This window comes from Lathamus discolor, chromosome 3, assembly GCF_037157495.1.
Source record: "Lathamus discolor isolate bLatDis1 chromosome 3, bLatDis1.hap1, whole genome shotgun sequence".
Taxonomy (NCBI): Eukaryota; Metazoa; Chordata; class Aves; order Psittaciformes; family Psittacidae; genus Lathamus; species Lathamus discolor.
Window position 1 is genome coordinate 28969026 of NC_088886.1, and position 451894 is coordinate 29420919.

The 451894-nt window shown below is 48.1% G+C and overlaps 14 protein-coding genes and 2 long non-coding RNA genes across 27 annotated transcripts; 10 read left to right on the forward strand and 6 right to left on the reverse strand.

Annotated features, from left to right (window-relative positions):
* The first annotated feature begins 35276 nt into the window (after positions 1-35276).
* On the forward strand, positions 35277-44484 carry PTMA (prothymosin alpha). Its single transcript, XM_065674357.1, is given in 7 exon segments — positions 35277-35309; positions 35311-35406; positions 35409-35486; positions 39639-39710; positions 40399-40492; positions 43067-43140; positions 43539-44484. Coding segments are annotated over 7 exon segments (495 nt in total). The 3' UTR covers positions 43587-44484.
* Positions 44485-54955: 10471 nt separating this feature from the next.
* PDE6D (phosphodiesterase 6D) lies at positions 54956-93502 on the reverse strand. Of its 2 annotated transcripts, none has more exons than XM_065674359.1 (5): positions 93319-93502; positions 64472-64560; positions 58921-59046; positions 57966-58071; positions 54956-55586 (listed from the first exon to the last, which is right to left on the reverse strand). In XM_065674359.1, exons 1-5 carry the CDS (start codon positions 93366-93368, stop codon positions 55505-55507), a joined length of 453 nt encoding a protein of 150 aa, XP_065530431.1. In that variant the 5' UTR covers positions 93369-93502; the 3' UTR covers positions 54956-55504. The 2 variants fall into 2 exon arrangements, with proteins under 2 accessions (XP_065530431.1, XP_065530430.1); XM_065674358.1 differs by lacking the exon at positions 93319-93502 and adding an exon at positions 92679-92978.
* Positions 83692-86840, forward strand: LOC136010894 (uncharacterized). 2 transcript variants are annotated; one of them, XR_010611050.1, is made up of 3 exons: positions 83692-83816; positions 85169-85300; positions 86446-86840. It is a non-coding gene; the product is annotated as an uncharacterized LOC136010894 (long non-coding RNA). The 2 variants fall into 2 exon arrangements; XR_010611051.1 differs by lacking the exon at positions 83692-83816 and adding an exon at positions 84097-84246.
* Positions 93503-99951: 6449 nt separating the features above from the next.
* On the forward strand, positions 99952-118946 carry COPS7B (COP9 signalosome subunit 7B). Of its 4 annotated transcripts, XR_010611492.1 has the most exons (8): positions 99957-100208; positions 102292-102467; positions 103686-103761; positions 105275-105363; positions 105969-106171; positions 107439-107544; positions 108978-114743; positions 115578-118946. XR_010611492.1 is itself a non-coding variant. In XM_065674365.1 (7 exons), the coding sequence occupies exons 2-7, from the start codon at positions 102306-102308 to the stop codon at positions 109134-109136; spliced, it is 762 nt and encodes a 253-aa protein (XP_065530437.1). In that variant the 5' UTR covers positions 99952-100208; positions 102292-102305; the 3' UTR covers positions 109137-118946. The 4 variants fall into 4 exon arrangements, 3 of the variants coding, with proteins under 3 accessions (XP_065530437.1, XP_065530435.1, XP_065530436.1); XM_065674365.1 differs by having other exon boundaries at positions 99952-100208; positions 103719-103761; positions 108978-118946; XM_065674363.1 differs by having other exon boundaries at positions 108978-118946.
* Positions 118947-119302: 356 nt separating this feature from the next.
* Positions 119303-122672, reverse strand: NPPC (natriuretic peptide C). The gene is made up of 3 exons (XM_065674366.1): positions 122417-122672; positions 120761-121055; positions 119303-119392 (listed from the first exon to the last, which is right to left on the reverse strand). Exons 1-2 carry the CDS (start codon positions 122507-122509, stop codon positions 120774-120776), a joined length of 375 nt encoding a protein of 124 aa, XP_065530438.1. The 5' UTR covers positions 122510-122672; the 3' UTR covers positions 119303-119392; positions 120761-120773.
* A 5134-nt stretch (positions 122673-127806) lies between these two features.
* DIS3L2 (DIS3 like 3'-5' exoribonuclease 2) lies at positions 127807-340799 on the forward strand. 3 transcript variants are annotated; one of them, XM_065674360.1, is made up of 22 exons: positions 127807-127948; positions 137232-137939; positions 156267-156425; positions 156727-156869; positions 162627-162680; positions 168381-168482; positions 200924-201158; positions 215234-215340; positions 216526-216773; positions 223288-223461; positions 239355-239434; positions 258559-258671; positions 265828-265935; positions 272016-272249; positions 298813-298892; positions 329749-329932; positions 331121-331207; positions 335790-335937; positions 336210-336340; positions 336498-336602; positions 337299-337400; positions 340247-340799. In XM_065674360.1, exons 1-22 carry the CDS (start codon positions 127822-127824, stop codon positions 340343-340345), a joined length of 3528 nt encoding a protein of 1175 aa, XP_065530432.1. In that variant the 5' UTR covers positions 127807-127821; the 3' UTR covers positions 340346-340799. The 3 variants fall into 3 exon arrangements, with proteins under 3 accessions (XP_065530432.1, XP_065530434.1, XP_065530433.1); XM_065674361.1 differs by lacking the exon at positions 127807-127948 and adding an exon at positions 134560-134662; XM_065674362.1 differs by lacking the exons at positions 335790-335937; positions 336210-336340; positions 336498-336602; positions 337299-337400; positions 340247-340799 and adding an exon at positions 332400-332553 and having other exon boundaries at positions 127908-127948.
* A 1441-nt stretch (positions 340800-342240) lies between these two features.
* On the forward strand, positions 342241-345567 carry LOC136010895 (intestinal-type alkaline phosphatase-like). The gene is made up of 12 exons (XM_065672624.1): positions 342241-342324; positions 342904-343020; positions 343180-343295; positions 343369-343543; positions 343636-343808; positions 343882-344016; positions 344096-344165; positions 344280-344413; position 344479; positions 344527-344718; positions 344861-344977; positions 345196-345567. Exons 1-12 carry the CDS (start codon positions 342252-342254, stop codon positions 345486-345488), a joined length of 1596 nt encoding a protein of 531 aa, XP_065528696.1. The 5' UTR covers positions 342241-342251; the 3' UTR covers positions 345489-345567.
* Positions 345568-346285: 718 nt separating this feature from the next.
* LOC136010896 (intestinal-type alkaline phosphatase-like) lies at positions 346286-349556 on the forward strand. Its single transcript, XM_065672625.1, has 11 exons — positions 346286-346355; positions 346888-347004; positions 347120-347235; positions 347448-347622; positions 347769-347941; positions 348033-348167; positions 348257-348329; positions 348415-348549; positions 348665-348856; positions 348993-349103; positions 349190-349556. Exons 1-11 carry the CDS (start codon positions 346286-346288, stop codon positions 349450-349452), a joined length of 1560 nt encoding a protein of 519 aa, XP_065528697.1. The 3' UTR covers positions 349453-349556.
* A 181-nt stretch (positions 349557-349737) lies between these two features.
* ECEL1 (endothelin converting enzyme like 1) lies at positions 349738-358153 on the reverse strand. Its single transcript, XM_065674369.1, has 17 exons — positions 357410-358153; positions 355558-355626; positions 355288-355398; positions 354658-354750; positions 354319-354443; positions 353715-353937; positions 353480-353578; positions 353306-353380; positions 352777-352880; positions 352523-352581; positions 352311-352362; positions 352138-352205; positions 351921-352045; positions 351593-351658; positions 351305-351400; positions 350689-350765; positions 349738-350449 (listed from the first exon to the last, which is right to left on the reverse strand). The coding sequence occupies exons 1-17, from the start codon at positions 358151-358153 to the stop codon at positions 350350-350352; spliced, it is 2286 nt and encodes a 761-aa protein (XP_065530441.1). The 3' UTR covers positions 349738-350349.
* A 44-nt stretch (positions 358154-358197) lies between these two features.
* Positions 358198-374643, reverse strand: SLC12A9 (solute carrier family 12 member 9). 2 transcript variants are annotated; one of them, XM_065674368.1, is made up of 14 exons: positions 374392-374643; positions 372095-372229; positions 371785-371922; positions 371249-371548; positions 370917-371024; positions 370697-370808; positions 370447-370604; positions 370101-370183; positions 369838-369962; positions 368299-368491; positions 367935-368109; positions 366953-367099; positions 365702-366510; positions 358198-358299 (listed from the first exon to the last, which is right to left on the reverse strand). In XM_065674368.1, the coding sequence occupies exons 1-14, from the start codon at positions 374573-374575 to the stop codon at positions 358198-358200; spliced, it is 2769 nt and encodes a 922-aa protein (XP_065530440.1). In that variant the 5' UTR covers positions 374576-374643. The 2 variants fall into 2 exon arrangements, with proteins under 2 accessions (XP_065530440.1, XP_065530439.1); XM_065674367.1 differs by lacking the exon at positions 358198-358299 and having other exon boundaries at positions 364285-366510.
* A 2250-nt stretch (positions 374644-376893) lies between these two features.
* On the forward strand, positions 376894-383462 carry PRSS56 (serine protease 56). Its single transcript, XM_065672626.1, has 17 exons — positions 376894-377044; positions 377836-377997; positions 378499-378696; positions 379231-379278; positions 379589-379778; positions 379882-379990; positions 380070-380229; positions 380386-380528; positions 380653-380812; positions 380920-381108; positions 381216-381377; positions 381525-381588; positions 381848-382010; positions 382390-382558; positions 382668-382754; positions 383055-383161; positions 383289-383462. Exons 1-17 carry the CDS (start codon positions 376894-376896, stop codon positions 383460-383462), a joined length of 2436 nt encoding a protein of 811 aa, XP_065528698.1.
* Positions 383463-384497: 1035 nt separating this feature from the next.
* On the forward strand, positions 384498-388390 carry CHRND (cholinergic receptor nicotinic delta subunit). The gene is made up of 12 exons (XM_065670349.1): positions 384498-384549; positions 385182-385327; positions 385520-385564; positions 385669-385778; positions 385894-386049; positions 386285-386400; positions 386647-386847; positions 387158-387269; positions 387392-387506; positions 387715-387916; positions 388004-388122; positions 388208-388390. Exons 1-12 carry the CDS (start codon positions 384498-384500, stop codon positions 388388-388390), a joined length of 1557 nt encoding a protein of 518 aa, XP_065526421.1.
* An 870-nt stretch (positions 388391-389260) lies between these two features.
* On the forward strand, positions 389261-394085 carry CHRNG (cholinergic receptor nicotinic gamma subunit). Its single transcript, XM_065672627.1, has 12 exons — positions 389261-389463; positions 389840-389979; positions 390099-390143; positions 390353-390462; positions 390558-390713; positions 390990-391087; positions 391868-392071; positions 392362-392476; positions 392745-392859; positions 393209-393413; positions 393517-393650; positions 393731-394085. The coding sequence occupies exons 1-12, from the start codon at positions 389421-389423 to the stop codon at positions 393896-393898; spliced, it is 1533 nt and encodes a 510-aa protein (XP_065528699.1). The 5' UTR covers positions 389261-389420; the 3' UTR covers positions 393899-394085.
* A 4282-nt stretch (positions 394086-398367) lies between these two features.
* EIF4E2 (eukaryotic translation initiation factor 4E family member 2) lies at positions 398368-417444 on the reverse strand. 4 transcript variants are annotated; one of them, XM_065674372.1, is made up of 8 exons: positions 417316-417444; positions 416425-416539; positions 415047-415181; positions 412985-413089; positions 409916-410068; positions 409691-409827; positions 401454-401532; positions 398368-398847 (listed from the first exon to the last, which is right to left on the reverse strand). In XM_065674372.1, the coding sequence occupies exons 1-7, from the start codon at positions 417333-417335 to the stop codon at positions 401487-401489; spliced, it is 711 nt and encodes a 236-aa protein (XP_065530444.1). In that variant the 5' UTR covers positions 417336-417444; the 3' UTR covers positions 398368-398847; positions 401454-401486. The 4 variants fall into 4 exon arrangements, with proteins under 4 accessions (XP_065530444.1, XP_065530445.1, XP_065530443.1 ...); XM_065674373.1 differs by lacking the exon at positions 401454-401532 and having other exon boundaries at positions 417316-417443; XM_065674371.1 differs by lacking the exons at positions 398368-398847; positions 401454-401532; positions 417316-417444 and adding exons at positions 409008-409186; positions 416983-417153.
* LOC136011876 (uncharacterized) lies at positions 417324-428809 on the forward strand. Its single transcript, XR_010611493.1, has 4 exons — positions 417324-417642; positions 418488-418565; positions 423952-424063; positions 427974-428809. It is a non-coding gene; the product is annotated as an uncharacterized LOC136011876 (long non-coding RNA).
* A 6379-nt stretch (positions 428810-435188) lies between these two features.
* LOC136011883 (cytochrome P450 2J6-like) lies at positions 435189-448127 on the reverse strand. Its single transcript, XM_065674396.1, has 9 exons — positions 447957-448127; positions 446490-446652; positions 445216-445365; positions 443978-444138; positions 442232-442408; positions 440265-440406; positions 439440-439627; positions 438151-438292; positions 435189-437033 (listed from the first exon to the last, which is right to left on the reverse strand). The coding sequence occupies exons 1-9, from the start codon at positions 448125-448127 to the stop codon at positions 436855-436857; spliced, it is 1473 nt and encodes a 490-aa protein (XP_065530468.1). The 3' UTR covers positions 435189-436854.
* Between the last annotated feature and the right edge of the window lie 3767 nt (positions 448128-451894).

The window sequence follows — 451894 nt, forward strand, 5'->3', positions numbered from 1 at the left end:
CCTAATTTCAGGCAGCTGCTTAGCAAAGCCTGAGGGCTTCCTGCTGCAAAGGCCACTGGAGCGTTTTAAGAGCGTGGTTTTGCCTGGCTTCCTTCCTGGGAATAACCCATGTCCTGGTGATACTGAGTGTAAAAAAAGCAGCGTTAACGGTCAGCAGCCAAAGCCGGGAGCCAGCAGAGCTTCAGCCTCTCCTCCCGCCCCAGCTCAGCCCGTTCTGCTGGGACTGGGGGACACGGCCTGACAGAGCCCCATGATGGGCTCATCCCCACGCTGTTGCAAAACAGGATGCAATAACCCCCCATTTGGAGCCCGTGTGATGTTGGGAAGGGCGGAGGGATGGCTGGCTTGCACCAGGCAGCTGCTGCACGGTGCGGGCACTGGCATGCTGAGCTGTGGGCTACACGCGTGGCAGCCCTGCATGCAGGAAGGTGTGAGCAACATGGCTGCAGCCTGCAGTGTGGAGTGCAGCTTTTGGGGCCAGGGCTAGGTACATTTGCCCCATCTCCCTGTGCCTGGCAGCCTTTGCTTGCCCAGGAGGGGGGGGCACAGCCCTGGAGGAGCAGCATCCAGGGAAAAGGAGCCTGGCCTCTGCCCATTGCCCTCCCCTGAGCACTGGCTGCAGCCTGGGGACAGAAAGGGACACTTGCCCCGAGTCACCCCCAGGTGTCACACCTCCGCAGATCGCTGATCCTCCAGAGTCAGCATTGCCATAGAGCCTGGGAGGGTTTTGTCTTTTCCTGCTCAACCTAAAGCTCTTCCCACCGCGTGTTTTAATAATCAAACTACTTTTTAGAATGAACGGGGCTAAGGAAGCACAGCCCAAAGGGCACCACAGGTTACGCGGTTGTTGCACGCAGCCTGTGGGCAGCTCAGGTGCAGCCCTGAGCTCTGCTCTCCCTGCCTGCACCCTGCTGCTGAGACAGCACCGAAACGCAAAGTCCAGAGGTGAAGTTTCTGGAAAACGACAGCAGATAAGTCAGTGCAAGCCCTGGGCTCGCAGCCTGAGCAGAGGCGGGTGGCTTTTGCAGTGGGTTTTGGCAGTCGGGGTTTTTTTTGGAGGGAAGATGGATGGAGCAGGGAGCTGCGGGATGACTGCATTTGATGGCACTTTACTGACTCAGAGTTGATGGAGCTTGGTGGCCCCCAGCTGCATCGCTGGGGTGCGCGTGGTGCAGACTGGGGCTGCCAGGGGGTTTGGGGGCCAGGCTGTGTCACCAGCACTGGGCTCAGAGCTGGAGTCCGCTTGTCTTGTTCCAGAGCTCGACATGGAGATTTTCTGTATCAGGTTGGGCAGGGGCATGGCCCCGCAGTGCTTTTGTCTTCCAGTGCTTAAAACATATCCAAGGGGATGCAGGAAGAGGTCTTGGTGCAGGCAAGGGGGGCTCATGTGGCGACTGGGGAGCAAGGAGAGACATACTCCCATTCTGCACAAAAGAAACCCAGCATTTTTAAATGCCAGCAGATGCCTCTCAGAGAAATACCCATCTCTTTTACACCTATATCCAGCACCTCAGTTCCTCCCCAGCTGTGGGATGAGTGTGCTGGGGCTCAACCAGGTGAGTGGGCTGGCAGTCATGCAGTGATCCCTAGGGAGCTCCCACAGCAATGCAGCTCAGATGCAAACCCAGATCAAAGACCTCTCTGCAGGTGGGGTGTGCTGGGTGCCCCATGTGTGGCTTTTCCACCATCTAACAAGGGGCTGAGCGGCAGAGCAGCCCCCTTCCATACGAAAGGAAAGGAAAGCCTCTCTCTCCCTCTCCCGGTTGCTCATTCTTGCCAGCCCCATTAACCTAAGCATGTTTGCAGATCACCACCCCTCCGTCCACCGGGATGGAAATGTGGTCAAAGTTTATTAGCAGGGCGCCAGCCACACATACACATGTGTGTGTGTGTGTTTGTGTGTATATATAGGCCAAGTGTGACAGCACGACCTTTGTTTTCCTAGGAAGCTACACTGAAAAGCCAGGCCAGGAGGGGAGGAAGCAAACTGGCAGGAAGAGAGGGACCCGGAGGGTGTATTTTCAGCTGTGCTCTGCCTCCTTGCAGCACAGGAAGGCAGCAGGGCAGGAGGGCACAGGGGCAAATGACTGCAGCAGGAGCCTGAGCCCAGAAAGCACCCCACTTCAGGGCAGCAAAAGCAGTCACCGCATGCCACTGGAGCAGCGCTGCCAGTCTGCAGGCAGTGTCACAGAGCCACACAGTGCCCAGCCTCCATCACCTAAAGGTGCTTTCAGGATAATTACAGGGCATTTCCCCTGCAGAGAACAGCCACTACTAATCCCCAGTGACATGCCAAAAGAAAGGAATCAGGATGACTTTCAGGATACTATGCCAGGGCCAAATCCTTGGGCATTTCATACTTCAGCCACCAGTGCCCCTTTTCTTGTCTCTCTGTTGCCGAAAGGCTTATCTTACCTTCCATACCCCCTAGTAGAGTTCCCCCCCATCAAGGCCCTGCAGCAGTCCCACTGTCCCAGAGACTGTTGTGAGGCTGTGCATGGAAGGACTCCAGGAACAATGATTTTGCTGAAAAGAGCCTCACTCTGTCCCACCACCAGCCTTCAGCCAGACACCACTCCACACTGCTCCCAGCCCCTTCCCAAAACTGTATGTCCTGCCCATGGCTGCAGCAGCCACAGAGCCAGCATGGAGAACATGGGGCTGAGCCATACATGGGGACCAAACCTGGGAGCAAGGGGACCTTCAGTGCCCAGCTCTGCTCAGCCACAAGGACAAGCACCAGCTGGTGCCCAGGGACAAGATGCCGTGCTTGAAGGAGCTCAGGAAAGGCTCTCAGCAGGCACTGCCACAGCATTTCAGAGCCAGGGGAGTAAATGCTGGTGACACAGATGAGAAGAGAAATTCAGGCTCACTCTTCTGCCCTCTGACCAGTTTCCTGGCTCCTCTCAATTTGCATAACAGCCCCCGAGCTGCTTCCTGGGGCCACCAGGCCCCCTCGGCAACTGCAGGCTCCTGTGGTCAGACCCAGCTCTTGCTCATGCAAACAGCCTCACCAGCGGCTGCCTGGGGGGGCTTGTGAGTGCCTGCCCTTGGTCCCCAGCCAGGGCTCATCTCCATCCCGAGTGCTGCAGGGGAGACTGCAAGCCCTGTGGGGTTCATCACACTGCATGGGTGCTCAGCCACACTCCAGACAGCAATCAGGGCAGTCGCATCCATGTAACAACAGAGGTGAGGAGAGGTGGCTCCATGGGGTGGCTGTGACTGACGTCTCTTCCATCCCCTGCTCACGCAAAGCCTTTGGCTTTGGCACAGAAGCACTGCTTTAGCATCCAAGTTTGTTGGCAGTTCGCTGGGTAACTCCCCACAGTGCAAAGGTTGAGGCTCCTCATGCTCCCCAGCTGAGTGTGCTGCTTCTCCATCACTCTTGGGTCTCCATCAAGAGCAAACAGCAAACCCAGGTGTGATGGCTGACTAGTACCTACCCAACCCTTCTATCTCACAGCTTCAGCCTGGGCCACCTGCATGTCCCTTCCCAGCCCAGCCTGGCTGCCAGGGACATGGCGTGGAGTGACAGCCCAGGTTCAGTGCCTGTGATGCTGTTGGCCGGCTCAGATCATCACTGCTCAGCCTAGTAGGAAGCTTTCCTGCTGTCAAGGACATGGCACAGCTCTGGGACTGCAGCAGGGCTTTGGACAAAATGCAAAGTGGGGCTAAAGGGGATGCAGGCAGGTCCCACTGCGGCAGGGCTGACTGGGGATGGAGTAGGGCTGCTACTCCTGCCCAGGGCCACTGCCTATGGCACAACCTGGTGACAAGGCAGCTGCAAGGACATCCCAGGCCAGGTCAGAGCCTCCCCCCAGCTGGTACCTGAGAAGAGCACAGTTGGGTTGTAGGTCCATTCAGAGCCAAATTTCAAAGGGTTTCAAAGGGGGTATGTCTGCCCATGTCACTGGGAGAGGAGCCTGGAGGTGCACATACAGCACCCGGCCTGGAGCAGCAGGGATAGGCAGCACTGATCCCGTCCCCTCGAGTGACCCTACTGTAACAGGCCCCAGGGACCCACTCTACGCTCACCCCATCCCCACAAGCAGCCTGATGCCAAGCGCTAACACCGGCGGGCAGCACCCCCAGCTCCACCAACAGCCCCATCTTCCCAGCCTGCTCTGTCCCCCGCACCAACAGCACAACATGCGCAGCCCTACCGCAGGGCACTATAAGGCCTGCCATAACACATCAGCAGGTGCAAAGGAGGGAGCGAGCAACATGGGTAAAGGAAAACGAAGCAAACAAACAAAACCCCAGCCACCCCAGACCCGGCAAACGGCGAGCGGTGCAAGCTGAGCTGCCACCACACGTTTATTTGGATGCCGAGGAAGCGGAGGCAATACCTGCCGCGGGGTGGTGGGCTCCTGAGCCCACCGGTGCAGCGCGGTCCAGGGCTCCTCCCGGCGGCAGCGGCGACGCATCCCGAGCCCGCATTCCTTACCCCGCGGAAGCCGGTGGAGGCCCCCACCCGGCTCCGGTACACAAAGGGCTCTGCTTTTAAAGCTCACGGCCCGGTTCCCCCAACCCCACAGGGCCCTGATTGGTCGGGCCGGGGCAGCGCTGCCGGAGGGGGGGAATTAAAAAAAAAGCCCCCCCCCCCGAGGGGAAGTGCAAACCGACCTCAAGCACCGGAGAGCCCAGCCCCGGGGTGCCCCGGTCCCGGCACCCGCTGCCCGCGGGGGTTCGCGGCGGGGCGGGGAGGGAAAGGCTGGAAATCGCGAAACTCCTGTGGAAAACACCGGGCACTGCCGGGCCTGGCGAGACGCGGGTGGGCGGCTGCCGGGGGCCCACGAGTGTTGCCGGCAGCGCCCGGCTCCAGCCCCTTGCCTGCGCTCGGCTCCTCTTCAGCCGCTGGGCTTCGCCTGGGCCCCCGGTGTGACCGCGGGGTCGGTTTGTTGTTCGGGGTTTTTGCGGGGGGTGTCCGAGGAGCTGTGCTTTTCCAGCTCGTCGGCAGGGGGTACGATTGTACCGAATAATCCAGCCCTTTTGTCCAGGACGCAGCCCCCATCACAGTCCCATCCCTGGTCCCATCCCTTGCCCTCGGGGCAGGCAGAGCCCGGGAGACACCGGCACCCCACGGCTGAGCTGAGGTGCTGCTGGGTGCACCCCGCGGGCGACGGGCGAGCAGCGCGATCCTCTTCACTCCGTCCCAACCATTGGGAAGGCACCTTCGAGCCCACCTGTGCTGCTGCAAAGGGCACTGGGCAGATGATGGTTTGGGGCTGGGTGGCCCGGGCGGAGCACATTTATGGCTTGGGGTCGCAGGACAGCCCTGCACAGAGGCAGAGCACTGTCCCGGGCTGCACCGGGTACAGTCAGGGCTGCTTGAGCTGGTCTCTCACATCTTCTCAGTAGCTCTGTGTGTTTGGCCAAGGGTTATTTTGCTGTCACAGGCTCTGGGCACATGACCCAGCTACAGAGAGGGAAACTGAGGCACAGGGAAAATTTTACACAGAGGGAGCCAAGGACAGCACTAGGACCCTGTTGCCATCCCTCTCCCACTAAAAGTCCCTCCGCTTTTATCAACCCAGGGAGATTCCTACTGGACACAAGAGGAAAAATTTTCCATCAGCATTGAGAACAATCAGCCATTGGAATAATCTGCCCAGGGAAGTGGTGGGCTCCCCAGCACTGAACACTTTTAAGATTAGGCTGGGCAAGGTGGTGGGATGTATAGTGCGGGTCATGCTCTGCCTCGAAAGGTTGGACCAGATGATCCTTCAGGTCACTTCCAAACTGGGATTCTATGATTCTTATCTTAGAGCCTCCAGGACCAGCACACATCCAGACCCCAGCAGTGCTGGCTGCCCGCCTTGAGATGGACCAAAGAGTTCTGGGGTGTTCGTCCCAGCAGCAGGGTTGGGGCCATTTTCACTTCTCCTGTGCCCTGGGCCCTGAGCTGTGACTGTGCAGAGAGGAAGAGCAGTAGTGGGAAAACAAATGGGTCTTTTACGGTGTCCAAAACCTTGCAAAATCCCACCCTGATGGGAAAAGTTTCCATCCCTATTGTGCTTCAGCCTGGGTGCTTTAAAAGTGTCCCGGGCTTGAGTTTAAAGTGTTCATGACCTGTTTTTTAGTAATTTCTGGCGTTTACATGTGAAACATCACCCCTTGGTCCTGGGCACCTTCTGGTAGGAGCAAAGCTACAGGAGAAGCAGGAAGCACCAAACGGTGTCCATGTGTGGCCGGGAAGCGTGTGCACACGGGTGTGTGTGTGCATATGTGCAGGTGCCTGCAGGGCAGAGAAACTCTGAGGCCCTACTCAGGCAGAATGGATGCTCTGGGATGGCTGCAGGAAGGGGAGAGCTCGCTGGGGAAGCGGGGTGGGGGGTGGTTTGGAGCAGGCAGGAGGGCCTGAGGACGGGAACGCCAATCCCAGGCCCCTCTTTTTGCTTTGAATTTCTGCAACAGCAGTGCTTGCACCGGGCTTTGTTCATGGGGCAGTGGGCAAGTGCCTCGTTGGGGCCCCCAGCCTATCCTCTTTGCATGGCTGCCAAGCTTTTCTCTTCAGCCATTCAGGCTCCACTTGTTGTTAACTGGGAGCCAAATTAACTCAGTGACTCCTCTCTCGATACTGTGCTGTGTGGCTGTCATCTCATTTTCTCATAAAGAACTCCTCCAGGCAATGCCAGCAGAGACGGAATTGGATGCTGTGGTCATTCCCTTCTCTGTGCATCTCCTGTTGGACTTGTGGGTAGCTCTGCCTGAGCAGCTGGTATCCTTCAGTGGAGAAACTGAGGGACAGAAGGCAGGCAGGCAGCAGTCAACCTGTGTTGAGCCTGCTTAGCTACCTAAAACCCCCCAGATTTTAGCTCAAAGCAGTGACCCAGGAAAACTCAGCACTGTTCTTCCCCTCCAGCCCCTGTACCAGTTCCCAAAGCAAGGCTCATGCCCACACTGTGTGAGACCCACACTAAGGGCAAACTCTCTCCTGCAGTTGCTGACACAGGGGCAGCCCCATCTGTGGCAAGTCCACCTTGGAGAACAGCGGGTGTATAGAAAACAAACAAGGCCACATCATACACAGGCTGTATCCAGGCTCTGTTTCTTTGATCGCTTTTTTTCTTTTCCTATAGGGAACCCGACCTGGCTTTTGATTTCTGCCACTGCTCTGCAGGTAGGTAAAACCATAGAGGGATTTTGATCAGGCTGTTTTCTTGGGGACAGGAATTAACCCTGGAGAGGAACCATCTGAACCAGTACTTGGGGCTCTCCTACAGACAGCTCTAATGATGACACAGCATCACCCTCAAGACTTGTTAAAACTCAGACTTTAATTAGATTGCGGTGTATATAAAACCATCCAGCCCTGTTGCAGCACCTGTGTGTGAAACCAGACCTGCTCTGAAGCACATCTGAAAACCTCCTCCGTGGCTACGGCAGTCTCCATCTCCAAGCTGCTGCCAATGGCACAAGCAGGACATGGTGGATACTCATAGTTTGAAGGGTCCTGGGCTTTGCTCAGGTAGAGATGCAGGTGGGGAAGGGTGACAGGGTGCTCTGGGATGCCTGCCCATCCCTGGGGCTCACCTTGCCGCTTGAGCTCTCCAGAGGCTGATGGAAGTTGCTGCCCAGCCCAGCCCACACATATTAAGTTCCCCTCACCTGGAAATGGCCCAAATGGGCTGGATCCTGAAGGAGAGGGATGCCACCGGGCCCAGCCACCTTTTCTCTCCTGAAGATAAATCTCCCACAGCCCAGGCAATGGGGAGAAAACAAACACAAATACTGAGCAGGAAAGTTCTGCTGGAGCTGGCTACAGCACCCTGGCAAAGTAAATACTCTTGCTAGCATCTCTTCCACCTTTTGTGTGAAGCCCCCCTTTTTTATTAAAGGGGTCCTGGTGAGTTTGCTTTATCACCCATCGGAGCAGCCCTGTGGGATCAGGCTGGCTGTGGGAGGGAGATATGGAGCCAGAAAGGCCTGACCCCACCAAGGACCTTATTGCTTCTTTCAGCAAGAAATGTAACAGCATCGTGACCCTTGGTGACATCAAGGAGCTATTTGTCACCATGAAAAATACACATGATGTCGCTGGCAGGAGGCAGCAGGAGAGCCAAAGGCTGCAGTAAAGCATGAGGCAGCTAGTCCCACACTTGCTAGCAGGCAGGAGTGCAGGCAGGACTCCAGCACCGTGTGCTGCCTGCTATTGCTTTCACTGCTCTTGTGCAGCTTGGGTGTGTATTGGGTGTCTCTGCCTGCACTCAGTGACATGCACACTCAGTGACGTGCAGCACATCCTTCGGGACACCGTGGGTGAACTCGGCAGTCTGGCTGCTTATCTCCAGCTGAGAGCAGGAACTAGACCTGAGCTGGTTTGGCCACGGGAATGCAGTGATCCAGCAAGGAGCTGGGACCAGCATCATGTCTGCGACAGACTCCTCTGTAATACCGGCTTGGCTCTTCCTCTGCCTGCAACGACATCTTCCCAGGGATTTCAGCTTTGCAGTTACTGCACTGATGGAGAGGGATTCCTTCCCTTCAACACACCACAGCAGGGCAGCTGGGCCTGGCAGCCCTGGCTTGCAGCAAATTCGAGTCAAGCATTCAAAGCTGAAATGGGTCTTTTGAAATCCTTTCAAAGCAATGGGGCAAGGAGTCAGGTCTGCTCAGGGGTTTTCAGCCTGACCCTGGGCCAGTGCCCAAATACACCCACCCACAATTCTGAGGGATTACAAGGCTGAGGCAGCCAGGAAATCAGTTTGGAGATGGTCTTTCATGTCTCATGCACTCCTGCCGCTGGGTTCAAGCCAGCCATGATGAAAATTCAATAGAAAAGGGTTGGCTTAAAGTCTGGGGTAGGAGACGAGGAAGATGATGCTCCAGCTGAGAGCTGGGAGCATGACCACCAAACCTGGGCATGCTCATTCCTACCACATTGCCTGTGGGATGAGCTCTTTTCTCTGCTCTTGTTAACCTAATAGTTGTCTTGCAGATCACTTAGGAGGAAGCGTGTATGAAGTGTTGCATGTGTGCATCCAGGTCTGAACATCAAGTCTGGTCTCTGCTTCAGCTTCTTACCAGCATCACTTGGCTCCTGCTGTTTCTGGAGCAGCCTGTCTGCATGAGGCCCTTCACCAGCCTCCTCATAATGTGCACACATGTTCCTGTGCCTTCGGCAGCTTCTCCTGGGCTTTCCTCCTGCTCTATTTAACTAGGCACTGAGGGAGAGGGGCAGTAATCAGCAATTAGGTGAGCTGGAGAAGTGCCCTGGTTTTCTGGCCTCGCTGCTCTGAGCACCTTGGGAGCCACTTTCTCCTGAGACAGGGGAACAAGAGGCAGGGAGCCAAGGCTCTTGGAAAGAGGGAGTGAAGCAGTGTCAGTAGGGAGACTCAGGCAATGGGTTAAATTGTGCAGGCACAGTGGGACAAGGCAGGTTAATTCCCTGGAAACAGGTGAGCCCATAGGGTTTGCTCCTAGCTCTGAATTGGTGGGGCTGTGGGACCATCACTGAAGAGCATCACCTGGATGGAGGTACATCCTCACGCAGGATTGATACGCTGGGAAGCACTCAGAAGCAACAGGCTAGCATGGCTGCCTGAGCTTGGTTCTGTGGTCCCTGCCTGCCGGCATGGCCTGCTTACATGGGTGTGATGTCTGGAGACCACAAGGTCTCATCCTCAGAGGTTGTGTGGCTTGTCCATTCATAACTATTCTGTGATCGTCAGCAATTGCCATCCCTGTGGCTGCAGAGTCGGGGCATCCCTGGGGAGGGATTACCTCCACTGCTGACTGTGTGCCTGGCCCAGTTGGAAACAGCCCCAAGCAGCCTCTGCCTCTCTTTCTGTTGCCAACTCAAGGCCTTGGCGCTAATCTCCAGAATCGCCAAGAGATCAGGTTTTGGCCCTGCTGGTAATGGTGTGATCCCAAAACATTCTAGGAACACAGAACTTGAGGTTCTGAGGCAGACAGTGAGCTCCTGGAGAACACAGTGCGGGGCAGAGGTCTGACTGCATCCAGGTGAGGCTGGAGTCTGTGGTTTAGCTGGTGAAGGTGGTGACTGGGTGGGTGATAGACAGAGGTGATCCTGACGCAAAACAACCTGTGGGTTGTTTTGGAAATGCCATGTGGGAACCAGCTGAAGCACAGCATTTCAAGGCTGGGACACCTGGGAGCATACCTCTGCTCTCCTTGCTGTTTGGGACCTATCTGAGAGGTGCTGTGGGAGTCCCATGAACAGGCTGCTGCAGAGGAGGAGGATGCTTGGGCAGCTAACAGGGATGACTGGAGCCCTGGTACCTGCATCCCACTGGAAGTCTGAAGCAATTTGAGACATTCTTGATCCTGGCCTCTCTGAAATGTTCAGCATTGGCTTTGCCAAGCCCAGAGCTGACTCTGTGTCTGGCCAAGAAATTCCTGCCAAGACGCTATTTGGCTAAAGTCCTGGAGGCAGGATAAATCAGTCTGGATTTGCAAACCCCGGGCAAGTGGCTGTGCGTGTGCTCAGACACGCGCCCCCAGGAGGGGCCATTCCTTATCTGTATCCATCCCTGCTGATACCCCTTCACTCGAGGTTGTCTCAGCCCTTGGTCCTGCTCCTGCCTCAGATCCCTTAGCTTTAAATCCCATTAGGCTTCAGTGGTGTCCTCTCAGAGAGCTTTACAGAAGGGTTGTGTCCTATTCCCCCTCACCTGAGCAGCTGTGCCTGGTGGCATAGCATCCAAGGGGGGTGTATAATAAAAGTCACCCATTTGTCCCCACAGCAAATAGCCTGGTGGTGGCAAGAGGCTGGTCTCCCATCCACGAAGAACATGCAGCTCCTCAGGGGCTGATCCTGCCCTTTCTGTCTCCTCATGGAGCTGGTCCTGCATCCCCAGGTTCATGCTCTCCTCCAGCTGAGGCCACTGGATATGAATCTCCCATCCCTGCTGCTGTGGAGGAAGAGTTACCTATTGTTGCTGCTGAGCTCTGCCTCACAGGGAAACCCTTGGTGGGGTGGAAGATTCTGGATCTGCCAAATTTCCCCTTGGAAACAGGATATGAAATGATCCACAGAGTCAGACCCCTGCGTGGCAGTGGCTGCTGATGCCTCTGACTCCACTCATCCACCTGGTGTGAGCCCTGACCATCCTTACACGATGCCACCAGCAAACAAGTATCAGTGGGTCCAGCCGTGCAGAACGAGAAAGGCACTGTGGGGAGGCTGGTGGAGAGGAGGCGAGCCTGTCCGGGTGAGGCACATTGATCAGAGGCATTCAATACATTATTCATGACCAACCTGGGCTGCAGCTCAGGAGAAAGTGGTGAGCATGCACTTCTTGGGAAATGTGCCTGCAAGAGCTGAAGAGCCCCTGTGTGAGGCTGGCAGCATTCTGAGGGAGAAGCCAAGATGCTGAATGTCTCACTCCTCTGCAACACTGCCTCAGGCTGGCTGCCTGCGATGAGCCAGGGATGGAGTGTGCTGGCCAGGTCTGCCCATGGCAAGGAAGGGGAGATAGCCTCAACGCTGCAAAGCATTGCAGCCGAATGCTCATCAGACTCATCAGACTCCCTAATAGGCTGGGCTCATAAGACACCCTAATAGGCAGGCATGATGTACCAGCTTCCTTATGGCTTTTCAGGCCCAAATCCACTGATACTCAAGGCACCTAAAACTGGCTGGTGAGTCCCAATATCCAACGGCATATTGTGCTAGGGAGTGTTTCTATTCAACATTGCTCTCTCTAAGAGCATCTTCTCCTTGCTGGGACACCCTTGTGACAAGCACATGTGGCTCATTTGAATGCAATGCTCCACCTTGACCAGCAAGTTAAGGTTGCTCTGCTTCCCAGCCTGGACATGAGCACAGCGCTCAGCAGCAAGGGAGGTGGGCCACGCTGGACTTTCCCCAGAGAAGGGAAGGGTGGCAGTGAAGAAGGTAGGGGCACACAATGAGGACATCTGCATAGCTCTGTATCAGGCTTAAGCCAGTATAGGAGTCACAGCCCAAGATGGGAGCAGTCCCCTGGGCTGATCACATCTGGAAGACTTTGGGGAGGATCCTAAGAAAGGGGCCTTGCTCCCAAAATGTCCAAGCAACCAAACCACATGGAGAGCCCATCCCTGGGCAGCTGGAGTCTCTCTGAGAGCCAAGTCCCCTACAGTGGGGTGCGACTTTCACACTAACTTCAGCCCAGCTCTCCAGGGAGCTATGGTCAGGGCAGCCAGGGGCAGCGATGTGACAGCAGAATCAGCCACGGGACCTGCTCCCCACTGCTGCAGGCATCCCTTGGGACAGGAGGCACTGCTGTGACCCATGGGACATCCACTTGGTGTGGCACTTGGCATGATGCCACCACACTGTGGAGGGACCAGGGCTGGAAAGAAACATTGGGCTGGGGCATATTGGGGTGGAAGTGCTTTCGCACTGGGGCTGAGGGAGGTTCTAATGGGGGCAAAACTGGGCTGAGAGCCACACTCTACATTTTGAGGGGAGGCCTTAGAGATTCCTGGTTCTGTGTTTTATACCCCTCTGCCCACAGCAGCAGCTCCATGGGGCTGGGTGGGGGCGCTCATATCCACTCTTCCAATCCTAGGGTCATCCTCTGTGATGCTGCTTCTCTTCTTGAACCCATTTCCTCCCCCCTGGGGACGTGCTGCCTCTCTGGAGGCTGCAAATCAGCCTGCCAGGCCTGGGACACCAGCTTCCTCCCTGGAAACATCAGTGCTGTAATTCCCAGCAGAGCCGAGGTCAGTTCCATATGGCCATGGGCTCCCCTCTGCGCCGCTTGCAGCCTGCCTGGCCCGGCTGCCTCGCAGCTCCTCCCTGGTGCAATATGGCACCGCACTGCCCAGCACCAGTGCTGGGGGATTAGCTCCTTTTCTGTTGTTGTTGTTGCTTTATTAGCTAAACCTAACGAGGCAGCATTTGTGCCAGCCCTTGAGGGCAGGTGGCCAGGATTTATGACTGCAGTGCTGTCGTGTGATTTGGAGTAGAGACAGCCATTTAATGCAAAGGAAAAGAGACCAGGACCCATATCCTTGGGGATTCTGGGACAACGAGGCAGCTATGATGCCCAGCGACCTTTGCTGATGCCATATTTGCACTCCTGTGGTCTGGGGGTATCCACTGGCATCACTCACAGCGGAGCTGGCAAGGATGTTGTGCCATGCTGAGAGAGCACCCGCATTGCGAGAGTCACAGCTGGCACGGGCACGGCGCTGCTCTGAAGGGGCATTTCACTGCTCAGACACTCTCTGTGCATGAAAAGGGCATTGTAGGGGAGCGTGTGTGGCTGGGGAGCAGCTGGCATTGGCAAAGCATCGTCACATCTTAAAGGCGCACAAAGACCACTGCCTCCTTCCCCAGAGCGCAGTTTTGGAGCTGGTGGGGGAGCAGGACATTGCTGAGTGGAGGCCAGTGGAAATCACCGAGGATGTGAGCACGAAGGGGACAGTCACATGTCCCAGCTGCAATTTGGGGCCAGCCAGGTCCCTGTCCCAAGCACTCAGTGGATGGCATGAGGAGGGGAGGTGCTGCCCCATGCCCTGCACTGCTTGCCACTGGGTGCTGTGGGACGCTGGACCCTGAGAGTGGTAACACGCATCTGCCTAGATGGAGGGGATGTGGAGACTTAGTAAAAGCCTCTTCGCTCCCTTTCTTCTAAGCCAGCCACAGGGAGCCCCTGCCGGTGGTCCTTCATAGAATTAGGGCATCTGCCCTGCAGCTGCCTGCATCCCTGCTGAGAACACCCTTCCCATGCCCTGCCCAGCGGGTGCAGTGTGCCCCCATACCTGTCTGCGTAGGCCTGGTTCACACCAAGGGATCACAGAAGTTTCCTCCTGAAACTGGTTCTTGAACGGGCTTGGCTCCCCCAGCGTGAAGAGCAGGACGGGCAACGCTTTATTTCAGGCGGCAGCATAAATCAGCCTGTGGCTGGTGTTGGGCTGTGCCAGACATTCCCCTGGGGAAGCAGAGGCAGCCGCAGGGGATGTTTCTCCAGGCCTGAGTTTGCAGCTCGGGGCCTGAGTACAAATCCACGGCCACGTTCCGGTTCAAAAGAGGGACTGGGGACATGCGAGGGACACACATGGCCCTCTGGCAGTGCAGGAGAGGAGCCAGCTGGACGCTGTGATTTCTCAGCTCACTGCTGCCAGCTTTCCTGGAGCCGGTTTGGTAGACCAGGGTACACCAAACAGCTTGGGGATGCTCGGGAGGATGCACAGCTCTCTCTAAGGAGGGATCCGAGCGGGATGGGTGTGCAGGGAGGGTCAGGAGGAGGCAGCAGGGTGCGAGGGAAGGAGCCACACGAGACAAAAAGCACTCAAAAAAGTCCTCGGCAGCCAAACTCACCAGCCCAGACACGCCGCAAAGTACCTCTCACTGGGAGCCGCCGCTTGAAAAGAGCCTTTGAGGAAAAGCCGGGGAGCACAAACACGTTTCTCCTCCTTCCCCTGGGGGAAGCTCCTGCTCCACGGCAGGGTGCTGCACCCCACCTGGAGGAGGACACTCGTGGGGCTTGTAATAGCATCCTTAGTGCGGAATGGGAGGCCGGGGGGGAGCATGAAGAAGGGGGTAAGTGGGGGACAGCCTTTCCAAGTTGTTGCTGCGGTGGAGGGAAGGGAGGCTCTGCCTCTCTGCGCACCTCCGTCGTAACGGGGCTGCCGGGAGCAGGGCGAGCGGTTTTGGGCGGCGAGGGGGGGGGTCCCACCTCCCTGCAGTCCCGCTCTTCCACGGCAGAGGGCGCCCTGCTCCACGCTTGCGAGGCGCGGCGCAGCGAGGGGGTTCTGGTTTGGGGTGCCCGGCTCGCAAAGCCCCGAGCGGAACACGCTGCCCCGAAACAGGGACCCCGGCCCGCGGAGTGCGAGGCGGTTTGCAGCCTGCAGCCCTGCAGCTCTGCAGCCCTGCACCTTGTTCCAGAGGGCAAGGTGGTTTGCAACCTGCATCCCTGCATCCCTGCATCCCTGCAGCATGGAAAGCAAGGTGGTTTCCAACCTGCACCCTGCACCCCTGCAGCTGTGCAGCACTGCCCCATGGAGGGCAAGGTGGTTTGCAGCCTGCATCCCTGCCCATGCCACATCCTGCCCCTACCGCTCCAGTCTTCCCACCTACTAGGGATTGCCTGGAGCTGGATCAGTCTCAGAAAGGCACTTCAACGATGTTCGGTGTAGGGAACAGCTGCAATGCCCACAGGGATGAAGAAACACCATGGGGATATGATAGAAGGTTAAAATATCTCAAGAGGCAAGGAAAAGGTGAGGAAGGGTGACTGTTCCTGGCATCTCCAACAGAAGATTGTGGCAGCACATGGAGACTGAAAGTGGCGATGTGAAACGGGCAGTGTAGGTCACATGAGGCTGCCCCGCTGCAGGAGGCCCTGGGTGCTCAGAGGTTCACACACGGCTGATAAACAAGTGGACAAAATCATGGAAGAGAAAAGCACGGAAATCTGTTAGATATAAATGCTCCAACATCCCTGTGCTACTGGGGGCCAGAGGATAGAGAACCACCTGGTCAATGCCATCCTGTGGTTCCTGCTCCTGCACTGCTCCCTGCTCATCTGGGAGACATCCAGGCTGGCTGTGGTGGAGAGAGGCCTCTGGCTGGCCCGCTCTACCTCTCTTTCCTTCTCACACAGTCTGGACTTCATGCTGCAGTATGTCCTAGCCAGCCTCCCTTCACCTTAAAATCTAATCGATTTTCTGGGCTCGTTTTTTTTTGCCCCTAAAAGAAGCGAGTTGCTCCTACCCGAGAATACCTGTCCCATCTGGCTTCTGGGTCACTTGTTTCATTGCACAAGCAAAGGACCAAGAAACAGACCCGTAAAAATTACTGCCTGCAGCTGAACCTCTCTGGGAAGCCTTCATACGCAAAGGAGGTGGCTTTAGGGGAAGCCAGTGTCATAGGATCTAGACTATAAAACACCTCCTTCTGCTGCAGGGACAGAGGCCCACGTTCATGCAGAGGGAGGATCAGAGCTGTAATTCAGATGCTCTTGCAACTGCAGAGTGTGTCAGCTCTGGGAAATCCCCAAAGCTCATCGCCAGATTAAGAATTAGCTCCAGATTGTAGCGAGATGGATTGGCATCCTGGCATGGTACCCTCCAGCAGCCCGTCATGGCTGCTGCTGGTCCTATCCGATGTGATCGGTCCCTGCTGCATAAGGGAAGGAAAAGCTAGGAAAGAAACCAAAACAAGCAGACAAGGAACTGGCACCAAGTCCTCAGTCATTGGCCAGATCCCAATGGCCCTAGCTGAGCTTATTACCAGCAGCTTGATCTCTCCTCCAGCTCCACAGCCTGGTGCCCACACAAGGCTGCCCAGGAAGAGCCAGTGCACCCAGATGCCTGCTTTTATGGGTGCAGTTTCTTCCAGCTTAGCTTTTCTGGCTGTATGTTTTGTTTCTCACCTACCCCGGCAATGAAGTGCACAGGGCAGGGAGAGAGAAAGCTTTGTGCTAAGCCACCATCCCTTGCCAGCCAGTGCCATCCAGGCACCCTGGCAAGCCTTTGGCTGGCTATCTGAAGGCCAGGAGTTACCAGCATTGCTCAGGAGTGAGAAAGGTCCCGGGGGACAGGACTGGGGTGACAGAGGACGCCATGGGAAAAGCCATTTTGCTGAAGGCAGAGCTTGGGAGGACAATGGCTGGTGTCCCAGCAAGGGAGTGGGCAGACCCGAACATGGGCTGTGTGTCCCCTCTGGGCAAGAGCCCTCTCTGCTCTGAGACCCCCTTTGTCCTCCTGTCCCCCCTGTTGGGGATGGGACATAGAGAAGATTTGCTGCAGTTTTTCTTGCAGGACTACTGGCAAAGAATTTTGCTGGGCAGGAAACTTTGCAAAAGCCCTTGGGAAACTCACCAGAGGAGCAGGGAGCGATAAGGGGCATCCCTCCCAGGGGCTGCTTCATCCTGAAGAGGAAGGAGCCCACAGAAGGACAAGCGGAATGTCCTGTGTGTGGTCTCTGGTGCCCCACGCTGCCATTTCGTTTCCAGAAGACAACCAGGGGCAGCAGCCCTGAGGCTCCTGGTCTCTCCCAGCAAGCCAAGGCACACAGAGTCTGGCCAGGCTGTGATCTGAATCACAACGGCCTCCCATCTGCCTGTGCACACAGGGAGAGTGGAGGATGCTGCTGTGCTGCTTTCTCTGCTCTCCTTCTCTCTCTGAGCTGCCAGGAGTTGTTCTGGGTTTTTCCTCTCCTTCATCTTTTCCTCCCCAGCTGACTGCCTGCAGCTCCAAGCAAGAGCCCATCACCTTGACCTCTTGGCTGCAGGCTGCAGATGTTCCCTGGGGCTTTGTGATTTGTTCTGGAAATGATACTACCACCTTTACCTTGCCCCTTTTCTTGCCCCACAGTCTGGCCAGATGGTTAAATACCACATACCCTCTGTGCTTGCTACGCCACGATGTGCCCATGTTGGTACTGAGACACCTCAGGGAGCTCATGAATTTGAGGATCCCACAAACAGCCCAGGAGAAGGAGGAAAAGCTCCAGACCAGGAGATAATTGCCCCAGCCCAACTTCAGGGACAAGTGGTGCCTCAGGAGAAGAAGGATTATACACTGTCATGGTGTGAAGAATAATAGTCTGGGGCTGAGGGGTGAAAAGCAAATCGAGATGTTTAAATAGTGCAGGAGATATAGGACATGCTGCTCTTTGTCCTAGAAGAAAGGATGGGAGATGTAGCAGTGAGGCTGGGTAGGAGTTTGAAGTCATCTGACAAGTCTTTGTTGGTGTTAACACGTACCAGTATGGTTGACATCCCACGGGAAAAAGTCCAAAGGGGATTTGTAGAGCCTCTTCCAGCCCCAAAAGAAAAAGAAGAAAGTGTTAGGTGTGAGTTGGTTTTGTCAGTTGAAACCCTGGGCTGCGCAGGGAGCAGAGCTACACATGGACTGGGGCTCTGTTGGCTACTGCCATGGCTTTGAGAGGAGCTGGTGACAGTCTGGGAAAGGACTGGGCTGACAGTGCATGGCAAAGGTGCTGAGGAGCTAAAAGCAGTTGTAACACAATGTATTATCAACAGAACGAGCCCATGTGGGAGAGGACAGGGCTGGAAGAGATCTTGGTCACATATTTACTGGGGTTAGATGTGTGCTTACCAAGCCAAAGGAATGGGAAGCCCTCCCTGATGAGGAACAACTTGATGCCATTGGTAGGAATAAAAGGCATTGGTACAGTTCACGTGAGGGGAATTGTTTAAGGACAGTCTGTGTGAGAGCTGTGTGGGAGGGAGTGCTTTATGAACGGGCTGCTTCCTCCGTTTAGAATTATTGATAACTGTGAAGTACGAGATCTGGACCGCACATGGAGTGATGTGCTAACGCCAACACCCAAGAGCAGTCCTGCCTGCCAGGCTCCGCACCAGGCAGCTGAACCAAAGAGCAGGAGCACTTCATTACCCCTTGCCCTGCCATCAAGGAAACTGGGATAAAACACTGGGCTGTTCAGAGGAACTACACCTGGGTGAAGGCCATCCTGAAGGCCTGAGACATCCACTAGTTAAAAAACAAAGAATGGAGATTGCCAGAACTGTAGGCAATAATCTGACATGAAAGGAACCACACAGGACACAAAATAACATGACTCCAGACCTTGTTATGACAGATACAGATGAATTAATCTCTGGGCTGGAAGGCAGTGGTTGCATGGGGACTAGTCAGCATGACCTGATTCCGCTTGTTCTGGGTGAAAAGTTCTGGCTCATTTACATGCGATACTCCACAGGGTTAATTTTTCCAGAGCTGAGAGAAAGTAGGAGAGAAACTGGATGGGAGGAATAATTTAGAAAAAATGTGAGAAAATACTGTGAGCTCTTCAGAAAGAATTTTTGATAGCTGACAGGTCACAGTGCAAACGGAGAGGAAACGGGTTTGGCTATAGGCCCATTCTGATCCCGTGGCAAATTGGAAACCAAAGAGCTACACATCAGAACGGGAGGGGAGGGAAGACATTGAAAATCAGTCAATAAAATGGAAACTTAAGATATTGATTGGGAAAGCTAAAGAACAAGGGAAAAAAATCCATGTTGGGCAGGGGTGAGGACAACAGGGGAGACTTGCAGGTAGATGGAGAACAAAAGAGGTGACAGCACTGGTACAGTCTCCACCTAAAACCCCGGAGATGATAAAACTAAGAGTGATACATAAAAGTTGTTGTGCTCAGTATGTATTTGGAGAGCAGGAGGGGGATATACTTGTATCACATGAGATATCATACAGACCACTGGAATCTTGGAAAGATATTAGAGCACATACAAGAGCAAACTCACAAGCCCAGAAGAGTCCTTAGAGAGCTGGCAGAGGTGTCCTGTCTTACTAATCTTTATTTGCAAGAAGATCAGAGAAATGCTAATGTTTTGCCATAATTTCCAAAGAAGGCAAATGAGATCACTGCATAAATCAGACCTGTTAACCTGGCATCATGCAAAAGAGTGGAAGAGAATGTGAGCTTTAACCAACACAGAACTAACAGGCAAGAACACAAATAATAAATTGCCCTGGTTTTGTGGCAACAAAATTTGGTTGGTACATAAAAGCGATCCTGGTTTTGGTAAGTGAAGGTCACTGAATGACCACGTTATTTTTGTGAATGTTTTGACTGAGAACTCTGCGATACAACGTGATAAAGTATTCCCTACAGGGTGGGCCTTAGAAATAATTGGCTTCTGTTGACACAGAGGAGTTTTCCCTTGGAAGATGGATGTTCCTAAATCCTTCTTACTCCTGATAACGCTGGCACATGGCAGAAGGATGGGTAATGAGATAAGGGCATCACGGTCCTGCTCAGTGGTTTGCTCCTGTGGTGAACTCAACGCATTCAAACCAAACATCTCAGCAAGTCAAATGCAAGAAGCATGGAACAGACTGTGGACTTCATGTACCAAGTAGGAGGCTGGAAAGGTTCAGATAAACAATCGGAGCTCCCACTGTGATATGGGAGTAAAAGGAGTAGCAAAATTTTTGGATGTTCAAATAGCAGTTAACATGGCTGATGCAGGAGTCCTGCCTATGCTTTTCAGTTTTGGTTTGTTTGTCTTGCTTTGTTTTTCACGAGGCTGAAAGGTGGGAAAAGATGTAGAAAAGAATCACTGCAAGAAAGCCAAGCATGGGAGAGAACGAGAGCACACATGCCTAGTCTGGTTATCTAAATGAAACAGAGATTAAGAGGTATATGAGTGTTTTCGTAAAGCCAGGACAGCTAATTTCAGTTGTTGTAGGTAACACCGAACATTTACAGAGGAGAAACCAACAAGACACAAACTCTACGGCCTGCTGCCGACACAAAGGACGCGTTCTGACAAAGTAAAACCTCCATCTATTTCTCATCGTGTTCCCAATCTCTCTGGCTTGGCAGAAGGAAGATGCACCACAGGTGTCGGAGAGCTCACCCTGGGAAACAAAAACCTCAGGCACGCCCTTCAATCCCCTGCAGCAATCCAAACGTACATGTTCATCTCAACATACCCCAAGCAGGTATCCCACAGCACATACCTGGGATACCTACCACTGCTGGCTAACAACTACATTCCTATCAGTTCCGCGTTAGTTGAAACATTAGGGCCACTTAATGTATTATTATCAGTGCTTGATCTCACAAGTGCCTTAAAGAAGGTGGTGTTCATAGAGCTTGACTTTGTTAATGTCTTATGAGGATAGCCGATGCCCTTACAACTCTGTCTACACCCATTTTAATCTAGCGCCTTTACACGTAGAGAGATTGTTTCATCGCTCCATTAACAAAATCATCCACCTTAGTCTTTTTCTGAAGTCCTACAACTATTTTCTTTATACTAACTGACAAAACACTTAACTAGAGTTCAAGTTTTTTAAGGTAAAATGCTCTCAGGAGCCTAATTGCCTCCATTTCAATGCTAAATACTTTACTATAGACAACACACCAATGGCTAAATTCCAAAGCCAGGGTAAACCCACATTAGAAATGATCAGGCTTCTTCAATGAGAAGCATGATTAATCATCGAAACCAAACAGCTAATGAGAGGCTGAGTTTAAAATCTATGGCTTTATCTCCAGGTCAAGACTTGGTTGCTTTCTGGAAGTAGTGCTTGATTTGGCATCCGTTGTAGAAGTGGGCAAAATACAGTGGCCTGTGGTGTAAAAGAAGCCACATAGGAGGGGTAGCCATTCTTTCTGGTCTGATCCTCCCAAACATACTGCACCTCCACCTGCTTCACCAAGACCTGGGGGCGAGCAAATGGGCTCCCTAAAATCACAGCTGGGGAGACAGCTCTCAATCCAGATTGCCCTCCTCTCTGCCTTCAAGGGATCCCTTAATATGCAGTGTAAAACAGTCAGGAGCAGAGAGCCAAAGCGTGGCTAACCCCAGCCCAGGGTCAGGAAAAGCCTGTGAGCCTCTCTGATATGTAAATCTTTGGCACATGTCTAGAACTTTGACCAACATGAAAGACTGAAGGGCCTTCCTCTGAGGTCTCAGCTTGGGGAACTTGCTCCTTTTCAAACTCCTGGCTCCCACCCTGAGGTTGAGCCCACAGGTCATGGTGCTCGAGGGAAGTCCCATTAGATCAGAGCTGCTTACATACCTTACGGCAGCTATGCCAGGATTGTCTTCTCAGAAGTGACCCAAAATGTTGTCTTGTGGTGGCTTATTAACTGCGAAGTACCTCAGGACACAATGTTTGCTCTGTGGTGGAAGGCATAATGGGATGGGTGAAAGTTGGGAGGATGAACTGTACACTGAAGGTGGCTCTCTGCCCTGCTTGATGGTAATGACATCCCAGTATTAGATAGTTATATTAGGGGTAGTAAAACCTCACCTTCAGCTATCACCTTGAAGCATCCCTCAGTCAAGCTTTGCTCCAGACTTCTGCTGGCAGACTCCATACTACCCCTCTGGACATGTCCACATCTCTGTCAGCTTCTCCCTTTCTCACCACCATTTCTGGCTGCCCCACAGCAGCACAGTACCCTGGATATGAAGAGTTTTCCCTGAGGAGACAAGCAGTGAGCATGCAGTGTTGCCACATTTCCAAAAGGATGGACTTTTGACATCCTTAGCGAGTTCAAACTCTTCTTGTCTTCAGGTGCTCCATGGTGTGAAGCAGTGGTACAGCCTGAAAGCCAAGGTTAGGGCCATCATTTGTTCCTTGGACAGAAAACATTCAAAAGGCAACCGTAATGCTCCTAGGACCTCCTCAGGAGACAGCCCAAAACAGTGGAACCCACTTGTCCAAAAGGGACAGGCTGCTCTCAGTCTCCCTGCAACCCCGTGTTTCCTGGGCTGTTCATTTCTTGCTGCATGAGTACAGAGCAAATGCCCCTGCTTTGACACATGTGCAAGTGTTGACTATCACAACACGATGCTGTTCCATGGACTTACGCTCCCAGGGAGCACGTGAGCTATCAACCAAAGCCATGGTAATTTGGGGAGGGCCCCGCATGCTAGGAAGGGGAACCTGGATGGGAACAGATGTGTGGTGAGTGTGGGTGCCTCTGCGGGTGCTTGGGAGCAGAGCTGCCCCATGTGCTTGGAGCTGCAGTCCCATACACTTAATCAGCACCAAATGTGCACGTGCATAAAGTGAACAGAGGCAAAGCCTTTGTGAGGCAACGGTGACTGCCGCTGTGGAAACAGTCAGAGAACCCTTCTCCCCTTAAAGTTTACTGCTTTTACTACTAGCCTGGCCTGGAAGCCTTTATTGCTCCCGACACAGCCAGGACTTTGCTCTAAAGCCAACCAATGGGAAGCATCAGAAAACCTGCGCCAGCATCTACAAGCATGCGCGCCCCTTTGTGTGTGTACGCATTCCACCTTGTGTGGGTGCCCGTGTGTGTGCGTGTGAACGTGCCAAGGGGTGTGAGCAGGGGTTTGGGTGGAGCGGGAGCGCACCTCGCCTGCCCCCGGTGCCAGTGTGGGGAGCCGGGCGGGGGGCTGCCGCCGGCTGCAGGCTCCCTCCCGCTGCCGGGAGGCTCTGGGGGGAAAGTTCAGCACTTCTGCAAACAGAGGCCTCTCTTACAGACGTCGGCAGCCACTTCATGGGCGGGTTTGCAAAGGAGCTCCGTGCCCCACTGCAGAGCTGGAAGGAAGCAGGCAGCTTCTGCAGAGAGCGTGTCACCTCGAGCCCACCTCCAAGCTCTTTGGAGGGTCTGCCCTCCTGGTGTCCCACGCCATGCCACGCACCAGTGTGTCCCCACAACAGGGAGGTGCGAGAGGTGCTGAGGCACTCTGGAAGCTGATGATGTTATCTTTGCTGATGCAGGTGGCAAAGCTCCCCCAGGTCCAGAGCTGCTGCCAGCAGCCCATGGCAGCCCCAGCATCACATCTGTCCTCCTCCCCACCTGGGCTATCAACCCCTGCCAGGAGCAGGGCAGGCGCCTGGCAGCTCTTGGTTAAAGGGTCACACGTGCAGCTTGAGACCTCAGCCCTGCCATGCATCCGGTGCTGTTGTGGAAGACCCAAAGCCGGAGAATCCTGTGGGTCCATAAGGCCTGATGGGCACTTTCCCCTCGCCTGACTCCTGCCCTCAAGGCTCTTTTCCTGGGACTAACACCAACCTCCTTGTGCCCACAGCAGCCAGAGGCACTCAGCCACGTTTTGTCTGCTGGTCCAGGCTGGCAAGAGAAGCCTGAAACCTGGCCTCCTCTGCTGCTTGCAGCCCTCTCATGACCCGCAGCGTCTGGGAGCTGTGGCAGGCATGCCTGCTGCACCACGCGGCGTTTCTGCAGGCGAGGAGGCCTTTGAGAGGCCAGGATAATGGCTAATAGTGCTGTTTTCCTCTGCTCTGCTTTCCTTCAAGTGAATTACCAGGGTCTTGCTGGGAATTATCCTGCCATTACCCAGCGCTCTGGGGAGCTGCCAGTGATTTACTTAACAGCAAACAACACAAAGAGCCGGACACGGCGGGAGCTACACAACCAAACAAGCTGGGGAACGTACAACTGGAAGAAAAATGCTGTAACAGCAGCTGGGGTGCAGGGATCTGGCCAGGGCCGGCGGCCAGATATGGGCACGAGATGACCCCAGGAGCTGTTCTCCGTTTCCACATGGAGTAACGGAGCTGTTCTCCCCCAAGGACAGATTTGGTCTGTGGTGCAGCACAGTGTGATGGAAATGTCCGAAGGTGGTGACCCAGCGGTGCTGTGCCCAGCTGGCCAGGGAGGACCCCAGGGCTGCATTGGTACAAGAGGAACACCCAGTTCTCTCTGTTCCTGGAAAGCCATGGGTCTCCAGGATGGTGCGAGTCTGCAAGCGAGCAGGTCAGCAGTGGAGCTGGGGCTGTCCCCCTGCTCTCACACTGAGACCCAGCCAGTGCCCGCATAGCGGGCCAGCAGGGACAAAGGGTCCTGACACACACCCCTTCCCATTGTCTCTTCGTACCTTCCAGAATTCGTCCTTGTCGCCTTTTACTGTCCCATGGGTGAGTGGAGCCCTTGGACTCCTCCGGCCTGCCTTGACCCAGCCACACTGCTGCCTGTGACAGTCTCTGCACTGAGGGATCACCATGGTGTGACTCTGCCCAGGGCTGCTCCCTCCTCCCTCCAAAACAACCCTCTACATGCGAAAGGATGTGGACGCCCCTGCAGACACGTGCCACCCATGTGTGTCCCCACCACCTCCCCATAAGCTCTCATGCTTGCCATGTCCCCCCTCTCCTTGCACAGGCTGCCCCTGCACAGCCTCCGCGCACCCCTCCCCAGCGCCACGCACCCCCAAGCCACCCCCGCACCCAGAGGGACCCCCTTGTCCCCCTGCCCCGTGCAGCTCCCCCAGAGCTCTGCACAGACAGCACTCTCCTCTTGATGCTTCACAGGCGCCTGGCGAAGGAGGGGCTCGGTCGAGTGCTAGAAAGTTGTTCCTGCTCTGCGCTGGGAGCAACCACATTACTCACGAGTCCTTTTTTAGTGCGGGTATGTGTTTCCCCCCTTCCATCTCCAGTCCATTAGCTACTATGGAAACAACATGTCATTGCCCGGAGGTGGAGTTCAGCCACAGCCAAAACAGCCGCGGATAAATTCCAGCACCCAAATTCACATCCTGAGGCAAAGCCCATGCAGCTTAGCCAGGAACAGGAGCGGAGTCCCGGCTATGCTAAGGGAGTAGATCTCAGCCCAGCCCTGCTGGCTGTGGGAAGTGTGGGGTGCAGGAAGCACTGGTGAGGACCTTGTTGTCCCAGCCGGGGTGGAAATGGCATGGCTGGGGAAGGCCAGGGTGATTTACTCTTCCGGAGCCTGACTGAGGGTGTGTGAGTGGTGTGGACATAGATCTGCAGGGCCTTGGCTACCTCATTTCTGCTCTGTCCTGTGGCACCCACTGCCCAGCCCAGACTGACACTGCAAGGTGTCCAGCCTGAGTCTCGCCCAGGCCCACATCACAGAGGCCTGGACACAAAAGAGCTGATCCTCACTGCACCAGGGCAGCCAAGGTGCCCGCTTGAGCTAAGCTGCTGGGTCTTGCTGCAGGCAAGCAGTGGAGATGGGAGCACTGTGGGGTGTCCCCCTCAAACTGCATCCCCATATCGTTAATCACCTGGATCTGGGGAGGGATCTATGCCTGCTAGCTCCCTGCATGGGGAGCTGCACCCATAGCGGGGCAAGAGCTGTGGGGTCCGAAGGGAACTGCAGTTTGAGTGTGGCTGCTCCTTACCATATCCAGGGACCCTGGGAAGAAGGAGGATAAGCAGGGACGGTGGCACATCCTGCTTAGAGGGTTTCATAGCAAGGGTGAGTCCTGGCTCTGGTCTCTGCTGGCAGATGGAAAATGCAGAGATAGGAAGCAAAGTCCTTGGAAAGAGAAACTTTCCTTGGTGGCAGCCAGCAGTTCATGATGGGGCTGTCCCACCTGACACTGGAACTGCCCAGCTTCCTGTGGGCATCCTTCAAGCCTAGACTGCCCAGGAGGTGCCATGTTCCACCCTGGTGGCTCTGCCACCCTGCAGTGCCAGCACCTGGGCACAGCAGTGCCACATAGGCTATGGAAAAACTATCCCAGCACCTCCAACACCTCATCCAGGGCACCAGAGTGAGCCCTGGCCCTAGCTTGGAACCCCCTCCCTTACACAGCTTCTCCAGCAGATGAAGCAGGAAAACCTGTTAGTTCCCCAGGGCACTCTGGGAGCGATCCACTGACTTCCAAGTTGGAGCAGTGACCTGTGTAAGTGCCTGCCTGGATCGGAGCCAGCAGGAGCAAACTCTGGCCATGAGGCTCCCTTGGAGGAGAAGGAAAGACTGGAGGCGAGTGCGGATGCCTTTCCAAAGGAGGCAGAGGAATTGCCCATAAGCAAGGCTTCTTCACAAAGAGGCAAGCAGTGTCTCTGAAAAATACCAGAACAAACACTGCGAGGAGGAGAAAAATAATGCAGGTTTCTAGAGCAGGGGTGTCAACCTGATCTACTTTGCTGATCTCCAAAAATATCCCACCAGAGATGTGAGTTCCTTTGTCCACACCACCTGGCAAGGCACTTGCTGGCCTCAGTTACTCTTCCTTAAATGCAGTCCATGGAGCAATGGGAATCCCCCAGCCATGAAAGCTGCAGCTCTTGAGACCACTGGAAATATGTAACTAACCAGACTGGTTTACCCATGTGGAAGCTCATGGAGCGGATTGCACCCAGAACCCCAGGCCTGGCAGTGAGCATCCCCCCTCTGCTTTGCCACTTGTTTCCAGCTCACTTGCAAGAAGAGCTAGGATCTCCCCTTCAGCTTCCCATCAAATTAGTTTAAATTGGTCCCATAAATTTGCAACAATTAGAAGGAAATGGGGAGCAAAACTGGGATGAAGGCTCCCTTTCTTTGGAGACCAATGTGGAAAGCAGCTAGAAAAAATGCTGGGGGATGTGGGAGGGTGGAAAGAAGTAGAAGAGAGACGTCTTTCTCCTAAGAGAGGAGGCTGAAATATCCCTCCTCTACAAAACCCTGCAGATCCACAGGGATGATCCACACCTACTTCACAAACCCTGAAGCAGGTGTGGAGGCACCGCATTACTTGAGGTGTCTCCACTGAAGTAGGATGTGTGAGCATCCTGCCCCAGAGGGGACAGTCCCAAGATAGAGATTTGTCCCGATGGCACATCCTTGTCCTGGATCTGAGAAACAGCACCCAAGACCCGCCCCCCCCACCCCGGCAGAGATCTTCCCTGTGTTCCCATCCTGGGGTTAGGGGTGTGAACACAGCTCATACCACCTCCGCAGCTGAGCTGTGTGCCACAGGGGACACACACCCATCTGCTGCCCCATGGGCACTTCCCCTCATACCCCTCTGCCTCTGCCTTCAGTCACTCTGATGTAAGGAGCATCCTTGTAACACACCTCTGAGATCAGACAAGCCTCCTCTCGAGTCTTCACAGCCATGAGACGATCTGCTTAAAAACCAACCTCCCTCTGTAAGGAAAAACCCCGGCAGGATTTGTTTTCAGCTTGATCTATTCCATAAACCAACTCTCATTGCACAAGGAGGGAGTGAGGCCGCTCACCGGGCAGGGCTGGACGTCTCCTTTTGGCAGCGGCACAGATTTTGATCAGCTTGAAGCAAACGTGAAACTGCAGCTTGAACTTCCAGTGACTCACACAGAGAAGGGAAACTTCCTGGCTTGTGTGTTTCAGCATTTCTGGAATAAATGCTATATTTGGCATGGAAAATAGGAAGGATTCCTCCGGCCGCTTGAAATGGGAGCAGCAAAAATGACTCAATGGGCAGTTTAAGAGATGAACACGGGTGCTCTCTAAATTATTCATTGTGATTCTCCACGGTGTGTGTTTTGTCCACAACAGGCTCAACAGTGTCTGCACACAGGATGATCCAGGCTCCGCCAGGAAGATGCACAATTTATTGCTCTGACAGCAATCCTGCCAATGCACATTGGCTATGCATTATTGACTATGGACATTATAGGCTGCTTCCATCTGTTTACCAACAAAAACTGCTCCTTAAAGGTATGGCATTGTGCTTATCGCTACACATTGACCCAGCGTGAAAAATTTGCCAATTTATATTTTCATGACATCAGTAGTTAGAAATGCATTTCTTGCCAGCTTCAAACACTTTCAACTGTTTCATGTAGTACGCTGGGGAAAAAAATAGAAGAAACTGCTCTTCTGCAAATTACTGAGGTTGGTGGAGGGGGGGGCTGTTTCTGAGGATCTGAAATGGATTCTGCTCTCTTTTTTAAAAGATACTTGTCCGAATGGTTATTGAAATAGCTCGTTCATTAAACTCGTGAGCCAGTAAATGAAAATTGTCATTTCCAGATCATCACATTATCAGCTAAAAGAAAAAAAAAGTTATAAATAATAAATAAATAAATCAACAACTTTTCATGGAAAAAAAAAAAAGTGTTAGAAAGGGAGAAAAGGGCAGCAAACGTTTCCTATTTGTTGAAATGCCAAACCAGCTCCTGGTTAGCGTATATCAAATTGAATATTCAATTTGATCACGCACTGCTTTTATTGGTGGATTAAATATTGACAAATATATTTAGGTAGGGAGATGCTTCATGCTGCAGCCTGACAAATCCCAGCGCTTCGGGCTGGAAAACCTCTTCCTCTCACCACTAAGACCCTGCCAGGGCTGACTCCTGGGATCCATGCAGCCGCATCCATTACACAGGAGCTGCCCCTTTCACCTTGTGACCCACGAGTGCCCGGTGTGGCTGTGCCAACAGCGAGTGACCGGCACCACTGCTGTGATGCTCAGAGCAGGAAGCAGAAAGAGGGCTGTTGGACGACAACCCTCTCCTAGCTGCCGAGGCTTTGGAGCTTAGTGACCTCCGGAATGGGAAGTCACTGGATTTAACTCTTTTCAGTTTCTGTGCTGAATTTATCCAGTTGATTTTTGTCTGTCATTTTTTAAGCCATTCTCCATCCTTCCACAGCAAGGAGGCCACAGCTTGGCTATGGCAGAAAAGCTATCCAATTCGCTGGGGTGGTGCCTGCTGCTTTCTGGTGGCCCCACGCTCTTGTACAGGGAAGAGCTGGGCACCCACCCTGATTCTGCAGGCTTTTTCCCCCCTCACCGCTCAGCTTGCTCTTTCCGAGGCTGCTGCTCTGGGGGAACCATCCCGTGCAGGAGCGTTTCAGCCTGGAAGCAGCAGTCTCCTTCGCCCTGGCTCCTCCCTGCCTGGCTGGAAGGCGGCCAGTCCCTGCAGTGCTTCAGCAGCACGGGGCGGGGGGGGCGGAGCTGGGAGGCCAGATGAGCGGGAGAGCACTCCCACCCCCGGCACCCCATCTTCTGCCCACCAGGAGCTCCAGGAAGGAGTGAGACACGTTGGCATTGTATCAGAGAAGGGGCTCGCACAGGGCTCTGCGTTGCTGTTGAATGCAGTGCGCCTCTGGAGGTTTGGTAGCTGCTCGAGACTTCTGGCCCATCAATTATTTAATTCCCTCCGGCCATGTGGTCTCCAGCCCCACGTGCTCATCTCCTTGGAACACACCAGCCTGGTGGGGGAAGAGTGGGGTTGAGCAGGGGGATGTGAAGCAAAGGCTGGGCAGAGGACCCCTGCTGGGAAAGCAGAGGCAGGGAGACAGGTCCCTCCAGCCGAAGCACTGAGCTGAGTGCTTCAGCCAGCATCTTCTTACCCAGCCACAGATCAGCTGGATGGATGAGTTCTTTTTCGACCTCCTGAGATATTCGCAGGCAACTTGCCTCCCCACTCTGTGCCTCGCTTTCCCCAACTGTAAAATGGGGCTAAAGATTTCACAACCGGTGTGAGCTTAGGAGGCTTCCACCACTCGCCGTACCAGCACAGGAACGTGTGTGCGAGATGGTGTTTTGCAACAAAACAAGAAAGTGCCTCTTGCTCCTGCTCGCGGGGGCTACACCACTAGGGACATCCTTAGTGGATCACTTAATGCCGGCGGTGTGTGTTTGCTGCTGCCGCCTCTGCTATCTCAAGCTATAGCAGCGCGGCACGGCACGGCATGGCACGGAGTGGTGGGCGCCGCTGGGTAGGCAGGACAAGCCGCGACAGGCAGGCGGGCGGGCAGGCGGCTGGAGCCGGGTGGGTGTGTCGCTGTTACCCAATAAATAACTCAAGCCCTAAAGCAGCCCATTGTAATTACAGGGGCCCCGCGCAGATTGAAAACGAAGACGGAGGAAAAAAGCAAATCAAGGTTCAGTCTTCCCCAGGAGGTAGCACTCCATGGGGGAAGCAATAGAGGGGAGCGGTGATTTATATCTCTCCAGAGGAATTCTCCTTTCCAGGGCCGCCCCAGGCACCGAACTGCCGCCAGGTTCAGCTGAGTTTCTCATCTGAATATGCATGAGCCAGTAATTAATTCTCTCTGATACTGATCCAGATTTAGGGTTGATTTTGTGAGTATGTGTGTGCACGCTGTGTCCGTCTTCTCCCAGGTGTGCCAATGTGGCAAGGAAGGATGAGGACGAAGGAGTAGTGGCTCTCCTCACAGATGCCCCTGTAGGATGATGGCCATCAGCCCCTCATAGTTGGCTTGGAGCAGGAGGGTGGCCCTGGTCAGGTGGAGACTCCCATGGAGTGGCCCTGGTATGTATTCTCCTGGGGACAGCGAGAGGAAGGGAGGTGGAGAGCAGGGCATGACTGGGGTCATGTGCCTGGGCTGGCTAAACCATGTAGCGATCCCTGCCCCAACATGCATCCAGCCTCAAGCACGTGCAGGGGGTGTTTTCTGTCCTCCTGAGGACACAGTAAAGACGTTGTGTTTGCAAAGCACTGGGAGAGGCAGGGAGGGAAGAGAACCTGGCCTCGCCTCCTCCCTCCCACCTTCTTGCTCTCTCTTCCACACATCACTTTTAGCAATGGGACGGGAGCCCCAAGGAGCGAAACCATGTCTCTGGCCCAAGGCCCAGACCTGGGGCAGGGTGTGGGTGTAATCTGTGTGTGATAGGCCCTTGCCCTGAGTCTGATCCATGGCATTGTTCACTCAGGCTCATAGTCACAACCAGCCTTCAAACCAGGGGGGATAAAAACAACCCAAACCAGAAAACTCATTAAGACGGAAACAATTTTTTTCCAGCTTCCCCAAGCCCACATCCTGGGGCCCAGGTCTCTTCCCCTTGCCTCTGGGGCAGGTTGCCCTGATGCCCTCCTCACCTTCACTTTAGACAAAGGCAATAATCAGCATTGCTGCCTTCAAACCAGGCTGTGGGCCCCTGGCAGCCTGCCAGGGCTGAGCTGCAGTCATCCTGGCATGGAGGCAGGGAAGGAAAGGGTTAGCTCCTGGGCCACGGCATCACTGACGCTGGTCTCTGGCAGCAAGGGAGGTGATGCTGGGTCTTCTCCTGCTGTTGTGGGCACCCTGGATAAGCCATCATTCCAAACTGGAGGCTTCCCTTGTCTCCCTATTGCGTCCCTGCCTGCCCATAGGCAGGAGCAGGATTAGTAGCAGCACTGGGGTGTACTGCTGCCCTCAACCTGGCCTTGGCTCCTGCCAGCACCCAGCTGAGGGAGCCAGAAGAAGGTGCTCCCTTGTCACCACCTTCCTACCAGCTAGGGCAGTGCCTTCACAGAGCAGTGGAAAAGGCAGCAAACACCTTAGACATCAAGGAACCATGCCTGCTGAGGGTCAGGGGAGCTGGAGAGGTCACATTTTCCCGTGTCCCCCAGTCTCAGGGGATAACCCCCTAGAAAGCTATCCTCACCCTGGGCTCCACACAGAGGCCCAAGGGGACTGCTGGAGGGACACAGTGTCCCATCCTGGGTGCTGTCAGCAGAGTGCAGAGCAGCCAGACTCCTACATCCCTCTGAGGGATCCCTCCAAATGTCTCCAGGCTCGGTGAGCAATGGGCTGGGAAAGGCCGGTGAGTCAGTCCCGTTTTGTAACACGGGGGGCAGAGCGCGTGTCGGAGCAGGGATGGCCGTGAGCTGAAGTGTGGTGCCCGCCTGGGCCTTTTGCAATCATCTGGGCAAAGGCGAAGTCGATGTTTCCATCCATTAATTAAAGTATGCCACAGGGACCAGCTCCCTCGTGTTTACATGGCGCACAGGGATGGATGGAGCAGTGGCAGCCTGGGATGTGGGGAGGACGGCAGCCTCATCAGCCTTTCTCTGGGCTGTGGTGGCTGGTGCTGTCCAAGCACAATCTGTCTTCTGTAGTGAAGTCTCAGCCTTGGCCTCGTGGTCTCACAAGTATGCGTCGTGTGCCCGTGAGCCAGCCCCACTGCTCCACACACCTCCACTCCCTCCTGTAAGCACCCATAAAGCCCCCTCCCACCTCCCCATTGCCCTCCAGCCCCCCTGGCAATGCTCCTTCAGACCCCACAAGAGCAAACATCCACAAAGCCATGGCCCCCGTGTGCAGCCCTCGCCCATCGAGGAACAGAAGGTGACACAGCGAGGATGTCATCTCTGCCAGCTTCACGTCCCGCATCACCAGCCTGACCTAGAAACACCACCACATCTCGTGCGCCGGAGCCCGGGGATGCTGCAGGCTCATCCCTCTGCTTTTTCCAGAGCAGCTGAGTGACAGTCGCCCCTCCCCTGCCTCTCCGAAGAGTGTAATGAGAATTTCCTCCGAGGAGCAGCTTGCCGCGATGAAATAATCGCCCGAGCAGCAGGATCTTCGCCGGGGATTAGAGAGGCTGCTACTTGCTGAGCCAGGGAAACAGCCGATGAGGAGGAAAAACTCCTACCGCCTCCTCTGGCACCTACTTTGCCAAAGTGATCGCTGCCGCAGACGGAGTGAGGTCCCAGGCAGAGCTCAGCCCTGGAAACTTCTGTCCCTGATGCTCGGGCACTTTAGAAAAGTCTCCTTCCACCCTCTTTCTCCTCCTCTCGTTGCTCCCTGCGGAGCCGCTCCCCGGCCCCAGCCGCCGAGAGGGGTGGAGAAGAGGTAGCGCAGCAGCTGCCTTTTTTACAGGCAACAGTTTTTTTTGTTGTTTCTTTTCGGACTGCTGAGGCGTAAAACGCGGGACTGAGCCTGTTTCTCTCTGCCTTCCGCGCAGGAGCGCGCAGCAACTGGGTTATCCTGCCGCACAGAGGGACCCCAGCAAGGGCTATAGAAGCATTTCCGAAGCTGAGTGGTTTAAGGGAGTTTTGCTTCCACTCTGGGCTCGTTCACACCCCCCACCTCCCCCTTCGTTAGTGAGATCCTGCTGTGACCATCCCTTGAGACTTCCTAATTTTCTTCCCAAATATCCCACATCTCTTTTTCTTTTCTTAACTGCTCATGAAACGTGGGCACCCCAAGCCCAAAGGAACATCCCTAGTTTGAAAAGGCACGCACTAAAGCCAAGTTGCAGCAGGAGTGCTTTATTTTAGAGCTAGACTTGGGTGGGATTTTTCTTTCCTCTTTCGGAGGCAGAGACTCGCTGCTCGCCAGCCCCAGGCTCGACCGTGGCAGAGGGCGCTCCTGCCTCCAGCCGTGTTTCCAACCTGCCCCAAACCCACAGCCGCTGTCGGGTGCCGTCTTCGGCAGTAGAGAGCAGCCACCAGCGACCAGAAATCCCGGATTCCTCTGCTCTGCCCTTCCCCGTGGTGCGTGGAGAGGCTCTCGCCCCACGCCAGCCCAGCTCCGCCACCAGGTCAGAGAGGAACATCCAAACGCGAGAAACTGCTGTCCCCAAAAGGCCCCTCCTGCCCAAACACCGGTCCAACGGCAGCGCCCCAAAGCCGCACCGTTGTGCGGAAAGCGCCTCCGGCGCAAAGCGAGTTTCCCGTGGCAGGGCTCTGCTCTCGGGCTCCCGCTCCTGCCTCCTCCTTGAGGCTCCGATACCCCCCATTGGCACCTCACGGCTGCTCCCACGAGGGGCAGGACGCTGAGGAGAAAAACGCTCCACGGTGGCACCAAGCAAGGACCAGCCTATTTTCAATGCTACCGTGCGTTGTGGAAGAGGATATTTTGTCCTGGAAACGCAGCCCTGTTCCCCCGGTGCCCAGCCGCCCGGGGACATGAGGGGCGGCAGTGACGGAGACCGCCGCCATGATGCCTCGTGCCGCGACGCCCGGTGCCAGGCGGTACGGGGCTGCCATGGATTCTCCGCAGCTCTCCTGAACCTGTGGGAGGCAACTCGGGGGTAGCCCGGCTCCCGACAAGGAGGAGACACGCGCACCCTGCCCGTGGCAGCCCCACCGGGGGTAGCGCCCCTGTGGGGTACCCCGATACCGGGACCAGGTGGCTCCTGCTCCGCTCCAGCGCTCCGCCCCTCTCCCGCTCCGGGTTTTCAAAGCCACTTCGCTCTGGACTGATAGGAGCTCCAGCCAGTAAGAAGCCGCAAAGCGTCAGCACAGCGTTCGCTCTGTGCTGCCGGCCAATCCACATCGCTCGATCCCCATATCCCGCCCTCCGAGAGCAGGCTCTGCCGCCGACTGCCCCGTGCCGTCGGCCATCTTGAGTGTGGCAGAGGTGCTGCTCCGTCTAGAGGTGCTTTTTCTCACCTTTTCGCCCTTTCCTCTGTACCTTCCGCACCGGGGCGCGCTTAAGTGCGGCACCACCTCGCCCGCGGGGCCGTTACGGGCAGCGAAGCGGCTCCCGAGGTGGGGAAAAAACGCGTGGTTACCCCATGAAGGGCTCTCGGCGCCATCTTGAGTGTGGCAGAGCCGTCTCGCTCGCGGTGTCGGTGCCCCCTTACCCCACTGACTGGGGGGGTGTGGGGTGGCCCCGGTGCCCGCGGGGGGAAGAGGGGTGAGTGTGTGGTGGTGTAACAAGAGGCTGCGGGGAAACTGGGTGCAAAAGGTGTGTGCTGGCGGTGGTGGATAGGGGCGGCGGGGTGGCCCGAGTGCGCTTTTATTAACTGCAAAATAAACGTACGGGTTGGAACCCCGCGTTTCCGAGCGGCGGCGGCCGGCAGCCCCTGCGAGCTCGGCTGGCCGCCTCCTCCCACCCTTCTCCCGCGGGCGGCTGTTGGGGTGAAACTTCCCTCGGCGCTGAAAACACGGCGCGGGTTGGAGACACACACAGAGACACGCACGGGTAACCCCCTCGGCGGCTACCGTTCGACGGTTCTACGGTACCACCCGCCCGCTCCGGCACTGCGGGGAGGCGGTGGGGGGCAGCACCGGTTCTCCCGCATTGTTATTATTAACTCCTATTATTTTCCTCCCCTCCGCGGGCGGGCGGGCGGGCGCGCCTCCCACCCCTCCGCGGGCATGCGGAGTGGCTGCGGCGGGGGACAGGGACACACACACACACACACACACGCCGGGGAGGATGAATTCCCTCCATGCCCGCCCGCCGCCTCACACGGCGGGGCGTGGCGGAGGCGGTGGGGGCGTGTCAGCGCGGAGGGGCGGGGATGGAGGGGGCGTGGCTCTCCCTCCCACCGACCCGCTCCTCAGCGCCATGCTGAGGCCGGACCCGAACTCATCGCCGCAGTGTCGTCGGGCGCCGGTTCCTGCCGCTTTAAGCGGCCTTGCCCATTGTTTGAGCCGCCGCCAATGGGAGCCGGCGGCCGCGGCGCGCGCGGCCAATGGGCGCGGCGCGGGGCAGCGCGCGCGCCGCCCCCCCCGTCTATAAGAGGGCCCGTGGAGCCGCGTGAGTCCCCACTGACTCGCGCAAAGCCATCTTGGCATTGTTCTGCCCGCGCCGCCGCCCGCGCCGCCACAGCCCCGCCACAGCCCCGCGCGCCCCCGCCATGTCCGACGCGGCCGTGGACACCAGCGCCGAGATCTCCGCCAAGGTGAGGCGCCCCCCCGCACACCCCCCCCCCGCGCCGCGTTACCGGCTGCGAAGGTTTTTCTTCCCCGAGCGTTTCTGGGTTTTTTTTTTTTTTTTTTCCTCCCGTGTTTAAATATTTTCCTTTTTTTAAATTGCCGTTTACGTCTCGCTTTCCCCCCAGCTCTTCTTCCTCCTTTCTTCCGTCCCCCGCCCCAGGTGGAAGTTCGCGGCGCGCTCCGCGCGGGGCCGCTTGCGCCGTTTCTTTGTCTAGAGCGTGCGGGAAACGTGCTCGCTGCCTTCGCCGCTGTCGCCCAGGCGCGCCCGGCTTCGCGGCCCGCTCCCTCCCACCTTCCCGAGGGCGGCCGCGGTGCCGTCCCGCCGCGATAGAGCTCGGGGAGTGCGTGTGTGTGCGGGTGGGTGGGGGGGCACGGCTGTGGCTCGGCACCCGTGTGCGGCGGGGGATGGCGGCGGCGCTCGTCTCATTCAATCCACTGCGGGAGCTTGACAGCCCCGTCAAACTTGGGTCCCTTTCGGCCCCGATCCCTGCGCGGGTGTGGGGGGAGTGCGCCGGAGGGACTGGGGGGGGAGGGGGAAGTGACTGCTGTAGAGTTGTTGCCGAAAATGGGGGTGGGGGGCGGTTGCTATTTTAGAGTTGCACCCGATTGATGCGGGGAGGTTAATCGTTGGGTCGCTGTTGCCCCCGGAGGGACGGGGAGCAGTCGCTATTTCGGAATTGCCCCCCCGGAAGAGGGGGGGGGGAAGGCAGTAGCTGTGTCGGAGCTGCCCCGGTTGGCTTGTGTGTGTGTTTGTTATTTCGGAGACCCCCCAGGGGCGGGGGGAAAGCAGGGGGCTGCACCGGTGCTGCCGGCGGTGGGGAGAGGGGTAGGGGGTGGTGGACAGTTGCTATTTTCGGAGCTGCCCCGGCGGGCGCAGCCCCCACGGCGCTAGGGGCTGAACTCCTCGCAGAGGGATAACTTTACGAGTCAGTGCTGGCGGTGATGGCGAGGGGTTACGGAGCGCTGGTGTCGGTCGGGAGAGGCTCTCCCCGGAGTCCCCGCTGCGGCTCCCGGCGCCCGCCTTTGTCTGCGAGCCGCCGCGGAGCGTCCCCCGGGGGCGCCGGTCTCCCAGGCGGGCTGCGTTCCCTTCGGGCCCCAGGCAGCGATGCGCTCCGTCGAGCCCCGGAGCCGCGGCCGGGAAAGTTGCTGGGGGACCTGACTCGGCCCGTGCGTGTGCGTGGGAAGACGGCGGGAGATAGGCTGGCTGTGCCCGGGGGCCTCCTGGCCCTGCGCCCCGTCCGGCACCGGGCCGTGCCGCTACCGGAGAAGCGGGGTTGGCGGAAAAAAACCCTCACGGTAGAGGATTTGCGAAAAACGCCAACAAAACGCCGTTTCTTACAGATTTCGATTTCACTTCTGTTTCCCGCTCCCGCAGCCGTACACTCTCCCCCCGTCCCCGCCTCCACTCCGGGACCGCGGCTCGGTCCTCGCTGCCTTCGGCTCCCCCGGAGCCGGGAAGCAGTGAGGCGGGTCGATCCCCATCCCTCCCGTGGGGAGCTGGGCCAAGTTTGCCGTTAACCTTCCCCTGCCCTTTACAGCGTGGGGGGGAAGGGGGCCTCGTCCCTAGCTCGCCCTCACAGGAGGGGTACGGGTACCCACGCTGCTGGGCGGGCGGAGGCGCGCAGAGCGGCAAGGTGACCCGCTTTCTCCCTACCGATACCGATGTCGGTGGGGAAGCGCGGAGGCACCGGGGCCGCTCGCCTCCGTCCCTCCTTGCCGTCCGGAGCCCTCCCGGGAGGCGGGGAAGGGGGTCCCGCCCCGCTCGGGCGGTGGCTCCGCTCCGAGCACCGCCCCCGTCCGCCGCCGGGCGCCCACCACGTGCGGCCCTGCCCGCGCCGCCCCCTGGGAGCGGGAGTCCGACGCCCCCGCCGGGACTACACTTCCCGTCATTCCGCGGGCGCCGGGCCGGCGCCCTGGCGGGCGGCCAATGAGAGGGGCGAGCAGAGTGGCGCGCGGTTTGAACGGCGGCCGGGCGCGTGGCAGCGCGAGGGAGCCCCCTGCCGGCGGGAGGCGCGAGCGGCAGCGGGTGCGCCGCCGTCCCCCGGGGCCGTGTGTGTGCCGGCGGTGGCAGCGGCACACCCCGGCCTTCCTGCCGGGACCCCGCCTCTGCCGCGGCGGCGCGGGGGCTGCCGGCCCTCGCGGCCCGGGAGCGGAGCAGGGGCAGGCCGCCCAGGCGGTCGGTGCGTGGCTGAACGAGACCTGTGGACAAACAGCTTCACCACAGCTGTAATTAGAGGCTCTGTCAAAGCAATGGAGCTGCAGCAGCACAGCCTTCTGTGTGGAGGCTGCTGCACACATCTGCCTCTTCGTGGGGGGCTGGACCAGGGGAGAGGGAGAAGCTGTGCCCCTCTCAGCAGCCCTGTTGCTAGCACGAACTTCATGACCTGGCGCCCTCATAGTCATTAAACTGAGAGTGTCTTCAGTGGAGCGGGAAAGGTCAGTGCTGGGGACTTGTTCAGCTGGTATCCCCCAGAATGAGCTGCTCCTTTGCTGGGAGAATTGCTTATGTCTTGTGAACAGAACCACCGGGCATAGTGAGATATGGAAACCGACTGCTTGCTTTGTGCTGCGTTTAAGTTGGGAAATGCTTTGTTGCCTTTATGCCCATGTGCCTCATGTGAGGCTGTGGCTGCAGAATGCAGCAGTGCAACAGTGCACGAGAAGTGACAGGGTTGTCATCAGTCTTCAGGAAACAGAGGAGCCACCGATGGTGTAAGACTGGGGTGGAACTGTGAAGGAAGTGGCCTGGGTTTTGAATGTGAGGAGGGAGCTTGGGTGTTTTGTTCTACTCCAGATTCCTGGGGTGCTGGTGCGATCAGGTGAGGCTTGATCAACAGGTGGAGTCACCCCAGAGCTTAGGGCGTCCTCAGTGTGCTGGCAGGCTGGGCACCACTGGCAACATCCTGTGTGCCCCTCTGGGTCTAGGTGGCTTAAATAACTCCTGCCTGTCCCACCTAAGCAGCCTGTTGAGTAGTAGAAACCCTCCCAAAGCAGACTGAGAGTCACACCAGCAGGGCCAGGGCTGTGCTGTTACCCACAGTGTTTCCACAAGGAAGTGACAGCGGCTTAGTAGCAGTGAAAGTGCCTGCAACACGGCAAGGCAGCCGGGAAGGGCGGGAGGGAGGGAGGGGGTCAAAGCTGCTCGTGCTGCAGCAGGGCAGCGAGGTGTGTTAAACAGCACGGTTGCTGCAGAAACAGGCTGTATGGCTAGCCTTGGGGAAGGGCCTCTCTGCTTTCCTTGGCTGAGGGAATGCTCCTTGTGCTGAAGGATCTCGCTCCAGCTGATGGAGGAACAGAAGGGGAGGAGGATGTGAGCAGAGATGCCAGTGTTAAATCCAAGTGTTCTTTATGCAGGAACATAAAGTTGGATCCTCTCAGCCTGTTTGCTGAGCGACTTGGCATGACATTTTGACAGTGATCAATAGCAAAAACACACAAGCTCTCCTCTCGCTTTGCTCACGGTGATTTGAACCAAACCAGCCAGGCACGGCTCATGGTTCAGTGTAAAAATAGACTTTTCCCCCCACCCCATCCTGTTACACTTACAGCTGCGAGCTGGATACTGGAGTCTCCTTTCTGCTGCCGCAAGGAAGACCAGGCGTGTAATATTTGCCGTCTGAATTTCCCCAGGCAAGGCAGAGACCGCAGTCTCAGATAATGAGTCCCTGGGATTTGTTCCCTCTGTGAGGGTACCAAGCAGCCGCCGACATCCGCAGCCCTAGGGCGGCTGAGCCTGTGTGTTGGAGGGGGCTACTGGCTCTCCGTGGCATGGCAGGAGCTTGCGTGGACTGTGTTAAGATGGGCAGTCAGCCAGCTCTGCTGCTGTTGAGCATATGCAGGTGGCCAGCGCTGTGTGTTTGGGAGCTCAGAGGTGAAACAGAGCTGTCTCCTTTTTAGATAGCTGCTTTGTGGCAAGGCTAACTTGGATTGAGATTCATCCCCACGCTCTTCTGTTCCCAAGGAAGAGTCAGAATGCAGTGACCAAATTGCGGAACAAATGGATGTGAAGAGAAACCAGCTCCTGCTCTCTTAGGGTGTTTTTCACACCTGGTCTGCAGCTTTTCTGACCCAGGCAGCTAGCATCAGAGTGACTTGTGTGCTTTTTCTGCTTCTTCCAGGATCTAAAAGAGAAGAAGGAAGTTGTTGAAGAAACAGAAAATGGCAGAGATGCACCGGCCAACGGCAATGCTGTGAGTATGGCTACAGTCTGCAGGGAAAGGCAGCCCTTGCACCAAGACGGTTTATTCTCCTTTCTCTTCTCGCTTTTTTTTTTCTGTGAGATTGTCCCCAGCCTTGCTGAGAGGGTGCCCTTCCAAATGGCAGCACTGTGCAGAGCCCTTGAGCATTTGGTGTTTCAGGGTCAACAGATACTGCTGAGCCTCCTGTGGGCAGTTCCTGTGTGCAGAAAGGAAGGACTGGGCTTGGATTCCCCTCCCCGACAGCTGGGTGAGGCCATGACCAGTGCCACCTCCTTCCTAGGCACTGGAACAGGAGAGCTAAAAAAGCCAACCCAGACCTGAGATTTACAGTGTTACAATTAGTTGAGTGGGGAAACATTGTGTACAAGTAAGGGGTTGGTTTCCTATTTTTAACATGCTGGGGAAATTCACTCTGCTACATTTTAGTGTGTTACAAGAGCCTTTGCTTGGCCTTGAAGCTGCAGCCCCAAGTTACTCTAGGCTTGATTCTTCGTACCTGGGCTATCTGCCTTATGTGGAGGCCGGCAGGCAGGAAGCGGGACGTGTGCCTGGGGCTCTGACGGGCTGGTGCTTTGCTTTAGGCAGGAAAGGTGGGGATGTGCACTTGTGCTGAACATCTCTTCCCCCTTCTCCCTTCCCCAGTGCATTTTTTTAAGTGATGTTTTGTCTTGCCAAGGAGAACGAGGAAAATGGAGAGCAGGAGGCTGACAACGAAGTAGATGAAGAGGAAGAAGAAGGTGGTGAGGAAGAGGACGAGGAGGAAGAGGGTGATGGTAACTTTTCTTTGTTCCCTGTGCCTCCATCGCACGCACGGCTGTGTCCTGCCCTGAACAGCCGACTCCCGGGAAGCAGAGGAGCCAAAAGCAGCATCTCCCCCTTGCGGCAGTAGCTGGGCTCACTCCTTCCTCGCTTCCGAACCACCAGTGTTGGGAGTGAAGTCAGTCTTGAATCCCTTCCAGCAGGTTGAGGGCAGATTCCTTCCTTCCTTCCTCCTCCAGCCAGACGGCACCGTACTGTGGCACTGAATTAAGCACATTAGCCCTTCTGTGCAAGTAGCTAAACCCTCCCCAAAACTCCTGTGATTGCAAAGGCTGCTGCACAAGCAGGTGCTGGCCAGTGGGATGGGGACAGCTGTGGTGGTTGTGTCTTGGTCCAGGCACAGAGGACAGATATCACCGTCCTTCTTCACAGAGCAGCTGCTGTGGAGTAACATGCTGAGGGGCTGATGTGATCTGCTCTCCCAGCCATTTCTTGGAGTGGATGCCATGTGAAAGCTGGTGGAGGAGCCTGTAGCTCTTCCCTCCCCCTTCAACAGGAGCTGATAGGCTTGCTTTGAACCTTTCCTGTCTCTGGTGTCCTGCATCTCCCTGCCCTCCCCTGCTTCCTGACCTGACCCAGCCTGAAAGTGGGTTTTGGCAGCAGCAACCTGAGATCCAGCAGTGATTTGCCGAATCGCTTCTCGCTCTCCCTGCTATTATTTATTTTTTTTCCCCCAAGATCTGCTTGGATGAATAATGTTTATTTTTATCACTTGCTAAGGCTGAGAGAAAACCGTTCTTGTGCCAAAATGAACTTGGGGCCCTTGATTAGCTAGTAGTGGGTTAATCCCCTGTAAATTTTCAGTCTATGTGCTGACCTACTAACCTTTTGATTAGTTTTAGAAGACAGGGACAGGGCTAGAAATGTAATGACTCTCAGGCCAGCACCTATTCAGACAGTGTAAGCAGAGAAAGCTGCTGCCTCTGAGGTAGCGCTCTGCTCTCAGCAGCCTTCTGTCTGCTGATTCACTAGGAAAAAAATGGGAGTTGTGGTTGGTCCTCTTCATACTTGGGATTTTAACCCTTGGGGACATAGCACAGTGCTGTCCTGAACCCATCTACCTCCATTCCTGCCCGGGGGGGGGGGTGGGGGAATACTTGCCTCTCCTTACCTCCCCTTGGACAGGAGGGAGGGTGTGCATGCCACAGGCGTGTGTGTGTGGGGTGGAAGTGTTGCTTGGATACTGCTGTGACAAGCCTGGGGAGCTTCAGTCCCGCGGTGCCGGGCCTGCTGTTCCCAGCACAGGCACAGTTTGGCACACAGTGCTTGGAGGTGTTAACACCTTGCTGGGATTCTGCATGGGCTCTTGTCTGTCTGTGCCTGCTGCCCTTGGGTGATCCCTGCCTGAGAGCTGCACCTGAGCAGCTGAATGCTGCAGGAAAGAGGCTTCAGGATAGTGAGTGCAGCTTGTATCAGGTTGTTGTGGTGTTTGGGTGTTTTTGTCCAACACTCGCAGCCAAACTCCATTCTGGAATTTGACAGCAGAGGGGAGCTTGAGGGTGTGTTTTTTCTCACCCTTGTCCCCATCCCATCTCATTATTTGCTTTGCTTAAAGCAGCTCAAAGAACTAAAAATGCTCCCAAGCAGCTTGGCACTGTCACCTGACCTGCCCACCGGCCCAGTGCATGTGATGGCTGCCGGGGTGTTGATCCATCGCTGGTAGCTAATCTTGGCCCTTCTCCCTGCATGGGCCATGCTGCCGCTGGGCACACGCCGGGGAGAGGAGAGGGGAAGGGAAGGGAGGATGGGCTGACCTTAATCCCCCCAGCTGTCTATACGTGTGGCTCGTGGCTCTGGTTTAAAGCCAGCTTACTGGCCTTGATGCTCTAAGTTTTAGTAGGGTCTCCTGTTACACAAGAGACTCATCTTGGCAGCCAAGAGGTTGTTGTTCCTCTGCAGCCTTTGGTCTTGCCCCCAACCCACCAAAACTGCACAAAGGTGATAGACTTGGTTGTTCTGATCCACTGGCCTATTTGAGCTCGAAGTGGGTCAAAGCCCAGAGCTCTGCTCATTCTCTTCTCTGGCTGCAAGATAAGTCGGTAACATTTGTCTGCTGTTCTGATAATTAGAAAGTGTTCTGACTCAGAACTAATGCGTTCTGGCTCTCTTAACTCATTAAAGATGGACTAATAGCTGCGAAGGGAAGCAGAAGTAATCTGGAGCAGTTGGGAGGAGCAGCCATTGGAAAGCATTTTATACTTTAGTGTGCATGTGTGATCTTGGTGCTTGTGGCAGGTGCTGGTTCTGCTGTCCCATTGCTTGCACTACAAGCACAGTGTGAGCCAGACTTGACACTGTCAATCCTTATTTCCCCTTGGGTGGGTCAAGTCAGTGGGGGGTGCCCTGAAATCCCCTGTGTCTTCAGGCTCTGCTGTCTGCGCCAGCTGGGAAGATGCAGTGCTGGGCATCACTGTGGGGTTGAGCCAGAATTAAACTCACTGGGAAGGTGTGTGGTCCTGTAACCTTCCAAGAGGAAGGTCTCAAGGGGGTCTTTCAAGAGGGTCTCATTCCTCCCTTTCTCCATACAGGTGAGGAAGAGGATGGTGATGAAGATGATGAAGCTGAGGGAGCCACAGGCAAACGGGCAGCTGAGGATGATGAGGTAGGAAAAGCACCTGGCTGCCTGGAGCCACCTGTGTCTTCAGAGGGTTTGAGGGGAGCTTCAGGCCAGGCTGGGCTATGGGGCTGTAGCACCCTGCCTGTGTGCTCCTGTGCCTCTCCGGGGATGTGGCCCAGTTCTGTTTATACACTGGCCTGCTTAGTGGGGGTGTCAGCTCTGGCTGGGGAGTCCCACGGTGCTCAGGGGCTCCTGAGCTGGCTGAGAAAGAGCATTTTGCACAAGGAAAGTACTCTTGCATTTCCCTGTCCCTGTGGTGGTGGGGGGGGACGGGACAGACGGACGGACCTGAAACCAGGCTGCCTACCCTGCTGTGGCTAACGCCAGAGGGCTCCCAGCCCCGCTCCCCTTCCCCTCTCCTGATGGCTTTGCTTTCCCTCCAGGATGACGACGTTGATCCCAAGAAGCAGAAAACCGATGAAGATGACTAGGCAGCAAATTTATTATTATTATTTTTTTTTTTTTTTAAATAAGGAGGAAAAACAAACCAACAAAAAAGGCCAGCGCATCCTCTTCACCCTTGGGACCCCCTTCCCTCCCGTTACAGCCCTTTTTCCCCTCCCCAACACACACACAGCCCTTCCTCCCCCCTCTGCCATGGTCATCCTCACCAAGTAGAGTGAACCCCAGCCCCAGCCCCCCGGCGCGGCGCTGCCACTCAATGACCATACGAAACGATTCGCCTGTTAGCGGGGAGAGACCCCCCCTTTCCCACAGACCCTCCCCCCAAGCACCAAAACTTCAAGGCCCTGCTTTCTTTCTTAAAAGTACTTTAAAGGAGAATTTGTTTGTATTTTTTATTTACATTTTATATTTTTGTACATATTGTTAGGAGGTCCGCCATTTTTAAGTGATCTCGGATTGACCAAAAGGGGGGCTTTGAAGTGTATATCTCTCTTGTTACCTATCTCTGACTTTACTTGTGGTGTGACCAGGCCCAAACCATTATCTCAAAGGAGAATAAAACAAAACCTTGTAAAAAAAAAAAAAATTAAAAAAGAAACAAAAATGCAAAAAAAAAAAATTTACAATCTTATCTGAGCATTCCAGTAACTTTTTTTGTGTATTGTACTTTAGCTGTACCATAGATCGTGGTTTGTATGAGGTGGCAAGGCCAAAGATAAAAAGATGTTTTGTTTTGGGTTTTTTTGTTTGTTTGTTTTGGTTTTTTCTTCTTTTTTTGGTTTTTTTTTTTTTCTGTCTATGAAGTTGCTGATTTTTTTTGTTCTTTTGGTTTGGTTTGGTTTTTTTTGGCCTGTTTGATGTATGTGTGAAACAATGTTGTCCAACAATAAACCGGAATTTTATTTTGCTGAGTTGTCCTAACAAGGCTGCCTCCCAACTGCTGCTTTTTGTTTTAGTTTTCATTTGGTTTTGGTTTTTCTTTCTTTCTTGCCTTCCTTCCTTTCTTTGCTTTGGACTCGGGCTGAGAAGTTAGGGTTGAGCAAGAGTAGAGGGGTGCAGAGTACTGATGGGGTGGGTCTGGGGGCTCTGGGCCCAGCCGGTGTCTGCAGCACAGGGCTGTGCTATCCTTGGGGCAATGTGTTCTCTGTGGGGTGCTGCAGCTGTGCCGCAGCATGACCTCTGCATGCTCCTGAAGGGTCTGGCTGGGCTTGGGGAGTGGCAGGGACACGTCAGGCCAGGAAACCACTGCAGATGCAGGGTCTGTAAAGGTGAGCTGGGGTGTGTGGGTATGTGATGCTCAGTAATCCTGCTGTCCATCTACAGCTGGACTTGGGGATTGTGCTGGGCTGGAGCAGTGGGCACAAGAAACCCATCCCCAAAATCTTTCTCTTCAGTGTCTGCTGTGGGTGAGTTAAGTTCTAGTTGTATAGTGGGTGATACTGGGAAGACCCTGTGAGAGTGGTCAAGTGTTGGATCAGACTGCCTTATCCTTGGGAGTGTTCAGGGCCAGACTGATGGTGCTTTGAGCCACTGGTTTAGTGGAAGGTGTCCCTGCCCATGGCAGGGGTTGGAACTGCATGATCCTTAAGGTCCCTTCCAACTCGTTCTATGAAATGCCTCCCCTTCTAGGCTGTGTGAGGCAGCACAGGCTTGTTTACGGCATCATTGGCAGCAGGCTAGGATGCATGCTGGAGGAGGCAGCATTCAGGAGGGATTGAATTCAGCCAGAGCTGGCCCCTGAGGGCTGTTCCAGCCTGCGCTGGCTGCCCAGCTATATCTGGGGTGCCAAGTTAGCAGAGGTTTGGTGGTGGGATCCTGGGAGGCAGGCTGGGATTTGTCTGCTTTAACTAAACCAGAAGTGCTGTGACTTCACCTAGACTGCTGCTGCTTAGCTCCTAATACTCCCTCAACTCATCATTCCTCTCTCTACGGCGCTGGAGCTCTGAAAAGCTCAGCTGGCTCTGCCAGGTATGTGGAGGCTGTTGGCATGGAACTTGGCTTGTATTTGTGCCTCCCAGACCCTCACCCCGGTGACTGCCCTTGTCCTGCTGACCTGGGTTTGTGCCAAAGCCTTGCTAGATGCTCTTACTTCCTTCTCTCACGGTGCAGTTCCTGGCAGTTAACATTAAGATGCTGGGGGGTGAGTTTTATTTTACTTAAAGAAGAAACCCTTCAAAACCCCCAAGAGGAATTGCTGTGAATTCAAGTGTGCTGGTCACAGTTCCTCCTGATCCCCAGCGGCAGCCAGGTCACTTGCTCTCTATTTGCACCGATGGCAAGCAAGCTCAAAAACTCACTCTTTGTCCCTAATTATCCAACTAATCGTGGTGCTAGCTGATAGCTTATCAGATTTACTGCCTCAATTCATGGGCAGTGTCCAGCCCTGCCTGTCACGTGCCTGGGTGATGGGATGCTCTTAGCACTCTGGAGGCCAGTGCTAGGTTTAATTAGCAGGTGCTCTGATGTCCCTGATGGGATGTGACAACACAAGAGCAGCAAACAGCGCTGCTGAGTGTTGCCATACTGCTGGGTGCTGCTTTGTTGTGCAGCGCCGGGAGCATGGCTGCGTGGTGCATGGCTTGTGCACCATGAGGGGCTCCAGTGATGTGCGATTTGAGGTGGTGCTCACAGATTTGTGAGGCAAATTATTCAAATCAGTTTCTGCAGCTGAGGAGCTGGTGAGGACCGGCTCTGTGTCACCAACACATGGGGACCCTGCGCACACAGCTGGCGGGGAGGCCGCTGTGCGGGGTGGTGTTTGGGGGACCCGTGGCCTTACTGGCCTGCACTGCAGAGCAGGACCTGACCTACAGCCTGCAGCCTCCCAAAACCTGGGGTCTTGGGTAGTAGGGTCCTCTTGGGTCTAGCATGTTGGTAAAACCCGTGGCTGCCTGCAGCCTTGCAGCCAGCCAGACTGGCAGTGGGTAGAGCATGGCGCAGTGGGGGGTGAGGCAAGAGCAGGCTGGGGAGTCTGCCAGCTCCACGGCTCCTGGTCCTTGCCATGAGCCCCATGACCACTGCTGATGGAGAGGGCAAGGCTGGCTCCCTCGCCTCCAGCTGTGCAGGGCAGCCCTGGTGTTTCTGTAGCCTGTCTTTATCCCACTGTGGCTGGGTGTCAGGGGGGTCTGGCAGCCCTCTGGATGTGCCTCTGTGTCTTCAGTGCAGAGGGCAGAAGCTCCCCGGCTGCAGAGCAGAGAAGGGGGGCAGGCTGGTCCCAGCACTGCAGACTGACACTGGGTGCAGCTCAGTGCATGGGCCGCTGCAGGAACCCCTCAGCCCCACTGCTTGGTCATCAAATCCCAGCCAATCCCTGCACTCCAGCACAGCCTAGCAGCCAATCCCATGCTGCCACCTGTTCATCCCTTCGCCCCCACACTTCCCTCCCCCCCTCATGCTGTCTCCACCAACCACAGTCAAGCAGTGCCAAGGCCTGACCAATCCCAGCCTGCCACCTGGCTTTTCCCCTCAGCCAACCATGTGCCTCCACATGTGTTTGCTGCTGCCTCACCCTTCACAGCAGCAGCTCACCAATCGCAGTGTGAGGGAGACTGCACTGAGCCAATCTGGAGCTGCCACCTGTAAGCTGTGCCAGCCAATTGGGGACAGCCACACCCTCCAAGGGGTATAAAGGTCCCTCAGTGGTTGGACTCTGCCTGTGTTTGAGGCTGTTATTAGGTGGAGGAGTGATCTGTCTTTGAAAGCTTCCTGCTTATGAGGCCCTAGAGGGGCTTGAAGGTGGCTCTGCATCTAATTTGATGATGCTTGATGCCACATGGGGGATTCCAAAATGCTGCAGGGATTGCTTGCCTGGATGATGTCTTGGGCTGTAACTAGGAGCAGGTACCCCTGCACAGGGGAAGGCTTGTGGGAGCTGTTCCTACTGAAGATATCCCTGAGGATCTTAGAAATGGCCTTCCTGGTGAGCCAGCCTTATGGTGGAGGCTGCCTGCTGGGACCTGGGGGGTGCCACCTACCTCTGGTGTGCAGAACACGATCTCCTCCGCTGCCTGGTGACCACAGTCAGGCTCTGCGGGGTGCTGAAGCCATGGGACTGGAGGTGAAGAGTATATGGCCACTGTGTGCCTTTAGGCCTGGTTTTGTGATGCTGGGTCCTTGACCTAGAGCTTCACAGGTTGTATGTTCAGTTGTAACCTGTGGAGCAGAAAAACTTCTTGTGCTGTCCTTTGCCTGCAGATGTGACCTGTGCGTCATGGGTGGTTGGAATCCTCGTTGGACTGCTGATGACACTGGTCCTGGAGACCATGGACAAGAATGACTGAAGCTGTTCTGAGGTGTGCTAGCTGGCTGCTGAGCACTGAAGATAGCCCAAGTAGCTCCCAAATGTAGCTGTCAGGAGAGCTGTAGGGTGGCTCATACAAGCCTGGAAGGACTTAGGCTGTGTCATGTGTAGAGATGACTACTTTGATCAAGGGCAGCCCTTCCCAAGGACTCTGCTGTGGCTGGTCCTTTAATGGAGCAACAATGTCTGGTGTGTGTCCAGGTGCATTGAGAGAGCATCCATGTGGTTGGCCCAAAATATGATGCACGAGCAGAGCTGTACAAAGAAAGATCATAGCCAGTGTAACCAGTAGGGCTGAGCTCATGCCCTGCAGGCAACTGGACTGGGTCTGGACCTATCTTCAGTTCTGACCTCCTGCCCATATTAGGTTAGGGCCTGTTTCATCAGCTCAAGCTTGTAACTGCACCAGCTGTAGCTTTGTTAGCCTCATCCAAAACTCTTCTTGAGTTGCATCTTGACAACTTTCATGAAATTTGGAGCACCTTGAGGGCTTGGTGGAGAACTTGTCTGTAGGGAATGCAGGACCTGGACTCCAAATTAGACATGGCCAGGGTTACTAGTGCAGTTTGTGTCTGAGCAAATCATTGGCATCTACTTAAGAGTCTAATGAGTGAAACTGCCTTCCAGGCACAAATCCTCAAGATCACAAACACAGAAGTGCTTCTGGGGCATAGCTCTTGAAAATAAACATGAAGAGCTGTTCCTCTGGCAGAGCAATTGCCACCAGGCTCAGGGTGTGAGGTGTCCCAGGGAAGAAGACGCCTCAGGAGCAGGCTGGAGAAGCACAGGGCCATTGATCAATCTTGTCGCATCCCACATAGCAGCAGGAAAGCCCAGCCCATACTGAAGAGTAGATGTGGGAGATCTAATTCCTGCCCTGTCCCTGGCTGCCATGTCCGCCTCAGTGAGCCAGGGCAGCTCTGGTACTTTAACTGACTTGGCAGTTGGAAAAAAACTGGCAGTCCCCAGCCCAGTGGAGGTCCTCAAGCTCTGAAACCCAGCTGGATGCTAACACCTGCTGCCAGATCCCACTGGGACCACCACCCCAGTTCTTCTGTGCTCTGGGGTGGGAGCCTCCAAAGGGGGAGCAGGGCTGGGTTGCCAGTGACTCCTACACAGACACTGGGAATCCTCCATCGTCCCCTGTGCCAATGGCTGCTCCATCTTGTCTGGCTGAGCTGACCCTCTCCAAAGTCGGAAGAGCAGGAAAAGGAACCGCGGGGGACCCTCAGCTTGCAGACGCCAAGGAGGGCCATGGCTTCTGTTCACGGCCTGGTGGGAGGGGTGCGGTGCAGCCAGTGGCAGTGGGCTTGGAGGCCAGGAACAGACCTGGGAGGAAGCAGTGAGTGCTGTGCTTCAGATCAGCGCGTGGATCTGGAGAAGCTCTTGCACCTCTTTTGTAGGAAAGCACAATGCAAAGGAGACAGCTGGGCGGTGAGAAAGTCCAACCCAATTAGCCCTTAGAGAATCCACAGGGATGGGGACCTCAGGCTGTAAATCCAGGGGAATGGGGTATTTGCATGTGTCCTTTCGCACCCAGGAGGGAGGCCTGAAGCTGAGGGGCTCTGCCTCTCCCTGCATACCAGTTGGGTGTTAGGTGGGGATGTGGGTCCTCCAGCTCCCTTTGGGCATGCGGAGCTCCAAGCTCTGTATGCACCAATCTCTCCTTTGGTGCAGGCAGAGCAGGCTTCTGGCCCTGGTCTTTCAGGGAGCTGGAAACCAGCACCCATCTTTCATGACTTAGGGCAGGAGGTGCAAGGGGTGATGCAGCTTGTGTACAGAGCTGGAGGCCTGGGTGCTCAGTTGGTGTGAGACCTGTGGGCACTGCTGAGGGGGACATCCCACAGCAAGTATGAGCCCTCGCCTCTGCGGCAAGCAGCCGAGGCACTGCCAGACCCTGGGTCCACAGGCAGAGAAGGGATGTGACTCCAGACTGCCTGGCGGGCAGTGTGGTCCTGTGTGGGTCTGGGGAGCCTGTGGAGGCTGCCCAGGGTTTGCTACACCACCAAGTGTGACCCCAAAGGCACCATGAGGCCCTGGAGTGGCCCCCAGCTGCTGTGGGGTTCAGAGCCAGCAGCCTCGAGCCCTGGCGAGTCAAACCACAGCCACTGTAGGAGCACATCCCCTCCCAGCCCTGCTTATCCCCTAAGGTGAGGATGCTGTTTCCCTGGGGACAACTCTCAAGGCAAAGGGGGGTCTCTAGGATGGGGACCTCCCCGGGGCAGGGGTGAGCAGCAGGCAGGAGCAGGGAGCACAACTGCGATGGAAAGGGGTGAGCAAGAAGCACCTACTGGAGCTGCTGCACCATGGGGGGGGGGGGGGGGGTGCTGTGGGGCACCCCACAGTGCAGGCTGGTCCCAGCAAAGGCTGGCGCCTACATTCAGCTGTGGGAGCCCCATAGTGCTGCTAGCTGTGGCCTTGGGCTCTCAAGGCTTCTTGAAGTAGGGACAAAAGGCAGGAGCAAGGCATGGGGGTGTCAGTCTGGTGGGAGATGCTGGCACATCTCACCCTGGCCCTTTGTGCCTGTCAGTAACCCTGAGGCTCTGGGCTGGCAGAGGGTTCGGTGTATCTGGTCCAGTAGAAGGGCTACTCTCCTGGGACAGAGCCGTGCCACCGCATGTCCCATCCCGGCTGGCCCCCCGCGGGCCTGCCATGGGCTGATCGGCCAGAGCTGCCCCTCCGTGGCTCCCTTGAGGTCGCGGCTGACGCGGTGGCCTAAAGCCAGAGTCCTTCCCGCTCAGCCGCCGGCTCTGTGCTAGCGCTGCGCGGTCCAGGCCATACCGCTGTATTGCAGCACCATCTAGTGCTGTGGGATGGGGAAGCCCAGCACCCCAACACCCGACCCGAGAGCTATGGCAGCACCGTGGGGACAGGGCAAGGCCAACCTGCCAGGAGACCAAAACACGCTGTTGGTGAGGTCGGTGTGTCTGGGGCAGCCAGAACTCTCCTCCGTTTTCCCCTGCCCTGCTCTATGGTAGGGAATTTCCTGTGAGGATCCCAGGAAGCATCAAGAGGTGCAGATGTTCCTGGTTCCTGAGCCTAATGTATCGGGCCTCGGCTGTTGGTTTTGCCACTTCCTCCAATGGATATAAGGCCTCTGCCCTCTCCTCATTTCACTTTTGCTTCTCTATTAGCTGGATGACCCCAGCTCTGTAAGTCCCTCATTGTCAAAGTCTTCATTCTCATAGCACCTCCCACAGTTTCCTGGTGCCCGTCTTCTGTAGCTGGTGTGAGTGTCACCCCTTCCCACAGCTTGTCACTGTTCCCCTTTTACACACCTGAGGCAATGCCAACCCTTTCCAGCCTGGCTTTTGGGACACCTGGAGAGCTTTCTGCAGCACAGTCCTACTGTGCTCTCCTTCCCTGCCTCTGCATCCCGGCTCATCTCCTCCCAGCTCTTCACCTCCCCCACATGCCTGCCACACTCCCTACCTTGCCTGGCACTGGGAGAGCAGGCTGGGGTTTGACACAGATCTGGGTACCATAAGAATGGGAAGCTCTGCAAGAGGGGCTGTGGCGATGGCTTGCCCCACTGCCCTCCCGCAATGGGGGGTACTGGTGGGGAGCACTGGTGTGGATGTCGGATGTGCAGTGGAGTGAGGTGAGTGCTGAGTCCCAGTAGAGGTTGCACCCAGATCCCATAGCACCAATGGGCTGGTGGCCCGAGGCTCCCTAGGGCAGGAGGAGTTTGGCACCTTTGGCTGAACAGGGGCCCTTTGGCAGCCTCTGCCCTGGCTGCCCTCCTGCCTTTGAGGATGGCAGGAGCTGTGCCCAAGTGACCTGGCAGCCCTGAAGTCCCTTTGCCCAAGCAGTTCGATGCCTGGCTGCCCTGTCCTAGTGATCCAAGAGCAGGAGCTGTGCCCCTCAAAAGGGGCAGAGAGACTTGAATCTTCCCAGCCCTCCTGTTGCCCTCCCGGTGCTGGGGCAGGATGGAGCTGGGTGAGTTGGAACAGGGCGGTGCTGGCCCTGCTGGCTGCCTGCTGCCACGCGCTGCCTGCTGCCTGCCTGCGCTGCCTGCACCCGCGGGAAGGTAAGAGTAGCAAAGCAGGCACCGAACATAACGTGGCCCTGGGCTGTTTGTGCGCCTTTTGTTCACCGGGAACTTTCTCGTGAATCAGCTCATTAACCGCATTAGGACGGCTCCGCTTCCCGCCTGAGCGTTATCGGGCAGGGCAGATCTGGGGCACCGTGCCAGCGGGAGCCCTGCTCCACTTTGCTGGGCGCTCAGGCAGCCGAGATTCCCCAGTGGCAGCCGGGGTAGGTAACACGCTGATGGTGCTGGCTGTCGGCAGCGAGGATGTAAGAACCGAATGCTTGCTCTGTGGTGTGGAGGAGCTGCCCTGTTCCCCCATTGCAGCACACAGGCAAGACCCTGGCATGCCCACAGTCAGGGTCCTGCTTTGCAGCCAGCCCTACTGGTGTTTTTCATTGCCATAAGCCATGCCCATGCTTCAGGGGGCCCCTGTGGTGTGATGGACCCCAAAAGCATGCAGAGGGCTCCCCTAAAGCCAAAAGCCTGTTGTGTGTCACTCTCCTCCCATGCTGCCTTGCTGCTTTTGCACAGCAGCTGTGCCAAACCCCAGCTGGGAGGGCTCCCAGGTGAAGGGCAGTGAGGATCAAGCTTGCTTTGCACAAGCTTCACCCTGAGTCTGTCCAAGCCAGTCCCTCACTGTGTGCACAGCTCCAGCTCCCACTTGCTTCTCCATCCTTCCTCCATTCCCCAATGTGCCTCTGCTGCCTCTGGCTGTGTATCTGGGCTCCATGAGGCCACCCTGCTCTTGCTGCCAAGTGTGGGTGGTGAGCCTCCTGTGGCAGGGAGCAGCCTCCCAGGCATGTTCACTGCCTCGAGGTTGTTGCAGAAATAAATGCCCGCTGCATGCTGGTGGCTGAAGGGCCTTGCACCCACCATGGGAGCTGCTGAGCCCAGAACACCCTGGCTGTGAACAGTGAGCAGAGGAAGCTGCGGGTCTTGGCTGGGGTTCACTCACAATGGCTGCTGCTGCTGAATTAGGCCAATTCCCTCTCCCCAGCACTGCTTGGCCAGTCTGATGCCAACAGCTCCAGCATGTGCTGGGAAGCAGCATCTCCAGGTGAGCCAGGGTTTGTGTGAGCGGCTGGGCACTGGGAGTGGCCCTGCCTGGCAAGAGACTCCTCGCCTGCCCCAGCCAGATTCTACCCCCAGAACTGCCCCTTTTGCCACCATGTGGCCCTCCCCTTGTGCAGAGCCTGGCATTCGGACCCCACTGGGGGAAGTTCCCCTGCCCAGAGATGCCTGCTGAGGCTGCAGGTTTCTGGGTGGGGACTTTTTTGGTAGATAAAAGGAGTAACTGCTGTGTTGCTCCTCGAACCCACTTCTCCCCCCACCAGCCTTTGCACAAAGGATGGCATGGGGCTGCCCTCACGCTGTGGTGGGAACCACCCTGGACACATTGGCAGTTGGTGGCACACAGGTCCTGACCTCCTGCTCCTCTCTTGCCCCTTCCAGCCCCACTTTTCCCTTTGCTGGTGCCTTTGCTGGCCCCATGTCAATGGCCCCATGCAGGGGAACTGAGAGCTGCCAACACCACGCTCAGCCCCTGGGTACGGGCACGCTAAGAGCAGCCCATTAGCAGTGCCTCCTGCCCCTTCTCTCAGCACTCTCAAATGCTCCTTAGCCCTACGGGAGGGCACCCGCAGCTGCCTGGGCCAAGCACAAGTTCCTGCTGCCAGCACCCGGGGGTCCTTCACCCGGATTTGGGGGGTGTCAGGTCAGAGCACGCTGAGCTCTGCCCTACCGGGGCCTTTCTGCCGCCAGATCGGCGTTTGCTCCGACGGCTCTTTAACGGGGGCTTAGCCCAGGGCTGGGGGATGCTGGTCCCGAGGCGCGGGCTGGGGAGCTGCCAGCTATTTCCCGGGGAGCCACTTGAGGGCGGCAGTGACCCGCCGCAGAGCCGCCGGATCTAACCGGGCGAGACGGACGGACTGGGACAGCCCAGGCCAGGAGGGTGCGGGCGGGCAGGGAAGGGGCTCCGGGGCCACCCCGGGCTTCCTCAGGATTCGCGTCCCACCGGGGCCCTCTCGCAGAGCAGCCGGAACCGTCCATCCTGGGAGCATCTATTGGAGCATCTCTCCTGGAATTGAGCTACCTCTCTCCAGACCACCCACCTTTTATACTTTCCCTTTTTGGATACCTTCTGTCTCCCCTCTGTGACGGAGATACCATCACTGGGTGTCGTTCACGCTGGGTGCAGAAGGCAGTTTCAGTTGATCTCTGTGTAAAGGTTGGCCCAGCATGGGCCATGCTACTGAGAAGTCTGCCCCGTGAGTCCAGCAGGCTGAAACCGATCAGCGAGGTCTCGTGCAGAAGCTGCTACAATGGCTAACGCTCTCCTCATGGGGATTAATGGTCCAGCTTCAGTTCACCTACAGAAAATTTTATGCTGTATTCCTCCCATGTACATCCAGTGGCTGAACTCAGGATCTGAGGTGATGCATTTCATTTCTCTGTGGTGCCTGAGAATCGCAAGCCCAGGCTGACCATGGTGTCAAGCAATCATAAAGCTGCCTGTGATGTTTAAGAGCAGAAGTTTGAAATGCCTTCTTCCCAAGATTAGCCTGTGCTAGAACTATGAACAACAGGGGGGAAAGAGTAGCAGCAGGGCTCGAGGAGGCTGCTTTTGATAGCTAAACTGATGCCATGTGTCATTAAAGCTGCCCAACATGTGGAGATTGCTTGGCTCAGCCACTGCAGCCACAGCTGTGCCTCAGTTTGCTTGGCCCTGCACAGGGCTGATGCTGGTGGGCTCAGGGAACACAGGTTTTCTGCAGGGATTCCTAAAAAGTTGTGAAAGCAGAACAGTGTGCAGTGCTGCTCAAGAAACAAGTGATAGCAAACAGCACACACTGCCCTATGGGACTGGTGGGCAGAAATCAGGGTGAGGAGAAGCCTTGCTCAGAGCAGTCAGGAAACCTTTTCAACATGGGCAGCTGGAGGAGAAATGTAACAAGGATCAGGGGGGCATGGGAAGTCCTGTTCTGCTGCTGGCTTAAGCAATAGCAGTTCGTGGCTACTGCAAGTCGTTTTTGTTACAGAAAGGAAGACGCACAAACCTAACATTTCTTCCCTTCTTTGGACGGTAGGAATGTTTTAATTGAGAAAGTTGTTTTAATTACATGAGGTGATATCACAGTCTATTTTACAAGTTCAGGTAAGAGGATGTGTGGACCAATTACACAGGAATCCAGTAAAAGGTTAAAAACCTACAACATGAGAAAAATGAAAAGGTTAACATAATCCCCCAAAAATGAAACCCATTGAGAGTTTAGTGTGAGTGGAAATGGGAGATTATACCAGGATCCAGAGAAGTAAAAAGGATGAAACTAACATAATTTACAGTATTGGTTCTCCACGACCATCGGTTTGCCCGTGTTCAGAGACAGCCTCTTTTCCCCAGTGCATCGCTGAGCAGCTGGTCCTGTCTCTGAGGGTTTGGTCTGGTCTTGTCAGAGGAGAAAGCAAAATAACTGATGGGCAAAGGTCACAACCCACGTTGAGCTGGTCCCCAGGGGTCACCGCCTACAGGAGTGTCTTCCACTGGATAGTCGGGGGGTTCTGCACCAAGAACTGTATGGAGGAAAACTAAAACAGCTCCAAAAAGCCCCATCTCAAACGTAGAAAAGTCTCACTCTGGAAGTGCTTACAAGAAGATCGTCATCATAGAATTTGGTTTCTATAATAACATTACCACTGTGGAAGGAAAAGAGGAGAGAGAAGAGGTATTAGAAGATTGCATGACAGTAGAAAATGACTGCTCCTTTCTGTGCTCTCACAAGCACGGGCTGCCACCTGACCCCCCGTAACAGGAGTTTTGGTTCAGAGCCACCTGCAATGAGCACTGTGTCCTGATCCAGGGGTGGCTGGCGCTGAAGGAGCTCCCCACTGCAGTCCTATGGGAGCAGTTCTCCCCATCCCTCCCTCTCTCATCACCCCCCCTCTGGGCACAGTACCCCACAGGCTGCAGAGGGCTCACAGCAAACATCCGCTCACTTCTACTGCTAAAAATAAAGTAGCAGTCCCAGCACGTTCAGGCCCCTCTCTCCTGCAGTCAGTAGTGAAAACCAATAGGAATTCTTATTTTATTCCCCAACTCTGTCCTCTAGTGCTCAGCAAGGTACTTCAACCAACTTAGTGTGTCATTTCCCTCAAGAGTGCTTAAATGCTAACGCAAAAGCATATTTTATACAAACTGCAATGGAAGTGCAGGTTTGGGTGTGACAGAAGCTCTGGTGGTTTAACTTGCTGACTCCGAGATTTTGGTGGATAAAATTAAGGACTCTGAGGCCATTACAGCACCCGGACACCTGTGTCTGACATGGCTCTGGAAAATCAACGCAGCAGTACCATCTCTACTATGGCTGTTAGTATCTGTACCACTGGCAAAGCTGGTCCTGGCAAGAGCGTGAGTTTTTTGCTGTGGCGTGGACAAAGTTTGAACTCAAATGCTGGGGAATGTTCTCAGTCTGATTGACATTCAGGAATCCTGCGCACTAAGTATCACATCTCCATTCTTTCCTGCTATGGAGACACTGAGACAAACACAAGGTTTTCGGAAATATCAGAAGGTGAGAGGTTCTCCAGGTCTTGGCAGCTGAATAAAGCTGATTTCTTTGGGTCACAAAACCCCTTTTGGATTTCTTTGGGCTAGTGTTTCTACTGAAAAGTCTCAAGAATGACTTTAGGACACCTCCATGTATAGGAGATAGATCTTGGCTGCCCACTACAAGTCCACGCTCCATGGAGAGAATGGGACACTGGAAAATCCTCAAGGTCACTTGAGTGAGAACGGGACTCTAGTGACTCCCAGTCCTGAAAACGCTTTGATTTCCTGAGATGGTCAAAACCAACTTGTCAGCTGTCTTTGCTTCTTTACTCTGATTCCCAAATCTGGCTTCTCCTGTACTGACTGAGAGCCACCAGCTCTGGTAGCTGAGGATGTGTGTAGCACCTGTGAGGTTCTGAGCAGGTATTATGCCAGGGATTGTGCCAGGGAGCACTATTTGAACACTGATGCTCTCTTCTGAGACTGCTCTCTCTTTGAAATGTGCTGTGAATAGAAATCAGTGATGGTAATTCCTATCCCGGTACCTTCTCTATGCAACTGGCCTTCTTCCAGACAGGGAATGAGAGGGAAAATGCTGGAGAGGCAGGTCTTCCAGAGGACTCGGCAACCTTGCGGTGAGACTGGCTGCTCCTGTCTGCCTCTTGTTGGCAGCAGGATTCCAATACCCTTCTGTCTCTGCTGGCAACATGCTCCTCATGTGCTTGCCAGCACCCATCTAGCACTGCAGGGAAGGTGGCTTTTTGTCAGTGATTACAGCTTCCCAGGGGCCTCCCTCAAGGAGCCTTTTCTGTTTGTCCCCTTGTGCCTGGCTGTCCACACTCAGAGTGGTGCCCAGCATGTGCACTCTGACACAAGCCCACAGTGACCTGCTGACAACTCAATGTGCAAACAGCAGCCAGGACCAGATGTTTCTGAGGAAGGTGCGTGAATACCATTACAGGTGACTGTAAAATGACTGTTCACTATCTGTTAAGGACATTTTATCCCCAGATACAGCTCTGTGTGACTAAATGTACGGTTTATAAGCCAATGTAAAAGACACAAAGCTTGGCAAAATGGTACGGAGAAGAAACAAAATGCTACAGCAGCTCCTACGGGTGATATATTGCATGAAAAACAGCCACTTTGGACACAAGTCAGTGGTGAATGGCTGGATTTGAAAATGGCCTAGAAATCTCGTTTTTCTGGTTTTCCTGGGTATTAAGCTGCAAAGCATTGTAAAATCCTTTCACGGTTCACCTTTCAAAAAAATAAAGCAACTCTAATAAAGGATCAGTTCCACTTTCTTCAAACTTTTATTACTATATTAATGCAAATTAGACCTATGGGAAAGAAGGTAATGAGGTTGGCTTAGCCCCTTTTATCTCTCAACAGCTAACAGCAGTGAGGGTGATCCAGAGTTGGTAGCAGCTCCCTCACTTCATTCCCACTGTAGCCCCCAAGGAAATGCCACACACTGCTTTTTCTCTGCCTGCTCTCAGATTCTGTATTCCCAAGACACTCACGTTAAAACGTTAGCTGGCATCATCTGTGATTCAGGTGCTGCCTCTATCAAGGACTGCCAAGTGTTTGTGGAGTTAGGAATCACAAAACCGAATTCAAAGAACCATTCTGCAAAGTAAAAAGAAGATCCAGAGGTATTTGAAAGAAGGTAAAATCCATAAATGACACTTTTGCTTTTCACCTGACAGGCTGAGGAAGTCCCTAGACTGTCCTGCTGTGCTGCCAACATTTTACATTTATATTACTTCGTACATCTTAAACTGCACCGAACCCTGCCCTCCTCTTAGAGCAGATACTCCCTCTCTGAAATAGCTGATGGTAATGATAAATCACACCACTTCCTTAGCATTCAGTGGAAACTACATCACACCTAATTGTGAGCAGGGAAACTATACTCCCACTCTTGCAGACATCCCCGGGATCCAGCTGAGATTAAGTGTACAACTGGCTGCCCAAAGACAAGGAGCTCAATGTTTTATCTCCCCCTCCTCCACCTCAGATCAAGAGTAATACCACAGTGAAGGAGGTCAGAGGTGCAGATGGGGAGTCACACAGACAATACTCAGTGGCACTGCTGTAACCAAAGTAAACCGGAGGCTCCTTTAGTCCAGCCTCCAGTCTGGCAGTGGCAAGCACTAGGTGCTTCTGAGGAAGACGCATGAGCCCTTGTAATGGGTGACTCTAAAATAACCTGTTCCCTCGCCTCAGGCAGCCTGCGGTGGATTTATGCCCTGAAGCATGATTACCCAGATTTTTTTCTTACATAACAAAGTGTTAATACACTTATGAAATGCTATCCCTAATGCTGTGCCCCATTAGTCCTGACAAGATGAGTGCTTCGGCGCTACTCTGAAAGATTAAAATCACCACGTTCAACCAGTTTCAGTTTCGTTAATCCCCGCCGCGCTGGGGGTCCCTCCCTGTGCTGCAGCAGGACTGCTCAGAGCAGACGCGTACCTTCTAGACACTGCCCTTTGAAATAAACTTTCTGTTCCAGTCGGAATTTTTCCATCTGTTCTGCTGAGGAAAAGTTTAACTCCCGAGACACTGCTTTGCATTTCAGGATTTTTTTAGGAACTCGAGCTGTGAAACAGATAAAGAAGCATTATTTGGACACAACAGAATCATGGAATCATAGAATCAGCTAGGTTGGAAAAGATCTTTAAGATCATCAAGCCCAACTGTTATCCCAGGACTGTCAAGCCCACCACTAAACCATGTCACTAAAGGCAAACTGATCTCCCCTCATGATCTCCAGTCACAGTCACTCCTCATCTGCCTCACCACAATGGCTCACACTGTCTAGCTGCCGCCTCTGCCCTTCATGGCCACCCCTCAAGATCTCCCCTCATGGCCATGCCTCACAGTCCGCCACCCCTCACAGCCCACGGCTGCCCCTGCTCTCACCTCACGATCTCCTCTCACAACCACCCCACCACTCCCCTCATGATCTTCCCCTCATGGCTGCCCCTGCTCTCCCCTCAAGCTCTCCCTTCACCCCTCATGGCCATCCCTCCTGTCCCCCCACGATTTCCCCTCATGACTGCCCCAAGTCTCTCCTCACAATCTTCCCTCATGGCCACCCTTGCTCTCCCATCACAATCTCCCCTCACCCTTCATGGCAGCTCCTGCTCTCTCCTCACAATCTTCCCTCATGGCTGCCCCTGCTCACCCTTCATGATCTCCTCTCACAAATGACTTTGTTTTTACATTTGCAGGAGTGAAATCCAAGATGCAAATAGGTTAAGTACCTTGCCTAGAGCCAGGGATGAAACTTGTGACAGAACACCCCTGATCTCCCAGATTCCTGATTCTAAGCTGTTTAGTACCAAACCTCACAACTCTTCAAGTCCAAAGATGAGATGCAACTTGAATTTTTTCTTCAGGAAGTGTGCTGAAGATCACAAGCAGCCGGAGGGCTGCGCAGTACAGCCGGTGTGTTAGCCCCCCTCACTTCTCCGTCCCTTTCAGACTGTACATCCCCTGCACACCACAAAGGGCTATTTCTGAAGCTCAGCAGCACCGCTTCAGCCACCTCACACAGCTCTGGGAAGTCGTCCTGTACAAGTGTACAGAACGCCTGTCCCTCAAACACTGAGACCCACACAGGCAGTAAAGTCAGTACCGATCTAGAGCTTAAGAGAGTAATTTGGCAGTCCAGGGTTTCTGGGCTCTTGCAGTTGGTGAGACACCGACAGCAAGTGGCAAACTATACCTGGTAGGTATTTCATGAAGCTTTTTTTACAAGCGGAGGAGTAAGAGAAGGGACAGTTTGGGAGCACTGGTTAATATGCTGCAAGGTCCTCATCGGGAGAATAAATGAGGGAGTCAATATACTAAAAATATCCCAAGCCTGTCATGCTTCAGTGGTGTGATTGTACAGATTCCTTCCTGCATATTAGAAAATGTTTTATGTAAATTTATTAGGGATAAAGAGGGGAGGGAATACAGCTGGCATGTGCTTTATGAGCCAAACTGTTCTTAAATGGAAAGCATATCAAAACATCCATAAGCAGACAGCAGGCTGCTGTTTAATCAAAGGAAGAGTCTACCAAACCCCAGTCAAATCCATCTGATGTAGAACAGTTTAATGGAGTAGGACTTTGATGAGAAACCAATTTAGAGAGCTGGAGGGTTAGGGAATGTAAGCTACCATCCTATCCCATGGAGAAGTACACAGCCCATGGTCTGTTAAAAACAAATTAAACAAACAAAAAAAAAAGAGGTAAAAAGAAAATTAAAAGTGTAAGAGAAGAGTTTTAAATATAAAAGGTCTCTAATTATTTTTAATCCTTTTTGTTGTGTTTTTTTTTTAGCCCAGAAATCTGCATGGCACCATCCTTCGCTGCCCTCACAAGTACAGACTACAGCCTGTTGTGAATAAATATCCCTTTGCAGTTAAGTGTAAAATGACTTGTTAAAACTATTCTGCAAGTTAGTAATTACATTTTTTTCATCCTCAAGACAGACTGCTGAGAATGTTTGTTTTAATAGTTTAAAACTGCAAAAAAAAGGTTACTTTTGAAAAGTGGGACTGTGCAGTCTTTAAACATCTGGCCTAAGAGATTTTATTTTATATTTATACCTTCAAGCAGAAAATGATAGTTGAAATTATTTATTTAAAACTCATTTTTCTTTCATACCTCTTCTTTTTCCATTAAAAAGACAGAAGAAGAGAAAGCAGTTTGATTCTCATCAGTTAGGTTCATATTAAACTATGCTGAAGTGCACGTAAGCATCAAATTTATCCTAAATTTACTACTGCTTTTTTTCTAACTTGAGTATATACTTATACCTGCACATTTATTTAAGCTAACACACATTCAGTCAGATACTTAATTCTGGTTAGAAACTGATGAATGACACATTTCTTATTTACTAAGCAAATCGTTGTGGGTACAACCGTGTTTACTTAGAAACTGAAATTCAATTAAAATATCTGTATTGTGTTTTTATGTAGTTTAATGAAACTACCTTAAATATTTGGGACATATAAGAAAGGAAGCTATCTTAGCCAAGCTTATTTTATATTTCAAACTATATCTTTTCTTACATAATGAAAGGATTATTTGTATTTTCTGAATGAAAGCTGGCTCTGGTGACTGGGAACAACACTGGCAATTCTACAAGTGTTAAACCTCAGCAGCTTACTCCACTATGTGCTTATATAGCAGAAGAAAACAAACTTCATAGATTTGCACCTCCCACTTTTGAATGCACTGTCAGTGAATTGAGCTGACTGCGTACGTAGAAAAGCTCCTGCTGTCAAAAGCTGGTTTAGAAGGTTAATACCAGTTTCAGGTGCTCAGGCAGTGATTTCCACTATTTGTAGTAGTTTACTGTTCAGACTTCAGCAGCAATCCAATACCACGTTAATATTCTTTTTATTTAATCTAAGTGGTAAGTTTTATGTAGTAATACAGTATCATGATTTAAAACTTAAGGGTTCATTTTTTAAAGGAACTTGTACTTAAATCAAATAAAAGTCCTGTTTAAAAATCGAACAGAAGTCCCATTTCACGGAAATACAATTTATTCGTTCTGCTATATATTTGATTCTTCGTGATGTCTAGACTGTGATTTGCCCTGAATGGCCACAGAACACACACACACAAGTACTGTATAATGACTTTGAGACATACATGGCCAACATTAGAGAGATTTAGACTAGACATTAGGAAGTTCTTCCCTGTGATGGGGGTGAGACACTGGCACAGGTTGCCTAGAGAAGCTGTGGCTGCCCCATCCCTGGAAATGTTCAAGGCCAGGCTGGATGGGGCTTTGAGCAACCTGGTCTAGTGGAAGGTGTCCCTGCCCATAGCAGAGGAATGGAACTGGATGAGCTTTAAGCTCCCTTCCAACCCAAGCCATTCTATGTTACTATGACTGTCCTCACTGTTTCTGTTGCAGGACTATACCAGAATCACATTTCCCTCTAGCTTCTTTTAATTCATAGTCAGATAATCCTCCTTTGTTGGACACCTCTCCCTTTTCTCAGCTCTTAGCCTATTTATTGAGAATAATCTATCAATCTCAGCCTTCTTTTCTCACTAAGCCATACAAGAACATTTTTTTCCTCTCTTCTCCTAAGAAAGACTATTCTCCCATCTGTAATCTTTTCAGTGACTTCGCCTAATAACTCTTCTCTGCACCTGTTCCAGTTTGCAGTCATCCATCTTCTAAATGGATGAGTGAACTGCACACCACATAAGGTCTTAACAATTCCTTCTACCATGGGCATTAATCTCATGCCAGAGTATGTTTTAATTAATTCCCCAAGCTACTCTAATGGAGGTAAGGGTTCCTGTTTTATATGTGAGGAAAATCTGAGACACAGTGAGGTGATATGATCTGCCAAAGTGAGAAAGATGGCAGGAGGGAAATGAGGCAACCCCTCCTGAGACACAGCTCCAGCTGTCCTTCCTGCCCCAAAGCACACCTTCCTGCAGTTTGCATTGAACCACAGCAGCTCAGTGCTCTGTCAAGACGGAGCTAAGAGGATTCAAAGACTAGCCATGCATCCAACAAGAAGCTCTTACAGCACAAAGTCTGGCAAGACTGGGAATATTTTTAGCTGATTTTCTTCTGCTTTCTAGAGCCTGTTTCCTCGTTTCTCCTAGGTCTCCTATTATAGAGTTATTTCTAGAAGGCAAAACACCACTAACCTGCAGTCTAAAAAAATCCGTATTAAGACGATGAATTACCACATTTCTTTCAAAAGATGTATTTCAATTGCTTTCCTACAGTTGTAGGTGGTGTTATGTTTTTCTTTAATATAGGTATCTTATACAATAGGCATAAGTAAGTATCTGCTAAGGTCTATTAGCAGAACTGTTTGCTGTTAGTGCTGGTAGGAGAATGGGAGTACAGGTTAGCAAGGCTGAAAGAAACAGAGCTTGGAAAATGCTTTTAGTAATCACTGAGTCACAGCTCTGCTTTCCTCTAGCTCTGACCTGCATCTTCTACCCCTTGCAACAGGTCCCTCTTAAACTGAGATATACTACTGGTCCTATTAAGGAACTGTTGTCATAAAGCAGATGAATGCTGGCTGGGGACCAAATGAGAAGGTAACTTGTTTCTCTTCTGCCTTAAGCAGGCTTTGAAACCAGGTATATTGCTGGAAGACTACTGGACTCACAGTTTTGCCACAGATCTTCTGTATGCTCTTTGGGCAGGGGAAGATCTTTATATTCTGGCTGCTTCCTTCAGATACAGCAGATTTTCCAAATTATGGGAAAGGTAAGTCCTAGTAGTGACAGGCACAACTCAGTCCTTGATGTTTAACCAAAAATAAATCAATGTCACCAACATAATTAAATGATCAAGTTCAATCCACTTACTGGAGATCAGCTACGGTACTCACATAATAGAAAAGTCTTCAAAATTAAGTCCATGAGGTCAGACTCTTCCCAGAGCCAAAGCAAAGCTCTTGGCAAGGGACACTACCTATCACAGTGCTTTGTCACAAAAAAATATGGAAGAGTAAGGGATTGTGAAGTCCTCTGCTAATCAGCAAGGACAGAGTAGAAGGGCAAGAGGCCTTCTAGCAGTGGTAGAAGGACAAGAGAGCAGAGCAAATGTACCGTGTGCACCACTTTAAAGCACAGGTCAAATTTAGTGTGTCGCCAGACAGGATAGTAACTGTGCATGCTTCTTCCCCACTGGTTCTCCATTTGACCTCTACCTTGACTAAATCCTGTTGTTATATTGAGAAAAGTTAATATATTTTTATACCTTCCATTTTGGAACTAACAACCTAGCAAAGGTCAGCCAGTTACTCCTTACTCAGCTTGGTTCACTGCTTAGCATTGTTCAACTTGTCCACTTTGCCAGCCCCTGATTCACTCCCACCCTTTTTTGTGGAGTGTGTCCCCAGATTTTTGTGGTGGAAGCCTCTGAAGGTGTGGGGTCAGAGCCAGGACATCTGGTCCTTCAAATGCTCACAACTCTGGGGACCTAGACATGCAGCACCACCCAGCCCCAAATGCACAATAAGGGCACACAGTACCTTCATGCTCCACTCCAGGTACAGACAGGTCTTCTGTTCCTTGCCAGAGGATCTTTCCTGTTTCTGCATCCCGAAGGTTCATCCAGTTTCTGATTTGGAAGCCATTAAGGAAAAGAAGTTGTCTACATTCCCTAAACACTGTGCCTAGTATTCTTTGCTGAAATAAGCTGCTCCAGCTGAGTTTTCAATCATATTTTCTGATTCTCAGGAGGCCAAGAAAAAGAGGTGCTTTTTTCCCTGCAAATAAATGAACAAACCAACCCCCTTGACCAGAATGAATTCAACAAGAGTTGTATAGTCACAAGATCTAGTTTTCACTTTCAACTGAAGCTTGTTAACCTCATTTATCATTTTCCATTGCTTCTAAAGGATAAAGGCAATGTCACTGTGCTGCAGAGAAGCAAGAACATTGCTAACAACAGATAATTCTACACAAACAGCTGCTGTTCTCTGGCATTTTAAAAATGCTAGGTAAAGAAATGCTTCCTATAGAGCATTAGAAAAAAAGTAACACTCAATTGAGTTTGTTTTCCTAGCTTACAAAGTATTAATATCAAGGGTTGTTCTATTGCTGTTGACCTGGTAACTGCCACTCATGGGAATTCTTCAGCTGCTGAGTGCTAAGCAAAGTGAGATCCTCTCTTTTCACTCCCAGCAAGTGCCAGCTTTCAAAAACCCCAGACCACTGAATTAGTCATTAAAGTTATAGGCAAGCATGAAATACTAGCATTTTCAAAGGGACAATTAATAATTATCTTAAGCATACCCTTGAAAAATCTCTCCCATCACATAATTCAGACATCGACACATCAGGACAAGGAGCCTGCATACCTGCCCCATGCCCTTTTGAATAGGAATACAGCCCAAGGTTCCACAGCTGCCTCCTGCTCTGCAGCTCATCAGGGTGGCTCCAAAGAGTCACTGGCACAAACACAAACAGCCTGAATACAGCAGGATCTGTGAGTGACGGCTATGCAAACCAGTGCCTTTCCAGGTGTTTCCTTTTGCTGGTTTAGTGCAACCTTTGTACTCAGTACTTCCTAGATAAGAGACTGGAGACTATCTGGGAGAAGGGGAGAGGCCAGCTGCTGAAAGAACTGACTGGGGAGGTAGAGAAACAGAAGAGTGACAATATGGACCGTGATGTAGGTATAAATAGGAGCTGTCAGATATATGCATATTGAATTCATCCTCTAACACACACAGTTTCCAAGCAGACTCACACAAACTCGTCACATTGATCAATTTTTTCCAGAGCTCCGAGGAAGAAACAGATGCTTTAGCAAATTTTGCATTACAGAGTAACATTTGTTTTAAAATTATGTGTGTGGAGGAGGGAAGGGAAGGTGGCTGCTTCAGTGCAGATGTGAGCAGCCTTTCCAGTCCTGAAGGCTGGCCAGACTTTCCATGCCCCATTGAAAGGGCAAGAGAGGGAAGAAAGCTCCAGCGCAGAGCCACAAAGATGATTAAGGGAGTGGAACATCTCCCTTATGAGGAGAGGCTGAGGGAGCTGGGTCTCTTTAGCTTGGAGAAGAGGAGACTGAGGGGTGACCTCATCAATGTTTACAAATATGTAAAGGGTAGGTGTCAGGATGATGGAGCTAGGCTTTTTTCAGTGATATCCAGTGATAGGACAAGGGGCAATGGGTGTAAACTGGAACATAGGAAGTTCCACGTTAACATCAGGAAGAACTTCTTTACTGTAAGAGTGACAGAGCACTGGAACAGGTTGCCCAGGGGGGTTGTGGAGTCTCCTACACTGGAGATATTCAAGGCCCGCCTGGACAAGTTCCTGTGTGATGTACTGTAGGTTACCCTGCTCTTGCAGGGGGGTTGGACTAGATGATCTTTTTAGGTCCCTTCCAACCCTTGGGATTCTGTGATTCTGTGATTCTGGGAATATGTGCACAGGGTCTGCTGACACAGTCGTGGCATTGCAGCTTCCAAAACTTAGCAACAACAGAAAGAGGGAGCATCAGGCAGTCTGCTCAAGTCCTTCTAGACTTGTTCTGAAACACATAATATCTACCATTGCTTCTGGGATTAAGGCAAAAGTGAAAGGGGAGAAGATGGAAAGCATCATTCTCGGAGGGCCCCATATGCAACCTCTATATCCCAGCAGAAAGCTGGAAAGTGGAGATCTCTCCACAGTTAGCAAACCAAGGCAGACGGGGGCTGTGGGCTGGCAAGTCAGAGAGAGATGAGCAGCAGCATGGCAAGAAGAACCTGCAGCAGGGCTGGGCATTTCACATGGTGCTTGCTGGAAAACTTAAAGTCCCCAGCCAATGCAACCTGCAGGATGGAACTGCCCCAACTGTATTTTAAAATGTCAAAAAAAAAAAAATCCACCATTTTTCAAAACATCTTCCCACAGACACACATACAAACCAGCCAGGGTGAAGCTAGTTGCATTTAAAGCAGCGTGCAATCTATCAAATGCCATGTACGAGGGAAAAATAACAAACGAGACAATCTGAGCATCTCACTGACAAATTCATTTATCTCCACAACACCCAATGATGCAAACATTCTTCACTATTAGTTGTATGGTAATTCAGTAAACTGGGCGCTTGATTATAAAAACCTATATTTCCTTTAAAAAATTATCCCCCTCAGAAGTTTATTTATGTTCTATTTGTTCACTATCGATTATCAGTGGGAGTTCTGAGCTCACAGGCCTAGCCATAGGCTGAGTAATGCCAAACTGAGCAGTAGGCAAGTTCCTCTGAACTGGATATGAAACACTAACCAGAACAGCAAACCTAGCAACAAAACTGATCCAGCCTCCCAAATGCCGTATCAGTACTAATGGACTGTCTTCCTTTTTCCTTGCCATGCTTTGCCTTCCTGTCCCTCTTCTCTAATAATATTTCAAGTACTCTGAAATCACATTTACCATTTTCAAAAGTATTACATTAGAATTGCCCTTCAAAGAGTACATATAGCCTCACGGCTTAATTATTATCCTTAGCTGAAATGCATAGTTATAGACTGATAGTCACCTGCTATTTCTGGTGAGAGAAAACACTACTGCAGGCTACAGATCTCTGCCGCTTCTTCCTGCAAGGATTCATCTCTCAGTCCAGTCCGAGAGAGATGATGCAAGTTATACTGGCATACTGAACAGTGCTAGATCTGCTAACATTTGGGGTGTTACACTTCGGTAAAATGCTGCCAGACTTTATTCGGTATTGACTTTCCACTGTAAGAATAAATCCATGCAGGACAACCTGCCCTGGGCTTTGCACTCTTGACTGTCAAATTAAAGACGAAGAATAAATAAAAAGCTCAAGACTATATCCCTGCTCATGAGAGCATACAGGTCAGCAATGCATGCCACAGTTCCCAGAAAATATCTTGTATTTAAACAATCTGGGCATTGCTAACCCATGTAAACTCCCTATCAAATGAAAAAAAGGTTTAGTATCAGGGTAGCGAAAGGCTCTGCTACCTAGGTAAACGCATGTGCAGGTTCAGGACATGCTGTTCCAGCTTCTGCAAATGAAAAAATTAAAATCAATCTGCTTTTCAGAGTGTATCCACACAGTTAAAATATCTGAAGGGATGAAAGACTCTAGCCAGTCCACAAGTTTCTTCCTAGTAAGTAAGCATTAAAAAGGAAGAACAAATCATCAAATCTTAAAAGTGCAAACACACAATTATCTTCTATTGGAAAAAACACTTCACGTTCAAGAGATTCATTATTCATATTTTTTTTTTAATAAATGTTTAAAAAGAAACAGACATCTGAAAAAAATCCTCAGTCAAAATCAAGAAAATTTATGAGACTTAACTGTAATGGAATTAAAAAAAAAAAAAAAAAAGGCAAAACCCATTACAAGTGATTTTTTTGGCAAAGAAACACCTGACAAAAGCAGCAGCTGTACTGCTTACCTAGTTAGCAGCTTATCTCACTATTTCTGTCATCTTGGATAGAAAGGCTGGTACTAGGACATACCCCAGAGTGAGGAAATGGAGATCTTGAACCAAACCCACACACAGAGTTATCTTCTAATGTGTTTAATTGGTTTAAGATTCTTCCATCCCAGCATGAGAGATATTGTTACTAAAAATAAAAAGTGCTCCGTCTCCCAAGCAGCAGCGGAGACCTGCAGGCAGGATAAAGAGGGCATTTTAAGTATTATTGAAAAGGAGAAAGTAAATTAATATAGGTTTAACACAATTACTCTTTGAAGAGCCTTGTCAAGCCACTTGGCAGGGGTAGCTAAGGAGAGCAAGTAGAGCCAGGCAGTTACACTTTTGTGAAGTTAATATACACAGGAAAAAAAAAAAAAAGAACAATAGTATATTCCTAATTCAGCTCCTCATTCTAACATTCCAAGATCACAAGAACTCTCTTAGACCAGTAAATTTTCATTCTCCTGGATTTATTTTGGTTTTTTTGGGGTAGGAAACAATGTCTGATTTAAGACTCAATAGATCAAACACTCCTCAATCCTGAAGGCAAGGAAGGATTAGGCAGAACAGCAGAAGGAAGGGTGTACTGTTGATCTATTTATATTCCACCACCTATTGGGTCAGCAAAGTCTTACATAAAAGCTTTGTAGTAGCTGGAATTTGACTTGCTTTATATACATGACATGAATTAGCTTCCTCTCAGACCTACTTTGCTTAGCCCGATGAAGGCAAATGGTTTGTGCAGTTCTAAATCCAAGTTTTGTTGTCTTGAATACCTCTGATCTCAGAACAGAAATTCTTTCCTTTTTTTATCTGTCATAGAGATCACTTTGTTCAAACAAATCAAAATATACATACTTTAAGTGCTTTAGCATTGCAAAAGAGTCCCACATATTGCCACACTGGTAATTAAGACTAACCTTGAAGGAAGAGAATGAGTACAAACAAAAATAATCATTAAAGTAGTACAGAGTTAAAGAAGTTCTCTCCCAATCTCCCTGACCATTTTTGTATGTTGTTATTTTAGCACTTCTTGAATATCTCAAAGGCTGCAGCAAACTGTAGGTGCCATCTCTTCCATTAAACTAGTTCATTTTTCATTTTATTCCTTGCTGTCTACACCATTCTAAAAGCTTAGGAACTGCTGTATTCTTCATAATAAAGGCACACCTAATGTTCATAACCACTCCTGGAAGGGAAGGTCTTTTATCATCTCTGACTTTTTTTCCTTTTTTGTACATACATGCAACATTAAGACCAGTTCACTACATGCCAGATGCAAACAGGATCTCAACAATTAAGTGCCAATGAGAATTGTCCTATGAAACAAATGACAGAGAGAAGGTGGAGAAGGTGGAGCTGAAAGCCCTGAACAATTCAGACTTACACTCTGTGGCAGGCTCAGAAAAGCTTCTGATTTGGATTGCCCAACTTTCACTCCTGATTTTACACTGTCTGTCGTGAAAAGCAGACACAACCAGGCACTCATGACACGGGTGAGCATGTTACTTTGAAGAATGTTACATATAGGTAAAAATTAACCTTTAGGGATTACATTTTTATCAGACATATTTTCCCAGGAGAATATTTGCATTTCAGTTGCTTCAATCTAGTTGGCGGGGTAAGGACCAAAAATAAGTTATGCAAAGTAACTACCAAACCACAGGATTACAAACTAGACTGCCCAAACAGCCTTAGGCTTCTACTTCATTCATACCATTCATCCTCTAATTTCGCAATCTCTAATCTTACTTTTTATTGCAACTCCCAAATCTCTCTTCCACAGAACTCTTAAGTGTGTGCTTAAATTTAAGCATGTGCACATTCTGCTGAATCAGGTCCTTGGGGTTCACTCTGTTCACACTCAAGAGAAATGCTGTCTTTGGTGCTTAATAAACCACAGGTATACATGTTGGCAGTGTGTTAAGAGACATGGAGCCTTTCCTCCTAGCCTAAGGCTGAAATTCAGCACAAAATTGTATCTGAAGGAACTGAATGAGCATCCATTCATTCTGTCTAGTAAAAGAAGTACCAAAACAAACACAAACTGGAAGCTATTCCCCAAACATTATTGGAGACTTTGGCTATAGCACTATCAACTTCTACTTTCAGACAGCAGCACACTCTCTTGTGTTCCAGATTAGCCAGAAATCATGATATAACAGCTCTTACAGGAGCAGGTATTTTTTAGAACTCCACTATTACAAATCAGCTTTCCTGTGGTGACACACAAGATATAGGTTACTGTGTTTCTCCAAATGACAGGAGGTGCTGGGGACTAGAAGGGTGCTTTATTAAATCCTCAAATGGAAGGAAGCCAATTATCCCTTCAAAGTACTCCTGACACTCCTGTACTCACTATAAAGCTTTTAAAGTCTCCTGCACAGAACAAATTGCTGAGCAACAGAAGCTGGGGAGATACACAGATTAATGTGAACCACATGACAAAACGCAGCAAAAATCCTGAGCAACCAACAAATCATTTCACAGCAAATTATATAATCAGAGGGATATATTTAACAGCTATACCATCATAGGAAAAAATCCACACTCATATACTTGCATACTTTGCACTTCCCTTTTTACTCCCCACCTTACATCTTTGCTTGCAAATGCTGTCTATATGGATCTTGTATCACCACAACACATTTTCATCTAACATCCATCGGACAGTCCTGGATTATGCTGTTCTTGGTCCATATTGGAAAGACAGTCAGACATGTTACTGAATAACATCTCAACCTTACCTTAAATGTAATAGAAAAATATGCTAATAGGGCAGAAATTAGTATTTCTACATTATATTATATTATATTATATTATATTATATTATATTATATTATGTAGACCTCAGATAATTTCTGCTATGCAGTAAGGCTGGTCCTGTTGTTAAAACTACAGTATTTCATTGCTATGTGCGACATTCTCCCTCCACCTTGGGAAACCATTTTGAAGATGAGGTATATTCTCATCGTGTAAGTATTTCCTGCTTGAACCTCTGAATACATATTTTCTTAGCAGGGCTCTTTTTGAGGCACACTGCAAAAGTCTACAATAAAAATGCAACATAGGTCTATTCACAGTCAGATCAGCTGTAAAGGGATTCTTATTTATTAAATAGAGAAATACTGAAGTCCTTTAACTCTGCACAATCTGGAAATGCTTTAAAACCACATCCAATGTTTGCTAACAAAACTTTTATGCAAACTATCCAGTTCAACATCTTCTGTGCCTTTCAAACAGTCTAGGTTGAATAATACAATTATTATTTACTGTTTTCATCATTAACAATTAACATACATCTCAACTGCATAGCATCCTAGTGACATCACATCGCAGAATAAGGCACAGGGTTTACTTTCAGTTAGTTTACATTTATTTTTCACTCTTTTCAATTTCTTGTATAGAAACACTCAGTGTGAAGTATCTTCAGATCTTAAATATTTGCATCAGAACTGGTGACACAAGGCTTAACAAAAGCAGGTATTTGTACAAAAACAATGAGGATGGATAGCTCCTAGATTCTGGAAAGAGAAGTGTCCAGCATGGGCAGGCAGGGTGGGAGAACGTGTTTTGGTTCTTCAGTAATACCCAGTAATATTGCAAACTAAGCCAGGCCTCCATTTCACTGACTTCTCTTCCTCAAACAAAAGTAGCAAGAAACAAATGGGTGTACATTTTGAAGGAAAGAGTTACAGACATATTGAAATGAAGTTAAGGGTCATCAGGAGGGAAAAAGGTAAAAAAGAACAAATCACAGTGGTTTGCGGACAGCTGAACTAGGGATGTAGACACTTGTTACAGGGTTTATGTCTCTGTTCAGGTGAGTCTAGCTGTGTAGAAGGTTAACTCTCTTATAATTTTTGTCACTGCTGAGCAATAGGATCAGTTTAGGCATTTGCAGGCAACCTTTGATTTTTTCAGACAAAAGCAACAGTATGTGACATTCCTCAGCAGCTCCTGCCTGCAGCAGATGAGAAGACTGCCCTGTTACCCTGAAGCACCAGCAAAGGCCACATAGACAACGCTTCCTAAGGGCATGCTAGGCACTTCTGTAGGAACCAAGATCCACCTAAAAAGACTAACCACTTCTAAGCTCTGGGGGAAAAAACCCAAAACAAAACAAAGATTTGAGATCCCTAACAATGGAAGTTAGAGCAAAAATCCAAATGCGCTTGTGACACGTAGAACACAATGTTGTTCTAAGTGAGAATAAGCTCCAAATCAAGTCTACACATAAATCACCAAATTAGGAGACAGGCTCTCCTGTCGGAGGGAGCAAGCTGCTTTCTGTGCTAGATCTGTGGAAGTACTTTTTTTGCTACTATTAGAAATGAGTTTTGTTTCCTCTAGAAACAGATTTAAAAATGATTCCTAGATCCAGATAACAGCGCCAAATAAAAGCAAGCCTAAGCAACGTAGTGGTTTTACACTGCTTTCTGATGCCTATGGTTTAGGTTTTCTTTGGCTTCTCTGAATAGGCTTGACAGAATACCTTTATACCAATGCCTCAGCAGGATAAACAACATGCAATCACATCTGGAGATTGCTTTACATCCCAGGTAGTAAAACAATCAATAACTTAGAAAAACTCATCATTGCTTGCAGATCTGTTTCAGAAGCATGAGTTGCACAAAGAAAACTATTTTCTCTTTTCCAGTGTGAAACTCAACTCCTCCCCACTGTCCCTGCATTTTAAATAGATCTCAAAAATTAGCATGTTAGAAAAGCTTGAGCTCATGCTTAAGAACCCTTCCAGTATTAACATAATTAATGTCATCAGTAATATCTGAGTTTGCAGAAACAGCAGGTGAATCAATGGCAATGATATATTCACACAAGAAAAGAATGTGACCTTTAAAATCCATAGGGCTTTATCAGCACATAATTTTAAAGTTGGCTGCTTGTAGATCATGGAAAGAACAAAACTGAATGTAACTACGGAGAGACACCACATACCCAAGGGAAATTAAAAGTACAATTGAAACATAAAACACTGGCTCTCCTTACAGAAGGTGCCTCACCTATAACAAAAGGTGAGGCAGCTCGCAGGACACCTGGAGAAGCCACTCCAAGGAACGCTAGGATAAGTGATAGGCAATTAAAAGAACAATACTGCAATTCAAATATGGTTGGATAGATTTTTTTATCCAGAATGCTTAAAATTAAGTTAAATGCTTTAAACCCCCAAACAATTTGGAATAAGTTTGCCCACTTTTAACTTTAGCACATCCAACAATTTTCCCTTCTGTAAATGAATACTGAAAGTGATTCAGCGATTGAAACAACTTCATTTTGTCTTAACTACTTCAAACATTCAATCACTTCAACACAGCTGAACTATTATGATAATATTTCAAGGTTCTCTTCAATAAGTGAACTAGAGGGAGTTTCATGGAAATAATCTGTCAAGGGGTTCTGGTGAATAACTTCATTTTCATAGATGAGGTTGCAACCAGAAGCCCTCAGAGGAATTTACCTCCCTGTAAATCATTGCAGCCTATTGTTCTTTACAGAGTTGAAATGCAGTATGTCACCCTAGTCATGCAGCAAAATTAGCTTTAACGGAATGAGGTATTTTAAACCTTGATATGCCTCTTTATGTTACACCATTATTCAACTGCTTTAAAATATGCATTATACTGGCTTGCTTATAAAAGAAAGCTTGGCTTGATTTCATGTCATTTTTGCAACACTGTAGGAGTGGAATTTTTTTACACGTCAAAAAGGACTTTCACACTTCCCCATACTGACAGGGCACAGACCTGAGCAGAGGAACAAAGACTTCTTTGACCAAATTTTCTAATGGGATAAACATGGCTGCTTAGCTGGCATTTTCATATAGTTTCGCTTGAATAACCTGTAGCCTTGTGTGAAGAGTGAAAAAAAAACCCCAACTTAAAAGGCTTTTAAAAGGCAGTTTTCTACAGCACTGTTTGTGGCCAGTCGATGTCTTTGTTCCTTGAAGGCCTCTGCAGTAATTTCCCTATTGTGCGCAGTGATGTTTATTGAAAATGGCATAGCTGAGCATCAGCAGGTTCCCCTGCTGTTCAGATTATCTGTCCTCTGAACTCCAAGTAACATCTAGTCTGAAAGTGTCCCTCTGGTAAAATAAGCAACTGACAGTACAAAGAGCCTAAACGACTTCCAACTGCCAGAGCTTATGTTATGACTATGTGCTTCCCCCCCACCCCAAATGTTTAATTTCTTTTTATTCGTTCACTTCATGTCTCTTCTTCCAGAGCTCTCTAGCACACCAGCCTATCAAGCTCCAAAGACTACTTCTGATAATCCGCAGGTTTATCAGATTCATGTATTTTAGAAGAATATGTAATTTACCAGAGGTATTAATATATCAGGTACTGCTAAGAACAGATCTACAGACTGGAAATTGATGGGAGATGGGGCTTTGGCACAAACTGATTCATTGTGTTATCAGTTTGTACAGCTTCATGCTGTCAATATCATCCACCTTGGGCTACCCCAGACAGGAGACAAATCCTATAAATGAACAAGAAAGACAGGATGTCTCACTCAATAGGCAGTACACTACAACTGAGTAATAACTTAAACAATTCCTAGTACTACACTGCACATCAAAAACTACAAATAATGTTCTCAAAGTAGCTTTTTAATAACTGCAAATTGTAGAGACCGTGAAATAAGCACGAAGATTTGCCCACAGCCATACAATGAACTGGTAAGAGAAAAGGAAAGATATCTCAGGAGGTGTTTGGCTTCAAGTCTTGTGCTTCAATAGATGATACTGCCTCACTCTGTAGACAGCCAGGAACTCTAAGACTAATGGAAACTCTTACTCTAACTGGGAGTGACTGTGCAGTAGCACAGATTGCTGCAATCATGCTATGGAGCTGGTGCCAGTGGTTCCCTTCATTCGTGTTTTTCCTGCTTTTGGTGATTTCTCATTCACCTTAACTAAAAAGCACGGTGGCTCTGAATCACTGCCAAACATTACTAATGGAAATCGGGGGGCAGGAAGGAAATAAAGATGACTGCTTGCAGAATTATAAACATTTTTTAGTGTCTAAAATGGCATATTAAGCAGGATAAAAAAACAGATGTATTAGCTCTGACAATAGAAGCAAAATGTTTCTAGGTAGGAAAATAAATAAACCTCTGAAAGTTATCAATAATATTCTTATTCATTAAGACAACTTAAAACCACCAGAAATATAAAATAGGAGAATCATGGGGGAAAATACCACATTTGTTCCTTTCCTGATTCATACTAATTCAAACAGAGTTCCTGTGAAAATGCTTAATTTCCCCTTTTTTTTTTTCCTGGACACTCAAGCATATTTTGAGCTCAAAGTGCTTCAATCAAACTTCAATCAGTGTGCCTCAGGCTTAATATTAGAGGTTGTTTCTTTGTTCCCTTATGACAAGTAGCAAGTTATGGTAAAAAATCTCCCCCACTCTGAAAGTTTGAGATGCCCTTGATACAGTTTCTAACACCCCTTTAATATACAAGGTTTCCTTGCACAGAATTTCATTAGGTGCAAAAGGGAGCCCAATGAAAATGTGCTTTTTCATGTATTCAAATTGTCCTCAAAATTGCCATCTCCCAGAACTGTAGCCATAATTTTGCAAAACAGAGTCAGCAGTTAATCTGAAAGGACAAAGTCTCAGGATGAATCCTAGGGCTGCTCACTGCTGGCAGGGACAGGCAGGCACCATTTTGTACAAAGTGACCATCCATGTTGTACAGAATGACATTCAGAGATTACTGGCTAAAGAACTCTGAAGAGCTGAACCAATATAAACATACTCCGCTTAAGTAAGTCCAAACACTCCATCAGCACCCTCAGAGTCAGACTCCTTGAACATGGGCAGTCAGTGTCTAAATCTTAGGTTTAGTGTGAGGTGTCCCTGCCCATGGCAGGGGGGCTGGAACTAGATGATCTTGAGGTCCTTTCCAACCCTAACTATCCTATGATTCTACGAAAATGCCAAGTCTTGATGCTGTTTGGTTAAAATACTAAAAATAAACTCTCCCTGCCGGCAGAGCTATGCTTCCAAAATGAATGCCACCCAACCAGCTCTATTACAAGGATCCACGAATAGACCTATACCGTAATGGAACTGTATTTTGGGATTAGCTTTTTCCATATCCATTGAAGCTTCCCAGAGTTGGACAGCAAGCAGGCAGCCACTGTGGGAAGCATCCACCCTGTTGCATCTCGCCTTGTTTCCTTTTTTTCATTGCATTCTTTCAGAATCTGTTGGGATCAGAGCAGAACAATGTCTGAGCATAGCCATGGAATAAAACAAAAAAAAAAACTTCTGGAAAAAAGTATTAAGTTCCAGCAACAAGCTTTTCCTAGCTTAACTTGAAAAAGTTTGTAGTAGCTCCAGCCTCACCAGATGCAGCTGAGAATGGGCAAGGACTCTTTTTTTTTTTGCTCATTTTGTATTGTTTTCATGCACTCTTAACACATACAGTTCAACATTTTAGTGGGAAATCTTTTAAATCTTAGGTATCTAATGCAGTTGAGCTTCTAAGCATGAGGCTACCATTTTTCCTTTCACAAAATGCCATCAGAAACATAGCTTATTTTTTTTAATGGATCTCCATTTGTGAAGGATGTCTAAACATTTGATAGACCTATCCCATCAGATTGCTCCACATAGGCCAATGAGGAGGAGTAACAGCAGACCTGCTATCGCAGATGCACACTGCGACTACACAGCTGGCACCTAGAAAGAATCAGCCTGGGCAGGTCTGGCAGTCCCTACCCAGAACGATTCCTTTCAGCACTGCACACCTCTGCAGCATAGGCCAGGAACAGAGGCTAATGATAACGAGATGGGCCTGCACACAGCAGCCCAGTTAGAGCAGAACTTTGAGTGTTCAAGCTCCCTACTGAACCTCGCATGTGAAATTTTGAGCTTCTTCGCACTTTGAGAGACGCTGTCCTTGTCTGCTCTCTCCAAAATAAGAATAACTTCTTGTAAAACCTACCAGCTACTTAGTTGCACAAATAGTAAAACAACATTTCAGAAAAGGATGCAAGTGTACTTAGAAGAGCCTCAAGTGACCTAGCTAGATACTTTGCAAAATGGTAATTGAATCTTGCTTGAAGTTAGAAGAAACAAACCTATGGGGAAGGCAGTTTGTGTGGAGTGCATTTTAGTTCAACCAAGATGAGCTGCTTGGCTTCCTAACACTTGTTCTATTTATTCCTCTACTACAATCTTCTCAGTGTGACGTCTTTAACGAGGAGATCACAACATCCTCTATACTGGCCAGGGAGATTAAGCAACACACACACATACACACTCAACGAGAAAGCAAGAGTATTTGAGATTTAACTCAAAATCTCTGCTAGTTTGCCATAAAGATTTGGCATTTAAATGACTGAATAATGTTAATCTTCCACTAACATTAGATGGCTGTTATGAGTAGGTATTACAGGATAAATCCAAACAATTTCCTTTTGAGTATTGTATTATCACTATATAAGAGATGTCTGCTGATTTTCCCTGGGGATCTTCTGTTCTGGGGGATACAGATTTCATGGTGGACTTGCCCATGCCTTACTGGCACTTAGACCATGAGCTAGGGGGCAAGGGGTTTGTTTTTCATTTTCATAAAGCTCGATAAACAAACTACTATGACATACTGCAGCAATGTCAATTGATATACGTTCAGGGCAAAGTCCATCTACTATTGAAATGACCAGTATCAGATTTTATAGTATTTCTTTACAGATTAATTGGTATACCCAAGAACATCAAAGAAGTAATTAACCTCTCATTTCTATACTCACATTCATAAGAGACTGCTTTTGGGTGAGAAGTGGGAAGAAAAAAATAAGATCACAGCTAAAACAAAAAGAGAAAATTTATCTCTTGTCCATAGTCTGGCCTCACTACAAAGGAAGTACACACAGCAGCACTAAATTAGGGTTTTTTTTAATAGAAAAACTAACAATCTTTGCTAGAAGTCCACAGCTGAATGCTCAGATTTGTGGCATCTGAACAGTCTTTCATTTAAACAAGTCTGCTCTAATTGCTTATTTTCTATCTTTTTCCATTGCAAGACAAACAAAGACGCCATTGAGGATGCATCTCCCTGATAAGGCAATCAGAACATGAGCTTGCAATTACAGTAATATTTTGTATAAAGGCTCTCCTTATTAATCCAAAAGAGCTCTAATTCCAAACCCCATTATTTTACTATGCTGCCATCCCTAGCAGTGCAAAAATTCGTCTGGATTCTTTGTGCCTGTATGCCAAGCAGCTCAACTGGGCTTCCTCTCTTTAGAGAACTTTAATTTAGTCCATTTCCAAGGATAAAAAGCCACAGAATGGTAGCATCACTGAATGTCAGCAGTTCAACAACACCTGGCTCTTCATACTACCGTTCCTTTGGACTGCTGCCCACGTCAAAGACCACCACCATGTAGTTCACACATACACGATGCATGTACTATGTAGGCATCTATGTTTATAAAGCCTTCTATTAATCATTCCTGTACTGCCATAAATTAACATAAAGGAGGTGATTAGAGAGTTCACAAAGGAAACAGTCCTGCTAACTTGGTTACTTCTCTCAAATGGACACTCTTTACTTAAAATGTTCCACACGGGACAAATACGTATTCCATTCCACTGCATTATCACTGGGGTGAGATCCTGTTCTGAGCTGGCCCTAAAAACACTCCTCCATGCACAGGAAGGCAGATATCCTTAACACTGGATATAGAAGCAACAGCAGCTACCACAAAAGTCTTCAAGAGCCATAACTTTAAAGAATTCTTAAGCGGTAATTTGTTGTTCTCCAGCAATCCTATACAGTTGGTGTTTGGTACATGAAAGCAGGATTCCTTCACATCAAGAGCAGTTCACCCACCTCTTTTGAATTAGAGACAGATAGCTGTCCATAGAGAGAAAGTCCTGCCCTTAAGTTTTTGTATTTCTGATAAAGTTGATGTTGATTAGCCTTTTGCTCTTCAAGGGAGTCAGGAAAGAGCAGAAATAAAACTGTTTTCAAAAGCATATTTTGACTTGTGCTGCTGAGAACAGAAAGTAGGCCAGGGGAGATTTGAGAGTTACTGTCAAGTGAGACTCTACAGAACAAAGCAAAACGTTACTACTCAAAAGACTATTTGTAAAAGCTTTTAGGGAAAATCTGTAGCTCAGTCTTCACATGTCTGATTCTGGAGAGGTCTGTAGAAGAGGAAGAATTCATTTGTGCAAAGGGCTTGAGGGTTTCCAGGACTTTTATTTGGCTGTGGAAATTTTAGACTGTTAGCATGCCAAATCCTCATCAGATCAATAAAGTCTGCAGTCTATACCTGATAACTCCTACCTTCCAGGAAATGAGCATGTGAGCTTTATTCTAATTGTTAATAGGCAGGTGTTCACAGCACCACAATCAACAGTAAGGGTAGCACTCAGAGATTCTTGTTGGCAGTCTCAGAGAAGGTATGAATAAAGGTCAAGCACAGAATTCCTCTTGCATTCTCACACTGGCTCTGTCTAAATCCCCCTTGCTCCACCAAAAGAGAATTTGTTCCTCCATACCTTATCAACACAATGTTAATTTTTAAACAGTACCTTTCACCAGCAACTGAATTAATTAGGAGTTTGTCAATGCATAGGAGCCAATCCAGATTAAGGCATAGAGTGAATTTAAGAGCTGAGCTAACTATGCCTTATTTAACCCTTGCCTGGCTGTTCTTATTCTGCATCAAGAGAGTCCAATTCCAAAGCTCTAAAGTGACTTCTATGATTTTGAACTGGGCACACTCATCCTGGGATAAAAGTACGCACAATGGGGAAATCAAGCAGAAATAGTTAAACTGGAGTAGATTTTAAGTATATACATCATAGAGTTTTATCTTGATTAGAGCTACTTGCAATAGCAGAGCAACCTCTTCTTTGACACTGGGGAAGAAAAGTGTAGATACTGGTTTGAGTCAATGCAGTACATTTACACAGTGTAGCTACACCCATTCAAACACTCCTGGCACCAACAAGTTCCATATTGCCCAAGCCAGCTGGCATAAAGACGGTGTGTATTCCCTCAGGGTAGGATTACAGCTCTGCGCACTCTTTAGGAAAACAGGCCAGACAACTGAACTTTGTTTTCCAGGTGTGCTCATATGCCCTTGCTCACAAGTACTGCTAAAAAATGACAAAAATATATGAAATTGTGAAATTGTGAAAGATACTCTTTACCTAGCTTTGAAAGCAAATGCCAACTCTAGCCTTCAGGGAAAAGGTGAAACAAGTGTTGCTGCTGCTGCAGTACATCTATTAATTAGTCTACAAGGATTTGTGTTTATGACAAAAGTGAAAACTAACTACTGCAGCAAAAGTGATACCAGCCAAACACAGTTCTACTGTTTCGTTCAGTCTCATAGCAATACTTGGCATATCTGCACCAGCATAAACATGCCACTTGAGTGAGTTAGTAGGGCAGAAGTCACTGAGTTCTACCAAAGGTGGTTTATTTAAAGCACTTCAGGCTTTTTTGAACCTCTGCACATTTAACTGACACACAATATCTCACCTGCCGCTTACATCCTGCTGTTTTAACCCAGTACTGCTCTGTAACCAGGGGTACATCTAGAGATCACCACAGGTTCTCTGGGAAAGCAACTAAGTATCCTTGAAATGTAATTAGAGAATCACAAGGGGATATAATCTTACTGAGATGTTATAGTAGAACAGTATTTAGCCCTGGCACTAACACTCTTCACCTAATAAACGAAATAAAAATTCAAATCAGCCAGAGAAACAGCTATGACAAGCACTTTCACCAAGTCCACAATGACAAATGCCAATGTCCTATTTGCTGATGCAGCACAGCACGGAAACAAGCCACCCTTTCCTGGCATTAGCTTAAATGGGACCTTGGATATACACTCCATGTAGAAAGTACTGGTGTGAATTTCACTGGAGTTACAATACAACCCTTACATCCAGGACCTCCACAGCTAAACATGAAGAGCACCTTTACTGCCGGCTGCCCTGTTTTCCAGGGATGAACTGACAAAACCTGATTACAAACACAACACCAAACTGAGGGATTAAGTAAGGATGTGAACATTTAGGTGGATGTCAATGTCCCTCTCAATTCACAGAACAAAACCACAGTGAGAGTCAGATGTAGTTCTCAAAGGGACAAGAGAAAAAAGGGTCATGGATCTGAGCCACTAAAGTAGTTATATCTCTGGAGCACTGCGCAGGCAGGACCACACGCTGCAACAAACTGTTTTTGGTTTTCCACTTAAAACTGACATGACTGTCGTGGTTTAAACTCTGTCAGCCACGCAGTCTCGCTCGCTCACTATCCCACTTCTTCCCTCCCCCCCACCGCTCCAGGAGGGATGGGGAGGAGAATCCAAAGAATGTTAACTCCCACGTGTTGAGATAAGAACAGCCCAGTAACTAAGGTATAACACAAATCACTACTGCTACCACCAATTATAATAATGGTAAGGGAAATAACAAGGGAAGAGAATACAACACCTCACCAACCGATACCTAGCCTGACCCAGCAGTGAACCAGCCCTTCCAGGTAACTCCCAGTTACATCCTGGGCATCACGTGCTGTGGTATGGAATACCTCTTTGGTCAGTTTGGGTCAGGTGTCCTGTCTTTGCTTCCTCCCGGCTTCCCCTCCTCCCTGGCAGAGCATGAGGCTCAGAAAGTCCTTGGTCAGACTAAAACATTTGAGCAGTAACTAAAAACATCGGTGTTATCAGTGCTGCTTCCAGGTGAAAGTCAAAACCACAGCGCTGCACCAGCTACTAAGAAGGAGAAAAAATGACTGCTACTGCTGAACCCAGGACAAGGACCAAGATTATTTAAGAAAAACAAGTTCAGTATCTGCTCTCCTCTGAGGAAGGGAGGAAAACTTAAAGCATACAGACCAAGTGGAAAATCAAAACAAAACTGAAAATGCAGTCAGGAGGGAATGATTGGCAGTTGCGTGAGGAAACTAATCTTGTAAATGGACAAGAGGCTGCTGAAAGCAGAGGCAGAGGAATAAAAGGGGATTTACACAGATTGAGGCAGAACTCTCAGAAAACAAGGACTCCATATCAGAATTACTATGCTTTTTTTAGAAGCCTACTAGAACATGAAAAGTGCTTAAATTTGCAGTGTGGATTTGTGATTTGACAATTTAACCATCCCAACATTTTACACAGTGTTAGACAGTATAGCAGTCTGAAAGAGAATAAGTTGTTTGGAAAAGCACTACAGCAAAAGATGGAAATGAAAAGTAAAAAAAAATCAGTTCCAAGTGAGTTTAGAATAGGTAAAATACTAGCATTTGATTCTGAATGCTGTATGTTAACCAACCTCTACACATGCACTAATGTGAACTATACTGATGTGAACTTCTGAGCATGTCACCAGGGGATCTCTTGAAGATGGGGGTCTGTGCCCAAGTCAGCACCTCTTTGCTTTAGTGCACATTGGGATTCAGATGAAGAACATTACTGTGGGGATACAATAATGAAATCCCCACTGAAATGACAAAAAAAGTAATGGCCTCTATTACCTCCAAGCAGCTCCTGTATCTTTCATTGTCAATAAAATCTACAGCTATGTTTATATTACGTTTTTATGTTTATTATTTTAAGAAGTTTGTAGCTGTATGTTAAATTTCCAGAGTATTTAAATCTGACTTTTATAATTTTAATAAAAATCTACTAATATATTTTTCAGCTGAAGCAATGGAATATCTTATTTCTGCTGTGAAAATAACAGCATGTATAAATAGTGCAATTAGGTGTAGCTCACAACTTGGGGGTTTTTTCAATTTAGTTAATAATAACAAAATTAACATAAATTTAGTTATTGAAAAGCTAGACTTTTCCACAGCTAATACAAATACTACAGTTTAAACATATTATTATGGTATTTCAAAGTGTGAACTTCATAAACATTTGTGTTAAGGTGAATGCCAATGTTGTGAAGTTATACATAAAAAGCTCAAAAATTACATAATTAGCAATATCTGCACCATTTACAGGAGCACCTACATTAAACCATAGTTTTTATTAATTTGAATTTGCACCTTTACAAGCATTTCTCTGCCCTAGTCACCGTATTTACTATTTCAGAGCCTGCAAAACTGGGACGTGTGCAAACAACATTAATTAGGAAAATCAGGAACTAATCTTTTTCAGTGAAATAAATGCAAGAGACCATCAAGAACCATGAAACATTTTCACCTGGCCACTAGCAGGGCTCTATTTAAATAAGAAAGAGGGCATTAATGAGGGCACTATAGTTTGAGGTCTTGGAGGGGTAGACAGTTGCTCTATAGCTGCCTGGTTAATGCCTCATCTCTACTTTGTTAGACAGGGAAAAGGAGATTATTCATGTGGTGAGAAGGGAGTTTTGATTCTCTTCTCTGAGTAACACCAAGAGGCTTGAAGTGGTAAGCTAACAACTTTCCTTGGGGAATCTGTTTCGATTTTGCAAGTAGTACTTCAGTTCAGGCTACTTTAAAAAAGCCTTTGTGAGTGTTTTGTTGGTCTTTTGTTTTGTTTAAAACTCTAAGGAACTTATTCTAATGATAGAGTGCTAGGAGAACCAGGGAACTGATTTTTTTTTTCTTTCTTTCTTTGTATGCAGCTAAATACTTCCCTGTAGAAGCTAAGCTTTAAGGTCAGTGTTACGCTAATATAATGCAGTTCCCTTTGAAGAAATTATAGGGGGAAGCACATAAAACAACTCCTTCCTGGAGCTGTTAAAATACTGTGTTTTTATGGCAACAGTGTCACTGTAATGATTCCTTTTGGATTAATGAGGGTGCTATAAATGAACAGCTCAAACTTCATCGGCTTCTCTCCCTCCTTCTGGAAAAGGTATTCTAAAATTAACATGCATTTGTTCTCTAAGGCTGCATGGGATTTTCAGCCTATGATTTCCTATGTCTGGCTCATAATGGGAGCTGCAGGAGAATAGTCTCTAACAGCACGTACTACATGGTCTGTATTTGTGACTCTGCCTGGTGACTGGTCAAGTCACACAGCACAGTAATGCTAAAGACCCCTTGTAAAGAACAAGCAGAAGAAAAGATGATTACTGTACCAAAATCATCTTAGATGCATTTACTCTTAATTTAAAGAAGATATGTGACCACAGACTTAGCAATGTGAAGCTTAAATGCTTAACTAATAATATTAAGCTAGGATTTTAGAATTGGTGCTGCAAGGGTAATTAAACGTGGTAATGTGAGAAGCCTCCTCCAGTGAGTTGCAGCTGAATGCTGGAGAAGACAGTGTGAGAGTGGGCTGAGAACAAGCTCAACTGACTTAAGCAGAGGCTATGGGCATGGCACAGTTGGACTGGACACAGCCCTCTCCAGCTGCTTGTTACTTTGTCCCTCAAATCTAACAGCTGAGCTGTTTGTAAAACTGCTAACCTGATCTACTTGATCATCACAGGTCTGCTCCTTATCTTTAAGTTGTTCAAGCTAGTATGGCTCATTTTGAGGAAAACAGGAGGTTTGCAGTGCTCATTTGAGCAGCTCAGCTAGTAAATCTGAAAATGAGGTAATAAGCAGCTGGGGATGGCAATCTGTGCTCTGCACAGCTGCTGTGACAGAAACATGCATGAAGAAGAATGTAAAGGCAGATATTTTTCAGGTGTCCCCTGTCCTCAAAAGCAACAAACCCATACCACTTCACAGACTGAGGGTGTGGGGCTTTTTAAATGTCACTTAAAGGCTAATAAAGTTCAAGTAATAAAGAAATAACAATCAGAAGGACTTTTTTCTTGTTTCAGTGGTATGGACAAGCAAGTAACTTTACCAGAATGAAGTCAAATAGCTAAGCATTCTAACATACTAGAGTCTACCCTAAAGACCTTAAATTGGAAGTCAAATACCTATCTCCAGAAGATCCTTCTGCATTAAAGGCTAGTATGCATTTCTTGGTGTGCAATCTCCAGATGGGTGGGTCTGTTCCACCATGTGGTGCTACACTAATGGGGACAGTGGTGGTTCTACCCTTTCTCTCTGCAAACCTCTTCCTTCGAAATGAATTGGGGGTGTTGTAGAACTGCCTTTAAGTACAAATCTCACAGCAGCAGTCCATGCCAACAGATGTACGGAAAATAGTTTGTCTTTAGTGAGGGTCTCTAAGATTTTTCCTATACACAGAAATATTTTTTAGTTAAAGCAATGCAAATAGCCACTTTTTCACTGTCTCCTAAAACCAGAATTTCATTTGACTTTCCAAACAAAAGTGACTTGATGGTAACTCTGCCCAGCAGACTGCCCCTGATTAGAAGTTCTGGCTTTTTGGATCTCTGCCTTTTGGAAGGGCTGAGATCAAGCCCTCTGAAGTGAGGAGGAAAGAGGCATGAGGGCAGGCAATCTGCTTAGGTGGGGTATACGCTCATTGCTGACTACAGTGTAAGATCCTCCCAATTTTCTTGATACAATAATTAGGAAAAGATGGGTACAATCAGTGGTCCCAAGAACCAGATGAGCTTCTGACTTGCTACAGAGATGACATTTATGTAAACAGCGTAGCATATAGACTGACCCATATAAATACTCCTCTATGGAATTACTAAGAAGTAAAATTCCCTGCACCCTCATTTTCTCTAATGGAAGGCAATATTGCTCCTAGTTACGCAGGCAAATCTTTCAGTACACGAGTGGATGAATTGAACATTATGCTTTTGTGCACTGTTATCCCAAAGGCTGACTGAAAATAGAAAAATAATAAAAATAAATAAAATTTTTCTTGCTTTTTAGCTAAGCCTGCCATTCTTCCAGAAGGATGCTGCCTGATATTCTAGTCATGAACATAATCAACTCAAAGGTTCACTCATGGCTCAATTAATCTGATACTGTTTCCCTTAAGTGTCTCTTCTATACTTAACATTTTTGTCAGAGGGAGAACTCCGTTCAGGAGAAATCTCACAATGGACTCTCAAGTTCATAATTGCAACAGAAAATCCTGGCTGTCAATTAGGACTTAGCAAAATGCAGCTGAGAAGTGGTTTCCACTGTTCACAAGAAACTCAGTTAATGTCATGTGTTTTCTCGACAGAGCCTCCCAACAGTTTACAGTATGTGCTTGGACATGATATCAAATGAAACGGCTTTGGAAACTTCATACTAAGGCCCAATAAGTGTTCCCTCAAAAAACTCATCTGTTCTTAACACTGATCTGAGAGTGATGCTACCCAGATGCCAAAGCTCTTGTTTCTACGGGTGCTCCTCATGCAGGCTCAGGATAGAAAAGCAGCCCTGAGAACAGTGGTATGGGGTTTCTTTTGTATTCAGTGCTCACTATTGTAGTTTCTTTCACATCAAATGTAAATACATGATCTGATCCTTAAAATGTGTGAGCAACAAAGTCACCTTTCATGTGCTTACAGAACTAACTTGTGATAAATCCTGCTATACTAGTATGCAGAAAAAGACAAAATTAATGTTGCCAGATGGACCTTAATAAATCATGGTATGTTCTGCTTACTGGTCTGTATCTGGGAACCTGCCATAGCTTGTACTTCTATACAAACTTTGACTGTCTAGATGTAAACAAAGCATTGGTTTATCTTTAATGGAGTGTCTGCACTCAAATTTGAAGCTGCCTTAATTTCCCAGCTTAAAGATAGGGAAACAGAAGAGGCTTATACTGCCTAAATTGTGGAAGTCAAAGGCAGAAGTCAGAGTACAGTGGCCTGCTATCTTGTAAAATTTTGACTCGATGTTCTTTCTGGATCAACTCAAATTCAGGGACAAACATGGAAGGGCAAGTTAAATCGGCTTGCATGCTGAGGCTGCTTTAGCTAACAGAATATTGTTTTTGCAGAGACACAAGAGGCATCAGATGTCTGTATAAGAAAGACTATTCAGAACAGTATCTTTGAGGTTTTTTAGATGCCTCCTCAGCTTGCCTACATCTGTGTAAACTTAGCTTTTTCCTACGCGTTGGCTGTGAAGATACATGGTGGGGAAGAAGCTCTGTCAATTCTCACTTGATGGATTAAGTTACTATCTTCTGCTGTGTGGAAACTCAAATTCTGTCACAACAGCTGAGGCATAAGGGACCAATGACTTCCAAGGATTCAAAGAGTAACTCATATTATCTTAATATGTTAAAAGGGAAATAAGGGGAAATAATTTTCCTAATGATAACTGCATTATTTTAGGTACCTTATTAGGTCAGCACTAAGCAAGCAATTAAAAATACTGAAACCATAATTCTAGTGAAATGCTGGATGGGTAAGCCTTGGAGAGATGAAAGGGTAAGTCTTAGAATAAAACTCTAACCACAAGGTGCTAAGATAATACTGCTGACTAAAATGAAAAACCAGAACTTCAATGTGAACTTACACTTTTAAATCAATGTTAGTTAGATGTATTTTCTACAGCACCTGGCAGCTCACTTGTTTCCTGTGATGGTGGAGTCCTTGATTCCCCTTTCACTGCCAAGGGCACACAGCACCATTTCCAACACTGCCAGGGGACTGCATTAAACTTGAAATGCAGAAAACTGACTGTAGCTCATTCAGTCATATATATATAATATATATTATTCATATATATGATGCAAATCACTGTTTAAGCATAATAACATACTTAAACTTTTTTCAGTTAAAGTTCACAAGTAGAGGACATTAAGTTTTTAGTTCTCGCTGAAGAACCAGGCAGGTAAAACCTAACCTGGTAAAACTGTTCCTGTTTTGTTTGCAGGCATATAGCTCGTGACTTATGCATAAGAGACATGATGAGTCTGTTTGGCATACTAGACCTATATAGATTATCATGTACTGCAGAACTTCCATCAATGCTGGAAACGCTGATATACTAAAGGTACCTTAATGACAGTGACACTTAACTACCCAGTACAACCTGGCTAAAGCTTCGATGTAGAAACTCTGGCTGCTTTGAAACAAAGACTTCTTGATACTGCCAGGGTGGGAACCTATTCTCCAGTCAGACTAACTGGGAATGTGGACAACTCTCACTTGTAACTCTTAAGGTTCGTAACAGGAAAGTGGTAAAGTTCAAGAACAAAACACCATTCCTTTTCATATGATATAATAAGGAACTATATGCATTAGATGGAAGAACATTACAGCTTTTAGAAACCAGAAAGATGGATAAGGGAGCACAAACTCATGTTTTCTAGAGTGTTTTATAAGTGCATTGGCTCTGTAGAGAGTATATTGCTCAGCTTCTGGGCAGCCCTGTTCCCACTTTTAGCTGGACAGTGTCTCCTTTTAACGCATTCATTTGGCGATTCATATTTCTATTCCATCATGAGAAGTCTAAACAAACTGAAATCTGAGGAAACCTTAAAACAAGGGGGATTTTTGGGGTTTTTTTTTAAGCCAATTAAAGGTGCAACCTTGTTAGTTTTGTAGATGCTGCAACAGATAAGTATTTTAAGTAAATAAGCAGCTAAACACCTACTGGACTAACAAATTGGAAACTCGATGGAGCTTCCATTTGGATTTCTGAACTTTTGATTGCTGCATCAAACTAGTTCAAAACTTCAGTGGCTGTTCTCAGGAATTGATACACAAGATTGCCATTGGCTACGCTTTCTGTTTGTACGGCAGAAAACAGGTAGAAGGTGGAAGTAGAAGTCTGCAGATTAAAATAAAATTCAGAGAAGCTCTTAATGGTTCCTGGTATATTTACACTACAGCTCTATCCATCTTTCTAAGAGGTTAATGCTTTGCTAGAATTATTTCCTAGACAGAAAAACAATGGTGAGGATTGGAAGAAGCTCTGGGAGCTAGGAAGATGTTGCACAGAGAACTTTGAGGATTCCACAAAGTAGGACAGCTTTTAACATAAAGTTTTGCCTACAAATACTGGAGTGCCTGACCTACAGGCACTTCTTTATACTGACCACAAATACTAATTTCATAACTCCATAATTACTCTGACCTATAGTTAATGTCTCTTCATGCTAATGTTCATCATATTAATTTGTTTTGGGAGACTTCTGAAGTACAGTAAGATACACTGCATAGCCTTAAATGGAAGTCCATTATCCTAAACTGATAAATATCCATAAGGCAATTAACACTATGGAGATCCAATTCTGATGAGCCTCTTCTGTACTAAAGCAAATAAAACAAGTGATACCTTGTTTGACTTGTAAGATTTAAAGTGGAAAACAGATGTGCTTACTCATATGTTAAGAAGTGAGACTTAGCCCTTTAACTATGCTATGAGACCCAACTGACTTGTTTGGGTTTTCTCTTCCTTGTTGTTCTGGCTGAAACATTACAGGAGGAACAGCAAAAAGAAGCTAAACTGCTGTCCCTCAAGCTGGATGTGAATCTGCTGTTGCAAACTATTACTATATTCCTAATCTACAGCATGTATTCTATGTAAGAAATCAAAGCATGTATGCTTTCCAAATGCTGGCAAACCAAACTAAATAGGTAACTGTCTACAGTGTCCTCAGTCTAGTGAACATAGTGCATTTAAAAAAGCCTAAAACTATGCTAGTTCATATTGGAACAAACAGGCAACCCACAAATTATCAAGGGGGATGGTGGGAGAAGCCGTCAAGAAAACCCCACTGAATTTTGACTGTTAGGGAAATATGTTACCAGTGTTACTTTTATCTGAAAAAGGATGCAAAATACATTTAATAGTACACACTAACTTTAAAGATAATGACAGAATGAAGCCTGAAGAATGTCCTGAAAGGGTAAGTCAGGGTCAAGTAAAATGCTATTCTGTGGCTTGACGGAATAACTGTCCCATCTTCTGGAGAAACATGCATTATCAGATATCATGCATTTGAGATTATAGGACCAGCTGTGCATAAATATTTGCAGAAATAAGACTACTAATTTTCTAAAGAAAAGTTTCAACTGGTATTGTTTATCAGTCAAACAACAAGTTTCCATTTCCTTAGTGCTAGACTACCTTTAGATATTAAGTATAACAACTGCTATTCGGGTGAGTGCCTTCAAAACAGCAAGTTGATGAACATACAAGCTCTGTTAACAACTGTTGTCTCTGAAGAAATGACAAGCTATAGAAACTTTTGCTGGCTGCTTTCAATCTTTTGCTACGCTATACTTACCGGACTGTCAATCTTCAATTTTTAACTGGAGCCATAAAAATTATTTGGACAAGTGTAATAAGGTATAATGAATATCCTCATTTGCCAGCAAGCGTAAAATATTTTTCCTTTGATTTCAGTCTTTTAAAATAGCAAAGTCCATGAAAGGGGGGAGTAAATGTTTCTGGCTTGAGTTTTGGGACACTAGCCATGGCATATTTCTGCACTAGTGTCATAGAGGAAGGAAAGCATATCTCTGCATTAAAGTTAGAGGGTGGATTTGGGCTGTAATTTAATTTCCACAGCAGCATACCCCAATCAGTTGGAAAGCTTGCAATTAACCTCTTCTCAGGAACCACAAGCAAACAGAATTTGTTTGAGGAAACTTTGATAATTCAATGTGAGCTGGATTTCCAGCTAAAGTGCCTGTTCCTATGTTAAAACAAGCAAGTATTTTGAAAGTCTGCTTCCTCAACAAGGCTTTCTGCCTTATCAACTGATCTTGCCACACAAGGAATCTAATACATGCAGACCCTAGGTGTAATACTGTGTTGGTTTCTTGCGCTAAAAGCAAGTTCAGTTTGAAGTGCCAAGTCTGCAGGGTGTGCTTAAGCTGGTGGAGTTGAACTCGCTTCCTCCTGGGAGCAGAAGAAAAACTTTAAGTACTCAAAGTATAAACTTAATGGCCTTTTAGAATATGTTTTTCTTACTAGTAAGTAAATTAAATCAGCACATATAGCAGCGAGTGGGTGGAAGATAAAGCATCTCTTTTAAATGTAATGTTTTCTAGAATACATGCTCGCTCTCACAAAAGGAAGTGGAAGTTTGAGCTGATGGCTGCCTTGCACAGAGAATGGTCACATCTGGGCATGAGTAGCTTCCTGTGTGGATGGCGCAGTGTCTCAAGGCTTCCTCTCATAAATGAGTAATATCTGTTCAGCTGCTCTTCTGGCTTATTAAAGGAATGCATAGATTCCTGTTTCTTAGACTTCATACTACCTGGCCCCTTTGGCAACCATCAAAGTATTCTAGCATGTCTGTGGAGAAGCACAGCCAGGTTTTACTCAAAACTGTTCTATCAGAAATACAATCAGTATTTTTTTTCTTTTGGGGTTTTGTTTGTTTCTCAATAACACACAAAGGAAAACTAAACTTGAGGTACCTCAACACAGAACTGCAGGGTATTTCTATCATGGCTTTTTGTCCATGCTAAGGCTGCTTGAGATAATACAAATTTACCCTAGGTTTGTCTAATATCCTTCCCTCTCAAAGAGCAAAAAAAGCATTTTCTGCTTAAGCCAACAAACAACAAAATGGGTAATTTAATCCAAAGCTGGACAAAAGCCTTAATGTAAATTCTGCTATCTGGTAAAGACTATACACAAACACATGCAATAAGCACCTAGAAGTTTGTTTTCTAGGCTTAACTTGCCAGGCACTTCTCACTTCAACCAACAGCCATGTCTGGTCTTGTCAGAAGCTTATTCTTCCAATTGCCAGCACAAAAGGTTTTAAATCATGTTTTGACATCTAAAATACTAATCTTCATAAATAAAAAGAACTGTCAATAACACTAGTGCAGAAGCAAAGGAACCAGATGTGGTACTAACAGCTGTGGGAGAGAACAATGATTCAAAAGTCAAGAAAAGCATCTGCTTACATTCTGATAGTAGCTATCTGTGTAAATCCAACTTAGAAAATTAGATCCTGCTACATCTGGCATAGAGATTTTGAACATCTTGCTGGGGAAAAAAGATGTTTAGAAATAACAGTATTAGATCAGGAGGGTATTCTGCTCACTTCTGTCCTCTTCATTGTAAAAAAGGAAAAAAACAAACACACCAACAACAATCTTTTGGTATCTAAAGGTCAAACTAGCAAGCTCGCATTTGTCTTCCAAGCTTAGAAGAATCAACTACAGTGAAATATAGGAGCTTTATATTTCTCCCACCCCCAGTTTGAACACAGGCTTTTGGCTTGAGCCTTTCTCTACTTTGCTGAAATCCTGGGTTAGAAGGGTGCACACAGATCTTGCTCCTCTTCCAAACTCAGGTCTCTCATTCCATCAGCATTAAATTACATTCAGACAATGCAGACAAGAAATTAGAGTGTTTTTTGAAAGCCACAACATGAAGTTTTGAAATTAACTGTACAGAAAGGCATTAACACCTAGCGTATGTAAGCAGTAGTGATAAAAGACATTGTAGTCGTACCCAGTACCTAGCAGTATGAAAAGGAACAAGGTATTTAGTTGCATCCGGACCTGAAGACCAGGTATTTCCTTTCCGAGCAGAGATAGTGTAGGCCAGAGGGGAAGGGATCAGATCCTCCTGGGACCGAAGGCACCGGCCGCCGAGCTACTTCACCTGCCCTCTCTAAAGCCGTCCTCGCCGCCGAGGCAAGGGAGTCCCTCCGCTCAGCGGCCACCGCCTTCCCACCCTGCCCCTCTCCACGGGCCGCCCGTCAGCAGCCGCCCGGCGGACAGCTCCGGCAAGCCGGGCTAGGGGCCGGGGAAGCGGCGGCGGCCGCCACGCTGATGGAGGCTTTGGCCCCCTGCCACCGCCGCGACAGGGACATCCCCCCCCCCACCCCGGAACCTCGCAGCGGAGCAGGGCCGAGAGCCAGGCCCCAGCGTTAAGGGGGCTCCGTCCCGTCCCCCGCTCCCCGGGCCGGTGCCAGCCCGGCCGGAAGGACGCTCCCCTCATCCCGCCACCGGCGGGGAGGACGCCGGAGGGAGGCGTTTCCATGGCAACCCCCTTCCTGCCCCGGGGTCCCTGCACCCGCCCTCCCCACAGCGGGGCGACGATCCCCGCCACCCTCCCCCCACACCTTCCCGTCCGGGTCCCTCCCTCCCGCCTCACGGCCCCGCCGGGAGGATACAGCTTGAAGCCCCGGAGGATCTCCTTGGCCCGCTCGTCCGTGGCCGACATGGTCCTGCCGCGCCGCGCCGCGGGCGGACAGGGCTGGGCCGGTCTGGCCTGGCTGCGCGGGCCTGGGCGGGAAGGCGACAGTGACAGCGGAGCCTCAGGACCCCCCCACCCCTCCCCCCGCACTCTCTCGCACCCGCCACAGGACGGCGCAACCAACCCGAGCAGCCTCACCCTGCCCCGCCCCCCCGGGCCGCCGCTCTGGCCAATCACCTGCTGCAGCCGCCTCGCCGCGGCCTCTTCCAGCGCAGGAAGGACAGAGAGCCTGACCAATCAGACAGCACGTCCGCGCACCCGCCCTCCCCCCCTTCAAGGGCGGTTGCGCAGCGGTCGTTAAGGCGTACGCTGCAGCCGGGCCTGACGTCGCCGCGGGACGAGCCTTCCGCGGCCGCTCGGCTCCGCAGTTGTGAGGCTGGGCCGCGGGGGGGCGCGGGCGAGGGGAGGCCTCGGGGGTGCAGCCGAGGGGGAGAGAAGCCGCCACAGCCGGCTCAGCACCCGCCCGACGGCAGCCTCGACGGGTCGGTGCCCACCGGGTGAGTGCCGCCGGGGCTGTGGCCTGTCCCTGCGCTGCGCTCGGCTGGCGCTTCTCGGGCGGGGGGCAAGTCTGGCAGAGCATTCATCCCTCGGCTGCTTGGCGGGAGCCCAGCTGAGCTGCGAATTTGGATTTGCGAAAATGAGCCGTGAATTCGGGTGGTGGGGACCCGGGTGCTGGGCTAACAGGAGAAAGTTTAAAATAAATACTGTGCTTCTCCAGGAACAAAACCTTTTCACTGCAGAAATCTGACTTTTGTACGGCCAAGTAGACTGGGGGGGAAGGTCCCTGGTTCACTAGCACATCCCAGAAGCCAGGCTGTTTAATAAGAGCGTGACGAATTAACTCCTCCATTAACAATCTGAGCGGAGCTAATACAAAGCATTAATAAGTCATGAGGAAAAACAAAGGCAGCAGTTGTAATCCAGGCTCAACAGGACCAGTGAATGATCAAGGTGCCATCAGTATGTTCACGGCTCCGCTTGCCTCCAAACTAGCTGCTGTACAAATGAGAACATCAACATTAATAAAGGTTGTGCTTAATGCATAAGGACAAGGCCACTGCCAGTATAACCAATAAGAGATCTTAATAATAAAAATAGGTAGTATTTATTTCCCTGATATATGTGATCCATGCTTGGTTCCACACCATCAGTCTGGAAGTGTATGAACAGATCATTCTGAATCTGGGCAGAGTGCCAGGGATACGCTATGCTAATATATATCTACCTTTTATTAAGAGCCTTTCCTGGGTTTTAGATAGGCTGTGTAGTTGCATGCTATCCAAGGAAGAGGGACTAAAGAAGACTGATGGGAGAAAAGGCAAGCAAGAAAAAAAAGCCGATCTGAAAAAGGCAGAAACAAATGGCTGTGTGTGGGAGCAGAGCCTGCCAGGTAGAAGTGTGACATGCTGGTTTACAATAGACATAAGAAACTCAATCCTGCCTCTGTTCAGGCTCCTCAGAGAGGAAAGAGCCAGAGATCAAATGGATCTTGTAGCAGGGAACTCCCGCAGCATTGAAGGACTTCTCTAGCACAGGGACAGGAGTGTTTCCAGAATTTAGAGTTGGGGCCTTTGTATTTTTCTGGCCAATCTCCCAAATTCACCCTAGTGTGCAGGGAAGCACAGGTCTCTCATTTCTTCACTTATGAAAAATCACAAAAGAGCTTACAGCTGAAGCATGAAGTTCTTGTGACTGCTCCGGGCACAAGCAGCAGTGGAAAGTGTGACACCATAACTTGGAGAGTGACCAAAACCCTGAGATTTCCTTCAAAACCCCTTTGGCTGCATTAACACAAATGACACCCTGGAGCACATTGTCTTTCCAAAGTACTTGCAAGAAAGTTGCTGCAAGCCTCACTATTCCTTGGAGCCACTTGGTACTGAAAACTTCACCTTTGCATTCACATCTCTGGCAGGTGTGACAGAGAAGTGAAAGTGAGGAGATGCCTCCAGTCTGCTTTCTGCTCCCTAGAAGCTATTCTCTCATGGTTTAAATAAGACAACTAGTGTTTCTGCAGATCAGCATAACTGGGAGATGGTTTCACAGAATCACAGAATCACAGAATCCCAAGGGTTGGAAGGGACCTAAAAAGATCATCTAGTCCAACCCCCCTGCAAGAGCAGGGTAACCTACAGTACATCACACAGGAACTTGTCCAGGCGGGCCTTGAATATCTCCAGTGTAGGAGACTCCACAACCCCCCTGGGCAACCTGTTCCAGTGCTCTGTCACTCTTACAGTAAAGAAGTTCTTCCTGATGTTAACGTGGAACTTCCTATGCTCCAGTTTACACCCATTGCCCCTTGTCCTATCACTGGATATCACTGAAAAAAGCCTAGCTCCATCATCCTGACACCTACCCTTTACATATTTGTAAACATTGATGAGGTCACCCCTCAGTCTCCTCTTCTCCAAGCTAAAGAGACCCAGCTCCCTCAGCCTCTCCTCATAAGGGAGATGTTCCACTCCCTTAATCATCTTTGTGGCTCTGCGCTGGACTCCTTCAAGCAATTCCCTGTCCTTCTTGAATTGAGGGGCCCAGAACTGGACACAATATTCCAGATGCGGCCTCACCAAGGCTGAGTAGAGGGGGAGGAGAACCTCTCTTGACCTACTAACCACTCCCTTTCTAATGCACCCTAAGATGCCATTTGCCTTCTTGGCCACAAGAGCACATTGCTGGCTCATGGTCATCCTCCTATCCACCAGGACCCCCAGGTCCCTTTCCCCTTCACTATTTTCCAGCAGGTCAACCCCCAACCTGTACTGGTACATGGGGTTGTTCTTCCCCAGATGCAAGACTCTACACTTGCCCTTGTTAAATTTCATCAAGTTTCTCCCCGCCCAACTCTCCAGCCTGTCCAGGTCTCGCTGAACGGCAGCACAGTCCTCTGGTGTGTCAGCCACTCCTCCCAGTTTTGTGTCATCAGCAAACTTGCTGAGGGTGCACTCAGTTCCCTCATCCAGGTCATTGATGAAAATATTAAACAGCACCGGTCCCAGCACCGACCCCTGAGGAACTCCACTAGTCACAGACCTCCAGCTAGATTCTGCGCCATTGACCACAACTCTCTGCCTTCTTCCTTTCAACCAGTTCTCGATCCACCTCACTACTTGATCGTCAAGCCCACACTTCCTTAGCTTATCTATGAGGATGCTGTGGGAGACAGTATCAAATGCCTTACTGAAATCAAGAAAAACCACATCTACCGCTCTACCATCATCCCTCCACCTAGTCACTTCCTCATAGAAGGCTATAAGGTTGGTCATACATGACTTCCCCCTCATAAAACCATGTTGGCTGTTCTTAATGACCCCCTCATCCTTGATATGCCTAGTGATGGAGTCAAGAATAAGTTGTTCCATCACCTTTCCAGGGATGGAGGTAAGGCTGACCGGTCTATAATTACCCGGGTCCTCCTTCTTGCCCTTCTTATAGATTGGTGTGACCTTTGCCATCCGCCAATCCTCAGGCACCTCGCCCGTTTCCCACGACTTACCAAAGATGATGGAAAGTGGCCTAGCAATGACCTCCGCCAGCTCCCTCAGCACCCGTGGGTGCATTCCATCCGGACCCATCGATTTACAGATGTCCAGATTGCATAGCTGATCCCTAACCCAATCCTCATCTACCAAAGCAAACTCCTCCTTTGTCCTGACTCCTTCTGGGGCTATAGAAATCCGGGGCCCTCGGGGAGAGTCTGCAGGAGTAAAGACAGAGGCAAAGAAGGCATTCAGCACCTCTGCCTTCTTTATATCCTCTGTCTCCAGGGTACCCACTTCGTTCAGCAGTGGGCCTATATTGCCTCTTGTGTTAGTTTTATTTGCTATGTATTTGAAGAAGCCCTTTCTATTGTCTTTAACCCGACTAATAAGCCCACCCCATGTTTGATGGGAGGTGTTGTACAACTGTCTACCTGCAACCACCAAGATGCACACACCTCTCCTTGCCTGGCCAAGGTGCAAGGTGAGCAGCTTAGTCTCTGGACCCTGGGAAGTGTGGACAGCTTGGCAGATTCTTCAGCAGGGCCTCAGTGCTCCCATCACTCCACGCTCTGGAGATGCATGCTGGCAGCTGCAGGGGTCACAGCCTGCAAGGTGGGAGGATAAATGGATGAAGCATGGTGAAAGCACACACAGATGAAGAATGAAACTGCATCCAGGACCACGTTAGCATTTACGCTGCCTAGCTTACCCCTAGAGCCACTGGCCATTCAGTCATATTCAGATGCTTCTGCTCTAACATAGCCATGGTGCCAATAGTTGATTTTATTTTGCTTCAAGTTACTGGGAAGTAAAATGATTACAGACACTTTAGGGACCAAATCCTAATCCTGGTGGCTAAATCAAGCCTAGTGTACGATTTCTGAATATAATGCATGTTATGTGGGTTATTGGTAAGGTCCTGTGTTGTCTTAACGTACCTCTTTTCCCAAGAGGTTTTGATTTAAACTGGCTTACCTATGAAAGATAAGGAAAAAGATAAAAACAAGAAGTACCCACTTTCACTGTCTGCTCTCTCCTTGGTGAGGCCAGGTTCTAATTTTCTCTCCAGTGACATATCAGAATTGGGACTTTAGGAGAGGAAGAACCGACTCCGGAATTGTGTCCCAGGGCACCAGGAGGTGCACACCTACACAGGGTGAAGCTGGTGCCGCTGGTCCAGCATATAGGAGGGAGGCATGGGCAGGATGAGGCGCTGGAGGCACAGGATGCTAAGGAGCCTGAAGAACCTGAAGATGCTGAACTCGGAGAGATGGAAGCTGCAGAACAGAGGGGTGTCACTCTCTGCTGTTAATCACACCTTTCCAGACTCTGTTCCTAGCAGGTGACTTTGCAGGCTCATGCTTTGGCTTCTGAGAAACCGCGTTCTTAAAGTCTCTGGCGCTCCACGACCCCAGTGTTTGCAGAGATCGCTTTGGATTTTTGGGCCTTTTCTCAGGCAATGCAGGAAAATAAGATGGCTGCTGACTAAAGGGAACCTGGACTGCAGCGTTAAAAGGGGAAGAGATGGGGCGAGTCAAGAGATAATGCCAACATTAAAAGATAAAACAGATTAACATCTTTCTGCACATGGAAAGCTGTGTGGGTGAAGCAGGAGTTTGCAGTAGCTGTTTAAAAGGGGATGAGCCAGCTGGGCATCCACATATTTAATAAAAAGGAAAAAAATAAAAAAAAAAAAAGGAGATAAATTTATCCCAGAAGCTGAGCTTAGCTGATGTTATCCTCCAAAGTCCATGCCAGCCTGGCTGTCAGCAACTGGGAGGTGTTGGGACAGCCTGACTACAAGACCCCGTTGGCAGACCTGCACAGGGCTAACAACTGATTTCTACCTGCAGACTCCAACAGCAAGTTGCAAAAATGACTCACAAAATCCAGTGCAAGTCTTGAGACAAGACCATGCACTGCTTTCCCAAGGCAACAGTTACATCATGTCTGTGGGGTGACACAAACCATGGTGGAGGGCCTGTTGAGGATGTGATTAAATACATAATTCTCCCTTCCTGTGCAGATGAGATCTAAGCGTGGCTTAAGTAAATTACTGAATGGCTTGTTGTAGCCCTGGCTAAGTTCCCTTCTGCAACATCCAATTTGCTTTGAAGCCCAGAGCATCACAACAGCAACCCAACGCCTGCTTCTCTGTGTTTGTCTGACACCCCTTGTCTGGAAGACAGGACGCCCGGGACTGGCTGTGGATGGCTCTGAGGCACAACCTAAGCCCTGTCAGTTTTCCTGATGGTTTCTGATGTTCATTCCCTGAAAGCTCCCCACTCCTAACTGTGCCGGTCCATAGTTTGATCTTCAGAGAGCAGCTGATTGAAAGCCAGCACTCTGCTCTCAGATGAAGCATTTTTAGCAGAAGCACACTTTATTCACAGCATGGCACAGATGCGTGTGCAGACCTCGAGGAGGGTAGCAACCCCAAAAGCCTTCTGGTTTCCGCCCGTGCTGTTCTACCCCCCTGAGTGTCTTTTGGCTCCTGGTCTGTGTTCTGGAGAGGATCTCAACCTCTCCAGCTCCATCCCTGCATCTCCCTAACACAGACTGAGCTCTGCCCTTTAGCTTGGTATTTGTATGGGCCATTTTCAGATGGAGTTTAAAATCACTTCTAGCACCTTGTGATCTTTTAGCCCATCTCTTGGTGTTTTTCCATTCACACCCCCGGAGGGCTGGCCCAAGCCGCTTCCATCGTCCTGCCCTGCACAACCGTTCAGTCTAACAACGGCTTCAGCCTCTCGGGCATTGCCCAGTTCTTGCCATAAAGAGGAAGATTTAATCCTCTCTAGAAAGCTGTCCCTACGCAAGGCCTCAGAAGAGGAACGGGACCTGTAGATGTGAAGGAGACCCGCGCTGCCAAGCTGCCAGAACAAAGAACACGCTATAGCGTGGACTTAACAGTGGTGGCCCTTCACACAGCTTATTTCGAGGTGCAAAAGCCCCGCGAGGCTGCCACAGCACCTCAAGTCCCCAAAGAGAGGCAGAAACTTCGCTTCCTTGTCGTTAAACGGCTGCTGGGGACGCGGTGGAGCCGGCCTTCGCTGGGGAGCTGCCGCCACGCCTGTCCTCCCCGCCCGGCCCGCCGTCCGCCCCTCCGGGGTCCCGCCGCCCTCACCGGTGCTCGCGGGACCCGGGGCCGGGCAGCGCCGATGGGGTCCCGGCGGCTTCCCGGGGCCGGAACGTTCCTCGCGCGGCCGAGCGTTCCGGGGGAAGAAGCCGCGCGCGGGACACCGGCGCCGCCATCATGGCGGCCTGAGGCGCGGCTCGCACGGCGCCGGGAGCCGCGGGGCGGGAGGCCGTAAGCGGAGAGGTAACGCTGGGGGAGGGAGGAGCCTCTCGCTCGCCCGTCAGCGCACCGAGCCTTTCTCTTGCCAGCTCCGAAACCGCGTCTCGGCATTGCCGGGCGAGCGGCTCCCCGAGCCCAGAGAAACGAGCGGGCACCGGGGTGGCGGTGAGGGGCGAGGGGGCCCCGCGGCGGGCCCCAGGGTAAATCACCCCGTGCAGCAGGGCTCGGCCCGCTCGGTGTGCCACGACTCCCGGCTCCGCGGTGGGTGGGTCTGGGGGGCGGCCTCCGTGCCCGGCGGCCCGCCTGCCTGCCCGCCGCGGGGTCTGCGTTCCGCCTCATACGGCGAAACCCCGTGGCAAGACTGCAGCAAGGCGTGGCTGGGGGGGAAGCCCGGTTGATCGCCGTGCATGGGTTGTTGTAGTCCTTGGGCGAGCTCCATTGAAGTGCGATCCATTGGTATTTTACTCACTCCTCCGCAGGGTAGGTCGGCTGTGGAAAGAGCAGCGAGGTGCTCCCGGCGTCACGCTGGTGCAGACAGGTTGCAATAGCAACGCGGGTGTCTGAACGTTAATTTGGAAAGGGGCAAAGAATCGGTATGCCTTTTCTAGCAGGGCAGGGTAAAGTTAGCCAGGCTTTTTGTAACCTCATACATCAGCGTGTGCTTCGATTACTTGTGAGGGAGGACACTAGCTTAGGAACTGTGAAATCTGGATCTCGTTCCCAGCTCAGGCGGTTCATGCACTCTCCTGATAAAATTGTCTGTCCACTGTGCCTGTTCCTTCTCTGTGAGCAGGAAGAATAGTACTGATGTACCCTCAGATGAGTTAGGAAGTCACATTGGGTGTTACTGTATTGCAGGGATTTCTCAGTCAAAACTGAGGTACTCTTCAGTCAGGCTGCACGTATGCCTCTGATGAAAAGAATCCTAAAGAGACTTTATACTGAGCACTGAGAAATCTTTGTGTGGAGAGTACAGAAGATTGCCTGCCTAGGTTGAGACTATTTGTACCTGCAGGTGTAATGGAATGGAACAAAGGGTATTTTTAGAAGTTGAGTAATAAAGGAAGCTGGCTGCGTTGTCTTAATTTGGTTAGGCATGGTGAAACGGTGCAAACAGCTGTGTGACTGTACAACCCCCACAAGGGCAGATGTGGTCCCAGTGGGCACACAGAACAAGATGGGTTCTCTGGTGCTTGTTTTATTTCCAGAGTAAAGGTTACGTGCTATACTTGGTAATTATCTGAAGCACACATAACTCAAAAAAGCCCTTATCTGTTCTTTGTCTGGTGCTCAAATAACATGCCTGGGAAGTTTTTTCTTAGTTGTTTGTAAGCAAACAACTTATTTTGTTGAACTTATTAATAAAGAGTGTTTCATGTTTCAAAAGCAACATGTTGGTGCTGGGAAGCAACGGTGCACAGCAGAAAAGTTGGGTAGTGGCTGAAGACAAAGACCTCTCTTTATGGGGACTTAAATAAAGCCTTTGTAGAAAGGGTATTTTTATCACTTAAGCTTTCCTGGTAACACAAACCACTTCAGCTGTACAGTGTAGACTGGTAAGCTGCTTATAGGCCACAGATCATTTTGCCTTTTAGACTCAGAAAGCCATAGGAATTGTGTACGCACATTTTATTCATAGTGTCAAAGGAAAAGGTGTGTGGTTATACAAGGTGGAGTCATTCTGCACAGAGAATTATGTTAATTGCTGTTTTGAAGCTGTGAATTAAGGAAGGAGGATGTCATATCTGGCCTCTAATAGACATTATAATAAACATCTTTGCAGGTGGCATTATTTGGCAGCATCAAGTAGAAGGAAAAGACTGAAAACAACATGGAATTTAAATTCCTTTCCAACTAGCACGAGTAAATCCTTTTAGGGAACTGACCAGACAGGCTGCAGAAATTTTGATCAGATAAAGCGTGAATCATTTTTGCTCCCCAGATAAATCATCAGTTGAACCTGCTGGGTTCCCGACCTGGCCTCTGAATGCTGAAGAAAAACTTGGTTATGCTGTCACGAAAACGTTACACATCTTCTGATCCACGAACCAAACAGAATTCAGCAGAGGAGTGAGGATGTGTTAATACTATGTTCTTTTATTGACAGATTGAAAACCTAGAATGGCAGGAGAACAGAAGCCATCCTGCAATCTTCTAGAGCAGTTTATTTTACTAGCAAAAGGTACAAGTGGCTCAGCTCTGACTGCTCTTATAAATCAAGTGCTGGAAGCTCCTGGGGTTTACGTCTTCGGAGAACTATTGGAGTTAACGAATGTGCAAGAGGTAAGAGATAAGCATCTATCCTAATGCCCCTTCTGCACTCCTAGTATAAAGGATGCCCAGAAGTTTGCACAGACAGCCTTTGGGTGAAATTTCTGTGCCAGTAAGGCCCTGGTGTGACTTACCTTGGTTCTGAGGTGTTTGCATCTGAGAGATAGTGTTTTTTTTCCTGGATATATTAGATGTTAAAAAAATACCTACATGAAGCTTCACTACTTTAATGCCGTTGCTAATACAGCAAACACCAGGCAGTAGCACAGTAACAGTTTTAAGAAGGCACCTAGCCAGCCAAAACAAAAAAAAAAAAAACAAAAAAAATCCCCTTTCTACTCCTTCATTGTCTTGGAAATGACTTCAGTGCTCTCCAAAAGTCCTTGTGAACAGATGTCTAGTGTATCAGGCCTGGGTGGTAACCAAATCCAAGCCATTTCAAACCAAGGTGGAAAGAAAGCTACAGAATTTTTGCTGAGAATTCCTTGCCAGCACCCTCCTGTACTATAATGAGGGAATCTAGGTTGAGTATCTCTGCAGCTGGGGTAATGTGGTGTACAGCAAATCTGGCTTTCCAAACAGGCTCTTGGATATGCCGAAAAATGCCTCTGTGGTTATTCAGCATCAAATCGCAAGTACATTTTTTTTCCTGGATCCATTTGCAGCAAATGGTATTAGAAAAACCCCACTCAATAATAGTCACTGCTCGGTGCTGCAGTTATTCCATCGATGTGTTTGCATGCAAGAGGAGTTCTATTACTTTCAAATGCACTCAAAATGGTTAAGCTTGTTTGCTTTGAAGTTTTTGTGGCTCTGCAGGCAAGCTGTCTTAGCTTTCCCAGTAATAAATGCTTAACCAACTGACACCATTGCCTGCTTGCTTGTTACATGATGGTAAGACCTGGCCCTGTAGGTTGTCAGCTGAAATTAAGAGTCACCTTTTTTGTTTTACCTCCTAAGGTGCTACAGAAAGCAGTTGGCAGTCCCAACTGTAGTTAAGTTCTGGTGCATAGAAATGGCTGGATCATCTTGACTCTAAAACTGCTGAGCTTTGCTGCTGCTCTTGAGGCCTTAGAAAAGGCCAGCTCTTTAAGATCATGACATAATTGCTTTTCTGTTTACTGATTGTCCTATGTAGACTTACAACATTCCCTGGTGAAAATACCTGCGAAAGGTTGTGTTGACTGTTAACATGTTACATGGAATTTATTTTGTTTTTTTACCATCCAGCTTGCTGAAGGGTCTAATGCTGCTTATTTCCAGTTGCTGAAGCTGTTCGCATATGGAACATACCCAGACTATGTAGGTAAGAGACTGCTGCCTGTTTGCATAGTGTGAGACTGGGTTGTCCTTCGCTTTCTGTGGTACCTGGCGTAGTGTGGCTGGGTGAAAGTGTCTAAGAACAGAATTTGCTTGTGAGAAGAATTGTTCATAGAGGGTCTTTGGATCATGTGTGCTTTTTAATTGCTAAAATGTGAAGGAAAGGCTGGAGACTACGGTGTTTTACTGGTTTGGATGGGACTGCAGCACTAAATTGAATTGGCCTGTAGCAGTACTTGTTGTTGTTCACAGGGCAGTTACCTCTGTGGAGTGCAATTTTAGAGATCTGTTCTGAAATTTAGATGACACGGTTACAGAAGCTGCAGAAAACTTAAGCAAAATTGTCCTGCATTATTCATAAAAACCTATATGGTTTGTGGGATAACCTTTTATTCTGTGATAGCATTGCTAAACAAAATGAAGAATTTCTTAGCTAGACTACAAATAGAAATAATGACTTTTATATGGCTTCAGAAGGAATATGTGTGAATCATCTTAGTGTCTGTTGAGATGTGCTTTTATCTCTGGTGTCTATGCTTCTGTTCTGCTGCAATTTAATACTTCATTTGTGGATAGCAGCCTTATCCAGACCATTACAGAGTGTGACAAATAATTCTGTCATGGTGCTGCCTGTCACTGTGGTGGATGAGATCCCTAGTTCCTGTAAGGAGAGGTGGCATCTGTAAGTACAAGGAATAGAAATTCCAGTGGCTGTGGAGCAGCATGAGCCTTATGAGTTCTGTGACTGATTAGAGGATTGTTTGCTGTGTGTGAACCTTGTGTCCTAGCATGTGACAGCACAGTCTGTTCCTTTTCTAATGAAAAAAGAGAAAGGGGGAAAAGTGGTCAAAATGAAGAGCATTGAATGAGGTGGGATGAGAGGGAGAAACTGAGTAGTCCTGAAACACTAATTTCCATTAAAGTGGGTATTTTAAAGAGTTTCCTTGCTTTAGAAAGCTGCCAGTTTCCCTTCTGTTTTTAAATATTCATGAAGCACATGGCTATAATACAATGACAGTAAGGCCATCTAGATTAACAATTTCTCCTCTCTTCCGCAGCCTGGTACTTTACACTTTCAACCCTAAATTCTTCAGCTTTTCAGAGGAATAAAGCCAGCTGTATTTACAACCAGATCAGTAAAGGGGGAAGATTTTATTCTGTCAGCTCATTAATGAAACAAAAATTACTTGGTGGTAGAAACAGAGCATTGACCAACTGTTTTGACAGGACAGTGCTTGTGTAGATGTGAATTACACTCTGATTCCAAAACCAGAATTACTAAAGAAGCAGAGAAGAATGGAATTGCCAAATTGTTTTTAACTTTCCCTTCTCCCTGAGTGTGCTAATCTGTCAGCATCAGCTCTCTCTGCTCATCAGCACCCACAGTAGCTGGAAGAGTTTAGCTTTTCAGGGTTTAGTGTAACCGTCCTGAAGTTCTGCAGCCTGGGCTGTATAATCCTTGAAGCCAAGTCCTAATCTCATCTTTTTTACATTAACAGCAAACAAAGATAACCTACCTGAATTAACAGTGACTCAGAAAAACAAGCTGAAACACTTGACGATTGTAAGCCTGGCATCCAGAATGAAGGTAAAGTACACTGTTTATGATAAAGATGTGGTTTTGGTTTTGAAAATTACATCAATTCTTTAATATTGAAGTTGTATTGGACTTCATGAGTACTCACAAAAAAACCTGCAACTAGGAAAGTATCTGTAATGTGTAGTATTCTGTTGTGGCACATTTGGGATATTGATTTAGCGGATTTCCATGGATGAGATGTGGGGGTATCAGAACTTCCACACAAATTGGTCAGGTAGGGCTGGGAAACTTTGGATGGCTTCTTTAACAGCTGCAGTTGAAGAAACAGCAGTGTTGCAAGGAATACTAAGTCTTGAGATTCTTAAAAACACTGACTTTTAGTCTAGAGAAAACAAAGCAGCACTCTTAAAATCATCTACAATCTCATTTTTTCCTCCAGAATGTGTTATGCCAAAGCTTCAGCAATTACCGAAGTTGAATCAGAATATCATGTAGTCTAGTAGCAGGTGTTTGCTCTGCCACAATCAGTCAATGATGTACTTGCAGGTTAAAGTGTAGGATACAATAAACATTTGGGTCTTGACCTTCTGACACTTAACTGTTCATTTTGGCTCTGTTGACTGTTAACTTATTCTTGGACTTGCTGTTTTTAGTGCATTCCCTATTCTGTATTGCTGAATGATCTGGATATGAAAAATCTGAGGGAGTTGGAAGATCTGATTATTGAAGCGGTTTATACAGATATTATCCAGGGGAAGCTGGATCAGCGAAACCAGGTGCTAGAGGTGGACTTTTGTATCGGCAGAGACATTCAGAAGAAGGACATCAGTAACATTGTCAAAACACTCCAGGAATGGTGAGGCAGCCTCTCCACTTTCCTTATTCTTGTACATAGCTTGTCTTGTTTTTTAATTGCTTCAAAGTTTCAAGTGCTGGCTCAATTTCACCATGTTCCATTGATCAGGACTTTTATGCTGTAAATAGGCAACATTGGAGGAGGAGTCTATAGGGCAAGTTTTCCAGGATCCCATCTAGGCTTCAATTTGTCTTATGTATCAAGCCAGAGTATACTAGGTCTTGAGATTCTGTTCTTAGCAGAGCTTTTACGTGGCAGAACCCTAGCTACGAGTCGAGGCCTTTTCAAACAGACGTGCCAAACTGGACTCATGGTCTTATAAGTGGGAGCTGCTCCCCTTTCTCCTGTTATACTCAGTAACAAAAAAAGAACAATCCATTACTTTTCAGCCTTTTTCACTGTGATGAGAACTGCATGGGCAAGTTCTAGAGAATCACAGCTCTTTCGAGGGGATGCCTCTTCAAGTTTGAAGTTTCAGATGCTTTTGTTTGTCTTCTCTTTGTTTCTGCAAATGCAGGCTACACGCAGCCATATTGAGACTGTGGTACTATCTTTTTGTACCTTTGCCAGGAAGCTGGTTCTCTTCTTTCCGTAGGATTCCCTTCCCACACAGAAAAACTCCCCTGTAGACTGTGGAGCCTGTGGCAGGTTCTGAGCTTGTTGGGAATTCCTTCCTAGTTGCTATGGTAATGAGTGCATGAAAAGTAATTGAACTTCTGGGCAAATATGCTGTCCTGAGATCAGAGCAGGTTTTTTGCTTTTCTACTTCAACTCCCTCAATCCCTACATGGCAGGAGGGCTCTGGCAGCTTCCAGGCCCTCCTTACAGCATTGTTTGGAAGGTAAGAATGAACCCACTGCCAATTTGCTTTCTGTCCTCTCCAGTTACAAGTTGTGTTGAGTGCTCGCCTTTTGAGCACTTGATAGGCAGGGGGGTTATGTTAATACGACTTTTTAATTTTAAAATTTTACTTCTGAAAAATGTTTTGCATCCCCATTTAAGCCGTAATTCTGACTGAAAAGGAAGTTGAAAGTGCATTGAACCTGCACTTTTTGGTGGTAAGGGTAACATGGACTCTGAGGAATACTGTGAAATACATTGAGTAAGCAGTAAAGCTTTCTCCTGCCAGCTTTTATACCCCCTCTTTAAGCAGGGGGTATAAATTCAATAATCTCCTAAACTTCTAAGCGAGCATGATTTTTCAGATTGCCCGATTGAGCTGCTCCAAAGGGAACTCATAAACACTGATATTGTTTGTATCTTGCAGGTGTGATGGTTGTGAATCGGTTCTTTTAGGAATTGAGCAGCAAGTACTTAGAGCCAACCAATACAAAGAGAACCATCACCGAACTCAACAGCAGGTAGAGATCGAGGTGGGTACAGAGTCACTTCAGACTGTTCTATGCTTTTGATGAATGTTTGTTTACTGAAGACAATAATCTGATAACACCTGGTTAATGTTCATGGCGTCTCTGAAATAGGCTAGCAATCATGCAAATCAGATGTGCTGGTTTGGGGTAGGGAGAAAACACATCTGCTTCCATGTCCTGGTAACAACACAAATACCACATTTGCCCACTTTTAGCAGGTTGGAACTTTTCTTTTAAAATTGTTATAAGTTTAGGCTAGGTGACTGCACTAGCTATGGTTTCCTGAATTGCTTTATTAGGAAAAGTGTGCTTTTAACAGAGCTTTGATGCAATTCTTTGCCTTTTGTACAAGACAGGAAGGAAGGAAGGAAAAACAGTTCTTTGTTTTAAACCTGAAAGTGTAATAAAAATCTCTCGAGTCTCATTGCTTTCGCAAAAATGTTCTCAGAACCTTGCTTTGGGAGATAAGGTTGAGCACTCAGACAGGGCTCTCTGGCACACTCTTCAGCAGTGAGACCCGGGAGCACTTTGCCTCTGTTCCATGCGCAACTAGGCGGTAGATGGCAGCACGGGCACGCGGTATTAGTCACTGCTGATGTGAATTTGCTTGTGAGAGCAAATCTTGGCTAATACAGCTGTAAAGGTGAAAATGGTCCTCCCGAGACACTTTCTCAGGGTTTATTTCTTGGAGAGTTGCATCCCTGCGGGTTTACATTTGCCTTCTGAAGCAGCGTATGTTTGGCGGCTTGATTGGCATCCGTAGTGCATTTGGGTTGGCAGATGTCTTTGACCTGGAGCTGGCCACATGACTCCTAAACTTGTTTTGGCCCTTTAGGGTTTTTTTAAGCATTGCTCGTTGTACTTCTGGTGAGCCCTACAGGGCTCCGGGGGACAGAATGTGGTGGCTGGTGCTGGATCTCTTCTTTCCAGCCAGAATAACAGAAGCGCTACTGCTGCCTCCCACCAGACCAGTTCCTGTTCCTGCTTCTAGCAAATATCTATAGCTCACCAGCTAGGCCAGATGGCATTTTCCCTTTTCAAGTTCTGTCCTATGTGTAAGTTTGGGTTTTTTTTCACAGTTTCCTTTGTCCTTCCTGTTTCTGGTCAACAGAATGGCAGCCTTCTACACCAAGCCAGTAGCAGGTTGCTTTGCCAGCCAGAAAGGTGGTACAATATTGTGCTGTTGTCTCTTAGGAAAAAGAAAAGTAACCTCTAGTTATTCCATATTGGACCCAGACTGGAAGTATTAACAACTCTGGCTGTGAGGATGAAACGTTACCTTTAATAAACTCCAGTGCAGGGCATATTTCTGGTGGGAGAGTTTATTTATAAACTTCATTCTGTACTCCAAGGATTTTTCAGTATGCTTATGAACAGATTTTCTGCTGCCAGGGGAGGAAGAAGCAGGTGCTGATTCATTGTCTCTTCTTGGCCAGGTCACAAACATAAAGAAAACATTAAAAGCTACAGCCTCGTCGTCGGCACAGGAGATGGAACAGCAGCTGGTAGAGCGAGAGTGCCCTCCACACACAGAACAAAGGCAGCCCACAAAGAAGATATCCAAAGTCAAAGGGCTGGTTTCCAGCCGTCACTAGAACATACCATCTAAGTGTCATTCAGCTAGGAATGACAACAGGAGGAGCAAACAAGGGCCTGCGTCTTCTTTTTCAGTGGGTTCTGGGCCAGTCCTGTCCAGGCTGGCAAATAAAAGCTCTGCTTGAAACAGCTTCTAGTTAGCAGCACCTGGCTAAGTTACCCTGTGCAGCCCCTATTAATTTTCAGGGTGTCCCTCTTCTGGTCCTGTAAAGAGGGACTTCTAAAGAAAGGGACTAACCAAAGGGGGCAGGACAGAAGGAAAAAAAAGGTCTGTGGACAGTTTTGCTCCCTCCCAGCCAGTCTCATTGCTGCTTAACCTTGAGGAAGCTGCTGTATTAAATCAGGTCTTGGGAGAACTTCTGTAGGAAGTGTCTGAATCCCAGGGTTGAAGTGTGGCTACCAAAGCCAGGCTGGGAGCGAGGAAGCCATCAACACAGATCTTTTCATTCCCAAAGGGAGCGCAGAAAGGTTTCTAGGCCAGGAATTGATTTACATGAAAGTCTTCAGCCTTTTCGCTACCCCTGTCTATTTTAAACTAGGGTGAAATTCACACTACCTCACTCTGTGAAGATGAGATCTAGTGCTGGGCTGTTTACTTAACTGTCTGTTTACTGCCCTTACTAAGCCCTTTAATCTCTCACAGATTTAAAGCACTGTTCTGCATCTCTGAGGCATCAATACAATAAGCAGGAAGCAGGATGCTCTTTCAAGACTTCCTTATTGCAGGTGGTTAGGCGCATACTAGAAACTGTTTCTTCTGAATGTGCTGTGACCTCCCAGAGCTGCTTGTGAGTTGTTTCCCCCACTGATACCTTCAGAGGGTAATGCATTCGCTCTTCTTGGATGCTAGCGACAGTGGTCTGCATGGGGGAAGAGCCTGTTTAGCATTGTGCCAGGCTGGTGGCCTAGGACCCACTGGCAGGGGTCGCAGCAGCATCCCTTGCTGAAGCAATGGACTTGACTAGTTTTTCTGAATTTTGAACACTTTCAGGTTGTATTTTCCTCCCTTTTTTTTTGTACATTGTTGTGATTTTAAAGCATTTCAGCCTTTGTTTTGTGTTTTTTTATTTGTTACAGACTAACTTCAGGTGATTTGCACCTAGTATGGCAAGGTGTGGGGTTTTTTTAAGGGTGAGGGTGGGGTTGGCATTGAAACAGCAATTCACAAAAAAGCACATTTTAGAAAAAAATTAAAAATGCTGATTTAATGTCAGAGTCTGGAGTCTTGGCTTTGAGGCTGATTTAGGCTTGTAATCCAACAGCACTTGTTCACTTGAGCGTTTACTTGATGTTACATTATCAGAAGGTCTGACTAATGTCCCTGATGAATCTGGGAGGCAGGGAAGTGCTCTTCCCATTTTGTCAGTAGTTCATCTTTGTCCAATTTTGTGCAGAAGGATCTGTAGCAAAGCCAGTAGCTGAGTCCAGAGTCCTGAGCCTAAACACCTTTAATGCCTGATTGTGGATGGTTTATATCTGTGCTCTGTCTTAGGCCAGTTGATACCTTCCTCTGGGCTTGGCAGAGGACTGCTTTGCAGTTTGGCCTCTGCATTTCACTGCAAGAGAAGGGCTTCCTGTGAGTGGTCAGGGGAGCTGTTTAAGCAGAGGACTGTGACAGTGCTCCAGTCCTGCAGTCAGCTTTCACCTGCACTTGCCCAGGCCTTCTCGTTGCTACCAGACTTCTTTGCTGTCTGTGTGTTTTCAGTCCTCAGTCGCAGGATCTGTTGTACACTTGGGAAAGTAAATTCCTCTGCTTTTCCTCTCCTGCAGTGCAGGCACACCAGCTTTTAATCTTGAGAAGTGGATCTAAATACCTCCCATCCAGCATCCTCTGGGTCAAGTAGCTTTGTTTCTGATTCTTTGCCAGCTCTCTCTCCCCTAGAAATGTTAGTCAGAAATTTGCCAGGGAAGAATGTTAAGTGAGTAAGGCCAGAGCAAGAAGCTTTCCCCTATATTTTCAGGGAACTGTTTCCCAAGCAGTGGCAGGAATAATTTCTGTACTAGCTTCTTGCAGTGTTTAGCTAACAGCTTCTCAGGAGATGTAGGTGGACCTTGAGACTTTGTGTACCCCAGTCTAATAGATCTGTGTGATGGAGATGGACTGAGTCTGTTTCTGGCTTCCTGTGTGGACAGCTGCAGTGTACTGGTCATCCAGTTCCTGTCTGGGTTTGAATAGTGAGGAGAGGTTCTGTAGTCCTCACTAGCTGTTCTCTTGCCTTCCCATTTTTAATATCAGTCCTGCAGAGAGGCAGAAGGAATACAAATGCCTTTGGAAATCACATCAGCTCCTCGGCAAGCCACAGTCTGCTGAGGAAATAGATGTGAATTTGGCATCCTTAGTGTTTATTCCCTGCCAGTTATAGGAGCCGCATTAGTTTGCTGAAGCTTCTTTAGTGTGTTAGAAGTTTTCAAGTTTGTACGGTTTTGCTGTTCTCAAAGCCTGGCTGGAGGTGAAGAACTTATTTATGCTTCAGTACACAGTGCCTTTGATCAGCAAAGAAGCAAGAGAGAAAATAGCACTTCGAATAAAGAGCTGTCCCATGTTTGATTGCAATAGAGGACAGAGAATGGAATGAGGTATTGGAGGGAGCTGAGCTGTTCGCATGTTTGGCTTTCCTGGTGTGCCAACGACGTGCTTGGTGCCGCAAAAGGAGTGGGGGTGTCTTTGCAATGAGCCCAGTCTGAGATGAGTCATTAACAAATGACATGCAGAGAGTACCTGGGGGAGGCAAACAGCTCTGCAGCAGCTGGTTAATGAATCTGGCTTGAACGAAACAGTTAGAAGCTATTCCAGGAATCCAGCAGAAGGCATAGTTGTTAACAGGGAAGGATGCAGGAGGTGCTATGCCGTTTGAAAAGGACAGCAGATAAAGACTGCATTGCCCCTGTGACTTAACAGTGAGTGCAGCAACTCAGAGCAGAGTTGTGTGAACTGGGGGCTGGTGAGGGCTGAATTGCAGACAGTTTTGAGTGGGGAGTGCCTAGGGAGCTTAATTGTGCTGTGGGACAAGAGGGAGGTGAAAGCAGAGGTAGATTTAATGCAAACTCCCATGTATTGCATATGCCTACTGGAGGCAACTAACACAGCTTGTCTGTGCGCTGCTGGACACTGCTCCCTGATGTGGGGAGAGCATCTTGCCCTACTTTGTTTTATGGCAGCAGTGGGCTGCTCCAGCTGCAGCTCGCTTCAATATTGCAGCAGGACAAAGCTTGAGCTATTGAACTTCTGTTTGTCTGCTCCACCCGGAGGGAGACAAAGTAGAGGGAGCTGCCTTCCCTCTGCTCTTCAGGGCTTTATTGTCTGGCTTCATGTTCTGCAGCTCCACTTGTACTAGTGCTTGTTTAATATGGAATTGAGCACTGAGCTGGAAAATGGAAGAGAGGATCTCGGCTGATTGCAGTGCTGGTAGACTGCCCTAGCCCTAAAAGCTGTGCCTCATGCTAACAAATGTCCCTGGCATTCCTGCTGTGACTCAGTTGATACCAGCTAACATCAGGCAATTCTGGAACACGATAAAGCAATGCTGATGTCAGTCTTTTTACAGAAAATAATAATAATAAAAAAAAAGTTTTGGCTCCAAATCTATCCTTCTTTTACTTCCCTCCTCACCTTGTTTAATAAGAGGTATGTTAGCTTAGTCTTCTGTTTCCCTTCTGCAGAAGGGAAAATCAGCGATGCTGATGTTCAGATTGGAGACCCATCCTGCAATCCGCCTTGTGCAGACTTCTGAAAATCCCATGGGTGCTTGTGGAGCTGCACACAGGCTTGCAGCCCCTCTCCATGGCTCACATACGGGAGTAGGACCTGCAGAGCTGCTCTCCAAAGTGAGGCTGGGGAAAGAGAACCTTTTGTTCCCGTAGAAGAGAGTGGTGGTAAGAGATGGCTGTTTTCTCGCCAGCCCTGCAAAGTGAATTTTGCTGAACAGCTTTCTGTTGCTGGAGGAATGGAAAATTACACAAAACCCAGTGAGTGGTTTTGGGTTTAGTGTTCCGCTTATCCTATGCGGGGGAAACGCATTGGTCCGTGTGCGTAAAAAGGGAGTTGGGCTTACTCATTGCAGTGAAGGCAGAAGGGAGAGTGCCATGAATTTTGATAGCTGTATTGAAACGTAACAAATTGCATGGGTAAAACACACTTTTCCTAAACTTTTAGTTTGTACAGATTTATACGAGTGCATCTAAGGTGTTTAGAGAGTCCTTTCATTTTGAGAACCATGTAAAGCCCATCTTCAGTCAGGGTACAACAGTCAAAGCTGATGCATTTGTAGGCCTGTTGGTGCTGCTGTTTGTTACATCAGCGTCTGAGCCTGGTGCAGACTTTGCAATGGAGAGAAACAAGGTTGCTGTTCATTCTGAGTAATGAGAAAGGGAGAAATGAAAGAATCTGCCCCACAGGTACCACCAGCTAGCCAGACCTCTGGCACCTAGTCCCATACAAAGTTTTCTCCTGTGGTGCCCACTGCCCCAAAGGCCTGTATAGCAGTGATCTAACGCAAAGGAACTAAAACCCAAATCTGTCTATCTTATTTTTGTGTAATCTGAGAGAAACCCAGATGCTTTGAGATAGGTAAATTAAAGTTTAGAGTGATCTCAGTTAGTACTTGTAACCTTAACCTTGTATTTTTTTTATGGAATTTTAATCTGACAGTCTGACTGAATTCCTCAGCAGAGTTTTTAGAAATATGTCATTGTTTCACTCTGCTCCGTGGTGAAGGTCGGTGTCTCTCAGGGACTGCTGACATTTTGCTGATATTCCATCAAGTTTGGCCCTACGACAGAGGTACCAGAGGTAAGTGATTGAAGCTGGAGAGGTGTATCGTAAGGAGAATGCTTATTTACCCTCTAGGCTGAGCTGCACCCTGCTTCCTGGTGGCTCTGTGGTGGTACTTCCATCTTGTGAGATACCCTGATGTATTTGCTACAGGTTGCAAATTGCATGAGTGTGATAGCTGTGACCATGGCTTTTTCTTGTCAAGCAGAAGGAAAGATGTCCCTGATGTAGTGAATGAATATACACACTGGAGATTCCAGACGGGAATGGCATGCCACAAGGTCATTTAACAGTCCTGAAATGTGTATTTCCCCACAGACTGCAAAAGGCTCTGTGCAAGCAGTCCTTGTTTGGTGTAATTTTAGTAGCAATAGGACACCTTTCCACATGTCTGGGCCTCCTAAAGAGGCTCTGTGTTGTTAGGCATTTTTTTTTAATGTTTGTGCACACATGATACCTCTGTTTCCAGAAGAGCTGATAGTGGTGGTAAGTGAAGCTGTGCTTCATCAGGGATAAGCCTTTTTGTGAGTATTTTGAGCTTGGCTGGCTGTAGGGCTGCAGCTTCATGGGTATGAAGTTAGGAAGTGGTGCTGTCTTGCCCTCCAGACTCAGAAGATGCTGTTTTATCTCAGCCCTAATGTTTCAGTCACTGTTTTATGATTAGCAGTCCTAAGGCTGATTTGCACTAATGCAATAAGTAACATCTTGGTGTTTCGTTGTCACTTTCACAGCTGTTAGAGAGCACCAGTTCCTACGGGATCAGCTGCCAGCTGTGATGCTATACCTTTTACATCACCACTGAGATGACACCTCTCCTTGCTGGCAGACAAGCCAGGTGGGTAGGCATTACTCCTCAGAGCTGTTCTTCACTTAAGGAGGCGCAGACTATTGCCTGGGTTAGCATAATGGAAATCAAGGACAAGGGCAGTGTTGTAAATAAGGGGCAAAGCTGAGAGCTGTGTCCTATCCCAGCTCTGCTACAGCTGCAGAAAGCAACCTTGAGCACATCAGCTCCTCTGCAGATGCATTTCCCAGGACAACCTCTCTCTTGTGTGCTGACTTTGTGGCAGAGGTTTATAGAGTGCTTTGTTCTCCTGGTGGGGCAGAGGTTCATTGCTGACGGAATTGAAGATGTGTGTGTATGAGAGGGGGGATTCTCAAAGCTTCTAAGCTTTAAGAAGTCATCTTCCTGGTATGTACCATACCCTTCTTTTCCCCTGATGCAGCTAAGGTGGTCCGCCGTGGGACTGTCAGCTTGCAGTATTATGGGTAATATGCCAGGTTAATTATGCAGGGGGCAGGAAAAATAGCCTGTGCCTTTCAACAATATCAAAGGGATGCTACCTAATGATTTTCCTATTAGCTCTTTTCCCAGCCTGCCAGAGTCACTGCAGAAGTGTCATTTACAAAAGCAGTTTGCAACTCATTACCCTGGATTTTCACTGTAGTTCTGCTCCAGAGAGCATGGGCTTTTGCTATGTGCCCCAACCTAATGAATTGCCTGGTTTGGTTAGTGTTGCCATCCCTTCTGACAAGGGTGGTTGCTGACTGACAGGAGTGGGCCTGAGTTCAATTCCCTTCTTGTTTTTGACTTGTGCTTGTGTCAAGCACAGGCTCCCTCTGGAAGCTGCCTTGTGATTCCTTCTCTTTGTTTTTCTACATTCTGCAGGAAGCAGCGTATGCTTGGAGAAGTCCTAGAGCAAGTGACAGGGGCATGTCTGCCCTTTCCAGCTGGAAAATTCCACTGCTGTCCTGCTCTTAGCTTTTCTTCATTGGTTTGGGATTTGCTGTCACCTGAGCTGGGCTTTGCAACCCTTCAGCAATAAATACCTTGAAAAAGTTGCACTAATGGTACCAAGGAAACACATGCAGTGTGGGCTGAGGGCAGAGAACTGATTTCCCACACGTTTGAGGGCATCTGTGTCCCTGTTGTGGGAGCTCTAAGGTCTGCTCCTGCTTGTTTGGGCTTTGCATGGCACTTGTTAGAATAGTGCTTAGAGAAAGCTCTTAGCCTGTTTAACTAGAGAGCAGTGTGCTTTTTCAGGCTGGAGGTCTATGGCTCATCTAATGCTAGGAATAGCTCCTGGAAAGGGGAAATTGGGGCTGTCCCTGTGTCATGTCACAAGTACTCCCACTTTGAAGCTGAATGTGGCTACTGCTTATTCAGGTGGTGGTGCAGGAAATGTGTAGGTCCCATGGGTGTTAGTTTGACCAGAGTGTGAACAGAGGAGCCTGGGACTCTTGCCACCGTTGCTTCCAGGTGTGTGTAGACACCTCTGCTAAATGCAGAGCTTGCTGTGGAGATGTCACATGCCAGCCCCCTGAGGTTGCAGTTTGCATCCAGGACTGCTCTTCCTGTTCAGTTATGCTGTGTCTGGGCTGGGGTGTGACACGGGAGTTTTCCAGTGCTGGCCCTGGATCCTTTTACTGGATGTCATGAGAGTTTGACCTAGCTGGCCCACAAGGGGGACAGTGATGTGAGATCAGTTTGTTTCTGCTGCATGTGATGCCTCCTCCCCTCTTAATTAGATTCCTGTGGCCCCTATTTCCTGCTGGCCTTGTTTCCTACTAAGCCCCTGTCTGGAGACCTATTTGTGTCCTTATCAGATGTGTGCTGTGCTCTAAGGAGCTGTTTCCGTTTCCCGTTCTGACCTGTCTTCTGAACTGAGGAAGGTGCTTGTCAGTGCTCTGGAAACTGACCAGTGTTCTCAATGTCACTCTGCCTGTCAAACACACCAGTCTGGCTGTGCCGTATGGGTGCTGCAATTGAATGGATCCAAAAGTTTTCCCAAGTGCTCTTTCACCAGAGCGCTGCCTTCTCTCTTGCACATCAGCCCACACCCCTGCACGGGCACAATATTCCTGTCCTGCAGGTGGGAAACCAGCATGCTGAGGGTGACTTACCCTGCTCAGAGTGGAAGCAGCAAAGTGAGGAGCCAAACTGTTACCCCCTCCCTCTGCACAGAGAACTCTCACTGATCACTCTCCTTCTGCCAAACTAGTGTCCTTTTGCAGTGCAGCTTTGTCCTTTTCCGTGGGCTTGCTCTTTTCCAGGAAGCCCAGTTGATGGAAGGATTCTGCTGTGGGATTATGCTGCAGAGGAGTAACAGCGATCCAGACTGTACGTGACACCAGGCTGCGATCTCTGGGATATCCCCCAGCCTGATCTTAGATTGTGCCTCACTTAGGTGGTCAGATTTTATGGATTGAATTCCTGAGTCTTGTTCTGTTGAGGAGAGGCCTTCTGTCACAAGGCAGGTGGTTTCATTCCAGCTCTGGCTTTGCAGCAGACACAGAACTGGAAGGGGGATTGGCCCCACCTTGTTCCCAGCCTGGTACCTGTTGTGGTCACTCCTCTGGCCCCATGCTCAAGAACCAGGACCCTGAGGGGGACCTACAGTAACACCACTGTTCGGACCTGGTGTGCAAGGTCTGCACAGTACGTGAACACTTATTGTCCTGTAGGTTTGCAGGGTAACAGTGGACAGTCCCTTCTGATGGGCATCTCTTGACAAGCTCCTGTTACAGCTCCTTCCCTTAGAAGACAGGTGGAGCAAGTAGGGTGACCTTCTCAAGTGCTGTATTTGCGTTGCAGAGCCTCCGCAGAGGGTTGTCATTACCTACCAGCATCTCTGGAGGGCTCTAGCTGACTCTCAGGGCACTGAGCTGCCAGCTGCCTTTCCTGCCTCCCTCCCTCCCGGGGTCTTGATTTTGTTCCCCATAGGCAACATCATAGGCTGCTGCTCCCCATCCACCTGGACTCTGGGCACCAGAGGTGGGTACCTGTCTCTGATAGACGCTTTTCTTGCACGAGGCTAGAAGCGTCATGCATGTGCGTCTAACCTGATGATTGAGCTGTCGGGTGTCTGGATGAATCCTCTTGTTCTCTAAACTTAATGTTCTCTAATAGCTGGGGAGAGTCTGGCTGGAGGTTTCTATGGTTTCCTGGTGGTTGCTAAGGAAAAGGATCTCTCTGCCTCTAGGTCTTGGTGACTTTCTTTTTGCCCTGTCCTAGGCGCTGGAGCCTAGCAGAACATAATGCTCGTTGTTTCACAGCCCACCACAGTGGTCAGGGCGTAATTTGGGACTCCTGTCACGGCTGAGCTGGGCACCTGCCACTCTTTTATTTTTAATTTCTAAGGCCTCTTTGAAGAATGAGACCAAAGCGCCTTCAGGCAGGAGTTTGTGCTTTTGCTGTGCTCCCCACCCCCTCGCTTGCTGTTTCCTTTAGAGCTCTGAGTAATTTTTACAATTTATTTCATGCACTTTACATAGCAAGAAGCTGTAGCAACAGCTGGGTCTGTGAATCCTTACCAGGCAGCCCTCAGTATATTTTGGTCTGTCTGTGTATTGTCCCAGGCAGTTAAATAAATCTGTGCGGGCAGAAGGGACTTTATGACTTTATGAAGGTTTGGTGAGTGGGAATATCAACAAGATACTTAGTGAGCTGCTGGATTCTAGAATAGCAGTGCCTTGGGCATAAAGCTCTATTCCCACTAGCACGACTGGGAGCCAGATCCAATGTGATCTCTTCATTGCTGTCAGCAGGGGCTGCACCTCCATGCGGTGCCCACTGATAAAGCGATGGTTACAAGATGGAATTTGGACCCAAACCTGCAGACTGGAAGTGGTTAAAACATGTCTAGGCCAAACGCTGCTCTTGTCACACTGCTGAAAATCCGGGTCCAGGCTGTTGAACACGGTGGGCTTATTTCCAGGGGTGCCATTCAGGATGTGGGCACAGATGAGCTGCCTGAGGCCATGTGCTCTCGCAGGGAACTTGGCTGGGTTTTCAGAGGCTCATGGCTGTGCAGCGCCGGGCAGGATTCGGTCCATCAGAGCATCACAGGATTGGGCGCAAGTTTACTTTTGCATATGGGATCAAAGCTTAAAATATCAGCTGGCCTTTCTCTCACTCCTGACTTTCCTAAAACATCTGAACAATTTCTTCTTTAACTCAGTTGAAATCAATCAATCTGACATTTAAATTGTACGTGAATTTGATAAATAAAGACAGGTTACAAAATGCCACATGGAACGATTTTTTTTTTTTTTTAAAGTTTTTCAACTACTTTTAGGACCAAAAAATGTTACAATGCTTGACTTTTCATTTAGTTACATAAATAATTTCTTATAAATATCTCTTTATAAACAATATATAAATAGCTTTACAACATAAATACATTTATGCATGACATGAATTTACAAACAGCAACGTTATACAGCTGGCTTCATCAGTCTCTTGGAAAAGCGCTGTCCCTTGTCTTGGTGAGTGTTTGTATATATAATATATATAAGATAGAGAGCACTTTTTAAAAAAATAACAAAACCAAAACAGCTGGTGCCATGACTCCTCGTACCAAAAAGAAAAACACAGACACATCTTTTGTCCATTCCGGGGGGGTCTCTGCTTTTCTAGGTGTTGCCTGGGGGATGGTTGTGCCTGGCCACGATAGGAGAAAATGGACTTACGAATTCAAAGCCCTGTGAAGAATGAGAACAAAGTGCCTGTTAGTTACTTGCCATACAACACCTCTTACCTGACCCAAGCTGAAACCCCTGTGACAATAATCCTGGCATGGGATGGAGGGTACTGAAGTCAGCAGAAGCCTCTGAGTTTTTTTGCTCATGCTAAAGCAAGGAAGCAGCTCACCCTTTGCCTTCTGGTTGTTAGTAATTTAGGAGAGAGGCCAAGGGGAGCATGCTGCTCTTCCTAGCCCCCCTGGGTCTATCTTTTTTTCTCCTGATGAGAACTTAACAGGAAAGGATGGCTGTGAGCTGGCTGCACAGCATGTGTGCTTCTGGGTGATTCCTTAGGAGTACTGGAAAGCCACTACTCAAGGGAGCAGAGGAGCAGCACGGATCCCTGCAGGCAGGACTATGGACCAGTGCTGGTGTCCTGTGGGCACTGTTGGGCCTGGCTCTTCCCATCGTCATGAGAGCAGCAGGATGCCTGAATCTGGTCCCCTTCATGCCTGATTATATTAGTGTGGGGCCAAGGCAGGTGCCTGTGAGCAGGGCAGAGCAACCTGATGGGAAGAAGAGTGAGTGGCTGGGGCTGCAATGGGCAAGTACTTCCCCAGGTCCATCTGCATGTGGCGTGTTGGCAGGGACCTGACCCGATTGGTGCCTCACTCTCCTCCAGCACCCCTGGGGAGAGTTGGCAAGGGAGGAGCTGCCATGTTTTCCCCAGAATCATCACTTTGGGGACACTCTTCTCTTGCCCATCGGTTCTCTGAGCAGAGCAGCTGTGGAGTGCTGTGAGAAGAACTTCTTTCAGCTTCCTGTAACTTGCTCAGCTGCAAGGCCTGACTTAAGAAAGTGCTATCTTTGGTTTTCACCACAACTAGGAGGCACTTGGGGAACTTGTGTATTGCTTTTCCTTCAATGTAAAGGACTGCAGTATGGCTGAGACAGGTGCCTCACCAATTCTCCCTTTACAGGCACTTTAGGAGGTACGCAGTCCTCCTAACATGTCCATAGGTCACCTGTGTGTGTGTGTCAAGCATAGGGGAACACGCTGCATCCTTTCCGGAGCCTACGGGTCTGGCTCACACATGTGGGCATCTACCCTGAGCTGCTGCGGCAGAGGTGAGCCGAGGCTGGGGTCTCCGCAGGGCAGAGGCAGCCGGGCAGCGGGAGGGGTGTTAAGAGAGCGGGGGTGCACCTAAGGCCAACTCTGGGCTCCTCCTCTTTACCCGGCAGCACCGCCGGGCTCTGCAGGTGCCTCACCGCTCTTAACTCCTTGCAGTGCCGCCCGCCGGCACCTCGCGTGCGGGGCGCGGAGCCCAGCGCATCCCCCCGAGCCCCCCGCGGCCGCCCGGTGCCGGGGCGAGCCCGCCGCGCACTCACCGCCAGGGGTCCCTCAGCAGCCGAGGCCGCTCATGGCGCCGATGCGGTCCAGCTTGAGGCCGAAACAGCCCTTGCCCAGGCCCTTCTTGTGCAGGCCCTTGTGCCGGCGGCCCGGCGGGTCCTGCAGCAGCCGCGCCCAGCCCGCCCGCGGCCGAGCCTCGCCCCGCGCCTCCCGCGCCTCCCGCGGGCCCGAGCCGCCGCCGCCGCCGCTGCGCTCCTTGTCCCGCTCCTTCTCCCTCTCCGCCGCCGCCGCCTCGGGCGGACCCGCTGCCGCCGCCGCCGAGCCGCGGGAGGCCTGGGGGGGGGGGGGGGGTAAAGGGTCAGCGAGCCCCCGCCTCTCAGCGAGCCCCCCCCGCATCAGAGTTGGGGACCCCGCGTTGCGCACCCCGGGACCGTGCCCAGCGCATTCTCCTCCCTCGCCAAATCCATGCTGCCTGCCCTGGGGTCAGAGCATCCCCCGATCCCACACCATAGCGGTGTCTCCCCGACGCTGCCCGGATCACTGCATGCACCCCTGGCACCCGAAAGGGCTGGTGGTGCTGCAGCCCGCAGCTGTGCTGCTGTCACTGCATCCCCCCCAGCTCCCCAGTAACCTGAAGGGGCCTGGAAGCGAGCAGGGGAAGCAAGGACCCCGCAGCGGGGGATATATGTGACCCAGTGCGGTCACTGCGACCCGTGCCAGCTTTCAGGGCCCTTCAGATTATCGGGGGGTATGTTCCTGCCCCCAGCCCAGCTCCGGGGGAGTGACACTACTCTGCACAGCCCTCCCCGCACCCCTGCCTTCCAGAGTATCCCCTGCATTGATGTGAAGGCCAGTGCTCTCCTTCCTTGCTGCCCCTGCCCCTGCTTAGCACTCTCTGGGTACCCCCACTCCTCCAGTTCTGACCCACAATCATGGGGGGAACACCCCCTTCCTTACTGCCCCCTCCCAGTTCCCAAGCCCGCCCTCTTCTCTCTTCCTGCATGGGGCTGCTGCTCATCAGGCACTGGGGTTCCTCACTGACTCCCCCGTACCACCCCTCTCTCTGCAGCCTGCACCCAGTTCCTTACAGGGACACAGCCAGTCCTGTCCTACCGCTGTCCTGAGGCACCCCTCCCTTCGTGTCACTGTCTTTGTGCCCAGCCCACCCAGTGTTGGCAGCCTCCGGTGCATCCCCCCTCCTCAGCATCGCAGGACCCCAGCTCCCCGGGACACCCCCATTTGGGGCACCCCTTCCCTGCGGACTGCACCTGCCTGCCCCATCTGGGGAGGGCTCTGGCCTCCGCACTCTGCCCACCGTGCACCTGCTGCCCATCCCGCTCCCCTGTGGGTCTGATCTCCTTCCCCGGTGCCTGGCACCAAGGGGGTCCCGGGGTGAGTGACACCGGGGACGGGACTGCCACCCTCCCCCGCCCTGGTTCCGCAAGATTCGGGGCACACGCGGAGCATCCCCCTCCAGCCCCTGGTTTGGAGCTGACATCTCCGGGACACGCGCACTCGGGACAGGCTCGAGAAGCTGGAGCTTCCGTATCAGTCAAAAAGCTCAAATGGGGAAGGAGAACCCCGCTTGGCACTGACAGCAGCCCCGAAGTCACCCCACATGTCCCCCCTGTGCCGTTAGCACCCTCAGCGGGACGGGGAGAAGAGGGAGCGCCGGGGTTCTCCTCCGGCCGTACCTTCTGTGGGAGCTGAGACGCCGGCTTCGCCTCCAGCCTGACGGAGAGCAGAGCGAGTAAAAGTCCACCAGCCAGCAAGGGTGAGATCTGCATCCTGCGAGGCCGAGCGAGAGGGGGCCGGGGTGGGGGGGAGGGCAGCTGGGAGCCAAGGGGAGCCCCCGGGAGAGGCCGGGACCGACGGGAGTCAAAGTTCAGAGCGGAGCCCCGAGGTCCCTCCTGCCGCCCGCGAAGTGCCGAGCTAGTGAACTTGGGCTTTCTGCTTCATTCATTTTATAACCCAACCTGCTTGGTGATGTCATCTAAACAACCAGGTCCAACCCGGCCTCCCACTCCACAATAGCAGGAATTTAAAGGGGGGGGGGGGGGGTGTCCCCTCTCCCCTGGCAGGAATAAATGACACATCAGCTGAAGGCAACCGGCTCAGGGAGTTGGAGAGCAGAAAGGGGAAGTGGGGGACATTCGGTGCCACACCCCCCCAACCACCCCTGGACCCCCCTGCAAGCTGTCTCTTCACCCCTTGCCTGGCTGTCCCCAGCCCTTCTGCTCCCCCCCACTTCCCTGGTGAACCCCTGCGGAAGAACACTGGCCAGCCTGGGGCAGCTGTCACAGGTTGGGGGCAGGGTCCCGGGGGGGTGGGGGTGGGGGGTTAAGCCCATATGGGAGTAATGGGCACAAAAAGCACTTTTTTTCCACATCCAGGGTTAGATCAGAACCTGCCTGTCCCCCAGCTTCCCTCCCAGGTCCCTGCTCGGCAGGAGGGGACACACTGCCCTCCCTGGCAGGGATGCTGGGGGCACCTGGGGACACAGGGGTATGCAGGGGGCAGTGCCACTGCTGGAGAGCACCATGGTGGGTCCATGGGCTTGGCGGGGATGGCCTGCTCCCTCTGCTCTCCCTGGGGAGGCTGCTGGTCACCCTGGTTCCGGGGATGGAGCTTATAATACACCCTGGAGAAGTCCTCTGCAGGGCACAGGGTCCCTCCTGAGGACAGGACCCCAAGGGCTCACCCAACACAGGGCTGTGCAGTCTGGCCTCCTCCAGCCTGCTCCCGGAGCTGGCAGGTGTGGGAGAAGGATGTAATCCTGGGATTAACCCCAGGGACTTGCAGGAGTTCTGGGGACAGAGTGGGGGGGTACTCCCCCCTGCACTCACCCTTCCCCTTCAGGTGTTGGAAGAGCACAATTCGCATTGCTGCTGCTGGTGTGCCTGGCACTAGCCAGCTCTGGGGCTCCCATTGCCTTTTGCTGACAGAGCTGGGCACCACTCCTGGTGTCTTGGCTGGGGGGGGGGCGATGCTCGTACTGGGATCAGGCCAGAGGATAGACACCCTCCTCTGCAGAAGCATGCAATGCTGGATTGCACCAGGCTGGATTTGCACCCCAAATCCCTACCCTGGGACCAGAGAAACACTGCTCTTTCCCCTCTCCCTCGGGTCAGCTTCAGGCTGTTCCCTCCCTCTTGCTCCTTTTCTTGGTCTTTCTGGCCTCTGCTGCTCCCCAGACCTAACCCTTGGAGCTGCCCCTGCTGGGGAGCCGTGGCTTTTGGGGGGTCCATATTGTCCCCACGCTGGAACAGGGAGATGTTTCCTCCTCCACAGCCCGGGCTACCGGGCGCGGGACACTTCAAAGGAGATTGGCTTTTCAGCTCCATGTGAACAGGAGCTGGAAGGAGAAGGTCTCGGTGGTTTTTCCATCGTGCCTGCCAGGTGGATACAACTTGGACTTTCTGGAGTGTAAAGTTGTGCTTGGGCATTTGTCTGCGTGCAGGCAGAGAGAGGCAATGGAGTCGGGACTGGAGCCAGCCCCTGGTGCCAGGGAGCTGTGGGTGCAGGCGAGGAGCAGAGAGAGGCCCCTGCTCTTGGGGTTCAGCTCTCGTCCCACCCAACTCATAGCGTGACATCCAGCCTGTCTGGGGTGCAAGGAGGAGGGCTCTGCAGCACTACCCCCTTCAGCAGGGCTTGTGCAGGGGAAAGGGGAGCAGCAGGAAGCTGAGCTCCGCAGCCCGGGGTTGTTGGGGTGCCTGAGGTCACCAGCAGCGCGGCAGCTGACACGAGAGTCCTGCCATCAGTGTCCGGGCTGTGCTAGCACCTGCCCTGATGCTGTGGCTTCTCCTGGGGGGACCCGTATGGAGAAGGAAGTCGGGTGGATGGCTGGGGGCAATGTCACGGCGTGGGGAGGAAGAGCTGCCTTGCTTGCCACCAGCCCCCTGCACGCTGGGGAAGTGGGGTCGGGAGTTGCACCGGAGCTTCTCCAACAGTCCCTTACCCCGGAATATTCCAGCATTGCCACAAACGCCACAATGCGGTCAGGTCTCAGCCAGCTCCTGCCCGCAGGAGGCTCGTCAGTGCCCTCAGCTTTCACCAGAGTGGTTTTCATTAGCGTGTTTTCTTTGTCCCACTGTGCAGAGCCCCGGGTTTGGGGGAGGGGCTGTGCTTTACAAATCCAATTAGCCTTCTTATTCAAATTAGCCTGCCTTTTCTGCTGAAAGTCGCTGGAGTAGGAGCCCGGTGCACACAAAGCCTTTCCCTTAACTCAAAAAAGATCGGATCCACCGGGGGTGGCAAAAACTCCGAGGGGAAAGAAGAGGTGGGCAGGAAGGGGTTAAGAGCATGAAACCGTTTTGCTTCTTGGGATGGGGGCCTGAAAGTTTTTAACCCTTAAAGGGATGTGCCTGTGTTAGCCCACAGCCTTTCAGGATGCTCGCCCAGACTAAGACCTGGCAGACTCAGAGCATGAATGGAAACTGAGAGAGTGGGGTGGAGAGAGATGTGCTCACTGGTGGCCTCCCCCGGCCACTGGAGTGCAAAGGGATCCTGCACAGCGGGAGGAGGAGGGATGGAGACCCATGGGATGGGCTGGAGCGGGTGACATCCCTCCTCATTGCACCCAGAGAAGGGCTCCAGGGCTAGTCTGCCCCTGTGGAACACCAGTGTTGGACCAGGGGATACAGGGAGATGGGCTGTGGTGTGTCTGGTGAGGGGTGGCTTGGAGTCACCTAAGAAAGGTGTGAAAATCCATGTTTGACTGTTGTCCATAAAACACAATGTCCCCAGCACGCTTTCCTATGTGACAGCTGACTGAGGGTTGTTCAGAGGTGTCTGTCCAGTGGCAGCGGTGCTGGCTCCATCCAGCCCAGATTTGAGCCTCCCACCCCTTTGGGTTCTGCTGGGCATCACCCAAAGCCAAGGATGTATCCTGCCCTCCAGAAAGCCCCACTCCTGGAGTCAGGTGGGAAGGTACATGTGCTGGAAACTGCCCAAAAACCAGAGAACATCACTGCTCCGGGGTTAAAAATGGGGAGGTACTGCTGAGCCTTAGCAAAGTGGGGATGACCCCTGAAGAAAGAGGACCTGGGGGGACTGCTGGTGTGGGGAGCGGGGTGGGTGCATGTGTGAGAGGGTGCACAGGTTCCCATGCACGAGGATGGAAAGGGATTCATCAAAGTGTGACTGGTGCCAGCATCATTGGGAGGGTGGGAGGAGATGGGTCATGGGGGTACGTGTGACACAGCACCAGCTGTTTTGGCCCCATCACAAGGAAGGGGTGAGCGATGCCTGCGGGTGAGGCTGGATCCTCATTGCGAGGCAGTGCTGGGCCCCGGCTCCCTGGCTGAAGTCAATAGCCATGTTCTGGGCACCTTTCAGAGGGTGACCCCAAGAAGGTTTACAGGACACAAATGTGGACTCTAGCCTGAAGTAAGCTGTGCCACCGCAGCAATGAACAGCCAGCTATCAATCCCCTTTTTCTTCCATTCACTCCTCATTAGGGAGTTTCTGTATTGATTTGGGGAAATCATTGCCCAGATTCATGTCTCTGCTGCTGCCATGGGCCGGGGAGCATTTCCTGACAGAGTGATAGATAACTCTGGTGTGAGGCTTTCCAGCTGATGCCGTGCAAGGGCTGGTTGTTCCTTTGCAATAAGAAACATCAGAAGGCTGCATGCATATGATGGAGATGACGGAGTGGCCAATATTTTCCTGCAACCAGTGGCCAAACTAAGGAGCTGTTGGTTAAGCACCATCCCGAAGTCCATTGGTGGCTTTGGAACAAGCCCCAGCACATTGCTGCTCTCCGCTTCTCCTGCTCGTGTTGTGCCGAGTTGCTCTCTACCTGCCTGGGGCAGAGTGGAGGAGGTATGAAGATGGAGGACCTACTTCCCCTCCAGCACAGTCAACAACTACTAGTCCCCAGGAATAAGATGTGTGCTGATGTTCACCAGGAGAACGCCGCTGAGGGTTTGACGTACCACAGCAGGAGTTTTTTAGTTTATGAGGGGTTTTTTTTCAGGTTTAGAGTACCTCTCTAGGGGTCTAGATAGCAGGCTCAGTGAGAAGCAATTTGGGGGGGAATTCAATTTTGGCTGCAAGGATATGAGCAGCCACCAGTGCATGTAGCGGCAGGGGACCATCTGGTCCCACAGCTGTGGCAGGACACAGCAGGCACTAATGCCTCCTCAGGATGCTCTGAAGCAAGCTTTGCTGGGGAATAACCATATAGCCCCTGAGACAGGAGCACTGTCTGAGGGCTCAGACTTGGCCACCTGGGCCTGGGCAGGCACTAGGCCATCATGTGGATGGGGTGGATTGCACATTGGGGTGCAATGCTCCTGAGGTGCTGTGGCAGCACCAGCACCTGCTTCACCTCCAGGTCTCTGTGTCTGAAAGGCTGTTTGAACATGCCTGGTGTTTATTTTGGATGCTGCTGCTGAATGAGGCACTATAGGAAACATTACATGATTTTACATTTTCTCTTGTCTCCTTTGGGTCTGGAAGAGGCCTCTGGCCCAGCACACATGCATGGCCAACATCCCCTCTTCCCAAGCCAGGACTGTGATGGGGAGAGGCCTTGCAGAGCCACCCTGATGGGACAGATGAGAACAGAGCTGCAGATGCAGCAAGGGCACGGAGATGGAGAGGCCATCTCTGTCCCTTCCCAAACCTCACAGAGTGGAGAGGACAAGAAGACAAGGGAAAGCTCCAGGCAGAGACTCCTGTGTCTTTGCTGGTATCCTGGGGGCACAGTGTGCTTTCCCCCCAGGGGCTTGCTTTGGGGTTTGCCATTTTCCCTGTGCTCCCCAGGTTGCTCCATTCTCCTCTGGAGTTTCCGGGTGTTTTCCCCAGGGCTGTGCTGGGATGGCCATGCTCCAGGGCTGGGCTGGCGGGAGCGGGAACACCGTGTCTCAAGACTTTTGTTGAACATAGAGAAAATGAAGCAATTCTAAAGTACGGATGAGTCCATGCCATGAGCCTCCCTCTGTGTCAGTCCTCTGAGATTATGAATTGCATTGCCTCCAGCTGCTGGCAGCCTTGGCTCCACAGCTAATATAGGGGCAGGTTGCTGGGATTTTCCAAGCTAAACACTACAACTGCTTTTGTCCTCCCATTCTCAGATACCTTCCCCCCAGAAATGGGGGTCTGCCAGCATTTCACCTGCAGTCTGGAGGTCTCAGCATCAGCCTTGTCAGTTTTGGCACTGAGCATCCCTTTGGGAAGATGTACTGCCCAAAGAAGTGACAGCTTGGAAAGGCCGAAGGGTGAGTTATCATCACCGCATTTGTCCCCATAAGGAGCTGTGCCTTCTGCGGATTCTGGGCAGGGATCTGGCAGGCCAGCAGGGATGGACCCCCAGCCTGTGTCCATGGGGGACCCCATCACAGTGCTGGAGCTGAATGTCACCATGTCACCCTGCCACAGCCCCGAGCGGGCAGCTGTGCCCTAATGTGCTACCTGTGCATCCAGGCCAGCTGAGCTTGCCCTCACTGGCCCCACAGCTCTGGTAGCAGCACATGTCCCAGCTTGACAGGAGCCTCTTCTGCCCATTTTGGCTGGGTGAAACCCTGCCACCCTCAGAGATGCCGTCAGCAGCGGCCTTGCAGCCCCCCCTGCAGCACTGAATGCCCTCAAGCCCCTCTGAGCTGGCTTCCCTGGAACCCAGCACCAGGCAGTGGGAAGCTCCTTTGGCATTGGTCCTTCAGGGCAAAACTGTTGAGCTTCCTGGGCCTTTCTCTGGAGCATCCTGTATGTGAAAAATCCCAGGGGAGCACTGGGATGCCAGGAGCTGACTCCCTGCTGGTCTCAGGAATGCTGGTGGGCAAGCCCTTGACATCCTGCCAGGGCTGTGATCCCGCCGAAGCCAAATTTGGGCTTTCTGTGCCTGTTTTTGTCTTTTTGGGAAGGAGTCTGTCTGTCCTCATGGAAAGATTTCTACAGGTGTCAGGCTGAGCAGCACTGGGTGGCCCTGGCCAGGGCAGGGGGCTGGCAAGGAAAGGGGCAGATTTCAGTGCCATGGGTAGTGAGGCAGCTTTGCAGAGCAAATAACACTCTGGCCAGGCCTTGGCTGTGGCTGGGACCAGCTGGGGCCACTGCTCTTATGGCCAGGGAGCACCGCTGGCTGTGGAGCATCCTGGTGGCCTCACTGCCACCCCACGGGCAGCCGGTGTGGACGTGCGGGGCTCCACAGCCCTAACCTTTTGCAACCAGACAGAATAACAATGCCTGCCCGCTGCGGTATAATGGCCGGTGTTTGCTTGAGATACAAAGGCACAGGGCTTTCACATGAGGTAATACTGATAAGTTAGGCTCTCATTCACCACTCCGCCTGCCAGTCGCAGCGGGGCTGGCGGTGGCCCCCGCTTGCCTTCACTGAGCTGCGGGGACGTGCCCACCAGCCCCTCAGCCCTGCAGTCTCCACTTGGAGCATTGCCCTCACTTGCTCTTGGTGCGCATTCCCCCACTGAGCTTGCAGCTCCAAAACGGGCCTGGTGGGGGCTGTTCACATCCCACCCTGCATGCGTGGAGTGGGGACAGAGTGGCAAGAACAGGGGGTTCTGGGCTGAACCCATAACCCTCGGGCTGCAGAGCAGCATGGTCCCTGACTGCCTCAAAGGTGTGTTTTCCACTTCCCTGGGAGCATCAGATGGGGCTTGAACTCACTGCACATCCCCTGCCCTGTGCACTCTGTTCCTCTCACCTCAACTCCCCAGTGCCCTGTTCCAGCTGCCCACAGGCTCAGTAGGTGCAGGACAGCTCCATCGCTGTGGGGCCCGTGCAGCTTTGGTGTCATCCACTTTGAACACTTCTGAGAGGCTCAGTCCTGCCACTGGCTGGGCAGGAGGGTGCAGGGAAAATGCGGGCTGGGGTTTAGAGGAGATTTAGCCATTATAACTGGGTGAAATTACTATTACTATGTGAGAGACTTAAAGGTATCCGGGAGAGAAATCGTGAGACCCCAGCTAAATCAGGAGCAAGGTACTAACCCTGCTGCTTCAACATCATACCCTGGCACCCCACCTCTTTACTGCCTCCTTCGCCTCTTTCTTAGCTGCCTGTCCCTCTTTGCTAAGGTCTGGTTCTCCCTTTCCTTTGGCGGACAAACACAGTCAAACCAGACCTTTGCCCCTGCCTGGGGCAAGCTGCAGGTGCTCCTCCAGGCGCACTGTGCCTTAGGGATATGGAAACCCACCAGTCCTGATCTTGGGTGGTGTGTTTCCCAACCAGAGGTAGGGAGGGCACAGGAGAAGACTGGAGAAGCTGAAGGACAAGTGGGGCAAGACCACATGTGTTGGGACACAGTTATCAGATGGGTATCTACTGTGGAGAAAGATGGTTTTTAGCTTATTTATAGTAATAAGCCTGTCTCCTTCCCCCCACTCCCAAGCATGGATTATGTCCTCAGGTCAAGTGCCCAGACGGCTCCTGGTGCCTGGGTGATGTCAAAGCAATTGAGCCTCTGGCCTAACTCTGGATGCTGTTGCTGCAACTGAGACATTTCCAAGGGTGCTTAGAGGCTCCAGAGCAAACCTGTGGCCCCTCTCCACATTTAAGCATATCCTTGCGTCATGTGGATTTACCCTCTGGACAACAGCTGGGAGGCACAGCACCCCACTGCCCTCCATCCCCCTGCCATGGCCTGCTCCCTGAAATAGTCCGGATCAGTAAGAGGTGATATTCGGGTTGGTAGGGGTGACATTTCCATGAGCAGCGTCGGTTCACGCCGGGTGGGCTGCGGGAAGCGGACAGAGGCGTTGGAAGAACCGCTCCGCTCCCGTCCAGGGATCCCCTCCCTGAGTCATCTTGGGGCGGCTCCAGGCCTTTGGCCAGTCACTCCTGATTAACGCTGATGCAAAGGAGAGCTGGGCGGGCCCTTACTCCTCGCTGAAACCGCAAGCAGAGGCGCCAAAGCCTTCGTAAGTGGGGCACTCCCAGCCAGGGAGCCATGCAGGGATGGGGTGCTCTCACCTCAGCTGAGGTGCCACAACACGTTCCAGCCTCCAGCAGTGGGGAGCAGCTACCGGTTAGAGCCCCGGGGAAGATGGTGAGATAATCCTGCGCTGTGGGAAAGCAAGCCAGGACACCAGGCTGGGCTTGCTGCTACAGGACCCCAGGAAATGAGAGCGCAGGGGAAAAATCTGCCCATGGACCTGCTCCCTTTCAGAAAGCCCATGAGTTGCCATGGGGAGGCATGGAAGCAGCAGCAAGGCAACTGCTCCCTTCTGCTTGGCAGCCATGAGGATGGTGTGGATGGAAGATGGAGCCAAAGGCAAGACTGAAGCAGTCCAGTCCTTCCCTAGGAGTGACTGCATTTGGTGAGATCCTGCATGAGGCACCAGCTTCCTGCCACATTTGCACATGGCCTCTTTGAAAGGGTGTGAAGGATGGGCACATGGCTAGTCCTAGCCACACAGGGATCTGATGCGTGCCTGTGGGGCAACATGATGTTGACATGTCTTTGTTGTGTCTCAGTTGTCTTAGCTAGTGATGGGGCAGAGAAAAAGGGGGGACAAATGCAGGCTTTGCCCCATGGACCAGACCATGTTTCCAGATTCCCATATGCCACCAGGAGAGGACCGAGGAGTGCTTTGCCAGCCTGCTGGTTCTCACGGTCGCTTGTGAAGTCGGGGCCTAGCTGGAGGCAGGAGTTGAGGATGATGGAGGTGTCTAGCTGTGGAGCCATATCCCTCTTGCCACGCATGATATCACTGCAAAACCACAGGTCCCAGTGCCAGCATTGGTGCCAACAAACACTGAATCCTCCCTACTTCCTCCTCCCCATGTCTATAGTCTCCTGTGGAAGGAACAGGGAATGCTGAAGGTGCTGCAGCTAGTGGCACCACCGTGTGCAGGAGGGAGCCTGGCCAAGCTCCAGGCTCAGCTTCACTAAAGGGATGAAGAAGAGCAGGGACATGGCATGACTCAGCGGCCCAGAGAGGAGCTCCTGCTCCCACCGGGCTGGCACAGGGAGGGGAGGCAGTGGGGCTGGGAACCCTGCGGTTCCCCCTGACCCATCTCTGTCTCGTCCAGGTGTGTGAGCTCCTCGCTGCTCCACACAGCAAGAGCAGGGGGAAGGATGGCACAGGCCAGCCCTGTGCAGCTGGGGACGTGTCACCACTGCGCCTTAGCAGAGCAGATGCCAACCACTTCACTTCAACAGCAGCTGGGAGAGCAGGAGGGAGCAGGGGAGCACAAACCCTTGCACTGAAAGAGTGGTTCCACACGGCCATGCTCTCTGCAGCAAGCGCCAGTGGGAACTGCGTCTACCCTCCGTCTTTGGGGGACCAGCTGCTGAGTGACTGGTGGCTCTGCTTGCACAGGGAAGGGCTGCTTCCTTCTTTGCCACCCAGGGTGTGCAGCAGCTGTGTGGCTGGCATGGGGCAGCTTGAGAAAAGATTCAGAGCAGCCCTGTGGAGAAGGACTTGGGGGTGCTGGTCAATGAGAAACTGAACATGAGGCAGCTGCAGTGTGTGCTTGCAGCCCAGAAAGCCAACTGCATCAAAAGGAGCGTGACCAACAGGTTGAAGGAGGTGATCCTGCCCCTCTGCTCTGCTCTTGTGAGACCTCACCTGGAGTATTGTGTGCAGTTCTGGTGTCCTCAACATAAAAAGGACATGGAACTGCTGGAACAAGTCCAGAGGGGGGCCACGAGGATGATCAGGGGACTGGAGCACCTCCCGTATGAAGACAGGCTGAGGAAGTTGGGGCTGTTCAGCCTGGAGAAGAGAAGGCTGCGTGGGGACCTAATAGCAGCCTTCCAGTATCTGAAGGGGGCCTACAGGGATGCTGGGGAGGGACTCTTCATTAGGGACTGTAGTGATAGGACAAGGGGTAAGGGGTTAAAACTTAAACAGGGGAAGTTTAGATTGGATATAAGGAGGAAGTTCTTAACTGTGAGGGTGGTGAGGTACTGGAATGGGTTGCCCAGGGAGGTTGTGAGTGCTCCATCCCTGGCAGTGTCCAAGGCAACGTTGGACAGAGCCTTGGGTGGGATGGTTTAGTGTGAGGTGTCCCTGGCCATGGCAGGGGGGTTGGAACTAGATGATCTTGAGGCCCTTTCCAACCCTAACTATTCTGTGATTCTATGATTCTGTCATGCCTCCCAGCCATGCCATGGCAGAGCTGAATCCTCTCTTTCCTCCCTGAGCTGGCCAGAGCTGCCAGGGTGCGGGCGGCAGTGCCAGCAGATCACAGGCAGAGCCCGTCAGTTCAGTGTGGGTCATGTCAATGAAACACTGCCTTTGCTGGTGGCATCCCAACACCCAGACAGGTGTGACTGTCCTTGTGCCGGAAGGTCTGTGCTTGACACCCTTGCTCCCACAGCAAAGCCCTGTGCTTTCTCAGGGCAGCTCCCTGAACTGACCTGAGGGCCAGAGCTGGAGCAGCCTGTGCCTGCCATGGCTGCCATGGGGTGCTTCACCTTCAGCAGCTCCATCTCAGAGGGCTCACCATGGAGGTGAGCAGACTTCCTGGAGGCCCAGCAGCACTGCCTGGGAGCATGTCTGTGGGGCTGGTTTGAGCCTGGGAGGGGCTGGCAGCTGTAGGTGTTGCTACACACTGAGCAGACATGGCCCCATGGTCTTTAGAGGTGCCTGATGCCAGGCACTGTGGATACCAGCCTGCAGGATGAGGAACAAGCACCATGGGGCAGGCGTGTTCGCCATCCTAAGGGCTGCCTAAGGGCAGCAGGATGGCCTGCTCAGACTCATGTTTGGGCAGAACTGAAGACTGAACACAGCCTTTTCCTACCAAAGACCCCCTGGGGACACCAGCTCAGGTCTCTTTGGACCCACCCTCCAATCCTTGAGGGGCTATTCCAGATAGCTCAAACAGGGATGACCGAGGGTGCCATGAAGCTAGTTTATTCCTCTTCAGTTTTAATTTGGGCTGAAGTTCTTTGGCAAACCCAGCCTTAATTTGAAGGTAACACCAGGGGGACTAAAACTAACTCCCAGTTAGCCAGACCCTGGATCTGACTTTGCTCTAAAGCCCTGTGGGAGGTCTGCAGTCACAGAAGAGCAGGGAGTAAAAGTCCCAGCTCCTGACCCTCATCTCATGCTTTAATGTCACCCTCTGATGCAAAGGCTGACCTATCCCGCTGGAGATCAGGCCACTGCCACTCAGCACCATGAGCTGGTCACTATTTGCATGCTGTGGCATGGGTGAGCTGACGATCTGCAAGTTGCCTGGTGCCCAACCTCCAGTGCTAGGGAAGCACAAAGACCTCAGGGAGCAGGAGCCCAGGAGCCTGCTCTCCTCTGCAGTGAGAGTGCGACCACATACATCTTGAAGGGGGCTTCCCTGCACAGCTTTTGGAGGTATGGGTGCCTGCAAAACTCTGAGTTTCCATTGAGACAATACCAGTCTCAGCAATTTACAGTATTAAATCAGCCAAGCTATGCTTTCTTCACCTATCTGGCTAGAAACTTTGGCTGGAGCAGCGTGCTGGCACTGAGCTCAACCGAACCATCACAGAGGGCTCAGCCGGCCCTGGCTGCAGGAGGTGGTCTGCAAACCTCAGACAGCAAGGTGTCTGCCTGGGTTGGGCCCCTGCTGTGGTGACAGCACCTCCTGTCCCCCTCCGCCCCTGCTCCTCCTCCCGCAGGAGCCCCAGCCTGGGGCACTGGGGCGCTGACAGTGGGGAGCCCCCTCCTCCGCAGAGGGCGGGCTGGGGCTCCCTCCCACCGTGCCTCCCTCACACGGCCTTTTCCGAAGTGGGTCCCCAGGCCCCGGCTGCGCCAGGCCCTGCATGCCCGGCCCCGCAGGCTGCCGGCCCGCCCCAGCTCATTGCGGGCCGCCCGGGGCTCCTGCCCCAGGAACGGGAGCGCCCCGCCAGGGTGCAATAGGGAGCGAGCGCTTCGCGCGCGAGGCCTTATGGGCCCTGCCGCGGCCCGTAGACTGCCTCCGACCCGGAAGTGGCCTTTGGGGGCCCTGGGACATTTAAACGGCACGGAGCGGCGCAGGGAGCGGTTCGGCCGGTGAGTGCTGGGCCCGGGCGCGGCGCTTCCTCCGCGGGTCGGTACCGGAGGGAGGGGCAGAGGGAGGAGAGCGGCTCCTTAGTCGGGCCCGGTGGTGCTCAGTCCTTGCCAGACCCCTGGCAGCGCCCTCGCCGTGGCGCGGGGCCGGGTCCGGCCGTTCGGTGGCTCATTCGGCGGGCGCGGCCGTCAGGTCCCGTGTCGGGCCCCGCAGGAGGGCGGCAGTAGCCCTGGCTGCGTCCCTGAGGGGGTCGGGGGCGCTCCGGGCTAGAGTGCTCGCGCCTGCCAGGGGAGGCGGCGGGCGCGGGGCGGCCCCGGGGCTGCCTCTGGAGCCTGCAGTCCCGCTTCCGGTCGTGCTCCTCGGGCTCCTCGCTGCTGAGCGCTGGCTGGGGCGCTTGGCTACCCCCGAGCGCTGTGTCTAGGGCGGTGGCAGGGGGTGAGGGTGGCCGGTGCCTACCTGCGTAAATAGCTGGGTGGAAATGACGGGCAGCTTTCATCCTGGGCCCAGCTATGCCAGCGTCTTCCCTCAGCGCTTCCTTCTTGGCTTCCACTCGCCCACAGTGCTGTCCCATCAACGGGAGCCAGGCAGGGTGGATGTACCTCGCACCCAACCTCACACTCACTTCTGCCTGCCTTCTGCTCCCCACTGTTAGGCAGCTATCAATTCCTGGCTGTCCATGGAAGACTAGTGATGAAACTGTAATGCGTGGGGGCTTGTAAGTCTCTGTTTTTTGTCTGTGCTATGGTTGCCAACTGCTAACGTGATTAAAGTTGCAGAAATCATAGCGTAGGCAAGGTGTGAATGTTTACTTTTTACTTGTAAGTAAAGATGGCAAAGGCCTGTATCCTGGAAGCAGTGTTTGGAGTAGTCCTGCTGGCTTTTATAAATGTTATCTACTTTTATTGAATTGGCAGTGAGAGAAGGTGATGTTAAAAGAAAGCTTACCGTAGACCTACCAATGTGAGGGCTTTGTAATAAATCTGTAGCAGGTCAGTCTATGAGAAAAGTTTAGTTATTGGCCAGCACCAATGGAAAATCTTAGGAACACGAATCACAAACCACACAAAGAAATTTTCCTATTTATTCAGGGATTTTTAATTTTCGCTTTGTGTTGTGAAGCCTGTTCACATTCTGCTCAATTACAGAAAAGTAAATCTTTCTGCAGCACATGTTGTTTCTCTGAAAGGGCCGCAGCGGGCACTCTGGGGTGGAGTTGGTTCTGCAGTCCTTGGTCCCTGCTGGATGGTGCCCTGTTCCCTGGGAGTATGTGCTTAGAAGAGACTGCTTGTTTCCTTATCCTCTGTGCAACTGCAGCAAGAGGGAGAAGGGAGTTAGGAAGGATGATGAAAAATTTCAAGCATGCTCAAGTAGGCAAGGGAATATAAATTTCACTTCTGCTGATCTTTGTATTCTGTCCTGCCAATACCCCCATGCTTATGGAACTGAAGAGAAAGGACAGTATCCTTTAATTTAGCTTTGAGTCCAGTGCCCCTCAGTTCTGGCACAGAAGAAATGCCAGTGAGCCCTGAAGTTCTCAACATACCAGCTGGGGTGAAAGTCAGCTCTTCTGCTTCAAACATGTCTTGAAGGAAAAAAGAGGCATTTTCATGAAAACCCACAGACTTTACATTTGCACTGGGCTCCGTTATCAATGTATTTTTACATTCTCCTTTGATATTGTATACAGCAAAAATCATTGCCATGTCCTGTCTCTACCTATAATTTACCTTAATAGTAGCTGAGGACAACTTACTAGATTGTTTTGCTCCAAAAACTTAAAAGGTAGAGCAGCTGAAAAAGAGTTGAAAGATGCTTCAGCTACTTAAGTTCCACACGTGCAGCAAAGGTGGAGGCATAGTACCATCTACAGAAACTGGCACTGGATGGAGCGGAAGCCAGTGTATCTCAGTCACTAAGAATTACGAGCTCTTGCAAAGTAGGTACTTGTACTAGGGAATTTATTTTATCTCCATCACATTGGGAGTGCGTTTAAAGCTAGAAAAACAAGGTGCAATGGTTATTCTTGGTATTTGAAGCAAGTATGCTATATAATCCAGAAGTGTCAGCCACTGTGAGGGGGAGCTAACATGCAATGCATGCTTTTTACAGCAGTATTGAAACACTTCAGTAAGGATGCAGTTATTTTTGAAGACTCCAGGTTGGACATGACAAGATTTTACTTCTGTTAACTGCTAAACTGATGCATCTGATACAATCTGTCAGTCACTGCTGTAATTTACCTGGCTTTTTCAAAGGCATGGAAAAGCAGATTGAAGGAATCCCTTACATTTGGAGTGTCAGCCTCAGAACAGAAACTGCTGTTTTGTGTGGCATGTGGGCAGGTATGGTTTATAGGCTGTGGTCACTTCTAGGGCACTGACAGGGATTTGGTGCAGGTGCATCATGAAGCCCCTTCCCCCCCAGTAGAGTGACTTACTAATGCAGAATTTCTGTAAAGATCAATGCGTTCTTATTTAGTACATTTTCCCTTCTTTTGGTGTAATCAATTATTTGACATTTGTTTCAAGAAAATAACCCTTTTTTTCCCTGTGTCTATTTGTAACTCTGAAGTTTGGGCCTTTTACTGCACTATGGATCAGCTGGGGAATGTGAGAAATACTGCCACTGCCCAAGGTACCAAGGAGGGATTGAACAAGCCTGCTGCTCCCCAGAAGAATGCTTACGCGAGGCTTGTGCAAAAGCACCACAGCGGCCGGTTCCGGTCATATTTGAATCAGATTTCACAGACAATGCAACTAGAAGATGACCCCAGCTCGGATCTGGACCCACCCCTCAGGAGAGGCCTGGAGGGGGACAATCCATCCAGGAATGGGTTGAATGTGCACAGCTATTCACCAGTCAGAACATCTCACCTGGAACAGAGCATGCTTGGAGGATTTGAGGATGATAAACCCCAGATCGCTCAGAACAGATGTCCTCATGAAAGAAATGCATTTGTTAGTCTAGAAGGAGACTTTGAGGTGGAAGATGATTATTGTGTACATCAGCATGGAGCTGCATCTGACTTGTTAAATGTGAGTGATGACCTGGGTGGGAGAGTATCAAACAGCCTGAGACACTGTGCAGCTCTGCTGAAGTCCTCTGGGTCTGATGAAAAGGATGAGGAGGACATGTGGAGGAAGAAACATAAGAAACGAGGCAGATATCCTGCCAGCACAGATACAGCAGCTGGACACTTGTTGACTGAGCAGTTTAGTGAGGATGTGCTGGCAACAAATGCCAGGAAAAACAGTCACTTGTCTCCAGGTCAAGTCCAAGGTGAGTTCACACTAATGAATTGTTTGGTCTATTTGCTACAATTACTGTGGAATTGAATATGATGTTTTAGTCATGAGTGAGTTAACATGAGCCAGTTCTACTCTGTCCAAGTTAGTCAGTCCTTAGTTACCTGTGGGTTTCTTTGTCCTAGTTTGCATGTAAGCCATCCAGCATGTGCAAATGGCTTCATGTGGAGCCATCTTGGTGCTGGGCCTGGCCTAATCCCCTGGCCTAAGCTCTGTGAATGTGGCTGTGCTGCTTCCAGGATCAGTTCAAGGCTAAGAGAGACTGATTTCTGTGGTGTAGAGTCCAAATTAGTAAGATTGCTGGATCAGAGCTGACTCAGGGCAGAATCATGCTTTTCTCTGCATTGCCTCGTTAGATCTGAAGTTGGATCTGGTTTGCCTTTGTGAAGGGTGCAAGTTCATCTAGTACTTGTGGGGCTGAGATGCCTGTATAATATCTAATTCCTGGTACAGAGTGTTCTCCAGTAAATTTTGTTCTTTGTACCAAAGAGGCCACATCTTGCCATAGAAATTGAATGTCTCTTGAATGGCAAAAAGTCCACTTATGGAGATAAACGATTTAAACAAACACAAACAAAAACCAAAATGCAGTATCAACAAGCAACCAAAGCCAGGAAGTTTAAATTTGATCTCTCAGTTTAATGGGTTAAAACTTCCTCTGACTCTTATTTATGGTGAAATACTTGGATAGGCAGATATTATGAGCTGCTACTGAAGGAAGTCATAAGTGTCATTGTATTAAAATCTCTGTAACAAGTAGAAAAGACATCAGTTTCTCAGCTGGGTAAGATGGGCCTGAGGCCTATCACCACTTTTGGATTGAAAATAAGTAAATGCTAACTAAATCAATCTTATAAAACTATGTCCTGTTGCTCGAGAGTTGCAAGTAATGTGCTTTTTCAGGGTTTGAGCTTGTGACAGTAGATCATGTGCTAAAGTAGGTAAAGTAGGTAAACTTTCATGGGTTCTTGCAAGACAAGATCATAGTTAAAGATTTAACAGAAGCAGATTATGCTAAAATTTTTTTATGAGCATGACTTTTTGGGAGGGTTTTTCTCTCCCATGCTTTATTATAACATTATTTACTATGCTAGCCTGTTATAGACTTTGCTGCCTTTCACCCTGCAGCTTTTGGAGAGTAAGGAAGAACAGCTAACAGATGGAGAGTCTACAAGGCTTACTCTTTGTGGCCATGAAAACAAAAGGTGCCTGCATGGATTTTATCAAAAGCAAGCACCTGCAGTTCCCTACTTGGGAGTGGTGTTGCACAAACCCTTTGAAAAATACTTGTTTGTTTAGTGTAAAGACCTAGAGCAGAAAATGTTGACCCTCATGTTAGACCTCTGAGGTGGAAAACTCACACTTTGGGAAGACTATTGGAAAATTATTTACTTAACCCTTCCTTTTCTTCCATCTGTGTATCTCCCCCTGCCACCCTCCTGTGTAGCTGAGACTGATGTACACCAGAATGCTTGCAGGGACATAAAAACAGTTTCTTGGGAAGGAAAGAAATAGGAAAAAAAGTAATTTGATTCAGAGAAACATATTTTCTGCTGTTCAGTGTGAGTATATTTTAGCAGTCTTGTTAAGTGAAATGAGGAATTTACAGCATGCAAGTGCTTAGGTATAAGAACTCATGCATCACAGAAAGCCAGGACACAGCACACCAGATTAATATTTTCTCATTTCAAGGCTTGTCTTTCTGTCTTGATACTGATATAAGTCATATTACTTTTCATAGGTAGGTGCCTGGTTTGATTGGCTTAAATCAAGGCTTGTGAAACTGTGATGGCAAGAATTGCTTCTGTCATAGCGGTGAGGCATATCATCTTTTCAATAATGACATTTCCTTACAAATTAACTCTCTTCAGCTTTTTGTAGGCTTTCCAAAAGGCTCTTTGAGCTAATCTTAAAGCCAGGCATGCCTCTTTATATTGCTTCATTTCATTGTCCACTTCTTAACAGCTCTTCACAGAATCACAGAATCACAGAATCCCAAGGGTTGGAAGGGACCTCAAAAGATCATCTAGTCCAACCCCCCTGCAAGAGCAGGGTAACCTACAGTACATCACACAGGAACTTGTCCAGGCGGGCCTTGAATATCTCCAGTGTAGGAGACTCCACAACCCCCCTGGGCAACCTGTTCCAGTGCTCTGTCACTCTTACAGTAAAGAAGTTCTTCCTGATGTTAACGTGGAACTTCCTATGTTCCAGTTTACACCCATTGCCCCTTGTCCTATCACTGGATATCACTGAAAAAAGCCTAGCTCCATCATCCTGACACCTACCCTTCACATATTTGTAAACATTAATGAGGTCACCCCTCAGTCTCCTCTTTTGCAAGCTAAAGAGACCCAGCTCCCTCAGCCTCTCCTCATAAGGGAGATGTTCCACTCCCTTAATCATCTTTGTGGCTCTGCGCTGGACTCCTTCAAGCAATTCCCTGTCCTTCTTGAACAGAGGGGCCCAGAACTGGACGCAATATTCCAGATGCGGCCTCACCAAGGCTGAGTAGAGGGGGAGGAGAACCTCTCTTGACTTACTAACCACTCCCTTTCTAATGCACCCTAAGATGCCATTTGCCTTCTTGGCCACAAGAGCACATTGCTGGCTCATGGTCATCCTCCTATCCACCAGGACCCCCAGGTCCCTTTCCCCTTCACTACTTTCCAGCAGGTCAACCCCCAACCTGTACTGGTACATGGGGTTGTTCTTCCCCAGATGCAAGACTCTACACTTGCCCTTGTTAAATTTCATCAAGTTTCTCCCCGCCCAACTCTCCAGCCTGTCCAGGTCTCGCTGAATGGCAGCACAGTCCTCTGGTGTGTCAGCCACTCCTCCCAGTTTTGTGTCATCAGCAAACTTGCTGAGGGTGCACTCAGTTCCCTCATCCAGGTCATTGATGAAAATATTAAACAGCACCGGTCCCAGCACCGACCCCTGAGGAACTCCACTAGTCACAGACCTCCAGCTAGATTCTGCGCCATTGACCACAACTCTCTGCCTTCTTCCTTTCAACCAGTTCTCGATCCACCTCACTACTTGATCGTCAAGCCCACACTTCCTCAGCTTATCTATGAGGATGCTGTGGGAGACAGTATCAAATGCCTTACTGAAATCAAGAAAAACCACATCTACCGCTCTACCATCATCCCTCCACCTAGTCACTTCCTCATAGAAGGCTATAAGGTTGGTCATACATGACTTCCCCCTCATAAAACCATGTTGGCTGTTCTTAATGACCCCCTCATCCTTGATATGCCTAGTGATGGAGTCAAGAATAAGTTGTTCCATCATCTTTCCAGGGATGGAGGTAAGGCTGACCGGTCTATAATTACCCGGGTCCTCCTTCTTGCCCTTCTTATAGATTGGTGTGACCTTTGCCATCCGCCAATCCTCAGGCACCTCGCCCATTTCCCACGACTTACCAAAGATGATGGAAAGTGGCCTAGCAATGACCTCCGCCAGCTCCCTCAGCACCCGTGGGTGCATTCCATCCGGACCCATCGATTTACAGATGTCCAGTTTGCATAGCTGATCCCTAACCCAATCCTCATCTACCAAAGCAAACTCCTCCTTTGTCCTGACTCCTTCTGGGGCTTTAGAAATCCGGGGCCCTCGGGGAGAGTCTGCAGGAGTAAAGACAGAGGCAAAGAAGGCATTCAGCACCTCTGCCTTCTTTATATCCTCTGTCTCCAGGGTACCCACTTCGTTCAGCAGTGGTTGCTTCGTTCAGCTCAGGCTTAGCTATTGTCGTGTTTGCAGTGACTAAAACTGACAGTACTAAAATTGAAGGCAGTCATGGAGGTCTGAGAAAACCCTTCAAGTGCCCTGGGACAGGCTGTGGGCAGTGAGGGACTAGTCCTTGTTAATGTTCTTCCACTGATGCAGCAGCTCCTGTAGCCTTGGGGGAAAGCAAGGTGGTTTGTGGAGCCCCAGGCAGGTGTCACTGAGCCCTGGAGCTCAATATTTATGTTTTGCTGTTCATAAGAAGCACTGAAGATTGCCTTTGTCATTCTGTACTGTAAGATCCCAAGATGAGGCTTGGGTGATAGGAGTAATTCCATAGCAGATTATTAGGAGACTGACCAATGTAATCTCTTCTGCTGTTCCATATAGTAACTGCTTTTCCTAAGTATGGGAAACTTTGCAGTGAAGAGAGTTGAGTTTGAAGAAAACTCTGTTGTCCCTTGTCTGAAACATGTGACATAGTCATGAAACTGCATGTTGGATTTAGTCTGATGGTATCAGCACTCCTGGATTTGTGAAGATGAAGCTGCATATAGACTCATTCCACAGATTGTTTTTCCTTTGTGTGCAGCTATAACGTCTGCCATAAAGCCTCCTCTTCTGAAGTTTCTTCTCAAACAAATCTCAATAAAACAGAAAATAATTCTAAAATGCCACTTTAAATTGTGATGCTTGTAGTTTTTCATCTAATACAATTTTCCTGCTGGCATTTTCCCCTAAATCTCCAATCCTCTAAGTTCTTTGGGTGCTAAAATTTGGTTAAATTTAGTTAACAGCCTCCCATGAAGTCCCCGGGTTATTTTCTGGGTTTGATCAAAGACTGTAAGGGTTTTTCCACTTAGTAATCAAAATCTCTTTTCAGACTTGACTGAAGTTTCTGTAATAAAAGGGCTTAAACCCCCTTTTCCTTGGGGGCAGAAGTACTGACTCTTTCTGTGTCATCTGTCAGTCAGATGTCTGCATGCTAGTAGTTGAGATTTGCATGGCTGCCAAGTGGAACTTCAATATCTGTTCTGCCTTGCTTTATCAGTAAGTAGTTTAGACCAAGCTGTGTGTTTTATTTGGAACAGCAAGGTTTCAGTTGCGTTTTGAGTACACTCAGGGAGGGAGTGTTGCTGTTTGATAGCACATTCTTGAGTCTGCTGGAAAGCCTTAAAACCAGACATCTGCAGAAGAGAAGTGTCCTCCAAACAGTTCTGCACGTGGAGTGCAGCGCAGTCTTGGGAACACCATCTCCCAGACATACTTGATTTCGGAGGATCTTCGGAGCTAGAGTACCTGGGAGTGAGAGTTGGCCTTATTGACCCTGAACACTTGGGTGGAGCAGGATGCTCTTGAAGGCTGGTTGCTTTGAAACAGGTTGAGGTTTGTGCAGGGCTGGTTATATGATCTCTGTATCTGCAGACACCTTCCTTGGGAAGAACACCACCACCAGCTTTGCTAGGTAGCATCCAGAGGCTTCTCTTACTAAAAGCTTCATGGGTTTATGATATATTGGAGATATCTTGCCCGTCAGTCAGGGTCAGCATGCCCCCGAGTGGAAACAGACAATTCCTGGGTAACAACATACCTTTTATGAAATGGCGTAAGATTTCCACGGCCCTTTCTGATTTATCATCTTCTGTCTGACACTTGGCATTTATTTGTCCAGCCTGTGGTACTTAACTGACTTGGGCAGCTTTCATGGAGGAGTGTCACTGGCAAGCAGGCTGGTGTTTAGCATCATAGCTTTAAAAACAATTGTTACTGTTGGATGGTGGTGTTGTGCTTGTAGCTGCAAAGCTGACATTTAAAAGGTTCAGCATAGGCAAAGGACTATCCTGGAACGGCTTTCTTTCATGTTTAATGGGCACAGCTGGTCAAGAAATACGAGCCTTAACAAGATGGCAACATCTTAGGGGTTTTGTTTTTCTATAGTACACTGCACTAAATTTTGTATTTGTCTTTTCTCTGGGGAAACTTTGGAAGAACTACCACAGCTTCTGCTTTTCTCTTCTGTAAGGCAAATGTAAGATAATTCTTACATTTAGCAGTGTAAGGTAATTCAATGTAAGATAATTCTTCTTTTTAGCAGTGTCTTCCAGTTCTTACTGGGTGAAATTCAGTATGTAAGAATGCTGTTATCTCCCTATTTGGCACCATTAAATATAAGCCAGTGATCTAAGTAAAGGCCACAGAATCAGCTCAACAAATGGAGAATGTGGTTGCTGTGGAAATCTTTAAAATGTAGCTGATCCTGCCAGGTCCAGTGTAGCATTCCTTAGGTGCCGTTAATCATAGTAATAAGATATGGAAGAGGAGGGAAAACTGGATTTACTGTATGGCCCTATCTAAGAAACACATGAAAAATAGAATGCTTTTTTTCTAATGGTTTAGCAACGTCATCGCAAACATAAATTTCTCCCTTGCTTCTCATAGAAAAAAAAAATGTTGCATTCCTTATTCTTGTGCAACTAATGTTTTTGGCTAACATCAGCTATAGTATGTGAGTTAATATCTGAGGTATCCTCTCCTGGGGAGATGAGATCCTGTCCTTGCAGGGACTGTTTTTGTGTGTGATCTAATAACTGTCTTCCATGCCCTTTACCAGAGTCCTGAGCACACTATGCTGCAGTGGGACTGAGTTCTGCATCAGGAGCCTTTGCATTTTGCAGCAAAACTTTCATCTCTGTGAAGGAGCTTCATTCACTTACTAGTGCTCATGTGAAAATGTTCATCAGTTGGGAACACATGTTGCTGTTAACATGCTATTTATTTATTTTTTAAACTATGTCTTTTTCTCTTTAGCCACCATTATGTAGTTCAGATAACTATGCCTGCCAGTGTGGTGTTGGTCCTAGGAATATAATGTCTTAAAGAACAGAATTGATTTAATTAGCTTTTAATCTTCTCTTTGATGTAACTTGTCATCAGTTTATACAACAAAGGTCCTGTTGAGACCCCTCAGTGTCAGTTTCTTACGAGATTAGGAGTTTGATGATAAAGGTGTGAGTATGGATGCTAGTCTGTTAGTATAATAAAATCACAGTGTAGATGTAATGGTGTAAAAGCTGTTTAGCCAAACTAATTAAATGCAGCAATAAATTGAGACTTGTTACTGACAGATGTCTGTTTCTTGCAGTGTCATGTTCTGACTCTGCTGTTTAATACTTCTGTCAATCATCAGGAAGAAAACATACAAGTAGGATTGAAAGTTTTTTTTGGCAACTTGGAAACTGCAGGGAGTATTGAATAATGGAGACAGTTGCTGGCAGCCGTCTGGATCACTTGGTGGACAGGGAGCAGGCAAAACCAAATCCATTAGTGGGCCAGCATAGAGCCATGCTAGCAGTGAAGAGGAGACCAATGTGGGAAGCATCAGCTTGGAAAAAAGTTTTGGACTTTTGATGGATTAATTAACTGAACATCCCCTTCCTGTGCAATGTAGCCAAAAGGGTAATGTGCGAGCACGGGAACTGGAAGATGGGGTATGGACTGCATGTGTCTTTGTCATGGCACCAGCAGCTGATGGAGTGTTGTGTCCTGTGGTGATGCCCTCTGTTTGGAGTGGATAGTGATAAATTGGTGAATACTCAGAAGATAGCCACAAGGAAGATGAAAACACTGGGTTCACAGAGAATGATTTGAGGAACCCTGCTTTACTTATCAAAGAGATGCTTGGGGGAAAGGGAGCTTTCAGTAAATTGCCTGCATGGGGAACAGATGTTCAATAATAGGCTACTCAGTTGAACAGATTATGGTATAGTGCATTTGAGGCTAAACAAATCCAGGCTTGAGATGCAGAACAATTTAGTGATGAGAGTGAATGACCATTGGAACAGTTTTACGAAGGCTTGTCATGCGTGGGTTGTCACTGACACATTTGAAAGCCCTTATAACAAATTCTACCCTTGGAATATGCTGTACTTCTAACAGGATTTGATTTGTAAAAGCCTTCAGTCTTGTGCAGTCCACAAGGTCAAGCAGCCCACACGCCCTGATCAGGTCTGGCCTGTTGTTCACATAATCTCTGAAGTGTCTCCTTTGCCATGGATACCCAGGTAGGCAGGACAGGCACTTTGCAGCTAGCTTCAGTGGCTAGTGGGGATTTCTCTCCAGGCTGTGACTGCTGCAGGGCTTTCACCGCTGCCTTGCTTTCCAGCCTCTGCTTCTGCCTCTCCTGTCCTATGGAGAACACACCAACTCCTGGAGTGCTTGTGTCCCTCTCTTGCCTTCCCACCTCAAACCCCTTGCTAACTAGTGCCATGAAGTGGTATGGGCTGCATGTCCCTAACTCCCTCTTGTGGGGAAATCCAACCTATGAAGGGTCGAAACTTGGCTGGGGCAGGATGGAAAACAAAATGTTGGGATCTATTGCATAAAATAAGGTTTTCTGTGACAAAAAATAATAATTTCCAGGGTGCTGAAGGAAAATGTCAGCACTATCAGCTGCAGTCCACAGGTGTGTGGGGTAAGTCATGCCTTGGAGAATATTTCAGGAGCTCTACAGATACAAGCCTGCAGCAATAATCTGTTTTTGTTCAATTTGTATGTTTTGGGGCATTTTTCCTCCACAGTACTAAGGGTTGTGAATGAAGTACCTGCTACACTGAATAGGCAGTATGAGAAATAGTTTATGAGCAAATTGTCTTATTCTGCAGCACATGGGGTAACCTCAGGATATGTATGAATCTGAAAGCAGTTCTTTCCTTTCTTCAGCTATTAATGTCTTTGGTACATTAGCACCTCCTGTCAGGTATTTTGCCTTTGAAAGCCTTTTGAGTTCATCTGATCTTCGAGCAGCTTGCTTCCCTCAAACTACTGAAGCCCAGAGAAATCAGAGAGAACTTCCCCAGTATTATGTTTTTAAGGTGTTTTTCTTGAAGTCTTGAAGCAGTCTTTCCACAGCGTGGTTACTGGATAAAACAAAAAGCAAAAGGTATTGTGGAGGACGCTTTGGGATGATGTTGAGGATGAGAGGGCAGTGGAAGCAGCCCTGACCCACATCCCCAGGCAGGAGTGGAAGCCTGGAGGGGTGCAGTCATCAGGCGGAGTAGGTAGTTAGGAGGTCATGAGCAGGGTGGAGCAGGTTCACAGAGAGTCCTGAAAACCAGAAGAGCTGTATCCCCTCCCTGACAACACCACTGTGCTGCTGCACGCAGCTGGAGCACAGTAACTATTTTGATAAACTTTTAGTCTATTGCTACTAAATGAGTTTCATCACCAACCCTTGGTTCAGAGCTTGGAATGGTATCTTTGGCGTTTGCACTCATGTAATATTCCTACAACACAAACCCTGCTGAGGAATTGAATAAAACTGCAGTTGCTGTCTGAATTACTGAAGTCAAAACCATGTAAGCATGAGGATGCTTGGAAGTGTTTTTGAAGAGGAAGCATAGTGTTGTGGGCACATGATCTTAGTGGTCTGAAGCAGCTTCCACAGCATTGTTTTCTGCAGCAGGAAGAATCCATTGTGCATTTTTCTTCATTTCAGTTTTTCAAAGCATAGTCCCTTTCAGAAAGCCGAAGTCAGCAAAACCTTTTCATTTTCCCTAGTTCCATATTGAAATCTAGGGGCACGCAGCACTAGAGTTTTAAATAATTATGTTCAGCTGAAAGCAAAAGAGCAGTGGCAGCATGTGTTTCCCACTTAATTTTCATGGGTCTGGAAATGAAGTCTCTACTCGTGAGACTTCCCTGAGTATCCATGGACATGCCACTTTTTTTGCTGCCTCCATCCCTAAGTAGGAATGTTTCTTGCTCAGCGGCTTGTAAGAAAATTGAAGGTCTGAATGTTTTATAATCAGCTTCAGTGGTATGGTCACCTCCAAAAGCAGCTCATGGCCCTATGAACTCATTCATAAACCATGAGAGCCTGTATTTCCCCATCTGGGAGTCCCCACTGGCGGGGCAGGCTGTCTTCCCACAGCCAGCTTGTTCCCCATTGATGCAAGGATTTCCTGTGTGCTTTTTTTTTTTTTTTCTTGGACATTCAACTCTCTGTGCAGATTTTGGCAGACTTTCTGCCAAAAATGGTTAGAGAATCACTGTCTTCAAAGAGGCAGGGTGAGAGAGCTGCAGTTTCATTCCTGGGCGCACAAATGGCTCACAGCTGGACTGTGTCCTGATGCACAAACATGGTTGTGCTGGTAGATAAACTGCTGGCTGGCACAGACAGAGCTGGGTTAAGTTGAACAGGGTTGTTGGTATCTGGTTGCGCTGTTGCTGGAAGGACTAGTTGCTTGGAATCACTCCTGAAATCCCATTTAAGAGCTGTGTGGACAGGCCTGCATTTTTAAGGTCTGTCTCCTTATCTTACTTGATTTGTCTTGATGGTGAAAAGTTACAGCTCAGATTTACACTGAGGCTGGGCCCTGGTGGCCCATGAAATGGGTCAATTAGTGGAGACTGGTGGGCATGGGAGCTAGTTCTGGCAGCTGGATTTCAATAGATCATCCGCTCACTTCAGGACATTTGCATCGAATTTACATTTTGGCTGAGCCCCTGCATGTAAATGTAGGTCTGCATTGTTTCTCTTCTTTGAATGACTGTTTAATTAACTTTAAACTTAATTATGCAGTCTACCATCTGCCTAAATCCCTACAGTGCTGTCACATCACCATCCTTTTTCACTTCCGCCAAGACATTCCCTTTCCCGGAAGTTTGCCCTACTTTTAAGTCCTGAAGATTCAAATCATTCACATCCTTGGTTGTTTTTGAGAAGGACCTACAGCAACATTGTAGGAACTCCCTTTGGCTCTGTGGTCAGGCTTGGACTAAGCACAGGAGTGTGCTGCAGAACCTCCACTTTGGTTTACATTTCATCAGAGAAGAAGGATCCTTTTTTTGATAGCTTGTGATAAGGAGAATGTGCTGTCAGACTTTCTCTTAGACCATAGATTGAGCATCTGAAATGCTGCCTTCCAGGTTTATCTCCTGAAAGTCTCTTTGCTGCAATGAAACCTCACTGAACTGATAACGTATCTCAAAAGTCTTGCTTTTCCACTCCTACATCTCTAATGAATTCTTTCCTATGACATCCTCATTTCTCTCTATTGCTTTGTCTTTAATTGTGAGCCATCTACTTTATTTAACCTCTTTGCTTCAAGATACTGTAAAATACATGGTGGTGGTTCTGTTCCAAGGCTATTGGAGAACTCTAAATTCATGTAATTCATGTTGAGAGCGATGTTGAAGCATGGCTGTTCCTAGCACAGGCTGGAATGGAGCTTGACTCACAGGGAGTCTGGCGGATGGATTTTGGTCCTGTTTTGTATTATTTGGGCTCTAGCACAGAGTTTTGCTTGAGATATCTTCCAAGGAGTGTCTTTTTTCTTCGTGGTACAGAACTCTTTCCCTGAGCAGCTATACCAACAGCTGTCATTGTTTTTCCTTTTAAAACAAAATAGAACAAAAAAGTATTTGACTGTTACTGCTAGAGAGAGACATTTAATCTCTTAAATCTGCAAAATATTTTGCAAAACAGAAATATATGGTTACTTCTGGCCTGTCTGTGACCAGCATTTTTGTTGACATAACTTGCATTTGAGATCACTTCAGTTATGTTTGTTGTTTTTGCCTGTTGTTTTTGCCTGTGTGTGGTAATTTGATCCCAGATATTGTAGTAAGTCATTTAAGTGCGTGGAGTTTGTGACTAAGTAATTTATATAATATGGCATATATGAAATGTCACTGGTGCATTAGAAATTAAAAGCAATCTAACAAACATTTTTTGGCTGTTAAAATTTGAGAGGGAAGTATCTTAGAGGCTTTAAGCAGCAGAAAATATCAAATGGCTTTTAAATGGCTGTCTAAGCATATGAAAGGAGAAGACATGGGGATCCTAGCAAAACTACCCTGATGTTAATGCAGTTTGTACGGGCAAAGCATGCTTTTGCTAGTAGAGTTTATTTGACTTTGGAGAATGAAAGGACTAGTTGCCTGGTACAGCAGTGTTAAGACTAGGTCTGTGCCTGTCCGGAGCTACCATGCAGGAGCTGCATCCCCCCAAACTATCAAAGCTGACAGAGTTATATTCACAAAAGTATCTGGGATGGGTTTTTCAAGGGCTGTGTAGGGTTTGGGATTTTTCGGGTCCCAGATATCTTTCCAAAACAAGGCAATTTCCATTGGCTGAACACTTGTATTGAGACTATTAACAAACTCTTGCACATCAGCATCCACAGTGGCTCGTAAAGTTATAGACAGGACTGCCTGGCAGGTTGTGGAGAGTATTCGTTTGCCAGAAGACCAAATTTGATATTTTCTAGAATTTGCTTTGCCAACTGGGCCAAGGGCCAACTTGAACTTGTAGATTTGTGACGTGATGCCTTGGGCTGCCATGTGGTTGGACTCTAATTCATTAAGTCTCTGATAAGGATAAGCAGGAGCATGCCTTAGCTTTCTTGCTGCGCTTAACCCAGTCTGACTTAAATGGGAGTGTTGGACTAAGCAGGGGCTAGCACCTGAGTAGTTTTTGTTGCCTTTATTTGGTTAATTCCTGCCTTTGGAGATAAGGCTGTGTTGGGTTACCATTCATTTAGTAGCTGCCATGCCTTCTAGCTCATGGGTATATCCTTGCACTTTTTTACTAAGTGCATAGGTAGGTTGTCTTGAAGAATTAAATGTCAGGGAACTACTTGGAAAGTCTGAAGGAAATTGCTTTAAGTCATTGAAATGTGTCAGCAATGAAATTAAACATTGTAGAAATATGGACAAATATTTAGTCACCATGTGTTGTGAGTGTCTCATTAACTGATAACAAACAGAAGTTCTATGGCATGTTATCAGTTCTGGAGATATGCTTCTCTTTCTTCTCACATTAATACTAACTGTAAAGCAGGGTTATTTGAAAGATTCCTTTGCATATCTAGATCATGATCTAATGCTGGGAATCAATGGAAAATCCTCTTTGCAATAGCAGAGTTAGCAGGGGTGTTGATGCCATCATAGTCTGATAAAGGTAAGTAGTAGATGGAAGTATTTTGTGTTGGAAAAGTTTGTAACAACATTGTTCTGTCCAGTGCTTTCAACATAATTCCTTTTTCACTTTTACACATAGAAGGAATCAGTACATATCATGATAGCTGTCAGTGTGGAGTCCTAAACCTGTAGAGGTGTTACCTGCATAGCTGTGATGTTCTCGGAGTCCTGCATACCATGGGGAGCTGGGTTAAACCTAAATAATGTACATGGTAACAAAACTAGATGTTTAGTCAGAGTTAAAAATGCCTAGTAACAAGGTAGGTGCCCTTCAACAGGAAAGGGGAAAGCTATACCAAGATGTCCGTATCTTGGAATTCACTTAGATCTCTCAAGTAAAACTAGTTCTTGCTGGATCTTGGATGGGAGGTATCCAAGGAGTCATGGATGTGCTGATGAAAGTTCAGTGAGGAATACTTTCTTTCTGTGCTAGTAGTAATCAAATAGCTTGTCAGGTCTTAGAGGGCAGTTGGAAATGTTTTATTTTTGGTAAATAAAATTGAGGGTCTTGGTTCTTCCTTGTGTAAAGCAATATGCAAGTTTTAATGTAAAATTAAAGACTTTCTGGCCTTGCTAACTTCATTTTTAGTTGAACATTTTAGTTGATTTAGTTGGCCATCTAGTTGATCAACTGACTAATAGATGTAAATTTAATTAAATGCAGTACTTCTCAAAACCTGAACTATAGAGTGATTTTGTATAAAGTATGTCAAAATAAGCTGATTTAAAACATCCAGCCTCCTCTCTTACTGTAAGCCAGATCAATTATTCTGGGAAACTGCCTGCATGCATTCCCCCCCCCTCCCCCCCCCAAAATAAGAAAAGATTAATAGGTACTTAGGTTTAAAGATCAAAATGTGCCATTGCATGATGTCACTGTTGTTGTGACAGTGATGAAGTGTGATGGTTTGGATTCTAGATGGTGTTCCAGTCCTGTCTCTTCAGCAGAGCTCAACCAGCCACTGCTGCCCGCGTGTTGGTTACTGGACTTTCTGGGTTGGAGCCAGCCTCCAGCTCCATCCTTTCTATTCCTTTTCCTGGCACCCATGTTGAGAAATAAAAGGAGGTGCTGATTGTGGACTGTTCTGAAAGCCCACAAATTCTACCTACTTTTCATTTCTCTCTAGCTGTGGAGGTGGGAGTTTTATGTTTCTACTTCCCACAAGTGCTTCCCCTTAGCTAATTTGAAGGGGTTCCCTGCTCTGTGTGTGGAATTGCTGGTGCTGTTTGAGTGTCTCCTTGCCTGATACAGTGTTGGGATTGTTTAAACCCACATCTCCCTCCAAAAGACTTCAAGTAACAAACAGTCACCTTTCCTCAAATTGTTACTTCTGTATTATTTGCCATTGGAAATGGCAGGAATCCCAGACAAGTGATGGGTGCATCCATGGAGGTCAGCTCTACATCATCTTCAGATACCTAAAGGAGCTGACAAGAAATCTGGAGAGGGACTTTTTACAACGTCCTGTAGGGATAGGACAAGGGGGAATGGCATTGAACTGAAAGAAGGTACATTTAGATTAGATATCAGGAAGTTTTTTCCTTTGAGGGTGGTGAGACACTGGCACAGGTTGCCCGGAGAAGCTGTGGCTGCCCCATCCCTGGCAGCGTTCAATGCCAGGCTGGATGGGGCTTTGGGCAACCTGGTCTAGGGGAAGGTGTCCCTGCCTGTGGCAGGGGGGTTGGAACTGTGTGATCTTTAAGGTCCCTTCCAACCCAAACCATTCTGTGGTTCTATGATCTGTGCTGCCAGATAAATGTACCCAAGCAAGTTCATTTTCTATGTGTTGTGAATACTTATGTGAATTGCTCTGCATTCAAGCTTGGATGGTTTTGCATATGCACATGTGCTTGGTGGATTGTGGTTGCTTCAGGCCCCTTCTTAAGATGCATCAACCACCTTCAGGTCTCTGTCACTGCACTTTAGTCTTCCTTCTGTTGAAGTTATTTTTATTATATTAATTTACTTGATGTATTTAGTCGTTGATTATTTCAGTGTTTAGGATGTACTTTGTGCTTCTTTTTACCCTAAGAGATTTTGTTGTATCTTACAAATAACATGACTGTGACACCACAAGAAAAGTAAGACTTCTGACATACCTGTTGCTGGAAGAGAGTTTAACTAAGTTTGTGATAGCAGTTATTTCTGAAAGGATAGTCTGAATAGATCCTATGTTGTCTATAGAGTTGTAGAGTAGTCAAGTTACAGTTTGCTTTTTGGAATGATGTCTGTTTTATCCAGTAGAATATTAATGCTGGGCAGCAGACAGGAGGAAAGCCCATCATGAGAACTATTTCTATACATATTTCTAACTTCCAGTTTTAAGAGACAGGTGCATTACAGAAGCGAATACTGAATCTAGTTGAAATAGATGGCAACCTTTAGTTAGCTATTTTTCTTTTAAAAGGAGAAATACAAGAAATTACAGTCATGCAGAACTTGATGTGTTCCAGTTGAATGCTAATTGTGACAGTTGTCTGTGGCTTTGTAACAGGGGTGGTTTTGTTTAGCCATAAATGCCATGGCCAACGGGGTCAAATACTTATCCAAAATGGCTGTGTGTAAACTGGCTTGCAAGCCAGCTATGTCGAAGCAGTTTGTTCATTTGAGTAATTTTTTCTTTTACTTTGTCTGAGGCTGAGTGGATGAAAAACCCCACCGAAGAGCAAGCCAAAGGCTCAAGTGCCTCTCTGCGTGTCTACCTTTCAGCATGGAAAGGTTCTTCTCCACCCTTTGCTGTTACTGTGCATTATTTTTGGCAGTAGTGGCCCCAAAGTTTCTGAACTGATGGCTGTGGCAAGTGCTGGGACAGCTCTGCTCTGCAGTGCCTAATTCTGGCTCTCACCTCACTTCCCTCACTAAACCTTTTTTTTTTCTTTTCTGCATTTTAGTTTTCTGCTCTTTTTTTCTTTTTTTCCCCCCAGGTCCTTCTTAATTACATGTTGATTTAGCTTCCTTTTTATCCTAAGTTCTTTAGTTCATACTAGTATTTTCTGTGACTTGCTGTCATAGAAACGAGGGCTTTAGAAGACCTTACGAGCTCAGCTCATGTAATCCATCTCACTACCTCAAGGAAAAAACTACTCTTTTTAGACCAACTCTGGCAGACATCTGTCTCACCTATTTTTAAGAACCTCCAGCGAAGCGGATTGCGTGACCTCTCTGGGTGATCAACCGAGTGCCTTGCGTTTCTAATAATATTCCTAAGATCCTGACTGTTGCAGTTTAAGTCAGATTCCTTCACCAGAATGTCTCTGAGAACTCTGACCAGAGCAAACTGTGTTGCCAGTTCAAAGCTGTTCTGCTCATATTTCTCTAGGCCTTTTACTTTAGGTGTCTGTTTTTGAACTTACTCTCTTAACTCTTAGGGCATTCGCAAATCAGTTACTTTTAGTTCCATCTCGTCGTGTGGTCCCTGCAGGTAGTATTGCCTTGTTTGCATCAGCTGAACGCTAAACGTGTGGTTGCGCTCTTGACATGTTATGGCTGCAACTTCCCTCAGACAGTCTCCTCCCTGAAAGCGTGTGCAGATTGTAAAAAGCTTGATCATATAGAAAGAGGCTGAACTACATTGGCCTTATCATCATTGAACACAGAGACTGCCTCTTCATTTCAGTGTCCTGTTTGGAGACACTCCTTGTGGCCTTTAATCTCTTCCTTGGCTGGTCTGAACTGGCACCTTGGCTTGTCCCTCTGCCTGTCCTGGTGTATCCTCTTCTGAATTTGGAGGAACTCTCCCTCCTCCTGTTCATTTGCCTGTTGTTATATATGGAAGTTTCTTTTTGTCTTTGGTGGGTAAAGTAGCAGTTTTCATAGAATCATAGAATTTGATTTGTGTGGGAAGGGGCCTTAAAGGTCATTTAGTTCAAGCTCTCCTGGCATGGGCAGGGACACCTTCCACTAGACCATGTTGCTCAAAGCCCTGTCCAACCTGGCCTTGAAAACTGCCAGGGATGAAGCATCCTCAACTTTTCTGGGCAACCTGTGCCAGTGTCTCACCACTCTTATTGTGAAGAATTTCTTCCTAATATCTAAATGTACTTTCTTTCAGTTTAAAGCCATTCCTCCTTGTCCTGTCACTACACATCCTTGTAAAAAGTCCCTCTGCAGATTTCTTGTCAGTTCCTTTAGGTACTGAAAGGCTGCTCTGAGGTCTCCCTGAAGTCCTGAACAACCTGAACAACTCACTCCAGCAGGTCCACATCCTTCTTATATTAGGAATCCAGAGCTGAATGCAGTACTCTAGGTGGGGTCTTTCAAGAGCAGAATAGAGGGGGGAAATCACCAATCTTGACTTGCTGGTCACCCTCCTTTTGATGGAGCCTGGCATACAGTTGCCTTTCTGGATTGTCAGTGCACAGTGGCAGCTAATGTTGAGCTTCTCATCAACCACTATCACCAAGTCCTTCTTAGGGCTGCTCTCAATCCATTTTCCACCCAGCCTGTATTTGTGCTTGGGATTGCCCGACCCAGGTGCAGGACCTCTCATTTGGTCTTGTTGGACTTCATGAGGTTCACATGGGCCCACCTCTGCAGCTTGTCAAGATCCTTCTGGATGGCATCCTTTCCCTCCAGTGTGTCAACCACACCACACCCACACAGCTTTTTCTCTTGTTGTACCGAGTTTTTAAAGATCTCTGCTTATATACAGCTTTTTTAACACTTTTTTTTTTCCTCACTGCTTCTGTTTAATTCCGTGAAACAATTTGTGATTGTGTTTGTGAAGGATACCATATGTAAAAAACTTGCCTTGTAACTTGGATAGCCTCATCGCGAATAAGTTGGCATTACACATTTTCTGACTTGCAGGTACAAGCTTGGACCCAGGGAGTGTAGCCAGGAGGGGCTGGAAGGCAAAGCAGTGATGACATGTTCAGTATCCAGGTGGAGGGCCAAGAGGGCAGCTGCACGGCGCTGGGTTGCATTCCAATGTGCTGATCCGTGGAACAGCGTTGGCATATGCTTTGGAAGCTGCTGCTTGCTCTCCTGGCTGTAGGGAAGGGGCTGGGGTGATGGCAGTAAAGGAAGGGGTGAGTCTTTGCAGAGTATTTTTGGTTGATTGTGGCCTATTTTGAGCAGGTGAGACATTTGGAGTATTGGCATGACTTTGTGGTGTCTTTGTGTACTGTGCTGCCTCTGGTAGCGCACCAGTTAATTACTCCAGAGTGGATTGTTGAGAATTTTTTCTTCCTCTTGATTCCTGAACTAGTTAATTAAGTTGTAGGGAAGCTATATTTTCTCACTACTTGGGGGCTTAATGGGGTGGAGGCTTTGGAAACAGTTTAACAATTTCACATTTTATGTGCTCTAATGAATTTCCCAGGATTTTGGAAAGGTCGTATCCAACTTTAGTACCATAATTTCCAGAGTTTTATTTATTCTGAAATAAGTTCGCAGTGGATTAAGAGGCACAAAAAGCCAACAGATTACAAATGAACTAATGAAGACATTGTTTCTTTTGGATAAAGAGCATGACTCACAGTTGTGACTTGCATTTATGTACTGCCGACCATGAATTTCACTAGGACCAAGCTGTCAATGGGGTTCCTCTTCCATCCCCTGCTATTTCAAACCTGTATTTGATTTCAGGTGCAGAAAAGAGAGGGTATTCAAGGACCAGAAACAACTCTGAATCTGCAAGAACACCCCAGAACTTCGATAGGAAGAGGCAACTCTCTGAATCGCAGACAGAAACAATGAACAATTCAGACAGCAGAATAAATCCTAGACAACTGGGAACTCCCAGAGGTATTAAAGCAGAGTGTGTACAGGCTTCAGGAATAAGCTGCCCTGAAGCATGTGCTCGGCGCTATTAAAAGATGGGCTGGGATGAATGCTCTTGACTCTAAAATGAGCTGTAAAAGACTGTTGATTATTTGTAAAATATGATTATTCCAGGCTTTTTGGTGCTCTGAAGTTGAGTGCCAGTATTTCTACGTAAACTGTTCTCAGAAGCTCACCTTTGAATACAAAGCCTCTGTACAGCTGCTCTTAAGATACATAGATGAGTTTGATGGGCAAGATAACACTTATGAATTTCTGTTTGCAGGAGGAGCCTATGCTGCTGTCCCAACATCAGGTGATAGAAAGAATTTAAATAAGCACACCCGAGGGAGGAAGAAGAGTGTATTTGAAGCCTACATGTCAAAAGAAGATGTATCAGCAGGACTGAAAAGGGGAGAGCTAATTCAGGTGCCTGGAACATAAAATGTCCATTTCTTGTGATAAGTCTGTGAAAATCACAGGCAGTTGTTGAAAATCAGTGTCAGTTGTTTGCATGACAGGGAACTGATGTACCACTTGTAGATGCTAGAGGAAGATTATTTTTTTTTTTCCTTTTTCAGAAGGTCCTAGAAGTGAAACAATATTTTTACGTTAAACTGAAGTGTAGTGTTTTTTTTTTTTTTGTTTGATTGCACTGATTTTACAATTCTGTAAAGTTCCTGATGCACACTCATGATGCATTGCAGAGTTCTGGTTGAATGGTCTGCCAGTCATTGTTGTGGAGACACTTGCTTTTGCAAATGATGCCCACAAACACAGGATGTGCTGGCAGCTTCTGTCTTTTTCAGTGTAAGTAAAAAATAAATGCCCTTAGTAAGAGACTTCTTGCTGAAATTCCTCATAAAGATGCTAATTAGTCCTCAGCAATGAGGTGCAGACAGCTCTGCTTCCCTCCTTCTTTTTTCAGTCTATCAACTCTTCCCAGAAGTCTCCCTCCCAGAAGAAAAAAAAAAAGGGAGAGTGATGGTGCAGGTAGTGCTCTGGTCCTGGAGTCTCAGTGCCCTGCTGCCTACTAGGGCATTGCAATAGGTAGTTATAAACTATGATGTAACTTGTTAAATTGGTATCAAAGGGCCAGGCAAAGGTACACACCCTTGATTTGCTTGCGTAATTTTCTTTGCACCCCACTAAGGCCATAGGGCTGATGCAGCCACTGATGACAGTGTATGGTTTACTGAAGTAAGGCACAGATAGTAGATGGAACTGAAGAGCCCATCAAGATACAGATCATTTGCATCTGTGCATGCGGTTCTTAGCCTTAAATATCTAGCAATAAGCATGTTCTCATTTTACAGATTCTAAAGATTAAAGATTGGACCTTGTGCTTCCATTTGGAGCAGCAAAACTGCAGCCATAATTAGGCAGCAATTGTTCTCTGAATGTCTAGTAAAATGTGGGGGAGGGTCTGCCATATGCGTGGGTAGCTGGATCTCGGAAGGGGTTTTGCTTAGAGGCAGGCAGGGCTGAGGTTCACTGAGGAGCAGGAGAAGAGCCAGTACCACTGTTGTGGTGTAGTCCTCAACACGGCATAGTGTTCTTCAGGACACACCTGGTGTCCCCATGAAATCAGACTGTTCGGGGAAAAAAGGCACATGGAAGTCAGTGAGGTCATGACAGACACTTATGCTGGGGTACAGTTTACCCAAACACACCCTGGTGCATTATGCTGTAATGCCAGTGAGATATGATACTTTCATCAATACAATGAAGTTGCAAATGGCATCACTTCACTTTTTGTCTGATTTCTTGTTGTAATTGCATACTAGTTCTTGTATAATAATACAATGGTGTAATTTCCAGAGGTATGGTGAAGATTCCACATATAAGATTGCCTGATTCTGTCCTGAAGACCAATCTGATGAGCTCTTCATTTTCAGAAAAGTTACTATGTGGAATATCCCTTCTGATGATCAGGGTGGTCCACTGGGCTACTCAGACCTTAGACCAGTGCCTTTTTAAATACAGTCATAGGCATCCACAGTTAGGAAGTAAATGGTGAGGGAAGAAATGGGAGCTTCAAGCTATGACTTCTCCCCATGGCTGCAGTGGCATATGGCAGCAACTTAAGCTTCTGATTTAAACTTCAGGAGTGTTTTTTGCCATGCAGTATGATAGCATTAAGTGCAGTATGTGTAGACTGCCTATGAGGTCAGGTGCAGCTGCAGATGAGGCATATCAGACTATGACTGCTACCTGAGAATCCCATTTAAGTGCTGAGTCCCAGGGGGCCTGTGATTGCATGCTCTCTGGCAAAAGAATCCTTAATTCTTGTAAATGCGTAGTGTCTACTTCAGGTTGTGTGTTGCATAACTGTGAGAGTCATACTCTTCCATACATATTTCTGAAGCTGTATCTATTTTCTTTTCATCCACTTCCACGTCTCAGGAACAGTTGAGGCTGTAAAAGCTGGGTATAATCACTTTGGGCTGAGTGTCAGATCATGAGAATCCTGGCTCAGCATCTTTCATCTTCAGCTCATTCATCCTTATGATCTCATCAAGACCATTCATAATTGCAGTCTCAGCCAGCATAGGTGAGATCCTGAAAGCAGCTTCAGTGAACAGACAAATACTCAGTGCTGTTCTGTGCAATGGCAAGAGACATAGTGAACCTGTTGTTTTAATACGCAAAAGCAGGGCATTGTTCTGGCATGGTAAACTGCAAAAATGCTCCACAAGATCCTATGGAAGAGGAAGACAAACCTGTTGGTCTGAATCTGGTGGTCCTGAGCAAAGTTGAGTGCTAGTGAAGAAAACAGCATGACTCTGAGCGGGGACTGTCCCCTAGAGCATTCTGGAAACAGCGGATCTGCATATATTTGTGTGAGAACTTGAGAGATTTCTTGGAGGGAAAAGACCGTACCGTGAACTCTGAGGATGTTGCAGGACACTGGCAATGCAGCTACTCAACTAAATGCTCCTGAAAGCCCAACCTGTGGAAAAACTACTGGCAGATGTAGAGATCACTCAGATAAAACATGAGTGCCGTGAAGATTAAGTAGTTCTAGGTCAGGAAGAACAACAGTCTTATCTTTATGGGTGCTGATGTCTGTCAGTAATAACAGTCTTAATAGCTTCTGGTGCTGTATCTGACATAACTCAGCTTTTGATAAGTAACATGGAGAATTGTGCCCTGCGGGATTCCTGAATTCATTTAATCATGTGATGTGTGTGGAAGTGTCCTTCTGAAAGAAAGGGGATCTGAGATTAGGCGCTTAAGAGTGCGTAGACTTCCAACTTCCCTGCCTGTGAAACTGTCTGCAGTGCGCAAACACAAAGCATTATCACGTTGGATGGAGTCACATTGGATGGTCTGAAGGCAAACAAGATTGAATAACTTTTACATAGCTGCGGAAGTGTTGGCTACACACAACAGATTTAGTCAGGTTATGTAGTAAGAAGCATTGACCCAAAGGACCATAATCATCCTGAGAAGCACCAGCCAGAAACTCATGTCTGCTCCACGCCTCCAGTGTCTCACAGACCCTCCCTGCAGGGCTGCTGGGGTCAGGCGGAGCAAGAGTGAGCAGCTTACAGAGGTGCAGAGCCTGCTCTGCTGTTAAGAGGGTGTTTTTCCTTGTAAAGCTGTTCTTTTGTGGGTGTGAAGGCTGGGACTTCCCTCATTTTCATGGATTGTTTTGTCAAAATTGACCTTGGTAGCAAGCAGATTTTTGAATCCCGGCCCTTTTTGTTGTTTTGTACATAACAAAAAATCTAGTCAAATGTGTTGTGATAGCTGTTACACACTACTGCTTGGTTCGAGATGCTTGAAGTTTAGTCTGAGTATTGCCTGCCCTGGTTCTAGCAGAGCAACTTGAGAAATCATGACCCTTTTTTATCTCATTGTGGAAGCTCAATAAGGGTAGAAACTGTTTTGCAAGTATGTGGGAAGCTGACTTGAGTCATCAGAAAATGTTTTAGAAACCTTCCTGCAAACCTTTCTCTTCCCTTTCAAAACAAAAGCCCTACTGACATAAGACCACTGATAAATATAGCAGCTATTATTTGCAAGCTATTGTAAAATAATACAATATCAGTGTGACATCATGAAACTCTGCAGCCAGATCCTCACCCCCTAATACACATATGAGAACAGTTGTTCATTGCAGATGGGGTGAGTGACTGGTTCCAGATATGATATCACAGCGTGAAATGTACAACATTGTAAATAGGATTTTCATAGGCACAGATAATAGGGCCCATCTGCTTTCTAAGATATTTTTTGGGAGTTCCTTGCTTAAAGGAAAGAGCAGAAGTATTTTAATGCTGCTTGACGTAAGAATTCTAATCTGATCATAATTAGGTAGTGCATATAAAATGTAAAGAAACTCGCTGCATAGTAAGCATGGTAACACTTTGCTCCTCTGTGTATTTGCCAGAGCTGGGCATCCATGTGTGTATAGCCACTCTGGCGCCTTCTGGGCTATGGACACAAAACCTGATTTTTCACGCACATAATGGATGTTTGCACCTGGCTGATTGACAGCTGCCCCAAACTATTTGAGGGAATTCTGCAGAGTAACACAGGATATCCACTCATGTGCTTTGAGATGGTGGGTAGATGCTGGTATGGGAGTTGTTTGACTTGCTGTCAAGCAGGACAACCATCCCTTTTCAGTTTTTCCTTTCCATAGCATCTTCCTTTACTAACAGCATATTGGTTTTGATGGCTGATTCTGGGAAATAAGAGGAAAAGAAAGACCACTGAAATTTTTCCATCAATGGGTACCAGTGTTAATAGAGGTTGATGACAGCGAGTTAGCTCTCACTCTGCCTAAGCATAAAATATCCTCAGGGTTGCTCCCAGTAGATTATCTTTGTTTTTGTGCTGTTGTCCTGAGTTGTGCTTACCATGTAGCTAGTTAGTGCAAGTTACATAAGGCATGAAATAAGGCATCACAGCAAAGTATTCAAATAGTGCCCAAAGGATATACAATATATGGTGCTGGTATTTCCAAACTTAAGCAAATAAAAACAATGGAAAACCTTCATAAATCTGCAAATTTCTAGAGGTGGCAAAACTTTCACATGTAATCAGCTTTATTTTCCTATCATCTTGAGTGCTTCCTGGAATACATAAAAAAATTAAATGCTGCAGTAAATTTTTAAGGAAGCAATTCCTGTGAGAGGTTCCTATGATTGCTTAACACAGAAGTACAAACAGATGGAATCTGTTCATATAACAAATTGGCCAACATTATTTCAAATACGCAAGTGGAGAAAGTTTTGAAGCTTCAGCCCAAAACAGAAGCCTGTCTGAAGGCAGATACCAAGTTGTATTTCTGTAAGAATCCAGTGCTGTCAGTTACAGCTACAGTCACCTGGATCACAATTCACAGGACCTTCTTGGGATGGGGGTGGCACTGGTGTGTAGTCTGTGAGTCCTTGGTTGGCTCTTCCTTTCTTTTGGATGGACCTGAGCACAAGCTGCAAAACAGGTTAGTTTACTTTGGAGGTTTGATATGAATTTGTGGCAGGTGACTTGAGCATTGAGTTGGCAAATAACAAAGCAGAAATAGACTGTGGAGTTTCAAATGTATTTAAGATAGTTTAACTTTAAACATGTTTAAACAGGATGTAATCCTGTAGACTTTAAATATTTGGTTTTGGAAAGCCTTTTAATTCTTCTTCGGAAATGTTCTTTATCACAGAATTACTGCTACTGTCTGCTTGCAGGAGCAGCCTAAGCAGCCAGAGCCCCATAAGGCTGATAGCAGCTGCCATGCAAGCTCACCAGGCCAGCTTTTCCTCTTTCCTCCTGTCCTCCAAAATAAGCAAAACCACCATTCTGCTTTTCCAAAACAGAGCAAAACCAAGTGTTTCTGTTTTCTGTTTAATGAAGTTGGTGGATGCTCAGCAGAAAATGTATGAAGAGAGCAGGAGGGCGCGGATCCTCAGTTCACCCAGTAGCAGCAACAGCTAGTGATTCAACATCTCTTCAATGACAGACTGCAGTAGATCAGCTTAAGCCTATCACAAAACTGCCTTTTGACTTGAAATTACTCGGATGTGAGGTTGTCAAGTCTTGAGATGTATAATGGAAATTTAGATGTATCTCTCATGTTTCACAGTAGATATATTACTCACAGCTCTCTAATTTAAGTGATGTTATATAAAATTAATAAGATTCAGGCATAATCTTTCTCCTTCTCCTCTTTTTTTTAAGGGACCCTTGAGAATAAATCCTAAGAAGTACCATGAAGCCTTCATTCCATCTCCAGTAAGTGTAATTTTATAATGCTTTAAAGTTCATAAGTAAAGGTGCATTAGGATAAGAGTTATGCTGTGCACAAGAGGTCACTCAGAGGTGAATGAGTTGGAGTAAATGAACGTGATCTGGATTTTCTTTTAAATCAGATATTCCCGAACAAATCTAGCTTTTTCATACCTCACAGAACTACTTAGCTTGTGCTGAAATTTGGGATACTGCTGGGTTCCATAGAAGCCAGCTGAAGTCAGGTTTGAGGACCACCAGATAGTGTAATTGGAAACCCTTGGTTTATAGCTGCAGAAGTTTTCCAGATTTTCCACTGATTTAGGTTAATCTTCCCTAAACAAATATGCTCTCCATTTTCAACCTGCTGCATGAGCTAATTTGAAAAGTCATTCCAGAAATAATATGCATGATTCCTTTTCATGTGCCCGCTTTTGCACAGACTCTATCTCAGTTGGCTTGTGATATACTTCTGTCACAAGGAAGTGGCTTGTACCTCTTCTTTCCTTATTTTCACAGAAAAGAAGAGCTCTTGCAATTCCAGGGACTTTCAGTAGGGAAGATGACCTCACAGCTGGCACAGCCAGGGCTTTTTATCTGGAACTGACTTGGTCAAAATGTTGCCATCAGCAAGAAAGAGTTTCATATTGAAATGTTTTGCTGGTGTGGGGGAGAGAAGGCAGAGCTTGCCCTCAAACAGTGAAACGCTGACTCTGTTGTTCCTGCTACTGACAGTGCTATTGTTTTGGGGCTTCAATTGAAAGGCTTGAAATTTATGGCATTGTCATTTCACGTTGATTTGGGATAATGTTTTGGAGCACAGTTTGTTAGAGAAGGCTGGCATTACAGGAGTGGAGGAAGGTAGGGGATGCACGAAGTAGATTAACTAGAGGAAGAAGAACCAAGCAGCTGTCTGGTAGATCAGGAGACCAGCACTGTGTGTGAAAGGAACTATGATCCTTCCTTCACAGGTGTCCTTGCAAGTGTGTAAGTGTAATCTGTTAAACATATTATCTGAAATTACAAAATGCAAAGTTAGATGAGAAATACAGCTACTCACGTGAGTTGACTTGGATGTGAAGCTTTACCCCTAATCACACCTCGTATCCATCTGTTGCCTTCTACAGTCAACCGCTGTCTGTTCTGCATGCAGGAACACACACATTAAGGAGGGTAAAGTGAGGCTGTTATCTCGGCTATCTTTCTACTTTTCTGCCCTTTGTGGAGCTGAATGCCAGAACCAGCTTTGTTTCTGATAACAAGTAGAATCAACACCTGGATGAGGATGACTATGGCTGGTGTGGGCACAGTCCTCATCTTAAGACATGTTTTAGGAAGCTTATCCTTCGTATAACATTATTTGGCATAATGGAAGTTTCACAGCCTCTCACGTTCTGCAGGATTTCCCATCTTTGCCAGATGCTGCAAGAGCTGCAGCTGTGAAAAATCACCCTTTCTTTCCTGCTGTTGACTAGGGCACTGTACCCGTTTCTCTTCAGTTCTGACTTGGCTCTAGCTTTATGGAGTTCAAATGCAACAGCTGCTCACCTTCTAACATCAGAAATCCCAGAGTGTTTGTTGCTGCACATGTGCTCTTTCTGCTTGTCTCATTGTTGCATGAAGAGTTTGAGGGGATGGCCCAGGGCCTTTCTGTGAGAGCTACCCAGAGAATAGATCCGAGCATTTAAATCTCTGCCACACATCTTGTGTCTTTCCTGCGCACAGTAGCGTGATTTGAAATCACAGCATTGTCAATGTGAAGAATGACACTGCTGAGCACGAGTGATGGAGTGACTGTGGTGGTGCTGTGCTTGTGAAAGACACTTCCAGAGCAGATGAAAGCGTTGCAGATCTCTCCCTTGTCAGAGAGGGATAGAGAGCACTGCCAGTGATACACACAGGTGGCCATGGAGCAGTAAGAGCCTGGTACTCCCTGAAGAGGGCTGCAGAAATCTTGAAGCCTTTGTGGCCAATACAGTATATGTGCCCCAGGAGCAGCTGAGACTTTTCAAGTGATTGTGTTCTGTTGTGATTCACTGCCATTTTAATTGTATTGGTAATCTAATGATCCCGATGACTGGAAAAAGGGGAATATAACCCCCATTTTCAAGAAGGGGAAAATGGATGGGGAATTACAGACCAGTCAGTCTCACCTCTGTGCCTGGCAAAATCTTGAAAGAGATTCTCCTGGAAGGCATGCTAAGGCACATGAAAAACAACAATGTGCTTGGTGACAGCCAGCAAGGCTTCACTAAGGGCAAATCCTGCCTGACCAATTTGGTGGCCTTCTAAGATGGGGCTACAGAACTGGTGGACAGGAATAGAGCAGTTGATGTCATCTACCTGGACTTGTGCAAAGCGTTTGACACTGTCCCACATGACATCCTTATCTCTACATTGGAGAGACATCAATTTGATGGATGGACCACACAGTGGAAAAAGAACTGTCTGGATGGCCGCACACAAAGAGTTGTGGTCAATGGCTCGGTGTCTGGCTAGAGACCAGTAACGAGTGGTGTCCCTCAGGGATCAGTGTTGGGACCGGTCTTGTTCAACATCTTTGCCTGTGACATGGACAGTGGGATTGAGTGTGCCCTCAGGAAGCTTGCCGATGACACCAAGCTGCGTGGTTCGGTTGATATGCTGCAGGGAAGGGATGCCATCCAGAGGGACCTTGACACGCTTGTGAAGTGGGCTGATGCCAACCTTATGAAGTTCAACCATGCCAAGTGCAAGGTCCTACACCTGGGTCAGAGCAATCCCAGGCACAGCTACAGGTTGGGCAGAAAAGAGATTCAGAGCAGCCCTGTGGAGAAGGACTTGGGGGTGCTGGTCAATGAGAAAATGAACATGAGGCAGCTGCAGTGTGCACTCGCAGCCCAGAGAGCCAACCACATCCTGGGCTGCATTAAAAGGAGTATGACCAGCAGGTCAAAGGAGGTGATCCTGCCCCTCTGCTCTGCTCTTGTGAGACCTCACTTGGAGTATTGTGTGCAGTTCTGGTGTCCTCAACATAAAAAGGACATGGAACTGCTGGAACAAGTCCAGAGGAGGGCCACAAGGATGATTAGGGGGCTGGAGCACCTCCTGTATGAAGACAGGCTGAGAAAGTTGGGGCTGTTCAGCCTGGAGAAGAGAAGGCTGCGTGGAGACCTCATAGCAGCCTTACAGTATCGGAAGGGGGCCAATAGGGATGCTGGGGAGGGACACTTCATTAGGGACTGTAGTGATAGCACAAGGGGTAATAGGTTAAACAGGGGAAGTTTAGATTGGATATAAGGAAGAAGTTCTTTACTGTGAGGGTGCTGAGGCACTGGAATGGGTTGCCGAAGAAAGCTGTGGATTCTCCATCCCTGACAGCGTTCAAGGCCACGTTGGTCAGAGCCTTGGGCGACATGGTCTAATGGAAGGTGTCCCTGGCCATGGCATGGGGGTTGGAACTAGATGATCTTAAGGTCCTTTCCAACCCTAACTATTCTATGATTCTATGATCTGAAGTGCCAGCTGTGCAGAGTAGGGGATGCTGGAGGGAAAAGTGGGATGTACAAGTGTTATTGGAAGTGTGTAAATTTGTCCAACTATCATGAGCCTGGAGTCTGAGATACAGAAATGTTTCTTTTTGCAGGAGAATCCAAAGCTGACAGCATTTTCCTAATTACAGCTTTGCTGCAGACATTGAAATTAACTGCTGTAAAATAGGTGTGCATACGCATATGTGTGTGCTTATATATGTATGTATAAGGGTGTACTCTTTGGGATGAGAATGATTGGCTGCAATTCAAGATAAGACTCTTGCAAAGAGTATGGAGATGCAGCTTTATCTAGGTGATATTGACACATAGAATAGTTAGGGTTGGAAAGGACCTCAAGATCATCTAGTTCCAGCCCCCCTGCCATGGGCAGGGACACCTTCCACTAAACCATCTCACCCAAGGCTTCATCCAGCCTGGCCTTGAAATCAGGCATCTTTATGGGGGAAGGGCTCTGCCTTTCATTTTCTTGGGCACAGGAGAGAAGGAAAAAAGTGTAGAACAAACAAATGGTCATGAATGCCAGCCTGTGTCCTGCAGCGCAGAGTAGCTACAGATACAGAGAAAAAAAAACACCCCCAAAACCCAAACAGGCATTTTCCCTAAAAAGTGACTTTGAACTTTTATGTGTGTGGCGGATTTAAGTAAAGAGCTGGGGCAGAAGGGAGAGGGTGGGGAGAAATGAGGAATAAGATCATGTGTAAAAAAAATCTGGCTTTTTAAAAAGAACAATTTCCAATTTGAATTATGTTGGTCCAAGAGGCTTTGCAATTTTTCTGCATCTTGTCATGAGAGGCAGCTTTCACGCAGCTGTTGAGCTGCTGCTGCTTTTCTTTCTAAGAGTAATTTGGTCTCTTGGAGGACAGCCTTAGTTTCACATCATGGCAAGGTTCTGCCGTTTTATTGTTTTGGTATCTAAGCAGAGTAAGATATTTGTGTGATACTAGGGTTGCATGTTTTCAGGTTATAAAAGAAGTTTTTCTTGGAGACTGAGCATACTGGTAGTTCTGGTTGGATTTACTCAAGCGTATGAGACTCAGGAGTGCGTATTTGAGAAGTGACTAAAGTTGTGATGAAGTTTTTAATTCTTGTGAGGTTGGTTTTTTCTTTGAAAGACAATGAAGTAGTAATCCAAATAAACTTTTTTTTTTACCCCAAAACTGTTCAAAGATAGTTCTTTCTAGAGAAACTATGCTGACTGTTTCAATACCAAATGCATTGTTTGACACATTTATGTCACTATAAACATACATGTGGAACTTTTCATATACTGAATTATGGGGAAACAGTAATGAAAGCAGCAAGAGCACTGTCAATAATTAGTCAACAGAAGGGACAAAACTGGCAATCCTTTAAAAACTAAAACTTTGTGTTGGCATCTTTGGGAAACTTCATCTTTATTCACCCCATGAAGAAAACCTTCCAAACTAAATCTAGATTAGCTGAATGCCAGACATGTCTGGAGTGTGTACAATTACTAGAGGCTCTTATGCAAAGATGTTAACCGAGAGTATTGGGAGAAGGTGTCCTAACATGTCTGTTACAGTAAAAGATCTTCTGGCTTTCAGTTGGCATCTGTAGTCGTCATTTTTGGGGAATCTTTTCTAGCATTACTTGTACCAAATGCAGAATATATTAACTCGTTTAAAAGAAAAAGAGACTGCATCCTCAGCCACTCTCCAGGCTACCCTCACAGACAAACCTGCTGATCCCAGAGCTGCATTTCCCTGCTTTCCCATCTCAGAACAGCAGACAGATCTGCATGTGGGGTACTTTGTGGATGGTCTTGTAAACATGTTCTTAATGGCTTTGAGTGCTTGAGTTGGGGATTTAATGTGTGAAGAGCTGTGACTACAGAAAACTCTCTACCCACTCCCAAGAGTAACTGTAGAAGAACTGAGCAGAGCTTGCAGACTATACATCTTGAGGGCTTGGCTCTGTCTTAAGTAAATAGTGTGGAACTACTGTACTGGCACATACATACAAAGGAGCTTATTTGCTGAAAGACTACATGTTGAAGGGCATATGGTGAATCCATTTAATTTCAGTGCACAACTGCAGGATGTTTGTCTCACCAGGATGCGTGTCTTTTTTTGATGATAGTGTTTCAAATCTCATGACAACTGTAGTTTAATATGTTTTGGTCTGGCATTTATTTTTCTTCTTCTTTGACTAGGATGGGACTCGCGATATCTTTATTGATGGAGTGGTTGCTCGCAACAGAGCCCTGAACAGTGACATTGTGGTGGTGAAACTGCTTCCCAAGGAGCAATGGAAGGTCAGTTCACTATATTCTTCTGTAATTTGGCAGAAAGAGCTTATTACTGTTTTCTTCGCTAAGCTTAGGGCCTGAGACAGTGAACAGAGAATTTCCTACAAATCAGATTAGTTAAACTGCGGATTATGGTGCTGTAGATTAAAACACTTTATCCGTTATAAAGTTTGGAAGAAGTGATACCTAAAGAGTTGAAACCTTACTCGTTGTGTAAAATGGCCTTTTTTATTACTATATGGAGAAGTCTAACAACAAGGCTGGTTCAAAGCATGCTTGTCAGAAGTGACTTTTATCATCTGTTATTTAGCGGTCTTCCTGCTGTGGCATTGGACAGTTCTGTGTAGGTGTTTGCAGTTGCTCATCTATTGACAAGTGGTGTTCACGAAGCTTCAGTAATGATTAACTCTGATTTGTGGGTCCTCAGCTCATGGAAAGCTTGTCTTGTCACAGCTCCAGATTTTGTGGTAATACTCTTCTTTACATGAATGAAGAACGTGTGAAATGAGTGGAACAATTTAAATGTGGGACAATCCATTGTTCATTTTCACATCTGAAAATTTCACTAAGACCATTCTTTTTTTCCCTTCAGTGATCAAACTCGAAGTCCTTTCAAACACCTGGATAATTGTTTTCCAGACATGGTTTTTGAACTCTTCTTGAGAATATAAAGACTATTGCATATCTTTTGGACAGAAGTAATAGTGAGGGTGATTCCAGCAGGGTAGGAACTTTTTACTTGTTCCAGCTACCTTCTCTGTCTGCCTTTGAAGTTACATGTTTTTAGGCTTGCAAATGCAAGGTCTTCAGTCTTGGTCATTTGCTGAACCTTCTGCCTTCTCTGTTTAAATCTAATAGTAATTGAAATAACAGTTTGGAACATATTAGAACTTGTCTCTTCCTTTTAAGTATGCATAAAATGAGTAAACCACCTAAGTATTTATTGACACATGTAAATGCAAAGCTACCTTATGCAAAAGGCAATCATAAGTGAGATACAAGATATTGCAGATATATCCATATACAAATAGAGGAAAGAGGTCTGCTGTTACCTGTGTAACCTCTGAAAGCCAATTTTGAGGGTCAAAAAGAAATTTCTTTGATAGCTATTCAAAAGCCCAAATCAGAGTTCACTAAATCTGTGATGATTACTATATGTTTGGATCACCAAATCCATATATATAAATTCTCTTTTGTTTTAGACTATTTCATAGAGTTGGAAAAATGGAGTAGTTTGGGTGCTTAGATCCTTTGCCAGGGCCTGCCAGCACAAGGACTTCTTTGTAGGCTTGATAGAGGCTGCCTGAGCTGGAAGCTTTGTCTGCAGTTTTCCATTTATATCTGGCTGTAAATAAAGATAACGCCCCTCTCTCTTGTATCCTCATACCTTCATGTCTTCAACAGTAATATTCTATAAGAGAGAGGGTTCAGAATATTCTTCATATCCTGGGAAAGTGCTGGAATAAACAGAACTGGTGAGGAAATGATGCCCAACTGCAAGGAGGCAATTCAGAAGACTTCAGTGTTCTGGAGTATGATTATGATTATGATTCTTCCCTGGTAAATTTAACCCTGCCAAATGAATTAGCTGGAACATGTCAGTTGTGTTTTTCAGCCACACAGGTGCTGCCCTATGTAGTCTCATCTTTTGTTTCTTGCCATCAGCAACTCAATCAGCAATGACACCCCTTTTCCTGGCTTCCTGAATCTCTTGCTATGTGCTCATATCTGTATTAGTTCTTTCGGAAAGGTGCCACTAAGTTGCACTGAAAGATACTGCATTCTGCCAAGTAATTCATACTGATTAATGATAAACTGTCTCAACCTATTTTAGGTTTTTCCATTTGTTTAGTCTCATGCTGCTGCAAAGCTGCCACGTAGGTGTCTCAAGGATTTTCTCCTTCCCAGTGGGCCTTTGGAACAAGATGAACAGCTTCAATTATTAAAATGTAAATCAGATATATGGTATAACTGATGCTCTCAGAGGAGACTTTACAGGCTCTGTACATATTGATTTGTTAGGATTGAGATGTGCATGCTGGCTGTCTGTATGGTTCTCTATTCCTGATCTGTTAGTCTGTGCTCCACTGAGAAATGAACTGTTTGGGGTTTTTTTTAATTTTGCTGGTAAACCAAAGTCTTGCACAAGGTAAGGTTGCTGTTACAGCAGCATGGTGGGTCTGTGCTTTCTGAGTTTCCAGCACTCTGAATGGCCTCTGGATGCTCTGGGGAAGATCTTCCTGTTGCTGGTGAAGGCGATTCCTGCTGTAGATCACTTTGTACAAAGTCACAGTGTAGCGCTGCATCCCAGTAGTGGCAGGTCTTAGCTGGAATCTAGGTTCAATTTATGTGTGTAAATGGGAGGAAGGGGGAAAACCTGTAACAAGTGAAACTATGGATTTTGGATAGGAAAATCTGTGTGTTTGCTTGAGCTGAGGAAGTTAGGAGCTGCCCTGTACCCAATGAGTCAGTCTCTGTGGGTCAAGTGCCTGTGAGAATAAAGCATTGTCTGAGAGCAGTTTCTCCAGGGATATACTGTGTTCTGCTGAGCTTGTCATGGTGATACCTTACAGGTATAAATGCCACAGTGAAATGTATGGGGGTGGTGAAATATTCTAAGTGCATGGTTCTACTTTATGTAATACATTCTTGAGAGGGACAGCAAGATTTTTCTTCCTCCAGCTGTCCACTTCCTGGCTCAGTGGTGGGAAATTTATCAGCCTTGAATTTCTCACCAGCATGTCCTTCCCTGCATGTGCATCAAGTGCTTTAATGAGCTACCCTCATCCTTGTTGTGCTTACTCTGGTCTTACAGCTCTGTTTGTTCATATGTCCTCTGGGAGAGCTGCTTGCTGTTCAGCGATGATCAATTTGTCAGTTCATATTTCTGTGCTTACTATTAGTTCTGTTTTAAGAGCCAGAAATTTTGTTGTGGCCCCACCAGCTTGAGGGAGAGACATTTTGTCCCCAAAATCTGTTATCTTGTGCTCCTGAAGAAGGTGGCTGGCTGCTTCCTGCCAGGGTTGAGTGGTGTACATTGCGGTGACTGTATTTGGAAGCTGTATTTCAGAAGTTCCTCTCCTGTCCTCTTGTGTTACATCTTGGGAATATTGAGGTGCTATGGTAACTTTCAAATATTTAGCTTTTGCAAAGTAAGGTATTTGACTTAGAATGTTTTTCCAGGTACTTAACCTACTCTCAGCAAATGAAGTCAGAGTATCGTTGCAATTAGCTAGACTGTCCCATTCTTACTTCAGACTTAGTTCAAATGGTGAAGGGCTTCCGTGAATCTGTGCCTTTATCTTCTGGAAGAACACTATGATAAAAGATAGCCAGCGACAGAGGATTTACCTCAGTCCTTGTCACTTCTTCTGATAAAGAAGAAAAATGGTATTTTATTTCTTGACTGATTTTTACTATTTTAACTTCCACTTGTGGGTTCTTGTTATGTTTTACAGAGCTGTGCTTACATCAGTTTCAGGAGCTTCAGCTGTACAGTGGCATAATTACTGAAAGGAAAAAAATGGTGATATGATGATTGCAGCAATACTTCTCAGGCTCATGAAGGAGGGAAGCAGCATGTCAGTTTAAAGGATAAACCTAACTCATCTTTCCTCACAGCCTCTTTTTGCTCTTTTACTGTCTGCTTAATTGCCAGACAGAATTTGTTTAATTTTAGATATCTGTTTTGGTTTTTCTTGCAAGATGTAATTTCTTTGGTGGAAGAAAATAGCATAGTAAGTAATTTGATATCGCTTGGGGCTTGGATTCCTGGCCCAATCTCTGGTGCTTTTAGAGTAGTAGTTTATAATGTGGAATGTTTTTCATGACAACCATCTCACGCATTGCATGCTATGGCTGAAATTTTAGAGTCTTCGTCTGAAAATAGTACCTAGACAAGGACTTTCAACTGCTCAAAACTGCTTGAAAAGAATTTTGGGGTCCAATCCCCAGTTGCTGGCTACAGTATGCAGGAGAGATCTCCAGTTCTGTCTGCTTGCAGCAGTGGTATATAAAAATGATAATAACATACACTATGTATGTACATAAATGATGACTGATTAACCTGCCAGTTTCTTAGAAATCTGTGCCTGCAAGTGCCATCTTTTGTTGTTGTTCCATGAATCATTTCCTCTTCAGCTTAAAGTGCTCCTTTGCACTATTTTCAGTTCTTTTGATGTTGTCAGGAGGTCTCCAAGGCCAAGGATGTAGCACTGTTCATTTATGTACAGTATGTGTTGCTGGATAATAGCAATAATGAATCCAGCATTTTAGTCATGAAATGTCCAAAAGTGATAGAAATAGTAAGCCTTCATAGCTTATGAAAACGTGTTCTGTTCAACACTGAGGTGTCAGATACAGTACTGTACAGCAGGAGATCTTGGAGCTGCCTCTTCTAAAGCCATACAGAGATAAATATTTAAGCACTTTCTGTACAGAACATATAAACTACAATTCACTTTTCCCAGCTTTGACTGCTGTTAGCATAATTGCAAATAAATGCAAAGAGGGAACAATTAATTTCAAGCAGGCATCACAAATATCACCATGTATATTTTGAACAGAGCTACATATCCTGGCAAGTTACTGCTTCCAGCTGTTGGTGAAAACCTATGAACCGTTAGTTGTCCAGAGGGGATGCTAGCTTTGGATTTGCCCTGGTGAATAATGATTCATTTCAACTAAATTCGTCTGAGTCAGTTTCTTCTCAAAATCTTCCAGCTAATGTAAGGATAACAGCAGCTCAGGAGGAGATGGGGTTCTTAGAGGGTTATCACAGCAATACTGTTTGAGTCTAACAATCAAGAATGTTGTTTGGAAACATTACATTCATAATAATAAAAAAAATGTTCTGGAGAAGTCATTATTGAAATAGTAAGTGTTCTGGCATGCTAAAAGCATTCAAGTGTAATTCATGATATCCAGGAGTAAAGTGGGAAGCCTAAGAAGCCAGTTAGGAAGATGTCCAGAAAAGCAGAGCTCTGGCAAATCTGAAAGGTTGACGGATGCTGTAGGGAGGAAGGGTAGTTGGCTTTTTTTTATGTTTTGCTGTAGACTTTACAGTGAGGGCTGTAAGTTGATGGTCACACATATGTGCATGCCATACCTCTCCCCATCTTGGCAAATCCCCAAACCACAATTTGGTGGAATCTGGAGAAGCTTCATTACATGGTTACTTTCTGATTGTGCCGTTTTCTAAATGGCCACATATTGTTCCACACTGCTGGGCCTGATGGACCTTTGCTGTTTGCTGCCATGGCTCTTTCCGGGCTTTGCTTAGCTACAAACCAGATGGGTATGAAATAGCAATAGAGTAGATTGGTAGCAAAAAAGCTGAGAAAATAGGAAGTGTTGCTCACCAAGGCATATGTGGCATTAAATTTCCCCCTCTTGCAGATGATGTTTTCACATTTTGTTAATATCACTTGAAATGTACCAACCAATGTCTTAACATGGTGAATTTTAATAACAAGACCTGTCCCTCTTTTTAGGGTATATAATGATAAAATTACTATAATGATCTGGGCTATGTGAGATTGCCATGACCTCGTGCTGTGTTCAGCCCTTGCCTCCTCCTCAATGTGTAAAACAAGGAGGCAGAAATACCAGCTTTTGGATGTTGCAAGCAGCCTTACCTTCCTGAGAAGGACCTTTCCTGTCGATACCTGCCTCGGTCTCTTTGATGGGAAAGCCAGAACCAGGATCCCAGATAATAAAATCACAGGAAAGGTACAGAGCTTTTGAACAATCTAATATCCTTTTTATTCTTCCTCCTGTACTGAATGAAAGTCATATGAAAAGCAAATTGTCTAGTTAAGGAGGAAGGCAAACTTCTTTTTATTGACTGCCTACATCTTGGCCTACCAGTGCAGAATTACCTTGCAGATGTGGTTTGGCTGCACAGATGCAGAAAAAGATATAAACATTGACCCTAGGTGAACAGTCAAGCATTAAATAACCATCTCATACATAGCCAGTTGTTGTATCCCCAGTGAAATAATGACAGATAAGCCGCTGTAATGAAGGGTGACTTCAGGTTGTGTGCAATACCACTAAATTTCAGTGTGTTTTGCCAGAAGAGCTTCATCTTGGATGGAAGGACGTGCTGGTGGGGGCATCTGATCTTACTTTAGAATAGGAGTCAAGCCACTGTTTAATACCTGATCTCTGTTCCTGATCACTTTTTTCTTCCTTGGTCACAAGAATATAATCTAAAACAGTGCGTTGTTTTCTTTAACAACTAACTTTTCTTCAACTGATTGCTTTAAATGCTATTCTTCCAAGTCTTCTGTAAATATGGACATATCACAGTAGATCACTCTTAATCCAATCTCTTACATAATCACTATCATTTTGGACTCTCCTTAGTTATTGGTTTCTGTGGAATTAGTGTTTCTTAGAACTGTTTGGTGTTTGCCAGTTTAGAGACTTATTTGGTGATACCATATGAGTATTTGGAGCCCACACCTTATAAGAGAGTGTCAGGATACCTGTTGCTGTGATGGGATTAGTTTTTGGAATGTCATGCACATTAAAGTCACATAACTCTTTATATTTGCTTTCTTGAGAGACTCTCCAGATTTTCACTAGTCTGGGGTTTTTTGCTTTTTTTTCAGACCCACATAATTAGAAATAAGTTGAAATAAAGTGCACTGATAATAAGTCTCATCTGGCCTAAAATTTGTGCAGCTAATATTATGCCTTTTTTTTTTTTTTGAGGGAATTGTACCCCTAATTTGGTTTGACAGGTGGAGAAACAAAGAGCTATTATGACACTAAAATACTGTTAATCTTTAAGATTGCTAGGTGAGATGGTTTTGGATCATATCCTAAGTCCTGAAGAAAAGGAAGAGTGCTACATATCTATTTGCATGTTTGTTCTTGTTATTGGCTGGTAGAGAAACAACTGGCTGCAGTATTTACGTGTGGTCAAAGCTACTAAGGTTGGCTCATTAACTCTCTTCCTTTATTTCCCTAACTCATGTTTATTTTTCTTAAAGCCATATATTTTTCTTAAAGGCATAAATCAGAGGGAAAAGGAATCTGAAATAGAGATGGTTTGTGTAAATGAAGAATGGCAGCAGCTGGAGGAGTGACAGGGACTTTTCTACAACAGGTTCTTTGGGGCAAGTTTTGGGACATCAAAATCTTGGAGCACATTCTTCTGGAAGGCATGCTAAGGCACATGAAAAACAACAAGGTGCTTGGTGACAGCCAGCATGGCTTCACTAAGGGCAAATCCTGCCTGACCAATTTGGTGGCCTTCTATGATGGGGCTACGGAACTGATGGACAGCAGTAGAACAGTTAACATCATCTACCTGGACTTGTGCAAAGCGTTCAACACTGCGCCACACCACATCCTTGTCTCTAGATTGGAGAGATATCAATTTGATGGATGGACCACTCAGTGGATAAAGAACTGGCTGGATGGCTGCACACAAAGAGTTGTGGTTAATGGCTCGGTGTCCGGCTAGAGACCAGTAACGAGTGGTGTCCCTCAGGGATCAGTGTTGGGACCGGTCCAGTGACATGGACAGTGGGATTGACTGCGCCCTCAGGAAGTTTGCCAGTGACACCAAGCTGCGTGGGTCGGTTGATATGCTGCAGGGAAGGAATGCCATCCAGAGGGACCTTGACACGCTTGTGAGGTGGGCTGATGCCAACCTTATGAAGTTCAACCATGCCAAGTGCAAGGTCCTACACCTGGGTCAGAGCAATCCCAGGCACAGCTACAAGCTGGGCAGAAAAGAGATTCAGAGCAGCCCTGCGGAGAAGGACTTGGGGGTGCTGGTCTTTGAGAAACTGAACATGAGCTGGCTTCAGTGTGCACTCGCAGCCCAGAAAGCCAACCGCATCCTGGGCCGCATCAAAAGGAGCGGGACCAGCAGGTCGAAGGAGGTGATCGTGCTCCTCTACTCTGCTCTAATGAGACCTCACTTGGAAGACTGTGTGCAGTTCTGGTGTCCTCAACATAAAGAGGGCATGGAACTGCTGGAACAAGTGCAGAGGAGGGCCATGAGGATGATCAGGGGACTGGAGCACCTCCCATATGAAGATTGGCTGAGAAAGTTGGGGCTGTTCAGCCTGGAGAAGAGAAGGCTGCGTGGGGACCTCATAGCAGCCTTCTAGTATCTGAAGGGGGCCTATAGAGATGCTGGGGAGGGACTCTTCATTAGGGACTGTAGTGACAGGACAGGGGGTAAGGGATTAGAACTTAAACAGGGGAAGTTTAGATTGGATATGAGGAGGAAATTCTTTCCTGTTAGGGTGGTGAGGCCCTGGAATAGGTTGCCCAGGGAGGTTGTGAGTGCTCCATCCCTGGCAGTGTTCAAAGCCAGGTTGGACAGAGCCTTGGGTGACATGGTATAATGGAAGGTGACCCTGGCCATGGCAGGGGGGTTGGAACTAGATGATCTTAAGATCCTTTCCAACCCTAACTATTCTATGATTCTATGATTTATAACCACATGGCTCTTGAAGATAAGGGAGATACTTCTAATCAGGGATAGGAAGCCTCAATTTTGTTGATGTCACATGGTAATTTGTAATTACCTAAGATAAAGGTGTCTGAAGTGTAATAGCTAGGTTTTGAATCAGCATGCCACTACCTTCAAAGGGCTGTGCTTTCTCCCTGACACTGTTTGTGTCTCTTTCTCTAGACAAGGCAAAGCATAGCTGCATTGAGGAGATCTCCTGGCCTTCCACTCCCTCCTGTCCTGGCTTTGTGGCATTGTTTACCCTGAGGTCATTCTCTTTTTGTCAGATTTCTGAAGCTTATGTCCTAACTGCTAGGCATATCACAAGAGCTAGGAATGAGTCTGTTCTTGGTGACCTCTCTCCCAGTGGGAGCTGGCCAGCGATTTATATACATCAGTAGCAGTTTTCTTAACACTGCTAACATAGAAAGTCTTACTTGCTTGCTACATGTTATTTTCCTTGACCCAGTTAACATACAAATCAATGCCCTGGAATGTGTAACTGTGGTAGCATCTTTTTCTGCAGTGTCTTCAAAAATTGCAAATGATGCTTCCGATGAAGTTTCTTGTGTGAGAAGTGTCACTTAAAACACTGGAAGTTGAATTATAATTCCTCCTGATTATTGTTCCCACAAATTCCTCACTGTAGTTGTGTAGTTGACATAATTTCTCAGTGCTCACTGATAAGACAACTGGTGTGGGTTTTTGAAAGTCCCAGATTCTGTCTGTACTTCCCAGTTTTTGTCCCAGCCTTAACTACCTGGAGGCTTTTTAAACAGTGTTGGTAACAATGGGAGGAAAATACTGCAGGATAGAGTGCTGATCTAGTAACTACCAAAAAAGGCAGTCACATTTGTATGTTTCCTTGCTTTCCAATTGTTTCTGTTGGTTTATTTTTGTTTTCTGTGTTCTGTGTCAGGCAATAATGGGTTTCATCAAAGTAGGTCTGTCTGTACAAGTTTGGTTTTTGTTTTTAGTTGGGTTTTTTTAAGTTTTCCAGTATACTAATGATTCATCCATCTTCAGCTGTATCACCTCCTGGGGTTGAAGTATTTTTTTTTTAGCTTTGTCTAAATTATTTTGAAACAGAGAGCAGTGCCGAAACACATATTTTTAATTGAGCAGCTTTGCAAGTGTGAAAATGAAGGCTTGCATGATCTAATTAGCACTTGTGTATTTTATTTGCAAAAAGTGACTGGTGAAGAATTCCCCAGACATCAATCTCTGTTCTGTCTGAAAAAAGTCCTACATAAAGGTGTATATTCTTCCTAGTTCCTGTTGGTGCTTGAAAGCCCTGACTGTAGTGTTTTTGCTAATTAACTAGCTGACAGGACATCCCTCTGTTCTTGTTCTCCTTGCTTTTTGCTGCTGTTTGTTGAAATCACAGAATCATTAGGGTTGGAAGGGGCCTCTGGATATCATCTAGTCCAGCCCCCCTGCCAAGGCAGGGCTGCCTAGAGCAGGTTACACAGGAGCGCATCCAGGTGGGTTTTGAATGCCTACAGAGAGGGAGACTCCAGAACCTCTCTGGGCAGCCTGTTCCAGTGCTCTGCCACCCTCGATGTAAAGAATGGCATCTCTTGCTGCGGTCTCTTGAAATCCCACTTGGAATTGTGTTTTCCAGGTTCATGCTGTCTGGGGAAAGTCCCAAGGAGCTGTATGAAGTGGGAGGGTTATCTCAGAAGTTTCACTTTATTCCTGACCTAATGACTGTTCAGAGGGGTGGGGAGTTCTGGTAAAGGCCTTAAGTAGAGTAGCTAAGTACCTAAACTCACCTCTACACCCTACTTGATTTCCCCAGTAAATTTCCGGTAGGGTTTTACCATGCATTTTGATGTCAGATTGCCTGATTTTTTTATTTTCTGTGCAGATCAGGTCTGCAGCTGTAGCCCCTTGTAGAAACTACAGCTGCTTTGATGGTCTGGCTTAGGTTTGGACCCATAGCTCTTCTCCCGTTGGTGCAAGGATGAGAGCTTGTTGGGTAACAAGCATCTTCTCTAAAGGGTCCCATCCAGAGCAAATCTAGGCAGAGCCTAGCTGGCAGTGCAATGCTGTGGGACCCATGTCCTGCCCCATTGCCTTGGGAATAGCTCGTTGCCTGTTTCAATGCAGTCTCTTTCTAACCAAGTCCTGTTCCCTGACCTTTAGACTCATGCTCTTGGCAAAGCAGTCTGGCAACTGTGGAGCTTTGCAAATGCCTTTCCATTAAGCCATTGTCTCACAGTTGTCCCTTAAGTTATAATGGGCTTGCTGGTGTTAGGCAGTGTATGGCCTCCCTGTTAATTTCTTTCAGTATCTTCATATTAGAGCACTATCCAGAGGAAACTAGCAGTGGTCCTTTCCAGTGACTGTGCCCAGGTGTATCACCTGGCTGGGAGCAGAGTTGCTGCCTCCTGTACTGAAGCGTTGTGCAGCATCACCACTATTGCTGCCCCTGGGTGAGACTAAATGGCTCACCTGGCTCTAGTTTGTTTATCTAGCTGAGCAGGGGGTCTAAAGCCATGGTTGAGTGCTGTGTTGGTAAGCCATCTGGTGCTTGAGCTTTCCTTTCCTGGTCTGTATTGTGCCATGTAGATGTACCCAAGGTTAATGCATGACCATTAGTTTAATCTGATTTAGTTCAGTAGCTATGCTTCATGCATAGCCGAGCAGTGTTCTGACAGCATGACCTAACTTTATCTGCCCTTACTGATTTTATTCCTATATTCCCAAAGCTTTCTCTAAAACTGTTTACTCTTTTTTTCTTCTCTGCACAGTTGTTGAACTGTGGATGTAATATGTTTATCAGCTCAGATTTGTGTCTTGGAAACTTAATTTACCTTTTTATAAAACACTTTATCACTAATGCATGGTAACATTTCCTGGCAGGATATGCATTGTTAAAATTCGTTTGTAGAGGGGAAAAGAAAAAGCACAGAAGCGGATGGCTCCCCTCCTGCAAGTTCAAGAGTTTGTAAAGGAAAAAAGGAAAATGTTCTTCATGGTACCTGACATCATTTTAGTCCCAGGGTCCTACTTTCCCATGGGGCGACTCCTATCAGTGGCTAAGATATAACGGAGCCCAAAGATTAGGTGTGGTGGCAGCTGTCACTGTGAAATAAAGGAAAGGCTGGGAGGGGAAGGGTGGCCTTGTCAGGGCACTGTCTCCATCTATACAGTAATTTCCTATGAGCTGGCTGAGACCTTGGGCAAACCTTTTTCTGACAAAACCAATACCACATGTAAATTTATTTTTTTTTCTGCTATTGTCTTATTGTTGCTGAAGGAGTCAGCATTATCCAGTGGTCATTTACTCCACTGCCCACCCTCTTGTGCCAGCAAAACCACTTACGCAAGTTAGCAACACTGGTTTCTTGAGATGAGTGGCACATCACTGCAGCAGCCAACTTCAGCGACATGGGAATGGGCCTGAGGCTTGTCTTTGAGCAATTAGTTGCTATGATTGTAAATAAATTGTTAGAATCTGCTTCTGAGCTCCAGTTCCCAAGCAGTGATTTCTGTTAAGTGCTTTGTGAAAGGGGGAAAAAAAAAAATCAAAATCTGCAGTTAAATTAATCTCCTCTAACAATGTATAATGTGTTCTGAGGACCAGTGCTTGAGGGAAGGGTGTTGTACAAAATGACAGACAACAAAATATACAGAACTTTGTGCAGGGTTTTTGTGGTATTAGGAAATAGAGTTACCAACATTGGTGTATCACCCTCTCTGATTAAACACTGTGGTTTCCCTAGCTAAGGACTGATTACTTAAGAAAGCATTAAGTATTTGTCAACTACTCTTCCGTCGGATATTTCACGTCTGGATCCTTTTGTTTTCATTGGCTTGCCTCAATACCTGTGCTGGTCTGCAGGCTGGGCATGCTCCCTCCTACCCCTCCTCATGGCCTGAATGCCGTGCTCTGCACCTTGCCTCAGTCTTAACTTCTTATATGAATGTAGCTGGTTGCATAGGTTGATCCGTATCTCTTGGGTGAGATGAGGGACCACGACAAGGGCAAATACTTGCCTCTAGTGAGCAGCTCTATGCCCTAGAGTGCTAGCAAGAAACCCAAGAAAATGCTCTTTGTTTAAACTGCGTTCATCAATATTAGTGTAAAGTGTTTCTCCAGGTGGGTCTATGGCAGGATGTACCCTGCATTATAGGATTATGATAAAAAAAAAAAAAAAAAGAAAAAAAAGATGAAAAATATCAATGTTGAATTTTAAATTTGCCACAGATGCTGCTTTATTAATAGTTGCCACTTTTAAAATAAATTCTGAAGTCTTTATTTTCTAGGGTTAGTCAGAACAGCATTCCAGTAAGTATCTTCCTGTCTGTGTTACATCTTCTCTGCTCTGAAATGAAAAATAATGTGGGCTTACCAAAAGCCCTGCTCTTTCGCAGGATGTACCAGAGGAAGCTTGCTTTATTTCTTTGCCAGGTATACGTAACCTTTTCTTTGTAATAAGAATATTGTTCCTGCCCAGCATTAATTGTCTTTGATATATAGTTGTGAAAAAACTTCTACCTGGCAGATTTTTCCAGCACAGTCTCTCTGATACTCTCACTGTGTGGAAGTAAATACAGAATGAGTGAGTTGAGAACAGAGAATCCAGCTCATGTGTCTTTGTCATATACAAGTGAATACAGATGGAGGTGTTTTTTTAAATTTTCACTGAGGAAAGTTTAAATCATGCCTTAATGCATTACACATTACAGGACAACACAGTAGTTAAAGCTGAGGTTAGTCAACTTCTCTGTGTTACAGGCTTAGAGAATTGAGTGCAGGAAACTGACTTTAGAGAATTGTTTTGAAGTCAGTGTTTTATGGACAAAATTTTCTAAGTCTGTTCAGTGAGCCTTCTCAATTAAAGTAAAATGATGTGTGTAGAAATGGTTTCATTTCATGTTGTTGTACCTTTGGAAGGACTTAACCTGAAAAGGATGAAACTTTGTAGCTGGTGACTCCAGGATGAGAACTCGACATGTATGCACATGTGTGCTTCCACTTGGCTGGGGGGATAAAAGACCCAGAATCCGTAGGATGTGTTTCAGCTTTTGGGCGTTGCTTTGGAAAAGCCAATATTCATTTAAAGTGAATATGTTTAGAGTCTACTAAATCATACAAGTGCACGTGACGTTTTTGATATGATAGATGAACGTGTTAGGCCAGTGATGGAGAAACTTTGTCTTAAGCAGTGTTGGCATGTTAGACAGGAATGAGCCGCTCCCTGTAGAGGTCAAGAGTACATTGGTATTTGTGTGGCAATTTCTGACTGTTCAAAAGGAACAAGAGCAGTTTAAATTCCGAAGTAATGCATAGTTACATGAACTGTAGCTTGCAAGGGTTATGCTGGAGTAATTTCTACTTCTAAAAGTTCTGTGTTTTATAATTAAAGAAAGATAAGACAGACTACTTTTTGTCGTGGGGGCTGTAGCATGCATGTTTCACTGTACTTCTTTGTCAATATCCATATCTTACATATGACTTGCTGCAAAATACTTATATAGGTGAGAACAGTGGCTATAGTGAGACTGATTTGTGTATTAATTTACCTTGACCCCTAATTTCAAAGCACCATAGCAACTTCCTGTTTTTCTTTTAGGTCAGGTCTCAGTGCTTTCAGAGCTTGCTGATCCTGGCTCATTGTTTTATATTGTTGGTAGTTTTAAGCTATTAAATGTTTAAGTTGCATCATTCAGTTACAAATTCATAGCTTTCTTCGGTGTCATTTGAAGTGGAATTTGGTGGGAGCAGCTCATAAAGTCATGATTAGCATAAAATAAGAGGCATACAGCTGAATGGTGTAAGAAGTGAAACTGGTTTTCATCCAGATTATGAACTTGTCTTTATTTTAAACTAGCCTAGATTAAGGGTTTGATAAATTGGGGTTGAATGGACTGCGCTGGGCAAGGAAAGCAATATTCTCTTAAGAAATTATGAACAGCGTTCCTATTGTAGAGCTTGGTTGGGACATTTTAATTGTACTCATAGGACTGTGCACAGTGCAGTAAAATAATTTCTGGGAGGTTTTGATACCTCTTTACTATGTGGTCAAATTAGAAAATTATTAGTTAAGAATTGAATAACTTTCTTAGTTTTATTGTGGTGGAGTCCTATTAAGATTTTACAAGGAAGCAGGTTTGATCATGTGCTTGATTTGGAGTCAGGTTTGCGTTGCAGATAGCATTTGTTCTTCAGAAGCCTTTCTCAGTTGGTTTGAATGTGCTCCTTAGAGGAATGATGCCTTTGGTGGAGGTGACTGAATGTGTCTGCTCATGGCTGGCAGCACAGGTGCTTTGTTACAGAGTGGGAACTGATCACTCCCTGGAGCTGGCAGACACAGTGTGAACTGGTAGGTTAGTGATAACCTTTTGTGTGTTTAAGAAGAGAAATCCTTCTGTTTGTTTCATGGAGAACAAACACTTATCACCAGATGTTTTTGGACTTGTATCCCTTTTAATTTGTTTTGGATTGGGGACTGTAAAAGCCATTTAATCATCTACAACATGCAGCAAAAGCTGCATTTATTTATTTTTTTTAAGAAGAGAGCAGTGAAGGGAGGCCAGGGTTTCTGGGGGGTGCTTCCCCATCAGAGTCCCTGTGGAGCTGCTGATGCCACCAAGCACCATGTGTGTGCAGGGGGCTGTTGCACAGCACAGAGCAAGTATTCCCCAGCTTGTTGTAATTGCTTAAGTAGGAACTGCAGTTATTCCCAGTGCCTAATGTGCAACCTCCTGGTGTTACTTGACTTCTCTCAGAGCTGTGTAATTGTGGGGGTAGGAGTTATGAAGTACATTATTCAGTAGTCTGGGTGAGAATGGATAGACTGAGGTGGGGAGAGCATGTGCATGCTTCAACACTTTACCAATTAATCAAATTACAATTTACCAACACCTTACCAACACTTTGGCCAATCTCTACCCCTATCTTACCTCCTTCATTTACTTTCTCTCTGCACATCCTCCATCACCCAGTGCCAGGCGCAACCTAGCCAAACTATGAAGGTGGAGGTGGTGACTTTGGGTGACAAATAGAGAAGCAGGATCTGGATTTGGATTCCCAACAGCCCAGGAGAAAACTTCAGTGTGAAGTGGTTTCTTCTTCTGATAATGGTGTGGTACAGGCATATCATGGTACATGGTAAAACAGCAACTTAACTTGAAGGGTGAACAGGCATTTCAAAACAAGTCAGAGAACATAAGGAGGTATTAAGCAGAAAGGAAGTGGAGAACTTAATGTTTTACTTGAGAGGGCATTAACTTGCTTTTCACATGTCCTCAGCTCTTGAGACAACATAGATGCTTTGTGTACTAATAGCCTTTGATGTGGTAGCTGTCATCAACTGATAGAATGGAAGCAGGCAAGTGGGAAGTTTGCCATGTCAAAGCCAACAAATGCACTGGTCTTGATGGTGAGAAAGCAAATGGAAAGGCTTTCCTAAAGCTGTGGGCTGCCTGGGTAGGATCTGAGAACTTCCCCATGTTCCTTTTCTGTTTTATCAGCTTAAGGTGAATAGTGAGTCATAGTTAGCTGCATGGCATGTTTCGTTATTGGAGACCTGTCAGAAGAGTTGATTAATAATCCAGAGCATTTGGATTCAGTGTGATAAAACTAATCATAACAAAGTACTTCAGTGCCTAACTTGAAGCTGTGAAGAAAATCCTGTTATCTTAAAAGTGTGTATATACAAAAGGGCTAACTTTTTCTTTTTTTTTTTTACAAGATAAACAAACTCAGTGAGTTGCAGAGCAGTGGTACTGTTTCCAGAAGGCTCCTTTCCAAATTTCCCTGTGAAGAAATGGAGCTGAGATTTAGTCCTGTCACTTGTGGAGTTTCAAGAATATTCTTCTCAAGATCTCTTGATCTTTTACAGAAACAGCTTAATTAAATGATACATAAATAATTGTAATGAACTCAAATTCACTTTCTTCTCAGTTTTCTAGAATAGTCTGCCTTTTTCTGGGTGAGGATTTGCCTTTTTTCTTTTGTAAAGTTGCTTAATTTATCATTAACACATTTACTGTGTTATAGTTTACCTCTGTAGATGGTCTTGAAATAACCTTTTTCAGGTAAGGAAAATTATTAAATGTCATCCCATACTTACTTTTACCTAGAGGGGAAGATTGGACGAGTGAAGATTGCTTTGAGTTCAGCAGATCTGTATGAAGGAGTTTTGAATTTACTGGACTTGTTTAATGAGCATACTGAAAGCCCAGTGTAGCTGCCTACCAGTCTGTAATTTTTAGTAATGGATGTTTGCAGGTATTGGTGTCCAGATTTTGTGTTCGAGCTGGCTACCTTGTAAAAGGGTTGATTTGATTTCCTTGTTCCGTAATTTCCAGTGTTGAAGTGAGAATTCTTGTTGGATGACTAACACATTTCAGTGCTGGTTAAGGCACTTTAGGAGACCCAGTGTTCTTCAGATATATTAAATATTTTATTAATGACATAAGCAGGCGTCAAGGCTAGTTCTCAGTCACATGTTTTTCAGCTGTGCTTCTGGATTTTGCCATTCTCTGATTCAGAATGCTGAATAGGGTTAACACTTGATGCTGTGTATCCCATTATCACCTTGAATTTGCACCTCCTTAGCACAACCAAGCACATAATTTTTCTTGTATTTCTACTTTGCATTGTGGTGTTCACTGCATATTTAAGAAAATTGGAAGTGTGTTCCGCAATATTAAGAGGAATATATCACTCTGGGCGGACACTTATTCTGTTTGAGGTATAACTCTTCTAGACAATGTTGCTTTTAAATAGCCTGTGAGATTCAGTTTGTTACAGTGTAGGGCCTCCATTTCTTGCTCGAATACAAAGTTTATGCTGAGGCAGAAGGGAGAACTCATGGGAAGTCATAGGGCAGAGTTTTAGTCTGTCAGCAGGGAATAGCTGTTTTTAGTGTGACTGAGCTGCACATGTATAGTGGTGGGCTTCATCAGACTGAACCAAGAGATAGAATTGACAAAACTGAATATAAATCGTTATATTAAGAATTTCTGGGAGTGGCCAATGGATCAAGATTGGAAGCACGACTCAAAGATTTGCCAATTCAGCCTGTGATGACCGCTGGGAGAAGAGGTTGCCCAGGAGAAATGAGTTATAAAGTCATTCAAGACTTATAAAAGAAAAAAATGAAAATAAAAATCTTGCACAATCAGAGTTTAATGACCAAGGTGATGGCTTTATGCTGCCATCATCAGTGTTTAAATCCCCAGGATTCTTTGTTTGCACCTCGTTTGACTGATCTCATAACTGGCCATTGTTACAGAATGAACATGGAATTTGGTTTAGAGACCAACTTTTTCTTTTTGGCTGGGATAGGAGCTACCTATTGCAATAATGTTTCTGTACTTGTGTTTATGGGCACTGTCAGTATTTCCATTATAATTTTATGGTTTTTTTTTTGTTGTTGTTTTGTTTTGTTTTGTTTTTTGGTGTTTGGTTTTTGGTTTTTGGTTTTTGTTTTTTTTTTTTTTTAAGGAGCTTAAGCCACAGTTACAAAAATTTAGACCTTGGCAGAGAACTTGTATGCAAAAATCTCAGCTTGAATAAAGCTTTTTAATGAATTTTGAGAGGGGGAAAGAAAAACCTGAACTGCTGTGTAAGTTGAGGTCGCAGAGGAGAAGTATTCACTGGAATCTCTTGTTAGTGGTACTTAGCTTGTAGAGAACTAGTACAGCAGAACCACAACCCACACCCCCCCCCCCCCCAGTGTTGGTCCCTTGTGCTGCGTTAAATTTTATATTGAGTTATAACAATTGAGCTTCATTTTTGATTAATTCTGTGAAAAAGCTTTTGATAGAATAGCATTCATTGCCAGGCAGGAAAAGCAGACTATTGGGTACATGGCATCAGGAAGCAAGGAACTCTGTGGTGGCCAGACCTGCCCAGGGCTCACTGAAGGGAGAGGCTTTTTAAATTGCTGGTTGCAAAGGTGAGATATACCCTGTTTATGGTAATGGTAGATCTTATGCTGAAGGAAAGAAGTAAAACTATGTTACTCCTATTTACTTCATTTTTCAGTGCTGCAGGAGATGCTCTGAGCCCTTGTTTAATTGATGTATATTTTAACTGGATTAAATAAACCTGAATATTGACGTCATGAATATGAGCTGAAAAGCCTGGTGGAGGATGCTGATTCATTTTACTGTTTTAATAAACACTGCTTCAAAATTTAATGAGGCATGCCATGTTGCTGAAGGTAAATGCAAGCAAACTGAGCTATAGACATTTCACTTGAGGTGCTTGCTTTTTAATAAGATTCGTCACTAAGTAATGTGAGCAGATCCATATGACGCAAATGCCAGCAGTTGTTTCCCTGCCACCATTTCAAGAGGAAACCTGGTGATACTGATTGTTTTCACTAGAAAGAGAGAAAACACCGCAGCAATATAAGTCCTCAGCAAAATGCTGAGCATCACTCATCTTTTTTTCAAGAGCATATTTACTACACTTTGGGCCCCTAATTTGCTCTAACTTCCATTAGGATGGGGTCCTGTCAAAGGCAGTCTGCATGTAACCTTGTTCTCATCTAGTTCCTCCTTATGATGTGTTTTGCCTTTAATAAAAACTTCCTAAAAGTTTTGTTGAGCATTAACAATGTTGTATGTGTTTTGGTGCAGCACTCAGCATGATGTGTCCCTGGTTCTGACAGGGGCAACTGAGCATAACTAGAAAACAAATAACCTTGGAAAGGGATGCATTTTGTCAGAGACAGCAGTGTGTGGAACCTGTGCCTTCAATGGGCATTTCCTTGCCTTCCAGCAGGAAAAGTCAGACATAGGAACTCCCCTGAAGACAGACCAGTTACCGTGCTCTTGTGCCTTTCCTTTTAGCACATTTTCTGTTGTGGCAGGTTTGTGACTCACTTTTAAAAGAGATTAGTTCTTCAGTACCCTTGCTGTTGCACATATATAGATGGAGCTACATAACAAGAAAAGGTCACAGCAGAAAGGTAGTTACGGAGAGCAACTTTGTGAACTCGTTATGCTGCTGGAGGTAAGTTCAGTGAAGATGTTTTTATTAAAACTTTATGTTGTTATAACAGACAACTATGTAGACATTTCAGAATCACATATTTGGCTCTAAATGAATTGAAATGTAGGTTTTAAATGTTTTGACCAATGTATGAAATAATTTTGGATAGGCATAGATAACCAAATTGTCGAAAGTTCTTATTAGTAAGTGCCTGAAACTTGTGAATAGACAGCTATGCTATGGTTATAACTATGGGGTCATTCATGATTTTGCTTCTGTTTTGCTGTTCTAATGATATTCCCAGGTGTGATACAACTGAATGATGTCTCAGAGTCAAGTAGTGCAAACTAGGCAAGATGGTTTAAATGACTTAGCAAAAGTCACAGGCGGTTGAGAGCAGGATTACTTTCCTTATTCACTTCGTAAGGAACCTGTTGAGTGTAAGACAGATGTGGAAATCTGGGATTTCATGGCTGCAATGGTGATGTAATATAAAGGCAGTCCCACCTGCACTTTCTAACCGGGCATTCAAGGACTTGTTTGTGTATTTGAGTGAAACAGTCTCTAAGTCAGAAAGCCCAAATAAATGGATTTGTAGCCAGTGTAGGCTACAGGTGGGGAACCTTCCCAGTTTGATAACCCAGCCTGTGTATTTGCAGGAATCTTTGAGCAAGATGTGTTGCTGTCGTCTCTTCCCTATGGGTTCTTGGTGCTGTATGTTGCAGTGAGATTCTGTCTGGGGTCAGAATTTGTTGATATCAAGTGTGAAGGCCTAAATTCGACTCACAGCTTGTTTTCTCTTCAGAAATTACTTTAGGGGACACAGAGAGCTCCCAACAGTAGAGGAAGCTTTTACCTTTTATCCCCAGTTAATCACCTGATTTTCTTTCCCCCCACTTACCATGCTTGCAAGAATTATCTCCTCCAATTCTTTTGCTCCCTGGGTGGTTCTTTTCAGCTGTGGCTGTTCCAGTTCTGCCACAGATTCTCCTGAGCACAGAACCTCTTCAGTGCCTGTCCCAGGGTGATGGGGAAGGTGCTGAATGCATAGTGGTCTTGGTGTGCATGACTGGAATTGCCAGCAGGGCAGCGTGCCAAAGTGCAGTCAACCTGATCATCAGTTGATGTCTCAAGCCATTTGCTACAGGATGGAGCTGCTTATAGTGCAAAACCACTCTGGCAGATGGTGTGTATGGAAAATGTAGTGTTAAAATGGAATTCCGGTTTTCTGTTGCTAGAAGTCTCTTAAGTTTCCTGGGATGCAGTCTCTAGCAACTGTTATGAACTCTCTTTCACACCAAAACATGACTGCCTGCAAATGAAGCACTGGCTGGTTTTGTGTGGTTTAATAGTATCATGTTGGCACTGGGGGGAGGCTTTTGCTCTTGGAGCCATATTTTAATACAATGGAAATCTGATCTAGGAAAGGATGTAGGTGCCAGTTTCCCTAGTGTGACAGAGTAGAGACTGGCAGAGTAGGATCTAATTTTGCCAGGCTCATTTGATGGCAAATTGAGGCAGGCAAATCAGGATGCGCTCAGCCCGGAGCAGCTGCGTTTTACCTTCTGTGTTCTCAAAGGAGCAGTTGATAACGGTATAAGTGCAAGAATATTCCTGCAGAAAATAAAATGAAATAAAAATAGGGCAGTCCAGCTGCTGACTGAATGCAACCAGAAAGATGGATGACTGGAATTACTAAGGAGCTAAGAACTATCTGAAGCATTTCTAGAGTGGGAGTCTCTGTGACACTTCAGCACTTGTTTAGGTTCCTGATGCTTTTCTCCCTGTGCTATTAAATAAGCAGACCTGGGCTGATGGAACACCCAAGTCAAAGGAAGTTCCCACTGGGGCATATATACTCTCAAAACTTCCATAAATTGTTCTGTAATGTGACAGTTCCCAATTACGGGTTTTCATAATAAGAGGCTTACTGGCAACCAGTAATGCAAGTTAACTGTGGAAATTTCTATTGCTTTTCTTGGCCCCTGCGCACTTCCTGAACAGTATGTGCTTTTTCCCAGGTGTACCGTTCTGGGCTTTGAAAGTGTGTCAAAACATAGGCAGGGCTGAGACCCCTGGAAGATGGTGCTCAGAGGAGCAGATCAAAATGATCAAAAAAAAGAAAGTGGGGGGCTTAAGGCATGAGCCCCAACATGTTAACTCTTGGTTTGTCTCCTGCCTTGATGAGTTAAAGTGCTGATCACTGACAGGAGGCTTTCTTAGATACGTGGGAAATAATTTCTGCACAGTTCTGAACAAAGCTTCAAACCTATATAGCCTTGGGAGATATAGGTATGCAAATATCTTGGATAGCCCTTCCAGTACATTTTGATTAGTTTGCATTGTCAACCCACTTTCCTGTTAGGCACGTGCGGGTGCAGGCTTGTTTGGTTTATGAAATGTTGAATAAATCTTCAAAGAGTACCATTGTTTCCAGGAAATGTGTTTTTCATACATACTTGTATTGTTAAAAAAAAAAAAAAAAGAAAAAGGCAGTAATGGATAATACTTTGGGTCTGTGAGAGCCAGCGGTGTGGATTTGCTTGGCATTGCAGCTTTCAAACGATACAGACTCAGCACAAGTAGATTCTTTTCCGATTACATGAAAGCACTGTGTAATAATTACATCTCTTAAAGTATATATTGATTCATGGTGTTGTCTTGAAGTTGTTAAGAATCCAAATGTTAGTCTGCTTCTTTACATCACATACAAACTGGATATTATTCTGCAGTAGTTTGCTGAAAATCCAGTGATTTCAGAGAATCGTACATTTGAAGATGTAACCTTACGTTGCTCTCTTCCTCTAATCCACCCCTCTTGAGTGATTTATTCTAAGGACTGTGCATCATAGGTTTTGTCCTGGCATCCATTCCTGTAGCGTTGCAGTGCCTGTCCACATTACCAGAAAAAGATGGCTGGGAGACAATTAAAAAAGAATAAAGTTAAACCAAAAAGAAAAGAACACACACACAAAGAAAAGAAAACCAGTTCCAGTTAGTAGAGAGAGTTTTGCTGCCAATGTGCATGGGGCATAATTTGATTTAAATGACTTTTGAAAAACAGTTCTCAAAATTGTTCCATGCATTTTCTTTCTGGCTACTGTTGAAAATATGGAGCCGAATATTTTCTGTGATGTTTCAAACCAGTATGTTCTGGCAACCTCGTAGCTGGGCCCTGTGCATTACACTCTTATTTCCAGTTCACTGTGGCCTGGAGTACAATACACAACTCATGAGATGAACCGAAGTGGGAGGTCTCGCAAGGAGCAGGCAATACAAAGACCCAGGGTACAAGGAACATTTCACTGGGGTCCAGCAGGGAGGCTGCCAGTTTTAAGGGCCTCTTTTATGGAAAGGGTTTGTTTGTAGCTGTGTGTGCCTCGTCAAATTTTATGATTATGTAGGAGAAAGTTGGTTCCTGGGTGTTGATAAAGGTTGGATGCTGACCTAGTCCTTTTTCACCTCCCCAGGGTCAAAGTTTTTCTCACTAGAGACATTTGCTGTACAGTACATGGGCTGTAGCTAAGTATTCATCACTGCATGAAAGAATAGCGTGTGGGTTCGGAAGCCATGGTTGGGAGACAAGGTGTTTGCTGTGTCACTTCTGCTCCAGGGACTCCTGTGTTTTGGGGAATGTGTGTGGGAAGGTCAGTGCAATAGCAGTAGGTATTCTGAAAATAGAGGCTCTTTTTTTAGCACCAAATCAAATCCCAGGGGTGGCAGCAGAAGTGGAAAGTGTGGAACAAAGTTTGTTGATCTGGCTATAATCATACACAGCTCTTTGTAATGCTGTTGGGAGTCTTTAACAGGTTGGCTTGTCCACAAAGGAGATTGTACAGTCTTTCCTACAAGCAGGCACCTGCCTGCCTAGGGAAACTGCCCTTGCCCATTGTCTTCTTGACACCTTTACCCTCAGCATGTCTAAGTATCACAGAAATATCTGAAGTGTGAATCCCCTCAAGCTGAGAGAGATCTCTCAGAGATATTCCCAAATAATCCTTGGGAAAGGTTGTATAGACCTACCAGCAGCCTGTTATGAGCCTTTACCAGCTCTGCTTTCAAAGCAGCTTGGGGCAAGGGATCCACTTTGAGCTCAGATATTTCCACTGCAGACTGCAGAGTGGCTTCTTCTTGGAGTTTTGGAGTGGTGTGATCCATGCCACTGGTGCCATGGCACATATGGTGTACCTCTGCTGAGCAGGGAGAAACTGCTTCTGACAGCTTCTTTTCTTTTCCTGCTTCTCAGGAATTCTTAGAGGGTACAAAAGGCAGGAGTGTACAGAAGGAGCTGTTCAATTTATCCTTTTAGGAGAACCAGGTGAAATGAGCCTAAGGGAACATGGTCCTGATCCCAGGACTATGTACCTTACAGGCAGTAGTGGTTCAGGAGCCAGACTTGGGAGAGACAGGTCTGGGGAGACCACAAAGAAGTGGCAGGAAAGGGGATAAAGGCAAGAGTACTTCTTGAGGATGGATGGGGGAAGAGGCAACTGTCTCCTGCTTAATGATAATGAAGTGTTGATATACTTGTTTGGAAGCAGACCATAGGTGTGGGGATTAGGGCCAGGGCAAGGTGAGTGGGGAGCTTTCAGAGGCAAATGATAGATCAGAGACCAGATAGGGAGGGGTGATACATGGTGAGGAGACAGTTCTTGTTTTGGCTTTGGCATTCAGAAAGGTCAGTCTTGAGAATTTTCCCTGTTGATGCTTTTCCACTTGTTACTCTGGTTATTTGTGCAAGGTGGTAGGAAAAGGACTTGGACAGAATCCGCTCTAACCTGTGATGTTTAGGTAAAGCCTGAAGCCTGAAGGTGAGCGAACAGTTCAGGAATCAGGTGTTGGTAGAAGCAGGGTGAGGTAGTGAGATGCGTTTTTGGTGGGGTTTGGTGTTGGTTTTTGTTTGGTTTTGTGCTTGGTACTTTTTATTTTGTGTGTGTGTGTGGGGGGGGGGTTGTTTGTTTGTTTTCCTGCCATTAATTCCAGTACTTGTGCAGCTGCCCTGACAAGCCTGGGTGTAGGGATGTCTGCTTGGGTTGGACCAAACCCGGATGATCAGTCTGATTACTTGAATTAACTCTGCAGTAAAAACTCACCTTGCAGGTTAGTCTGAGCAGAGATAATGCATGATGCTGGTGAAAGCAGCGGAGATAACTTCAGGGATACAATAGATTTGGTGGGCATATTGTAGCAACTGCTGTGACAAAACTGTGTGATACCTGGAAATAACAGAACCCGCTAGGGAGAAGCAAGTACCTATTTTCTAATCAAGAGGGAGAGGTTTTAGTTTGGATGTTTGTGTGATTATCACATCCAATGTGATGCCTGGAATGTAAACTGTAATGTGCTGTTTAATATAAAATAGCTATCCTGTGGGCCGTTAGTGTTTCTAGTGATTTAGAATTAAAATAGATTGTTAAAAACCCCAACAAACCAACCCCAAACCACAACAAGAAAACCCACCCAGTCTAACTTTATTGTTATTTTAAAAGTACTGCTGTAACTGCTGCTGCTAAGACTAGCCATCTTTACTGGGTTGTTGTCTTTGCCAGAGCTGTTTGGTGTATGTGGCATTATAAAGAGAAGGAAGGGGGATTAGGACAGGTGTTTTTTCTCTTACTGGAAGTGCCATCCTTCCTTTATCCAAGAAGGAGCTAGAGTAAGCCAGCCTTTGTTTGGTTGCTCTTTTCAGAAAACCAAAGCCCTTCTTTGCAATATTTATGATAGCTTGGCTCTAGTGTGTATGTATGAGCTGTGACAGCATCCTCGTGTTAGCCAGGCTCTGTTCCTACTCCCTCATGAGTGAACATTAGGGAACCAGCTTTTAAGCAAAGCCTGTTTAATATGGCAAAAGCTGGGAGACTAATAGATGCAGGTGTTCACAGTATTGGTATGAAATGTGATGTTTGTATTAGTGTTGTGGTAGCAACGGTCTTTTTAATGGTGAGAGGGTAATTTGGTCCAAAGCCCCTGTTGTTAGCAGTCTTTTGAAATAACTGCTTTCAACCTGTTTCTGTTTCTCAAACTTGTTGCCTAACTAGGGTTCAGTTGTAGAGAGAAGCAACAACTCTCACGTAAGCTTTGTCTCCCTACTCAGTACTGAGTATAATAACTTGTCTATAGCTGAAAGGCATCTTAACCTTGGTTTATAAATCTCACAAGTAGTCTTGGGCTGAAGACTTGATTTTTTTTTATAGCTGTTCCCATGTTTAGTTCTCCCTGTTTATTGTGAGCTCCCTTCCTGCTATGAATCAGTCTTCAGCTTCTGTTCACTGGTGAATCTACTGCACCTTTCTATAGCAGCATGAGGAGCCTCTTTGTGCATTACTTGTCTGCCCCAGTGAAGAGTTATTAATGGTTTGTCACTTCTAAAATCTTTTAGATAAGTTACAGATTTGGGGATTGATTACTTGTTATGAGGAATTTTGTTGGGGTTTGACTGACTTACAGAGAAGAGGTATTGTTCTGTATCATCTCCATTCTTCTTCACTATCCTTAGGAAAATACTTTTTTTAATAGTAACATTTTGAGTGAGATGAAGAATTTAGTTTTTATTGAGTCTCTGTCCAAAACAGCTCTAGTGAAGATGATCCTGCAAGGTGTATCTGTCCAACTGTGTCTAGTCCAGTGGACATCCATGTCACATCTTCAGATCTGAGGATTCGTGGATTGCTTGGATCATAGATGACTGAGGAAGAAAAGCAAAACTGTTACTGTCAGGCTTAAGCGCTTTGGGGGCTTGGTGCATTTATTGGAAAAAGCCTAGGCATAATAGCTTAATTATGATTGAAAATCACTGGTCTAGTTCAGTAGCTTGAGATTATAGACTAATATATAAATTGCTGTCTGTTGCCATTGAAGAGGCAGCGATGAAAACTCCATACCTGATCTTAGAGTGAACAAGCCTGGGCTTTGTCCACATGTGGACGTCATGCTTAGGTGGAAAGTCTATGGAAAGCTTGTAACTAGTAGGGCAGGTATAAGATTGCTTCTGACAGAGGAAACAGTTTCTCCTGCAGCTCAAGAGGTAATCCTTGTGCTTGCAGATGCAAAGATTCCAGGTTCAGTTTTCTGTTGGAACAAATTCCTCCCAAGTAAGGACAATTGTTCGTTTGATGGCTACTTCAAGATGGGGCTGCATACAGCAAGGTTGTCACTCTGCTGTCCAGAATGTACATGTCCATGCCAGGATGCTGTTGCCCACTAGCTGTTTTTTATTATATTTTTGGTTGAAATGGGATTTTCGTTCAAAGATCTTGTGTTCAGTCAGCTATGACTTTACAAAGCAATCACTGTGGGGCAGAAACTTGATGCTTGTTCGGTAATAGATGTTTGTTTAAAGCTGGAAGAAAACTTATTCAGCCACTGTCGTAAGGATCAGAGATTCAAATAAGCAATTGACTTTCATAAAAATGCCTATTAAAACTATAAATAAAAAGTTATTGAAGAGCATATGAAAGTAATAGAACCATACGGTAGACATTTGACTTCTCGGGCCAGGAAGTTAAAGTCTTTTAGGGGGCTTTAACCATGCATCCTGGGATGCTTGCATGGTCATATGTTTCATGCATATGCAGCAAGGGGGAATCCCCTCCTCCTGGCTCCATGCAGGGTTAACTGCTTTGGCAGAGAATGATGCTTTTTACTGCACATATGACTACATGATAGACTTAGCCAATTGTATGTTTAATTTACCCTGCATCTCTGATAGGTACTGATATGTTCTAGCTGTACGCAAAACTCAATAAGCATAATAAGAAATAGGAGGGTGCAATATCATCAGTTTCTGTTTCCAAGATCATAGAATCATAGAATAGTTAGGGTTGGAAAGGACCTTAAGATCATCTAGTTCCAACCCCCCTGCAGTGGGCAGGGACACCTCACACTAAACCATGTCACACAAGGCTCTGTCCAACCTGGCTTTGAAGACCACCAGGGATGGAGCATTCACAACTTCCTTGGGCAACCCATTCCAGTGCCTCACCACCCTTACAGTAAAGAACTTCTTCCTTATATCCAATCTAAACTTCCCCTGTTTAAGTTTTAACCCATTACCCCTTGTCCTATCACTACAGTCCCTAATGAAGAGTCCCTACCCAGCATCCTTATAGGCCCCCTTCAGGTACTGGAAGGCTGCTATGAGGTCTTCACGCAGCCTTCTGCTCTCCAGGCTGAACAGCCCCAACTTTCTCAGCCTGTCTTCATACGGGAGGTGCTCCAGTCCCCTGATCATCCTCGTGGCCCTCCTCTGGACTTGTTCCAGCAGTTCCATGTCCTTTTTATGTTGAGGACACCAGAACTGCACACAATACTCCAGGTGAGGTCTCACAAGAGCAGAGTAGAGGAGCACGATCACCTCCTTCGACCTGCTGGTCACACTCCTTTTGATGCAGCCCCCGATGCGGTTGGCTCTCTGGGCTGTGAGCGCACACTGCAGCTGCCTCATGTTCAGTTTCTCATTGACCAGCACCCCCAAGTCCTTCTCCGCAGGGCTGCTCTGAATCTCTTTTCTGCCCAACCTGTAGCTGTGCCTGGGATTGCTCTGACCCAGGTGTAGGACCTTGCACTTGGCATGGTTGAACTTCATAAGGTTGGCATCAGCCTGCCTCACAAGCATGTCGAGGTCCCTCTGGATGGCATTCCTTCCCTGCAGCATATCAACCGAACCACGCAGCTTGGTGTCATCGGCAAACTTGCTGAGGGCACACTCAATCCCACTGTCCATGTCACCAGCAAAGATGTTGAACAAGACCGGTCCCAACACCGATCCCTGAGGGACACCACTTGTTACTGGTCTCCAGCCGGACATTGAGCCATTGACCACAACTCTTTGTGTGCAGCCATCCAGCCAGTTCTTTATTCACTGAGTGGTCCATTTATCATATTGATGTCTCTCCAATTTAGAGACAAGGATGTGGTGTGGCACAGTGTCAAACGCTTTGCACAAGTCCAGGTAGATGATGTCAGCTGTTCTACTGCTGTCCATCAGTTCTGTAGCCCCATCATAGAAGGCCACCAAATTGGTCAGGCAGGATTTGCCCTTAGTGAAGCCATGCTGGCTGTCACCAAGCACCTTGTTGTTTTTCATGTGCCTTAGCATGCCTTCCAGGAGAATCTCTTCCAAGATTTTGCCAGGCACAGAGGTGAGACTGACTGGTCTGTAATTCCCAGGGTCATCCATTTTCCCCTTCTTGAAAATGGGGGTTATATTTCCCTTTTTCCAGTCGTCAAAGATGCTGCCTATAAGAAATGCTTATTCTGTTGCAAGTTTGCTGCTGCTAATATGCAGAAGGATCTGTCGTTTGGAATCTGTGTGATGAGCTCATGTTGGCCAGCAATTCTGATCATCTTAAATTGAGTAATTGTATCCACTGAGCTCCCGATTTTGTAAAGTCTTATGCAGTTTTCCAGTCTTGTGATGTACATCTTCCCTAATTTTTTTGTGTGATGTAAGAAATCTTGGGTGAAATTCCCGGCTCTGTTATGTATGAAGTCAGTCTAAATGATCTGTCTTGGCCTTAAAAAGAAAACAAATCCTGTTGCCCAGGCTTGCCAGCATCTGGACATTTTGGTGCTCTGCTGTGTGGAAGTCATGATTTTGTGGACTCTGGAAAACGTTACTCAAAAATCCATTTACAAATCCATAAGGAAATGTGTGACTGGGGACTTGGGTAGTCACAGCTGGAGTATCCCACTAGCTAGTGGCAGCAGTGTGCATCCTCTGGCTTGGGGAGAAGCATGGTGGTTTTAGCACATAGCATTTAAAAAGAAATCCATATCTGTTGCCTTCTTTAATGCAGCATAAACTCTTCAAGCATAAGCTTTTCAGTGCTGCATCTTTAGAGAAGCATTTCCTAGCATATTTGATGTTTTTCACTGCTTTATGTCTAGAAAGCTTTGTAATTTAGCATCTGAAACACATCTCTCACTCTCCAAAGAGCAACTTGGAGAGAAAGAAATACAGGCAAAGCCTGCAGGGGTTGAAGAAAATAGACTCCTGCTGCAGCTGCACACTTGCACACATCTGGTGCAATTGAAATTTAAGAGCTGAATACATCCACGTCTGACCATGGTACAGTCCAAACATTAGTGTTGACACTGGTTTTCTTTTGGATAGGCACACTGGCAGAGTCACTAGCGTGTGGAGCCTTGTCAGCTCTCTAATCTAATAGACTGTTCTTGCCCAGACCATTGTGTGTCAGTATTTTGTGTACCAAATGTAGCCAGATTTAATAATCAGCCATTTTCCTGTTTTCTGCCAAACTTTTTTTGTCACAATCTAATGTTTGAGTCAAAATCTGCTATGGTAACACATTATATACATATTAAAAAAGGAAAATAAAGATGGAAAGCAGAGTCACAGAAGGTAACGAGAGTTCAAAGTAATGTCATCTGAGTTTTTTTACAGACTTCAATTCAGCCCTGTTTTAAAATTGATTTTACTTCTGTTATGTATTGTGAAAAGATTGCAAAAACTGTGGCTCTGTATATGTAAAATTGTGAAAGTCTTCCCTTGGACAGGTCTCATTTTGATCTATTTGCTTTTTAGTTACTAAACCATTATTTGTGGAGCTTTCTGGATTGTATTTTTCTTACTTGGAATGCTTGGACTGTTTGAGCTAGGACCTGTTGAGGCTATTTATGCTTATTTCTAGTGACTATATTGATCATATAAAATATCTTGGGCAAAGAAGAGATTCAGAGTGGCCCTGCAGAGAAGGACTTGGGAGTGCTGGTCGATGAGAAAATGAACATGAGCTGGCAGTGTGCACTCACAGCCCAGAAAGCCAACCGTATCCTGGGCTGCATCAAAAGGAGTGTGACCAGCAGGTCGAAGGAGCCAACCAACAAGGAATGCCATCCAGAGGGACCTCGACATGCTTGTGAGGCAGGCTGATGCCAACCTTATGAAGTTCAACCATGCCAAGTGCAAGGTCCTACACCTGGGTCAGAGCAATCCCAGGCACAGCTACAGGCTGGGCAGAAAAGAGATTCAGAGCAGCCCTGCGGAGAAGGACTTGGGGGTGCTGGTCAATGAGAAACTGAACATGAGGCAGCTGCAGTGTGCGCTCGCAGCCCAGAAAGCCAACCGTATCCTGGGCTGCATCAAAAGGAGTGTGACCAGCAGGTCGAAGGAGGTGATCATGCTCCTCTACTCTGCTCTTGTGAGACCTCACCTGGAGTATTGTGTGCAGTTCTGGTGTCCTCAATGTAAAGAGGACATGGAACTGTTGGAACAAGCGCAGAGTTGGTCCACGAGGATGATCAGGGGACTGGAGCACCTCCTGTATGAAGATAGGCTGAAGAAGTTGGGGCTGTTCAGCCTGGAGAAGAGAAGGCTATGTGGGGACCTAATAGCAGCCTTCCAGTACCTGAAGGGGGCCTATAAGGATGCTGGGGAGGGGGCTGTAGTGACAGGACAAGGGGTAACGGGTTAAAACTTAAACAGGGGAAGTTTAGATTGGATATAAGGAGGAAAATCTTTCCTGTTAGGGTGGTGAGGCACTGAAATCAGTTGCCCAGGGAGGTTGTGAGTGCTCCATCCCTGGCGGTGTTCAAGGCCAGGTTGGATGAAGACTTGGGTGGGATGGTTTAATGTGAGGTGTCCCTGCCCATGGCAGGGGGGTTGGAACTAGATGGTCTTGAGGTCTTTTCCAACCCTAACTATTCTATGATTCTATGTTACCAGGAAGTTTTTTCCTTATTATTATTGCATCTTTTAAAAGGGCCCTTCACTTGCCATGCTCGTGGCATGAGTTGCTGCTGTCATGTACTGGCTTAGTGACACTGAGGACAGGGGTACATTAGAGGAGGATCTCTAGGTGGTTGCCTGCCTGGTGACCACCAGCACCAGCAGGAGAGGAGCCGAGTCACTGGGAGGGCATTGGAATGGGATCACTCAGTTTCTCTGTGATTGTAATAATTAGTAGGCTGTTTCTTATTCCATGCTGATTTGAATCTTGCACTGGAGTACCACAGCTTGAGTGAAACTTAACACTTCTGAAACTAAAACCTGGATCAGGGTTCTAGGGTGAGGTAGGTGCTTGCAACTTGCTGTTGGTTGCGTGAAGCGCACTAGTAAAGGCATACTTGTCCAAGTTGTCAACCATTTTGATCATTGTATCCTGAGATGGAGCAGTTTCTGCCTCTTGTTACGTGAAATGAAGTATGCCACCCACATGTGGTGTCTACTGGTACATGTGTTCTTCATGATTTTATATGATGCAATTACACATATGGTTTTTCCTCTCCCTGTACCATTGTTGCACTAAAGTGGGGACAAATCTGTAGCAATGGTCAGAGTTGCTTATCCAAATTATCAGTTAGTGGTTAAGTAATTTGTACTTTGAGTTCATTCCTCTTCGTAATTTAATTACAAGATTTGCATAAGTATCAGCAATGATTGAGCACCTTTAACAAAAAGACTGGAGCCTAAAATAAATGTAAAGCTCGGTGCCATACCAAGCTGCTGCAGTCCAGTTCCTCTACAGGTTGCGATGTTCTCTGGTCTGTACTTATTCAGCCTGTTCCCAATTGTGTGTTGGGGAGCTGTCCCAGAGATGTGTTTTGACATGATCCCAGCATTCACCGGAACTACTTGAGTTTTGGGACTTCCTTGGATGATTAGTGTATCTTGGTGAGCAATGGTCTAAGCAAGTCATTACATTGTAGTGTATCCTCCTCCCTCTCTGTGCTTACTCCCAGCTTCTGGAGGGCTGATTAGAGGCTTGGCAGGAACTGTATGGTTATGCTCTAGATACGCTTTGGATACATTACTGTCACAGTTGAGGTATTGTAAAAGCCATGCTGTTCCCATCTTTATCCTAGTAAGGTACCTTTTTCCACTGTGCAGTATCTATGGCTAATTACGTGGCAATTGCAGCATGTCACCAGCCACCCACAATTCATTGTCACCTCCTTGGGGATGCAGATGAAAAAGGAGATAGTATTTTCTTCAGTCCAGTGATTTAGCTTGCCTCTTTTGTTTTTAATTCTCTGCTCCTTCAGGTAATAAAGCCAGATGGTTGTGACAAAGAAACAGAAGCTACACATGAATCAAATGTCCCTGAGGATATGTTGGGCACTTCCATTCCTCAAGAGGCAGCGAAAGGCGATGCTAGAAGTCCGGATGTCATTATAGAAGCTCAGTTTGATGATAATGATGCAGAGCATGGACAAGACCACTTGCAGAATATGTTGACAGATGACATTAAGAAACTTTTCCTGGATACTGGTGAAAAGGGTGAGTAGATCAGATTGCTGATTTAAACCTTTGTTTGAGCAAACTATTGAAGTATTTGTTGTCTTGCTTTGCTGCAGGATACAAAATACAGGCATAAAAGCTTAATGCCTTATCACTCCTATCCCTTTCTGCTAAGCTGCCTTCATAGTTTTAAATGGGTATTAAGGACTGTGTTTTATGTAGTTTTGATTGAAACAAAGTTAATCCGTGTAACAGAAGTCACACCTTTAGATTTTGCAGTTCTCAGGGCTGTCGTGGTGACTGCTGGTTGCTGTTTAATTCAAGATGCTGCTCTGGCAGTTTCCTGCACTGCAGTGTGGCTGGCCAATCTGTATGTCTCAGTTTGGGGATAAGAATATATTTCCCTGAGGGCAGTTAGATTTGTTGCTGTTTTCAAACAGTTGAGTTATGAGCAACTTGAAGATTTGATCCATTTATAAAGAAAATTGCACTAAAACCTAAAGCCAATTATGCAATCTGTTTTGAAGGCAAACCTATTTTATTCTGAATCTGAATTCCATCCAAACCATCAAGTGTTGCTTAGGGCAAAATAAAATAGGCTACCTTGTCCCAAACTGTGCTTATGCTGCTCTTTGCATGTCCTTTCTAGTACTAAATCCCTTCCTGAAGAGCTGTGTGTTGAAAGGATTCTGACAACTGGCACATTTAACATGTGCCTTCAGCTGCTGGTGAAAAATTTGCCAGGACAGATATTCTGGTGCATTCTTGATGTCTGCCCTAGTTGTCCAAAAAAGATGGCAGTAACTTGGGACAGAAGTAGTTGTTGATCTCTGACAAATCTGGTGGTGTTTGTAAAGCTGTTCTATAAATACCTTGTGTTTTCCTGAGATTGCTTTTGAAGATGCACAGATCTGTCTTCATACTGATGCTAGACTACCATTTTTCACACCTATCTTTAGTAAAACTGGAAATAAAATTTGAGCGTAAGTGGTGTAGTTTTTATGACCAAACATTGGTTTCAGCTTATGAATGCAGCTGCCACCTCACCAGCTTGTGATGCTGTTTCCTTCTGGGTACCTCCACTGTCTTTGAGTTACTGCCAATGTCTGTTAATCAACTTCTGTCTTAGAATCACAGAATCATAGAATACTTAGGGTTGGAAAGGACCTTAAGATTATCTGGTTCCAACCCCCCTGCCATGGCCAGGGACACCTTCCATTAGACCATGTCACCCAAGGCTCTGTCCAACCTGGCCTTGAACACCGCCAGGGATGGAGCATTCACAATTTCCCTGGGCAACCCATTCCAGTGCCTCACCACCCTCACAGTAAAGAATTTCTTCCTTATATCCAATCTAAACTTCCCCTGTTTAAGTTTGAACCCCTTATCCCTTGTCCTAGCACTACAGTCCCTAATGAAGAGTCCCTCCCCAGCATCCTTATAGGCCCCCTTCAGATACTGGAAGGCTGCTGTGAGGTCTCCATGCAGCCTTCTGCTCTCCAGGCTGAACAGCCCCAACTTTCTTAGCCTATCTTCATACGGGAGGTGCTCCAGTCCCCTGATCATCCTCGTGGCCCTCCTCTGGACTTGTTCCAGCAGTTCCATGTCCTTTTTATGTTGAGGACACCAGGACTGCACACAGTACTCCAGGTGAGGTCTCACAAGAGTAGAGTAGAGGGGCAGGATCACCTCCTTCGACCTTGCTGGTCACAGGATGCGGTTGGCTTTCTGGGCTGCAAGCGCACACTGAAGCCGGCCCATGTTCAGTTTCTCATCGATCAACAACCCCAAGTCCTTCTCCGCAGGGCTGCTCTTAATCTTTTTTTCTGGCCAAAGAGATCTTGTTCCACTGCTTTCCAGCGTGGAGCTTGAGTTGGGAGTTACCGATTTGTTTTATACAGCTAGTTATTAACCTCATTTTTGCAGTGTTGGACACAGTATTATAGCTGCACACTGCTGAGCTGCCACTTTGACTCGACAGTTCTCCTAAAATGCTTCTAGTTACATGTTGTGTCAAAAGCAGTGCCACATTAAAAGTATGAGAAATACATTCTAGTTTGACACCACGATTTAAAATAAATGGAGTCTTTAGCCAGTATTTTACTTTACTTGTATGACTGTGCTTTAGTGTTAAAGGCTTGATGAGAGTTACTTGGTGTATTGTAGTTCCTTGAGGTGCTCTGGAGTGACCTGTGTTGGAGTTTATCTAGTTATCTCTTAAAATCTATGCCATCTGAGTGTTTTTTGCCATCAAATTCTATCTTTGGAGAATATTTGTAGGACAAATGTTAGATCAGCTTATTGTCTGCACAGTTGAAATCCAACCTACTTTTCCATTGCAGTTGCCTAAACCAGCTGTTTTCTTTTGTTTTCAAGGCCTTTCTGTGTTCATCCTTAACAAGCCTTGTAGCTGCTGTGGATGTGCCAGTTAGATTTCTGCTGAGTTTGATTTTTTGCTATCACCTCTTTTAATAGTGGCTTCAGCTTCTTTAGCCATATAACCCATATGGACTTTTCTCTGGTTTCTTCTTGCTTTGCTTTTCAATGCCCTTCTTTTATTATACATACAAACTTTATGATGCTTCTTTTTCTGAAGGTGTTTTTGAGCAGTTGATGATTGCTTTGGCTTGTTTCCTGTTTTTCATGCAATTTTTCATATCATCACTTATCCAGATTTTAAGTCTTGCCTGGAAAATAACTATAGTTATTCTAGCATCCGTGATAACTGTCATGAAAAGAGAAAAGTTCTTGCCAAATTCAGCCTCCACAGGTGTGGCTCAAAATCCTTTTAAAATGACCAAACATACACTTTTTCAAGGCAGACCTCAGCCTTAGAGGATAATATCCACTGGACTTCCTAAGGCCATCCACTTTAATTTGGTACCAGCATCAGGAGGAAGAGGGCTTTGCAGGGTTGGTGAGTGGATGTGCCCTTCCCTATGTGTAATGTGGGCATTCCCTGGGAGGGCTGCTTTGGCTGATGCTGCCTGTTGAATTTTCCTTTCAAGCTAACTGTATGTGAGTCTTTTTTTATGTTACATCCCTTCTGCTGGGAATAACTATTGCAGCAAAACACAGAGTTTGATGGGAGATGAAATCACATGGGGGGATTTGTTGCTGACCCACCAAAACCAGTGTTGTGGTTACATTCCCTGAGAGCATGGCTTTGTGGGGTTTATTACACAGACTGATTGCATGGCCTTCACAGCTCATTGCATGGCCTCATGCACAGAAGGGAGCGGAAGAAATGATTTGTGGCCAGTGCAACATGGATGAACACTTGTGATAAGCTTTCTTCTTTTTTTTCCTAATGTTGGGAAGACTGAATGTTTCAAGCTGGACAAAGATACCATCAAGGGTACCATGTTTAATAAAATAAAATCAAGAAATAGCCTATCATGTTCTAATGGGCTCTTTATGTATGTATGTATATGCATACAGGTATATGTGCGTATGTATAAAAAGATACATATATATAAGAGACCTAGACAAAATCCGAACTAAACAAAAGCCCCACCAAATTTCTGGGGGTAAAAAATATCCATAGCTACTCTAATAGAATCAGATGTAAATTTTACTAATTCTGGGGCAAAATAATAGAGACGTGTTGAGATGGTGCTCAAATCTTTGTGCATGTACACAAGCTCTGCAGATTGCTTCCTTTCTGTTGTAAGATGGCTTTTGTCCTTTCTAACAGAGGAGTGGAATTATGCAATATCTCTGTTATTGGCTCATTTGTTCTGCTGCTGCTGATCAGAATGAACCATGAAGAACAAAAGTAGATGTGTCATTCAAATAAGAGCACTCTGGGGCATGCTGGGAGCTCTGGCTGTTTTGATGTCTTTTGTACTCTGGCCTGTGTCCCGTATCTTGTTGTGGCTCTGTTCCTCTTCAGAGCACAGTCACCCCTTCCATCTCTGCTTACATGCTGGGACAAAGAATTTGAGGTTGGCCCTTGCTGTCAGAAGCTCTGAAGCATAAAACATTGTGTTCACTGATTATGGTCCAGATTTGGGTGGACTGAATTTCCCTGAAGTTATTGTAATTTGGGCTTCCTATGCCTCTGTGGGGCTTAAAGCAAACTGGTTGAAATTGTTATGCATGGGGCTGCAGGCTGAGACTCTGTTGTTAGACCTGTCTTCACGAAGTGCTGCAGTTGAGAGCTGTGCTTCCTGCCTTTTTCTACCTAAGACCCCAGAAGGGATGGGATAAACAGAAGGGAAGTCTGTAGAAGTGGAGAAACCATCACATTCAGCCTAATTCTCAACCTATGAACTTTCTGAAAGATCTTGTGCTTGTAAAAGTGCGTCAGCCTTGCTTTGCTCAAGGATGCTTAAATAGAAGTTCATAACTGATACCACTCTGACAGAAGCTGCCCTGGTCAAATGAGTTTGCTCTGCTTTTCTGAACTTCTATTGCAGAGAAGTTGGGTTAAAGATTATCTTCAGAAAAGTCTCTGACCTGGGCAGTGGTGAGCCATTTTCCTCTCCAACATGCTGTTCTACACAAAGATCAGTATTGTCCTGTTCCAAAGTTAGGTTGTCTTAATGTTAAGTTTTGGTCACTGGAGGTAGGTCTTTTTTAGCAAAGTTGGAAACTCCACCCTCTTGCATTTTCAGCTGTATTTCCAAGGTGTAAATATCTCTACATGCTAAACAAACTTGCTTGGGTTTTTATTTCTTCACAAAGACAATAAGAATGAGCACTCTGAAGAAAGTTTCTTACTCTCCTACTAGTGTCTTTCAAACCCTCTCTGGGGTTTTTATGCTCTGTTGAAATCCAGGCAAAGAACACAGCAGTAGTATCCTGGCACTGGCCTAACAATACTGTGTACACAGAAAGATTAATTCTCTGTAGTGCTTGGTACTGCCAGGCAAGTCCTTTGTCTTTTACCCTGAGCTCTGAACTTATTCTGTGTCACTGCTATCCAGGAAAGTCATCCACCAGTCAACATGACCTTTGCCGAGTCTGAATTCTTTTCCTTAATCCTCATTCAGATTGACTACTGCAACAGAGAGGTAGTGTAACTTTTATCACTTAGTACTGAGCTGGGATACTGTATTTCTGTAAGTTGTCAATTCAGTAGAAGGATTTTCCTTATACTCCATTTCAATATGCAATAAAAACTTCTCTGTATTCTCTCAACCTAGGAAGAGTGCAAAATGTTCTGTGCAGAACACTTTACTGTTTCTCTATGCAGACTTGCGTGTCACATGGGTTTCATGCAAATGCGAGCCATCTCTCGTTAAATATTGCAATCAGATTACTCTGGTAAAGAAATGTCGGCAATTGGACAGTAGCAGCTACTTGTACACTTGAGGATGGCAGCTGTGCTCATAAAAGTGCCTCAGCCTTTCTTAGCGAAAGGATAGTCAAATAAAAGTTTGTAAAAGTGTGTCACTGTGCCAGAAGCTATCCTTTCCAAACTAGTTTGCTCAGCTTTTTTCAGCTCTTCTCACAAGAGATCTTACTTTTTACCCGTTACCCAGAATATCCTGCTTCCCACTGGGTGGCTCACGGAAGTCAGCAAGTTGGTGGACTGGTTGCTCAGGCAGCAATCAGATAGTTGTGTTTGTTCAGGATTTCCACTTACACGTACACTTGTGCAGATCAGAGTTTGAATATTTGAATGTCTGAGGCTTGCTCACTGCCTTGACTTAATGATATTTGGCTAGAAATAGCTCATTTACAGACAGAGTAGACTGACAGCTAACTCAGCCAATTGTGTGCTGGGAAATTGAATTGAATAGCTGATGTTTAATAGGTAGAGTCAACAGAATTTAGGTTGGAGCTGCTGTAGAACTTGCTCCTGTCTCCTTGTCTGTTCAGCATTGGCCAGGTGGATGCTGGTCAATCTCTTTTCAAGTCAAATGATACTGTCAGTCTACTAGCCCTGATATGGTCAGAAATTACAATCTAGAATTGCTTGGTGTCCACACTGCTACGGACTGGAGTCTTTTGTTGGCTATGTTGGGATTGCTTGCCTCAACAGAAGTGGTGGCATTTGATAACTTCACTGCAGTTGTGTGATAATGCATTAAGCCATTCTTTTCTCAAGATGATGCTCTGCAGTAGTGCTTAGAAAGGTTTCTGGATCATTCTAGCAGAATATAAGAATTAATTTATAATCTAGAGTTTAGTTTCTGTTTTGCACTTCTGCACCTTCTCATGTACTTTCATGACCCCTCTTGTGCTTATGTGTCCTCTCTCTCTCCTTTTAAGCTTGAGAAGTTGCCTGCCTGTCTTCCTCTGGCACCTGGAGTCCTTCTGCAGCTAGCAGTCTCACACTGGCATATGCAATTCAGAGGGATATTACTGCTATTTCTTGGCCAAGGCTGGTAGGGAAGGGATGATGGTGACAAGAATCTGGACCATGTGCTGTCCCTCTGCTCAGGCTTCCCCTTCTTTCAGTTTAGCTGCCATGAAATCTCTGACAAATTTGGAGCCCACCAAAGTCACTGGCTGCTGGAAGGAATAAATATTCTTCTCCCTCCTCTTCAGAGGCTCTCATTTACTCTGAGTGCTTTTAAGGAGTCTTCACGCTTCTTTCCTAGCCTGAAGCCTTCTGGAGATGGATTGACTCCACTGCATAGCTATTAACATTTCTAGGCCACAGCAGAGTGAAAGCTCACCAGGAAATCTTCTCAGTTACACAGCTTTTAATAGAAATCCTTGAGGTGGAACTGTCAAAAATCAGATCTGTTTCACTCTGCTGAAGCCTGGAAAAGCAGCAGAGAAACTGGAGCTGTTTCAGCTTCTTGAGACAGCTCTGCATTAGTTTATCCTAAGTTCATGTTTGTGGGTCTCTGAATCTAGTTCTTTTGATTGTTGCTATAACTCTTCTTAAACAAGAGCATAGATTTCTTGAAGAATAAACAGTACAGCAACTTGAGAAAAATGTTCTACTGGTATTGAACAAATTGGGCTTTACGGTTGCATTGATTAAATGCTACAGGCTGAGTAAGCTCCAGTTCTTCTGTTGTTCCACAGCAGAAGTCTGCAGTGGAAGTTAACACTGGGAAATCTTCTTGCGCTGTTCTTCCCTAGTAAGTTATCTTTACCCCCAAATGGCTTCTTGAGTAAGGCAAAAAAAAAACCCCGAACAACTTATGCCATTAGGTAACAGGAACTAGATGAAGTTCAGCATATTACCAGCTGTTCCTGACTTCACCTGTCTTTCTCCTTTGAGTTACAAGTTTGGGTCAAGTAAGAGAGAGGACATGATACTGAGAATGAATGGTGGGTGTGAAGATAAACATATTAGAGTACGGTCATTGTTAGCAGCAAAGTTTCCAGGATGAATCAGGCTAGGATTCATTCAGCTAACATATTTTCCATGCAATAGTAAAATTGGACACACACACACTGTAGGAACAGATGCATGGACAGGAAGGAAGAACATTAAATAAGCAAAATACTCAATGGAAAAAATCTGATAACATTTAACTTTACTTGCCATTAATACAATAAAACTGTATATATGTAGACTGCAACGTTACCTGTTTTTTTTTTTAATTTAACTCTATTGCAATAAAGCTTCCACTCCCCTGCTGATTGGCAGCTTCTGAAGTCCACAAGAGTGTCAGGAGGCCTGAATACCTGTGCTCTGTTTGTATTAATGTTATGTGGCTACTGAGTCAGCTACATTTTGATCTGTTGGACTAGATGGCGGCTTCCCCAAATGGTGTTGAATCTTTGTTGTGGAACAGCCTTGGAGGGTTCTAAAGGAGAAGTGACATTCCTGTCTCATCATTCTGCCATATCCTTAGTCGTGGAGGTGGCTGAATGTAAGTAAATAATTTAGAGGCTTGGCTATGTTACATGAGTAAGGAAGCCAGGTATACTCACCTCTTCACATTGCTGTTTGTTATTGCACATGCTTGTCTCTGTGCTGTATACATCCATTTTTATGCTTTTCCTCTCCCTCTCTGGGTGGGGCTCCTGCCATCTGTGCATCTTCAAAAATCTTCTTGCTTATTATCTGAGTCTCCTGGTCCTCAATCTTCCGTGTGCTGTTGGGCACACAGGTGTGTGAGTTCAGGTGTTCAGACATGAGCAGCTGTGGCATGGCGAGTCTGCTTAAATGAGTATTCAAAATAAGCATCTCTAATGACATTAGTCCTGTTCAATAGACACACAGCTCTGCAATGAGATAACTCAGGTTGTCTCATTGCTGCATGGTTCGGAGCAGCTTTGCTTCTTACTTGTTGAGTCCTCTTGCACTGCACACGGGAGCTGTCAGGCTGAGTTTGGACAGGCTGCCTGCATGTGTTAAATTCCAAAACTGCTGGCTAAACAGTCTCATCGCAGTGAACTACTTGTCTTCCCTCCGTCGCAGGTGGAAAGCTCTGTGTGTGAAGATATTACTAATCACTGTTTCTTGCATGATATTTTGCTGAGCAAGCCTTCTTTTAGCCCATTTAAAATAAATTTCAATTTTGGATAGTGCCTGGTACCAAGTGAAATGGCACTTTTTCCCTACTCTCTTCCCTCTTGGGTAAGGAGGAGAGGCTCTTTACTCTGCTAGGTGAGACTTCAGAGAGTTCACTTGGACCTCTGTACTTCTGATTTCAGGGCAGAGAAGTCTGTCAAGATCAGGAGAAGCTTCTACCTCTGTAGGCACTGAAATAACTTTGTAGGAACTGAGATCACCCATGTAAGGACAAGTGTTTCTAAGAAACCAGATCCCTTTGCTTTGATCCTCAGAAAGTTAGTTTTGCTTTGCTTGGTGAAGGGAGGACCAAGTGTGATGTGAACTACTGGTTCCTACCAGCAGTTTGTGTTCTGTAGGAAAAACCTATTCTGTGCTAATAATCATCGGTAGCTGAATATGAAGAGCCCTTGTATTGTCTTCTAAACAGCAACGTTTCTTTCTCGTTGTCCCTAAAAATGAAGGCTGTAGTAGGATAGTGTAATAACCCAGCGCAAATCTGTGCATGCATCTGAATGTATCACTTTTTGGTTGAAGGGAGTTTTCATTTCCATATGTTTCTTGTATTAATATAAACAGAACTTCCAAAAACACATCCTTTCTGAATATGACACAATCCTCGAGATGTATATAATAAATTGGTTTGTTTTACACCACTTTCCAAACATATTTGGTACTAAAATGTAGTATGCTGAAAACTGTTTATTGAAGTAGACATCGGAAAACGTAAGTGTTGCTTCAGTAGTAAGTAGAAGAGCTTGCTATTGAAAGGTTTACAGGTGTGTTGGTATCTGAGCACTAAGCTTAAGAGCCGTATTTTCTGTTTTAAAAGCTTAATATCAATAATGCCTTCTGATGGGATTCTTAGATATGCTGGCTAACTTCTTGAGTAGTTTTTCTTTTTCCTAGCTGAAGTAGCAAACATTGAACGTATTTTTTAAAAAACCTTGTGTTTTTCCATCCAGGGAGGGAGATTTTTTCCAGTGAGTTGTTTCTGAGATCTGAAACTGCGATATATTTTCATTTGCTAGTGGATATTGCATCTTTAATTGTATTCCTTTTGGACAGGATTGCAAATTTCCACAGTGACCAATGCAAACGTAGTGAAAATAATTTTGGATCTGTCACAAGTAATCAGAACTCTAGTATGATGACTTGTGGTCCACTTTGGCCACCTTTTAATGTCATGGTAATTTAATTGTAAAAAGAAATTTGGGGGGCTTTAGAAAAAAAAGTTTGACTTAGGAATGCCCATTGGGCAAATCTGAGTGTGTATTGAACCTGCCTAAATTGATCTGTTACAGAGGGAGGCAGATTCCAAGTGTCCTGGATCTACTTTGTTGCTAATAACATAACTAATTCGAATTGCTTCTTGTATCTAGTGCCTAATTATTTTTTTTTTTTCTTTTTTAAAGTAAGACTTACAGTCTTGGTTTGTCAGATAATCGCTGAAAGGAAAACACGGAGATTTTAATGCAGTTTCACTGGATCCTAGTTGCTGAAGTGTGTTTTCACTGTAAGATAAGCTGATGAAGTACTGCCCAAGCTAACATAGTAAATCTTTCTCAGAAAACATGTCTTTGCCCAGGGTGGAAATATTGAATGGTCATTGGATAAAGACTGCAGTAAAGGGGTCAGAATAATTCATTTTTAGTTTGGCATAATACAGGGAGTTTCTTCCCACCTCCCCTGCTCAAAATCCTGCTCCTCTCTCAAGTTAACTCTCCTTCAGGATTGCCTCTGTGGCTCTACCCTGTTGTAGAAGATGTTTTCCTCCCAGCTGGGATCTTCTAGACAACCAGTCACTGGTGGGACCCTGATACCTCCTCTTTCTGTCCACACACCAAGATCCAACTTCTTTGGAGGGAAGGGGGATGTGCCATGGAGGAGAGGGACTGCCAGAAGTGTATCTGGGGGACTTGGGTACTGAACTCTCGTGGCATATTATTGCTATTGAGACTGAGGTTTCTGTGCAATAATGTGACAACTGAGCCAGGTGAGCATTGGATCTAGGTAGTTGTCCTTTCTGAGCAGGGTGATTTCTCACCGGGACCCGTCATTGCTGGTGCTCTGCTACTGTACACCTCCAAGCATTCGATATAACCCCAGTACTGAAAAAAATTAGACTTCAAAAGGAGCAGCTACAAGCTATAGAGAAGTCCACATCTCTTGGACCCAGGAGTAGAGTTCCTTGTGTGTGTTCTTCCCTGTCCCTTGTTTCAGGAGAGTTCTACATTATTACATGACCTTTTAGGTACTGATGTTGATTAAGAAAGACAGGTAAGAATAAGCAGATGGCTAGGATTTACTTCCTTTTTTCTTTCTGTTGATGATATAGTTGTAGATCCCAGGGTCTGTAAGTTGGACTCTCCAATAGAATAGAATTCCAGTAATGCTGGAATTGGAGAAGCCCCTGAAGAAGATGCTCTCCAGCTAGCCAAAAGCTCCTGGTTTGTGTTGGCTGTGAAGGAAAAAAGCAAGTTCTACCACATCCTACAGTGAGAATTTAGATGTTTTCTGGTACCTGTATTGGGTTCACATGGGGCTCAGCTTCAGCAGGATGGGGGAAAATGCTCCAGCCCTGCGTGTTCTTCATCCCAGGCAAAGGAAGTCCTGGTCACCCATTTATTGTGCTCCCTGTGATGGCTCCCTCCTCTGCTTTTGTGCTTTCACATGAGTGTGTGCCATTCCTCCTGAGGACATCACTGCTGGCTCCTTTTTTGACAGGAAAAGCTGCTTCAGTGTAAAAATGCAAATGACTTTTTGGAGAAATGGGAGTTGGAAGGGTAAGTGGAAAGAAAGCAGTGCTAACAAGCATGTTCCTCGTGTAGCTCCTGATGCTTTTCTCATTCTCACCTGCTGGACCTTGAGTCACTGCTGTTGTTCTGCTGTGTTGAGAAAACAGCAAATGCAGCAGCTCATTTTTTTTTTTTTTTTTTTTCCCCCAAACATGTTTAGATCTGATTTCTATCCAATGTGTGCCATGCAGTGAGGAAGGTTCACTCCAGTAAAGCCCTGGGCTTGAGGCAGGTGTGCTTAAAGGCATGGCCTTTGAAAGGCTACCAATGTCCCCTTGCCTTCTGCCCCTGCCAGTGTTTCTTTGTACTAGATTGTCATCTTCTTTGTCCTAGCTGTCTTTATGGTTGGCACACTGTAGACCTATGACTATTAAATGATGGCTTTAAAATTTGTAGGAAAACAGAATGGCTCCTTGCTTTTATTCTTTACTTGCCTGATATGACCTTTAGCCAGCGAAGACCTTAGAGGAGGTAAAGAAATGAGATAACTTGGATATCCCCACTATTAAAACTTTATGATTATCAGAGCAACTTTTTCCCCCATTTTGTTGCCATAAAACTCTGGTTATTTTATCCCTTAGTAACCCTGTTTGTGGCAAATCTGTTTTCATATCAGTAGGAGAAGTGAAAAAAGAAATGGGCTTCCTGCTGCTACTACTGCTGCTTTTTTTTAGGAAAGTAGATTAAGCACCTGAATATCTGTCCTTTCTCCTCTCAGCATTGCTGCTAACAAGTCAGTAAAGATAAAATCAAAGTCACTTAGATTCTTCTGAAAAATATAATCTCGGGGAGAGGCAAAGTCTGAAGATCTTTATATCAGAAGGCAAAGCTGGGGATAATTAGTGCCATATGAGAACCGGCATTTGTCATTAGAGCGATAGCTGTCATTGACTGCTGGGGTAACTTTGCCTGAAGGCACCCAAGGCCATCCACAGTGGCAGGACCATCTGTGAACGGGCCCTGGTGCTGGTGTTGCACAGCCGTTCCCCTCAGGGCAAGCTGCTGCCCCTCGGCAGCACAACCGCCCTCCCCCCCCAGCTTCCCCCAAGCACCCTTCCTCAGCACCCAAGCGTGCTTGATGCTGCCAGCATCTGCAGCTGCCCCTCCCGCAGCCCAGCCCTCTTCATCCATCATGTCACCAGCAGCCTCCATCAAGGGTCTCTGCAGGACAGATGGGTGTCATCTGGGGGCCAGGGTCTGTGAGACACCACTCTTCTCCTTGAGGCTTTCTCACATTCGTGAGCGCTGTTGGCCTGCTGGAGCACAGCCTTCAGCAAAAGATTGCTTTATCTCATGTCTTCCAAGGAAAACAGTGGCAGCTTCATCCCTTGGAACTTGCACTTGGTGCCACAGTCTTTCTTTAAGGAAGCAAAATTCCTTTTGAACACTCAAGGCCTGATTTTAGCACATGTGTTTGAGATGGATGTGGTGCTGTACAAGTGGAAAAAGGCAGCCATCTTTTAGAAGCCTTCCAGACAAGAGCACATGGGTGCTTCCATCACAAAAATGTTGTCAGAGCAGTAAACACAGGCTCTCAGCAGAGATGCAGCTTGAGAAGGGGACCGGTCCCAGCCTTCTCCATAATAAAGATTGCTTTGAATATTTGTAAACACTGTATGCATTCAGTGTGCTAGCCATCTATTGCAGATGTTCAGCCTGAAGAAGGCTCCAGGGAGACTTCTAACAGCCTTCCAGTACCTAAAGGGGCCAACAAGAAAGCTGGAGAGAGGCTTTCTACAAGGGTACTTAGGGGTAGGACAAAGGAGAATCATGAAATCATAGAATAGTTAGGGTTGGAAAGGACCTTAAGATCATGTAGTTCCAACCCCCTGCCATGGACAGGGACACCTCACACTAAATCATGTCACCCAAGGCTCTGTCCAACGTGGCCTTGAACACTGCTAGGGATGGAGCATTCACAACTTCCCTGGGCAACCCATTCCAGTGCCTCACCACCCTTACAGTAAAGAACTTCTTCCTTACATCCAATCTAAACTTCCCCTGTTTAAGTTTTAACCTGTTAGGTTAGACTTTAGGAAGAAGTTCTCTCTGAGAGTGGTGAGGCGCTGGCACAGGTTGCCCAGAGGAGCTGTGGCTGCTCCATCCCTGGCAGTGTTCAAGGCCAGGTTGGACAAGGCTTTGAGCAACCTGGTCTAGTGGAAGGTGTCCCTGCCCATGGCAAGGGAGATTGGAACTGGATGATCCTTAAGGTCTCTTCCAACCCAAACCATTCTGTGATTCTGTGCTCCCAAACTCAGATTCTTGAATACTGTAAAATTGCGAACTAGAAGTTAGTTGGCAGTTGATTTAAATATTATCAGTGTCTGGTCAAGAGATTTCAGAGGGAGGGAGCTGTTTGTCATATGTAGTGATTACTTTTGTAGGACTCTTTCATAATCCTGGTCTGCAGCCAAAGAGGGTCAGCTTAGTAGATATGGTTTCTGTTTCACAGATAAACATATTTTTTCTAACTGTACATAATGGTTTTTTAAAGGAAATTAAATATTAAGTGATCATATGTACTTAAAGGACTACTTATGTTAATGACTTTAAGAAATGACAGGAAATTCATGTAGTTGTTAGTGTTTAATAAACAATATGTTTCCCACCATTTTGTTTATTATGGCTGGTACAGTTCTACTTGTAAAGTTGGGTTTTATTTTGATTTTTGTTGCTTTTCAGCAGATCTGCATGGTAAGTGAACATATCTCTGCTCTTTTTGGTAGCCTGGAGAAATAATAATTGCTTCATGCTTGGCTATTCTGACATTTGAGGGATCTTTTTTCTTTCACATAAATACTAGATGCAGCTTGTATTGTAGTTTTCAGCAATATGAACTGGTCATGGAAATGTGCTACAGTAACTGTTGTGTTTGTTTGGTGCAGCAAAGGCTGTTGGGATCAGTGCTGTGCACAGAACAAAGCAAGATGATGGACCCAAAGTGAATGATCCCAGGCTCCTCCCAGATAAGTGTCTTCAAAGGACCGCCAAGGTAACTCCATAGAGACTGACAAGCGAGTACCTGTGTGCTCCCAAAGGCTGAAGGAGATCAGCTCTGGCCTCCCTGTAGTCTCTATCTGTTGATCTTTGAATCTCATTCTCCATTTCAAAGAGAGTAATTGTCTGATCTGATAAAAATGAAAAGTCATGTTATTTTTACCAATTATACTAGTTTAAATTTCCTTTCTTTGTTTTGTGGAGTTACGTAGCAAGATTCAGGAAAAAGACTGGATACTAATATGAGTGTCAAGATATCCAAAGTTGTCAGAATTAATTCTTACAGACTTTGGAAAGGCTGCTAGTGCTGTTGGTTCAAGATTTAAGTCAATCTCTGAATGGTAAGAGACCAGAAATGGTCTACTGGGTCACCTGGGCCAGGTCTCTTCTATGACTTATGCTTTCCCTTGCAGCATTTAGAGTCTTGTCCCTGTTGTGGGCTGGGCTGCTCTCTGGTCTCATCCAGTATGGCAGTTCTAGTGCTCAGAATCACACAGAGGTGCAGCTTCTGAAATCTTCTGGAAGGACTCTTCTGTATAAGCTTAGAAAATCGGCTATAATATTTCTGCTGTCCAGTGATTTATTATGGTCTACAAAAATATAGCCTGGATGAACACCTCTCTGGAACAATTATTTAGCAATATTGTAGTTTATTATTCTTTTCAAAGCCATGTTGTATAAAGGTAAAATAACCCCTAACTTCAGAAAGAACAGAGAGAAGGAGAGAACTGCCAAATTCCCCACAGCACATCCTTTCCTGTGGTTAACATTGGATCTGCCAGTGGCACCATTTTTGGACTAGCCTGTTCTGCTCAGAATGTCAAAATCACAGGCTGAGGATGCAAATGACAGATTTTACAGGAGTTGCTTGTATTTTGTGGCTAATTCCCTGCATTTGGAAGCATCTGCTTCTTGTCTGGTTTTGTTCTGTAATCAAGGCACTAGCACTTGGAAGGCACTTAGCTATTCTATAGCCATGAGCAAGATGGCAAGGAAAATACACTGTAAATAGGTACTCAGTTAAAAAATGCACATGCACACATGTACACACAGAGGGAAAGCATGATAGAGGCATTGTGATTTTTCCAGATGTTCTGCTGACCCTCTGCGTATCCCTATTCTGTTAAAGAAAATAAGTTTCTCTGAAGGTATTAACTGTAGAAACCTTTGCCTCTTCCAGGTGGTCTATATTTTGGAAAAGAAGCATTCCCGAGCAGCTACAGGTTTTATCAAGCTTCTGGCAGACAAGAATAGTGAACTCTTCAAGAGGTGTGCCATGTTTTCACCTGTGGACCACAGAGTGCCCAGGATCTATGTGTCCTTGGCTGATTGCCCTCCAGACTTTGTGACCAGGCCTGAGGACTATTCAAATATACTCTTCATCTGTCGCATAGTGGACTGGAAAGAAGACAGCAACTTTGCAACAGGGTATGTGGCTGCTATTGGAAGTAGAGATGACTCAGATTCCTAGTCGGAGTGCTTGGCTTCACTTAATTTAATACATGCAATAGAGACAGAAATCTGTTAACAAGATGCTTGTCTTGTATTTCTCTGGTATTTGGTGGATAAACTGTGCTGAGGCTAAGGATAGCTCATCACTAGTTGACCTCATGGCTACATAATGTTAGTTTCTTTTGGTACTTGTTTCAGTGTGCCGGCACATCACAGCATTAATGAGCATATGGGCTTTGCTCAGAAAAGCTTGTAGTCTAGAGGGAACAGACACAGGTACTTAGCCTGACCAGCACAAGCACCATGGAGTGCTGACAGCCTTTCAGTGTTTCCTCCCTTTGTGTAAGAGTACTACACAGTGTGTAGGCTTTTCACTTCTGCATGAGGAAGAGTATCAGTAGCTGTGAGACTCTTTGTTTTTTAAGCTTTTACTGATAAGAAGTAGAAAGAAATCACAGATTTTTGTGGTTTTAAATTTGCATTGCTTCAGGGAAGGTGTTGCACTCTGTGCATTTCAGGATGCGCTGTAAAGCCGTTGCTGTCCAGAGTTCAAGTTGAAGGCATTGTCAGGAAGAAGATTTTAAGCCAGGGCTACAGAAATGACCTGTGCTGGGCTGGGTTTAGATTGTAAGTTCATTTTGCCTCTCCACGAGGAAGACCCTGTAGTTTTCAACATTTTCAATTTTTTCTTGGGAGCAGTTGCAGTGTGCCAAGCTCCCGCCTAGAGTAGCCACACTGTTTCCTATTGAGTGAGTCTCTATAAGAAACTGTAGATATTGATAAATCTGTTCAGTTATCTTGGGAAAACCTGAGTAATCCTGAGTAGTTGGTGATCCAGAGTAGGTAACTCTGACCTACAGCAATGCTGTGCTCAAATTCTACAGGTAATGGGGATCTGGATGTAATCTGGAGCGTGTGCAGTAATGGCAGTTGGGCATAAATCCCAATTTTCTCTTCCCCTTGCAGAGTTGTTCTGATAGGGTAGTACAGCTGATGTACAGCATCAGCTCCGTGGTTTTTGGAGTCTTTAAGCTTTACTCAAACTCTTGGTGAAGCTTAGAACTTACATAAAATTTCTGTTTTCTCAGAGTGTGTTATCACAGATCTATCAGCTGTAGAACTAAAAGCAAACTATACTGAAGTCCGTGTTTCCCTGTCTTTAAGTTTGTTACCAGTTGTGACTGGTTTGTGTTCCTAGTAATAGCAAGTTTCACGTGTACTTTTTGAAAGCCACATGAACCATTAAGTCACTCAGTTGTTTCCTAGCTAAACTGCAGTGTGTGAACTGAAGTGGACTCCCTTTGAGCCTCAGTTAACTAGGGGCTGGCTGTGCTGTGAACTTCACTGTGACTAAGTTTCTTACTGGCAGAGATTTTCTTTGTCTTCTTTGACCCCAATGGAGAAAAGACTGGAGGGTGATTGTACTGTTTGGCTTCTTGTCATGAACAACCCCCCTTTTCAGCAGAAATGGGAGAAATTAGGAGGATGGGATAATGTCTTTTTTCATTGGCTAATGTGTGTGTCTTTAATCTGTGCTTCTGACAGCATTGTATATTCTCATCTGGGTGTTTTGGTAGTTTCCAAGAAGTAAAGGGTGTTGTCAGGAAAGAAAATGTCCATGATTGTCTTCATACACAACAGTTTCCTCTGGTAGTTTGTTGCACTTCCATAAGTGCCTTGTGGAGATAGGAAGCGTAAAGCCTAGGTGACCCATTTTGTTTTTAACTATAACTACATGCCTGTTTAAACACTGAAGACAAGAAAACCTCTTGAAGGTCCCCAAAATTCCTGTTTGCTTTTGGGCTGGTTTCTAAGCTTGTTTCTAAGCTGTGTTGCTAGCTATGGCCCACCTGAAGGAGAGACGAGCAGGTGATGTGCCCCTTACTGCATGCTTGGTTTTTTTGAACTTCCATGTGCACCCATAGTTCTGCCTGTAGACTTCATGGTACCCCTTTGACAGCACCACCATGGTTTTGAAGGTGCCTGGACTAAAGAACCTGTAGGTCATCGCTGTTCACTGTTTAAGTCTGCTGGAAGTCCAGCAAGGGAACATCCTTCCATTTACATCCAGTCATTTCCCCTGGATGCCTCGTATGTTTCTAGGTACTCTCCATCCTGCAACTGAATTCCCACAGGCATGTTATGCACCTTCCTCATACTTCCTTTTCTCTTGGGAAGTTCAGTGCCAGGTTTCCAAACACATTTAGTCTGATCACATAGTCTGTCTTCCAGCGACCAGTGTGGGTGGAGCAATGGGATGCCATGGCCAAGAGCTTGGCAGGGACACTAGCCACCCAGGGTGGTCACCTGCACAGGGACAACCTGGCAGTCCCTGGAGGTCCTTTTGGGGAGGGGGGTGCGTTTCTGTGTCGTGATTGCCACCTGGCGGTCAGCAGTGAGACAGTGTCCCCTCTGAAGGCCACCCTGTCACCCCAACCATGATGAGGAGAAGCACGTAGGAGCTAATGGCTCCGTGTCCCACTGGCAGTGCCCTGAGTATGTGTCGCTGTATTCTCTCCTGCATGTGAGGTGAATTTACTGTAGCAGTGAAATAGCAATTAACTGTACCTGCTTTAGGTCACAGACAAATAGCTTCAAAATATTCCCCTTTTCCAGATAAATTGTATGAGTACTGCTGTGTACAGTTATTGTCTGGGGACCTTATTTCAGTGATGGAGTCCAGGGCTGTTTGGAGCATTAGTCCAGATATCTCTGCACTTTTGGATATGGTAAAGATGGAATCTCTTCACCTCCACGTGTGATGGTGGATGAGACAATTAAAAAAAAAAGTAATAGTCAAATGTTGAAGCAGTGACTCCATCTGTTTTGCATGGGGCTTGTGGCTGTTCTAACTCAGGGCCTTAGATATTGGTCTGTCGAGGTAACAAGATTTGTCACAGCATTTGCAATAAAATTAAATGTTACAGGATGTTTTCGTATTTGATCCTCTTTCCAAAACCATCAAAGTGGCTTGAATTCCTTTAATCTCTGGAATTTTCTTTTTTTTTTTTTTTTTTTTTAATTCACAAATGTATTTGGGGTGAGGGGGAATGACCAGGTGTACCTTGGGAGCTCAGTGTCAGGCTCGAGGAAAGGTCTGATCCCTGAGCAGTGTACTGTGTTGAAAAACATGTTCTTGCAGACTGTCTCTCAGTGAAGCATGTTCCCTCAGCCTAACCACTCTTGAAGTGTGGGATGGCCCCATCTGCATGAGGAGCACCATGCTGCTCCTGTGCTCCAGTGGAGGTAAGCTGAAGGAAGGCAGCTCTGTGGTGTGGATTTGGGCTGGGGGCCTTTGGCACTGGGAGCAGCCATGTGGCCTTGCTTGCTTCCCCCTCACCTGCTCTTAGACAGGCTTCCTCTAGCAGTGGTGGTTTATTGATGTGTAGGATGTTCTGATGCTGGAAGAAACCTGTAGGATGACTGTGGACAAGTCTGCTCCAGGAGAGACTGAATAAGGTTGTTAAGTTCCCGTGGAAGTTATACACTCCTATTTGGGAGCCTGCCCAGCTTTCCAAAGGAAACAAGGTTTATGTAATTATGCTTTGTCTTTTTGGAGAGTTCTTATCAAGTAACATTTGAACAGGTTGGCCAGTTTCATTTGGGTTGGGGAAATGGAGAGAGCTCAAATGCTTGTAGAAATGGGTGGCTGAATAGATGGATCAGTGTCACTGTGAAGGGGAGGTGGCAGCATGAGTGTGGCTCTGCCCCAGGTGTACATGTATGGGAGGACAAGCTCCAGTGGGTTGGCAGCTTGGGGCAGTTCATTTTGCTTGCAGCTATGACTTATTGGAGAACTACCCTGTGCTGCCCAATGCTCCAACCACGGCACATTCCTGTTGGTGCCTGTTACTACCATGTCTGACATCAGTTCAAGGGTATTCAAGGTAATGCTTCCCCATCACTGCCACAGAAGTGTTTACGTCTGTAACCTTTGTAATATTTTTGCCTTTTAACATTTAAAAAACCAGATCCACACGCAAGCCTGTGGTGTCAGACACTCTAACTCCCTGGGAGTGAACGTCTGACTGCCGCTGGGCCCTGTGCCTGTTGTTGTTTATAAGCCTCTTGAACTATTCTTGCTACCCTTGGTGGCCGCAGAGCCCCATGAGTGATTTTACAGCCTGGCTGTTACTTCAGGGCCATTGGTGATCCTATATGCATTACCTTTGATCACATGCTGTCCTGTCAGATTTTGCTCTGATGCAAGTCATCATGCCTGCATGGCCCCAATTAGAGTCAGTTGTACACTTTTTATTTCAAGGTACTTGGGAAATGTTCCCTGGAACACTGTAAATCAAATGTTAATTACTATTTAAAAAATATTAGTCCTATATCAAACCTCTGGGTAAACCCTTTTTGATTTGTAATCTAATTTCAGTAAACGGATCAAGAGAACATGGGTTTCAAGACTGAGCTGGAAAGCACTCTGGCATTCAGAGGTGCTTTCCATGACTTGTCATGCAGACGTCCAGCTGCCCTCCTGGTGCACTTCCCAGCTCTGTCCTTCCAACAGAAGGAGCACCTTCAAGCCCTTACCATTTCTTTTTGGCAGGGCAACTTGTTCTCTCTTTTCCTTTTGTATTTTTTTAATCCATCCTCAGTGATGCTGGTGGGCCTGTGGGCTCATGGGCTCATCCTTGCTCAGTCTCCAAGCTCTGCTCTAGACATTGGAAATTAAGTGGTGATTTCTTTGGTTTATTGTTACTGCTGAGAGAGAAGGAGATAAAACTGATGCTTCGTTTATTTACATTAAAATAAGGATCAGACAGGGACCCAGCTGCAGGAACAGAGAACTCAGCCTTGGTGCCAAACGTGCATGTATTTCTGCCATGCAGTTTGTATATGAAGTTGAAACAATGGAGGGAAATACCTTTTATCCTTGTTTTCATTTTTATTTTAAAGCTAGGCAGTGTGAACTGTACAATTTACCACACCACGAAGCGCGCAATCCTTTCCAGCATATTACACAATGTGACAAGTTTATTACACAGCCCTTCCCGTTGTGAAGAGAGCAAGCTTTGCTCTCATAAAGAAGATGGGCTTTCTTGTGCTGCTTGGATGGGGTTTGTTCTGTGGGTTTATGGCACATTTGAAGCCCCGAGAGCATCTTGCGTGTCCAAATGACAAGTGCACTGTTTTGGCCCCAATTTAGGAAAGTAATTAGTGCCTGTTCTCACTCATTGGAATTAAAGCAGAAAGATCAATATAATGATTGTGTATTTTATGCAGTGGAAAAACACTTATTAGAGTGGCTGGTTTTGCACTGTGTTATTACCCCTCTCTTTTGTGTCATATTTTGATGGATTTGCCTTAATTTGAGTTGTAATTTTCTTGGGTCAGGAGCATTATCTCTATTGGCTGTAATGTGCTATTCACTCTAATGGCAGTATAAAAATTAAAAAATCATTTATCTCTGTGTACTGCAGAGCAATATGGGGCTGAGAAGGGGGACAAGAGGAGCCACCATGGACATAGGTTCTCAAGTGGTATTTGTAGTCAGCTGGGGAGGGAACAAATGTCCCATTCCTTTGGAGTCCCAGTTTGCACGCTGTGTCCAGAGCCAAATGCTTGTTTAACACTAGAGCTCACAGCCAGATGCGTACTGGGGTTTGCACTGCAGCAGATGGAAACTTTCTCTAAGCATAATAGAGCAGCAACCTCATCCACACATGTGCAGAATACTTCATCAAAGACTATTAGCATGTGGGGGACAGTTTCCTCTGTCTGTGACTTGCTTCTAGATTGTGGGCTCCTCTCCAGTTAGCTCCTGGTTCAAAGGCTTCTACATAGCTAGGAGAGGAGGGACAAACTACTGGGAATATTCAAGTCCTGGAAAGAGCATGGAAAAGAGTTGGAAAGATGATCTGTGGGCATGTCTGTGTGTGCTGCTTCTGTAAGGAAGGCAGTAAGGTTCTTCACACCTCTGTCTTCATAGGGCATCAGTTTGCCCAGGCAGGGATCCAAAGTGCATCCTTTGAGATGGAGAGCAGTGTGCTGAGCTCCCTGGGAGCTGTCTTCTGCAGAGCTGTCTGGGATCTGCTGGGAATCTGGTCTCCATTTTGGGTAGTAGGAGTGAGTCACCTTTTTCAGTGGTGAGGAAAGGAAGGAGGATCTTAAGGGAACCAGCCATGTGTAAAGCAAGAGCTGCCGGTGGGGTGGGCTGTGCTTGTCTGTCCCTGTTGGATGTATTTTTTTCTAAAATTTGACACTTTCTTACCTCTGCAAAAACCTAATAATATGAAACATCTAGTTAAAATGAGATGCACGAAGCAGCCCACGGTACTGTCTGTCTAGTGTTTTGCATCTCCAGCAGATGTAAGTCATGATATAGTTTGAATTCCTGCTGAGTCCTCTGCCAAAACTGACGGAGAAGTGAATGGGTGAAAGAATATGCTTCAGGGCTCAGCAGCCTCTCTCAGGAGACAACAGTAACATGACAGTAGTAATTATACACTTAAGAAAAGCATCCCTATTTTTCTCTCTGCAGGCAATTGGCCAAAAGTCTTGGTCAGGCCGGGGAGATTGAACCGGAAACGGAAGGGATCCTGATGGAGTATGGTGTGGATTTCTCTGACTTTCCCTCTGAAGCCCTGGAATGTCTTCCTCAGAAGCTGCCCTGGGTTATCTCACCGGGAGAGCTGGCCAAAAGAAGAGATTTAAGGTAACAACAAAAAGTGTGGTCTGACACTCTTTCTTGGGTTGGTACAGAGTTGTGCCATTTTGTTTTGCATTCATCATGCTTTGAAGAGGCACTGACTTTATTATGTGAACCATATTACATGTTACCTGTGCCTGCATGGAAAGAAAAGGCTTTTGAAAGTGTCTACAAACTCCAGTTATTTGGAGAAGTATTTTGTAAGGCAAAGAGGCTTTTTCTCAAAAGAACCATTGAAAACCGAAAATTTGGTGTTTGGCACCTAATCTGAAAGCTTTATGTTTTTGTCTGGAATGTATTACGATTTTAGTGGTAGTTTTATAGCAGAGATTTTCTGAATGCCTGGCAGATCAAATGATCTTGGGCATTGTTACTTTGAAACTTAAGCACAGGTAGAGACTGTCCTGTGTTTTCCTGTCTAGTCTCAGTGTTTTTCTGTTCTGACGAACTGGTGTTGTGTGGAGTTTATGATAGCTCTTAATCAGGTTAGCAGCTGGCAAATGCAGTCCCTCCCTGCGGCCTGGCAAATCTCTGCTGTCCCCCACCTCACATTAGCCATCCCTGCAATTCAGTGGTGCCCCTGCCAGCTTTTGGAAACTCGACAGTCTGTTGCATGATGTACACTCTTGATATTGCCGGACCACTCAAAACTAGTGGACTTGCTACACTTCAGAAAGTCATGTTTCAGATTTGTCTTTACTAGAAAAGATATAAAGACAAAATTAAAATAATTTGTTTAGAACCTCACTTTGCAATAAAGGAAGGTACAAGAAAGCAAAACAATAAATTATTAATATGATAATGTTGTGTTCAACTTCCGTCTTTCCTTGTGCTAGAGCATCCTGTCTCAGTTGGAAGATTAGTTGCTTTCTTGGATATAGCTGTGTTGAAACAGGCCTATGAGCTTGATTCTTCAAGACACTGCACTGGTACAAGCACCTAATCCTGCACTGTAGCCTGCAACTTACTGCTTCAGCTTCACTGGATTTCCATTCCCTTACAATGGAATAATTCAGGGAGGATCACAATCCTGACTGACTAGTAGTAACACTCAGATGCCAGATCCAAACTGTAGGCTTCAACTAGCTTAAAAAAAAGAAATAAAAAATTCTAAGGATCCTGAATGCTGCAGTTCAGAAATCACTGGAAAGTGCTTATTTTTATAGTCTTGACTACATTTCAATAGCATTCTCTGTTTCTTCTGACCCAAGTTCTTTCAAGCAAATAAAGAGCTTGACTTGTCTCTCGTCAGACAATCAGTTTTGGAAACAAATTCCAAGTGCATTTCTTGTTTTATTGCTGAATTATTACACTGGGACTTATCAAGGTGATAACACTTTTGCAGTTAAGCTATTTAAATCCTTCTCTGCCCCTTCCTGACCACTGTGCACACTACAAAGTAGATTTCCTTTTGATCCTCTCAAATATAAACATTTAACAGTCAAGAGTTTTTAAGACAATTATTTGGGCTTAATTTACTAATCCTTTTAATGTCAACTGCCACATCGCTAACTAGTTTGTGGTCTAAACACATATGGAGATAGCATGAGACTTCTAGTTATGGAAAGTAAAATACAGATGAGTCTTCTTTTCTGTTTCCTGACAGTGAGAGGCTTGTCTACACAGAAAAAGATGAGATTTAGTAATACAGATAGTGTGACTCATAGATGAGTGGAGTCCTGCAGTTGATGTTAGGTAGTAGCTTTCATATAGTTGGCAATAAATGCGTTGTGGTCTGCAGTGTTGTACAAGTAGCTGGTACACACTGACCCAGCCTGGCATCTGGAAGAAGACAACTGAACCCGAGTATCTGGTCTGGTTGCACATGGGAATTGTGTCTTGTTTTCCAGGGGAACTTGCGCTGTGTTCAGTGACACCTGCCTCTGTGAGTGCCTGTCTTTGCTGTACTTTGTGCATGTTGATCCCTCAGGCTCCCCAGGGAGCCCAATAGTCTCAGAGTACACTAAGAGAAATTACAGTGAAATAAAAACTCACCTTTTCTCCTGAAATTGCTATGTTAGCACTTCCAAACAGCTCATCCTAATTCAGTTTACACATTGCCCACCTGTCAAACACATACTAAGAGTCTGGCTTATAATACTTTCATCTCTAGTAAATCCTCTCTAGTTCTGTTAACACAGTGCTCTAAATTTTCTAGTGTCACACATTAGCTTTTGAGATTTGGAGCCAAGACCTAAGCAAAGTCTTGGGTTTTGGGGCATTTCCTCTCCCTGAGATAACTTTTCCTTGTTTCTTTTCATCATGGTAAATGACCCTTTCCTCCTCTCTGTTCTGCTAACCAGTGTCCTGAGTGTGGTCGGGTCTGTTTTTGTGTAGAGCACGGAGGTAGAGGTTCTACAGTGGAGGCATTTATTGAGTGTGGCTTTAGATGAAAGTGAGACAATGTTTCACCAAGCTGTGCTGAGGCTGGGCAAGTGGAGGGAAAGATATTTTGTCCATGCCATCTTGTAAATATGTTCCTTGATCTTCCTGTGAGTGTTTCAGTTTTACAGGAAGCCTGTTCTTGCCATGCATAGTCTGTTTGGATAGCAACTGTGATCTCACCTACGGAGCCTCTGAAGAATTGCTTCCAAGGCATCTTTCTTTTTTTTTGTCTCATTTCTCCAGTAATGGCTCACAAGGAAAGGTTTGCATAATATTTTAATATTACTCAGGGCAGAAAAGATCCAAACCTTGTGGATTGCTTTGAAATCTTTTAGCTGATACAAGTCTCCGCACTGCCACTAGAGCACAGTTTTGCCATGGACACCTGCTTTTTAGCTCCCTGGGTTTATCTATTTGTAAAATTAGGCAAGTATTTCGTGGGTACTCCCAGCTTATTTGTTTGTAAAGAGCACCAGAAACTTTTAATGAAAAGCATTAGGCAAGTATTAGGTATTGGCGTTGCATACTGCAGTTGTATTTTATAGAGTGTATGAAATTTCATAAGGTATCAGAATAGTGTGGTTAAGGAAACTTCCCTTCCTGAGATGTTAAATGTGATAATACAGATAGGACCAGAGTCCTCATTTTATTATTCAGGTTGACTGGAATTGGTATTTTTTTCATTAGAAGTTTAAAAAGTGTTTGGTTTCTGCTTTTAGAGAAACACTGGAGCATTAGTGTCATAGAGACAAATTTTGATGGGTGCAAAGTTTCAACTGTTTTCTGGTCTTTTCCAATGTTTCAACATGTAATTTTCATTTCCTTGTTTGCTTTGCACTTATTATTTCAATGGTGTGGGACAAAATATAGCCCTTGAGCAGAAGAGGGATCAGGGCAAAGAAGGAAATGTAAATTTCGGAGATAGGTGCAGGAGACATGGGCTGGAAGAGGAGGCAATTTGAAGAGGTATAGCCAGGAATCTAAGAAACCCAAAAGCTATTTCTAAGACTCATTGCAAATGTTTCTAATTTCATTCATATCTTTTTGTTTCCTTTACTGCTTAACTGGGACAAGAAACTAAAGCCAGGAAAGTCCAATTATAGTGGGAAACAAAAACCTAAATATTGGAGAGAGAAAAAAGGATGTTCTTTGCAAAGCAGTTCTGCCTTTTGCTTGTCTCCCATTGTTGGTGTTACTGTGGAAAATATATAACATCACTCTTTTGGAAAGCACTAGAACCTGTTCAAGCAGAGATGGTTTATATAGTCTAACATGGAAGAACTTGAGGATATCTATTTCTTTACCATTTTTACTAATAATAAGTGAGCCTGTTGACCTCCGCTGGACTATTACAAATGTGAAACTTGGCACTCAAAATTGCTTGCTCTAAATTTTCCAGTTGCTTTCTCTTTTTCCATTTGATGTCATCCTGCCAACTGGTGATTTTATTATTATAAACAGGACATTGTATTCACTTTTAAGAAGAAATATGAAGCTGAAGGTAAAATTACAAACTGCAGTTTCTCAGCTGGCAAAATACAAAACAATGAGCTAAAAATACTGAGCAGAGAAAAGGTGCTGCAGCAAGAAACTCTGAAATGTCTACAAGATGGATGTGGTCTGAGGAGCAGAAACTGACTGACTTCAGCCGAGCAGCCCTGAACTCCTGAGAATCACCAAATGGTTCAGGTTGCAAGGCTCCTCTGGATCCCCTTGCTCAAAGCAGGGTCAACTAGAGCAGGCTGCTTGAGGTCTGTGTCCATTTGGGGTTTCGATAGCTCCAAAGATGGGGGATTCCACATCCCTTCTTAGGAATGCCTGCTGGGGTTGTTACCCTTACAATAGAAACATGGGCGTTTTTTACCTTTAAATGAATTCTGTTGATGGATACAACTGAGAAGAGTCTGGCTCTGTCTTCTTTACTCCCTATCATAAGGTATATTTTCACATTGATAAGATCTGTCTGCATGAGCCTTCTGTTCTCGAAGCTGCTCTGCCACAGCTCTCTGCCTCTCCTGTAGGTTGGATGCTCCAATTCAACAATTGTTGATGTCTTCCTGCTACTAGGAAGCCCAGAATGGGATGCAGGACTCCAGCTGTGGTCTCACCAGTGCCAAGTAAAGGGGAAGGATTGAAGTACTGCATTTTTTGACCTGCTGGCAACACTCTTCCTAATGCAGCCCAGGAGGCTGTTGACCACCTTTGCTGCAGTGGCATGTTGTTGGTTCATGTTCAACTTGTCCAGCTGTTTTCCAGCTAGCTGGTCTCCAGGCTGTACTGGTGCATGGGGTAATTCCTCCCCATATGCAGGACTTTGCTTTTCCCTTTGAGTTTCATGAGATTCCCTTCAGCCCATTTCTCTGCTGAGGGCCCTCTGAATGGCAGCATAACTGTTCAATGTTCCCACATTGCTAAAGGGCCTGGAGGGCATCAGACCGGCAGACAGTGAGGATCCACTGCATTGGCAGGAGACAGTTAATGCTCACTTGCTTCCCTTGTAGGGCAGAGTTAATGCACTTTGTTCTTGCAGGCAAAAAGCTCTAATTGCATCTTGGTATTTCAGCATGTGACCTTAATTGCAGCTGACCTAAAGCTATCAAAGTTGTTGAAGGCTAAATTGTAATTTTGGCTGCCCATTCAGAAATGTAGCATCCTTCCTTTGGTTGATAAGGGAGAAAAAGTGGAGGTGCTGTGTCTTTGGGTCCACTGTGGAGGTAAGTTCCGTAGCACTGTCTGTGAGTGGGAAGCATTGGCAGCAGGACAGTACCTGCACTGCAGTTCTGCCGACTGTTCAGCACCAACTTTCTTGAGGAGTGTTGCAGCTGGTAACAGGGATTAGCAGTGTTTATAGTAAAGGTTTAACAGCATGCTCTTTGCTGTAGATGCCTGCGGGCATTATTGACTGATAAAATTAGAGGTGATGGTAAAAATGGCAACTTTGAGCTGTGCAAGGGGTGTTGGAGGAAAGCAGTTAGCCTCTGAAACAGATGTCTTTTCAAGGCAGGTGGACAATTTCAGTTAGAAATGAGTGCAAGTCAGATAAAACATCATAAAATAGATTGTTTCCTGGAGATTTTCCACTACAAAAAGTTGGTGTTAAGTAGAGCAAGACTTACTCAGCTATAATAGGATATGTAAAAATGCTCTGGTTTCTGATGGAAACTGAGAAATTACTTGTTTAGCAAATGTATAAGCAACATTGCTACAGACCTGACTGTTGTCTTGGCATGGAGTGGAGACACAAACAGAGCCAGATTATGATCTCTGCCCTCTCACTGAGCTGTTCTGTGACTAATTTAATGTTCTCCGTAGGGAGATACAAGGCATACAAAGGATTACTCAGTAGTGTGTAAGGATATCAGGTCAAGTCCCAACAGAATTGGTTCCAGAAGACGGTGATGGTGGCTGTATCTGCTCTGGGTCCTTCTGCTGTCCAGACAGTCTGGGGAATGGTACTCTTCTTGGTGAAGAGAATTTTGCATCCTCACCCATTAGCTGAGTAAGTAAAATTCTGAATAAATATGGTGCTGCTGTCAGAGTGATTGTGATTCAGCTCCTTGCTTCTGGTTGGCTTCTTCGGGTCCTCCTCTGTGTTTTCATAACATTTTCTACTACACTATAGCTACAGCAGCTGTAGTGACATTTCTACAAAATGATGCATGGTCTTTGCTCTCAGATGCTGTTGTTACCAGTGGCTGGTGTACATAGACACGCTGGCAACTTCACTGATGTTTTTCCTTACAGGAAGGCACGTGTGGTCATTGGAAGTGCAGCTTCAAGTGGAATTGGTAGTGTGTAGTTGGACAGGATTATTGTGTTCAGATCTTTGAAGCTTGCTTAGTTAAGAATCTCTTTAGTTGTGGAAAACAGTAATAACTTTTGTGACTAGTTTGTTATACATACAGTCTTTTTCCTGTCTGGCTGCCTATTTTAGGAGAAAAATAACAGAGGGAGATGAAGATAAAATCTTAAATCAGTTTGAGAGCAAGTCAATTTTTTACTGGATTCCACTAGATCACAAAGTGGGCTTTTGCTGAGCAGAAGAAAGTGCCTGATCATCTCATGTTTATGTATGTTAAGCGGGCCCAGTTCAGGTGTGCCAAATACTGCCTCTTGCCTTAATATCACAGTACTTTGCTGGTTCTCCTTTCTTGCTAGAGAGGCATGATGGTAGATGGGAGATGAAGGATCCAAGTCCTGGTGTCAGCCCAGGTATCTGTCTCTGATACTGTAGATGAAGAAACCTGTAGTTTCTTCAGTAGGTGTGATGGGCTGACCCTGGCTAGTCACCAGTGCCCACCAAAGACACTCTATCACTCTCCTCCTCGGCTGGGCAGGCGATAGAAAATATAACAAATGGCTCATGGGTCAGGATAAGGCCAGAGAGGGGTCACTCAGCAATTACTGTCAGGCAAAACAGACTCAACTTGGGCAAATTAGTTTATTACCAATCAAATCAGAGTAGGATAATGAGAAATAAAATCTTAAATGCAAATCTTAGATACAAATCTTAAATACACCTTCTACCCTTCCCTTCCTTCTTCTCAGGCTCAACTTTACACCTGATTTTCTCTACCTCCTACCCTCCAGCGGCGCATGGGGACAGGAATGATGGTTGCAGTCAGTTCACCACATGTTGTCTCTGCTGCTCCTTCCTCCTCAGGGTTGGACTCCTCACACTCTTCCACTGCCCAGAGGGGGGTCTCTCCCATGGCAGACAGTTCTTTACAAGCTTCTCCAATGTGAGTCCTTCCCATGGGCTGCAGTTCTTCACAAACTGCTCCAGCGTGTGTCCTTCAAGAACAGACTGCTCCAGTGTGGGTCCCCTATGACGTCAAAAGTCCTGCAGCACACCTGCTCCAGTGTGGGCTTAATGGGGCCACAGGTCATGTCAGGAGCCTGCTGCAGCATGTGATTCCCACAGGGTCACAGCCTTCTTTGGGCATTCCCCTGCTCCACTGTGGGGTCTGCCATGCAGCAGCCTGTGTCACCGTGGTCTGCACTATGAGCTGCAGGGGAATCTCTGCTCTGGCACTAAGAGCACCTCCTCCCATCCTGCACTGACCTTAGTGTCTGCAGGGCTGTTTCTTTCATATATTGTCACTCTTCCCTCCAGCTACAATTGCTCCTGCACAGGAATATCCCACACTTCTTGAATATTTTATCCCAGAGGTGCTACCACTGTCACAGGCTCGACCTTGGCCAGCAGTGAGTCTGTCTTGGAGCGAACTGGCAGTTTCTCAACACTACCCCTGTAGTGTGTTGTCCTGTCCACGCAACCCCAAACCTTGCCACACAAATCCAATACAGTAGGTAATGCAGTATATCCCCACTGGGGAATTTCTGCCTGATCACTGATCACTAGGTTGGGCTGGTTGTTGCAAGGAACAACATTTTCCTTGTGGCTTCAGTCTGATGAAGTGGTCTGAAGCATGCTTTGACCCTGTCCATCTGCCCTGATGGTTTTTGATGATTGGATCTTTGTTCCCAGGTTATCCTCGCTTTCTATCTCAGATCCTCACTCTCTAAAAAGAAAAAAAACCCACCATAATATAGATGGCACACATGCAGGTGTATGAGGCAGGGTTGTACTGAAGGTATTACACCATGGATTAGAAGTGGGGTGGTCTGGAAAAAACTAATACAAATAATTCTGGGAGGTGAGGGATTGATTTACAAGGAAGGATTAACTGTTCAATGTGAATTTGCCAACACTGAAACTAGAAGTTTGTGAGAGGTAGTAGTTGATAGTTAAAATATGTGGACCAAAACAAAAAAAAATGAGAATCATCTAAGGTGGTGGGAGCATAGAAGGGGGTGTTATGAGGACAAATACGGTAAAACAAGGAGGAAACCTTCCTGTCCAACCTAAATAGACTGTAACTTAGACTAAAGTAAGTACTGGAAACTCCATCACTAAAGATGCTTAATGCTATACTGGAGAAAGTCCTTGTGAATGTATTTTCGTGAGTAGTCCGGCCTTGACCTATGTGGGTTGGATGACCTAATGTCTCTTCCATTTCTAGCTCTGTGCATCTATGACTAAAGTAGTTTATACAATGCAAGCACATTTTCAATTACACTCCACCTTTTAGTGTGGGATGGTGGTGCAGAGACCTCATTATATTTGTGGCACAATTACAGCATGGCTTGTAGGAAATACTGCTGGTACTTGGTCTCTCAGGGACTTTGATCTTGTTTATATATGTTAGCTTTTCAGGCCATTTAGGTATGTTACAAGACTGCAGCGCTCTCCCCGCCCCCACCTGCATCTTTCTTCTTACTCAGAGGTCATAAACATATAGAGGGAATAATTGATTCTGGTTCGGCAACCCAGTGAGCAGTCCTTGGTAAAAATGTACATGTTTTTTGTTGTAGATTTGTAATACATCTGGAGTCATTGTAAGATGTTCTCTTGGACCAAGGTCTGTTTTCTGAACCAGAACAGGACATCAGCTAAAACATAAACACAGAGAAATTAAAGAGAACAGTACTGGCTTGATGTAGAAAGTTGGGTTTTCAATGCACACTGGATTTTTGTGGAGCTTAAAACGATCAGTGTTTGAAGGGGGGGCAGTTTTTGCTTCCAATTATTTTATAATTTTGGTTCATTTTGAACTTCACGCACCATGAAAAGGGAGATTTCTTACATGTCAAGTATCTTTGTTGGCGTGTTACAGGGCATTTGGGGTGCCGTTAAGAGATTTGTCAGGGTACTTCTATTGCAGGCGTATTTTAAAAATATATTCCTTTTAAGAATCTGTTTTGGAAGCAGCCACTCTGGGTTTTTAACTAAAATCTGCCAGCGTCAAGTGTGACAAATGTGGTAGACACTACATGTAATAGATGTCTCTAGGGGTGGGATGTTGAAGTCTCAAAAATGTTCAGGCACTGATTGTTCTCTGAAATTTCTCTCACAGAAAGAGTACTTCATCCCTATTTGAGTGATGGACATCAGTGGAATTGGTCCCGTGCTTACTGGCACTTTATAACAAACCTGCTCAGACAGTGTGGTTGAGCTGGGTTTACTTGTGATTGAAGAACGAGATTGATTTTTGTGGTTGCCATAACAATTGGGCTGTTGTGTGAAAACATGTTAGTAGCATTCACTGGAGTGAGGTGACTGCTCTAGGATGCCTGTTCCCAAATTAAAACAACTGTTTCTAGCTCTGAGAAATGATGCCTGCTTAACTTCTGCAGGATGGTGCTCAGCAGGGTCTTGGAAATGACCTGAAGAACTTAAAGATTCTGAAGTGCCTTTGGTGTGCTTAATTTTAAAATGTCAGCTTTGAGCAGGAGTTAATAAAAGTAAACTTGAAGGCTGAGTTTTCACTCCCACTAGGCTATTGTGTGTACTCACAAAGTGGAGAGAACAGGACAATCTAGGGAGTCCCTCGAAGAACGTAAATACATTCAAGTGTCTAGACATGCAGTCAGTCGTACTGTAAATGTCTTAGCACTGACATACTCAAGTTTAAAAGAAGGCTTGCACTGCCTAAACTGTAATAGACAAAATTATGTTCATTACTGTCACACCTCTAGCCGCAGCAGTCTGATCTTCGGAAATAGGCTAATACTTCTGCAAAACATTTAGTTTGGCGCTTCAAGAGCTGCTGGATGACTGGAGGGACTGTGTGCTCTGAGCACTGAGCATGGGACGGGGTAGGATGGTCAGCATGTGGGTAGCCATTCTGCTGCTTGAATCTTCAGTTGTGCAGTGTTTGTGTGGTGGGAATTCACAGGCAGGTTTCAGCCACCTTTTTCAGGCTAGTGGGTGCTGTGGCTTCCTGTGTGCTCTTTGTTTTCTTTTGCAGTCTGAAAGTTGCTCTTCAGAGAAAGTTGGGACTTCCTGGTCCTGGATCCTGAATAGCTTGTTCATACCTGGTTCTTCAGAACTCTGCCTCTTGCAAACGGTCACTTTAGCTGTAAAGACAATGTCTTGCTTCACTGAGGGTTTTCTGATGCTCTACTTGGTACATGCAGTTCACTGACCTGTTCTTTCACAGTTGATGGTGTTTGTTAAAAGTGGTGAAAATCTGGGCTCTGTGTCTCCGCTGGCAAGTTGACTCATCTGCATGCTGCTGACTGGGAAGGATATCCAGTCATGTTAGGAGGATCTGCATGGCTGCAAGATGCTGCTTTGTCTACTGTGTACACACTGGTGCTTTTCTCCAGTAGTAGCACCATGCTGCTTTTACAGACAATCGCGGTGGTAACAAGCAAATTTTGCCCAGCAACTGGCCATGACAGCAGCCTTGCCTCTAATACAGCCTGAGTCCCTGGTTTACAAATGCTATGCTTCATCTTGATTCAAGTGGCTTTCCACTTGAGTGAAGATGGAGCCCTGACCACTGGAACTTGTAATCTTGTTTCGTTGGTGTTTATAATTTATGGCTAAACTAACTGATACTGAATGCTGAACGGTTTATCTGGCAAAAATGGATATATTGTACCTCACTTTGCAGCACAAACTGTACAGTATTTTCTCTGTTGATTCTTGCATTACATATTTGCACAAAGAAAAACAAACTGCTGTTGCAGTCCTGTGGTCTGCAAACGTTTTAATTACCATGTTGGTAATTCCAGCTCACCAGCAGACTACTTATCTTAACTCTACTGCTGCACTAACCATTAATTCTAGGTCCTGTTAAAGGTAAAAAGACTAACTGCTCTGCAGATATGCTTGTCTGCTTTAATTAGTCTTCTGTAAGCTGTGCAAAGAGAAACTACACTTAATTAGCTTTCCTTAAATTAGGATTGATATACCAGCCTGTATATGTTGACACTGCTGTTACTGTCTAATAAACTAAGTGCTTTATTCTGCAGTTTTTTCCCTAGGTGGTTGATTTACAAGACGGCAGGCAGAGCCAGTGTGCAAGCTTTGGCTTTAGTAGTGCTCTTGTCAGGGCCTTGGGGCTAGAGGTGGCTGGGTCGGTGCTCCTGGCAGGGTATGGGCAGGCTGTGTGGCACATGGTTTCATGACTCTTGTTTGCAGAGCCACCATGCTTTGTTCCGCCAACCCTCCAAAGCTCTTGCAGGCATTGCCTCACTCTCATGCATGAAACCTCTGGCCATGAGGAGGAAGGAGGAAAGACTTTTTTCTTCTATGGCAGCAACTCCATGCCAGAGCAAGTCCACCTCTGCAAACCTGCATTAAACATAAGTTTTGGACAAAGAGGCTCCTGTAAAAAGTGCACGTTTCCACACTGAAATGTTCGGTTTTGATCAGTGCTGGGGGTTTCTTAAAGGAACATGTTTATCTCTAGTTCTTCCCAGTATGAAGACCAGAAAATCTCTTAACTCTCTGTGTGTGTCTATCTCCTAAACCATTTTCCTTTAACCAAGTTGTGTGTATGTTGGAACAAGTGGACCTGGAACATCTCATTACTTTTATAAAGTGTGTTTTGACAATTTGAAATGAATAAAACAGGTTTTTATTAGGTGTAATGACAATGAGAGATGGCTCCTTTGGGACTTTTAAAGAAGGGGGAGAGCTGAATGATGAAGCTCTTTGACCCACAAGGTCACTTTGGCAGCCCTGCAGAAGCTGGATACAGCTGCCAATTTGTATTTACCTGTGGTCAATGCAAATGTGCTTGCATGTAGCTGGGCTATTTCCTTGTGAGTAAGCAATGTCTTTGTTAGCAGGTGCATAAAAAGTACTGTTGCCTTGAGGTTTAGTCATGCAACCCAGTGAAGGCTAGTTTTGTTATCGGTTACCCAATACAGTTATGGTCAGAAATGTGGTCTGATCTCTCTGAGATTCCTTGTGCCATGGCCTTTGGGGTATTGTGCAGCCAGACCTTATGGTCAGGGGAGGAATTTGAATGGCTCCTTCCTCTTGACAGGGTACACTTTCCACATAGCTTGAAGCAATGTTATTTCTTCACCCAGATGGTTTTTGTCAGCTGCCTTCAGGGTCCTCTCTGGGGATTTGTACAGGAGTGGCTGGTGTAGGTGCCAAGGGAGGGAAAGGAATGGTTTGCCCACACCCAGCTTTTCCTCCCCTTGCTTGTCATTCTTGTCATTGTCGTGTGCTGATTCTCTCTGGGACGAGAGGTGGCTCTCTGCAGTGTGTGGGAGATAAAAGGTGACACTGGTGGGGCTGGAGGAAAAGCTGAAGGAGACAGACGGGAGCATGCCTTCCTTGGAGACCTTGCCCTGAAGGAGCATGTGTGGGGTGCTGCCCTCAGGCTCAGTGCTGCAGTCACATCACTTGGTGGATTGTTTTCTTTCCCACGTGCCAGCTCTGGTTCCTATAGCCATCTGAAACTTCTCCAGTAATAAAACCTGAAAACTAGAAATATAATTCATCACACTTAATAACACAGTTACTGGTGAGCGGAATTTGCTTGCAAAACTTCAGCAAGGTGTAGTCCTGTGTGCCAGGATTACCTCACTGCTATGAACTTTGAGCTCTGTTTGCAGATCGGCTTCTCTTGTCCCGTCGACTACCTGGCCATCGGCTCTGCAACACTTCTGCGAAGTCCTTATGCCAAGGAGAATCATTCCTTGTGTTACTTGCTCAGTGACTTTCTTACCTCACCTTGCTGTCTGTGCCCAGAATAAACTGCCTGTGACAAGCTACAAGTCCAAGTCCCCTGAGTAGTTTCAAAGGAGAAGCAGATCTGAGCCTAGTGGTAAAACATATTCCAGCTGTGCTGCACATAGAAGTGCTGGTGAGAAATGCTAAATCAGTATTTGTCTGGACCCCTCTTCAGCTTTGCATCTGTGAGTTTAAGTATCTCAGATGGCATATTGTATCTGTGCCTGCAGTTTGCATGCTAAGAGACTGCTCGGAGCCTGGCCAACAGGTCCCGAAGGGCAGCAGGCTGTGCACAGCACATTTCCTGGGGAGGCTGGGGCTGCCCTGCCAGCTCCACAGCAACTGGGGCCACCACTGACTTCTGCAGTAGATTTGACTGGCCAAATACATCTCACCAAAGCAGCCTGTTAGTTGCTACCGTTGTATAAATGTGTTCAGAATTTGGCTCCCATGTATTTATGCTCACTTCTTTCCAGGGCAGACTGCAAATATGCACTTTGTTGAAACCAATCTGCTAATTTTTAAACTGCCTGGAGGTATGATTCACAATGGGTGGCAGATGCTTGTGGTTGCAGGCCCCGAGCATCTGGGATAAGCTATCTATTCCCCAGACACAGGAACCCACATTCTCTTTGAAGAAGCTTTTAAACCTTTTTCTTGCTCGTCAGATAAAGTAAGCTATAAATGTCCATTCAGTGCTGTTTGCTCTTTTAAATTAAGGAACTTAAAGGAATATTTACTTTATGTGGCCAGTGTGGTGAGAGTCACAATACCAAGATGCTGTTAACCCTGCACGTTAGCAGGATCTGGTGTATCAATGCATGCAAATTGGCGCATATGCATGTCCCCATACTGCATGTAGTATAGGTGTCTCTGTATCTGCATGCACACAGCTCCCGAAGTTGCACAGTACATTGGAGTGGAATTCCATCCTCTAGGTAGAGTGTTAAGGATTAGGTATTTATGAAAGTAAAGTTGCTTGCAAGCATTTAAAAATTGATTGATTCCCAGTACTGAATAGTTAGGCACAACGGATCAAAGTCCTGGCATAGCTGAGAAGATTTTATATCTTTCAGTGCCATAGTCTCTCATTTGTTTAGATGCATGGGAAGGATCAGGAGCTAGCGTGTGTCTGGGAGTTAAGGCAGCTTTGCTGTCCAATCTGAAAAGTAGCATATTCTAAAAGATTTTCAAAGTCTCAGAAGGTAATGGAGTGCTTTATTGACTTTTATGTCTTTGAAAATCTCTATTTAGTGTGCCTGGTGGAATTATATAAATACATGCTGCCAGCTTCCTGACACCAACAGATACCACCCAGAGCATCTAAGTACTGAAGTGGAAGGCCTGCGAAGATGGAGACATTGATCTCACTGTGCGAACACCCATGCAGAAAGACTATGACTTGCTAATTCCACGTGATACTTGCTCCTTTAAAAGTTCACAGTAATTTTTCCCCTCTCACCTCTCCTACCCCAGGAGTATACCGGTCATTACACTGTAAGAAAAATAATGTGTGTTTTCACTGTTCATCTCTAGAAGGGAGTTGCCACAGGTTTTCTGTGGCAGTGAGAATAGAAGCAAAGGTGGTCTGCTCTCTTCCTTGGCAGCCTCAGCCTATACCATTGTGCTTGGGAATCTTTTAACTAAGGAGGGTCAAACTTACTGAAAAGGTTAAGATAAAAGCAAGATAAACCAGCAAACCTGTCCCTTTACTGTCTTCACTACTCTTCAGCTCCAGCCCCACATTCCACACATTGCTTGAGTGACCGCTGCTTTAGTCCAGGGGCCTGGGCAAGAAGTTGCTGTAGGGCAGCCCAGGATGAAAGGCAGTCCTTTAGCAAGTTTAAGAAGTTCTGTTGCATGTTCCAGGTTTTGGGTCTCGCTGGTGCCAGGCTGTACTGTATTAAAAATGATGATTCTTGAGTCAGATGCTCTATTTTGTGTCATCTGAGTGGCCTCAGAGCATATCCATGGTCTGTCTTGGTATGTTCCTGGTGTTCCTGCCACCTGTTGCTGTGGGACATATGTAAATAAGCCTTCCAGGACAGGGCTGCATCTTCTAGGTACTACTTGTATCAGTAGTACCAGCACAGCGTACGCGAAAGGGTGTTGAGCTTTTCCTAAGCACTGAGTTGGTTTGCTAGATCTATTTAGCTGATTTGGAGCTTGCTTTCTGTAACTTTCAAGTGTTTCCTATTGAACTTGTTTTTCCCCTTGGTGCACAATAGGCAATGTAGATGTTATAAAGTACTGCACCTCTTGGGTGTCCTTACTGAGCCAAAAACTCACCCTCAATTCTGCTATAATTCAGTTTGGTTTGTAAATGTTTCACTGCCTCTGCTCTGTGCTAGCTGTGCTTGTGAAGTTTCAGATGCTGCGATATCTACTCTTATGCATGAAGATGCAGGTTATTTGTGTTCTGTTTAACTTTGCAATTAAGAACAATCTATTTTTACTCTAGCTATAAGATACCAAGACTTCTTCCCCACCTGCTTCTTTGGAGTGAACTTGATGGGCTAAAATGTTTAGTTTTTGTGGAAGAAACAGAAGATCAGTAATGAGCTGAAAGCTATTAAAAGCAAGCAGCTAAACCAAAAAGAAAAAATAGAAAAAACCCCAAACAACCCACCCCAAAACAAACAAACAAGAAAACAAAACCTGCCCAAAACCCCAAACCAAACAAAAAAAAAAAAACCCAAAACCCCAAGGAGATTCACTTGTTTAAACCTTTTTTTTGTTTTGTTTTGGTTTGTTTGTTTCTTGTTTGGGGTTTGTTGGGTGGTTTTTTTTTTTTTTTTTTAGGAGATTAGATTTAGACTTTCAGGTGAGATTGGAAGATGTTTCAACAGACAGAGTCTTTTGAAAACGTTGTTGTTGTTGTCGGGATGTCTCTGATGGTCTCTGTGTTTTGGTACCTTCGTCACGACTGAAAGATAAATTTTCCTTTTTTTCTTTTTCCCCTGGATAGGAAAGAATGCATTTTCACCATTGACCCATCAACTGCCAAAGATCTTGATGATGCTTTGTCCTGTAAACAACTCCCTGACGGTATGAGATACATTTTACAAAATACTTCTCAGTGTTTATGTTCAGCCCTTGGCACGTTTGTGTATTTAATTTGTCATGAAGTATTCTTTACCAAATATGAGTGGAGTAATAAACTAGTTTTCCTCTTGTTTTAATTGCCTGTTTTCAGAAATCTTATAGCAGATACCTTCAAGCTGCACTCTGAAGTAGTCTCAGCATCAGGAAGTGCAGAACCATAGTGCTTTGCATAATCAGAGCTGTAGTTTGATCAGATCTTGGCTGTTTCCTGTCATCATGAGAGTTACAGCTGGATAGCTGATCTGCCACTCTTGCAGACTGAAGTCTAGTGAAACTTTGACCTTGCATACACAGTTCCTGGATAAAGGAATCCAGGTTTTGAAGGTCACTAGCTGAATTGCTTTTTGGTGTTTATGGGATGCTGGGAACTGTCAGATGAGCAGAGTGTGCCTTATAAGTTGCGATATTCTTCTCATAGCCTTTTAAGCTTTCTGTTCTGCCTTATTTGTACTTCTGCTATGCCATAAGCTAACAGAACAGAAAGTAAAGCTCCAGAAGCCAAATCTTGATGATTCTGACTTAAGGAACTTCCCTCTTGTAAGCTTACTTTGCCATCCAAGGTCTGCTTGTTTAGTTTGATGAGATTCAGGCTTGGTTAGAAATACTGCATGATTTGATTAGTCTATCCACCACTAATAAAGAAGATAAAGTGATTTTAATTCTGGATTTTCTTGCTCTTCTGAATCATCACAATATATTGATACCAAAGACATCATTCCCTTTTCTTCGTTGATTTCTTTCTGTGCAATGTGGCCAATTAATTGTCATGTCATTTAGACCCAGGTACGGAATACTATTACAGGGCTATAAAACTGATAAAATCAGAGATGAAAGAAAATTCGAGGCAAATAAAATTATACTGTACAATAGCAGTTTTGGGGCAAGATCAAGGAAAAATCGCTGTTCTATTTCACAGAAAATTTAAACAGTCTTTTTGAGAGATCCTAAACTGAACTCTGTTCTCTCTCTTTCCACTTTGTCATCTGAATAGCTGTAGATTTATGACAGTGTTGTGATCCCACAGCCCCTCAGATCTAAGGTGTTGAAACTCTGGCTTCTGAGCCTTTAGTGCACACATACGCCTGGGTTTTAGATCCTGCCATCAGGAAACCATTCACTGAGCTGTTTTTTGTGCATATGTCCACAGTTTTCTGTTACCCATAAGCCACTGGGAGAAAGTGTTCAAGGAAAATATCTGTTTGAACAAGAATTTTTCTTTCCCAGAAAGTCTGCAAAGCCTTTGCAAGTCTGTCATACTTGGTACTTGATATATCTGCTGGTCAGGGGTGTGGCTGCACTTTGAAGTCTGCCTTGTCTCTCCAACCCCAGCTGCAGAAAATGCCGTATGAGGCCTCTTGAGCCAATATATAAGGAAGGGGATGTACCAGTGCAGAAGCGATCCTCTACTTGTACAGCCAAGAGGGTTCTAAGTGTTACTAGGACGATACTTGATTAAGGGAGCTCTGATGCAGAGGAGTGTGGATGCAGCACTGTCATATGCTCTGATCAAGTCTCTTTGGATCACATCCTTCTTGTGCAATCCACCTGAAGGAGAAAAAAAAAATAGAAATTTTTTTACAAGTTGCCTTCTGAGTGGACTTCATTCATGTGCTTCGCCAGTTTTCTCTGTTTTGTTGCTTTTGCTTTTTTGCTCTTCTTTGTACAGGCATGAGGCAGAGGGAGCTGTCTGCATTCGGGGGAGAAAGCAAACACCCAGGCTTTCTTGGCCTGATTACTTCTGACTTGTCCTTCTCCTAGGGGCTGTGTTAGGCCTGTGCTGGCTTCCTGGAGCCTCCAGATGAAGGTTTTTCCCTGCCCTTCCCTGATCTTCTATGAAAGCTAAGGAATATATGGAAGGATCATGTAAAAGCAGTGCTTTTAAGGATTGTCTCTACCTGTATTTAACAGAGGAGCTGGTGCAGTTCTCTTTCCCAATATACTCTGTTATTTCAAAAGTGATCTCTGCTGCACTTACCAGAGTGGACAGAGGATTCATCTGCGGTCAAAGGTAATACTTCCCTCTCCCCAGAAAACCAGGCAGCTGGGAAAGAAAGGTAAAATGAATCAGATTACAGGGTCACTGCATAGAGGAGGTTTGCAAAGCTCAGTTTTTCAAATAGAACAAAAGTGGAAGATGCAGGATGCTTTCTCCTCTTTCAGTTCCCCAAAATAAACTTCACCAGTGTGTCTTAGAAGAGACATGAAAAAACTAGGGAAGAGTAGGGGACAGGGCACAGCTGTCTTCCTGAGAATAAAAGTAAATATTTGCTTGGCTTGGATCTAAAATTTAGAGAATGGGCAATCCATTGTGGATGTAGTACTTTTGAAAGTTTCACATCCTTCACAGGGTCATTGTGAACACTCCACTTTCCTGCAGACAAGCCTTAGAGAAGAAGATCCAAGAGGCAGATGAGTGAATGAACCTGCTGGTGGCACTCCCAGTCCAAAGGCTTTTGTTCACCCCCATATATCATTTTCATGAACCATTAAGTGGGAACCTGCTCACAGCAGCCCTTTGTGTGCTGGATCTCTGCCTTTTGGTTAGAGCTGTGCATCCTCCAATGGGCTTGTTCCACTCTGGACTCCACTCAATGAGAAGATACTCTCAGCTGGACCCTTCCTTCAGAGTGATCTTATCTGTGCCTGTCCTGGGCATCATGCACTCTGCATCTCCTTTCAGCCTCCTATCTGCCATGAGAGTGGTGCCTGCACTCCATCACAGCATTGACTTAGTTTTAAGCCAAAGAGAGTCACCCACTGGAAAAGCCAGCTTTGATGGTGGTGAATGTCCTAGGGGACGGGGTTTTAAATCAGTGTGGAAAGAACCACTACGGAAACACCCTTTCTTTTATTTTTAAATCCGTGGTCTTTATTCTGAGGAGACCTTTTGACTCAGAAGGAAGTACAGATAGGAAACCAGGTCCTGATTGTCTTCAGTGCAGTTATGATCAGTCAGGGAGGGAGCTGGGGAGCTGTATGGGAGCAAGCAGCATAAAAAGACTGCAGGAAATCCCTCTGCATCCTTCAAGCAGGCATGGCAGCTGGCTGGCCAGCTCAGTGTGGGTCGCCAAGCAGATAGGGGAAGGAAATCTTGGCATTTTATCTGTGCTGCAGTGTTTAAAACATGAGAACTCTGAAGCAGCAATGTCCACTCTGGTAGCTGGAATCATCTCCATTTTAAAGGCTCCTCATGTCTTGCAAGGAGATATTTGCAGAATGATTTGATTAGTCTAAGCAACTAAGAACAGTACTGATGGACTCTTGTTCATTGTCTTCCCAGTGTGCTGCTGTTTGAGGCACAAACTTGATCCAGCATTTCATGCACCTTTTCCTCTGCCACTGGTGGTTCAGTATTGAAATATTAGATTCCAGATGTTAAATATTTCAAATACTTGCTGATCTGAAGAACCCAATCAAAACATTATTTTGTGAGACTTCTATAAAGGATATCTGTTTCATATGCAGTTGGTAATATAAGCTATATCATGTGCCCCTTTCTAAGGTGTCACCTCAGGAATACAGCTGCCAAGCTTCTTGCCCAAGAGGCAAGGTGCTAGATCCTCAACCAAGGTATGAGTATCACATAGTGTCTGTTCCTAGCAGGGTAAAGTACCAGAAATGTGTGTATTTGTATTACTTGACATACGTGCTCTTCATTGCAGTCCTTATTTTGCATCCAGATTAGCATTTAGAGACAGTTCCATCAACCTGTTCCCGAGCAGGACTGGGCTCTGTCTAGCTGGGGAGACTCTTCAGCTTCCAGCACTGGGGACTTCAGCCCTGAGACCTATTCTTTGCAGTTCGCAGGAGACATTTGGGTCCATCTTGTGTCACAAATTTTTTGGCACATTTTCTTGCATGCAAAGTGCATGCAAGAAAATCTCTGTGGATTCATTACTTTTTTAGCCCACTGTGAGCTGATAGCCTTATGCAGTGTTTTTCAGGTGCAGCTCACTGACTATAGGGAAGGGAAAACCTCTGCTATAGCACTACTTACATTACTGTTTGCAGGGCCGTGATATATGGCTGGCAAAAACAGAGGTATAAATCTATCAGCATATGTGAATTTTTTTATATGTGAAATTTTTTATATCTGTACTTGGAATTAATTTTTTTCAAGGATTTGTGAATTTAAAAAGGTCTAAAACCAGTGCTGGGAGTCATGTGGGTTCATTTCTTTTTGTTCACTTGCTTGCAAAGCTATGGCCCTTCCCAACACTTCAGTGTTAAGGACAGCCCCTATGGGAACCTCAGTCTTGTGTTTTATAGAGCCTCTTTATATATTTTGGAGGTACCCTGAGGATTTTTGGCTTTAAAAGTTGCTATGCTAGTTGCAGTTATTATGACAAAGAGTTGTTTCAGAGGTTAAGAGCTTATCCAGGGCTGGCAAGGCTGCATCTCTCATGAGGGCAAAGTTATGTTAAGAGTTAACACAGCTTTTATTCCAAATGTAAATGTGGTTACAAGAAATTGTTATTTTTTCCATCTTGTTTTGCCCATATGTAAAATGCTTAAAAAAAACCCCACCGAAAACACCCAACATGAACAAACCACATATCTGGCATCCTAATGATGTCGGATCTCCAAAAATCAACAAAGAATGCAGAACTCAATTCAGAAAATGTCTCTCTGTTGGTGTATAGCACCCGTAATAACTATAAGAAAAAAGAAACTGGTTGTTGCCCACGCTTCTGCTATCAGACAGCTAAATCAGTGCATTTCAGAAGAATTTTGAGGATTAAATTGTCTGTGTCCTTAAACATTCATTGCTAATTTATTCAAGACTGACAGTTCCTTTGTCTTGAAGGGTCTCAAACAACAAGCACAAAGGGATAACGGACTCTCTTAGCACCTTTGCTTCGTTTTAAAACTTCTCATTTTAACTCTTATCAGTTCTGTTTGCTGGATAGAGGACTCACCTATGCTATGTCCTCAGTAAAAGCTAGGAAGGAATTTTTTGTAGAAGTAGTACACAAATCTGTCATGAAGAACTAGCCTGTAGCACAGTGTCACTAGCAAAGGAAGCATGGAATGGTTGTGGGAATAGCCGTTTTTTTAGTGGAGCTTGCAGTAGGATATTGCAGCAGTTGGAAACATTTCAGGGATATATGTCTTAAGTAGGCCAGTCTGGTTTTGAGAGGATTTTATATTGGAGTCTGCTTTTGATTAATGGTTGCGCTCCTCGTTATTGTTTAATGATAGCAGTAGGGAGGTAAGCTTGCTGTTCACATTTGTAAGTGTATATTTTAAAAGAGATCAACTCCAATAAAGAAGGAAAGAAGGGTTATTTATGTAACAGCTTCAGAAATATGAACAAACTGTACTACTTTTAGATGACTCGGCATAATCTTGGAGTAAAAGATAGATCTGGACTGCACCTAGTTTCAACAGCCTTTGTAGAGCTGTTTCAGGGTAGCTTGAGGTTTTAAGCAAGTTCATTTCAGTCAATGCTCTTTTGTGATCCTTTCTGCACGTCTTCTAGTAGATGACTGCAGCCAGGAACATGCAACAGAGCTGTTCTTGGTTTGTACAGATGTCGCAGACTTTTGCAGGAAACAGCTGTACCGCCTTCAAGCCTGAATGTTTTCACCCAGAGTACAGATGTTTAAAGATTTATTCCAGTCTCATCATGTAAGAGCATGCCAGGTGACCTGTGTGTCCCAGTGGCACCAGGCAGTTTCCCACACTTGCCAAATGTCTTCTGGGAATTATCCGCAAGTGGTGTTCATATTTCTGGTAATGTACACAACTGATGCAGTTGTATTTGAAAGCTGCTTACTGGTAGGAAAGGAAATTTGACATCTATAAAGGCAGGCAGTTCCATCTAGTGATATGTCAGCCTGTGATGGGAAAGGAAGCAACAGAAACGATTGGGGTGCATTTCTGAGGGGCTGTCTTACCCTTGTGCAGGTCTTTCAGTGCTGATTCCTAAGCAGGACTTTGGGCCATACAGAAGCCAGAGCTTCTGTACATCCATTTATGTGTGTATATTGATGACTTACATGGTTCTCGCTGTCCTTTCATTCCTGTATCTGCATAAGCTTTAACAAAGTAATTCAAGTTTAAGTAATTTAAATCTTTCTCTATGAGGAATTGTACTGTAGAACAGAAATATATTCTACAGGCTGTTTGCCCTGTTTCTTGTGTCCTTAGTGGCATTGTTTGTCTACATTTTGGAGTGAGGTCATATAGGGATACATTCATTGAATCAGATCGGTGTTTACCTGATGACCTAAGCAAATGAGACTACTGCAGTGTGCTGCTCCCTGTTTTTTCCCTTCCCTTAAAATCTGTTCAGCCTGTTCGTGAATTTAAATCAAATATGCCTAAGGGAAATAGAATAAAAACCTCAAACACATTGTGTTTCTGTGTCATGAAAATGGGATATAAGCAAAGAGAGCTTCTCTTAGTGACCCAAATCTGTGAAGAGTACAGTAAGGTCTTTTATGTTAGCAGGCACCAGTTAGTACACTGTGAGCTGCAGTTTTTGGAAACAGATCTGCAGAGAGTGAGGACTTACATCTCTTTTCAAGGAGGCAATTTCACACATTCTGTCAAATGTTGGTAAAATTATTCCTTGTCTACTGCAGGTCTACAGGCACTGAGGCTGCTTTACTTAAACCTTGTGGACCTCCTTATTAGACCTCCCCTACTGCATGAGTTCCCATATCTTGTGCTTGAATAACACCTGTAGAGCCCTGGTAGCCACAAGATCTTTGTGCCATCTCAGATGACCGCCCAGATTTCCTCTCCTTCCGTCCTTGTTCTTTCCTGACGTAGGTTGCAAACGCTGGTGGTGTTTTAATTTTGCAAAATTGTGTGCGGTTACATTTTGGTTTTTAAGACATAAATATTCTTCTATAGGTTGAAATTTGTTCTACCAGCATATGGTACAGGACCTTTCAGCTAATCTGTTTGGTTCCTGCAGTGCAGAGTACAGAAAGAGTCTGTAACTGGAGTCATGCCAGGGTGACTTGCTTAAGATAAACACTGAAGAATGGACTAGTGTTGAATCAAAAGTTACATTATGAAATTACTATGCTTCCTTCTTTTTAAGATGTTTAAGATGAACCAGACTTGGAGAGAAAATAGCAGATACTCCACATTGATATATAAGTCAAATGTAAAAATCCCATAAACTGCAATTTACCTGAATTTATTGCAGGAGTCAAATAGGGGGAAAATAAAGACGACTTACAAGGAGAAGGATTGAGCATAATGTTTGGCCAGTGTTTCCTTTGGTATCAAAAATATTTAGCTCAGCTTTTTGTTACCTGCTGATTAGCCTGGTGATTGTTTTTTATCACTAGGAAAGTGAAAATGACACATTGTGGTGATTAGAAACACTTCATTGAGGGTTTGTGGTTGCACATTCTTTGAAATATGCAAAATAATCTCAGGTCTGTGGCAAATCCAGATCCTGCTGTGTCCTGCAGTGTGCTCCTGTGTAACACTGGGGAACTGCAGCATGTACAGGATATTTTTTGTCTCTTAGAATCATAGAATAGAATCATAGAATAGTTAGGGTTGGAAAGGACCTCAAGATCGTCTAGTTCCAACCCCCCTGCTGTGGGCAGGGACACCTCACACTAAACCATCCCACCCAAGGCTTCATCCAACCTGGCCTTGAACACTGCCAGGGATGGAGCACTCACAACCTCCCTGGGCAACCCATTCCAGTGCCTCACCACCCTAACAGGAAAGAATTTCCTCCTTATACCCAATCTAAACTTCCCCTGTTTAAGTTTGAACCCATTACCCCTTGTCTTGTTTTAAAGTAATGTGGGGTTGTGTGCGGAAACACACGTCATTTCCAATTTCCAGGTGCAGGGGTGAATGGAATCAGAGAGCTGGATTGCATCACCTTTCCTCCACCTAACATCTCTCCTGAAATCAGTGAGACAAGTTCACAACGTAGGGCTCCCCTCATCTTGAATGGAAATAGGGCAGCTTGCTCCAAACTAGTAGTGGTTGAAATGGAAATAGACTGAGCCTAATGCCCAGACAAATGCATTTAAATGGGTGATAAAGTATGGGGGTAGAATTTAAGAAAGTTTGCATTTGTTTGGAGCATGGATTGCTGGAATATTTTTTTAAAACTTTTTTTTTGCATATATTTGAAAGGTACTGCTGAGAAGATTGGTTAAAAGCTTGCTTAAGCAAAACCAGGCAGGATTTGTTATTGATAATTCATATTTATTGCACTGTTCTTTTCTATCAAATATAGAGATCTTATAAAGATTGCATCTCAAAAGATTTTTTTTTTTTTTTTTTAAGTACACAAAACCCACAAACCCAAGACATGTTAGGGGGAAAAGGCACAGAATTAAAACAAAATAAAAGGTAGATTGCCTATGAAGGTCTAACCTAATGAAGACCACGGCTACAGAGCATGGAAACAGATGTGTAAATGCCAGTAGAATCACTCATAAAAGTGAGTTTACTTTCATGCAGGGAGGAGGGATGCTCTTGGTGATGTTTCCTTCCAGATCATTTCAGTTCATAAATTCAGGACCTGGGACAATTCCCCTAAGATTCAGAGGTGTGAAATTTTGTGGCCCATTGGATCTCACGAATATTTGTGGACAGAGACTTAAAAATTATAGTGTCAGATTGTATACTGAAAAAAAAAAACCCAAATCTGAATGCCTTTAAGGAGCTGGGTAGTTGGAAGAGGATCCAGAAATTCTTATACAAACAGATCTAACAACACTTTGCCTAGGATTTTTGTTCCCTTTTTAGGACCTCTGGGACCAGAAGAGTCTTTAGAGAAGAACCGCAAATGATAGGTAAAGACCAGGTAGACTTAGAGAAAACAGGATTTTTTAAAAATAAATTTACAGGTAAGAATCAGAAGATGTGTGAGGAAGGCAAACTTTAAAAGGGTACAGATAACTAGGAATACATCCCACATGGTTAACTTGAGTCATCTGTTCTGTTGCATGCAGGCAGCAAAGAACTTACTGCTGTGTATCTTCTTTATTACCAATTTTCTTAAATGGCAGGATCCCTCAAAATCACTGGGCTATTGTTTTAACTTTTAATTTATTGCAAGGCAGGGTTTCAGAACCCATCTGAACAGGAAAAACATCTTACAGTGCAATTCACTACAGTATTTCTTTATTGTTGATTATTATGCTAGTTACACAGAAAGAGTAAAACGAAGTGCAGATGGAAATATTGTGGAAATCTTTCAAAAAATAAAAAAATTGGATGACTAAAAGTGAAATCTCAGCCACTGCCTTCTGTTCTCAAAGAAGTTGAAATGTCAAGGCTGTTCAGTGGAAGTACCTTGTGTGTGTGTTTGGCCTACCACTAAATCCCAAGGTCTTTTTGAATGCCTGGGAACACTTGATCAGCCTTGGATTACTGTGTACAGTAAAGATACCACAAAGGGGACTGACCTAACAGTAGAGAAAGGCTGGTCCCTTGCCACTCCAAGTCTTCATTTCAGGAACAGGATGACATCCTACACCCAAAATTATTGTAATTCATCTTGAAAGTTGCTGGGTGCTACTTCCCATCTCTTTAAATTAAAAAACTGCTGATTTCCTGGTAGAGTTAGCCTCTTGAATGGGTCTTGGAATAGCGATAAAAACAGTTGATGACGTGAATACCAGAAATTGTCCTTTTACCTTCATGACACTGGCGGGAAACCTCACTGTTAAGAGACTGCTTGAAAGACCTAAGCACAGTCTGCCTTGGCAACTTCTCTCTACCAGCAAAGAGTGCTTCTGAGCTGGGAATCTGAGTTCCCAGCAGCACAGTCATTGCCTCAGTGTCCTGCTTGACATCTTGTCTTGGTGAAGGGTTGAAGATCCATCTGCCAAAAGCTTGGAAGTAACAAAGGTTCATGTCAGGTCTAAGTCATTAGCTGTCATCTAGAGGTTCTCTCAGAGATGGCCATACAACAAATACTGTCATTCAGTGGATAAATCTGGTGTATTAGAGGTTTGTCACTCCAGTTTGCGCCTTACGCTTGAATCTTGCAAAGAAATTAATGGAGTTTACAAAACCTCTAAGTTGAACTTGCTATTTTGGCACCTCACCAAGTCTACTAGGCTCTTGTGCAGGCACAGAGGAAGCCAGTTTATCCTCTACAGTGTAAAGGGTGCCCTCTGCATAGGTATAGGGAAAAAACCTACATGAGAAGAAGGTGGGGCATAGGCACTGCTGCATAAGGAACCATTGTGTCTGGTCTCAGTTTGCCAATGCTGGACACATTTGATGTATCATTATACTGTCTGTCTCCGGGTGTCCTGTTCTCTGATCTGACTTTTAAAATATTCATGCCACACTTTCATCTGTGTTTTCCTGCTTGTATCTTGCTCAACTGCATGAATAAGTCTTCATACAGTGTGCTTATTCTGTTGGATAGCATTCCCCTGTCCTTCAGTCTGCAATTAAATGTTTTATCTTGTACATGCTGCGTAAATTCTGTCCTTCTGTATATTCAAAGGTTTTCCCTCAGGAGAATTCCTCTGTGTCAGTATCCAACTTAATGGCGCAATGTTACTACTTGCACAGAAGAGCTCTTTCATTCTTCTCTAGAGCTATTACATCAGGTTTGAAGGTAGTTTTTCAGGAATGGTGTAGGCAGTGGCTGTGTTCTGCATGGCAGCATCTCCTGTCACAAGGTGTTGAAGAGCTGACGTGGGTACTGGCATCCCATGAGATGGGACACTCTTGTGTTATATTTCTCTGCCTCAGTAACATGATAACTTGTGAGTTCTCAGACCTGACTTTTGATTGGTCACCAGCTTAGAAGTTTCCAACTCATGGGAGCTGGAAGCTGAGAGAACACCACCAGTGTGAAGATTTATCCTGTGTTCCTGTGGGATGATAGATCCCCTCTCTCTGCTAAGAGCCTGGGAATACCTAGTGCCCACCAAGAGCCATCTCTGAGCATACCCTTCAGAGTTAGGCAGTGGCAGGAGAAGCACTTTCCTTGTGGGGTCTTCAAGTACTAACCTTAGTCAAAATGTCTGAAACAGTGCTTAACTGATTTGGCTCATGCTGGTTTGTGTGTAAAACTCAGGGACTGTAATGTGAAGTGCCATTTTATGGAGGTGTCCTGGCTTCGTTTCGAAATATAAAAAGTAGCTTTTGAATTCTATTAAGTGGCTTTTGGGCATTGCTGAATTTATTAAGTGCTACAGACAAAAACTCTATGCAATACACGTGGAAGACCTGCTCCCAGCATTTAATTCAGTAATAGATAGAGACTCCTCATAATTCTGAAACTGTTTAAATTATTGTTGATGGCTCATGGAAAATTCTGGAAAATATTCTGCTTAGAAAGGGTTCCCTTCGTACTGCTTTTCCTCTTCATTTGTCCTTCATTGCACTTAATGACAACATGAGTTTTTTCTGCTTTAACTGGATCCAATCCCAAACTGGTTTGTAAAATCGTAGTTGTCTCCATAATATTCAGTTGACGCCAGAGATAAAATGGCTAAAGGTCAAGGAACTATCTCCCTGAGTTGAGACCTAATAAAACAGTGATTTTAAAGTCACTACAAAGCGCACAGGAGTTATTCTGGATTTTGGAAGAGAAAAAAAAAAACCAACAAACAAAAAACCACAAACCCCAAACCCCAATCCATAAAAATCCTGTTATTCTTTATGAAATGTTTTAAATATTTCCTGATACACTCAGGATGGCTGAAGGCATCACTTTGCAACATCATCATTCCTATCAGTGGTTTCTCAGATACTGCCAGAAATTGAGGAAGTGCCAAGACTTTCAGTATGGGAAGGGTTAACATTTGAAGATGGTTTTATTTTTATTTTTCTCCCTATGCCCTGTGATGTCGCCCTGTTACTCACTTCGGAATAACTGGGGCCAATCTTGGTTCTGCTAACGTTGAGGATTCGGCCCATCTCACAGCTCTTGAGTTTGTGCAGTTAAATGGGTAAAGGCAAAGCTTTTATTGTCCTTACACCAGCCCAGCTCCTGAAGGAAAGGATGTGGATGTGATCTGAAAAGGCTGAAGAGTTCAAAAGTTGAAAGGAAGCAATGGTTTTAATTCTTATTTCAGAAGCAAAGCAACAGCCCAGATACCTGCGCCCCCCCCTTTCTGCACCTGTCTGCAGTCAGGTGCAGGCACTTGGAGCAGCTGTACTGATGTGCTACATGTGCCAGCTCCCTCTCTCTTTGCCCCATGGAAGTCAGGGCCTGACCTTGACCCTCTCCCCAGGTGCTACAAACCCAGAAAAAAGTGGCTAAGCATAGTTCAAAGAAGAGTTCAGATATCTTGAAACCTTGGCCAGGAAGTTCCTGATGGTCTCAAAGTCTCTGTGGCTGGTGCAGAAAAAGGGCTGTTTCTGTGGGATGTTTTTCATGTCAATCAGTGGCAAGAGGGGCATGGATGGGGATAGCTACTAGAGGTGATGCCTGATGGGATGTAGTATTTTGTGGGTCGTTACTCTTCAGAGGTGTGTGTTGTTTGCTTAGCTGGGCAGTTTTTCCTCTTTTGGAGTTGTTGCCATATTTACTGAAGTGTTATTTATGCTTGGATGGAAAAGTTGCTGCTCTGCACCTGAGGGACTTGTCCTGTCTCTTGAGATACAGGATTCTGATTCCTTTTCCCTGAGTCTTTTCGTGAGGTTATGTCAAGGAAGAGACCTTCAGTGAAGAAAAAAGCTATTATTTGCTAAAAAAAAAGGTATAATTACTTGCATTTCAGTTGGCTAATGGACCATCATGTGATAATTTAAAAAACTTGGTTTCCTGGTAAACAAGTTAATGGATTTATGCTCAGTTGCGCTGCGCTTTCAAAAAGCAAAATGGCCCTAGGGTGCAGAAGTAAAATTTAAGCACTTTCCTTATTTTTTTAAAATAAGTAAAATAAAATACACTGTCTGATTTTCTGAACAATAGCTTGGCTTCCTGCAGTGGAAAAGTAACCTCAGCTGAGAATTACAGCCACCCACCTTTGTCTTCAGGCTCCAGAGGAGACAAATAACTACCTTTTTCCATAATTCCACTTTTATTTTTATATTAAACTTTTCTTCTCCTTTTCTTCATCTTGCTCTTTTTTTGCTTCCCCACTAGCTCTTTTTTCCCACTCAGTCATTTTCTTTTCTCTTTCTCTTTTCTTCTCTCCTCTCTCTGTCCCAAGAGGGATACTTCTGTAACACTTGAGCTGTAGATGCACATACACGTGCCAAAGGGAAACAGAAATGTTTGGGCTTGGCTCAGGTCCTTTGTTTAAAAGCATGTATTAAAGATCTGTGATAGCCTCTAGCTACTTCCAGCAGCTTCCCCAAGGCTCGGTGCTATTTTTTGCCTTGGTGCATTTTTTATTTGTTTTGTGTCCACCTCTATTACTGTCTGCAGCTCTTCTGTCCCTTCTGTAACTGGGACTGTCCACTGCAGACATTGCCCTTGCCCATTTGCACACAATCACACGTGAGAACTTCAGCCTTGATGAAGACCCGCGTGTTACAGCACTGTTAATAGCAACAAAACATGCATGTAGGTTAAAGGCCTCATTTCTTTCTCTTTATGCAAGTTTTTCATACTTTTGCAAGGTGTTAAATACTGCTTTGCAGATAAGAGCAGGAGCGTGGTACCTCCAGGACTGGGGAATGGGAAAGTGCTGTGATTACTTGCTGCTGGAGTTTGGTCTAGCTAGGGAACAGCCAACTACCTTGACCTGCTGGCAGCAGGTAAGTAGTTGGCTGTTTTTTGGCTAGAACAAACAGTTTGCAACCTACTTTGAACTATCACCCTGAGGGGTGAAGACAGTTGTGAGAAACTGGTTAATACAAAAAACATTGGCTTAACACTTTTGCTAGTGTTTGTCTTCTCTCCTGAAAATGATGATGTTTGAAAGTGAGATGGGAATAGGAGTGTGTATGCAAGCTAGAGAATTGCCTTCTGGTGTTTTATCCTTAAAGAGTTGCATTTCTAAGTTGGATGGTCCTAAAATTCACCTATTAGGCAAACTTTAAGGTTAAGGTATGAAGTGAACTTGCTTGGTCTGTCCTCTCTGTGTGGTGTTAGGACTGACTAGGGTTGCTGAAGACGGAGAAGAGGGATTTGGTGTCACTGTGTTCCGTTGCATACTGTTCAAATACATTCAATTCAACTTTCTAATTCCTGAGGCAAATACTTAATACAATTTGCTAGGTTGGAAGGTTATTATGGAGCATCTACAAGCTGAAATGACCTTTTCCTTTTCTTCCAGCTCTTTCTTGCTGATCCTTTTTTGTTTATAGTTTTTGTCAAAAAAGAAGAAAAAAAGTTCTTTGAACTGTTTTGTTGTAGAGAGTGAGATCATCAGTGAAAAAATAAAAGGAACAGCTTGGTTTTGGTCTTCTCTGAGATGCCATCATTCTCTTTTGATTGTAGCATCATATCAGGATTTCACACAAAAGGTTTTGAAGTGATTTGGAGTGAATCTGAAGGCACGTGGATGGATCATGGCTTTGGATCGTATTCTCAGATCAAGAAGCCAAACCTCCAAAACTGCTGTGTGTCTAGCGCAGCACTGTGCCTGGGGAGACCTGCCTTTTCCTAGCTCTACCACCTGGTAAACTTCAAGAGGGGATCCGGGGCTTCTAGAAAGTTGCAGAAATACAGGTCCATTGTATTCTGCCATTCTAGCAGCCTTTGTGATGGTAAACAGAAAAGGAAACTGTCTTTGTGTGCAGTGCCTCAAGGGCATCAGAACTGTGTTGTTTGGAGTAGGTAGCAACAAATCCTGTCCCTCTTGCACAGAGCATTGGCCCAAGAGGAGCTTTGGTGGCTGAGTGCCCAGCCATTGCCCTATTTCTACTTGCAGATCTCAGGGGGGGAGTTCTTCTTTCCACAGGGCCTCATTATTAGGTTTTGCAATGCCATAATGTAATTTCAAATAGTACTCCTACCTCCCATCCGTCTCTGTTGCTGCATTTCGGTAGTTGCAGAGAAGAGCTAATAGGGTACAGCTGGTTAATAAAACACTCATTGCTTGATTCTAAACTGCATTCCTTGTTGCTAAGCATCTTTCCACGTAGCAGCTTTGTACTGATAGAGTTTGAATGGGTGGCAGTTTTGCACCCACTTTCAGATGGGTTTTTAAATGAAAAAAATCCCAGAGATCCTGAGTGAAAGAAGCCATCCAAGTGCCTTCAGCATGTTTCATTTCAATAAATACTCCCTTCTTGTGGAGACCAGTGAAGAGAGGCATTCATTTCTCAGGGGTCGTTACTGGGATCGGTGCTATTTAACATCTTTGCTGGCAACATGGACAGTGGGATTGAGCACCGTCAGCAAGTTTGGTGACAACACCAAGCTCTGTGGTGTGGTCAACATGCTAAAGGGAAGGGATGCCATCCAGAGAGACCTCAACAGGCTGGAGAGGTGGTCCCACGTGCACCTCATGAAGTTCAACAATGCCAAGTGCAAGGTCCTACACCTGGGTTGAGGCAGTCCCAAGCAGAAATACAGGCCAGGCAGGGACTGGATTGAGAGCATTCCTGAGGAGAAAAAGTTGGGGTGTTGGTTGCCGAGAAGCTCCACATGAAATCACAGTGTGCACCCGCAGCCCAGAAAGCCACCCATATGTCAGGCCGCATCAAAAGGAGTGTGACCAGTAGGTTGAGGGAGGCAATTCTATTCCTCTACTCCACTCTAATGAGACCCCACCTGGAGTACTTTGTACAGCTCTGGGGCCCCCAACGCAAGAGGGATGTGGAGCTGTTGGAGTCCTGAGGAGGGCCATGGAGATTTTCAGAGGGCTGGAGCATGTCTCCCATGGAGACAGGCTGAGAGAGTTTAGGTTTTTCAGCTTGGAGAACAGAAGGCTTCAGGGAGATCTTAGAGCAGCTTCCAGAGCCTAAAGAGGCTGACAAGAAATCTGGAGAGGGACTTTTTGCAAGGGCAATAGGGGTAGGACAAGGGAGAATGACTTTAAACTGAAAGAGAGAAGATTTAGTTTAGACATTAGGAAGAAGTTCTTCTTTCTTAGAGTGGTGAGGCAGTGGCACAGGTTGCCCAGAGAGGCTGTGGCGGCCCCATCCCTAGCAGTTTTCAAGACCAGGTTGAACCGGGATTTGAGCAACCTGGTATAGTGGGAGGTGTCCCTGTCCATTGCAGAGGTTGGAATTAGATGATCTTTAAGGTTCCTTCACACCCAAACCATTCTGTGATTCAACTCTTGCTCTAATATCAGCATATGAAGTGTCTGGCTTAATCTCCTCTACATTCTTATGTAAATTCTTAAAAAAAGTAAATCCTTAATCTGTTAGTGTGTATGTAGCTTTAGGGGTTGTTGTGCAGCTTTAGCTTCACAGTAGGATTTTAAATTTGGGGTGAAGCAAGTCTGTGGTTGGTAAAGGACTTGTTTCTGTGAGAAATTTAGGGTATAAGGTCTATCACGATTGAGAGCTGCGTGCCAAGATTTGAGGCTTCTATCTGCTGGAAAATTAGATTTCTTCATCAAAATGAAGGCGGAGTAGTCTATGTCAGCCTGTGCTGTGTGCTGTCTTCCCTTTCCCCTTTTTTTCTGAACTCTCTGACAATACTTTTTCAATAAATGAGTGCCAGTTTAACTCTCTTTTCCTTTTATTTGGGCCGCATTTTCCTTTTTCGTGTGCGAAGTAGCGCAAGACTTACAATGTGAAATGTTCCTTTTGCGATTTTGTCATAAAAACTAATGAGACTAGAAAAACTGTGGACCTGCAAGAGAATCTTTGTGAATAGTATTTCTTTATCCACAAAGCTCTTTCATTTTAATTAGCAAATAAACTGGGAGAGAGCAATAAGGGAGTATTTCTGTGCAGGCTTAGCTTGGTATTTTGTCTAAAATATTCCAAAGCAGTGATTTGAGAGAAATCAGATTGGTTGATCGCTGTGCTGTATCTCCAAGTTCTCTTGGTCTTGGATTTTTTGGGGATGAGGGAGATAGGGTGATTCATACTTGAGCAAGACAAACCCAAGAGCTGCCAGTTTGCATTATGTCAATGTATGTAAGAAAATATTTAGATAGAATTTCCATTAAAAGTTCAAAAGCAGGGGGCTCATGCTGACCCCAGCTTTTAGAAGCTCTGGTGGGAAACCTGAATGAAATTTAACTCTGCTCAATGTGTTTTCATTGGCTGACTCCATGTTTTATTATCTCATGCAATGAGATCTTGGTTTGTCGATTTTCTATTGAGGACAAAAAGTTCATGTATGTAACAGTGCACATATTGAATTAAAGTATGATTAAAGACATGATGTAATGACCCCCTCTCCTTTTCCTTTAGTCAATATTTGCCTGCAGGATCCATACATTACAATATTGACTTCAAAGTATTCAATATTTTTTTACCTTCTGCGTGTGTTGGCTTTGTGTGTGTGTAATATTAAATCTGTTGGTTGAACTGTTGGTCTAAGACTTACTGTCTAAGTAGTTTCAGGCCTGGATGCCTAATCCATATAGAGCAGGTTCAAGGCATGTGATAATATCACAACACAGCTGTAGGCAGCTTTCCGAGGTGAACCGTTTAATCTGCAGTCTTTTCTCCCAGCTTCCTAAGAAGCGGTAAAATTTGTCCCTTAGTGTGCAGTGGAATCACTGCCCTCTTTCCCTGCTGCCATCATATTTACTCTTTGCAGGACTTTCCAGTGACTGTAGGTTATGTGGCCAAATCTAAACCCAGGTGCTTCTGTCTTCCATGTGTGTTTCTGCTGCCTTTACATCTGTGCTCTGTTGAGTGTACAAAGCAGCTAAAAAATCAAGATACTACTTTACGTATTCTTAAGTGCTGTGCAAACATGGCTTAATAAAATTAAGTTAAAATTGTTACGAATTCAAACAGTCACACAGGGAGGGTTGATGCTTACTTACCTGAACTCCCAGATGGGAGCACAGTGTGCTGGGTGGCTCTGCTAATGTGATCTTGAACCTTCTCATGCTTCCTCTTTGCCTGTATATGTTTCCATTCTGACACTGCTAAATCTAGCTCTGGTAGGCATCAGAAGGGCACACGGGCAGATATACTGTGTAATGATGGCAGCTATGAACCATTAAAAAATGTGATGCTCTAGAGAAGGGCTTTGGTAATATTCTTTGCAAGGTGTCTAAACAAACAGATTGTCACCAGTGTGGTATCTTATTATGTTGTCTTTATAAAAAAAAATAGAAAAATATTTATAGATACCAAGAAGTTAGTGAATTCTTTTAAAGAACCAAATGTTATAATTAGGAACTCACTGCACTTAGAACTATTCTACAAATAAGCACCTCAAATCTAGCCTAGTCCTTCCAGAGAAAACAAAGGTCGATAGGCTTCTTTGAGGATTAGCCAACCAGAATTTCTTGGACCAAGGTACTAATTATTTCCAAAGCCAAGGATGATCACTACTTCCAAATCCAAATTATTACTAAAACCTCATGATAAAGCTCAGTAGTACTCGTCTCTAGCCTAACTTTTGAATTAAGTTACTTCTCTCCTGGACTCTAATCAGAGGATATAAAGTCTAATCTGAATGGAGGGCAGGATAACAGTGGAAGTATTCTGCTTGTGGAAGGCTGCACTTCTGCATAGCTTGATCCAAAGTCTTTGAAGACTTCCTGGGTCACCAGCAGCAATTTGAGTTCAGCCATGGTGAACTGGAAACAAGTGCAGCTCTGAGAACCCAAAAACATGTGTGGCCAGCTGTACCGTACCTGGAAAATGGTTTCCTGCATTGCCTGTATGCTTGCAAGGTGGGGTCCCATACTTTTGCTTACTGTTGTCTGACAGCAAAGAGATGGGAACTGGGCTCACTATTACAAGCTCCATCTTGGAAAGACTTATCTGCATGGTATTTAAGGTTTTTCACATATCCACTGCTCTGCTTGAGGATTCACTTGTCTGTGAATTCACTCATATGTTGTAGCCACACTGGCTGTGAATTTGGTAGTGTCCCAGGGGACCACAGTTTTCATCTCAGATGGAAAAAGTGGAAAGAAGCATCATTTTTGTGAACTCTGGCATAAGACAAAAACATTAGGATAGCACTGGGAGAAGGGGGGAAAAGGTCAGAGTTAAATATATCAGAAGTTCATTTCTTCTACCTGAAGCCTGCTGACTTTCTTGTGCAATTTCAGGGAACTTTGAAGTGGGTGTTCACATTGCGGATGTAAGCTACTTTGTATTGGAAGAAACAGCACTGGATAAAGTAGCAAGTGAAAGAGCAACTAGTGTCTATCTAGTGCAAAAGGTAAGAACAACATTTCTTTTTTTCATCTGACAACTGTGTCTTCCATTTACTGTAAATTCATTTTGAAGGTTCATTTGCAGATGCCCACAATAAAAATGTGGCTGTTATTGCAAACCTACAAAAATAACTAAATTGATGCAAACACAAGAGCTAGTGTAGCTGTTCACTACCTCAGAGCTTGCAGAGAAAGCACCGGATGAAGCAGCAGCTTGTGACCCCATGTCTGTGGGCAAAGACCTGAGTGTGCCAGGGCTTGCTACGTGAGGACTCTGCTGCTCTGGAGCATATTAAGGGCCCAGAGCTGCATAACTGTGTTTGCACTGTGCTGCCCTGAGATATGCCTGACAGACCCAATCTGGTTCATCTGCTTTGTTGCTGGGAGCGTGAAATGTGCAGATTTGGTAGTGGTGGTAGTGGAGAGTTTTGTCTTTGTCTTCAGCGCAGTAGTACTACCTTATCCCTCCAGAAGTGGATGCGTAGCAGAATAAGGTATAAACACCCTGTGCAGTCTGACACCCTGAGGTACATTGGAAGTTTCACGTTCTTACTTAATCTGTGTGTCCCAAATACTGGAGAAATAGTGTTCTTTCATCATGCAGTGAAAAGAGAGTTGAAATTGTACACATTTAGTGTAACAGAATCAAATGTTAAACTCAAGTTTAAAGTTGACTTCTAAACTTTAAAAATGAACAAGTTAAAATTTAACATTATCAAAAAGGAAACAGTGAGGTTTTGTCTGTGGCTGTCTCATTTTCAGTTAAACGTGCAGAAACATTTCCTAGCTCATCAGATTACACCAGCACTGTGTGTGCAGGGAAGCCAGGAAACTTCGCTGTTAGCATCCTGTGTCAGCTTGAGGCATGAAGAGAAATGTTGAGGCAGTCTCATAGGAGCAGATTAATCTGTTTCTCCTCACACTCCCATTCAGTCAGACCGAAGTCCTTGTCTCCACAGCCCTTTCCGGGCTGACAGGACATCTTTTGTAAAATGTATAAACGTATCCTACTTGCTATTTAGGATTAGGAGTGATTCTTCCCCTCCCTTCCTGAATGTTCCCAGGGTTGCTGTCCAGGGAGGGTCTTATAGTGATACTTGAACATTACAGTAGCTTACTGTGTCTTCTCCATGTTTCCCAGATGATAAAATTATATATTTTACTAATGAAATCAAATTAGTGATTTGATATCAAGCTGTTAACCTTTAGTAGCTGTCTTATAACTTTCCTTGGGTAGAAGTATCAAGGGACAGCTTCAGGAAGTCTTAGTGAGTCTGGTGGATTTTGTGTCTCTGTGGGTGTGGGTTGAATGGATTAGCCATTATAGCAATGCAGAAGTGCCCAAGCTAGGTCAGTGGTATTGAGACTAACAGCACACAGGTGCTGCAGCATGGGATCAAGGAATGGCCATGCTGGGAAACACCAGTTACCAGTGACTTGCTGTCTGCAGGAGTGAGAAGCAATGGTATATGTCATGGAAACAGCGTTTCTGACACCAGAGTCTTCCCAATTTTAATGTCTCTAGTGATAAACCTTTGGCTTCTGCAGTGCTGTGCTTCCTCCTCTTACGGATGTCTCAGTGGCCATAGCTCACTATGGGAGATGTGGGCTGCTCCAAGGGGGATATCACTGCAAGGCAGCAAAGCTGTAGTCCAGGAATATGTTGTGGCAGTATTTCCAAGTCAAAATACTGTGGTTTGAAGGCATGTTATTTTTCTTTTTAAGGGAGAAGGAAGATCTTCATGTAGAAAGGAGATATTTTTCATGAAAATCTAGTTGAATACAAAAGCTAATTAGATTTTCTTTCAAAGCGCTTCCCCCCCAACAGTACCAGACAGTCACGTGTGATGCCAACATAAATTATCTGTTGTCTGTAATCTTCAATAGCTCTGTACCTACATTGACCCAGCAGTCAGAATTAGTGTTTTACCCATGCTTCTGCCCTGCAGAAAATATATTTTAGGAGTGCAAACTAGGTCAGTATTTTAATTGCAAGAGAGGAAAAGGAGAGAGGGGATGGGCAAAGGAAAGCAGCCAGGATATCTGAAACAAGATGGTAGCATGACTCTTGTAGAAAATATGCTTTCCTTTGATGAAGCTGTTTCCTAAGACAGCTGTGATTCTGCTAGAGGTTAGCACCATCCTAATCCTCCCAAAGAAGTTAAATAAAGCCACATATTTAATTTTCCTGAACTCTGTAACCAGAAGGGGAGTTATTGTGTAATTGCTAGTGGTCTATTTAATAGAAGTCAAAAAGTGTTTAAAATAAGAGTGTATCAGGTTTTAAGAAGCAAGAAAACCTAAACAGTTTCCTCTTTTTTGGCACATCTTACAGTGTTATTTTAGGTGTGAAGCAGCTCGAGTGAGAGGTCAGCCATAAATCCCTATGATGTTTTATTGGTTCTATTTTATACTGGAGATCAAAGATCGGAACTGTAAGCCTATCTTCATGTAGAGTCCAAGGACTTCACTTTTGACACCAGTAGGTTGTCAGGGTGTTGATATTTTGATAATCTGAGGCTGAGTAACAAAGAGTTGCTCGAAATCTGAATTCATGGAAGTGTTGATACAACTCAGAAATCCTGGCTCATAAACAAATTGCCTATTTCCTTTGAGTGTCTTTTAGTGCATAAGCAAGAGGCTTGCTGAGCCCACCCCATTGCTGGACCTCTGCATCCTCCTCCCAGCTCTGGGGAGAGCAAGCAGCTGATAGGAACTCAGTTAATACAGTCCTTCCCCAATGGGCTGGCAGGGGAAGGAAGGGATCACCCTGGGAGTCAGGGGTCGGTATAACCAAGCTGAACCAAGCATGAGTGGGCAGCCAGAGCAGGATGCCAGCAGCACAAGGTTGTTTGAAGGGAGCAAAACTGCCCATGTGACTTTGTGAAAATAAGGGTTTATTCTTAACCAGAATTTGTTCCCTTTTCCCTTTGCTTAACTGATCAGTTTTCTCCTTTGTTCATTGAAAGGCTCCTATAGCGAGTCCATTGATGAGAGCTGCTCTGGCTAACCCGCTCTGAACCTGGCCAGTGAATTAGTCCTGGCTGCAGCAGATGTTTCTGATTTTAAAGGGAATGGGGAGTTTTATCATCCCAGTATGTGCATTCTCCCTCCCAATGCCCAGCTCCCTACGAATGAGTCCGATGGTGGAAACTCGCATTTGGTTTCCAGAAGCAATTTATTGGCCGAAGAGGCAAAATAAACCAAACCAATGTCTCTCACAAGCAAGAGGTTAAATTTTCCTGTATCCAAAGCAAATCACCATGCAGAGGAGCTAAGCAGTGTGGCCAGCCATGGTTACAAGTCCATGTGTTTTATAATGCTGAAATGGCGATGTGTAGGGAACCCCCCAGCCCCAGCAGTGCCCTCTTTTGCTTTGGTTTTCCATTGCTGCCTACCACTTTGACATGCTGGGACATGTGGATGCCTGTGGGGAGAGCCAATATTGTGGAGTGGGGCTGTCAGGCAGTGCTGGAACACTAAGTCTCAAGCTGCATATTGCAGAGCTGGAGATCTCATGCGTAGGACTTGGAAATAGGGAGAGAGAAATCCTGTCTGTGGTTTGATTTGAAATGCAGACCCACAGCTGCAAACATTGTGGATATCAGCCTTTCACTCAAAGAAATGCCCTTTCCAGTATCTCTTGGGCCCTACTAGGCTTGTGGGGAGAGATGATGTCTTTTATTAGTCTGACTTGATAGACAGAGATGAAAACCAGACAAGCTTTCACCACCCAAGCCTTTCTTCAGCCCTGTTTTCTATGATACATTAATTAGAAAGGATTTCCTGGGGATGTAGGTCCTTTTTTCATTGTGGAAGTTTTTTTCCCCAGCCCTACTGGGTCTCTCCAACTGCATTTCTAGGTTAAACTACATTTATATATGCCCTTGTTCCTGCTTTATGATCCCTGTATAAGCCTGGGTGACTTTTATTTCCACCTGCAGTAAAACCAAACTGAATGATGTGATCCCCAGCATAGGCACATCCTTAGCAATTTGCTAAGGAAACCGCTTCACACTGGAGGTGATACCCCTGGCAGTGTTTCAGCTAGCTGGATTTCTGCATGCTGTGGCACTCCACAGGGCAGCTGGCAGACGCTGCTCTCTCTTGGCAGACAGTCACAGGAAGGGCAAAGCATTTAAAAGATGCAGGGCAACCTCTGGATGTTTGAGGCAATGCTATGCAACCCTGATATTTTGCAAATCTGGGCACTAAAGATGTACTTAAGGAAATCTCTCATCCTGTGTCTCTTTCAGAAAGAGGTGGAGATAATCCTGTTGCAAAAGTTCCTTCTGGGCAGCCCCTGGGATAACTCCTAAAACATCTTGCTCTCCGAATGTGACACGGTTGTGATACCTTTGTATGTCAAATGCTGGGCTTGCAACTACTAAGAATCCTTTCAGCCCGTGACCTTATCATGTTAAGGAAAAAGGAAATGTATAACTTAAACTTCTGTGCTTTGTGACAGTTGGCTAATTCTCCATGTAGACTGTGAAGAGGAATCGGGATATTAAAGCTGAGGGAGGTAGTTAGCCCAGACTGTCATAATGTTGAAAACAGGTTTCTTCTTTTAATTCAGAAAGGTAGATAAAATTGAAATACCTTCAATGCAGGGTCACATTGTCTAATGTTATGTATATATTTGCTGAGCCCAGGAAAAGGTTGCTCCCCTATGAGAATTCCTCCGTGGTTTGGGTTAAGTTACTTTGTCTAAAGTTTCTCTCCTGTAAAACAAGAGTAACACAGGTTGATGCTTCTGTATTTAACAGTAGGTTTGTTACACCTAATTGCTTGGTGAGTGTTTAGTTCTGTAATTATAATCTTAGTTAAAGCTTTGCTTGTGTCTCACATCACGGAAAGTCCTTCCATAGAATTATAGCTTCTTGAATCGAATGTTAATCCTGTTCAAGTATACTTAAAACAAGCATCCTGTTGTTTTGCTGTTCTTTGTGGATGAGCTTTCATGTATCATGTAAGCATTTCTCTAGCAGTCTGTTATGGCTGCAGGAGGTGTGAAGGGAAAGAGGATGTGCCAAGGCATATTCAGTAAGTACAGACCATTATCAGATAATCAGAGAGAAGGGGAGAGAGAAAAAAACTGTAAATGCAGCTTTTAATTTGGGTGGAAAAGGGCGTGGGAGCTTTTATTAAATTACTAGTACTTTGTTCACTGTGACCCGAACTTCAGGGTCTCATGGTGGTCATGGGCGGCCTTAGGCAGGCAGGGATTTCCGATAGTCTGTAAAGCTATTTTCTCTCATTTCTGGTATGGGTTGGTACCACTCATGCTAAATTTATAACCCTGTGGCATGGGTCCTTGCAGGCAGCATGGCAGAGCTCACGTACTGGATCTGTGAGTTATGAATGTACCAGTATTGTTAATGTACTGTTAACAACTGGAATAACAGAGTTGACAGCCTTTGTGTTGCGGGAAACAGTTTATCATAATCCGTGCCTTTGTGACCTTCCAGCTGAACCAGTGCTGCTGATTCATGTTGCAAGTGACTCCTTAACAGTCACAGACCGTACAGTTGACCTTTTGGCATTAATATGCACTGCAATTAGAATGGATTTATACCTGTTGTCTGGTGCCAAACCACAAATGTGTTTAAATATTTGAGAGTCTTTCCTTCAAAGCAAAAGGTAAATACGAAGTGTATGCACTTGAGAAGAAAATGGACGCTTAAGACTTTTTTCTTACTGTTTTGAAGAACAGTTGTTCCCCTGGCATCCAGGTAGAAAAAGTTATCTCTGAAATCACCAAATAGGTGTCACAGAGTTTGGAAGACCTGGGGTTTGTATGTCAGTCGCTTCCTGCTGGTCCTATACTTATAGGGTGACACACAGAGCAATCAAACTGGAAACTAAATTAAATAGCTAAAATGTTTTATGGCAACCAAGTAGAGCATTTCTCTGTGTTTTTTCTGGAATGCGCCATCCCACATTGCCACTCAAAGTAAACGAGGAATAATGTGGTTCTTCTATGAGGGCAGTTACTGATTCTTCACAAAGGTAAATAATGAGATGGGAAATAGGAATATGAAACTCTAATAATTAGATTTGCTTCATTAAACAGCTGTTAAGTATTATCTTTTCTGCAGACTTCACTTGGGAAATAACTCGGGGATGATAGAAACACTTGGAGCTGCTCAGGTTTGGTCTAGTGTAAATATGTTCCAAAGCCTTTGCTTTGTGGCTGTAGTCAGGTTTGGTAATTCATTGTTCAGCAGCAGAAAAATTGATTAGTTGAAAGGAGTTAGGACACAGGTTAAAAAAAATCCCTGCCAGAAATTTCTGTTGGCTGCCATTTTGTTCAAACAGTTGAGTATAGTAAAATAAGAAATGTTATCCCTCCACTTGCAAACACCATGTTAAATAGTCATAAACCAGGTGGTTTTGTTTATCTCACTAACATCTACACGTTCCTGTCTATGCTGCAAAGCATGGTTCAGTCTTTATTAGAGCCGTGCACCACTCCTGTGATGCATGGGAGAAGCTTCATTTATGCTTTGCAGGGAACAGACTTGCATTATTTGCTTCATTACACAACATTCTGTGGCAAAGCAAGAAACACAGTTCCCAAATCCAAGCTTTTCAGCTCCTAACTGTGAGGACCATGCTTCAACATCAAGTCTCCTGACATGTTGAGCCTTCCTCATTCTTCCCACTGCCAAAATGGCAATGGGAAAAAAGTGGAAAACTGAGCAAACTTTGTGACCTTAAAGGCTGCAGAGTGAACTGTTTGTATAATTGAGGATGCAGGATGCTCTAGGGTGCTTATTCTATTCCTTGAAGGGAAGCACTGGGAATAATTCCCACCTTGGAGACTGACAGCTCCTTCTGGTCTCGTTTGAGGGATGGGGCTGATGTGAGTATTGGTGGCCTTAGCCATGCCTGATTTCCTCTCATTTCAGAGGATTTGGTTTACTTATTCCATGCTAGCATGCCATTCATTATGTGATGTGGCTCTGGCATGCATGATGCATCCTGAAGCTATGATATAGCCACTCCTGGCACAGAGAACGTGATCCTGAAGGTTTAACACATTTTCTCCTTTTGTGCATTGTTGGGCCTGTATTTTACCAACTGGTCAGGGAAGCATGGCCGCAGAAAAGTCTCTAATAAAAGCCCGCATCTCACCAAGGCTCTCTTCTTTTCCAGGTGGTCCCAATGCTTCCCAGGCTGCTCTGTGAGGAGTTATGCAGTCTCAATCCCATGCAAGATAGACTGACGTTCTCTGTGATGTGGAAGTTGACTCCAGAAGGCAAGGTACCTCAAGTAACAGGCAGTCATCCTGCTAATCAGTCCTCCCTTGGTTGCCAGCTCCTACTCTTCTAGTCAGAGTGGTAAAATGCCATTCCTTAACACCCAGGTGGACATTAAAGGACTTACTGGTGAACAATACTGCAGGATGTAGGACTGTCCCTCTATCTTGTCTTACTGATGAGATACCATGGGACTTCAACTGGAATAACCTCACAACAGGGTGGGAAAGGAAGAATATTTGTATGAATTTCAGGAACTGGGAATTTTCTGCTCCTTTCCAGGTCACCTATCCATTTAATGACTTACCTTCAGCAGCAAGTCAAAGCTAATGCTTTGGGTGGGACAAGATATTCCCCCCTGACTGCAGCCCTGCCTTGTACACATAGATAATTGTGCAATGCAGTGGATGTGGGCAGTACCCCTTTGTGGCCTCTCTGATAAACAGACTGTATCATTCTGCTTCATAGCTGCAAATTACATAAATCCAAATAAAGCATGATAGCTCTTCAGCAAAGGCACAGCTCCGTCCTCTGCATGTGTTATTTCCAGGCAGCAGTGGAGGCTGTCTGTCAGTGCAGCAAGCTGCCTTCATCTGCCTGCCAGACCTCCCCAAGTCTTCATTTCTTACCTTGATCCTCTCGCACACTCTGTTGCTAATCCTAGCAATCTCCACTTTGGTGATCACAGGGTCCCCTCACTAATCGAGGAGGGCTAAAGACTGCCACTACCAGAGGACTCTCCACTCTATGTCAAGTGCACTTTTTGTAGTCAGAATTATTTTGGTTTTTCAACCAAAAGCTATGACTTGTGCTTATGCCCAACTCTTTCTGTGGAGAGTATTTCTTTTGCCAATTTGGTAATTGTTCACAAAGGTTAGCTTTACTTCCTTATTATTGTCCATGCTGCCCAAAAGGATACTGAATCTTGTTTTGTGCTTTAGCAATATATAGTTGCAGTCCTATATCTGTATTTCTCCAGTGAGTCCTGCTGTGGCACTGAGGTGGGTTTTATTTGTTAATTGTGAAGAGCATTCCACTTCCCATAGCGACGGCATGATTAGTCATGAGGCCTTCTAATAATAGCTACTTGGTAGGCCTTTTATTGGCTCTGAGTGGTCTTTGAACAGCTAATAGTCAAGTCTTAATTAAAATAAGTCTTTAATTAAATCTTATCTCTTGTCCCCAGCAATATATACATTATTTGCTTTTCAAACAGTGTTCAGACCAACCCTCTGTGACTAATTAGAGAACAGAGGAACTGCAGCACCTGCTCTACACCTGCTCAGGGAGCTGATCTTTGGAGAAGCAGTGGTCTGGGCTGTGACCATGCTGCCCCTTGGAAAGCAGACTCCCTGCAGCCGTCTCGGCAAACTGGTTTCTCCTAGGAGGCCTTTGAGTACTGCAGTCTTAATTGAGGTCACTTGATTTGAACATCAGGTGAAGGCTGGAGAAGAATTTACTCCTTCCAAGAGGAAAAGTGGTTGTAGGGCTTTTGCCCAGCAGGACATTCTTGTAAGAGCTTATCTCTGAGTTGGGACAGAATGTGTCTCCTGTATTTCTAGGTCTTACTATATATTACTATAGCCCAATCTCAGTGTAAACAGGATCACATGCTCTCTCCCAGGCTCTGCTGGGTGAAAGGGAGGTGAGTCAAAGGCTCCAAAATGGTGTTTGAACCTCAGCTGACGGTGGAGAACCGTGAGAACATTGACACTGGGGACAGAGCATTCCTCAGTGAGGGACATATGAGACCAAAAAGCACTTCATTGCACCCCATGTGCAGAGTAGTATCACAACCTTGAGCTGGCAAAGCCAAGCCAAGCAGCACTACTGGAGGTGAGAGCCTCTCTGAGTTCCCACCGTTACTGTTCTGAAACAAGTAAGTCTACAGTTAATACATTTCCCAAAGTAGAGTCATGTAGATACTTCACTGAATGTGACTCTTGATAACTTTGGTGTATTTTTAATTCTTCTTTCTTTTAGAAAAATAATGCCAGGCTTGGCCCTTTCTGGGAGACAGATACACACTTGTTGCTGTTGCTTTGGGGTTCTGGAGTTTTTCTCTTCTAGTGTTTATTAACTGTGATGTTGCCTGAGCAGCACTCCACATAGCTCCATGGACTCCAGAGGGATAGTGTGGCATGATGTATCTGAAATTACTTTCCAAGGGCAGAGGCGTTAACCATATTGTTGCATCTGTGCTGTTCTTCAGAAGCAGAGCTAGGCGTTTATAGGAACAACATAGCGCATTCTTGTTTGCATGCAATCAACAGAAAAATATTTGAAAACAAACGATGCAGCTCTTCTTTTTAAGTTACTGCCTGCTGATGTTTAAAGCACAGCCCTGCTGGTTCCTTCTACCAGTGAGGAAGAAAGATTGCTTCACTTTGAAACAACCTATACACACAACATGTCTTCCAGGCTTAAAACTGTTGTCATCAGCCAGGACATGGTACGGACACTGCCTTGTGTGGATGAAGTCTTCAGCCTCCTGCAGAGCTATATCACACCCTCAAAGAGACCTGCATTACCAGGGACTGTGCTAACAGGAGGGTTTTGGCTGAGCCACACTGACTGCCGTCACATGATATGCTGGGGACTACAGCTTTTTCTCAAAATCAGCCAGAGCTGGAGGAAGCCTTAACCTAACCCTAGAAATGTCTCAGATACTGATACTGTCTGGAGTCTGGGTGCACCAGGCTTCCTGTGATGGGGGAGACCTTGCAGACCAGACTTTTGGGCTACTTGTAATCTCCACTGCCCAGTTTACAACCCCCAAATGTTGCTTCTCCACACTGCTTTACCCATCCATCAGCTGCTGGTACAAGACGTAAGCCAACCTTGTGCAGTTTTCCCAGTAGAAGCAGAGCTTGCCCATTCCTCTCGTGGGGTTTCCAAACAAGGGACACAAAGCTGTGGTTACCCAGATTCTGCTTGGATGGCCACTGAAGGCAGAGATGGAGGGCGTTTCCAGGAAATGCTTGGATAATGGGTATGTTAAATTAGCCTGCCACACCAAGGCTGTGTGTGGCAGCTCTGCTCACTACACACAGGGATTACTGGACTGCACAGGGCAAAATGCATCTAAACTCCATTCTTTGCCCTATGTGACATGTGTTTAATGCATCCAGGCCATCCTGGTGAGAAGGTATTTATTGGGTATGTCAATAAGAGATCTCTCAGGGTTGTCACTGTCCAGTTCAGTTTGCACCTGTTAGAGCCATTGCAGGAATGAAAATTGGGCACTCTGTATCATGCTGCTTGGTTGCCTTTGAAAGATCAAGAACAGAAAAGGAATTGAGGAAACAGAGAAATATAAGAAGTTTAATAACTGTTAGTAATGGGCTGCTTGTCCTGAAGCTTTGTAGAATGTAGCCTGTGTGAGATTTTAAAGTTCTAGTTAAATTCTGGGGGCCCAGTATGCTGTATCTCTCATCTTACAAGGAAGTTATTTGAGCTCTGAAATATTTGGCCTCTTCTAAGTAAGCAGAAAAATGAGGTTTTGCTGAAAGCTTCAAGTTCAAAGAGCAAAGGGGAAATCCGGTCTGTTGCCTCCTGCAAGGGACAGAGGGAGCTCTTGGAAGCCAGTGGCAGAAAGCAACATGTAGCTTCATGTAACTCATGTAGCTGGCTTTAAGCGGTAAACTGGGGATTGGGGAAACTGCTTCTCTTCAAAATTACCTTTCTGCTTTGTGCCCTGTCCTTAACCCTTTTCAATACACATGTACTCACCTACTTTATAAAGCAAAATAAGAGTGCTTTCCAAGCACAGAATATTTAGTGTGAGATAATATAACAGAGAGGACCAGAATTGATAATGACCTTTGATGAAGAAATTAATAACTGGAGATGGAAGAAGTAGCAGGGAAGTGGAAGTACTGCCTGAAAATGTTTCAACAGCAAGTTGAAAGAGCTGCCTGTTACAACTGGAGAGTCTGTAGGAGTGCTCAACTGAAATGAAGGCTGCTAAGCCTTGTTCGCAGATCATCTCAACAAGGAACACTATCTTTTTGGTGCCTGAGTACCATCCATGTCTTACTGAAGTCTGAATTATCTCTATTGCCAACTGGTTAATAGTCTGCAACTTGCTGGAAGTGGGTAATTTAAAGAGCAGTGCAGCCTCTTCCACACCAGAGATTGTGCGTACTTACTATCAGGAGGTTTTTTGGGTTCAGCAGATTCCATCAGATGTTGCTGACTTACTGGACATCACCACAAGAAGCTGAACCATGTTTAATGGGGTGCATGGTGCTACCAGCAGTGTCACAGCATCTCTGTCCAGCTTTGGCATTTTCTCTACCTTTCTTTTAACTTGGCATAGAGAAAGGGGCATGCACAGAATAACCATGAGCCAGGGGTCAGAGCATTTCACATTGCAAGACATCACTTGCTGCACCTTGACTGTTAGGACACTTCAGAATTAGAAATGAGCTTAAATGCTCTGTGACTTTCAGAGCTCTGAGCCACTGAGTTTTACTGCGCATATGTTCTGTGGGGCATAAGGGAGGGAGGCAGCAAAGGTATCTTGGGGATCAATCCTTTTCTGTTAAGAAGAGAGTTTGCCTTTCTGAAGCTATGTCCGTGATGAGTCTGTCAGAGAGAGAGCTGGCTGTTCTCCCTGGACACTGTCACTTGCAGAATTTACTTTGTCCTGTTGTGCTGATGAACAGGTAAGATGGCACTTGGTAGGTAAGGCAGAATTACAATTCTCCATTCATTCTCTGAGCACTTGTGCATTGAATGGTTTATTGCAGACTGCATCTCTCTCCAGAGCCCTCATGCCAATGCTTTTGACTTTTCTGAAGAGCCTTTGACGCTTTGTCCTTCTGCACTTTCTCACTGGCTTGATGAGCTTTTGGACTCATATATATCTCAGCTGAAAACAGGTTTTCCTTTCTGGTTTAAGAAATAACTCTGAATTGCTACTTCTACATTCTGTTACAGAGTTTTAAATAGAAGAATTTTATAGGTGATTTATAGATTATTTTCCTCTAGATTCCAGAATCAGTGGCTGGCCATCTCTCCTCCAGACTCACCAAAGTCCTACTCAGGCACTTTCACAGGTTCTAGTCAGACACTGGGATTCTTGCAGTACTCCTGAAACCAGAGTATTTTAAGGCCAGCCCCTTGTTCCCTGCTGGTCACACTTTAGTCAAAGAGGTGGAATATAATCTGCTGTGTTTTAAATAGGAGAATCTTTCTTAGAATCTTAGAATCAGCCAGGTTGGAAAAGACCTTTAAGATCACCCAGTCTAACCTTTACTCCAGGACTGCCAAGTCCACTGCTAACTATGTCACTGAGGGCCTCATCTACATGGTTTTTGAACACTTCCAGAGATGGTGATTCCACCACTTTCCTGGGCAGCCTGTTCCAATGACTTACCACCCTTTCGGTGAAGAAATTTTTCCTAATATCCTATCTAAACCTCCCCTGGTGCAGCTTGAGGCCATTTTCTCTTTTCCTGTCATTTGTTACATGGGAAAAGACACCAGCCGCCTTCCCTCTCCATCTTCCTTTCAGGTAGCTGTAGAGAGCAATAAGGTCCCCCCCTTCAACCTCTCTTCTCCAGACTAGACAATCCCAGTTCCCTCAGGCATTCCTCATAAGACGTGTACTCTAGGCCCACCCCCAGCTCCATTGCCCAATGTTCTTGCATGTTGTTGCACATGGAGTTTGGAACTAGATGATCTCAAGGTCCTTTCCAACCCTAACTGTTCTATGATTCTATGTGCATCTGCCTGTTGCCACTCCTGAAGCTAGTAATCTTAGAGTCAGCTGATTGATTTTAACTCATAATGGGCTGTAGTTCTTTGAGCTCTATTAAAGAGGGAAATCAGGTAGAGGAGGGAGATCTAAGCAGTTCCCTATATGCACAATGTATTGTGCATGTACACATTACTAGACACTAGAGACTCTATATGAGCAAAAGGCCTGATGGTCTCAATATGAGAAGATCCTCACTTGAAGATCACAGTCAGTGGTGAGGTCTGATGTCATTCCTTCCAGTGTTTATACAACTTCCCCAGCTTTTGTGCACTGGAAGAATAAGCCCTTACATCAATTTACACTTTCCAATTTTGCAGATCCTTGATGAATGGTTTGGGCGGACAGTCATCTGCTCCTGCATGAAGCTAAGCTACGACCATGCACAGAGTATGATCGAAAGCCCTGAGAAGGTGTTCTCACCTGAAGAGCTACCCCCTGTCTCCATTCAGCACTCAATAGCTGAGATCCAGCAAGCTGTGCTGAACCTGCATCGAATCGCCCAGCACCTCCGCAAACAGCGCTTCATTGATGGTGCTCTGCGCTTAGACCAGGTAAGTCCAGCTCCTGAAAGGGGCTTCTGCTCCACTGAAACAATTTCATGTTGTACTCCCTAAGAATTTGCTGATCAAATAGAACCTCAAGGGGAAAGTCAAGACTGGAATAGAAAGGCAGGTTTGTGTGCCATATCTTTTTAAGAGCAGCATTGAATTATGTATCAAAAGCACTAAGCAGGATGAAAAAAAAGTTCCAGTTTTCGAAGGAGAGGTAAATTTTTCAACATTTTCAAAATCCTAAAACCCTGCTGGACTGGGTAAGTAACTCATACAGTAAAACAAATCGCAGTGGTGTCATTCATTATCAAGCAGTTCAGATATTATTAGTGCACATTTCACTGTGAAAGTCTCATCCTCCACATTTATTTCTGTGCTTGCAATCATCATGTTTTCCACAGTTTTCATAGAAGTACTCTGGGCAGGGAAAATGACTAAATGTTATCTAAGCTAATATTTACAAGAGTTGGGTGTGTTTCAGAGAAAGAGATGCTAGTGAAGAGATTTTGTGCCTGGGGTGATTTAAATAATCTTGTATCAGTTGTGGTATGTGTTATTTCTATTTTACAAGTAGGTCCAGTTATTTTAGACTATCACAGCAAAAACACTTTTGCATTTGAAGTTCAGCTGCCCTGAGGTGGCTTCTGACAGCTTTTGTGGATAGGAGGTTCCAGTCATTTACAGAACCCAGTGGCCTTCCTGAGCAGGAGACAAAATAATCTCTTAATGTAAGGAAACACTATTGTTTCATTTTGCAAAATGAGCATGAGTCAATATAAGGATATTGCTGAGAAAAAGGCTAGTGTACCGAGATATGTAAACAGGACTATTGTATGTAAGAGATACGTTGTAAACCTTCCATTTTACTCAGTATTGTAGTGTTGTCTCTAGTTGCAGGAAGCTCTTAATTTTAACAAAATTGTTGCAGAACAACAAGATCAAGGAGTGTCTGAAATCAGACATAAGAAATGTCTGACCTTCCCCAACATAGCACATGGCTTAGGCTGGTGAAGCTGCTGCGGAAAGGAGGCAGTGTGCACCGTGTCTATGATGGACAGGATGACACATTTGTATCCTGAGTTTCAGTAGAGGAGATTGGGTTATATTTTAGTATAAACTTTCTATAGGCATTGGTATGGGTATATGCTTATAGGTATATGGCTATAGGTGTAGGTGTTGTGGTGTCTGAAGCTATCTTGCCTACATCTGCTGTAGGAGAACTTGGAGGACAAGTTAGGTACATGTAAGTGAGCCTGGAGGCATTTGCTCAGGGTCCCTCCTTGCTCAAAGGAGATAATAATTATTAAAGTTATATTAAATTGATTTTTGGAAATCAGATTCCCACTTCGAAGTCATGAAGTTTTCTTAAACCTCTTTAGGAAGAGAAGCTTCCCTTTTTGAGGTTTATCATTCAATGGCTAATAAGCTGGGCTTTTGTTCACAAGCACACTCTGAATGCTTAAGAAACATAAAAATGCCTTTGCACTTGATGAGCCAGCTGGTAAGCCTTAGAGATGTTTGGATTGGAACAAGAGTCCACAGTGACTGGGAGCCGTGGCCCAGAAAGGTCACCAGCTGCATTCCACAAGTCACACAGTGTGGTGCTGCGCAGTCACTGTACGTGCGTGAGCTGAGTACCTGTTATCAAACTAACCTCAGGGAAAGTATGTTTTAAAACAGCTGTGACTTTTTTGATGGGAGGATTTGGCCAGGGAAGCATCCTGTTCTGGTGATACCCAATCAAAGATAAGTGGTGTTTTGCTTTGTGCTGTTATGGAGAAGCTGTTAAAGAACATATTGGAGCATCGTTTGTGAGATCAAGCTTTAAAGCCACTGCTAAGGGCATCAGAGAGGGCTGATTCCTACTTAGCCTAGTTCATAACTAACATGAGTTACATCTCACAAGTGGCACTTGATGTTGCACAGAATATCACCCCCTGTCAAGTCTCAGAGTGAAAGTAATAGTCTTTTAGAATGAAGAGTATTTTAGTTCAAGGGACACTGTCACCATACTTACTCTTTTCAGATATTGCCTTTACAGTTGTATTTCGATAAACTACATCCTCCCCAGCTCATGGGGAAAGCATTTACTGTAAGGCCCAAGTACAAACAGTATGTGAGGGGTGGGTGTGTGGACATGTCCAGCCATGTCCATGGCTGGACAAAGCAATCTGTAGCTTATAATAGGAGATGAGTCCCTCTGCCTTTGCTCTCTCACTTCCCTGAGTTCCCATGGATGCAGTTGTTTGCTGGGTCTGATTTCCAGCCCTGAGCAAGTGAACAAGGGTAGGTCTGAATGGGAAACACACCTTTCTAATCACTGGACCTCTCACTGATTTCCTATTGAGTAATGTAAATCCTGAACAATGGGAGACAAACTCCAGCAGGAAACTATGGGCAATGAATTATCAGATTCCAAATAAATATGTGAACAAAGGAAATGATCATCCCACAGTGTTAAGGAAGGGGGTGGCAGGGCATGGATGACTCCTGTGTTTTTTTTCCCAAGGGATATGAGCCTTCTTCCTATACATTGCATTATGTTTGAGATCATCTACCTTGGGGTCACTCCTGATTGAAGAGTGATGTTTTGGGTGGGTTTTTTTTCTTACATCCACCCTGCCATTTTTCAGTGTGATGTGCTTTTGTGCTTCCTGTCAATATTAAGAAAATCACTGGGGGGAGGAATCTCCTGTCCTTCTTTGCTACTGGCTGTCATGCCTTGGGCTGGTGCTCTCCCTGTCTGCCTCAGTTTTCTCTTTGGAATGATATTGATCTCCCCCACAATATGTGTATCATTTAGGATTTATTCCCGAAACCTAAGAATATCTCTCAGCTAAAGCCATTCATGGGCGTTATCTTTATAATAGCAAAAATACTGGTTGACCAGGGAACTCCTTGCACCTGACCTAGGATGGCCTCAGTAAGATGCAGGAGAGTCAGACTGGCCATGTCATGGTGAGGGGAATGTTTCCTGTTCAAATGTTGCTGCTGATTTTTTATGACCTAGTGTGAGAGCAGCATCTGCTTGCCCATGTTTAAATCTTTTATCACTAATTTTAGAAGCACGAATCTCTGTAGCTCATCAGATGAAGAATGTTTGTTTGTTTGTTTTTTAATAGCTTGGGAATTGCATATCTGGGTCACACAGAAGACCTTGAGACAAATTACAGAGGTAGTACACAGTCTTGAAAGCTTAAAATTTATGGATTCCATGTCAGTATATATGTGTCTTTTGGGGGCTGTGTAATTTTGAATTCCTGCCTTGGTTTGGTCCTTGGCAACCTACATAACCTGTCACACTACATACCCTCCCTGACCCCTCTCCAGTTCCTTTCATGACTCTACAGAGGTCTGTAGAGGAATCCTACTGCACTGTATCTTGGGTATGAGGACCTTCTTTGCAACCAGAGCCACACATATGTCACTCTGTGGGATCTTGCACATAGGCCCCTTCTGGGATGGTTTCCCTAGTATATGGTTTCCTCTGCTGCCTGCCAGCTTCCTAGCTCCAAAAGACAGCTGAGCACTGAGTTTTATAGAGGTTTAAAGTATTTGCACCTTAAGCAGCTAAGGAGCTTATGAAACTTTGTCCACACAGGGAGAGATTAATGTATTTCTTTTCCTTCTCATTTGGAGCTGAAGCTTTAGATGTACAGGCAAGAGGTGTCTTGTGCTGTGACTTTGAGAAAAAATGTTCAAATATTTACAATACTGTATTCCCCCCCACCTCCTTCCTGCCCAGGACCATGAAATGCCACCCCTATGCTGTCCTCTCATGGCTTGTGGTGCATCCATGCTATAAACTGGAGCAGGGATTTGACCTGGTTTAAAAACCAAAGTGAGCACAACCCACAACTTTCCTTTCTTTTCCTGGCCAGGTTGCTTTGAAGCTGGACCGTTTCCCCAAACCACAGCTTTTAGAAATGCTAGCGAGAGAATCAGATAGAAACTTGCTTTTAACAAAAACCGTCAAGTTTGCAGGAAAGCTCCTTAGCTCCAGCCTGCCTAAAGGAGACCTGCTGATAAATGGTTCCCTGTTTGGCCTAAACAGCTTATAAATGAATCACAAGGAAAGATGCCTACAAGAAGACAGGTTAAAAAGGATTTCTGTGCATATTTAAGATGAGTGTACCCCAGGATGCTTATCTGTCTCTATGACAACTGTCTGTGAGCTGAGGGGTGGCTTTTGTTGTGCCACTGATTCTGCCTTTGCCAGTGCACTTATACCTGGGTGCTCCAAACATTGGCATTGACCAAAGTTCATTGTGAGAACAGCCCAAGCTGCATTTACCTTATACCAGATAATGACACTGAATTGTTTGCTAGTATAGCTTTTCTCCTTGTTTTCTGCACAACAGACATTCAGCTTTGCAGGTGTGTGTGAAAAAGAAAAAAAAAAATGGGTAAAAATGGTAAAGATGGGAAAGTTACACAAATTCAAGGTTTAAATTGCTACTGAAATGGCCTCACTTCTCCTTGCTCTCAGCCTGTGTATTGTGCCACTGTTACTGTGTGCTGTACACAGTCTTGTCAACTGAGCAAAGTTTGCTTTTCCCTGGGGGTCTCAATTGTTTTGAATACAGTTGTAAAGGTAGTAAAAATTGTATTGTTGTAGCTTTGTACTATACTGGAGACCTTACCTATGGTTCTGTCCCATGGCTGCTGGGAATGAGGAAATAAGTGATATTTGAGAATAACTTTGTTTAATTAAGACTCCTGAAGTATTAAGAGTATTTCTGCTGCAGGAAATAGAGGGAAACAAACACAAAGACCTCCAACACTAGATTGTGTGCAGAATACCAGATCAAAAACACCGAGGTATATGGCGTGCTGGGTACATTAAGCAGCTCTGTGTAGTTTTTGAAGCTCTTAGAACTGACTTTGCCTACTTGATGAAGACAGCTTTGAGAATTTGACTCAAGCCATTAACACATGTAAAATGAGGAGGAAAAAAGACATTGTATGTGACACTCTGTTGGGAAATTTCATATGTAGTTGTGGCTAATGGGATGGGGCAGAAGCATATTTTTAGACAATTGCTCCTGCTAATGCTGTTTAATTGGGAGTCTCGAGCTACAGATTAATTACTATCACCATTAAAATTTTCCAGTATGAATGACTGCTGGAAATAATTATGGGAAATTGTTTTGTTGTATTTCCTGCCTCATATCTGTATAATAAACATTCAGGTCTTTTCTTCTTGCTACATGAAAGTAATAAATATTTTTACCCTGCTTAGGCAGTCACTGTGTGCAAAATACAATATAGTAGTCTATGAACGGAAGACACTTTGGGTTGGAAGAACTGTTTCGATGAGACAGCAAAGGGTTGTAACATTGTATAGACCTCAGTTAACTGAATGTGCCTATGTTTTCCCTAATAGCATGATCTGAATTTGTGTCTTAAAATGCTGCTGGGACAGGAAGGCCATCCTGTCTTGAGTACTCCCTGATCTGATGCCTGGGTTGTCTAGCCATGGCTGTTGTACGTGCTGCCCCTGCACACTCTCTTTCATGTGCCTTTCTGGGGAGGAGTAAATGGCTTTGCTCCAACCCCTGACTCTTTGGGGAGTGTTGCTTTGTTGGGTTTTTGGGCAGTCTCGAAGAGAAAGTCCTGGTGCTCATCACCTAGAATGTAACATTGGTACCAAATTAATCTCGGATTTGGTTCTGAGATTAATTTTCAGGGTAGGTTGAGGTGTGTACCTGCTTTGCCATTTGCATTGGCCCAAGAGAAAATCCAACAGATCCATTTATGAAATCCTGAAAACTCCATGATACCTCCCTTAAGAAGTCGTTACAGCAACAGTGCATGAACGTGACAGCAGGCGCAGGGTTGGCTGTACGATGGTGCTGCAAGATAAATGGAAATGCAGACTGACAAGGAGCATTCACTATTCACTTCCTATCACAATTCCACCATTGTCTGCTCCTTCTCTTTGATGTCTGGTTAAAGAGACATCACTGATACCCAGAATGGGGACAGCAGGTGCTATATGATCATTATGGACAGTTGCTTATACTGTATAATACATAAGGCAGCTGGGGGAATGTTGGATGTACTTAGAGATTAATTTCCTTTGGGGATTTTGTCTTTTGCATAGCCCCAGTTAATATGTCAAAATGAGCATCTAAGGCTGCAGCTTTCTACTGGGGGATACCACCCTTTCCTGCAGGAGTAATTGAAATGCATTTGCAAAGATGTGTTAGCAAAGTAGGAATGATTTTCAAAATGTCCTTCCTACAGTACCATAGGGGAACATGTACTTTGCAGGGCAAATATGAAATGTCATCATTGTCATCAGGAACAGCTAATGGCTCAGGTCAAGCAGTTTGCACACACCAAGGTTGCATGCAGGAAGGAGGTGTTGTGGGGTCATGTTATAGTGGGGGTCTGTGTTGGCTGAGCATCTGCCTGCTTGCATGGAGATGTTTATATTGCCAGTAGCTTTTAAAATATTTTGATTAAATTAGGATTTTGAGTGGAAAGAACATAATCTTTTGCCCTGGGATTTTAATGAAGTCCTCCCAGGGGTGTGAGTAGGATTGATGTCCTTGCACATGTCCCACCATTCCCCTCATCGTTCTTTTACAGCTGAGCAGCTGTGTCCCAGCAGGAGCAGGTGGTGAAGTGGTTGAGCTGGCTCCAACAGGAGGGGGGAGTCAGATGCTGGAGCACAGGGCTGTGCTGTAGAGTGTCGTGCTGGGAGCCACCAAAGCCAGATGTCTGGGAAAGCACGGCTGAGAAGGAGCTCCCCACACCGTGGTGCTCTGGCATTAATTTACCATCAGTAGTGCAAGAGTGGGTTATGACTTTATTCTTCCTGGAGTAAGCGTTCCAGCCACCAGCTCAGATATTCAAGTGCTGTGGTGATGCATGAGCGTTTTCCTTCTAAACAAATACAGGTTAACCCTTGAGTTTTATTAAATCTACCAGCAACCTGCAAGCTTAGAAACTTCTCAAAAGAAAAGGGGTCTTATGCTTTCATTTTGAGTTGCTGTTTGACACAGCAACAGCTTGTTTTGTCTGCCAGCCTCTAGAGCAAGTATCAGAGGGAAGAATGGCTTCATCTTTTGCGGCAATGGGAACGGCAAGAAGAGGTGGAGAAGTTGCCTGAGCTCACATGGTGAGTTGGTGGCCGAGCTGGCAGCACAGCCTTTTTCTTATTGCCAGGGCAAATCCAATGCCTTAGGCCAATGATGACCATTCTCTTCCTCACATTTATTACTGACAGCTATTGAATAGGAACTGGTGCTCTTTTGTTTGTACCATTTATTGCTGGCCCAGTTAAGATCAAAGGGTTTTTATCCCAGTTCTCCACAGGTGCATCTCATGGTGCAGAGCAGGGAAACAAGCCACATCAGCACAAAGGGCTGAACTGTGGCCAGCACGTCTCTGCAACGCAGAAGCTATCAGTGTATTTCACGAGTAATCTCTCTACCCAGTCCTTTCAGTTCTCAGGCTTTTGCCTACATGTGCCAGGACCAGGCCAGTGTGCTGTTGTTGTCCTATGGAAGTCTCTCTTGTTGGCACAGGACAAAGCTGTAGTGTCAATTCATCATACATTATGAATTGCTTAGCTTTTTCTGTTGATTGAATCCACTTGGTGGTCAGCCATTGTAGAAGGGGGTGAGTTGGCAGACATCTCACGCTGACCTGCAAGTAGAGTTGAAAGTGTTTGCAGGTACTCCACATTCACACATGAAGTAGACATCTCTTGTTCTTTTGGACTAGGTCTTGCCTGTGCTAGTGTGATAGGCAGCCTGAGGTCACTGGCTCATAGGGACCTCATATAGTGCCAAATAGCATCTGTAAGGGAAAGAGAGGGCATCTGTGGTAGGTGGTGGCTTAGTGATGGAATATGTCTCAAATGAGAAGCTGATAGCTAAGGTTAACAGAGAATTCAGTGCTTGATCTGGCTGAGCAAGCTGCTGACAGGTATTTTTGGGGTTAGTAGAAAGAGTAGTGGCTTCTGCTGGCTACATTGAGAGATGTTGAGGATGGAAAAACTGGTTCTCAATGAAGCAGAAACAAACTGGTTCTTCAGTATCTCTGATAGCAATACAGATAAAACCCAGGAAAACATGTATTTGTGTAGAGGTACATGGGGGGTGACTGCTGGGAGGAAATTCTTATTTTATATTTTCTGCTGAGGCAGTAGTCCTTGCTCTGAGAGTCTTGCCCTACAGCTGATGGTGTTTTTCTTCCCCAGCAATGAACAGACGTCATCAGAAAGTCTCTTGTTGTTTCAGGTTCCGTTTATCACGTATTTGAGCAGAGACTTGACAAGGGGTTTTTTTTTCAGGTATTAATTATAGCTGACTGCATGGCTAATCCATCATTTTCGTTAGATGGAGTCACTGGGTGTTGAGTGATGTGACTTCAAATGTGATCAGTCTGCCATAGGTGAAGTTGTAGCAGTTCTTTGTCAGAGCCAGTTCTGTTTCACCTGATATTAAATGGAAAAAAGGCTAATTGTATAACGACAAAAGACAACATTTGGAAGGAGATGAAAGATTCAGACATTGCAGTTTTGTGATTTCTCATTTCGATTCCAAAGTGAGAGGAGAAAATATCTTGCTTACCATGGCCACAACTCCTTTTATCAGGTGTCTCTGGGCATGATCGCTCCTTCTGAGTTCTAGGATGTTTTATCTTTTCTCATCTGTAGCATGTGGTTGGTGAAGGACAAAGAAGCTCAGAAAGCACCTGTGGTTTCCCTTCCTCTGAAATGAGGCTACAAGAGTCTTAGCCAAGATTCCAGCTGGCTGAGCTGAGGATGAAGCTGATCTTGCCCCATCTGAGGAAGCCAGCGCCTCCTGAAGTCCACTTTTGGGTTTATCTTTAAACATTCCAAGTCCATGTCTACTGCAGTTAGATGCCCTGCTAAAGTCTGCAGTGATTCATTGGCAGTACATTTTGTTGAGCAACTTCTTGGGTTTGTTTTGCAAGCTTTGAATCTGTCTTTTGTAGTCTAGATAATTTATCTTGCCCTTCTCTGTGTCTTCATATGGTAATAAGGAAGTTGTTCAAGCATATGAGCATAACTCAGACTGCAGATTTCCCTTGAATATGTAATTGCGTAAAGTGGGAGCATGAAGCATGACATCTCAGATAAGGTTGTTGGTCCATGTTGCACGTGTTTCTAAGATTTGTTCATACCTGAGATTTGGGAAGGATGTTCTCCCTGAATATGCTCCTTCTTTGTGCAGCGCTGTGTTCACTGGTGCGAAACACTGTGATTCCCTCTTGCTTCCCGCTTCCATCTTAAGGCACAAATACCCATCTCTCCCCAAAATACATATTCTCAAGTTGTTGCATTGTCAACGCCTAAAAACCTGACTATTAAACTTTGTCCTCTGAAGGAAACACATTCTCCTATTTGGATCTAGGCTGGTAGCAGATTGCATTTATACTAGTTACCAACCAAGCTGGCTACAGTCCGTTACCCATCTGTGGTGGGCTATCATTAAATTGATGGTCACTTGAAAACTAAGCAAAGAGGTGGTGAGAATGTAGTCTCAAGAGCTTGTTGGACTAGAGTGGTTTGAGAGACTTCGGACACCTGGAAGAAACCAGCCATGCAGAATCACTGTGAAGGGGGTTTTGTGAGTAATTCCTTTAACTGGCCTTGAAAAACGTGTTTCTGTCACAGAAACACAAACTAACCAAGCAGTCACTGTTGTTTGTTTTTTCAGAAAAGCAATCTAGCCTGAATACAGCAAAATTTAATTTGTGCCTTCCTCAACAATTGAAGGAAACTGGCCGCCTCATGGGTTCGATCCCTCTCATCAGGCTGACCTTGGGGGACTGTTGAGCTGTAGCTTGTTGGTGTCTTATGCCAATGCTGAGATCAGCCTTCTGACTGAGAAATTCTCAGTCCCATGAATCAACAGGAGGTTTTGCGTTAACTTTAAGGCTTCAGTTTCACCTCAATTTCAAGGTCTCTGTTTTAATCTCAAGACTCTCCTTGTTTTTCTGAGGAGAAACCCCATTGATCCAGCCAGCCCTTTACTTCTGATTAGCATGTAAGAGTAGAATCTGACCCACGACAGTAAGAAATAGAATGCTTAAAAAGCTAAAATGGGATTAAAAAAAAAATAAAAAAATATATTAAATGATTTCTCTGTCAGTGATGTGTTTAGCAGGTATAGAAGACAGAATGAACTAAAACAGGCTTTGGCATTTCAGAAAGTGAGTCATTTTTTCTGTTGCATCATGTATAAACTTTTCCCTTCTCATGTATGTGTGGTTGAAATTACTTTGAGGTTTTGAATTTTCACTTCAGCTCTCTGGTTTTTATTATTTTCAAACATTAGTGAGAGTCATGGTTGATAGTCTTTAATACTGCACTTACATTGCCTTGCTCTTTAGTTTTTGGTGTTTTTTTAAATAAACCAGTGAGCAACATACAGGTATTTAAAGGAGCTGGGAAGTTACTGATTTCTCCTGTTTAGGTAGGAGTAAGAGGTTGGTGTATTTGATGGATCCATAACATGGTGCCAAGAGATGTTGCTGTCAAATAGCCTTTAACACAGGGGACCAAGCTTGAGATCCTTTTGCAGTGTGGTCATCTCTTCAAATTCTCAAGCATTTTTACAGGTTCCTTGGAATCAGTTTAAAGACCATGAACATGGTGCTGTTGCAGCCAGCTGAGATAGCAGACAAGTGTGTCTTTTCTTACAGAGTGCAAAGCAGTATTAAACGCTCTGAGGTTCTGAGAGAGGCCAGGTAGAACTATGGTATCTAAATGGATACCATGGTCAGGCCCAGCGCAGAAGCCAGTTGGTCTCTACATGCCAGGACCAACAAGATGTTGTATATGCTTGTTGGGATGAGGATATCCAGCAGATAAAGGTGTGTTAAACCTGCCCCTGTGTGCCCGTCTTGTAGGAAGAAACAGCTATTCCTCAGGGTGAGCTTAATGACATTCTTTCGAGTTCAAAGCTAGTGTCAGCATCTGAGCGTTGCAGGAAAGAGAGGACTTGTCCTAACCCATAAGCAGTTGGGCAAAGTAACATCATCTGGGCTTCACCCTTTCAGGAAAACTGTTGAAAGGCAGACAGCTTCTACAACTGACTTTTTGGGCTGGTGGGTTTCTTGTACAGCTGTCACTTGGTACACTGCCAGGCCTGGTTCATCCTTGCTCTTGCTGTAGCTAGTTTTGCTATAAGTAGCCTTCGTAACAATGCTAGCATAGCGATGGGTACAAGATACAATTCAAAGGAGGAAGACTTGCTGAAAAGGGCTTGAACAGCCAGGAAATGGGTGCCACCACAGGCATTTCTCCTAACCCTCACTGATTTTCATTTTGAGAGAGTTAGGTTTAGGGAAGGTTGTTTTGTTGTTTTTTTTTTTTTTGTCTAAAATAAAAAAAAAATCTTACCCTCCTTCATGGAGCTGCTGCCCCAGATGTTTTTAGATCTAGTGTGCGGCTGCCCACTCTACCTTGTCTTGTTAGAAACTGGCTTGATCTTCAGTCTTGGCAGATCCAGTTGAGAGTCTGTGAGATCTATTAGAAGGGTCTAAGGTGACTCTTTGGTATGAGAGGGTAGGCATTTCACAGCTTGCTAAATGTCACCTGTGACAGTGCAGTGCTTGGGGTGTGCTCTGTCAAGGTTTGAGCTGCAGGCAGTTATGGCATCCTGGAAATGTAAAGCTGGAAGGGGCTTTAGGATATGAACCTTTCCATTTCCTGGCAATAGCAGGATGCCAGCCAGTAGCAATCCTGTGCCATGTTTGTTGTTATGTTGCTACTGAGCCTTTGTAGCTACTGGGACCTATGTAGCCAGAGCTGGTTCCTCTTGGGGTTGTCTCTGTGACTTTCAGCCACCCAGCCATGCAGATACAAAGTGCGTGGACGAAGTTTGCCATTGAGCCTGTCCCTCAAATGTCACTGTTTAGTCACGGCCAATCTGAAGTACTAAAGACCTGCAGAAACCTTGGGAGGAGCTTGGCCAAGTTTGCCAAGGTCCTCTGGGGTAGAGTTCAGCAGCCTGAAGAGCTTGCCTGATTACAGCAAGGTAGTTATGCAAAGTGACTCACACGAGATTATCTTTAATGTCGTCGAGTGCTTCTTCTCATTACAGTTGACAAGATAACCTGCTGGCTGTTGTTGTAAAGGGGTTTTACTTTACATGGCTGCAGTGTTGTGAGCTACAGAGAAGTGCTGGGGAGCAAGATGCCCTCTAGTGCAGTCCAGGCAGCGTGGCTCGCTGCTCCCATGACTGGTGATAGTGGCATCACTGGCATGCTGGGGTCAAGTGGCACAGCTGGGCGATAATCAGAGTAAGCAAAGCCTAGCAGGGACTTTTGCTTTTCAGTTATAAGTGGTGATTTCAGTCTCAGGTTGGGTTTATGGAAAGCAGCATGAGCTTTCGTTTAGGGAAGAATGAAAAAAAAAATAGTCCTTTTGAAAAGCAATTTGTTTCTGCTTTCTGTGATTAAGGCTTCCAAATGGAGTTGGTCAGTTCTGCAGTGTGATCAACAGGACTGGAAAAAAATACCAAGTGAAGTAACACAGTGGCTGTGGTAAACATGAACTGAGGCCTTGGAAATAGCTGATGGCATACCACAAAAGAGTCTCCTTTCACCCACCACAGGCCATGCCAGCAGCAAGCACTGCCAGTGCTGGCGTCTAGTAGAGGAAAGCATCATTTGGCTCCCTGTTGGATTTCATTACTCTTCCTGCACTCCCTCCTGCTCACAGCAAAAGCCTTTCCAGTTGTAAAGAAGTGAATTAACTGCCTTCGTGTCAGTGATGGATGAGGCGCTTTCTCCCCCTTCAAAAAGGCAAACCATGCTGGTGAATGCAGGCCAGCAGAGTTGAAAAGTCCAAGCAGAACAGGAGAGCCCTTGGGGTGACCCAGCTGTCAGGCAAGACACCCTGGGGATGGCTCCCACCGGTGCCCTTCGAGCGGGAACAAAAGCCACTCTCAGTGTGTTCACCGGGCCTCAAAGCTTTTTTTTTCTTGTCTTTCCTGCTTTCAATGGACTTGGGCACATCCCTTAACACACAGCAGCCATTTGTGTGGGGATCACGGAGCCTCAAAGGCTTTCAGAGGGTGCTTCTCCACCCTGCACAAAGGAGGGTTAGTACGCCAGTACTTGGGAGATCTCCTTTCAGGCGTCCATGGCTAATCATATTAAAGGTGACCTCGTGGGCAGCGCTTTCCATTGTTGCCATATGTTTTGTCCAGTGTTTGAGTGATGTTGCGCATTGGAATGTATTCATGCGTCACCTAATTTAATCACCAGGCTTAATCCCCTCTCCTGTTCTACACCCTTAGAATTTACTGGCTCCTTTCTAGCCTCCCATGCATTGTCTGGGTCTCCTTCACAACTTAATACTGATCCCTGGAAATACTTTTATTTATTTATTTACTTTCAGAGTATATGTTTAAAAAATGATCTCAACAGCAAGCGCTGCACCCTCTCCAAAGGGTGAGTGAGCGCAGTAGATGTTCTAAAGGGGCTGATCCTTTGTCCCTGTGATCTTTTTCTTCCAGCTTTTCCATAATTTAAGGAATTAGGCTCATGGGTCTAAAAGACCCAAAACAAAATACTACGAGTGGAAAAATGACTGAGAAAGCGGTGTGTCTCCTTTTAATATTGTTGGACTAAATAACTCATTTTAAGAACTTGACTGTCTCTGTAAAACATGGTGTTGTTTTTCTTTAAAACTTACTGCTTTGGTACAGACAACTCCAGTTCCAGTACTGACTGGACAAAATTAACCCAACAAGTCTGGAAAGTGTGATTTATGCAAAACTACTGCAAAATCAGAAAGCACTGCAAGAGCTGCCATGCTCCGCAGAAGGCAGGCATTTCTAGGGAGCGGTGCTTCACAGACTCTCTTTTAAGGATGGTTTCTAATGATTTTTCTAAGACTTCCCTGCCCTAGCTGACTCTGCCACAGAGGCATATGTTAAAAATGGGAAACAGAAGTTCAGTTGTGTTGTGACTTGCTTTAGGAGTGGATGGGGTCAGCCCTAGCAAGGCAGTGATGAGATTTTAGGATGATACGTGATCAGGTTGCTAGTACGCTGAACTCCCAGGGGCAGGAAACCTTTTAATTTCCTTGCACTTGCTGAGACAGATTGTTAAAGAAATACCTCATGCTCTAGTTCAGCTCTTAGATTCTCCTTCTCTGTGTACAGCGTGCTGGTACCCACAACTCTAAACAGTGGACTACATCCCAGATGTCTTTGAAACCTTAAACATAGCTTGTACCAATTTAACTGAATTACAGCTTTAGGTTTCCATCGCACACACAAGTTTCTTGCAGCCGAGTTCTCACACATGAGCTTGCTGATCTTCCGTGACTGTGTTATGGTTTGGGTTTGATAGGAGGAAGGAGGAGTGACGTAAAAGATTGCAGATTTGTGACTGGTTTTAAAAATTGTTTTAAAATAGTATGTATCTTCATCTTGAAGAAATGCAGTACTGCTTGGAAACCACAGCTACCGAACATAAACCATGTCGAGCCCCTTACATATGTTGAATAACTGTGTGGAATAGAGGGTTATAAACAGACTGCTGTTAAAATGCTGGAAGGAGATCACTGACCCTACCCCCTGCACTCCAACCTAGGGATCGACAGCACTGCCATGGGCTCCAACATCAACTTTGCCCTAGAAAAATACTTTACATGTTACACCTCACCTTCTCAGAGTGAACCTTGCCAGAGCCCTTTCTGAAGCATCTACATGCATAAATCGCTTCCCCAGTGAAGTGAAGCTGTGTCAGAGTGAGACAAAGACAGCTGGCCATGGGTTAGCCTGAGGGCAGGGTGCCTGTCCCACTGCCAGCGGGCTCTGGGCTCACTGGGACAAGTCGCCTGGCCCCTGTCTGCTCCTTCTTCCTTCTTTTTCTATGACAGAGTAGCTGCAAGGTCCCTGGGAAAGTGTGAGCAGGAGCAGGTTGCTGCCAAAGGAATTCAACTGAGCCACAGCCAGCCCCTTCCCAGGGGAGCCTGACAGTTGCGCTAGCAGCAGCAGCTCTTACTGCTCATGGGAAGGGACAGGGATGTCCTTGGAAAGCTTTGGATCTCCTGCTCATGCACCAAACAACTGTGATTAGACGTGCCGCAAGATTTGGTTAAGTAAGGGAGAGGAGGTGATGGCACAAAGCCCACATCTGCCTTGGGAGGAGGTAGCTGGCATTGCCATGGCAGGACGCTGTGTGGCATTTTATGACGTTTTATGGTGTGGAGAAGATGCTCTGTGGAAGGCAGGGGGCTGAATGCATGTGGCAGAAGATGCTTTCCCATCCCATGCTACTAACAGTGTCTGGTGGAGGTTTGGCAAAGGACACAGCTGAGCTGCTTGCAGTCCTGGCAGGTTGTAACAAGCTGCAAGAGAATCCAGATTGTCCCCAGAGAATGAGCAAAGCTCAAGTTAGCTGGACTTTGGGACTGCCAGGTATTTTGTAGCAGCACCCCAAAAGATTGGGGAGAATGGTATGGCTGTCAGCCTGAGATCAGGGTGGTATGATCAGGGTATTCTGCATCTTCATAGTCCCAGCTCTAGTTTAATGGCTTGCAGATATAACTAAACCTAGAAATACTGTTGTGATCTCCCTTGTTACCTGGCAGAGCTCTTATCACTTCAGCACAGGGGCTGTTCATATTTTAATAGGTTTATCTCTTGTATGGAGAGCATTACAAGCTTTCATCTGTCTTCCAGTGCAGCTCTACAGAAATCCCTCCAGGCATGAGGCAGTACCTGGGTGCTGAATTAATGTGTGCTCCTGGGTTCTCAAAGCTCCATTAGTGGCTTAGCAGGGGAAGCAGTTAGCATTAACAAACTTAAGAAAATAGGATTTGCTCTGTTTGATCTGTCCTTGGCTCCTTGTATCCTCCCAACAGCAATGACAAAGACTGGGCATATTATGGGAAAACTCAAAATAGTCATAGGGAAGACACGAATTAGGTTGATTTGTAAACTGTGTATCAGCATCCTCCAAGGTTCATGGGGGTGGAGGGAAAGTTGTGCTATAGCCAGGTTCAGTAAAAGGTACCAAACCATTTTTCCTCCTGCCACGTGCACAGACACATCTACACCCACAGCTCTTACCTTGGCTTTCCTGTGACTTGAGCCATTTGAAAACAGTGCAGTGTTCCATCCTTCAAGTAACCACTGCCCTGTGCTCCATCACTGGTGTGAGGCTGGGGCAGCTTCCAGAATCCATCCAGCACTTTGTGAAGGGCTGTTTGTCCCTTTGCTTTTCATCAAATGAACGTTTACCATTGTTGGTGTTCTCATTTTCCTTTCCATTGAAGAAACCGCCTTCGAACCTCATGCTGTGTTTTCTTTATGGTGCTATGTTCCTTAGCAGAGCTGTGCATCCATCAGTGGTGGATCCACCTTCTCTTTGGGAGCCACCGACTTTTGCATTGCTGTTCGCTACTGACTGCAGGCTCTCACAAAACAGTAGGGCCAAGCGTGAAGCTAAACTTCAGTCCGCTTAAACCTAGGGTCAGTAAGTTGAGACCTGTTTTTAGACATGACTGTCAGGTGTCTGAAATAGCAGCAGGTGGGGATAATGACCTGTAGTACCCTCTAATAACAACATAGCATGCAGTGAGTTTAGAGAGGGTTTCAACTTGGTTGTGTCACTTTTCTTCTAAAGCAGATGTGGAACACACCATTTGCTTAACTCTTTTAGTCTCTCACATACCATTTTGGGACAGAAATGCCTTAGTGATCCCTCTCTGATCAGGCTTTGTTTTTGTTCATCGGATCAAGATGGCATGTATATGGACTTCCATACCACCCAAGCTGCACAAAAGCTGGTATTGGTCCTGTAGAACCTGTCAGGTCCTGGGTAGGACCAGCCAGCAGGCTGCAGGCACTGCAGCTGCACAGAAATCCCTGTCTGTTTGGCTGCTGACACTTGTCATCTTAGGGAAAGTTTTACATCAGCTGTACCCTTAAAGTTTCTCTCCTTGTTAATAGTGAGACATGTTTTCTTTTTTTCATGGTTACTTTAACTCACTTGGTCTGTTTGCTCTAGGGTTTTCAGAGAGGTTGATGTATTTACTGCTTTGCTAGCCCCTGTGTACAGTGAACTTTCTGGCTGGTCCCAGGTCTCTCTCAGTCCTGGGTGTCTGTGGCAGGTGCTGCTGGTGTTGTTGTCATGCTCCCCTTCTCTGGGCTCTGCACAAGCTGCTGGTGCCCATGGGCTTTGACAGTGCAGTGTCAGCATCTGCTTTTCACATTTCTCTTCTCATGCAGCAGACCTTGGTCTTGTGTGTTTCTCTTCACTCCAGGTACAGGTCCCTGTGCTGCTCCTTTGGCCTCTGGCTTTTGGCCTCTGGTCTCTCCTGGAGAATTTTAACTATGATAAGGTATGTGATGTCTGAGTGCTGCCCTCCAGCCATCAGCTTCATCATGGAAAGGGAAACTTCACTTGCCAGTAGCTCTGATTGCTTTGAGAAGTGTCAGTCCTGCTTCCCTAGTTGTTTCTGGGGTTGTTTCAAATTCCTGGTGGCAGTCTAGCCTCTTAACAGCCTACTTGATCAGCCTTCTCTCCCAAATTCCTGCTTTCCCAAGTGAATTTCCATATCTCCCACATGAAGAAGAGGCCTTTGGGACTGGGCAGGATCCAACTGTTCCCCCATTTCCCTTAAAGCCTGTAGTCATCATTAGTCTTCAAAATGCAAGAATTTTCTGCAGCCCAAAACCTATCATCCCTATTGAGGCTGATAAAACCCAGCCTGTGAAGGCTTTGATATTGCAGAAGGTGGAATCAGGGAAGCTGTCTTTTGTTAGAGTACTGCCAGGGCTGGGAGAAGCGCAAGAGCCTGGAGTGCTTTAAAGAGAGGTTGGGAGGCAGGCTCTGAGTGATAGAAAATGGCTAAACAGTGAAATTTGGCATGTATCTTGTTAGTGTCACAGTTTTTTATGTGGCATTTCCTAAGGATGTTTTGCTTTTATTTTAAATTGATGTATGTCTAGAAAATACTTGTAACTTCATTGCCAGTTCCCTAGTGGTCTACAGCATGCAGTGCAGTGCCACAATTCATTGACTTCTGAAGAAGGTATTTTTAATCCACCAATATAAACCCTTTGCAATTGTATAATCCGTATTTTAGTCCTGTGGTTTCCTAATGATGCATCTAGAGAATGAGCTCATGCAGTTTGTGAATTATAAAGTGAATGCAAGTATTTGGCTCTTCCTTCTGCATAAATCTGGATCCATTTCTTCATGGATTGTGTTTGAAACCTCCCATGCAGGCAAGTGTGAATGCTTTAAAATAAACTCATTTGCAGTTTATATTTTTGCCAAGTGGTGAAAGTTGTCTCCTGCCCCATCTTTCCCGAAAGGCTCTTCAGCTTTGACTTGCAGCAGTGGAATAAAAGCCATGGGTATGATGCCAGCTTGTCATTTTGGTGACAGGATGTCATGGTTTAAACCCAGCCACACAGCTCATTCACTCACTCCCCCACCCTTTTCTCCGTCTTTCTTTCCTTCCCCCCCACCACCACTCCCCATTCCCGGAGGGGTGAGGAGGAGAATCGAGAGAATGTAACTCCCATGGGTTGAGAGAAGAACAGCCCGGTAACTAAGGTATAACACAAACCACTAGTGCTACCACCAATGATAATAATGATAAGGGAAATAACAAGGGAAGAGAATACAATACTACCTGCCGAACGAGTTCAACCCCCCTGCCAAAGAGAGCCCGTGCCCTTCTGGGTAACTCCCAGTTACCTCCCTGGGCATGACGTGCTGTGGTATGGAATACCTCTTTGGCTAGCTTGGGTCAGGTGTCCTGTCTCTGCTTCCTTCCGGCTTCCCCTTGTCCCTGGCAGAGCATGAGACTCACAAAGTCCTTAGTCAGAGTAAACATTACTTAGCAACAACTAAAAACATCGGTGTTATCAGCGCTGTTCCCAGGCTGAAAGTCAAAACACAGCGCTGCACCAGCTACTAAGAAGGAGAAAAAATGACTGCTACTGCTGAACCCAGGACACAGGATCTGCATGTCTTTGCAAAGGATCCAGCCATGCTTCTTCCTGGGTTTGCTGTAGCACCCACCTACCTGTAGCAGAGGTTTTGGGGGCCACTAGACAGCAACAGAGCAGCCTTTGTGTGTGCTAGGGAACTTCACTCCTGTCATGGGAGGACCCCAGGGTCCTTGTATCCTGGAGGAGAACTCTGAAGAGCAAGACCTGCTGCAGCCTGTGGGATAATTTACTAATAGCCTATGGTGTCTTTGGGAACCAGGCTGGGAACCCCTGCCTTGGGAGATTAGTTTAAGTAGGGGGAAAAGATATCTGCTATCTTCCATCTTCCCATGCCAGGGATTCACTGGATTTGCATGCATTGTATGCAATTGTGTAATGCAAGCAGCAGCAGAGGAATAACATCAGAGTACACTATGGGATTGTAAATTGGAAATGTACAGTGGGAGCAGAGTAATACCCCAGATGAGTTTCAGCTCCTTTTCTTAGGCTGGACTGAGTTTTGGGTTGGCATTGTTCTTTAGCCACATGCGTGGATCTTGTAGCATGTTAACAGAGGTAGTTTGCTGACTAATGTCGTGAGAGGGAAGAGGTATAAGAGAGGTGTGCAGCTTGGGTGGCAAAGAAGTAAAACTCAAGATGCTATGTTATATTGTTCCAAGTAAGAGAGAACCCTTCTGCACAGGAGAACTCTAAACTGGAAGATAAAGCAGGAATGGAGAGGAGGTCTGTCATGGTTTAACCCCAGCTGACAACCAAGTTCCAAGCACCTGCTCATTCCCTTTCCCCTGCTCCAGTGGGATGGAGGAGGAGAATCAGAAAAAGGTAAAACCTGTGGGTTGAGGGAAGAACAGTTTAATAACTGAAGTAAAGTAAAATATTATACTAGTAATAATAGTAGTATTATAATAATAAATAAATAATACTAATAATGCAACATAATCTCACACCCAGAAGCTCCAGGGTGTGCAGGTTAGCTGGTGGTGGAGCATACTGGCTGCCCAGCATGTTCCTTGCTGTTTCCTTCCTGTGCCTGCTCTGCGTTTCAGTTTGGAGGCGGAGATGTCTCAGGAGCGGTGACAATGGAAGGGTAGAAGAGCAGCTGCCAGTGATGTCCCCTTCCAAGCACCCTTTCCCTGAAGAGCAGGCTTATGGGACAGCTGATTTTACCTCTCTGCTTTTGTCTGTCTCATGAGGATTAGCTGTTCTGGGGGACACAGGGCAGCAGGGACAGCTTCAGGAGCCTCCTAGAGAATTTAAACCTTCATCTGGAAAATGTATGTGTAAGAATAAGGAGAAGGAGTTCAACAGAGGAGGCAATGGGTGAGATGGTGCCAGTGTAAGACCAGTTCAGGACTTCTGACCAGTAGCAATAGCAGTCTGTAACCAGGTGCTGAGATTGGCCAAATATTCACCATCTGGAAAGCCAAAAGGGAGGGACCACCCCAACCCAGTGTGAGAGATAACTAGTTGAGCTGGTAGCAAATTTCCTTGTCTTTGCTCTTTTTCCACTGTAGGACTTTTGGTCTCTCCTTTATTATCCCCATCCTGTCCTTACCACATGTTCTTCAGCCTCTACCCAGAGTCTTTCTCCAGCAATTTTGAAATGCAGCACAAATAGAAAAGCTCGTGGAAGAAGTGCTTCGGTCTCAAGAGCAGCTTCTTTAAGTGAAAACACAGCTGTGAGGTTTGCAGCCTGCGCTTCTGTAAGGGCTCGTCCAGCCAGCGCAGCCAGCGCTGCTGCAGTGCTTCCAGCACGCAGGAATTGGGAAATCCATTGTGAACAAGATTGAGTTTGATGGCCTGTGTGGAGGCAGATGGATGTATTTTTAAGGGACGAGGTGCCAGAAAACTCTGTGATTACGTTACTGGAGCATGGCTCGTTTTTTGTGGTTTTAAAAGTGAGTGTCAGGACTTCAGGGCAATTTTTTTTTTTTTTCGGGTCAAACCCGAAGCTTGGTCAAGGCATAAAAATCTGCTTGATGACTAAGTTTATTCTTAAAAAGCTTTCTAGAGCTTGCTGGAGAGAGGAGTCTTTATTCCAAGAGGGAGTTGATACCAGTCTTTTTGGACTTCCATGCAAACGGGGTTAAAACTGTGAGTGAGTACCAAGGGTAGAAAAGAGCCCCTGCCTTTCAGGACACTGTTTTCAGTGTAATCTTTCAATCCAGCCCCCTGGTTTTTGTCTTGGAGGCTCATGTTCTGCATCTCCTCCTTGCCCTGGGTGAACTCTTTCTGCTTGAATACCCCACCACATTGGTGAAATTACCTTGAAGGGTTATGACCAAGGCTGGCTGAAGCATGCCCTTACATTGCCCCAGAATTGGGACATCTGAAATCTTTGACCTGGTTACTCAGCTGAACCAATAATACCTCTGACACAGTGCATGTGTAGAGAAAACATTTTGTCTGATGACGGAGGTTTGCAGCTTGGAGCCAAGGCTGGGAATGGGGGGATCCAAGCCAAGCCATTTACTCAAGGGGCATGCAGAATTTGCCCAGTCAAGTCAGTATAGGTACTGGCAGCATTTCAGCAGCCGGAAGCCTGCTCCTCAGGCTCTCTCCTTGTTGGAGCTACCAGACTTTATTGCATGACTGAGCCCCTAGTTGCTGCAGGTCTGAAACTTTCTTTAAAACGAAGACAGCTGCTGGCTGCACTGAAGCCCAGGCAAGCCTGGAGGTCTATGACAGTATTAAGCACTGCTCCTGAAAATCCTCTTGCTGCCCTTGGTGGAGGAAGACCCAGATGTAGGCAGCTTCCCCAACACCCCCCACCAAGGCCTATCTGCCTGAGCAGGGCATTGGATGCCTGCGGGGATCAGGCAGCACAGAGTTGTTGGTGCTCTGAAGGGCAGCTGCCCTGGTCCCTTCTGCTTTGGCTCTTATCTCATGTCTGTGTGTGCTGGTTTGGTGTCTGCTCACCACTGTCAGGGGGGTGTGTGGGAACCCTTTGGTGCAGGTGAAGCGTGTCGGAAGAACAAGGAGGAGCAAGGAACATCCCACTGTCAGCCAGCTGCATCTTCTGCTGGATTTAGGGAGGATGTCCCTAATCCGAAGAGTGGAGCCACTGCACAAACAAATGTTATGTGTACACAGTCCTCAGTGCGCAGTGCCCACTGTAGGCAGGAGATGACTTTCCTCAAGGAGGTGGCATTATGTGCCACTCCATGTGAGTACATTCCTTTGCTCTGTTGACCAGTCAGGGCATAGCGTACCCACACCTGCTTGGTACCTTTGGTGTGATACTGCCCTCCATGGAGGCAATGATGTCCTGCCCATCAAACAGCCTGCCCCAGCCCGTTTGAATTTCTGTGCCCTGCTCGTCTTCTGTTTGGGTGTATTGCAATTGCGTCTGGTGGCAAGCAAGCCTATCTGTCGCTATATCCACACAGATCCCAATTACTCCTTTTGACAGCTCCTATTCATGCACCTCCCTGTGCCTCTGACATCTCAATTATTGATGGGGCTCGCCTGGTAGGCAGCACTCTGTTCTCAACATGGCTATGTTCCAGCTCCCTTTCCCATTGAGTTCACACACACACACCATGCTGAACGTTTCTTTATGTGCAAAGCTATTGAAGTGGAAAGGGATCTTTATTAGCGTGTGAGCTCCAGGGCTACACAGCTGAAGGGGGCAGTGCAAGCCAAATCGCACTGCAGTACAGCACTGGGAAATTTCCTCTCCCCCTCCTCTCCCTGAGAAGCCCAGCAGTGTCTTGTAAAATGAAATGATCTCTTACATTCAGTGGTGAAGATCCCTCGATCTGGTGAGCCTTCCTCATGATGGGGTCACCCTGCACTTACATTTGTGTTAGAAACCCTAGTCTCCCATTGCCCCTGCAGGCATAAAATCTGGTATTTTGAAGAGCGGTGCCTTTTGTCTTGGCATTAGTTTGTTTGCCGGCTTTGCAGCAAGCCTTTGCATTCTGACAGGGAGCACTGACACACAAAAGAAGGAGCTTCAAAGCAGCATGTGGTGTTGGAGCAATGTTGTCAAATTGGTTAAGAGTTAAAGCTGTGCCAGAGGGACAATTGCAAAAGTCTGCTTGTTTTGTAGGGCTTTGTATATCTGGGAGGCTCCAGATGTCTCATGACATTGCTGTAGCAGTTGTCAGATAGAAGGGATGATGAAGTGGTCGATCAGCTTCTGACATCTCTCCTGCCCCCAGCCTTGTCCCGCAATCTTCTTAAATTCGGAAGTAACCAGAGGTTTTGTGCTTAGTGAACAAAAGCAATAGGAAAGGGTGGCTGCTGGAGAAGATGAAACCAGAGAGAAGGAGCAGTATAGGATGTGCTGGGAAAGGACACTTGAGTTTTGTTCTTTGAGATCTGTGGCAGCAGATGCCTCATAGATTAGCTTTGGCATGAGAGGAAAAATCTGTGTAGCAGACCTTCCAAAGCACTGAGGTGCTGGGGAGCATAAGTGCCTCTGCAGCTGAGCATGGCTGTGCAGAAGTAAGCATGTGCCTGAGGGTGGTCAGCGGAGTTCTCCTGCAGCTCCAGTGGCAGACAGGACCCAGCTGCATGATACCAAGTGGGTGTGCACAACCTTTTCAAGTTCAGTAGGAAGCTTGCAGTCTCTGCATCCAACTGTGCCTCCTGGCAGCAGTCAGCTAGTCCTTCTCTCCCTGTCTTACTTGCTCTCTTTCAGTGCTGGGTTTTGCCTGGGGGCTCTGTGCTCCCTGCAACGACAAAATACCACCAAGTCAGTGGTTGCACAGCCAGAGTTTGGCTGCTCATTCAGGGTCTGTAGGAACTCCTGGCCTGGGTGACAATCCCAGGTCTCCTCTTTCCCTTCTGGCTGGCCATGATGGTACATCAGCAGGGCAGATCTACACAAGGGTATGGTTTTGTGCACCTGTGATAGCATGGCTTGCCTTGAGCTGTGGTTGCTGTGACAGACCTTTAGTTACATGTGTCTCCATGTGACAGCCTGACCCTGACATTTCTCTGAGTAGGGTCCTCTTGTCACTGTGACAGTAGTATGCTCTTGCCTGACAGTACTGCCCCATATGGTTAAGCTGTGCATAGTTCCTGTTACACAGGCCTTGCTGGCACTGGTGGGTAGCAGAGGCAGCTGAGACTGTCAAGCAGGGTGTGTTTTATTTGTCTGGAATACCATAAGCAGACAAAGAAGGGTTAAAATAACAGAAAACCCGTTATCTTCGGAACTGTGATCTTTCCTTTTTTGGGTAGGTAGGTTCCATGGGACACTGTCCCCTCTGATAGTGGAAAGGTCATCCTCTCATACCTGATTGCCCCACAGCTTTCCCTGGCAGCCTGTCCAAACAAGGCTGTTTTCCTTCCCAGCCCTTTTCCTTCCTTCCCTTCCCCTGGAGTTGATATGGCGCAGCCCCGAGTGGTGCTGGGGACCCTGAGCCCAGGTGAGCTGTAAGCAAAGATGATCAGTTATTGCAAGGCCAAAGCCCACTTGCTGATTGCTGCCAAACAAGAGGCTTAGGCACTCCTGAGTTTGTCCTGATCAGAATTATTGCTGAAAGTGGCCAAGGTCACACTGTTGCCCAACTTGTACTTTCTTTTGTGTTTCTTCTGTAGTTCTTCAGCGTGGTGCCCATTTCTTAAAGCACAGGACCAGGTACAGTTGTGCCTGCTATACTTGCTGTACCTTTCACCTCAGAGGCACTGCCTGATATTCTAGCAGGAAAACTTCAGAAAACCTGTCTCAGAAAAACGGCTTTGAGTAGTTCCTAGTTCCTCCTTCAGTTCCGCAAACCAGGGTAGCTCACTTGGGAGGACTCTGGTTAGGGACCACGTATGGCCAGCAAGGTGATCACTTGCCTCCTTTGGGGAGGTTGCTTGTTTCTTGCTGACCTCCTGCTCCCATGGGGTAGCTGCCATGTACCATCATAACATCTGGAGAGGCTGGAGCAACTGCCCAGCCGCATGGATCTCAGCCAGAAGTGTCCTCAGCCCTGCTAGTCTTGCCTTAGACACCAATCTCCAAAATGGATGTGAGTAATCTGCTAAGCTGTGATAAGAGCAGAGCTTGCAGGAAGGGGGAAATTGTGGGGAGTGTAAGAGGTTGCTGTCTGAACAGCAGTATGAATTGTGATACATGTGCCATGGACACGTGTTACATGCTGTTGCAGGAGTGTGTGTTTCAGAATGGCTTGCGGAGTTAGGGGAGTAGAAGTCAAGGGAGATCAGCTGAATTTGGCCTCAGCCTGGTACTCTGTTCTTAACTTGTATCCAAGATGGTGAATTTTTTGATGATTTCATGGTATGCAGTTTTATTTGGGTCAGTGAGAGCACAGTGTATTATTTTGCTACCCTTTAGGGAAGAGAAAGTCAGTGCACCATCTAATGATTCAGCACATGGGGTTTCTTAACATCCTACAAGAGAAAGATGTTTTAATTCTGTGTTCATTCCTGAATAAGCCATTAATTTGAGTTAGCAATTTCCTTGGAGCCCGGAGGAGAGGGCTCCGTGATCAAATGGAGTGGCTTAACACTGCTTTCTCCTCCTTTCCCTGTTTAAAAAGGTCGGACTCATCATAGCAAACCTCCTTCAACTTTAGCCCTTGCAATGGACTCCCCAGATTGTTTCAAGAGTCCTGCATGATCCAGCAGTGGGTACAGCGCTGCTGTTAATCGTCTCTGTGACCCCTAAAAAGCCGGAGTGCTCAGCACATAAAGTCTGTAGCTACCTCTGAAGGATGCTGCCCCTCTTACCCAGCCTGCTGGCTCCTGGTCAGGGTCTGCAGCCGTTTTGCAGAGTCCAGGGGCTGCACCTCATGGCTGTGGGAATTATTAGGACACAGGTCTGGGGGCCAGCAGCCTTCCACTGAGGAATGAGGGGCTGCTTGGTGTGCAGGGCTGTTGCAGGGCTCAGCCCTGAGCTGTTTTCTAAGCAGTTCGGCATATAAAATCACTGGAGACATTTTCAGCAAAAAAGTCTCCCCACAGAACTGTTCTGTTGCTTGTTGAAAGAGGATTAATTTTTCCCCCTTAAACAAAATGAGCCGTGTTTGAAATCTGAAAACCCTCACCGAATGCCTTCTTGGAGCTGCAAAGAAAGCAGCTTCCAGGTCACATCATAGCCTCCTGCCGGACGCAGATCCAAACTGCAAACCCTTCTAACAGCTCTTTAATAACTCTGCACAGAAGGAAAAATCTGTCACCTTTCCCTCTGTGGTTTCTCCTCTGTTTTAATGCACTGGAGGAACGAGATGGAGCCGGGAAAGGTTTCAGAGAAAGACTCGTGGGAACCACAGCTGCCGATGGAGAAGACTCTTTTCCTTAGTGTCTGAGGGGAACCGCAATTGCTTTGGTGAAGGGTGGTGTGTGTGGGTGGGTTTGGAGGGGTGAACTGTTATGACCCATGCATTTCAGAAGAACCACGAACACTTTATAGTAACAAAGGGTGGAAAAAGCAAGAGGTTTCTGCAATGCATGTGACTTTTCCCTGAGGTTTGGAACCCCACAGTATGTTCCAGGCCATGGTGTTTGCGTGTCAGTCTTGGTGAGTTAAGCTTTCTCCCACAAGCCTCGCTTGAAGTTGCTGTGATGACTGAGAGCCTAAAATGTTGCCTTTTTCCCCCCCTTCTCTCTCTCTTTTCATTCTGCAGCTGAAGCTCTCGTTTACCTTGGACCAGGAGAGCGGGATGCCTCAAGGCTGTTATATCTATCAGTACCGGGACAGCAACAAGTAAGTCCTATGGAAGATTGCGCGCAGCAGATAGGGGAAGGTGCATTGAAAGGAGACTGCCCTGCCTTCTGGCAGAGGGATCACAACTGCTTGTACCACTTAAAAGTAGATTAAAGCAGGCTTAGGGCTTGACCTGAAACTGGGAACAGCTCCGGTAAAGGCCAGATCTTTAAAAATGCACGAGGCCCTGCAATCCCTTTTTTTCTGCAGTGTTTGAAAGCTGCTTTTATTTGGCTGAAAGGCCAGCTCTTAGGTACCACAGGCTCTGGCAGAACTCACACAGGCTTTGTCCAGGGGTGTTTGCAACTCAGGCCCTGCACTGGTTTGTGCTGGGGTCATGCTGAGAGTTCAGGCTGGAGGTAAACATCCAAAGGCTGCAGATTAGCCCTCACCTCTGCTCAGCTAGAGACAAACGACACCCCATTCTTGTCACTAAAGCTCATGCATGGGTTCACTGAGTGGCTTTTCATTTTTTGTACTGTAGCCCCAGTGCAGGCACATGCTCTGTTTTTATAAGGTACTATATGATATTCAAGCTTTGGATGTGTTTGGAGAATGGAGTCCTCAGTTTCTAGGTATTCTGCCTATTTTTACTAGCTGCTGTAGTGAATTGGCACCCAAGATGTTTTTATTTCAAATCACATTCTCATTATCAAATTGACAGCAGTAGCACGTTCAGGATATTTCTGTTTTCGCTCTGGGATACTTTGCCTGAATACCAGAATGTCATAAATCCATAGCCTGTTACCTCCACCCATATAGTTCTGCTTCTTGCCAGTTATTGAAGGTTAACCTGAAAAAAGAGGGCACATGAAGTTGTCAATGAATGGAACAGCCTGTAATTAGATCTGCTCTGAGATGCTGATGAGAATAGTCCCAGTGAGGAAGAGGGACATCCACAAATAGCATTTGCCCCTTTAAGCCAAGAAATCTCAGTGTTTAAGCAAGAAGGGAGGTAATTTCTGGGAGAATCCTTCCCACCTGTGGATGGGCAATTAGCACAATTTACATGGTCCCATCCTGACTAGTCTGGCCACAGAGGCATGGACAAGCAGAGCTGATACCTGCAGCACCACCAGCCTAACAGGGAAACATGCAGTTTAGTGCCAGAGCATAAAATCAACAAGGGAAGAGTGTTTGGTTTTGAGATTTTTAAAGGCGGCGGCACACAATGGACAGAGAGGAAAAGAAAACCCCCAGACCTATCGGGGTTTGTTAAGGATGTTTATAGATCCAGTGTTTCTAATTGTGTGGTGTATATCTCAAAGATCAGCAGCTGCAGTCTTTTCTGCCAGAGACCCTCCTTTCCCCGGGCTGCAGTGGGTGTTCGATGCCATTGTTTGAGGAAACTCTTGGGATGGGAGTGGAGCTGTTTTGTTTAAGTGCTAAGGCCAATAGCAGTTCCACTTGGAAACCTTGCTTTTAGCTGTGAGTGGTTCAGCATGTGACAAAGTAGCGGTGACATGTTGGCAGCTGTTGATTTAAAGATGTATGGCTGTGACCTGCATTTCTGGCAAGCATGGGAGCTGAGCCACCCCAACCCATGCCAGCCAGGGTCTCAGGCTGGAAGAATATGGTGTGAGCAAGATGAGTAGGATTGCAAGTAAACCCAGACTTTGAATGTGTCTGATGATCCAAACTATAAATATACCTACTGGGCTCCATGCTTTGTATTTTATAGCTTGCTTAACCAGCCCAGGGGGAGCAGGATCCCATTTCCCAGGGAAAGCCCCACTAAGTTTGCACACACGCTTGTCCTCCTAAACCCTGTGCATGCAGCCCAGCACCTCTAACAGTCCTTGGCCAGTGAACTGAAGCGTGAAGGTCTGTGCTAAAGCTGACGTATTCTTGCAGGTATTGTGCCCTTGAGCCAAACGTATGCTTAGTTCTAGTTGTACCCTGGGTGATTTTGGAGGAGCTCATGTGCACTGCAGCTTTATTTGAGCATTGCATTTGAATAGTGTAGTGAAGTACCAGTCATGGGTCCTGCTTAGCTGAGCAGAGACTGCACTTTTCAAGCATTGGGGCTTTCATAGGGTTAATTTAAATATCCTTAAAATAGCATGGCAGTTGTTGTGATCATTTTTTCTTATCAATTTCCAAGAGTGAACTGTAGGCCTCATGTTCTCCCAAGCCTAGTCAGGCTTTGACTATACTCATCAGGACCCAAGGGGATAATAGCTGTTCCTCATCCTTCTAAAGCTCTGTCTAGAAGTTAAAGCAATGTAACACTTGTGTCTGCACCATTTGGAGCAAATGTTTGGAGCCGTTTACAGCCCAGAGAAGAAATGCTGGTGACACACTGCAAGGTTGTGCGTGGGAAAGGCTGGAAATGTGCACACTGGAGCCCAGCGTCCTTGGCAGAGAGTAAGGGCTGGGACCCATGCCAGGGACAGACTCGTGGCAGGAGTGCAGGTGTGTGAATCTCCCAATCAGCAACTCCAACAGGAGGAAGCTGAGGTGATCCGGGTCAATGGGTACTCGTTCTGGCCTAGAGAGTGTGCCCGATGCCCCAGAGATCTGTGTGAGCAGGAGTGTGTGTCACAAGGCTCAGTGTCACCCGGGTCACTAGAAGAATGTCCCTTCCCCTCCAAGTGGCAAATGCTGTTCCAAGCTGCAGCCAGACGGGGCCACCGGAGAACAGCAGATATTGGCCTCCCACTTGCAGAACAAAGGACTGCAGCATTGCTGAAAGTGTAATTACCAGAGCAATTAAAATTTCTATTGCTTAGGGTAGAAGTGCAAGTACTATGCAGGCTCTTACAAGTGCAATCAATTGGAATTTGTTCTGTTTAAAATTATAAAACCCCGCCAAGAAATTTTTGCAGCTTCCTGTTGCTTGCTTGCCTGCAACAGCATTCACAGTGCTCGTCAGATGCCCACTCCGCTATTGTACCCCAGGTACCTGGCACTTTGGGGATACCGGACTCAGTGTAGTCTTGGGTGCCTTGGACCAAGAGCAGAAGAGGTGCTGAGCACCCAGCCGCTCACCCTTCCATCCACTGCTGTAATATGTTGGTATCTGATGGTTCTTGATGATCCCAGTAGCCATCCAAGTGGTGTACTTAGAGCTGTATGGAGCAGAGAGGCTGTCGCTGCCCCTGTAGTCTCAGGGGTGAGACCAGGGAACATGACTTCTCCCCTTTTTCCCTGGTCAGACCCAGACTCTTTTATCCCCTTGGCTGCCAGTCCTTCCAAGCCCTTCAGTCCTTCCTAGCCCCAGAGGAAATGACTTGACCTCATGCAGAAGCAAGCAGTCTGCTTTCTCATTTTTAAGTGATGTTACTTAAATTTTTCCTAATGTTATTCAGTCAGTATAATTGACAGAGCACAGGGCTGCTGCAGGATGGCTGTTTTGCATCTGGAGCACTGTGCTGTGGCACAGAGATGACCAGTGGCATGTGCTGGGTGACATTCAGAACAGGAGCATATTGTCAGGCTCCATGTGTCACCAGAGCAGTCACATAGAATCATAGAATGGTTTGGGTTGGAAGGGACCTTAAGATCATCTAGTTCCAACACCCCTGCCATAGGCAGGGACACCTTCCACTAGATCGGGTAGCTCCAAGCCCCATCTAACCTGGTCTTGATTGAACACTGACAGTGATGGGGCAGCCACAACTTCCTTGGGCAGCCTGTTCCAGTGCCTCACCACTCTCACAGGAAAGAACTTCCTTCTTACATCTAACCTAAACTTCCCCTGTTTATGTTTGAACCCAGTGCCCCTTGTCCTATCACTACAGCCCCTGATGAAGAGTCTCTCTCCAGCATCCTTGTAGCCTCCTTCATATATTGGAAGGCTGCTCTGAGGCCTCCACGCAGCTTCTCTTCTCCAGGCTGAACAGCCCTGACTTTCTCAGCCTGTCTTCACAGGGGAGGTGCTCCAGCTCCCCTATCATCCATGTGGCCCTCCTCTGGACTTGCTTCAACAGCTCCATGTCCTTCTTATGTTAGGAACACCAGACCTGTATACAGTACTGCAAGTGGGCTCTCATGAGAGACACCCAGAAGAGGACAGTTCTGCCATCCAGCGATGTAACTGCAGCATGAATCGAGTGTTGAAGGTGGGACTGGCTTTCTGCAGTGGCCTCTGCGCAGGCTGGGTTTCTCTGGCCCTGCACAGGATCCAGTTGCAAAACCCAGCCAGGCAGTAAAAGACCGTCAAGGCCATTCACATCCACCATGGCTCATGAATCCCATCTTATAACATGCACTCACCAGTCCTCAGTCTAGGAATATGATACCAACTGTACTGAGGAAGTGCCAGCTGCCCGCTCTGAAGCCTGCCTGCTTGGTGTGGCTGGTCCTATTCTTGTGGGCTGCCAGGCAGATGGAGGGACGAGATCAATAAAGGTCGCAAAAGACTTCTTCCATCCTGCATACAGGAAGAGCCAAAGCCAATTTGAGATCCCCTGGGAAGAAACTAATTGTGAAAGAAATAGTATCTTCTGGCTGTATCCAAGAAATAGAAGATTCAATATGTTTTCTGTGTGCTGTTGCTATCCAGATGCTTCTCTGGAGACCTTCTAGACTCTGCTCACCTACCCACAGCAAGCCAGACCTTTCAAATGCTTTTGTCTTTCGTCCCAATACTCTCTTATTACTAGTGCAGTGCTCAGGGTCCCTGCCATCCCATACCTGCTGAAGAACTACAAATTCCTGTCAAGATGCAGTCTGTTATGTGGGCCATACTTGGAGTGCTTACAACTGGTTCTCCTCTAACAGTTTTCTTGCCCCCTTAGCCTTCAGGTATTGGTCTCTTTTTGAGGTCCCATCCTCGCATCACAGACACCACCTCTGCCGATAAATGAGCTTGCAGCTCGCTAATGAATTTCATTTTAATTCCTTGCTGCAGCTGGGGTTTGTGTCAGGATTACGAATTTGCAGTGGGGGCTTTCATGTTCTCTTCAGAGTAATTTCTAAACCCAGAGGGGCAACATCTCACATGGAAGCACTTAGAGACCTCTTATAAAAGCAGTATTGGAGTATTGATTGTTTTTTCTCTCCAGGGACCCAGAGCGCTACAGATAAAACTGCTGTGCAGCGTAGCCACTTGCGGGCAGCACCACACAGCTCTTTAGCATCAGAAGTGAAAAATAGCTCCAGTTGAAAGGAAAAATGGTGCCCCCTTTTTATGCAGAGATCAATGATGCCCGGTACATTGGATTATCACTTAAAACACCAGGACTTCAAATGCCAGGGTGCACGCACCCCTGATGCTGATAGGCTTGTGATAGATAATGCTGTTTGGGTTACCAACTGAGCTCCTCTGTGCAATCTTTTCATAAGGTGAATGTAATATCTGCAGTGATGTACCCAACGTTACATCAGGAGAGCCAACCTATAATTATGCTTGAATTGTTTGAATGGGTTATTTGTCACTAACACATTAGCTCACTCCATTTATTGCTACCATTCAAGGCTGCAGCAGGTTTGGTGTAAACAAAGCTTGGGTGGATATTTGGGAGGAGTATTTTTCTGAGTACAGCAAAGCAGAATTGTTTGGAGTTCATTCTTTTTTGCTCGGAGAGCTGTTGACTGGGTGTGCTAGGAGCAAAATGCGTAAGGCTGTTGATATGTCATAACTGATGTGTTTTCAGATGTACTTTCCAAGTGTACAGCTTGTGTTGGACTTTATCATGGACCTGTGGGGTTTTTTGCAATGAGCTGGCAGGTTTATCATGCTTTGTTTTGTTCCTTATGAGAAATGGAGGCTTGCAGAGTGGGTTGTTTGTACAAGGAGCTGCTGCACAGATCACAGTCACTGGGGGCCTAACCTGCCTTATTACATGGTTGTTTCATGCATGCATCCCAGCAAAGCAGCACTACATGTATTGATGTAAAGGAAGCAGTCTTGTCCCTGATGGCATCTGCTCTTCTACTTGGTGATCAGCAGATACGTGCTGTGACCTACTCTGATCCGCATGGCCAGGGAAATCTCTGAAGGTGGCATCTTCTCTTGTTTGTCTTGCCTGGCAGACTGGGATTTCATGGGGGAAATCCATATACATGTAATCCCTTGACATCACGGGCTGGGGTGGATGCTGTCTAGTAGGACTTGGACAAGGCGTCTTAGCTGGGACAAGGTATGTCCTGCTGCACCATAGTTCTCTGGGTGTACCTCTACGCATCACTAGCTTTCTTCAAGCATTGCCCAAGTCCTGTCCAATGGACTGCAGATAGCTGAGCTGCCCTGTGACTCCCGTGGTAAGCTGTGTGAGGGTTTAGCTGTCTTTGGAGGCCACAGAAAAGCACCACATGCGGTTGGGGTAAATAAGCCTGTGTTTTCATTGCTGAGAAGGAATACCACCACTATGATTGTAGCCACCTCCTGGGTTTAAGATTAAGCTGTCCCTCACTGTGCTTAAAACACTACTGAGTTCTGGTGGAAGTGTTGCCTATGTGGATGAGAATAGGATTGGAAGCAAAGTGCAAGCCGGGGTATGAGTTCACACTGCCCAGAAGATACACTCTGCAAAAATGAAGACTAAGCAGGTTGGAGTTTTTCTTTTGATACTATTCTGTTTGACTTATTGACTTATTGACTGATCTTTACTATGGTCATCAAGTGATATATATCCTTCACCTGCCAAAGGTACACACTGGAGTTGCCCAGGCAAGGCTGGTGAATTATTCTGTCACTGTACGCAGAGATAATCAGTCTTCCTGGTTATGGCACTGGTTCAGTGTAGGGTTAATTGTCTGAAGGTTGACCTTTAAAACTTAAAAAGATGTGTAATCCCTCCTGCCTAAGGTATGAACTGAGTTTTCTGTATGTCATAACCAAGTCTGTGGAGATGTATGCTGCAAAAATAGCCTTTGTCACTTGAGACTTTGAGGAGCAGAGAGTTGTTCCTTTCTTGCTGAAGGGACCCTATGGCCACTTCTAGGTGATGAAGATGCAAAAGATAGAAAAGGCTCTACCCAGCTACTACTTAGGTCCTTTTTGTAACACAAACCTGCCTCCTCCTGCCACCCTGCTGCTTAATAACAGGTTTCCAATCCAGCAGTGCTGTAGAAATAGTAACTGTCAACTCCTTGGAGTGTCAGTGTGATGTGGGGACTGCAAACGGAAAAGGTGATCAAGGAAACCAGCCTTTCCCCTGAACAAGTAGATGGGATTTGAAGATAATTTGACCCTTTCCAAATGAACATTTGAAGCTTTCTTTGGTGGTGTATACAATATCGCACATTGGCCATCTTTCTACATCTTCAAAAGGGTACCAGAGCAGTCAGTGTGTACTGTCACCCTCAAGGGGGGGAAGAACTGAGCTCTGAAACCTGGGTGAGTGTGAGACCTCCCTCCTCTCTAGGTTTAATCAGGGGAGTTTGTTGTCTTTCCTGTTTCAGAGTGTTTGCTTGGAGAGGAGCTGTAAAACCTCCCTGTGTCAGTGTTAGATACCTTGGTATTCAGTGGCAATCAATAGGTGAGAAAATTGAGTCAGAGGTGCTGTCTCCCTGTGTCATCCCTGGAGATCTGTTTACATGTCCATTTGCTTAACAATGTGGTTAGAAGCCCTCAGCAGCATTTCAGCACCATTTCTCTGGCCTATATATATGCCTGATATGCCCAAGGCAGTGAGTTATATATGGACTAGAATTGCCAACATATGCGTCTGGGTTTTCTTAGTAGTCCTGAATCAGACGGGTCTCTGAGTAGCCCTTAGATATGTGGGAGAGGACAGATCTGACATGGGAAAGAGTGAATAATCAACCTTTCACAAGCACCTCTCAATTTCATCTTGAACCCATGTCACTGGATTGATTCTGTGTCGAGGAAGGCCCTCTCCTGAACTGAGATCTGGCTAGAAAATCACCAGACCCCCTAGCTATCCATCTGCCGGGAGGATTTCTAGATATACTTTTTCATAACAAATATGGAAAAGGAGTCCTTGTTTTGGCTTAGTCTCTGTGTCCTTGAATGGATAGTCATAGTGCAGGAGTGACTTCTCTGCCAGGTATAGGTTTTGCTGTCCACCCTGTGATGTTACCAGCGGGCAAGTGCATGTGCCGCCTTCTTTTGCTTTGTTCGGACGTGCTTTAGTTACAAACTAATCATGGAAAGCTGCATGCAGTGGCAGACAGTGTAGTAAGACCAAAGGTGATGAAGGGGATGCTGAGTACTTGGAGCATGGGTTGTGTTGGTGATGGTGGAGGATGTTTTGCTTGTAGGTAGACCTTCCGCTCCTGCTCGCCAACCTGCTGTTTGATCTGCACTCTCCTCCTAGAGACAGCAAGGGCTTTCATCAGCCGTGTAAGCTGGAGTAACCCAGGTGGATTGTCAGTCACCTGGGATTGCTCTCTCATAAAGAGCTACTGACTGAAAGCTGAAGCATTCAGACTTGAAGTAAAGCACACATTTGAAAGGCAAGATAGACTAACCACTGGTAAAATGTCCAAAGAGAACCAGGGAATTCTTTTTCTTTCAAGGACCAGTGCACCTCTGGAAGGTGTTTTAGACCCTACAAGTCAGTGGATTTAATGGAACAGTAGCTACCTGAAGCCCTCCAGGCACAGGAGGTCAGCTGCTGGAATAATCCTCCTAGTCTTAAATTCCTGGTACACATCTCTGTGTTAACATAAAGGATCAGCTTTGCACTGACACCACTCACTTCTTGCAAAGCTGGATTTTGCCAGCTACTGGGCCTGGAAAAACAGAACATTTCTTTGACTCCTGCCCTTTCTCCACATACTCTGTTTAGCTGGGTGTTCAGTGTACCTTACTGTTTGAAATTATGTCCTCACAAATCTGAGGGTGAGAGTGGAAGCATTTTTCCTTACCCCTTCCAAGAAGCAACAGTGAGCAGTTCTACTTTTCCAGTGGTTGTTGTGCTTTGTTCTGGGTCTTGCTGCTTTTCAGTGTTTTTTCCACAGTTCAGGACAGCTATATCAGTCTGGCAATGGACTCTGTTCTCTCCACACCTCCCTGCATCTTCTCCATTGAAAAAAGGAGCTTCAAATCACAAACATGCTTTATGTACTCAGCCCCTTGCTGTGTCAAGGTCACCCTGAATGGGGTTCCTGTTAAAGCTTAGAATTTTCACCTCTTCCAATTTCTCATGCATTAGTCAATCTGGAGCCTAATGGATCTGTAGCCTGACTTTGCTGATTTCATCTGAGGCATTCCCAGCAATGTAAGAGGATTTGGGCACAACTTCCTTTCAAGTTAATGGAAGGATCTTGCTTGGAAAGAACCTGCTTGAAGATGTGCGTGTACTTTGCATTAATGTTTCCATTAATTTTAATGGGAGATGTCTCTAAATTCCTTGGATCGGCTTTGAGCATCTTAAATTTTGTCCTTCGCCTCTCATCTAAAATAGGGCTGATGACCAGAAGCACCCTTAAATGAGCAGCATCATTATTGGCCACCATGTCCTGCAAGTTTTTCTTCTTCTGTTGATGTATCTGGAAATGTCCCTGTTCTCTGGTGACCCCACTGCCCCCCTCATCAGCTCACCACAAGCAGGGCAGAAGGTCCAGGCACAGCTCCAAACTCAGAGGCTGTCCCTTGCATGATCTCTGACAAGTCACATCATCTGTCTCTGCTCCACCTCCTTCTGTAAAGTAGGAAAGAGCAAGACTCCTCTGGGATTTTTTTATTAGCGTTTATAAAGCACTTTGTGATCATCAAACAGGAGGGAATAGAGGAAAGTGAATCTATATTCTTGCCACTCAAGTCTTGGTTACTGCAAGCCCTGCTGCTTTGGGCACCATTACCTGACACACTTCATTTGGCTGGTAGAGGCAGACCTGCCTACCTGCCCACATGTGGCGCAGAGCCCAGCCTGTGTTTTAGCCTGGGTAAGGTCTTGTCTGGCTTTACTGCTTCTGTGGTGCCATGCTACTCATGGCCCTCATGAACTAAACAACTTGGTATTCCCTACTTTCCCTCCCTCTTTCCTTGCTCTCTGCCCTTCAGCTCCTCTGTTAACTTTGACATTTGAACACAGCAGTGATTAACTGTTACTGAGCATCTCTCACTGATCAGATAGCCGCTTGTTCAGCAGACTGCTTGCCTCCATCTGGGCTGCCAGTAGATATTTCTTTACATCTCAGACTGAGCTAAGCAGAGATCAACATCTGGACTGCTCATCACATCCCCCCTTCCCCTGGTGGAAGCCAGCTTGTACGAGCTCTTGTATGTGTTGCATCTCTGGCATGATCTCATTTTGCTCAGACAGTCCAGCTTGAACAGCCTGATGTAGTAAAAGAGTTGATGCAAACCCTACTCACCTCAACACAATCAGATTAGTGAGCAGCTACACATGCAGTTGTCCTGACAGACAAGAAAGGACACACAGGCTTGGCCCCACTGGAAGTACCTCTAGGAAGGACTTTGTGGTCAGATAGGACATAGAGAGATGGGGAGGCAACTCTGTTGAAGTATAACAGGGCACCTGTTGGAGAAGTCATCCTATTAATGAGTTTTTCGTGCTTTATTTAAGCTCAGTGCTCTTTTGTAGTCTTGCTGCCAGCCAGGCATCATCTGGTGTGGTGCCACTTGTCTGGTGACATGGGGCTGGGCACAAGTGTCCAGGTTACAGGGGAGCAGGCAGGGTCCACCGTACGTAAAGAGATCTGGTGTGACTTGTTTGCAGTGTAAAGCAGGAGAGGCGGGGAGCAGGCTGCCTGTGCTCACATACCCGGCCAGCCCCTGGTCAGTTCCAGCCCCCAACAATTAGCAAGACAGATTGAATCTAGATTGATCTGCCCCAGTTCCAGCAAGAAATTATCCTTTCCTTCCGTCTGCATGTTAAAAGGAAGGAGACCTTGTCATATTTCTGGATAAATGGGAAGAACATGGCAAGGTAGAAACAAATGTGCTAATGCATAGGAAGAATCATTAGGACAGAAAGACATCATCGGCGCAGCGGGGCTGCAGCTGATCTGCATTGCTGTGTTGAAACTCTGCCTCATGGTACAGCTACTGCAAAAGGTAGGATTCAACAAGGGCTCTGCTATTTATTGCACATTTGCAGATGTTGTAGGGGAGTGCGGAGAGGCAGACTCTGGTTCAGAGCAAGAGTTTTCCAGGCTGCACCAATAGCAGCCTGGACCAGTGCAATGATGTTTGCTGCAGGGAATTCATAGGAATTGCCTCCTGGTGCAGTTGTTTGACAAATGCACTTGTGTCACTCAGATCTTTGCAGTCCCTATCACCATCGAGTGAAAACTGGGTTTGTGGGAGAGCAGAGGAGAAGTGGCATGCTGCTTCAGTGAATGCACAGGAGCAGGAGAATGGTGCTGAGCTTAGCTGGGGTTTCCATAAACCTTTTTGGAGATGAATTTTTGGAAGGGTGAAAGGGACAGGGAGGAGCAGGAGATGAGTCCCTGGCAGAAGCCAGTAGAGGAAGATCAAACTGCTTCATTCTGTGTCACAGCAGCCATTCCTATGCTCCACACCCAAAATATGACACTAAAAGGGACACTTAATTAAAACAGTGCTGGCCCTGCCACCTCTCTCAGCCACATCTTCATGCTGTACTGTGATCAACAAGGACAGCAAAGAAACCAGAAAATTGTGTAGGCTATTATCAAGGAGGGTAGTTAACCCTGAAGGGTGCAGTGCTCTGATTCACTCCATGTCTCCGCAAGCTGTTCTGCCCATAAAGCCAAGGGGGGGACTCCTTTGCAATGAAGGACTCTCTGTGTTGCACCTGGAGAGCTCAATTTTTCAAGGACATGACAGGAAGCAGCCTGAGGAGTAAGAGCACAACAGCCAAACCAGTTTGGCTTTGCACCACTGCAGAGAGCAGGATGCAGGCATGGAGACAACAACCTACGAGCTCACTGGCTGCTCCAGAAAACAGAGAGAGACAAAAGATGCTTGTCCTGAGATCCCTGGTGGGTGCAGCCATCCCTGAGCTTCCCATAGTGTGAAGGGATGCTCTCTTAGCTGGCAGAGCAGTGTGGCTTTGTGCATGTTTATCCAGGGCTTTTGCCTGTGTAGTGCCAGCATGAGAGTCTCTGCTTGTAGTTGACAGCTCAGCTATTGTTGCAAAGTATGATTTAATAGCAAGACTTGATTACAACATGCAAATGTAGCTGCTGGGGGACTATCTCAGAGGTTTGTGGAGATTAGCTGTTAAATTGGCCAGTGCAAAAACATTATTAAGCAGAGAACATAATTACTCATCTTGTGCTTCTGTAGTGTATAGAAGAGACAGATTTGTTTAAAAGCCAGCAAATCCTATATAGAGAAAAGACTTGTGTAAATGCCACATCATGTACTACTATATGCTGCAGCATATTTTATTAGAGAAGCAATACTTAATAACAACGTTTGGGAACTTGTGGAAGGAATCCATTCTATTATTCTGCATCATAAAAGCAAACGTAATGCCTAGTCTGTGTGAAGGCTGTGCAGATATTCAAACATCTCCTTTCGGTAGTGCTTGATTGCTTTTATGGAGATTGTATCATATGGATATAAACAAATCCGGCTCTTGATATGAAATCTGGGAGTAGGGTTTTAGACTCACGCATCTATCTTCTATCCGTGCCTGTTCCCTCTGAAATGCATCAAGGTTCCCATTAACACCTTAAATGTGGAAAGTAGGATTAAAGTGAGACTGTCAGCACATAGAAAATTAACATCTAGGCGTGTACTTGCTGTTATGTTTTTCCCTTTCGGTCCAAGAGTAGTCCATGGGACTGCTAGAATAGAAAGCCTGTGTGTGTGCAAGGAAGCAGGGGGAAGGATGGAGGTGCGGGGAGCGTGTTAGTGCTACAGACCTGGTTTTTAGAGCAGGGTTTTCTGGGTTCAGTGGTTTTCTCCTGCCCCATGGCTCTCAGTAGCACAGGCTGGGGTTGCAGGGAGTGGTGCAGTGACAGCTAGAGGACTAAAATCAGATGTAAAAGTGCATTTGGCTAGCCAAAGCCCCAGACAATTTCAGGAAAATCTTTAGAAGAGTCAGGAGGGCTGAATTAGAGGAACAGCTTGTTCGTAATGGAGCGTAGTTCCTGCAGTCACAAGTGCTGGCAGAGAAGGAGGGTGATGCTGGCAGGGCGAACCTGCTGTGCCGCAGTGCCTGCCGCTCACCCCTGATTCATGTCACTGGACACTTCGTTCCAGCACCTCAGGCCCCTGAGAGAAGCTCTGCTGAGGCTTTGCTTGTCTAGGCAGGAGGAAGTATCCTCCCAGCCTAAGTGGGAGAGATAAAGACATCAAGAGGTTTTGATGGGAAACTCCTTGCTGTCCTTTTGTTGCAGATCAAGAGCATTTGTACACCAGTAATTGCTCCCCAGGCTAGTTCCTGTGTGACTCAGAGCTGAATGTGGACCTGGAGAGGGCTGCTGCTGTGTGAACCTCAGCATCCCAGCACAGTATGTCCCAATCACTCTAAATTTCAGTTCACAGCCAGTCCTCCTTTACAACATGTCTGTGAACACACAGGCACACCACCTTGCTCCTCACCTGCTGTATACTGGTAAATTTGCCACAGTTGGAGCCATCAGCTGTTCCAGGTGATGAAGGCAGGGAAATTATTGCCTTGCTTGTGGCTGGGCTTGTTTTCGGCTCAGAGCCAAAAATCACCTGAACTCCAGAACAGCTGCTTACTGGCATGTCCCAGTATGACTGCGGGGTGGCCCAGAAGAGCTCTGGCTGCGTCCAGCAGCAGCATCTCCCTCCTTTCATTATTCAGTGCCAAAGGGTAATTCTAAAATACCTGTGAGTGGCTCACAAGCCATGGGTGTCAGACGGTGCAGCTCTGCAAAGATCTTTTGTCACCAGGGAAGGGAGGATGACCTGTCTTGTCATCACTGAGCATGAAGGGGTGTTACATGCAGTCAGATGCTGGGAGTAGGTTGGAGCAGGGGCTGGTTCTCAGCAGGGGAAACCAGGATCAGTTCTGTTGGCAGAGGAGCAGCAAGGGACATGGGACAGTGTGGGAAGAAATGCTGAGGTAGGACATGCTTAGTCTCTGCACAGGCACATCCCAGTTGCAGCCATTTTTCTATAATGGTCTTTAGTAGTTTGTAATGAAGCTAAGCAGTGGGAGAAACCACACAGCAGCATTTCATAATAATTTTGTCCCAGTTATATGAAGGCTGTATCTATTCAAGCTGTCTGTGTCTCCCTAAACAGCACAAGCACACTTCCAAGCTGCATATGCAGCGATCAGTACTGAAAAATGCAGTAAGCTTCACATAGTGGTAGAGTTGCAGCAGGAGTCTCTGACAGCCAGAGAGGAGGCAGAAGTGATGTACTCCTCTGTTAAGCTCCTTTTTTGTGTGTGCGTGTGTGTATGTCTTGGGTGTGCAACAGATCTGTCTGTTAAATGACAACCTGTTCTCAGAGTCTGGAGCACAGGAAGTCATTTGATCCTTTTCTCTGGCAGTAGTGGTGCTGCCTGTGGGAGATGCTCTTAGCTGCAAACTAAGGTACTATAGGAAGAGTTGCAGTGGTTCTTGCTTCCATGAGCAATAGAGTTTTTCTGCACTGAGTTGAATAACACAATTTGAGGCAGGACCTGCTCCTAACTGCTCTTAAAAGTTTGCCACTGCTGCTCTGAAACCCTGGGCTGGAATGAGGCTGTGATAATTAATGGAAGTTAAAGTGCTTCTTCTGCCTGTGAGCTGGTTGGAAATGGAAAAGAAGAACCTGTCACAATTGTGACTGGCTCTAAACTGCTGTCAGGCTCTCCTCCTTCCCTTCCCCTGCCCCAAGTGGAAAATTGTATTGGAAAGCAACAGTTAGAGCATTTAAATCTTTCCACAGTTCATTTCAATCTCCCTTTCTTCTTCCCAGCCATTCCCAGGCCAGTTCGGGGCGCGGATGGGAGACTGCATCTCTGGCTGAAACTTGCAGGATGTTAAATAACAATGGGAGAGTGGCTTTCAAAAAGGGTATAATGTGCCTGGATTGCACGTACCATAAGCTGTATTTCCCATCCTTTAATATATAGGCAATCAATGCACTGCTCCTGAACTGTTTCCCTTTCATATAGGATCTGTTATGGTGTGTTATGGAACAAGCTCAAGATGAAATGGGGTTAATACCTCTCCTGCTATGGCAGACACCTTGCACAAGCGTTCAAAGAAGTTGCTGGTGTTTGAGGGATGGTGTGCTAGCGAGCTCCTTCGGTTGCCACCTCAGTGGAGGTAGGGGATGGAGATCCGTGCTGCAGCAAAGACACAAGGGTTACTGATGTCTTAGAAACCACAGAAGCACCTGAGAGTGGTTACATAGGAATCGGGGCTTCCCCTCCAAAAAGGTGGCAGGATCAGTACCCCAACTGAAGTCCATCTACACCAATGCACAAAGCACAGGCAACAAGCAGGAGGAGCTGGAAGCCATTGCGCAGCAGGAAAACTGTGCATAGTTGGCATCATGAAAACCTGGCTGGATGACTCACGTAACTAGGGTGCTGCAATGGGTGGCTGTAAGCTCTTCAGAAGGGACAGGCAAGGAAGGAGAGACAGTGCAGTAGCCCTGTATGTTGGGAAGTGTTTTGACAGTCTGGAGCTTCATGATGGTGACAATAGGGGTGGGTGTTTGTAGGTAAGAACCAAGGGGAAGACTAACAAGGCAGATATTATGGTGGGAGTCTGTGATAGATCACCCAACCAGGATGAAGAGGCAGATGGAATATTTTATAAGAAGCTGGGAGAAGTCTCACAGTCACTAGCTCTTGTTCTCATGAGGGACTTCAACTTACCAGGTGTCTGCTGGAAATAGAGTATGCTAGAGAGGAAACAGTCTAGGAGTTTCAGAACTAGACTGAAACTAGTCTTCTAGTAAAGCCTTTGACACCATTTCCCACAGCATTCTCCTGAAGGAACTGGCTGCTCATGGCTTGGATGGGTTTACTGTTCTCCGGGTAAAAAAATGGCTGGCTGGCTGAGCCCAAAGAGTGGTGGTGAATGGAGTTAAATCCAGTTGGTGGCCAGTCACAAGTGGTGTTCCCCAGGGCTCAGTACTGAGGCCAGTTCTGTTTAATATCTTTATCAATGATCTGGACAATTGCATCGAGTGCACTCTCAGTAAGTTTGCAGATGACACTATGTTAGATGGGAGCGTTGATCTGCTGGAGGGCAAGAAGGCTCTGCAGAGATATCTGGACAGGCTGGATCAATTGGCTGTGGCCAGTGATGTGAGTTTCAACAAGGCTAAATACCAGATCCTGCATTAGGGCCATAACACCCCCATGCAGTGCTACAGACTTGGGGAAGAGCAGCTGGAAAACTGCTCAGTGGAAAAGGCCCTGGGGGTGTTGGTTGACAGTGGCTGAACATGAGCCAACTTGTGCCCAGGCACCCAAGAAGGCCAATGGCATCCTGACCTGTATCAGAAACAGTGTGGCCAGCAGGGCCAGGGCAGCGATCATCCCCCTGTACTTGGCACTGATGAGGCTGCACCTCAAATACTGTGCTCCATTCTGAGCCCCTCACTACAAGAGAGATATTGAGGTGCTGGAGGTGGGTCTGAAAAAGGGCAACAAAGCTGGTGAAGAGTCTGGAGCACAAGTCTGATGAAGAGCAGCTGAAGGAACTGGGGGTGTTCAGCCTGAAGAAAAGGAGGCTCAGGGGATACCTTATCACTCTCTACAGTGACATGACAGGAGATTGTAGTCAGGTGGGTGTCAGTCTCTTCTCCCAAGCAACAAGCAATAGGATGAGGAAATGACATCGAGTCGCACCAGGGAAGGTTCAGATTGGATATTCGGAAAAATTCCTTCACCAAAAGGGTTCTCAAGCACTGGAACAGGCTGTGCAGGAAGGTGGTGGAGCCACCATCCCTGGAGGTAGTTTAAATGATGTGTGGATGTGACATTTAAGGACATGGTTTAGTGGTGGACTTGGCAGTGCTCGGTTAATGATTGGACTTGATGATCTGAAAGGTCTTCTCCAGCCTAAGCAATTCTGTGATTCTATGATTTTCAGAGCTTGGGAAGAACAAGGGAACTGTGCTCAGTCTGAACTTGGAGAGATTGCAATGCACCCCAGCCACATGGGCTGTTTCAAACTGGTTGACCCAGCATGTAGATCTAGTGGCCCGAGGTCTAGGACCTACATCATTCACATTTAACTGCTGAATATGAAGGGATGACAGACTGGGTTGCCTGGAAGGAAGATGGCTGGTTGGGGTCCAACCACCAAAAGAGCTCCAGCCACTGAGGTCCTTCAGTGCCAGGGGCAGAAGCACCACTGTGCTACACACAGCGCAATGTCCCTGCAGGTGGTGACTTGCCCTGGTGATTCCCAAGGTGGAGTGATAGATTCAGGCACTGAGGATTGGCTGGGCATTGTTTTCCAAACCAGGATGGTGATTTAGAAACAAAAGGCAGATTTAATGTTGTTTTTCCTTCTTCTAAATGTACTGAGCTACCCTGCTCATTCAATGGTTAAGCAGTCTGAGAGATGCAGCACCCAGAGCCAGGTATCTGTCAGGCCTAGACTGCAGGCATACCAAAACATGAGGATATATGGTTTTATTTCTGTTTTGTCATTTGGAGATTACTACTCAATGTCTGTAGGACAAGAAGGCCCCGGGGCATCTTAGGATATGCCCTGTGCTCCAGAAGAAGTTGTTGTTTTGGCTTTGCAACACTCATATGCAAAGGCAAGAACTGATGCCTGAAATGTTCCTTTTCCAAGGATTAAGAGCCAAGGCTCTGCGAGATGACAGTGTTGCAAATCTTATCACAATCCAGTGCTGAGATCCGTTGGTTTCAGCAGCACAAATGTGCTGACAGATCTGTGTGCCTACTTTTTGGTGATGGTACATTTTTTCAGGAGGTTGGTCTGTGCTGCCGAACTCTGGTTGCTGAACTCAGTTCAGAGCCTGGAAGGTAACATTGCAAGGTGTGTTCTTCGTCACAGCTGATTCTTCATTGTAATCAAACTTTCCTTAATCTGGTAAAACCCTGGCCCAAAGGAACAGTTTCAGGATATCATGGTGGATGTAGCTTGGGTTCCTCTGCTCTTAGATGCAGCTGAGGGACTCATAAAAGTCAGTGGAGGAACTACCAGGAGTAACCAGGTTAGCTTGTTGGCTGTGACTGCCGGGAACTGGGATGTTTGCTGCCTTCACCCAGCAGCGTGTGAGGTTTTGAAAATCTCACTGTGAACAGAGCTTGTTTTCTCTTTTATACAATCCCAGGGGAGGGACTGTGCTGTGAAACAAAGTCCTTTCTTACTAATCCAGCTCTGGAAAGTTGTCATATCCATCTCTGGGTTTGAAGGATATGATTCTTCCTTGCTTACAGCAGTAGGTCCCATGCCACCCAACCTTACCTGTTACAGTCTCATTGAAACTACCTCATCTATCCCCATCTACTGTCTGTGTGTAAGTAGCTCCAGCCGGAGATAAATAGCCCTCTGTCACCAGAGCTGTGTGCTTTCCTCTCTGTCAGCAAGTGTGCTCTTCAACACCCGCTCCCATGCCACTTGGCTTTCTCCATGTGAGCTGAACTCCAGTGGGATGTTTAGCAGTTTCTTCTTGATCCCATTGCGTAAATGAGACTAATTTCAGCCTGCTGTGATGTGTGGGCTTGTTGGAACGTGACTATAAATCCAGACCTGAACATTTTCTTGTAATGGAGAGGGTGGTGAAATTGCATTGCTGCCTTTAACCTCAGGCTGTCCTTAGACCATGCCAGACTCTTCACAACCCCTATGACAGTAAATCAAATAGCTTTTGAATCGATGCACATAGAAGTCAGGAGAGAGATGTTACAGATGGAAAAGACCTATTGCACCTTGGGTCTGTTCTGCTGCAGAGGGGGTAAGGCTCTCAGGAATTTACAGCGTGGCTCCAAGCCTGCCCACTGGGGCCAGGCAGGGTGAGATTTGTGCCTGGGGAGGTGTGGGGTGGGGGGAGACTGCCTAAATTTCCTGCAGCTTTTCCATGCTGCTCGTCTCTGCATTTCATTCCCTTGGCTTTATTTGGGGAAAAAAAACTGTTGTTGATTGTATATTCAACAAACCTGATACGTTCATTCTCCTGCTCATTGTTTTTCACTCAGGGCTATGCCTGACTTTTCTATAGAAGCATGTTTTTCTCACCTAATATTTAGTTTAAGAGTGTAGGACCTGGATATAAAACCTTCTGGGATGTTGTAATCTGCCAAGAGGCTACTTAAAAACAGAAGCTATCCAGAGTATTTCAGTAGTCCCTATTTAGAGAACATCATCCCCAAATCCTGTGTTGCCTATTTCCCTTTCATCTTCTTGCCAACTTTCGTTGGTTGTTTTAACCCTGATCTGCTGTGGGTGTCCCCTGTACCTTGCTCCCCTCCTCTAGGGTTTCCATGTCTTTGAAAGTCCTGGTAACCAGAAGGTTCATGTGTTGTGCTTCGCAATCGTTTTGAACCAAGAATAATACAGCCAGAGCCAGCTGGATCCCTCACTCCATATTGATACAACTATTCCCCTTAACCTGCCCACACTCAGTGCTACAACTGCAAATCTGAGGCTGAACTGGAACAGTGCTCTAAGCCCTGCTCCACGGCCCTGCCTGGAAAGCAGCACCCCCAGCAGAGCATCCCACAGCCAGGGAGTGGCTGCCTTTGGGTGTTGTCTGCTGGGGACCTTGCTAAATTGCATGTATTTTCCTGACGTGGATCTTCTGATGGTCCTGGTGGTTGCTCTAGTTCCCTTGATCTGCAGCCAGTTTCTCCTGAGCAGTCCTCCTCTGGCGAGGCCCTTGCTGAAGGCTGGCTAGTCTGGGTGATTGCTTCTCTTCCTGAGGTCTCTTCCTATGAGCCCAAACAACACTTGAGCACAGTTAAGAATTGGAACAGGGACCCAGAGTGGCTGTGAGATACTCGACTTTGAAGATTGCTAGAACTCAACTGGAAAAGGTCAGTCTGATCCAGCTTTGAAGTTACTCTGCAGTGAGCAGGAGGTTGAACCAGAGACCTACAGCAAAAGAGGACATTGCTTAGCAAGTCACTGCCTGGCTTTCACTTCCTGAACATCAGGGGGTACATGTTGAGTTATTGTGCTACCACTGCCTTTGGTTGCCACATTATTTAGGTTATTTCACATGTTCGTCATCTTTTAAACTTTTTTGGCTAGCTTTGGTTGTTCATCTTTTCCTGAGCTTCTGCTGGCTTCTGCTTGTTTGTTCCTGGGTCTCATCCTGGTTGGTAGATGGATGCTGTCCTCAGTCATTGGCTATCTCAGGGTATGCTTCTAGTCTGGGATGTTCAGCCCTTGTTTTTTATTTCCCCCGTGTTCATTAGTCCTGTCTCCTGCTTTGGAAGTAGTCAACTCTTTAATGTTAGGTAAGCTGGAAAAAAGCCTGGGAGAAACACACACAGGGTGTGAACGCCTCCTCAGCTGGGATGTCTGGGAGAGCATTAGCTGGTGGGGAACGTGGTATAGGAAGGCAGGTTCTAGCAGTCTGTGACTCCCTACAGCACTGTCTGTTCTCCAGGTGGTTAACTGTTTCTTCCGTACTGAAAATTTGTCTCAGATTAAGCCACCATAATAGAAAGCTCAGATTCTGGAGCAATCCCAAGTGTAGGTTAATATTTACAAGCTATCAGCTTCAGGCTTTATCTCCATCCCTTGCTAGCAGAGATAAAATCTTTAAAAATCCCTTTTGATCTTTCTGGTTCATGGCATGGCTTTAGTAGGACACTTTCCATGTGAAACTGGCAAATGTCTTAATGGAAATGTAAGTTTTTCTCATCCTTTCAGGAGCCGGTAACAGATGAGCAGCCCCTGTGTACAAGGGGCCATGCCGTTACAATGGAGCATAAGTGATGGATGGTATCTCTGCAGGATACTCATGCCAGGAAATGTCAGAATGTTATTTCTGCCTCAGTGGCTTAAGATCATTTGTTTACCTAATGGACTTGCATTTTGCAGGTGTTGTGTTAATATTAATGTGTTGTCTGAATTGTTAATATTCCTTCACTTCAGTGTTACATTAATGAAGGCTGCAGAGGATGGAGAAAAGACCTGGCTAATTAATTAAATGGGCAAAAAGCATCTTTAACTTTCTATCGTGCTGCCCTTTGCTTTATCTAATGGGTCTTGGCATTTCTGGTCAGCAGCCATGTAACACATGCTGCTGTATGGAGCACTCAGCCACAGACTTGCTAATTTTTCTGACCCATAAATCACTTGCGTAAACTTCTAATGGCAAGGAAAAGTGCCTTTCATTCCTGCTTCCTCATTTCAGTGGGAAATGCAACCTGATAACAGGCCATGCTGGCCTGACGTGTGGGGCCAGAGACTTTCCTGTCAGGAGAGGGGCTGTCTGCATTTCTTCAGGAATTCTTTCCATTCCCCTCTTAGCCAGACTCTGGATGACATTAATATTACACATCTTGTCATAAGTCCTACTTTCAGAGCCAGTGGCATATCAGACTGCACGTCTCAGGAATGTGGACTGCCAGTCCGGCTTTGGGTGCTGGTGTGAGGTATGTTCCCTCTGCTATGCACCAGCCCAGACCCAGTTTGGCTTTGGGCTCTTTTGCCCAACAGGAATTCCCATAGGCTGGAGAAAACTGTCTTGGGAGCCTCCTCTGGCCCTGGGCACCTGACCAGCACCCCATTTGGGAGCATCCTAATGCTTTCCTGAAAGTAAGGCTTGCCAACCCAGGCACTGATTGCTCTCGTGACACCCATTACCTGAACACAGCATTGATTTGTGTGCATTAGTGGTCACTGCTTATCTATCCCCTGCGTCTCTGTGGAGAGGGAGCAGGTCCCTGGCCATCATACCTCCCTCTGAGAGATGAGATCTCAGTGAGCTGATGGCTCCCTGGAAAGACAAACCAGATCTGATATGGATCCATGGGAAGCTGGGCTGGGATTTGCAGCCACACAGCTTCTGAAACTAAACACAGGGATTGCAAATCCTTTCGAGTGTTTCCATCATCTTCCCCACAGAGAAATGCTTGGGCAGTGTGAAGGGGTTGTGTTTTAAAGGAGGTTTTTCAAAAAGCAGTTTGGTTCTGACGTCCATAGGATCATAGAATAGTTAGAGTTGGAAAGGACCTTAAGATCATCTAGTTCCAACCCCCCTGCCATGGGCAGGGACACTTCACACCAAATCATCCCACCCAAGGCTCTGTCCAACCTGGCCTTGGACACCGCCAGGGATGAAGCATTCACAGCTTCCTTGGGCAACCCATTCCAGTGCCTCACCACCATCACAGTAAAGAACTTCTTCCTTATATCCAATCTAAACTTCCCCTGTTTAAGTTTGAACCCATTACCCCTTGTCCTGACACTACAGTCCCTAATGAAGAGTCCCTCTCCAGCATCCCTGTAGGCCCCCTTCAGATACTGGAAGGCTGCTATGAGGTCTCCACGCAGCCTGCTCTTCTCCAGGCTGAACAGCCCCAACTTTCCAACCTGTCTTCCTACAGGAGGTGCTCCAGTCCCCTGATCATCCTTGTGGCCCTCCTCTGGGCTTGTTCCAACAGTTCCATGTCCTTTTTATGTTGAGGACACCAGAACTGCACACAATACTCCAGGTGAGGTCTCACAAGAGCAGAGTAGAGGGGCAGGATCACCTCCTTCGACCTTGCTGGTCACACTCCTTTTGATGCAGCCCAGGATATGGTTGGCTGGAGAGGTCTATGCAGCACTGCCAGGCGGTCCCAGCCACTGGAGGCATTAGGGGGGTGTATGTGGGTCTGTGTGCACATGCTGAGTGAGTGGCATTCTGTGGGCTTCTTTGAAGCCAGTGGAAAAAGTTGTTTCTTGATCCAGGAAGGTCATTCCTGGAGGGAGATCTTCCTCTGTCTGTGATGCTGAGGGTGAAGTCCTCTGGCCTGGGCTCAAAAATGTGATAGCCCTGAGAACACTGTAGAGAATTCTGGAGCTGGGACTGAGGGAGGCTGCTAAAGTTGTGCTTCCATGTCCTGTTCCATGCTACACAGCACATGGGTGCAGGTCTAAGCTTTCATCCCTGCCCGCAGCAGCTGAAGATGCTGCGTTCAAAAAGAGCGTGACCAGCAGGTCGAAGGAGGTGATCCTGCCCCTCTACTCTGCTCTTGTGAGACCTCACTTGGAGTATTGTGTGCAGTTCTGGTGTCCTCAACATAAAAAGGACATGGAACTGCTGGAACAAGTCCAGAGGAGGGCCACGAGGATGATCAGGGGACTGGAGCACCTCCTGTATGAAGATAGGCTGAGAAAGTTGGGGTTGTTGAGCCAGAAGAGAAGCTGCATGGAGACCTCATAGCAGCCTTCCGGTATCTGAAGGGGGCCTACAAGGATGCTGGAGAGGTACTCTTCATTAGGGACTGTAGTGCCAGGACAAGGGGTAATGGGTTCAAACTTAAACAGGGGAAGTTCAGACTGGATATAAGGGAGAAATTCTTTACTGTGATGGTGGTGAGGCACTGGAATGGGTTGCCCAGGGAGGCTGTGAGTGCTCCATCCCTGGCGGCGTTCAAGGCCAGGTTGGATAGAGCCTTGGGTGACGTGGTTTAGTGTGAGGTGTCCCTGCCCATGGCAGAGGGGTTGGAACTAGATGATCTTAAGGTCCTTTCCAACCCTAACTATTCTATGATTCTATGATTCTATGCTGTTTTGGCACAGAGGGGCTCTTCAGCTTCATGTCAGGAGTCTGAAGGTTGTCACCAATTTGCATGAAAAGGAGCAGACTGCAGTCATATTAACATTTAATGAAGAGGCACAGCCCACAGAGACCGCATCTTCTGCAGCACTTGCTCTTCAGTTCTGGATCAAGACAGAATGGACAGTGGTGGGATGGGTGGGTGTTAGCTTTATCCCTTGCCTACAATCCACAGATGAGGCTGAGGCGCTCCAGGCCAGGCGGGGAGAGTTTGTCATCCATGTAGCTGAGCGCCAAGAAGTGCCAGAGGTTGCTTGTGCCATCTTCAGTGCCCTGACGCCTGGCCTGATGTCATGCTGCCAGGTCAAGTCAGCTCTTTTATGTAATGGGGCTGCAAAGTGGCATTGATCATTTCAAAGGAACTCAGGCTTTTCTGACAGTCTAAATCCCTGTGCGCAAACCTAGTACATCAGGCTTTAAGCAATTAATTCCTAATCATGCCAAATGCCTTCAGTAGCCCAGCTTTAGTATTGAGATCTTAAAATGGTTTTCCACTTTATCAGAGTTAATATAGATAAAGCAAAGACAGTGGTCTCAGGGCATTTCCAGCCTCAAGGTGTGAGAGTGGCCAGTAAGTGACATTTGTATTCCAAAAATCTTCCCATGCATTTGTGTTGTAGGCATCTATTACTGAAAAGGCACAATAGATAATAAAAAGGGCATTCTTTATACCCTGGAAGGGGAGTTCATTAGAGGGAAAAGCCATTCTAGCTTAGTAAGAAATGAATCTACAACTGCCTCAGAGCTGCTATTCTCATCAAGCTTCAGTGTTAACAGTTTTAAGCAAGAGCTAATTGTGCAGTCTCTGAAAGTGGAGTAATTCCATTATTCAGCTACGCTTTAAGGCCACCACTAGTTGAGAAAGGAACACAAATGACTTTCATCAAGCCAGGAACTGCCAGGGTTTTTGCCTTTTACTACTTTTTCTTTCAAAGGAAAGTAGGGCTTTTGGTCTTTTGGCAACTGTCATTGGCAAAAGGAGCTCCACACCAACATTGCAAGGCTCACATATAACACCGCAGTCCAATTTTTTTGGATAACAGGGGATTTGATTTTCGTAACTCTCCAAGTAGCAGTGCTGTTCCAGAGTGGATGGCTGAAGATGCTCCTCTTCGTTGGAGAGGCAGAATGTCACCAGGAAGACAGTACACTGTTCTTGCAGGATTTTGCATGGAAAAGAGCCATTGTAAGTGCTGGTTCAGCCACTCGCCAAAGAGCATGATTCTGTCATTGGCTACACTCTCAGGAGATGCGGGATTAGCTAATGTTGCTTTTAGAAGTGCTTTTATAGAAACCTCTCAAGTTCCTTTGCTTCATGGAAGAGCTATAATCAAAAATAAACGTACATGATTCAAAGGAAAGAAGAAAAAGTCGTACCGTGTCCAGCATCTTTGGACTTAACACTTTGGAGAGAGTTTGTTGGTTGAACTGTGGTGCCATTTCCTTACCGTTTTCCTTCAGCTGATAGTGCTGCTGCTGTTGGATGTGCACTGTTCGCAGCTTTTTGTGGAAGGTGACTTTCTCTTGGTGAATTCAGCAGGATTTAGAGTCCCATTCCCAAGAGGTGGCTATAGATCTCTTGTTTGTTATGAGATTTCACTGCAGCACTAATCCCCTTCAAGCCAGCAGAGAGCAAGAGCTCTCAACAATGTACTGCCTTTAGCAAGGGAACATATATTCATCACTGTCTTTAGAGCCCTCTCAGACACACACAGACAGATCTAGGCTTCCTTTTCTCAGCAATAGCCTTCCATTGAACTGTTCGGTTCATACACAAACCCAGTTTTCAAAGCTATACTGTCCTAACCCTGTTCTAACCCTATTTGGATCCAGTGGAGCTGAACACCTAGGGCAGACGTATAGCTATGAGTTGAGAAACCAGAGGCCTCGATGGGTGGTTGTAGCACAAAACCATGCTGAGCCAGGATACTAAACTCATCCGAAGATGGGAAGAACTTTGAACAGCACAAGCCTTGTTCCCTGTGCAGTGGGGGCAATAGTTGTAAAGGGGAGACAAGATGGAGAGGAGCAGATGGCATTTTGTAATGTGATAGGGGAAAGAAGTTTGGTAACCTTTACAGAAATTATTTGGTTACATTTGGCTCAAGCCTGAGATGATGGAAGGATGCTGAGATTTACCTAGTGGCAGCTCACCCAGAGAGAGGGACTACTATTGCAAGGGCAGCTCAGACTCCAGCTCTTCCCTCTGGGAGCAGGTGTCCACAATGAGCTACATGTGAAGAAAGGACCGACTTCTCCAGCCTGTGAAAAGCAAAAAAAGCTAACCAAAACCCTGCCATGGGAGAGCTACGCAGTGCCTCAGCTATGAGAACACCCAGCAGCTACACCTTGCAGCAGGGGCTGGAGGTGGAGACACAGCATAGGGGGGAGAGCTGTGCTCATTTGTTCAGACCTACCTTGCTGTTTGCTCTGAAGCTTACAGGTCTGCTACACTGGTGGAACAGCAGATGTTTTAGTGTTGCTTTGCTTTAACCAAGCTGCCTGCTTCCTTCCTGCACTTACTGGATTGCAAACAAAGTACTCCTTGTCTCTCCCTTGCAAGTGAACCTCGCTTAGCTAATGTCATTTGTCAAGTTAATCAGGGAGAGTGGGCACTTCAATGGCTGCTGTATAGCCTGGCCACATTGCCATGGAGACAAGGAGCCAAACAGGCATTTCACTTGCCCTGCTTCACTGTGCAGAGAGTTGGCACAAGAAACCACTATTTTATTTGCCATCAGCCAATTAACTTGCTGAGGATGTGAGTTTTTCCAGGTTGCTATCAAGAGATTGGGGAGGGGTCTAGCTAACCTTTTACAGAGCAAATAGTAATGCTGCTACTAAAACAATTCCAGAGTTTCAATGTGCAGCTCCTCTTCACACATCCCACAGATGTTTGGCTATGGCAGGAGCTGTGTGAGAACCTGAGCCCAGTAGCTTGGGTTTGGGGCTGTCACTGAGATGTTGTCAAACCTCTTCAGCTGGATGGTTTCATAGGCGGCTGTTTGCTTACTGGAGCTGTGACCATCATTTAAGATACTTTAAAATCACCAAGTCCTGTGTTCAATAGCATCTCAGGAGCCTGAAATCGCCCTGGCGGTCGGTGGGAGTTTGGAGCTGGCATGCCTTTATCACGTTTGAAACTCAGAAATGACTGCTTTTGAAATCTACACACTCCAGCTGATCTCTTGCATAAGGCAGGCTATGGAGTTTCACCCACTAACTCCCCCACCAAGCCCATAACCCGTAAGCAAAATCTGGGTATTGAAAGAGCAGGCAGAAGATGCTTAGAGAGCTTGCGAGCTGTCCTGCCCCTCCGTCTCCTCCCTCTCACATGTGCACATGTTAAATGATGCTTTGAACAGGTTTGGAAATGCTTCCTCCTGGAGTCCCAGTGAGAAGGACAGCCAGGATCTGCGGGCATCTACAGGAGGGACAGCCACCTGCTAACCCCCAGCCCTCTCCACAGGACAGCGCAGGAAACCTCGCATCAGCACAGAAAGGGCAAAAGTTCAGATCAGATTGTTTATGGGATTTTATGGATCCAGAAGCCAAGGATAGCTCAGCTAATCCAGAGGAAACTGTAGCGATGGCATTAGAATGCACTTCACATGGGATTCATTCAGCATGCATTCAGATGGACCAGTCTTTCTGTCTCCATTTTTTTAGCCATGAAATATTTTTCTTTGCACTCCCGGCTGCCAGCCGCTCTGAGCCAAACTCCAGCAAGGCCATTTCATGAAAGAAAAGAAAGAAAACCCAAAACTCCTGTTGTTTGACCTGCCCATGAGTTAGCAGGGATTCAGCGCAGCTCCCAGTAATAGCAGCGCCAGGCGCTGCTCTGGCCCCTGGCCACTGCCAGCCAGCCTGTGCTCCTGCCTGCCTCAGCATCCATTGCCTTTATCCAAGCCATGACATAGAGCTTGCCAAGTGGAAGCCCTGGTGAGGATGTTAGCTGAAAGTGCCACTAAAAGGCCACGTGTGCAGGGCAGGATGGCAGCAGCTTTGCTGTGCCCTCCTGCTTCTCAGCACCTGAAGTCTTGCCAGCTTCATGGACTGTCCCAGCCATGGCTCATCCTCCTCAGTCTCCAACATCCCATGCAGTCTCAGTGTGAATCCCTCTTGGGAGTATGTTTTTCCTTTTAGGTGCTGTGAGACCACCACATAAAGCTGTTTGTTGCATATCTTGGCTCCCTCCTGGTGTCCTGAGCCACGGATCCTGTTACTCTGCTTTAAGAGGTGACCTGGCTTAACTCTGGGTGCAGGTGCTAGCTCCTTCGCTGCTCCCAGCCCATTCTCTCTGACCTGGCAGGCTCTCACATGCTCTGCTTTAGCCCAGCTGTGACCCGTCCCCTCTGGAAGTTACTTTCCTCTCCCTGGGGACTAAATCCTGATGTTCAAAACCAAATGTGTCTAGGAGTTAACATGGAGCAGCCCCACACTGACCATCCTTTGCAGGGATGCTGCAGTGGGGTGCATGTGGGGAGCAGTGCTATGACCGCCAGGTGATCCAGAGCTGCAAAGTACCCTTCATCCCTGCAGGGTGTTTTGGCATCAACCCAAAAGGCATTGCAGCCTTCCCAGGGCTCTGTGGTTTGTTAACTTGAGAGACAAACCAACCCATTGGGTCCTGGGCCTTCTCTTCTCCCTGGATACAGGGCAGTGTCTGATCTTGTTCATGTTTTCTGCTCCTTGAAAGCCCAAACTGCAGCTTCATCTCACAAAGCCTGCCCTTGCCTTTAGGTGAGTGAGCAAGACAAGTAGCTTTTCAATTCTGAATATATATGGTTGCATCTTGCACACCCTGTCGCAGGTGCTTCCTGGTAAGAGTTTCCTGCCCATGCATTCCATTCAGCCACGTGTCAGGTACCTCTCTTTGATGGGGTCTGTTGTTGATGATGTCTGGGGGCCTGGCGCTCCACGTGTTGAAGGGAGAGATGATGGGATCTCCACAGAAAGTGGGTGCTGTTAATTTTCCTTTGGGTGTAAAAGCACTCCTCGGCAGGAGGGTGCTTAGGTATTATCTTCAGTACTACTTAACAACATCAGAACAAGCATATCTCCATGAAAATATAAAAGCCCAAGCCCTAAAATGGTAGAACAAAATGCAGAACAAAATGCAGAACTTAATGATGAGGTGGAAATTGCATCTAGCCCAAAGTGTCAGTGGAGGTAAGGGGTAAAAGCTTCACGCTCTAGTGCTCAAGGGGAGGAAGAATGGCAGCAGCTGCATAAGTACTCAGTGTTCCTCTCTAGCCGTTTTGGCTGTGACAAAGGATGCTGTTCACAGGTGTTTATTGCTTTGTCTTAAAAAACGGGTTCGCTCCTCTCTCTGTAGAGGCCACATTTCAAGAGAGGCACAGGGATTCCATGGTCAAGCTTTGCCCACGTGTGCATCTGTATTGCTGGCCTAGCACTGGAAATGTCTCCCTTTTCCTATCGTAGGAAGGAGAGGCGCTGCCTTTCAAAGGCCATGCTGTTCGCTGTGCCTTCCTACGAGCTTGTGCAGAAGGGGCTTCCCAGATATAAGCATGGGCTGGCAGAGCCTCACACATGTCATCAGACCACAGCTGCCCATGTGCTGTCTGGAGATGGGGATGGCCTTGCCATACATAACCCGCTGGGTGCTACTCGCCGCCCTGCCTCCCGCCCGCTGGTGCTGCACAGCCCGGTGCCCGGCACCCCTGGGGCGTGCTGTCCTGCAGCCCCCCGGTGCCGGTGGCCATAGAGGGACCGCTGTTGCCATCTGCTGGCTTAGCTGCACAGGAGCAGCAAGAGCTTGCCTCAACCCTCTTGGAAGTCGCCCCTCAGGGTGTGTACGGACGCGGCTCCCACGGGTCCCAGCCCCTCACCCAGCCCTTGGCCTTCAGGTAGCATCTAATCATTGGCAGGGGTTTTAGAGGACAGGATGGGTAGCCTGTTCCCACTTAGGCTGTGCTGCTCCCCACCACTCCCTGCACTACCCCTGTGCAAGGGTGTCCCTCCTGCCTTCCCTGCGGAGTCCGGTAGTGACCTCTGGCACAACACGCCCTGGGAGAACCCACGAGGCTCTTATTAAGGTAGCGCCTTCCCATTAAAGACAAACATTTCTATTGCTCGTTATAACTGTCAGGTGCTTATTCCTCCTCTGGGCTTGTCTTTATTTCCTTTCCAGTTCTTGGCAAGTACTCCCAAGCTGGGAATGTATCACTGCTGTAGCAAGTAAGCACAGGAGCACAGGACCCTGCACATCTCACCTGGCACATGCTGCCGGTGATGGCCAGGACCAGGAGCTGCAGGACCACTAGCCCCAGCCCTGGTGCCCCAGCCAGCCCTGCAAAAGCATTGCTTTGCCTCTGAGAGCAATGAGGCTGAGCCATAATCAGTGACAGTTCACTTGGGCATTGCCTAGAGGATGAGGTTACTTCTGTAAATCTATTATCTTTTTTTTTTGGCAATTAGCACCAGTTAGGAGCCCTGGGAATACAAGCAGCAAATAGCAGGAAGTCCAGTTAAGCACATCTCTCTGCTTATCTAAGCCCAGTTAAACAAGTCTCCTGTGGCACAGCCTTACAGCTGGTAGCACAACCCATAAATCCTCCAAAGATGATCTCTAGCATTGGGATTGCTTTTCTTTGCAGCATGTAGTCCTGGAGATTTCCATTCAATGTATGTACATTCAGACGTGGGAAGTGGGGGGCTCACCCCAGCCTGGGATACCCCCAGAAGTCTGCAGGTTGCATGGAGAAGCCCCCAGAGTCCTTGCACCACCTGGATGCTGGATGCAGCCCTGCAATGAGCTGCACTTGTGACTTGCCTTGCCCGGGGCCTGCCCTTACATCTTGCTTTGGGTGCAAGCCTGATGTGAAGCAGAGCTCAATGGCTGGACCTGACCACACATGTCGAGCTTGGGATGGGGGAGCAAGCGAGACGCTGTTTTCTCTGGCCCATGAAGACAGCGATGTGTGTTTGTTTTCCATGCTGTCTGTCACACAGCGTTTGTTTTGCTTGTCGAACATTTCAGGAGATAAAATGACCTAAACGGAGATTATTTTATTCTAATTTAAGTTGTCAATGTATCACTGACTTCTGTTTGTCTGTGCCAGCAGGACAGCTTGCTCTGACTCCGTGAGAAAACCTCAGATATAAAGTGAGAACTGGGGGGGAGATTTGCTGAAGTCTCACATCTAATCTGTGCTTATAACAGCAACTATAAGCTGGTCCCCTGTTCCCCCTGTGTCATATTAGTTCGCATCGCTATGGACTGGCTTGGTTTAGCAGCTCCCCTCTCTAACTGGGGCCTGGGTTGTTTTTCTTGTGCCGCAGGCTGGTGGAAGAGTTCATGCTGCTTGCAAACATGGCTGTGGCCCACCAGATCTACCGCTCCTTCCCCGATCAGGCCCTGCTTCGCCGCCATCCCCCCCCTCAAACCAAGCTGCTGAACGACCTCATGGAGTTTTGCAACCAAGTTGGCCTCAACATTGACTTCAGCAGCGCAGGCACCCTGCACGTGAGTGCACTGGCTTGGTGGGAAGCAGGGACATGGGGGTGAAGGGTAGGCAGCTACGTGATGGCATGTTTGCAGCAGTGTGTGGTTTATTCCCTGTCCCACTCTGCCCAAGCAGAGCTGACAATTATCCCATGCTACAACAAAACACCTCCCTCACTTGCTCTTGACCCCACCAGTGCTGGACAAGGGTGGCCTTGCAACTGCCCTTTGTGCAAGGTGGCTCTTCCACTTTCAAGGTTGCAAATGACTTCAGCACTGCCCTCTCTGCAGTGGAAAGGACATTTCAGTGGAGGAGTACCCGCTGGGACACCCAGATTTCCTTTCTCTGCCTTCTCTCGGCAGGTCTTGGGCAGGATTTTCTCTGCACCACAGGAAAAGTAGCTCTGCAAAAGAGGTGCTTCTGTCTGGGCTGCTGAAGGTCTCAGGGAGGGCAGGGTGTGAAGTGGGGTGACTGGGACGGACTGCAGAGTGGTGATGGGAATGGTCAGGCGCAGCCAGCGCAGGAGGTGTCTGACCGAGTCTCTGCTGAGCATGTCCCGAGGCTGAACTCCAGCTGACCAGCACAGTGCAGGTTCCAGGATTTTCTTTAATTGCTGCAACTGGACTGTGGATAATCCTCTGTTAATCCCATCCCCGCTGGCCTCCCGCACGCCCCTCCATCAGCTGGGACTGCTTTCCCCATTTGCTGGCTGTGCTGGGGCTGTGTCAGCAGACATTGGGCTGCACACTCAGCTCCTCTCCTGCACTTTGACCCCTCCAGCCTTTCCTCACTGCTGGCTCCAGGCAGTGACCTCCTGTATCCATGTCTCCCCAGACTCCCATTAGTTGTGCCATGAAGCTGTCAGTAGCTGGGTGGGAGCCAGGCACTGGTCAGGAGAGGGTTTCTGGGTGCTCTTGCACACTACACATGTAGGGATGGAGCCAGCGGTCCCTGTGCCCTGGGTACTCCCTGCCATTGATGCCAGGAGGTGGGTCAGTGCTCAGAAGGGCTGTGTGTGGAGTCCTATCAGAGCTGCTGGGACCAGAGCAAAGCCCAATTTGCTATGCACTTTTGATTTACAAGGGGATCTGCAGGGAAAGGAAGAATTTGGCTTTGAGAAGCTGCTGTTTACCCCAGTAAGGTCTGCCTGGGTCTCCTTAGCACCGTAACTCGTCAACACTGAATGCTCTCTCTCTTTTCTCCTCCAGAAAAGCTTAAATGAAACATTTGGTGCCGACAAATATTCCGAAGCCAGGAAAGAAGTGCTGACTAACATGTTCTCCAGGCCCATGCAGGTGAGAACAGCACTATGCTGTCAGATGTGTCTGGCTGTAGCAGTCTGCTGTGGCTCCGTCTTCAACCCTTGCCCCTTCTGCATTACTGTAGCTGGTTGTTATGTAGAGGGAGAGCGAATGGTCACTGATCATGGTGCTGCAGGGCTGGCAGCAGCTTCCCCCAGTGCCTCCAGCCCATACAGCTGGCAGTGAAGGTGTCCCCCATGCAACAGAACTTCACTGAATAGTGGAGTCAGGCTGAGTCTTTCCTCACTCTCCATAGTGTCTCTCTTATTACTGGCTGGGATGTTTCATCCTTGAAACTGCATGCAGAATGTTGGCAGACCCACAAAGGACCCAGCCTGCTCTGTGAAGAGCTTATGGCAGGCTCCATGGTTTATGTTTATGCCATTTCTTCACATCATGGTATCCCAACTAGTCCAAAGAAGGAATCAAGAGTGAGGATGATGTAGGGGTGTGGGACTGACCACTGTCTGGTACCCAGACACGTGCTCTTAGAAGCAGGAAAAGCTCTGGAGAGCTGTGCAAACCCTTAGGTCCCCGTCCAGACCAAGAGACCTTCTGTGCAGGTCTCTGCGATGGAGGCTTGTGCTGCTTACACCCACTGATTGTTGTATTTGGTGCATCTGCAGCTCAGGACACTTATTTGGATACTTAGCACCACCAGAAAAGGCTCTTGTGAGGCATCTGCCTTTTTATGTTTGCAGCTGGGCATAGCACAGCCTCTTCTGAGGGAAGTCCTACCCCACAGGGAGAGGAGCCACATTCCTGAAATGGTCTCTCTGTTGTGGCCTGCTTATCGCTGTAGGAATGAATCATCTTCCAACGTCACTCATTTTACTGTCTCTCTTCTAGTTAGCTTATTTGCTCCATTTCCTCATTAGCAGTTGCCTGAAGTCCTGCTGTACTTCGGTGACTTAATGCTTGCTTGCAAGTTGGACTGGGGACTGAAGCCATTTAGTAAACCATCCCCTTGTGTATGGGTCCAGCTCACGGATGCTGTTTTGTAAAGTGCAGAGAATTTCCTCTGGAGCTGGCTGTGTTGTCCCAGATCCCATGTCCTGCTTTGGCTTGTCCTGGTCCCTTCTGTCACATCTTCCTTTTCTGGTGGAAGGTACAGTGATGACATGAATTTCTTGGGATCCCTTTCTGTTCCTGCTGACTGTGACACAAGCCTGGGCTTTGCCTGCAGCAGCACATGGAGCAAGCCTGGCTGCTGGACAGAACGGACGAGCAAGGAGAAGGCAACTTGCTTCTGCAGTGGCATGAAGGAGATGAGCTTTTTGGGACCCACTGACCCACTGACTCGCTGAGACTTTGCCTCTGTGGTCTCCTGAGGCTGTGATTGAAGAGGTGGTAGGTGTGCTTTGAGATACTTCCCAGTGACTCTTGTTGAGATTTAGCCCCGTGACTACGTGTTAGGTCTCTACGTGAAAGAGGTATCAAGGTTTTCGGGATGAAGTCTTCTGAGATACCAGACAGTTTGTGGAGGAAGAAATGAGGGTCTTCTTAAAGGAGATATTCCTTAAGATATGATTTTGGCAGAAATTAGGCACATTTCATCATCAGAAGGCCAAGGTGCCCATGTGTTTAGGTATGCTGTGCAGTCCATTCGTGCCTGGCAAACCTGCTGTCTAGCACACTCCCAGAATAGGCAAAACCTAGTTTACAGCTGAGCCCATCAGCCCTGCAGGACTGCCTGTATCTGGACAGTGAGCAGTGTTCCCATGTGCTAGCGTTCCCTGGCAGGATGGTAGTGCTGTGCATGATGGGGTGCTCTCGTTATTGCAAGTGGTGCATGAGCCAGAAGAAGCAGAAATCTGTCTTGATCCTGGGATGAGCTTATGCAATTGGCTGTTTGCTGAACTGTTTTTTAGTTAGTAGATGGAGTTTCAGACTTGCCCGAAGCCATAGGTCAGGTGAGCAGGCACTCTGCTCCTGTCTTTAGGGGCACTTTCCAGTCTGCCCCAGCATGTGCTCACGGGAGTAGATCTGTCTGACCTCCAGTCTATGAGGAAGGACTATGACACTGTGGGGGCAAGAGACATCAGTGTTGCTCTCTGCAGTCTCTGGTCCCTGACCACACTCGCTGTGGGTGAATTCACAGCTCCCCCAAATCCTGAGCAGTTCAGATTCCCATCATTGTTCTGCTAAATGCAAGGGGACAGGTAGTTTCAGGCTGTGTCAGTGCCCGTTGGAAAAGACAGCTACTGAGTAGAAGGAGCTTTCCCTAGGAGAAGGATATTTTGCTGTCTGCCACCAGTATCAGAGCACATAGAAGAATTGTCTCTGGATGTCATGGTCCTTCATGGGGGAAAGAACAATCTGAGCATTGGCAGCTGTGGAGCACAGCTACATGGGGGCCCATGCCGGTGTCAAGGGCTGGGCCATTGAACTGACAGATGGCATGGCGAGACCGTCTGGTCAGGCCACTGAGGAGTCATTCATATCCCTGCACACAGCTCCCAGTGATAGAACTGGTGTCTTAGGGACAAGGCTGCAGTTAAATCAGCCAAAATAAGCTGCTGACAGGTTTAACCCATGGTTGTGCCAAGACTGCATCTTCCATCTTTATTGCTTCCTGGTGGTCAAGATGTCAGACTCTTGGAGGAGGAAATGAGAAGTAACTGGTAATGCATATGTCTTGGGGAGCGCCTGGATTGCCATGCCAGGAGCCCTGCAACAGATGAAGGAGTGGCAACATACCATTTTTCAGGGGCTCAGTCACTCGGGGATTCAATCTGTCCATGAGAGCAAAGCCACCCCTGGTTGGCTGGGGCTGATTTATTTCCAGGCTCCTCATGGTTCTCCAGGGATTGTGGCAAACCCTGGGGATTGGAGACCACTTGTGAGTCAAAGCTGTTAATGAGAAAACATCTGCTTTATGCCAGGCTGTTATCACTGGGTGGTGCTGTCATGGTGGCAAGGATGGGTATCAGATACTTGTCAGGCTGGGCTCCCTGCAGTGTGTAACCATACCACAGCCCAGAGGAATTTCATTTTTGCAAAGATACCCAAGCTGATGCCAACCTTAGTGGGGGTCATGAGGAGCCAAAAGGGTGTCAGAAATGGTGCTGGACTCAATAGCAGCTGGGTTTGCCAGCACATCCATCAGGGAGAAGTGCCCCAGACAACAGCAAGCAGCACAGAACCTTCAGTATCTTTTCTCATTTGAAACAAAGCAGGGATTGCCCTGCACCTGCTGGGTGTAGGGAAAGGATGAGCCCTTCCCAGCAGCTTTCTTATAGCAGGGATATTAATCTGTGGTCTGTTCTCTACCTACCTGGTATTGCAGGGACCTTCCTCCCTTCTGTCCAGGAGCATAAGTGCCTATAAAGCCCCTGTAATTTCATGCTGTCTGCCTGCACAAGGGCACTCATCTTCTTCCGCAGCAGCCTCCAGCACTTGGCGTGTCTCCCTGCCCCACCACGCAGAGCCTTGTTCGGTGGGAGCCGAGCTAATTGAGTGGAGACCGTACTTCATGGAGTCTATCAGAAACAATTTAATTCTGGGTTGTGGAAATTGGCAGCCACCACAGCTCCTATCCCAGCTCTTGGGTCTCATAATAAGGCCGGGACTGATGCTGCTTTTTTTAACCTGCTCTATTTACTTGCCCGGATCAGTGCGTTGCTGCTCAGCAGGAGCTGGCTGTGCTGCTGGGCTGGAGAGCAGAGGATACAGCTGCTCAAACTGTGGATCCCAGGACGGCCCTGTAATCAGAGCTGGCTACTCCTGTTTTTTTAAATCACTTACTCTTATTTTTAAATGGGTTCATTCAATCGCCACTGTGCCGTGACCCTGCCACAACCCCCCTGACCCGCACAGCCTCCCCTCCCCGCCTGGGCTCAGCCCCCATTGTTTTCCCAGCCTTGCAGGCTGGTGTTTCACAGATGTAAAAATAAAAGCTGTAACATACGGGATAACGGGAGTGGTGCAGCCAGGAGAGGCTCCTGCTGAAGAGGCTGCTCAGCAGCATGGTGCTGATACAGCCCCAGGTGTTGGTTTAGATGGGCAGTCCAGCCACTCGGCTTCCCAGCTTGTTGGTGTGGGATGGAGCAGCAGGAATCACAGTGGGGCTGTCACCTCCTCCTTGGTGAATGAAGGAACCACTCATCCCAGCCCCCAGTGCTCTCCAAGCAGGCGCAATGGGAGTACAGAGCCTGCAGCTGGACGCAGAACCAAAGAGCCTGGCGCAGGAGCTGCTTTACAAGATCCCTTGTCAGGAGATCATCTGCAATGGGCACAGGACAGACTGGGCTCTCCCATGGAGGATGGGGGATGGCGAATGAGAACCAGGGCCTGAGCAGAAGCAGGAGACTACTTAAACCCATGCGTGATATGAAAGTTAATACAGTCCTTGGGGCCAGGCAGGGTCAGCTGTCAGCCAGCAGGTCCCTGCAGTGGCTTTGCCCCCTTTGCTCTGTGCTCAGTTCCTGGAGCACCCATCTTGTCCCTGCGCAGCCCAGCAGGTGAAGGACCGTCAGCTGCTGGAGCTGTCTCACAGACATGGACCCCTCCAGCCTCTTGCAGGTCCTACCACCATCCTTGCTCACACCCTTCCCTCGTTTCTCACCTCTTTCAGATGGCTCTCTACTTCTGCACCGGTGTCCTGGAGGACGAGACCCTCTTTCGCCACTACGCCCTGAACGTGCCCTTCTACACTCACTTCACCTCACCCATCCGCCGTTACGCAGACATCATTGTGCATCGTCTCCTCTCCGCTTCACTTGGTGGGTGTCACTAGCTGCCTATGGTGCAGCTCTGAATGCTGCAAGGGGAGGGGGTGGTTGTGCCCAGCACAGGAAGCACAAGGCCATGCCTTGACTGACATGGATGCTGGGTGCTTGGAGTCTGCATCTCATGGGGCAGCTCCCTCACATGTGGGTGCTCTTAAATAACAGAGACATGGCAATGAGTTTAGCATCTGGGTCCAGGGTGCCATGTCATGACTCTAGAGCAGGAGGCAGCATGAGCACATCATTGTCACTTGTTGCCTTCCCAGGTGCCAGCCCCCCTATCAAGATGGAAAAAGAGGCAATCCAGAGACAGGCAGATCACAGCAACGACCGGAAGATGGCTTCCAAGAGGGTGCAGGAGCTCAGTGCTGACCTCTTCTTCAGCATCTTCGTTAGGGTAAGAGCCAAGATATCCTACCCCAAGTCATCTCAGGATTTCCTCATGAAGGCTCAGCCTAGATGTCACCAGGCAGAGGGCTGTGGGGCTGTCTTGGGGGGCCTTGGGGGGCCTTGGGGAAGGCAAACAGTCTAGTGACAGCCCTGTCTTTTGGCAGGAGTGTGGTCCTCTGGAGTCGGAGGCCATGGTGATGGGTGTTCTGAACGAGGCCTTTGATGTCCTGGTGCTGAAGTTTGGAGTCCAAAAGCGCATCTACTGCAATGTAAGTACCTCATCAGTGTGAGATAGTGCCAGTGCTGCCTCACCAGAGGGCTGCAACAGCCTGGCATCATTGCAGGCAGTGACTGTCCTTGTGCCCTTCTGTGCCAGCAGAGCTGCACCCGAGCTGGGCTAGCTGGAGGGCTGGGAGCCTTCATGGGTTCTCCCTTCCATCCCTCTGCCCTGGGTAGGCATGAGTGGCTAGGGGGGTCTGGAGCAGCTCAGTTTCTGAGGACCAGCTTCTCCCTGCTATGTGCTGGGGGTGATCTAGTGTAGGTAAAAGGGAATAAAAACAGATTCAGGGGGACAGAGATCAACATGGAGCTGAAGTGAGGGATGGGAGTGAGGCTGGTTTTCATTTCATTTAATCAGGTGGTGTATCTGGGGTTGTGTCAGCACCACTGTAGGTCAGCACCTGTGGTTGGTGACAGCATCTTCTCTTAATTACCTGGTTATATGGCTGGCAATGACATCTTTAAACAGGACATACAGCATGATATATGTTGTGTATCACAGCAGCCCCTGATTTACGTGCTGGGCTGAGACTCATGGGCTGCTGCATCCTGGTTGTTAAAGAGCTGCAGAGGCAGTGTGCTGGGCAAAAGCAGCATTGTCCCCATCCACAGGTGGAGGGGCAGAGCTGAGCAGGGGGATGTTGTCAGGGCCACAGGCTGTTACCAAGACTCTCTCCTGGCTTCAGGCGCTGCCCTTGCTGGGCTTCCACTTCCGGAAGGAGGGGAGGAAACCGGAGCTGACGCTGTTGTGGGAGCCAGAGGAGCCAGAACAGGAATCTGTGCCCCAGGTAAGACCACTGAGCAGGGGATGAGCTCACGACACCATGGGGCTGGCATGGAGGCTGCATGCAACATGAGGATCCTGTCTGCGATGTCTGAAGGGACAGCTCCAGGAGGCAGGATAGCCTCCCAGGCTGTCAGGTCCTGCTGTCCCTCTGTGTCTCCTCCCCAGCGAGCCTGACCTCCACCTCAAACTCTGCCATCCAAACCCTGCATCCCATCACTGCCCCCTCATCTCACCCCTTCATGGCCCTTAGGCTCTGCCCTGCCTGCTGTGTGCCCTGTCTCCCAATTCAGGTTCCTCCAGGAATTGAATTAACATGCTGTTTACTTCCTTCTTCCCGATTATCAGTTAAGATGTTAAGTAAGATCAGGCCTAAGGCAGCACCTTCCTCCCATCCTGGTGTCCCTTGTCCCCTCACTGGCACAACCCTTCCTTTGGGTTTATATCCCTGTGATAGGGTTGAGACCTGAATAGGATGAATTTTTTTAAGTCAGACTTCCTGAGATGCAGTGTCAAATGGTTTAACAGCATCTAGAAATCTCTCTCTTGTGTCCCTGTCATCTATTAACTTGGTAACTCAATCAAAGGGAGTAATCACATTTGTCTGGCTTGATTAAGTGGTGCTTCTTTGCCAACTTTTGTCTGGCATTGCTATAAAATCACAGCTGTGTTGACTGCTGTGATCCCTGCCTACTGCCTGGGCGGGGATGGGAGTGCTGGATTCCAGCCTCTCCCTGCACTGCTCCAGCAGTCTCCAAGCAAGCCCAGCACAACCCATCCCTGTTCACCTAGGGCTGGATGAAAAGGACTCCCAATACAGTGTCAGGCTGACCCTCCCAGCTATATGGTGCATGTCCTGGAAGTCCTTTCATTCCCAGATGTCCATTCGGAGCCAGCAGAACTCCCCGGCTGCTGCAGGCATTTCTGCAGGCCTCCCTCCCTTCGAAGCTCAGCTTTCCTTCTCAGCTTGGCTCAGAGAAGCCCCCTGGATGCAGCCCGAAGTAGCCTTGGTTCCTTCTTTCCTTCAGGAGCGGGTATCACTTACACCCTAGCAGGGGCGCACGTGAAAAATGATGCCCCAGCATGAGCAGGGCCCATTCTGGTTAAGCAAACACTCAGCAGTAGAGGCAACTCCTCCATGAACCCTCCACACCTTCTAAGAAAATGCTGGAGCCCTCCCCTGGGAGCAGGTTCTGCACCGTCCTCTGAGCCAACAGATTCCCAAGTTGATAAATCCCCAACCCTGGGATGAGTGGGATCCCCTGGAGCTGAGCTGAACCATGGGAGATGCCACCTGGACACCCCACAGCACTGAGCACTGCCTGCTCCCTGCCTGACCCTGCCACTTGGCCTCTACTTCCTCTCTTGGCTCAGCGTGGCCAGGCAGTGGGAACATCGGGGAAGGCTGTTTGTGGGAAGGTGTGCAGGGGTCTGGGCTGGCTGGCCCTGCCACGGAGGGGAGGTGTTGGCTCCATCTCTCCACGAGCTCCAGGAGATGGTCAGGACTTCAGCGTGCGTTACTTAGGGCTTGAGTATGAAGTGGATCTAAGACTCAGGGGATTTGGTGTGAAATCATTCTGTTCCCCAGCAGTTCATGGGAGGGACGAGGCAGGATTGCAAGGGAGAGCCCTGATAATGCCCATTTAACTCCCCCAGATGTGGGGGGCTGCCCCATGGCCTCCACCTCCTACGCTGCTGCCAGCTGAGGCAAGCAGGGTGCTAGGTAGCCAGCAGCTATCTGGGCAGCCATCTGCAAAAGGATTTCCCTGTAGTTTGCTCCTTGCTGTCCACCGTGATATGTTTAAGTCTCAATGAGATTTTGCTGCTCTGAATGATTAATCTGGAGCAGCTGCACTGGATGAGCTGGGAAGGGTTTGACAAGGTTACAGCGCTGGCTCTGTGCCCACTTCTGCTTTGGGTCAGCCCCTAGCAGATGGCCCCATTCAGCCCTGCTCCAGTGCAGGGCTTGAGGATAGGCTACAGCAAGTGAAGTCCCCAAATGCCTGTCCATGGCCCCAGGGCAGGCCATTCGCAGTGTCCCAGCCAGCCATTAGCTGTTCGTTGTGAGTAGACATGATCAATACTTTATGCTTCTTAATCTGCACAGTCAGGGAGTGGGGAGGTGGCAGCAGGCAGCAGCGCATTCCTGAACAGGAGGGATTGATTTTCTGAGATCTTTATTCTCTTGTGTCTCTCCGTTGTGCTCCCTTCCCTTCTCACTGTGGGAGCACTGGGGAGTTGTTCCCTTGTGGGATGCTCAGTGTGGTGTGGGAAACCCTTCTCGCCACAGGTTAATGTTGGTGCTTGGCCAGGTCCACAGAATAACAGAATCATTAGGGTTGGAAGGGACCTCTGGAGATCGTCTAGTCCAGCCCCCCACCAAGGCAGGGCCACCAAGAGCAGGTTACACAGGAATGCACATGAAGTTGCTTCATTAAGGGATGATATGTGTTCTCCAGCTGGAGAAGGGAGGCAGGGGCAGGCTTTAGGTGAGGTCGGAATGCAAAGCCACGGGCACAATTATCCATGCTCCTTCCCTTCCCAGACTGTGGAGAACGAGAGCGGGGCCTGATCACGCTAGAATAATTGAGGATGTTTTGGAAGGCCCATTTAGGTGGGTTTGGGTTCGCTGACTGGCTTCACAGCCTGGTGGTGTTGCCCTTGAAGACACTGTGTCCAACCCCAGGAGCACCCAGGCCCTCAGCAGAGCTATCTGAAACTGTCCTGCCCTGGTCCCCAGTTCCTGATGGGTGCTGCAGCTGAGTCAGCAAAAGCCGACACAGCTCTAAGCAGATCCTGATGTGATGCCAAAACTGACTCTTCTCTCCCTTTTTCTGTCCTTTGCTGAAGGTGATCACCATTTTCACGCTGGTGGAGGTGGTGCTGAGGTCTGATGGCGTCCCTCTCAAGTACAGCGCCCTGCTCAAGAGACGGAGTTCGGAGAAGTGAGCACCCTGGGCTGTGTGTGCTTCCCACTGCCAACGCTTCCTCACCTCCTAGGCCCCACACTGGCACCCCCTGGGACACAGGGGATCCACGAGGAGAACCCCACTGGGGGGTTCTCAGTTTAAAAACCGATGCCATTTTATCTCTGGCTTGTATTTTAACTGGCCGGGAGGAGGGCTCAGGGCTTGAGCCTGCCACAGGCGAGGGCCTTTCTGCTCTCGGGTGTTTTAACTTGATGCTTGATTTTGTTTTTTAAGGCAGCGGTGTCCATTCCCAGCTATCTTGGGTGCCCGTGGTGAGGGCCAGGTGGGGACGTGTGTCCCCAGGAGAGGAGAGGGGCTGGCTCTACCTCCAACCAGGTGGGATGCAGTGGGAAGCAGCCATGAGGCCATGCAGGAGGGTTTCTCCCGGGGTTGTGTATCGTGAAATAAAAGCTGGGTCAGCAGCTGCATGGGGAGCTTGCGCAGGTTTTATTTTGTCTCCTTCATGTTCCCCCAGCCATGAATCCCAGCAATAATTCATCTCCCAGGCAGCCTCATGCCTTCCCCTGCCTGCCGATTCCCTGACTGTGAAATTCTAGTGGCCTTGACACCTCACCCATCCCTGGATGTGCTTGGCTGGAGAGCATGGGGGGATCCATTTGACGTGTGCTTCAAGCTCCTGGTCTGGCAGCTAATCCCTCAGTCTGAGCCTTCACCAGGAGTCACTGGGTGTCTGCTTGAGCCCCTCACACCCTGGCCTCCAATCTAACCTCCCTCAGGACCCTGCAGCCCATGTTCTTGCTTCTTCCTGCTGCTCAAGAGAGCATCCAGCCCCTCATGGACCAGCCAGCACCTCTGAAATCTCCAGGCACCTCTGCCTGCTCCCCATCCCCATGTCCCCCACCAACACTGTGCAAGATGTCTCCGGAAACATGGGCCCTGATGCTCCACTTCATCACCCTGCAGGGTTGGGCAGCCATGAGCAGCGGCTGGTGGAGGGATGATGTCTGGAGTGAAGGAGTGGATCCACCGTGCAGGCAGGGAGGGGGGCCTGCTTTACTCTACCTCATCAGTGGTGACAGATGTGGCCCTGGCACAGTCACGTCTGCCCTTTGCAGGAGCCAGGAGCTAGCCAAACCCGGGCTGCCCAGCTCAGTTTGGGGATCAGACCCTGGGATGGGTCAGGACTGGGTACAACACGTTCTCCAGGAGCTGGCAAACAGTGAAACCATCAGGGTCACCTGCGGTCCCCAGGGCTTGTGCTGCTGGTGGCATCCTTCCAGATGGCCTGGTGCAACCACACATGAATGTCACCTTCCAAGGTGGGAGCTGGGGAGAGCAGCCTGTTCCTCCTGCTCCTCACTGGGTGCTGGTGACATGTGGCTATTCGCTGCCCACAGCAGTTACCTGGCTGTGCAGATGAGCTGGCACAGGCTACCCCACTGTGCCCTGTGTGTTGGGCACTGGTCCCAGAGCCTGACAGGCAGTGTGGGACTGTGTCCCCTGGGAGACAGGACCTGAGGACACTGACACCAAAGGCAAGATATCCCCCTCCTTGGAAACAAGGCCAATCCAGCCTGGCCCAGCTCAGCCTGTCTGCAAAAACAGCACTTTGCCCTGCACCCTCCCTGCCGCTCCCTGGGGTCCTGCAGGCAGCCGCCCCATGGGAGGTGGGGGCCACTGGGTGCTCTGGTCCCCAGGGAAGGGCTGGAGGTCCTCCCTCACTGGTGGGGGGCAGGGATGGCCCCAGGGGGGCTGGGGGCATTGGGAGGGCCCTGGGCAGGGCTGAGAGATAGTCCCTGAATGTTATCAGCCGATCGTCTCACCTGTGGAGGGGCCCGCCTGTGGGACAGGAAAGAGCCATAAAGGGCTGTGTCCCCCCGCCCTGGATGCAGGCAGCATTCCAGGAGAGAGCTGGGGTGGGCAGCATGGGGTGGCCGCTCTTCCCTGGAGCCTGCCTTCTTCTCTGCCTCCTCGCCCGGCTCGCTGCTGCAACTTCAGGTGACAGGGGACATGGGAAAAGGGGGCACGAGCCCTTGGTGGGGGGCACTGGGGCTGGCATCACTTCCCTGGGGACTCTCTTACCTCCTATGGGGATACAAGCGACTGCAAACCCTCCTGGGCATCTCAGGGTGGTTTGAGACCCCCAACCTTTGAACGGGCTTGTTGAGTCCCCACCAAAGCACGCCCTGCCCCTGTTCCCCTAGCCCCGCTGCCCTCTTGCCCCTGGCAGGCTTGGGATCAAGTGTCTCAATAGCCACAACTGGCTGCGGCTGCTCAGACGTTGCACTTGCTGCAGGGGGCTGATGCCTCAGTCAGCCCTTGGGCTGAAAGGCACAGGGAACTTTCCTGCCAAATTCTGCTTAGTTTCCCCCTCTGCAGATGGGCTCTGGGCAATGCTGAGCTTGCCAAAGACCAGGCTGATCCCCGGGGGGCTCCTGGACCCTCTGAGGCCTCCATAGAGGCAGATGAATTCACCTTAGGTAGAGATTCCCACCCTGGTCCCAGGTGGGGATGCCCCTGGGGATCCTCAGGCTGCCAAGTGCCTCTGCACATCCCCAGCTCTGCTCTTGCCTCCAGATGCCGAGAAGACCCCAGGCTACTGGAATGAAGGGGCCAGGAGGAGACTGAAGTCGGCACTGGCATTGCAGCCAGTGGCACAGCGGGCCAGAAACATTATCCTCTTCATGGGTGATGGTGAGTCCCCCAGGTTCCAGCCAGGCAGGGGACATGGCTGGTGAGAAGGCAGGGCTGGTGCAGGTCCTCTCCTCCCCAGCTGGTACAGGGCAATGCCAGAGGAGGCCAGGACTGTCCCAGGCCCCATGTGCTTACCACCCCACACTGTGGTTCCTGCAGGCATGGGGCTGTCAACCATGTCGGCGGCTCGGATCTACAAGGGGCAGCTGGCTGGTGGCTCAGGCGAGGAGAACATCTTGGCCATGGAGGCCTTTCCCCACCTGGCCCTGGCCAAGGTGAGTGGGGCAGCACTGGGGGCATCACTGGTGCCCCCTGTACAAAGCCCCAATGTCCCCTGCTTGCTTCCAGACCTACACCATTGATCGGCAGGTGCCCGATAGTGCTGGCACAGGCACAGCCTACCTCTGTGGGGTGAAGGCCAATGCCAAGACGCTGGGGCTGAGTGGGGCAGCTGTCTACGGCAAATGCCGCAGTACCTTTGGCAATGAGGTGGACTCGGTCCTGCACCGGGCCAGGCTGGAAGGTAGGAGCAGCAGGCAGCCCAGCAAGGAGAGCCTGGCATGGCATGGCCATCCCAGGGCTGGACAGGCTCTTTCGTAAACGCCCACACTGCAGGCAAGTCGGTGGGCATCGTGACGACCACGCGGGTGCAGCACGCGTCCCCAGGGGCAGCGTATGCCCACTCGGCCAGCCGGAGCTGGTACGCTGATGCCGACATGCCCAAGGAGGCATTGCGGGATGGCTGCAAGGACATCGCCTACCAGCTGGTGCACAACACAGACATCAACGTGAGTCGAGGAGCGGGCATTGGAGGGAGGGGACATGGGGGACATTGAGAGGGTCTGCTGAGCTCCCCAGCAGGTGATCCTGGGTGGCGGGCGGATGTACATGACCCCCAAGTGGACCGCAGACCCGGAGTACCCAGAGGACCCAGCTCAGAATGGCACCAGGAAGGATGGCCTCGACTTGATTGCCAGGTGGCTGAATGCCAAGCAGGTACCACAGCAGTGTGGATGGGACAAGGTGCCGGGCATGCTGCATGTGCTGTTGGCACTGGCTCTGTTCTCACTGGCAGGGTGCCCGCTACGTCTGGGACAAGAAGGGCATGGATGCAGTCAAGGATGACTCCGTAAGCCACCTGATGGGTAAGAGCATCACTGCGTGCACCACCAGCAATCTCTCCTCCTCCTTGCTCTGGGGTTGCTGGTGAGAGCACAAAGCAGCCCCATCACAGATGTCCCTACACCCTGCTTCCCCAGGCCTCTTCGAGCCCAAGGACATGAAGTATGAGCTAAACCGCAACACCTCCACGGACCCCTCCATTGTGGAGATGACAGAGAAGGCCATTCGCATCCTGCGCAGGAACCCCAAAGGGTTTTTCCTCTTTGTGGAAGTTGAGTAGCTCCAGCTGAGCAGTGTGGCTGAGGCTGGGGTGGGATGTGAGTCTTTGGAGCACAGGGTGTCTCAAGGGACCAGGAAGAGGGTGATGGCCATTTCCCTGTGCAGGTGGCAGGATTGACCACGGCCACCACAGCGGCCGGGCCAAGCAGGCACTGATGGAAGCCGTCATGCTGGACCAGGCAGTGGCACGCGCAGGCGAGCTCACCTCGCCCTCTGACACCTTGACTGTGGTGACAGCTGATCACTCCCATGTCTTCACCTTCGGGGGCAACACGCTGCGTGGCACCTCCATCTTTGGTGGGTCTCGGGGAGGGGTGGTGAGCATCCCTGCTCCCATCTCCCTCTTTTACTCCCACCGAAGGCTGAGCCAGCTGAGATGGGGAGCTGGGGAGAGGTACCTGGCTGGGACAGGGGGTGACAGTGTCTTTCCCTGTGCCAGGGCTGGCCCCCAAGAAAGCCAAGGACAAGCAAGCCTACACCAGCATTCTCTATGGCAACGGTCCTGGCTACAGCATCCGCAACGGGGGGCGCCCGTCCCCCAGCCTCCGCGCTGCAGGTAGGAATCTGCTGTGGATGGGATGGGATGGGGTCACAAAGTGGCTGATGGCAGCATCCCACAGGCATGGCCACTGGAGCTGCATGGGGTCCCTGTGTACCGTGTCGTTCAGGAGTCACTTGGGCATGAGTTGCCCCAGTGCTGGGTTAATGGGAGCTGTTGCCCATCCCTGAGATGGGTAGGAGAGCCTGCTGCCCCCAGCCCCATTTCTCCTGCAGAGGACAAGGACTACAGGCAGCAGGCAGCTGTGCCCCTGGAGGTGGAGACCCACAGCGGGGAGGACGTGGTGGTGCTGGCCAAGGGCCCCATGGCCCACCTCTTCCACGGGGTGCAGGAGCAGCACTATATCGCCCATGCCATGGCCTATGCCGCCTGTCTTGAGCCCTACACCACTGAGCCTGGATGCAGCACAGCCCGCAGGGCCTCCCGTGGCACCCTGTGTGCACCACAGCCCCTGCTCGCCCTCCTGGCCCTCTGTGTGGCTGCCCACGTGGTGGGGGGCTCAGAGTGAGACACCCCCAGCCAAGCCCTACTTCAGCCCTGGCTGCCTGCCCCCTCCCCTCGCTGTGCCATCAAGGGTCTTGGCAGCTGGGTCGCTACTGGGGCCAGGATCAAGGAATGCAATAAAACACAGTTGTTTGACTCCATTTGCAGTGCAAGGATTTGCAGCAGCGGTCACCTCTTCAGGCATTGCCCCATACCTCTGTTTCCCCAGGTGGTGATGGCTCCTAGTTCTTCCCCTGGGACCAGCACTGAAAGCACTGGGGTAAAGGGGGTGATGAAATGAGCATGAGAGGAGGCCATGTTGCCCCCCAGTTTTATCAGGCTGGGGCACAGTACGCAAGTGTTGGTACCTTCCTGCAAGGGTTGAACAAGGAGCAGGGTTTTAGTCCACATCCATGGATTTATTGCACAAGTGCTGGGCTTGGTGCAGGAGTGACCCCAGGTGCTCCCAATACCCTTGTTGCCCCAGGTCCAATGCTCAGCGCTGCCTGTGACACCCTGGTCCAGGGCATCCACGTGCCTGGCACCACAGCACTGTAGGCTGGGCAGGCAGTGATGCCTGCCAGGCACAGCCCATCCTCTTGCCCCTGCATCTGTTTGTGCCCCAAGTCCGTCTGTACCCCAGCAGCACCATGGAGGCGCCAGCAGCCCAGCCCATGGCCTTTGTGCTGGATGCCTGGCACTGGGCTATCAGAGATGCCGAGCACCACACACCCTGCAAGGGCTGATTCTGGTCCAAAGTCCCTCCCCAGATCTGCTAGAAATGCAGACACTGCCAGTCCTGCTGGGCTACCGGATCTCACCATGCAGCTGCCGGCACTCCTCATTCTCTGCCTGGGCCTTCAGGCAGAGCTCAGCACTGCTGTCATCCCAGGTGGGGACAAGGATGGGGACGTGCACCTGGCTGGCTGTAGCAGGGCACCCGGCAGGGCACCAGCCTGGCTGGTCACAGGGAGGGTCTGGGGAGGACAGCAGGCACTTCCCAGCCCTGCAATGGTTAATGGGTTTACCCCTGCTTTTCTGGGGTACTTGGACCAGCTTTTCCCTGTGGGATCAGGTTTCTGCATGTTTCTGGGCTGGAAGGGTCTGGGGAAAGTGGCTGCAGCATCCCCCCCTTGCTATGGATTTGGCCCCACCCCACCTGCCAGATAACTGTCCATTGTGTCCATTTTTACTGCCCTCCTTTCCTGCCCCAGGATCTCTGGGCCAGGCAATGGGTGCAAGCCCACATGGTCTCCCCCCACCCCAAACAACACCCTGAGCTACTCGATCCGTGCTAGAGGAGGTCTCAGCATGCAGATGCCCAGGGAACAAGTACCCAATGGATGTGGGTACCTGAGGGATGCAGGAGTCACAGGGATGGAGGTGCTGGTGAACTGGGGCTAACAGGTGCTGCCCTGTCCCAGTGGAGGAGGAGGATCCAGCCTTCTGGAACAGGCAGGCAGCCGCAGCCATTGAGGCCTCCTTCAAGCTGCAGCCCAGGGTAACCGAAGCCAAAAACCTTATCATCTTCCTTGGAGATGGTGAGTCCCACTGGCACACCCAGCAGAGAGACTGGCACGGACAGTACCCCACGGAACGGGATGTGGGGAGGGAACCTGGTCCAGAGGGTGACTGGGACCCTCTCTTCTCACCCAGGATTTGGGGTCCCCTCCATCACGGCCACCCGCATTCTAAATGGGCAGCAGCAGGGGAAGCTGGGCCCTGAGACCCCCCTTGCCCTGGATTCTTTCCCCTATGTGGCTCTCTCCAAGGTAAACTCCCACCATACTGGGCATGGGGCCAGGGTGATGTCGGTGGGGCTGCTGGCACAGATGCACATATGGGGTGCACAGGGTCCCTGCCCATCCTGCACTTGTCCTTAGGCAAGCAAAGGAGTGTGACGTGGGGTGTTGGGAGGGGGACAGCCCGCTGGGTGCTTCTGCCAACTGTCTCCTGCTCTGAGCCTGGCATGTGTCCTTGGCAGACGTACAGTGTGGACCGGATTGTCCCTGACAGCGCATCGACTTCCACAGCCTACCTCTGTGGGGTGAAGGGCAACTACCACACAGCAGGAGTGAGCGCAGCCGCCCGCCTCTCGCAGTGCAACACCACAGCAGGCAATGAGGTGGTCTCGGTGTTGGAGCGAGCCCGCAAAGCCGGTAACAGGGGGTGCAGAGCCAGGAGGGACCCCACTGGGGACCAGGGCTGTCACACCAGGGGCTGCTGCATCATGAGCATCCCAGGGCTTGGTGGTGGGGGATACCATGTCAACCCTCCTGGGGCCTGATGTGTGCGGGGGCTGCAGGGAAGGCTGTGGGCATCGTGACAACATCACGGGTGCAGCACGCATCGCCCTCGGGGGCCTATGCCCATGTGGTGGACCGCAACTGGTACGCGGATGTCAGCATACCCGAGGAGGCCCGTCTCCAAGGCTGCAAGGACATCGCCTGGCAGCTGGTCCACAACGTTGACATCAATGTGAGTGCCTGTGCATGGGAGGCAAGGAGCAGTGGTAGATCCACCCCCCCCGGCACTGCCACTAATACTACATCCATTTCATCCCCGCCAGGTTATCATGGGGGGTGGTCGGATATACATGACCCCTGCAGGGACACCGGACCCCGAATATCCTGCCTATGAAACAGAGAATGGGATACGGGAGGATGGGAAAAACCTTATCGACATGTGGCTGGAGGCACGGCCGGTGTGTGAAGCAGCAGGGACAGTCCTCTGCCCATCATCCCCAGGCATGGGGTCCAGCACCCGCTAACCCTCTGTGGGATTTGTCCACAGGGTGCCCGCTATGTCTGGAACAGGACAGAGATGCTGGCTGCGGCTGCTGACCCCAGCGTGACTTATTTGATGGGTAACAAATATCCTATATGCCAGGATCTGACAGCTACCGGGATGCATGCAGGCATTGAGACCGTCCCCAATGTGTCCCCTCCCAGGTCTCTTTGAACCCATGGATATGAAGTATGACCTGGTGCGTAACACCACCCTGGACCCATCGCTCACTGAAATGACAGAGGCTGCCATCACCATCCTGAGCAGAAATCCCAAAGGCTTCTACCTCTTTGTGGAAGGTAAGTTCTTACCTAGGGCAGGCAAGAGGTGGGGGGGGTCCCACATCCCTGAATAGGGTTAGGAGTGTGGGGTGCTACCATTAGTCCCCACCCCACCTTGGATGCCCATCTGCAGGTGGCAGGATCGACCATGGCCACCACGAAGGTGCAGCCCAGAAGGCGCTGACGGATGGGATTGCATTTGACCGGGCCATCGACCGGGCGGGCGCCCTGACAGACGAGGCGGACACCCTCACGGTGGTCACCGCTGACCACTCACACGTCTTCAGCTTTGGTGGCTACGCCCTGCGTGGTGCCTCCATCTTCGGTAGGGTTCTGCCCAGCCACCAAAAGTGGGGCACAGCCCTATGGCAGGCGCTGCCAGCTCTGGGACACCCTGGCTGCAGCTGGAGGGATGATATGGGTGTTTCTTGGCAGATTACCCACTATTGCCCTCTCCCCAGGTCTGGCTCCAAGCAAAGCTGCTGACAATAAGAGCTACACAGCCATCCTCTATGGGAACGGGCCAGGCTACCTGGGTGCAGTTCGGCCCGACGTGAATGAATCCACAGCCAGTGAGGGCACAGGGAGCATGGTCGGGTGGTGGGATAGGGCTGTGGGCCACTGCTACCCCCCTCACTCCCTCCTTTCCCCTCCCCAGATGAATTTGACTACATGCAGCAGGCGGCCGTGCCCCTCAAGTCGGAATCCCATGGTGGTGAGGATGTGGCCATCCTGGCCAAGGGTCCCATGGCCCACCTCTTCCACGGGGTGCAGGAGCAGACCTATGTGGCCCACGCCATGGCTTACGCTGCCTGCCTTGAACCCTATGTCGACTGCCACCAGCGGAACTCTGCCACTGGAGCCCACACCACTTTGCTGGCCCTGCTCCTCCCCACCCTCCTCCTGCCCCTCTTCCACTGACCCCACAGCTCTGCATTCCCCCCTCCCCACTGCTGCAGCACCCACAGGTTGATGGTGACTTTTTGGAGTATCCCTGATCTGGACATGGCAGTCATGAGGCATCATATCCAGGAATAGGGGGGCCCTACACCACCTGCACAGGGTGCTGAGTGTTTAATAAACATGGAATGCGATGCTACTGAGACAGCTGTGTTAGTGGTGTGTGGGTCCCCATGCTGTGCAGCAGGGCTGGGGGTGCTGCCCACTGCTGCCCGTCCCCTCTCCACGGCCTCTTGCACCCGCCTGGCATATCCAGTGCTTTATTGACCAGAAACAGCAGCAAAAAATACAGCAGGCGTTCATGTCCCCGCGCTCCGGGGCTGGCATCACCCGGCCACAAGCTCTGCCCACCCACTGGCAGGGCTGCTGCGGGAACAGGAAGGAGCTGGCACGGGGGGTGCCTGAGAGGGCACCAAGCAGGGGGAGGCTTCAGTGTGGGGTAGTCCCACAATGTGTCTGGTTCACTCTCCCTGCTTTGACTGGTGCTGGGCTGGATGTGGCAGGGCTGGGTGAAGGATTTGGGATGGGTGGACAGAAGAGGGGTACACAGGAGTGTGGGCATTCCCTCCTTCCTCCGTGGGGACTCAGGACCCCCACAGTGTGCAGGGCACGGGGGTAGGAAGGGGATGGGCAAGGGGCAGCTGCATCCGCACAAGAGCTCATGCTCACCCAAATGTCCCCACCCCTCTGTCAGGTGCCTATCTTTGGAGGGAGAGGATGACCCTCCATGTCACCCAGTGGTGCCCGCTTTGCCTGGAGAGTAGGAGGAGGAGGTGGGCAGAGGTGTGGAGCAGGCAGAGGGTGGCACTGCAGCAGGGATGGGGATGGGGGATGCCAGCCTGTGAGGGGGGATCGGCCTCACCACACTGAGCACTTGTGCGCCGGGTTCATGGGCGAGTTTTTGGGGCAGTGGAAAACACGTCCAAACTCCTCAAACTGAGAGACACTGCCCAGGACCCTGCCGGGAGAGGAGGCAACACAAAGCTGGGCACACCGTGCCCCCCGCCACTGCCATGGACCCCGGTTGGGCACCTGCTCAGCCCAGCAGCACCCATCCCCTTGCCCAGGTATGCCTACCCAAAGCCTGCTGGTGCCAGCACCCCAAAGGGTGCCCACTCTACTTTGCATGGCACCACCAGCTACGGGGAAGGTTGGCACCCACCATTATCCCCCCTCCAGTTTGGGGCCAACCAGTACCTGTAATGCTCTGGGGCATGTTTGTCTGTCAGCACCTGCAGGTAGATGGACTGGGATCGCCGCTTGATGCACCAGTTCTGCAGGGGAGAAAGTTCCCACTGGTGAGCCGGATGCGGCATCCTGGGTTCCGGCACTCACCGGGGCACAGATGCCCTTCTGGCTGCTGGGATACTGGGGCAGCTATGTCCTGGTTGTGCTTGTTATTGTAGGGTCTCCTGGGAGCCTGTGCATGTGGTATAGATGCACTGGGAGAGCATGGAGGCATGATTGTTACTGTAGGGTCTCCTGGGATTGTGAACTGCCTGGCTGCAGGGTCTCCTAGAAGCTTGGAATCATATGCATTTGTTACTGTGGGGTCTCTGGAGGTGATGGGTAGGCCATGTGTTTATTATTGCAGGGTCCGCAGGAGCAGTGGGGCAATGCAGGGTGATCCTTGCAGGGCTGAGCTCTACACCCTGAGCCCAGGACCTGCTGATGGAGCTGAGCCCAACTCCTGACCATGGGCACCAGGTCCCTCGGGGCTCTCGCCCTGTCCCTTGGGGCCACTGGCCACACACAAGGTGGCACCCCCCAGCTGCCCCAGTACATGCCACATGTGGGAAGGGCAGGGGCTCACCTGGGCAAAGGCAATGAAGAAGAGCTGGTCGTGTGTGTATTTCAGGTGGTGCAGGGGGTGCTCTGGGCCGTGCTCCCGCACCCACTTCTGGTAAGCCTGAAGAACAGAGGGTGGCCCTCAGCATGGCCTGGGCACCCCCTTCCCCAGACCTGCCCTGAATCGCCCCTATGCAAACCTCCCAGCAACCAGAAAGCCAGATCGTGCCCACTCCCTGCTGCAGTGGCGATGCCATCAGCAGCCACAGCATGGCCCTGCTGGGGCCATGACACCCCGTGAGGGGACACTTACGTAGTAGGCGAGTTTGAGCCCCCCCATGTCAGCAATGTTCTCCCCCAGTGTGTGTTTGCCATTCACCTGCCAAGAGAGACGATGGGGTAAGCAGAGATACCCCCCACTCCAGGCATCCCCCCCATCCCCACCCTGACACCAGGACTGTGCCTCAGTCGCTCCCAGCCGGTGTCCCCAGGAATTTCCCAGCTGAGGTGTGACAAGTGGCAGGGTCTCAGGACAGAGCCATGCTCTCTTGCAGGCACCCAGCCCCAGCGATGGAGCAGCAGGGACCCACCATGGGGCAGCGTGTGCCAGGGCATTGCCCGGTGGGCAAGGGAGGTCTCACCCGCTGGTTGTAGACAGTGAAGTTGTCGTAGAGGTTCACGATGCACTGCGCCTTCTTCAGGAACTTGCTGTACGACCGCTCTGTCCACCAGTGCACCAGGTTCCCGTGCCGGTCATACTGACCCCCTGCCGAGGCAGCCACCACCACCGGTAACCCCAAGGGACCCAGGTGTCCTGCCTGCCCCCATCCCGCATGGCATGAGGTGGGGGGTGCTCACCCCAGTCATCGTAGCCATGGGTCAGCTCGTGCCCGATGATGGTGCCGATCCCACCATAGTTCAGTGACCTATCGTGCAGGGGGCAGAGGTGAAAGGGTGAAGTGCTGGCAGGGATGGCAGTGACCCCATCCCCTGCCCTGGCACCCCCAGCCATGCTCCAGCCCCACACTCACTGCGGGAACTCAGGGTCGTAGAGGGTGGGCTGCAGGATGCCAGCAGGGAACACTGGGGACACAGGAGACCATTGCAGTTGCAGGTACCCTGCCCTGTACCCACCCACAGCATCACCCGGTGCCAGGGGCTCCTGCACCATGCCCACCACCCCAGGCCCTCCCCAAACTCCGCAGCCTGGGGGGTGATCCCGGGGAGCTGGGCAATGTCTCACCCATCTGGTTCTTGTTGGGCAGGTAATACGCATTCAGCGCCTGGGGAGGCAGCAGCCACCTGCAAGGAGAGACAGCGATGCCAGGCTAGAGGGGACCCGATGGGGACGGAAATGCCACCCCCTTGATCAGCTCAGGCACGGGGGGTATTCCTGGCTTGCCATGTGCCCTCCTGCCTATACCCTGTGGGGTACAACCGGGCATAGGGACCAACCACGCTGTGCCCTCATGCTTTCCAAGGCAAGGGAATACTCACGCGGACTTGTCCACCTCCTGCCGGATCTTCTTCACCGAGAGCCTGATGCCGAAGGCAATGCTGTTGAGGATGTTCTTGAAGTAGGTCTTCTCATCCACGTCAAACTGGGGAACACAGCCATATCAGGAGGAATGCCAGCCCCAAGGGTGTGGGAGCAGGGGACAGAGGACGTAGGGTTGTGGCCATGAGTTGGATGTGGCTGGATGAGTATGTCCTCGTGTCCCATGCTGTGTGCCCCCATGGTCAACTGCATCTCCGCCAACTCAATGGGGCTCCTGGGCTGTGCTGGTGTCCCTTGCTGAGGACAGAGCTGAGCTCTGGGGAGTGTGGTGTGGAGAAGGAGACATCATCCCAGACCCCAGGGACAGTATGGCACTGCCTGAGTGCCTGCGGCCATGCTAGTGGTGGGCAAAATCAGCTACCAGGAGATGGCTTGTTTGGGGTTGGCATCCTGGTCTCCACAGACCCTGAGGCAGATGTGGGGAACATCCCCTCCCTCCACATGCCCATGTCCCCTCATGACCCTTGCCTCATACTCCTTGTCGATGGCCTCTGGTTTCAGCAGGAAATCAGGGTACCCGATCATCACCATCATGTACCGGAGCTGTGGGCGAAGCGAGTGAGGGGCAGTCAAGGCCCCCATGCCACGTGCCCCTGGGCCGTGGTGGCGGCAAAGGCACACGGCCATGCTGGGGGCTGCTACCTTGGCTCTGGCTGCTCGCCGTGTTTCCTCATCCATCCAGTCCAGCTCATCCAGGCGCTGATCCAGGATGTATTTAATGTCCTCCACCAGCTGCTGTACCTATAGAGGGTCACCACAGGCACTGGCACAGTGTCCTCACTGCCCATCACCCCACCAGACAGCCCTTGGTAGGTAGGGCTTGGCAAGGTGACAGGAGGGATGTGGTGGCTTTGTACCCACAGGCAGTATCGCCTACCTTGGCTTTGCTGGCGGAGGAGAAGTGCTCCTCGACAAAAAGGGCACCCAGGGCCATGCCAAAGTGCTTGTTAGCCTGGCTCAGGCAGATCTTGCCCGGCTCAAGCTGCTTCTCATTGCCCTCCATCTCCTTGGAGAGCTCATGGATGGCGTCACGGAAGGGGGTGGACAGGTGCTCACTCAGCACCACCACGATGCGCCACAGCATGTAGTTGTGAAGAATCCTGGTGATGGGGGGCAAGATCAGGACCCCAGGCACACAGGGAGGGTGGGGAGCATGAACCAGGGTCCAGGCAGGCCATGGAGGTGACCATGGCCTGTGGGGGCAACAGGGACAGGCTGGCACCCTCTCCCTCCCTGCTGTGTGATGGGTCTGGTGACCTCTAGCATGGCAGGTCTCAGCAGGTGGGTGGGCATGACCAGGGTACTCAAGACAGTGACTTCCCCCAGGAGCTTTCTGGGGTCCCCACTGCCAAGCCTGGCCTCCCCAAGATGGGGGTGATGACGACGGCACCAGCCACAGCCACCCTGTGCCCACCTCCGTTGCCAACCCCCTGCCAGGATGGGGAAGGTGCCGGGGCACAGGTGGTGCCAGCCTCCCTCACCTGCTGGGCGTCACGCGGATGAGGTCAGACACCTTGTGCATGTAGTCAGTGGCCAGCAGCACCACCTCCTCCTCCTCAGAGAAGTTGTCATTGAAGATGCGGTCCAGCAAGCGCTTCCACTTGAGCTGCCAGGGCACTGTCAGGGAGGCACAAGGACACACCCCCACCCCCAGGCTTTCCAGCATCCCCTTCCCACCCAGAAAGGTGCAGGGCAGATCCATCATCCTCAAGTGGATTTATTGGGCAGGGGCGGCAGGAAGGGCATGGAGCAGGGGGCAACTGTGGGGCACAGAGCAGATGGGGATATGGGGTGGCAAGCTGGGCACCAGGGGTACTCACTGTGGGGGTGATGCGCTGCAGCTCACCCAGGGTCACTTTGTGGTACATGCTGCTGACATCCCTCCGCACATCATCATACTCAGACACTGTGATCTGCATGGCGTGGGCATGGCTGTCACCATCCCACTGCCTGCCCTGTGGGTGGCACAGGGATGGGGCACAGCTCTGGGACAAGCAGGACTACTGAACTACAGTCCTCCTGACTCCTTGCCCTGGGAACCTTCTGCTGACAGTGGGGCTGGTCATAGGGTCCCCAAGGAGTTTGGGTACCTGAGGACTGAGCACAGGGTTCCCCCACGACCTAGAGTGGGGTCCCAAGAGCTGGGCATGGGTCCCTCAAGGGCATGGAGTGGGTTCACAAGGACTGGACATGAGGACCCCCCAAGGGCTGGAACTCAGGGTTCTTAAGATATTGGGGCTGGGGTCTCTGAGGCTCTGACACAGGGTCCTCAAGAGGCTGTGATACCCAAGTGCCAGGCATGAAGGTCCCCAAGGGCTGGAAATGAAGGTTTCAAAGGGATTGGGATGGGATCCCTTAGGACCATGTGTGGAGATCCCCAGTGATCTGTGACTGGGTGCCCAAGGTCTGGCCAGGGGCACCCCAAGGCCCAAGATGGGCACCCCCCTCACATTGGCAAGGTGCTGCTCCAGCTGCAGGATCTCCTGAGCCTTCTGCTCCACGTGCTCAGCCCCCAGGAGGGTGAGCAACCGCTCCATGAACACCCGGTATGCCGCCAGGATCTGTGCCGAGGGAAGGGATGCTGAGTGACAGCCTGCACTGCCCTGTGGGCACCCCAGCTCCTGGCACTGCTGGCAGTGGGGTGCCCTTTGTTTGCCCCCCAATACTGGGTGCTGGTCCCTCTCCTGTTGTCTCTAGGGCACTGGTATGGCACCCCTCACCTTCTCACTCTCCTCATCTTGCCCCAGGTAGAGGGTCCGTTCGGGCAGAGTTAGCCCATCCTGGTCGATCTGGGAGGGGAGAGATGGGGGCAGAGGGTGAGCTGGGGTGGGCTGTGCTGATCAAGGCACCCCCCACCTTCCCCCATATTGCAGAGTGCCCCCGGTGCCCCAGGACCCCTGGTGGCCCAGGAGTCAGCCCTGGGCATGGACAGGTCCTGCACCCCGGTTTCCCTCCTGCCAGAGGGTGATGGAGCTGCAGCAGGCAGCATGCAACGGGCTGGGAGTGCGGAGCAGAAGGCAGGGCCCTGCTTCGTGGTCCCCCCCTCCCCCTTTCCACACCCAGACACACACACACACACGCACACACGCGCACACACGTGCACACACGCACACACGCACACACGCACACGCGCACACGCGCACACACGTACACACATGCACACACGCACACGCACACACGCGCACACACACGCGCACACACACGCGCACACGCACACGCACACTGCTGGCCTGTAGGCACAGGCGCAGCCTCTAACACATACACACACCTGAACATGCTTGTACATGTGTACACACACATGTATCTGTAACTCCACCCTCATGACACACACCTGTGCATGCTCACCCCACTACGCATGCATCATCTAGTTTAACCTCCCCCCTTAATGCACACACGCAGAGACACACATGCACCCTTCCCTTTTCTCTCTGGCTCACCCCCTGTGTCCCATCCTACCAGCTGTAGCACTGCCCTGCAGGTCCACCGGCACCTCCAGCCTTTCTCCCCTTTCTTTTCCCCCTCCCCATCACAAATCCTCCCCTCTTTGGCTTCCCACAAAGGCACTGCCGCACACACAGTCCTCCCGCACACAGGAAGGACCCTCTCCCGGGCTCCTCACACACCCCATCGCACCCCATCGCACCCCATCGCACACCCGCTCCCAATCACACCCTCCCACACTCCCCCAGCCAAGCCCCGGCACCCTGCCCTGGCTCACACCCATGTCCCCCCGCCCACCCTGGCACACCCCGCGCACACCCGCACCTTTTCCCTGGGACACTCGCTCCCTCTAGTGTACACACCTGCGGCCCGGCCGCGCGGCCCTGCTCGCACACCCCGGCCGGGAGCAGGGCGCCCACCGCCTCACAGGGACCACTGCGCCCCCCGTTCTCCTGCCATCCCAAACACCTCGTCCCCACCGTGCCCACCCTGCGCCATGTCCTACCATGTCCCTGCTGTGCCCACCCGCACTACGGCCCTCCATGCCCATCGCCATGCCTGCCACCACACACCCACAAAAGCAGCCTGACGCTTGCCCAGCCAGCCAAAGCCCACCCACGCCCTGGCTGCACCACAGGTCGAGGGACAGGGGCTGGCAGGAGCAGGGAAGGCTGACAAAGCCATGAAAAAATGCGCTGGCATCTTGTCCCAGTGCTGTGGGGCTGGCAGGCATCCGATCCTTGCCTAGGGTTTGGCCCCTGAGTACCAGTTGGTGGCAGCCAAAACACCAAGGTGGGGGGCTTGGCTACCAGCCATGGTGCCCTCTGGGCTGTCCCCAGCACCCAGCCAGGCAACAGTCTCACTCTGTACATTCCCCTGCCCTTTTCCTCAACCTGCTCCTGGAGGTGCCACTCTCACCCAGGGCAGCCTGACACACGGGTTCCACAGTAGGGAGATGGGGGGTCCCCCAGGGACAGGGGCTGTCGCCAGCCTGGCTGCCTGCTGCTGGCAAGCCCACACAGTGGGCACCTGCCCAGTGCCGTTGCAACAAGAACAGTGACACCAGAGTGGTTTCACGGGAGCAGCGGGGTGGCTGGGGTGGGGACAGCCCGAGGGGCAGGGTGCCCTCACCCGGATGACATAGCGGGAGGTGTTCCTCTCGTCCAGGCTGACAGTGAGGGAGAAGAGCACCGCAGCACTGTAGACCCCCTGCGTCTTGTAGAGCAGCTCATTGATGTCTCCACGGCCCGGAGGGGCATCCCAGCCACCACACTCCCCGATGACCTCCAGCATGGGCCGCGGACCCAGCCGGTCAATCTCAGCTCGGTCCAGGCACGAGCGGAAAAACTCCTTGACCTTCCTCTCGGCCGAGGCGGGGGCTCGGCGCCGCACGGGGCGGCTCAGCAGCGCCTGCAGCTTGGCTTCGTTCTGCTCTGCAATGGCCCCGATGGTGCCATACACCAGCTTGTCCTCCGGGATGCCGTGTCGCCGGAGCCAGCCACCACAGGCAAAGGAATAAAAGTCCTGGCAGGGGTCAATCGTGGCATCCATGTTGGCGCTGAGGAATCGGGATGCCCGTAGGAAGGCCTTCTTCTCCTGGCACCCCTCCAGGCAGTAGCTGTCCCCTTCAGCTGCCAGGTACTTGAGGACTAACATGCACGTCAAGATGACACAGAGCCCTGCAGCGAACACCAGCCCCGAGAGCAGGCAGACCTCCCGGCGGCTCCAGCGCGGCAGCCCCCCACGACGTTTCTTAGCCCCGGTGCCCAGCTGGAGGGTGAAGCCATTGGGCAGGGTGCCACTCTGGTACTTGCTCACGTACTTCACCTCCTGAAACTCATCATAGTGGGCTGTCAACGAGTAGGTCTTCTCCATGGCTGGGGATGGAGCTCCCCTCAGACACCGTGACTGCGGGGGTCTCAGGGCAGGAGGTGGACAGGATCAGGCACCCCACGGTTCATGCTGGAGCCGTGCCCGCTACTGGGAGGTGGTGGAGGGTGCCTGGGTGAGTCAGGAAGCTCCTGGAAAAGGCAGAGGAGGTGATTGAGGACGGGTTTGGGAGGAGCAAGGCAGGGGGGTTGCTTCTTGCCGTCATCACTGCCTGTGTTGCTGTCCCTGCCTGTGCGCCCTGTTGGTGGCACTGGGACTGGCTCTGGTACCAGGAACTTGGTGGCAGCTCTACCCCATAGCTGTCCTCTCTTCCAGACCCTCTGGTCACAGGGCAGGGTCCTGTCTGCACAATCCCAGGTAGATTTCATTGCTTGGCACAGCTCCATCCCATACACCCGACACCCACTCAGGACACCAGCGAGAGCACCACTCCAGTTGGAAACCCAGGGTGATCCAGCGAGTCCACCCTCACACTGCACCATGAGAGCCCTTCCTGGCCTTGGGGGGAGATGAAGTCTGCCAGTCCCTCTGGGAGGGGTAGGAGAGGGGTGAGCAGCTTAGGAAGAGGTGCTTTGGGAAAATCTGGGGGGAAGGCATTGGGTTGGGGTGTTGTGGGTTGGGTCGGGTTGTGTGGCCGTGCATTGGATTGCATCAAGTTGCGCCACAGAGCATAGCGTTGCATTGTGTTGGGTTGGGTCGTGGTGCGCCGTGTTGCATTGCGTTGTGTCAAATCGTAGTGTGGTGCATGATGTGTGAGCAAAGTTAATTCCAATCTGGGGGGAGCCTTGGACCCCGTGGACACCCCACAGCATTTTCATCCCCACCACCACCCCTCTCTGCTGGCTGGTGCCCGATGGGCAGGGTTGTCTGGCAGGGGTGCCATGTCGGGGACAAAGGGGTCTGTCTGCCCACCCATGGGAAAGGAGGGTGGAGGCATAGGTGGATTCTGGGGGTCTTCAAATATAGTCCCCAAGCCTTGCTCAGTGCAGGATGGCATCCGGATTTGCAGTTGGGAGAGGACAGGCTGGGAACAAAGAGCCACTCGGCAGGTGGCCGGTCTCCCCGCAGGGAGCCCCCGAAGCCCCTGCTGCCTCCGCAACTCGGGCAAAGTTGTGCCCCGGCACCACAGCCCGGCGGTGCCCGCGCCGGGGAGCTGCTGCCGCCGGAAAGTTTGCGGGGCCGGCAGCAAGCACAGCAGAGCACGGCACGGAGGGGAGGACCGGGGGCTGATCGGGATGTTCGGGGGTTGCTACTCGGAATGTCGCCAGGTATGCTCGTGGGATGCTCGGGGTGCCTGGGGAATGCTGCCCGGGATTCACGGGGGATGCTACCCGGGATGCTAGGGGGATGCCTGCCGGGATGCTCGGGGGATGCTCGGAAGGTGCTCGCCGGGATGATGCCTGTGGTGCTCGGGGGATGCTCGCGGTTTTGCTCGGGGGATGCTCGCGAGGTGCTCGCCGGCAGGCTCGGGGAGTGCACCCCGGGCTGCCTGAGAGGTGCTCACCGAGGTACTCGGGGGATGCTCGGGGGATGCTCCCCGGGATGCTGCCCGCGATGTCCGCTGGTGCTCGGGGGTCGCTCACCGCTTGCTCACAGAGACACTTGGGGGATGCTCCCGCGATGCTGGGGGACGCTGCCAGGGATGCTAGGGGGGATGCTCGCGGGGTGCTTACCGGCTTGCTCGGCGGATGTCAGCAGGCTGGCCGGGGCTGCTGGCGGGGCGGCTCGGCGTTGCCCGCCCGGCTGCACTCCCCGCGCTCCGCTCGGCGCCCCGCTCCGCGCCCCGCGCCGCGGCTGGCGGAGCGGCGGGGCCGGAGGGAGGCAGCGGGGCGGGGAGGGGGTGGTGTCTCCAGCCCGGCTCTCCCGCAGGCCAGGCTCCATTAACGAGATTATTATGCAAATAGAGCAGCCTTGTGCCACCCGCCAGCCTTACCTCATCCCCGCCGGCGGGGAGGCAGGGCAGGGGGGTCCCCGGCTCCTCCGCCCCGGGGGGCTGGCACAGGGCTGGCGGTGCCAATCCACCTGGCAACCCTGTCCGGGGACCACTCTGCTTGCCGGCAGCCCGGCACCCCTGGGGAGCTCGGGTGGGCACGGCCGGTGGCCTGTGCCAGGAGCATCCCGGTGGCTCAGCACCCCCCACCGTGCCCGGGCACCCTGGGGGGACCAGTCCCGTCCTGACAGGGTGGAGGCAAGGGAAAAGGGCTGTGGGTGGGCAGGAGATGGAACCTGGGAGTCCACAGGTAAGAAGGTGTGCATGGGGGTGGCACAAGGTAGCATGGGGAGGGGGCCATGCACACATACACACACACACGAGAAGGTCTGGGAATATTAAACTGCATTGCAGATAAATCCCCAACATAAATATCGTGAGCTGCTCTGCCACGGGGGGGCCCAGCAAGGAGATTTGTAGCCCAGCAATTCCCACTGCCCATAGCGGCCACATACCCCAGCGCCACAGAGCCATCCTGCCTGCCACACTCTGGGGTGCCCTGCCACCCTCACCCCTTGTGCCTGCACAGCTTTGGGAGCTCCGGGGGGAGGGGGGGGGGGGGGAGGAGGAGGAGAAGGTGGGGGCTGGGACGTCCTGGGTGCTGGGATGAGAGCCCCAGGCAGCACACACTGTGTGCTGTGCTACACATGGTGTAAGAACCCTCTTTGGCACAGGATGGGTGGCTTGACTGGTGTGGGACCCACTGTCTTGTCCCTTGGGCTGGTCCCAGGCACAACCCTCACTGCCTGGGCAGCTGAGGCTGCACTCTTCTTTGCTGGGATGCAGTGCACAGCCTGGACAAGTTGCCTACAGTAGCATTGAGACAGGCAACATCACATGCACAGGTAGTGGCACTCGTGTACATCACATGTACACCAACACGACCAGCACAGACACACATGCTGTGCCTCACACACAGAGACTCACACATGCACTGCCATCCAGCTCCCATTACAGGCACATGTACACTGGCACACTCACGCATGCTCACATACACATACTTGGGTGTTGCAGCAAAGTTTTCCTGTGGCACACACCAGGGCACAAGGGCTCTGTGAATCCCACCAGACATCCCCAGCTTGGGCACCCGAATCAGCCCAGCTTTAGTGGGGTGCAAGGGCACCTGGACTCAGGCTGCTTGGTGGGTGGGCACGGGGTGCCCAACACTGCTGCTCACTGGGGAGCTGGCTGGAGGGTGCCACACACTGGCCTCCCTGCGCCTGTGCTTACCCAACTCCAAGAACTGCTTGGCACCTCGGTGGGAGCATGATGGATGCACACAGGAGAGGAGGGGCTGGCATTATTAATAGCCCTGGGTATTGCTCCAACAGGGCTATAAAAATTAAAGGCGTGTGGATATAAAATAATGGATAAATCTGAGCCGGCCGCAGAGTGCTGCAGCGTCCCACAGGAGCTGGGATCTCAACAAGCCAGGGTACGGCAGGTGTGGGATGGGCATCTATGTGTAGACATCAGGTAATGCAAGCATCTGTTTCCAGATGGCAACTCCCCCCAAAAATCTCCACTGAGCACCCCAAGAGGGTGCATGAGCAGTGCCAACCCGTGGAGCTGGCACTGGGAAGCACACGGCTGCTCCTGAAGCTAGGATGGAAGGTGATGAGGTTGTGCCTTTGCAGACACGGCTGGGGGAGCAGGGCACTTGCTCCTCATGCCCACAAGCACTGCCCAGCAGCCCCAGCAGGTAAGATCTGTGCCACAGTGCCAATACACCCAGGGCTCACAGAGCTCGTGTGACCCCAGGATCCTGCCCACCCTGCTACTCGTGACTCGAACCCTGAGCAGGGCCCAGAGTAGAACCCACCTCACCAGCCCCACTCAGCCCTGCCAGCCCTGCAGGCCGCCCCGCCAGCATCCTCATTTTCCCCGAGATTAGCCGCGGCGCGGGAGCCTCCGTGCACCGCCAGCAGGTGACAAATAAGATTTTTCCACTCTCCCGAGCACCCGGCATGGGTCTGTCATTGAAAATGCAAAGCAGCGCCGTGCCAGCCTCTGCCGCCCACCTTCACCTCTGCCAGCCCCTCGATGCCGGGCACCCATAAAGCTGAATCCCCCAGCACCTCCGCCTGACCCCCCCACTACACCCACTGCTCCCCCTTGGCAGTGCTGGGGTGCTGGGTGTAGTGGTCTCACGCCCATGGATCAGGCTCCTGGGAGGTTTCATAGATGGGTGCTAGTCTGGGGGTGTCAACCCGGGCAGAGAGCATGGCCTTGCAGTGTCCTTTGGGTGCACCCACATGCTCTGCAGTGTGGGTAGGAGAGTGGGGTATAGGGGTGCATGGAGGTCCCTGCCATGCTAGGTGCATGAACACCTCCAGGGCCTGCCTGCCTCCAGGAAGGATGCCAGGCTGTGGGATGGGCACACAGTAGGCTCACCCCAGTGGCAGGGGATGAGTGATTGTCCCTTGTAGGAAACACACAGCCCAAGCATTGCCCTGCAAACCCCACCCCAAAGGACCCCCATCCTGAGCACCCAAGGTGGGGAGAGGGAGAGCACTCCACCCCACAGCTTGGCATATCCACCCAGAAACCACAACCTTCACCCCCCAACCCAACCCTCCCAAACCCCTCAGTCCCCCCCTCAGCTCCAACCCTGACATCCCATTACCCCCCCAGCGCAGAACCAGGACCCTCCCCAGCAGCCTCCGGCCCTGCTCCCCGCTGCCGCCGCGGCATCTCCCCTCCGCTATTGTCAGAGGGTTGCCGCTGCCTCTGTCTGCGAAATTAATTCGAAGGTGGAGAGGGAGAATTATGTAAAGTGTGGTTATTCTGGAGCGGCGGGGGAAGCGCGGCTGATGGCAAAGTGCCTTTTTGTGTGTTTAATATGCATTTTTTTCCAGCGGTGCATTTTCAGGCGGGTAATTTGCTGTCTTTTCAGACCTCGATCAGTATCATTTCTCCGGCAATGACAGCTTTTATTTGCACTGAAATGAATGCTGCGAAATTTCCAAGAAATAGTCGAGGCCCCGCTGGCTGCCCACCCCCACGGGGCCGGGGCACGGGCACCCACCAGCGCCTGTCCCCCGCAGCCCCCCGGCCAGCCCCTGCCCCCCACAGTCCCACTCGGTGGCAGTGCCTTGGGGTGTTGGGCACACACGTGTGCCAGTTTGCACAGCCTGCGTTCACTGTGCACACCCTGGGTGCTCTTCCCTGGCTCCCCTCACCCTCCAGCCTGTGTGCGGATCAGAGCATCATGCCTAGGGGTGGGTACATACACACCCCAATGCATGCGCACATACAGCCACCCCTTGTGCACATGCACACCCCCCCTTTTGTACGCATATAGCCCTCAGCATGGTACGTGCTCCCTTAAAAGGTACACACACGAGTGCCCCACAGACACATGCCCCTCCTTGTGTGCTGGCAGGGCCCACCCACCATTCTGTATCCCCCCCCCAGACCTCAGCATAGCATCACTGAGCCACGGCACCCAGGTACCAGGAGGTTTTGGAGGTCACACACAAACGCTCCTCCCTCTTATCCCCAGTACAGCCTAGTCCTTGGGGAAACTGAGGCCCAGAGGGGGCAGGCACAGATGGGTGTTCTCCCCACAGCCCATCACCTCCCCAGGCACCCACAGCAATGGGTGGGAGCCTGGAGCAGCCGCAGGGGGTGTGTGTGTCTGTTTGTCTGCATGTCTGTCGGGAGGAAGAAACGTTGTTTGTGTAGGTGTGCACTGCGTGGGTGTTCCGTGCTGGAGCTGCTGTGCCGGAGCTGTTGTGCTGGTGTGTGATGCTGCCTTTGTTGCAGCAGGCACATCTGGGTGCACACATCTGGGTGTGCATGCATGCACCTGTGTCAGACCCTGCCCAAGCCCCATTGTGTATGACAGCATGTCTACAGGGGTGGCATGTGCACGTATGGCCATGCCCTGCTGTGTGTGCTCCTCGTGTATGCCCAGGCACAGGAGGCTCAGGGGTGATGAATGGTGTTGGGGGATGCCCATGCATGTGCCATGCTGCACCCCACAATAATATCCCAGCCTCAGATCCCATACACCCCCAGCTGCAGGTTGCCAGCTGCAGTGGAGCTGGTGCCCGGCACGGCCAAGGTTAACTCTGCTAGAGCCCGCCGGCACAGTGTGGGGAAGCTTTAATTTAATGAAGTGTGAGGCTTTTTATGGGCTTTTAATTACGTGGTGATAATTAACATTATAGGCCGTCGGGTCCCGCTGGTGCCCAGCTGCCCTGTGCCAGCTCCCGCCTGTTTGTAAATAAGCCCTGCAGGCTGTATGGTGCCCAACCCGGGGCACTCACCTCCTGCTGGGGGGAGTAAAGCCAGCTCTAGCCCCTTGGCCACCCACTGGGGTGGGGATTTGGGCACAAATCTGAGCACAACCCACTACAAAACGTGCAGAGCAAACCTCCCACCACCCCCCAGCAGCACCCAGCCGCCTGCATTTTCCAGCCCTCCAGCTGAGCAGAGCTGCCAGGTGGCAGTGCCAGGCTTGGTGAGAGCTGGCATAGGCAGCCCCACCACTGGAGCCCAGCCTGGCCAAGAGCAGCCCCCCCTGTGCTGGGGGGTAATAGGAAGCCATCCATCAGGCAGTGCACAGGCACGCTGCCCGCCTGCCAAGCGCCCAATGGATTTATTGTCCCGCACCTAGGCAATTTCCTGCCCTCTTCTAATCAATAAGGGGGGTGGGGGGGCAGGCAGAAAGGGCAGCTTCCCTGTGCAGGTCATGAAGGGTGTGGGGAAACGGCAATGTCCCATGAAACAGGTCACAGAACAAGGCTAGGGGATGTGGGGGTTAGATGAGGCTCCCTCCTGGCCAGTCTTTTCCTCCCTCCTTGCCAGGACCAGGAGTTCAGATCCCTTGAGGGGGGCCCTACAGACTGAAACATCTGGGTCCCCCCCACCCAGCAGCACAGGGGATGCCAAGGAAGATCTGGGGTGCCATACTTCATAGCCATTAAGGCCAGCACCCAGCTGCTGCCCCTGCTTCCCAGCCTCACACAGGGAATCCAGGCATCCGGGCTCCCCTCCCCCACCCCTTTCCATTTAATTTTTCCTAATGAAAGGCAGGGAGGATGGCGAGGAGCTGGGGCACCAAGGTCGAGGCTGCCTTTAATCAATCCCCACTGCTGGCTGAGTGCCCGGAGGAGCTGGCGGAGGAGAGGCTGGGGGTTGCAGGAGTGGGGAAGCATGGGGAGGGAGGTACATGATATGAGCAAGGAGCTCCCAGCAAACTGGGGCACCCAGTGCTTGGCACCCCCTGGGACCCCACTACTGCCCACCACCACCCCAAAGAAAAGGCACCGTGAATGCACTGCGCTGCCTGGCCAGCGCCAGGGCTGTGCCTGGATCCTGCCAGGGCAGCTTTCATCCTCTGCAGGAGACACCCCCAGAAAATAACCCACCCCCGGCACGAGGCACTGAGGCCCCTGCCCGCCATGGTGGCGGTACTGGGGCTGGGGACAGCCCCGGGCTCAGGCTGCTAAAGGCACTGGGCAAAGGAGGGTGAAGGGAGCTGGGGGGTGGATCTAGGATGTGATCTAGAGCTGGGTGCTGGTGACGGCACTCACCCCATGCACCAGCACTGTGGGGCCCAGCCCGCGGGTGAGCAGCTCCAGCTGGTGCAGGTACAGTGGGTAGAGGTTGGTGTCGGCCGGTGGCCGTGGCAGGTAGAGGAAGCGCACAACCGGCGCAGGGCTTTGCTCCAGGATGAGTCTGTTGGCAGCACACACATACTCATCTGACACTTGGGTGGTGTTGGATGGGAAGTTCATGGTCTCTTCCTCCTCCTCCTCTGTTGCCCCGGCAGGCCCTCCTGGGGGTCCCCGGCAGGTTTGCCAGTGCAGGCGGGTGACAGCATCCCAGGGTACCAGCTGGATCTGGGCCTGGATGCGCAAGTCCTTGAGGAGCTGGCGCAGCTTCTCCTCCTGGGCATGGGGCATGGTACCCGCCTCCACGCAGAGGAAGAGGCGCAGGCGGGCGCGCCGCCAGGCCCGCGCCATGTTGAGGACGCAAGCCATCTGCAGCAGGAACAGGCTGCAGGTGTCGGCGTAGCGGGCACTGTCAGGCCGCAGCAGGTTGACGGGCCACACGTGGATGGCAGGAGAGGGACTGGCAGCCCGGCGCAGCTCCTGGGCCTTGTCCAGGCTCTCCAGCTGCCGGGCCAGCAGGACATTGCGAAGCATCTTCAGGGCATCAGCCACGATGCCCACATACTCCCGGGCTGAGAGCAGCTTGGGGGCAGCGGGTGCCCGCAGTGGGGGGAAGCCCAGGGGGATCTCCTCACGCGTGCTGGTGAAGGCAGGGTGCTGGGCTAGACCATCCTGCGGTGCTGCATCATCGTAGAAGCCCAGCACCAAGGTATTGGGGCGCATCCCACCTGCCAGAAAGACCACATTGTCCTGGCTGAGCAGAACCATCATGGGTACCCATGAGCTGCAGCTTGGCTTTGGCATCGCTCACCCTGGTGATTCCAGACCCCTCAGGATCACATGCACAGATACCTCCAAGCCCCAGCTTAGCTTTAGCATTACCCACATATCACCTCTCCAAGCTCCAACTTGGCTTTTGGCACTGCCCACACTGGGTGCTTCCAACCCCCTTGCCATTGCCCATCCACGTATCTTCAAGCCCCTCAACACTGCTAACACAGATGTGTCCAATACCCAACTTCACCTCAGCATTGCTCACCCCTGATGCCTTCAAAATCCAACTTGGATTTGGCATTGCATGTCCAAGTACCTCCAAAGCCCTTGGCACTCCTCACCCCGCAGGGGCAGCAAGGTGGACCCTCACCCATACCCAGCCCAGTTGCCACTCACCAAGGCCAGAGGTGAAGAGGAGCTGCCGAACGCCGTGCCGCACCGAGGGTGCAAGGGTGAGGCTGACAAAGGCCTTGACATTCAGCTTGTCCACCAAGCTCAGCCATGAGTCCTGCTGGGGCTGCAGTGGGTCTGAAGGCAGGAAGTCTGGGTGGGGAGCAAGAACAGCATCAGGGGTAGGGTACCCCTCTGGGGTCAGGTACCCCTCGGGCACCCCGCAGCACTCCCCCTGCAAAAACCAGTGGCAACCTCTGTGCCCCTCCCAGCACGCACGAGATAGGGAGGGTGGAAGCAGGTGCTTACAGAGAGAGATGAAATTATACGTAAATATATAGAAAATACCCAGGCAGCCCCATCCCTCCTCCCCAATTTCAGGCCATTAATCACCATGGCAACAGCGGCAGGGAGGGGAGCAGAGCCCATGCATCAGCTGGGGCAAGGATGGGAACAGCCATGGCATGTGCCAGGGAGCACATGTGTGCAAAACAACACACACCAGGATGCAAACATGCTTGAAGCATGTGGACACACAGTGGCGGGCGTGAGGTGAGGATGGACACAGGCACATGCATGCACTAAGCTGTGCCATGTGTACCCACAAGCATGCAGGCATTGACCTGTGCTTAGGGACTATGCTGCACAAGAGCCCAGAGGAGCCTGGGTGGGATGTGCCACGTGTGCATACCAGCACTGACACATGCAGGAGCCCCATGAAGGGATGGATACTTGAGCACAAATAAGCACAAGCTTGTGGCACACATTTGCAAGCACACGCTGTGCACAGGAGCCATGGGACAGACACAATATACCTACATCTTCCATGCCAAGCCAAGCCCAAGGTGCAACACCTTTGCCCAAAATGCAGACATTCCCCTTGCTATGCGCAGCCTGCCCAGCCAATCACCCCAAGGACTCCAAGAGCTCCCTGGCACCACAGCAAGGGACAGAGGCCACCAGTGCTAGGGTCAGTGAAAACCCTCACCCAAGTCCTGCAGCTCGACATGGCCCAGGACATAAAGGCCGCTCTTCTTGAGGTCATTGACAAAGTCAATGAGCCGGGGACTGCCACGTGGGTTCTGCACCATCAGCAGCATCTGTGGGCGCCAGAACTTGACGTGGTCCTTCCGCACATCCAGCATCAGCAGGTACTTCCGCACCTGGATGAAGGAAGGGAGGGCAGCAGGTAAGGAGACCTCCTTCTTTCAATGAACCACCCCATGGGGATGCCAGCCCCAAGAACACACTGCCCAGGACAGAGCTGCCATGGGGACACCAGCTTGTGGACACCAGCTCTCCACTCCAGATCCCAGTGTGGAGGAGCTGGAGTTGAGGAGGACAGAGCTCACCTGGTGGAATATGAGGGCCTGGCTGATGTAGCCCCATGTGCTGCTAGGCGAGAGGTAGTGGAGCGCAAGGAGAAGCAGGAGGAGAAAGCCCAGGCTTGCTGAGGCTGACACAGGGCTGATGAGGAACATCATGACACAGCAGCCCGCAATGCCCAGCAGGCATGTGTGCCAGGTGAAGTACCGGAAGGTGGGCCTGGAGCAGGGAGAGGGAGACGCCTGCTATCATATGGTTTCCATGCTGCGTGCAGGTTAGGCACAGCATGGGGCAATATGCCAAGGTGCCACATCAGCCACCCCAGTGAGCCCCTCTGTGCCAGCCCAGTGCATGTCAGGCATCTCAGATGACTGCAGAAGAGGGCACAGAGGAAAACAGTACCTCCCAGGGCACTGGGCAGCCCCTTGCTGCTAGCCCATGGCAAACAGGGGTAAGGATGGTTACAGGGCTGGTGCTGCCCTGGCACACCCAGGGGACCAGCTAGTGTTGGGCAGTGCGCAGCAGTGCCAGCGGCTGCAGTGTCTGCTCAGCCTGGCACAGTGAGGCGGAGGTGGGGAAGCAAGAAGCTGTTATTTTCTCTAATTGTTGTTTTGCCTGAAAGGTAATTAAAATCCTTTTCCGCTGCGCTTGATGGAGACCTCAGGGTGGGGGGGGATGGGGACCACACATGGGGTGGGTGATGGGACTGTTCCTACCCACCCCACGAGCCTTCCTTCAGGCACCAATCCTGCCCCGTTCATGCCCAGCAGTTGTGGCAAGCAAGTCCCAGCCCCCCAGCCTGGCACAGACACCAGCCCTCCATTGGGAATAGGGTGGTCTGGAGGAGCCCAGGCAGTGCCACCCAGCCATATCTGGGCACTGCCTCTGTCCCTGCAGGACTCCCCCTGCTTTGGAGTCACAACACCCTGCACTGAGGGCAGTGGGCATCACACAGGAGGGAGATGAGGCTGCCCCATCCACCCTGCTATGCCCCACCACTCCTCCCAGAGTTAGGCAGCCATGCCAGGCCAGCCCTGCACCAGAGTACCCAGCACTCTGCACCCCAGGCTGGGGCTGCGCACAGTCCTCCTTCACAGTCCTCCTTCCTGGAAGATATTTTCTCCTCTCCCCACCCAGGATCCTCCTCCTTCCTCCCTCCCTCTTCTCCCTTACTTTAATTAGCACTAATGGAAAGTGGGCTCCATCACCACTTGGCAAACTGCCCAGGGGATGCCGGGCAGGCACAGGCTATAAATTACCTCAGACCCCCTATGGGGAGGGGGTGGGTGATACCCAGTGGAGTTGGATTTATCTGTACCCACTCAGCAAAGCAGTGCCGGTGCATGAGGACTATGCCAAGCCAGTGCCATGCGGGGACCTGTCTCCTTCTTCCTCCCCAGGGATGGGGGTATTTCTGCCCCCTCGAATGCCCAAGAGAGGGGTACTCGGCGTCTTTCCTGACAGAGGGGCAGCAGGCACAGGGATAGCAGAAGCACAGATGGATGGATGAATGGGTGACTATATAGCATATCCGCACAGCCTCCCTCCCCTGTGCCAGTGGGTACCTGAAGTTGGGGGCCGATGCCCACTCAAGTGCCAGGCAGGCCAGGTTGACAGTGGCGTAAACCAGGAGGAAGAAGGTGGTCACGACCCCCGCGATGGTGTTGAGTTTCCCAGAGAAGAGCACCAGCTGCAGAGAGCGCAGGAGGAGGCACAGGGTGAATGCATCCCCCAGGATGGCATGTGCCAGGCTCCACAATGCTCAGCCCAGGTGCCAAACCACCTTCACCCCGCAAGGCTGGGAAAGGAGCATCGCTGGCAAACTCACCTGCACCACCAGCCAGGAGAGGATCACGGCCATCACTGGGTTCCCATTGGCAGAGGTCTTCTTGGCCAGCACTAGCGCCCGGCCTGCAGGCAGAGGAAGGAGGTTTGGCTGGGGCACACCAGTGGGCATTAACAGGCTCAGCCACCAGCCAGGAGTCCTGTCCCCACCCTGGGTGCTGAGGAGGGGGCAAACACCAGGGCACACAGGTGACCGAACTGGTCACACGCCAATTCCCAAAGTATCACCCCCACGTTAGGAAGGGGACACCTGGTGCCAGGGCTGGCCCCAAGCAGGGAAAATCTGCCAGGCGTGCTCTGGCAGGTGCGAGCGCACTCCAGGCACTCACCAAAGAGATCATCTCGGGCCAGGGCATAGAGGATGCGGGATGCTCCGATGAGGTTGCTCATGGCTGCAGAGAGGGTGGCAGCGTAGATACCCACGGTGACCAGGGGCGGGAAGATACTGATGTCACGCAAGAAGCCATAGTCTTTCTGCAGGAGGATCCTGGAGAGGGACATGGGCACACTGGCACCTGCTTCTGCTCAGGCCAGCGTGCCTGGCACTAATGGCCCTGGCAAGGGGACAGGTGGCCATACCTGTTGCAGGTGGCACACATGAGGAAAGCCAGCAGATTGTAGACGAGGTAGGTGAAGAGCACAGCAGAAATAGTGCCCCGTGGGATGGAGTAGCTTGGGCGCTTCAGGTCCCCTGTGGGGAGGAGCAAGCAGTATTAGTACCCACTAGCACAGCACCCGCCTTGCTCTCCTCCAGCCTCAGCTCCCGCTCCCACTGCCACCCAGCCCCCCCTGCCCATACCTGACATGTTGGAGCCTGCCATGATGCCAGTGCAGCCGTTGAACATCACTGCAAAGACAGAGCTGAAGCTCATCCTCTGCCCGGTGGTGTAGTCTACCCCATACCCACCTGCAGAACACAGGGATACAAGCTGTGATGGGCTGTCCAGGACAGTGCAGCCCTACCATATACCCTCTCCTCAATGTCTCCATACACAAACCATAGGAAAACCTACCCTATGGCACCCACTTTGTGCCCGCAAGCTCCCCCCACCCTCCAGCAAGCCCCTGCAGATGTGGAGATGCCAGTGTCATAGTGGGTCCAGCAGGCAGAGGGGGAGAGCCTCTCCTCACCCCCCAGGTTGTCTTGCAGGGTGGCGAGGGAGAACCCAGTGAAGTTGCCATTCTCAGTCTTAGAGCCATTGAGGTAGGGCAGGTGGATTGGTACTCCGAGGGGCCGCGTTGCAAAGAAGCTGACAAGGATGGTGCCCAGGACACCCGCAACAATGAGGAAGATGAGGAAGGTGGCCTTGGCGTAGATGGAGGCACCCACAAGGCACACAAGGAGGCAAAGGCCCAGCAGTACGGTACCATAGAGCAGCTCATACCAGTAGCTCTGGGGCAGGACATGGATGCCAGTGCCCACTTTTTGCCCTGGGGAGAGACAAGCCAGGATCAGTGGGACTTGGAGGGGAAATCACCAGAGCAGATAGCCATCATTGCTGTGCCAGGCTTGACAGGCACTAACTCAGTTAGCTACCCAGACCAGAGGGCTGGGTAAGCTGTGCTGGCTACACCAGTCATGGTGCTTGGCATGCCTGGCAGGGCACTCAGGCTGCTTGGGTAAGGGACACCCACTGTCCCCTGCCACCACACATGGGGGTACTTACCAAGTGGGATTCCAAAGCTGTCCACTAGTGCCTCCACCAGCCCCAGCACATAGAGGGCACTGCCACACACATTGGCCAGGAAAAACATGATCCCGATGCTGCCCCCAAACTCTGGGCCCAGGGCACGGCTGATCATATCTTGCTTGAGTCAAGGGAAAATGTCAGCAGCCCAAACCACCAGTGGGTGCTCCCACTCCTCCCTCTCAGGACAAGGAGGTCCCAGCCCCAGTGTGGCACCCAAAGGCCGCTGAGTGGTCATACAATTTTGGTGCACATGCTCTGCCCCAGCAGCACCCACAGCAAAGGATACAGTAGGCTCCTCCGGCATCCAGAGCCCCATTGGTGGCAATGGCACACACAGACAGCACTGTCATGCCAATGATGAAGTATGCCACTGCGAACATGGCCAGGGCTTGGTATAAACCAGCATGGCCCACCACGAACCCTGTCGAGGATAGGGAGAGGCAAATGAGCCCTTTAGCTGGGTATGGACCAATTCCAGGACAGGGTCCTGGGCACAGCCAGAGCTCACCCCACTGAGGCACACAAGCTGCTCCTATCCTTGTGCCCACAGCTCCCCCCAGACATGCCACTTCCTTCCCTACCAGGATGGGTATAACTCCACCCAGCTGGTGCTCCCACTTCAGGACATCTCCACACTCCTCCCATGCCAGGATCAGGCCCAGGAGTGCCCTGGGCATGGGCAGCTCAGAGGGGCACAACCAAAAAGCAAACAGGGCAGAGGGGGTCTACTGTCCACCTGGCCCCAGGGCACTGCAGGGGGGTGCCGGGACCCCCATGCCCTGCTGCCACCCTCAGCGGGTAGGAGGTGCCTTGCACCCCAGCTCAGGCACCAGGAGCTGATGGGCACTCCATGGGGTTCGTGTTGTCGCCCTGCCTGCCTGCTGCAAAGCAGGAAGTAGAACAGCCCCGAGGCATCCCGGTCATACAGTGCAACCCCCGCCACCCCCCCGGTGTGTGTGTCCCCGGGATGGGGCACCCAGAGCCTCCGGCGGCCCTGCCCGGGGCGACGGGAGACGAGCACAGCCGGCGGCGCTGCGGGCAGGAAGGGGCTGCCCGCGGCTGCAGGGAGATGCCCTATCTCAGCCGCAAGCCAGGCCGCAGCCATGCCCGCAGGGAGGCGAGGGGGGGGCCACGGCACGGGCACTGCAAGGAGCCCTCAGGGAGACAGGGTGGGTTTGGAGGCACACTCTGTGATCCCCCAGAGGGCTGGAGGGTGCCCGAGTGCCAAAAGCGGGACAGCCGACGGGGGGGGGGGAGGAAATAAAAGGGTGTCCCGAAAGCAGTGCGGAGGTAAGTAGGAGGAGCTGCTCGCCATGGAGATCTGGGGGATGTCTGAGGCATGGGGAAGCAAGACGCTGTCGGGGGAACCACGGGGCCCCCACGGTGGGAGAGTTCCTCTTCCCGGCAACTCCCCTCCCTCTCCTCCCTCCACTTCCCTTCTGGCTCCGCGGCCCGCCGGAATAATGCACCCCAGGGAGGGGGGTCCCGGCACCACCTGCAGGGTAGGGGGTGTCAGGGCCTGTGCGAGGACCCCAAGCAGGGGAACAGAAAGGGGGTGAGTGATGGCAGGGGAGAGCTGTGCCCACAGCCCGCAGCAAAGTGGGTCCCCCAGGCAGGGGAAGGGGCTCAAGGGCCCCCCAGGCATGCAGCCAACTTCCGCCCTTGGGCTTTCTGTAGGCAGAAAGTGAAAGAGGAAAAGCCTTCCCTGTTCCCGGATACTGCCTGCCCTAGGCCTCTGCCTGCCCCAGAACAGGCTGGGGCATCTCCCCCCTCACAGGACCCCCCAGAAGTCTGCCACCTCCTCTAGCTCATGCTCAGCCTGCCCCCTACTTCCTCCAGATTGCCCAGTAACAGACTCATAACCTAAACTGGGCGCAGACTGGGATCAAATCTGTGTTCTTTGAACAGCGCAGGGGAGGGGGCAGCTGGGTGCCCAATGGGAGACACCAGGGTCGGGTCCTGCCCTTGGGACACCATGTAGGATGTGGGAGAGAACTAGGGTGCTGTACTGGAATGCTGTAGCCCAGCATTGGCTGATGCTTAGAGAGCAGTGGGGTCTCAGCACTGGGGAAGGGGGGAAACAAGGGCACTGGAATCCTGTTTAGGGAAGGCACTGGGAAGGCTCATAAGTCCTGCCTCAGACTAGGATCCCTTACTGGGGGCACTGAGCTCCCTAACTAGGTTCCCATCCTGCAGGTGCAGCATGAGCCCTGGGGCCCCAGACTGAAAGGGTCAGGAGGAGACACAACAGCATCAGGACCCCAACCTGGGGAAGAACTGAGAGAGCACTTAGACTCCAGACTGGGGGGCAGGAGAGGGCACTGGGGCTCCAGACTGCAGGAGTAGGAGAAGGCACTGGAGTGAACACTGGGAGGTCAGATTGAGAGGCTGGGGACAAATGGAAGGGGTAAAAAAAGGACACTGGGACTCCAGACTGTGGGGCTCGGGATGAGCACGGAGGCTCCGGGAAGCGGGGGAGGGCCCGGGAGGACACGGGGCCACTGGCGGTACCAGGCAGGGCTGGCGAGTCTCGGGGGACCTCGGGACGCGGTCGGGAGGGGTCCGGTGGGCGGTGGCACTCACCGAGGCGCAGGAAGAGAACGACGCTGAACATGGAGAGGAGCGTGGGTATCACAACGCCTAGGAAGGTGGGCAGCTTGCGGGGAGCGGCGGCGGCGGCCCGGCCGCGCTCCCGGCCCCGCTCCTCCTCGCCCGAGGCGCCGCACAGGCGGTACGTGAGCAGCGCGCTCCGCTCCGAGCTCGCCATGGCCTGACACAGCCCCGGGCCCCTCCGGCCCCCAAACGCGCCGGATCCCAGCCCCGGCCGCTGCCCCGCCAACCCCGCCCGCCGTGCCCCGCCCCTCTCCGCTGACCACGCCCATGACCTCCGGAATAGACCACGCCTCCGGACCCGCCCCTTTGGATAGGCCCCGCCCCCAAACCAGCGCCAATCACCTAGGCCACGCCCCCCCTTTGCCCCCCCCACAGCCTGCCATCACTATCGCGGCCCCTGGCCCTAGATGTACCCCCATAGTGATGGCCCACCCCAACACCCCCCATGACCACCACCGCTACCACCCATCCCGAATCCCCTTAACCCCCCCCCTCCTTTGGTCTTCCCACTCCCGGCATTGACACACCCTTACCCCTCCCAGCACCCCAAAACCGGACCCCGCGCCCCTGAATCGTCACACGCCCCCTGCCCCGACCCTCCAGCAACCAGCACCCCGGCACCGACCTCGGCACCCCCAAGCTGCCCTGGTCACCCCCAGGGACGCCGGTACTGCACCCCGCTCACGGTGCCCCTTTCCTGCGACTCCTGCCGGTGCTGGTCGGGCTCGGCTGCCCGCGCCAATTACCGGGCAAGCGGGGCCCCCGGGGGCACAGTCCCTCCCTCCCCGCCGCCAGGGCTGGGGTCTGCCCTGGCCCCGAGGTCCCACTACCTCCGTCGCCTGGGGCGGCCGAGCGCCACACCAATTAGGTTAATGGTGTTGGCGCCAGCACCGGGAGGAAGGGGGGGCACGGTGGGGCCGGGGGCGAACCCCACGCCTGCCTTGAGTACCCGCGTGCGTGCCGGCTCCGGTCAGCCGAGCGGCTGACCCTCCACGGCGCTAGTCCGTGTCACGAGTGGGGGGATCAGTGGGGACACACCGAGAGCGAGCGCGGGAACCGCTCCCGAGGAGCGATCGCGCTGTCCCCCGTCCCTGCCGTGCCCTGTGGAGCGCAGCGTGCTCCCGCGGCCGAGGTGGGAGCCCAGCGGGGCCGGGGCTTTCATCTGCGGAGAGCCTGTCGCCGTGCCAGCCGCGGGCAGCGCAGCGCCTTTGATGTGCCACTGAAGCGGCATTGTGCCCGTCACCGGGGCCGGGGGCCCAGCGGGAGCGCGGCACGGCCGAGCTGCGGGCACGAAGCAGCCCCGGCCCCTAATAGGGACGGGGGTGGTGACACGAGCAACCCCAGTCCCGAAATGGGAATGGGGACACGGCAGCTCCTTATGCACAGAGAGACAGAGAGGGCTGCGTGGACACTCCTAAGGAGGAGAGAGACGGGGCTGCAGGGACCCTATCCCTCAGTGGCTGTGGGGACACGGGGACCCCGTGCCACTAACAGGGACAGAGGTGGGGGCACGGGCACACCCAGCACCCGAAAGAGGAGGTGGGGATGCGGTTGCACCCTGCCCCACCAAAAGAGCTGATGCCATGCCCATGGGCACAGGAGAGTGGCAAGGGGAGGCATGGGCGCCCCCAAAATCTGGGGACAACCACAAGCCGAGCTGTAGGCACGGGTGGGCCTCTCCAGCTGGGCAGGCAAGTGTACCCCCCCCCCATCCCAGGGGCCAGAGCTGCCCCCCAGGCCCTGGCACGCTGGCTGCTCTGGGCCTGCCGCTGCTGAAAAGCGAGATAGGCTGCCGGTGTTCCTGTCCCACCTGCCCGGCATCCCCCCCGGGCACGTCCCCCCCTCCTGCATCTTAGGCGAGAAACGGCCTCAGTGTGAACACGGGGTGGGTGCTGGGGGTACCGGGGGCAGCCGGTGCTCAGCACCGGGGTGCAGTGCCCGTGCACAGAGCGGCCCGTTCAGCCCGGGCCGGGCTGGTGCAGGAGGAGTCCCCGCCTCAGGCTTCCCCCTGCACCGCAATGTTCGCCAGGCAGCTCCCGGCCCGCTGCCGCTTTTGAAGCCCCCGCGGGCCTCCCACGCCCAGCCCGGCCCCCCGCGCCCGCAGCCGCCGGTGCGTTCCCACCCGCCCGTTGTCCCCCCCCACGAGGCCCGCAGGAGGGACGGTAGCGCGGCCGGGGCTTGGCGTGAAAATGATCAAGGGCCGCGGGCAGCGCCGGAGCGCAGAGCCCGTCTGATGCTGCCCGCCCGGAGGCCCCGTCGAACAAAGGCGGCATTGAGGCCCCGGCTGCGCACCCCCCGCGCCCCCCGCCCCGAGCTGGCATCTTGGCGCGACATTAATGAACTCGCCTGTTTGTGCTCCCCCGGCCCCTCTCTCCTCCCACCGCCCGGGGGGCACCATATATATCCATCCCTCCTCACCCGCCTCGGGCATTTTGGTGGCTCCCCCTTCTGCCCCCCTTTGCCTGCACGGGGATGGAGCAAGGAGGCAAGAGGATGCGGGGTGCAATTCCCGGGGTCCGCCTGGTCCCCCCCGTGCTGCTGTCGATGCTGTCACTGCTGCAGCTAGTGGTGGGGGCCCCCCTGGGCCAGGGGCTGTACCCCATGCCAGCCGGTGTCTTGCAAGGTCAGTGGGGCACAGGGATGGGGGCATCTTTGTGGGAGGGTTTGACTGTGTGTAAGGAGGCTGTAGGAGATGGGACTCCTGGGTTCATTCTCTGGAATGAGGATGGGGAAGCGTGCAAGTAGGATGCCCGGGTCCCTGCCAAAGCCCCCAGGTCCTGGGGCATGCTGTGCTGCCTGGTCAGGGTGGCAAGTGCTGCCTGTGGCACTAGGAGATACAAGGGTTGCAAGGAGCTGGTTTGTGCCCCACGGCTGCCAGCTGTCCCTCCTGCCCGGCTATCTGTGCCAGCCCCAGGGACCCTCTGCCAGGCACAGCCAGCAGAAGGGCAGCTGTGGGTGGGCACAGGTGGGCACAGGTATAAACACGTGGGGATGCACATACAGGGCATGCACGGGACTGCACAGAAACAGGCACATGCAGGGACATGCAATCATGGGCACACGGACCTTGGCACACACAGATATGTGCATGGGTACATGCACACCCACATGCACGGACACACCTGTTTGGGCTCAGCCCTGCAGCATGCCCGTGTTCACACACATACATGCTGACATCCACTTACAAAGGGCTCTCACAGACCTAGGCAAACACCCTCCCTATGCCATGTGTCAGCCACAGCAGAGAGGTGACTCTCATGCCTGTCACCCTAGGCGATGCCAACCAATGATACCAGCCTGACATACATGGATATATTGGGGAACAGGTGCTGGTTGGGCTGAGGGCACCCTGTGGCTGTGGTGGGAGGAAGTGGGGGGTGCCAGGGGTATGAGCACCCTGTGTGTGCCCGGCAGCACTGTCAAGCCGGGGGACGCTGGTGCTGGAGGCGGCTCTGAGGAGCGCACTGCTGGCATTGGAACGGGCGCTGGCCGAGCAGCAGCGGCAGCGGGGTGCCTGCGGGCTCTGTCCCCCCTGCCTCTTTCCCCCCTGCGCCAACCTCACCCACCGCTGTTCACGTGAGTTACGTCCCCATGGCCCCCACTGCCCCATTCTAGGAGACCCTGCCCAAACACAGACCCATGCCTGGAGACCCTACTCAAATCTTTCTTTGGGTCCTTACCAAAGTACCGCCGTATCCCCTAGAAACCCTGCCAAAATGACACCTCAAGACCCTACCCAAACACCACCACCTCCACTGTAGGCTTTACCTTATAAGCTTTACCAAAACAATGCCCCGACTCCCAAAGCGTATCCCTAAGTGCTGTTCTTCATCTTCTCTAGACCCTACCCAAACATTACCTGGAGCCCTACCCAAAACGTTGCCTGATTTCCTGTCTCCTTCCTAGAGATGCCCCAAAAAAACATATCCCAGCATCCAGGAGACCCTAACAAAACATACCAGCACCACAGCCCCACCATGCCCCCTTCCCACCAGCCTCAAAGTGGAGCCCAAGTTTGTCTGGGCAGAGGTGGGCAGGGAGGGCATTGGGATGCCCACAGCCCTGCTGTCCTTCCAGTGCCAGCCGTGTCCCCCACCGTGCCCCCCAGCTGCCAGGCCCTGCTGGATGCCCAGGCACTCACCGAGCTGCCCCAGCGCAACTGGGCATTGAGCCAGGCCTGTGCCCCCTACCAGCGCCTGTGCCCACCCGAGGGGGCCTCACATGCCTGTGCCCAGCTCAGCACCCGTCTCTGCCACTACCGCCTCCAGGAGTGCCGTGAGTGGGCACCCACATCCCCCCGGGTCCTCCCAGAGAGGGGAAACCCTACAATAACAAAGGGGGCATCCTCAAGGGGTGCCTGGGGTTGCCTGGAAGGGGATATGGGGGCACTGGGAGTGGCAATGGGTGCTGGGGTGGGGAGACTGGGGAGATGGGGTATGACAGGGGAATTGGGGGGATGGAGGAATCTGGGGTGAGAGGTGGAGATTTGGGGGATGGAGGCATTGAGAACCATGAGCGGGTTAGGAGAACGGGGTATTGAAAGATGATGGAGAATGTAGGGTGGGAGAGGGGAGTACATGTAGGGGGCATGGGGCAGCGGCAGAAAGATTTGGGACACTGAGTCACTGGGCATCACTGGGGGTGACAAGCATTCCTGGGGTGGGACTGAGGTGCTTCTTCAGGATCTTGGGGGCACTGAAAGGAACTGGGGACAGCAGGAACTAGGACTGGGAGGAACTGGGGACAGCAGGAACACAGTGGTGACATTGGGGGGTTGTTCCCACATGCCATGACGCTTTGTCCCTGCAGGGATGGCAGCCTCAGGCCCTGACGCACAAGAGGAGGTGGCGATGCCAGGTGAGCCCACACCACCCCCCTCCCCACGCCGACGGGCGCCCTGGCCCCACGGCTGCCTGCTGGGCCGGGGGGCAGAGGTTAGCGTCGGCAGCTGCCTGGCCGCAGGGTGCCCCCAGCCCACCGCCCGCTCGCCTCCATGAGCACAATGAGGCTTGACAGCGTGCCCGGCGCAGCCTGACTGCCCCGGGGCCACACACCACCCCCTCCACCCGCCACAGCCGTCCCAGCCACCCTGTGCCCACTGCGGAGGGGGCATGTCCTGGCAGTGGGGCTGCAGGATCCCCCTTCTCATCCCCGCTTTGTCCTCCAGGGAGCTGCGGGCACCGTGGGGTCCCCCAGGCCAACACGACAGCCCCCCGAGGACGGATCATGGGTGGCAGCGTTGCCCTCCTGGGGTCCTGGCCCTGGCTGGTGTCGGTGCGGCTCCATGGGGAGCTGATGTGTGGAGGGGTGCTTGTTGGGCTCTCTTGGGTCCTCACTGCGGCCCACTGCTTTGCTGGGTATGGCAGGGAATACAGCAATGTAGGGATGATGTCCCTCCAGAGCGGGGCACATCATGGCCTCCGTGTCACCCCTGTAAAGAGCTGCCTCTTACTCTACCAGGAACCAGAATGAACTGGCATGGACAGTGGTGGTAGGTGACCATGAGCTGGGCAAGCACAGAGCAGGCAAGCAAGTAGTGGCTGTGCGGCGTATCCTGCCTCACCCCAAGGTCAGTGGAGGTGGGCACCCCCATGACGGCTCTTTGCATGCCGCATAGGCCCCACTGACACCCTCCCATCCCTTTCCAGTTCAACCCCAAGACGTTTCATGGGGACCTGGCGCTGCTGGAGTTGGCTGTGCCACTGGTCCCATCGCCCACTGTCAGCCCCGTGTGCCTCCCCAGCAGCCCCACAGAGCCCAGCCCCGGCACCGCCTGCTACATTGCGGGCTGGGGCTCCCTCTATGAAGGTAGGTGCCACCCCAACACCCATGGAGTCTGTGGGGTGTCCTCTTTGATGGCCTCTCTGGTGCCCAGTGCCGATGCACTGATCCAGGGCAGAGGGCTGCAAAGAGATGGGGGTGTCCAGGCATGGAGGACACCATAATGGGTGCCTTGCACAGCAGAGGGGCCAGCAGCTGACGTGGTGATGGAGGCACAGGTGCCCCTGCTCAGTCAGGAGACGTGCCGGGGTGCTCTGGGCAAGGACCTGATCACCAACACCATGTTCTGTGCTGGGTACTTGTCCGGGGGCATCGATACTTGCCAGGTAATGCCCAGAGCTGAGGGGCTGCTGGCCCCCCAACCCAAAAAACCCTCATGGCACACAGCGCTGGGCACGTGCCACAGTCCAGCACATCCCAGACCAACGCATGGGCTTCCCCCCACCACAGGGTGACTCAGGGGGCCCGCTGGCATGCCAGGACCCCTCCTCGCACCGCTTTGTCCTCTATGGTATCACGTCGTGGGGCGACGGCTGTGGTGAGCGGGGCAAACCGGGTGTCTACACCCGCGTCACTGCCTTCACAGACTGGCTCAGACTCCAGATGGACCGTGAGTGCCGCTGGCTGCAGCGGGGGGATGGAGATGCCCAGGGTGCTGTGGGGATACATCACTCCAGTGGTGTTCAGCACCTCATGGCAGCACCGGTGCTTCCACAGCTGCACCCGGCAGCCGGGAACCGAGCTGCTTTGACCTGCTGGCAGTGTCCCAGCTGCCCCCCGAGCAGCAGCCACCTGAGCGGGCTCGCCTCTGCGCCTTCTACACCGGGTCCTGCCGGGCCCCGCAGGGCCGCGCTGCCTGCTCCCGGCTGGCCGAGGAGACCTGCCATGCCAGGACCAGACGGTGTGGTGAGCCAGGGGGTGGTGCTGGGGAGAGGGTGTGGGGAGGGACCTCGTTTCGGGCAGCGTGGGGCTGGCATGGGGCCAGGGCCATGGCTCTCCCACTGCACCCACAGAGCTGCACTCCTACGCCCAGACCTTGGTGGATCTCCTGCGCAGGGCTGGGGACTTCATCCGAAACCAGCTAGATTTCTCCTTCTTCACCCATGCTCTGCCACAGCTCCTGGGCAAGATCTATGGGCATTTCTTCCACCACCGTGGCCGCAGGGATGCCCCAGGTACCCTCCTCGGCTGGGCCACACCATGCCCACTTGGGATCCCATCAGTTCCCCTGTGTTGGTGGCCAGGGCACCATCAGCCTGCCCTGGCACCCCTATGGGGATCCCCTATTCCTTGTCCCTTCTGTCCCCTTCTTATCTCCACAGGCCCAGCTGTGGCAGAGGGCCAGCCAAGCCCCATGGCAGAGGGACCCCGGAGACGCCCCACCAGGTGAAGCATGGTGGGCCGTGGGACAAGAGGGGCTAAAGGGTTTGGGGAGGTGGGCAAGATGCCTGTAGGTGCTGACATGGCTTTTTGGGAACAGCTGAAAGCTTTGGAGTCCTGCTCTTCCTGCAGCCAGGGCATCTGCAGGGAGGTGGGCATGGTCCTCTGGGTGCCACCAAGACCCTGCAGGGGTACGCAGGGTGGTGCTGCCCGGGGGATAGGTGCCACTGGGCACCTGCCTGAGCTCACCCCACTGTGCTTGCAGACAGGGAGCTGGGAGGCCGCCCCCCTTTGCAGGGCTCTTTGGTGCTGTGGGACCCCGGCTGCAGGACTGGGTGGAGGTGCTGAGGGCCATGGAGGGGGGCAGTCCCCTGGCACCCATCCCAGATGCAGGGCAGCTCACCAGGGAGACATGGCTCTTCCTGCAGGTATGTGGGGATGGACGGGCTGGGGGGAGCCACTGCCCCAAAGCCCAAAGTTCCCCTGTGTCCCCTGCTGACATCCCCTGAATCCATCATCCGCTGTGCAGCCACAGAGATGGCATCCTCTTTGCTACTTTGCTACCACAGATGGGGCATTTCGCCCTCCCCAGATGAAACCAGTACTCCCAATCAACCAGTGCAGAGCCAGCCATAGGTCTGACCCCAAAGCTTAGGATCCAACCCAACAAAGCCATGAACCAGTCATGTGTCCCTGATGCCCTGTCTGACACCAGTCCAACTGTGCCCTCCATTCTGCCACTGCGCACTTGGCCCATGGGTGTCCTCGGGTACCCCAGCACCCACCCTGTCCCCCACTTCTCTTCAGCAAGGCAAGGAGGAGGTGGAGGAGCTGGTGGGACACGGACGAGCCTTCCTTGCCCAGCTGCGGACAGAACTGGACCTTGGCACCTCCCTTGGAGCCATGGAGCTGCAACAAGCACCTGGAGAGCTGGCAGGGACCTCCACACCAAGCTGTGAGCCCCAGGAGCTGGGGAGCTGGGGTTGACAGGGCAGCGGGGTGTCCATCTGCCAGCCAGCTCCATGGTTGGGCAGAGCCCATCGACCACTTTCCCACTGACGGATTTACACCTCTCTTGGTGGCAGGGTCTGCACCAAGGGAGAAACGTGAGCTGATGCCCCTGGGGCTGCCAGGGGTGGAGGAGGAGGAGGAGGAGGCAGGTGTGGGCAGAGGTAGGTGCCCCATGGCTGCTGAGGGATGCCCCATAGCTGCTGAGGGATGCCCCATGGCTGCTGAGGGATGCCCCATGCTGTGGGGATGGTGACAAGCCCACCTCATCTTTGCATTCTGGTCCCATGTCAGTGGGACAGCCCTTGCCCACACCCCCTTCCACAGGGACCCTCTGCTCCTGTTTCCCCCGCATCCCCAGAGCATAGGTGCTCCTCCCGAGGGTGGGTGCTGTGTGTGGTGCCTCTGCGATTCATCTTCATGTCCCCCCTCTGTCTCTCTCCTGCCCACCCCGGGGGTTGCAGCCTGCCCTGGCCTCAATGAGTCAGCGGTGCGGGTGGGTGCTGTGCGGGAGCTGTACGCCTGGGTGCTGCGGGTGCCCGAGCCAGACCTGGCCATGACTTTCCAGGAGGTGAGTGCCCTGTCCAGCTACCCCAAGCCCCGACCGTGGCAGGCAGACAGTGCCACCTCCCAGCCCATCACTGCCCCTCTCTGCCCCTGGCTCCCCTGGGACTCACCACGTTGTCATCTTCCCGCAGATCCTGGTGGACTTGAGCTCCAAAAACACCAAGGGACTGTACCGGGCACAGGTGCGGGCCACAGTGGGGGGACGCCCCACAGCATTCACTGGCCTTGTGGGGCTGGAAAGTGACTCGCTAGCCCGCAGCATGCCCGGCCTCGTTGCTCTGGCACTTGAGGCACTGAAAACCTAACAGCGTCCCTGGTGCACCGTGCCAGTGTGGGGACAGGGTGCTGGGGTAGGGATCTCCAATGTCCTTCAAACACAGCCCATTCTCCAGCTCAGGCTCTTCCACCCTTTTTTCCCACATTGTGCCTGAGTTTCCCTCTTTCCACAAGCACTGCCAGACCTACCCAGGGCCATGGGGCACCAAGGGGCACCTGGAACATCTCAGCTGGGGATCATGGCCCTCATCTCCCCTGGGACCCTCATCTTGGAAAGCCCATCCCCATTTTCCCCCATAGGCACCTGAGCTGTTATTTATTTGTACAGAGAAAGGTTTATTTTTCAATAAAGGGCTCTATTTTCCAGTAGCTGGTGAGTGTGAAGTGAGTGCTGTGCCACAGGGTGCCAGTGATGCGGGGGCCAGTGGGGGAACTTCCCATTGCATCCTCCTTCCTATCCCCCCTATACTCCGAAGGGGTGACCCCAGCCTTGGTTCCTGCCCCTAACATCAGTTCCTGCTCAACCTGGCACAGACTCCCCAGCCCTCTGCCCAAGAGTCGGACACTCCTCCTGGCCACTGCAGCACCCATAGCATAGCACCAGTGTCTACCCCTGGTGCTACCCCGCCGGGGCCCACATGAATCCTCCTGCTGGTGCAGGGGCTGAGACTAGCCTAAGCCAGTGACAAGTGCTGGGGTGGTGCCACCCCTGTGCTTGGGCAGCCGTGGGTACCAACCCCTCCTGCTTGTGAGGAGCAACCTGAGCAGCAGGGAAGGGACCGCTCCTCCCAGCACACCGCAGTGCTTGTGCTGGGATGCCCAGGCGCGAGGTGATGGGCTGAACCATGGAGCCAGCGAGGCCAGCTGCGCCTGCCCATCTCCCCTTCTGCGGGTGCACGGGGTGCTGGAAGAGAGGGGTGGGAGCAAGAATCCAGTGCCGGTACCCTTCCCCCTCAGCACCTGGCACCATCCATCTCCCGCTCCATCCGGCAGCCGGACATCCGCTCAGCCAGGCCAGGCGGGGAGGCGGCCAGGGCCTGGCACAGCGCGAGGGCACTGCGGTCATGGGGGACCTGCCGGGATGGCTGGCTCTGCTTGGGGCACTAGCGCTGTCGGGTGAGCAGGGCCTGGGGTCTTGGACATAGGGTTGCCCTATTTAGGGGGTTCTGGGTCCCCTCAGTGGGGTCGGGGCGGGGGGGGTGTTGGTGGCAGGATCTGGGCAAGAGTGTCCCAAAGGGCTGCACTTTGGGTATTGCTTGGCAGAGTTCCATCACTGAACATCCCCTGCGCTTCTGTCCTGGCTGGAACACCACGAGCTGCGCCCCTGTGCTGTGCCTGGGCTGTGTGTGTGTCTGTACAGTGTCACTGTGTCTGTGTGCACAGTGACATTGCATCTATGCCCATGTCTGTGCATAGACTGTGTCCATGTCTGTCTGTCCATATGTGCCTCTGTGTGTGCATCCACCTACGTGTACAGTGCCACTGTGTCCGTACCCAAGTGTCTCATGCCTGTGTGTCCCTCTGTGTCCATGCCCACATCCTTGTTCCGTGCCCATGTGCCCCCACATGCCTGTCATGCCTGAATGTCCCATGTCCATGCCTCTGTGCAGCATAAACATGCAGTGTCCTAGCCTGTTTCTGTCCTCTCCATCCTTAATCCACCCTGCCCTCACTGAGCACCCCTGCAGGGTGATATTTGTCCCAGTAGCCCCCCGGACTCCCCAGTTTGCCTGACCCTACATCCCCAGGTGGGCTCTGCGTGAACCAGGAGGAGCGGCTCATCCACCACCTCTTTGAGGAGAAGGGCTACGACAAGGAGATGCGCCCCGTCACCTCCAGTGACCAGGTTGTGGATGTCTACCTGGCTCTCACCCTCTCCAACCTCATCTCACTGGTGAGTCCCAGCAGACAATAACCACCATGGGGTGCTCCCCAGCCATGCCTCACCTGCAGGGCTGGCTGGGCTGGGGGACCCCTGAGGCTGCTGCCCCAAACCTTGGCTGGTTGGGGTGGTGGGTCCTGGGCTGGGGGGTTGTAGCTGCTGGGCTTGGCCCTGGCATCTCACTGCCCCACACTGTCATTGCAGAAAGAGGTGGATGAGACGCTCACCACCAACGTATGGCTTGAGCACGTGAGTAGGGGCAGGTATATCACAGCACCAGTTGTGTCCTGACGCATGAGCAATGGGGTGGCCCAGTGTGGCAACACAGTGACCTGGGGATCCTTCCCCTCCAGGGCTGGACTGATTACCGCCTGCAGTGGAACAAGTCCGAGTTTGGGGACATCGAGGTGCTCCGCCTGCCACCAGACATGCTGTGGCTGCCTGAGATAGTCCTGGAGAACAAGTGAGCTGTGCCCCAGTTTCTCCTCCCAACCCCTCCGAGCTGTGCCTGGTGCATGTCCAGGTCTCCCCCTGCCCCTTGCTGGCCCCGCCATCACCTCGTCTCTCTCCTGGCATAGCAATGATGGGCTCTTTGAGGTCGCTTACTACTGCAATGTCCTCATCTACAACACGGGCTATGTCTACTGGCTGCCGCCCGCCATCTTCCGCAGTGCCTGTCCCATCAACGTCGACTTCTTCCCCTTCGACTGGCAGAACTGCACCCTCAAATTCAGGTGCCAGGGGGCTGGCTGGCACAGGGGCAGGCAGCAGGGTGGACATCCTGGCTCCCTGCAGTGCCTGCTGCTGCCAGCACCTTCCCTTGCTGTTGGTGTGCAGCCAGGTGGGGGGGGGTTGCAGATGACTCGGTGGCCTGAATCCATCATGTTGGACGTCAGGGTGGGTGAGTGGTGGGTACCAAGCAGAAGATGCAGCTCCTCACCACCTGTCCCCTCCCTGTCCATGGGGCAGCTCGCTGGCATATAGTGCCCTGGAGATCAGCATGCACTTGAAAGAGGACAGTGACCCAGAGACGGGCAAGTATTACCCAGTGGAGTGGATCATCATCGACCCTGAAGGCTTCACAGGTAATGCTTGTGTTCTCTGACTTGTCCTGTGGCAGCAGGACAACCTCTACAGGGCTCAGGGGCACCCTGGCTTGGGGTACCCTGCCACTGACACACCGGATTACCTGAGGCTTTGGAACCCCGGGACCCGTCCACCAGGCTTGGAGCTACTCAGACCCAGGATGGGGAGACTGCTGCTGGTGGGGCTGCTGAGGATGGGCATAGGAGGGGTTCCCCATGCCATGTGCATCTTATCTGTCCTGGCAGAGAATGGGGAATGGGAAATAATCCACCGGCCAGCCCGCAAGAACATCCACCCTGAAAACCCCCCTGACAGCAGCGAGCACCAGGACATCACCTTCTACCTCATTATCAAGCGCAAGCCACTCTTCTATATCATCAACATCGTCACGCCCTGCATCCTCATTGCCTTTATGGCCATCCTTGTCTTCTACCTACCCGCTGACAGTAAGTGAGCCCCACAGCACTCATGGGGCATCACCATGTCCCTCACTTGCATCAGGTCCTGGGACATATGGACACCCCAATGCTCAGAATGGGAACATCCTGCTACTGGAACACCCCTATGCAGGACACCATCATCCCAGTCAGGCACCCTAGCAGGGACACGCTTGAGCACAGGATACCCCATATATGGGGTACCCCCATAACAGAAAACACTCTATGGGGCACTGCAGGGTGGGACAGTGGGCAATCCTGGCACTGGGAGTGCTGGGATGGGGACCTTGGTTTTGCCCTCAACTCGCCTGCTGTCCAGGTGGTGAGAAGATGACCCTGGTGATCTCGGTGCTTCTGGCCCAGTCTGTCTTCCTCCTGCTCATCTCCCAGCGCCTGCCTGCCACCTCCCATGCCATCCCCCTCATCGGCAAGTGAGTCCTGGGCACTGCTAGGTGCAGCGGGGACATCACAGAGTCTCCACAGTGCCAGAGGGCAACTCCGCCCGTGCCCAGCCTCTGCGGCAATGCCAGCTCCAGGTCCATGTCCCACACAGGTATCTGCTTTTTATCATGCTTCTGGTGACAGCCGTGGTGGTGATCTGTGTTGCGGTCCTCAACTTCCATTTCCGCACCCCCAGCACCCACATCATGTCCAACTGGGTCAGAGAGGTGAGTGTGGTGCTGTGCTGGGGTGAGTAAACTGGTGGGTACAGGGGTGGAGGACATGGGACAGGACAGCCCCAGCACAGCATTGGGGTGTCCCATCTGTACCACTCCAAGGGCTTGTACACCCAGGTTGGGAGCAGAAGGTGGGGACAAGGTGGTGTTGCACTGGGGTGGTGGCCAAGAGCCTTGACAGCCCCTTCTGTGCCCCCAGGTCTTTCTGGAGAGCCTGCCCCGGCTGCTGGGCATGTCACAGCCGGCTGAGAGCCCAGCGGGCACCCCATGCATCCGGCGCTTCAGCTCGGCTGGCTACATCGCCAAGGCAGAGGAGTACTTCAGTGTCAAGTCCCGCAGCGAGCTCATGTTTGAGAAGCAGTCGGAGAGGCACGGGCTGGCCAGCCGTGTCACCCCTGCCCGTGAGCTGCTGGGGAAGGGTGGCAGAGAGGGGATCTCCAGAGGTGGCCTCCCTTCAGACCCCACCTCACTGCCCCTCTTGCCCCCAGGGTTGCAACCACTGGGCATGGGCACAGGCGAGGAACAGCTCTATGAGCACATAAAACCTGTTGTTGATAATGCCAACTTCATTGTCAAGTACATGCGGGAGAAAAACAGCTACAACGAGGTGGGGGCCATGAGCACGAGAGGGGCAGAGGGAGCTCCGTGTGCCCACTGTGCCCCCAGTGCTCACCTCCTGGCTCCCTCCCCAGGAGAAGGACAACTGGAATCAGGTGGCCCGGACCCTGGATCGCCTCTGCCTCTTCCTCATCACCCCCATGCTAGTGGTGGGCACGCTCTGGATCTTCCTCATGGGCATCTACAACCACCCGCCTCCGCTGCCCTTTGCCGGAGACCCCTATGACTACCAGGAGGAGAACAAGCGCTTCACCTAGGGGAGTGGGGGTGCCAAGTGCCAGCCCCCCACCACCTGCCTTGGCTTAGGAAAATAAAGTTGGTACTTCTCATTGCAGGCACTGAGCTGGTGATTCCCCACGGGCACAGTGCCCAACCTGAGCACTGCGTGTGTGTCAGGGAGATGATGCCCACCCAGGGAATGGGTGCTTTTGGGTGTTCTGAGTACTGTGGTCCTCAGCTGTGGCTGGAAGGGGCATTTCCCAGAGGGATGGGGTGGTACCAAGCCTTGCCACCCCTGTTGAGCTGAGCACTTGGGACAGGATGGGCTGGTAAAGGAGATAGACCACCCCCCCAGCACTGCACCATCTGCTGCAGTGGGCACAGATGCCATCAATACCCACATCACCCCTGCCCCTATGGTGCCCCTCAAGTGTTCCCCCCCAGCACGCCCCATCCCGCAGCACCCAGCTGGGGGCCAAGGGGGTGTCTCCTTCCCCAGCTCAGCAGCAGGATGCCAGAGCTCCGGTTTCAGGGCGCACAGCTGACATCCCCATACTGACAGTGGCTCGGGACAGCTGTCACATCCTCTCTGCTCAGCCAGGAATCTTCCACCACTCCCAATACCCCTACACAGGGTCTCGCAGGATTTGGACTTGGATCACTCCCCAGGCTGACGTGGTGGGACTTGCCTGCTCCTTCTCCACGCCAGGAGCAGCCACCACCATGGCAGAGGACAGGGCACTCCTTGGGGTGCTTTCAGGGGGGCACCCCTTTTCCACAACCCATGAGCAGTTGGGTTTCTGTGCAGCGAGATGCATCTCTCTGAGCAGGACATGGGGAAACTGAGGCACGGAGATAATTCCAATCCCTCTTGGATTCGGGCTTCCCGGAAAACTGTCATCACCCTGCTGGTGGGGGGGCCTGGCCGCTCCCTCATCCCTCCCCACCCCAGTGGCTCTTGGGAACAGCTGACGGTGGCAGGGGACAGCTGTCCTGTCCACTGGGCGCCAGGCCCAGAGCACCGCTGTGCAGGCACCGAGTACAGCCCCTGTGCCCCACGGCACCGCCATGCGCTGCCACAGCCTCCTTCTCACCCTCTGTGCCCTGGCAGGTAAGGGGTGCCCACCATGGGGGGAACGCTGGGGGGGTACCTGGTCACCCTCCACCTTTGCCCTTGGGGGTTTGTCACCTATGGGTGTACAGCACCGTGCGCCGTCCCACCAGGCTGTCCCCATGCTGGCAGCTCACTGTCCCCATGTCCTGCCCTGGAGGAGTCCCTGGGGTGAGGAGGGTGGGGGATGTAGGGGGGATGCACGCTCTCCGCTTGCACGCTGGACGCTGACACATCATCAGGCATGCACAGCCACAGTAATACACTCGTGGCCGTCCCCACCCCACGCACACCCTCCCGCCCCCCCACCAGCAGCACATGCCGGGGGCATGAGTGGCCCTGCCTAGGGTGCCCCCATGGCATGTGCCCTCCCCAGGTGTGTGCTGCAGGAACCAGGAGGAGAAGCTGCTCCAGGACCTCATGACCAACTACAACCGGCACCTACGCCCGGCCCTGCACAGGGACCAGATCATTGATGTCACCCTAAAGCTCACCCTCACCAACCTCATCTCACTGGTGAGAAACTCCTCTCCCCAGTCCCAAGACAGGACAGGATTTGCCCCGCAGAACAACTGCAAACATGGGGCAGTGGGCAGCAACAGGGCGCTAAAGTCATCTCCCCTCTTCCCTGCCAGAACGAGCGGGAGGAGACCCTCACCACTAACGTCTGGATCGAGATGGTGAGACCCCTCACGGCCAGGCGGGACACCCTGAGGCCACATTTGCATCTCAGGATGGTAACCCACAGAGGGCTGCCACTGTAATCTATACCCTCTTTTGTGGGTGGCCCCAACTGAGCCCATTTCGGGCAGCATAGGACAGGCAGCTCACAAGCTCCCCCCCTTGGGGGATCACCATGACCCCTTCCTCTTTGCTCCCCTTTCCCCAGCAATGGTCCGATTATCGCCTGCGGTGGGACCCTGAGGAATATGACAACATCCAGCTGCTGCGAGTGCCCTCCACCATGGTCTGGCTGCCTGACATTGTCCTGGAGAACAAGTAGGTGATGGGGCAATGGGGACATATCCCCACAGAGGGGGTGGCAGCTGCTCCCTGAGCACAGTTTGGGGCTGAGCCTACCCTTTTCCCACCAGCATCGACGGGACGTTCGAGATCACCCTCTACACCAATGTGCTGGTGTCCCCTGATGGCAGCATCTACTGGCTGCCCCCTGCCATATACCGCAGCTCCTGCTCCATCCACGTCACCTATTTCCCCTTCGACTGGCAGAACTGCACCATGGTCTTCCAGTGAGCACAGGCTGGGCGTGCGGGGGCACCATGGCAGGTCCTCCTGGGATACAACGGATTAGCATGGCATGTCCTTCTTTGCCCTGAGGCAACATGCCCCTGAGCAGACAAGTGCCACCTACCTGTCCCTTGGCACCCCATTGGTGGCAGGAGGCACCCTGGCCAAGTACCAAAGCAGAGCTGGAGGTGGCCAGCATGACCCAGTGCCACACTGGCGCTGTTTACGCATCCAGCTCATTGCATGCCAGCCTGTGCCACCCCCTTGTCCCTTCCCAGGTCCCAGACGTACAGTGCCAATGAAATCAATCTCCTGCTGACAGTAGAGGAAGGCCAGACTGTGGAGTGGATCTCAATCGACCCCGAGGCTTTCACAGGTAACACCACAGCCATGCCTGTGGCACAAGAGCATCCTCCGATTGCAGGCACCAACAGGCTTGGTGCTGTGCCGGTGGCTGCCAAAAGCAGGGCTCCGGGGGCTATTAGCAGATCCTGCCATTACACGGGCACTTAAGTTATTAGTGGGAGCAGGAGTGTGGGAGAGATTTGTTTTTCTAACCCCCCTGCTTGGTGCTCTCATCGCCTGGCAGCCGCTCCTGGAGAGCACTGCTCCTGGGAACTTGATTGATGCTGGCAACGTAGCTGTCACGGCCAAGCAATGACGTTTTCCATCACATTCTAATTGCATATTGAAGGAACAAAATGCTTTTTGGGCAGCGAGATTCACTTTTTCATTACCGGCCCGAGCTGCGATCTTGACTGGGAAAAAACGCTATCGCTCCTGCAGACAGCAGGGGAAAACAGTGCACCGTTATCCAGCATCACACTCTGCTTCCCCCTGTGGCACCCTGGGGGCAGGGAGATAGTGGGACCACCACCCTACATGTAACATCCTGGGGTGTCCAAATGCCCCACATGTGCCTGGCTCCCCCCTCCAACAGCTTTTTGGGGTATTTTGCCCAGGTGCCCTGGAACTCTCCATGGGCCTCATCTCCCTTCCCAGTGACTCTAGCACCTTTCCCTGGATGAGCCCAGCCTGGGTGCCCTTTGGGGCCCATGCTAATCACCAGCCCTCCCCTTCCTCACCTTCCCCACACTGGGGGCCTGGCAGACCCAGTGCCCCCAGTGGGGTGACGGCACTCATGTGGCACCGGCAGAGAATGGCGAATGGGCCATCAAGCACCGCCCCGCTCGGAAGATCATCAATTCGGAGCAGTTCACCCCAGACGATACCCAGTACCAGCAGGTCATCTTCTACCTCATCATCCAGCGCAAGCCGCTCTTCTACATCATCAACATCATCGTGCCCTGTGTCCTCATCTCCGCCATGGCTGTGCTGGTCTATTTCCTGCCAGCTAAAGGTATGCACTGGTGCCATGCCCACCACTGGGGGCACAGGGATGTGCAAGGGGAGCAGTGACAAGCAAGGAAGGGCTCACTGACCTCTCTGTGCTAGGGGACCATCACTGCCATCTTTCCTCCACTCCTGTGATATTTGGGGTGGGGAGAGTGTATTTCCAGATACCCCACAGTTAAAGCCTCATGGCAAGACTTGGCCAGTCCAACTTTGGAGTGGGGGCTTTTTGCCAAAAGGGGGCAATGCCCACAACACTGCCTCATGATAATCTCTGCCTTCCCCCCTCCTTGGCAGCGGGTGGGCAGAAATGCACAGTCTCCATCAATGTCCTCCTGGCCCAGACTGTCTTCCTCTTCCTCATTGCCCAGAAGGTGCCTGAGACCTCCCAGGCTGTGCCTCTCATTGGGAAGTAAGTGATGCATGGGGATGGGGGTGCCAGCTCTATTGTCACACTCTGACAGTGGGTTCCCTGAGTGCTGTGCAGCAGCCAGTGCCCACAGACAGGACCCTGGCACAGAAATAACCCTAGCCCAGGCGAAGGTGGCACAGGGCTACGACATGCCCCTGTCCCACTGCTGGACCCCAGTTTCCAGCCCAGGAGAGCACTGAGAAGGACCTTACATGCCCAAAGCTTGTGATCCACCAGGCCCACATAAGGCTCTGTGCCTCCTCCCCAGGTATCTGACCTTCCTCATGGTGGTGACAGTGGTGATTGTGGTGAATGCTGTTATCGTCCTCAACATCTCACTGAGAACACCCAACACTCACTCCATGTCCCAGAGAGTGCGCCAGGTACCTGCCATCATGCCCCTACCCCTTACACATGGGGAACTGGGTGGGTATTTGGGCACCGAGGCCACGTCCCTCGCAGAGCAGGGTGGCAGGCATGCCTTCATCTAAGTGCGAGCCCTAGCACAAAAAGGGACCCCCACAGATGCCCCCAAGGGATCACACTATGCCACCAAACCCCTTCAAGCCACTCTGAACACTGGGAGCAGCAGGTGCCAAAGCACCCAGCATCCTATTGGCACAACGGTACTGATAGGATGCTCTGGGTGATACAAGGGGATCTGATCGCACCCATTGCATGCCCCAGGGTGGTGTGAGGGAGTCAGGTCCCCGTAAGTGATGCTGTTTCCAGGTGTGCCTGCACCTCCTGCCCCGCTACCTGGGAATGCACATGCCAGAGGAGACACCTGGACCACCGCGAGCCGCCCGGAGGCGCAGTTCCCTGGGGCTCATTGTGAAAGCTGATGAGTACATGCTCTGGAAAGCCCGGACAGAGCTGCTCTTCGAGAAGCAGAAGGAGAGGGACGGGCTGATGAAAACTGTGCTGGAGAAGATTGGTGAGTGCCCCTGGGGGAGCTGGCATCTCCTCATGATTCTGGGTGATGTGCCAGGCAGCCAGGCACTCACTGGCGCCGGTTGTGCCGGCTCTGCTGCCTGTAGAACGTGGCCTGGAGAGTGGCAGTGCCCAGGACTTCAGCCAGAGCCTGGAGGAGGCAGGACCTGACATCCGTGCCTGCGTGGATGCCTGCAACCACATCGCCAACGCCACACGGGAGCAGAACGACTTCAATAGCGTGAGTCAGGGCCAGCGAGAAGAGGTTCCTGCGTGGGGGGCAAAGGGGCAGCCCTCATCCCCTCCTTATGTCACTGGCAGGAGAGTGAAGAGTGGATCTTCGTGGGACGCGTGATTGATCGTGTCTGCTTCTTCATCATGGCCTCCCTCTTCGTGTGCGGCACCGTCGGTATCTTCCTCATGGCTCACTTCAACCAGGCGCCTGCCCTGCCCTTCCCTGGGGACCCCAAGCAGTACCTGCCGCAGTGACACGCCAGCCCTCCTGCTGCTGGCACTGCTGGAGCCAGGGACTGGCCATCCCCAAACCAGCCTGCCTGGCCGAGATCCCTGTGGGCACAGAAGCTCCTGCTACCAAGCACAGCACTGGAGAAGGACTGGGGGTGGCATAGCCCTGCCACCCACAGCAATGGTGGTGATGGGGAAGAGGGGAAACAGGGTGGCTATGCTGTGCTGCAAGTGGAAGTAAAGCCTGTGGCAGTCTTGCAAGCCTATGCGGCATCATTGCTGCATGCCCACCGATGTGGTTACCCTTCTCGGATAGGCCGGATATGCCACCTGTGCAGGCTGGCCACAGACCTCTAAGCCACACAGTCCAGTCCCAGCACCTCACAAGTGTGCTAAAAGACAAAGGAACTGGAGCAGAGTCAGGCATCTGATGGCACTTGTACCAGCTCTGGCAGCAAAAGCCATATTACCCCACTGCAAATTCACAACTTCAAGCCCATGGCAAATGAGGTCCCTGGCATCCCTTGCCATGGCAATGGTGCCAATGGGGCAGGAACCGTGGATACAGCCCCCCATCCTGGGGCAGCTGATTCCTTCCTCCATTTATGCCCTGGCCACTGCTCTTGGTGGCAGCTGAATTGCTGCCTCTGCTCCCTAGCAAGCAGCTTGGGGTGGGAAGACCTTGGGCCACCAGGCACCCAAACTCCCTCTCAGTCAGGTGCCCATCAGCACCTACTCTGTGTGTATCATTACAGGACTCCCTCCCCTGCGGGCCTTCCTTGCCCCATGGGATCATCTCTGTCAAGCACAGCCCCTTCCCCCCATCCCAGCGAAGCCACATCCCCCCAGCATGTCCCCTCACTGACCTCTGGGGGCTCTGTGGCTTTGTCCCTGCTGGTGGGTGAGATACAGGAGGTCAGCCTGGGAATGTCGGCAGGGAGCATCTGCTCCTCTGTGGTCCAGCTAATGGCATCTGCGCCCGGCTCCAGGACCTGGGGTCTCCATCAGCCTCACTGTCCCAGCACTGTCTGCCTCTGCTGCTGGAAGAAAACCACCTGGTTACTGCCTGGAACTGGCTCCTGGTGCTGCCTGCCAGAGGTGAGGGCACTGTGGGCACAGATGGAAAAGGGAGGCAAACACTCAGCAGCTGAGACATCACATCTCTTGGACACCTGCAAGGCCCAGAACCACCCTCCAGCTGAGCCAGCCTACTCATGCTCTCTGTAAGGTGGCTTTTCCCACCCCATGCCTGGACACCATGGCTAGATTGATCCACGCTGGCACCTTGAAACAGGCAGGGATGGTGCCCACCAGCACAGGCAGAGGTGCCCAGAGGAGCTTGTCAAGCACCCAGCACCCTGGTTTGGTCCTGCCTCCTGTTCCCCTGCCTGGATCACCGTCCATGGGGGCAGCCTTGTGGCCATGATCTGTGCAAGGTGAGCAGGACCACAGCCTTCTTGCTGGTGAGTGACAGCACTGCAAAGCACTCAGGTCCCCACAGAGCCACCCCATGGCGATTTCCCCTCCGCAGCGCCACACGTGCTGAAGGAACAGGACTCTCTGGCCAAGCGTCCCAAGCCCTGAGAGAGCCAGGAGCCATATGCCACCCAAACTGTAGCACCAGGCATGTCCCCAGCTCCTGGCTCTCCCACCCCGAGATGCAGAATTGATGAGCTCTGGTCTGTCTTTGCCTGGCCACTTCCCATTGATTAGTGGTTCCCTGCTGCCAGTCTCCAGGGCAAGCGAGGTCTGAACAGGGCCAGGTACTGTCACTTCTGCCCACTCTCCAGAACTGCTATTTCTTTCAGGTCAGCTCTGTTCCTGGCATGGCCATACAGCACAACTGGAAAGGGACAAGCTCTTCCAGCCTGCCAGGAGCATGCAGCTGGGACCACATTCTCCAGCATCCCAAGCAGTTGCTTCATACCTGCCCTCCAGAGGTCCCCATCATTTATCACCATATCAGAAACAAGGACAAAACCAAAAGCAGTAGCTGGGATGTCACAGGTCTCAAGCGGCAGATGCGTCTTGCAGGATCTGGTGGGAGAGCACCTTGCGTGTCACCCTACCCAGAGCTACCAGGGTGCCATGTGAGGAGTGCAGTGAGAGGGAAAAAGCCCCCTCAGCCAAGCCATCATCTCTCACTTGACCAGATGTAGCCAAAGACACCCAGGGCCCAGGACTGCACAGCCCAGCATCCCCTCAGCAAAGAAGAGCCGTGGGCAGGACTCTAGGGCTCAAACGTGTTCAAAGTCCTCCTGGCTTTCCCAAAGGCAGGGATCTGAGGCAGTTTAAGGGACAAAGCCTTTGGGATGAGGAGAGCAGAGAAGGTCATGATTAGCAACAGATTTGGGGTTCCCACAGTTCCAGGCTTGCTTCCTGAATGAACTGGATCTGAAGCCTTTTTCTAGAGCATGGGAGAGGCTCCTTCCCCTCCCAAACAACCCCATGGCTCTCTTTTCACTGCTCTTACTAGCAGGACAGAGTAGACCACAGCCAAAAGCCCTGCTCAAAAACCAGTCTGGCTCTAATCCCTCTCCAAGACATAGGAGGCAGCAAGCCTGGAGCTTGGCACCAATCGAACACTGCTTTTCTTCTGACCTCAGGGTAAGTTGTAGCCTTAAAGATGACAAACTCCACTCCCCATCTAGCTCACTCCACTCAAGGCTGAGCAAGAGGAACCTGTACTGAGTTCCTCCAAATGCTAACCACAGTGGCAGCGGGAGGAGAGGCACAGCCTCCCAGAGAAGGGCTCTTCCACAGCTCACTCGCAAAGCATATTTAAGGGCAAACACAGCAGGACTGCAGCATTTTCAGATTTAATAGCAAGCCTGCACTCATCAGCACCAGCTTAGACGCGGGGCATCAGAGGCAAGAAGTAGGCGAGTACATGAAATAGCAGAGGTGGACGTGAAGCACAGCTGGGCACAACAACAGGACTGAAGCCCTAAGTGATATTGTCTGCAAGAAGCTAAATGTGCTTTGAATAAAAGGAGCCCGCAGCTAGTATTCCAGGCTTGCCTTGCAAGGCTATTTTTGCTTAGATTGCCAAAACGTAATTACTGCTAAATCCCCCCTAACAAATACTGGAGAGCAGCAGGGGAGAGTTGTATTTAAAAGGAATCTTAAGTCGCAACCACAGTAATACCTGACTGTAGCAGGGAAAACAAACTGTGCCTGGAAAAGAGCATTTGGTTGAGAACTGGTGACAAGCGAGTGGCAAGAGCAGGAACAGGACTGTGAGATCTCAAGAAACACAGACAGAAATGCCACCACAGTCCAGGGTACTGCCCTGCTCCCTGCCTAGCCATGTGCCAGCAGGCGCAAACTGCCTGTGTGGTTAGCAGCCATTGCTATCAGTGCTCTGAATGTTTCTAGAGGCAGCCCCGGGCTGACACCCTCAATACAGAAAAACAAATGCTTCAGAAGACAGAAGATTTAAACTTTTCTCTGTGAGCCCTGTCTGCCTTCAGTCAGGACTTCAACAGTAACATGAGGAATTTGCAATTGCAGTCATGAGGCGGAAGGTCTCCTGGTCCCCAAGGCTGGTAATTGTACCAGACATGGGCCGCTAGTTCTATGGTCACAACTGAATTGGCCCAAGCAGCCTCTTCTCCTGGGGGACTGCGCAGAGCACATAGGGCAGGAGATATGCCCCATCTCTGGCCACAGCCTCTCCTCCTGGGCCCAGTGCAAAGGCTCAATTAAAAATAAAAGGCAATTGTGCAATTCCCCAAGGAAAAGGGGAAAAGACTGGCACTGTTAATGAGTACAATTAGCATTGTAGTGAAGCAGAATCAGAGGATAATTAGCTCCTATTTCCGTGGCATTCGAACTGCAGCTATGCTGGCTTTCTAAGCAACAACCCATCAGTCTAGCCTCACCCCAGAACACATGAAACAGGGGCACTTGCAGCCCCTCTTCTGGTCACAGCTTTCATGGAGGTGTAATTGCCAGCCTGGGCCATCACCCTCTTCTGCTACACCCACTGGTATTCCAGTTTCCCCAAGGTGGCCAGAGACTTGGAAAGCTCAGTGCACCCCAGAAGCACATATGGCCCCGCATTCAGCTTTTCCTTGGATTCAGCACAAGGCAGCATTGCTGACTCTCCACCAAGGCAGTGAGAATCAAGGGAACTAAGTGACACTAAACAGCATCTTGTCCTAGTTTAAAGGAAGCTTGTACCCCTCTCCCCAACAAATAGGGCTGCATGAAAGTCACTGGTGACCAGGGAATACAAAGAACTGGCAAACAAAGCAAGAATCTCAAGATATTACATCTATAACTTGTCTGCCCGTATAATTTCACAAATACAGCAAAGTTTGGTGACTACCGGCACAAGAGGTGCTTTGCTGCTTCATGTAGGTGGGCAGCTCAGGGGAAGATGCTATATGAAGCTGGCAGAAGCAGGCCTGGTGCCTTCCCACAGCCTAGAGAAATACCATTCTACCGACTTTTAGACAGAGCCAAAAACAAAGAGAGACTGAAAGAAATAAAGAGACCCAATAATTTATTGGCAGAGCTGAAAGGGGGCATTTGAAAACCACAGGGCTGACTCTCAACTGGGAAACTCTCCCAGCTGCAGAGAGATTTGTAATACTGGTATCCCTTAGCAGAAGGCTCTGACGTTGTGGCAGAATCCCAGAGATCCTGCATGCCATGTAGAGAAAGAGAGGAAAGTGGTGCAAGATGCGGCCCCAAGGGCACACTGCTAATTGAAAGGTTGGCCTCCCGCCCCACTGCTAAAAAAAAGTTTGTGTATGACAAAATCGGCCTCTATTGTCACCGCTGCTGGAGGGCTTCAGATGGATCCTTCCTCCAAGGAGGAGTGTGCGAGAGTGGCCCATGAGTCCCTTCAGAGGTCGGAGGGCACTGGTGGAGACCTCTCAGTGCTTTCAACACGGAGAAAGGAGCTGAATGCCAACTCTTGTTCTCACAATGTGATTTTTGTGTTTCGAAAGCTTGAGTTATCCCTGGAAAACAGAGCGAAGAAAGAGGTTAAAGGTGTGCATTCCTTTAGGTCACAGCACCCCTCCCATTCCACCCACCATGGCTACCAAGGTTGCCATCCCAGCATGTGGCTCAAAATCAGTGCACTTTAAACCTACTAAGCAGATCCGCTTTCTAACTAGAGACTTTTCATGTAAATCAACCTGCTGCTCCAGAACACTTAATACAGGGAGATGCTGGTTCATCCCTGCTCGTTGGGAAGGGGAAAAAAAAAAAAGGGTGAAAAAAAGTGTCGGCTCCTGTGACCAAAGCAGATGATAGACTCTGGAAACCTCCCTGACAGATTCTGGTGTTTAAACAGCAAGATCTCTTGCTTCCCAAACATTTGTCTTCAGGGATTCTGCTTGAAGCACAAATATGCCATCAGTCCAACCTCCTCCTGCCTCTGTCCCTCATATTTAGGCTCCTTTTGTCATGCTGTCAACAAGTTTAGCTTTCTGGTCTCTACCTTATAAGAATATTTAATCTGAAAAGGACATTTCCCTCATGTTTAAGTAGAAGAGTCTCTTCAGCAGCTTTTACCCGCATGAGTACAGCCATGTGAGTCACAAAGGCTACCAACAAAGAAGGGATTGCTGGTCCACAACCTTCATTTGTATAGTCTTGCAGCACATGGCAGCAATTGAAGATGGGGCAGGTTACAGAAATCTGTGTTAATGCTTACTGCTAGCGTTTGAGCAGCAGCAACAGGCAAAGCATATTTACACATTAATGGAAAGGTGGTGTGGGTTTTAAACTCAAATGGAAATAAATGAGATAATTATTTTCCAAGGATAGGTTTGGCAGTGTTCCTGTAACAGGGACAGGCAGTAAGTTACCCAAACCAAATACCTAGGGATACCCCAGCACGTATCACACCAAATTGGCAGAGCTGTGTTGAAGAGCAAAGAGAGTGGCTTCAAAAGCGAGATGCTCTGCAGGACGGTAAAATCCTGCTTAAACCCTTGAGCTAGCATGGTGTGCTGCTAAGAGCTGCACAGTAGCTTTAACATCACAGCACAGTGCATGCTGGAGCACCTCCAAGCAGGCAGGCTGGAGGAACAGAAGGAAGTAAAAAAAACCACTCTTTAGAGAGTTAAACAAGTTACTCTGCTATGAAATGATAGCAAAAACCATGCTGGAGGCCATCTGCATAAGACTGGGGTTTACCTTTGCACTTGCCAGCAAAATAGGCTGTGCTGCCATTTGGGAACATGATTCAGGATTCATTAACTGGATTCTGGTTAATTTGCAACAATGGTTTGGCTTTCTATCCTTTACTGTACTTTCACCCATGCCACCTATCTCAGGAGGATGGCACACCTCAGTTAGCTCTTTCTTGGACAGGTTTCCATACTTTTCCTTTCGCCTTTGTTGGGGTGCCACAGGCCCTCTGCTCATCTCTACTCTCCCAGCTCAGCACAGGTAAACCCAATGCAGTTGACAGCTAAATCAACTCTCTCACTGTTTTCTGATACACTTGGCACATTTACTGCCTTCTGAAACCAGCATTTCACAAAGTGAGCTGGTTTCCTCTTCTGGAAGGTCACTTGAATGTCATCTAACAATAACAACACTACTAGATACCTGTGTAACATTTTGTAGCCATTTATGCTCACAAAAAGCCAAACATGTGAGGAAAGACAGATATTATTTTCACACAATTCCAAACTATGATAACATTGCTTGCCCAAAGCTGTGGAGGAAGTTTTGGGATCCACAGTGGCCCCTCAGTGCTTAGCTGTGTTGGAGCAGCTACCTACCACCATGGGGTGGGAACTAGGCAATGTAATGCTTCCTTCCAATGGGTTCTTTTGCTCTGGCACTCAGCAGTGCAATCCCACTTGGCTACAATCAAACACAACTCGCATTGCCAGGCCTCCTGCTAGCCCTTTTTAAAGAGAGGGCCTGCAGTCACGGAAGTAGGCACTTGAGGGGAAAAAACAATGTGAGCTGCGAGGCTCTCAACAGCCTTGAGCTCACCTTGGCTATTTTCTCTGCCCATGGTTGGGTGCCACTACCAGAAGTAGCGGGTGGTTTCATCTCATTAGCCACAGCATTATTTTTTCTATATACAGTAGCTACTGTGTGTCCTTCCGGAACAAGCTTTTATTGACAGACTAATTTATTCTGCTCCAAACCACTGTCAAGAGCAAAGGCACGTATTCCAAGCTCCAGGCACCTCTCTCTGTGTCTACCACATAGATGTGCTTAGCATTCATTTACCACTCCATATCTGCTTACAGTTAACCCTAGACAACAGACCCAAGCTGAAGACATACCTCTCAGCCTCCTGGGACCAGGTCTGGGATACAAGTGCTTTGCACAGAGGAAGGGCACTTTGGCACAATAGCACACAGCACCAAAACAGCAGAAAATGCTGCATGAATGGAGACCATAGTGAATGTTGGTATTTGGGAAAAAAAAAATTAAAAGAATAATAAATCGTTTTTACTTTTCAGAAAGAGCCAATATCAGAATGGGCCCACCACCAGGCCCAAAGGCAAGAGAATGTACCAGCCCATGAGAAGACGGTTGGAAGCTGAGAGGTATGCCACGAAGTCACATAGGAAGAAAGATGAGGCCCTACCCTGGGTGTGACAGAGGGAGGGGGAGCGTTGGATCAGCGGCCACTGCTGTTCACCAGGCCATGAAACTCCTCCCAGGCCCTGGCAAGCCAGAGGGAAAAAAAAAAAACAAACAAAAAAAAAGAAAAAAACCAGCACTTCAGATCAAAGGCTTCTTAACTTTTAACAAGAGCAGAAACATTCAATGGTGTTTGAAAGGCACTTGCCTTCAGAGAGCAAGGCAATATTCTCTGATAACCCTGGTGGATAGAAGCATCCTTAAAATCCAGCCAAACATCTGACAGCGCAAGGCAGCTTTAACGTTCTGCACAGACATGAAGTGTTCCCACTGGCTGCTGGTGATGTAGCCACATTAATACCCAGAGACAGGTATGACCTTCCCAGTCACAAATGGAATATCCATTTCCTATTGCTAATAAAATAGCTGATGTTACGTCTTTTCTGCAGGATTATCACATTCCTTGGCTGGTTAAACTCAGCCAATTATTGGCCTTGTGCTCCACCAGATACCTGTGTATTCAGTAATCCCCCCAAAAGGGGCTTCTTTTAATGCCACACAGCTTAGTTATTACAAAATTCTTCGATCAGCAGCAGAATCCAATTCTCATTACAGAGTCTCATTTCCTATTGTACACCTGCACTGTTAATGACGACCCAGTAAAAACATTACAGCTATCTGAAATGAAAATGTTTTCAAATAAGTTAGAGGGACAGGCCTAACGCTGCATTCCCTGGTGCAGAATGTTAGTGATGGGTGAAGCTAGCAGACTGAAAAATTGCTGTCTGTTTTACAGAGGCAGCATACTGAAAGCCCTCTCAGGGAAAAGATGCCAAGGTTAATATGAGCATGACTATTATCTTCTGGGATCTGAAACATCAAAGAACCTCATAGCTTTCCATGCCCAGCAAAACAGTGCTGGTGCCTACAACACATGCCAAGCCATCTACTGCACCCAAAGAGCCCCATGGAATTGGAGGAACCTTAAAGGGAACCCAGGTCAGTCAAACCCAGATCACCCCTGCAGATTTTGTTGCTGGTACCTAGCAGCTCCCTCACATCTTGTTCCTGCATTGCCTCATCAGGCCACTGCAACACAACAGGAAAGTCCAGAAACGGAAATCCTGTATTACTCTGCATCTGTGCCAAAACCAGATCACCAGCCTGGCTCCTACTTGAGCCTCAGAGTCAAGCTCTCAATCAGCATTTGCAAAAACCTCTCAGGTGTCGTATGCCCTTTCCCAGCAGAGTCATAGATCAAATAAACACAGAATATTGGCAGAGAGCCTGTCACTGCACTCCGGAAGTCTGTACACCACACACAGGCGGTCTTCTTGGAAAACCAACAAAGAGGACACAAGCAAGAAGCTTGACACTCAGGTATAGAGCTTGGAATTTGTGACACTGCCTTCCCAGACCACAGGGCAGCAGATCCCTCTTTTGAAAGCACTGAAGGTGAAATCCTAAAATCATTGACTTCAGCATCACCAGTACAAGTTTGGTGAGGGGCAAAACACTCCAGTTCTTCCCAGTTTAAAACTGATTTGACAAAACTCCCGAGAAGCAATTAAATCTCTATAGCCCCCAAGGCACTGGCTCCTGTGGGCTACCAAGATGATCAGCTTGTCTAAAAGAAACCCTAGCTATGACTGGCTAGGTTTTCTCCTCAATCCCCCTCCATCCATGGTAACTTAAAACCCTCCTCACCTTGACTAGGATGGAAAAGTAACACTCAGGGGAGTCCCAAAGCTACATGGTATCTCTAGCTGACCCTCAGTCATGACCCCTTGAAACCAAAGGGAACAGGATGGAGAAAGACAGCAAAGGGTGTTGCAGATGCAATAGCACAGCACACAGGACATAATGCTATGGTGCATTAGTATACCAGGACAGATCTGCAGTTCAGCTTGATGTACAGCTGTTTGCTGCTTGGAGGAGAGAAACCCCACAAGTAAGGCAACAGCACAGAAGGCCCTACATGGGAACTCTTCCCAGCAAGTCTCCTGAGACACAGCACCCTTCAGGGCCACAAAAATCTTCTGGAGAAAGGGAAACTACCCATTTCACCCAGTCAGCTCATGGTACCAGACACTGTGGGTACAGCTGCCTCCCTCCAAAGTAAGGTTGGGGAGAGAGAAGCTCTCGATCTGAAGCCCTCTTAAGCTGCTGAATACAGTTTGTAAAGCTGTGCAAATCTCCAGCCTTGTCAGAAAGTCTCTGCCTTCATGCCTCCCCTCCAACCTCCCATACCATATATTTCTACCACACTTCTATCCCCCATAAGCACATCTTTTCTCTTTCCCCTCCAGCAGTTCCCCCCAGACTTGTAACTTCTGTTCTCTGCAGAAAGGACGCAAGGGCAGATTATTTGTCAACGCAGTCAATAATTTATTACCCCTTTCAAACCAAGGAGTTCCCTGTTCCAACATCCAATAACATCACACACATAGTCCTTCAGCTGCCAAGTCCTTCTCACAGACATAGAGAAAAAGCTCTTCTAGCCAAGAATTTTTAAGCCAAGACCCTCATACATATTATAGTCCTAATTACTTCAACTATCTGCTGACTTGACTGAAAAAATCCACCAGGATGTGTCTGCCCTAATGTACCTAAACTATGCTAGCAGAGCAAACTGCTCTCCATTTCGAACTGAACAAGGCTGCCAGTTAAATTTGTCTGGCAGAATTTTATGACCCGTGATGTGCCAAAGGCACAGTGCCAGACAGTCTAAGAGGTTATTTTTATGTATAGACATTTTTAGTACCTTAATGCTATACTGTCTGCGCAGAGATCAGATAGTCAGTGAATTGATCCCCAACACTTGGGTTATTCCCAGATAACAGATGGGAAATGGAAACATTAGTAGGCTAAATAAAGCCAGTTAGAGCTGTCCTTCCACACTCATTCCTACCCCACAACTGCTCAAACTTCCCACCTTACCCCCCCTGCCCAGGGTCAGGACCCAGGCAGGGCTCGCTTTAATCCCATCAAGTAAACTGGGATTGAAAAAAAAAAAAAAGGCAAAAAGGAGCCACTATGAAAGACCCCAGCAAAAAGAGGAAGAGCAACCACATCCACTTCAAGTGGCTTTCCAAATCATCATTGTGCAAGCAGCACTTGCTGTTTTCTCCAAGCACGCTCAATCTCTCAATCTTTAAATCCTAGCAGTTCCCCTTCAGTACTTCCCTGTGCAGTCCTGCCTCCTTACCATTGCCTTACCCAGCTACAAAAGAAGACCAAGAGCTCACAGTGCATGCTACCCTCACAACAGTCACCAAGGTCTGTCGTCTGTCCCTTCTGCCGGCCTGCATGCCGTCTCCCAGGACGCTGAACACTCGTTACACTCTGCAGGTATGGTGTCCAGAGGAGCACAGCCTCTTCCTGAGTGCTCCTCATGTTCTACCAGAGTGTTTGGGATTTCTTCAGAGACACTTTGTGACAGGCCTGAAAACTAATAGCGTGAAAAAAAATCTAGGATATTCTTCTATCCTGAAATAATTCTTTCACATATCTGGCAGTATCTGAGGAAAAAGCAAATAAGGAAGCCACCGTGACTTTGAAATGAACACATCTGAACTGAAAAGAAATATGAAATAAATATGTTACAGTCACTTCCTTTGGTAAGGGATGGGCTACCAAGATAAGAAAACCTTTTACAAAGTCATGGGCACTTCTGAATAAAGCATACATCTACGGTGACGGAGGACAATCAATAAATCCATGATTTCAAAGCCCAGGTCTACAGAAGTGCTCTTAGACTTGCAGCACCTGGAAATATTACTGGAATTGGAGAATGGAGTGTTAAATGAATTAAGCCAGTGTTGCAGAGACTCAGGAGAAGAGGACAGCTATCAGATCTGGAACCTCACCATTCTTCTTTAGCTCTTATTCCTGCTCTCAGACTTGAGGACTGAAGGTGAAACGATGCAGCTCTCTAAAGATGACAACACCCAAGGCAATCTGCCTTCCACTGACAGGCATCAATGTGTATGGGCCTCATTTCCAAATTGCCTAACTTTAGATCAGGTTAACCCTGCCCATGCCATCTGAGATACAGTCAAAACCAAAAATGACAGCTAGGACAGCATCACTTAGTTCTCCTAAGGTTTTGGAAATTAGCAAGCAAATGGGAAGCAGGGCTACAAAAACAGAACAATTACAGAATTAGCTGAACTCTGATGTAAAGGAACAGAGACTTCTCACAAGCACCCAAACACCAGCTTACTGTCTCACATACACTTACCATCTTGCCCACCACCCATCACTTCCATGGGGATTTCTCTTCCTCAGTCCCCACTTTTTAACATTTCTCACTTTTTTCTCGCAAGAACCTTGCCCCGCAGACTTCTTATAGCACATACCCTTACATCCTCCATCGGGTATCTGCTTGTTTCATAGCTAAAATACAGTCTGAGGCCATTTCCTCCAACTGCCTGCTGTGAAATGAACCCAGTGCCAGCCCTATTAAGATCAACTGCTCTTCCCATTTATTTGAGCCATCCCATTAGTTATCAGTGGTGACTTTAAAAGGAAAGGATAGTTTTATACCCTGCTCAGCTCTCACTGCAGCAAGCTCTTACAAATAACGGAAGCTTTGTTTTCAGAAAAAGCAGCCATGCTTTAGAGCTGACAGGACAATCCATTAAGTCACACAGCATCCAAAACATTTCCGGACCAGCCCGCACAGTGGCAGCCTGCTGTATGGCCACAAGTCTGCTCTCTCCTGGCCTCTGAAACAATGCTGAATTTGCCTGGGATTCCTGCATGGTGCTGCAGGCAAGAGCTCTGAATGCAGGGCAAAGGTGTATTGTATGCAAGACAGGCAAGCACTTCATGCTGCAACACTCAAAAAAAAGAATAAAAACCAAACTTTACAGTGATTGCTTCCCCCCCACCCCTCTCCCAACTGCACATTCACTTGCTAAAGATACCTGAATATTTTCACACTCTTCACTGAAACAAGACCAGGCTGTGACTACCAATATTCTGCTAAAAGCACAGTGCACCTTCTAAACTAGCAAAAGTAAGAGGTCTTTCTGTTTTGAGTTTTTTTTTAATCTTATTTCCAAACCACAGGGAGTGCCACTGTCCATAACCTACTGTCACTGCTAGACCATGTCACATCCAAGGTTAACACTGATGAACAGAACCTATTAAGTGGTCCACTACATCCAAGTGCACCTCTCTCAGTTCACCTCTGAGGGAACAAAGAGAAGTGATTTCTCTCCAACTGCTGAAACAAGGTAGCCCACAAAATGTCACATATGTTCTTTTCAGGTGCTCAGCACCATGAAGTCTAAAGTACTATAAATCCCCTGGAACTAAAGAGAGTCCAAGAGATTGTTCTAGCTCTCCTAGCAAGATTGGAAATTAATACACACTAGGCTGACCCTTCCACTCACTAGGATTTAGCAGCTTGTCAGTATCACAAGCAAGAAAAAGGACAAACACTGGAAAATTGCAATGAAAGATCTTATCTAGCTAAATGCACAAGCCCCACCACTGAGAGCAGAAAGGATAGAATGCAGAACAGCTCCCTGAAATAGCTGTGAAGCAACAGATACTTTGCAAATGCAGCTTGGCAGCACCACCGCTTTCTGAAACAAAGGGGCTGCAGCCTCACTGGCAACACATGAAAAATGGTGTCTAAAAATGATTTAATACAAAATGCATCATCACAAAAGGAATATATAAAACCTGAAACACAGGGCTCAGGCTCCACAGTGAGGGGCATGCTAGCAATTTCAACAGAAGTGTTCATTTACAGTGTGTCAAAAGCTAATCCAGGTCAATTCACTACCTAGAAGTCAAGGTTTTGAGAAACGCCTGTTCTTTTCTTGCTAAGCATGCTCCCTTCCCTGAAGCACAATCAATGCCAATCAAACCCTGCACATGAGCAGAGCTCTAGTGGAGAGATGCAGCCCATACAAATGAAAAATGCCATGAGCCCCCCTAGAAAGGCAGCTTTGACAAAGCCTACAGCCCAGCTCTTCCATTAGAGCCTTTCATAAAACACAGTCAGAGTGTGAATATGGAGTTCTGGCTGGAAAGCCCTCCCGAGCTATAAATCACATGGTACATGCACAGCATAAGTGGAGTTTATTCATGATGGACAGTATTTCAACAGGGCTTGATAGATGGGTGAGGAAAAGGAGCCAGACTTTATGGAGGATAGAACTAGTTACACAAGAGATTCTTCATTAGTGACGATAACGATATGAAGCATAGCCAAGCAGAGTTAGACTGATAGCTGGGGCTGTCCTGTTCTCTGTCAACAAAGCAGGCACTGTCACCTCTCTGCAGCTGCTGCCACTTGCTGCCTGCTGGCATGAGGCAAGAAAGGCGCAAGCAGTCGGTCCACGCAGCAATTCCACTGACAAGCAGTTCTGGTCTGAATTTACACCAGTGCCATTAGAAGGAGATGGAGGACTGCACTGCAATCAGACTGCTGCAGCTCAAGCGAGGCAATGGCGGGGGAAAAGGCTCTTCTGATCCCCTACATGGCAGAAGGTTAATTGCTTAGATCTACGTCACTAGGGCACCACCAAACCAACTTCTGACTACCCCTCCTACCCACAGAAGAATAAGCAGAAGACAAGCCAGTTCGCTTCCATTTAAGAACTGCTCCCAGCTGTAGTCTGAGCTACTAAACTTGATTCCTCAAACACCTGCTATTCTTGGACAAGTTCACTTTGCACCATACATCAGCAGCACAAAATGAAACTTTTGACCACAATATTGGATGCACCATCACTCAAGGACTGACAGCTGTCAGAGCAAGAACAGTTACAAACATCACTATAACAACATTCTCTGCACTAGGAGGTGCTGGTGGCTACAGCTTATAAGGGAAAGTACACATCATTTTCATTCTAAACTCGTTATACAAACCACCACCACAGCTTAGGACAGCTGGCTCAGTATACAGCTTTCACTACAGAGACTGAGAGAAGTCAAACACCTCCTTCCTCTCACCACAAAGCCACATCACCACAGTCTGCTACTGCTGAACAGGAGTAAAATACCCTGTTCTGTGTCCACATGAGCACTTTGCTATCTCGTAAGATGGACAGAGAGCCGATAGTGCCCTCTCCTGGCAAACAGTGCACGAAAAATGTTACCGGCAAAATCGTAAAAAGAATCACCTCCTTCTCAACACACACAGGACGGAGGGAGGGCCACATGAACACTGGGTGCCTACAGGCAGTTAAACAAGACCTCTGCATCTTGTGACCCACACTCAAAACTGGTTACAACTGGAAGCTAGCTGTCTGCTAAAATCAGGGCTGATCCCAAAACTGTTTGACAGCACACTGATGGCAGAATCATTATGTGGAGAGGACAAACTAGCATAATGGAAGTCACGAAAGGTACTTGTACCGTGATTGAGCTACATTGGCAAGATCACTGCTCTATCAGTGTCTTAAATTTTTTCACCTCTTTTTCTGGGTACACCTTTTCAAGTGTTAATTTAACCAAATATACTTTAATACGTATTTACTAATCGGTGCATTGGTTTATAATACATCTAAGAAAAACGAAAGGAAAAAATACATTATTCACCTCTAACTAATACCAATATAAACAATCTTTTGTCACTTTGTGGAATATAAAAGTCACCCTGAATGGCTTGGTATGGTAAGCTATAATAGGTTTATTTAAAAATACAGCTGTCCTCTCTGTGCACCGTGATCTTCTAGTCTTGTTAAAGAGCCTCTGTCACCAGGGCCTGGAAGACTTAATATATGACATTTATTATGATTAGAAATCATTTGTACAGCACTGTAAATTCACGCAGCACTTTCCCAAGACCATTTATAAGTCTAATGGCACTATAAATCCCTGTTAGCTTCCGCACTTTATTCCCCAGAATATCTATTTATTCAAATTATCTTGTCCCCCCCCACTGCAATCTTGTCTTTGAATACATCGAGTCACAGTCCCACACTGGGCTGCCCATCTCCCAGTGACAGGCTGGGTGGATTGCTAAAAGCACCCTGGACTATATAGTTCAAAGTAAGGTTTTACTGTTAGAACCAAACATCCCTAACAGCACCACGATAATGACACAGATATTTGGCTTTCAGAGAGCAGTAGCAATAAATGCTGCTGTACGTATTATTATTCGCAGTGAACAGCCCTAACGCACACTAGCACTTCTTTCAATTCCTGTGATCTGCATTAAATTGCTCAAGCACGCATGCAACCAGCAGCAGGCCCTCCCCCTACCACCACACGTACTTGATGCTATCGGTGTGTGTTTTATATTCCATGATGGTGTTGGGAGGTAGGTTGAGCACTCTTCGTAAAGTGTCGCGTATCCGGGCTGTCGTGGCTTGGTCGCTGGCTGTCTTGTTCCATATTGAGATAATATCCTCCTACAGAATAGCACATGAAGGGTAAGCAGATGGTATTTTTGGTAGCCCCGCCAAATGGAAGTACATGCCACTTCTCAGAAGTGCTTACCTGGAATCGGACAGAGACGACTGCCCCACAGATTTCTTCCCCCACCATGAACTGTTCTCCCAGCATTGCCAAAATGAGATTCTCCCAGCATCGTGACGCTAAGCCCTTTCGCAAGCGGATAATCCATTTACCACCATTTTTGTTGGCATCATCCTAGGAAGAGCAGCAAAAAAAAAAAATCAATTTGTTTTCTTCCAGCTATTTTTCTGCTTCCCGGAAGACAGCATAGCCACAGACAGGAGCAGATATTGATTGGGTGGGGCAAGGGACAGAGTGGAGGTATTTTCAAGCGAAAGCATTTCACTTTTCCCCCATAAAAACAGAGACAGAGGTATACCATTTACTTTGAATATGAAGTATTTGGAACAATGACTCTGCATTCCAGACGAACCTCTGTGCACTGAAGACTTGAGCTCTAGTGGTTTTTTTAATCCCACTAGCAAACACTAACAGTAGCCTACCAATCTGCATACAGAATCAGAGACAATGACCCTAAAACTATTCCTAAATGCAAGACTGACTCTCCCTTTGACAAGTTCCCTGTATATGTAGTTCTGCTTGTAAACCAGGAAAAAACACTCATCACGAGCATGGAAGGGAGGGAGTTAGTGAAGTTATAGTTAAAAGCAAGCAAAAAAGTTGATAAACCCTTTCCTTCCACATTTGCAGAGCAGGCTCATAAGTTGTGTTAACCCAGAAAGGACCAGGCCACTCTCTAGGAATCACTGATATTATCACACATCATACAGCTGCATGTTTGTTGCAGACTGTGGTGACCCAGGGAAATAACCACAATGAGGAGAGAGGGTGAAGAAAATATTTATGCTAAGCACCCATAAGCACCTCGATATTGTAATTCCATATATTGCACCTGAAAAAGAGCTGAAAACTGCCAAGACTCCCCCGCTTCACAGGATGCACACCTATGTCAAACAGCAGCTCCTCTGTGCAGAATGCTGTGACTTTCTCTTGTACAGCACTGTAGCTGGACAATCTTACAAGGCAAGAGGGGATCAAATTCCATCCAAAGCCAAAGCCAAAGAGGTAGAAACAAATCAAAGAGATGGCAGCCAGGAAGGAAAAGGGAAGACAGGTCTAGGACAGAAATAGAGAAGAACAAAGGATAACTCAGAAGAGACTGCACAACACAGGACATCTCTGGCCAAATCTCCAGCCACCCCCTCTGCCAAGCTGGGACACACCTTGAAGACGCTAGGTAAGGCAGCTCAACCCTTCTTAAAGAAACAAACTTTTAGCCTTACAGCTTCTCTTGGGCTGAGATAAAACTAACCATTTGTGTGCTCTCAGAGGCAGCAAGTGCTAACAGAGCAATCCTGGGCAAACATGAAAGTGCCAGCCTAACAGCAGCATTCACCAGACCCCTATTTTTCAGGTATGTGCTAAAGCCTATATTGAAAGTGGAAGGCATCAGCTTGGGATAAGCCTCAAAGCATGTCAGCAGCCACATGCATAGTGAAGAATCCAAATCAACACAAGTTCTAGGAATGTGATATATTCCCATGAGATGCAAACTATTTTCTGATTCAGTGTCCTTGTTTTCCAAGTTGTGAACATCACACTCCAAGAATTAAGCTGTCTAGGCTACAGCCTTTAAGCAGGCAGTTGGGTTTAACTCCTCAAACTTTCCAGAGTGACTAAGGGGAGGCAGAATAGAAATGGTATTGCTCAAAATATTTCAAAGGTGGTTTAAGCAGGTTCAAGGCTAGAAAGAGAACAGGGATTGGAGGCAGATGCTGTATGGTGTGTTTTATGGTTATTGTTTTCTTTCAGGTTAAAGAAGCTTTGGTTCAGTCAAGCATTTGATTTCCCTTTACCAGAATAATAATGATCTGCAGCCCAGTAAATCACCAGGGAACACTATGCTTACTGCTTCTCACTTCACCCAGAAACAGCACAGATGGATCCAGAAAAAAGACCAGAGCTACATACAAGCATGTAAGTGCCTATAAGAATGACAGTAAGTAAGGATTAGTCTGGAAGAGAAAGGAGCATAAACAAAGCCCTACAAAGCAAGCAGCAAAGAGAAGGCCAGCAGCAAGATCCCAGAGCCTTTTCTATAAATACGAAAAGGGAGTGGGGTCAGAAGCAAAACCAAAGAATCTCTCCACCTCTATCTTAAAACAGCTACAGAGAAATGCTTTACGGAAATTCTGGAATCATTAACTTTTGTCAGCCACAGAGTCCACACTACCAGAGCAGCTCATGAGGAGCCCAAAGAGGGTTAAACGTTTTATATAAATTGTATTTGCAGTAACTGGCTATAAAACACCTTGCTTAGAATAATTGCCAACTAGGGTCACATATAAATTTCTCAGGACCAAGCAGCATAATTAGGTACTTCAGAGCAATACATAAAATCCTCATATTGTGGATGGTACTGGTCATTGCTGGAAGCAAGCCAGGAACTGGAAAAATGATTTGTTTGGCAAAGACTTTTCTTTTTTTAAACAGGTTTGGATAGGAATGAACAGAAGCAAACTAGGTGCCCTGGGAAAAAAACAAAAGGCAAATTAAGGGCTAAATCATCTTTCTGTCTGCAGCTCTATGCACAGATGTAGGCTTTTAACCATATCTACCTCTTCCTTCCTTGCCTGGAAAAAAGGAGAAACAGTTTCTTATAAACTCTGCTGAATTCCACTTACAGAGGTCCAGCCCTTCTAGAGGAAAGCCCCACACTGCTGTCACCAGTCAAAGTTATAATAAAGGGCTGTCAGGAAGCACAGAGCTTAGCTGGGGTCCCCTCTTTCTTTGGCTCCAGGTAACAGGGCCCCGAAAGCCTCTGGACCTACAGGCAAAGGCAGTTCTGCTACCTGTGCGGGGTGCAGCTAGGAACTATCTCCACCTTCCCTCTCTGCCAGCAAAGCAGTCACAGGACTGCTAGTTACATGGGAGAGTACTGTTGACAAGTTTACAGGAAACCCAGAAGAAAGGACTGCACTCAAGAGAAGCCTGGAGTGCTGCTTAATGACAAGAGTCCCTTCACTATAGAAGACTCCCTCCAGAATGCTCTGGGAAAATATCAAGGCAGAAATGAAAGCTCCAACTCACCTCCCACATAGGTTTGATCCCTTCTTTGAAAAGATGGAAGTCACTATGGCCTGTCAGGTCCCCAGGACGTACCATGTGACTGTAGAACCTCCAGAACTGCTCCACCTGCAATGACATGAACCATATATGAGGCTGCTCAAACAGTCAAGATTCCTACAGAAACAGGATTCCCTTTCTTCACCAGCTGGCCAGAGCCACCTTCCACTCTTCTACTTTCTTGTCACAAGGGTGTTGACTGAGATACACAGAAAGCAGTAGTAGGATCAGAGGCTGACTGCATGTTTCTGACTGGCTCTGTTACCAGACGACCACTTGAAATATCCAACATGTGTCTCCAAAGTCACCTGATGTTTGTTTGAAGAAATCTGCACCAAGATAACTGCTGCTCTGGAGAACAGTTGCAAACAGATCTTATATATCCTACTGCTCAAACTTCCAATCAGTAGATCAGCTACCTTTCTACAATACACACATTAGCCCTGCATTAACCACTGCTCTCTGCAACTATGGAGACTTCAGGAGCATTCAAACGAGACATTTTTTGTATTTAATTTTACTCTATCCAGGTTTTAAGACAAAAGACACATTCTGGTGCTGGTTTAAGATCTTAAGAAACCATTTAGAACTTTGGTTGAAACATTCCTTTTGCAATCTGCCATGTCTGGATCACTTCACATTGACCCATTTCCATTCTGGCACTCCTGTGTCTACTACAGACAATTTGGCTGGAAGGCAAGGGAATTATCTTTTCTAATTCTCAAAAATAAAATATTTACCCTTTAGGATTCTCTGGATAAGAAAGGATTTTAGAGAGGATGGATCTTTAAAAGAAAACAAGGCACTTGAAGACATTATACTAATTTCCATATTTTAAGAGGATTCCACTGTGTAAGTCAATAGCTATTAAGCAGACCAGCAGTGAAGCTGGAGGGGCCAGACACCATCCCAAGCACTTTATCAGAGACCTTAATGACCTGGTCAGCACTTGGAATTCTGCTCCAATCTCTGACCTCTGCCAGCCACGCAGGAATTTGCTTTTGTAGCCAATAAAATTATGAACCAAGACTGAGGTGGGGTCAGAAACCTGGGTTCTATTTTTGTCAGGCACATCCAAATACACTGTGAAAATTATCTTCTTACATCGAGCGAATATGCCCTCTAGTGGTTAGCACTTAAAAGCTTTCAGAGCTTTCTACTGAAAAGAATAAATCTGAACCCAGATTTAGGCTCAGACAATTATTTCAAAAGCTTGCTCTTCCTCCTCAAAGAGAATTTGGAACCAAACACACTATCAGACGTGAATCTCTCCATCCTAACTGAAATCTAGCAGTTCCAACCTTCAACAGCACCCACAAATTCTTTGCTGCAAGAGGGAGACAACACAACATGTTAATCTGCTTCCTCTGAGGAGCTAAAAATCAATGTTAAGTCTAACTGATTAAACAGACTGAAAGTATACACTCAATTGATTTCAGGAATAAACAATGACAAAGAATCAAAGGGGAAAAGGAGAGCTGCTTGCCTTTTAATAAACTTCGTGGTAACACCAAACTGCATCTCAGTCATCACTTCTAGACAGAAAACAGGTCACCAGCTGCTTGTATACACACCTCACCAGATGCTTTTTCCAAACACACTGGTGGAAATATGGCCAGGGGAGAAGTGTGTGTGGGGAACTGTACAGTCTTTGCTTCACACCTATACTGCATCCAGAAAAGCTGTTCCTTCCTTCTTTTGCTTACCTGTCAAGTTCCACTCCAGTTAGCGGTTTTAAACTACATGGGAGTTCTTTTAGTTTTCTATTATTATTTCAGCTACCACCAATACTGCAGGCACAGATGGCTAGCACAGGGCAGAGGAGAACTGCTTAAGACATGTCATCTGCTGAAGGTAATTCAAGAACTCATATGTAAGTCATGGCATACCATTCATTCTCCTCTTGTTGCTCCTGACAAAACAGAGAGCACAGCCTGCATGCACATACTCCTAGCACACAGGGAGCAAGCCAGCCACAATGACCATGACATGCCCAAGTGCACAGGGACAACAGGGATATACTTACGGAGGCAAAGGTGCCAATCTGTTTGATGTTCTGTTCATAACTCTGTGAGCTGGTGGGTCTCCCGGGTGTTCGTCTGGAGTACCAGAAGGTATAATTATACTGCAAGGGGTGCTCAGCTGGCCCTGGGACAACAGCCTGCAGAAAAGAAAAGCTTCCTTTACCCTTATGACCCACTCTAAAAGCGGAATAGGAAAAATTACATTTGTAGCATCAGAAGCCCACATGTTCCTGCCTTCACAGGCTATAAAACAAACAGCTAACCCTCATTTTTTCAGAATCTCTGATAATTGTCTGAAATGGATGATTAGGCTAACAGCAGCTGACTATTCCAAAGAATATTAGGAATCTGCAGCACAGAGAAGGCTAAGGAAATAATAACTAGAGTTCAGAAAAAGGCTGTAAAAAAAACAACTTCCATAACTATTAGAGGCAGTATTACTAAATTTTCCTTTAGTCCTTAACTGTGCCTGTCTCAAAGGGAAAAAGACAAACCAGAAGGGCAATGTGAGAGTTTTAATTATTCCAAATTAAGAAAAAAAAAAATTAAAATCCCCAAACACTCTCCTTCTCTGGGAAGAACAGAACCCATTTATACCAAACCATGATTCAAACGCAATTATAACTCTTCAGTGACACCAACTCCCTCAAGCAACCAACACCCTAACACTCTGGGAGGATCAGTCTCAGAACTCGTTATGTCAGCTTCAGCGGAACCCATCACTAGCAGTGGGTAGTGATCATTTTTCAATTTCCAAAACACCCATTTCTGATTAAAAACACTCCCAATGAGCACAAAAGACTTTAGTGGGAACTCACTGACCAAGAGTCAAAATTGACATTAAAACAAAAATGAACCAAAAAGCCCTTCTCTTGTATCACTTGACGTTGTATCAAGAGTTACTAGGGCTTAAATCTCTACTCTCCTCTTGTCTTAGATGAACATATGCTTCTTAACTAGGCTACACTGTAGATACAGAGACTCACCTTAAGAGTTATTACAACAGTGGCACAAACACAACCTGGTAAAGCAACTGCAAGCCACTACTGCCCTGTCAACCAGCCCTTCCCCTACGACCTCTTCCAAAAATTAATTTTTTTCTTTTTTAAATAAAGCTTTATTTCTCATTTTTATTCAAAACCCATGCAGAATACTAGCTGAGTTTGTGAAGGGAGCATTCACCCCTCATTCACCCACCTCCAAAACCTACAGCAAATTATCCAAATGCTAACATAGCCCCTGTCTTCATTGTAACAGTAACAGAGCATTAAGCTACCACAGCCCACCAAGACATATCTTCCTTATCCCTGAACTGAGGACTGACTCTGTAGCACACCAACATCACGCCTTAGCAATGGAATGCAGATGCCAGCACTGTACCTTCCTCTTGGTGGTACTCTGTGGTTTCTCTCGATCATTCTTTTCCTTCTCACTGTCTTTCTGTGTGTTGTTCTCCTCATTCTGGTCATGGTCTCCACTATCATCATCTTTCAAACTGATAAAGAAACAGAACAAAGAGAGTGAGTCTTACGTTGCACAGCTGAGAAGGTTTATACCAAGCCCCAGCAGTCTCTGCTGCTTAGCTCCTCTGTAGCGTAAGGGCTACCCATGTTTGGAAATCTACACTTGGCAACCCCCAAGAGTAAAATCTACTACTACTTTGCATACCCAGAGTCCATCACAGGCATCTCAGACACATACTTTAAAGCACAAGCAAGCAACAACATGCCTTTTTAGAACAAACTCAAGCAGTCCGAACCAGGCATTCATCTGCCACAGACACCCCCAGCTACTTGTCTGGATTCCTAGCTGCTCAGGAAGAGCCCTGTCACTGTAACCCTGCTGACTCGCCCCTGCCCACCTCCCCACGCCCCTGAGCACGCAGAGACAGCCCCTCACGCAAGCGGACACCTGAACCCCACGGGTCCCTCTGCCCACCCCATTCCTCGCGAAGGGACGGAAAAGAAGAGGGAAAAGCGGGGCCAAAAGGCGGCCCGCCCCACGGCCGTGCGCGCTGCGGGACGCTCCGCCACGAGCGGAGGCTGGCGCCGCCGGACCCCTGCCCCCACGCCTCGGAGCCAGGCAGCGCCGCCTGAGCAGGGCCGGGCCGGGCCGGGCCCGGGGGGGGAGGAACGGAGCTGCGCGCGCGGCCCCGTGACTCATCGCATCCAGCCGAGCCAGCGGGGAGGGGAGGGGCCGGCAGGCCGCGGGGCCTCGCCGCCCTCCGCCGCGGGGAGGGGGGGACTGGGGACGGCCACACCGCCAACTCACGCGTCGAATTTGTTGTTCATCGTCGCTCGCCGCCGCCACCTCCGTCCACCTCAGCGACTTCCGCCCCGCCGAGTCCGTTCTCCAAAGCCTTCCGCCGCTTCCGCCAGCGGTGACCCGCGCTTCCCCACGGCGCCATAAGTACGGCGGACGACGGAAGGGGAACAAGAACGCTCCCGGTTGCCGTTTGAGTGCGCACTCTGTCGGGATCCCCAGTGCGGGCAAGCCGCCATCTTGAGTGTGGTGGGCGGACAGAGCCACCATGTTGGGTGTGGCGTGAGGCGAGGTGTGGAGTCGGGCGGCCGCGCTCGCAGGGCAGCGGCGCAGCCGGTGGGTGCGGGCGCTGTGCCGTTTTGTTCGCGGGGTTCGTTTGTCTCTGGTACAGGCAGTCACTTTTTAAGGGGTCTGTCCGACTTCTCGCCTCTGGTGACAAGCAAGTCGGAGGATGCAGTAATTGCAGTAATCAGACACTTTGGGGAAAAAAACCCAACCACCACTGAACTGCAGGCTCAGCCCTGCTCAAGACCCTGACTCTGATTTTGGTTTTCTCAAAGACACGTTCCCCTAAAGCTACATAGATCTTATCCATTGGGAAGCCAGCCTAGATGTGGTTGGGTATGGATTTAAAGCATTCTGCTGATGCAATAAATGCATATACAGACACTGTTATTCTAGAATTTCTGGGGGGTTTATATATAGCTTGTACCATTTAAAAGAAGCCTAGGGTTATTATACTGGTACTTTTATACTGATCTAACACTTGAAATCCTGTATATTAAAATGATAGAAGTAAACTGTATGGAAAACTGGTAAAGCTGTGCAAAAGGAGAGGTGTACAGGTTTATTCATATTGTAGGATGTAGGTAATGTCCAGCATCCTATTCGCAGTGAAGAGTTCCTCAGAAGTTGTTCAAACTCACCTTTGGATAGTTTTGCAACCAGGGACAAAACATAAGAGAGATCTATTGCTTGGCTTTGCTCTGTCTAAGGATTGTCCCCAAACCTTTGTGGTGTTAGTATACCTTAGTGGCATTAATATCTCCTTAGTAATAGGGAGGTCTTGCACTGTGGTATCCTGGGTACTCATAAACCTTGTGCTGCTATAACACATAATCTCATTTAGAACTACACTTGCATATTGCAAGATCACTTGGTTCTTATGTTTAATTCCACAGGATGGATCAATGACAGCATCCAACTCTTCTTGGACTTCTTCTACAGAACAAAAGGACGAAGAAGGAGTATTTAAGAAGGTATCTGATGTGTAGACTCTCTGCAGAAATTCAAAATTCCCAAGACACCTTATGCTGCAGGTTTAGGGCTTCTGATTCAAATGCATTTTGTCTATTACCCTGCCATGAGCAAGGACAGAGACATGTATAAGTGTGGGTACACACATTTCTCACCTTGTACTTCCAGATGCACCATCATGGAGAGCTCAGCATAAGGTGATGGTGGTGTCTGAGCCCACTATGAAGAGATACATGATCTCTGAGATCTGTGATGTAGAGGGTGGGTCGTCCTTTGCCTGTAGATATGAGACAGACAACAAGATTTAAGACTGTTTTAATAGCATAGCAAATCTCAATCAGCAGAGCTTCTTTTCATCACAGAGTGCATACTGAGTTGATGAAGCCGGTAAGACAGCAGCCATGTAGCTCTGTTAAAAAATAATCTTGCTGACTGAGGAAGACAGCGTACAGTAAGTTTTCTTTCAGTCTAGGGTGGAACAACATTACTCTCTCTGTGCTGGCTGCCAAAGAACACAACCTCAGCACCTTCAAAAAGTACTTTGCTTTAGAGGCTGAATTCAAATGAAGAAATAGCTGAACAGTATCTCAGGAGGAAAAGGAAGTAGGAGTGCAGCTGGAAATGTCTTAGCTACAAGCATTTTAAATATGTTGCAGCTGCACAAGAGGCAATTACTTGTTGCCTTTAACATGAGCTTGATATGCATCAGTGAAGTTCTGTGGCTCTGCAGGCACCCAGCTCTTCTAGTGGTTCCTGATCTCATCGTTTTCATAGATCCTGCAAGTGTGTTAGTGCCTGCAGCAGTCTCATTAACGTAGTGCTAAAGTGCCTCAACAGTGAGAGGAAATTGTTGTAGAACTGTGCCCAGAAACACAACCACAAGGAACACCATGACATCTTGGATTCATAGTGCATTTAAAGCTTGAATCGTAGAATCACAGAATAGTTAGGGTTGGAAAGGACCTTAAGATCATCTAGTTCCAATCCCCCTGCCATGACCAGGAACACCTCACACTAAACCATGTCACCCAAGGCTCTGTCCAACCTGGCCTTGAACACCGCCAGGGATGGAGCATTCACAACTTCCTTGGGCAACCCATTCCAGTGCCTCACCACCCTTACAGTAAAGAAATTTTTCCTTATATCCAACCTAAACTTCCCCTGCTTAAGTTTTAACCCATTATAATATTCACAGCAGAACCATGCCTAACCATTGCTATGATCCAGATGTCTTACTTATCTGACTATAGGAGATAAATGAATACTTGATTTAAAAAAAAAATATTTTAAAGGGAAGTGTGTGAAGGATGATTGTAACCTTACAGTTAACTTTCCAGATTGCCTGCTCTCCACTAGTAACTTTCAGATTTGAGTGATCTGAATGCCCTTGAATACAGTTTTTCTTCCATGTGAAGTCTTTCCAAATTCATCTGTTTCCTGCTAAATCTTAAATAAACACTTGGCTGCAGTTCTCAAAGCCACAACCATGTTAGCTTGTCTTTTTTTTTTTTTTGTTGTTGTTGTTTTTTTCCTGGATAGTTCTTGCAGCCCAGTTTAACACAGGAAATAAGGGATATTACAAAACTCTTTAAGGCACAAGCTAAGAGGAAAAACCTGATTCTGGCTCCAGGGCAAACTTGGTGCTGAAATAATGTCAATATAAAATTAGATCAGTCTCTCTGAAGGCAGCTGTTGCAAGAGATTGAATGGGCCTGTAGACAAAGCAAGTCAGGAACGGTTGCAGGGGGATCAGAAGTGAGTGCTGGTTTTAGCAGAGTTAAGAGCTCTGCTTCCACTCTGTGCATTGGCAAACAACCATTTAATGGCACAGCTCACCAAAAAATGCTGTCAAGCTTTGGTAACAGTTCCAGGGAACAGGTCAGTCCTTGCTTACCCAAAGCTAGGAGGTGCCATGGAATTCTGGAAGCCTCCGAGCAGCCTCTGGCACATGGCAGTCTCTGTAGAGAAACTGTGTCCAAAAAGCACATCAGCAATCATGTTGTTGATGGAAGAGAGGAGTGGGACAGAGAGATCCATGCTGACAAACAGGAAAGCTGCATCGTTAACTTCTTTCATAGGCCGTTTTGTTTACACTGAACTCCTGTCCAGCCTGCTCTTGATTTGCATGGGATTACACAAATAGCTGAGCCTGCAAGAATCAAGATGCAGAAGTCTAACTAGGAGACTGTTCTGCAGGCACCTTTATAATGAGTGAGGGAAAGAGTCCATCCTATAGAAAAGTGCATAATCAGCACAATTTAGGACTCACTCATCTATCACTTTCTCCCATAAAGGATTGGCATGAACGCAGTGAGTCAGGCGTGATGTTCCAGTCAAGGGCAGAATGAATTGTGAAAGCATCAGCTGTGTAAACCTCCCATCAAACCTACTGCAGAAATTGCTACTTCCAGTAGAAAAAGCAGGGTTGGCAACAAGGAGGATGAACCCATGTCATCACAATCACCTACAGATCTATATTTCACCTCTTTCTCTGGCAAAGACCTCAACCAGGCAGCAAGCCAGGCTGCCAGGCTTTTTTTTCCCTAGGCCTAGGTTGCTAAGAGCCGTCAGGTTGAAGGGTCTCTGCTCCTTCCAGGTGTGCCCATTGGCAAAGATAATGCCTGCAACAGAATGGGGAAGGACTGGGCAGAAGTATGGGACTGGCACCTCCATAAGCAGGACTGGTGCAGTCATAGTGGTTCCAAGATTTACCACCATGAGTCTGAAAGGTTCCCTAGCAGTATTTATATGGGAAATCAGAGGTGTTGATGCTGATTTTTTCACATCTACTTTACCATTTCTGTAGGAAACAAGTTCCATGCCTGTCTCCTTTTCTGCTTCTTTGTCTAGCACTCAAAACCTGCTGGGTCCTGCCAGCTGACATTTTTACAGTTTTACATTTTTAGTGAGAAGACTTCTTGGTAACATGCTCAGTAACTAAGAACTGACCAGGCTATGCAAGTAAATGGGAAACACATGAATTTTTTGTGCTGAATATATATTTGGGGCCCAGTGTGAGAAAGACATGGAGCAGTGGTTCTGCTGCATTCATCTTGCTGCCAAAAGCAGCTCATCTTGAAAAGAGGCATTAAGAATAGATGAGGTCATTGTACCAAACTCCATTCTCTGAACAGCTTGTTCTGCTAAAAATATTTCAGTACACACAACAATGGAAAGTTCTGTAAGAGCCTCCAACAGCATCTCTAAAAAAAGATGACACAGGTTTCTCACAAAATTATTCTGCGTGCCCAGGGCATCCTTCACTGCTTGAAACACATTCAGCTGTATCAGTGGTGTTTTCCTCTCAGAGTGTGTATGTACTACCATACATCCTGGCCACCCAGAGAGACAATAAGAAACATGATGACATAAAGATATGAGGCATTTTCAGAAAGTCCCTTCCACATCTTAGTCATACTCTTAAGCCAGAGCTCCAAGACCATCTATTATCTAAGGGCTGTTTCACAGCCTTTGGCATTGCCCAAGGAATGGGTGGGAGATATTTAATCTTGCTGTCAGGAAATGAAAGGTTGGAATCATGTTTCACTATTAAAATCTTAAAAGGCTTTCACTGTTATTAATGCATTTCATTATTATTCATGGCTGTTATTCACGTATCAGCAGTACACATAGCCATCATCACAACAACCATGTCATGTTACCCAGAATGTGATTTATTCCATTTACAGTGCCCCACCAGAGGTCATTGATGGATACTGCAAAATCATAAATATTGCTTTTATTATCTTTCCATGTTTATTTATTTTCCGATCACACAGCTACTTTGGTGTATTAGTACTTACACAAGGAACAGCCTTCATCGTTAAAGTAGAAATTATAGCTGCAATTAACATGTGCAGCCATTAGATGGGAATGTTTGCTCATCATTGGACTGAGTATTGTGCTTGCTAAGGCTAGCACAGTGAGGCAATTAAGCCAAACTTTGCTAAGTCTCGCACAGTGAGGCAGTTAAGCGAAACTTTTCAAACAGCCATTGATTTGGAGTATCTTGTCAGAGATGTGTTGAGTATCATGAGCTGCTTGGGAAGGACTTAGCTCCTACATATTCTACTGATTGCTACCAGAGTTTGGGTTCTCAGTAGTTCTGCAAATCAGAACTGTCTCTGACACCTGTAAACTAGAGACCAGTTTTAAACTCTTCAACCCTGAGTGGTTGAGAAAGGCCTAATTTCACAGAGGGAGGGAAGACAAGATAGTGGTACCTTGCTCAAAGGTTTAGGATTTCAGATAGGAACATCAGGTAGCCTGTGATTGTACGGGATAGGAGGTAAGGATGAGGTGCTAGATGCGCCATCTCTGGAGACATTCAAGGCCAGGCTGGATGTGGTCTGAGCAACCTAATCTAGTCAAAGATGTCCCTGCTCATTGCAGGGGGGTTGTACTAGATGACCTCCAAAGGTTTTTCTGAGCAGTTGCAGCACTCTGGTAATATATGATGGAGGCTTGAAAGATGAAAAGGCATATCTCTGCTGTAGGGATTTCGAGGGATCTGGTAATAATACACCATCTGTAAAGCTGAGCAGTTTCCATGTACCCTGCTTCCGCAGTTTGCTCATTGGAATCCACTGGTGATGTTCTATTGCTGAACTCACATATGTGGTTCAGGAACATCTATAAGCAGGTTTACATCTCTCTGGAGGCGGGTGCAGGCAAAGGCTCCTCCTTTGCAATTTTTGGAAACAAAGGTGTAGCTAGGGATTCTAAAATATGCTGACCATGCTGAAAACGCATGCAAATGTGATCGGGCACCTACTGCTGCCACTTGCTGTGAGCAATGGCTGTTTTCTGTAAGGGAGAGTAATTTGAATAATTGTTTTCACACCAGTTGGAGTCCAATCTTTTGCCTTAATAGCCCAAGTAAGATGGAGAGGGAAAAAGAAATAAGTGCTTGAATTCCGGAGTTGGATTCCATCTAGTACCCAAAGGAACTGCAGAGCCTGTTGTTTCTCTTGTACATGGGAAAATATGGGCCTTTGTTGCTGCTTCTAGTCCCATATATCCTAGGCTTACAGACTCCTTTTCACCAACATTGCTGCATTTCTCAGAATAGCCAGAGATGCGGTCATAGCATGAATCCTGAGCAAGAATCCTTCCTCTAACTGCACATGGAGAAAGAAAAGGGTCCTATGGGTTTTGTTTGGTAGATGCAGTGTGTAGGGCACATTGAGGAATGTCAGTAACTTCACACATCTTTCTATGCCTCTACACTCTCCAAGGGAGAAAAATAAAAAAGCCAGAAAACCAGTGTGTTGATACTCTGCCATACCAGATAGTACATATAATGTCACCTAGGTGTGGTTCTGTGCCACTGCTTACTTATGTATTCAAATGGACTAACATTTTTCTATCAACCTGGTTGTTTTGCAGTGCGCATCAGCTCTGATGATTACTGACACTTGCAACACCTTCCCAAAACAAGCAGAACTCTGTGAAGATAAACTTTTGTCTTAGAGCAATCTTCAAAATCATAACACCACAGGTAACAAAGCTTTTGTTTGTCCTTTCCCCTTCATGCCTATCTCCAATGGGAAGGACTGACCTGGAGCAATAACACCTCCAGTATGCTGCAGTCTCACCTGCTTTTCTGCTCCTACACTGACCAGGCCAGGCCTCTGCCTCAGGAAGCCTCCCAGGGCCTTGTTGTGCCAAGACATAACCAGCCAGTGGCTGTCTAAGTGGCAAACAGCCAAAATAAGGGGTACAGGATTCAATGCTCAAGCAAATAAGCTTTGCTATCTGCCTCTCATTGATGAGTTTTGCTTATTCTTCCTGTTTCCTTTCCTCCCTCCTTGAAACTTGTTCTGTAGTGACAGAATTCCTTAGGCATTATTTTTTACTGGAAACTGTTCGGCGATTTGCACCATTTCCAGCTGTTGCTGCAGGCCCTTTTCATTCACCGCTACTCCTCTCTAAAGTCCAACAGGGAATCACAGGGCTTGAAGTTCTGCCTGGAAAGTTCACAGTTCACACTAAAGCCAGGAAGGAACAGAAAGATGCTTTACATTCTAGCCAAGGTTATGTTAGGAGTCTACACCTGAAATATTCATAAAACTATAAAAAGTATCAGTACCTTCAAGAGTGTTTCACGGGGAATTTTGAAGTTCAGTGTTCACAGCTTGCCAGTTAAGTGTAGCAGAGTCAGTTCTGGAAGTAGCTTCCTTTGGCCCTCTGGATGTTCAGAAATATCAGAGAAATCCAGACACAAAGAAAGAGAAGAACACCCACAAAAAATTTACTTTTAGGAAAAATTGCTGTCCTCATGTCCCTTCTTACTCAGCTGTGACCTGCTAGCTGGAGAGCCCCCAGATCCACACTCCCACAGGCACTAGCCCTGTTGGAGCACTTGGACAGCACAGGCAAATTAACATGTCTAGTCCCAAGTGATTGCAAACGGAGTGTGTCCCTTGAGCTGTGCACAGAATGAACAGGAAGAACAGGACAGGTGAACTGAGGTGGGCCACTTTTTGACTATCACAGTGAGAACAAGGATGGTACCCCGCTGTGGACATTAACTTGGACTTTAAAGACCTGGTTCAATTCCCTGTTGTGCTACAGATCTTTATGATTCTGGGAAAGCTGCTTCATGTGGTTTCATAGTATAGCCAGCCTGTAATCTATGTATAAACAAGATGCCTTGAAAACAAGTACTCGCATCCCTTCATTTTCCCTTTCACTGGGGCTGGATCTAGCAACCACAGAGCTGTAAAGTGACTGGATTCATATGGCTGATCTGGTGGAAAGCTTTTTGGTTTTATCTGCAGGAACAGTTTTCTGCTGGCTCAGCAGTCTGAACACACTCACCTGCTGGCTGCTGTCTCAGTAAGCAGTGTGAGAACATGGCCAAGGACAAAAGAGGCAGGACCACCCCTTTTGGCAGACTCACTGATCATTTTAGCTGCAGTGCAAATGTGTATCTGTATCCTGTCCACTTCAGAGTCCCTCCTGCTTGAGCTCCTAGGGCTCTTGCTGTCACAAATACATTCCAGTTAACTATTCCAGTGACAGTAGACAGAGAACTACCCTGTACAGAAATTATATTACAGTCTCTGGTGATTGTTTCCTTCTAATGCACTAAAGCATTCTCAGCTAATGCCCTAATAAGATTTTATATGCAGTAACTGTATGGATGGCTCCAGGATGGAGAGATGTAATAATGGGAAAAATTTATGGAAGACTAAAACCAAATCTAATAGATTTGATATTCTTCAGAAACATTGTGAAAGACAGCAAAATATTGCAAAATACTTCAAAAGACCATGGAAAAGAGCCCAGGAATTGCCAGCACTGCTTTCTGCCCAAATCAAACCTTTCTCTGAGAGATTTTTTTTTTTAGTTTTGTCCATCTTCAGTATCAGGAATTTGAAGGACTTTCACCAGACTGTCTGACACTGCTCAGAAGAGGCTGTACTGGGAGACAAAAGTGGTGACCTGTAAGGAAGAATGTTTTTAATCCTGTGTTGCAGCTGGATGTTATGAATGGGAGTTCCTCTCTCATTGAATGTGCAACTGAGAGCACTACTTCCTCATCAGGACCACCCTGGGAGAGGCCTAGGCAATTCCTTGTGCTCAGCAACACAGTTGCAGGCACATTGCACTCTTCTACTGTCACCTTACAGCCTTGTTACATGCCCACCTCCCTCTGCTTTCATTCTCTCATAGGAAGGAAGAAAGAATAACTACTTTTTGCTAAGGTGCAGTGCAGCAAGGTGAAGCTGATGGGCCTGGGTGGGTCCATGATTCTCAATGAATCAAAGATGTGTTTGTCAGTTCACAGAGAGTACGAATTTCCAGTTGAATGCAGTTTTCCAAGGTAAACGTAAAGGTAAACGCTCTGTGCTGACCTTGGTGTGTTCTCTGAGAAAGCACAGTTCAAGTGGTTTTTGCATGTGACCTCGTTAGTCTCCCCTATTCTCTGGCATTAGTCAAAATATGGAGCAGTGCCCAGTGCAAAGTGGTTGTTCTGGTTTCTGTTCCTGCCAAAAATAGGTCACAGAGAATCCAGTCCAGGTTGTCTTCAAATTGCAGAGCTCGGATTGCCTTTAATGTTCAGGGAAGAGAGAGGTGAGTTTAGACTACAGCAGACATTACAACATGTGCAGTCATTGACCCCAGATGACTTCAGCAAACAATGTTTTGCAGAATCTCCGATTTTCCAAAGCATGTGAAAAGCAATAGGAAATAGTAATAATATGTCACAAGTCTCTGTTTCTTCATGTCTGAACAAAGTATCCTGTCTTGTAGGCAGTGTTACAAAGTGCTTTGAATGATGGCAAAAGATGAAGCTGGAAGTTTTTCAATGGCAGATATTTCTTTCAGAGATGCTGAATTCAGAACACCCCATGGGGTTTTCTTATTTCAGTGAAAGATTTAGGACAAATTTATAGAGTCACACTACTCCACCACTGTCTTCCTGTCTCATCCTGAAGGGACAGGGCCTCCTGGTAAAGATCTGGGAGATGATTGAGGCAAAATATCATAAAACCAGTGGAACATACAGAATCACAGAATCACAGAATCCCAAGGGTTGGAAGGGACCTAAAAAGATCATCTAGTCCAACCCCCCTGCAAGGGCAGGGTAACCTACAGTACATCACACAGGAACTTGTCCAGGCGGGCCTTGAATATCTCCAGTGTAGGAGACTCCACAACCCCCCTGGGCAACCTGTTCCAGTGCTCTGTCACTCTTACAGTAAAGAAGTTCTTCCTGATGTTAACGTGGAACTTCCTATGTTCCAGTTTACACCCATTGCCCCTTGTCCTATCACTGGATATCACTGAAAAAAGCCTAGCTCCATCATCCTGACACCTACCCTTTACATATTTGTAAACATTGATGAGGTCACCCCTCAGTCTTCTCTTTTGCAAGCTAAAGAGACCCCAAGCAGCCTTGCCTTTATACTTCCTATTTAAATTCCTAGCAGCGCTCTCAACATATTCAAGCATCCAAGATAAATGTTGGCAGTAAGATCTGCTATTCAGCTTTACCAAGACATGTGTTTTGGCACCATGGTTTGGGTGGTTCAGTTTCAGAACTCTGATTAGCAGCATCTAAAAATATACGGCTGGAGCACCATTAAGAAACATCTGAAACACTTAACCAGAATGACTACAGAATGATAACTTTAGTTATCAAGAAAATTAACTTTCAGGGAAGAAAAAATCTCAAGAAATAGTTTCTTATGTGACAAACAAGCTTTTTAGATACTTTTGCTACAGTGCCATCCTGTCAGCTAGGAGCTAACTGCTGCTGCAGCTGTCTTGCAGCCTTTTTTGCCTTTCATGCTTTGTCCTGTGGATCATATCTGGATTCTTTGTATAATTTTTTTATACTTGTATTGACCATTATTCAATTTGTGCTATTTATATTTGTTATTTTCTTTCTCTTGTAGGACTCCTCTGTCTCAACCTTCCTGCATCTGCAGGATATGACCTTCAAGCAGTTGTTTAACTGGTTCTCTTGGAAACAGCTACATAGAACCAAAGGCACTTACAGGAGGTTGGGAGGTGGTACCCAAATTAAGCATGTCATTCACAATTCCTCTGAATCATGTTCTTTACATGATCCTCATAGAGAAATGATTGCTTTAAGTGCAGCAAAACCACTAATCAATATTTTCTGGGCTGTACCGTGTTGGATAGTACCAATGTCTCTTTTGAGACATTGCATTAGAAAATCTAGAAAATTAGAAATCAGATCTGTGTAACGTTTCTGATTCATTCTGAGTCAAAGTGCTGGATTGTGTCCTTGAAGGCAAAACACATACCTCTTTGAATGCCAGAGTTGCCAGTCATTTTCCCCTCCTCTAGCAGCTTGAGAATCCAGGCCACTCCATAACATCCTGAAGTCATGTCTCTCCTTTTGCTGCATTCTGGAGAGAATTTCTTACTGAGAATTTCTTATTCATGAGGTCACACTGGAGAGTGATAGACCTTAAAGAATAATGGGCTTGGGAAGAGTGAGTCCTTAACTGAAATGTACTAGTGACTATATTTATTACCACCAAATATGGCAAAAGGAAGATAGATAGGCCAGTGTCATTTAGGCTAGTATTTTTTAAGGAGAGAGGCTTAAATAAATCCATATTTACTGCGCTGGGCACCACAGATTTCTCTGGAATTTCAGTCCTGTTGAATACCTTACCACCTTACCTCTGTAACTTTATTTTTACTCTGAAACCTCTCCATTAGGCTGCCTGCAGTAATAAACTAAAGGTTTTCAAATTGATTTAACTATTCCCTGAGGGTGAAAATACTGTTTTCTTAACTCAGTTTTGTCTGAGTCACACACACTCCATTTTCATTCCCTCTTAGGCTCAGAGACTCCCCTAAATCCACCCTTTTCTCCATGAACTCTGGCAGTGATGTATATTTTTGCAAGAGTAAGCTACAGATACAGCATTACTCTACATATAACACAACTTATTTACATGGCATCTTTGGATTATTTTATGATTTATCTGCCTGCTACCTTAAATATGTAAGTTGTGTAACTTCCTTCAGATGTTGTGTGACTGTGGTGCTATCTGAACCCAACACAGCCTGAAGCCTGTTTCCAGAGGTAGGGAGAAGAGCTGGGTCACGCGGGCTGGTCTCCTTCGCTGGTGATGTCCTTCACTTATCACAGCTCAGACACTGCTAGACAAGGAAAAGAAAACTGGAGCTGCTAACCACTCTCTTATCTCCTTGCTGTTTCATGTTTGTCCTCAATGCTGACCGTAAGAGAGCTAAACTTCTTTTACTCCTACAGTAGGAGAGAGGCTTTTCTTCTTCCCACCACTTCTCTACACTCCTTATATTTTTTCTTTTCTGGAACCTCCAGCAGAGCAGGGGCAGTTGGGCTGAAGTATGTTTAGTATATGACACCTTTCCACCAGCTATTTCTCAACTAGTGCACTGTAGTCTCTCAGCTCCTACTGAGAGTTGCTTCTACCCCCAGAGGGGCAATTGTGAAAACTATTTTGAATGGAAAATTTCATTCCGTGTACATGGAGGGAGAAAAAAAATTGAAACCCTCTTGATTTGGGCTAAAAAATAGGGTTCACAGCTGCTGTGTTTTTAAAATATGCTTGCTTCATGTCCTATGGATGTCTCTGGAGCAAGAAGAAATCTATAGTTAAACCCCACAGTTTTAAACTGATCTTTATAAGATATGTTTCCATGTACCTGATCATATAAAGCCACTGATTTGCTCCAGCCAATATGAGCTGCTTCGGAGCAGCAGAGCATATGGAAACACATTAACAGATCATTCATACAGATTTGTAGTGGCTTCTCAGAGCATGCTGGAAGAATGACCCAGGTAATTTAGGACTATTTTTCCTCTGTTTTATGGAACCCACCTTTGTCTGGATTTATTCTGTGTATTATTTTCTACGTTGCGTCTTCATTTTTATGTTCAGCCAGACCCATAAACCCCTTTTCCCTCTAAGAGTTCCTCAAAGAGAATCATTTAAAAATGTCACACTACAAAACTTGTTCTACTCTTCAACTCTTCTAAATCATCAGTGAGGAATTAAATCAAGTCAAACTTAATAGTAGATCACTATGTACCATCCCTGAAAATATACCTTATCTCGTCCAGTGAGTATCCGTGACTGGGAGATTTTACTGGGACTAATTGAACTTTATCTTTTCATACACATACAGAACATTACAAAATAGCCAACACAAAACAAGCCATAGCACTGAACACAGTGAAGCAGGCATATTTAGTTGCCAGAAGGATATCTGCAGGAGAGAATGCTCTGAAAACACCTGCTGCCCGGAGTACCAGCACCAACACAGGTTTCAGGCACATACATTGTGTCTTTAAAGGCCTGGCACTGTGTGCTCCAGAGGAATCACAGGATGGAGGCTGCTGAGTAGAGGATACCATAAGAGCATTCAAAGATTACACGAATAACAAAGATTATGGACAAGATTACCAGTGCTCAGGAGTGCAGGTTCAAACTCAATTTAACAGAGACTGGAAGGAAAAGACTTATGAAAAATAAAAGTAAAATTTAAAATAATCCTGAGACCTGCAGTCACCATGTCCAGCTGCCTCAAGCCTAAAGTACCTTCAGACGTAACAGAAGGCTAGAAATATTCAAACTGATCAGTGGTATGTGGCACAAATTCTGCTCACGTTGTGGTAAAATACCTCTTTGAGAAGCAGCTGTGCATATTTCCTTTCTCTGTCAAATACAGCAGCACTAAGAATGAAGCAACATTAATACTGGCCACTTGAACTCTGTTATACCCCCCTGCTGGGCAGTAGAAGTAGCTTAATAGATGTATCAGAAAGTTAAGGCTCCCCAATGAGATGGATAAATGAGGATTAAAAATTGGTGGTTTGTTAAGAATTACGCTGATACCCAAGTTACATGAACCGTACTTCATAGAAAGTTCACTCATCTTCCTCCACTGGGAGGAGAACTGAATCCTGCATGCTGTCTTCTAATCAGTCTACAGTCACTCAGGAACTCTGTATACCGTGCAGTCCAGAATGTGATGCTTTTGGGTACTGGCACCCTAAATAAAGCTACACTGCCGATCCTGACTTGTGTTCTGCAGCTGGCTAGTTGCCTGTGTGTTGGCTCTGTGCTACACCCTCTGAACTCCTGCAGAATTATAAATTCATTCTTTGTCATGCCTTTATAAATCATGATGTGAACTGGTTTGAACTCACTTGAGCTAAAACTAAAAAAAAAATAAATAAATAAAAATGAAGAAAAAAGAAAAAGGGCAAGCAAAACCTGTTGCTTTTGTAAGATTTGGATTCAGAGAAAGCACCTTCTTGATAGAGCTGATTAGACCAGCCATCCTGTTGTGAATGACTGTTAAAAGGCAAAAAGGTATTGGAGTGTAATTCACCTCAACAAATGAAAGCAACTTCTAACAGCGTGATTCTAACCTTTCAATCTAGAGAGACACCTCAGAGGGCTAGGGGACAAATGAAATGAAACTCACCTGTGTGTGTTGGAAGAGCTGAAATTCGTTAGGTACATTTTTTACCTACAGATCTCATCTAGCAAAATGACTTGCCGTTTCAAATCATAGCACCCAGATCTTCCATCATTTGATTTACACACAAAGCTGCCTTAGCCATATTGCTTGGAGTGAAATGGCAATGAATGTTCTTCAGACCCCATGTTTGCCATCTCTTGTCCTGCAATCATTATGCGGTATGGCTCATCAGATCTGTCTAACCTTTATTGCTAGCTGTAACAAATACACAGCATAAATCCAATATTCCTTATGCAGTTTTACTCTCAAAAGGATTCCCTTGTTTTATTCTGCAGTGTTTCTGCTTATACAGCCCTAGACCTCTCTTTCTGCCTCTCTTGCCCTGAATATTTGAGTTCAGGGTGATTTTTGAGGATACAATAACTGTATTTTTCACATCCTGAAGCTCAACTGTCTCCAAGTCTCCATAAATCTTTTCTTTCGTGACACTGAGGTTTGCTGTTTATTTCAATTTAGTTCGGCAGCAACCATAATTAATGCAGCATTTCACAATGGAAAATGTAATGGAGATATTGAAGATAAAAAAAGTGGGCAGATAATAACATTCATAGCATAAGGATTTTATAGGGAGGGATTTCCTCATCTTGGGTTACCCACAATTCCCAGTTCAAGGCTGCCCTGACAGCACAGACTTGAATGCAGATCTGATAATACAAGGCTCCTTTATAACACATTAAAGTAAGTGTGTGTAACCCTAAATCAGTTAGCATGTTATAGTTTTGGGGGTATTTTTAACCAGAAATTTCTCTCTAGCACTGAAGAAAATTTGATTTACTGTTCCCAATGCTTTTTTCTCACCTGAAGACATCTGGCTGATGAATAAATTAAGCTTCAAAGAGCCAGCAGCAAGACTTTTAGTCAAAGGCAAATGAATAATATTAAGCGCATTTTGGCTCATATTCCAGGATTACAAGTTGCTTGGATGAGCATCTTTTTCTAGTCTCCCAAGTGATGTCTCAGCAGGCATTTGGTCAGGGCCCTGTCTGAAAGTTAGAGCAAATTGTTCAAATGGACAATGTAGGATTGTGATAATAAATGTTCAAACTGAAGACAAATACTGAACTATTTTAATTCTGAATAAATGGCATAAAACTTAAGCACAAGATGTAGTGTGCCAGAAGAAAACTCAGCTGGTCTCATGTTCCATTTCTGACAGCACATGATAGCACATGCCTTAGGAAAGTTTATAAGAACAGGACAATCCAGAAACACTGTACTGATATTAAAACAAAACAACCTAAAAGTATATTTCCTGCTGAAGATCTATCCAATTGCTTTTTGAGCAGAAATAACTGTTTAGTACAAGTCCTGTGAGGAGGCATAGTTTACTAACAAGCACATGCAGTGCAATCCTCTTGGGTTCTTCTGAGCGATCCTCCCCTTTTGTTGCATTTGACACCTGCCAACCCTTCTGTTGGAGACAGTGAACATATCCTTTTCTGTCACCTACTGTCCGTTCAGGGTTTTCTAGGCCTCCCCAAATTAGAGAAATAGTTCCCCCAAATGTGCTACACTGCTGCAATGGACAGTATCTTTTTCAAAATTGAATCCCACAAATGTCAGGTTCCCCCACTACACACCATTGAGTCACTGTTTCATACACAGAGGCATCAGCAGGGACAATTTAGCCCAAGTCTTTGACATGAGCCAGTTTCCCAAACAATGTGTTTGAACAGAAGAGGAAAAACATTAACTTTTTTTTTTCAGTCTTTGTATGGATGCAAAATCTACCAAACATTTTCACAAGGCTCTCCTTGTCTTTACTTTCCGCTCTTTCTTTTTGCTGCGATGAACAGTCTCCCTCGAGTCTGGCACACAGCCTGCCATGTGCTTGTGACACTGATGCTGCTACCCAGGAAACCCATGCCATGAAACAGAAAGAAAAGCACAAGAAAAAATTGGAGGATCCTGGTGTCAGACAACTTGGCAATGTTTTCCTTAACTGTAGCCTTAGCAGAGCTGAGCACCATAGAAGGTTAGGCAGCTCCTTCCTATCATATCCATCAACATGACATATTTTCAGCTTTCTGGATTCAAACACTCCCACTACCCTGCAAATACGAAACAAAGATCCACATCTGCAGTGCTGTGATGTGAATTCATTTTTCCCCAAAAGAATCACCGTGATTTAAAAAACAATACACTCAGTTGTATGCATCTTTCCTTGGAATAAACACCTGCAACCTGGTTCCAAACCCTTCCTAACCATATATTAAAATGGCAGTTCTACCACAACTTAGAGGCCTGTGGTTGACATTGGTTATAGAAAAAAAAGATGGTGTGAAGTGTTAGTCACTCCACTTGAAAGAACTGTTACCACACTCCAGTCATCAGCACCAGGGCGTGCACCTTTTAATTTGGCAGCTCTTTGATGGTGTAACACAGACCTGTTCCTAGGGGCTGCAACCAGTTGGCAAAGTGATGACACGATGGTGGTCAGGATAGAAAGCAGCACTTGGAGGGGAAGGGCTGTGGGCAGGAGACAAGGAAAGTCATTTGAGCCACTCAGAGATGACTCTGCTGTCAGCCCTCATCAGCACCTGGTCTGGGATCATTTCTGGTCTTTCCCCATAATCTTTAAATTTCTCCACTGCCAGGTGTCAGCCAGTCCAGGAGCTGGAGGTCTGTAACCCTGGGCAAGTACTGGAAGAATGATCTCTGAAAGGAAAAACAGTTGTTCTCCGGCCCAGAACCACTCCCAAGCTTCCCAAGGGAGTGGAGGAAGAGCAAAATTAATTTTATCAGGTTTCCTGAGTTTCTGTTTGCCATTACCTCTCTTTAGATCCTTATGGGAACACATGAGTGTAAACTGGTGCAGTAGGTTTCCAAACCAGCCCAAAATACAGTGTCTGCCTGCTTAACCTGTGTGGACTAATCTGTACAGGAGGCTACACACACCACATTGGCTCCATTGTTCAGGAGCAGCAGAACTCCTGTGTGAGACTCTCTGGAAACCCATTCTTCTGAAGGGAGAGCTGTCGGGCTCCTGACCTTCAGCCAAGCTTTTAGTAGACTTTTCAAGATCAAATGCGCATTTTTGTAGTACCTGGTAGGGTTCTGGTGGGCAGGGTCCCTGCATGGCTGAAATGGGCAGTAAATTACCATTTTTTTCCACTTTTTGCCATTCCTGAGTTCTCCCCAGTCACAGGGAAGTGATCTATCAACAGCATTGAGAACAGCTGCAGTCTCAATGGATGTAATGTTCCAACCTTTGAGCACAATCAGCTTTAGACGCATCTTATCATGAAGCATCTTCAGTGAGTGGCAGGATGCCAAGAGGAGTGGGCAAAGGCAATGAGAGACACCATGTCTAGCAGGATTAGCGGAGTAGGTAGGAGGGAGGGCATGGTGGAGGACAAGCACAGATAAAGCTGGAAAGAGGCTCAGCAGAAGCGGAACAGTACTTGGTATGCTGTGTGGAGCAGGAAGCTGGATTATTTATGACAGCTATTGCTTTTGTGAAGCCCCTTGCTGTCCCAGTTTCCCTCCCAGCCCAGCAAGCCCGCAGATGCTGGGTTGTGCTGGAGCAGACTACTGCCAGAGCTAAAAGGCATGCCAGAATCTGGTCCAGCTCAGCCTGACTTTCAATAGTTCTCACTTCTTTTTAGTAACATTCTGCTCCATTTAAAATCCATTACATTCAGATGTACCACAATTATTTAATTACAAAGAGTTTATATTCCAACATAAAAGCACTTTTGGTCCTCATACAAATTCAACCTGAGTTGAGCAGTGTTTACAGACATCTCTACCCAACTCCAATATTTGAATCCTTTCCAAACATGATTTGCATTCAAGAGCACTACAGCACTTTGCTTTAACAAAGCTACAAGCTGAACTTGACTGTCACCTCCAGCTGTACACTTAAACTGTCTCAGTCAATCAGAGCCAGTGAGCAGTTACATTAAGTAATAGATATTTTAAAATTCTTGCATCATGTTGTTATTTATGTCTTTTCCTATGCTAAATTACCTCCAGTGCACTCTCCATAGTTACAACATTCTTCTTTTCATGGTCTGGAGCCACAAAGAACAAATAAATCAGAACGTCCAAGCTCCCTTCTGAAAACTCACTGGTCATTGTTTTCAACTCAGCACTGATTCCTCTATTAACACTTGTGCAGAAAAGTGTAGGAGACAGAATCCTGATATGATGAAAGGAGGGGGGAAACCAAAAGGGAAGGTGAATCCTCAAATAGTTTCTATGGATAAAGATAGGAACTGGAACCAGGGCAGTAGGATTGGAAAGAGATTGGAAAGAGATTGAATGGAGAGCAGGCAGTATAGTACAGCTTGTAATGAAAGGAGAAAAGGACCCAGAGAAAATGGGGGACAGCTGAGTTTTCAGATAACCCTAGATGCTGACTTCCCAAGTCTCTACATTCCTCTGCTGTGAAGTGAGCAGTGAAACCTGCTGGCAAAGTGAATCTCTCATCCCACATTCCTGTTTCATCCAAGCAGGAGCAATAATGGGTGTGCTAGGGAAAAAAAAAGAAATCCCTCAAACCAAAACCAAAACAACCCTAACAAACCAACCACTTGGCAATACATTATAATGATGATCAGGCTGCCAGGTCACACATTCGCACTGCTAATAGACCCCAAAATTCAGTTTCTTTCTTCAACTTCAGATTGACCCTCTATCTTCTTTATGGGAGATACATAACATGAAATGAAGACATTAACACACCTGCATTCTAAAGTGTTTCCTGGGTTTGGGTGTTGTTTTCTGTTGGTTTGGGGTGTTTGATTTGGGGTTTTTGGTTTTTTTTCTGTAATTTGCAACCTGTCAACAAAATGAAGTGGCAAAGTTCAGGACATTAAAACCAAAATAGGGCTTTAAAAGTGTGTTTTCCAGAGTCAAATTACTTGAGGTCATCAAACCACTCCCAGAAATGACACCTACTCAGCTCTTGTTGAGATCCCCTGTTGAATTTTACTGAGGTTTGCTCAGGAGTGAGCATTATGATTCTGCTTGGCTAGGACACAGCATGCAGGCATCAAGTGGGAACCATAGCATATTGCTTCCAGTGTGCTCCAAGATGAGCAAATAGTTAAGATCCTTGCAAGAATATCAGAGAATTTCACAAGGACTGGACCGAAAGTACTGATAGGCTGGATTGTGGCTTGCACGCACTTTCTGAATAGCCCTGGACTAGACTAATGCCAATACCCTGGCTAGAAGGAGGAGGTTTACACATTTGAGAGGAAATGCACTGAGATGAAGGTGGATGTCCCATGCCACTCCGTGATGTGTGGCAGCCTAGCGTGGAATGGCACAAATCCTGTAGGGGTGGGGCTGCAGCGTACCACCCAGAATGGGCTCTGTGCTGATCTTCGTCACCCCCTCAGGGAGCCGGAAGGTGAGTGTCCGCAGCAGGTTGGCAAAGAAAATAAAGAGCTCGGTTCTTGCCAGATGCTCCCCCAAACACACACGGTGCCCTGCAGAAGGAAGGTGGGGAGGGGGAGGAAAGTGAATTATTGAGGATTTTTTCAGTTTCATAACAACTTTGTTCATTCTTTTTATAAGCGGAGTATTTTCTTTTGTTCAGGGCCAGGTCATGAAAGCCACAGAATCAAAACTTTGTATTCTTTCTCAGAGACATCTCATCCAATGTCATAGGTTAGGAAATGCCAAATGAAAATCTTGGTGAAAGTGCCTGAAGTACCACCATCATTTCTTTCTTGACCGTACTTGGCCTGGCAGAAAATTCTTTTCCTCTTACGCTGTTGAGCTTCAGGGTCATACACAAAGAATCTGCCAGCTGTTTGTGTGTGCTTTCTTAGTGAGCTAACATCAGTGGATCAAAATTACTTAGCAATTGCATTTGCAACTGAACAAAGGCTTGGCTACTTTACATGCAAAATTGAGAGACCAGTGTAATTTCCAAGGTTTCATCATTGGAACCAATGGCATGAGCAGAACAGGTAAATAATACATTCATATTTCCAGATTAGCAGACAAATGAAAGCAAAGAAAAAGCCATTTGCATTAAGAAATCACTCCTGAGTGGATAACTAAGTGACTACTGTGCTATATGAACACAGAAACTAAACCAAAACCAACAGAGTAGGAACTTGGATGCTAAATGTGATTGCTAACTGTGCACTGTTATCTTATTTCCTTCCTTTGCAACTGGATTTTCAGTTCTGTAAGCAAGAACTTAATCCTTTGTTTACCAGAATGCATTCTGCTTTTCTTTCAGCTTGTTCCTTTAAGAAGGATTACAAGTAACTCCAGGACACACAGGATGCATTGCTCCTCAGGAAAAAAATGTACATATAAGGAATACTACAGTCAAAATCTGCAGATGACTGCAGCATGCAATATGTGTAAGAAACCCAGGAGTTTAAGCTGGATTCCCACTACAGAGTCCTAAGAACAGTTTGGCATCTGATAGCATAGAAGCATCTCCCCTGCCAGAAACAATCCAGTATTTTTCTTTAAAAGCAACAAATAACAGAGAGAGAAGATGTTATCTGAAGAAATACCATAGTCTTACGCTTCTGTATTCTTCATCTAATCCGTTGGGTCAGTTCAAACTGGCAGTGCACTTACCTGCTGAAAATGGTAAGAAGGCTTCTCGAGGTATAAAGTTTCCTTCTTTATCCAGAAAGTGGCCAGGGTTAAACTCTCGAGGTGTCTCCCATTGCTCAGGGTCATACAGAACAGATGCTATATTTGGCATAACAATAGTGCCCTGCAAGGAAGAAACTGTTGATTTAGTTCCAACTTGTAGATTTTCACCTGTCAGTTTCTGCCTGGCAGATAAAACTGCTGCTTGCTACCATTTCTTTGTAATGAGCAGATATGATGTGGTTAGAAGACCGTTTTCCTAGAAAATTGGAGTTTGTGATCCTTTTCTGAGTTGAATATCATATTTTTTTCAGCCCTGCAGCTGTGTCAGTGGGTGTTAACAGTGTTAGTGTTGTTGGTACAACTGTAGTATGACCACTTTTACAACCATTCCATAACACTTCCAGCAGGACTCTCTCGTTGATACTCAGGTCCCAGCACTAGAAACCTCCTGTCATGCTTAAGAGAGTGAGAAATGCAGAAATAATTGCAGTATTTCATTGATAACAACCTCTGAGCCCTTTTAGCAGTAGTACTCCAGGGTTTTCTTTAACAGGTTATTCCCAGCAGACCAATTTGTGTGCCTTAGCTACCTGGCTGTCAGAAGCAGACAGGAATGAAACCTTCACCACAAAATGAGTTAGGTGGGGCCAGTCCCAGATGCCAGTAATGGTGCTGGCCTCTCCCATCTCTCCTGCAATAAAAGCAGCCAATTCCTGTTTCTTGATAATGTTTTACACTGAGAACTGGGCCACAGCTTCACTGGCTCTGAACAGTCTTAGGCAGTATTTGGGAGCAACTTCCTCACTGTCACCTGTAGCTGTCAGTCTCTCAGCTGTTACGGATTCAGGTAGGTCCCTTAGTTCTTGGAGTCAGTGGAGCTATGAGCCATACTCTCACAAGTCTTCCTCCATTCCAGGAGTGCTGGCAGTGCCAAGCTGGGCAGGGATGTCTTAACCAATGCTTTGGCGAATGAGTTTCCCCTCTCCTCTGCCAGCCAAGCAGAACTGGTCTCTGCAGTTGTGCTTTGATCAGCTGGGCAGAAACTTCAGGCTTCTCTGGTAGGGGCACGGGTCTTAGGAGCTGTCTTGAGTGTCAACATGCTGAGTGAGAGACTTATTCCTGGAGCCACAAATGGCAACCCTTCCTCAGGCACCACATTTCTGGGTTATATGGAGCATAGTTTATAGATGGAAAATGGGTTGCTAAACTGGAATAAAAGCTCAATGTCTCTGCTGAAGAAAGAACAGAGGCTGGAAATGTGTCCGTACCTTTTTGACAGGGAATCCTAGCAAAGTTGTGTCCCTCACACACACTCTGGGCATGCCAACAAAAACAATGTTGCTGAAGCGTTGTATCTCATGAACCACAGCATTTGTATAAGGCAGTTTTTTCCGATCCTCGTAGCAGATTAACTGTGAAGGACCCAAAACAGTATCCATCTCCTTCTGCACTTTCTCTGTTAAGAAATACACAGTATTTCAGATGGGAAAAATGCATAAAATAGTTTATGCATATGTCTTTTCTCAGAGCAACATTAAAATGTATTATTTCAACATAGCACATGAAGTCTATAACCTGTGATTTAATGCCTGAGTTTAATATATGAAAATAAAAATGGGGGTAGGGGAGAAGGGAGGGGATAATGGTGTGGTCCAGAATCATAAGCAATGACTACACTGTACTTATTCCAGCTCTGACATTTATCTTATGGAATGCTCAATGGGTGTAGGGCAAGTCAATCAGCTCTAGGTTTTGAAGGTATTTAGAGATTTAGTTCACTTTATCTCAAAAATCTAAATCTTGTTTGCAAAATCAACATAAATGCCTCAGATATTAATTCCCAGTGCAAGGAATGAGTTGAGCAGAGTTGGTCCAAGCATGGTCAACTTTTGCCTCACTGCAAGTGCCTTCAGCCACCTGGTTTGATCAGGACATAGGATGGCCTCTGATTTTTCCCTCTGCTGCCATTCTTTGTGTTTACAGAGAGCGAGCTTCAGGCTCAACTAGTGGCTTTTTCACCTGCCACTCATTATATTCAGCCATCACTAACATTTGGAGTACCCACAGCATTTCACAGCAAGAATCCTTCTCACCTTGGATGTCTGGATTCACTACCATATAGAGAAGTCCCCAGTACAGTGTTGTGCTTGAGGTCTCTGATCCACCGAGGAAAAGATCATTTATGACATATACCAAATTGTCTTCATCATACTTGGGCTTGACCCCATCTTTAGACTGTAGGTGATAAAAAGTTGAAATTAAAGCATAAAAAATAGGTCATCGTGCATGCCTGCTGTGTGGGGAGTCTTTATTTCCATTTGCACAAAGAATGTTTAAAATTGTAGGTTTTGATGAGTACTAAGAGATTAATGGTTTCCCAAACGAACATTGCTCATTTTCATTACATGGAATATTCTTTCAGTAAAAACCAGGCAATTTTATGCCTCTTGACTTAATCACAAAAACTTTCAAGCACACTACAAGTTTTGCAGGTAGCCTAGAGTATACTTCTAAACAAGTGCTCCACAATGTGTCACTCAGGCCTTGGTCTCTCCAGAACAGTCAAATGGTGCTAGCAAATACCAAGGAAAAACCTATTTGAATAAAAGGATCTCAACTGAACATCTTGAGAGTAATTTCTTCTCTCATTCCAGGACAGATGTGAACTGGTAGGAGGGAGGTACCCAAGTATTTTCTTCTTATAGTAAGGGCATAAAATATAAAAACAATTAGAGAAAACACATTGGGCAAAACCATTTTAAAATAAACATATTGTTCTGACTTACACCCCTGACACCAGAATAAACTGCATCTTTGCCTCTAAAATGCTTATTTTAGTAAATCTTGTCATAGTCACTCAGACATAATGTACAAGAGGCTATATCAGCTCCTTGCAGAGCCCATGAGCCACACTGAGAACACAACAGCCTGACTAGATGAAAGCCAGATGTAGAAGCTACATAAACTTCATCTATCCTAAGAAATAGATGCTTTGTTTAGCTCCCAAATGTATCAAAAAATGTCTAAGCTTGAAGCAGAAACTCTGGTGCTCTTAGCAGAGCCTCTCTGGCTCATGAGTCACTTCCTGCTATGGAAAATAATAGCCTGGTGAGAGAAGAAGATGAACAGCTTATTAAGGCATTGCATGTGAAATTGTTTCCTAGGCCCTCCAATTCGAATATAGATGCCAAGACAATCATGCCCCAAACTGTGGGGAAATGACAGGTAACACAGGGAGAACAGGCTTGGGACCCCCAGATTCATCCCATTCAGGACCTGCTGATGATAGCATCCACCTGTCAAGAAAGCTGACAGGTGTGATGCATAAAATACCTATTCCAAGGGTGGTCAAATGATCAGGTAGGCAAGCATTTTTGAGGTGCAACTGCTGAAAGGGATGAGGCTGAAGGTGGAAGGACTTCTTTCTCTTTGGTGCTGCCATGCTGAAAGATACAAAGGGATTTTAGCACAGCTTGGAAATCCTTTAAGGAATGGACAATCTCCTCAGACCAGGACCTAAAGGGAGTTTCCAGTAAAGGGAAGATCCTCCACAAATGGTTTCAACTCAAAGCTGTGTGTCACAAAGACAGCCAGTGTTAGGATGCACACTGAAACCCAAAGCAGCATACCAGCTATTTCAGAGTAATTATCTATGCATGCACATTTAATCCCACTGTAAACATGAGGTACGCTGCTGTAGAAGATGAGGTGGTCTACAAAAGTTCTGTAACCAATAGGTATAAACTGTCTCATATTTATCATATTAAATCCCAATCATATTACAGGATTGAAGTAATTACATGGATATTTATAGAAAGCGCATGATAGCACTTTCATAGAGTTCATACCCTAAAATACTTTATGATAATTTGTTCATATAACTAAAACATAAACCAAGATGCCTTTCTGGGAAACAGAGTTGTTAAGTCCCAAGCTACTGTATTCACATTAAAGAGCCTATGAATTGTAAGAAACTATGATAGAAGGGGTCAGACTGTATTTAATGGTCTATTTGTCCTTATACTTCATAAACATGGGATCAGGAAGAATGAACACTTACTTTCTCCATCTCAGCCAGGTAAAAGTCAATGAAATCCTGTGGTTCGTTTGGAATCCCTCTCTCCACATGTCTTCTGATCTCCTTCCTTGCAAAAGAACTTAGGACATCATAGCAAGACAGCGCCTTCTTATGAGGACCAGGGAGGCGGCACATCAGCCAGGGGACAATTTCATACAGCTGTGGGAGCGAGAGACAAGAGGTAGTGTAAATTATCTGTCACTAACAAAGCTGCTCTTAGAAGCACCAAAAGGCTGAATTGTCCTTTCTGGAAACATTGATAGTTGAGTAAACATATTAGCATTGCTTTGAGTAGATTTTTGCCATCATGTGAGAAAATTTTACTAGTAATTTTGATATGCTTTTGGGGGTTAAGGGAGTACTGAACACACTCTGCTCATGCCAGTAACTTTACTTGACAAATGCAGATCAGTAGAAGACCTTATTCCTGCACACCTGGAGACCCTATATCCCACACACTCAAAATGTAAGGACATCCTTTCTGGATAGCATGTGGCTACTAGGATTAACAAGTCTGCAGTCCCAAGTAACCAGTGAAACTTGTGGAGCTCACAGAAAGAAAATGTAGGCTGTGTATCACTCTATGAGCTAATTTAATTTTCCCTCTCAGAGTCCTCATGACTACTGTAAGACCAATAATTGTTCTGGTGGTTAGAAATATTTTATCTTCTATGTGTATTTATACACATACATTTATTTTCTATGTATTTGTACACACATTTGTCAACTCAAAGAATTGTCCTATAGCTTGGACAGTTCTCTCTTTGCAGCATCTGACATTCCACCCTGCCAAGCAAATGGCATTTTTATCTCCTCTCTTTGTTTTTTCAGACCTAACAAGAGAAGTAAATAGAGGTGGGAGGAGCAGCATTACAGAGATCAAATTTATTACAAACTCCAGTCTCAAATGAAATTTAAACGTTTCTGTTAACAGTCTCAGAAATGCTGAAAGACTTAAAAGCTGGGAGTCAGAGACACGTCCCTTTAAACTTGCAAAGAGAGTTCTTAAAAATGGGCTCAAAACCAAGAAGGCAGTATGTCGTGGTTTAAGTCCAGCCACAGAGTTTCTCTTTCACTCCCTCCCCTTCATCCCATGCTCCTGGAGGGATGGGGAGGAAAATCAAAAGAATGTAACTCCCACGGGTTGAGATAAGAACAGCCCAGTAACTAAGGTATAGCACAAATCACTACTGCTACCACCAATGATAATAATGATAAGGGAAATAACAAGGGAAGAGAATGCAACCACCCACCACCCACCGACCAATACCCAGCCCGACTGAGCAGTGATCTAGCCCTTCTCGATAACTGCCCCCAGTTCTACATCCTGGGCATGACGTGCTGTGGTATGGAATATCTCTTTGGCTAGTTTGGGTCAGGTGTCCTGTGTCTGCTTCCTCCTGGCTTCCCCTTCTCCCTGGCAGAACATGAGATTCAGTCCTTGGTCAGAGTAAACATTACTTAACAACAACTAAAACCATCGGTGTTATCAGCGCTGTTCCCAGGTTGAAAGTCAAAAACACAGCACTGCACCAGCTACTAAGAAGGAGAAAAAATGACTGCTACTGCTGAACCCAGGACACAGTAAGGGCCCCAAGAACATCTCTTAGCTCCCAGTTGCTCTGTATTTCAAGAAGTCCTGTTTTTGTGTCCATGCTTCCATTTCATACCTATTTCAGGGGAGAAAAAAAAAAGGGGGGGGGGGGAAAAGACATATTATTTACTCACCTGATGCACAAAGCTGCCTCCAAATCTGAATAAATTCTCTGTGACTCTGATCAGTTCATGGAAGGTTTCATCCTCATCAGAGAAATGATATCCAAAAACCAGAGCACAAATTACATTTGAAATAGAATGGAAAAGAGGGAAAGACGGATCCACAGGTCTTCCTGCAAACACAGAAATGGGTATTCACTCTCAATGCTTTCTTCTGGTGTTCCTCATGAAGATAGCAGATGTTATTAGAGATTACAAAAAATGTTCTCTTTACCCAGCTAGGACATGAATGAGGATAGAGATGTGGCATTAATATATATTCATGAAAATAAAACATAGCCTTAGAGCAAAGGACGCAATTAAACTGTATCCTCATAGCTCTAAAACAATATCATAACCCTTCCTGTGAAATAGCACCGTATAGATAAGAGCTGTTAGAGGATATAATATCAAATGTGCTGTCCTCAGTTGTGTGAAAGAAGACAAGTCAGAATGTGGGAAGGAAGAAATGTCACTGGAGATGAACTAAGAGAAGGCAGTGACAGACATGTTCAAAAACATAAAAAAAATACGTAGGAGGAAAGACTGAAGGAACTTGGGAAGGTTTAAGAAGCAGAATAGATGGGTGGGAACTGCAAAGTGTACATAATAAAACTACTGCAGTTTCAGCTGTGGCTGGTAGATCATCGTATCTCTATCTGGTTGTTGGTTTTTTTTAAAGTTATGAGAGAGACATCCATTAAGAATTATTTGGATAGAAATTATCTTAGATTGGACTCTAGGATGAACCTGATAATCCACTGAAGCTCTCTCCCACCTCCTACTTTGTTTGATTCTTTGGCTGATAGCTACTTATCCAGACAGACAATATCCAGTTTACCTCATGGCATCTAATGTTACTGAAATTTAGAGGAATGGCTAAGCTCTGCAATACTCTTTAGTTACCTATTGTAGGGAGCCTGAGAATGGCTTGGCTGTGCCGTCCAGTGACATCATTTCATTGTACAATCAATCATATCATAGAGGAAATGATAAGCCCATGAAGGTGGAATTTCAGAAGTTCCCAACTTCAGTGGGTTTATGAACAGCTTTTTAGGAAAAAAAAAATCACACTTGCGACACTACCTTCTCTGCTCTCTGGGCTTTGGATGCCCCACTCTAGACCTACCCGAACCCTAGAAAGGCAGAGGTAAATTTGCATACTGAAGAAATCAGGCACTTTTTAGTCCTGGATCCATATAGATAGATACCTTTTAAGTTCACAAAAAACTCCACCAGGTGAGAGGCCTCCTCTTGCACTCGATATTCCAGGCCTTTTTTCCCCATTCCCAGATTGCGTAGCGTCATTATACCAAAGCGTCTCTGCTGCTTCCAGGAGTGACCACTTGCCAATATAATACCTGAGGGCATTCCCTAGCATATTAATATTTGCCATAGACATGAACAATTCATTTAAAAACATTAAGTATATGGAGTGAATCAGGAAATACACTGTTACACAAGCATCTTTAGGTGAAATTATCAGCAACCAGAAATCATGGCCAAACATACCCAAACTGTAGTTTTAACTGTAGTTAAGCTTTGAAAAGGGCAGTTTAAGGTTGATTGCCGCATTTCTTGACGTCTTAACAAAAAAAACCAAAACCAAAAAACCCAAACAAACCCAAAACAGCCTTAAGATGTCTTTTTAGATCTGCTTTAGCTATACTCAAAACAGTCATGCTCAAGACAGGAATAACTGAATGAATTTGTACAGAGTGGTGTACAGGGCCAGGATATGTTTATGGAGATGTAGATCAATTAATGTGATACTTGTAGGGTGAGATGTTGAACTCAAAAGATAAGTGACATTTGGTTCCTGTATCTCCTCTGGAAGGGAGACCATTCCACTGACTGTTAAATTGCACTAGTGGTTACCTGAAGGGCCCTGAACTGCTGCTGTGATTTAGCTTCAAACAATCTGTGTTTACTTTGGTATAGCAGAAGCAGGGGAGAAAAAAGGAAAGACTGCAGACTGCTGAAATACACTGAGGAGAAGTGGGTTTTCAGGTGCTGGAGGCACTCTCACAAATGCTTAAGAGTGCAAACACAGAAAGGAGACTTCTGAAGGATGGTGTTGTAAGTCTCTTGCTCATGATGGAAGGTGTTTGGCACCCATAATGTATACAGTAAGCAAATGTATAAACAAGCTTTGCATGGAACATTCAGCAAAATCATGTGCTGCAAATTGGATTGTTCTGTGAGGAGGGCAAGACTGCAGAGTTCTGAGCTGGGATAGTATCCATGTTGATCGTAGCAAAAAGGTCACCTAGAAACAACCCTACCTGGAGTGTTTCCCAAGCTTGCGAAAGCTTGGTACAAAAGGTGTCATGGCAAATAGTAACTTATTCTCAAGAGCTGGTGGAGGACTTGGATATGTATCTGATGGAAAAGCATTTGGAATGGGAGGGTAGAAGACCTAACAAGACAGAATAGTTTGCCTAGTCACCATTCCTATTCATTACTTATGGCAGGAAAACCTCACCTTTTCCTTTGGCCATTGCTCTGAAGAAAGGTGACACCATCCGCCCAGCAACATCCTCAGGGTGTGTAGTCATGCCATCCTTCACTGCTTGATACCCATTCAATATGATCACCGGGGTCCACCCAAACCACAGAGTATATATGTTGCCATAAGTTTTTGCCAGCTGTAAGAGGAAAAAGATGTCAGAAGAGAACAGAAGAAACTGCTTATGGGAGTGGTAAAATTAATTTCTTTTCAAAGCACAGGCGGCAGCAACCCTGTAGCAAACTAAAGAAAAGTCATTATTTACTTTGCATCACATCTAATCCAATATTTGTACCTCATTAGTGGAACAGCCATGCTCTGTGTCTCTCTAGGACTCTATGCCTTTCATAAGGCATATGCTAACCCTTTCATTGCAAAGGAAACTAAGTGATTAAATCTGCTCTGTGTGCTCCAGAAGAGGAGGCATTGCCAGAAACTAGTCAACAGCCATTAAGTGCCAGTGGGCTGCAGCTGAGTCATAGAATAGTTCGGGTTGGAAAGGACCTTAAGATCATCTAGTTCCAATCCCCCTGCCATGGGCAGGGATGCTTCAGCCTAGACCATGTCAGCCAAGGCTCTGTCCAGTCATGCTTTCTTCACAGGAAAGCAGGGATCACTGGAGACAGAGAGATGTCCAAGCAGGGACAAGTGTATGACAGAGGGAATTCAGTAATTTGTGGAAAAAGCTTTGCCCAACAATGGTACTCTGCTTCAACACACACATGATGATACAAAAAAGGTGGTAGACAGCGTCTAAGATGTCACCAGAATTACATCCAATTGATCACAATAGATCCTTGCTTCTCCTTATAATTCTTCAGGTACTGCCTTTCCTCTCGCTGTTACAGTGTCACTGCCTGAGTCTACACTGCACTCAGTGATCCGTGCATACTGTCTCAAGCATAGATCTGAATTAGAGGTCATCTGCAAACCATTACAAGAATTACTGCCAGAATACAGGGAGGGACTGACACGGCCTGGGGAGGAGCAACTGCTTCTAAAACCAAGTGGCAAAAACGTAGTTTTAAAGGAGGTGCTGGAAGACAGGGAATGTATGCCATTTCAATGTTACAAGCACAGGCACCATGTCACCCGATTTGTCATTAAGTTAGACAATGCGTCAGAATTTTAAAGAGTAACATGTATGGGCTTAGCAGCAGTGGAGAAGCATCTTTTCAGTAATTGGTATTCTCTGACTTGTTATTAAAGTCAGAAACCTTGTCCCCAAAGTTTATTTGATTCGTAAGAACATGAAATTTCTTGTAAAGATGACATATTCCACATAAAAAGGTGACCTGGATGTAAAAATCAAGTTGATCTTTATGTGTCCATACCTCATCTGAAACTTTCTAAGACTTCAAAATTTCACTTTGCTATTAGCATATCAGTTTTGCTTAAGCTCTAACTAAAATTAACCAATTAAGAGCATCTTAAAAGAAGTACCTCCATCAGAAGATCCCGATGAAACTGAAAGTTCAGGTGCACCAAATTTCCCAGCAACGGGAGAGGAGTTGGTCCAGGAGGGAACTGCTTGCATGCCTTTTGCAGTTTGAAAAACTCAATAATTAACAAAAAAATGATCAGGACCACAAAAGCTTGACTTATTGTCAGCATTTCAGAGCTGATTTATCAGCTTGTCTGTATCAAAAAGAAGGTACTGGAGCTTGGAAAAGCTGATTTTCCTTCTTGTTCCACCAGTTGTCTGTGCAGACTGAGTTCTGTTAAGTCCCAGTTCCTTTCCCTCCCTCTGTCCCTCCCTCTTCATCACTGCCTGCCCTTTTCCTGCACCCCAGATATTTCCCATACTGAGATATGTTACACTGATCACTGACCAAAAAGCACACCTAGCTGGTTACAGCAAGCCCCAGTGAAAACTTGCAACTGTTTGTAATCGAGGTATTTGTCCTGAAGCTTATGTCAGGGAACTGCTGGTGTGTATTGGGACACCTGGATTGGGATGACACCAGGTAAGAGCTGGTGACCACTGGAAATTACATGAGTGAAACTCAGATTCGTCTCCCTTGGGAACTTTAAAAACATCCATAATTGTTCATCTCAGAATACCTTAATTCAGTTTATGAGTGTTACATGTTACATGTCAGTTACAGCAGATTTGCCAGGCGCTTTAGTCACAAACACTATTTAGCTTATCCTTACGTGTGGTTGTAAATTCAGTTTTGGCTGCCAGTCCATTCAGTTCATGGAGGCAAAACCCAACAGTAGTTGCTGACTAAGTGTGCCATTAGAAGACAGAATTGCTACATGTAATTTCTGAGAAATTGGCCTTGAGTGTTCAAATATTTTTCCCTGGTAAATGGAAAAAATAACAGTTTCATCAAGTAAGGATTAAGGACGTGGAGTTAGTGCTTAAAAACTCACATTACAATTGAATAGTAAAGAATTCAGAATATTAAAATCTGATATATTTAAAAACTAATTAAGCATAAAATTCCAATTGTAATTATTTTATTTTAGCGTGTAACCTAATTGAAGGCTTTGTGTGCCTTAGTTTAGTTTCTACATTTTTTTATCAATTTTAGAATCCTGGCTATTATTACAAGTTCTCAGTAAGTTTACAGGACTTAGTTTGAAAGAGAGCCAAGGAAAGCACAGCATGTCAATCACCAGGGGATCCGATCCCACATTGCAAAGAGAAAGTGTCTTCACTAAAAATGAAGTGCAAGTCTGAACAAGAGATTGCCCTGCCCTCCAACGCATACATAAATGTGGTATTTTGCAAACCTGGCAACATTAGGAAAGTGATGTGACTCAGTGATATCAATCCATCCCCTTCATTTGGTCAAAGTTTGCAGCTATTGTATGTACCTATGTGCCTGCGTCAGACAGTGAAGGCAGCATGAAAAAGTAGGGGTTTCTGGGCTTATCTGTGCAAAACTAACAGGACATTATGGGCAGCATGTGTGGGAAGTGGGCTGAGGTGGGCTCCACGGCTTTGTTAAACCGGTGCAAGTCAGGTCCAATCACCCATTGTGAGGCTGAAATCAGCAAAATAGAAAATCAGAAAAAATTGTTTCTTCAACCCAAAATATCAAGCTACAAATTTGGAAAAAAATTAAAGAAAACCAGTTTTGTGCAGACAGCTGAACTCTGAAGAAATGCCAGATTACCTGAATGTCATGAATAGACTAGATACAATGATATTCATCTTTCCTCTGTTCAGTCAATATTGTATTGCTTAGTTTTAGACACTTAATACTTGACATAGCATTTTGGCATTAGTAAATGAACTCACCTCTTTCCGAACATGGGTCAGACTTAACTGGAATCAAGTCACCATTGTCAGATGTAGGATGAAGCTAAAAGAGCCAGCCAGCAGTTTGTCCCACCAGCTGTTACTATCACCTTTCTTTTACTGGTGTTTTCAGAATTTTCCAGCTGTCTGAAAAGTGTCTGGTGCTTGAACAGTCAGTTACAGCAGCGCCTGGAGTCACTGGATAAATTGTACTGGGAACAAAACCAGGCTGAGAGAATTTGTGTTATAAAATCGTAGAATAGTTTGGGTTGGAAGGGACCTTCAAAGCTCATCTAGTCCAACCTTCCTGCAATGAGCAGGGACATCTTCAACTGGATCAGGTTGTTCAGAACCACATCCAGCCTGGTCTTGCATGTCTCCAGGGATGGTGCATCTACCCGCTGTCTGGGCAACCTGTTTCAGTATTTTACCACCCTTGTTGTAACAAATTTCTTCCTGGCATGGATCTGTTCCTGCCTGATGCCTCTCTTCTGGATACATAATCTGCAGTAGCTGCTGGGTTTATATTTGTGGCAGAAAACTCAGCTTTCCTGACAGATAGTAACCCAAGTAAAGAGCAGTTTAAAGAAGCAGACTCCAAGGGCAAGAAGAGCAAGTTTTAATGAAAGCTGCCAGGAAGCCGAAGTTTCAGTCAGATTTTTAGCAAACAAAAGAATGCTGTAAAGTAAGTTTCTGAAAAATTAGTATAAAGCTTGCAAAAGCTGTGCAAGTAATGTGACAATCAAACACCCATAGCCCTGATATCCTTGAGCAAGCAAATGATTCGTTCAGCTCTGGGACATTGATACTGAAATACTGAGAATAAAATGTAACACATTTGTTAAGAGGGAATGTCAGGAACTAGGATCTCCAAAGCACAAGAACTTTTATAGAATGAGAACAAAGCAGTGGCCAACTGCTTTGAGTGAGGCTTTAAATATACGACATTTGAAAGTGGAAATTGCACAACACATTGCTGCGCTTTTTTCCTCAGCCATATATACCTTCAGAAATGTGCAAAATATGCAAGTTGGAATGTGCCTAGGAAGTAGGGACATTAAGGCTGGATTTGAGGTGGCACAAAGATTGAGAAGGAAACAATGTATGTGACCTCAATAACTGAAATAATAATGCGGAAAGACAAAAGAATTGGGATCCCTGATCCAAATTGCTGCAAGAACTTTTCTTGCAGAGAGTTTGCCAAAGAAAAGAGTAACCTGACATTCTCTGGAATGGAATCTGGAGAGAGATGCTTTACAAGGGCATGTAGGGATATGACAAAGGGAAATGGCGTTAAACTAGAGGAAGGTAGATTTAGATTAGATATTAGGAAGAAGTTCTTCACTGTGAGGGTGGTGAGACACTTGCTCACAGAAGCTGTGACTGTCCCACTGCTGGCAGGGTTCAAGGCCAGGCTGGACGGGACTTGGAGCAACCCAGTCTAGTGGAAGGTGTCCCTGCCCATGGCAGGGGGTTGGAACTGGATGATCTTTAAGGTCCTTTCAACCCAAACCACTCTGTGATTCTCTGGGCAAAAGTACTGGGAACTGGATCATTCATCTATGTAAGGAGTTACGGATAAATTTTTCAAGGTGCAGGAAAACACAAAGTACCTGAGATCATGTGCATAATTTCTGCATAACAAGCCTAAGGATGAAAAGAAAATCCCTCAAAGACTGAAGAAACTCAAGAGGAAAAAAACAAGTAAAAAAGATGTTAGAGGATAAATGCTAAAGCCTGACAGAAAAAGATATTTCTGTTTTCCCAAGAGAGGCTAAAATCAACATTCTCACTTTAGGATCCTTTCTATAAGACAACAGGTACTGTACTATTGCTTTTAGTGATTGAGGATGTAGAGATCTGTGCGGAAAAAAATAGAAGTTCAAAGTCCACAAATGGCATCTTTTCAGAAATGTCTAAAAGAAGCACCAAAAACTGGTGGCAAAAACTGTAAAATGCAGATGTTATCAGCTGAAGCAGTTTATCATCTTAACCTCTACCAGTGGTTTCTTCACAGCAATACTACTGACTGCCAAGTATAAGGTGCAGCGCGATGACAAGAGACTAATGGCAGATGACAAGAGACTAATTTGTTTAGCTTATAAACCAAGCTAAACAAATGAGCTCC

What these genes read in the sequence shown, in the direction of transcription:
- PDE6D (XM_065674359.1), bottom strand. Translation starts at nt 93,368, where the DNA reads ATGTCGGCCACGGACGAGCGGGCCAAGGAGATCCTCCGGGGCTTCAAG. An exon ending in ATCCTCCGGGGCTTCAAGCT is followed by an intron (nt 64,561 to 93,318) that starts GTATCCTCCCGG and finishes CTTCCAAATCAG; the next exon opens with AAACTGGATGAACCTTCGGG. An exon ending in ATGCCAGCTAACGTTTTAAC is followed by an intron (nt 55,587 to 57,965) that starts GTGAGTGTCTTG and finishes TTCCTTCCACAG; the next exon opens with TGGTAATGTTATTATAGAAA.
- COPS7B (XM_065674363.1), top strand. Translation starts at nt 102,306, where the DNA reads ATGGCAGGAGAACAGAAGCCATCCTGCAATCTTCTAGAGCAGTTTATT. An exon ending in GCCTGGCATCCAGAATGAAG is followed by an intron (nt 105,364 to 105,968) that starts GTAAAGTACACT and finishes TGCTGTTTTTAG; the next exon opens with TGCATTCCCTATTCTGTATT. An exon ending in AACAGCAGGTAGAGATCGAG is followed by an intron (nt 107,545 to 108,977) that starts GTGGGTACAGAG and finishes CTTCTTGGCCAG; the next exon opens with GTCACAAACATAAAGAAAAC.
- NPPC (XM_065674366.1), bottom strand. Translation starts at nt 122,509, where the DNA reads ATGCAGATCTCACCCTTGCTGGCTGGTGGACTTTTACTCGCTCTGCTC. An exon ending in CGTCTCAGCTCCCACAGAAG is followed by an intron (nt 121,056 to 122,416) that starts GTACGGCCGGAG and finishes CCCCCCCCCCAG; the next exon opens with GCCTCCCGCGGCTCGGCGGC.
- DIS3L2 (XM_065674360.1), top strand. Translation starts at nt 127,822, where the DNA reads ATGGGGGTCTGCCAGCATTTCACCTGCAGTCTGGAGGTCTCAGCATCA. An exon ending in CTGTAAACAACTCCCTGACG is followed by an intron (nt 239,435 to 258,558) that starts GTATGAGATACA and finishes GTGCAATTTCAG; the next exon opens with GGAACTTTGAAGTGGGTGTT. An exon ending in CAGTACCGGGACAGCAACAA is followed by an intron (nt 298,893 to 329,748) that starts GTAAGTCCTATG and finishes CTTGTGCCGCAG; the next exon opens with GCTGGTGGAAGAGTTCATGC.
- LOC136010895 (XM_065672624.1), top strand. Translation starts at nt 342,252, where the DNA reads ATGGGGTGGCCGCTCTTCCCTGGAGCCTGCCTTCTTCTCTGCCTCCTC. An exon ending in GCACCGGGCCAGGCTGGAAG is followed by an intron (nt 343,544 to 343,635) that starts GTAGGAGCAGCA and finishes CCCACACTGCAG; the next exon opens with GCAAGTCGGTGGGCATCGTG. An exon ending in TGCACAACACAGACATCAAC is followed by an intron (nt 343,809 to 343,881) that starts GTGAGTCGAGGA and finishes GCTCCCCAGCAG; the next exon opens with GTGATCCTGGGTGGCGGGCG.
- LOC136010896 (XM_065672625.1), top strand. Translation starts at nt 346,286, where the DNA reads ATGCAGCTGCCGGCACTCCTCATTCTCTGCCTGGGCCTTCAGGCAGAG. An exon ending in TCCACAACGTTGACATCAAT is followed by an intron (nt 347,942 to 348,032) that starts GTGAGTGCCTGT and finishes CATCCCCGCCAG; the next exon opens with GTTATCATGGGGGGTGGTCG. An exon ending in TGTGGCTGGAGGCACGGCCG is followed by an intron (nt 348,168 to 348,256) that starts GTGTGTGAAGCA and finishes ATTTGTCCACAG; the next exon opens with GGTGCCCGCTATGTCTGGAA.
- ECEL1 (XM_065674369.1), bottom strand. Translation starts at nt 358,153, where the DNA reads ATGGAGAAGACCTACTCGTTGACAGCCCACTATGATGAGTTTCAGGAG. An exon ending in GGCGAGCAGCCAGAGCCAAG is followed by an intron (nt 353,381 to 353,479) that starts GTAGCAGCCCCC and finishes CTTCGCCCACAG; the next exon opens with CTCCGGTACATGATGGTGAT. An exon ending in CATGCCCCAGAGCATTACAG is followed by an intron (nt 350,450 to 350,688) that starts GTACTGGTTGGC and finishes CTCTCCCGGCAG; the next exon opens with GGTCCTGGGCAGTGTCTCTC.
- SLC12A9 (XM_065674368.1), bottom strand. Translation starts at nt 374,575, where the DNA reads ATGGCGAGCTCGGAGCGGAGCGCGCTGCTCACGTACCGCCTGTGCGGC. An exon ending in TGTCGAGCTGCAGGACTTGG is followed by an intron (nt 367,100 to 367,934) that starts GTGAGGGTTTTC and finishes CTCCCCACCCAG; the next exon opens with ACTTCCTGCCTTCAGACCCA. An exon ending in CCACAGTGCTGGTGCATGGG is followed by an intron (nt 358,300 to 365,701) that starts GTGAGTGCCGTC and finishes TGCCTTTTCCAG; the next exon opens with GAGCTTCCTGACTCACCCAG.
- PRSS56 (XM_065672626.1), top strand. Translation starts at nt 376,894, where the DNA reads ATGGAGCAAGGAGGCAAGAGGATGCGGGGTGCAATTCCCGGGGTCCGC. An exon ending in CTGGGGCTCCCTCTATGAAG is followed by an intron (nt 380,230 to 380,385) that starts GTAGGTGCCACC and finishes CTTGCACAGCAG; the next exon opens with AGGGGCCAGCAGCTGACGTG. An exon ending in GGGGCATCGATACTTGCCAG is followed by an intron (nt 380,529 to 380,652) that starts GTAATGCCCAGA and finishes CCCCCACCACAG; the next exon opens with GGTGACTCAGGGGGCCCGCT.
- CHRND (XM_065670349.1), top strand. Translation starts at nt 384,498, where the DNA reads ATGGGGGACCTGCCGGGATGGCTGGCTCTGCTTGGGGCACTAGCGCTG. An exon ending in GCCATCCCCCTCATCGGCAA is followed by an intron (nt 387,270 to 387,391) that starts GTGAGTCCTGGG and finishes TGTCCCACACAG; the next exon opens with GTATCTGCTTTTTATCATGC. An exon ending in AGAAAAACAGCTACAACGAG is followed by an intron (nt 388,123 to 388,207) that starts GTGGGGGCCATG and finishes CTCCCTCCCCAG; the next exon opens with GAGAAGGACAACTGGAATCA.
- CHRNG (XM_065672627.1), top strand. Translation starts at nt 389,421, where the DNA reads ATGCGCTGCCACAGCCTCCTTCTCACCCTCTGTGCCCTGGCAG. An exon ending in GACATTGTCCTGGAGAACAA is followed by an intron (nt 390,463 to 390,557) that starts GTAGGTGATGGG and finishes TTTTCCCACCAG; the next exon opens with CATCGACGGGACGTTCGAGA. An exon ending in AGCAGAACGACTTCAATAGC is followed by an intron (nt 393,651 to 393,730) that starts GTGAGTCAGGGC and finishes TGTCACTGGCAG; the next exon opens with GAGAGTGAAGAGTGGATCTT.
- EIF4E2 (XM_065674370.1), bottom strand. Translation starts at nt 417,335, where the DNA reads ATGAACAACAAATTCGACGC. An exon ending in GGATCAAACCTATGTGGGAG is followed by an intron (nt 410,069 to 412,984) that starts GTGAGTTGGAGC and finishes TGCTCTTCCTAG; the next exon opens with GATGATGCCAACAAAAATGG. An exon ending in TCGTCTCTGTCCGATTCCAG is followed by an intron (nt 409,828 to 409,915) that starts GTAAGCACTTCT and finishes GCTATTCTGTAG; the next exon opens with GAGGATATTATCTCAATATG.
- LOC136011883 (XM_065674396.1), bottom strand. Translation starts at nt 448,127, where the DNA reads ATGCTGACAATAAGTCAAGCTTTTGTGGTCCTGATCATTTTTTTGTTA. An exon ending in ATCGGGATCTTCTGATGGAG is followed by an intron (nt 446,653 to 447,956) that starts GTACTTCTTTTA and finishes TTCCTCTTACAG; the next exon opens with CTGGCAAAAACTTATGGCAA. An exon ending in CTTCTTACCATTTTCAGCAG is followed by an intron (nt 437,034 to 438,150) that starts GTAAGTGCACTG and finishes TTCCTTCTGCAG; the next exon opens with GGCACCGTGTGTGTTTGGGG.